This window comes from Nesoenas mayeri (assembly GCF_963082525.1).
Source record: "Nesoenas mayeri genome assembly, chromosome: 1".
Taxonomy (NCBI): domain Eukaryota; kingdom Metazoa; phylum Chordata; class Aves; order Columbiformes; family Columbidae; genus Nesoenas; species Nesoenas mayeri.
In genome coordinates, this window is record NC_137541.1 from 145,601,589 (window position 1) to 146,178,304 (window position 576,716).

The 576,716-nt window shown below is 41.1% G+C and overlaps 5 protein-coding genes across 12 annotated transcripts; 1 reads left to right on the top strand and 4 right to left on the bottom strand.

The window, feature by feature from the left end:
* Positions 1–2,107: 2,107 nt before the first annotated feature.
* On the bottom strand, positions 2,108–12,776 carry TXNDC9 (thioredoxin domain containing 9). Of its 3 annotated transcripts, XM_080341648.1 has the most exons (6): positions 11,928–12,134; positions 11,265–11,368; positions 10,016–10,232; positions 7,870–7,988; positions 5,770–6,024; positions 2,108–3,622 (listed from the first exon to the last, which is right to left on the bottom strand). In XM_080341648.1, the coding sequence occupies exons 3-6, from the start codon at positions 10,202–10,204 to the stop codon at positions 3,505–3,507; spliced, it is 681 nt and encodes a 226-aa protein (XP_080197774.1). In that variant the 5' UTR covers positions 10,205–10,232; positions 11,265–11,368; positions 11,928–12,134; the 3' UTR covers positions 2,108–3,504. The 3 variants fall into 3 exon arrangements, with proteins under 3 accessions (XP_080197774.1, XP_080197775.1, XP_080197773.1); XM_080341649.1 differs by lacking the exons at positions 11,265–11,368; positions 11,928–12,134 and adding an exon at positions 12,470–12,776; XM_080341647.1 differs by lacking the exon at positions 11,265–11,368 and having other exon boundaries at positions 11,928–12,132.
* Positions 12,777–14,108: 1,332 nt separating this feature from the next.
* On the top strand, positions 14,109–51,881 carry EIF5B (eukaryotic translation initiation factor 5B). Of its 3 annotated transcripts, XR_013921962.1 has the most exons (25): positions 14,109–14,218; positions 28,400–28,525; positions 28,629–28,713; positions 29,102–29,747; positions 30,215–30,441; positions 30,624–30,774; positions 32,342–32,437; positions 33,613–33,699; positions 35,076–35,165; positions 36,903–37,198; positions 37,847–37,954; positions 38,099–38,209; positions 39,075–39,142; positions 40,317–40,458; positions 42,034–42,165; positions 42,826–43,008; positions 43,146–43,307; positions 45,670–45,801; positions 46,702–46,833; positions 46,942–47,018; positions 47,137–47,301; positions 48,263–48,401; positions 49,057–49,218; positions 50,058–50,594; positions 50,899–51,878. XR_013921962.1 is itself a non-coding variant. In XM_080341622.1 (24 exons), exons 1-24 carry the CDS (start codon positions 14,184–14,186, stop codon positions 50,163–50,165), a joined length of 3,660 nt encoding a protein of 1,219 aa, XP_080197748.1. In that variant the 5' UTR covers positions 14,109–14,183; the 3' UTR covers positions 50,166–51,881. The 3 variants fall into 3 exon arrangements, 2 of the variants coding, with proteins under 2 accessions (XP_080197748.1, XP_080197749.1); XM_080341622.1 differs by having other exon boundaries at positions 50,058–51,881; XM_080341623.1 differs by lacking the exon at positions 50,058–50,594 and having other exon boundaries at positions 50,899–51,873.
* Positions 51,882–53,826: 1,945 nt separating this feature from the next.
* Positions 53,827–113,797, bottom strand: REV1 (REV1 DNA directed polymerase). Of its 4 annotated transcripts, none has more exons than XM_080340182.1 (23): positions 113,611–113,797; positions 99,904–99,970; positions 98,971–99,103; positions 97,110–97,278; positions 91,884–92,033; positions 89,047–89,759; positions 87,102–87,209; positions 85,500–85,616; positions 80,671–80,800; positions 79,737–79,865; positions 78,914–79,068; positions 76,468–76,587; positions 74,538–74,758; positions 73,353–73,525; positions 69,126–69,228; positions 67,518–67,674; positions 66,947–67,149; positions 64,174–64,407; positions 59,431–59,539; positions 58,169–58,380; positions 57,842–57,998; positions 55,684–55,786; positions 53,827–54,235 (listed from the first exon to the last, which is right to left on the bottom strand). In XM_080340182.1, the coding sequence occupies exons 2-23, from the start codon at positions 99,958–99,960 to the stop codon at positions 54,124–54,126; spliced, it is 3,765 nt and encodes a 1,254-aa protein (XP_080196308.1). In that variant the 5' UTR covers positions 99,961–99,970; positions 113,611–113,797; the 3' UTR covers positions 53,827–54,123. The 4 variants fall into 4 exon arrangements, with proteins under 4 accessions (XP_080196308.1, XP_080196307.1, XP_080196310.1 ...); XM_080340181.1 differs by having other exon boundaries at positions 80,671–80,803; XM_080340184.1 differs by lacking the exons at positions 99,904–99,970; positions 113,611–113,797 and having other exon boundaries at positions 80,671–80,803; positions 97,110–97,208; positions 98,971–99,097.
* Positions 113,798–144,498: 30,701 nt separating this feature from the next.
* Positions 144,499–471,078, bottom strand: AFF3 (ALF transcription elongation factor 3; the record flags this gene model as incomplete). The annotated part of the gene is made up of 21 exons (XM_080347050.1): positions 144,499–144,620; positions 145,977–146,191; positions 146,324–146,373; positions 150,432–150,525; positions 153,172–153,243; positions 155,238–155,374; positions 158,508–158,571; positions 173,145–173,269; positions 175,723–175,924; positions 179,409–179,533; positions 182,598–183,647; positions 191,987–192,152; positions 224,137–224,177; positions 238,658–238,709; positions 270,964–271,015; positions 276,213–276,249; positions 281,640–281,726; positions 321,078–321,122; positions 416,016–416,819; positions 422,133–422,253; positions 471,026–471,078. 21 exons carry the CDS (start codon positions 471,076–471,078, stop codon positions 144,499–144,501), a joined length of 3,714 nt encoding a protein of 1,237 aa, XP_080203176.1.
* Positions 471,079–537,528: 66,450 nt separating this feature from the next.
* On the bottom strand, positions 537,529–570,265 carry LONRF2 (LON peptidase N-terminal domain and ring finger 2; the record flags this gene model as incomplete). The annotated part of the gene is made up of 12 exons (XM_080363610.1): positions 537,529–537,687; positions 538,658–538,807; positions 540,797–540,959; positions 543,926–544,084; positions 544,910–545,031; positions 545,710–545,824; positions 546,197–546,293; positions 548,300–548,525; positions 549,323–549,484; positions 550,483–550,605; positions 553,794–553,912; positions 569,491–570,265. The coding sequence occupies 12 exons, from the start codon at positions 570,263–570,265 to the stop codon at positions 537,529–537,531; spliced, it is 2,370 nt and encodes a 789-aa protein (XP_080219736.1).
* Positions 570,266–576,716: the final 6,451 nt, after the last annotated feature.

Below are 576,716 nucleotides of genomic sequence, written 5' to 3' on the forward strand. Positions count from 1 at the left end.
ATCTATTCGGCCTCTAAAGCGGGTCAGGGGCAATGTTCCCCTCCAAACAGTCCTACAGTATTCTACTGTAACATCAAGTACCCTCCAATCCTGATTCCTAGAAAGGCTTTCCTTACACTATGGAGTGTAACCCTTGCTCTTAAACTGTTGTATACAGCTGTTCTAAAGAGACAGATCAACCCACTACTGACAGAACTTCCCTTTAAAAAGGTGGAATACACAGCTATTGAATACTGAATAAGTACAAAAGCCATATTATTTCTCTACATCAACTTGTGTGTGTTTGTGTGTGAGAAACAAAATGACAGCATCCCTCATACTAGCTTGAGGACACTAGCTATACTCTTACATGGAAGACTGTGCTGGTCAAAGCCCAAATTTTCTATAGAAGCTTCTGTAGGGAAGTATTTCCTTTAGAATTTCTGGATGGGAAATAGCACGTGTATTACTTGGAACAGAGGACTGGAAAGAATAAATTCATCTTTTGAGTCTGTCTTACTCAATGACTTCCCAAATCTCAGCTCAGCACTTCTAGGTAGATTTCTCAAGCAGAGCATCGCAAGCATAACATGAGATCAATCAGCTATAGAAGAGGCATCAGGTCCAAATAATCTACCATTAACAGCTGAGCAACTCGGATCTTGTTTAGCTGTTATTTTCATTTCTTGAATGATTACTACATGCCAGGATCAAGCACAGACTTAAGCACTAATCATTACTAAAGCTACACGCTGAGTTCATACAATAAACCCCGTAATGTCAAAAGCTATATGCGATCGTTTCTCATCTCTTTATTGTATAATACCCTTTTTCATGGCTAACACGTGCCAGACCAGGTACCATTTTGTGACTAGTCTTGGGAACCTTATTTAGTCATGTCCTTACATATACAGTCTACCTGCTGTAAGCAATTAATCACAGGCAACCTGCATCCTTTCCAGATATCGTGTATCATCTTCTCATCTATTAGCCATATTATCACTAAACTGCATTGACACAGTTAAGCTTTGTGCTTTTCAAGCCTGTACAGCTGACATTTATTTGAGTTAGCATTCTCTGTATTGTTTACACTTCTAGCTTGCTGACACCCAGGTCTTATTGTCATGGATACTTCATCATTTAATCCGCACTGCAAAAATACTGAGCTCTAATGTGGAAGAATAATTTGTTTCTCACTCCTCGGATTTTTCCAGTTCTTAAAGAACTTTTGACTTTCAGTCAAAATAAAATTCTTGGATTTGGTCTGTCCATCTTAAAGTAATACACAGATCAAGAACAGAGATCTTACCAAGGGGACCATTCAATGACAGTTTTAATCTTCATTCAGGACAGAAGATGCAGAAGGCAGACACTAAAGACCTGAAGCAGACAGATCCATGAGGCTGCTACTTCAAAATAAATGTAAACTTACTAGAACAGTCTCAACTTCCACTTTACCCAAACCACACATTCCTGCAAACCCCTATCAGCACTGGAGTGCAGGTGGCCATATTACAAACCAGAAGAACTGAAGATTAACCTCAAAGAAAGCCAGAAGTTTAAAGTGACATGAAACCAGACTCTGGTGAGGATTTGCATTGAGCTTGTAATGGGACTATTTGCACATGGAACTGAATAACCTCTAACAATGCATCATGCTGGAATCCTGACAAGCCCACGAGTGCTGCCACACAGGTTGCAACTACATTAGACATGATTTTGTCTAACATAGCCTATTCAATATAATTAAGACTCAGTGATGAGTCCTGCTCAGGCAGTCTTAAAAAATGCTGTAGGAACACTGGTTTCCTAAATTTTTTTCATCCGGTTGCATGAAATTTAAGAAATAAAAAGAGCACTTTCTAGTGCATTCAGAGAGTTTCTGTATTAAAAAGGAGATCCACTCAAAGCAAGTCTACTTCATGCTTCTAGGATACTAACAGGCAGCTGTGTACATCTTAGTAAACTGATTGTCTTCTCAGAGTGATGCCTTAATGTTAGACAGAAATGTATGTAGTTTGCTAGAAATCTAGAAAGAGCACAGTCAACTTTCTAATGGACCTTATTCAAAGAAAAAATAACCCACAGCACCTAGACCATCTTATTTGAAAGAATGCAAAAGTCAACATTAGAATTAAAATAATTTTATTTCAGTGTACACAAACAGAAATAAAATATAATTTTTTAAACTTACAGAGATGTATTGCTGGGCTGGCCCAATCACAAGTGTTCTCCACTACAAGGCCACAAGACTGCCTAGACCCATTTCACTGCTTTTTGGGCCAATTGGATTCAAAGTACCACCTCAAAAGGGTCCTTCAGCACACAGCAATTTTTTTTTAAAAAAAACAAAAACTCACCAACTCTTCACCTAGCCAGAAACTTTACATTGTATTCCAAGGAACATCTCCCTTGAAAATTCTGTCCATTACTGAAGAACAGTACACAGTATGCGGCTCTATATCTAAACTTAATAGATCAAGGTTTCTCTCAAATACTTCTCTCTATTCTACTCTCTTGTACAAAGCATCTGCTATAAAATCCACACATTCAAAACCACATAATTATACACACCTGTGAACAAGGCTGTTTTCCATATGCTTGTTCCTATGTGCTATTACCCACTGTATCAGCTTTAACATGCAGCATACATAGATGGTAAAAGGGCATTTCTCCTGACCATCTATTCCATATTTGACAGAAGTTAGACTTTTTACAACTTATAGTGCAATGTAGTTAAGTTATTCAATGTCATGATATGGCACCATAAGATAAGCAATCATTTGTTAAAATGCACAATTCCTTTACTAATCATTTTGTGGTGTTTTACTGATAGTATAAGTAATAATAAATTTTAAAAGACAACTGGCAGAGGAACTGATAAGCAAAACTTTTTTTTAAAAGTGTCTGTCATAAAGAAATAAATAAAGAATGAAAATTAGAAAAAACCTGCAACTGTCAGATTCAAGGAAAACAATTCGTAGTTCTTCACACAACACAGTTAAACTGTGGACTCCTTGCCATGTGATGTGGATGCTATGAGGATTTAAAGACATTTTTCTTCCATAATTTTAACCAGTGACTGCTCTTAGACACAGAGCTCCCCAAGCCACAGGCTGCTTATTGTGGGGAAGCATTGCTATCTAATCACCCTGTTTTTACTCTTCCTTGTGCATCTGCTTTTGGCCACTGAGACTGGATGCTGGGCCAGAGGGACCTTTGGTCTGACTCGGTACAGTTTGTTTTAACAATTACTTCAAAGCACTTCATAAACTTATACAAGACAGAGTTCATTATTTGCCATGTTGTTTTGTTAGGACTTAGATTTTTGAATTACAAATGGCTTCCAAAAGAGGAAAAAAAAAATATTTAAGCTTTTTTTTGCTATGACTCAGTTGTATAAAACTGTATAGAAAAATTAGCGTTATGTGCAGATGTAATGAAAAGCAGTAAGCTTCATAAAAAACATTCTTAGAAATGTACCAAGCGTAAACAAAAGATGATTTACAAATACATTTAGCTGTTCTAGTCATCATCAGAATCTGAATCATATTTCTTTCCTCTGATGGTCTTCTTATCCAACTTTGTAAAGGTTGTTCCAAACTTCTTTTGATTTTGAAAAGGTGGGTCCATCAAGTTTCCACTACAGAAAAAGAGAAAAGACATGTTGATTAAAGCTGTATTCCTGCAGACAGTAAGTAGCATCTCTAATTACCTGTTTCTCCAGAAAAACACTGTAAGAAAACACAACTCCTACTCCCTAAAGCCACCCTAAGTAGCACTGTGGTGTTGCTAGCATAGCATGTCCTGGGCAAAATGACCTGGATAAGAGTGGAATGTGAGCATAAACAGCACTTGTGAGTGGAGCTCTAGAGAAAAACTGTCTGAAAGGGCTTTGCTGCAAACTGATCATGCTAAAGACAACCATCTGTCATATTAAACCAGGGAATTACAGAGAGACTTTTCAAAACAAATACAGAGCCAGAAGTACAAAAGAAGCTAAAATTTCCAACAGGGACTTCGGAGCAGAAACAGACGAATCAAAACTGGGTTTTGTACTGCCATAAGTCATCTTGTTCTATCTCTGCCTAGGCCAGACAGAGCAGCTTCCCCATCAGACAGTGCACTCCAGTTAAGGGAGTGTGAAGAGACTTGCACCTCAGCATGTGGAGCCTTTCTCACCAGTGCAGGCACTCATGGGCTGTTGGGAACAGCAGGTGCCCACATAAAGCTGGACCATCCATATGGAGAACCCACATCTCCTGCAGTGGGGGTATGCAGAGAGGTGAATGCCCTCTCCTTGCACAGAAGAGGGTGTGCATGCTTCCACTCACATGACCTGCTAGGGGTTTGCATTTATGTGTGAGTGAGTGAGCAATGAAAACCTTCTGGAATTAGCTATAGAAGGCTGTTTAGAAATTTGTAGGCATTAAGATTTTTGTAAATACCATTTCTCTGATATTGATCCTAGATGCATAGTTCACTGACTGCTAGTTAATTACAGGTCAGTAATAACATATTACTTAAATCCTGATTTTGGCCAAACGATGTGACCTGAACAGTTTTTCCCTAAATACAGTATGCCCTTTCACTATCTGCTATCCCATAGGCTGAGGGAAAAAAACCCTGTTTCTAGGCTCTGAGTAAGACTATTTCCTTTTCAAGACCTCCATAGAGTGGGACATTAAATTCAGAGCATTGTGGGAGTATAACGCTTGTACATAAATGGATGTCTTCTGGAGCGGATCTCCCAGGCTGTGTGGATATTGTGGCTCAATTTGCAAAGCCAGGGTACCAAACTCAGGATCTGGCAAAATGAACAAAGAGCCAAAAAACTCCATCGCTCCACAAAGAGCTAAACGCAGAACACACAGTACCAGCAGAGGCAAGTATGATGCTGTAGTATTATGCTGTAACCCAATGTACTACACATTAAGCAAATTCAGTGCAGCTTCGTACAACTCCACTGAAAGATTTCTCCCATAAAAGGTTGTTGCTGTCTAAAATATTAAATAAGATAAGATATTAAATAAGTTCATATAGGAAGTTTAAAATAATATTTTAAAAAAGCCAAACATATTCCAAGCAAAATTAACTTCAAAAGATAAAGATGATGTTTTAGCCACACTGGAAAGCAAAGCAGAAAGTTCTGGTAAATAATTCTCTTGTAGTTAGGCTACTGTGGTGACAGTTATATTTTCTACTGCCTTCTACCCTGCAGTCTTAAATGTGGAATTTATTATGATTATATTGTACTGCTATACAAAGAATTTATTTACACTTCTGCAACTTATTTTCACTTTCTGTACAGTTCATTGGAAAAAACAAAACAAATAACAAGCAAGCATATTCAGCTATGTAATATGGACTAAGATGCAGCTTAAGGATGAGTTGGTGAGGTTTCTCTGAAGTGAATTAAAAATGCTTCAACTTTACCACATTGCAACTGTGATATCTAAGCATCCATAGCTGATTAAGAAAGGATTACATTAGATGCATGACTCTGAGAGACCATATCAAAGCAGTGTAGCTACTCTATACACCTCATGGCAAGAATTCTCATTTGTACTGTACAAAAGGACAATGTAATGCTTATGATAATGTCTCAATACTTTACCAAATAGATACTCTCTTCTCTCCCTTGCCCAAGTGCATAATGGGATTAAACTCCAAGGTGTCTTAAGCATACAACATACCAGCCAAAGTTAAAAATTTCTACAGATTCTCCTGTCGGCAAGCATGTTCTCCTTGCATTGTATTTGAAAGAACAATCACAAAACAATTAATTACCTGTAATTAATTATGTCTGCACAGCCTAGTCTCCATTCTAAGGTCTCTGTAGTGAAGTCGTCAGTGTTACCGAGATCAGTAAATCCCACAATATAGTCTTGTGTTTTTCCATCTTTTACTAGTGCTAGAGTGGGAAGTACTTTGATGCGCAGTCTCTCACACAAGAAAGGAGATTTTTCAGCATTCAGTTTCAAGAATTTTGTCTCAATATGCTTTTTTGCCAATACAGTCAAATGTTTGTCCATTATTTGGCACCTTTGGAAAAAAAAAATATATATAAAGTGTTAGAATTAACAAGCTGAAGAACCTGTATTTTAGAGAAAGTTTAAAAAGAACAATGAAGATCTAGTTCTATCATGCTAATTACTCAGACGAGACATTGTAATTAAGAATTTAGTTTCAAGAGAAACTGTGTTTCAAAGGTAGCTGGATTTAATAGCTAGCAGAATAACAATCTGGAGCACCTTTCCTGCACAATTACACCATCCATTTCTCTTATTTCTTCCTAATTACTCCCACATACACCTGAAAGCCTCTCTCATTTCTTGAGGACTGCATTTATTGATGAAATTTCCCTCTGAGTTCTATTCTTCCTGCTCTAGCTTCACTGCTTGTCAGCTGGAAAAATTTCTCTACAATGAGGGTTTTTTCTTTCAGTCACCATCTCCACAACTGAGATGCAGTAACTCACTGTACATAGAAAAACAAAAATTGATTTGTACAGACTGCTTCAATAGTGCTATAGGCGAGAATATTTCACTTTTCTGTTGTAATGGAATAGGGCTGAGCATACAATTATTGTTTCTCAGCTAAGAGACAGTAACATGAGCTGCTCAAAATACTTGTCTGATGGCAAAGATTCATGGACTTGTCACCTACAATCTCAACTTTTTGGCTTAGCTGTGCAAACTCTGTGATTTGACTGTCCTTTAACTCAGGAGAGCCTAGTAGACCAATAAGTAGGCATGGGCAAGGATGAAAGCAACTTGATATTGTTGGTAAACCTGACACACTAGCTTCGAGCTGGTTGTCAGCATAACACATTTTACAAAGAACATTCTCTAAAGTTCCTTCTCCCGTCTGACTCTATAAACTCTATTGCTTCAAGAAACAAGAACCAAATAACCCACACCTGTTCTAAGCTACTTTATTTGTAGAGACAGTCCTTCAAGTTCTTCAAGTAAAAACTAATCAAAATACAACTGCTTCAGATATTTCTGAAACTCCAACATTTAAATAAGAAAAGATAGGATGCAGACACCTCACTGCATAACCCAGTTTTGACCTCTTTCAATTTCTTCTATTGAGGCTGTTTTAGTTTACATTTTATAAATTAGAGAGAACATAACACCTCAGGGGAGGGGGGAGAAAACCAGCAAACCAAAACCAGGACAACTGGCTTCTCCTTCAATAAACTACTCTACTTTGCAACGGCATTTTAACAGAAGATACTGAGGCAGACCCAGTGAGGAACAGCCTACAACCCAGAACTCCTGAAATTCTTCCATGCAAGTGGGAGATCTTATTTTAGGTTCCTATTCTGAGTCAGGACATATTCTCAGATCTAGGTCTCTCACACCCTAAAAAAGTGACATAATCACAAAGGCGCAAAGGGAAAGCAGCTGCAATTGGTATGCATGGATCCTTTCAAAGTAAAAGGTTAAATTCTGAAGATATCTAGACAAGTTTTTGTTTATACTTTTATTTCCATTTGCCAGAACTGTCCAGAATACCTCTGTCTGGAATAAAGGTGAAACTTTCGAAATGCTGTGCCTGTATGGTCACTACGTTTACAGAGCTGGCTCCCTCAAACTAAATCAGTAACAAAACACAGTACTCTCTCAAATACTGTCAAAGGTGTTATATGTTTATATTCTAATCAGCTATGTAACAGCGTATTAATGGTTGTCAAATCATGTCCAGATCAACTGGAACGGAAAAAAAAAGTCTTGAGAAGGGAGCAAGATTTGGAAGTGAAGGAATTGGAATACTTCTTAAAATGCCTATTCATGTGTGAGATTTGAAAGAACAAAAGAACATGTCTGGTTTTGTAGACATCTATAAATAAAAGGTTTATTAAGCATAGCTTATTTACTATACCTGAACGTTGTATCTCTATAGAAATGGCAAACCACATTTTTACTTTCTTTGACTTCCTGGAAAAAGTCTCTCTCACTTGGAATTTCTCTGTATTCTCCATGTCCTTTTGAAAGCCATTCCTTCAGGAAAGCATAAAAGGAAATAATTAGTATGGAGTTTGTTAGTCCTGCACCTGTCATGCAAACTCTACAGATTTTAAGAAAAATAAAAGAGGGACCCTGCAGTAGAAACCCATTTCATACAGTAATAGAAGATGAAAACTGTTAATCAACAGCTTGGGCTACTCTCTCTAAAATGTTTTTGTACAGGTTTTTGTATAAAACCAATTTAAGTCATTACATGTAACAAAATGGATTACTTCAAGCTTTTCCCTCTAGGAAAAATCAGGGAGAAAAAAGTCTACTAACTCACCTGCAACAGATGATGTTTATCTTTCAAATATACACTGAAGGTATCTTAATATGAGTCAGGCTTCCAGAAAACACATACGTACCATTAGTAATAAAATGTATGGAGAAACAGAATTTCACAAGCTAAAATTTACAGGCAACTTCAAAATCCACCTGATTAAGTATGCAAATACAGTTTAGGAAAAGCTTATCTAGATTTTCAACAAACAGATTTAAGAAAAAGCCCAGCTTCTACAACACTGTAAGTTAACTGTAGGTATTAAAACAAGTAGTGGCTAAGCTAAATGATTAGAAGTTATGCAGTATGACAGAACTTGATAAAAAACTTCAGTTTCCAGTGGGGAAAAAAAATATCACTATTCTTGATCTTGCAATTTTGACTTAGCTGCGTTAAAAAAAAAAGTTTCCAAGCAAACCAAAAATACCCTGTATGCTAAATTAGGATAGAACAAAGAATTTCCTGAACATCGTATGCATTTAAAATGCATAGATATACGAGCACATGAAGAAGTCATCATGATGCAAATGAAGAACTGACTTAACCTTCAACAGTGGGTACGCACTAATTCCCTCTGTGCAATCCTATTCTAGAATACTGTGGCAGCTTACTTCTTTTGCTGAGTAGTACCCTACTTCAAATTTGCATTTGAAAATGCATGAGAACAGTGACTTAAGATCAACTGACATGAACAAGTTTTCACATGTGAACTACCACATGTTCGCATCCAAGAACACACAAGTGTTATGACTTGTGATAAAGGGAAACGCTAGAATCAAATATAAATGGAACTTGTGAAGACACACGAATAGCATGCCACTTTCTCTTATTCTGTGTTTAGAATGCAGCTGCTTTCACTGCCTGTCCTCCAGGACCCCAACCGTGCCATAATATTTTACTGCATTCCCGTTTCAAAGCAGGGCATTAGCTTCTATGGGTTCCACCTGCTTTTAACCCAGTCACCTACCCCAAACCCTGTATATTTCTTTGTTTAGGTTTGCTTAGATGGCGTAATATAAGAAATCTATGGCTTCTCTACTCACAATTAAGGTCTCACACCATATGCTACCAAAATTTTGCTGAGAACTATGTTTAAAGATATATTTTGGGGAACATAAAGACCACAATTACACATGAAGTATCAGGGACTAAAGCAGGATTTCTTTTTTGCAAGAAGAAATGAGCAGTCATACCATAGAAAGACAACACTTCATTAGGTTAGAAGGAGTGGGACAAATCATTCCACCCCAGGAGCAAGGAAAGACCCTGTATCATTATTCTACAAAATACCTCAACAGAAGAGCATGCATCACTTACATTCCATAACTAACAATCTCCAGAATTCAGAAGCTTAAAGACCCTAAAGACTTATGATTAGGTTGCCCACAAGGCTTATGCTTCCAGATAGCAATGTTCAGTGACTATGGACACACTCAGATCTTTATACAAGACTCTTTATCCTATCCTTATTGTAAAAAAATCAGAGGTTCTTCTCTCCTCCTGTTAAAAACCACAAAGCAGGCACACATGGACAGACACTTGCTTTCCTAGAAAATGTAAAGTTAGTAAGTACAGGGAGGTGTGGAAGAAGAAAAACAAAACCAAACCAAAACAAACAAAACAAACCCCAAACACACACAACCCTAAAACACTTAGTTCACATATACAATTTCCCTAGGATTTCCAAAACATCTGTTACACTCTACAAATCAAGAGTCTATATTACTATAAGAATTACTTGTTTCTGCTGCTGGGACTTTTTTAGTGCCTCAAGTCTCCTCTGTTTAAGGCATTCCAGTTCATCTTCATCCATTTGGTCAAGCTTCTGCATTTCAGCATCCAGATGTTCCTCCACAACCTTAGCAGTCTGAAGTATTTCATTTTCCAAAACTTTTTGAAGTATTTCAACAGAGGTATCCGCAGCCATCTTTAACTAGAAAGTGATCTCTTCAGAGCTGTGGAAATAGTGATACATTGAATTAACATTTATACAAAAACTTAATTAAAGGCCTGACCTCTCTTACTTGCAGTTCACACTGTAGAGAAACAAAATGCCACACTATTCGAACATAACAAGACATAGTTACTTTTGCAATGAACACAGACGGCAACAAAGACACCACTAAATCCTGTTCTCTCAAGCACAAAGCCCGCTGTTGAAAGTGCACAGGAACCTGAAATTACTTGTCAATATAAAGAAGTAAAATTCATCAGTTCCAAAGGAACACTCATGTTGAGCCAGATCCATGTACCTTTAATAAATAATCTAAAACTAGAAGAAGCAATTGGAAAGCTTCAGGCTGCTGGGAAGAGGTGTAAGGTAAGTCTAAGCAACAAGCAGTATATAAGTTTCCAGCACTAATTTAAATGCCTGATGAATATTCACATATTTAAAACTGAATTAACACTCCTCTCTCCTCAGCTAAAACAAAGACAAGGTGCTCAACATCAAACACATTAGGCCAATGCAGTGCTTCAATTAGTGCAAGAAAACTACTATTGCAAACATCACCCTATGACAGTCAGTCAAAGGATTTAAAAACCCACAACAACCATCTGCCTTACTGCTGTGCGAAGAAATACAGCTAAAAAAACTTCTGTAAAGTTCCCCCATCTAAACACTACAAAAGGCACAAAGGACTATGACTGGGGTGCATGAAGAGCTCAGGCAACATAATTGATTGTTCTCCCCAATAAACTTACACTACAAAAACCTGCCACTGTAACAAATGATAGCTGAAAAGCAGAGACATTGCACAGTCACCCTAACCTGATTTTTAACCTGCAGGCCATAAATCTGATATGCTGAGTTTGAGTTCCAGCATATTCTTGGCTGTACTTTGAAATAGTCAAACTACCGGAGCTGCTGTCTTTATAAACACCTTACACATATAGAGGCAAGAAAGCATTTTAAATAGCGATGGGCAAAGTACCAACACCACGGCAGCACTCCAAGTTCAATGCAACATCAGCAGTGCTATACTTACTGCAACAGTCACAGCTCCTCTGATCTGCAGCACCTTGTCTTGAGCCACTCTCCCCGAAGCAGCTAACTATAAAGTCTCGCCATTAGAACTTTCTATTTCCCTTTCTTGTATTTCCAGAAGAAATAAGAGCCTTGTTAGTGCAGACTGGAGAACACTAGGTCTTCAGGAGAAGCAGGAAGCCCTGCTAAGCTGGGACTAAAAGGAGGCTTGTCCTCCAACTAAACACTAAGGAAAACCAACTCCAGCCAGTCTACACGACAGCCTGAGGTCCCCAGAGGGCCCTCGGCCCCCCACGATGCGGAAGCTTGGGTGCCAACAAGCGTTCCCTACGCAACAGTGGGCCCGAGGCCGCCCCTGAGGACTCTCAGCACCGCTGGCTGGGCCAGAGCCTGTCCGCTCTCCCAGGGAGGGGCGCTGGGGACCCGGCCGACACCACCCGCTAGAGCCAGCCCACAGGGGGCCCGAGGGGCGCCGCCGGCTGACGAGAGGGGGCGAAGCGGGCCGGCCCCCGCGGGACACCGCGCAGGCGCCGCGCGCGGCTGTTACAGACAACGGCCGCCCTCTCACCCACCCAGCTCCGACGAGCTCTCCAGGGAAAGCCTGACTCTCCCCCGGCCGCACCGCCGCAAGCGGCCGAAGCCCGGACACGCAGCCCCCGCTCACCTCTCCGTCACGCCACACCGGGCCGCCCGCACCGCCCCCCGCGCCGCGCCCCGCCAGCGTCTCGCGAGAGCTTGGGCGGAGCCGGTATCGCGCGCACGCAGAGCCTTCCCCCCGCGACGCGTTTATTGGCCGGGACGGCGGGCGCGTCCCTGAGAGGCGGTCAGGGCCCCGCGCGCACGCGCCGCGCCCGTGCGGGTGTCGTTGCACCTGCGGGCAGTGGCGAAGAGGGCGGGGAGGGAGGGGCTTGGCCGGGGCCGCGCCCCTTCCGCGTCGCGGCTCCGCCCCGCGGGTACAGCCGCTGCCGAGACGCGCTGTCCACCCGCCTCCCGCCCGCCTTAGCAACCGCGCTCTTCCCGGCATGCGCAGCGGCTTCCTCCACCTTTCCTTCCCCGCTTCGCCGAACCGCCACGTCCGGGGTGCGGTGCGGCGCGGCTCGCCCGGCGCGCGGCAGCGGGGCCGCTGGAAGCTGCTGGCTTCCCGCCGCCGCGCTGCTGTGGGCGAGGCTTGGCCGCAAGGGGGCGTATCCCGGGCCCTTCCCTCACCTCAGTGTGCGGTTGTGAAGGCAAGTGGCGGGGTCCGCGGCTGCCGCCGCTTCTCTGGGGAGCCCCTTCTCGGCTGAGGCCGGCAGGGAGTCGGGGGGCTGGGCTGGGCCCCTCGAGCGATGCCGTGAGGTAAGGGCGGCCCGCGCGGGCTCGTTAAGAAGACGGATGCTCGGGGCTCGTCGTCTCTTTGCTCTTCTTGCAAGTGTCAGTAGAAGATCCACAGCTTTAAATAATGGGATATTAAAGTGTGTGGTTTTTCTTAAAAAAAAGCAAACGAAAGTTCTGCGTTCTTGTCGTTTCCTGGAAACCTGACTCCCCGGTACTGAAGTGTGCTGATGAGGAAGATGGGGCGGGAAGATAAACCCTGGGACTTGCTGCAGCCCTCTGGGAGCCTGGGTGGGAGCGGCTGATAAGGAGTTGCAGCTGTGTAAAGGCAGAGAGGAGTGAGAAGTGAGGGTTTTAGGGACTGAAGCGAGGTGGAGGTGATGATCCTGAGATCAGTGCTTGTTCTGCCTGCAAAAGGAATTGCTGTAATACAATCACAACAACAGAAAATGTGCAGCTCTCAAAGCATATTAAATACTGTTATGTCTGTGATCCCTGAGACCACTGTTTTTCCTGCTCCCTCTTGCTTTACTCTTCAGAAACCTGTCTGGGAGGAGACAGGGTTGCAACTGAGAGACCCTCTGCCATAGCATATGCAGTGTTTGCTGTCTAACTTCTGTGCAGCGTTTCTGTGAACTTAGGCTGTCATCTCCTGCTCCCCAGCAGCAGTATTCAGGCTCTCCTATGAGCAAGGGCAGCACCATTCCAGCTCTCGTGCTGCAGGGCTTGTTAGAGGGGAAAAGAAAAGCTGTGTATACTGAGAAACTCTGATGAGGAGGGAGGGAAATACTGTCCTTTTAATGTTGCTGCACGGCAATCAAACTCGACGCTGGGGAGTCTCGATCCAAAGAGCCAAGTGTGTTCTGCCCTGAGCTATAAGCCCACCCTGCTGCCTCTGACCCGCCATTCTGGTGGGAGGCCAGTCACCACAGGGTCAGACAGTGGGGGATAAAGGACAGTGGGGCAGCACAGCTTGTGTGTGCAGAGGTAGAACGGTGAGGTGTGCTGGGCAGTGCTTGCTGACGTGCCCCGCACCCCAGTTACAACCTGTTTGCTGTGCTGCTGCCATGCACTCTAAAAGCTTTCCCCTTAATTTCCCTGTCCCTCACTTTGTGCTGTTAGCCTACAGCTAAAGGCTTTTCCAAGCTTGTCCTTTGTTTTGGCCATTCGGCCGGTTTTCCTGGCCAAAGGGGCTACGGTTCTGCCAGGAGGCAGGGCTGCTGGGGGGAAACTACAGATTTGGGGCATCACTTAGACATTTTCCAGGGCTGCCCGAGGACCAAACTGATGGGAGCAGAGCCGATTCCAATAAGCTGGTGGCTGGAACTCCCCGAGACCAGCGGTGCTCCCGTCGAGAGGGCCTCCGCCGCTGGCCCGGCCCGTCCCGCGCCGCGCCGGGCGGCGCTGCCCGTTCCCCCTCCGGCCGCTGGGGGGAGCCAGCGTGCGGAAGGCGCTTGCCCGGCCGGCGCCGCGGCCGCCGGCTCCTCGCGGGGCAGGCCGGGACGGCGGGGGCGGGGCGGGCGGTGGGGGCGGCTTTACCATATGCACGGGGCCGTGCGCGGGCGGCCGGGCATCGCTGAGGTGCGGGACGAGCGCTGGGGCCGCCGCCATGGGCAAGAAGCAGAAGAACAAGAGCGAGGACAGGTAGGGCGGCAGCAATCCTCCCTCTCTCTTCACCCCTCTACCCGGGCTGCTGCTGGCGGCGGCGGCGGCGAGCGCCGGTGCTGCGGCGCTGAGTCAGGCCCTGCCCGGGACTCGCGGCCTCGTCGGAGGCGCTGGGCAGGCGGGGCTCGCCAGGCCCTGCCGGGTGGCCGTTGGCCGGGCGGCGTCGCGGCGGGAGGCCCGGCCGTGCCCCTCTCCCGGGGGAACGGCGCCGGCTCTGCGTGCGGGCCCGGTCGGCGCCGGAGGCTCGAGGGGACGGCGACCGTGGGTGTCCCGCGGGCGGCGGTGCGGAGAGGGAGGCTGGTGGCCCTGGGGGTTGGCGCTGGCTGGAGGAACCTGGTGCGGGAGCGGCTGCGTTGCTGCCGCCGTCTTTGCGCTCGCTTTTAGGTGCTTCATTGAGCCTCCCCGGGGTTCTCTGGGGATTTGTCTGGGAGCAGGGGGTGGCAGACGGCCGATGGCTGTGAGTGCAGGTCTCGATTGTCAGCCAAAACCAGCTATTTGGTTCAATTGCTGTGCCTGCAGTGGGTTTTAGGGTGGGTTTTTTTTTTCTTTTTCTTTTTTTTTCTTTTTATTTTTAATATGTGTGACAGTACTATAGATCATGCTATAACTTTATCACTTGTGCATCCTTAGTAAATGCAGATATTAGGTATTTTAGTGATTGGAGAATAAGAGGATCACTTCTATGGATATGTGCATATCATCTCGGATACTGCCCCATCTGTGAACTTTTTTGTGTAAGAGATTCATATAACAGCACTTACATTAACCACGTGGAATACTGACTGAATGATGTTGGGTGTATGTATGCTAGCAGGAGAGGCCATATTGTTACTTGTCACTGTAAAATAATAAATACAAAGATACAGTCAATTTGGGGAGTGTTTTTTAGTAGTTAATACTGACAAGGAGTTAAGTGAAAACTGACATCTTAAGATACGTATGAACTAGAAACTACAACTTTTTTCCTTACCTAGACTGCTCATTTTGTATATCCTTTTTGAGTCATTATGTGTTTCTCTTATGAAAGCACTCCCTATGATAGCTACTTCACAAAATACTATTTTCTCTCTAAGCGTTTCTTTACTGCCTATATGTGTATTGCATCAACGTGTTGGTGTGTTAGTGACTTAAGGTTCTTGCCCTTTACCAGCTTAGGGTGTAAACTATTTTAGTTTCTCTGGCCTTTTCTGTGTTATGAGTATTTTGCTACTGAGGGATTTTGCTCATCTGACTATTTTTCCTTACACTTATGACATATGCTGCTTTGTGGCACCTGTTGTTATCAGCTTGTTTCACAGGTATATCTTGGGAGCAGCTCTGGTGAGGCGATGAGTCAAGTGTGACTTGAGAAAGAAGAGGAAAGGGCTAGATCTTTGTACTCTGAAGAAAAGAAGGCCTCGTGTTTGTCTTTGTAGCTGGTGTGGTAGGTGCCAGAATTGTGCAGAAGCCTTCAGGTACTGAAGCACTGCTACTCAGGGCCCTTTTAGTGACAGTGGCTGGTGTGCAGGGGATGTTTTGGGAGTTTGTGTGTCTACTGGATATCTTGTTCTCTTTGTGTATCTCCATGTGAATTTCTGTGTGTTTGTAAGTTACAGAACATGGGCCTCTCTTGGGTGCTATGCACGAAATCTCATTTATGTCTCAGAAATGGAAGCATGTCTTAAAAGAGGCCAAAAATTTATTGTTAGAATAATTGAAGTCTTAAGAGCCTAGCTATTGTTAATTTGGATCTAATTGTTACCAAAAAAAAGCAATAATTCAGTTAAAGGAGTTACGCTTACCACCTCACTGCTTCTGAATCCTAAGGTCAGTGGTTTCATCCTGATGCTGGTGAGCTGTTAGCATAAGGTGTCCTTCATGAGGAGCGATATGATTACTTGTGTTGATAATTTCATCTAGGATCCACTTGAGATCATTTTTATGTGCTTGCTAAGGTGCTTATGTGCCTTTGCTTTTTATTGGTTTGCAGCTCTGTTACATCCAAATATGTAAAAGGCACTATATATTAGATACAATTTCTTTCTTGTGTGCTATCCCTAAAACCAGTTTTTTCCAGGCCTGCATTTCTCTTAGCCAACTGCTGGTGAGTTGTGGGGTGTCCGGTGCAGAATCCTGCACAAACCATCTCTCTTTATCCTGTGCCTGCACTCTTCTCCACTGCATGCTGTTGTCTCCACTTCTCAAGGCCTCTGCTACCATACCAGGCCTGTATTTCTCTACACTACATCCTTGTTGGAGAGTTGTGAATATCTCATTCTATATGGAGGGAGTGCTTGTTGCTGCTATCTGTATGAAACTATAGTTGCAGCATACCCTGTTAAACAAAAGCAGAACCAATTAGTCATGGGCACCTGGTCAATTAGAGAAATTGCTGTCACAGCGAAATCAAGTAACAGTTGCAAGCAGGTCAAGAAAAGTTTGGCCAAAATAGGCCTGACAGGCTTTAGTCCTAAGGCCGTGTAAATGCAGTACAGAGCTTATGGTCTGGTACTAATATTGGCAGCACTGTGTTACAGGGCTATGTGGTTGTATAGCAATAGGAGGGATGATGTGAAAGAAGAATTCAACCAATGTGCGTTTGAGAAGGACAGGATGGCGAGACTGGGTGTATTTTGTAGCGGGGAATTTGAGGGGATGGGAGTGAGGATGGACCTGGAAGGCCAGTAACATTTTGGAATAGTCTCTGTGTGCAGAACTACCCTCATAATCTGTTAGTGTTGGTTCTAGCTGACACCCATGTGAATGTCAGGCTTCCTCAAGGCATAGGCTGCATCACGTATTTGTACCCGTAGCTTGAAGGTGGGATTCAACATCCCCCATCAGTCTCCTTTCCATTCCCCATAGAGTGAGAGAGGAATAGCGCTGTGTAATCAAAGGCTTTCAGCAGGTTTTGTCTCCTGCACCTTCAGTTCTGTGCTATGCAGTGTTATTTGCTTCCTCCTCTTTTTCCTCTCTCCCTCCCTAACAATTATGTTACAGATCCAATCCATTACATCTCTTTTGGCTGCAACTCCCAAAGCATGTGGCAGCTCATGGGCATAACTTGCAGTGTGGAGGAAGCATGTGGGAAGATGCAGGTGGTATGTCTGTGTTGTGAATATTGGTTTGAGAATTGATGTGACAGGAAGGAGATTTTCTGTTTGTCTTCCGACATACTGAGACAACTTACGTAAGGTACAAGTCATCTTTACTATTTTCTCCCCTCACCCCCATAGCTTTGACTTCTGTTGTGTAGTCTTCTCCCTTGTTTGTGCTGCGTACGGTAGAGGTCACACTGATGAGCATTGATATATGACTGGGAAGCATGAGGGTGAGGATGAATCTCGTCGTGGGAACATTGCATAAGTACATAGGGACAGGACCCTGAGTGACATGATAGCTGTGGTGAGCAGGGAAAGAACAGGAGTACAGGACTGTTGCCTGTTATGAGTACAGATTGCTGCCTGAACAGATACACCTACAAGTCTGTTTCTACTATATCAGCACCCTTGAAACTCTGGCTCCTTCTGCTTGATTGCTGTGTGTCTGTCAATGAAGAACGTGTTTATCTAGAATGGTCAGGATATGGTCATTGTGGGAAAAACACAGCATGCTGTGTTAGAGACACTTTGTAAAGGTGGAGAATGTCTTGGGTCATAAATAGCTTCTAAGTCATATGGAAGCTGCTTTAGTGATTTCCTTTTTGGAATTTTTATGCTTGTTTTGATCACTCATTTTCAGATGATACTTCATAGCAAATATTTCAATAAAAATGAGGTATCTGAATTTCCAGACTTCCGTAATGGAAGAGTAGGTGTTCAGATGTGTAGACTAGCTCCTTCTGGGAGTGATGTGTTGTGCTTTGGTTCTTGGGTAGAACTGTAATGGCAGAAGGTATGTCAAGGTTCTACCCTGCTGTCTTTGTGAATTTAGTATGGGATTTTTTTTTTTAAATGTGTTGGAAGAAAGGCCGTTGTAAACTACAGAACTGTAATTTGAATTCAAGCCTCAAACTGTTGTTGCTGTAGATTTGCAAGTAAGTGTGCTATATGCTGTGTGTTACAAATTATTTCCTGCCTGGAATACAGATCTTTCCCCTTGATGGTGTTAGTTTATCATGTATTTCACCTCTTCTCCCAGCTTTAAGTCACCTTATTCTCTTAGTAGTTTCCCTTAGCTTCCAGTAGATAGTCTTTAGGTGTGTTTATTCTTGTGCCCTTTAATATTCTGATCTATTGCCTAGGCATACCACTCTGATCATTCATGCACATTGCTTTAGAAGGTGCCAGCTGTGATTCTACAGCCAAGAGTGAACACTGCTGCTAAAATAAGACTTACAGTGCTGTTACTGAAGCTATATATTGCTTTCTCTTCTGCAAATTAAATTGCTGGCATTGCCTACTAGCCATTCTATTTGGCTCTTTTTATTAGTGTGTTAAGTGAAATCTTATTAATGTTGTGTAGGAAAATTTTGTGAAGGCTAGAAAGCCTACAAACACCTTCAGTTAAGAAACATTCTATACACCATAAAATTTACGATAACTACTTCTATCTGCTTCTCAAAAATATTTCCACAAGCAAAGCTTTCCGCAGTTATGTCAAGGAGAACAGCTGATGATAAACTCTTGAAATCCATGTTTTGGAAATCTCATCTGGAAGATGCCAGGATTTTGTACTGAAAAATGGAGTAAAATAATGCAAAATAATTCCTTCATTACAGAAATTTATTGGCTTGTTCTTTGCAAATGTATATTTCTGTTTCCCACAAACCTATAGTTTTTAACACAGGCATTTCGTATTTATAAGGAATCTGGTTTTATACATTTGTTGAATTTTTTAAGCAAAACTTCATTGTAAAAAGACTGTAAGGATCTTCATATATTTGCAGTAATGACAACATAAACCAAAAAGTACTGCAGTTCTAAGTAGATTGTTAGAAGCAGCTTTTCTTGTCAAAAATCTTGATTCTTGTCATCTGTTACCTTCATGAAGGCTTCTAAACCTTATGTATAACTACAGTTTATGAAAGCTATGAAATAGTATATGGCAAGCCAGCAAGATTTGCAGAAACTGTTCTTTCAGTTCTCTGAAGATCACTGGAAAGCCTCTCTCAGAACAGAGTGGTTTATGGTAAGTTAAACTTTGCTATTGTTGTCAACACTCATAATATCAAGGCAGACAAGCTGGCAGCTCTACATACCTTTGCTGGTTTTAATTACATTAGTACTGTCATGTTTTTCTGACTGAACTCATGTGTATTGGCTGTACATTTTTTCTGTGCTGTTCATCACTTAAAAGCTGCCCAGGAGTGAAGGTTACAGTTCTGGGCAAAATCTCTAGTTTAGTAACTTCAAATGCTTGCATAATATTCCTTTTCCTCCTCCTTCTGACTCCCTCCACAAAAATAGCCCTCTAGACTGGTAGAGGAAATAATTTTTCTGCACACAAATTGTATGTGCAGATAATTAATTCAGTCATTAAATTTGGCTTGCTAAAACAGTACAGTGCAGTCTGGTGGGTGTTCTGGTCTGAAACCAGTTGGTATCTTATAGAAGATGTGTGTTTTGATGATCCTAGTGTTTGCAGCACTAATGACTTATTTCCATTTTTTTTTTTTTTTTTTACTGTAGTCTAGTGGAGATTTTAAACATGAATCTACTATTTTAGCACTGAAATATATTTCTTTATATGCATGCTATAAGATGAATTATAGTTTTTAATCAGTTAATGTAGGTGGGCATCCTTTGCTCTTCAGGATTATAGACAATCTAAAGTGTATTTCATGCAGTGTTTTAAATGGTATTTTTGTGATGTATTTTGATTTTATACAATGAGTTAAATAGGATATGGAATTATAGACACTGGACTTGGAGGTGATTTTTTTTGGTCATCTTTGTACTTTTTCTAAACAAACAAAACCCAGAAGAACTAGTTCAGGGAAGACTGAATGCTAATTCTTAGTGTTTCGTATTCTATGCTTTTAGTCATCTTGCTTTCTTGGGACATAAACACTTAAAGTGAACCTTGAAGAACTGCTTTCTTCTAGGGCTCTGTTTTGCCAGCTACTAGCCACAACAGAAGCTTTTTATCTTGAAGGTTTGCTATATCTTTGTTTGCTTGGGAATTTTAGGTTGTGGTGAGGTTTTTGGTGTGTGTGGTGGTGGTGTGTGTGTGTGTGGTGTGTGTTTTGTTGTTCTTCTTGTTGTTGTTGTTTTTAAACTGGGTTGTATAAAGGAGACTTTCTGTTTTTTTTCTAGAATCTGTTGGGGTTAAAAGTTATGTTTTCTGTGTCTTTTTCAGAAGGTTTTGCTTAGCTGATAGTTATTACATACTTCTTTTTCCCCAGCCCAAGTTGAAGGACAAGGCTTGACTCTTTATTATTAAAAACAGAATCATTGTCTTGAGAGTCCAAAGAAAAAGCAATTACCCTTTTATCCAAACTGTACTTCCTTGTTGTCTCGTGTAATTAGGTAGCTTCACCAGCTTCCTTCATCTTACTAGGGAAAAATAATGAAGGTGTAGTTTCACATCACACTTAATTTGGTTGAGCTGTCAGATGTTTCAAACTGTGTGATCTTACTCTTGCTGTCCCCAATTCCACACTGTAACTGCTTCCAATGTGTTGGATTCAATACTTATAAGCTCACAGCACAACTCAGGTGTGCGCCTTGATCTGCCAAAAAAGTGTCTTCTTCAAGGACTTGTGGCTGCAGGACTGTCTGAGCTGATGAGAGGGAAAAGTGTGTCTGGGAATGGGGAAGGAACTTGCTTCTTCCCTCGCCTGCTCCATAGTTTGAAGAGAAGGCAAGGAGGGGGGTGGCCTTTTTTGGGGGGCTGTGGTTATATGTGGGTGTGGGGTTGTTTGTTTAGCACTCTCAGCTGCAGTGATGTGTTGGGTAGCTGGTGCTCACATGGACACACCTTCACTTCTTCGGCTGAGGGAGGAGTGCCATTCATTCTTACCTGAATTTCAAACTGTTTCAAGCATATGTGATTTAAACGTTTTCAGTAGGAAAAACAAGGTGGCTGCTTCTACTCTAAAAAGAAGTTTGTCATGTTCATGTTCTTTGATAGGTAAGAATGAGAAAAAGGCCACAGCTTTGTTTTCATGTTTTGAATAGCCTTGCTGAGCCAGCAGATGCTTGCATGTTCAATTTCTTAACCCATTTAAAGAACCAGTTGGTGGTGTGTGGTTTGGAACAACTAAATAATTACTTCGAAAATCATTTATGTTCTGTAGCATTTTAAATCAGTTGTTCTAAAAGAACTTTTTCTTTGGAAGAGAGAATGCCAATTTATCTTAATACCTACGGGTAAAACCAACTACAAATATGTCATTTGGCACCGGTAATTTAACTAATCTTGGATAACCTTGTATTTAGAAATGCATCCTTGTTGCTGGGTATATGACCCACATATACAGGCGATGGGTAAGGTGCTCTACGGGAGTAATGGTAAAGACCTGTCTAAAAGTATTAGTTTTACTTGATCTAAAACTATTGCAAAACCAAACACATGGAAACAGATGGTTCAGCTTCTTTTCAGTCTTTTTGAAGTTCAAGGGCTTTTTTTAACCAAAAGAAAATGACTTAATGACAGTGATGTTCTTTTGAAGGTGGTTAGAAGAGTTGGTGTCATGTAAATGATGAAATCTCTCCGAAGTTGCCTCAGCAAAAATGAGTCTTCTGATTATGCAGGAATGTGGGCAGCACGTTCACAGGAGTGATGCAACTTTCCTGCTGTGTCCACTTAATGACTCTTCTGCCCCATGCACGAGAAAGGTTTTCTTTTTTAGTCTTTTTTTTTTTTTAATTTTACAGCATTTTCTGACACTTCAACTTCATCTTTATAGAGACAGCTTAAAACCAATCCTAACTGTTTCCACTGTAATTTCATAGAATCATTTCAGTTGGAAAAGACCCTCAGGATCATCGGGCCCAACCATAACCTAACTCTAGCACTAAACCATGTCCCTAAGAACCTCATCTAAATGCCTTTTAAACACCTCTAGGGATGGTGAGTCCACCAGTTCCCTGGGTGACCTGTTCCAATGCCTGACAACCCTTTCTGGGACGAAATTTTTCCTAATATCCAATCTAAACCTCCCTTCATGCAACTTGAGGCGATTTTTTCTTGTCCTATCACTTCTTACTTGGGAGAAGAGACCAATGGCATGCTACAACCTCCTTTCAGGTAGCTGCAGAGAGCGATAAGGTCTCCTGTCAGCCTCCTTTTGACTTAGCTTGTTATCTCAGTTACTGTAAGATGAAGGCAAGCTTTAGTGAGCATATTTGTGTCAGTCAGTGTAGTGGATTGAAAGGTGCTTGTAATCATTGAGTCTGTGTGTACCCTTTAATGTTAGTTTCAGCAGGAGAGTGTTATCCTCTTTACTTAGTTTGCAAAGCTGGATTTCCAGTAGTTAAAAGCTTGTTGTAATTTTAAGATGAATTCTTTCATTTATTTCTGCTGTTTCATTTAACCACTTTTAATAGAGTCAAATTGATATAAATGAGGGCAACCAAGCTCCCTTGCATATTGCTAATTAATCCCATTGCTCCACTCTTTCAGTTCATGTATGGATGAAGTTTTCTTTGCTCTATCTTACCTACTGTCTGGTCAGGATGCCATCTTTGTCACAGACAGATGCACAGTGTCTGTTAATAATGAAGTTTTTCCCTGTGGTTGGGGATAAGTATTGTAGGTACTATAATAAGCGTCCTTAAAGTCATAATTGTATGTGGTCTTAGGAAAGAGGGTGAGCAAAACATGCATGTTTGCTGGTGAACTTGCTAATATAATATGCATGTCTGTTATCAGAGACAGTCTGTGAAATGCTGTTGGCGTCAGTTGGCTTGCAAGGCTGTCCTTCACTAGAACCTGCACGGAAGGCTGGAGGAGCTCGTTTGGCAAGGAAAGGCAGTTAGCATTTCAGCTGCAGAAGTTCACAGAGCAAGGAAAAATGTTCAAAATCTATTGATTCTTATTTCCATAGCTGTAGTACTGTCTTCCCCGCATTTGGCCTTGTTTTCTGGGGCAATGCCCAGCGAGTCTTTCAGATTTCCATGCCTAGATTTATCTGTAACAGAGATTGTATTAAATGCACACTGGAAATCCGTAATGATTAATGTATAACTGTGCCATACTTGAATTAATTTTTTGAACCTTACATATAAGAGAGAAGTGATAGATAATGAAAAAGTACTTGTAACTGTTCTGAAATACTTTGTTAGGAAGCTCTGATTTTTTTTATCTTATTTTAGAATTGTAAGTTTAAATCTTGATTTGGAGCATGACAGCTTCTGTTTTGGTGAGATGTATACTAATTAACACCCGTAATATGCTAGACTACAGAAGAAAAGATAAAACTTCAAACTTAAAAAATACATCTCACTATTGTGCACAAGTGTTGGAAACGATGCAACTTTACAATTTAAGCTTTTGTAAGCAAAATGGCAAAGCATGCCTTTAAAAGACTAAAGCAAACTCTAGTATGTGAAAACTAGGATTAATGTAAGTTTGCACATGTGTAAATCAAAGCTTATGTTAGGGTGAACTCTGGCCTCCTGCTGACTTGCACAGGGAATTTCTGGGTTCTGGTTGTTGCAAGCCATTGCATCAGAAAAAGAATGCTCCAACACCGTACTTCTTTCTCATGTTTAAGGAACACTCCCCACCCTCTCCTGCCCTCCCCCTGCCTCCAAAAAAAAAAAAGGGCAAAAAACTCCAACTCCCTAAAGTATGTTCTATTTTAGTGTTTTTTTCCAGCAGATGCTATGTAATAATGGAGTGGTGGGTTTTTTTGTTGGTCTGTGTGTGTGTTTAGTTTTTTAACTGCAGTTCTAGTCCTAAATATTGTTTTCTTGCTGTACTAGCAAGAGAAACACTGTGGTGTGTTTTTTTTTTTTCCTACAGACCATGTGTCTATCAGTCACGAGGTTTTTCGACTTTTCTGACTCAATAGCTTGCAACTGTGTGGGGTCTTATAAGTAGGAGAGCTACTGGCTATCTTTTTACATTTGACTGAGCAGTGGTAGGTGACAGCTCTTCATGTATTTCCTAATTCTTCTTTAATCTTCACACTGAAAACTTTTCATACTTTCTTTTATAGGCAGGATTTGGGATTGTAGCTTTATTTGTCACTGGGTTTGCTTAACATGTAACACCAGTAGCTTAGGCTGTGTTTTGGAATGCTGCTTTCTGTTACTGGTCTGATTTGATGCTTTTATTGTGTGAGAGATGTTTTTGAATTTCCTTTGTTGCCTGTGCCTGTCTTAAAAATCTCAAAACGCTTACTTGGGATGATGTGGTTATATTTGATCCTGGTTTGGTTCAGAATGGTGTGCTAGCACAGCATTTAACTAGTGACCCAGTGAATATTCAGGAATCTATTAATAAGTGGCTTTTCCTATGTAATGCAGGTTTTCAGTGGACTATGCAGACAACTTGTACTGGAAACCTTTTTTGGCAAGAGATTTCTTAATGTCATTTCTAGGACAGTAAGGTCCATGTTTTTCAGTATAAAGTATGTGGATGTTTCTATATGCTTCTTTCAAAAAGCTTTGGTATATTTTGAAGCCCTGTGTTGCTGCAGTCCTGTTTAAATGGCAGAAGGCAGTGAAATTGTGTAGGGGAAATATGGAACACTTTTTTTTGATCTGTGATGCAATTCTAAAGGAAAATAATTTTGCTTGGTATCTGAAATGTGATCTCTGCATACTTGTTATTGATTACTGCCATCTCATTTAATTAGCTTGGCTGCTGTGTTTTGTCCTACTGTACAGCTTTGCTCTGGATTAGGCACAGACCTCCATGGAGAAATGTCTGCAGCCATTTATAATGTTTTGAAAATTGCTTGTTTAGGTTTATGGGTGAAGTACACACACCTAAGTCTTGCTGTAATTTACTGCATTGAAATGCTGTTCTAGCAATATCAGAACTCTTCAAATCTGGCAGCAAAAATAAGAAGCTGGATTCAGAAGTATGTGAACAAGAAAGGTGGCTCAGGCTTTACTTCTGAAGCAGAGACTAAAGAAAAATCAGGGAAATGACCCCTTCCAATGCTAATAGGAAAGCAGCTCTTCTGTTTACGTATCTAAGTGCAGTGAGTTCCTTATGATATATCTCCCATTAAGAGAGTGGAGGACACCTCAGTCTTCTTTTCATCTTTCTCTTATTATGAAATACTAGTAGAATATTATTAGAGTTTTAAAAGTTAAGGTAGTTCAAGGTCAGTACGGAAATAAACTTAGCAATGGAAGCCAGTATTTCAATTCTCTGGCTTCTTGATGATATTATTGCCTTACAGTTGTTAAGAAGAATTATAACTCTGTATTGCTGTATATACAAGTCCATGCCGCCTTAATTTTACTTTTTACTTCATTGAGGCTCCAGTGTTTGAAGCCTGCTGTGCCACTTCTTAGTACATGGAAGTGTAGTGGAAAGTATAGATTTCTCTGAAACAATTGACATTGGCACTTGAAACCAAGTTTGGAAAGACTCTGATACTATATTTATGCCACTGTTGTGACAGCTGAACAGTCTTCATTATTATTCCTAAACTAATCTTGCTGGTAGGTGTTAAAGCTTAATGTCTGTGAATTATTTTTTTCAGTGTTTGATTTGAGAGAGTTTTCCCTTCCCCCACACCCCTGAATTTGATGTCTTCAAGGTTCAGTTCAAATTAATTGTTTTAAAAACAAACTCCTACCACCTTAAAGCCTGTATCTTGGAAAACATAAGGTACCATAACCTCCTTCTTTGCTAGTAGCGTAAAAACATGTGTGTTATGTTTGGATAACTTTCTGCAAAGTTGCAATGTGAAAAGTCAGCCTTGAGAATCTCCATATAAAATGTAAGCTGTTTAAAGGCTTGGCTCTTTAATATCTGTACAGCAATCTTATTAAGATCCTTTAGAAGTGAAGGCAGTACAGCCTTGGAAGAAGTAGTAGCAGAGCTTATATTTTGGTCTCTTCAAACTATTTCAAGCTTGGATTTGACTCAGGCTTCTCCATTAATTCCTAGAGTAGGAGGAAGCAAGCAAGTGTGCTTAATAAACCAATAACTGTGCTTAATGCAAAAAGAAAGGTAAGGGCCTATATGTGGGCCTAGATGTAATATAGTGAGCCTGATGCTAGGGCTTTAACTCCAGGTGTAAAGATGATTGTTGACACTTTTATTGCAGCTGTCTATGCTACTCCCGGTGCACAGCCAGTTAAACTGCTTTATAAAACCAGCTCTTAAAATTGCTGAAACATCGAGTCAGCTGTTCTTAAGGTGGGAATGGCCAAAAAGTGTATTCTTTCCTCTTGTGGGAGGTGGAGATTTGTTTAGAATTCTTGCATTAACTATTTGAGAGTTACATTTCTCTGAGAAATGTATTACTTATGTCAGCACATAAGAAGTACTACTGGGTGTATTCAAGGTGTGTTCTTCTCTTGACTAAAAGTATCTATCTCTGGTAATAAAGATGCTAATGCAGTGAAGTGCTTCATTGTGCCGCTTTTCATTTTATTTGTACAGTCTATATAGAAGAAAGTTTAAGATCCTAAAATACAGATCATCAGTCTTTTAAAAAAACACAAGGAGTGCTTTGTTGCTTATTTGTGCTGTTGTCACATATAGACAGCGTTTGACTTGCTTATGCCAAATATACTTGGATAAAATGAGTTTGTGAATGTCAGCATTCACTTACACTTGTAAAATGATTCTCTTGGTCCTCTCCTTTTGCAAAGAGAAATACAAGTTAGGCTTATTGGATTTGGGAACCTTTAAAGGAATAATTATTTGATTTTCTTTATTAATATTCAAGTTTTGAGTTTGTATATTGTCAAGGCTCTGGTAGTTTAGAATTGACTGGTATCTTTGGAAGAAATTTATTTCCCTTATTTTCTGGATGTGGATTCAGGTAGTTGGTGGGTCAGCCTTTGACTGATTGTCCTGTGTGGGTGGTGATAATTGAGACAGTGAGACTGAAACAAAGAACAGTTTTTTGCCCATGTATCTAAGAGGGAGTTAGATGAGATATTAATAGCATCTTGATTAATTGGGTTTTGTAGCTGCAAGCTGTGATAGAACTAGCATCCTAATATTTACTACTTTAATAGACCAGTTTTGGTCTGAGTACTGAATTTCTAAGTGTGAAGCAGGCAATAAGTAAGTCCCCTTTCTTAGATCTGCATTGTGAGCGTGATCAGGTGGAAAAACCTCTGGGCAGTAGACTTGGTCTTTGCTCAATTGTTGAGGTATGAGTCAAGAAGCATGTGTATCTGGGTTACACCTATTGATGAAGGGCAGGAAAAAAGCCACTTGTGCTTAGTTGCAGATGAGAGGTTATTTGTAGCAAGAAAAGAAAATCCTTTTGAAAGACAAACTTGATATAATGAGATCTAATGATCTTATTTCAGATGTCTAGTGAAACTTCTTTTGCCTTTCTTTAAGCCTGGGAGAGTTAACACTAAGACAAGTGGTGGAAATGATTGTTTGCCAACTGCACTGGTATTTTTTTGTTATCTGCTCTAGGGTCTGTCCCTGGGATGAATTGTGTTCCTCCATGTGAATTCTAGCCTTGAAAGATAGTGGTAAAACTTTTCAGTCTGATGGCAAAGCATAGGAAATCATTGTCATACACTGGAAGCTGTGAAGAACTTCCACTTATTTGCTAAGTAAAAATACAGTAGATTTTTTGTTTGCTAAGGGGTGTGTAAAGGAGCAGGTAAGTGCTTCTGACTATAATTTCCTGGTTACTAAATGGCAAGATGCTTGTTTTTACACTTTCATTGTGGGGGCTGCTTTTCATCAGTGGCACTTACTGTGATTTGAAGGGCTAAACACTATCTTTCGGAGGAACAAAGTGAAACAGTTTGGTTATGTTCTTCCAAGAAGTTTTATCAAATCTGACGTCTAAACTTTTAAAGTTAGTGTTGCAAGAACTGAACATGTTTTACTATTGCACCTCCTTTCAAGCAAACAACATGTGTGAAGGTTTTTCCTTTTTCTCCTACTGTGTGGAATAAGGTAATAGTGCTTAATGGTTTGTTAAATGTGTTTTTTGCCCTGGCATCACTTATGTTTTGTGATTGATTTTACATTTTGAGGCTTTTGTTTGTTTTATGCAGATGGCTTCTACTTATGTAAACTGAATGTTTGAACTCTTGATAACCCCGCTTTCCTTTTGCATTTTAGTGCAAAAGATGATATTGATATTGATGCCCTTGCTGCTGAAATAGAAGGTGCAGGAGCTGCAAAGGAGCAAGAGCCTCAGAAATCCAAAGGCAAAAAGAAAAAAGATAAGAAGAAACAGGATTTTGAGTAAGTTTGTGTGGTTGGTGGTGTTTTTTTCCTATTTGTATTATTTTATTCCATTATACAAAATCTCATTTACTTAAGTACCATAACTTCTTTCCTGTTTTAGTGAAGATGATATCCTGAAGGAGCTGGAAGAACTCTCAATAGAGGCGCAAGGAGGGAAAGTTGACAGGGAACCTTCTACAGGAAAGGTGAACACTGAGAGGGAAGTGGGCTATTTAATAGGAAATAGTTGAAATACTAGACACTCCTGTCACAGAAAAGTTCTAGTGTTGCAGTGAAGTTGGAGATCCTGTGTGAAATGTGCAGTTAGCATGTATTTTTAATTGTACTCTATCATATTTGTATAGTAAAGTCAATTGTGAAAGATTTTACTAGAAGCCATGTTATCATACTGATAATTATTCAAAGCCAATCAGAATACATTTGTGGGATGAGGTGTAGTACACTCAGCAGGAACAGTTACTGCTTTCAGACTTTGTCTTCAATAAGTTTTTCTTGACATCTCTTAATGCTGCTACTTAGCTCACACTGGCAACTAATTTTTCATGGCTGATTATTGAATTGGTTACTTAACAGGTTGAAAATGACAATGAAGAAAGCTTATCAAAACAAGATAAAAAAAGAAAAGGAAAGAGTAAAAAAGCCAATCTCGAAAATGACTATGACAGTGAGGAAGTGGAAGATAAAGATAAAAAATCCAAAAAAACTCAGAAGGCAAAACAAGACATGCTTTCTGGCAGCGATGATGATGATCATGAGACACAGCTTAAGAAAAGCAAAGGGAAAACTCAGAAGTCAAATAAAAAGCAAGATCTATTGGAAGAAGATGAAACTAACATTAAGAAAAGCAAAGAGCGTGCAGTGTCTTCTGGTGAAAGTGGCGATGAATCAGATGAGGTCTCCCAGTCTAGAAAAGGACAAAAGAAAACCCAAAAACCAAAGTCTGCTTCTGCTGCCGAAAGTGGGGATGATGAAGTAGAACCTTCATTCAAAGTAAAAACAGTGGCTCAAAAGAAGGCAGAAAAAAAAGAACGTGAAAGGAAAAAACGTGAGGAGGAAAAAGCCAAACTGAGGAAGCAGAAAGAGAAGGAAGAATTAGAAGGTGGTAAAGAACCAGCAAAACCGAAGGAAGCTCCAAAAAAAGCCGAAGAGAAGGCTTCTTCTGAAGTCATGGCAACCCCTGGCCCTGGGGAAAAAGGAGAGACTCCTGCAGGAACAGAAGGTTTGTTACATGGTTTCTAAAACTAATTTAAACACTGTAGCTTTTATAAGAAGGCCAAAGAGGTGGAAGGCAGTGAGGGTGACTTGCTGCTTTATTCTGCATCAAGAATACCAGACATTTGGTAGGCTTGTCTGCCTCTTTCTGCTGGCTGTTTTTCTGGCCTGTAGTTTATTCAGGTACATGGGAAAACAAAAGCCAGATGGTGAATTCTCATTACAGTATGTGCTTACAATTCTGTATTGCAAACATACTTTTTCACTTCGCAGTTACTCTGTTACTTTAAGACTTCAGGCCTTGACTATGTAACTTAAGAGACAGCTTTGCTTTTTTTCCATTATGAAGTGCTTATGTAGTAGACAGCCGGTGTTCCTTGTTTGGTGTTATTTGTTATATTTGAAACTTTAATTGTATTTAGACTATCTTTAAAACTTCTGGGATCTCTGAGTGTATGCCTTCTCTTTCTGTAGCTGATGACAATGAGGGGGACAAAAAGAAAAAAGACAAGAAAAAAAAGAAAGGTGAGAAAGAAGAAAAAGAGAAAGAAAAAGAGAAGAAAAAGGGTCCCAGTAAAGCCACGGTTAAAGCTATGCAAGAGGCCTTGGCTAGAATGAAAGAGGAGGAGGAAAGGGCAAGAAGAGAGGAGGAAGAACGCATAAGACGACTGGAGGAACTAGAAGCAAAACGCAAAGAGGAGGTACCGTGTATCTTAATCTCTGATAGAATAAGGGAGAGGATAATCTTTAACCTTTACCCTTGCTGGTGGAGTTGGTGGATTAGTCCTTGATGTTTCTGGTCAATAGAGTATACACTTGGCCAGCTTTTGTGTAAAGCATGCTTTAAAATTTCTGTGTGTTTTTTAACCTTTTTTTTTTCTAGGAACGATTAGAGCAAGAGAGAAAAGAAAGAAAGAAACAGAAGGAAAAAGAGAGGAAGGAGCGTTTGAAGAAGGAGGGAAAACTTTTAACAAAAGCTCAACGAGAAGCCCGAGCCAGAGCAGAGGCTACTCTTAAACTACTCCAAGCTCAGGGTAAGTAGTAAAGTGTAATGTAATAATAATAAAATTAATATTCCTTAGTGCTCTGTGGTGTGGTGGGGTTTTTTTCTATCTGGAGCTAGGAGGGCAAATAGTGAGTAATTCCATGTAAAGCTGGTATGTTGTTCAAGAAGGCAGTGTGTGTGGCATCTTCAGTTTTTTAAGTAGTTTTGAATGTCTTCATATTTTCATGGTATGCTTTAAATATCCAATCTTTTCCACTTGCAGTTTAAAGATGTTAGTTATGGAACTTGTGAAAAATCACTTTTTTCCATTGCTTAGTCCAAAGGCCAGGAGAAGCAGGTAGACTGTGCTGCGAGTCTTGTAAGACTGGTGATCTGGATCCTCTTGGATTAATTACTGTGGTAGCTTAAGCAAGCACGTTGTTTTGTCTCAAGGTAGCTAATGCACAGGAACATATCCTCTTGCATTGGCTGCAGGAGAAGGGTATAGAGGAGCTTTCCTGCTTTTCCGTCAAATATAATCTGTTTCCATTGCAGTGTATTTTAAACCCATGTCCAAATTTGTTCCTGGTAACTTGTTTGTAGCTAAGGAAAGAAATGAATTCCTGAGTGTTGAGTATCCTCCTTTTTGTATTTGTTGAGAATGCTATCTGACACTTTGCTAGGTAAGGGTAGGACTGTGTAGCTTGTATAATGTTTGGACCTCTTAAACACATACAAAGGCCATTTCTCTTCAGTTGTTGCTGTAGTTATTAGAATTCTTCTATTTGTTTGCTGCCACAACCAGTTTTTTGTCATATCGACACTGTTAATCATACAGTACCTGAAGGAATTTTGAGTGTTTCGGAAGTTGCGTCAGTAATTAAATTATTAACTCGTCTTTGCACCAAACTTCTGCTTTTAATTGAATCCCATCCAGCATTACAGGACTGTCTATCTGATGAGTTGAAGATGAAGCTGATTAAATGAACCTGGCATTATTTTAGTATGTAAAAACATCTATGTTGCTAAAAAAGCCACCAACCAACCAAAAGAACCCCAAACCAACCACCCAAAAAAACCTAACCAAACAAAAAACCCCCAAACAAATCCATAACAAAACCAAAACACGAAAACCCTAACACTGAGCAAAAGGGAAAGCAACCTTAAGTCTTTAAGAAGAGCTGTGTCTCTTGACTGCTCTAGCTTGTCTGAAACTGGGATGACTGGCAGACTGTTTTTAAGTGAGTTTTAGCATAGCAGACTTTAAATTGATATACACTTGTTAAATTTGAGGTATATTTGTTCATGAAATCCCATGTAAGTATGTGATAGCTTCAAACCTGGAGTCTTAGTCAGATTGTATGTTTATTTTTTTTTCCCCTTACCTTTTATTAATAGTAATATAACTTCTTTTTGAGAGCGTTCAGAGTATCTGAAGAATTATACTTTGCTCAAGTTTTGCAGCTTTTGAAAATTAGACTTTCTAAAAAGATAAAATATGCATTGAACCTGTTTTTCACTCCACCTCGCAACTATGGCAAATTTGTTCTCATTTAAACCAAGGCTTATGTTTAGTAATTATTCACCTAGATTTTCTTTCTAACAATTTTTTGCAGGTGTTGAAGTGCCATCCAAAGACTCCGTGCCAAAGAAGAGGCCAATATATGAAGACAAAAAGAAAAAGAAGCAGCAACAGACGGAAAATAAAGAAGGTGTGGTTTGCATATAGGGATACTTAATAGATTAGTCACGTTTCCCGAAGTGTTTGTGGAATCAATCAGATAATTCTAAACTAATTGCACTTCAGGATGACTCTCAGGTTCTTTTGACACCCCTGCCCCCACATTCAAGTGCTGATGCATTAAGATCATAAAGCTGTTTTGAAGGCTATGCAGTTCTTCATTTTACAGTCTACTTGACTGTTATATTTTTTCCTAACCTGGGTATTGTCTTTAGAATTTCTAAATGTTTGAGACATACAGAATGGCTGCCTAGGAACGTGAGGTTGAATGCTTTGTCTGCATATGTAGGTTAAATGTGATGTAGCGCAAGTAATAATGACTTGTAATTAAGTCTAAGTTGATGTCCCAGGATGAAAGGGGATTGATCCTAGTTTTAGTACATTTAAGTTGGAGACAGGTTTTTTCTTGTATCTAAAAACCAGTTTTCAGTTTCCCAAATGTGAATAGTTCAGAGAGCTGGCATTTTTGAAAACACAGAATTTATTGCACTAGTTAGACACTGAATGTGTCAGAATTCTTTACTTTTGTGCTTCGTGGCTTTCTTGTAGAAGGGTTACTGTAGCTCTTCTCAAGACTATGTCTTAGTTTAAAAATGCCAAAACCTCCTTTCATTAGTTTTTCGTTATTTAGATCTTTGGTGTTTTATGTGGTTTGTTTTTGGTTTTTGTATGTTTTTTGTTTGCTTATTTTTTACATTTGACATGAGTTAATTTGGCTACTTGCCACTTAAAGAATGTGTGTAAAGAATTGAGAATGGTGCTCATCTGAATTGTGTCAGTGTGGGTTTTTTAATATGAGGAACAGTAGAGCAAGAATGGGTAATTTATTAGTATTACTTAATTTTTCTCTTTTCTTTTAAAGAAAGGGAGGTTTTTTAATGTTGAAAAGCAATGGTAATCCTCTTGGCCAATAACTGACCTATCACATAAATCTATTTAACTACTTAGAAGGCCAAATGTTTTTCAAATAAGCTACATGCTCTTTGTTTTAGCTCAGTAAGTGGGAGTTTAGTTCGTTTGGCGTTATGTAAATTCAGATTTTGTTTACTTGTAACAGCACAGCTTAAAAATAGAACTTCAATGTGAAGGTGTTTGTCTAAGTTGCTTTGCACTTTGGAAGAGCAATTTGCTTTCTTGCAATTTCAGAAAGCGTGGAGGTAACTTCCCCAGCTGAAGATGCTGTGGAACTGGAAGCACAAGTAAAAGAAGAGATTCCTCTTCCAGTAGAGCCTGGTTAGTAGTAATGCTAATAAACTTAAACATGTAAGACTGTGTGACAGTACTGCATGGTACCTTGTTGGATGGGGTCTGAATGGCCATCCTTTCTTGAGGTACTTGTTTTATTTTCTTTTCCTAAGGGAGGAACTGATGAAATTTTATGGAATAAAAAGACATGAAGCTTCAAAATGAGAATGTAAAGATCCCTTATACTGGGTGAACTCAATTGTCTTAAGCAGCTGTCTTAAATAAGCATATTCAGTGGCACCCTTGACTTTTCATTTGCTTTCTAAAAGGCTTTTTGTCACTGGTTAGGTGGGGGTAGGAAGGGAATATGCTGCTTCTAGTATTGATACTGCAATATTCACAGTGATCGTGTTCTTGATTCCAAATGTTTTGCTTTCACAAGTGTGGAATGCAGTGGGTATGGGTTAGTTTGTGAAACTGCCTAGCAGGTGATTGTTGCCCTCATTTTTGCCTACATATAGTACTTGTTTTGGCAAAATTACATGGTACTGGACTTCCTCCTCAGCAAGGGGGCTGTTTCAGTTTTGACTCTTATTCTTAAGTCAGACAAATACAAAATTTCCAGCAGTTTGAAAACAAAGCTGAACGTGTACTCTAATTCTAGCTTGACTTATCTCTTGAAGGAGCAGTTCCATTGCCATGAAAAAGAAGGGCTCACTGGCAGAACATTAGTTCTGAGTTGATATTCTAGCAGTCTGAAAGTGAAATAAAGAGCTGAAATTTCAAAGTACTCCATGTGTTGTAACATAGATATTGTTTAATGCCTCTTCCATTTGTCTGTTACTAAGAGCTGCAGTCCCTTCGTATATCTGACTGAATTCCTGCTGGAATTAATATATTTAATGCTTCTGGAATCCATGGTGTAATTACGTTATGTCACCTGGAGTCTTAAAATAGCACTTCTAATAGACAATTTATTATTTTCCTGCTAATTAAAATGAATACTGTAACCCAAGTTGTTCTCTTGTTTTTTGGTTACTTTGTTACACATGGCTAGCTGTTAATTCAGCATCTCCTCTCATGGTTGTGGTAAAGGTTCGTGTGGTGGGCATTATGCAGGCACTTGCATGAGATGCAGACAGGAACTAGATGTGTAGCTCAGCTATGTCTTCCAAAAGTATGTTTTTCTAGGCAAAGATGCTAGCACTAGAAGATTTATTTATTGATTTGATTGAGGAGAGAACCCTGAAGGTTATTTCTGAAATATGCAGCATTTTCTGTTTAGGGAGTATGGAGATAATTTGGTAGAATTTTGGTAGCAGCAAAATTGTAAGTTGCAATTGTCAGTATGTCAAAGGCAGGGTTCTCTAAAAATGTTTTTTGCTGGGCTGTTTCTTTCTTTTCCTTTAATGTTGATTTCTTAGTTTCAGAAGAAAAGGAGGAAGAAGAAGAAACAGAAGATGCAGGTTTGGATGACTGGGAAGCTATGGTTAGTGATGAAGATGTGGAGAAAGGTGGGCATATAAATACCAAACAGATGTTTTTTTCTGATTAAGAGGTTTCTTTGGGCTGAGCTTTTTGTTTTGTTTGAAAACAATATTGTATTTAGATTCTCCCCCTACCCCATTAGATAAATTGTGAGGAAAGTGTGATGATAAATAGAAGATCCTCTTCTCAAAGGCGGAGCTTTTAAAAACTGTGCAAATACTGCCTAAGATGACCCTATGGGAAATACTCATGCGCAGTTATCACCTAAAATCATTTGGAATCTTTTGTTTTTTATGGGAGTAAAAATCCTCTCCACTTACTGTGTTTAAACCAATTCTGGGAATTTAGGGAAACTTTTTGCTTGGCACTGTGTTTCTCTAGTAACCATTCCAAAACTGTAACAGTTTTACTACACAAATCTGACAAGATCTAGGAGAGTACCTTCGAGACAAATTCCCAAAGAAGCTGGTGACTAAGATGGTGTGAAAGTTAGTGTGCATGTGGTACAGTAAGTTCTAGATACCTTCTCTCATCTGCTTCTTTGAGAGGCAGGTGTAAAGAATTGGCAGAACATTCATATTCCTGTGCATATCTGCTAAAGCCCATATTTTGTGTGCTGCCAACAGCAACATTTATGGAGAAGTTAGAGCTGTACAAGAATGTAGGGGTAACTGCTCAGGGGTTTTCTTGCAGTGGTGGAGAAACTGTTGGTGCAAGTCTTTGTTTCTTAACATCAAAGACTATTCATCAAGTATTGTTTGACTTGCTCATCCCTATGCATCCAGTGCTCTCAAGTGTAATGCTTTTATATACATGTATGTACAGCAGTATGGATTTTATTTGAGCACGAGTGTGTGTTTCTGTGGCGCTGGCCTGTTCTGCTTTGAGTACTGAGGGCAGCTCACAGTCTGGAAAGTCTGTTTTAGTCTGTCACCACTGTGCTAGAGATACTGTCACATCCCACTTGTTGCTGCTTGGATTTGAAGGATCTGCCAGTGTGATCCAGAAAAAGAGCCTTCCTGGAAATTAGATTTAGTGTATTACTAAGCTGATGGACTTTCAGCATAGCAAGGAAACATAACTAATCTCTAAGGACAGTGAGCCTCCTGGCAGCTCTGTAAGGAAGAGAATGCATGGCTTCAGATTCTTCATTAGCTTGTCTCTTAGGATTTTGCAAGTATGATAAATAGGAAGCTTTCAAAGAAAGAAAATTACTGTTTTTTTTGTAGTTACTTTTGCTTGTTTACTGAAGAATTCCTCTGAAAAAATATGAATCTTCTTTGAACAGTTGAGGAAAACCTTAATATGAGATTTTTTTCAGATATGTGCAAGAAACCATGTGTTCTGATTGTTGCTTCTACTTAGATGTGAATTTCTGATCAGTAATACACAGAATCCATATTGTGTTGAATTTGGAGTATTTGGGCTTTCTGCTTAAAGTCATTAGTGCATTCATTCCTTTATGAAGTGCACACAGCTTTAAAGAACGTCACTTCATCTGAGTATTGGTAAGTGATGTCAAGCATAAGTGCACTGATAATATTATTCCTCTCCCAACCCAAGCTCCCTCTGCTTGAATGGATTCTAAATACAAGCCAGCAGCTCTGAACGCATTTTTTTATATTGAAAGTTAAAAATGATCTTGACTAGCACTTCTTGAATGGAACCTACTCTCAGTCCTCACCCTTCTATAGTAGTCTTTTTTTTTGTACTCTTCCCCACAAGTGTGAATTTAGATAATTATTTTCCTTTTTTTTTGACAGAGAGCAAACCGGTTCACATTGAAGTCAAAGAACAAAATGAAGTGGAGGAGGAAGAGGAGGAGGAGGAAGATGAGGAGGAAGAGGAAGAAGAGAGTGAAGAATCTGAAGATAGTGAAGGGAGTGAAGATGAGGATGAGAAGACTTCAGATGAGAGAGAGGCAGACTCCCAAGCTATTGGAAAACAATCTGTGGAGAAGAAGCCCAGCAAGGAAATTAGCTCTGATTCAGAGTATGACTCTGATGATGACCGCACTAAGGAGGAGAGAGCTTATGACAAAGCTAAACGGAGAATTGAGGTATTAAGACAAAGCTTTATTTGAACAGCTGGACCCTATCTTGTCTAAGAAACAACTTGATATTCAGTTCATTGAAAAGCCTTTAAAACCATATTTGTCAAAATGACCACTGTGTCCTGACTGATTTTAAGGCAGGTCCAGAAAATTGGATTAATTAAGAGAAAATACCTGGTTTTGCCTGAAGATGAATTATTTGGTTTTAGATAACTTGATTGCAAAGAATGTGCACTTCAGTGTTGTTCCCATCCACCTTTCCCCCTCCTGGAGAAAGAGGCCTTTATCCTTTACAGATACGTATTTTGGAGTTTTAGAAGATGTATTTCTAACCTGTTCAGCATTTTTGACTGCTAACATGTTTGGTTTCCTTACTCAAGATGCTTCTTTAGAATGCACGACCAACAAAGCTACATGTTAGTGGATATAACAACTTAGCATACTACACTGTAACCAAAATAAAAAACCCCAACCAAACAAAAACTTAACTATTAGTTTTAAATTTTTTGTTTACCAAAAGAGGGATGACAGACCCTGAGTTACATTGAAAATTTAAGTCCCACAGTTAACTCTGTTTTATGTATGTAATCAAGTCAAGAGGTGAGCTGTGAGTTTTGATTTATATTTACCATTTTTTCTGTGTCTTTTACATAGAAGCGGCGAGCTGAAAACAGCAAAAATATGAACACTGAAAAGCTCAGAGCACCAGTTATCTGTGTCCTGGGGCACGTAGACACAGGCAAGACCAAAATTTTAGATAAGGTAAGATACGAGTGTGAAGGCAGTGCCTGTGCATCTTGTTTATGCATGTGATTTTTGTGGCTGAAAACAGAAAGAATTCAAAGGTACTCAGAGAGGTTACTTTAGTCTCTTACATGTAAGTATTTCTGGTCTTTTTGTCTTTAGCTCCGGCATACTCATGTACAGGACAGTGAAGCTGGTGGTATCACTCAGCAGATCGGTGCAACTAATGTTCCACTTGAAGCTATTAATGAGCAAACTAAAATGGTGAAAAATGTAAGTTATAGCACTTCAAAGGCTTTTTTTTTTGATTATAAAATGTAAAATAGTTAAGACCTTGTGAGATTTCCTGACATGGACAGATGTACCTTTCTCCTGCATCTCTAATATTAGAGTTGATTGTTTTTTAATTCCTATCCTCCTCCCCCAAAGGGGAGGCTCTCATTTTTCATTTGATACATTTGGTTTTAGTTAATGCATTGCCAACTCTTCAGAAAAATACACTAATACTGCTTACTCTGTTCTGGATAGTACACATATGTACATAGACTGCTTATTTGTTGATGTTTTGACTGGAAATTGAGACTTCTGAAACTTGTGTGTATTTTCTGTTAAAAACTTAGCTTGTTGCTTTATGTGCCAAAATTGGACCAGTTCCTGAGTGATGGATTTTATTGTTTTGCAGAAATAGTAACTGTTCTGTATTGCTTGTTTTGGATACTATATGCTGTATTGCTTGTTTTGGATACTCTATGCTGTATTGCTTGCAGCAGCTGGCTGAAAAACCTTGGAAGTGATAGCTTTTTCCAAGACTTTACTCGATTTATTAAAAATGTAAAGTCAGTGGAGAGGAGGAAATAATCAAGACAAGGATGGTAAATCTTACTCGCCTGAACCTTTTTATCCTCTGAATTTTAGCTGAGCTTAAGGCCACTTAAAAAGATGCAGCACATTCCCCTAGATATTTTTTTCTTTAATATTGAAATGAGCTTGACTGATTTGGTTTATGGAGGGTGCTGGCCTTTCTTAAAATATGTATCTGGATTTTTAAGTGAAGACTGTCAGTAATGTTGCCAGCTCTTATGTGTTTTTCTTCTTCTTGTGTGGTCTTTACAAGATGGCTAATATTTTGAAATGTTAGTTTGACAGAGAGAACATAAAAATCCCAGGCATGCTGATAATCGACACTCCAGGACATGAGTCTTTCAGGTAATGTTTTCTCACAATATAGTACTTCCCAGATTTGATGGCTAAAGTGTGTGGATATGTTTTTACCAGAGTGCTGGGTCTTTGCCTAATGCATTGAGTTTCTTCTTATTTAAAAACAAACAAAACCCAACCAAACAAAAAAAACACCCAAACAACCTGAAGTAGAGGAATAAGTGGATTTTCTTAGGTGGCAGATGCTTTGTTAATCTGGTTAATTGCTGGCCTTTTGTATCTGATTAATTTTCTGTCTTCATGCCACTTGAGCCATGAATATCTGAAGAAGCATATAAATAACTTTTTTCTTAATAGCTAGCATAAGAGGAAAGACATAAGCAGAGCATTAGCTGGAGAAGAAAAAGGGAGGATTTTAGGTGACCCAGGTACTCTGCTGTGAAAAATTAAAACTTCTGTCCCAGTGTCTGGTTCATAGTGGCCTGGTTAAGGTAACAGAGTTTGTAAGACTGGAAGTTTGCAATTGCACAAGTCAGCTGAGTCTTTGCAGACATCACATGCTGTATAGGAACACCAGTGGCGTGCAGGCAAGCTACTAAATCAGCTTTTAAGTTTAAAACATGATGTGCACAACTGTACTCACTGAGGTAGAGCTCAGGCAAAATCTCCAAATGGAGAGATTAAGACTTTGATGTGACATTCTTAAACATAAACCCCTGCAAGTGTTGGAATGCTGTGTCTTATGGCACTTGGTAGTGTTGTAATCAGTTCCTTGGCATCACACTATTTAGAGCTCATCATCTCCTAGCCAGGTTTTGTTTGGCCCCAAAGATGCCTGATAATCGTAGTGTTTATGTAGTACTGTATAACAAATGGTCTTGTTCAGATTTTGCACTCCTATATTTCACTGTGACATCTCAGTTCTCACTCAGGAAAAAATCAGAAAGTATCTTAACTTGCAAAAATATATATAATAGGAAAACTCCTGGGAGAATAATAGTTTCTTATTTTTGCATACACATACTTGAATATATTCTGTTAAATGAAATTTGCAGAGTGTAATTTGAATATTTTTTGATGTAGTTTACATTTTCGAGGGAAAAACTACTTGATCAGCTTTAGCTTTTTATTGGTCAATGTAAGTTTGACGTTGTTTGTATTTTTATTAAAGTTCTGTTGCTATACACTGATTTTTATTTATTTTTTTTTTTCAATGCCACAGCAATCTAAGAAATAGAGGAAGCTCACTTTGTGATATTGCTATACTTGTAGTTGACATCATGCATGGTTTGGAGCCGCAGACAATTGAATCAATAAATCTGTTGAAATCGAAGAAATGCCCCTTTATAGTAGCTCTCAACAAGGTAGAAGAGCTTTTTACTCTTAACAGTTTGTTTTTTCTACTCTAATAGTGTATTTAGCATCTGACAATTTTCTGTGTTTTTCCATGAACTTGAATTGTGTGTGTGAAGTCTGAAGCGGTGGTTCTTAGATCCTCTGTTGCGTTTTGTATGTCATTGATGGCTTTACAGGAGCTTTACAGAAAAGTCTATTAGTTCTTCTCAGAGTCCTTGCTGCTAAATTTCTTTACCGTATAGAACTTCTGTATGTTGTTCACGCTTCTGGAAGCTGTATGTCAGTTGTGGGTTGGCTTTTGTTGCATGCACTTACATGGATTTGTGTGCATTTTTCTGATAAAATTGAAAGAAAAGCTTTATGCTGGCAAGTCTTACTTCATTTTAGCTACTGATACTTGTTAGTTTGACTGAACTACAACACTGGCTTTTAAGCTCATGGAAAAGTAAAAAATAACCAGGATCACTGGTGGGAAGTTATTTCACTCTTTGCAATATTAGATGGTAAAGCCAGTTATTTTCAGCCTTGTTTTTAGAAATCCTCTGCCTGAGAAATTATACTGGCTATTTGTGATGACTTACATGAATTGTAATAAGGAAATTGCATGTGTCCAATGGCTTTGGATGCTACCTGGCATGCTGACAGAACTTACAGAAGTGTATTGCCATGCAGTGTAAAAACTGCAGTATACTTAAAGAAATGAAATGAGCATCAACGCTGAAGACTAGAACTGAGGAAGCCATTATCTCATTGCTGGAAACAGCTGCTTTAAAAAAAAGACAAAACAAACACTCCCCCCCAAAAAACCCCACAAACCCTACACCACACCAAACAAAACAACAAAAAAACCCAAACAAACAAAAACATAAAAAAACCAAACCCCAAAACTATTGCATGGAGAAGTGCTCAGGCCAATGGCGAGCCTGAGATTAAACAGCCAAAAGTTCTTACATTTCAGGTTATAGTTCTATTACTTGACCAGGTTATAATCCATTTTCTAAAGATGTCTTTTCAGTTTGTACAACAACTATAGGAGTTCTTGGACTAAGTCTGTCCTGCTTCGAAAACTTACTTAGAGAAGCATATCTGAAGTACACAGTTGTCTTTTGAACAACCCCCCTGTGATCCCTTCTCTGTAGCAAAATAGCAAAGGGTCCAAATTCACCAGCAAGTTTTAAAAGTTCTTTGTAAAACTAGTACAGTTTATTTAAAAATAACCAAACCCTTCATGATGTTTTTTGTGGATGTGAAGCAATATGTGGGTCTCTTTCTTCTGAATGTTTTACCTTAACCTTGATGCAATTAATGTATATGACCTTATCCTGTATGAACCTAGATTATTATAGCTTGATTTTTATTTTTAAACCTGAAGTAGTATTGCTATAATGAAATACTGTCTAACATTGGGTAAATACATAAACAGAGATAAATATAGCAGCTAAAGCAAACTAAAGGATTTAATTTGATTACTGGAGCAAATAGATGATGTTAGCTGGTAAAGTATTTCTCATGCATGATGTGGCATTAGCATAAAGATGCCCCATAGTAAGTTGTGTAAGATGACATGTTACTGTGTTTTCAAGATTGATAGGTTATATGACTGGAAAAAAAGCCCAGATACAGATGTAGCTGTCACCCTAAAGAAGCAGAAAAAGAATACGAAAGATGAATTTGAGGAACGTGCAAAAGCTATCATAGTGGAATTTGCGAAACAGGTAGGCTGGAGTAGTCAAGGTTCTTTGGTTAACAAAAGTGATAGTCAACGTGGTGGGTGGGTGGCTTGTGTCTGTGTTTTTGTTCTGGGTTTGTGAGTGGTTTGTTTCTTTTCTTTCCACAAAACAACTTGGAATATCAAGAAAATGGTTGCATCTCTTCTGAGATGTTGGTGTTTACCTCTCATAAACCAAACTTTGTTGTTGTTAAATCCCTTTTAACTGCTCCATCCTTAAGAGTGGAGAAGAGTAGCGGCTAATTGCTGTGTGTGGTCAATGAAGTCATGAATAGCAGATGAAGTTTTCCGTCCCTGTTCTTTCCCTCCCGGGGAATCACCTGAGAGAGTCCTGTCTGTCTCTTGTTCCCTTGGATGCTGGTGGGGCATGAATCCCATCAGTTCTGGGAACTTCTGTGGGTGACATACAATGCTGTCTAGAAGCTCGATGTGGTAATGAGCTTCATAGATTTATCTCATACTGCTTCCAAATGTGGGCTGGGGCTTTGTGTTGCATAGCATACTGTCAGCAATGTTGTTGTTGTTGTTTTTAAATTGGGATTTAAAAAAATGCAATAGGAATAGACTGTGGTTGAATGTTACTGTTAATACTGATGTGTGTGTATATATGTTTTTTTCCCTATATAACTATTAATCCTGATTCCAGGGCTTGAATGCTGCCTTGTTCTATGAGAATAAGGATCCCCGCACTTTTGTTTCTCTTGTACCTACCTCTGCTCACACAGGGGATGGCATGGGAAGTCTGATAGCTCTTCTCGTTGAGCTAACGCAAACTATGCTGACCAAGAGACTGGCTGAGTGTCAGGAGCTGAGAGCTCAAGTCATGGAGGTAATTCAGCAGCTATTCTTGGAAATGCATTTAGAAATTCCTCCCTTCCCTGCCCCCTTCTTCCTGGTTTGAAAAAAAAAAAAAAGTATTTGAAGAGCTTAAAAATGGAGTAACTTTTTTCCCCCCCTTTCATTCAGGTTAAAGCACTGCCAGGTATGGGCACTACCATAGATGTTATTTTGATTAACGGACGCTTGAAAGAAGGAGACACCATTATTGTTCCTGGGGTAGAAGGTCCTATAGTAACACAGATTAGAGGCCTTCTGCTGCCTCCCCCTATGAAGGAGCTACGAGTTAAGGTATGGAAACCAGTTAGTGTATTGACATTTAGAGAAAATACAGAACCAGGGAAAAATAAAAAATCAAGTTTATAAAAAATGAAAATGTAGTAGGGTGTCATTATATGAGCAATGTCTTGGGATGACTTAGAGGGGAAGACAGTGCACAGCTGGTGTTTTTGCGAATGTACTTGCATATACCTGTTGGTGTGTCTGTTACAACAATGGCAAGGGAGAGGATCGAGGAGTTGTGTTGCAATGAGGATTAAGATGTGTACGCTTTAATGAGGAATTCGAGCATGTGGCTACATCTGAGAGGGAGATACCCATACAAAATAGAAACTGGAGTGTATTAGTGCAGTGACTTCTGAGCTAAGGTGTGTATTATTAGTAAAAGTGAGTTTTAAATAACAAAAATAATATTCACTTAGATTTGAGAAAATGAACATGTGAGTTTCTGCAGCATCTGCAGCCTTTTGTCATTTTCAAGAGTTGTTGGAGGTTTTGCTGCCCTGGTCTTAACCTGGGGAGAGACACTGAATTTGAGATCCTGCCTGTATTGCTTTCCATGAAAGGAGGAGGAGAGGCACAGAAATGAAAGGCTATAAATACAATTCAAAGATGATGAAAAGAATTGCTCTGTGTGTTTGTTTTTTCTTGCTTAAAAGGGAAGGCATAAGTGTCTGAACAGATTTTGCTTAAGGCAAAAAAACCCATGCAGATAACCTAGGTGAATGTAATAGGACAGGCCTTAAAGGTTTGGTTTAGAGGTGGAAAAACTAGTACTGGGGTCCTAATCTAAGGCTGTAACAATTGTGGTGTGCTTCATTTCATTGGAGAACCGAGTCCCTGCAGGCCACTGTAGTACTCGGTGTTTGAGTTCTTTCCTGCAAACTTAGATACTCTCGTGAAGTCATACTAATTATTGCTGCAGCCTGGGTTGAGGTTGGCGTTCTCTCTCTGCTGTGGTGAGCCCCTGTTGTGAGTCTGTCGTGGCCTCAGGGGTGCTGAAGGAGGCGGTATTGATGTTGAGGTAGAATCTGAGCAAGAGTTTCTTGGCCTTCTTCAAACAGGAAGATGAGACACACTTGCCACTTGTGTGTGTGGGACTCTAATGGAGCTGTGGGGTAGGACAGTGGCCTTGGAGAATCTAAGTCAGGCTTCCTGCTCTGGAGCACAGCTTTGCAGTAATAACTCAATAATAGCTGGAGAGGGTGAGAGAAAAATTGAGTTTACGCTTAGGTTATGTTCTCTGCTTTATTGGATGCTGTTGAGCATAGTATGGTACCACAAGAAATGAATTCAAAGCATTTCCATCTATTTGCGTGCCTTTATTTAAAGCAGAAGATAAACTGGTACGTGATACTCATCTGAGACTGTGACATTTTTTTGTGGGACTGAATAGCAATGTAACATCACAGGTTCCCGTCAACAAGATTTTCAGACGAATTTCTGCACTTTGGTGGAAGATGGAATATAGGATGGCAGCACCAAGGAGGATGCTGGATTTGGGAACCTTTAGCTGGGGAAGTGGGTCTAGAGGAGCTGGATGTTTTGAAGCAGACAGTGAGGATACATTTCAGTTCAGCTGGTCCCTGGGGAATTGTCATTCTTGCAATAAGACCGAAGTTTTGGGATGGGGGGGCTAAAGAATAGAGGCTTGCAGGAACAAAGTGCTTACTGAGGCAGGAAGCTGCCTTGCAGTTTCAAGAGAAGGATGAAACATCTCCTAAACAAAACAAATGAAGAAACAAACCAGAAAAATTCCTCTAACATTGATTTAAAGCTCTTCAGAAATGACTGCTTCTGTGATCTCTTAGAGCCATGCCCTGTGTGGGGAGAGATCTTTGAGGTTCCCCTGGGTGGGGAGGAGCACTTGGGAATTGGAGCATGGAACTCCATACATGAGGAGGCTGAACAGGATGCCCCGGTGCGGGGATGAGACAGCTCTTCCTGCTTGGAGCCTTGGGCTGTGTCAGCTCAGCTGTAGTTGAGCTGTCAGCATCTTCTCCTGCTTCTCTATGGGGCTGATTTTTCTTTTTCTTTTTTTATTTTTTCAATGAGCAGGTTCCTATCATTGCTTGCTCTTTTCTATTATGTGTATTCCTTTTTGGCCTTCTCCTCTGTTTTTAGTCGATTCTGCTTGCCCTGCCTGCCTCATGAGGTGCGGTAGAGGCCAGGTATCTGATGAGAGAGGAACTTGCAGACTGAAACACGCACACCAGGAATGCAAAGTAGAGAAGATCACCAAAGAAAGATGGGAGCTGCTAGATTTCACTGTTGTGTTCTCTTCTGTGCTTGCGGGTGTCAGGTTCTTCAGGTGCTGTGTGTTGCTGCGTAGCATCTGCATGAACTCTTTGCTAGTGTGTATTTTCCTTTTCAGAACCAGTACGAAAAGCACAAAGAAGTTGTTGCTGCTCAAGGTGTGAAGATTCTTGGGAAAGACTTGGAAAAGACACTGGCTGGTTTGCCGTTGCTTGTAGCTTATAAAGAGGATGAAATACCAGTCCTCAAGGTGAGATGGCCAATGTGGAAGTGAGACACTTGAACTTGGAGTTAACTGAGCTCTCTGGTGATGAAGCTCATTCAAATTCAAATGTTGAGAGCTCAGTATGCAAGTAACCTGCTTGTTTTGGTTGTCTTTTAAAAACTGTTACAATAACATGCTGTGTGTCCATGTGAAACAGATGTTTTCACTATCCTGACCTTTAGCTTTTCCCCCAATATTTTGCTGAGGTGTCTCTGGTGCTAGAATAAGGTTTGAAAACAGGCATCGTAGCATAGTTTGACTATATGTTAATTACTGATTTGGTATTTGCAGTAATTTTTGCATATATTTCAATTACATTATATTAGGCAAACATCTGCTAGTGGAGTTCTTCAAACTATCATAATTGCAAAGCTTCTCTGAAAGCAGCAAAATGGCCTTGCTGCTCCTGCATCTTCTGTTCTGTACCTGGGCACAAAGAGTGTTCAGAATCCCGGCCAGCTCAGGTTTTAGGAGCGGCAGCTTTTATTGCTGATCCTCAGGCAATCAAAGTTACTGCCACACACCATGGGAGGTGTGCTCGCTCAGTCTCACCAGCAGAAACGTACAGGGCTGGGGAGAGCAATGCGTAATCTGCGGGGAAATGCTGCTGAGTCCCAAGATGGGCATCTCCTTTGTGTTACGTGATCACCTTCTTGCAAAATCCTCAAGTCTAGTTCAGTTGAGACTTTTCTAATGCCAGAAACAAGCAGCAGTGTGTCACAGGGCTGTGTGTGACCTGTACTGCAAGTCTGTCAGTCAGTACCTGTCTGTATGACTGTCACATACTTTCAGCAGCTCATGAACAGAAAGGCTTTCTACCCTGAGGCATAAATGGCAATAGGACTAACTAAAACTTGTTTTTTTTCTCCTTTTTGTTTCCTAAAGGATGAACTAATACATGAACTGAAGCAAACATTGAATGCAATCAAATTAGAAGAGAAAGGTGTTTATGTCCAGGCTTCTACTTTAGGCTCTTTAGAAGCATTACTTGAATTTCTTAAAACATCGGAAGTGCCAGTAAGTACTTCTGTGCTGCATCTGATGTTGTTTCTAAATTTTAGCTAGTAACTGTTTTGTTTTGACTCAGAAAGATTAGTGACTGATCTGTGTGGCTTTCTTCAACAGTATTCAGGAATTAATATAGGTCCTGTCCATAAAAAAGATGTTATGAAGGCATCAGTTATGTTGGAGCACGACCCACAGTAAGTCACTTCTTTGCTTACCATGTCAATAAATGCACGGTGGCGTTTCAGCAAGGCCGCCTCCTCAGCCCTGGTTCAGTGATCTGCCTAGTAAACTCTGACTTATTTTTACTTACAGATACGCAGTCATTCTAGCATTTGATGTGAGGATCGAACGTGACGCACAGGAAATGGCTGATAGTTTAGGAGTTCGAATTTTTAGTGCTGAAATAATTTATCACTTATTTGATGCCTTCACAAAATATAGACAAGACTACAAAAAACAGAAACAAGAGGAATTCAAGTAAGTAAAGACAATCCTGTTCTGGGTGCTTCCCAAATAACAGTGTCTCAATTATTTTGTTATAAATGGAATTGCATTTAACTTCTTGTTTCTATATTATTATTGAGCATGTAGTTCTGGTGGGAAGGAACAAGGAAGAGGACAGGACAATATATTGATGGTTTTCAACAATTCAGTTCTCCAGTCTAATTGTTTACTTCTGGGATTAGGCTTAGTAGGATGAGAGCTGTGAAGCAGTTACAAGGGTTAGCTAAAACTATCATGTAATGGTGGAGTGTTCTTCAGGTTTGCTTTGTGTACTTGGGTTCTGTTTGTAGTTTGTGATAGATGGGTTAGTTTTGCAGAGTTAAGAAAACAAAACTAAAGGGATTTGTATTCTGTTTCATTTTGTGCAGTTCCAGTGTACAGGGCTTAATTCTGACTGCAGTAACATGAATATGCAATCACGTAAGAATTTGTAGGGGCCCAATATTAATTTTTGGAATCTGTGACACAGCAAAGTAAGCGTGGTCAAAATAAATGAAAATGTATTTAATTCCATATATTGATCCTGATTTGTGTAGCTCAGCATTTAAACATATTTGTTCACTTTACAAACAAATCTTGTTCTTGGAGCCCTGGTGATAGGTTGAGGCATAACATCTCTATTCTTATGCTCTTCTGAGATGCTAATTACACTGTAAAATTACTATTCCTTTGGTTTTGGTCTTAGTTGACTGCCTACATCAGTCAAAATAAAATCCATGCCAGCCATTCTTGATTATTGTTCCCTATAGGTCTTGAAGATCAAGTATTGATTAGAATTAGCAAGATTGGAAAAAATTCTTTTTGTACTTGATTTTTCCCCAAGTGATGCTCCTAGAATAAAAGCCCAAGAAATGTGGGAAAAGGCAGAACTGTTGATGTTGTGTACACTGTTGTAGCATCTATTTCAAAATGCCTTTTCTTTGTCATCTTCCAGGCATATAGCAGTGTTTCCTTGCAAGATGAAAATACTCCCTCAGTTCATTTTCAACTCCCGTGACCCAATAGTGATGGGTGTAGTGGTGGAGGCTGGCCAGGTGAAGCAGGGGACGCCCATGTGTGTACCAAGCAAAAATGTAAGTAACCGCCTCTTCCAGTGGATGTTGGATCTGCCTGGTGGCTCCTGGGATGATGCACCAGGAATGCTGCTGTGCCTTTCCCCAGGGTACAGGGTTCTGGTAGGAGATGAGATCCAGGGTTTCAGATCAAGTCTCTTTCTTGCTGTTCTCTGCTGGAAGAGCTGGGTCCTGTAGTGGGGTACAGCCTCTGGGCTGCTTCAGGGCTCTGCCAGGAAGTGAGGCTGGGGGGTGTTTGCCAGTCACCCTCCCTCCTTCTCTCCCCTGCTGCGATTTCTGTATTGCAATATAAAGTAACGAGCAAATTGTCATTACTGGTAGTTAATAAGGGGGGAAGTCAACTCCTGACATTTTAAAAGACCAAACTGATATCCCAGGTAGAACTATAGGTGGTTTGATGTTGCTGCTCTTTTCAGTACACATTCAGTGTGTCTGGCTTTGTCAGCTCTGAGATGGCTGCTCTGGTAGTGCCATACATCGTATCACAGAATGGTTGGGGTTGGAAGGGACCTCTGGAGATCATCTAGTCCAACCCGCCTGCTAAACCAGGGTCACCTAGAGTATGAGTGAGTCTGTATATATAAACAAGAATTTAGAGAAGAGTGCGTGCAGAGGTTTTGTGGACCTGTCTTACAGCTTCTTCATTGTATTGCAGTTTGTTGATATTGGAATAGTTACAAGTATTGAAATAAACCATAAACCAGTGGAGGTTGCAAAAAAAGGCCAAGAAGTATGTGTTAAAATAGAACCTATTCCTGGTGAATCACCTAAAATGTATGGACGACACTTTGAAGCAACAGATATCCTCGTCAGTAAGGTAAAAGCAATCTGCATTTTTGGAGAGGGCTTGTGACATGATGGTAGCTTGCTTGAAGTGGACATGTTGCATGAAGCCTGTAAAACATATACTAGGAACCTTCTATCAGGGACGAACAGACACTTGAAAAGGCTCATAGGTGGCATCACTCAGCTGAGGTTTGCTGTAGCCTTGTTCTGAGGTTTGTAGTAGTGCCCCTCCAGAGGGGCAAGGGAATGATACGCTGCTACAGCTACAACTACCTTGCAGGTTACTACACCTGAGAGGGTAAAAGGGTAAATGAGCTATTTGCATACTGGTGTATGTAGCTGGTGCTCAGAGCAGCACAGCAACCCTGGCAGCATTGTGCAATGAATAGCAGTACTGTAGTTGCTCCAGTTCTGGAACATTGCACTTGGATGAGGAGATGATCACTTGCTCAGTTTTTTGCTGTCAGAGGCAAAGCCACTGATCTCCACATCCCTACCTGCTTTAGTTCTCATGTTGGAGAACACCCCCTGCCACACACATGCTGTGGGCTTGTACCCACCAGGGGCTGTGACAGGGACTGGGAGGTGGTGCTGGTGTGGTGGGCACTGGGGGAAGCGGGGGATCTTCCCAGCTGCAGGTTCTTGCCTTTACTGCACAGGCTGTGAGATGGTCAGTGCTGTGGTGGTCTCTGAAGATCAAGTGAGGGATGTGAGAAGGAGGGAAATGAATGGGATGGGTCATGCAGCAGATTGGTAGCAGAACTGGGATTGGAAGGAGCTTTTCATCAGTTGAATCACTTTCAACACACTAAAAGCTGCCATTATTAACACACATTCATGTTTCTGACGGCTTTGTCTTGTGTATTACAGATCAGCCGTCAGTCCATCGATGCTCTGAAGGACTGGTTCAGGGATGAAATGCAGAAGTCTGACTGGCAGCTTATAGTAGAGCTGAAGAAAGTGTTTGAAATCATCTAGATAACTTTTTACAGCAATGGGGAGGCAGGAATAAACATGCTATTCCTGTTCTAAAAGTTACCAACAAAGTCATATATTGAAGACAGTGTTGGATATGTGTTTGGGAGGAAAATATGTGGATAAAATGTTTTCCATGAGAAACCAAGAAATTTACACTGGTTTGACAGTGGTCAATTTACATGTTCCCATGGTTCCAATGTGCCTGTTCACCTCTCCTACTGCCCTTCCTAATACTGGCTGCTGTTTTAAAGTTTGCCCTTCCTTCTCTTACACCTTCCACCCTCTTTCCCTCCCTTTCTCCAAAATAAAATAAATTGAATTTTTATTACAGAACTAAAGCTCTTTCACTTTTATACTGATGAGATCAGTACTGCAGTATTTGATTAACCAAGCTTCTGCAGACTTTGTGATTCTTGGGACATTTTTGATGTAAGAAGTACTTCTTTATTTATGCATACCTCTTCCCTCGACTCTTTTCCAACATTCTCCTGCTTTGTGCCTATAGAAAATTTTTTTAAATAGGAAATTAGGCAATTGGACATTTCTGTATTTGCTTTGTGTGAAACAATGATGTAAAGCATAGTTGGCCGCCTTTTACTGCTTGTACAGTTCATGAAAGTCAACCTGTAATCATTATAACGCAGAGCCACAAATAAAGGAGATGGACAGAGTAGCCCATTTGTTTTACAGTTTGCTTCAATAAATGTCATTTTCACTTTTTGGGCTGTGACAGACATGGAGATGCCAGAGGGAGCTTTGTCTCTGTGTGGCCGAGTAACAGAGGCATGTTCCAGCAACGGCCTTTCTTCCTCCGGTTTCGCCTGGCTGAGCATGCACCACACATGGTGATGGTGATACTGGTGGTTCATGTCTCTCACCATGTTCCTGAAGTGCCAGATTTGCAGGCCAGGGGTTTAGCAAATCACGGTTCCCGGAAGGGCTCTGCTGAGAGGAGCTTAGATGTGGCATCTCTTCTCCAGCTGCTGCTCGGAGTCCTGGTAAGCACCTGCAAAACGGTTGTCTGCGAGTGGTGACTTTGGAAGCTGCATCAGAGCTGCTGAGCCATCTGATGGGATGGGAATGAACCAGTTTAAGAGGTGCTGGGTTAATGGTGTGTTTGGCCAGAAGTCAGTCTGTAATCACAGCATTTTCCTACCCTTCCTTCCCCTGTGGCTCCCTGCTTAGGGTGACAGCTTGACACCTCTTCCACCAGGTAGTTTCCTGGTAACCTATAGCTCCTGTTGAGAAGAGCTAAACACACACTTGTCAAAAGCACAAGCTGAAACAAAATTGATAATGGTCTTTCACATAGCTGAGATTTTTAGCATTTAAAATATTTACAAGAATATAACTTGCAATAAGGAGTTTTATCAGATTTGTCACTTAGATTCTTTTTTTCTTGTTGGAAAAATCTGAATTTTATAATTGGGATTGTACAGACTCCATTACAAAGGCCAATTTAATAACTTAACTCCTTTGGCAATGGAATTTAACTTACTGGATTTTCTTTTTTTTTTTTTTTTTTTTGGTGTGCTAGACTTCAAACTTACAGAAAAGGTCCTTTTCGATGGTATGGTTGGCATGTGGTGCAAATTCACAGCGCTGGGTGTGTTGGTGGTTTAGAATAGAATGATCACAGTGAAGAGACTGCATTTAATTGTTACAATTTTCTTTTGCAAACTATGCAATCATGGAAAGTACACTAATAAAAGAAGTTCTTAAGAACACAGATGGCATTGTGGTCTTGATGTATTATTTATTTATGTATTTCCTTGAAGTGTGGAAGTGTGTGCTTCCCATAGGCAAAAATCTCTGGGGGGGGAAAAAGGATTGTGTTATTTGTTGCAAGTCACTGTTGTGGAACTTAAAGGCTTTTAGTGAAGGTATATTTTTAAGGAAGCAGATGACTGAATGTAATATTGAAGGGCTCAAAGCAGAGATCACTAAGGGAAAATGAAAATATAATTACACATTACATCAGTTAAGGAATGTGAGTCCTTTTTTCTTTTTTAAGATGCTACTTTCAAGTGTGGCTTGAGCAACACCTGGAAAACCAGTGCTGTGTACCTGAACTGTAACTGGTAAAATACTTGCTTGAATTTCAGCATCTCCATTCCTCTCTGTGAGTAGTTAGCATGCCAGTCTGCTTCAGTAAGAGAAAAAAGAAAAAGCAGCTTTAAAAACAGCAACTCAAGAGGCTCTGAAAGCCCCAAACTAGAAACTAGTGGAAACCTGGACAACTTAAATCAGACAAGCTCTCTCTTTCTGTAGACACACATCTATGAATGGATGCAGCTCTACCAACACATAATCACTCTTGGAAAAAGCACTCTTGACTGGCTGAGGCTGGAAGGGACCTTTTGCAGTTGTTAAGGTCATTAATTAAGATGTTAAACAGGACTGGACCTGTTACTGGCTCTGGGGTTACACTCCAGACTGGGACTGGCCTCTGACAGGCACTTTTCAAGCCACAGCCCTGTCTCTAGCCCTTATATCATCAGCTTGTCTGAGGATGTTACAGAAGGTATTACAAAAAGCCTTATTAAAGAGTCCATCTACTGCCCTCCTCTCATCCATCACCTTGTTGTAGAAGGCTGCCAAGCTGGTATCTCTCCTAGTGTCTGTTACAAGAAAAGCCCAAAACTAGAAATAGCTGTGCCTGCTGGGACCTGTGCTACAGAGCCATCCCTGCTCGAGCTGTTCTGCTGCTAAGCTGTTATGCTTCTGGCTAAACCAGCACTGCAAATCATGTTCCAGGGCTAGCTCCAGGTGGTAGTTCAGCTTCCTACAGTCAGGATTTTGTGGGGTCCTTCTGATTTCCCTTCCCCCCCAGGCATTTTTTTCAGCAATCAAAAAGATTTTTCTTATCACCTGGGCTTCCTACAAGTGATCTTCATTCTTTCAAGGCACCTGAACAGCCTTGCTTTGATGTATTGTATCAAATATTACTATATAGGGCTGGTGTAAATCTGGAAAAGTCAAACTTGCCTAGAACACAAACTGTAGAACTATAAGCATACCCCTCCATACCACAACACAAACTGGGCTTTTTCTTTCAGGTATATACCCACATTTGACAGAATTCTGCTACTCACTACAACCTGTTTTGTTACCATGCATAAAGGAAATGCGCATCACAGGCTGAGGGGAACTACGGTATTTCAGGATAGAGCCACTTTCCACTCTTAAGTAGTAGTAAGACAGAGGACTGACACAGGCTTAAGCAGTGCTTCACATTAGCTACTCCCTAGCTTCTCTACAGTGCTGCCTTTGGGTAGCTGTTTGAATCGCTCCATTTGTTTTCCTCCACCAGCACATATCTCTAGAGGTGACAGTACTGGGAGCTCAGAGAGCAATGACCCTTCAGCTAACACTGTGTGTGCTTTGGGAGTGGCTGGGCCACACCAGTTCCTATCTTCAAAGAATGAAACAGAAAATGAGCTAACAGTCATCCCTTGGCTTACAATCTGTAGTAAGTCAGTCGAGAAGAAACAAAAAGCAGCCAGGTGTGTGTACAGCAGTCTCCTATGCAAGTTGAGGCAGTGTCATGATGTAAAACTTTGTGAAATGAATCAGAGCTGTGGCTGTAATAAGAGGGGCTAGCTACATTGAAACTGAAGCATCACAAAATAGAATCAGTACAAAAATATACATACAGTTCTTTATTAAACAACTGTAAACACTTCACTGTAAAAATCCATAAAACTTTATAAACAAACATTTTGTAAATAGATTCTATACTACAATAAAAGAATTTTAACACAATTATTTACATGCAATACTGACAAATTTGGCACTTTCTGAAAAGAAATGTACAAAACACTTTGTTGTTTAAAAAGAAATTTGAAATTATAAAAACTCAGGGCATTACTATCATGCACTTTGCAAATACCTCACAAGCACTTATGGCACAGCTAGCAGAGAGCTCCAGGCTCTCATCAAGCTCTTTACTACAAGTTCAGATAACTTTTAATGTGCTTCCATAAGTTTGTTGTAAAACTACCTGAACATTGTCAAGAATGAAGTCAAATGCCATATTCCAGACTGATTCCACAGATGACTGCATTAACCTGAAGGGCAAAAAGGAAGAAGAGGAAGAAAATTACTGTTACAGAACCAGTTCTTTTTACAATAACTTTTGGTCTTTATACTGGAAAACAAGATGACAACAGTTCATGATGAATGGCATTTTGATTTTATCTTGGTTAAGCCCTCTCTCCTCAGATATACCAAATCTTATTAATGCCACAGATTCCTTTGCCATTTGGTGGTGAAATTTCTAATGTGAATGGTGTCACACTAATTTGTAAGCATCAGCATTTTGCCAGAGGTGTGACCACTTTGGTGACCTTCTACCAACTCCATACTGAAGAACCAGAAATGGCCAACTTCTGGTTCCTGATATTTCCTTCTTCACCCCAAGACATACCTGCTACTTTTTTTCTTTCAACGAATGCCAAGGTGATTAAGACAATTAAGAGGTTTTGGGGGTGCTCTATTGTGTTTATTGCTAAAAATTGAACTAAATCATGGAGGCCCACAAAGAGGTATGAGCTACCTCTACCATTCAGCAGCTACCAGAAGCAAACTGAGGACATGCCCAAGGAAAACAGAAGCAGCTCTGTACTTTCACAACCCCCTTCCAGATCACTATTACAGGAGAGCAGAGGCTTCCTCCACCTACACCTCTGGAAGACCTAACATCAGTGCCATATAGACAACTGCCTATCATCCAGCTCCTGATTCCTCGTCCCACATTTGTTGCCAGGCTCTGGGGAGACATGCTGCCACCAGTGCAGATCTCACATACAGGGACCAGGAATGGGACAGGATGCTGCTTTCCAAACAAGTTTTTAAAGAATTCACAGCATACTCCAAAACAGTTCACTGCACTGCATGTTTTGCATTTTCTGAGGCGTAAAGACATCCCATAATGCAAAAGCATAGCAAAGTTTTTACACTGCCATAGTCTTTTGGGTGTTAATTAATTCTGTGAAATAAATACTTTACAGATCTAAGATGCAGAAAGCTGAGCTCCATAGTTAACTATCAGTTAGTAAGCAATTTATGAATGGAACTTGGGCCTCCTGGCTCCTGGGAAGAGTAAGTGCAGCATAATAACTACGTAATAAAAATTGATTTAATTGGTTGGAGAGGTGAGAGAGGGCCTGGATACAGGAGAACTGAAATCAGATGAAACAAACAAAAGATCTAAGGTGACATGAAAAATTAATGAAAACAGGATGAAGAAAAGTGACAATGATGACAAAAACTATATCCTTCATCTGGTAACGAAAGACTTTGTAGCAAATACTATTAAACGCTACTATTAATTTTTCACAAATTACCTATCTTATCTGCCCAACTTCTTTTTTTTTAATCCTGTTTTTGTTTTTGAAAAAATATCTATACTCATCAATGGAATATCTAATAAGCTTGTGGCCTCACATTGAACTGTTTAGTGCATAAGTACTAACAAAACCAGTCTAAATGTCACAAGTACAAGCAAATAAGCTACCTTTTCATGTACTTAACAACCAGATCTAACTTTTCCAAATCCTTTTCTTCTATTAGATCAGTACAATACTTCACAACCTGTAGAATGTCTTCTTCCATAGGATCTGTAATAATAAAAAAAAGAGAGAGAAGCTTTCTCTAAGTATACTTAGAATATAATAATAGAATAATTGGAATGTAATAGGAAAGGAATTCTGCAGTGTTAGTGTACCAGGGGCTGACGTGACAATTGCTGTATTCCCATACCTCCCATCACACAGTATCACAGTATGTTTGGGATTGGAAAGGACCTCAAAAGATCATCTAGTCCAATCCCCCTGCTGGAGCAGGAACGCCCAGGTGAGGTCGCACAGGAACACGTCCAGGCGGGTTTTGAATGTCTCCAGAGAAGGAGATTCCACAACCTCCCTGGGCAGCCTGTTCCAGTGTCTGTCACCCTTACTGAGAAGAAGTTTCTTCTCAAATTTAAGTGGAACCTCTTGTGTTCCAGCTTGATCCCATTACCCCTTGTCCTATCATTGTTTGCCACCGAGAAGAGCCTGGCTCCATCCTCATGACACTCACGCTTTATATATTTATAAACATTAATAAGGTCACCCCTCAGTCTCCTCTTCTCCAAACTAAAGAGACTCAGCTCCCTCAGCCTTTCCTCATAAGGAAGATGCTCCACTCCGTTAATCATCTTCATTGCCCTGCGCTGGACTCTCTCCAGCAGTTCCCTGTCCTTCTGGAACTGAGGGGCCCAGAACTGGACACAATATTCCAGATGTGGTCTCACCAGGGCAGAGTAGAGGGGAAGGAGAACATCTCTGGACATACTAACCACCCCCCTTGTAATACACCCCAGGATGCCATTGGCCTTCCTGGCCACAAGGGCACAGTGCTGGCTCATGGTCATCCTGCTGTCCACCAGGACCCCCAGGTCCCTTTCCCCTATGCTGCTCTCTAGTATGTAATTTCCCAACCTATACTGGAACCTGGGGTTGTTCCTGCCCAGATGCAGGACTCTACACCTTCCCTTGTTAAATTTCATTAGGTTATTCCCCACCCAACTCTCCAGCCTGTCCAGGTCTCACTGGATGGCAGCACAGCCTTCTGGCGTGTCAGCCACTCCTCCCAGCTTGGTGCCATCAGCAAACTTGCTGATAGTGCACTCTGTTCCCTCGTCTAAATCGTTAATGAATATATTGAATAATACTGGCCCCAGTACTGACTCCTGAGGCACTCCACTAGATACTGGCCTCCAACTAGACTCCGCACCATTGACTACCACTCTCTGGCTTCTCTCCTTAAGCCATTTTGCAACCCACCTATTGTCTAGACCACACCTCCTCAACTTAGCTGTGAGGATGCTGTGTCAAAGGCTTTACTGAAGTCAAGGCAGACCACATCCACCGCTCTGCCATCATCCATCCACCTTGTTACATCAATATCAGAAGTCGTGTACATAAAAGGACTGCAAGGTCCCAAAATATCTGTCTCATGGACCCCCCCCCTTTTTTTTTTTCTTTGGTAAGAACAAATGACAGCCAAGCTAATATTAACCAAAGGGAAAAGGAACCAGGATTTAGAATGGAATGGCTGTTTTGAAACTCTTAGGAGAACAGCAATGTCCAGGACATAAAGGATCTTACAAGCCAGATTTCCCAAGATATTAAGAAGCTGCTAATTGTTTGACATAAAATTAAAATCCAAATGACAATTTGGCAAGGGTGTTACACTTTTCCACTTAAATCTAGAATTCTTTCCAACAGTGAATTTGAAAAAAACCTGCATTCCTTCACCTCTAAAATGGCATCTTCAAAAAAGTGGAATTCCCTTTTAAGAGCTTTCAACCTAGTGGTTGTAATGTGTTGAACAAAATAAGGAAAACCTCCCACACAAGTAACGTCAAGGCCTAAGACAAGGGCCTGACAAATGGGCTGAAGACAGAGCAGGCAGATTTTAATGACGTTAAGCAAGAAATAGCAGCTGGCACAAATAGAGAATAACAACTGAGCAGGAAGAATCAAGTTACTCCAAGATTGCAAGGCAGTCAGACTTCAAGATTACCATGAAAAATAACCCGTGTAAAGAAGGAATAAAGTACAAAAAGCCTACTAAAACAATAGTTTTCCTTGTGATGTATGCAAGATCGCAACGAGCATGACATCCCATACCTGAAATAGTTGTAATCCATTCTTTCAACAAGGTCTTTACATCATTGAATTCGACAGCTCCAGCGAGGTTGGGTGCTTGTGGCCTAAATGAACCAGGCTGTTCCAGCTGCAGAGCTGATGGGCCTGAAGAATCTGAAGTTGATGGAACTGCTTCTGGCTGTTCCAAATGTAAAAATTGATAATGCTCAGTCTAACAAACATGGTAACGCTGTACACATACATAGATAAGTGTCTAGTAAAGAATCCAGTAAAGAAAATAAGCTGCACGTGGACCAAGTCTAAAGAAATGTACATAGCTTTACTGAAAGGTGTTAGTGTTAAAATTACCTGAGCAGCTGTTCCTTCTTGTTTCAAGAAACCATCTATGAGCTTCTGTGGGCTTCCAGATGTAGCTGGCATGTTTTTTGCAGGGCTACCAACAAGTTTGTTTTTCAAAGGACTCTGAATCTTTTTTACAGGACTGACTGGATTTTTTTTCCTGATTTTTTTCTTATTTTTCACTGTAGCATTCTTCAGGTGTAGTAAAGGATTTTTTGACACTGAAAAACATGGGAATAGCCAGTGGTTGATACATTTAAAATTCAATACTTTTCCATTGAAAGGGGGACTCTATCCTCCATAAAAATCTATGGATCAATTGGAAGAACACAACCTAGATCAAGCAACTTTAACGCTCACATGCCATTTCAGATTTAGGCAATGTTTTAAGTATTTGAAAAGCACTGCTAGACATGAGCATACTCAGAGGATACTAAGCTACTCATAAGCCTTTCCATATCAAGCATTTTAGTGCTTGAATGTGAGCAGCTGGTGAAATCTCAAGTTTACTGGACAAATTGCTTCACCTCAGTCAGAACACTGTCCCACCTAGGCCTCCACCAGCTAAGACATCCCACCAGTGGTTATGAGCAAAACCAGCAGCAAAAAGCCCCCCAAACTGCTTTAATTATGGTTTACCATGGAAATGGCTCTAATTCCATCATGCTAATGTATCTGTATTAGTCTACTGACTATGAAATCAAGGTTTGACTGTAACAATACAGTATTTAACTGGCAATGAACCCAAAGAAATTTCCCACCTATGTGAAAGCGCATTCACAGGGAACTAATCTTTCTTCTTTCTACTGATTTTTATAAAAAGGAGACCTGGGTGATCAGCTCAGAGTAAAACCATCTGACTGTCAGACATATGGTAAGCTATATTGTATCTCTAGTTGACTGAAACCCATACCAGTGCTATGGGTTTCATGGAACCAGGAGAATGAAGATGCGATACTTTAAATCACAAGACATATCAAGTTCAGATTCTACTCTGCAAACATATGGACATGGGTAAGTTTAGTGCCCCAGTCCTAGCGAATTGAAATAATTACCCATCTAAGTAAAGCTAAGCTACTGTTCGCAAAATGAAGCCACAGCTGGTTGTAACTGACAGTCTGTGGAAAATAAATGCAAAAAAATCCTCTTCAACACAGCACCTCCATAGAAGCTTTAGTTATATTTTCCAGTTAGTTATTTAGGGTTGCATAAATCCCTTTAACTAGTCAACAACTTTTATACAAAACTATTGTACAACTATATATACTCACCAAAAGCGTTAGCAGGTTGCTGCTCTGATTGCTTTTGCCTTTGATCATATGCATCTTTCAGCTCTGCTTGCAACTCAGCAGGTAGTGCAGCAAAAACCTCAGGGTCCACCTGAACAGTAACGAAAGATTCATTTGATTAGTTAACCAGTGAGCGACACTGCTTGCTCTCCTATAGGCCACTCACATGAGAAAGGTATTTACAATTTATGTCAAGCAAAAATGACACATAACTGAAACACTGCAAAATACATTGTATATATTCGTCATGTACTTTAGCTTGTAAAAACCATAAAAATTTCCTTTTAACATTACTCTACATTTATTATCTTATAAAAAACTATTTATAGGCCTATAATACACTATCTTTATTCACCACTATCTTTGTTCACCTACTGATACACAGTGCAGCTATATTAACAGCACAATTAAGCCTAACTCAGAGAATACTCCCTTCAAATTTCCAAACTCAAACATTGTGACAATCACACTTTTGTTCCTCTTTTTCTTTTGATATTTCTATCTCCTGGAAGCTGCTACACTCCTCTAACAAAATATCCTTGGAAATAGTCTCGCTTCTTTAAGCATAGGAAACACAAATCCAGCTACCTCATATCTAGAACTCGCACAGTCGCCCAGCCCTTGTTCGACTGATAAAAACAGTCCCTCCCACTGTCCTAGGGGTTTGAATTCCATACAGGAAATAATTTGTTGCCAATTGCCATACACACTCATGGACAAAATAAAATTTCATGTATTACTGGTTATCTTCCCTCACTGTGTCTCTCAAGCAGCAAATTAGTGACACTGTGTTCTGAGTTTCTCAAGATTATTGTACAGAGTTTGCAACTCAGAATCCGAAAAATCTAATTCAAAAAAGCAAAACTATCATTTAGAGGATTAAATCTGCCTAGCAGGAGAGTGCCCTTCATTTCAGCAGTAAAATTTGGAGATGTGCACAAAACCAAGAAAAAATTCATTCAAAACTACTTGTCCTGGTTTTGGCGAGGATAGAGTTAATTTTCTCCTAGTAGCTGGTATAGTGTCATGTTTTTGATTCAGAATAATGTTGATAATACAGGGATATTTTAGTTGTTGCTGAGCAGTCAAAGACTTTTCAGCTTTTCATACTGGCCTGCCAGCAAGGAGGCTGGGAGAGGACACAGGCCGGACAGCTGACCCCAACTGACCAAAGGGATATTCCACACTATATGACATCATGCTCGGTATATAAAGTTGGAGGAAGCTGGCTGGGGGCGACTGCTGCTCGGGAATGGGCTGGGCATCAGTCAGTGGGTGGTGGGCATTGCATATCGCTTGTTTTGTATATTATTCTCATTCTTCTCTGTTCCTTTGCTGTCCCATCTTCATCTCAACCCACAAGTTTTATTTTATTCTTTCTCCTCTCCCACTGGGATGACAGGGTTGAGTGAGCAGCTGTGTGGTGCGTGGTTGCCAGCTGCAGTTAAACCACTACTATTATTATTCTAAGGGCTCAATACAATTTCTACCAAAATCTGAGATACTGTATTTATTATACGTCAGTATGCACACATATTAAAAGCTATCTTTTGTTTTCAATAGAGATTCTTTTTTTAAAACCAAAATACGTCTGTCAGGAAGGTAAGGCTGTGCCATTCACACATATGATGCCTAAATTATGTAAGTAATAAACACGAACATGCTCCCACAGATAAAACTCATCAATTTAGCAGAACACTTTTTCCATTTTTAGAACTCCACGTACCAACACAAATTTTTCACCACACAAAATATGCACTAATTAAAGGAGGAAATGAGAACAGCTCTGACCTCAATTATTGCATATGTTGCGCAGAACAAAGCATTGTAGCGGAATGCAGCCAATTAAGTCCAGAGACTTAAGTTATTTTTTAAATATAAATTTTATTTAATAAAATAATTTTTAAAAGGTCAGTGTTCTCTGGTTAAGCATTCAAGGATCAGGAATTTGTGAGGCCTTGAATTTACACTGTTTTTTGAGTACACCACTTAATAATTCATGCAGAAATAATGCGGTACACGGAACTGGATGTGTTTTTTATTATTCCCCCTATCACTGCCCTCTGAAAGTGTAACATGTAAAAATTCAGTTGGAAGAGCTATCAGTCAAGTTAATTTGAATTCTACACTAATTAATTGGAGTTTCAGGTAATTTGCTGTACAGCCAGAGTGTCCTAACATAGCTTTCACACAGCTGTATCACATTCACATTATGAAGAACCTTGGTTTCATAAATTCATGTATTATCTCTGCATACAGCCATTAGTATTTATGATGTGCTGTATAAATTTCCTTAGAAATAAATGTCTAGACAACGCAAGGACAAAGTGCAAATTTGCCACCCGTAACTGACCCCACTACTACAAACGTCATTAATTTCTAAACATCTGTAATCTTTACCTCTTGCATCCTATGCTTTTACAGGAATCAGCTACTACAGAGACATACAGTTCTTCTAAACATTAAGATTACTTCAGCAGCTGATGGAAATGAGTGCAACCTATCTAGACTGTTTTTATGGGAGAACTTTTCCCTGCAAAGGGTATTTTCCACATGTTTTCTAATGCATAAATCACTATCAGCCAATTAACTTGACACTGGGTCATAAAAATACCATTCAGACAAAAAAGAATGAAGGGGTGAAAACCAAACCTAATTAAGCTATAAAAAGATGGCAGAGCATCATTTACATTTGCTGACTTGATGTAGCTAAAGTACTCCATTTGGAGTGGCTTGCAATATTTCTATACCTGAAACCTATCACTACTTAGTTCACTGCATCATTTGAAAGAAAGTAATCTTAAGTGTTTGTGTGCACTCATACAACATACACTCCCACACAGGCTTTGATGATTAAAAAAAGTGTCAAACTATATTTAGAAAAAGATATTTTTTAATTAAGTTCACATTTGGTTTTAACACAGAAAAAATCTTCCCATATTAGTTAACCAGTTTTAGCATTTTTTTTTTCCTCGAAGCCTAAGGAAGCTATTCACAACCATATTATTCTACATGTCAAACATGGACCTAACTCAGAAGGTTTAAATCTTAGTTCTCTATTCACCAACAAAGAAAGCTGAATGGTTTTTCAGGAGAAAATTTGGAACACAAGCATACTAAGATAGTATGGATACCTCCAAAAAAGAAATAGGAAGTACCCAATTTTTCTTGAATTACATCTTCGAACAAAACAGCTGCTCTACTAAGCTGACATTTTTGGATGGAGTAAGAGAATCACAAAATGCATTAGGAGATAGAAACAGGCAAAACAGTGCATGTGAGGGTGTAAACCACATTTTTCTAAGAATCACAGAATGTTAGGGATTGGAAGGGACTTCGAAAGATCATCTAGTCCAATCCCCTTGCCAGAGCAGGGGGACAATTTCAAGAAGTAATGCTGTTAAACAAAAACAACAATCAATTCTCAACTACCTAATTAAAAGACAGGTAAAGCATAAATGCACACTAAATGTAATTTTTATAGAAAGTCACATGCAGTTAAGATTTACTCTGAAAAAGAGTACTGAATGGCAGAACAAGAGTGGATGGGTGTACTTTAAAGCACAGCATAATTTAACCCACACATCCAAGATAAACTCTTGCCTATGAATGAATGTAACTACTTAATTTACAACAGCTGGGGTATGGAGAGTTCATATACTATTTGTACAGTATCTCCATAGGGGAAACTCAACTTTGCAGTTCAGGAATAAACACTGACAGGACTGTTTTTGAACCAAGGAACTTGAATCAAGGTGAAGAAACTAATAGTAGTAGAATAGACTACACATCTTCTAAATAACAATTATGCATTTAACTACTGTTTACTGAAAACAGGACAGGAATTTCTATCTAATTTTCTCTGGATTTTGTCAGCTAGGCAGCATTATGCCTTAGAAACAGCAACAAACATCCCTCTATAAATCCAATCAGGTGGTATCACTTTGAGAATAGCAATGGAGTACTGGCACAGCAAACAGAAAAATAAAATTAGTGCTCTATTTTACATGATGCATATGCAAAATATGATATCTCTGGGTAACCCAATCTTTAATTTTTTTTTTTTATTTTTACCCTATGTTTGTTCAGCACCATCTTGGATTGAAGGGTGGAATATCATTAGAAGCATAATTATTGCTACCTGCTTCCCCTTCAGGCCCCCGTTTTAAGAAACAATGCTGCCCTTTCCTTGTCTTGGACATGTTGTATATGAGATAATTTTAGAATTATGGAGAAATAAACAATCTTCAGCCATGCTTGACTTTCTCCAAAGAATGTGATATAAACAATCACACCTACAGAAGCTAGTAGGGGCTGGCTTTACACCATCAAAACATCCACTTAAACAGAGTGAGTCTCCTGTGACTAGCTAAGCAGATTTTAGGACTGCTTCAGACTTACGGTGCAGTATAACTCAGCTGCAATGCAGAAAAAAAGGGCTATTTACACACTGGATTGCAAAGCAAAGTGTAAATGAGGATGTCTTATGCTAAACAACAGCAAAAAAAAATAGGCATACCGATGACTATAAATGTTTAATAAATACTATAATACTATGTTCATGATAGATTAAGTTACATTTAGAAGCAGAGATTTTTAACTTATTAAAGGACATAAATAATTTTGCTAAGTCACAGATTCTAGTAATACCATCTCAAGAAAAGGCTGTTAGCTCTTCCTACAGGTGGCAAGTTGATGTTTATTGATACCCTGTAATCATCCTACCTGTGAGAAAGCTGGCAAGGCTATCACATTAATTCCTGTATTGGTATTTGGTTCTTGGAGCTCTGGTATTTGTAAAAGCACTGTTCCAACCGGTTGTGACAGAAGCGCAGTGTTACATCCATTTATTGGCTCTTTTTTGCTCTCTCCATAGTTCTCTCCTTGCTGAATGGTGTATATTTGCTCTACTTGTTCTCGGAGATCAGGCGGCAGAGCTTCTAGCACAGACTTATCTAGCTACAAATATATAAAAAATTTTACATTATTTTGAGGAATAGATAAGAGAGTTAATTTTCCTCAAAAATTAGTTTTACAGCCCTTGAATTTTAGAAAAAAAACTCAAACAAACAAATGTGAATGCAAACATACTTAGGAACCTGACAATTACATTCTGCAGCAGTGAAATGTAAAAATATCATTTAAGACTAAGTAGTTCTGTAAATATGAATTCTCAGTTTTATCTTTTCACAATGTTCAGTGCTCTCACAAATCATATATGAGATTTCCTCTACAACTACCTAGTGATAAGAAAACTCAAATTCTGAGTTGAAATTATATGGGCAACATGTTGATACGAATGCTAAATTGGTGTCTGGTAGAAAGCAGTAAGCAATTAATTTCTTTATATAGGTCTAGGATACATGTTACTAATTTACCTTAATAACATTACATATGCTTGCATACTGTCAGATTCTTGTCGTAGATTTTCATAATGAAGTAAGCTTTAGATACAAATTTTTGCTTGCCATAATTGGTACTTGCCATCAATTATCAACTTGAAACAAATGAAATGACCCCTCAAAATCCAGAAGCTGCAGCATACAATGACAGCTGCACAAGTGACAGAATGAATACAACTGACAAGCAGCTTTACAGCATCATTTTTCTCAGAAGTAAAACTGGAGTAAAACTATGTAGATAAATGCCAATGCTTGCCTGTAAGTTCTGCTACATGAGACTCCATTGCAGTGTTAAAAAACTTTATTTTTTACCTTTAACAAGAAAATTTGGAGTTTATGACTAGATTCTGTATTTACAGAGAAAAACTACAAATATCTATAAAAAGATACTTGGCTTATAGTAACTGAGAGGTTTTGATGAAAGCTGTCTGTACTATTAATCTCTTCAGTTATTCACTGTACATTCTGTTTGTGTTCCCTCATACTAAATTTGCTACATATATAAGTCCACGAACATTTTCTGGAAATCCTGGGTGTAAAATATATTGCTGTTGCTTTTCTAGCACACAGTACACAAAAAGCAGTATGGGACTAACTCTCATCACTCCTTCCCTGTACCAAATTCCATATTATGTACCATATTATAATATGGTTATACAGCAGAAGGAAAGATGAGTGTATTGTACTATGAGGCTACCAAAGCTTCAGGAACACTACTGCACAACTAGTCCACTTTTTGCTTGTTCATACACGATTCTTCTATTGGAGATTCTGCATATATGGAGCTTCACATTGTTCAGTCAAGTTGCTTTTAAACTAGCTTGGGTGTTGCATTATGGAAAAAACAGTTTTCTGCCAAAAGCGTAACTGGGTTTTAAAAATGTCTAAATATTTGGAAAAACAGCTAACAGAACATCAGCAAATGGTTTTAAAGATTTAAAATAGAGAAATTGAAGTACACATTTCTACAGAAAAGTATGTAAATCTGCTTTTAGCTAAGAAACCTACAGAATTCAGTTCAGCTTATTCATAGCAGATCCCTGTAACAGACGTCTGCTTGAATAACACGTGGAGTAGAAATAAGGAGGCTCTTGTTAAAACACACAAAAAGACCCCCAAAGCCTTGCAGAAATATTTTATTTAAATAAAGATTGTCCTCCTCTCATCTAAAAGGTGATATTCTGTTTAAATGCTAAGTGTGCACCTTATCTTCAATTCTATTTGAAGAAAATTTGAAAAAACACAGGAAGATGAATAATTAAATCTAAATACAAGTTCGACATTCTCGTAGGCAGAAACTTAGACAACAGCCATTGTAAAAGTATGTGAGGTAGCGTCAGACTAGTTGCTGTTCAGTTGCTTCTCACTGACTAGAATTTGCAGACAGATTTATAGTGTAATTTAAAGACTGATACAGAATACATGGCTTTAAGAAACTATGCGGAGAAGACTACCTTATTATTATTTATTGCCATCTGTGGCAAACAATATTGCTGCCATAAAGAGGGATGGGAAAACATTTAAAAGTTCCATCTTCATGAAAATGACACAAAAGTACTTGTCAAAATTCTTCCTGAGCCACTCAGTGATTAAGCTAATCAGAAATAATTTTTATGAGCTAACATAAGAAATTTACAAATCTGTGTCATATCATAATCAGATAAATACTGAACATGAACGATAGGATATATTTAATGTTTCTGATGGAAGTTTTCCTAAAGTATATTTCATGGTTTTTTATAATTAGGCTCTGGGCTTTGGTTGTGAAAGGTGGAAGGTAATGTTGCTCTAATATTGCATCCTCAGCATCTTTTCTATTCCTGCTCCATTCCAATCCTTTGGCAAGTGATAGGAAGGGAAACAGATACCAGAAAATTAAATTGCTTTCCTTTGAATAAACAGAATATTTTTTGAGTTAGTCTATAAATGACTGCTTTTTAAAAATCCTTTTATTAAGGCAAAATAGTTCTGCATCAATAACACTTTCTTACCGTGCACTGTAAAAAAGTGTAATGGAATTTTCTTTGCTCTATCCAATAAGACAATCCCAAGTTTTTACAAGATATTGGAGACAGTTTTATATTCTCAGGTTTTACCTGGGAAGCAGATGGCACCTCAATACTCAAATTAAGCCTGGATTTTACGCTGATAGGAGAATGCACACCATTCCATTTGACAGCAGCCTCAGTGTTGTTAACGTTACAATTGAGACCAGATGTGAGATGGGCACCACGAGATGGAAGAAAAGTGCAAGTTCTTGAATCGGAAGATATTTCAAGGTCCATAGCAGCCACAAATACTGTACATATGAAAACAAAATAAAGAATAATGATCTAATAGTTGAAAATACTCTGACATTTCAAAATACAGTGAAGCTAATTTCCAGTTTTCTTTGCCAAATAGTTTATATAACGTACTGCACAATTATACTACTTTCTTTTTTAAAATATCCTTTGTTACTATTAACTTTTTAAAAAGATTGGAATAATCCTATACAAAGTTTCATTTGTAGCATTTTCCTTTGCAGGAGCAAAACATGCTCTCAAATAGTTTATGTTAAATAATTTAAATAATTTGAATTTTGAATAAGTATTCCAAAAGGTAATCTATATTGGAGCACTTCAGAACTGACCATCATCACACATGACAATTACAAAGCTTACTGACCTTCCTTATGTTCTTCTTCTGAGCACTTTTTTGTTTTCTGAACGTGAAAAAGATCAATAACTGAATGCGATCCACCAGGTAAATGTCCAGAGTGTACTGCTGAGTGAGCTGAAGTGGTTTTACTGATGGGAACTAACTGCTGTACCTGAATTCCAACCTAAATCAAAACATTAATACATTAATTTTATGAAGTTTAAATTAAATTATTTTTTAGATCTCTAATGCTTTCATAATAGCATTGCCTTTTCTCAAACTGGCTGCCTATTGTGAGTGGAGGAAAGAATGAATAGAAGTATGTTGAAATACACATAAATAGCCTATAAAAACATTCCAACCAAATGCCAGGATTATTCACCACAATCCAACAACTAAGAAATTACAAAGATAATACCATCTTAACTCTCTGATATAGAAAAACCGCTGTCAACAGGTTCATGAAACAACATGTTTATTATGAAATTTCTTAGACACCAAAAAATCTAGAAGTACTGTCAAACAAGTGATTAGTACTAAATCTGGCTACCCGTACAAGAAAGGAACGTTCTTCCTGAGGACAATCTATACTAAATCCATCACCTCAGTCTACAAATGAGAAAAACAATATTGTTTCACTTCTAGACATGGTTCTCACAAAGTCTGAACGGATGGAAGTACTTCGGTGAAAGTAATCTTTATCAGATGAGGTGTTCCTCATTTTGAAAGACAACCTCACTTTTCATTTACTTTTAAATACCAATCAACAGGGGTTCAGAAACTCTATCCAACTAAGAATGCACTTGTACATTGTGCAAGTTTACTGCTAATGCTACATGACTATTAAGAAAAAAGACAGCAAAGGAGACAGATGGACAAGAAACCAGAAAAAGACAGGGAGAGGATGGTAAATACTTCCTCAACTCCAAAAAGAAACCCAAGCCATGGAGCGGACATTGCAAGGCAACTTTGTGAATCCCTGCTTCTACATCCAGATGATCGATAAATGCAGGTTTGTTTTAGAAAGCCTCTGTGTAAAAAATGGCTGATGCCCAAAGAGTATCCTTGTAGGTTCACAATGCTATGACAAAACCACTGAGAGGAGTAAGAGTGTTCTAAAATAAACCATGATTCAAAAGAGCCATCAATTGACCTTCAAACAAAGGCCGAACTGTGAGTTGGTAAGCTTCCTGGCTCTCAGACTTGCAGTCGAGAGCAAACACTCCTCTCATCTGTATCTTTAGTTAGCATTAAAGCAGTATTTGTATTGGTTAATTAATAACTGCAAATTTTAAAGAAAATTATAAGACAAAATAAAATTTACACATGCTAATAGAACTGTAGAAGATACAGTCTAACTTTATTACCTCAGGCTGTTTTAAGTTGTGGATTAATCCATATCACAATATATATATATATATATATATATATTTACATTTATGGCTTTGTAACCATGTTTTTCAAAGGCAGACATACAAAACATAATATAATTGCATAGCCTAATTTACATAAGCTTTGTATTATTTATACTTTTGCTTAAGTCTGGTTATTGTCTACTCTGGAGAACTGAAAATTTATGAAAAACAACAAAGGAGGTTGATAAAGAAAAAAAATTCAGTTTTCCCATTAACTTACCCCTCGCATATCTGATATGTTCAGTTTCATCGTATGAAACATGTTGAGAGTTTCTTTCCCAATCACTTTTGCACTGTCTGTTGCATGGTCTAGAGTCACAGTCCTAACAAAGAATAAAAAAGTATGGTTAAAAAGGAAGCTGTTTCACAAATCCTAAAGACAACAACAATATTCTGTATATATTTCAGAGAGGACCTCAAAGAAAGATCATAATTTCTTGGCATACAGAAACGGAACACCGTTTTTTTGTTCTGTGGTTTCTTTTCAAAGGTAATTAGAAATAAGCATGTTCTACAGAAAAAAAAAGAACAACACAACAGATTACTTACGAATGGAATATTCTCATTGTGCAATACACACATTAATTTGTCAAATATGATATACATTTATATACATGCTATTTACTGAAGACAGACAAAAATGTTTCACTTTATACTACTCATAGAAAGGCACTCATACACTATCCTTCACTCAGGCTTGGTTCATGAAGATTTGCTCAGTATTATTTCACTTGTCAAATGTTCATAGCAAGAGTTTCAGAAGGAACTCTGAGGGAGAAGCAGATAAACGCATGTGCATATGGATTACAAAGAAACTGGATTAACGATAAGTAACTTTAAACATTCCAAAAACACATCTTACACTGTGGGCAATTTTCTGCAACAACTCTCACAACATTACCTGGTTGTGAGGTTTACAAATGGCCATCTGAGATCTTGGTGGGGCACTAGTAGTTGTTGGTAGTTCTGGATTCTCTAAGGGCACATTTGAGACAGGTAAGGACAGAATTCCAGGTGGCTAACCAAATGTATGTGTGTAATGTGAAGTCTTTTCACTGAGGTAATCAATACAGTTTTAACTCTGATAGAGTGGGCTATATGGACAAAATGAAGTTCTACCTTGGTGTTTTGATGAGATTGCCATCCTGGCAACTTAATAAACACTTTGATGGTGTCTCTTCAAATTTTCCTCCGCTTTTGAAACTGTCAGAAATCCACATGAACAACTAAGTGATCTCCAGAAGGGTCTGGTTCTGACAATATTAAAAGGAAAAACCTTCCTGCTGTGAATGATATGAAGATATCCCTGAGCCTTACAGGTTAACATTTTTAAGAAAAACAGGATCAATATGACCGTTAAGATGCAACTATGCAGAACACGAGGGAGAAATGTAGGACAGATCTAAAGGTACACACCATTTCAGAGGAATATTTTACAAAGGCCTCTGCTGTACTATCAAGAGTTGATATGAATGATGCAGTAAAAATACCATAAACATCTCAGAAGTTCATTTGATTTTAAGCGTGTTTGTGAGTCTGAATCCTTTGTAGGACTACGATTGTCTTTCTAGGGAATCTTGCTTGACCTGTAGGATGAGAAACCACAGCATCTCATTCACCTGAGAGGTGAGGGGGCAAGAAATGGGTCATGAGCTATAGCTACAGAGAAAATTTTAAATTGAAGAGAGAAACTGGTCACCTTTAGCTCCAGTAAATAATCTCAAACTGTTGGAATTAGGCTATACACAGGGAAAGCACCCCTGAGGGAACACCAGCCTGAGATTCTAATTCATTTGCAACTTCCAGAGTTTACCGTGCTGCTGCTAAAAAGCCTTTCACTGGACTGAACAGAAATACTCTAACGAAGACAGTAATCCAGCACCTATATCATCAAATAGCATAATTTGGATTGACTGGAGGCATCGCCAAATGAGATCCTGGCCTCGGAACTGCTTCAGCAGTGTGTGAACAATAGCATCCTTGGGTGCCCCCTTATCTTACATTAATGAAGACTTTATGAACTGGGAGAATTTCATGGCACATGTGCATTAGCATGCCTGACCACAGAAATTAGGTCCAAGGCATTGACCTGTTCATGAGAAAGCAGTCTGGCAATAGCTGCGAATAAAGGAGGAATAAAGCTCTACTAAACACACCCTCAATACTAAAAATACATTCTCAGACTGTTAAGAGCTCAAACAATTCAGGGTAGCCAGATGACAAAAGTACAGGCTGATGGATTTTCTTCTTGACATACCAATCTCAAAAGGTTATGAGTTTCTGATACTGAAAGGTGAATTGTGTAGTTTCAGTTCCTAAATACAGCTGAATTGTCTGTCACAAACTCACAAACATGAGACAGACCCTATGCATACATGTCATGCTGTTGAGCAATAATTCACTGAAAGAACACCCCCACCTCTTCAGTTATCAGCAACCCTGAGCAAATGATCCTTCCGTTTGGGCAGGATTCTTCTGTTACAACAACCTGGGATGGAAGGAAAAGTAGGAAAGACCTATCTTTGAAGATGCCAAATGCATACTCACACAAAAGCCCTTTACCTAAGGAACAATTGCTTTGATACAAGTGTCTGCCAGAAGAACAAACATGCATTTAGAAGGTTCTGACACAACCTTGTATGAAAAAATATATAACTACCTGATGCCTGGATTTTGTTCTTGTGTTTTCAGTATGCAAGCATATAAACAAATTTGAGATTAAAAAATATTTAGTCATCATCATCCAGTAGAACAGAAAACAAAGAAGAATCATAAATAAATAATGGGTTGAACTAATTCAGGATTGCTTGTAAAAACTGAAAGTCCCACTCCTTCGACAATGACCTATCAAGTGACTACCCCGGCAGAGTAACTGGGTTATCCCATTTCAGTAGGGATTGGCAGCCACCACAGGTAGCAATCTCAGTAAGTGCTGCAGTGAGACCAAGTAGAAAGAGACTTTAATATGTTGACAATGATCTACAAGAAAACAAAGGCACTTCTGATGAGAACTTACAACTATATGAAAAAATGTAACTGTGAAGGTCACGAGACATGAACAAGTTGCCTTCTTGAATAGCTGAATTATGGGGCACAGTCTCCAACTTTAAGATTCTGAGATTCAACTTTCTTAGCTCCACTTTGGATCTTCATTGCCTTTTCTCTTCTAGGACTAAAAATTTCTGTGCAGACTTATTGGTGAAACAACAGGAAAGACAGACTCGATACAAAGAAACTTGTCTGAACTAAGACAGACAACTGCAGTTCAAGGTGTCAGACGCCAGCCCCAGTCTTCAGAATCCCAAGTGGCCCCTCAGTCTTCTGCAGCAAGTAATTCTGCAACTATTGCCATAGTCCCCATGTGTTCTATAGACTTGAAGGAGAACAGTAATGATCAGGCAGCTTTCTTGACAAGTACAAAGGCGATTTTCTTTGAAGACTCCAGCTGTCACAATCAGCATGTGACCAGCAACCTATCAAGGAATAGCAGAAAGTCCCTCAAGAAAAAAGAAAGTACACAGCACTACACAGCTCAGGGACATGAAATAGTTTGCAGCAGCAGAACATTTCAACTCAGCTAGTCACTGAAAGAAAGAAAAAACACTGCTGCATGTGTGTCATAGTGCAGAATGTAAATACATCTTCTATATGGACTGCAAAAGGAAAAACAGCTCCAATATTAAGCAAGCTGAATAAATGTACACAAACAACATATATGCACACACGTATTACTGTTTGAAGACCAACCCTTTAAAAGATCAAATACCTTTATTAGCTAGTACTTCATTAGACTATTATCAAAGTAAGAGCCACCTTAAACTACATACTATTAAAGTCAAAAAGAAGAGAAAAAAAAAGTACAACTCTACCAAGGGTAAAGGATAAGTCACAATAATATTTCACTGAATCACTTAAATTTTTAAGTAGCATCCATAGACATGCAAGAGTACATTCTTTCAAGAAAGCAATTTCGAAGAATGCACTTGTGGAGTCAGATTCCTTCTTTCCCATTCCTGCTTTCTCTGAAAACCACAAATTGTTTCTTCTATGCCCCCAAACTTTTCAATGTTTGATATATTTTTTGTTTTCCCCATTTTTCTCTTTGAAGAAACTCCAAGGCAAAATAAGACTGTTAACATTGTTCTCTTTCCGATTTGGACACCTTAGTCTCTTCCTTCCTTCTCCTCCCAATATGCCATGCATGTTGTCTCTGGGGGGTTTACATTCCATGTTGATGGCCAACAGACCACATATATACACCCCAAACACAGAGGACTTCAGACAATAACATTCCACTTCTGATGTTGGTGCAGGTTTGGTATGTAGACAAAATAGTACCAAGCACTTCAAAATTTCTGTCCTGTCTTCCTGTAAGTTTTGGTGCTCAATATCCTGCAGAAGTGTGCTCATGCCTACTACTAACCGTTCTTTTTCCATGCATAGTTACCTGGCAATATTATCACAGATTCCATGACCTCCGTATTTTGCAGGCTCCACTGGTGCCCCAGCCTTTCTGACCATAATTTTAAGGGTCAATCGTTTACCCTTCATACCAGCAGCTTCAAGTCTACGTTGGATTTCTTCTGAAAGGCTCAGAAGAAAAGCTTCTGCTTCCTTAGGCTGAAGGGGGAAAAAATTCAATGTTTAGATAATTACTAGTTTTCAAATATTGAGGGTAAATCATTAAGGGTTAATGCAATCCAGATTTTGTAAACTGAAAAGAGCAAGCTGACTCACAGGCAATTGTCTTTTTTAACTTCAAGTGTTTTGTCTACACTGTAGGTGTCTCAAGTTAGGTGAGATGGTAGATTCCTATCCTAATGCTGAAATAAGTAGGAAATATTAAGTCCTTTTGGAAATAAGTACTTTTAAAAATGTATTTAGAAACCCCAACACAGAACTGCAAGTTTAACTTTAAGCACACACTTAGAATATGAAGAGCGTAGGGCTTATTAGAAAAATCTTCGTCAGCATGAGGAAAGTCAAGCAGTAGAACAAGTTGCTCAGAGAAGTTGTGCAGTCTTGATTCTTGGAAGTTTCTAACACCAGACTGGATAAAGTCCTGAGCAACTGGTCTGATCTCATAGCTTCCCCTGCTTTGAGTAAAAGGCTGGACTACACAACATCCTGAGTCTCTCTCAATCTGATTTTTCTATACTTTCTGCAAACACTTAAGTTCTCAGAGAGCTGAGTTATTTTTAATACAATTTTGTCAACAACACTTCCCTCCACCCCCCCCCCCCATATTTGTAAAAAATCTAATAAAAATATTGTACTGGAGCAGCTGGTGATGATTTCAGGCACTGGCATCTATAAATAATCAGCATTTATACGAAAGAGAATGCTAGGTGCTGACAAACCTACTGCAGTTCTCTTTTTCTGTACCAGACTTGTATAACGAATGCAGAATAGTCAGCTAATTTTGTGCAAGCTTCTTTTCAGTCCAATACTTTTGCAGTCTCTCCTCCCATTTTATCGTTTGGTCTCCTACTTCTTCATTTTCCTCATTCTATTTGGTGGCTAAGATGGTGCTCTAACAGATCAAAGTGTAAGTGAAAATAATCAGAATATGAGAAGATTCTTCTACAGTTGAAAGAAGTCACTGCAGAAAAGAAAATAAGTTTGAATTTACCTGTGTAAACCTTATTCCATAGTTGATTTCTGCTGAAACAGATTTCCTTTCTTTTTCTGTACGAACAGGTCGATCATCCAAACCACGACAAAACCTGTAGAGCATTTGTCCTGTTTTTGGACCAAATTCTTTTTGCAGTTTTGACATTGAAGCACATTGTAGATCTCCACAGGTTTTAATTCCCAAAGAAGCCAGTTTAGATTCCATTGTCCTGCCAACTCCTAACAACAAAGCAATTAGTTCCATTAAATCTACACAATTCAGAGTCAGTCAGGTTTTGAACAAATAAAACTTCTTTTTAAACCTATAGTGGGTCATATCAAATTAATAGATATACACCATAAAAAAGAAATTCCACTTAGAGAAACATGTTTCAAATGGAAAGTTTTGATGTCTTCATCTGTATTTCTTTCATCTATATTACATATTTAGTTTAAGATGTCATACTGCAGCATGTTTCTTTATTTCTGTGCTTGCAAATCATCTTGTAAGGTACTGCCTGTTACAGAGAACATAGCTCTGAACACCGCAACACTTAGTCCAAAAAGAGTGTACAACATGTAATATATTTTACCATCATATACAAATGATTTAATCAAAAAGAAACAAACAAATATTTTGACTACTGTTCTACTGCTTCCTAGGTAGAAGAATAGTATTTCAAACAGAAGTGATAGCACACCAGTATCACTTGTGCTTTGAATTATCAAGCACTGGCAATTGTAGGTATCCATGGCAACAGCACATATGTAAGCGTGATAAACTTAAGTATATTTCTGGGTTTTGGAAAGCTGGCCTGTTACTTCCGAAAAATATTAGTCTTACGAATTTACCAAAGTCAGTGAAAGGTAATCTAGTCACTCTATGTCCACAGGCATGCCACTCATTTGATCAAGTTCTTCCTTACTGAAATATCCTCCTTTCTCCTGTCTGACCAAGGAATGCAAGACAGAAAACAGGTACTCTGGCTGCACGTATCACTGCAAACTACTGACAAAACGTACAATAGTTGAATTTTGCCTGCTTGTCCATTAAAGGATCATTTGGATCACTCTCCTCTGTCTAGCTGTCATTTTTCACAGAACTTGTGGAAACATCATGTTATTACAACTTCTATCTCTCAGTAAGATTTGGCTGAAATGGCCAAATAGTTTGTAAAATTATTAGTACTCTCATACTTGCAAATTATAAATCATAATCAATGCCACAATCACTTCCTCAGACAACTAGGCAAAAAACAGTTGGAATTTGACAAACCCATTGTTCTTTAGGAATCAACACATTCTGTCACCGTTTGCAGCTCATGGTGCAAGCAGAAACACTTCAGTTCAGTAACATTGTCCTCTGTGAAATTTTATTCCTTAATTTTCCTTCTGTCCTTATTTTCTTTAAAACCTCTCAGAGTTTCTTAGATACAGAAGAGATTAAACAAACTCCTCTCTCTCCCTTTTTCCTCTTCATGTACTGTTTTATTATGGCATCTGTGCTATTTTTTCAACTCCTGACTTGACACACCGCTTTTTAGAAAAAATGCCCTCTTGGACTAGTTCTCAGTTCTAGGAAACCCTGCCTCAGTAATAAGTACCTGGTGTTACTCCTTTTATTACACTCATTATGATACAGCAAGCTAGCGCTCACTTGAAATGACTCATCTAACTAATTTTATCAAAGAATAGAAGGTTGCATAACATACTAAACTCTGAGCTGTAGGTCATGTGTGGATCTGCAAACTCTTTACTAAAAAAAGATGCTGCTCAAAGATATGAAAAGGTCACAGAAATTGTTCACAGAAATTTGCAGAAATCAGTACATCTTTTTTCAGGTCATAACCATGGAATAGCATATAATCTGGCTTGATCCAGAACACAGATTTATAGCTGAAAGTGTTTTAATATCAGAAGGCAAAACGTGCTGTAAAACAAAAGAGTACCTGGAAGACTGGTAACAAGTTGCCCTCTGATAAAATCATCCACTTCTTCAGGTTTTAAGTGATACTGCCCATCTGGTTTTGCTTTACGAGTTGCCATTCTGGCCAGCAGAATATTGGAACCTGTAAAACAATTTATAATATGTGTGTGGCAACTTTTTTCTTCTCAAGTAGAATGCCACAGTTCCAACAGTCATGGAAAAACGAAAGCACAAATTCTTTACCTTTTTCAAATAATTTAATGAAATATATTAATATATACTTGCAGTATCTACTTCTAAATTAGCAAGTAGCAGTATTCGTGATTACAGCAGTGTAACTGTCATGGTAACTACAACTGCAAAGTTAAAACCAACCAAACAAAAAAACCGAAGTGCAGGACACTTAACTAAGAACGCTGTCTGGTTATGTTCTACACATGTAGAGGAGCAGATAAACAGTTAAGCTCAAATGGCTAAAAAATTTAGAAGTGTAGGAGTTTAACACTGCAGAACTTCAACAAATCCATGGGGGTCAATGTAAGTAATACTTAGGGTTACAATTCTATCAACTGCATTATATGTGAAATACTGGAATTAAGCTAATACTCGGGCCTGAGTATTCACTAAAAAAATCCAATTACTTTATTAAGTTATTACAGGCACTCAAAGTGTGCTGGGAACAAGACCTATTTCAGCATTTTTTCTTTCTTGTTTATAGGTTTATTCATGCCCATCCACTAAGACCTCTGAAAAGATACCCAAACAGATTCATTATTGCCACTCAAACACCCTGTTCTAAGATAAAGCAAATTAATAAAAAGTTGGGGAATTCACAACTCACAGCACTATGTGTTCTCCTCCTACCTCCACTCCTTTTGTCTATTTTAAAATTTTAAGTCAATAAGAACAGTAACAGAATTTTATGTACACTGTTTCTCCTGAGAGGTTAAACTGATGAAACAATTAATGAAAGATTCCTCATTCAATTTCTTATTTAACTTCAGGGATCCATGTTTTTGTCTACAGAGTACTGAAGAGTTTTGATCTTCTTATCTATCAAACATACTAACATAGCCTCTAATACCATGAAATCTCAGTGATTTACCTTCTGCAACATATTATTCCCACAACACTGAAGTAAAGTAGAAAAAAATTAATGCCTCACTTAACAAATGAGAAACCACGACACGGGATGTTTACAGATGGGTGTTTAATATTTCACTAGCATTGTTTAAATCATTTTAGTTTAGTCACTAAAATCTCTAAGGTAAAAATTAGATTTGTTCAACTGGCATAAGCATGTCCCTATTTATCTGTAATCAGACAGCAGTGTTTAGAGGAGATCTCAATAGCTTTTACAGTATCTATTCAAATTTACATTTTATTATTAATATATTGCTACAACTTTCCCATTGGGTAACACATAAATCACACAAGATGTATGTTTCTGGCAGACCACATTTTTGAAATAAGGTCTCTACATTCATGTAATAGTACAAGTACAGTTGTTTCCTCTGATCTATTTACTTAACAATGAATTACGAGTGAAGAGACAAAGTCCCTGTCATGTACCTACCATATGAATTTCTAGAAAGGATGACAAAATTATTTTCCAGTATCTCACACAAATTATTAGGAAAAAAAAAATTGCTCACAGATACTAGTCTCTTTCAATCAATAAGAGAATTATGATACCAGATTAGAAAATAATGCCTTAAAAACTAATTCTGCTCTTTAGAAAAAACAAACATACTAAATAGGCATATAAAAGAGATTACAAATGTGTTTCAAGTCAAAACAAGACAGAAACAGGAATCTAGGGAATTATAGTCTCTGTACTAAGACATCATAAAAAATAAAGGAAGAATTCTGCCTAGAGTAATGAACTTCAGCTTGTCTCACAAGTGGATTTCATACACTTATATAAACTCAGTACATTTATTTACGGACCCTTGACTCCAGTATTAATTAGGGACAAAAAAAGAAAGGAAGGGGCCAAGTGAAAATAAATCAAGGAAGTATTTTCAGATATGTGATTTCATATACAATATCCACTGTAAATCACACAAATCTTTGGTTTCAATACCTTCTAATAATTACACTGAATCATGCCACCCCATAAACTCTTACAGCTATCTCTGATAAGGAACAGAATCTGTGCTTATTTTTCTATTTACTGGAAAAATACAGTAGCATTTAATAAAAATGAATGTAAGAATATCATACAGATGGAATTTTAGCATACTGTTCTGATAAAAAAGGAGAAGTGATAGCAATTTTATTAATTTTTGCTTCAAACTTTCTACCGATGAAGACTTTCTTGTATTTTTATTTATACTAATTTAATGTAAATGGCAATATATTTCCTATGACAAAAACACTTAGTGTTTTAGCAATCTTACCATAGCTTTGGTACAACTAACAATAGTAGGCACTGCTTGTAAACAGAAATGAAATAAGGTACTTACCCATCCCAACAGAAGCAGTGCATTTAGTTTGGGCTTTGATTTCAGTGCGGATAGCATTTGCAAGTTCATCGGGAGTCAATCTGGTCTCTGTAAGGATTTCAGTGATATCTACTAGTGCTTCATCACAACTGACTGCTTCGATGTTATGAGTATAGCTATCAACACAAAGTAAAGGAGGTGAAACACCAGCAACAGCTCACCATCTGTTAAAACAAATATGTAGCAAATAAAGTCTTCCTTTTGTGGTGGCATTTCCCCGCTTATTTTTTATCACACATCACTTACATATTAAAAATGCTAAATCAGCAAATTATAGTAACATTACTAATGTAGGACTAATTTCAACATGCATTATGGTTTTAAAAGAACAGCTGGAGGAAGAGTTGAATTTTTATTTTTCATTAACAATAACAAATTTCCAGGTTTGTTCATGCATTTTAAACCAGAACGTAGTTTCTAATAGATGTTACTCTAACAATCCACTCTTAAGTTACTAAAAAAAACCTCTTGGAAGAATCTCACTATTAAGCAGGGATCTGCTTCTCATAGTGTAATCAGTAAAAAGTTTAACAATTACTCCTTTGGAAGTCAGATGCTGTTTACAGGATTTGGCTTCATGACAAAAGAAAACTCAGAAGCAGCACAGTGCTCAAAATAACAAAAATACTACAAAAGGAAGATCTCAAATAGGAATGGCTTTATTGAAGCTGAAGAGTAACAGAGAGATGAAAATACTAGAGTGAATAATGGCATTCATCAGTGGCACATAAAATACGCTTGATAACCTTACCATGAAAGATCAGGTAAGCAAACAGCATATTACCTTGCTAATATTTCATATACTGTCCGTGCAACTTCTTTGTACGCATCAAAATCATAAGAAACTGCTTGAAGATTTGGACACAACTTTTTTGCTTGGCCAAAAAACATTCCATTTTTTATGCCGACTTGTCTAAAATTAAATAATAAAAAAAAAAAAGCCTAAATAAACACAGTACCAACTTTTTCACAAAGTCTCCAGAAAGCACTACTTGCTATCTTCTGGTTTTAAATTAAAACCATGCATATACTATGTTGACTAAGGTAACTATCTTATATTCCACTGTCCAAGATTACAAAATTATGCTCCAGTAATAAGTAAACTCTAACTTTTTGAGATACAAATACAAGACTGTCTACACTAGCATGCTGGAGAAAGGTTCCAATAAAGGAATAATTTCTGTAGTATTATTTCCATTATCAAGAAAAATCATATTTCCAACACTATGCTTATATTGATATAAACGTTGACAATATGAAACAACTTGTTCAGCTACGTTATTAGGGATATTCAACATAATCTGTGGGAGAAACGCTTTTAAGTTTAGTAATCACACTTACTGATTGTAAGTAAAACTTTCAGTAACAAAGTGTTCTTAATTCCATGAAAGAATTCAATTTTGATACAAAGAAGTGAAGATTACATTATGAAATCAACAATATCACAGTGAATTGTATGTTTTCCTTGATAGGCTTTGTTTCAAGTAACATGTAGGTTATGTTGGGAGCTGTTAAGTAGTGTTCAAAAAGCAACAGCATCCATAAGAAGGCCGTTGTGCTAAATTCTAACAACTCTTATAACTACAACTTCTGAAAACAAAACAAAAAATCCTCTCTAGATAAATGTAAATAAACTGATGTAAAAATTGCTATTTCTAGGCGTTTTATACCTATCTGCATAAGATTTTCAAGCAACCTGCTAGGTAACTTTTACCTACCTGGCTTCGTAACTACAAGAAGCTATTTCAGCCATGGACAGAACAGTGAGATTGAAGTCAGCTCCATTCACATGTGTGGAATCAGGATGTTCCCATACTGATGAGTCCAGCTTATCAGGTACTCTACTTTCTGCTTGGAAAATAATATTTGTATTTGTTTTTATGTTATTTTTCTTAAGAGATCAACAGAATGAATGCGAATAAAATTATTAATTTTATTTATACAACTTCTATAATGCTACCTGTTGATAAAGAGGTTCTTAACCCTATAGGGGTTCATACCATGGTCCAGAAAAACAAAACAAAACAGAACACACTCACATATTAATCTCTCTCTGCAGTCAGGTCTGCATATATTACTAAGAATATTAAGCTATAGAAAATTCTGTTTCTGTTTCCCTTCAAATTACTACACAGCAATTTGTTGGTCACTACATACACTATGCTATAAAATAAGACTCATCTCAGCCTTAATGACAATAAAAATGATTGAATACTTGACGATAACTGCTACAACCATATCCTGTAAACACATACTAGACACTCAAAAATTTACCAACTGCTTGGCTGAATGAGAAGACACGTAGCTACGTTCCTTTTTACAAAAGGCACAAGTACCACCAGAACACAGAAATTAAATTCAGAAAACAAACCCACTTTTTATCATACTTACAGCCTCTTACTTAAAATTATTTTTCTAATAATCTAGATTCCACACAAAGTGATTTTTAAGAAGTGAAATAACCAGAATGCTAATTAGCTCAAATTAAAAAACACTAACTAGAAACTTGTATTTCCTTTAACACTCTTGCAGGGATATTAATTGACAAAACTTCTGTTGTTACTTCCTAATAATTCTCTTATTAGGGTATGTCAACTTCTTTCAAATATCACCATAGATTTATCTTGGATCAAAATGATACAATTATCAATAGTACAACTCCAGACTTAAAATTAGACAGACCTTCCCCAATTCCATAAACTTTACTGCATCCTCTTAGATTAGTTTTAAAGAGTCCTCCAGGCCTACTGCATTCTAGGTGCTAGAACAGAATTCGATGACACTGAATAATGGAATCAAGTAAAGAATTTTCTCTTCCTTTCTATCTGGGTTTTCACAGTATGTAAACCTTGAAATACACATGCCTGTACTCTAAATATAGACTAGCCTGAAAAAAAGGCCAGATGCAAAAACTACTATGCCCTCCAAAACTCCCTATCAGAATCAAACCAACAAGGTATCATACAGACAAAAAGCTGTTTACTGAAAATGAAATCCAATATGTATGTTACAGTTCTTTTTCATTACTGTAGTCAATTTAATACCAAACACCTTTGTAATATAATAAACAAGAGCTTTCTTCAGAGTGCCACAATGCCTGATTATATTTCATGGTACTAACAACTTCCACACTGACAATTTGACTGAAAGGAAACACGGTGCTACGTGCACATATGAGTAGTTATAGACCAGAGAAAGTGTTGTAATGAGTGAATGGAGACAGCAGGGGTAGAGCCTGACTCATATGAAAAACTGCTTTTATTCAGAATTTCTGCTAAATTTTTGCACCTTTTAATATTTTAAATATTTTATGTATGATGAGCTCAGTATGTTACCTAACATGTCTGCAACTGAAAATCAGAGCAAAATTATGCCCCAAATAAAGATAAGAATGACAGGAACAATTTATTTAGTCCATGCCTTCCTGTGCCCTGGCCTGAGATGATGCTGTCATCTTGTCTATCTTCATTTGACTCGTCGACTTTTTCCACATCGCAGCAGAGCAGATCCCCCCATGAGCTGATGGAGTCACTTCATGTGAAATTCAGGGCAATGCAGAACACATTGTCCTCAATGGAAGGCAAGGTAGAGAACCTCTCATCAAAAGCTGGGAAACTAGACAGGCACATGGTGAATGTGGAGCAACGGATGGAGAAATCAGAGGCCAGGACCCAAGTCTGTGAAAAAGAAATCGCTGAGAATAAATCTGTGACTAATATGATGGTTAAAATCTGCTGCTCTTTAGAATGAAAAAAAAAGAAAAAAAAAAAAAAAAGGGAGATACTAGGGTTGAGGGAAAGGAAGCCTAGAAAACATTCACATCTTGGGCATCCTGGCCGTGGAAAAGAGACCCCAAACTATGAATCCTGATTAACATATGTTAATCCTCTATTAGAACATGAATGTTAAAGATGACAAAAAAGTAGAGAAATAACTTCTACTACCCAGAAAGGCTATCTCCAACTTGGAGATTTAGGGTGAGAATGATAGCAAGTTTTTACATTTAAAAGTTAAACATTTTTGGATGAGTTCAAACAAGAAAAAGTATTTCATAAAAGATTCAAGATTCTATTGACACTAGATATTTGTCTAGCAATGCAGATCAAAAGCAGGAACTAGAATCGCTAAAGAAGTAATTTGAGAAAAAAAAAAAAAAGAAGTAGCTGAAGCAGCAGAATTCAGTATTTGGTCAAAAGTGATTCACAAAGGCTTGGGGTTTTTTGTTTGTTTGCTGTAATTTGGAAATTTTTTTCTAATAAGCAAGACCTAGAGAAGGCAAAATCAGAGAACAGCCTGGAAAGCATGAAGCATCAAAAAATGAAGTGGGTTCCACGTTGAAGCATGAATGTTCTGTTCAAAGTTGGTCCCAACTACCTTTTAATTTCATTTATATAACATGTCCCCAAACAAAATTGTGTGTGTTTAACAGCATAATTTAGCATTCTGTTTATGTGATAATGTATATTTGATATTTTAGAAAAAGTACTTTTCCATGTGATACATGTGCCTACTGGACCACATTTAACTCTGGCACAGCACAGTTAAACAAATGCTGTGAAATGTTTCATATACACTTTCTAAAATACTGTGATGTTAGAAAAGCCTAGCCTGCAATTCCATCTTTTCATCTAAGACCACGGCTAACTGTAATTCCTTTTTCCCAAAAGGAAGACAAGCCATGTACTTATGAGAATGCAAGCAGAAACAATAGGTTGTATTTTTTGTTGATAAAAACGTTGTACATGGAGATAAAAAATAATAAGGAGACAAAAAAATATTAAGAACTGCAGCTAATGAGATAGAGAGTGTAAAAAGAGTGTTAGGAAAAAATCCTTTCACTAAAACAATAGGTTGCACAATCAGACTAAGTATCAAGAAAGAAAGAGCTAGCTGCTGGCCTGTGTGCAAACCAGTGAGACTGGATGCTGAAGTTTATTACAGCAATGAATGTGTGGGTATCCAGAAAAAGCTGCTGCAGTAAGAAGTTTATTATACAATGAGGCTGAAATCTGCTGTACCCTTAAGCAATAAATATAGTAAAGAGACACTACTGAATTTGTGAGTCACAAAGAACACACTAGATCTCAGATAAACTTCTGTAATTTAACTGCCTCACTCTCTAAACATCACTTGATTGTATGAAGTCACACCCTTATCCAGTCTAAGGTCCTAACAGAAGTTACAAAGTCACTGTATAAAACTGAACTCCCAATAAATAGCTCATACACAAGCTATACTACAGAAAATCCAACTCCATAAAACCACAGCTATCTTTGTAATGCACTTATGTATGGCATTGCAAACAACAAAGCAGAAGCTAAGTCTGGAGCATCCTGAAGAGTCCTTAAAAAGTTAAAGGCCAGTGGGTTCCACAAACATATGTTCTACCTCAGTTTTGAAGTGTTCTTAATCTGCAGCAAAAAGACAAAATTGCATAACTTCCTGTAATACCTTGTTTCCAAATATCTTTGAAAATTGGCAGATTTTTTTTAAGTACTAACATTTCAGTAACAAGCATGGAAGAACAACCTGTCTTTTTCCAACTCTTGTATCAACAAAATAACTCACTGAGGTGCAAACTTTTTAACAACAGTGTTGGCTACAACAAGGTTGGTAAAAAGTGCACATCCAAGGGACAAAGGAGAAACTTGGCTTCCAAATCTAAACTGAAATTAAATAGCAGCTGCCCCTTGTATATGTACATTTTACCAACCTTATGGTAAAAACTAAGTTTCAAGCTGATTAAGCAGACTGTTGGAGAGAAAAAAAAAAACAAACCAACAACAAACAAGTTAACCAATGTTCAGCAATATACCATCTCATACTAAATGCAGTTCAGGCAGTATAACAATAATGAAACTTGTCAATAAAAGTATGTTTTGTTTACATTAGTATATTACTACTTGAGGACACAGAAAGTAAAAAACTTCTAAATTAGGCAGGTGAGTAAGGAATTCTCAAACTATGATAGAAGTCCTGGTTTTGAGGAAACAAACTACTGGAGAGACAGAACACAGGAACTTGTACAGACTTGCAGAAACCTAAAATCCTCTAAGGACCACTCAACTTAACTCGTTGTACACATGCAATTCAAAAGCCAGCTTCAAACAATCAGTTTCTCATTGGCCATGTGCTGTCATTTCTACTTTTATACTAAAAAATTTTAGTAGTCTTTTAAAATTTATTTTGTACCTTCTTCTCTGCAATAGACTTACTCAGAACAAAGTGATCCTGGACAATTAGTATTTACTTCTTATTTTAAATAATTACATTATATCTTATATACAACCTCAATGAAAGTGAGTAAAACCTAAAATTACTTTAAAATAATTAATCCATACTGGGCAAAGCTAACTAACAAGAGGTCACAGTGTCATGTTGTTACTGAGGCCATAGAGCACCATGTTGTCCAAAAATATTTCTTTTCTGAAATCCCGTGCATGAAAAAAACCCCAAATTATCAACTGTGCACTTTATTAGTAACTTTAAGGAAAAAGTCTTCAGCAACAAAAGTTAAAAAGATACAGACAAACAGACTTATCTGTACCTGCTTTGCCATTCAGTAGCTTATTCTGGTAATATTGCTGTTCAAGCTGGGGGTTTGCACCAGGGCGCAGTGGTGCCTTTCCTGCACCTCTGTTGCTAGTAACAGCTACTGGTTTTCCTGTGGAGAAGAAATGCATACATCAACATCTATAATAGCTTACATTTTAACAATAGTACAGCTATGGTACGATCATAAAGATGTCTGCTTTATTTTTTTATAATTTCTTTCAAGCTTATACTCTTAGTGAATAAAGGAAAAAACAGCTATGAAAATGACTTTGCATTGTTACCATGAATTTGCTGTCTTAATTGCAGTCACAAGCAAAGAAGAGAAAAGCTCTTAAAGAGTGAAAATACAGCCATACTAGTTTGTCTTTAATAACAAGTATAAATGGATGCGGTGAACCTTCACCAATGCCCTAATGATTCATTAGTTTAAGACACAGCAAACACTGTACTGATTTTAAATACTTCATCATGTTTAATATCTTAAGCAAATTAGAAGAGTATACACATACCAACACACTCAGTTCCACTTGTTTAATTAACTGTACAAAATCAAATCTTTAGTAAACTTCTGACTTTTTAGTAATATCAACACCTCCATAATTTTTCTATAGGAAGCTAATTTATGCACTGAAAGTTCTGGCAGACTTCCATGGACAGAAAAAAATATTTGCAGAGAAGTCCTATATTCCACTAATGGCATTTGAACTTGGAAGGAAATTAAGTTTTAAAGACCCAAACATACTAGGACTATCTTTAATACAGTTGCTTCTGCCTTTTCGTTAAAGAGAGCAAATTAACTGTATGCACACCTTACTCTTTTTTTCCAAGGTCAACAATAAATGTGTGTCAGATGGTCAACTCTGCACCAAGTCTTCAGACTTGTGCATCACCAAAGTTCAGTGTTTGCACAAAACAACCATTTCTGAATGGTACACTTGAAAAAAAACCCACCAAAACTTGCTAAGGAGCTCCACTAACTCTTCCTATGCCCTAAGGATGATGACACAACTCAGACTTCTAAATGCCAAATGAATTGTTCATCCTCCAGGTCTTATAATACTTCATGTGTTAAGACCTTAGATAGAAAAGGGAAGGAGAAGCAAATTTCCCCTGAAAAAGACGAATCAGGCAAAGAGACAATTAATTCTCAGCCTTGGCCTTTCAATTTTCCTAGCTAAACAAAGCTCCTTACATTACCCTATGAAAATTATTAGTATAATTTTTTTTTCCTTAATAGACAGTGACCAAACCCCACCTTTGGTACAACTAGAACTGGATGCCCAATTTCTAATATGGTAGATTTAAGTTTCAATAAGATATGTGCAAAGTTATAGAGAATAGTTACTTCAGATTTTACTTATTTTTTCTTACTTTAGATACTGAAAGGAGATAACAAGGAGAATTTCAGTTCTCTCTTCCACTTGCTTTTGGATTATGAGAAATTAAGCAGGAATATGAAAGTTGCATTGTCTGACTATCAAAGATGCCAGAAAATAAGATGAACATGCAAAATTAATTTTGTAAGCGTGCAAGTTTGGTTTCGTTTTTAAAGGCTTATCCAAGTAAACTGTAACACGTAGAATTAAATACTAACCTTTGAGATCTGGTCTATTTCGGATAGCCACAGACACAAAGAAGCAATCCATATCCACGTGCATTATACAGCTCTGTGGCTTGGCTGAACTCGCAACAGACACATTACCTAGTATGAAGATACACCAATAGAAAACTTGAACCCTAATTTATACACTTTGGTACTACTCACACTAGTCCATCAAGGACTATCATCAAGTTTTTACCACCTTAAATTATAAAGATTCTTGTTCCTACTCACCAAGAAGGTATTTCCATTTACAAAAGTATCAGAGAAATGTAAACACAAACGGTAGACATACAGCCTAAACAATGCATCAACTTAAAGTTTCTATTTTATTTTCTCATAATTAACACCTTCCATCTAACAAGCTCCCCCAACTCAAGAAGATTAATGTATGTTGTGGGAACTGGATCTTATTTTCACTATGTTAACACTGAATTTGGAACAGTGATCTTCACTGCTGTTTGTTCCATCAGAAGACTGCTCCAAAAGAAAAAAAAAAAAAAGTTCAGCTGCACTAAAAACTACCATTAACTCTTCATGAAACACACCAAAATTAGTTTTAAACCTCTCATGGAATTGGATTTTGTCATTGCTGTATCTAAACTCATGCAAACATTCAGCAAAGATGAGCAATATCATTACAGACTGAAAAACTTACACTGCTAAAGAACTAGAAATACTTGTTTTAAGTATTCCAGAAGTCTGCACATCTATATTCCTGACCTACCAGAGGAGGTTATTATCTAGCAAAAAAAAAAAATCTTAATACGAACAATGCAGAACGTGTAACAGTGAAAAAATACTTCAATACATCAAGTGAATTGTTCTGCTTAACAACTGAGCCAATTACTGCATAATCAGAACGCTGTTTTCCTGTTTTTAATAATTTATCATTTGAACTTATTATTTGAAAAACAAGGTCTCATAAAGGGCCTATTTACAAACCAAGTAACAAAGTTAATGCTTAAGAAGCTACTACTTGTCAACTAATACAGAGTTATTAACTATTATCATACTCCAGGCCAAATCAAAGATAAACTAAAAATATATTAGCTCATATCTTATTTTGATTAAAAAAACACATTAAGGTAGTTCGTAAGCTAACACATTTTAAAACTTGCATGTCCTAGCACAAACACAGAATCAGTTAATTTATTTAGCTAACAATTTTTTTAGGATGTGGTAATATATCATCAAGCATATTTTCATATGATTGGAAGTATTTTTACCGCACTCTTTAGTGCTACAGAGCTAGCCTTTTAATTGATTAAGACTGTTAATGAGAGATTCTGAAGATGCAAAATATCTATACTTGTGACACTTTGCTTCTCATGAATTACACATATCTTTTCATTTTGGTCCTTGATATAAAGACATAAAACATTTCTCTTCTGTCACAAGCCAGGATCAGAAGTCTCATGCGACACTGTCACCCATTTAAACAGACGCAGAAGCATACAAAACTCTTACTATTAAAAAAAAAAAAAAAAGTTAACTTCCAAATGTTACTAATCTTTTAGATTTTCACACTGAACTATAAGCAGCAAGGTTTTTTTTTCTTGCATTTATCGTTTTTTTTTTTCCCTTTAGATTTTCATATGGCAACTACAAACTTGTGTATTTAGATAGATATAGTATTTTCTTCCCCCTTGATCAATCCACATATCTTAGTAAAGTCAGGAATATTATTTCTACAAGGAAGAACTGAATATAAACCAGAGTCTCACATTGTCACAATTTAACTTAAAAAAAACCCAAACAAAATCAAAAGCAGTTGGATGCTTCAGTCTTCAGTGCAAAGTCACCAAGCTTTTCCAGACACTCTAGACTGTAATGTGAATATTGAATACTAACTAACCTACTTAGTCTCAGCCACACATTTAATGTACAAAGATATGAGGCACCTTCTCAACATAAACCTTCTTAAACAAGTATCTACCTGTGTCAGTTTTAAGTGCAGACCTGCCTGCTTTCCATTTTTTTAATTTTTCCCTTCCTGGAAAGACACCGCTGTTTTTTCTCTGCAGGCTGTTGACAAACTCTGTCAGTTCACACTTCCACGTTGATATATGATGCAGTCTTGAACGTGAATAGAAGTCTGAAATAAAACTACAATCTGAAGGTTTGGACACAGGTAAGGAAGTTGCCTTGCTAGGAGTAGGTACAGAAGTGCTTTTTGTGCTTGAAGGCCCCTGAACAGTGGAGTGGTGAGCACCATTTATTTTAGCAGTACTGTGCAAAGATGAAGATGAGGAGGAATTACTCATAGTCCTATGTGTATTCCACAAGAAGTCTGTATTTTTGTTGCTTTGCTTCAACTGCTGCGTTGTGCAGTCTCTAAAGTCAACCATGCCTTTTTCAGTCTTCCCCTCCTCCTGCACAGGGCCTGGCGAGAACCTACTTGCAACACCGTTGCCGGAGGGCACCAAGCAATCCTGTGTCTTTAAGGCACTGGTAGAAGTGTGTGTGTGTCCATTAAAAATGGCAGTGCTGTCTTTGTGAGACTGAATTCCATTTTGTTTCTGGCCAGGAAGGATCTGCTCCAGCTCTGTAAATCCAAAATCATCACTTTCTTCTTCCTCTTCTTCATTCCAGCTACTTATTCCATTGGGTGTGATCTCGTTTTCCATCTCAGACTTTTTAATATGATTTCTGAAACATATATGATTATTTAATACCGTATCTTTTCTAAAAGAATGAACATTTACACATTATTTCAAGTGCTAAGTATTTATCTTCCTAACTGGTAACAGTATATACTTGAGTAGTTTTTACATTCTCATGACAATTATCTCCAACTCTGAGCCATGTCCTCTCAAAGTCACAAAATATCGTATTGCTGTACAAAACATTTCACAGATTTGGTGTATTATTAATGCAGCACCACCAGGAGTTTACACAGGAGTGACCAAAATCCTGCTCACATTAGAAAAGCTATTTCTAAGGCTTTTAACTTGACCAGCAGTCTCCAATCGAATTACAATAAAATATGTATTTGTTAACACAAATGTACTACCAGGGACATCATGAATGGTGCAGGAATATGCAAACCATCTTTGTATCAAGAGATGCAATTTTCCTTATCTAGTTACAAAGAAAGAAAGAAAGAATACACAGAAACCTCCTGGTTTTTTTTTTTTTAATAAAATTATTCTAGATTAATGTGCTAGATTTGTTTTATCTTCTCTCAAGGTAAAATCTGTTCAAGCTCTATAAAACATATTCTTAAGTTTTGACAAAAACCCGAACAAACTACTTTTCGTCTTTTATGCATATAAAACAAAGTATTCTGCCACAAGGGCACAGGCAATTTACAGTTACTCTGACAGTGCAGAGGTAAAGTTTTCATTTGAAAAATTATCCCTGTAACAAACCCAAAGTGGAATTAAAACCAAAGCCTTCAAGAGTTGTGTATACTCTTGATCTGTTGAAAAACACCAGCCACCACTCCTAACTCCCAAAGCTAGCAATTTAAGTACATACAAAAAAGGTGGGAAATAATTACCTATCCAGTATACCAGTGAAAGCAGAAAGCCAATTAACTGTGACTACAATTTCGTTAAGATTATCACAATCATAAATTATATTAAACATATTTTTGAGGAGTTGCATGGTTGAAAGTGGTATATCCAAAGGTACAGATATAGCACTAGAGGACAGGGCAGACTTTTAAAGAAACTCATGCTTTTCAGATTAAACTGGTATTTTTGGAAGTGTGAATACTCCTCTCATTCAGAAACCAATAACCATGCAATAGTAAGTAGTGATGGTGATTGTATCACTCATTGTTTAAAATACAGGTAAGATATACTGCTTAGGACATCCATTTTGTGGCACAGGCTTTATTTTTCCTAAACACAGACAAATCCCACTCATGTGGTAGTCTCCTCAGCACTATGCAGAACTGTATTTTAAATAAATCAAGGGACTGTGGAAGAACACAGATCACCATCGTAAATCAGAAAGCCTAGTATCTTGTACAATATCCTTGGTCCTGTTTGCGCAGTAGCATTGGACCAGATGATTTCCAGAGGTCTCTTCCAACCTCAATCATTGTATAATTTTATGATTCTTGCCTCTAAACAATGAACATGTGCTACTGAAAAAGATACAGAAATCCTCTTTAAAAAAACCTACAGAACAGTCTGTTGAAGTGGAAGGTTTCTTTCCAAATTCCAGTTCCTCTGCCAGTTAAGTTTCATTGGTGCATTCTCTTCTATTCCCTTCTAAAGGTCTTTCAAGAGAGTCTTTTATACTGTAATTGGATTTTTAAGCCGTCTTCCCTCTCGAAGGTGACTTAAACCTTAGTGTTACCATACATAAAGTAAACTGTGATTTATTTTTTTTTAAGAAGCTAAAGAACAACTACTATGCATGTACATTTGTTCCTACGCACCTTTAGGAACACCTTTATCAAAAGTAATTAAATCATATCAGCTTTTTGTTTTGAAATAAAAACCTACTTTTCAGTGCCTCCAGTCAGAATCTTTCAATGTATGCCTGTTGCCTCCATACAGATATACTACATCCTAGGACTCCCAGGTCACATTATCAAGCAAAGTGTGGTCCGAAGATTAGAGACAAGGCTTGGAGTCAAGCTAACTGTAATTCTGTCCTCAACTATTTATACAGCTATACCTTGTTTTTAGATTTCACTTCCTCAGGGCTTCCCTTTTATAAAGCTGAAATGAATTTTTAAAATGATATATAGTTATAAATGCAAACCCATTATGGGTAAATAATTCGTATCTGCATTACAAGATAAGAAACACTTACACCCTGTTGAGATCTTTAGCTATATTGCTTGGACCTGGCATGGCATCTTCAGGTTTGCATATGCTATTAAAGTTGAGACCTTTTTGAACACTTGACTGCTTGGTGTAAAGCTGATACGGAATGTGCGAGAGGAGGCGTCCAGCTTTAATGCTGAAACAAAAGCAAAAAAAAAAAAAAAAGGAACAGAAAAGGAACAGGTTACTACTTCAGACATTTTATAAAAATCTCAACCTCTTATGCTAAAAAATGTGTCTTGTACAACAAACTATTACCTTGGACGTTATCTTCTGCTGTTCTGCTATATGTACTGGCAGTCCCTTCCACAACTCCCTTGCAATTTGTGATGTGGGGACTGGTAGTACTAAAGATGTTCGCATAGTTGTGTTGGTCAGTTGTCTACATCCATTTGTCCAACTGATATACACAAACTCCACATATTTAATTTCAAAAGCAAAATAAACAATGCCCCATTAAAAAAACCTGGTGAGTATTCCAGGCTATTCTAACTAAGCAATGCTGAATGAACTCTTAAACATGGAATAACAAAATGCACACGCTCCAAGAAAATTTGGGTAGAATTCAAAGGAGGTGAGCTAGGATGTGGTTTACTACTAGAGGAACTACTTTTTCAATCCCAACAGGGTAATTACTCCTTCTTGTGAGGAAAATTCACTGAAGAAATCTAGACAGAAGAATAATTTCCAAACAGACCTTCCATAATTATCTGAAACTGCAATTACACTTCAATAACTGCTAAATTCCTTAGGGAAGTCATGGATTTTGAAGTGATATCCTCCCAAAAATACACCACAGCAGGATTTCATCTTTCCACCCTGATGCCTGCTGCCAGCAGAGGACATAATAGCCTTTCCAGCCTGTGTTTCACCTATTCTTCATATGCAACTCTTTATACACTGGGTCAGAGATGCTGAAACAGAGGAACTTCTCTCCTATCAAACAAGTTTCTATTAGCATTCAGTTTTGAAGATACAGTTGGATTCAAATTTTTAAAGACAATTTAGCCCAGTGAAATACTGTTTTTCTGTTCTTCAACACCTGAATGTTTTATCTTGGAGATGTGCTTTTTAGCTAGCTCAAATCTGTACTACTGTCAAGGGAGCTGGACAGTGGAACAAAAGTCCTCAGGAGCTTTCTTGCTGCAATTAGAGAAGAATATAGTGGGAGATCATGTCTCCCAATTAGATAAATTAAAACTAGTTAGGCATATATATAGAGACCTAGTAAAGTTTCTATGGCAATGTGATAGTAAAAACAGACCTAAAATTATGTCAATTAAATATTGTTTGATACGTGAATATATAGCATCATTTATATAGCACAGGAACATAATTTACATTAAACACTGCTAAACAGAGCTAAAAATACACAGGGTAGAGTTCGAAAGCTTTATTATGCAGAAAGTGGTGATGCAGCAACTAAGCTTTTACAATGCCTGGTTAGACTGTTTCTCCTATCACCATGTGAACCTGGGTGCATAACCACCCAGGTAATATTTCAAAATCATTATTGCAATTTCAAGATGATAAAAAAACCCACATTAAGAACTTGTTCATGCTAAGATTTTAGCTACTGGAGTATCTGTGTTACTAGATCAATACATAGGTGGTTTGGGTTTTTTTCAAAATATTTGAAGATGCAGCAACAGGAATCCTATTTTAGATGCCTCATTCAACATCTTTCCCCATTCCACACTCCCTACATCACAGAATCCATAATCGCTAAAAAAAACAGGTTGGAAAGGACTTCTCCAGCTTCCCCAGGACTGCAATGGGGGACTGTGTCAAAAGCCTTACTGCAGTCAAAGCAAACAGTATCTACTGCTCTGCAGTTGTCCAGCCATCTCACCACAGAAGACAACCAGGCTGGTCCAGGTTCCCTGGACTCTTATTCCTTGCCTTTTTGAAGGCAGCCACAACATTTGCCTTTTATGCAGTCTTCTGGAAAATTTCTTCTGATTGCCACAAATTTTCAAAGATGACAGAGAGTGGTGTAGCACTGATATGAGCCAGCTTCTTCACCCCGCTTGGATTCTCATTCTATCTGGTACTCTAGTTGTATATATCATGTTTTGCTAAGTGAACCATAATTTATGTTTTCTATACTTTGGTAGCAGTTCTTTTCTCCAGACTCTACAGTAGGCCTTCAAGGCACGAAAGTAACCTTGCCACTACACACTGAAGAAAAGGCAGTATTGAGTACCTCAACTTTTTCCATATCCTTTGTCATGAAGTTACCTCACCACTTCATTTGCTTCTGATATAGCTATAAAAGCCATCTCTTTGCCTTTCAATGCCTTGCTAGCTTCCAAAGAAAGTGTTAAGGTAACACATCATCTCTTTTGAAAGTTGTAAATGTTTTAAGACTCGTAGCTTTCATTTATTCAAATATTTTGCATTCTCAATATTTGATCAGAAAAATAAAACGAAATGCAATCTAACAGACTTTCTTTCCCCGTGGAAATAATTTTAATCTATTTTTTTCACATTTGTGTTAGATTAACACAGATATTTAAGGAAAAGCATTCACTCAATCTGCCACAAATTCTACTGGTAGCTCCTTCTAGTGGTTAGTTACTCTCACTCTCTGAAACGTAATTTTATTATAAATGTTGAAGAATGTTTGTTAAAAGAATATTCAAATTTGAAAGTCAAGCTCTAACATCAGGTTTTGTCAAAATTTAAACCACCTAAGTAACCTCCATTTGACTTCCACTAGAAATTGCACAACAGCTTTTTCAAGCTACGTAATTGTGTCAAGTATTTTCCAAATAAAGGAAGAAATATTTAGAAAGTAGGACTGCCTGGATGTCTCTTCCTTCATTTGTTGGACAAATGGAGAGGTAGCAAAACCATGCAAGTAGGAGAATATAGTAAGAATTATTTCATTGCTAAACCAACCACATATTACTCTGTAATACTGGATTTTGCAACTACTGCTACCACAGGATCTCTATGATAATTAAACGAAAATTCCAGAGCTACTAGCATTTAGCAACAAGTTTACGAGAATCTCATTTTAGACCATAATTCAGAATATTCATAGTTCAGATTATGCAAAGCTTTTAATGCAGGAAGAAACTTCAACACATACCTTACCATCCTTATATATAGGTAACTCTAAAAAATCTTATTTTACATAGTTCACATGGCATATTCCAAATTACTGACGTTTTTGGTATTTTGCCTTAATGTCTTTTTCGTGGCTCTCAAACAAAAAATGAAAATAATAGCCATTGTAATAAGTGCTGTGGTAAATTCATCTGGAAAGCAGAGATGCTATAGTGATAAGCACCAAAAAATACATGAATTCATTATTCATTCCATTATCATCAAAGAATTCAAGTCATTTGCAGAAACTACAAAGTTACAGAGACAAGAAGCAAAGCCAAGACACTGAATGATCAACTTGCAACCTGAATTCAGTCTTTTCTGTGAAGAGAATGTGGAAGGTACCATAGTGAAAAAAGATAGCATGCGATCCTGTAATTAAAGACTGGATTATAATGTGTGCACACAAAGAAATAAATCAAAGCTCCACAGACAATCGACCTTTTTATTTTGCAACCTTGGATGACAAGACTGTAGATCTAACAACACTGCTTTACCAGCTATTTGTGACAGTAACATTTTAGTGTTGACTCTTAACCAAACTAAAATAATAATAATAAAAAAAAACAAACAAAGCAACAACACATCAAAAAACCCACCCCTCCAAAAAAAAAAAACCAAACCCCAGCATATTGCACTAACATGATGTGCATGTGAATATTTCAACAAATTTTGAACCTGTACATCCACTGCACCAGCTTTCACCAACTTATCTACTGAGAAGAACTTCAATATTCCGTGTACAGAGACAGAATATTTAACCAGTGAGTGTTCTTCAGTACTGTTGAGTGGAAGGGGAAAAATGAGGAGGGTTTGTGAAATCAGCTTTTATTCCAGATTCTAACACAAATCTTGTTCTACAGAGACAGTGAGTTCCCTGTCTCCTCGTATCTAGCCCTGTATATCTGTCTGTACTCAGTTCTTCTGACTTATTCAGCAATACAACATTTCAGAACAAGGAGAAGTAGAACCTGAACACAAGATATCATACGGAAACTTTTAGGAGACTTCATACATTAGGTTCTAGCAAGTCTCTACTGAATGTATACAAATTGATTTTTCCAACTTGGTTAAAATTGTAACAAGCTTTTATGGCATCAATGAAAACAACTACATTCTTCAAATAAAAACACACCTACCACCAGTTTTCCAAGTCCTTAAACTTGTGGGTGATGCCCTACACGTGTTTAAAAAACGTACCTAAAGTCTTTTGCAAAATGAAGAACCTATCATTTCTGATTAAAGATAAAAAATTTACCTTAAAGATACATTACATGAAACAGTTGAATCCAAAGGACTGAAAATCAGCAAACTGAAAATAGGAACTGCAAATAGGACTTTACAAGTATATATGGAGCACAGTTCCTTGTCTGTTTCTGCTGGTCATCTAGGAAAGAGGCTAGTTAAGTATAGCATGACACTGGCAGAATGACTTCCAGAACATATTCCTGCCTGTTCTATTTCCCATGGGTTCCTCAGATGGAATGCAAGCCAGATTAATTGCTCTGAGCCTGGCTATCATCTTTTTCAAGGACCTGAGGACAACTTCAGTTGATCCTATATATTCCAGTGGCTAGGGGAACCAAAGAACATAAAGTATTTGTATATAAAACTTGCAAGTTTGTTTTGTTTTGTTTTTTCTACAAAGTCACATCATGATAAATGTTTAGATAGATGAATTTCAGTTTTATGAAAACGCTTTTCCATTTACATGCTTCATTTACAGATGAAATCAAACTTATGCAACGCACATTGACAAGAGGTTAAGAAACAATCACCTGGTACTTATTTAAACATACTGAGATGAAGGCTGGTCAATTGATTGGATATTGAACAGAATCAACAGGATAGTGTTGTTTTCTGATATGTCTGAGACTTTCTGAATATTCTTAGTGAAGTTTCTTAAGGAACAATCACTAAGAAGCATACCTTTAATGTAACAGTGTTTTTTAAACTCAGCTGTTGCAAGGACAGATTTATTTTAAACTATACCATAATCCCCAAATGCAATCTTCTACAATGCTGTTCCTAGACTTTTCTTATTTTTTTTTTTTTTTCCAAAAAGAGAAATCTCCAAAAGCAGTAGAGCTAAACTTACCTTTCCATGATCCACTCTGGCCGAACGACTTTTTCTCCTTTTAGTTCTTTTATTTTGGCATTTGGAAGATTTGTGGCAATGATATGAGTTGTTTTTGATCTGGAATAATACACATGGTATTGGCCTCCATGCAACATCATTAGCCGTCTTAATTCATCAGCTGAGGGATCTATAAAATTAAAACCAGAAATATTCCTGTTTTGTGTTGGCAAATACAGTAAGAAAAACAACTTTAATTGAGAAACATGATGCCACAATCAGAAAGAGTGCAAACCACTGTTTTTCTCCTGAAAAACCTCACAAGTTCTTCAAAGAACAAATCAGAAAAGCACTTCTGAAGAAGTGTAGAAAACTGTTTCTGAAGAGACTGATTGAGAATGTAAACATACTACTTGTTATAGAGGATCTTTCCACAACATGTGGTAGGGGGAGGAATACTCAAGTAGATTTAATACCAAAACTACATTAAAAACTATATCAACATAACACAAAATCAAGTATTACATTAACTCACACTTACCTTTTCACCAGAGTTCAGGAGAGTAGTTTATACCCAAAAGTAACAGACAAGAATTAATATCAAAAGGGTTTAGCAACAGCATAGAATTCCTACTATACAATTTCTGATTTCTGGTTTCCTGAAGCAGTTAACTCACGCTTTCCTTACCAGGTTATCCTAGAATTGTTACAGGGAACAGAGAATACCTTAAAAACTACCAACTCTTCTTATCCCCTCAATCATGTTAAAAAGAGCACTTGTTTTGCAAACAGAGGTGGGAGGAAAAAAAAAAAAAAGTTTTAGCTTTCAGAGAACCTTTGCAGTGGTCTCACATTGGCACCAAAAAGTTGAGGTCAGCACAAACAATGTTTTAAATAGACATTCTGGCACACGATACTGGGGTGAGGGGGCAGGTAGGGATTGTTTATCTAACTTTTAACTAAAAACAGCATACATTTTCTCCAGGTGTTCTCTTTCCTAGTCCAGCCTTTTGGACAACCACCTTGTAGAGTTCTATTTAGGACCTAGTACCTTGAAGAATATGCAAATGCTAGATTTTCACTAAAGAAACTGCCTGTATTAAAGAACTGATTCAGATGTATTAATAGTTTAACATGTCGACCTTAACCTTCTTCAGCCTGTTTGGGCCCTGTGCTCAAACCAGCCCTGCTCCATACCATAGAAGCTGTACTCATTGGTTATGTAATAGTCACACCATTCCTAGCATAGGTCCCTGAAAAAGGCTTCAGGGAAGTTTCAAAAAGGTTATTATGCTGCTTTATAGAACCCAGGAGAAATATGAACATAAGTATGGTAGATTAAAAACCTTACTCCAGTTAACATGCACTATCAGTCCATCACAGACAATGCATATGTAAGTCTTGTTCTTCCTTCCACTATTAATGGGTTCACTGTCTCAAGCATTACACCACTCCGAGCAAGAAAACCCCAACATATCTACCCAAACATAAATTTAATGCATATGCTCCAAATCCAATGCAACCATCAATAGTTTGGAAAAATAAAGAATTAGTATATGTAGGAGTATGGAGGAAGTTAAAAAGTTTCATTTCAAATAAAATCACTGAAATTTGGAAAAATTTACTGCTATTTCTATCAGTGATCATTCATGTAAATGATTTAGCAAAGTAATACTTATATTCAGAACCTAAATCTGAATTTATATTGAAAATCTTAATGATGAAATACAAAGTAATATAACAATTACTGTGTATGTTTTGTATATTGTATATTTAACTTAGCTTCAACTAAAGTGTTTTACAGTTCTTTACTCCACTTACGATGGTAAACAGAAAATAGAAACAAAACAGAACAGATCCTTAAAAAAAACAGAAGCTTTACCTGTAAAGCCGTTGACATAGATGGCAACTCCACTAAAGATACTTGATGAATTTCCATCCTTCTGGTGCTGTATGGCTGAATCTGACCGGAACTGATCCTCTAACTTCTTAACCTTTGCCGACATATACCCGCCCTAGTTTTGAAGTTAAAACAAAGCAAAACCGAACTGTTGATGGCAGTCTTATTTTCTAACATTTACAGACAGAAACTCATCAATTGTAAGACTGGAAAGGTAAGCAGCATTCCCTCAAATTTATTATGGTCAACCTATCATATACATATTCTTTTTCTAAATGAAAACCAGCAAATCCTCCACCCTAAATTCTTATCTTCAACATAACTGCACCTTGTTACCAACATAGTGGGATCTATTTCATACTTCTTTAATCTTATTTCATAAGAAAAATACTCTATCTATATAAAAATTATTATAGAATAAAAAGAAAGAAGAAAAAAAGAAATAAGGGAATGACGCAAGTTAGGATGCTAAATTGGAGGGTCATTACCTAAAGAAATAATGTAGAGAATATTCATTAAGCTCCATGTACTTTCAGTTCTTAAATATACATGAGGCAGTAGTATCATAAATATTTATGTAAATTAGGCATCTCAGTTACTGTTTGTCCATTTATATAGGATAACCATAAATACTTTAAAAATTATTTAGTTTAGTTTTTAAATGGTGATTTAAAACTATTCAAGGGTCTGCACTTATTAATAACGCAATTCAGTGGATAATTGTGAAGGAAGACTTCACAACCTGGTAATTTAAAAAATTTCTTTTGAACTTAATTACATGTTTTCAAATGAGGCAAAAAGTTTTAAGTTATAGCATGCCTTTAGCATATATAGCATAATTGTAAACCCTTTAAAACCACAGTGCCACTTACTACTTACTCTTCTGAAAAAAAAGCCATTTGGTTTTGAACATACCCATATTCCCCAGCCATCGCCATCGGCAGCCCGTTTCCGCCATCCACCTCGCCTCATACTGAAGCTTCTGCGTAGGAAGAAAAATGCTCAATCAGTTAGAGGTTTAGTAATATCATCAGTGGCATTTCCATGATGCATTACAGGTCATCTACAGATTATCACAAATATTACATTTTTCAGTGGGCTTCACTGAAGTATATGAGTTAACCTAAACATTAAAAATTGCATAAAAACCTAGTTACTTGGTTTTGTAGTAATGCATAGTGTAGCAACTATGTATCAAAAGACACACACATTTTGCACTATTCACCCAAAGCTCAAAAAACTCATGACAATGTTGAGCTTCCATTATGATTTATTAAATTCCTCCTGTTCATCATACATCTCCTATAATAAAAGGTTCTTAAATACAGTTGCTACTGTTCATGCAAAATATTGCCCAAGTCAGGAACAACTTTTTATTTCCTATTTGATACTATCTGCATGGTGGGATGCAGGCAAACACCTCCTGGTACTAGATCCATTTCACCAATGGATTTATGGCTAATCATAAAAGATCCAAACACTGTTGCTCCAATGCAACACATCACACAAAAGTGAAAGAAAAAACTAAAGGCCATCTTACGGTTAATAAAAGCCAGTTGTTTAGATGATCTAGCATGATCTATAGCAAGGTTTGTGATTTGTTCCTCAGAGTTCTTTGTTTGTTCATGATGATAAATAAATAAATAAATAACTACACCCAACCAGACAATTTGCATTTTTTTTAATGCAAAACACTTATCCTTGGACCATGATCTGTTGTACACAGCAGTGTCCCCAGATGAGCTATTAGTAGGCTAGAACAGAACTGGTGGAGAGAAAAAAACCAAACATTTTGGACTGTGGCCAACTGTGCACTGCACCCAAGTGATTCGCATTAAATATAGCTGTTGTAACACTGATTTTAAAATATTGATTAATGATGTAGTAAGATCACGAGGTCACTGCCTGCCATTAAATCTCTCACTTTCTGCTCTAAGCAGTTTCCTAAATAAAAACACTGTTTTGTCTTTTAGGGCTATCAGCCCTTGAAAGCGTGAGGACAGGACTCTGAAACTAAAACGAAGAAGATTTAAGGCAGTCACCTTTACTTTATTAAATATTTAATTTCTATCCCTTTATCCTCCATAAAAATGCATAAAACTACGGTTAATACACAGAAGGAAGTAAACCTTTTTTTTTTTTTTTTTTTAAAAAATCCTTGTCTGCTTTTGAGAAGATACCTATTCTCTGGCCTATCCATACAGCATTCTCCAGTAATGGAGCACAGAAGCTTCACTCAGTCTCCAGCCTACCAGAAATCATACACAGCTGTGCATGAAGATAATGCATTTTGGTCATTTTCCTGTCCAGGCCTCCTACTGCATTGTTCTGGAGACTGCCTCCTTTATCACGTTAAAATTTTGTTTCCCCTAAACCTGGCTGAAAGTTGACTTCTAGCTTTCAGCTCTTAAATCCACTTTGGTCTAGAGCCACCAAGCAGGTATATTCTGAAATCCAGATAAACCACCCTGGATTGCAGGCAAATTTGATTGCAGAACAAGACACAACTGCAAGAAAGTTTTCATAAATACGATCGTTTTCATGGAATACTGCAAATACGCCAAATTAGGCAATCATAGAATTATAGTCAAAACAGGTATAACTACCTTGAAAAGACAAGTTTCAGGACCTCTACAAAAACAGGAAGATCATGAGGCACCTGGTTCTATTATTCTTAGAGCTGCTGTAATTTGATATATAACCTACACATATGTATATAATTATAAAGATTAATCACATGTCAAGGAGATGGGCTCTACACCAGCAACCAAAAGCAAGCAACCCCTCCTCAGTATATTTTTTCTTTAGGTACCTGCATTTCTTACTCAGAGACCAACTTTTAAGATGCTGTGCTTTCTGAAATTAATTTTTAGTGGTTTGGATTACATCTAATAGATAACACAGAACTCTTATGGAGCAGCAAGCCAAATGATGAGCTAGATGACCACACGAAATACAAAACTGCCTTTTTTCCTGTAGAGGACATACTGGAAATGGCTACATGATTTATTTCATATGGAAAACTCGTATTTTTCCATCAGCTGAAGTCAACTATAATTCAAACCTATCACTTCTGGGTAAGAAGTTATTGGGGAAAACAGAAAAGTGTAAGTTCAAAAAAACCCCCACATTCATTAATGAAAATGTTATGTAGTGCTTTTAGATATCATAGGTATCAGTGTGAGTTCATAAGAAACACCAAAATCTTAACTATCTTTAACTACTGATTACCCCTTCTCCTTCATAATAAAGGAAGACAAAGTCTTAAAGAGTGAGTACAAAAAGGATGGAGGGTCTTTCTTCACAAGGAGCCACATGGAGATGACAAGTGGCAACAGATACAAGTTGCACCAGAAGAGGTTCCATCTTGATATAAGAAAGAAATTTTTTACAGTGAGAAAAATCAATCACTGCAACAACCTACACAGGCACATGGTAGAGTTCTCATCACTGGAGGTTTTTAAGATGCAATTGGGCAGTGTGCTTGATAATCTCATCTAGGCTTCCCTGTCCATGTAAGGCTGGACTAGAGAGTCTTTTGAGGTCCCTTCCAATCTCAGCTGTTTTTAAGTCTATGAAAAAAAATCTCATATGAAAATAAACACTCTGGAAAAACAAAACAATGGAAGAACCTTCAACCTTCAAAACCATTCAAAATGCATACTATAAGCCACCATAACATCAGTTTAACAAAAAAATGTCCTTTATTCCAACCACTGAGTTCTTGAGAAGATAGGATTTGATAGGTAGTTACTCTGACCCACATATAGACAACCTCTTGCTTAAACTAAAATACCTGATGCCTGATGAACTGAAGAACTGCCTTCATGAGGGCAAGTTTTTTCTGAAACCTTGAAACGCATTTAATTTTTATTCAGGATACTTGAAGCTAAGGAAGATTGCTAGTCTAAAAGCCATTAAAACTAGAAATCAGAAAACAAGACCATTTTAGGTTAGTGTGTTAAAAGCATGATATATCAAGTGCACAAAAGCTGTCTTCCGAGAACCTCCAAAACTAGAGAAGCTAGGCTGTAATGCCTGCTTACAACATCTGATAATAATTTATCATTTCCTTGGCAGATGTGATTTTTGACTCAGCCAGTCCACTTCAATTCTAAACACACAAGTTAGGAACATGGTATTTCAGCGACTACTAGATGCCTCTGGCTCATGTCTTGAGTTTGGGGATTATTATGCTGATATGAAAGCCTGGGAGACTAATTTCTCCCTCTGTAGTTCCAGGAACTGAATGATGAAACAAGGTTTCTGGACTAAGGAGAACCTCCACTACTAAAGACTTGTGCTTACAGCACAAATTTTCCCTTGACAATGAAGATAACCTCTACAGCTGCCCAGCTGAAACCTAAGGAGTAAATGAGCATGACAGGTATCTTGCACAGGACATATTAAATCAGAGGAAAAGTTAAGCAAGATTTGAAACATTCTCATTGGTTCATTAAATAAGAACTATAAGGATGATGTGATGCTCCTTCTATAGAAATCACAGTGAAGGGATGAATAACATATATACTTCGTAAAGAACCCTTGAAGTGAGGGCAGAAGATGGGGGAGGAAAACAAAACAGGGAACTTAAACACCCATCGCAAGCAGGCCAATTTCATTCAAGAGTTCATCCTTCTTGTGATTGTAGTATCTAACTTGTTTCAGAACTGTTTTTCTCTGTTTTCACAAAGGCACAGTGACTCAGTGAAAGTGAACCACCACAGTTACTAGTTCTCAGAGTATCTCTAGAACCTAAAGGACAAGCTATAACATGACCCTTCGCCTACAGAAAAGCTTTCTAAATAAAATTGAAATGCTCATGTTCTAGACCCGTGAACACAAATATAAAAAGAAACTCCAAACAACTCTGAAACTACACAAAAGCCTGTAAAAGTAGAAACAGCATTCCCAGGAATAGAATCCAATTTTTCAGTGCAAGACAAACAACGTTTCAAGAAAAGGAAAAAAAAAATCAAGTTAATAATTTCTGTGATAAAAATTAACATAATTTGGCCATGCATCTCTTTCTGGACCACATAAAAATGGTAAAATCTTACCATTTTACAAAATAGGGTTCTTTAACTAAAATTCAAATTTCTACTGTGTAATCCTTTTCAAAACTGAAGCTAGAAGAGAAACTAAGGGTTTTGATGCTTTGTACACGACTGGCTCAGAAATACTCAATACAGCCCACTAGGAAAAGGTATGTAACATCCCTTTGCACTGTGCTTCATAGGCCTAGCATTTTACTTCCCGACCTACAACCACTTAGTCCTATTACTAAAGACTGTTAATCAAAGCCTACAGATCAGCTAGTGGAACGAAATGTTAAGTCTACATCTATAAACATGTCTGTGTATACAGAGGAGTTGCACAGCAACTATATGAGTTCAGATTGCAAAACAAGGAATTTAGATGTGAATATTGATGTTAATACTTGGTTTAATCTCTCCTGTAGCACATACAGTCTGATGCAGGAAAGTTATTTATTTAAAATACTTTAAATTCAGGCTGGTATGGCTCTAAGACAAGTAAGTGTCTTTCCACTATCTCAGACATTTGGGATAAAACAGATAACAAAGAAACCCAGACCAAAATCACAGGTATTATGGGGGAAAATGCTTGGGAGCACAACATACAGATCTCGATGACTCTATAAGAACTGAAGATGAATCTTCATGAGCTTTTTAATTCTAGGTCAGTATCAGCCCTGTCCAAGCTGGAGTTGTGTCTGCCGTACTCTTCAGCATTCCCTTTTCCATGTACACAGTGCAGAGATATTTCTGCTGCCTCTTCAAGAAGCCAACTTGAATCTGGGGGAATACACACTTCCTGGCTCTGCACTGCACAGAAGCAAATGAGCTATTTCCAAAAACAAAATGAAGCTGCATCGCTAAACTTGTGTTTAAATACATGGCACAAGTAGCTTTTAATCCAGAGAATCCAATTTCAGGTAACTGAAAGATGAGTGAAAGTATAACACATTCAAACAGCTATTTTGCATTCCTGACCAGTGTGAACATCCTGTCAATATCCTCTAATGTAGAAGAACTTGATTTAATTACCATACTCAAACACCACAAGCCTTATTCTTGAAGGTGCAACTCTACTGCTAACAAAGTATGGATAACTCGTGCCACTGCTAATGGGTATCATAATTTTTTGCTTGAACTGTAGATTGAATCCACCCCAACTCAGCACAGCTTAAAAGTTGTTTCCAACAAGTGGGTATTTTGTGGCCTGTTTGAGTTTCATACATCTACATTCCAGCTTCCACATCAAACTCACCACTCTACTTGGCACTAGTCTGCAAGCTCTTTGAGGAAAGAACTGTCTTATGTGTTTACGCATTTCTCAGCACAAGAGAGTCCTACTCTTGGCTAAGTCTTCTGAAAAAGAGCTACTGCTTCAGGATCTAATACTGTTTTCTACCACATATTGAAAAGTTCAGAATTCAGTCAGAGAACCTAAAAATAAAAAAAGATAATTCAAAATGTTTTAGATACTGTGTAAATCCTGTGATTTTAGACACTTCAGAGTTAAGACTACTGTTTCATATTAAAATAAACTAATTAGTATGCTGCGAAGCAACTAATTTTATTCTAGGCAGGAAATAAACCTCTCAGGGTGAGGGTTCATAAGATGGCAGAGCCAACCTGATGGCAAACTGCCACCAAAAGGGATGGTTCTGCTCCTCAACCTCTGCTGGCCTAACAGGCTCTATCCCTTCTTCCCAACCTCTCCACTACCTCTAGACTCAAATGACCCCTATGTTCATACTGGTGCTATATGCAATTCAGTTCACTAAATCAATAGAAAACTGACATCATTTTATGGGTTAGTTTCCTGCTAGTTCAGCAAGCTGAACTGACTCACAAAAGCATCAGATAAAGTCAAAGCAGACAGGCCAGAAACGAGGAATGGATGGGACTCTTCCTTTTATTGCCAGTGGGATCTTAGTATTATCTTGGAAACCAACTTCTAGGGTCATGGCTATAACAGTCCAACTGTGGCATAAATGTGGATACAATGAGCTAGCTACTCTACATTAACTGCCCTGCTTATGTTGCCCCCCCTCAATAAAGAGGGGTAGGCTACCTCACCTTTTCTACAGGGCAAAAGTTTTCAAAGCAAGTTACAATCGAACAGATCCCCATCTTAAGCCACACGTGCCCCTATGATAATCAGTTCTAATAACAAGCACCTAATGTTATGAAGTGAACCAGCAAGTTCTGGTTTGCAGTTCAATTTTTGATATTTTAAAGCAATAGAAATGAAATCAGCTGAAAGATACTTGAAAAATATCTGTCCCAAAACACACCCAGCACCACCCCTGTTCTCCTGTGAGTAAACCTAGGAGGATAAACTAAGAAAGAACAATCACTAAAACCTTGGCCAAATTAAATATAAGACATAAAACTGTTAGTGAGCATGAGAAAGTTAGAAATGGTATTTTTCTAAAATAGGAACATCCGTGACATTTGCTAGAAAGGTGAAATACCATACAATCCACATAAAGCATAGAAAAATCAAGTCCTTCAGAATCAACTCCTTATGTGTAGATGACTATTCTAAAATTGTGTTCCATGCATACTTTCATTTGAGCTTGACAGCAAAGAAATGATACTCTGACCTTCAGTTCAGTCGTTCCACCAGAAAGACACAGGAACTCCGCTAAACTAATCCCATTTCCAAACTGACTATTTTTGCAACTCAAAATGACATTCATTTCAGATCAGTTTACCTTAACATCAAGGACTCAATACTCAATAACAATGAAGAAATATACATGTATTTTGACTGAAAGCAGTTGTACAACAGGTAACCATTTATATGAGAGCCACACAGGCCAAAAGTGTTTAGACCTTTTCACCTTGTCCCAGACTTGGAGTCTGGGACAGATGACTGTGTTAACTGTCACAAATTAAGAAACCATGAATACAAGGTACAGAAAACAGCATCACTGCACAGTCTGCAACAGCTTTGAGCAATCTTTTTTTGAGAATATACTCTTTTTGCTTTTATACATGGTATTTGAGACAGTTAGTTCTTTGAAAAATAGTAAGCCAGATTCGAGACCAACTGTCAATGTTCCATTCCCCTCTACGAGTAACACTCAGGAGCACCTACAGTCCATTTAGAGCTTGTCAGGAGTAGTGGTTTAACTCAGTTGAATTTTTCTTCTGCTCACAGAAGACTATGGCTTCAGTTTCTACATTTCTGTACTGTTCAGTAAAATTTCCCACCCTCCTTCAGAATTCCTTAGTGATGAGTGGCTCTTCTTCATAAATTTTCATTGCTACATTTAACCATGTAGCTCAATACACTTTTTAGTTCAAATATCACCTCTTTAATACAATTCTCCTAATTGTCACAATACACTGGCAGCAGACTTCAGCAACTGGCTTAATTTTTTCTCTTGAGCACTTACATCCTTTTGGTGCTTCAAGCCAAAGAGGACACAGCACACTCACAATCTTTATGACAACTTCTAAATGTCTAGATTCCAGAATAAAATCCATTAAGTAAAATCAGAATAAGCAGCACAGATTGTGGAATTAGGACTCTCAATAGCAACATAGTGAATGGACTGTAAATCACCGAAAGGAAATTCTCTTTCTCTCTTGGACCTGAGTACCTGAAACAAGAAGGAGGATGAGTATACGACTTGTGTATTCTTCCTTCAAGACCCTATGTTGAGCTGTCTATAGTATTTCAAAACAAAGAACAGCGTTACTCTTTTCTTTGAAAAGGAAGAGCGGAATGGTCATTTTTCTACCTAATAAATCAATAGAATTTGTTTAGGTAGCTTTCAGTTTGTGCACTCCTCAGTCAGACAATCCAGTCTTACAATTCACATCTTACACAAGAAGCCTATGCTGAAGCATAGGTCAAGCAACCAGTGCGTAGCATAAGTAAACCATGATCCCTCCTCCCAAATACGAGAACAGTTGCTGCTGCTGCATGATTTAGGGCTTTCTTAGAATTCCTCAGAGCAACTGAGGGAAGCATCCTTGTAAAACTAAAAAAGAAAAGAAAAACAACCCAAAACTAACAAGGCAGGAAAAGTGGATAAGCGGAGGTATTACGGTCCCAAATAAACTACTGGAAAATTTTCACAAGGTGACCAAAAGAATCTGTGAATGCTCTGAATTTGTTAACATCAAATTAAGAGGGGAACTGCTCTGGCAAAAACCCCTGACATACATTATCTTCAGCTTCCCCAGACTTCAGACCAGCAGACTGGTGATATCTTGTCAAAAAAGACTATATATTTTTGATTGATTTTATGTATTTGTTTGGTTATATATGTGTGTATATAAATGTATGTGCGTGTGTACACAACAAACTTATCTTTGTTGCTGATCAATTTGATTGTTCACTGCCCAGACTAACCACTTCAGCAACAGAGAATGCCATGGAAACAAATTCGCTCTCTGGGTGAATCCTCTAAGTAGTGTAATGAGAAGGCATCACTTCTAAAAAAAAAATAACTGGTAGAGAAGAAGTGTCCACTCTGCAAGTCTCATGTGGTAGCTGATGTCAGATAGTAAGGAGGACCGTTTCTCCACTCACATATGGGCAGCCCTCAACATGTACAGCAGCACAAATCTAAGAACTCAAGTAACTTTACTGGCAAAAGTATTGATAACCACAGATTCAGTATTTAAATAGGCAGATCTTCTGTTCATGGCAGCTTTTGAATGACGTTACTTAATTCCAACCGACACTGCATACTCAGGTTACCAAATGTTTTTCTGGATTTGCCTTTGAAACTTCCAAAGCTGCAAAATCTTGTTTGAAGTAAAATCTTCACAAGATATGGCTTCTATGCTTAGCCTTGAAGTTCTAAATTTCTACTCAAGTTTTTGACATCTTTTGTTAGTCCATGGATAATACTTTTATCATCAACTCAGACCAACAAGGCTTAGAAGAATCAGATGAAATTAGTAAGTGGAGAGATCAAAACAAATGGAAATAGTTTTTCATCTGTTGCCTGGTTTATTTGCAGATTCTCTGACACAGGGCACCAAGGATGTTAAAAGTCCATATGGGTTGAACAGATGAATGGAATAAAAAGCTATTAAATGTTTTTTTTAAATGGCAACAAACTACAGGAAATCAGAATGTCAAGGCAAAGTATCCCTAATAGTTTCCTTACTACTATCTAGGCAAACTTTTGATCTGATACAATGTATTCTCAAATTTTCCCCTGGATTTTGAGGGAAAAGAAAAGATAGAGTACAGTGCCTCTGTGTTCTGAAAAAACACATTTCCAAGTTCTTGTTCTTGGGACAAAACAAAAATGCTCTATTACTTAGGCACCCCTAAATGAAACTCAAATCTGAGTTGCATTCTTGGCATGAAGTGGTTTTAAGTACATCTGACATCAGTGTTACACTGCTGCTTCCTCGAGACAGATCGATACAAAAAGACCACAGACAAAAAGTGGCCTACCCCAGGCAAACATGGTGTTTGTAGAACTAAGGTTAAAAATCAATGCAGAAATTATAGGAATCATTATGGAGGGGCAACACTTACAACTGCTAATTCCTGATCAGCTAGAAATCAAAGTGAAAAGTCATTAGTCCTCTCCCTTTGCCCTGCATTGTTTCGTAACAGTGTTCTCAGAACTGCTTACCAAATAACGCAATTTCAGCATGGAAGTCTAGGAAATAGTGACTGAAAAGCCACTCTTTCCAGTTTCCCAATGCTCTAATGTTTCCTGAAAACAAAAGGCAGATGCAGAAACCAGGAGCAGTATCCTTTCAATACAGAACATTACATTAGTTCTTTAGTTCAAATGGGAGTTGAATTCAAAAGCACAAAATGGTAAAATACATTTACTGTACTTGATAACTGCACTCATAATTTACCTTACATGCCATGGTGTCATGGGCTTTCCTACTTTTAAGAATTATCAGTGATTTCATGGTTTTCTCTAAACAGCAACAGCTTCTAGGTTTCCAAAATGATCTAAGTAGAGTATAACCAAGATGCTGATTCATTGTGCCCTGAACTAACAGCTGATCTGAGTCACCTCAAAAAGATGAAGTCATGAACATGGTGGACAAAACTTTATCTTACTTTGGATATTCACTGACAACTAGAATCTCACAAAAAATTTTGGCAACAGTCCTCAGGATGCTGCCAAAATACACCTCATATCTCACCCTGGCAGAATACTGCCAATCTTTAAGTCAACATTGAAAAAAACCAGAGCAGTTGTCGATCCTGCTCTGCACAGCTTCAGCCCTGCTTTCACATTTTGGCATTCAAACCAATGCACCTGCCTTTGCAAAAACGACTCTGCAAGGTACCTGAGCAGTGTCTTACTCTGAGCAAAATTAGCTTTCTCTTTTTCAGAATTATTTACCTTCATAAATCAAGAAGCTGAAAAGGTCTGCACAAATTCAAGCAGACCAAATAAGGACGATACAGCTGATAATTTCCATATGTTGGGAATTGGTTGAAGTTTTTACAGATAGCTGGGAACAGAAAGCAAAACAAACGCAGAAGAGTCAACCACAATATGGCTAAGCTTTACTTATGCAAGCAACTAAACTTCAAATCACCAGCTTCAGCACTCTGAAAGAGGTAGAATACCAACTGGGACACCCTGAAGCTTTGAGATAGGAAATTAATTTTTAAAAATTAATAAAACAAAAATTTAATATAATAGTACTTTCCCAAAAACTAACACTGAAATTCAGGGACCGTGGTCTGCTTTGGCATTTACAGCAAAGAATACAGAAGATATAACAATCCTTTCTATGGGTATACCAAACTAAAAGCATCCTCTAGATGAATGCAATGGTCACAGATGCCTTAGCTACAGGAGCAGCAGTCTTTACGTTAGTTTTGAAAATACAAGCTGCAGTAATGGAAGTTATCATCACAGCCCAGAATTTAAAGCACATTCACCTCTCTTCCACTGAAGAGCAAGAAAGAAAAACAGTTTCCTAATTCTGACTTCTATCTTATGAGCACCAGTTACTCCACACAAAATACAGAAGTAGGGAGGACCACAGACATGGGAGGCCCTCCTCCCTAAAAACATTTCTGTCTCCAATTAAAATGCTGTCTGGTATCCACAACAGAGCAGAAAGCCTCTCTCAGGGAGCATCACTTCCACAAGTATACCATATTACTCAGGCTTCCGAATTCCTCACGCTCTTTTGCATCCATTTAGATTTGCTTTCTTACTTTCAACTTACTTTATAACTCCATGGCCACTCTCATTTCTATTTGCTTCTAGGCTTTCTCATTTTGCTATGCTTTGCTAAACACATGGCACTATCACCAAACTAATCTAGACTGTATTTTTGAGAGAAGGTTTCAACATTTGGATAGTAAGTTCCCTCGTTTTATCTATACCAGGGAAACACGCAGCTAAGAGCTGACAGAGATCTCAGTGATAATAACATACACCTTTAATTAAAATATAAAAAAAGTTCAATATAAAAAAATTCATTCTTCATGAAATAAACAACAGATGACAAATTAAATTGGGAAAGCACAAGGGAGGGTCAAGCAAGTTATTATTTTCCTGCTTGGCCTGAACAACTGATATATTAAAAAAGGTCTCTATAATCATACTTATTTTTTCTACCTACTCAAAACCTGGTTTTGTGTTTGAATCATTCTTACTTTAAAAAAAATCTCTCTAGTACCTGAAAGGTTTAAAATTTCCCATGAAGTTTCTTTAAAAAAGACATCCAGGTCAAGGGATCAGAAAATACTAATAAAAATCAGCACTCAGTTACAATACACTATCACTGCATCAGAACAAGCTCTGACTAAGTAGGAATACGTACATACTATCCAGAAAGATGGACTGTTGCTATGTTTGAAAGACCAATTACTGAATAATATACTAAAGACTTGTATACTGTAAACAGAAAAATGTACAATCAGTTCACTATCAAGGCTTGAAATATGCTATTTTTTTTTTTCACTATTAGAGCTTTACTGTCAAAACAATCTATCTTCACATAGCTAAACATCAGTGAGTCGCAAGGCAGGTAGACACTGTGCCTCTACTAATATTGTCCTACCAATGACCTCCAGTCTGACAGCTTGGGATTATTTACTAACAGGAATTTGGCACCTTGTCCAGTGGGAGAAACGGACTGAATGAAAGAACAATATGGCGGGAATGAGTAATAATATATGCTTGAGACAAGATGGCAAAGAATTTGTCAGAGATTTGCATTTCTGTGTTAAATACCATAAACCTTAGTAAAATAGAACTATTTCAGAAATAAATTTTAACTATAACTTCTTCCAATTAATCATAATTAGGCAACTGTTTAAAACAATTTTATCTGAGTAACATTTGCATCTAAATAAATCGAGAATTTGGATTGTAAAATTACAATCCCCTGGTTTTGCTTCTTTGGACTACAATATCAAATTTGAGATTGGACCTGGATTTCAAATCAAGATGTGGAAGAAACACCAACTCATCTTTTAATTAAGAAAATCTCTAACACGAGCAGAGTATTCACAGCCCTGTCATTTTGAAGACTTTGACATTAATTTTCAAGCATCAGAAATAACTGAATATTACAGCATACAACACAGATTCTCCACCAGAAAAAAAATCACATGCTTGTGATATTATCTTTCTCTCCCTTCTTAAGGTTACCGTGCCATTACTGCGCATCTCTCATCAGGGGCTTTTTGTTAAGTGTCACAGGTCAAATCAATAGTAACTCTATAGCAAAATGCACCAACATTAGATGGGGCAGGGGTGAAGAAGCATCAGTGAACACATTTGTCCCTCGGTGTTCGTAAGTACAGGCTTACTCATCAAACACGGGTCTCTTCCCTTCGGCACACTGGTTATACCCAGCACTATTGCTCAGCAAATAGAACTTGAAACGAACACGATGAAAAACCGCAGACAGACACATGCTGCTACAGCTGAGCGCCACAGTGCGTGGTGTATTCGAGACGGGCAAGGCTGCACCAGCGCCTGGGCTTTCCTTCTCCTCCAACCTATTTCCCTGCAATGACCCCTTAGCTGGCAAAACACTCGCAGCCCCAGTCGGGGTCTGCCTTGGGAACCGTGTTGTGTCTGAAGCGCAGGCCTCATGTGACAGGCGCACACACACAGGTGCCGTGGCTGGCGGGGGAGGGGCAGGCGCCGAGCGGGGGTGGCTGACCCAGACAGGCACACACCTGGCACACCCTCGGCAACTTGCAGCGGCGCGCCCGCGCGCGCGCCCAGGGGCCCGTCACCCCCCGCCGCCTCGCTCCCCCGCCGCGCGCGGGCAATCGGGGCTCAGCGAGGCCCCCGCGCCGGTTACATAACCCCGCGCGCCACCCTTCCCCCTCCCACCCCTGCCCCCACCCCTCCACTCCCCACGACGAGCCCCGCGCTGGGGAAGAGCTGCGGCGGGGGAGCAGGACCAGGCCGCGGGCCCAGGGAGGGGCTGAGGCAGGGCAAGGGCTGCGGGCTCCGCGTCTGCCTCAGGGTCCCCCTTCCTTCCCGCCCCGAGCCGCCTCCCGCACGCGCGCGCCAGGGCGCGCTCGCGAGAGCCGGGCGGCCATGGGGGCCAGGGCCGCCGCGCCGCGAGGGGGAAGGCGCCCGCTCCGGCAGCCCCCGCTCACCTTTCGCCGAGTCCCAGACGCACATTCCCGGGGCGCTGCCGCCGCCTGCCCTGCCGGGCCGTGTGGGGGCTTCACATCGCGGCTTCCCCCCACCCCGGCACGGACGCACGCAGTCACCGCCTCCGGCTCGCCTTCCTCCTCCTCTGCTCTCCGCTCCGGCCGCGCTCTCCCTCCTCTCTCTCTTCCTTCCTTCCTCTCTCCCCCCTCCTTCTCCTCCCCCCCTCGGTGTCCCCAGCAGCAGCCCCTCCTCCCCCCGCCCTTCCTGCGAGCGCGTCACGAGAGAGTCTCGCGCCACCAACCGCCGCTCGGTCAACAAGCCGGCGCGCGCCAGGCAGGCCAGCCGGCCGGCCCGCCCGTGTCCCCCCCCGCCAGGGCGCCCCCTAGCGGCTCGCGCCCCGCGGAACGTCGCGTGCGGCGGCGACGCCGCCGAGAGGGCTGGGGAGCTCTCACACCGGGCACGTGACGGTGGGGAGGGGAGGGGAGGGACGGGGCGGGGCGGGCGCGAGCTGCTCGCGCGCCTCTCCGGCTCGCCGCCCCGCCACTGGGTGGGCTGCGGAGGGCGCGGGGCGGCGGCGCCCCCTGGCGGCACAACGGGCGCGCCGCAAAGCGCGGGGGCTGCTGCTGCTGCGGCGGCGGCGGCGGCGGCGGCGGCGGCGGCGCCGCCGCGGGCGGAGGTGTCACAGCGGGACGGGACGGGTCATCGTGCCGAGAGTAGCTCGGCTCTCTCGCTCCCGGTGGCGGCCGGGAGCCAGCCGGCTGGCCGGCGGAGGCGAAGGGTGTGCGTTTCTGCCTGCAGTGCAGCCGCGTCCCCCCGTCAGCGCGGCGGGCAGGACCCGGTGCTGGCGGTCTGCAGGGAGGGAGGTGGCAGGTCTCCTGCCCCCGGCACACGCACGGCTCCCCTGCCTGGGGCCGAGCCGCGCCGCAGCGGGGCAGGGGGTCTCTGCTCCGGCGGCGGCAGCGCCCCACACCGCCCTTCACGGAAGAAGCAGGCGGGAAGGCCCGGGTGGGGTTGTGGCGGCGGCACTTTTTTGGGGGGAAGGAGGGGGGGTGTCTCCCGTGCCGCGGAGACTCTGCTGTGCCCGCAGGAGGGGCCTGCGCTAGGCCGCCTCTGCAGCGTCCCTGGCGGGGTTGGCCGGTGGGGGATCCCGGCCCCGCGCTGTCCCTGCAGCGGGTGGGCCCGAGGGGCTGGCGCAGGCTCAGCCTCACACTAGAAGGGATTCCTCCCGGAGGAACAGGGCATGCTTGTTCCCCTCACTTGTTGGGTACGGGAATAACACCCACTGCCTCCTCACATGTGATTCTGTAATTTTTTGTTTTTATTTGCTAGGTTTCCAAAAAGTGGAACGGTGCTACCTGACCTTCTCTGGTAACTTTCGAATCCTGTGGCCTTTTGAGCCCAGTTTGAAGAAGGGAAATCAGCCTTGACAATACAAAGCTTTACAAGTTTTGTTAGAGCAGCAGTGGGGCAGCATGAGAGCCCAAGGTATAACATAATAATATAATAGTATAATAATATAATAATTGAGTTGCTGAGCTTTCTAGCGTCAGCCAGCACACTCCTGTGCCAAACCAGTTGCAGCATGTGTGGGCCCTTCCGCGGTTCCTCCCCAGTTACAGCTCACAAGACAGCACTGGGGAGACTGTGAAGTGTGTCTGTGGGGTGGCTGGAAAGAAGACCAGTCGTAAGAAAAGACAGGGTATGTGAGGATCCTTGTATGGGAGAGTGGGCATTACAGTGATATGGGCACGTAGGGGAAATACGGCACAAATCCTTAGGAAACCAGGCCTTATTATAATAGTTGTGCTACTTACAGAAAACTTGTTTGTAACTGAGTTACCTGTTATAATTATGTTATATGTGATTTGGTTTAGAGATAGAAAATAGCCCCAGTCCTACAACTGCATCCACTGAGACAGGTTTGCCAGGAGTCCCCATTGGTGCTGGGCAAAGCTCCAGTTTGGCTGGAAGCACATCAGTCTACCCACATGGGCGCAGTTTCAGGGATGAAGCTGTAGGTGTCTTTCTCTGTAAGAAAAGTACTTATGTGGAACCTTCTTTTCTCTATCTGTGTTGCTAGAACAAAGGAACAGTTGTCCTATTCTGTGAAAAATGTTACAATTTCAATTATTTTTGTGTTCTGCACTCTGTGAAAAAAAACAAGACCTTTATGAATGTCCAGACTTTTCCTCATAGCTAGTTAGATACTGCTCAAAGTATCCAGGTAGCATAACGAAAAGTCAAATTCAGTTCAAATTCTGCCTAGGTCAGTTGACCATCAGCTATTTTAGCCAGGATGTGTTTTCTTCATTTCATTTAGAAAAAAATATTTATAAGAAACCCTCTAGCACCTTCATGAGAAAACCTCAAATATTTGGCTTTCTCTCAGTATTTTAACAAAACTCCTCTTTAAAATGTGGCTGTTACCTGCCAGAGGGAAGCATTAACGAGAGTTTTGACCATCTTTAACCTGTCAAATTTTAGAGACATTGTGCCTGCTTTCTGTCTAGTTTTCATCAGCAATTATATTACCTGAAAAAAAAAAAGGTCTGAAAAATACTTTGTTCAGAAAAGTTACATTATATAAAATATATCCATTTCACTGGGGCAGCATTTTCCATTTGTACTGGGAAACATGTCTACCCATCTCAGTCGTTGCCAGTCTGGAGCAAACAAACTGTTAAAAGTACTGCATGACTGGATGTGTGTATTATTTTTTTCCTTACAGAGCTATTTCTCTAGGGGGCAGTTGTGGAGCAGAAAGGCAGAAAGACAAGTGGAATAGGGATTAATTTAGTTTAGCAAGAACAGCTTTAAAATGGTTAGTCAATGATTATATTTTATTTTTAAATAGAAGCTGACACATAAGCAAATTGTAAGAGGAACCAACAATTATTTAGAGAGGCATGTGGGGACAAATATTTTGCTTTGTGAAGTAAAGCTGTGCTAAGAGTTAACAGTAAAAAAGCCTGAAGTAGCCATACTACACCTCTAGCAAAGATTACATACAATTAGTTAAAATAGGCCAATATTACTTCAAGAAGAAACAGAAAGAAGAAAGGAATTAATGTTAAAAAGAGCATAAAACCAGGAAACTTTAGGGAAAGGGCCAGCTATTAACAGGAGTAAACAACCTTCTTCTATGTCTTGCAATATGCATCTGCAGCAGCAGCCTCCTGCGCTGACAGAGAAACAACTCAGGTTATAGTAGCCAGATTGGGAACCGGGCCACATGCTATTCATCGGTAAATATTTACAGGGTGAAGCCTGGTTCAAAGTGTGCTGACTTCAGTAAAAGCATTCTTGCTGCCTTCACTGAGTTTGGTATCAAATCTGGGGCTGGGGAGAGAGGCACTGTATGTACAAGCAGGGACAGTTTAGTGGGACTGTGGTCTTAGCTGTGGCATCTCAATGAGGTAAATGTTATTGTTGAGCAACCCGTACATATAAATATCACTTTCTGAGTCAAAAAGAAATTTTTTACAATGAGGGTAGTGAAACACTGGCCCGGGTTGCCCAGAGAGGTGGGAGATGCCCCATCCCTGGAGACATTCCAGGCCAGGCTGGATGGGGCTCTGAGCAACCTGATCTAGTTGCAGATGCCGCTGCTCATTGGGTTGGACTAGATGAGCTTTGAAGGTCCCTTCCAACCCAAACTATTCTATGATTCTAAATCTGCTCCAGCTTAGAAGAAGTACATCTGATGTAATTCCAGTAACTTCAGCACAAAAGAATTTCCAGGTGAAATATGAGCAGCTCAGCATTGTGCTACTTTGCAGCCTAATATGGGAGACGTGACCGAGCAGTGATTGTGGCTGCTATGGCCTCTGAAGGCTGCTGTCATAAATATAGAACAACTTTGGCTCTCTTGTTGTTAGAAAAGGCATGTAAAGCCCCCGATGGGAGATCTCTCCCTGTGCTGATACTTCTTTGTGTTCCTTCTAGTCTCTCACATTTCCCAGGGTGATCTTGGGCTGCTGCAGTACATATGAACACAAGAGCCAATGGAGTCAATCCTTTGCTATTCCACAGAGAAAGGACAAAAAAAAATAGCATTGGCTACTGCATTGCTTGCTAGTTTGCTGGTGTGTACGTTGTTATGTTTAAGGGGAAAAGCACTGCTTGACTCTACTGGAGCCAGGCTGATCATCTAGTAAAAGGTTCACCACCCCCATACTATCTCCAAGCAGAGGCCAAATAATATGACACTGACAACCAGTTGCTGCTCTCTGAATTTACACAGCAGCCTCTGGCCTGCAGCTTCTGTAGCTCATGTTCTATGGCACTGGTCCCCCGACAAGCAAAGAACCAATTGAGGGTGGCTGCAGCGTGAGAGCTGATGAACTTTTTCCTTGTCCTACAGTGCTCCCCGCTCAAGGAGCTCTTGGAAGACACACTTGTGTTGAATTAATGGCAGGTGGGGGACTCCCCAACTTAAGTTCTGTTTTCGGTGATAAATGCAGAGGTGATTTTTATTCAGACAGCACAGAGATGAGATTAGGGGACACTGAATTCACCCCGAAGTGTCGGCAGGGCTCTCTGGACCCTTTCATGCCAACAGGTTCAGCCCTGTAATTCAGCAGTTTGATACAGCATATCCACCCTCATCCCCCAGGTATTTTTCTACGCACAAACCATGGAATGGTGTTTCGTACAGATATGCACGATTAGACCCAAACACACCCGATGCAACAACCTGCGAGTCGTTCACGCTGCGTTTTTACCCACAACCAGGTGTTCACACACACACACCCCCCTTTCCTGCAACAGCCAGCTGACTACAGCTGGAGGGATCGATCCGGGCAAGGCTGCGCCGGCCCTGCCCCCCAGCCAAATCCCAGCGGCGCGGGGGGCATAGGGCGGGCTCTGCCCCAGGGCACCGCGGCACCGCACGGATGGATGCTTCCGGCAGCAGCGCCCAAGGGGGAGGCGGCGGCTCTGCAGGGGAGCCCGTGCGGCGCAGCCCCTGCGCTCCGCTCTGCCGGCCTCTCCCGGCGAGGCGGTGCTGCATTGCGGGCACAGCCCGCCCCTCCTCTTCCCGGGGCCGCCTTGCTGCCCCGGCGCGGCGGCGACCCCCTTGCTTGTCGCCCTTTCTGCGCGGCGGGGCGGGCCCGCAGCCCCGAGGAAGGTGGGTCTGAGCGGCCGCTGCCTCGGAGGGGAAAGCGGGGCAGGGGTGGCGGCTGGAGGGAAGCGGCTCCGGCCGGGGGCAAGGCGCTGCGGTTCTGCGGGTGTCTTGAAGCGGTGCTGCAGGGTTCAGGTTGAACAGCCCCGATGGAAACGTGAGTCGGGGCGAAAGGAGAGTACGTGCTCATCTGCGGCTTCGCATGTCTCTCGCAGGGTGGAGAGGTAGTTGGGAATGACAGAGAGACATTTCGCAACTCCTGCAATGCTGTAGTAACACAGACGACTGTAGCGGTGCCCTAAATATTGACATGTAAAAGCTGCAGGATTATTGCGGTGGTTTCCTGACCAAGCACTATTGTTTCACGGTAACCAGTCAAACTGCTATTGGAAAATCTCATCTGCAGCATTTGGTTCTAACATTAATATGTCACATAAGGCCTATGTGCACACGCTTTTAAACTATGCCAATTTTCATTAGCTCCAAAATACAATGCAGTCAGATATTTTTAGGTGGAATATATGTTTTATTACAATCATAAGTAATTAATTCTGCTAAGCAGAGCTGCTCTTGCTCTTTCATTAGTGAAAGAAGCAAAAGAAGATTTCTAGCCAGGGATAGAAATCTCTTTCTTGCGTGATTTTTAAACACCACAGGAAACAAACAAACAAACAAACAAAACCAAAAAACAACACCTCTGCAGGATAATCTACACTTCCAAACAGCCTCTTTTTTTCTTTCTTTTTTTTTTTTTTTTTTCATTTTTCTGAGAATGTTACTAAGAGCAGTTCAGAAAGGAGGATAAAATAACATAAGATCAAAACTCACAGAGAGCAGCAGTCTACCTGTAGGGTCTACCATTAGGGGAAATGGATCTGCACAGAATCATGGAATGACAGAATAGTTTAGGTTGGAAGGGATCTTCAAAGGTAATCTAGTCCAACTCTCCTGCGATGAGCAGGGACATCTTCAACTAGATCAGGTTGCTCAGAGCCCCGTCCAGCCTGGCCTGGAATGTCTCGAGGGATGGGGCATCTCCCACCTCTCTGGGCAACCTGGGCCGGTGTTTGACCACCCTCATTGTAAAAAATTTCTTCCTCATATCTAGCCTGAATCTTGCCTCTTTTAGTTTAAAACCATCACCCCTTGTCCTGTCATAACATGCCCTGCTAAAAAGTCTGTACCCAGGCACTCTCAAGATGAAAACAGACATCTAGGCAAAAAAATAGTAGGAGGCAAAACAATTGTGAAAAACAGACTTGGAAAGGCTATTGGAAAGCATCAGAGCCAAGAGTTGGCTCCTGGCATTTTGCTGATGGTGGTGCTCTATGGCTGTTACGTTACTGCTGTAGTCCACCAGAGCAGTGCTTGAAAGGAAAGGTGTCACCAATGAATACTTCTCCTATGTCTTTAACCTGCCCAACCAAGAAAAGCAAAAATGCTGGCACGTGAGCCTGTTCTGATAGCTCTGTTTTACCAACCTACTTTACTCCTCAGTAGTCATTTTCAAGTGGTGTAAAAGTGGCCAGAATGGACCAATGCATCAGGCCCATTTTGCACAAAGTGTGGATCTGCAGAAGAACCTAAAGATCCCTCAGTCCTCTCCCCATGGTCATTACCATTGATGGGTGCAACACTCTTAACTGGTGCAGATTCTGTGGTCGCAGCTGAATGGTGAAAAGTCCTCACCCAGTCATACGTCAGGGCTGCATCTGCCCTTGGAATTGGGAATACTACACAAAAATAAGTTTTATTTTGGCTAATTTTGTGCTGAAGCAGTCGAGGACACTGCAGTGGAACTTATTTTAGATGAAAATTGCACATCTGCAAAGATTTCTACATCATCCGGATAGTGCTCTGTCATCTCCATTTCAGCAGCTCCCTCAATGCAAAATTGTTCTTGTGAAGAGCGAATATACATGAGTGGCTTGCCACCTGCAGCCTGGTTTTCAATGAATCTGAAACCATGACTCAATACTCAAAGATACTGTTAGGCAATAATATATTGTCTATACATAGATATAACATAATGGGTACCTTTATGTCATTGACCTTCTTTTCATAGTCTTCCTAAGGCTAATATTCACTTATTGATTATAAGTTTTGTGTTTCCACTTCAAAGAAAATTTGAGATGGAGTCTTTGATTTCGATTGCTGTGTTTCTTATAGTTTCTTCATAATTTCCAACTGAGCTTGGAGTGTTGGTGGACACAGACATTCTTATGGAGTTTTGCCAAAAGCAGGTGCTTGCTGCAACACAGGATGGTCTGTCCAAAACAACAAAGTCACTGTTTGACAACTGGAAAAATAAAAGAAAAAACAACCAACAACAAAAGCCTAGGTAGATGTATTGGATCACAATAATATAAAGAAGCCTAAAACTGTCTGTCTTACCTAACTCCCCAGTTAATATTCAGAAATACGGATCTCTCTTCACGATGACTAAGATGATGGACTCCCTGCTCACTGCAGGACTTTGCAGGACCTTGTTGACCTATTTGCAAGTTGCATAGGAGGAGAGAATCATAGAATGACAGGATTGTTTGGGTTGGAAGGGACCTTCAAAGGCCATCTAGTCCAAGCCCCTGCAATGATCAGGGACATCTGCAAGTAGATCAGGTTGCTCAGAGCCCTGTCCAGCCTGGCCTGGAATGTCTCCAGGGATGGGGCATCTACCACCTCTCTGGGCAACCTGTTTCAGTATATGTTCTTACTCTCTGAAATGTTAATTTTCTGCTGTAAACTCCAGGTAGTCTGTATGGGCATTAAGGATGGTGAAGAATTTTTCTATTGCAAGGTCAGTCACCCCCAGTTATTTTTTTCCCCTGTTCTACTGGGAATCAATCTCCTTCTTATCTTCAGAATTGTCTGAGATCTCAGTTACATAGAAATCCATACATTTTGCTACATTTTGCTTCCTCCTCATGCTGCCAAGGGTTGGTTTTTGTTTGTTTGCCTTTTTTTTTTTTTTTTTTTTTGATCAGGTATTTAATGGATGCCATTGGCAGTATTCAAACAGGCTTACACGTTCTCACTGCACAGATAGCAAGGTGTTACTGAGATTCTTTCTTTATAAAGCCACAGAAGCTTTATAAATAAAGCTTTTTCGATGGTGGAAATTAGTCAATAAATTTGTTCTCTCAGGGTTTGAGGTACCTGAATAATGGTGAGTTCCATATCTGGAAAAACAAGTTTGATATTAACTGGGATGAGTCTTATAAAAGTCAGTCTCTTAGATTCATCTCACCTTTCTGCCATGCATCACAGTCTTCTTACATGAGGTCATCTTAGGGGTTACAGGCTCAGAGCTTGTCTCTGTTTTATTTGCAGAAGATGCAGGAAAATAAAGGGGTAGGGAGAAAAGAAACAGTTGGATAAGACAAAACAAATGTGTTTGCTACCAATCCAAGTATCACGTATAATGGCTACCTGGGAAATGTGCTGTGAGAGAAATTAATGAGTCTGAAATGAGAAAAACTTGGTAAGTAAGACAATGTCTTCAAACTCAAGTCCGAACACTCCTGTGAGTCCTGCAAGTCTCAGTGCATCAAAGATGCATTAAGGTCAATAGGGACCACTTTATCCTTTTGCTGTTCTGGGCTACTGGGAAACCCAGTGGCAGGGTGGGTATTTTGTTGTGCCAGGCTGTGTTTACATGTTATGGTAGGGGAGATTTTTAAAAGTTCCAGTGAATCAAATAATGTGACAGATGCACACTCAAACCACACTCCGCAATTCCAGGCAGTTCTATGAGGCTGTATGCCACACAAATCATACTGCTGCGATATACGAGAACAAGTCCAAAACAGATTGTTAAAAAAGGCTGAATTTTGGCTGTCACAGTTCTCCGGGGGTGCAAACCCTTCAGGTGTGAAACTTAGGGAAATTTGACTTGGAGCTTCATTCTCAGGGACCTGAGACTAAGAGGAGGACTATGCAAAATCTTTCCACTTATACCTGTGTTGAATTCCTCTGACTTACATATTAATAAAGAGTAACAGAATGCTGCCATGAATTCACAAAACTCTTTTTTCCCGCTACTCTGTCTTAATAGAACAGAGGATATTAGTACAGAGGGAATGCTGATTTTTCCATGCTGAAATAGAGGTAAAAACTGTTTTTCAGAAATGCTGAGCACCTAGAACTCCAACTGATTTTAAGCATATGGAAAGTCTGGGATATAATGTAGTATCTCCAATCACAGTTATAGCTGAGGGCAAGTTAGTCAGGTTAGGCATGCTGGTTTCCTGCTTGGAAAAAAGCATAGGACAAGTTATTTCTTCTGACACTTGTAGCTTATTAAAGATTTATCCATGTTTTGTGCTCCTAACTCAAATCACCATGTAAAAACACTGCAAATGGGAGCAGCAAATGTTGTTTGAAATCAAGTCTGGTCTACCTGAACTTGGCATTCAGAAAAGTCAATGCACTTTAAAGAAAAAATAACTCTTTTTACATGTGGATGATAAAACAGATGTGGAATTATAACTTTCTGGACTGACCACTCTGTGGTGATTTTCCACATAAATAAATAATTAGAAAATTTGCAAGAAAATGCACAGGTTGTCTAGTTCATCTCTTACCTGAATTTATCTTGGATGGGAACTGATAATGCCCCAAGTGCGTGCAGTGCCTTCAAGGGAAGACCAGAAAACATCATCCAAAGGATTGCTCACTTTGGGTGATCTGAGACAATTTTTTCCTTAAATGACAAACAAAATAAGGCGAAGGCAATAGACCAGCAAGTCAGGCTTGCTGTTGCTAAGGCAGAAAAGAGTTTCCAAGAGAATGCCATGTGGCACATGCATCAGCACAGCATAAGGCTTGCCTATAAACCCTGCTTTAAAAGCATTAGCGCTCAGCCCGCGCTATTCTGCTGCTCAGAGCTGGGAAAAGAATGCGTGTCCCTGGTTGACCTCTCCTTCTTCAGCAAACATCTGGCCTTCCATGCATGGGACGTTTCCTGAGAGGATTCAGAACAAGTTCTATGTGCTGTATTTTCAGAAATTGCTCTGCTGGGCTGAGAGGAAATTTATATTTTTGCTTATGGAGCCATAGCAGTGATGGTTTTTATATGAGTGAAGTCTTGTTTTGTTTCCATGTTGCTTTTTCCTTTTTCCCTTTCCCCATGTGTAGACACATCCAGACACAAGCAGGACATGACGCGGAGAGGAGATGTGACATGTACCTCTCCTTCCAGGACTAGTAGTGAGAGCTGTGAGATGGGGAGTGGAGTAAGTGCTAGTGTGGACACAATGGTGGCATGTGTCACTGGTACTGATGTGACCCCAGTTATGTGTCGTTCTTGTGTCAAGTTGCCCTACACAGTCTGAAGGAGCAGTGAGGGAGTCTCCTAATGTTGCGGTGGCTTGTTCTGGTGCCTTTTATAGTTGGTGCTGACGGGTGGGTGCGGCTGCTGCTGCACTGCTGGGACCCTTCTGTTTCCTTTCTAGTTGCACCTGTTTCATCCCAGATTTCTGAGGAACCTGATTTAGCTGAAGATGACCCTGCTCATTGCAGGGGGTAGGACTAAATGACTTTTTAAGGGCCATTCCAACCCAAACTGTTCTATGATTCTATCTTGTGCCAGGGAAGGTTCAGATTGGATATTAGGAAAAATTTCTTCCTGGAAAGCGTTGTCGGGCATTGGAACAGGCTGCCCAGGGAAGTGGTAGAGTCACCATCCCTGCAGATGTTTAAAAGACGTGTAGATGAGGTTCTTAGGAACATGTTTTAGTGCTAGAGTTAGGTTGTAGTTGGACTCGATGATCCAGGGGGTCTCTTCCAACCAAAATGATTATATGATTCTATGGATTCCTGGGTCTCTGCTCCTGTGCCTCAGCTGAGCTTCACATGTGTGAAATTTCTACTGGTTGGATAGTAAAACTGGAATCAGAGAGAAGTGATAAGGAACAATACAAGCGGATTCAAAAGGGATTTGGATCATTTAGTTGATGAGCCAGCAGATGGCAAATGCTGCTTGGTGTAGAAAATGAAAAGTAATTAGTCTGGGAACAAAGAGCAAATGCAGGGAATGGGTGTTACATTCAGCACGCTGATCAGAGAGAGAAAGGGGTTACTGTGGAAAAAAAAAAATCATAGAAACCGTCACTTCAGTGCACAGCTGCAATAAAAAAGGCAAACAAGACACTAGACTGATGGAACAGTGAGCTATAATGCACCACGAAAGAGGCAATACAGTCCTATGAAGATGGTTATTAGCCCCCTCCTGAATACTGCACAGAGTATGGGTCACTGTCTCAGGAAGGTTATGTTTGGAGAAAGGTACATTATAAAGCAACTAAACTCTAATGGTTTCAATGATTTAAGTTCTGAAGCAAAGTTATGAGACTCATTCTGAGGGGTCAAAGAGACCTTAAAGAGATTTTAAAATTATAGTAATGATCAGTACAGTCACCAGACAACACTCATAATGCTATGAGATTATAAAAATTAAGGCAGTGGTACTGAGCAGAGAGCAGAAACTTCACAAACTGCTGCATACAAAAAAAAAGATGGTTATCTTCTGACTTCATTGAGTTAGCTAAGGGTAAATACAGCTTCAGGAGCACATAACTTAGCCAAGTGAGTGATGCACAAATTAAGGAACTGTCCTGTGGAACAAGCAGAAGGACAATAAAGGCTCAGATAAAAATAGTGACATGGTTTAGGGGAAGCACCCCTCCCCAGTATTTCAGTGTTTCTTCTAATTTGAATTCAGTTTGTACAGGTTCCTAGACTGTATCTATCTGCTACCAGAAAGATCAGCCTTTTCACCCCAAGCTGCATTAAAAGAGGAGAAAAGGGGAGAGGGAAGGTAAGTGTTGCCCTGCTCAGGATCATGCCATGTGAAAATGAGCTATCTTTGGATTTAGATAAGGCAGAGAAAAGCTGTTGGGCTGCTGCTTATGAGAAGATGGGAAGGCAACAGGCTGAATTTGAGACCATGGAGTAGTTTACAAGGCTACGGAAAGAGAGGAAGCCTGGAAGCATGTGTACCTGCAAAATGGGATGTAAGCATTTGAACTGCAATTAAATGAGTTTCAGGCACCTAAGCCTACCAGAGCTATGTAGAAAGCCTGTGCTTGGTTGTGTAGGCATCAGGTAGGAGTGTGAAGTAAGTTTACTGACATGTGCTGTGGTGCAGATACAGAACTGCTGCCTTTGCGTCAGGGCTGAGCTGCATGGAGCCTCTACTTCCTGCTTAGCTCTGAGGTCCTGAAGCTGGTACATATGGTTTTGAGCATATGGATTAACTATATGGACCTTGACAGAAAGTCTGGGCTCCTTTCATTTAGTGCCATGGCCTGAGAAGGCAGTATGCCACTTCCCTTGGAAAAGGTTAGTTCTTAGGGGAATATAATCAGGGAAGAGGAGGTTTGTATGCACAGGTCTCCCAACAGACAGATGCTTGTTGTGGATTAAGTTTAGGATGTGACCAAGCTTTGCTCTTTCTATAAAAGGGAATGCAAGACAGTGAAAAGGGGCAGGCAGGACGGAGCTAGACTCTGGGATGAGGTGAGGAAGGCAGCGAACTCTTGTCACTCCATGTCTACATGGCTGCAGGTCCACAGTTGTAGCCACCCTATGTTAAAAGAGATGGTGCTGTGATAAAAATGCCTTCTGCTGATTTACTACAGGTGGTGCCACAGCTGTATCACTAGTGGAAAAATGGAGGGTTGAATTTGCTGACATTGTTGCAGCTCGACAAAGCTTTTCAGTGCCTCTGAAGCTGATGTGGAAGTGGTAAAGTAGAAATTATTTAGTTCATGCGGACTGATGATCCGGCCTTGAAGGGACCAGAAACAACTGCTTGCAGAGAAGATAGAAGGACATGAGAGAAAAATGTGGGACAATCTACCCCTGTAGAAACCTAATTTTAATTCTCTCATAGTCAGGTACCGGCTTAAACTCTGAAAGCCTGTCTTTTTACTTCTTCCAAAGTTTAGTGTAATAGTTCTGACTGGATATTCTTGTGATATAGCCATCCAATCCTTCTTTGAATCCTACACAGTTCTTGACCTCAGTGCTTCCTGTGGTGATATATTCCACTGTCCAATTACACATTATGTGAAAGAGAATTTCCTTTGATCAGCTTTGAATTCATGAGCTCTTCATTTCATTGACTGTTCTTTTATTCTTGTGTTATGTAGCAAGGTAAAGAGAAGAGTCAGACACTTCTTCTCTAGAGTATCTGGTATATTATCTTGCTGTTACCCTTCTTATCTGTCTTCTTTCTGAGATAAACAAATCTCATTCCTTTCAGTCTCTTTCTATGATAGCCTCTGCCCCCACCCCCACTTGCTTATTCTCATTCTTACTCTCTGACCCTCCAGTTGTTTCTGCAGCTTGCGGAGGGGCATGGACAGTATGGACAATTCAGCACTAATTGGTACAAAGAGATAATATTTTCTGCATTATTCACCATCTCATTCACTGAGTAGCCAAACATTTTGTTGGTTGTTTGGACTGCAGCTGTACCCTGAGCAGATGTCTTTGTTGAGCTGTCTGTAATGTTCTGTAGGTGGTTGGTGCTGAGCTCATCACCTTGGACCTTAATAACTGTAACCAGCTCGTCTCTGGCATCTCTAACATTCCTACTGTCTCACTTCATTTGGCAGCTATCTTGCTACCCGGGAAGTCTGTGTCATCCAGTAACCTGACCTTATCTCACCTTCCTAAATCCTTTTTAAAACCACGTCAAGAAGAAAGGTCTTACCCTTATTTTAAAAAGGCCTTTCAAATGCTTCTTTTTGCTATCTGTCTGCTTTTATGCCATCCTCAAGCTATTCATGGCTTCCTTTTCATGTATTAGTCGTTTTAACATGCCTTACCCACACTGCCCATGCGGTCTCCATGGTGAGAGCTTTTCTGTGCTGATCTACAAGATTTCTTATTATTACCACTTTGTAGTCATTCAGATCAGCCTTAAAGTCTATTTTTCTGGTAATATACATCCAAGACACAGTGAAGTGTGGTAATGCAGGGTCATATGGAATTCCATGGTATGTCTGTAAGATGTGCCTAGATGTGAAAACATGTGCAGCACAATGAAGGTGGAGCTCCCCTTGATATTTAGCAGGAGATATATCCCAACCCACTCAGCCCAGGTTGATACAGGGAGTTGTAACATCAACAAAGCCAATTTGTGCCTTTTGTATCAAAAGAGCCACAGCTACATCACTACATATGTGTTTGTCTGTATGTACTCAATGGTCTGATGGTGACACACTCCATTTTCTGCTTATGCTTCCTTTTTCCTATGGATTGCTCCTTGGAAAACTGCAAATAATTCACGTAGGATCAGACAGCAAACTCCGGGGCTGTCAGAGAAGCCAGGCACTCAAATGCATCTCAGTTACATAGATTATCCTACTCCCCCATCCCGTTAGGACTCAGTGCAGAAAGCTTTCTTGGAGGTTTGAAGCTGAGGGTGTCTCTCCCATGAAGCTCTTGTGGGCTGTGCTTTTTTTTGTATAGGAGCCCTGTTTGCCAAGTCCTGTCTTCTAGAAATGAATCACAGACATTCTTGAAGCAGAAAGAGGATTTGACTTTCAAGTGTTTCTTGCTTTGAGAGCCCACTTCATACTATACTGCTGTTATGCTGTGTTGGCTAGATAAACCGAGGTGTCTTTCATATTAATATGTAACACTGGAAATGAGTATATTCTCAGAGGTACGAAGTTGGGAGTGTATTGGGAGTTGATTGAGTGAAGTTCAGGGGGTATCTGAAGAATATTACCTGGGAAAGTCCCACTGAGGGGATTTAGTGCTGAGGTCGTGGTACCTTGTGCTGAAATCCACAAAGCATTTGTTTCTGCACTCTTATGTGAAAAGCAGCAGTAGAGGTATTAGGACCCTTCCAGTTAATTTTAGAGAGGGCAACTAGGATAGTGAACAATTTGCAACACTGCTTAAAATTAGGAATACACTGGTTACAGGAGTCTTTTTATTACTTTAATGATTGCAATGTAATCTGAATGTCATCTCTTCTTTACGAGCCAGTTGTGCCTGGCACACGTTTTAAATTGGTACTTGTAAGGCATGTGGAAAGGTGAATAGAACAGCTGAGCTGAAGAAGAAAACCCAGTTGGGTCACTTCTGTTTCTGTAGTGTAAAATTTTCAGAACACACACACAATAAAGGTATAATCAAAAGCGAATTTTGGATTGCTTTCAGGATTCCAACTGCCTTCCATCTTCTCAAAGCACCTATTCATGCTTTCACAGGAGCTTCATGAAAGCATGTGAAGTGGATATCAATTTACCCCTATCATCTTATGCTTGTAGACAGAAAATATAGCTTTATCCTCTTCTTGTGGCTTTGTCTGGATGGCAATGAGAAGTTTTGTGAGACTGACCTAAAGCAGCAAGATAAGACAAAATAAATTTTATGTGTACGCCTCATTCACTGTGTTTAAGCTTAAATCCTCCACTCTTGCAGTGTTTTAACTCAAAGAACTTCATACACAGCAGATGATACCTTATATGTTTTGATTACAAACTATTAGCTCTAGCTAGATAACAGGGCCTAAGCCTAGATCCTTAAATCCTTCCCTAGTTAAAATTTATGTTCTGATGAAGCAAGAACGAATTACATCTGTTCCATCTAAACCTTTTTGAAGCTTTTACTCCATGCAGCACCATGAAGAGCGCTATGAAAACAATCCACTGAGTCTGGATTGCCCAGGTGGCAGCCACTTGCCAAAACAGATGATGCCTTGCTTAATGCTTTGTGCCCTTGAAGTTTAAAAAACTTTCATCACTCTTAACTTCTTCTCTTTTCAGTTTATCAGTGAGTTCAGGATGCCACTACAAACTACTGTATTGATCACATCTAAGGACCATTTAGCCTAATCGATTATTTTCTGGCTGCTGCCAGTGTGGGATGTGCAAGAACACCCGTGCTGTGGCACTACGTGTCCCAGGCCCTTGGCAGAGGGTGCCCTGTGTCTGGGGCTGGGACTCTGGAGCCTCTCCTGGGAGCAAGCCAGAAACCAGACTCTCCCTGGCTGTTAAGGCTCCAAGTCAAACTCACACTGTTTTTCCCTCATTCTGTCCTTTTGAGTCTTGCTTGGTACCCTGAAGAAGGCCCGTAGAACATACTTTGCCTAGATCTGCCTGGGTTGAAGGGCTTGTCTGTGGCCCGTCAGATGTTGATGCTTTAGAAGGGACTGGAGTTTATTGCCCTGCTCAGGCACTGCTCCTTGCCGGGATCCAGGAGCGATTCCCTCAAGTGAAGGTTTTTAGTTGTTCATCAAAGTCATTCAGATCCCTCCACATAGTGCATAGGGCGACATTGGGCCTGACACAGGATTTTGTTCTCAGTTTAAGGCCAGGCACCTAAAATGGTGTGTCTTGTTACAATGACTAAACCCTTAACTAGCCATTGCTGCCAAAGCTTGGTTTTGTTACTTTTTGAGAAGCATGCTAGCAGTGAGGTATCTCTCATGGCAGCCTTTCAAAGATGGGTGCCCTTTCCCCAGCTGCTTTTCAAAATGGATGTACTCCTCGAGCTTGGTGTCCACTCTCTCCGCTTTACCTGGAGGGATTTGTAAATCATAAGCTGCCCATTGTACTGTGGGACTGAGAAATTCCTTTCTGGGGGGAAAAAAAATACCCATATGTGTCCATAGGATTGACTTCTCCGTTATTTTATACCACATGTAGGCATATGTGCTATCAAGTCATAGTTCGTGACATATATAACCTTAGCTTCTTATAGCTGATTTATAATACTGGTGTTTGAAAAATTGCTACAGAAAATCAAATCAGTAGAAGCTCACACTGTCAGGAGTTGCATAAATGGTCCTAGGAGATGCTATAATAGTACATCTCTACTGATTTGTAATTCCTTATATTACGGGAGATTTCAAGCTAATAATCTCTATCCAGACAGTTGGGCAGCCTGGGTTTTATTTTAAGAAACAGCCACACATGCTGCTGGTTCGTATTCTTAAATTAAAGAAAACATAAGAGTCATATTATTATGAATGTGAGCTTGGTGCAAATGTGAAAGGACCACAACAGGGTCTGCATTTCAGCAGTACTTGTTGCAGTGTTTCCTTTTGTGTTTTGTCTGTGGGCTTTCATGTCTAGTGAAGAAGATCACAGCCTATTCTATTTCAGAATAGCAAATACTACTGTCTACACATACTTTCCTCAAATTAAGAGCAGAGACTGACCTAGAATGCAAAGCTCCCCCATAATTTTTTTCTCTTTTCTTTCAGCACATATATTCCATCTTCAGGTTTTGAGTTTTCTTTTTTTTCCTGTTTGGCTTTGCAGTTAGCTTTAACACCATTCAAAGCGAAGCCCTGGGGCAGAATTTTTAGCAAACAGCAGTCCAAGAGCTGTGGCAAATTCTTCATTACTCGGTGTCTTTAAATCAAGATTGGGTGCCTTAATAAAAGATCAGGCTTCTCTTCATCAAGTTATTAGCCTTTGATAAAGGAATCCCTTGGTGAAATGTTATGGCCTGTGTTTTCCTGGGAAGTAAGACTAGATCATCGTAATGGGCCCTCCAGGTCTTTAGCTCGGTGGTGCCTGATTTCTTTCCTGACCTTGAATTATGCTGAGAAGAGGTTTTTGAGGAACAAATGAGAAGACAAAAATCTGCATGAGTATTTTGCAGGATTACCAGCAAACCATTGAGGTGTTGGCGGGAAGAGGCGGTGCTGAAGCAATCTGGTCAGCCTAGCAGAAGTCAATGGAGCTGTGTGGGGTGTGTGGAACCAAACTGGGACTGGTGCAGGAGATGGCAGGGGGCTCATTCTGAGCCTCGGTGGTCTTGGAAGTGCAGCTACACACAACTGTCCATCTAGTGCATGGTTCGTCAGCTCTTCAGCCACTGTAGGCAATGCCTGGGGGAGCTGTCTCCATCCTTTGATGACGGCAGTGCCTGAAGAGACCATTCATTGCCTGTTCTCCTGTCCCAACAGGAGACTCCTGGCACTGACAGGCAGCAGTGATGTCTTGTGTCAGCACATCATGGCACAGCATAAACCAGAGCTTGTTCCTGACATAAATTCCCTCCCCTCCATAGCAAAAGCTCTCTGTTTGTGTGCTTCAATATGTCACGGTTACAGTGCATTAAAAGCATGTGTTTGTATATGGTGGTGAGTGACAAAAGTGCGGAACATTTTTTAGAAAGCTCATTCGTTCTGGCCTGCCCCTGACATGTTCAGCTGGTACCTGCCATGGCTGTCAGATGCTGCTTGGGAAAATGTGATTTCCCCAGCAAGAGGTAGGAAAACATCCAGCCGCCCACTCCCCACATATCAGTCGAGCAGAAAAGAACCACAAGAAGCTACCACTTGCCAAGTGGTCATGTTAAAACAGCAGCATTTTGGATTTGGCCTCAAAAAAGCTTGCTGGAATAAATACCTCTGAGAGATGGCAGTCCTACATGGGAAGAAGCCGTAGGAATTGGGAAATAATCAGTGAAGAAGATGTGTTTGTGGACAGGGGAAGGGAGGATGGAGAGTTACTTGTACTTGTATTTCTTGTTGTTTTATTGTAATACTGGCTTACAAATTGTGAAGTGCTGCTCTGCAACTGCTGAGGTTGTGGCTCTCTTTGCACTACTTACGGATGTTAGTGTTCCTAAGGTGTAGGGGCTTGTTTTCTAAAACTAAATAAATAAAAGTTAGGATTGGTTATGTGCTCATCCAGTGAAAGTAGCAGTGACTCTGTTCCCCTTTGCCCAGAGAGCTGCTTCTTTTCCCGTCTTTGATTCTGTCAGATACCCCAGTTAAACCTGGTGCCTTGTTAATGAGATCTGCTTTGATGAATGAGCCTTTCTTCCTTCCTTGTATGAAGGTTTCAAACAAGCTCACCCATGAAGTGTGGAGAAGGGAAGGTGGCTGCGTGGGACCTAAAAGCCATAACACAAAACCAGGCAATTTTTTCCCCCAGGAAAATGTTTAAGAAAGAGACAGGTGAGGCATAATTGAGACAGAAGGATGTTGATTTCATGGTTTATTGTCACATTAAAAAAGTAATCTTACTGATGAATTACTATTTGCGTTTTAATATAAAAGTGCTTATTCTTACAAATCCTTAAGGCTCATTCTGTTACATTACAGTAGGATTTTTCACCATCCCAGAAACTGTGCTACATGAGTTTTATATGAACTGTGGACATAGCAAAATCTCCAAACAGTAAAACAAATCATTAATAATTCCTTTACCTTTGTACGCATGAACCTGCTTAATTGTGTAACATATTTTAACATGAAAACAAACAAAAGCAAAATATTATTGTATTTTCTAGTTTGACTCAGAACTGATCTCCAAAAGTTTTCTATCTTGCTTGAGCACATGGAACAAATACAATTGGTTTTGAATCTCTATTTTTCTCACTTGAACAGCAAAAAGGAAGGAGTGAGACAGAGGAGCATTACAGGTGTAGCATTTACCCTATGTTTCTTACTAAAGAGAAAAAGAATGACTACCAAGCACAAGTACTGTTCATACACGACATATTTATTTTTGTGATGTCCTTATGTTGTACTTTTACTTAGGTAAAGCTCGCACTAAAGCCAATGTGAGTTTTGCCTGAGGGAGGATTAAGACCAGGGCTCTCACAGGGAACACTTGCGATTAAAGAGTTGGTTATTATTTTTGTCCCACAATGGAAGAAGGAAATAGGTGAAAGTTACTAAAGCGCTTGTTGTTTGTATTGATCACAAGTGGAATATGATTTCTGGCATATACTATGATACACAGTTAAGAGTATACCATGTTTATTTTTAATAATAATCAGAGCAGCTATATTAGTTGGATGGGCAGTGAATTTGCTATTTCTACTTAAATTTTAGATATCTATTTACTGTAAAGACCTTTTTTTTGGGTCAAGAATTGGGTCAAAATGTAGTAACTAAAAAAATACCTAATGCAAAAGATAAAAATAATTTAAAGTATTCTGGAGCAAGGGGGGAAATGCTAACCAATCTAATAAATAAGGCAGTTTAAAGCATTTGTGACTGCTACTGTGATGTATGTACATACTTTACAGCATAAATTACTGTACAGAATACTCCGTTTATTAACCTGTGTAAACAATATTGCCTGCTGTATGGGGACATATTGTGGGATTATGCTCCTTGGGAAGATAAACTGCTATAACTTTGGCTGGGTGGGGGAGGCCTCGTGCAGCACACCCTCAGAGAGAAACACGAGCGATATTTTATGTGCTGCAAATAAAGCCGTCCCGACTCGAATAATTTTGCAAAGAATTCTGCTGACGTTTGTTGCTATAAACGAAGTGTGGAAATGAACCTCTGCAGTTTGTTACAAAAATAATTCTGGTCATAAGGTGATCTTTGCATTACCTCGTCTGCCCAGGGACCCTCGCTTAGGAGTTCGCTGTGCGAAGAGGGGAGGTGGGGAAGACTCCCCTGGCACCCGTATCCCGCTGGCCCCCATCTGTGCTGCCAGCACGACCATCGGGAGGGCGGCCCATGACTGGAGCCCTTGCTGGGACCAGTGCCTTGCCTCTGTAGCCACTGGTGCTACAGGGGAGGGAATCAGGACCACTGAGATTATTGCAACTGGCTGGAGAAGTCATGACAAATTTAAGCATCTGGTTATTTTGGTTGCCCTCTACTGTCTGATGAGGAGCAGCTGAGGGAACTGGGGCTGTTTAGCCTGGAGAAAAGGAGGCTGAGGGGAGACCTTATTGCTCTTTGCAATTACCTGGAAGGAGGCTGTAGCATGGAGGAGGTTCATCTCTTCTCCTAAGTAACAAGTGATAGGACAAGAGAAAATGGCCTCAAGTTGCACCAGGGCAGGTTTAGATTGGGTATTACGAAAAAATTCTTCACAGAAAGGGCTGTCAGGCATTGGAACAGGCTGCCCAGGGAAGTGGTCAAGTCACCATCCCTGGAGATATTTAAAAGGCATTTAGACGAGGTTCTTAGGGGCATGGTTTAGTGCTAGGGTCAGGTTATGATTGGACTCGATGATCCTGAGGGTCTCTTCCAACTGAAGTGATTCTGTGATTCTGTGATTCTCCACCTGTTTGTTTCCCTCACCCACCTGCAGCACGGTTTGGTTTGGGCTTCTGCACAGTGGCAACTCCAGAGAACAGAGCCTCTGTAGGATGCCTGCCACAACATGGCCCTGGTCAGCAGACAGCACCACAGACCAGGTTTCCATCAATAATATGCCCAAGAAGGCAACGAGTTGCCATGAGCAACCCCTCCTGCTACTATCTGCAGAAAGCAAGAGCCTGTGGATGGCACTCCGAGCACATATTGATCTGGCCACTCTGAAGTGGAGCGGGTCCAGAGAAGAGCAACACGACTGGTGAAGGGACTTGAGCACAAGACCTATGGGGAGAGGCTGAGGGAGCTGGGGTTGTTTAGTCTGGAGAAGAGGAGGCTTAGAGGTGACCTCATCACTCTCTATAACTACCTGAAGGGAAGTTATAGCCAGGTGGGGATTGGTCTCTTCTCCCAGGCAGTCAGCAATAGGACAAGGGGGCATGGGCTTCAACTCTGCCAGGGGAAATTTAGGCTGGATATTAGAAAGAAATTCTTTACAGAGAGAGTGGTCAGGCATTGGAACGGCCTGCCCAGGGAGGTGGTGGACTCGCCGTCCCTGGAGGTTTTTAAACTCAGATTGGAGATGGCACTTAGTGCCATGATCTAGTAAACAGACTAGAGTTGGACCAAGGGTTGGACTCGATGATCTCTGAGGTCTTTTCCAATCCAGTCGATTCTGTGATTCTGTGATTCTGTGATTCTGTGATTCTGTGAAGTTCTCAACACAACACCACTCTTCTTGCCTCCATCGACAGCGAGGGACGCGGCCTGGCCAGCCCCCAGAGCTGCCATGGGACTACTGGTCTGCAGGCAGGCCACCAGCTTTGGGTGGCCCTGGGTGGCCTTCAGGCTGTTCATCATGGATAAAACTGCCATTTTCATACCACGAATTGAAAAATGCTCTTGAACTTCTGTAAAAAAAGAGTAATATTGACCTCATGTGGGCTCACAGCCAATCTCATCTCTTTCTCCATCCACAGAAAAACTGTTTCTTCTGTTTAAAGGAAGCCAGCTCTGCTTCCAGGAACATACGGAAAAAGTGCCTGCAAGTGTTTAGTAAACTGTAAAATGTATTTTCTTGATATTTCAGTAATCTTAACAGAAGAAAGGTGCACAATCAGTCCTTGAGGAACTACTTACTTATTTGGATTTGGGCCCAGTGAATTAGAGAGTGGGCAACAAAGGGTCCAAGTCTAAAATGTATGCTTTAAACATCTCAGAAATAAATGTATTTACCATATACCTATTTTTCTGCATAACTACCCCCTCCCAACATGATCTGAGCCCCATCCTTCATCAGCACATGCTAAGATATTTATCAATTTGAGCAGGTACTCTTGTTACTAACAGGTACGATTGTAAACCTGAGGTGGGATTTATAGCACCTCCACATCTGAGCTCATCATCTAAACTTCCTTTGTAGCCAGTGGACGGAAGCAAGCGCTTCCAGGGTGTGATTAATTGTGCTTAGTTTAGATCTTCAGTACAAGATTATGTGAATCACAACTTCTGTGTTTAAATTAGGACCTTTTTCCTCTCCCATTCCACCTTCTCTTGCTATTTAACCCCAGTGAATTGTTGCAAGGTTGATTGTGTGTCCTCAATGGCCTAAAAAAGGTCCCTGCACAGGTGTGAGACCACCAGTTCCAGCTGGTTCTACTGCAGGGCCATAAAGCGGCAATGCTCATTGAAGCGGATCAGTAACGTCAGGCAACGGTGCTGGGCTAGGAGATGTTTCTGTAACCCCTCCAGCTACAGCCTTGTTTCACACAGGGTATCTGAGTCACCAGCACTAAGGGCTTTTGATCCCTGGGCTACCGGTCTCTCCTGTTCACCTGCCAACGCAGAGAGGAAAAGCTGGTCAGAAATTTTGTGTGGAAACATCTAGTAATGGACTGGAGTTGGACCAAGGGTTGGACTTGATGATTTCTGAGGTCTTTTCCAACCCAGCTGACTCTGTGATGCGGTGTGATCAGCACTCACTGTTTCTTCCTCAGGAGGGAACTGAACTCTCTTGTCAGGAATAATGGGAGAAGGCGGGTGTCAGTCCCACAGGTGGGGGTGGGAATGAGAAGAAAGCAGAAGGGTCCTGAGCTGCTCGAAGCAGCTCTGCACTCCCCTCTGTCTTTTTCTCTGTGAGTAATTTCAGCCCTACCTTGTCCTGTATGTCACAAGCCCAGGCTGCGAGATGGGGTTGAGGAAGAAAACATCTAGAACTGTAGCAAGAACTGACTGTGGGACCAGAAAGGCAAAATGAAAGGCTGAGGAAATTAAAAAATTAGTTACTCTATTGATCTTAACTAGTTAGCTATGTGTGATTTGCTGCAGAAAGCCAGAAGTCCCCATCTACCCATATGGCATCTTATTCAAATGGAAGATGGAGTTGTTTGTCATGGGTGAAGGCAGACCCCCAAAGAGACCTTGACATCCAGAGGGACCTTGATAGACTTGAGAAGAGGACCCTTGTGAACTTCATGAGGTTCAACAAGGCCAAGTGCAAGGTCCTGCACCTGGCTTGGGCCAAACCCCAATACCAGTACTGACGAGGATGTGCTGATTGAGAGCAGCCCTGCGGACAAGGAATTGGAGGTACTGGTGGATGAAAAGCTGGACATGAGCTGGCAACCTGTGCTTGGAGCCCAGAAAGCCAACCATATCCTGGACTACACCAAAAGAAGTGTGACCAGCAGGATGAGGGAGGTGATTCTGCCTCTCTGCTCTGCTCTGGTGAGACCCCACCTGGAGTCCTGTGTCCATCTCTGGAGCCCTCAGTACAGGAAAGACATGGACCTGTTGGAGAGGGGCCAGAGGAGGTCACAAAATTATCAGAGGGCTGGAACAGCTCTGCTGTGAGGACAGGATGAGAGAGCTGGGGTTGTTCAGCATGGAGAAGAGAAGGCTGCAGGGAGACCTTATTGTGGCCTTTCAGTATTTAAAAAGGGCCTGTAAGAAAGATGGGGACAGGCTTTTTACCAAGGCCTGCAGTCACAGGACAAGGGGCAACAGTTTCCAACTGAGAGTGGATTTAAATTGGACATAAGGAAGACATGTTTTACAGTGAGGGTGGTGAAACACTGGAATAGGTTGTGCAGATGTGGATGCCGCATGCCTGGAAGAGTTTGAGGCCAGGGGATGGGACTGAGCAACCAGGTCTAGTGAAAGATGTCCCTGCCCATGGTAGGGGAGTTGGGCTAGATGATCTTTAAGGTCCTTTCCAACCCAAACCATTCTCTGATTCTATGACAAATTTAAACTACAGATGAAAATAATATTTCTCGATGCAAATATTTTCCAAAAAGGAAGTGAGAAAAAGACTAAGAAGGGCCTGTCCTTTGGTAAACGTTACCTAAGTCTAGCTTGCTTCTGCAGGAGATGTTTCCTTTCATGTGTCTTGACAAGGTGAGAATTCCATATCTAAGAATGCCAAGTGGAGGAGAAAAGTTAAAAAGGTTAAAAGGAAAAAAAGTTAAAAAAGTTAAAAGGAAAAAAGATAACTAGTGCTAAAGAAGGAAGGATTTGTTAGTATGGCCTGAATAACATGAACAGCAATAGAAACATTTTGTTGATTTGACTGGTGTTCAATACTTGGTGAAGTGCTTTACTGATGAATTCTAGAGGTAATATGTCAGAAGAGAGCTGGGAGTTTGACCTTGGGATGCTGGCTAATGATGGTGTGGTTTGGGAAGGTAATTTCCTGACATTGTGCTCCCAGCTTCCTAGCTCAGTTACTGGTGATGTGCATCACAGACGCCTATTTTGTTATCAGAGAGACTTTTTTTTTAATGTTTTGTTAAGCAACTAGTCCTCTCTGCAATGCACCATTCTAAAAGAAAATATCCATTGATTTGAAGTTATTTGAAGCTGGATTTGGAATAACAAATGATTTGAATACTTCTGAGGCTGTTATGAGAAACACACTTGGTACAACTGGGGAGCCAAATTTTTTTCACAGAAATACAAAGTGGCTCAAAGACATAAAAAGGTTTGAAATTCTGAGGATGGCTACACAGCACTCGGTTAACCTGTGCTGTTGGTCCTGTTATGTACTGTTATGATTCTTGCTCTCTGTCGGGATCAATATTATAGATACTCTGGGAATGGCAATTTCACCTAGACTGTGACTCCCCTCAGCGCTAAGCACAAGTTTTATATACTCGGGTGCTTACACTGAGAGCTTACATGGTATTTAAGGATTTCGAGGGTCTTGTAGCTCTGGACTCAGGGGTGAAATTCATCCAGTGTACTTAGCAGTTTTTTCCACAGCTCTTCTACAGCACTTTCCTTCTGAGGATACAAAGTGATTTGCAAACATTAATTAATTCTCATAAAGCCCTATGAGGCAGATAAGTGTTAAGGATCCCTGTGTTAGCACATATGAGGAACACGAGACCTGAGTGCCTTATGATCCATGCTGTTCTCTATATTCACTCCCAAATAGGAATATGTGCCTTGGGACAGAGGAAATCCCCATTTTTTGGTCATTCTCTTGTTTTCCTTGGACCCTCTGGAGTTCTTTGAGAGTGGCAGGGATGAGGCTGAGATTCGAGCTACAGCGTATGAGATTCGGGCTACACAGACTGGAAGAGAAGGAGCCTTGCTGTATTTGCTGCTGGTTTCCTGGCTCCAGCACCCCATTTGATACATAGCTTGGGTTGCCAAAGTAGAAAACACTCTGAAAGCAGAGGCATACCTGTGGACTACCAAGAGCAATAGAGCAAGGCAGCAAGTGGAGGCAGAGGAATTACTTGAAGAAAGAGCCCAAGCTGAATCCCACCCGTCTCACTGAGGAAAAACAGAGTCTTTTGAAAGAAAGACAGAGCCTTGGATGCTCCAAATCTGAGTGGTTTTCCTCCATGTAGCTTTAGTGATGTGAGGGCAAACAGAGCCTAAAGTGACTTTCTCAGTTTGTTAATTAACGTTAAGAATAATTTACAGCATGGCAACCAGTAATGCTGGAAATTGGGTCTTGGCAAATGGCAGCTTTATGAGAGACCTTGAAGCAGCCAAATTTGCATTCTAACAATAATAGGTAAGAGACACTGTTCTGCAGTTTTTGAGGCAGACTAGACATAAGATCATCTAATGCTTTTCTGAATCCATTCTGACAAATTTATCTGCAGTTACATGCCTTCCCAGCTCTTGGTGCACAGCACATAAGCTAATGTAACAACTATAATTATGATAGTAATCAGACCTACCAGGCCTTTTTAAGACACAAAAATCAGACTAATTCTCTAGTTTCAAACACAATGAGTTAAAATATGTGATGTAAATGCTAACAAAAAGATACCAAAATGAGAGGCATGTTAGGTCTGCGCCAGCCCAACTTCTATTGTTATCTTAACAAGTCCATATTCCTCAGGCATTGTTTGTATTTCTATTGTGCCAGGAGATTTTATTCTTTAGTTTGAGGATTCTTCCTGAATGAGGGAGGGAAACGTTGCTGTCGCTGTGAAAAGAAACATTTCTTTCTGACATATTAGGCATTAAGAGGATTATGTAAAGGCAAGGCATATTGCAGAAGGAGATGTTCTTAATATAGCTTTGACCATGAACCCATGACCCTCCAGAAAATTAGGAGAGTTAAAAAACCTATTGCTTCGACAATCTTTTCATTTTAAAAAAATCTTGTAAAAAGATCAAGGAATTCATCCACTTTTATTTACATAAAGTTCAACCTTTCCTGCTTAAAATCATGAATCATTTAATGTCACATCTGCGGGGTATCTGAAGCAGATGCCATTAATCCAAGTCATTTTGCAAATTCCAATTTCATCTGGATTAAAACCTACAACTAAGTCAGCGAACAGTATATACTGTACATGCGTTAAGGCTGGCGACTACTAAAGTCTCTTGGGTAGATAAACTAAGCACAGATTAGCCAGGTCTAAGTATATGTCCTCATCTAGGGAAAAAAAAAGACATTCTGACATTTTGGTGATGTAGATTTGAATCAGTAGCCATGAAAAATGGTTGAACATTTGTATTACAAAAGAGATACTATGGCACAGTCCCAAAGGTGCATTTCTTATAAATTAATTAGCTGCACAAATTATTTTGATAACAGTTACTGCACTTCTGAGGTGAAATGGCTGCTCAGTGATGATTATTTAATGACCAATGGTAGGCACTAGTAATATCCTTCATGCTGAGTGACTTTCATTACTATTTAGATTTACAGTATATACATATGTGTTTGTATCTACACTTAGGGCTTGATCTTCTAACCTCCTTTACCACAGGTCCTCTGTTGACTATAATATCTTGCTTTGGAGCCCTGCGATATTTAGATAAAAGAAACAGGCAAACAAGGCATTGGGGTATCCTGCCACGCGACAGGGAGGACTATACTCGGCTTCTGGCCACACTTGAACCTCTGCATATGCTTTGTTCTCATCTGTCCTTCATGCCACCAGAGAATACTACAAATGATTAAGGCCAAGTGCTCTATATGATCTTGCTGTCTGTGAGGATCCTATGGTTCCTTTGAATGCCTTCCCATTGCTTTACCAACCCTGACTGATTCTGAAGCTTCCTGTAAGCAAACCTCTCCCTCCAGGCATAATTCTACAAGAGCTTAAAACAAGTAAGTGTCTGTCATGGAACCCCAAAGAAGGACAGTCTCCACTGGTCCCATCCAGAACAGGCAGAGCACCTTCAACTCGTGGTGAAGTGCCTAACACTATTCAGGGTCTTAATGTGGAGCATATGCTTAATTGGACCAGACCTAAAAGCCACGTGCACTTTTCCAGATAAGGCCCTAAAAAGATGAAGTGAAATATTTGTTGTCACCATGCCACATTCAGTTATCTAAGCAGCAGCAACCATATACAGCAAAGAGTCTGCACAGAAGAGTATTCTATTCTAAATAACCTCACCAAAATAGTAGAGCTGCAAAAACCCCTGTGGAGAGAAGGCCAAAACCTCTAATCCACTTATATGTCTAGTTGGTTTAAATGGCTGCTACTTCATCCTGTTACACCACCAGAAGTTAAGGCTCAGTGTGCTCATCAGACAACACAGAAGATGCAAGCACAAAACCCCCAAACAAGCGTGTTTTTCCATGGAAACAACGGGTATTTTAGCCGGAATAATTCAATATAAGAACAATGTACAAGAAAGGACAATCATCTACAGGAGATCCTTAGTATTTGGAAATGTTACAACAGGACAGCATTAATTCTTGCATTTCTTTGAAGTTTCTTGACGTATTACATCCATACAAAGAGTTCATTGTGATTAAGAAAAATATCCCAATCTTAGTAAAATAAACATACTTCGAAGTTCCATACTTGAAACAAATGCCACACAGGCAATAAAACTAAACTCCATTTAAGGCAAGTAATATATGTCGCTTCTAAAATTCCTCAACATTAAATAGTAGTAAGGGCTCCCAAACCCCCAAACTTATCTGAAGATAAACATCATAGGCACCATCAAAGAAAACAGAAGCTAATCTAAATGGAATTTCACTTTCCTGATCTGAGGAGAAGTCCCACAGTACCTTCATATGGTATTGAAGCAGCTGACAGAATTAGTTGCTTCTAGCCTGGTGAACCACGGCAGGCTTCCACAGCCAAAGATCAGGCAAGTGATAAACAGAAAGGCACCGATCAAGTTCTCCACGATACTTGTGACTGAACAAATTGTGTTCCTTCTGGGGCGGGCAACAGACAGATTTAAGAGTGACAGAAGGACCTGGAGGATGTGTATTTTGTCATTTAAAGGCAGGTTCACCCTTCAAGCCAACCACAACTGTAGCACTCAAGTCTGTGCTAAGAGGTGACCACAGCCTGAGCTCCGGACTTCTTTTGAGGGGGAAGTATCTGAGCGCCAATGGACATGTAAATATTGGCCTAGGATGGCTTGGGGCTGAGCAGTCCCTTGGTAGCTACTCCCCTGAGCTGCTTCAAAGAACGGGGTGAATGCTCTGAGTCTGAGCAATAGATGGAGTCTTGGTAAGCAGCCCCGACAAAAAGAGATGAAAAAAAAAATTAGGCCTCAGTGTGCTCTCCAGCCCATTCTTTGTTACAGGGTACATACAACCTGTGTTACCAAAGATATTCTACTGACAAGATGTGCTGCATTATTATTATTATTATTGTTTTTTGTTTTTTCTTCCCCAAATGAGGCTCTTCAAAACCAGAGGATTTTCCTTCAGCAGCAAGGACCAGTCAATCAACCATTGATATCAGTGGCTACTTCTGCTTGTGTATTCTATTGAAAGAGTCTTTTGTACTCACATTTCCTTAATATGTAAGTAAATTAAATTAGAAAACAACAATCAAAGAGTCCAACCAGTGACTAAGACAAGAACAGTCCATTGAAAGTCACTGGAGCTGTTGATTTGAGTAAAGTCTGCAAATCTGATTGCAGAACATTATATTTTTTTCAATACAGAAAAAGAAAACTAAGTCTGTGAAAACTACTGAAAATGAACAAAAATGCACTGAATGCAAGCACAGTTGATATGAACTGGCCTTGACCTCAGCTGACCCAAATGAAACTCCAATTATTGTGGGATTAATTCTTCTGGCATGAAAAACACAGCCTGTCAACAGGACCTGAAAACATCCCAGAAATCAAGAAACGTTAAAGCCTAGTTGAGGATTATGCATGAAGAGTGAGAGGATTATGATAGGAAACAGTTCTTAGCCTGATGAGCAGCAAATTCAGCTTCCCAGATAAAGGAAATTGCATGTAATGCTCCCATACAGCCTAGAAGAAAATGCTGCAAGCTTCTGCTAGATGAAAAATATATGGAAGTCAAAAGCTGTGGGATGAAGCTTTCCCATGCAAAGCCAACAACTGTTATAGATATCTCTCTGTCTCTCTGTGTGTATGCAGCTTTAATTAACACATTTTCTTACTAAGTGGATTGCAGTTTGCCATATTTTTTCATTTGCATATTTACCGTCAGTAACAGAATGCAATTTTTCACCATCTCTTTTAAGTTTTTGCTATCAGCATATCTGTTTTCAGGCTTTTTGCTTGATACTGTAGGTTATACTGTTGGTGAGGAGCTGAACAAGAGGTAAAGTTATTTAAAAAGACAGGAGATAAAGAAAGGCATGCAATTTGTTGAAACTTATTGCACATGAAGAAATGCCATCTTATTTCAACTTAATGCGGATTACACAACTCCTCTGTGTGCCCCAGCGGGGAAGTAACACGGAGATGGCACATTGATATTGAAACTTCTGTGATGTGTCCATGCTCGCAGTAAAAGTTCTCCGTGACTATGGTCTGCTCTCGTTCATTCCAGTTCAGGAAAGCCCTTGTGTATGTGCTCAAGCTCTGCTGAAGTCAACGGGATCTCAGTACAAGCTTAACATTAAGAATCTATTGAGAGCTTTCCTGAATAGGGATCTGTGCTTATTGCACTTGGTTCAATCAACCCATGAGATTTTGGTTTCTGAGTTTTTCAGCACAAGAATAGAAAAGGTATGTTTTGTGCATTAGGATCAGTTCTTTCTAGTATTTCTAGTGTATGAAAATGTTTGGAGAGTGGTACAGAACAATTCATTCTGAAGAGACATCATTGTATATTGTACATATGCACATATACATGTCTACGGTCAGAAAAATTTTGCTCAATATTGAAGAAATATTCACCTTTGTTTGGATCAATGCTGTGGCTGACTATTTCTGTAGCACAGTGTCCAGAATAACTGAATTATCCATGAAAGGTATACTGTCCGTCTGAGTGGCACACAGTCATTATGACAAGTGAGCGCTACTCCGCACCCAGTGAAGTCCTTGTTGAGTGTACTGAACTAAATGCTCCATACTGCTGTGCAAGGTGATAGGTCCCATCAATGCATCCAGGTCATTAAAAAAATCTACAGGGAAAAGAATAGATTCAGCATCAGAACAGTGAAGCTGTATTTGCTACTTGTCACCCTTTAATAGATTTTATTCTCTTGCAAATTGAGTCAGGCTGAACATTTCATGGGAATGAAAGTTTAGTGCTGCTGAGATTAATTTTAAAGCCTTGTGGTTCATGATGTTACAGGCTGATGCACAACAATTTTCTTTTTAAAGAACAAAACAGTGAGTTCTTTGGCTTTGCTTTTCATTAATTTCCATTGAGTCTTCATAAAGCAAACACATGCTGGGCAAGATTTATTTTGAGATTAAGGACAACTAAATCAAAGTCTATACAAGTGTCTACCTATATATATGCTAGATATTTAAGCTACCATGACAGAAAAATAGAGGCCTGTACAACATGGCCAAGACAGCCTGAAGAGTAATTTGGCTAACTAGCCACTAGGGACTTAATTCTGTTGCCTACTTAGAGGCATATAGTGCCCATTTGAGATGCTCTCAGTCAGTTGATACATATAGCCTGGCATGATACGTGGCAGATCTAACACAGGATGTACAGGAGATTTCCGGAATGGCAGTGTAGGTAAAGATACCTCAAATAGCATTTGGCAGCTATGGTAAGGCAACTGAATTGTACCCCTGTCTCTCCTTCAGGGTGAGCTGAACAGCTCTCTGAATGCTGCTGTTTGTATAGAACAAAGCTCCATCAACTGCAATTGGAGATTAGTCCCCCAACTCGTATATATACACACCTACACTTAGATACCCTTATTTTGATTTGAATCCTGCCCATGCCCTTGCCTTAAATATGTAAATTAGCCTGAAAACCAAGGAACACTATATCATCAAGTTAGATGCTGTGGCACTTGCTCATGGAAACCATTTCAGCTGAAAGAAGTTTGCCCTCAACAGGGAGCGAGGCACCTCATTCCCATGTGTGTCAGCTTGGATGTGGGGAGGGCCCGGGGTTTTTAATTCCTTCTGCAGAAGGGAAGAGTGCTTCTGCTGTTTGCTGTGGTCTGGATGAACACAGCCCATCCAGCTCCATGACTTTGGGGGGCCGGGAAGCTGCCTTGCCTCCCACAAACCTTTCTCTCTAGAATGACATAGACGGCAGTGAATGCTACTCACAGCTATGTCTGTGACCTGTCTATCACCAGTCCTGACCAGCCAAATAAAGAAAAAAATTAGATACTTCTGAGCATGACAGCCATCAAAATTTCCTTTAAGGGCTGTTTTGGAACTGACCAGAAGCAGACTGAAGAAAAAGTTACCTCTGCAGACAGGTTTCCTATCAAAATAGCTGTTTTCCTGATTGAAACCATGTGTTAGTCTTCTAGAACAGTCAACTACCTTGCATCACTCACCTCTGTTTTCCTTGGCCAGGTTGTCAGCCATCTCCCAGTAGTCATAGCTGTGTAGGATGCTGTTGGTGATGCTGACATGGTTGGCAGCCATCTGATGAATGCGCTGCGGGATGCTGATGATAGGAGATGGGGAAGGGGCCCCTGTGCTCCCTTGGGATCCTACAGAACTTACTGGAGAAGGGCTAGGGGACATGGGTGATGGAGTTCCTGTGCTCCTGGAAACAGATGTTAATACAGTTACTTGAAAGGGTGTTGGGATTAAAAATCATGAGAATATCAGATCATACTTCAGGTAGGAAGACATAATTTCTGACTCCCAAGATGATGTAAGTTTCTGCATGACTTACTTTCCACTGGCACCCCAAGGAGATGGGTTCTGAGCAGCTTTTGATGAATTCTGTAAAGAAAAAAATAATTCACAATGTATATAATTTGTCTAAGAGTATGAAATTAAGAAATGTAAACAGTATGAAAGTAAAAAAAAAGTAAAGAAAAAAGTTGTGCAGATAGAAGTATTCCAAGTCTCGTGATGCAATAAACCCACTCAGCCTAGCTTGGTGTTGTGATGAAGCAGTTCTGCAGCACAAAATCAAATCACAGTCTATTAAACACCCTAGGATGGGGGGTGGTTAGGAAAACATGTCAGCTGAAACTGAACCTTTGCACAGAAACCCTGGAAGTTCAGAAGAAAGTGCTGCCAAGACTCTTTTTGAGGTTTAACACAGAATTTCTTGTGATAGAGAGAAGACAAATGTCATTGTCCCAGGATCTATGAGACTGTGCAAGTCTACTCAGCCTGGCTGATCACAGGGGTGTGAATCTGAGGCTCCCTCAGCTCAGGTGGGTGTTTTAGCCACCAGGCTCAAGAATCTCTTTCATGATTGCTCCTCTTGTGGCTCTTACCCTTGGTCTGAATATGGCAGCATTCACTGGGCTGGAAAGGCTGCCCTTGTAGACTAGTGGTTCTTCTAGCTGAAGGGTGACCCAGACCCCCCAGAAGGGGACATTAGCTTATATAGCATGATCTCTTGTACCTCTGCAGTCATTAAGACTCTCATTGGTGTACCGTGCTTAGGCTAAATAACTTAATTGCTTGAAGAGAGGTACCTTGTACAAGGGCTATGTTTACAGAGCAGGAAAAATTCCACAATAATGGGAACTGAATAGCTAAAATTATTCTAGTAGTTAATCTAGAAGAGCTGGTGGGAATTTACTGGGAGGCTCCTGCCCATTTAACCTGTGGAAAAACTCCTCCCCTCTCCCAAATGCTGTGACTGACTTAATCTTGAGCCAGTGAGAAAGAAGGATGTAAAAAACAGACGTCTAAAACCAGTTTCTAATTTCTAATTTTTCAGAGGAAAGTGACCTCCTCGCACCCTCCCCTGGAACCATACATCCAGTTAATTGTGTGCTGGGGTACGACCCTCCCTTCTTGACAACCATGGGAAACCAAAAGAAGTCCTGCAGCCTACAGTCTGTTTACAGATATTATTTAAATGGAAGGTTGCAGGTGTTGCAAGCTGCAGGAGTTACAAGTATTAACAGCAGTACAAAAATTCACGATCTCCCATGGCTTCAGAAGGAAAAATGACCAACTAGGGGCTTCAGAGCTTCACGGATTTCAAGGCCAGAGGTAATCCGCCAGGACACTCAGTCGGCAATTTCTGTTTTCCACCAATCACGGAGCTTCTACCAGAAGCTAAATTACTTTTTAAATTTATTATATTTGATTTTGCAAAAAGGATAGCTAGTCACAGAGAAATACTAAAACACTATTTATCCTCCTTGTTGTCCTGCATCCTGTGTTAGGAAAACATTCTGTTTCAGGGTTTCAAGAATTAATTTTCTTAACTTCAGTGCTAGCTTGGAGGTTTTGTTGGTCCAGCTCCAGCAGTACTGCATGCCATGGAGTATTATCGGCTGTTTCCGTATACGTAATGATCCTATCCTCTCTTAAACTGTTCTTCAGTAAACTGGACACATCTCCTGAGCCTGTCTTCAAAAAGTTTGTTTTCAAGTTTTGCTGTGTCCTCTGAACTGCCTCTTGTGTTCCCACATCTCTCACGTGCACACCAACACTGGCTGTATTTTAGCAGCGATCACATCAGTGCTGTGTGTGCCCTGTAATTCTTCCTGCATTGTGACACTGGGCCTTCTATGTCCCTGGTAAGTGGTGTGAAAAATAAGGTTTGGATGGGTGCGCTTCCTTCAATCAATGGTGTTGGTGGTAGTGGTGTGGGGCTTTTTTGTGTTTGTTTGTTTGTTTGTTTTTTCCCCAGGAAGGGTTAAGGTGTGAAAGGATAAAAAAGAAAGTTTCACATTTACCATCCTAAATAGAAACAACCTGAGAATCCTTGTCATTTGCTCCTCTTACAGAATAGTTGCTTTTTTTTTTTTTTTTAAATTTTATTTTCTGATCTCTTTTATTTTCTGGTCTCAGAACTACTGACCTTCGTCTTTCTAGTGTAATGGAAACTGAGCACATGTTATTTACTTACAGAGCTGGAGGCAGGAAAATACAAAAATTGGAGTTAAGGATACTTGTGCTGTAAATTTAACTAGCCTCTGTCCTACTTTATAACTTCCTGCACGTTTTTTGTCGTGTTTTAGGTATATTACTCCTTTCAGTTCTGCACCAGAAAGGTGGGGATAAGGATTCTAAAAAGATTGTAATGTTGTGAGGGCCCAACTCTTATCCCACTGTGCTTACTGCTACCCATTCTCCTGGTTTCTTTCTGCTCTCAAATGTGTCCGGCCCCTGAATATCTGTGGCTTCTTTTTGTCTCTGTGCTGCATTCATTTTTTTTTTTTTAATACTTAAAGGGATATTTAAATAATATCTTTACTTTCTAAAAGAAAAGTGTGTTTAATATTCCCTGCAAATGTGTATGACAAGGTTTAAAAATCTTTCTTTGATTGATAATGTATGTGGAAGTTCTTAATGCAGTCAGCATTTTATGTCACTTGGTTTTGAAAGCTTTCAGATACCAAATATTAAATGAGTGGAGAATTGGCTTGTTTTCCACTGAAAATTATAGCAAATGGATTTTTTTCCATTTTTACTCTCAAAGGTGAGAATACTGTCTAATGTGAAACTACGCTATCATTATATCACCAGGAGCTCTGCAAAAAAACAAGCTCATCTTTGCGATAGCAGAATGTAAGTCCATTTTATGTTTGCTGTGAAACAGTTTCTGTCTGCTAGTAGGAGACATTTTACATGGTTGAGAGCCTGACCGTCCTGTTCTTAATGCGGGTATTCTCTGAACTGGTAAAGAAAAATAAAGTGCTGTAATAAGCACATATTTCTTTCCCTTCAAATTAGGTCATTGTTAGAGAAACATAATATGTTGAATTATATATTGCTAAATTTTTAGAAGCAATTACAGTGACTTCAATTTCAGTTTGACAATAACGGATCTGTCAATTTCCTTCACTGTCTTCGTGTGTTCAGAATCTGGTCATGAGCATTCCTGCTTGTATTTGGATTTTTTCTTATTAACAAAATGTCAAAGGATGGATATTTTTCATTTCAAGATACCTGCTTCTGCAAAAAAACACCAACAGATGAACCCTGTGTTCAAAGACAAATGGCTGTTCAGGTCCCCCAAAAGAGTTTGTTTTAAAGCTTGTACATATGTGCCTGAATGTACATACTATTTCTTTTTTTAATTAGAAAGATAAAGGGTAGTTTTGTGTTTGGAAATGAAATACTGGATGGATTGACTGCTAGATGAGCTCCACCTGAAAGGTTTCGCTCCTGAGATACTTCCCATAGAAATGTTGCCAGTCAGATAAAATACATTAAAATACTTTTAATGACTTCCTGTCTTATTCAAAACAATCAAGGTTTGAACCTGACAGGCAGTGGAAAACAGAAGCAGTAGCAGGAAGGGGAAGCCAGCAATGCTGTGGCAAGTACATGGCAGGTGGTTTGATTGCCCTCCGATGCTTTGGTACAACTCCCACTGAAGTCAGCATGGGCTATTTATCTGTTCCTGGGGTAAGAACATGTCCCAGTGCCCTGTCCTACCTACTGGTGCTGCTACGTGGAAGCCCTGCAGCTGAGGACTGATCTAGATCAGTCTTCAACTCACAGGTAGTCCAGTGGGAGGTGTAATCCTGGAGGGGATTCTTAGAACAAAATCTGCAAAACCTATTCACAACAGAGCTGGATAGCACTAGAAAACTGACCAAGAATAAGCTGAAAATACTTATTTGTTAGTGCAATAAATTTCTCATCCTTCATCAGGGGACATGGTGTGTATTTTGCAAAAAGGGCCATTGTGAAGACAACAGAACTGACTAGACATCAGGTGTTGCTATGGGACTCTACGGTAAAACTCTACTGGCTTCACTGGGGAAGAACTAAGCCAAGCACAGCTACTGTTTTAGTAAGATGCTGTATTTCCTATAACGACACACTGATCTAAAAACATGTCATAAAGAATGCACCTTGAAATACTCAATAAGCGCTTTTGAATACTTGACTGCGTGGTCTCTCTTGAGTCGGAACATCCTCCAGTAGAGAAGGGCCAGGCAGCGGTAACTAGAACAAAACAGAGAGCAGAAGGTAAAGCATGTCCCCTGAACAGAAATCCCAATTAATTATCTTAAAATTCTCAAACTAACACAGAGTGGAAGGCTGACAGCACCTTGCTTAAGGTTTTTATCACCTTTTGTTTACAGTACTTCACACTTTGCCATGGATTCATGAGCAAGACCAGGTCACACTGACAAACGCTACCAGTGAGGTACCAAACAAACCATACTCAGAAGGGTGTGCAGGGTTGGGTCCCCAGGTCTTGACTCTGATTTAAAGTCTGCAGATTTAGCCAAAGACCTATCCCAAGAAAAGGTCATTACAGGAGTGGAACCCAATGTATGTATTTGTATTTCTTGTCATAAATGCAAAGGCAGCCTTTTGGGATATCTAACAGCCTGGAGCCTCTATAATGAACAAAAGATATAATGGGTGTATTTTGTGTACACCCGGTGGCCTCTTCCAGCAGCTGGAGATAGCTGGGAAACAGGGAAACCTTGGGCCTGCCCAGATGTCACTGGCTGAGGTCCTTTGTGGGAAGCCAGAACAGAGACTGTGTTGGAGCCTGGAGGTTATTCCTAGGCCACCTGCCTGATTTGTTCTCCAGAGGAAACCAGTAGTGGGCTGAAAACCTTAACATGCTGTACTGGAGCTGTCTGCCCCCATGCTCCTCGTTAGTCTGCAGAGTGCCACACACCTTTAATGCTATGTAATTAAATAAGAGTAATAGCCATTAACTATAATTATACATCACAATAACTGATAATCAGCATTCAGGACACACAAACTCTTTTATTTTCTACTGGCTTTAGGTGTACTGGTCTATTTTGTGAATCAAGAATCACCACCACCTCTTCCCAGCAACATTTTTGATCAGCAAGTGTGGGATTGTCCCATGGTAATACAGTTTCAGAAGCAAAAAAAATGGTGTTATGCTTGTCCTTTGGCAGCAGTGGCCTTATTTTTAAAAGCAGTCTTTAGTCTTTGAGCCAGCCTAAAGCACCAGAAGGAACAGAAGCACAGAGTACTCCCTATCCCTTCAAAGGACAAGGGGTGATGGTTTTAAACTAAAGGAGAGGAGATTCGGATCAGACATGAGGAAGAAATTTTTTACACTGAGGGTGGTGCAACACTGGCCCAGGTTGCCCAGAGAGGTGGAAGATGCCCCATCCCTGGAGACATTCCAGGCCAGGCTAGATGGTGCTTTGAGCAACCTGATCTGGTTGCAGATGTCCCTGCTCATTGGAGGGGTTGGACTAGATGGTGTTTGAAGGTCCCTTCCAACCCAAACTATTCTATGATTCTGTGATCTCCCCGCTCCCAGGAGGTGCTCAAACCTCAGCAACCCCCCTCGGATAAACCAATCGCTCTTGAAAAAAAATATCCCAGGCAGGGTTTCTCAGCTGCTTTGCCTCCTGCCCTGAAAGCAGAGGTGGAACTTCTCACTTGGTGCCGCTGGAGGGCAGTGTCTCCTCAGGAGAAAGGGAGGCGGGCGCTGCCTGGCAGTCGGCCGGGCGGGCGCTGGGAGCAGCCGGGGGACGCGGTGGCCTCGAAGCCACCATAACTCTCCCTCTGTCACCTTCACAGGTACAGCGCATATGCAAATGGTGTCAGCGCATCTGCTGGCTGGCAGACGGTGAGTTAGGATCGCTATTCATCGCCCAGAGAAGGCACCGGCTGTTTTCCCTCGCTCTGACCTTTCTGCTGAAACAGATGCAGCGGCTCCGTGAATTGGGATGTGGCTCCGCACACACTGAAGCGCTCCGGCAGTTCTGAGCAACCCTTCATGTAATATGGCTTGCTTTTTTTTTAACCATTCTTCAGTCGTTTTCCCACCTAAGCATTTTTAAAGCAATTGCCACGAATGCATTCTGTGCTCCTCCTGATGGCACAGCAAGCCGGTGACAAAGAAAGGGCATTTTAAAAATAAATCACATCTCCGAATATATATATATATATATATATAAAATACAAATGATCCATTTGGACTCCTTATTTGTGGAGGCTAAAGATGCATTTAATTTGGATTTTTAACAGATGGTTAATAGATGTTAAAAACACACTTGCTGATTGTAAATGTCCACTTACTGAGAATCAGTGACCATGTAATAGGTATTTTATGTATCAACTACATAGATATTAAATTAAAATCTGATTTTAATAACATTTTGGTATTTTACTAGCATCAGCATCCACCCTATAGAATGTAAGATGCGTGCATATATATCTAGAAACCTCAATTTAGAAGGTAATCCAAGAGGCTTAATTATCACCATCAGCGTATCTCCCTTCATATAATGTAAATATAATTTATGATTATTGAGCCTAAAATGTCAGCCACAAAAGAAATTACCAAGCTATCGGTACAAAAGTACATCACTCATAAAAACAACAAACCATCAGGCACTTAAAAATTAATTACGCTGACGCACCGTAGCTGACCTGTCACAGTCAATAAGTATGAATTGCTTATTCACAGAGACAGAATGCAGACCTGGTACAGTGATACAAGGGCTGGACCTTCCCGGAGCAAAAAGTATTCTCTTAATTTCAATAGACAACAAAATCCTATCTGACTGCACCAGCATCTGACTTCCAAGAACTGGCTCACTGCAGAAAAGAAGCCTTTTGAGGAAATCTTGATCTACTAACCATAATGCTGCCAGCTGTTTGTCTTCTGGCGTGGCGTTGGGGCCTGAGTGGGTTTTTAGTCTCACTGCATACCTTCAGCAAAAGGAAAAAAGCCAGTGTGAGTTACCTGAAACAGCTTTATATTACTGATCAGAGAGATAAGCCGGCCAACGTAATTTGATCTGCCCCCTTATATATACTTGCTCAAATCACCAGACATAGAGGTGCTTTCTCTGGTTGTGTTTTGGAGCTATTTTGCCATTAGCAGTGCCTCCCTGCACTCTTGAAACAGCAGTAACTCCCTTGTCAGTCCAGAGGGCAGCCTAGCTGGTGAGGTGATGCTGTCCTACTGAAATAACATCTGCTGCTGCTGTGGAGACCCAGTTACACAGAGTTCATGCAGAAAGGTTTTCCCAGCGTTTGAAGGCAGACAGCCTGCCTCGAAGCTGCTGCTGCCCTCGCTCTGCCAGTTTCTGAGTGTGTCTACCCAGATTTGCTCCTCTGAGCAGAGCACAGCGGAGGGGGAACATGTGGCTCAGAGCTATTTTTGCTCGTGTGACATTACATTCAAATTCTATAAATATTAAACATCCACAGAGGTAGCACTGCTGTTTCAGGAGTGTATGTGCTATGCAATCACGAATTAGCTTCTGGAAATATCGGCTTCCAGCTTAATACCTGAACAATGGACAAGGTTAGGACAACACACAGCACTTCTGGGCTTGCTTCCAGAAAAATACCAGTTCCCCATAATTAGCTTCTTGTATTTTTTCCTTATCTTTGCTTTCAAACTTTAATCTCAATACCTGGACAAAGATTTGGTATGAACATTTTGTTTCAACAGGAATACCTAGCAAAGCACTTATTTTTCTGAGCTGCAGCAAGTGAGATCAACAGCAATTCACACTACAATACAACCAGAGCTACACACATTATTGAAAGCTATGGATCTGCAAGCAAAATTCATTTCCAGAGCTAGGACCACATATTTACTCTCATGAGAAAAGACAGAGCAGACAAAGAAAGAGCTTTCTGCCTTTTGAAAAAAAAAGAAGGGGAGAATTTCAGAGATGGGATGTACTATTTTCTTACGGAAAAAAAAAAATATTTGATTTTGTTTAATAACCTTCCAGTTCAAAAGCTGTCCTCAGTCCACTGAAATGCATGAGAAGACAGCCCTAAGTGGAATAAAATGCCAACGGAATTGTTAACACGCAAGAAAATCATTGCATCAACACGACGCTCAAAAGAATGCAATTGTTTTAGAAGCTTTGCTCCATTATGAATATGATTAAAGATTAAAATGTTTCATTTCCTACAAACTTAGTCCTGAGCTGTGCGGTTGGCTTGCCCTGAGAAATGATGCCATGGTCACTGAGAACACAGCTTTCCCTGCTAGCGTGGCTGGTCTTGCTCTCTTGTAAGGAGACTCACTCAGCTGCTGGGATGATTTGGACCTTTGTGTTCTCTGTCAACACTGTTGATAATGTTAACTATTGGTACCAACTATAAAGGAGCAAACGACTTAAGAGAGAAACTTCCTTCATGGGGATTGAATTTTAGGTTATCCTGTTCAGAGAGCCATAAAGGTGACTAAATGTAAGGGTCTGCTGCAGTGTGAGCTGGACTCCAGTGGCTACAGCAGGACCATGCACAGCAAAGGGACCTTGAGTCTCCATTTGCCTGTCACTGTTCACATCTTCTTTCAGGTAACCATTAAACTGCAGTCTTAAACACATTGCAACATTTTGCAAACTACCACTCCATGAGAATGTTTTGGCATTATGTATTATTATTTTTCCCTTTTGAGTGGCACAGAACCTATACCATGAAACTCTTGAAGTAACTTGCAACTTGAGTAATATGAAAAATATTACAAGCTTTTTTGTTTTTTTCATTCTATGCAGTTCCCAAATTTAATTTTGATAGAAATCACCGATAATACATACATATTACATATGACTGACTACGCACTTGGGAGGACCTCACTTCTCCCCTTCTACTGTATCTAGGGAATTATGTGATAATGTAGATGAGCATGTTTGCATAAACAGAGTAACCCCTGAGGTCATCTCCTCCCTTCCTACCTGATGAGTTCAACTGTTTCTGAATACATTGTATAAGGGGATTTAGATTCCATTGGGCCTTGTTCCATTGCATTTCCACACTCAATAAACGATAGCGCTGCTTCTGCATAATTCAGTGCCTTTCCAAACTTTTCCACCTAGAGGGAAAAAATAAGGACAGAGAGAAATAGTGTAATCATCAAGTTATGCTTACATTTTATGGGATTTTCTCAACATAAATTGCAAACTTGACACAAGTTGGTATATCTTCAGATTCACAAATTTTCCTAAGAGAAAGCTAAAACACATCAAACCCTGTGCCTCAGTGAAAATTTTAAGATACAGAATGTAGAGCTGAAAAAGGCTACAAAACATTATTTGGTCCACACTCTTGTATCCAAAGAAGAATCAACTCTGTCCATGACATTCCTGACAGATCTTTTTCAAAGCTCATCCACATTGCTGGAAATTTCACAAACTCATCAGGCCTTTTGTTTCAGCTTTCATTAAAAAGGGTTTCACATGTATTTGCAAACATAGTTTTTCATCACTCAGCAAAGAACGACAATGATTATTGTGAACTAAGAGAATGAGAAATAATAATAACTTTCTTATCCAAAGGCTCATCTCTGTTCTCATATCTTCTTTAGCCCTGTTATTTTCAGCCCTGCTTGACCATCCTCTCCTCTTGTCAGGAATTTGCTTTCTGTATCCTCCTCCTCTTTCAGACAGTGCTGTTCTCTCTCATCCTTCTTCCTTGACCCATTTCTTCTCCTATTTCAATACTTTTTTGACTCTGTGTGTGTGTATTTGTAAACTTAGACAGACACACGTACATGTATGTCCTCAACAATGGTGTATATGCAAATGTGCACATAATTTTCGTATGTGTACACTTACATACCACTTATCTGCTCTCAGAATTTCATTTTTGATGTGGATGGAGGTGAATCATACTAACACCTCTGATTTCTCTTTCCTTCAGTCAGAACTCCTGCGGTACATAAAGCCCATTAATGGACAAGATGCATTTGGTTGAAATCTGATGCACACAGTGAAAGGTTAATGGACCTTATTCTTTTCCAAGGGCTAAAGATTTTAAATAGTAACTTTGGAATGGCACACTGGCTTCAATCTATTTTAGGTTCTTATATGACTCCCATTGTGATCATACTGGAGAACTTCACAAACTTTTTACTGTATTTCTCTCCCTGACGCTCTTGTGTGAGTGAAAGTGCTATTATCCCAATTTCACAGATGGGGGACTAAGGAGCAGAGAGACTTAGAGTAATTTTCAGGCTGCTCAGTCGGTAAGTGCCTATGTTAGGTATTGCAGTGCCAAAGTAGCAGGTATCGAGCCCAGCAAGGTGATTCAAAGTGCATGGGGGCACTTTGGCAATATGGCAATTCCTCCAGGATCCCTACAGAGTCAATGAGGGAGAGGACGTACCTGCAAAGAGTGATTCACAAGGTGTAAGGTGCCAGTTCACTGTGTATAGAAGCTAAATGTGAAGGATATTTCAATCACATAACACTGATGAGAGGCTGTTTAAACTCTGCCTAAGTGACTCTCATGTAGGAAACTTGCGGCAGAGCAGAGAATAATGCTTGCACCTCCTGTTTCTGGGAGTCTACCATAAAAACATTTCTCTTTGGGCTAAGAATTTCCTTTGCATATTAAGTGATTTTTTCCACTCTGTTTAAAGCAACACACTAAAATGCACGTTTTGTACTTCTCCACAATATTTTCTGATTTAAGACTCACTTTAGAGTAATATGGAACTGAATAAACCATGGAAATTTGTGTTAATAAACTCAGGTAGAGTGTAAAACTTGGTGTTTGTGTCCTAAATTAAGGGCCTGCTTCTGCTTCCTTGGCCTTTTTGCATTCTGTACAGCTGAGAAGAAGAGGTGAAGAAACAGAAGCTCTAAGCTATCTTTCTTCTTCCTGCTGAGGGAACAACAAAATGTCTGTGTGACAGAGCAAGGCAGGGCTGCAGCTACTCCCACCTGCAAGACAGCCCTATTAATGCAGGGTCCCACCCCATACATTGCATCTGTCATTCCAGAAGCCCACTGTTTTCAAGGGTGTGCTAGCTTATTCATAGTGCTGAACAAATAGCCTTGGAGAAAGCTGAGAGACGGCTAAGCAGAGCTCTCTTGGAGCACTGTGTACATCGTCGCACCCATTTAGCACTCAGTACAGGAAAGACATGGACCTGTTGCAGAGGGTCCAGAGGAGGCCACAAAAATGAACAGAAGGCTGAAACAGCTCTGCTATGAGGTCAGGCTGAGAGAGTTGGGGTTGTTTAGCCTGGAGAAGGCTCCAGGGAGACCTCATTGCGGCCTTTCAGTACTTAAAAGGGGCCTATAAGAAAGATGGGGACAGACTTTTTAGCAGGGCCTATTGTGATAGGACAAGGGGTGATGGTTTTAAACTAAAGGAGGGGAGATTCAGGCCAGACGTGAGGAAGAAATTTTTCACAATGAGGGTGGTGAAACACTGGCCCAGGTTGCCCAGAGAGGTGGGAGATGCCCCATCCCTGGAGACATTCCAGGCCAGGCTGGACAGGGCTCTGAGCAACCTGATCTAGTTGGTGATGTCCCTGCTCATTGCAGGGGGGTTGGACTAGGGGACCTTTGAAGGTCCCTTCCAACCCAAGCTATTATATGATTCCATGATTCTATGATTTGTTTGAAAAGACAAGCATCTCTTTAGTGCTCTATACAACTTCAGATTCCCCTTCCTTACTGGTTACATTTTTAGACAGGTCAAAGCAAGGTCTATAATTTGTTGCAACAGCCTTTGTGTGTGAGGTGTTCCTCTAGTGTTATGCAGATTCCCTGTGTGCTTCTGATGACGTTAGAAGAGGTCTGCTATGAAACTGGAATTCTTTTGGCACTGAAGAGCCAAAGCTCTTTAAAAAAGTACAAATAACTCAGCCACTAGACCAAATTTGGGGATACAATTATAGGACCTAGCCAGCTAGTTAAAATGAAAAGATAGGTATGTTTATCCCTTACACAGCTTCCATTACTATAGTTACTAATTAAAGCAAAGGAATAAATGGAAATTTTTATTTATCCAGGCCTTTATCTCAGTAAGTCATTATTTGTTAAGTCATAGTTTATTGGGCTATGAACATTTGATTATATAAACATTTCTTAATTTAACAAGCCTAGCCATCCTTATAATAGATTTTATAATTACCCCAGCAATACTGCACTGATGAAGAAACTGCATTACAAAAATAATTTGGAGCAACATAACTGGAAAGAAAATGTTCTCACCATTGCATCTGCTTTATGCTTCTTCCGTTTAGCTTCCTGCATAAAGTAATCTGCATTGCGTGGCCTACCAGGGGAAAATAAGAAGACATTTTATTATTTTCCGAGGTGCAGAATATTTTCAAGTTATTTTTCCCTTCTTTTAAACCTGATTTGCAAACATTTTTTATGAAGAAAATACACTTATCATGTAACCGTGCATCTTCTCTTTCCAAATTGCTGCCTGTGGAGACAATAGCATTTATGGCTGTTCTCATTCTTTAGAAGTCAGTGATTCAAAGCAGGAAAAAAATCTAATAAAATGTATTTTTATGGATTATATAAACTGCTTCCCAAATTAGTGCAGTTTTGATCTGCAAAACGGATGCAAGTGTTAAGCAGAACAGGTTATTCCGTCTTCTCCTCTCCCTGGTGCTTGCTTACCTCTTTTTCTACTCCTTTCTGCACGTTGTTGTTATTTGCCTTGGCTTCTCCCCCCTCTCAAAACAAGTGTGTGTTTAATCTCTCCACTTTGAAAACACACATTGAACCTGCTTGTCTCTACAACTACCATCTCACCCCCCCTTCTCTCTCTTATCTGCAAGCATGCTGAGAGTGCTGTTTACTTTTCCTGCCTGGAGTTCATCTCTGACTCAGTGCTGGGCCGTGTGCTGCAATTCCGCTGGCATTCCTCGTGACAACTTCTCCATTGATTTCTCCTCAAACAGACCTCAGAGACTCCATCCCTTCCTTAACCTGTCTGACCTACTGACTGCAGGGCAGAAATTCAACTGCTATCTTAATTCACAAGTCCATTTCTGATCCAGACAGCCACTTCCATTCAAACTGAAAACGCAAACTGATGTCTTCTTGGCAATGTCTGGTCACCACCTCAGTGAGCTCCTCATGGCTGAAGCAAATTTCTTCCTCTCCTCCCACAAGCTCTACCTATTGCACCTTTTTTGGTCACTGTGAAGAATAGTCATTTGCCGTGTCATTTCAGGCCATAACCTTGCATCTGCCATTGTTACCTCTCATAAGAGTCTTCACATTTCCTGAGCCTGCAGATTCTTACAGTCTCATATATGTGGGAGATGGCCACCTTTTTCCTCCACTCAGCTAAAATACGTTTGTCCTTCTTCTTCTCAGCTCATACTGTGGTTACTGCCATGTCCTTAGCTCTCTCAGAAAAGGACATTTGACTTGCAAAATAATTTCCTAAGTATTGGCTGGAGTGTCATCTCTGTCCTTGTTGAACAAATCTGAGATATTCCTGAGTAGTCAGTGTAAATTCTGATGTTTTTACCATTCATGCTTTTAAATGCTTGGTTTGTAAATGACATGGTATTATTGCTACTTAGCAATCTGTTATAGGTTAACCCCCGTGGGCAGATAAGCTAAAGGGGAGAGAACTGGAAGGATAAAAGTGAGAAAACTCATGGCTTGAGATAAAAACACACTAATAGGTAAAGCAAAGCAAAATAAGGAAGCATTGCTTCCCACGGGCAGGCAGGTGATCGGCCATCTCCAGGAAAGCCAGGCCCCATCACACTTGGGAAGACAAATGCCATCACTCCAAACACCTCCTCCTTTATCCTTCTTCCCTCAGCTTTAATTGCTGAGCATGACATCATATGATCTGGAACATCCTTCTGGTCAGTTGGAGTCCAGAGGGGCCAGCTGTCCCAGCTGTGTCACCTCCCAGCTTCTTGTGCACCCCCAGCGTCCCCGCTGGTGGGGTGGTGTGAGGAACAGAAAAGACCTTGATGCTGTGCAAGCCCTGCTCAGCAGTAGCTGAAGCATCCCTGTGTTACAAACACTGTTTTGGTCACAAATCCAAACCACAGCACCATACTAGCTACTATGAAGAAAATTATCTCAGTCCGAACCAGTACACAATCCTAACTAGATTTTTGTAATTGAGATTTCTCAGCACACTTATTTAAAAGAAACAACCAATGTTTTATGCGAGTTAGAGAAGATGCAGGTCTAAAACCTGAAGTCAATGGGATGGATGAGTAAAACATGTTTGCTGAAAGCAGTAAGAACATGCTCAGATCCATAATTGAGATCAGTGGGAGCAAGAGGGAGCTTCTTGACAAAAGACAACAACCAAATATACTCCCTTGAGATCATAAGGCTTTTTGGCAGTGCGTTTACTTAGTCCGTTTCCTTCTACCTATGTGCACACAGATTCAAGGACATTTAGTTGCATCGTGGAAGGCTAGTGAACCTCATTTTGAAGAAAAGTAAGGCTGAATATTGCTAGATGGAGATAAAATTTGAAGTCCACATAATTTTGAATTACTTCTGCCCTAAAAAGATTGTTGATATGAAGAAAACCAGTTCCTTTGCCCAATTTTCTTTAAAATATTATTCTCTCTCACAGTGGAATTTTCCCCAGCTTACTCTAGCCAGCAAGTCAGAACAGGGACTAAAGACCAGTTTGTGTCCCTGTATCTCATAACCTACCACATTTGCAAATACTTCCTATGCCCAGCAAGATGCTAACATTATCTTAATAATACAAAGCATGTGGCTGTGGCCTTGGTCAATTATGAAATATTAGACATGGAAAGAGTGATAGCTTGATGAAAAAAAATAACTATGTTTTCAGAAACATTGGAAGAATTCTTAAAAAAAAATTGAATCAGTCTTGTCTCTTGTGCAATGACCTAGGTAAGATGCTTAACCATGAAGTGACAAAAAGCAAAGCAAAGCAGAGCAAATTAACAAAACAGTGGTCTCATTTCTCTGAAACAATCAAAGTGATGAACCTTTACGTGAACCTTTCAAACTCAGGTCACTAAAATATGTCCTTTGCAACAGACGCAAACATGTATCACCCAGCGCTATGTGTATAATTTGCTTCTTTGAAGCATGGTAAGAGGCTGTAAAAACAAAGTGAGATAACACAATGTAATTATGGTCTGCTTATAAATAAGTTAATTGTAAAATGGTTTTCCACTTGTAACAGGATTTATTCTCCCGAGTTATGATTAGCAATGAGGGTATTAGCAAGAGGCAGGAACGTTACTGAACCAAGAAGCTTGGTTTGAGGGCCCTGCTGTGGGGCGGTTAACCACAATGCAAAAAATATATAAAAGAAATTATTAAGAGACCATTTTAAAGCAAAGCATATATATTGTCCTTGTGAATGTTTAGGCATTTCCATAGGAAAAAGACTAGGCTGATTCATAAATTAGGGGATACCAACAGAAATTAAGATTTATTGGGAAAAAATGGATAGGGTATGTTTTCTTCTAGTTTCTTAAACACAGCTTCTTCAACAGTGTTAATAAACATGCCAAGCCAAATTCTGATCTCTTTATGCTATCTATGAAATACTACTTTTCAGTTTATCACTATGTGTTGACAAACTTTCTATTCGGATTACTAATGTGTATGTTGGGTGAAAATGGAAAGCTGAAATGTCCGATAGATTTAGTGTATGTTTATGTACATCGTGTGCATTTCTTATATCATTTTAATAACAAAATAAGGATGTGCCTGCTTTTATATTTTCTTTTTTTCCTTAATGAGAAAGATGTCATATTCAGCTTTGTCTAGGTTCTTACTGGACATGACACCACTTGTCTTTTCAAATCCAGTATGCTAGTTGAAATTATTATGAAGTAAAAACCAACGAACCAAACAAAGCCCCCTCCCTCGCCCCAACAACAGAAATAAACCCCTCTTCTATAGACTCCTTGAAGATAACAGGTCACCTCAGCTCACGGACATATGAAGATGCATGAGAAAGATGATGAATAAATTAATTACTCAGGATCACTCTTTTGCATACTGCACATTTTGTACCTCTGAAGTTTACAAAAGATTGTTAATCATCATATTCTGATTTTACAGTGACTGAGAACCCTTATCTGCTACAAACTTTAAGGTTAGCCCAGATTTCCTCTCTAACTTGACCTTTTTAGACTGGATAATCTGCAGGTAATCTCATTGCATGCTAACTTCAGATACTACATGCTACTGTTGAGTGGTATTTTGAGGAGAAGCAAATCTTTTTTCCCACTGATAAGATTCGGAAAGATCTGTGGCTGAACTCCTTTTCAGGTCTTTGATTTAAGGTTTGCAGTCCCTTTGCAGATCACAGCCTTGCTACAGCCTGAGGAGCCAGGAAACAGGGACAATTTCTACAGGGTTAAATTGGTACCTGGCTACTGGTTGAACTGGAGTGGATGTGAATAGCAGAAGCAGCACTGGGGTCTCTTTCTTAGGCTAAAACGGTTACTTGTCATGAATGTAAACTGAAGTCCCATGGAAAGTTATTCAGAGACTTCTGGTTTGCAGACAATTGAGTCAGATTTTCCTCTTAAGTTATTTACAACAGTGTGTATCTTTTGGTGTCAGCACTGTCACTTCAGATTTACAAACAAAATTCAGGCCTCTTAAAAAAAAAAGAAGTCTGACTTCAAATTAACAGGTACAAATAAGTGTTTTATCTGTATTAATAATCTTGACTGCACAAGAAAGTATTTTATTTCTGAATATCTGATTGTTGGTACTTTTAGAAATATAGTCCTCTTCAACAAAGCCAAAAAGGAGTCCTAATACACTGCTCTAATACATCTCGTATATCTCTCTGAAAGGCAAGAGAAAGACCGTAAAGTGCCAGTGCCAACTAAGTCAGGCTGCTGGTGAATTCTCCCTGGGATCAAGTGTCATTATGTGAAACTGGCTGCTCTCGAGGAGAATTTACCCTGCTATGTCGATTGGGGAAAGCAATCAAGTACCGCTGGAACCAGTTCAACGCATTCTCAGTCAACACTAGCCAGTCACCTAGGCACTGCAACAGAATCCCGCCTTTGACAGAATAACCCCCCCATGGCTAGATCTGATAGTACAAACAAGGCCAGGCTTCCTTTTCAGCCACGGCATTCAAGCTGTTTATGACTTTGACAAGGGCAGCCTCAGTGGCACGGCTGTGGCCGAGTCCAGGAGAAAATCTATCAAACAATCCGCTACTGTCCAGGATTTCTCTCGCTAGCCCCGCCACCGCTTTCTCCAGGAGCTTGTCGAAAACCAGCAGGAAAGACAGTATTTCCATTGCTTGTCATGTTGGCGCGGGAACCCAGCGTGAGGCGAGATGGCTGCGGGCATGGTAATTACTCCCCTTCCCAAGCAGCCTTCAGAATTTCCAGGCTGTTGAGCTCCTTAGAGTGGTGTTACCATTACCCAGGTGAAATGCTTGCGTGTGTGTATGTGTTTCTCACCCTCTCATCCTATTTAGCTCCACGCCATTACAAGCGCATCTCTGCCACCTTTGTCTTTTGCTGCCTTCTCGGAATTTAATTTACTTCAGTTTAGCAGATAATTGCAAAAATGTAAACTCGCACCATAAAAAAAGGAAATAGAATCAAGCAAAGTGAATCAATAAAAGCCTTACTTCACACAGTAATTTATCAGCATCTACTGCAACATAATCTCCTTGGAACTAAGCACAACCGCTGGTATTTACAGAGCATGGTGTAGCTTAGGCTCCAATATACAATTTTAATTATAACTGCATTCAAAATCACATTTTTCATCTAATTTTTATATTTTATACGAACTAAATACTAAACTATAGCATTTTCTGCTTCATTTACATAATCTATCACTTGTACATTATTTCTTACTGTGGTATGGTGCTTTATGAGGATACATTAAAAAAACTAATAAAAGTTCAATTAAACATCATAAATGTAGCCGAGTGCATATTTTAATACCCTTCAGAGATAATTCTGCTGAAGTGTTATAAAAGAACAAACTAGTGCTTCCTCAGTGTACAACAACTGCTCATAATAAAAGCAGCTTAAATCGTAATTCTAAATATAGGACCAGCTTCACAACTTCAGTAATTTAGACCCTAAAAAAATGAGTGTGCTGGAAGGAAGAAGAACAGGGAAATAAGTGACTTTATAGTCAGACATAGGGGAAAATCAGAACAAACTGGCATAGTCAGGGTTAGCCTATGCCCAGGTTTTAAAGCTGTACCAGCAGGCCCTTAACTTTCAGTCCCAAAAGAGAAGAAAATTCTGTAAGAGCAAGAAAACCTCATAAAGTGAAAAGCAGGTGTATACAGCTCTGCCTGTTTTCTGTTTCATACTGGCATGTATGTCAGGAGCACATCTGACACGTTATAGATAAGGGTGGTCATCCTGGGGGCAAAGGACAGAGGTGAAGCTGGGGAGCAGGTATTATTATACAAATAGTGTTCTTAGTATCATGGCCTCCTGTCCATTCCATAACTTAAAATAAATGCCATTTTATGGGACGTGGTACTGCTGTGTCTGGGGCATGGCACACATGGTGGCATACAAGGTGGGGGAGAGCCCATGGCATTGTACAAGGTGGATACCTAGGTTTGGGAGTCATGCTCACTATGGCAGAGCCAGCAGGTCAGTAGAGTTCAGCAGAGGAGCATATAATATATGTGGAGAGGGCAGAGAGGGTATTTGTGACCAAAAGATAACGCTACAGGCATTTCAGAAAGACAAGGACAAAGGATCTGATTGAAGTCAGGCCAAGTGTAAGAAAAATTTACTCAATCACACAACAACTACTATCTTGTTGGGCTTAGTAAAGCAAAGTCAATAGCTTAGGTTAGATGAATAGTACAGATACCTAGAGATGGAGCTACTGTTGCAAAAACCAGAAGATCAAATCAAAGCATGGCACCTAATTTAAATTAAATGAAGAAAGATCAAATAAGTGGGGATTCCTATTTTGGCTAAATGCAAAATCCCCCAGACTAACCATGTCACAGAATCACAGAATGTTAGCAATTGGAAGGGACCTTGAAAGATCATCTAGTCCAACCCCCCTGCTGGAGCAGGAAGACCTAGATGAGGTTACACAGGAGTGTGTCCAGGTGGGTTTTGAATGTCTCCAGAGAAGGAGACTCCACAACCCCCCTGGGCAGCCTGTTCCAGTGTTCTGTCACCCTCACTGGGAAGACATTTCTTCTCATACTTAAGTGGAACCTCCTGCGTTCCAGTTTGTACCCATTGCCCCTTGTTCTACCATTGATTGTCATCAAGAAGAGCCTGGCTCCATCCTCGTGACACTCACCCTTTATATATCTGTAAACATTAATGAGGTCACCCCTCAGTCTCCTCCAAGCTAAAGAGACCCAGCTCCCTCAGCCTTTCCTCATAAGGGAGATGCTCCACTTCCTTCATCATCTTTGTTGGCCTGCACTGGACTCACTCCAGCAGTTCCCTGTTCTTCTTGAACTGAGGGCCCAGAACTGGACACTGTTCCAGATGTGGTCTCACCAGGGCAAAGTAGAGGGGAAGGAGAACCTCTCTTGACCTACTAACGACCCCCTTTCTAATACACCCCAGGATGCCATTGGCCTTCCTGGCCACAAGGGCACAGTGCTGGCTCATGGTCACCCTGCTGTCCATCAGGACCCCCAGGTCCCTTTCCCCCACACTGCTCTCTAACAGGTCACTCCCCAACTTATACTGGAACCTGGGGTTGTTCCTGCCCAGATGCAGGACTCTACACTTGCCCTTGTTATATTTCATTAAATTTTTCCCCACCCAACTCTCCAGCCTGTCCACGTCTCGCTGGATGGCAGCACAGCCTTCTGGCGTGTCAGCCACTCCTCCCAGCTTCGTGTCATCAGCAAACTTGCTGACAGTGCACTCTGTTCCCTCATCCAAGTCATTGATGAATATATTGAACAGTACTGGTCCCAATACTGACCCTTGAGGGACTCCACTAGATACAGGCCTCCAACTAGACTCTGTCCCATTGACCATGACTCTCTGGCTTCTTCCCTTCAGCCAGTTCCCAGTCCACATCACTACCCAGTCCTCCAGACCACACTTCCTCAGTTTAGCTGTAAGGATGATGTGGGAGACTGTGTCGAACGCTTTACTGAAATCAAGATAGACCACATCCACTGCTTTGCCATCACCTATCCACCTGGTTATGTCCTCATAAAAGGCAATGAGGTTGGTTAAGCACGACTTCCCCTTGGTGAAGCCATGTTGACTGCCCCTAATGACCCTCTTATCTTTAATATACCTTGACATGGCACCAAGGATAAGTTGTTCCACCACCTTTCCAGGGATGGAGGTGAGGCTGACTGATCAATAGCTACCCGGTCTATAGTTACATCAATGTAGTTAAGTATAGGAGACCAAGAGAAAGAGTCAAAACCCACTACAAATTCCTGGGCATGAACCAGACTCATGACTTCCATGGTATCTATGTGAAATCAATACCTAGAACAAAACACGCAAGGGCAAAGTGTACCTGTGAAGAGAGAGGAATGACAGAACTATTAACAATAGACACTTGAGCTTCTGTATTAAAAGCAGAAGGGGAAAAACATTACATCCTTGCAGATACATTATGATTGCCTCTTTTCTTGTATGTTCAATAGATACTCTGCAATCAACTAATTTTTGTTGAAGGTAAGGTGAAAGCCTTTACAGTCAGAAGTAGAGAAGGCATGACCATAGCAGTGCAGATTTTTATTGGTTTAAAATGCCACAGAATCACAACCTGAATTCCCAAGAGGCAGGTGAAAAACAAAGGCAGAAAGACCTTTCTGGGAGAGCGGCTACCTGGTAGCCAGCTCTGATGTTCCCAGCTGTGAGGAGTGAGAAGCCAAGGTGTGGGTGAAAGTGTTGAGTGACAGCACATGTGAAACCTGAGTCAATGCATGGGGAATCTACACTGAAAGGAGCAGGTGATCCTGAAACAAAGACTCTGTCCATGGCTCTGTCCTGCAATGCCTTTCTAAGAAACTTCAGTAATCGTAGGATTTGAAAGAAAACATAAGAAAGCACTAGAAGACCAGGAAAGCATCTGATAAGGATTTTGAGAATGTATATTCCTCATGTGCATTAAGTCATCAGAGCCTCTCTCTCCAGCTTCATGACTCGTTGTTGGTTGTCAAGATGAACAGGGTACTCCCAGACTAAACATGAGTTTGAACAGTTGACCTGTGATTCTTGAGGCTAAAGTGGTTATGATCATTTGCTAGTTATCACTGGAATATAAAAATATCCTTTATGTATTGAAAGATCTATTTCCTTGTGGGATCACAGCCTTTGTGCCCTAGAGTCATTACAGTGAGTCTTCTAGTCCAAAGCGAAGCTTCTGGGTAATTATATGGTGGAAAATGGACTTCAAGCACATTTTTCAAGTGTATGTGAAGATATTTTCCACTGCCACAGGGACAGCAAAGCTGACCTAGGAATTAAGCTGCAAATAGAGGCATTAGAGTATCTTTTACACACACCACCTATGAATTCTGGCATTAAGGATGATGAAAACCCACACTGCTCTGTGATCCAGCACAAGACAAACTCTGAGTTACACTGGGATGGATGTTTAGTTCTTTGAGGAGAAACCAATGTTTTCTACCGAAGGAAAACAAGCTCTGTCAAGAACCAGAGGTATGGGAGAATGATAAACACCATGGGAGGTTAGCTGAGACTTCCTTATATTCAGTACGAGAACTAGGTTAGCCAAAGAGCTACAGGGTTTGGAGGTTGCTTATCACCTGCTGTAGGCTCATTGCTCACCAGTTACAGAGGTGAGGAAAGACTGGGAGAGACTGATGGGAGAGACTGTTCTCTCCTATCTGAAAGATTCAGCTCTGCTGCTGGGACCTGGAGGAGAGTTTTCTGAGCCCGATTAGAAGACTTTTGTCCTGCTCATTGTTATGATTCACTGTGGACTAAAGATGTTTTCTAGTCAAGACATAGAGTAAGAAAAAGGTGAACCAAAATAAATTGATGCAAACAAATCCTCTTTCCTAAGTGGCAAAATTATTAGAGGCTGTTTTGTATTGGAGTCTGTCAGTAAAACCATTCCTCGGCTATGTCTGTGCAAGTGAAATAAGCAGGGCAGGGTACCAGCTCTGTAGATCACCTGTGGTTTTTAATTGCTAATACTCTCCCTGGCATAGTTTTAAACTTGGTCGCAGACTGCTTGGGCACAGCTGGAGACAGTACAGGCCAGGGACTGCTCTCAGGAAGCGGTGAGTGTTCTTCGTTTTGGGGAGTGAAGACAGTTATACTTCTATAAACTATATAATTATATAAACATAAGCAGTGCTGGACCACTTACCCATAGGAACAGAGGAGGGGCATGGATGTAGCCTGTAAGCTCAAATGAGGTCCACAGCTCCATCTTTTATTTGATGACAGGGAATGGTGGCTATAAATTCTTTACCCTGTGAGAACCTCTTGCTAGAGCTGACAAAACATTTATTTCCCACCAGATCAAGCTCTCAGAAAGTGTCCCTAAAAAGAAAGGGGGTAGGAGGTCTTGCAGAGAACAGGTGGCTTAATTATCTAATAATGGAAGCAGTGTCTGCTAATAGTTTAATGTTATTTTCTCATGGGCAGTGTACATATGAGAAAATTCAGTGCCACAGGTAAGAAGGAGAGGAAGAATGGGATGGTCAGATAAAGTCTTGACATCCCCCAAAAGCCAAGAAACTGGGAGCAGTCCAAAACAAGCATATGAATTTGTGAAGGACTTAGTGTAGTAGGTGTTGGTCTATCTGACCAGTGATTTTTTAGATTGCGGATGAGAAGAAAGAGGAACCAAGCTCTTTTCCTTAACTGTGCAACTAAGGATGTGCTCAGCACTACAAAAGTTTTTCTACATACTCCAGAAGACAAGGAGTCCTTGAGGTATTTGGAGCAATGCAAAGTGAAATGACTCTATAGAATCATAAAATCATTCTGGTTGGAAAAGACTTTTAAGAACATGGAGTCCAATCATTAACCTGGGACTGTCAAGTCCACCTCTAATCCATGTCCCTAAGAACCTCATCTATGCTTCCAGATAATGGTATGGGAGTCACAACCCAAGAGCACCTTTTCTTTTCCACTCTGAAGTAGAGAAACAAAGATGAGGAGACTGAAAATGAGAGACTTGGGATTCAAGCCAAAACAAAAGAGATGCACCAAGAAATTATCTTTAGAGCTTTTTATGAGTTCCATCCATAACACCTTGACGGGTTGAATACTTTCTGGGTACATGGTTTACTGGCTGACAAAAAAACCACAGGAATGAGATCTCACAGCAGGATATGCCTGTCCTTAGGACAAGGTAAAGCTGGTGGGTATGTGTAGCACCTAAATTCATAAAGGTGGAAAGAAACATTCAAAAAATAAGAGTTAAAAAAAAAGCTGAAGATGTATTGTCTTGCTCCTACAAGGCCAGAAAAAAGAAGAATAATAAATGTAAATGAAAATACCCACACCCCAAGTTTGAAAGGGTAACCCACAACACAAGTGAGAAATAATCCTGAGGAGCAAGTTCTGGTTTAGCCATAAGGAGAACCGAGTAGCTGGGTACGCTCTGCTCTTTTTATACCACACATGCAGGATTGGGAGGAGCGTGTAGGACTGTGCCCTCAGGCACACACAGCATGTCTGTGCTCCTCACTTCAAGGAAAACAGACTTTGTTCCTAAATGCAGTTATTGGGAATTCTGTCATTCAGTGAAATTACAGCAGGACTCAATTTGGCTTGAAGCATTATTATGTAGCCTTGAAACTTTTCTCTTCATAGTCAGAATTGGCCAAAAAATCTAGGAAATCTTGTTAAGAATTAATACTGGAAACAGCATTGATGTCACTTATACATGTGGCATGCTGGGTGCCTCGAAGCATATTTAAAGCAGTCAGTAAACAATGGCAAACCAGGGGAAGTAGGATTTTGCCTGCCTTTTGAAGGCTATATTTACTTTTATATTGCGATGTATGTGTACACAACACTCTGCCAAGCAAGATATACTTTTTATTGACCTACTTGTGTTCCAATTTCTTGCTAGTGACAGCTGTTGTCAATGATATGGAGAGAATAAATTGAAAATAAAGCAATAAGGGACTGATTGGTCAGAAAAATTAGTTGTTGTTTTAAATCAAATATAAGGGATTTAGTCTCTTAAAAACTATAGATTCTGATTAAAAAGAAGACTTTAAAGCCATGGCTGGATTACAGTAATTCAGAACTTCATGGATTATGAGATCAAATACTTCATAGGCATGATTTTAGACAAATGTGGCCATTAGGATTACTACATAATTTTAGACTGCTGTATTACATTCTTTCAAATCCTCTGCTATGGTGCTATATGAATCTGAAAGATACTGACTGCCATGTTTAATTTGATCCTTCTAACGTGTGAGTCAAATTCCTTGACATTTAACATTTGCAGCCAGTCTAATCTGCTACATTTCAGTAACTTCTCTGCACAGTAATTTCAGAATCAAGATCTAGTGTAGCTGGTATTCTTCTGGTGTTTCCTAGATACAGGTTGTGGACGACAGTTGTAGTACATGAAAATCTCCCTCTTCTAGTTGGCACAACAGCCATTTAGCTGTTTCTAGTTTTTAAGGGCAAATTAAGACATATTTGATTCTGTGTTTTATCATATTTGGTTTCTTAGCTTGCCTTTTTTTAATGGGCTACAGGTTGCTTGGGGACATTCTACAGGGAAAGCACTAAAAACAAACAGTTTTATTGTATCTCCCTCTGAAAAGGTGAAACAGTTTTATTGAAGATGTCTGCCACAGAAATCACATGTATCACCAATGGAGAAAGCAAGTGATAAAAGCCTCTTAGATTATAGAGACAGTGAAAAAAGCAGTTTTTCTATGACAGTATTCTAGGGGAAAAACAAAACAAACCAGTCTCTCTAGTTTTTTTGTCAGCATCTTGAGGGAAATATCACAATAGTTCTGTTGTAGCAGTTTCTGACTGTGTTTTTTTCTAATCCAAACAGATGAGCATGTTCTACAATTTTGACTTCTACCAGGCACACTGATACCTTTCTGCCTCATATGTACATGTATAAACTGCAGAAAAAATGAACAATTGCAAGTAAATTATAGATGATAAAGTATTCTAAGAGGTATGAAGAGTTAGCTAGTACTTCTAAACAATTTCAAATTTCCTCAGTGCAGACTGTTGAATAAAAGCACTTGAAGATTAAAAAAAATTACATGGAGGGTAGAGGAGAAAGAGGGAAAATAGGAATATATACACAGGGAGGAGTTTTCTCCAAAAGGGGCAGAAAAAATAGTTACATTTATTCATCTTACATCTCCTTATGACTGCTATGAATACACATAGACGTTAATCTCAACAGTCTTTTCTTGACAAACAAAACAGTTATGTCCTTTTGAAGTCTATGGGAGTTATTTTTGCATTATAGTAGGAAACCTGGATTCTCTGTACGACAAGCTGCCATCTCTCTAGTTGTCCCTCACACCAGGTGGTTGAACAAACATTAAGATTATTACAATTATTAAATTATTGTTATTATTGTTATTATTGAACCCCAGTTATAGTAAAAAGCAGTTCCTTAGAAAACAGGGCTGTTTCCCCAGGGTTTCTCTTGGTATAAAAGAGATAGTGATGTTGTAGGTGACAGTCTGGGAGCACAAAAGGCGCATCAAGGTCACACAGCTTACGGAGCTGTGTTTGCTCCAGGCAGTAAGAGGCATAGCTTCAACAGAACCTCTCCTACTTGACAAAAATCAGTATTTTCAGGCCAGAAAACTGCAAGTAAAAAAGCATCTGGATTTTCTAGATACAAGGATTTCAAGCTGCATTTTCATCTTTATACCTTATCTAAATAATACACCATCCTAAATGATCTGAGTAAACAAACTAGTGATTTTATTTCACCAAAAAGAAAAGCAAGACAATTGCAAGCTGAAATTATTCTCATAGGAAGAGATGAGGGGCTGTTTGAAGGATGTAGTGGAGGTGGGGAGGGCCAGGTATCCCTCCAGGTACCCACGCCTACCACTGTTGCTTCCTACTCATCCTGCCTTTGTGATGGCTTTTTCTGAGCAGCAGTAGCAACGGCAGTAGCAGCTGTCAAGGCTCAGGGATAAAAGGCTCCCATGTGTCTACTCCCCTTGCTCCAAAGGGTGCACAAGAAGGGTACCCGTGTCAGCCTGCCTTGCTATGGTTCTGTATGTATTAATAGTCTGATGTGTGCATAATTAATCACAGAGCCTCAAGGGTAACAACAAACCCTCATGTGGCCTCCCCACCCAGGCTAAAGAAATCAATTTAAACTCAGGTCTGGGCCTTCACTCCCCGTTCAACTCATGAGTGTGCCAGTCTTCAGGCCTTTCACAGCCTTGCTTGTGCCTGGTCATGGCCCTCATTGATCTAGACCCTAACCACATGGGTCTTCTTGGCTGGACCTCAGACCTGCCTCATCACTCTGCACACTTGTCAGTCACTGGGCTCTGTCTCTGACCCTCACCGGACCTGATCCTGGCCTGACCTTGGACTTGCCTGAGGATCGAGACTCTCGGTTGAACCTGACTCTAACCTTGGGCCTGCCCTGCTCACCTTGTTTGGCTGTTGTGGGACTGGAGCCCTGGCTGGCACAGCCGCTGCCCTACCAGCCACCCTCTGCCCCTTGGCTGCTGGCTCCCCATGCTTTAGGAAACAGCCAGTCCTCACTGCTCCCTGATGATTAGAGGCTTAATTTATTATGAAAAATTAAAGACTCATTTATTTGTCAATTTAAAGTATTCCTGCAATACTTCTGGCCATGTCTCAGTTCTTGTTGGACAAATTGCATTTTCCTCTCTTTAAACACAGAAAATGACATTGCTTTCTTTATTTTGAAGTAATCTGTACTTACATATCATCGAAGATGAGCTTTGTCCTTCTGCAGTCCCTGGGTGTGCTGGACAGAGGTGACCAAGGTTCTGTTTGAGACTGGGGCTTATTGCAAAGAACATTTTCTGAATCAATGTGAATTGCTTTCTAGACAACAAAGAGCAGAGAAGACAATGAGGAATTGGCTACTAACTTCAAAAAAGCAACTAATAAACAACAGAGTGTCTTTGCACTGGGTTGTAAATTGACAGTTAGTTTTCTTACTATTTCAGCAGGGAGTATGTTTAACTGTCCTGTCACTGATAGCCACAAATTCACAGATATTGCTCAGAGCACTTTCTAAGGGGCTCGAGTTCCAGTGTGATACACTAAAGAAATGGAGCTGAACTATTAGTAACTATCAAAACACTCTGAAACACAGTAAGTGAAATTATTAAAGAATAGATCTGTTGTGGTCATTTAGAATATCAAGTTATATCTCTAGTCTTCAGCTTCCAAACTAGCATTATACCTTGCCTTGGGGGGGCAAGGCTTGCTTGTTTGACTCGTTTCACGCTGCACTGCTGATGTACCCATGCACTATGAATTTGTAGCCCAAGGTCCATGTTTCTTTCTGCTCTGGGCCACTGATCAGCTCGAAAGATCCCTGCTCTGTGCCACAGCAGAAGCACGTGTCTTTTGGCAAAGTCTCACTCATCCCCTCATTCCTCCCACCAAGTGACCTGCTGTGCGGGCCACAGTGCAAAGCAGAGGGACCCAGGTTGGTTTTGGTTGATAACCACTGCCAGAAAACACTGGTCTTTCTCTGTCAGGTGACAGACAGAAATACAATAGGGAAATGCATAAAAAGCTCAAACGGATAAAAGCCACTCCTTGTCTTCTGGTCTCTGACAGAAATTGAAACTTCCACTTGGGCATGCCAGCTAGGTGCCAGGTAGGAAGCTGGGATAAAACAAAGCTAACTTTAACATTCATAATTCATGAGCTCTCATCTGCTATATGGCACATCCAGATCAGTTCAGCAGGCTAAAGTTTTCAGATGAATAACCAGATACATAAGAATTTTATTGCTAAGGTTGTTAAAATGTTGACCAAATGGTGCATTGCTAGGCTATGCAGAAAATCTCAGTGAAATGCATTTGCTAAGGGTGTGGATCATAAAGCAATCACCTTTTACTTTTGATTTCCAGCACATTCGCCTGTGAAGGAATTTAAATTGTTTTCAAGATATCCAGTGAAGATTCATATAATTATAATTCTGTATGGGTTATAAACCTCTAAACTTCTATTTTGGAAGTTAAAATATTTAAAAAGTTACATTTAATTAATGAAAAAAATAAAGACTATGATATGTTAAAATATCTTTTTTATTGGAATATTTTTATGTAATTAATTTTTTTTTTTCAGTTTACCATCTGTGGGATACTCTTGAAACATGCAATTTATGATAACTTGTTTTTCCAAATGTGTCCAAAATTAAGATTATAGTTATTACTTCTCCCTCCACCTTCAAAAAATAAATATACTTAGATATATACATATGTACTTAAAATATATTACAGGGACAGTTATCCCCCCAGCAAAAGTGGCTGGAAGAGACCACTGCTACTAATACTTAGGTTTTTGAAGCCTCTTTTCTATCAAGTAACAAATACAACAAATAGATATAGGATAGAATATATAAATGGCTTTTGTAGCAAGCAAAGGGGCATGGGCCCTTCTAGCAGTGGAAGAGTGCCCTAACAGTTCCACTAGATGTTCCTGCAGTGGACATCAATATGATAGTACCTAAATTGCTTCTCTGAGGTGTTTCACACAAGACAGAACCGCTTCAAGGGGGGGATGTGACAATAATCTACCCTTGATCTTCTACTTGGAGTGTCCTGTAGGCTGGATAGTAGGGTATGATTTTGAGAAGTGAGAGAGATCTGAATTCCCTCAGCTAGAGCTAACAGGCTCTCTATTCCAGCATCCTAATCACAGAGCTCAGGGAAGGCAGCACCTACTCCTCTTTCTCCGTGCTCTGAGGGCAGTGGCTACCAGCTGGTGCAGAAATATGGCCTTATCTGGAAGGGTGCTCTGGACATGCTTAGTGTGCTTGAGATTCTTGTAGGTATCTGAATACCTGGGCTCTGATGGAGCTGAGTTAGCTGATGCTACATTGTTTACCTGTGTCAGGAGTAAACTGAGGTGTCTGAGAAAGTTCGTTGTAAGACACGTAAGAGAACTTGTCTGCAGGCACACTCAAGGTCAGGCAGTGGCTAAGCAGAGGACTTATACAGCAGAGGTGTCATGCACCACACTCTTGGATGTAGGGGGCTTGCACTGTGCCCAAGCCATACTCTGGAGGCCTAAAGCCATTTGTTTTGGGCCATCAGTTTTTATCTTTCGCGTATGTAGCCTTTGGTGTTTTCTCATTTTACAGCATGCTCTCTTTCTTTTCTTTTGTGCCTTGCTAAACTCCAAACCAGAAAAACTGAACTTACAATTCATTATTACAATTTTTTTTGCATAACATTCTGCAAACCTAGCATGGATTCCAATACAAAGTAAGAAATACACAGCTAGGCTTTATATTGTGAACAACAGCATAAACTTACATTGAAGTCTCCAGGATGTGGCTGCGACTGGATTTCACCCTTATGTTTTTTGCTGGAGGAGATGGAAGGTAATAGACTGCTGCCATTAGGTCTGCTGGAAGAAGTTAAATCATCGTTGGAGTATTTGTGTTTTGATGCATCAGAGAGGGGAGAGACGGGTGACCGAAGCATTTTCTCATTTTTATTTATTGGTATTGCCAAGCTGGAAATGGAAATTACAGTAATGGAGTGTCACAAAGCTGGCTTTGAGAAAGGTAAATGTTTTATATATTACCAAAACTTTGAATTTAAAACCTGCTGGCAGGATAAACTCTATTGGTATCTGGAAACAAGCTTACAGGATTGGGACCAAGAGTTCATTTACAAATTTGTATCATGTTTTTCCTCTTTCCCTTCAAGGCAAGTTGTAATTCTGGAGTTAATATAGTCTGTATCAGAGCACTTGAAAAAAATACAGAGATAAATGGCCACTTGCTCACCATTTCTTAAGGGACAGCTGGAGACGAAGATTAGGGTCTGAAGTGTAAGTTCAGGTTATGGAGCCCTATTTCACCATTGCAGGTGACAATTTATAAGCCATGGCAATAAAACCATATGTAAACTAAACCAGGAAATGTGTTTAAAGATGACTGGCTTGTCTTTGTGCACAATGCCCAGCCTTTGGTAGCACTGTTTATACTAATCTAATACAGATTTTGAAGACAAAGAAAGATAGGCTGGTATTGCAGACAAAAGGAAACATATGCAAACAGTAGACGCAGAGAAATGTGAGCTGCTCTGTCTTGTAAAGAAGAAAGCTGTAACAGACAGTATTTTCAGCTTTCATTTATTTCGGAGAGCCTTTGGATGAGAAGTCGGATGGACTGTAAAAATATGCCCAGAAATAAACTTCAGATGCACTAATTTGAAGAAAATATTTAGCTGAAAATCTTAAAAGAAACGCACACAAAATAAAAGTTTATTTTAAGGATACGGTTTGCATTAAGACTAAAACTGTGATTAAGGTCAGACAGACTATTTTAACACAATACCTTTCCTTGTCACATTTGCCTTTATTCAGCCTATTACTTTTTATGGACAATTCTCACTTCTTTATAGTTACTGTATCAGACAGTATACACTTAATGAAATTGCCAAAAAAGAATATGGTATAAACTATACTTTATTTCTGCACATCATTTCAGGGAACAGAGCTAATTAAATGTGCTCTTATCATACATTTGTCCATTTATCTGGCAAGTCTTTAAAAATGAGGTGTGAAAGAAGCCATGAATCGTAATTCAGAACCTTTCCTGTTTCCCACAGTGCAGCACCTTTAAAACACAGTGTTTTCCTTTAATGACCAATGCTGTACACAAAGGCAAGAATTGGGGTGTAAGAGATGGACAACTGTGCCCTTCTTCTCCTCCTAAGAAAAATAAGATCTTTGGCACTATTTTGAATGTGCAGGTTGATGCTGACATTTCTTTTCCTCTTTTCAAACATCAACCCATGCCTTGACCGGCCATGTTTATATATCACTGTTAAAGTGCAGGCCTACGGCATCCAAGAGGAGCCATAGCTCTTTGGAAATGTACCTAAGCCTCAAAAGCTTGGCCCAGAGCTTGTGAGGAGTAGCTGCCATTTCTAGTTGTGCTGCAGACCTTCTACATGGCCCTTGGCACATTGTGTAGGGCCCACCTAAGTGTATGGTGAGCAGTCAAACATCTTATCCTGGGAAGCTGTGAAGAACAACCTGTAGTGAACTCTGGTCTGCTGGGAGTGGGCAGACCATGGCGCTCGATGTCAGTTTTGACGTTTTTTGATGCTGCAGCCTTTCTTGTCAAACAGGGCCTTGCTTAGTCTGCACCTCAGACTGTAATTCCACAGTAGGAAATGCTTGTGTCTGAAGGTGGTTTTGCTCCTCTCTTTGCTACCAGTCCTAAGCTGCACTGACCAAACCATCTGTGTGGCTTTGCTGTGAAATGAATAATAATAACCTAGCCTGGCCAAAAAACCAAAACCCCAAAAAAGCAAAAAACAAACCAACCAAAAAACCAACCAACCAACTAAAAACCAAAACAAGCAAAACCAACCAACCAAAACAAAACAAACAAAACCAACAAAACAAAAAACCAACAAACCAAGAAAGAAAGAGTTCTGGTTTCAGACAAGTTTCTTGAGTGAATTTACAGGAGAGCCTCATATGCAGCTGTGGTGGCATAACTGGAGGGGAGATGTGTCAGCACGAGTAGCCGCAGGTTGCAAGAGGGCCAGGAGGTCCTGATGTGTGCTCTCCTGGTTTAGTTACAGCCTCAGCAGCCCATCCTCAGCTACGGGAATCTCAGCATTTGATATCATGTCCTACAGTGGCATAAACCACAGAAACATCCTGGAAGCAGGGCAGACCAGGAAAGAATTAGGAGGCAAAAATACACTTAAGACCTTCCTCTTTGTTTCTTTAATGTATAGTTGCAACCAGGACTACTGACTATAATGTCAGGCAAAATACAAATTATTGCCCTGCTTCCAGGAAGCACAGGATTAACCCTGGGACACAGCAAACTATGACAGCCATGCTATTCGCTGAAAATGAATGCAACGTAAAACATACGACACTGTGGTAACAGGAATGGCATGCCTGCATGCAGTCACCCACAATAAAACAAACTGTTCTGTGTATTGTTTTCACTTTATGAAACATATGTGATATGTCAGGACAAAGAAATTGAATGCATATTTTTGAATAAGCACTATATATATCAGTTTTCTCCATGATTTTTTCTGGTATTAATGACAAGAATTGCTCAAACTCACCAGTGATGTGTACAACAGAAATGCCTACTATAATAAATACAACTATTCTCTAATCTTAGCAGTTCCACCCCAAGAGATACCCTCATACTATGAGAAAATTATTATTTTTTCTTTTTTTTTTTTTTTAAATACTGATGACCAGCATGTACCAAGCAGTGTGCAGCTGAACTCTGAAAAGATGCATGTCTAAGCTTGACTGCTGGAAGCCTCCAGAGAAACTCAGTATGATTGACCTGACGTTGATAGGAGTCTGTATGCATAAACCATGCCAGCAAATGCTAAATATTCATCATTTGTTTCATGCTCTGTATCCTTTGAAAATCCCACTGTTTATAAAGTTTGAGTGCCTTATTCTCAAATACCTACTAATTACATAGAAAAAACTGCTTGCAATCTCAAAAACATTTGACCTCAAATATATTCTGGAACTGAGTATTGCAGGCATTGTTATGAGTATGTTTCTCAATCTTTTCCACAGAGTTTATAGATCATTGTATTTATACAGTCAAACTTTCCGTTTGAAACTCCTAACACTGTAAGGAAAGAAAAGGCTGTAAGATAGTTGCCTATGTGAATTGGTACCTGCAACACAGTGTTTGGGAATATGTCTCAGATGGTCGTACTGCTCTAGCTATAATTACTCATTCCATGAGCCTCACACTTGAACTCACAACTTCTTTGTGCAATATGGTGAAAATGCAAGTACGTAAATATGTCAGGAGCTGCCAACTTGTTCATTAAACCAGGAGAAAGGAGAATGCAGTGGGCATTTTTTCCACATAAAATGTGATAATTAAAAAATAAATCCTATTAAAGAAAAAGATAACACACGGCATGAAACTGTAACTAGTTGTATTGACTCAGTGATAAATAGCAAGGAAAATGCTTACCTATTTTCATTCATATTGCAGTGATTTGCTGTTGTGATGCTGTGGGCAGAGGCAGCTAATCGTGAAGAACTCTCTCGTTCTAAGTGAGTCTTCTTGATGTCTCTGCACTCTTCTTCATTCTCACACTGAATGAAGAGAAAAATAATCTTGTAGGTTTTGGATTTATTACTGATCCAAAAGTATTTCAACAAGTCAGTATTTTCTGGAATTTTGGTATTAATGATGACACTTTCTTTGAGTGCATACCTGACACAGACGAGAGATGATTGGTCCATCTCTTAAAAAACTAAAATCTGAAGAGGCAGTGTGTAAACGAAGGAGTAGAATATAACACTTGAATTACTTCAACCACTTCCCCATTGGCACCTCGGGATATTTCTTTTCTTTATATTGCCCTCTTTGCCTATTTCGTGTGTGCTTTTCTCTTTACTAGTCCTCGACCTCATACCTCTTTTGTCTCTCTGTGCTGTTTTGGACTGGGACAGAGTGAATTTTCTTCATAGTAGCTTGTGTGGGGCTGTGTTTTGGATCTGTGCCCAAACCAGTGTTGATAACTCAGGGATGCTTTAGCTGCTGCTGAGCGGGGCTTGCACAGCATCAAGGCCTTTTTTGCTTCTCACAGCACCCCACCAGTGAGGACGCTGGGGATGCACAAGAAGCTGGGTGGGGACACAGCTGCGACAGCCAACCCCAGCTGACCAAAGGGATATTCCACACCATAAGATGTCATGCTAAGTATAGGAAGCTGGGGGAAGGAGAGGGGGATGTTTGAAGTGATGGTGTTTGTATTCCCATGTAACTGTTATGTGTGACAGAGTCCAGCTTTCCTGGAGATGGCTGAACACCCGCCTGCCCATGGAAGTGGTGAAAAAATCCCTTGTTTTGCTTTGCTTGTATGCATGGCTTTTACTGTCTTTATCTTAACACACAAGTTTTCTCACTCTTACTCTTCCAATTTTCTCCTCCATCCCACCGTGGCGGGGAGTGAATGAGCAGCTGCGTGGGGCTTAGTTGCCAGCTGGGGTTAAACTCCGACACTTTCCCTCTTTTTTCCTGGCATCAGTGACTATGCCTATTCTAGTAAATATAACAGATCAGCAACTGGTCCTGAGGCCAACTGGTATTGCATAGCTCACACTCATGCACTCATCTTGCTCCTCCTTCAAACCAAGGCATGCCACATTCAGATGTCCTTTTGGGAAGGGACCTTAGTCTGGTCCCAAGGAAGGGCCACACACTGTCTGGAAGAACAGTAGTTGATTCAGGCCAAACCCATGTTAGCATGCATGTTATCAGTTAAACAAAGCAGGTAACTGTGTGCCACTGCTGTGTGCATCCTGGCCCTATCTGAGCTACTGGTATAAACGTAGCCAATGTTTTGCTCCTTAGGTTCTATCATTGGCTCTGCTTTCTCAACCTTCTGCAAAGTCCACATCCTTTTCCATTTTTAACACTTCTCCAATTTCCAGTGCTGGCTGAGTTTTACTTGTGATCTGTTGATTCTGCTATATCTATTGTTTTGCTGCATGGCAACATTTTTCGTGTTATACACTGCCACTGTGGCTGCTGCTATGGGGTTAACACCATAGCAGAAGTGAAGATCTCACACCTCAGTGCTTAACAGTCCTCCTCTGCCTCTACGTTGTTCATCTTGAGATCATGACAGAGGTGGAAATAATAAGGAACTCTTTCTAATTTTGCAGTTATGCCTGATATCCCATTCTCTTGAAGTCTTTTGAGAAGGGGGATCACATACTGTGAGTCTGCATGGCAACTGTCCTATTGAGGGTCTTATTCCAGGCTGAGGGTACTCCATGAATGCCTTGCGTTTATTATATCACTAAAACCACCACCAACAAGGCTTTAAGAAAAAAGAGTAAAAGATAATATGTGCCAGAGAAAGTTGGATTGAGCATTTCTAGCATAAATGCATTTACTTTGCTCTGTTATCGTGTCTTCTTGTTTCCTTTTGTGTGTACAGGCTGGCACTATCACACTTGCATCTCCTATGACACAAAACATAAATCTTTTACTTCTGCCACTCTTTCTTGGCCTGTTTCACATCATTTTGTATTGTGACATTACTTCCATGTCACTTCCTAAAGAAAATGCAGATGAATGCATCTCAGAGCTTATCAGGCCTCTCTCTTATGACTCTACCAGTGGCCCAAACAGGGCTGCCACCTTTCAGATACTAGAAAAAGAATGTAAAAATGAAAAAAAAAAGGTAAAAAAAAGTAAAGACTGCTTTAGATAAATGGTCCTCAAAAATGTACAGCTCAATCTGCACACGTATGGTAGCTTAGAGGGTGACAGATGACTGCACAGTAAAACTGTCCAGAAATTGGGCAGATGGCGATTCCAGTTCAGAGTGACTTTTGGGATCAGATTGATACAAATGGACCAGAAAGCCTCCTCAGTGGACAGCTGTGGCCATGAGGCAGAGAGGGCTTTTTCTTTGGCACCATCAGCGGCTCAGAGAGTGTGCAGGAGAGGCGGGGCGGAGGGGTGGATGTGACTAGAGGACTGTGCCTGTCTGCTGCTCTGACGGTGCTGCTGAGGTCGGGATAGCTAATGGACTACACTCCTACTTCTTACACCTGAGTGAGAGCCCTGAGCTAAAAGGGGGCTGCAGCAGTGTGAGGGAAGCAGGCTGCAGAGCCAGGCAAGTCTTGGGTGTCTGCAAGTGCATCCCTCATAAAGCCGGGGCTTCCCACCAGGTCTGAAGAGCTTGCCTCTTGTTGGCAATATGAGGGGAAAAAAGACACTGCTGCTCCTTTTTCCACACACACCCTGATATCATGCAGACCGTGACAAGACAGCTGCTCATATTCCCTTTGTCAACCTAGGCGTCACCTCCAAATACTCAGGTTTTGAGAGAAGCCTCAGGAGAGAAAACTATCCTACTAAAAAGGCAGTGCCTTCACTAAGGTGTGGAAAGCCATGTCCCAGTAGCAAACGCTGTCTCCAAGGGGCTGTAATCCCTCTTGGCCAGGAGTTTCATCACCTCCTAGGATGGTATCTCCCCTGGGGCTTGGCTGGTTCCTATGAGGTGAGCAGGGACAAATCCCAGGTCTGAAGTGCAGGGCCAGAGAAGACACGTCATCGAGCATTGGGTGCAGCACAAGCAATGCCTTCCACTTGCCGGAGGCCCTCCCACCCATCTCGACCTGTCCCCCAGAAGCTCACCTTGCGTTTCCTTCTAGATTTCGGTAAACCCTTCTCTGCGGGGGGGTCAGCACTACTACCCTGCGGGAGGCTGGCCGCCTGGTTTGCTCCGGCGCTCATGGCCAGCGGCTCTTCAGGCAAACGCTCTGGAATCCTGGACAAAAGAGCCAAGTCAATGTTGACCCACAGCGACTTTACCTCATCACTGTCTTTCAGAGGAGACAGGAGCTCATTCCTACCGAAAGGAACCAGGGTGTAAAACTGTTCCTCCAGCTCCTTTGCTATCTCAGTACTAGTCCTGGCATTAATGGAGCCAAAGGCACTGCAGCCGCTGTGGGGTTTGCCGGCACTGCTGCTCCCCACGTCCTTGGCACGCGGCTCGGTGCCAGCCACCGCCGGCACCTTGGGCAGCGGCCGCTCCTCCCGCTCCGACTCGGAACCTGAGTCGGAAGAGGACGACGAGGACGATGATTCAGTCTCAATGAACTCCTTGGATTTGGGCGCCGTTTTGCTCGGCCCCCGGGCCCGGCGCTTCTCACCAGCTGCGGCTGAGCGGGGCTCCCGGCGGTGCCCCGCTCTGCAGCCACCGCCGACACCGCTACTGCTGGGCCGGGCCCTTGGTGCCTCGTCAGCAGTGCTTTCCGGAAAGCTGTGGCTCCCAGGGGGTTCCTCTGTCCCAGGGCAAGAGGGGCCGTCCCCGGCAGAGGTCCTCTCAGCCCGCCGCAGTGCCTTCTTTCCCGCTGCCCGCCTCGGGGGCGCACCGTCAGCGGCGGGGGGTGACTTTTGCCGGCCGCCCTTGCTGCCCGGTGCTTTGTTGGCAGTCCTGGGCCGCGGTCCGTCCCCGACGGTAGCAGTGGCGGCGGTGGTGGCACGGCCCTCCCCGCTGCGGTGCTCAACTGGGGCGGTGGTTGGGGTCTTCTCACTTTCCTGCCGCTCCGCCTTCACACGTCCATAGTAGGGATGGGCCTCCAGTGCCGGGCCGTCATGGTGGGTCAGGATGGGTGCTTTGTGCGGGGTGACTTTATTCAACCACTTGTCCAGCTGCCACTTGTTGGATGAGGGTGGCTCAGGCTGAAAGGGAAACAGATGGCAATGAGCTTAGTGCTGAGACCTCACTGCCCTCACCCACCATACCTTCAGGCATCTCCTGGTACTGCTGAGACTTACCTCTGGTCAAGGAGCCACCCCAAGCCATGGCAACTCCCATGTCCCTATCTCTGTCCTTGTCTCTGTCTCTGTCCCTATCTCTGTCCTCGTCTCTGTCTCTGTCCCTGTGTGGGGCATGCTGTGCCAGTGGGGATCTTGTTGGTTTCTGAATGAGATTGAGAAGGAGAATGGCTTTTGTGATTCATCATTTCTAAGGATGATTCACGCAGTGCCACTGGCATCCGCTTTCCTGGAAAACACTCCCAAGTTTCCAAATAGAAGAAAACAAAAAGATTATAGGAAAGGGAGGAAAACAAGGCAAGGGTACAGCTGAGGTTAAAGGAGGAGAGATCATAGGAAAGCCAGGGATATGCATTTTGTGTTCTGCGTCATTGCAATAAATATGAAAAGCATTTTAAAAGTACACAAAGAGGCATGTAGTGTGGAGTTGGAGGGTGAACCAAGCGGTTCATGTAATCTGTCTGGTATTGATGTTATAATCCTGTGAGATCCCACAAACATATGTTGTGTGGTGGTATTGTCAAGTGCTCATTTTGCAAGTATTGTGTGCCTGTTAGTTTTTCTCTTCGTTCCTGTCAAAACATGATCAAATTATAAGTAAGCATCTAAAATATAATTGTGTTTGGACAGTGAAGAAGTGGGATAATTAGGATTTCGAATGTAACCACAGCTCAGACAATGTTATTTCAGAACAATGTGCAAGTGTTTTTCTAGTGCTTCTTGCAATCAGTAATTTGAATGTAATAAAATGAAGAGGAAAGGCAAAAAAAAACCCAAAGTAAAACATGATGGAGTAGATGGCCACCCACAGCCTACCTCCATGGAAGCCAGTGTGAAAAGTCTCCTAATTTCCTTAACTGGAACCAAAATGTGATCCAGTGGGCTGTTGCAAATGAATAATCAAAAAGCATGTCATGAGTCTAACATGGAAACCATCAAAAGCTCTGGAAGAAAGTTTGCTCAAGAGAGAATATCCATAGCCTTTAACTTAAGACAGTCTCTTCTTATTTAAAAGAGGTGCCTAAGGGCAACACAGGTTTCCTGCATAGCCAAGGGCATCTCCAGAATCAACCACTAAAGGTTGTATTCACTCTACAGGGAGCAAAGGCATCTAAAAGAAGCAAAAAAGTTGGACATTGGCATACATATGATACAAATATTCCTTCTCTCAGGAGTGTCTAATTTACTCATTATCAAGTTACCCAATACCTATGGGAAATTTGCTGGATTGCTTTAAGTCTATTTTTTTCTTAAGCATACTCCCTAATATCTTACATGAGGAATTTCTTTCCTGAGCTGTAAATCTTGAAAATGGGTGGGCAGCATTTCTGTTGGATGATTGGTGCTGAAAAGGCAGATTTGTTTCATAGCATTCTTTATGCACATATTGAATTTACAATAGTAAGGTTCACTATACATGTAAGTCTTTCCACTGTTCAGGTGTATTTAAGAAAATGAGGTTCATCAGAAGCACATGGGGAAAAATATATCTCTGCCCATAAGTACAGAGCAGAGTGAGGGCAGCTTGAAAGTTCACAAAAAACTTCCAGTTTTTCTGTTACATCCCACTCTGTCTCTTTATGTATCTTGAAATTATTGAAAAAAGTGGTTCACAAAATACAGATTTCAAGGGATCACAGTAAATTAGCAGAAAACAGTGATTAACTGCTACAGTGTCATAACTTGGCGATGTGGTACTTTCCTAAGGTGATATGTCTGCTATTTAGGCAAAATAACTACAGTCTAATCAACTTACAAGCCAACTATGAAGTCTAATAAAAAGGATCAACAATGCTGCTAGCTTTACTAATTTTGCCAGGAGGTTTCAGGACAGTTGTTATTTTTTATTAAAGCCTCAGCACTCAGAATCATGGGCTTAGATGCACATCCACATTTCTTCAAAACAAAAATTAAAATCCTTGTGGCTGCTGAAGAAAAAGCTTAAGATGTGTCTGCTAAAAAAACTTAAGATGCATCTGCTAAAAGTAAAAAGCCTGCAGACCATTGGGTAAATCAAAAGAATCAAAATTTTAAAAATCAGTGTTTTAAAACTTTTCTCACAAATTTTGGGCCCTGATACAGTTTTGGATTATTTGAGATTGTCAGTGTACATAAGTGATGCCAATTCACTTTTAGAAGTAATTTATTCAATTGATTGCTCTAACTGAAAAGTACTGTACTTTGAAATCACTTAAAAAAACAAGGTGCCTTGCGTGAGAACAAAATCACAACAGCCAAGAATGAAGAGTAGGCCTGGTAAAAAAAGAGATTGGTAAAATTCATTTGAAAGTTTTTGCCAGTCCACTTTACACACCTAACTGCACTTATTTGCAGGAGAAAAGGAAAATCCTTAATTCTCCAGTCCACACCACCTCCCTGAGCATGTCACATACCATTTTATGGAAGAAGAGTTGGTTTGCTCAAAGTGGAAAGTTTTCAGCAGTATGTAAGGATGGAAATATATATGAATATATATCCAGAGAGATCAGACAGCAGAATGGTCTCCATCCCTTAGTTTTTGTGTCATGGAAATATGCTGCCCTCAAGGCCTCGTAGAGAACTGGGCAGTTTTTAATTTGGATAAAGCTGGTGGTGCCCAGACGGGCAGCAGTAATAGGAATAACAGTCTGTGGTGAAGCTGACTTGCAATGAAATACGGGTTTGGCATGAAAACCCAAACCAGGAAACTTTATGAGACAAAGATAGTTTCAGGGACCAATGCACCACAGACATACACATGTGCCAGGCTTCATCGAGAAACAGAAGGATGTGATACGCTTCCTGGAAAATTGTGGGTGGATTCATCTGTACAACATAGACACTTATATATGAGCTAGTCAACAAGTTCCTTCTTCAGTTAGTGGACTACTCTTCTGGGGTGTGAAAATTTCCTCTTGAAATAGACATCTAAAATAGGCCAGATGAGCTGGGCCCTAAAAATGCCTACTTCTCTTCACTGACTGTAAAGGGGAGGCTGAGGTGATGAGCAGATGTAGGTATCTACAGTGTAAGTGCCCAAATTTAGGCGGGATGACTCCCACACAGCATGTCTATATATCTTAGATCTCTTCAAGGCTACAAGTGCAACCAGAGGCACGGGTGGCATGCATCCAAAGGAAACCTTTGTCAAAACATGACTCTTTCTGGGGTAAATGACTGTTAAACGGTATATCAAGCACAGCACTGCCAGTCGGGCATGGGAGGTGATTGTCCTGCTCTGCTCTGCACTGGTGCGGCCTCACCTGGAGCCCTGTGTGCAGTTCTGGGTGCCACAAGATAAAAAGGATATAAAGCTACTGGAGAGTGTCCAGAAGAGGGACACAAAGTTGGCGAAGAGTTTGGAGGAGAAGCTGTATGAGGAGCAGCTAAAGTCACTGGATTGTTCAGTCTGGGGTAGAGGAGACTGAGGGGACACCTCATGGCAGCTGCAGCTTCCTCACAAGGGGAGGAGGGGCAGGCACTGATCTCTCTGGCAACCAGTGACAGAACCCAAGGGAATGTCAGGAAGATGTGCCACGGGAGATTTAGGTTGGACATTAGGAAAAAGTTCTTCCCCCAGAGGGTGGTGGAGCACTGGAACAGGCTCCCCAGGGAGGTGTTACAGCCCCAAGCCTGACAGTGTTCAAGCAGAGACTGGACAAGGCCCTCAGACACATGGTGAGAACTGTGGGGTTGTCCTGTGCAGGGACAGGAGCTGGACTCGATGATCCTTGTGGGCCCCTTCCAACTCAGGACATTCTATGATTTTATGATTCTATGAAACAATGTAAGGGTAATGGGGCCACTCTGTGCTTGTTATTACAAAGAGGGACCTCAGGTGTAGCTAATACCATGGTAAACTTGAAGCATGACGCCACTTTCGTTGAGAAATTAGATAGTCTATCATACGTGCACGTACTTAGCCCACTGTGGGGTAGGACTGAGCTACCAGTCATCCCTGCAGTACACTCATCCTATTGTAAAACCACATACTAATCTAGCCTTATGAAAACTTGCTTGTGCTGCCCTGCTATCAAAGACTTAATTCAGGGCAATCCCAATACAAATGTGGTGCCTTTTCATTGTATTTAAGGCATAGATAATGTTGATGATGATAATGAAAAAAATTATTATTATTATTACTACTACTACTTTATTGCTACTATTAGCACTGCTGCTTGAGCTTTATGAAATTAGAAGTGGGGGATTCCCATGTGTTAGGCATAGTGCACAATTATGTCAGAGGTGGCTGCAGCCACAAAGAGTTTTCTGGAGCAAAGGGAGAGTTTGGTTTATAGTCTTTGTCAGACATAGTCCACAAGACAACTAAAGCCCACAAATCCTATTTGTAAAGGTAAAGATTATTGTCTACAGTTGGTCTAGTGGTAAAATCTCCTTCTCTTTTGAGTGTACCAGTCAGGAAATCAAAACGTGGCTCTACTTAAGATGGGAAGCAAAAATGTTTTGGAAAACAAGACAGATACAGAAAACTTACATCCCTGCCTCCAGCCCTCAGACTACAGTTCTTCTCCCCTTGTGTCCGTAATGAAATCTATCCGTGAAGAAAGGTTGGTGAGGTGACAGAAGCATGCTCACTGATTAGCTAGCCAGTTAGATACACACATTCTTCCTGTTTTCCAAGCTAAAGTATATTGCCACACAGCACCTGAGTGAACAGCAGGGATTCCCAGGCAGTGACCTTTCAGCTACTGGTGCTGATGTCCAGGCACTGGAAGGACTTGATGCACAGTGGTCAGGACGTGGCTCTTGCTCTTGAGAGAGCCTTGACCTGGCCAGTCGCAACATGGGGACTTGAGATGAAAGAGTATATCCTGAGATGATGGAATAAGCATGGATAAAAAGTATATGTGAATCCTTCAAAAATCAGAAAGAACTTTAAAGGTTGTGCACTAATCACAACAGCAGAAGCTGTAAAGGAGATTGCATCTGATGCACGGGGCTGGCAAGGCCCAGGACAGGACATCTCTCTCTCCTGGCTTGGTTACTGTTGACTAGCCACTGATGCTTTGGCCCATGCAATGGCTTCTCTGCTTCCTTTGTGCCCATTTTCCCATCTAGTCCTCTTTGCATAGTGGTAATTCCCAGTTGTCTAAGCAGATTCAGCCTTATTAAAGGTCTGCAGTATAATACAGTGGAACAAAGAACAAACAAATGGAAATTCTTAGCTTTGGAAATGTAACTCTTTCTGTGAACTTGACATCCAACTTTTTTTTTTTTTTTTCCTACTATCTGAAATAATTGCAAGGACAAGATCTCATTTTTTCCAGAGTCCTCATTTCTGACGTTAATTAAGGTCACGCAAAGAATTCATGACTTCAGCAAAGAAACAGGACATAGAAGCCTCCATCTCTTGTTCATAATTTTGTGTTTGGCAGCCCACAAAACTGCAACTACTCACATTAATGTGTGAGGCACTTTAATTTGTCCACATCACTGAAGCCAGTCTGAATGTTGTCTCCTGTTCTACCTCAGCCATTATTCTTAGTTTACTGCAGACATAAAGTGTAGACAGCTGAGCTAGTCACTACAGGCTCTAAATAGTCAATGGAAAGAAACAGACACTTTTAGGGTGCAATTCATCTAATCTATTTTATATGTATGCTTTACAATGAGCTGCTTTTGCACTCTAGGCAATTGCATTTAGACACCTGAGAACAACTCAAAGATCTCAAAATGAGATGAGGAAAAAAATGCAGAAGAAATGAAACAGCAATTGAATTTCTATATGACCTCAAATGCAGAAGACACACTGTCCTAGAAATGAAAATCTTTGAGTATATGTATATAATATTTCAGATTATGGGGGAAAAAAAAAAAAAAGAATGAAGGCTTCGTAATGATCTGCAGATTTCCAGATTAACTTCTTCACAACCTGGAAATATGGATCTTCTGCCCAGCGTTACGCTGCAGTACTCAAGTTCACTGTACCTGAATTTACCAGTTTATGCTAAAGCAAATCACAGATGTATTTGCTTCTTCTGTCTTACCCAATAGATTAAATTTATTTTAAGATTAGAATTGGAACTGAGTCCACTACTTAAATATAGGTGGACAGGGTCTCCCTTTAAAGATCTTCCAAGGAACTATCTCCCTTTACCAGGTAACAACATGGCATATACTTTAGAAAGGTGGCTTCACTGGGTACATAAATGTAAGTTATGCCAAGCAGATGGGCTTTCCAGTCAGAGATATCACATTAGCTCGTTCTGAACTGGTGCCATCAGTCATATGATGGGCCTGGGAAAGCACTGGCCCCTGGGGAAAGCACAGGTGTCCTACCTCCTTGGGACACCCTGACCCTGTCCTTGTGTGGCCTCTCCCACTCTCCATCAAGGCATCACCTATGAAAACCATTGCAGCCATCACATTTTGAGTCATTTACATTTTTGTATAAGCATGTTTTGTACAGCATGTCCTAGAAGGCAAGCCACACAAATATAATGCAAAGAGACAAGCAATCTGTTGGAGCAGTGCAGCTGTTTCGTGACAATGATCACTGGTAACTCAGGCTCTGTACAAAAGTAGTTCCACAGATCTCAAGAGGATACGTATAAAACGTTGAAGAGGAGGCACTTCCTCCATGTTTCCATGACTCTCAGTCTCCTGCTTGACTTTATGAAATCCATGACCTGCCTCAGTTAATTAAGTTCTCATATTCCCTGAGGAATTGCTGCTCTCAGGTCCATGCAACCTGGGTATCTGCCTAGATAGTAAACATTCCTCCCTTCCTGGGTACTTTGCTTCTCCTGCTTTAATCTCATATTTCCTTCCCCCACAATGGTTCCTTCTCTTTCTTCTCTTTGTCCCTTTTCTTCTACCTTCTGAGATCCTGCAGGGAGCAGAGAGACTGAGCGTGAGATCTCTGCACTAATTCCAGTGGGGAATTAGGCAGAAAGAGAACAAGGTCTTAACGGGTCAGATGAGAGAGCTCAGAATGGAAAATAATTCATGGGGTAGCGCAAGGAGCGCAACAGGGAAGAGAGACTGGAAGGAAGAGAATAGAGACAAAATGAAAGAGAAGCAGAGAGAGAGATTTAGGAAAGGGACAAGGTGAGAGGAAAATTAACTGGAAATGGATCTGAAAGTACTGTAAAGGAAAGACAGAAAGGAAGATAAGTGTTAAATAAGGGAAAAAAAGTGACAGAACCTGAGAAAAAGATATTAAGGATTTTTCTGTGAGTGCTGCATGTTGCCTGATAGGAAACATGGCCCCAAATAACCAAGAAAAAGATGAAGAAAGGCTTGCTGGCTATTCAGTATAATTTTTCAGGGTGGGAGAATAGGTGAGGCATAGTTTTGGGGCAGAGAGTCTGGTGATTTAATGCTTTATGTGGAATAGGAAAATACACTGACTGTATTTCATGTGTATTTACAATCTTGCTGCTAGATTTTTGAATATTTTTACACACATTTATGTGTGTGATGTGGCTGTGGAGTTCACAGTTTTATACTAAAGGTGTGTATTGACCAAAACCTGTAAAAATGTCACTCTTAGTAGAAAAGCAGAGCTGAGAAAACAGCCTTGTCGTGTCTGGTGAGCACTCTGCAGAGGTGAAAGCAGAAGGCGGTACAGCACTGGCAGCTTAATTGTGATTTGGCAATGGCTTGTCTACATGTTGAAATTTTCAGTACTGGCTTTGCAGATGACAAGTTTGGGCTTAATGTTTTGTACCATGAGTAATTCAGTTTAGTCCATTTTGGAGGTGGATTAAAATAAATCACACAAAGGCAGCAGTAGAAGAGAATAATTCACTTAGAGAGTGAGGTGAGCTAAGTGCGTGAGCGAAAAACAACTGTTTTGCTTTAAAAATCCACCCTCAAACTGATTTTATAATAGCTTCCCTGTGTAGAGAAGCCTTTAGTTCCCTTGCAGTACTGGGAGCCCACATCAGGACTTAGGCACTGAGCAAGCCATTGCTATGGAGCTGGAGTTGCATAAAACTTCAAGCAAGCTGTGAGCCTTGAAAGGAGCTCCACACATCTCCAATTCGAAGAAAATATCACAGGGTTATTTCTTTCTTTCTTTCTCTCTCTTCATTTTTATTTCAAATGCTTTAATCTGCCCAGGATCCCCAGGCACTTGCATTTCACAGCATGCCAGGAGGAGTATCCCCGGGGCCTTGCTCTTCCATATTTTTGTGCATCACCCCACAGCTTCCTTGTGTTGGCTTGGCTGGAAAAAAGGTCTGAGTGGGTGTAATAACAGATTGTCACCCTAAATCATAAAGAGCAGAAGCCCTTACCTCTGGGCTGGAGTAATGCGAGCGCTTGCTGCCGTCACTCTCGCTGGAGCTGCTTTCGCTCTCGGAGTCAGACTCGGAGCTGGTCTCGGATTCACTGGAGCTGCTGCTGCTCGACCCCTTGCTGGAGAGTCCTGAGGCTCGGGTGTTGGATGGTGGCACCACCAGGCTGCCAGCCCCACACGCAGCCCACCGGAGAGGGGAGAGGGAACAGAAGGAAACAAGAACATAAAAAACCCCCATGTAAACACGATGGCGTTTTAGGGAGCATACCTGTCTGAAAGCCTGTGAGCTTGTCTCTGCCGCTAACAAACGGCCTTTGCCATCTCTTCGTCATCTGAGAGAAGATCAGGTTTTTACTTCAGCTTGTCCCTTTTCTTATTCAACAGACATTTTAGGATATATTTTAAATACCAAATGTTAAAAAAAAATAGAGTCCAGAAAGCAGTCTTACAGTGCCTAATGAACACTTTGCATAGAGGTGAAAGCTGGAGATGGAAAAAGTGAACAGTTAAGAAACTGAGTTGAACTCTGCAGTATTGGTCATTTATAAGTAGTAAGAGCAATAACAATAAAAATAATAATATATCCTCACTGGAGCTTCCAACCCCCATCTTTTGTTCTGCACACTTTTTCACCTACCCATAAATGATGTGGTTACCTGTATATACCATCCTGATATCGACAACTGCAAGATCTAAGACTCTGATCCTGCAAAAACTTGAAAAGCTCAGGCTTATGTTTTTGCATGTCAGCAGTGCCGTGCTGTCAGCGGAGCTACTTGCCATCTCAAAAGTTATGTTTGCATGCAAGTGTTTGCATTATCAGGCCTGACAGCAGAAGAAATGTATACTTTCCTGAAATAGTTGACCATGCATATTAAAAATATCACAGTCATAAAGACTTGAGTGCGAAATGTCCTATTAAGTCATCCAGCTTATTCCCCAGGCAATGGAAGATTGTTCCCTATAGCAGGGTGCATTTTCTAGTGAGTTGTCCAATTTGATTTTAAATGACTTGAATGCAGCTTTTACTTTTACCCCTGGGAAACTTCTCTGCAAACTAACCCAAATTCCACTGTCAGAAATTTCTCCCTACATTCAACCTGAAGTTGCCCTTTTAAAATTTATTGTTGTTACTTATTATTTCATCCTATTACTAATAGTTACTATGATAAATTATCCTCCTCCCTTTTTGCTTTCACGTATTTGCAGACTGTTTTCCTGCCCTACTTCAGTCATCTTTCAGACAAGACCTTACACATCTACTTCTTCTGATCTTTCTTCATAAGTCATTATCTCCAGGGATATGGGATCATTTTTATGGCTCTTTTCTGAACTCATTCCAATTTGTCTATATCTCTCTGATAACAGGATGCCCGAAACAGAGTGCAGTATTATAGATGGGTTCTCACTAGAGCCCTACAATGAAGGGCTATTACGTTCCTGCTCCTCAATGCATTTCTTCTGTAAACATATACCCAAGTTGTGATGGAATATATAGCCCATTAACACTCCTACATCTCTTTCAACACTGCTTTCTCTAGAATTTGTCCACTGATAGCTACTTTTTAGATTATTTTCTTCCAGAGAGATTAGCTTGCTCTTTTTTTTTCCTTCATACCAGATCTCATTTTCTTCTTTACTATGCATGCTTCTAGCTCCTTTTGATTTATTTCTCTGCCCTCAGAGCTGTCTGCAGCAACTTCTAATTTAGTATCAAATGCAAACTTAATTAAATGGTTATTCACTTCCTTTTCCAGATCATTAATGAGACTGTTAAATAAACCCCATATGAAACAGACCGGCACCCTAATAACTATCTCTTCCCAACTCCATTCACCAGTGTTTATTATTATCCGTGTTTATGCTCCATCAGTCCAATACTGTGGCTAATGCAACATGATCTCGGAGATGCATTTTGTGAGAAATAATATCTAATAATTAATTACAGTTCTGCTATGTTGCACCCAGTGAATTGTCTTTACCTGCTAATGGTGCATTTCATTCCTGAAAACTGGTACCTGACACCTGACAGAAGCCACATAGGACAGGCAATTTCTGGGGCTTTGAAAAGAGGCCAGGACATCAGAGATGCAGTTTCAAATCCATGATTCCCCATGGCTGCATCCCCTAACATATGCCAACCTTTCCCCAGTGGACCACCTGTCTTGCACAAGCCAATACTCCCACCACATTGCTTTTATTTATAGCATCCTCCTTGCCTTTTCCTAGGAAGCAGCACAGCTGCCCATGGCTTTCTTCTTGCTCCAGAGAGCCTCTGGTTGCTTGAGGAACTGTGCCACTGGTGGAGAGCCTTCTGCACCTTGCAAGGCACAGCAGGGCCAGATGGTGCAGGAAACCTCACCTGTGATCTCACCTCACTAATTAAATAAAACAAACAGGAAAGGGAGGAGCTGACATCCATGTATATTTGACCTGTATTTCCATCCTTGTAACCATCAAGCAGTAGAGAGAGGCAACAGTAAAATCTCATGCTATGTTACAATAGGACAAGAGGTAATGGTTTTAAACTAAATGAGGGAAGATTCAGGTGAGACATGAGGAAGTAATTTATTACACTGAGGGTGGTGAAACACTGGCCCAGGTTGCCCAGAGAGGTGGTAGATGCCCCATCCCTGGAGACATTCCAGGCCGGGCTGGATGGGGCTCTGAGCAACCTGATCTAGTTGCAGATGTCCCTGCTCATCGCAGGGGGGTTGGAGCAGGTGACCTTTGAAGGTCCCTTCCAATGCAGACTATTCTATGATTCTATAATTCTGTACTCCAGCAGGATAGCGCAGTGCTACAAGCGTGTTTGTAGAAGTGCCTGTCAGGTCTTGGGAGGCTTAGCGGTCTGTCATCATGCCTGGACATTAAATATACCAATTACAGCCAGTGCTGTAAAAAATCCACCCTCTGCTATTTTTGCTGTTATTCATGATGTCTCTTTGTCTATTCAGGTAGGTGTGGTAAACACAAGATTTTTGGGCACTCACTTCTATAACAGCATTAAGGCACAGAGGTGCCTGAAACAGAAACAGCTTGAAGTTTGTAAAAATTTCCCTTCCCAGAGAAGGAAAATTGATGCTTTGTTAACTGCTTTGGGACAATACAGTTTTTCCACTTATTGCACAGTAAATTCTAGAAATAAGTTGCTCACTTATATTAACAGATTACAGTCAATCCCTTGCTAATAAAATAGTGAGAGCTATAGGAAGGCTATTGTCTGTAGGTTTTCTGGTTTTGATTTTTTTCCTTTTTTTTTTTCCTTAAGGGAATATGAAAAGGTAACTGCCTTTTCTGACAGTGTAGCTTGGGGAATGCTTTTGACAGTGTCCGACTCTGATGGATTTCCAATCCTCTCCACATCATTGTGACTGTTGCCTGAAAAGTTCTTCAACATCACAAAACATCTGCACATTTATGTCCTGCCCCTAGTGACTGTGGTCTTAATTTTTAAACCATCATTTTTGTTTGGCATTGACTGAAGTATTCAGAATTGCTAAACAGGGGATGAGGGAGAAAAAAACCCCACAGTAATATTTCTTTCCTATTGTGACATGAAATATTTTTCTAGGCTGCTGAATAGAAATTGTTACTACAGCTATAGATATAAAATACAACTGTTGAACTCTTCACAAACATCTGGAAATCTATGTTTGCTGCTCTAATGGTAGCCAATATACTACAAAAAATTAACAACATTACAATATTTTCCATTTTATGCTGATACTGTTGAAGTCTCCTGTGCCACTTCTACTTTTTCCATTTTAAATATAGCATATTCTTATAAGGATCCTCATGCTATTATAGTGGCCAGAGTGAAAACAGCTACATGTTTCTTCATGCATTCTTATTAAAAAATGACCATTATTTTAAATTGGTGACTTCCATTTTGGACTGATCTTTCTAAAGTATGCAAGCAAGATCACACAGTCAAAATAAAAGACGAATTACATTTTAATGACTGTGGCACATAACATTTGTGCATATTTTGCTACTGGCTTATGCCCTAGAATTAATTAGTACATAATAGAAATGATATTTTTATTTTAAGCAATTAAACAACAATTTTGATAAGAACCACTTTTCTTTAAAGCCCTTGATCAGAACATGCACTCTCTGACTTAAGAGAGAGTAAATGCCTTGTAAAGTTGCCAGAAGTTCAGTAATGAGACCACTTAAAAAACAACACACCATCCAAAGTTTCTGATCAGATATCTCCCATCATCCTGGTTTCATGGGACTTGGGCACCTGAATACCATTCAAGTCTCCAACAGCCTATTTTCCTGCACAACTGCAGGAAGCAACCTTGCAGCCTCAATTTTTCTCAGATGTGCTGGTTCAGAAACACAGCGATTTGGGGAGATGAATATTTCTTCTTTGCTCAAACTAAGTTGTGATGCAAGTTGAGAGGTGGAGTTACCTGACTCCCTGGAGGAGCCTGAGATGTTAGTTGTGGTGGGACTTTTATTAGCTCCATCAGACTGCATGGCCATGGCCAGCCTTTGAACAACACCAAGGTGGTTTAAACATTTGTGGGGCAAAGTGCAGACATTTTCTATTCAGTCAGTGGAGACAGATTCCCAAATCAGATTGCCTCAGTGGCCCTCAGGAGACCTCTTGAGGTTAATCACACTGGATCTGGGTCCTACTTCTGCGCTTCATATTAAGCTGCTGCTTAGAGCTGCGTGACTTTCCATGATAATAAATCATGGTGTTCAGCACTGGCCATGAGAAGGTCCTGGGCAGGTAAGCATTCGCTGCATTGCAGGAGTTCAGTCTCAGCATTTCACAGGCAGACAGCATGGATGCCTGAACAAGGTACAAGACAGATGCAGTTTGTTACCAAACTGTAAGTATTCGGTGACAATAATAAATGGATTCAAAAGAGAAAAATCCCTCCAATCCTGAAGAATTTGTGATCCAATTGTTCAGTGCGTTACAAGATGAAGGCGCTTTATACCCAGTTTACACAGGTAGGAATGATTACCAAGAATGCAAGGCAAGGGAGGATGAGGCCTTGAAGAAAAGGCTGTGCCAAGAAAACATATCAGAGTGAGCCTCTGAAATACTTTTCCAGCCACAACAAAGGCTAGGCAAATGCTCATGCTTCATATTTTGGAGACCAGTCAGTCTGTGTAATTTCACTTTGCAAGAATTGTATCCAGAGCCTTCTTATCAAAAAGCTCAGTAACACTATCAGACACTATCTGCTATATTTGTTTTTGTGTCTGAAGATGGGACAATATTTAGCCAGTATCATGTTCATAGCTGTGATCATCTATTTTTCTTCTAATTCTCAGCCTACGGTACCATCAACCAAGCACTGTGCAACTACCAAGTGGTTCAGGCTCCCCATATGAAAGAAGAATGCAACAATTAGTGTGAAGAGCTGGCCTGAATAAAAAAATGACACAATTAGGAATCACATTGTCAACAATGAGAGGTAAACATGGAGAAGGTGATCTGAATTCGTAGATGCCACAAACGTCAGAGAAAATCCTAGGAAAGGCTGCATGAATGCTTGCAGTACTTGAAATACCCAGAAAATCTATCACTGTCTGGAAGATCAAGGCCAATTGTGGGAAAACAATACTCTGAAACAGACACCACTCCCATGGCTGGTATAAACTGTCATAGCTCCACTGACTTCAATGAGGACACATTGATTTAAATCCAACAGTAAATCTGACCAAGACTCTGAAATGACATTTCAAACTCAGGGATGAAAACATATTCCATGGTTTAAAGAAGCTCTGTTGGCAGAGTCCATATTTTTCCTCCAGATTAAAGTATCTGAAACACCACTTCCTTCTTCCCTTGAAGCCAAGCTAAAACCCAGCAAAGGTCTTCTATGGAAAACCCTTTATCCTTTTTTTGTGAGAAGCAATTCCACACAGTGCTTCCTCAAAGCACAAACTGAGAACATCGTGCCAAGATCTGTATAATTATCTTTGCTACTTGGCACTGAAGATGTTGCATATCTCCCATGCACACAGTAGGGAATTCCTGTGTCGATAATTGTGAATGAATCACAGAAGCAACAGAAATGCCCACTTCTTGCTGCTGTCCCTGTGTATTTTTCAAATTCTGTTTCAGCAGAGACATCTGAAGCATGCTTACCACTAGGGTCTATCCTGGACTTGCAGATCAGGCTGTCCCAGTGTTGTAACAGAACATATGGGGATATTTTCTGAGGCAACTCTAGAATGCCAAGAAACAGCACCATAAGGATAGCCTACAGAATGAATGCGGATGCCGTCCATTTGTTTCAGGCCAAAATCATGCTGAGAAAAGGGAGATGATACCACAAACCCTAGAATATGTACCCGTCCGAGGACAGCCAGATAACCTCCATGGTTTAAAATATGAAGGCTGCTTCTGTACTTAAAGTACAAATGTGAGTGTAAGGAGCCTCTGCTCTAGTCTCACTCTGCCATGTCAAGTCTGAATCACCAGATCAGCCAGTCCTTCCAGGGGTTCAGTCACCATCACAAACGGGGATGACTGAACTTGCCTACCATCAGTGTGTTAGGAGACGTCCTTCATTGTTCTTTAAAAAGCACTTGGATATCCTTGTTCCAAACACAGGATGGAAGTGACACAAATTTATGTTTTTGTACCTTTGCTAACTGAGAGCATGAAACCAATTAACTGCCTGAGTTCTTTACAGTTACCCATTGTGAAAAACTATTGTTCACTAACAAAAAAAAAGCAGCTAGCCCTGCCATGATCCGCTCTTCGAGCTGGAACGCAGAAAAAAAAATGAGGCTGGGCACTTCCCTTTCTCCAGGTAAACGATTTCCCAGGAGTCTATTAATATCTTTAGGAAACAGAGAAATGTTTTCATATCTATAATAGATGAGGTATGAAATGTGAGTCATGATGAGTGAGAGTCCTGGAGGTTATTTGGCTTGTCACAATATATAATGCTTCTGTGAAAGCACTGCATTACCTTAGCCGCACCACCTTTGCACAGCGCAACTAATAAAGCACAGCTGCCAACAACAGAGTTCATAGACTCCACCTGTATTTTAACACTGTCCTTGGGAGTTGCTTAAGTAGTTTGTGCTGACAAGACTACAAGTATCATCTTATAATGCAAACCTAAGGTAAATCGGGTCTCTTCAGAGAGTCAGGTGTGCCCTGTGTGATTGCAGCTTAATTGCCAGAATAGTCACCAAAGAAAAGCAATTTGATAGGAAAGGCTGTTTAGAAAAACAAGCTATGAAGCTCAGACACACACGCATACAAAAAGCCCTCAAGAAAATTCAGTCTGACAACAGGGTATCTCTTAAGGACTGGATGATACTGGAAGCAGCAGAATCACGGCTCCCACCTTGAAGGAATATGGTAGGAAAGGGAAAACCACTGAAAAAAAAAAAATTGGCTGAAAAAACCCTCCCAACATACAATGCTACATAACAATTAATAGTGACATCTCTGTATAAATAGCTCTGTCGGAAGGAGCATGTACCGGGATATCTGAGATGAAAGGGTCCAATAGACCTGGAGCAGCATTAACGGGGGTATGAAGTGATCCGTCAGTGGGCTGACAGCTGTGTGAGAAGCCTGGTGCCAGATCCCAGTGTATGCTTTCCACCGCTGCCAAGTGTTTGCTTGTCGCTCCAGATAAATGGAGCATCAGCAGTGTTTTATTTGACCTGCTCGCAAGAAAAAGAAAGCAACTCTGACTTCCTCGGTGTGTTTGTCGTTGACCTTGCATCAGCTGAATACAAGAAGGGACACTCCCCGGTCCAGAAAAGTTAACCCTTAGTAGAAGAGGAGGGCTAGAGTCCTTTTACCTTGGTAGTATAATTAGTCTCTTAATGGCTCAAAGTACAGTGACTTGAAAAGGAAAAGTGACAGGCACAGCCTATGTGTCCTACACTATCCTTGGAACATGCCCTTGGCCAATGGCCTGGAGAATGATGAACAGCTTTGAGAATAGCCTGTGAACAGCCACCCTCCTGTCTCCAGTGAGAAATCAGGAAACCATTTCTACAGAGACTTTTTGGGGGAAAAGGGAGGGCAGAAATGAATGCTAAATGGATTAAGTTGTTGAGAAGATTCAGTCAGACAACATCACTTCTGATTTCCCCCTGAGACCAAAGGCAATGGCTTTTGTGTGTTTGCCTTCATATGTACCTCAGAAGTTTTATTTTTCTCTCTTTTCTTCATCAGTTTGGTCATGTTAGGAACTTTCTATTTGAGATTCCCTCTGTTTTCTGGTCGAGACCAGCTTCTGCCTCTGGGTTTAAATCAGACAGTCTTTGAATTACATGTCTGGAAGTGAATGTAGAACACATGCTTTTTTTTGACCTTTAATGACCTCACTATGTGAAGGTTCTCCTTCATGGTGGCTAAAAGTGACAACCATACTCCAGAAGCAACATTACTCAAAGGACTCTCTCGGGAGGTATACCCTTTCCTCTTCTCCTCTAGGAATCTAGCCCTCACATCAGATCTTTTTTTCATTACAAAAGGCCCAGGGAAGGGGTAAGAAACCTAGACAGACTTCACAAGAAGGAAAAAGGACTCCTTTGAGCACTTGTACATATATGGTACTAGTGGCTGAAACTGTGGTCAGGCATAGTTTTTCCATATCAAATAATACTGAAGCTTTGGATGTCTTTCTGGCACTCATTGACTCCTTGTAATAACCAAGTGTGTTCTTCTGGACACTGCTGCTTTCCAGTCTTTCCCTTTTCTACCTGTCTCCCCTCACTGCTTTGAGGAAGTTCCTTACCTGGCAGCATCAGGAGTTGCTGCATACAATTGCCAGTGGTCTCCAGAGAACATGAGTTCATTTGCCCAAGGGAGATCAGATTAATCAGCTTCACTGAAGAAGGTAAATACCACTAGAGATGAGCTCTGTTCCACTTCCCATTAAAACGTGTTAAAAACATGCCTGCATTTTGTTGGATTGCCTGGTAAAGTCAGATACAGAATAGGAGCTCAGGGCTCAGCTGTCAGAAGGTCTCTTTGGAGTGGGTTAATGTGAAAGTAAAGATGCCATGAAGCTCTGCACAAGTTCTTTTGGTCACAGGGAAGCACCCAAGATGCTGAATCCTACTCTCTGAAGAATGACTTCTGGACCTTCAAGAGAGAGGAAGACTTTCATAGGGGTCTATTTTTCACAAAATCTTTATGTCACATATGACAGCTAATCCCCGTGTTTTGGCAAAATAAAAAATAGGAAGTTACACCTGAAATCAATGAAAATAGGAAGAAAGGCTCTAATTTAATGAGGGGTGAATGGAAATACAGAGTGTAAACAGTGACAAGGAATAAGGACTTTTTAAAGGTCAACTGGATGGTCACCTGAACATTTCAATCAAGCCAGTTTTCTGACTTTGTGAACAAATAAGTTATGTGACTCAATATTCAGGAGTCCACCTATTGTGCAGGGCTTAAAAAAACTAAAAAAGAATGCAGCTGAGTTAAATCATGGGAGAACAGGGCCCTCTTGGGCAGATCTTGATATAGCTGGCGAGTAGGGTTGAGAATAGCAGGTTGGTAGACACACAGTATTTCTGTCCCTAATTTACAAGAGGGCCTCACTTTAGCACTCAAAAATGCTGTCTGGAGATTCCTACCTCCCTTGGGAATCTAGGATAGTAAGGATTGCTTAAACAGTATGCCTGGTATACCCAACACTATGTGCCTTGTAATCTGTATGGGAAGCATGGAAGGTTTAGTTCAGACTCTTCTTCATAATTTCCCTTTCATGGTTCAGTCAGCTCTCTCCATGTGTCCTAAAGACTGGAGGTGGATGCAATATGAAGATCTATATCCACTCTCAGCTCAGTACTCCAGTGTTTCAATAGAGAACTACTAAAAGCTGATCCCCTGTCAGATTCAATGATAGCAGTACTACTCATCTCAGGAATAGATCCTCCACTAACATTGTGAAGGTGATTCCAGTGGCTTGGTCTTTGGTGGGAAAGGTGACAACCCACTGGTAGAGATGTTGTGAAGATAAAGGCAAAAAAACCCCAAAGCATTGGAACAGATCATCATTGATGATATGGAACATCAGTCATGTTAGTTTCAGAAACCAGGTTAGGCAAAGGAGCAATGCAAAGAGTTCTGTAGAGTGGCATCAATCCACCATCCTCAGAATGTCTCCTCAGTATAATTTGATACCACTTGTCTGGAAATTAGCCTGGGTCTTGCTTTTCTTCTCTTATTTCCTAAATCATGAAGTATAGATGTATTTCTAGCCAAGAAAATGGAGATTTTGACTTGCGAGTGACAGCTTCATCAAGCCGCAGAAGACAACCATTGCAGTACAGACCAAGAAAATCCTTGTCTGCACTGGCCTACCATCACCTTATTTCAGAGTTACTGTCAACATAACTCATGTTGTGGACAGCCTTTTGTGATTTTCAGACACGGCTGTACCTCGCTTCAGCCCGGCAGTCTTTTGCCTCCGTCAGCAGGGCCCTGGCTGTGGTTCTGCCTTGCAAGACCTCTCGCTAAGCTCCCAGAGTCCAAATACAGATGAACTTGTGCAGATAAAATTGCTAACTACCGTAATGGCTGTCCAAATGGGTGCAATAAATTTCAGCGTGAGACAAACTCTCTCAGGTTTTACTGACTCTTAATGTTGCTGCTGCCAGCTTTAGTGTTACTCTTTGACTCAAGCCATATTCTGTTGTCTCCCAAAGGTCTTTTCGGCCCGTCAGCTCTAATCAATATGCTGCTTTGAGAAGGAGCTTGCTTTAAGTAGGTTGGCTCACCATAAAGAAGCATATAAAGAAAATTTGACTTCTACTCCTTGTCAGCATATATCACTCCCCATGCAGAGCAGCATTTAGATGGTCTGTTAGTTGAATCCAAGTGCTCTCTTTTATATGTTTCAAGAAATGACAAATGCCTGGAAAAAATGCATAGTTGTTCTACAGAAGACATCAGGCAGACTCAGGAATGGCAAGCAGAACAGATAATAAAGACCAGAATTGTAGCAGAGAGGATGTTAAAAGCTAATTAGTTTGAGATTATTTGAAGTCTTGTAAAAGGTTCTTCTATTCTCCATTCTGATGTAAGTGTAGCCTGTTTTCCAGCAACCTGCAAAACTATTTTAGTACGTTTTTAGCAAGAGTTGCCCAGGATGTTCTGTTTACCTATTATTGACATACCAGCTCAAAATAAAGGATGCTTGTCAAATATTCAGTTGTCAAATATTTACCTGTGGTGCAGCCTCAGGTTTTCAGTGGTCTAAGCCACTGGGAAAAAAACTTCTCCCATTCTGATGAGGCTCAGATTCTTGACCCCTTGTTCTGGCTTAGTAGCATCACATTTTACAGCTTGGATTAGAGTACCCAGAAGCACTCATGAAGAGCAGGAATGGTTTGTCTAGTGACAGTATCAGGATCTGACCCGCTGTAACATGGCAATATGGTGTGCAGATACTTATGAAGGATTTTAAAATAAGAGAGTGGCCCCTACTAGTAACCTTTACTGTGTATTCCTCAATTATAATGTATTAAGATGGCCTGTGGAAAACAATGAATATATAAGATAAGCACAAATATATAAATCTATGTCAAGATAGAATTATATAAATTGCACTTTACAATTCAAAGGAAAAAACAAATGTGAATTGAATCCTTTTGTTAGATGTCATCCACAGAGAGCAAACTTGAGGTTTGTTCATACACACACAGATGATGAGAGGAGGCAGAAATAAATTACAAAGCAAATATAATTTTATTTGCTTTATTAATCTAGAATGCGGTACCAACATGTCTGGGCTCAGCGGCTCCCCAGCTGCAGCCTCCTGCAGGATGTTATCAATCCTGTATTTCTGTGAAATGTGTTACCAACTAGTAGGAAAAGCACTAGAATTGTATGACATTTTAATAAAAAAAATTGGTCTTACACCATGCTGTGTCCTTATGTAGTTAAACTTATATCTTCCAATATACCTTTCAATCCATATCTCATATGTTTTGTTGTTCATTAACTGCCATGCATCTTTTTAGGTTTCTTATGATATTACAATATCACTAAGGCATGCCTAGATGCCTTTGCGTATTCTTCAATGTATCTTTTGTTCTCCCTGCCTCTCCCAGGAAGGCAGAATGGAAATACACACATGATAGTGGGGAGAGGCTTTGAACACAAGACCTATGGGGAGAGGCTGAGGGAGATGGGGGTGTTTAGTCAGAAGAGGAGGCTCAGAGGTGACCTCATCACTCCCTCTAACTACCCGAAGGGAAATTATAGCCAGGTGGGGATTGGTCTCTTCTCCCAGGCAGTCAGCAATAGGACAAGGGGGCATGGGCTTAAACTCTGCCAGGGGAAATTTAGGCTGGATATTAGAAAGAAATTCTTTACAGAGAGAGTGGTCAGGCATTGGAATGGCCTGCCCAGGGAGGTGGTGGACTCGCCGTCCCTGGAGGTTTTTAAACTGAGATTGGACATGGCACTTAGTGCCAGGATCTAGTAAATGGACTGGAGTTGGACCAAGGGTTGGACTTGATCTCTGAGGTCTTTTCCAACCTAGTTGATTCTGTGTGATTCTGTGATTCTGCGTGAGAGGGCACAGGAACAGGGGGAAATATTGCTCATCAGTACTGCTTCTCCCTCCCAGTGCCACAAACTGTTGCTGCCTTCTTTTCTCTGGCTCTAGGCTATTAATAACAGTGCCCTTCTGGCACTCTGGTCTTCCTGCAGGATCTCAAACACCTCTCTGCCTGCCTGAGGTCCTGAATGGTCTAGGATGTGCTGCATGAAGTGGTGGGCCTCTTAGGAGCATGAACTTACATCTAGCACCACAGAGACTGTTAAAGGTGTAGGGGTCAACATGTGTTGCTGCTAGCAGCTCAGTGCCCAGCTGTGAGGATATGTATTCAATATTTCTTTAAGAGTGTATCAGGTCATTTGCCTGCAGCTGGGAAACAGCTGGGGGGAAAGCGGAAGATCTGCACAAGAGCTCTGTGGAGAGGAAGGGATGGACAGACAGGTTTCCAGGAGAGTATGTGTTTCCATAGTTAGTGCAGCAAGAAAGTACCTCTTTGGGATTTTTTACGACCTTGACGTGACTCTAAACCCTGCTAGACAAGCCTCAGCTTGGGGAGAAAGATCAAGTGTTGGGTCTTTGCCATTAGCTTAGACACTGGGGAAAAGGCTAGATGACCTTGTTGATAACTAGTTTGAAGACCCAAGCAGGTCTTCAGACAGTTTTATTAATCATAAAAGTCATTAAAAATAGCCAATTCCTCAGGGGCAAAGAAAAAATAAAAGCTCAGAAGAATTAATCAGGGCAGGCATCTCCCATTCCTAAGAGCACTCTGTCTGCATTCTGTGCACAGAACTGAAAAGGAATACTCAGGAGTGAAACTCCCAAGCAATATAACCAAATGCTTTCTCAGGGAAGGGGCAAGCCCTTTCTTATAGACTTAAGACTGCAATATAGAAAGATATTTATGAGCTTTGTGCACAGCTCAGAGACACTGAACTTTAAGACAGTTGACTCCAAGGCTTGCAGGTCACACCCAGAATCATCAAGAGAGTTTTCCCCTTTGCCTTTGTGCTTGGCCTTTCCCCTTTCACTTTTGTTCTTTGCCCATGCCTCTCCATTTTCACTTAGTTGCTTCTAAGCCACTGTCCAGTGGCTGTGCTGTGTCACAGCAGTCTTTAGCTGCCTTTCCCATATGAATCTGTCAGGCCTTTAAAGATGTCTTACATATCTTAGGGCTTCTCAAGTGACTTCAGGTGCCTGTGCTAAGGTACCTGAATCCCTTCTTAACTTTGTCGCCTCACAGTTGTGAAGAAATCCTTCCAAAGCAGCCCAAAAGTAAAACAAAGCATAAAATGCATAAACTTTCCCACCCAAATCAGCTTTATATGAATGTTGACTGCAAAACACAATGGTTTAAATGTAAGCATGCATTTCTATTATTTTAACTGGAAGAGTTTCAATGGTGAAAAAAAATGTGGGTGAACAATATAAGGCAGGCAAAAAAGAGGATGGAGAAAAATTGTAGGTGATGGGAAGAAGTTGCAGAGTTTCTGTGGTCTGTGGGGCAGGTGAATGATACAGAACTTCCACCCAGCAAGGTGCCCCCCTGCAACACTAGACCATTTTTTGACTTCCATGGCCCTGGCTTGGGAAGACTTGGGTGAGACTCCACTCACCAGTACAAGCAAAGAGCATCAATTGTCTGGAAAGCCACTTGGCAGACAAGGCCCTGAGGGTCCTGACAGACACCAAGTTTCCCATCCGCTACCAACGTTCCCTCACAGCAAAGGGAGCCAACAGCATCCCAGGCTGCAGTAGGAAGAGTGCTGCCAGCAGGTGGAGGAAGATGATCCTTCCTCTCTGAAGTACTGGATCTAGGTCAGGGCACCCCAATACAAGTGAGACATGAAGCATCCCCAGCAAAGTGCCATGAAGATGATTTAGGGATTTGTGCATCTTTCACACAAGGAGAGGCTGAGATGACTGGGAGGGAAAAATATCTGACAGAAGGGAGTAAAGACGACAGAGCCAGGCTCTTCTGAGTGGTTCACAGAGGCAGGAGGCTTCTTATGTGCAAAGGGCACAAATTGATATACAGGAAGTTTCATTTGAATATAATAAAAAACTTACTTTGCTGTGAGGATGGTCAAACACTGGAACATGTTGCCCAGAGAGGCTGTGAAGCCTCCATCCTGGGAGATATTGAAGACCCAACTGGACAGAGCCTGGAGCAACAGCTTTAGCTGGCCCTGCTCTGAGCTGGGCTTGGACTGGATGATCCCCAGAGGTGCCTCCCAGCCTTAGCCATCCTGTCACCTTGTGGGACTAGCTCAGATACCACAAACTATGGTGGTCTCTGGGAACACAAAACTCAGTGAGGTATGAATCCCACACAAGAAGCTTGTTAACTAAATGGGCACTGAATCGTTCGTGAGCTCCATTTGGCCATGAGTGTCGTGCTACTGTGTGTTTAAAGCTCACTCAGATGGCTACATTAGTCATTGTCCCAACTTGACAGAAGTGTAGGCTTGGCCTTGGGCACCAACGCTACTGCTGAAACCATGTGCCATCTGCACAAGACAGGTTGGCAGCTTTACCCATTGCTCCATCCTTTTACAGGCTACTCCATGCTTGTCAGAGTAAAAAGGACTCTGGGGGTGTTATTAAGTTCATTTGCTGCATGCAGACTGGAAAACTTCCTTCTCCTTCAGACATTCCTTGATCTGTTTCAGAATGTGGTCAGCAGTGTCCGAGGCAGCCCATCAGGTCATGCTTTATTTATTTAACTGTACTGTACAGCACCTCCCTCCTTCTGTAAAATCTTGTTGTTAGGAGACTGCTTTACATTTTTTTGGAGTATCTCTCAAGTGCAGTTGTCTAGCATCACTGCCCAGAGCAGCTGCTGATAATGCCAATGCACTGAGAGCCAGGAAATCCTTCCTTTATGAAATCAAGAGTAGAAAAGATCATCATGAAATAATGGACTAATGTGGCTATTGTATCTATGCTGCTCATAAATTAGATTTTGAACTTGGCAATTGCAGGGTAATTAGGAGGAGAGTAGCTTTCCTGCAGGAACATATATTTCCTATTCTGCCTGCCTGACACACTCCAGTTCAATTTTTCCTTTGTTCACTCAGCTCAGGGAACGGCAATTACCAAAGGTGATGGCCTAGTGGCAGTTTTCGAATCATGAAGAGCCTTAGCACAGAAATGAAAAAATAAAAAAGGAAAAGGACAGGTATCACTAATAATTAAAATAATTTTGAATCAAAGGGACAATTTCAATAATTGCTTTTGTTCTATAATTGTCACCACATAGCCTAACCTTATGAATTACTAACACAGTGAAATAACACTACCATGGAGAGTGAGCTTAAAAAGACAGCTTTCCTAAACACGTAAACTCATCAGTGAGAGATAAGTTACATTTGGGCAGATGTTTCAGAATGGTGGGTGATGCCATGGCTCTGATCACTAACAGCCATGCAATTTTTAAGCCCTCCTTCCCCTTTCAGCCTTGACAGGGAGGCACAGGAAACAGAGCAGGAATTCCCATCTCGAGTGGCCAGAAGAAGGTTTCACATTGTTAAAATAGATGATTTCCTTCATCTAAGAGTCTCTGAGGAGCATAAATTACAAACAACATCAAAGCAAGTGAAAAGTTTTAGAGCAGACTGTCAAAGAGACTGCTGGGGTTTCCTTGGTAGATTTCCATTTTTCAGGAGTCTCAGCAAATAACTTTCTTTCTCAAAACAATTCCATATGTCTGTGGATTATTTACGGTTGTTTTGATTTTTGTTGTCAAGGGTTTTAAAGAAACAATATTGCGATTATTTAACATGAGGAAATAAAGTTGGACAGACAGCGTCTGCAGTAACAAATTATTGGATGATCTCATGGACTAAAACTTTGCAGACTTGCTTTGTGCTCTCCAGGATTAGACAGCATGAGTCTGGATACAAAGAAAAGCAGTATAGCTAACTGGAAATAAGTATAGGTCCGATACACTACAGATATAGCAATTAATTATACAGGTTACCACAACTGATTTTACAGGATGAAACACCACAGCAAGCGCGTGGCACAAGAGTAAGGGCTGTGAGATATATTGGCCCAGATTTGAGGTAGACCTGAGAAAATTTTGTTTAATGGTCATTGGAATTCATTTGATAAAAAGTGCAAAGGCCAGCTGTGGTCTCCGATTAAAAGTCATCAGGGCAAGCTGTGAACGGATTCACATTAGTTTCCTAACTTAGGGTAAAGAAGTGACTATTATTAGAAAAGGCATGGAGAGACTATGTGCTGATGAGGTTATTAGCTCGTCCTGTGGAGGTGGCTCCAGCTGAGTGTGGGTTTTAAGTGCTTTCCCTGCAGTGGAAGACCGCCATTAGTCACTGGGACATGGACCATGCAGGGGACTGGTGTGTCACACCTCAGCCTGTAGTTCCTGCCTGCAAGGCCGTGGGTCTATTCAGCAGCCACCTACAAACTAGATACCAGGCTGCACTGACCACATCCAGGCAACCAGGCTCCATCTGTGCAGTGAAGTAAGCAGGAAAACGGACGGGGCTGTGAGAAGCATTGCCATGTCTCTGGATCACCAAGCATGAGATGCCAGTTTTAAGCTCTGTCACTACACTGGCCTAAGCTTCTGCTGTGTTGTGCTGGTGGCCAGCAACCACATGAAATAAAGATCCCTAGGAGGAAAGCACAAGTCTGAACACTGTATTTTCCTTTAAGGGAAGGATCCCTCTTTATTTCACATGACACATAGGTGTTTGGCCAAAAAAAGAAAAAGGGAAAAAGGTCTACATTAACTGTTTCCAAGCCTAGCAGCAAATGCCAGAGTCTTAAATCTGTCATTTACTGCTGGTGAATTATTCCAAAAGTTATTAATAGTTCCTACCTAGTAATTCTTCAATAACTATTTTCATAAATGTTGCATCAATAACTTCAAAGCTGCAACAGCATATGATTTTCAGAGTGCACTGTGATTCGAGTTTGATGGCCAGGAGAGGATAAGAGCAGAAAACTAACCATACATGATTATCATGTGACATGAGAAGGAAATGCTACACCGTTCATTGTTAAAGAGTTCACTTTGATGGGTGCACTTCCCTGGGCTGAACTGTAACAGCACCAGTCCTCTGTGCACCACTAGCAAGGAGTGAAGAATGCGGCCTTTGCCTCACTCAATGCCTTGTGTTGACCTGAATGTTTGTGAGGAGCTTGGTTGAAACATAAGCTGGCTTCTCTTCAGTTCTTCCTGATGCAAAACTAACTGGACATGGTTCCATCACATGTCAAGATTATAATTTAAAGCTGATTGCCTTCTGCATTGAATGTGTGTTTGATAACTCAGGGTTCTGATTCATTGGTTCAGGTCTTGATTGTGACTTTGATTTGATGACCGTGTTGTCCACCATTAATTAGCTTGTTGTGGTTCTGCTAATACGGTGATGTGTTTTACATTTGTTTGCTTATTTTTAGTATACAGGGCTGGCTTATTCAGTCCAATTGTAACATGAGTCACATCAACCAAAGATGTATATAACTCAAGATACCTTCCAGCCATGTGGCCCTGCAACTGCATAAATAACTCTACCCCCCACAAGGTGGTATCAAGATTAAAATAGAGCTATCAAAATGCTGTTTTAGCTAGCAATTAAACTCAAAAATCCCCTCAAGATTGCAATACTACCTTTAACAAGCTCTTTACCAGGTGCAAGACAAACCTGAGGCAATCACTTCCTAACTAAGCAAATCCTGTTTACACCTCAGCTTTAGAAACATATGTTGTTAATATTAGAATCGCAGTTGCTGTGTGAGCTGGGTGTTGCTTCTAAGAGAAAAGAAAAGGGTGACTTTTGGGGATAATTATTTTTTTCAGCACAGGTGCAGAAAGTACATTTGAACACCTTAAACATTCACATAAGCTAAGCTTTGACTCAATCAAACCACGGCCTTTCACAACCTAAAAATGGTATAATAAAATCTATGCTTTCAGGCATGATATGGCCTTAATAAAAAGTAGCACAGAGCTTCTTAAGAGGCTCATCTTTTCTCCTTCCAGATTTCATCTTCCCCTCATCATCTTCCTTTTTGTATTGGCCAGACTAACAAAATGTTTCACCATTTCTTCATCCTTACAGCTCTTGGACTAACTCAAGAATTTACTGATGGGTCCATGCAGTTATGGAGTTTGCGGTTACCAGTCCTTTCAAGCCACCCTCCCAGTTCGCTGAACACTGGTGCATGATACCCCTGCAGAGCTCAACTCCAAATCAGCCAAGGAGCACATTGTGATACTGCAGTATGTTTTCTACATGTGAGGCAGTGGGAATTCATTTGCCATACGTTCCCTCATTTAACCAGAGAGGGTATTCATAGCGTTTTCTATAATGGATTTAAAAAACTGATGTGGTAAATTACTGACATATGAATGATTCAAACCAGATCCCCCATTTACTGCTGCTGCACTGTGATACCAGACTTTTGGCCATAAAAACAATAATTTGAGTAAGGCAACTTTGCTGTAATTGCCTGGCCTAATCAACCCAGGAGACCTTACACAGGCAGAGGAGGACAGCAATGTGCAGTCATCACTGACAGAAATTTCTCGTGGCTCTTGTAATACTAATAAATGGTTAATGCTACATTTTGACCAAATGAAAACACAGAATAAAATATATTCCTTCGAAAATAATGCGGTGTTTGCTCAGATTAGTTAACTACATCGAATGCTAAGGCACTCATCTGCTTTAACACTGCCTTTTGTCTGCACGGATAAAGAATATGCATGAGAATAATGCGGGACTCCAGGAGGGGGGTAGACATCCTTGCAACACAAGGAAGAAATTTTTGGATAATCAGGTGTCAACCCGCTGCTTTTCACCAGCATTAAATCCCTTATAATTATTTACTAAAATGTACACATTTTTACACAATACTCAGAAAATATCAGCAGTCTAAGGTTAAAATTTGGTGGCAGCTGACAAGCAGATAACATGCTAATACAGAAAATGGTATAAAAAGAGAAGTTGAAGCTGAGGTCACAGTACAGCTCTGTATCATTTAGGGAGTGATAATCTCAGAGGAGTGTTTAGGTTTTGCTGTCTTTTCAAACTGTTCTCTGGGTTTGCACAACTGACTTTGCAGCTATTGCTTTCCTCTTCAGCTTTAACACAGAGAGGTGCTGTGCTGTGAATCCCTCCAGCAGGAGGAGGAAGAGGAGGAAAACTAAGGGTGATCCAATAGCTGATGGAGCCCCAAATTAGGTTATTTTGAGAGCTTCACCTTTCAACATCCCCACTTCAAAAACGCAGGCTACAGCTTTCATGTTGGAAGCCCAGCACTATTCTGTACACTGCACTTCTTTCCGCAAATCCTGGGAGGTGTTTGCATGAGGGGGTTTTGCACCAAAACCTTTCAATCTGGAAAAATGAATGTGCTTGTTATATGAAGTTCAGCAGACTGGGAAACTGCCAGGCTTTTACAAAACTGCTCATTTTCTGAGTCTCGGCTCTTTTAGCTATTTTCTTTTTTTATTGAGTGGAGGACAAACTCTATCTTATTAAGTGAAAACAATAGAATGAGAAGTTGGAAATTGCCAGGAAGCCTGGGAAAGACCGACGCTCAGCTGAGATTTCATTCCATGTTTTCCTGTTGACCTCACAGGCTCTTGACACTAGAGCTCTGAGTACATTAAAGAAAGGCCACAGTCTCATTTGGTCCTGTGAACATTGGCAATATGTTATGGGGACAATATACAAGCTTGAAAGGGAAAAACCACAGCAATGTCCCCATGCCCTGGAGGTTTTGTCTGGTGCGATGCTGTTTAACCAGAGCACTGTGAGGTTTTAAATGGCCATATGAGATTTATAGTAGGTCATGACCAGATCTCTTTTCAGGGCAAAGTTTGAAAAGTCCATTTGTCTCAAAATTTAAAAAAAAAGAGTCTGGTAATTCTCCAAGGTTTTTCCTTTTCCTTCAGGCAACTATTTTTGCCCAGCCAGAGTTCCTAAACCCTCCCCAAGAGCCCTTTTAATGTGGGAAATATTGTCCTAGTGTCTGCTATCAAAGGAGCAATACTGAAGATACAAATATTTACAAACCCACTCTAACTCCACATGGTCAGTATCAAGCTTATTAAGTTTTAGAAAAAGGGACATCATGACCTTAAAAGAAGTGGCTTCAGGAAATCAGTATTTGAGGGCATTATTAGCAGGGAAGAGTGATGGTTATTGCGGGCAGCTGAATGGAAAAGACTCAAGGTGCAGGCAGATATCCCCCGTGTACAGCTGATGGCGTGGCCACCCCACTCTGGTGGTGATAGCCAGGGGGCAACCCTGACTGGGTGGGTGGCAGTGCTGGTCCCCTGCTGGTGCCCGGCTGGGCTTCGTCCCACTACATGCCAGCAAAACACGCTGGTGTCTGTGGGGCTGCAAATGGGCTAGCCCCACACCACGGCTTCTTCTCCTGTGGTGCAGGAAGAGAGGTTGTCCCCTTCCAATGATGGGGGGCCACATCAACCTTTCAGCAGCAGGTGGTGCTTGAGTAGCCTCTGCCAGACTTCAATTGTGACACTGTAAGCCAGTGGGCATATTTCTGTGAAATCTGCTCTGATGAACCTGCTTTAGCAGGTAGGTTGAACTAGATGATCTCCAGAAGTCCCTTCCAACACCAACCATTCTGTGATTCTGTGATTTTGTGTGGGCCTGAGACTGGGGGAGACAGGGGTCCCAGGGAGGGCTCCAGGTACCCTCAAGTGGGGTCAGGGTGGTTTTAAAGAATGGGAAAATGGCAGATTGGGCAAGCAAGATGGCAAGTGGTAACAGAAGCTCTGGGACAAGGTCCCCTGGGAAACACGGAGAGCCAAAACTGTGGATATCTGGATTCAAGTGGGGGAAGATGCCTGTGATAGTGGGTCTGTGTTTGGTTTTCCTCTTTTCTTTCCAAAGGGGCTGTAGGAAGTAAGAAAAGGAAGATGGAGATGGCAAATGAAGTCCCACTGGGCTTCTGGGAGCCAGGCACGAGTTGTTCCCTCACCAGCACCATCACCCTCAGCAGCCACCACCTGCCAGGGCATGAAACAACACAGACCTCCCCGGGTATGCAATGCCAGGGCCTGTGCAGATCCTCACAAAAGCATGTTAAAGTGTCTTAAAGCACCATTGCAAAGCAAGAAATTTACTTGGCAGGTCTCTCTGACTTTTCTGGGGTGATTTTTATCTGCTGTGTAAATCAGAATCATGGGATTCTTTAACCCCACTCCCTTGTTTTTTTATTCGACAAACTGTTTGTTCATTTAGAGCAGTTATGCTTGATTGTTCCAGTAAATAATAAGTGAGAGCTATGTGTGAATTATTTGGCTCCTAGATTTCCACAGAGAAGGGTCTGTTCTCTCCTGCGTGAATGTGTGTGTGAGAGGCAGTCCCTCAGCATGAAGAAAAGCTATGCGCTTGAGTCAAGAATGTAAAAGACCTTTAAAATCTTTATAGCAATCTAATACAGAAGATACACTGGTATGCAAAGCAAATTTCATTAGATATAAAATACCTACCTTTAAAATAAATAATTTTATTTTTTGCTAAAATGCCAGAAGATTGCAGACTATATAACGATAGCACGTGTCTCATTTAAATCATACTGCATGGAAAAATATCTAATTTAATTTATTTCTATTTTTTTTTCTGCCTTTCAAAATTGTATCATTTTCAGGTTATAAAAATGTAATGTCTGAACTTTCTTTACACCTAGTTTCAAGCCAGACCTAATTTTACATCTAAGTTAAAAACACATGAGAGTACAATGTCATAATATGATCCGGCCCCTCTCTGACTGCAAAAAGGGCAGCCTACTATAAATAGAGTCTTTGGGAGAAGGAAAGTCCTCCATTTTGAGGAGGATTTTGGAATTTTATGCCATTCCAGTTCGGAACAAAGCTCCCAAATTCTGAATTGTGTCATGAAACAGAACCCCAAAAGAAAGCAATAATAATGAAAAATAAAGCAGAGAGTGTTTGTTCTGATCATTTGTAAAGAAAAACTCACCAGACAGACCTCCTGTAAATGCTGACTTTGCAAAAAAACCCTTCCAAATTTGGAAACTGAGCCATTTGAAATTTCAGGGTCTTGGTTTGCATCAACAAAGCTCCAACGGTTTGGGAGCCCAAATACCTTCCCTGCAGCCCTCCTCATCAGGTTGCCAGTGAGGGTGTCAGGGGAGCTGGTAGATAGTCAGGCTGAGCTGAAGTGGAACTGTAACCATATCCTGATGTCTGTACCACACTCCAGATGCATTCCTTGAAAACAATTCACTTGTGAGACATTTCGAAGCTCAAATAGGCAGCGTTGTGGTTTTGAAGAGCTGAAAATATTTCCAAAGTGCTAAGGTCAAATCCTCAGTGGGTGAAAACTGGGATAATGCTACTGAAATCAGTGAAGCTATTTAATTTTGTACTGGTGAAAATCTGGTCTGGTTTAAAACAGAGTTAAAAGTCTAGAGTGAGTGTAAAGTAAGAATCAGTCCTGGTGTGCACTGATCAAAGCCATCGATGAACCACAAAGAGAGTTATTCTGGGACTCAAAATGTTAAAAACAATTATATGATTTAGGCTTTAATTTCATGCAGGAAATAAATCTCTCAATCAAACTAAACCAGAAACTTGTCATTTTTAAAATTTACTTCTCACATTTACCATGAAAAATGCTCCCTGCTGCCACAAACTACTTAGGCAAACCAAAAGGTTTGCACTCAAAGCCAGTTTGTCAGCATTGGCTGAAAAGTGTATAAACATCTCTCCTTCTGCTGATGTCTGTATGAAAGACTTTTCACATGCATGGAAAAATTATTCCTCTCTAACCAGCTCAAGCCCTATGGATAGGTATAACATGCCTTGCTCTCCAAAAACTCCCAACAGTTTTAATTTGCCTTCTGGTATATCAGGTATGTGGGGTCAAGTCCCTAATCTGGAAGCTCTGCAAAGTACAGCACTTCTCCGAATGTGGCTTTGCTTCAGTACCTAGATTTCAATGCACTGCACAGAAGGATTGGTGGTTTGTTTGTTTGTTTCTGTGTTTGTTTGTTTGTTTGTTTTTTGTTGTTGTTTTAGGAGGAAGAAAAGAAACAATTCCTTGTGTGGGAAGACACTTTTGCAACTACTAGTATCTCCAGGATTCTGGGAGTAAGACTGATGGAATTCTATAATGAGGTTGTGGAAGAATATCCTCTTCACAGTCTTTTCAATAGGAGTTTGGTTACAAGTATGGATGGTAGTCCTTGAGAGCCTTAGATGGCATTTTTTGGCCCAAAATCTTGGGTAGTCATGAGATGGCCTGCATATATCACCCAGCATGCACTGATTCTTTCCGATAAAGGAGGAAGATTAAAGCATTACCAAAGGAATATGTTTGTGAGGAAACAAAAATAGTTTTGTGAATCTAAACCTTTTCTCAGAAAGTCTGGATGTGAGTCTTTCCCAAGGCTTTCTTAGCCAAGGACTTCCTCTTTGGAGGTACTACCAAACCTGAAACCTTTCAGCTGCGATATTTTTCAAGGCAAAATATTTGTATGAGATTTTGTGGACTGCACTGAGCTATAGGACCCTACTAAACTGCTGCTGTACCTTCACACCAGCACATGTGAAATAGCTAAGTGGGAAACTGCTCATCCATCCCAAGAGCTCTACCAGATTTCAGAAACGTTCCAGTTTTTCTCTGGGAGGAAACCCAGGCTGTTCAAAGATCACACATTTTCTTTCACTGAAATGCAAGAAACCCAGAACAGTGTGAACCCTTCCTCAATGGCAGAATAAGTCCAACTTTTCTCCAAGGCAAAGAAAGAGGAAAGGGTACAAGTTTTCCTGCAACCTACATCAAATCTGAGGCAGTCATGGAAAAAACAAGAGGAGACTGCACGGGAGACCAAAGTGAACTCCTTGCAGGAACATCTCAGGCCTGATTCAGCCACACACCAATCCCCATGAGGAAATCCCGGGGTATCCATGGAGTTGCCACCGTGCAGAAGCCCAAACCAAACTGTGCTGCAGGTGGGTGAGGGAAACAAACAGGTGGAGAATCACAGAATCACAGAATCACTTCAGTTGGAAGAGACCCTCAGGATCATTGGGTCCAACCATAACCTAACTCTAGCACTAAACCATGTCCCTAAGAATCTCATCTATGTGTCTTTTAAACACCTCCAGGGATGGTGACTCAACCACTTCCCTGGGCAGCCTGTTCCAATGCCTGACAGCCCTTTCCATGAAGAATTTTTTTCCTAATATCCAATCTGAATGTCCCCTGGTTCAACTTGAGGCCATTTCCTCTTGTTCTATCACTTGCTATTTGGGAAAAGAGATGAACACCCTCCATGCTACAGCCTCCTTTCAGGTACTCGTAGACAGTGATTTTCATATTTTCTTAAAATAAGGTGGTAATGAACGTGTGGTAATTTGTGGGAACAGTGTGGTCCCCTGTTTCCTGATCTTGGTGCTGTGTAAACCTGAGCTCTCTTTCTTGAGACTGCCAGGAAATAGGTACAAATGTATTTATAAGATTTCACTTTTGCAGCATAGCACTAAAAATAATACAACAGATCATTCATTGCACAGGTCTCTCTATTCTCTTATCCCACTGCTGAAAAAAGAAAGGCATAATGCTATCAACTAACTGGCCTCCTACCTCTTCCAATAAAGCAAGTTTCAGCTACCGAGTTACTATCAAGGTTAAAATCTGCTTTTTTTTCTTTACATCATGTTCATTGCCTGGGGCGACTGTCATTGCCCAAAGGGAGCATAATGTTCAAGTCTCATTGAAGTATCGTAATATCAATAATAAGGAAAACACAGAATTCATTAACAAATTCACTGCCCATAGCTATGTACTTATGATATATGGGAGTGGTGCTCAGAGCACCAATTCAACAATACTTTAAGTCAGTGCTCCTTTGACCCACGATAATGGAGACGGACGGGCAGGTTAGACAAGATTATGCCTCCAAGGGTTATAAAAATGTAGAAGTTTCTGAACTGCAAACTGATTTTTCAAAGACAATTACCAGCACGATTTAAACGGGCTGCCATTTATGCCTTCTAGGTTTTACATTGTTAATGTTTGTTTCCTCTTGGATTTTTGCTGGTTTTCCTACTCTCACTCTTTTTTTTTTTTTTCCTCAGATACACACATTAAAAAAACACTCTCACACTTCTTGTCATACGTGATTTACTCCCAAGAAATTAAATTACATTTTTATAAGCCTGTGTTACCGCAAATGATAGCTGAAGATTTGCTGAAAAAATTAATTCCTGATCTGTTGCCGTGAAGCGTCCTCGCTAGCACTGTACTGACTCCGTCTTTCAAGACCAGATGGAAGCAGTCCAACGGTATGATTAACTTCTTAGTCCCTGCAATTTCCTATTGCTCTACTTGCCCTAGATTTCAGGATTGACCTCCTGCTTCACTGCAAAATGCACAGTTGCTCAGTTTGATAAATCACATGAATACTTTTTTGATCACAGTTATCTACTATTTACTACATACCCAGTGAGGTTAATCATATGCTGAGGCACTTCATATGCTGCACACACATACACTCTTCTTCCCAATAGCACTTTGCATATTTTTCATGCTGCCAGCCAGCAATGGGACCTATTTTCTCTTTACTAACATATGAACGACCACAGACCTACATCTTGTCTCTTTTCCCCTCCACTTCAATTAATTAATTATCTACACACTAATTCTTAAAAGACCTAGCAAGCCAGAGAAAATACATGACAAATTACTATTCAGACCATTCTTTTAGTGGGTAGTTATTTTTCAAAATGAAAATATTTCTGGGAACTAGAACCAATCGTTTCCCCTCAGGTATCTTTGGAGAGCCATGAGAATGCATGGGGTTGCCCATAGGGAGGTGGGAAATGTTTGGCTGTCATGACAGCACAAGGCTACTACTTCCCTGAAGAAAAAAATACATATTTTCTTTCTCTTTCTCTAAACATCAAAGTAATTTCAGTATTTAGTATCACTATCTAGGGCTCAAAATTATTACAACTCGCTGGGACAGCTTGGCTCCACCTTCTCACACAGTGTTGCAATACATCCAAATCACGTCTCCAGTGCTATGGTAGAACAATTCTAAACAAACACCAGCAGCAGTCAAGGTATGGGAAAACATCCAATAGTAAACAAATGAGGGCTTCAGATCTTGTTCACAAGCTAAATAAAGGGAAATGGCGTTCCAGCTTTACAGAGACATCTATTCCTTTTCACTCCAATCCTTCCATAGAGGCTCTCCTTTTAAACCCCCTTTTCACTAATTCACAACAGTCTCCAATATTGGAAGTAGTGTCCTCTATACAATAGGTGTAATTACTCATCCTCCTTCAAGTTCTCTAACTAGGAAGGCTGAGAAGAGTTTCTAGCAGCAGTCACCCTTTGCTGCCCTGTACTGTGTGGGAGGGCTGCAACTGTGGGACACCAGCATTTCCAAACAGCCAGGCTTTCGTGTAAGGCATAAGTGATAAGTCATAGAATGTCCTGAGCTGGAGGGGACCCACAAGGATCATCAAGTCCAACTCCTGTCCCTGCACAGGACAACCCCACAGTTCTCATCACGTGTCTGAGGGCATTGTCCAGTCTCTGCTTGAACACTGGTCAGGCTTGGAGCTGTGACACCTCCCTGGGGAGCCTGTTCCAGTGCTCCACCACCCTCTGGGTGAAGAACCTTTCCCTAATGTCCAACCTAAACCTCCTCTGGCACATCTTCCTGATATTCCCTTGGGCTTTGTCATTGGTCACCAGAGAGAAGAGATCAGTGCCTGCCCCTCCTCCTCCCCCTGTGAGGAAGCTGTAGCCCCATGAGGTCTCCCCTCAGTCTCCTCTTCTCCAGACTGAACAACCCAGTGACTTGAGCTGCTTCTCATACGACTTCCCCTCCAAACCCTTGGGATAAATCCATATCCTCTGCCAGAGATGTTCTCGTTTTCCTCTCAGAGAGAATCTAGAAAGCTTAAGCAATGTGCTAATGCTGTGAGAACCATGTGTTTGTTTCTGTGGCAGCGAACACGGTTTGTGTACACTCTTCTCCTGCCTGCCTTTGCATCCTGTGGAGCCCGTGATCTCAGTTCCATCATTCTCTGCTGGGACCCAGATCAGCTGTCCTGAGCCAAGGCTTCCCTTTGCCTGTCACTGGTTACACAGACCTGTCACATAAAGCCTTTCTGGTCAGCCAGCAAGCTCAGTCACTCCGCTGATAAGCTGATCATGTAACTTCTCACGTGAAGGGCTCCCACAGTGTGAAAGGCAATGTTATCAAAAAACTCAGTCCAACACAAACATAAGTATGTGAGTGACACAAAGCACATGAATATTTTTGCTAGCTGCCGCTGGACTATTTACTTACTTTAGGGTATCACAAGTTTAACTGCTTTGCTTAATCACAGCTCAAGCAGATACTTGAGAACAAGAAATCTTTGGCTCAGTCCACTGAAAGTTTTAAGGCTGCTTGGACAGCTGCCTTCTCTGCTTTATGCGATCTCTTAAAAGTCTAAACTGCCTCTTATTGTTGCCTTAATACGTTACAGGCAGTCCCTCCCCAGGCCTCCTAAACCAAATGGTGTATCTCAATGTGGCTTTGTCTGAAGAAGAAGAGCCATGCTACAGATCCCACTGGACTGATCCTCGATCCTGTGGCTGCTTACAGTATCAGGAGAAAGGACTGGCTGGCCTCAGGTCATCCTTTTCCATCCCATTTTCCGTGCAGGTGAGTGCTAAATGGGTGCATGCACCCGCAAGAGGTGCTGCAGCAACACCTCTGCTCACAAACATCTCTGTCCCCCAAGATGTGGGGCTCTGCTGCTTCTCTCAACCCTCTGCTCAGCTCCCTGAACCCTTCACCACTCCAGCGGACAACAGGGAGTATTTTTTTGCCCTTCAAGATCTTACGTGCAAATGGCCAGGTCCATTAGGGTAAACCAGCTCATGCATGGCACAGCCTGCATTTCAACGTCCTAACCATGATCAAACATGGACAGACAAGGCACGGTTACAGGGAAATGCAAAGTATGATCCCTTCTGCCCGACAGGAAGGCAGATCAAAGCTCAAACAGTTTGTGTTACTCACCAACCATCATGAACGGGGCTTGTCTACACTGCCAAATGGATGTTAGTGTTGAGACACCTTGTCTAGCAACAGCCCAAGGTGGTAAATCAAAAAGATTTATCATAGCCTGCATTTAGCAATTCAGGTCTGGATGACATGTATATATTAATCAGGTGCTGAGTGTAAGCTGGTGAGCAGAGCTCTTTACAGGACTTACCAGCTGGGTTGGGCAGGGTTGCCAGAACGGCCACACAGTTGGGTGGGCTCAGCTCCCCCCCCACCCACATGCCTGCACCCAGGTTCACATGGGCTGAGCAGGCAGGGTCTGCCCGCATCCTCTGGCATAAGTACACAGAAAGGGTAACAGACCCCAACAGTGAAACAAGCACGTCTCATAACTACCAGCCAAGCACTGCGGTGAATGAACTCTCTTTCCCCTGTTATGATGAGAGAGGAAATTCAGCAGTGGTACAAGGCTTTCCTCTAAGCGTCCAAAGCTCTTCAGCAGACCCACTTGGCCTATGCTACAGCACAGAGAAATAAAAGCAGGTAGGGGAATAAAAGTGCCCTAGGACCACTGTAAATCTTTACTTCATGGAAAAGCCTATCTTGCACATGAATATGAACTGCAAGTAAATGTAATGTGTGGATCAAGTACTGTGCAGTCTCCCTCATGGTGGGCTTTTCAGTCTAAAAAGAACAAAAGAAAAATAATGAGTGTTGTGTTTGGGTATGATTACAAACAGCTGTAATTTACAGCTGGACATTCTTTCCTTGCAAATGCATCCAGCAAGCAAGTGCTTCTGGGTTAGTGGAACAGACTGCAAAAAATTAGCTTTTAACTTCAGCCTTAAGTTCAGAGTTCTGGGACCATGGGAGTCAATAATAAAATCTATTTAGCTCAGCGGGATTAAGCAGGTTTAAGACCTGGCTTAACCACACTGCTTACTGTTAAATAACAACAGAACACACTGAATATTTTAGTTACAGACATTTTTCTTCATTTGAAAGCTATTCCAGCAGTAGATACGAGAATCAGACAATTGACGATACACTAGCACTATACCATTAAGGTATATGACTTAAGTTCTTGCTCTCTCTGCCCCAGAAACTGAGCAATCTGTATAGTTAGACCTCTTTACTGAAGAGCACAATAAAATTAAAACCAAGTTGTGCTGTATAAACACCGAGGTTTTTTCATGAGAGAATGAAAAGCTAATGGGGCCAGTGCATCTTTCCTGACAAAATAGTTGGTGCATGTGCAGAGCAACCTGTCTTCTGGAAACAGAAAAGCTGTTTCAGTCAAGCTTCTGGGTCACTAATCTTTGTGTTTGCACATAAATCTGCTGGGGGTTACTGTGTCATTCTGAAAACAAGACTGAGCGCAATACGTTAAGGAAATCAATAGCTACAGGTTTTAAAACTCTCTTCTCCACCACACTACCGCCCTCCCCTTCTTTCAGTTTAGCTGTTACCTTTTTAACATAACCTGAAAGCAAAAACTTCAGTGAGAACTGCTGGAGAACGTTTTTCAAAATAAGATAATGAGCAAAATTACTGAGAGCTTTATTTAAGCTGCCATCTCCCTTGGTGCTGGGAAGTGCTGGTGTGTGACCAGGAGCTCTTAGTTGCTGCTGGGACACAAGTAATGAGCAGCAACATAACAGGCATCCCTGCTTTAGCCAAGACTAGACAGAAACTGCTATCACAGTGTGGGTTTTTGGCCTCCTGCCCTCCTGTTTGCTCACTCCATTGAGGTTACGGGTGTGGGGGAGACACCTCAGCAGGGTGCACCCCTGGCCTTCCCAGCACCCCCTCCAGAGGGAGGGGAGGAGTGTGCCCCGATGGCTGAATGTTTGCCGAGTAGGTGGGAAATCTGCCATCTCTGGGTATGTTTTTAGGGGCTGAGAGGGGAATATCTGATCATAAATACCAAATTTGAGGTGTGATGGGCAACACTTCAGCCCTTTTGCCCTGAGGATGAGGGCAGCCTGCACCCAGCTCCCTCACCATCCACGATGAGGTAGGGACCATCTATCCATCAGCGTCGCTTTTTTTTCTAGGGGAGACAGAAAGCGCAGTGTGGGGTTTGGGGCTTGTTAACTACCTCCAGGGGCACTTCTGCAGGAATGTTCCTCATTCAGCTCAGGGGAAGGATACTGAGAAAAAATCTCCACATTTCCTTTGGTCATGGTATTGTCCCCACCAAGTGCAAAAGCTGCTTTGCTTCGGGGGTGAGTTTGTGCACCTCCAGGGACAGCAGCATAACGCTGACTCTGACTCCTCTTTCTTTTTGCATTCATCCCAGTTACAGCAAATACTTGTGTGCCCTGCAGCCGTGCCAGCGATTTCACCCACATCCCATACGTTTCACTCAGGATTTTTTTCCTTTTTCTTTAAGGCGGGGTGGGGGGGGAAGATTCTAAACAAAACCATGTTTGTAAACTTGGGGGGGGAAGGTCAATAATTTTGGCGGTCTTAGCCTCCAAGCAGAGAGAAATGTTATTCATCCATGCACAACATATAATTCAGCCTAAGTGACAGGCTCTGCTCTGGAGAAATCCCGGCCTGAGCTGGCTTCCAGAGTCAATTACCGCTTATTCCCAGGGAGGCGGGGGGCGGGGGGCCAGACTGAGCAGAGGGGGCTGCCAACAAGGCATGGGGAAATTTACTCTGTGTCAGCCTGCATGACACAGTACCTCATTTGTGGATAAATGTAAATCTGCTAGTTCTTTTTCACAGGCACTAAAATGTACGGTCTCTCCTCCCCCTTCTCTCTCTGCGTTCCCAAAACTGGAAAAGAAATCAAGACTGTCTTAGAAAGCTACCTTCTATTTCAATCAATCCTCTTTCATAAAAGTCATTTAAGGTAAATACCTGTGCAGACCCATGGCCCAACTATAACATTTACTATGGCCCAAATCCTGAATTTCTCACTCGGGCAAGTCTCCCACTGAAGTTAATGGATTTTTGCTTGAAAAAGAGCAGAGTAAAACCTGAGCACTGTCTAAGGATTTGGTCCCCTGCTTATCTGCCTGGAGCACTGCTGCAGTTCCAGAAGAAGTGAAAAAGTTAATTAAATTCTTCCAAAATACCAATCCCTCAAAACTTAAGCGGTAAAAAAGGGCATTGTTTTTGTGCATAAAAAATACACAGAATCTCATCAAAAGAAGAGTAATTCCCAGGGAAAGGATTCGGAAAAAAGTAAAAAGAGAACATCTTAGAATAAACGAAGTACTTATTGCTGAAAAATGAGCTCAGATACATCTCAGCAAACTCTAAAGCTCAGAATTTACTGCATCATTCATGCTTTCTCCAGTAAGTTTCTTATCTCTCGTTTGGTATCACAACAAGGGATTCTGCATACTCTGTATGAAATACAAGACGACTGTGATTTTTGCAGTAATAAACTCTACACATGCATGACAAATCCAAGCATGCAAAATGTTTAACATCCCAGTTCACAGATACTTTGGGGACAAAATCCGATTATGAGTTATATGCCACAATAAATAGGGCTCAACGTTTCATAAAGCAATTTATAGTTCATAAAAATGACAAAATGTACCTGTCAGATAGAACGCGGAGAGCAGATCTCTGTGCTGCCTGCTGGAAGAAAGGGCAGAGATGTTTATTTTATATTCTGACTTGAAAATTACGAGCACAATCAACACTTTAAAAAATGCGTTACACACATTTTTGTCACGTGTCCAAAATGTTAAAGTACGAGCGAAGTAGCAGAGAGTCTATAGTCAAATGGACTTTCCAGCTTAGTAAATGTAAGAACACTTTGTTAAGTACGCCATAAACCAGAAGACTGTCAAAGCACCGCACGGTATTTGAGGTCTGAACTACTCTGTTTAGATGATTTTTTCTGTGGATCCCTGAAAACTCAGCAAGGCTCTCGGTTCTCTGCCTTCCCCTCTCCCCGCTTCCGCACTCCCACTCCCTCTCCTTTACCATTAGTCTCCTCCCATTCTTCCACAGAAACAAACATCACATATTTGGTTCCTTTTGCGATGAAGCCCGAAGCTATAATTACACATTTTGCAAAGCGTGCCAGAGCTGCTGCAGACTTTTCATGAGCGCTGCCATGTTAATCTGCTGGCAACTTTTGACTACACAGCACAGGATTGACCTGTTGCTGGTTTGCTCCTCAGTTTTTGCCTAGTAGAACTCTTTGGATGGGGTAGGGAAGCATGGTGCTTGTTCTTGTGTTAACCAGCAGCTCTGGGAATAGAAATCATAGTCTCTCAAGTTTAACAGAACGTCCAAGCCTATCCCTGAGCTAGTTTGCCACTTTATTATTATTATTCTTTCCCCTCCTTCAGTCACTTCAAGCGGTGTGATTCATGGCTTTGGCACAGTAACCAGCTGCTAGGCGAAGATTAAATCCATAATGTTTTGAAAATCTGCTTTAAAGCTCCTATTCTATCTGGAGCTGCGTCCCGTTCCCAGCTGTACCTGTCCAGGCTGTGCCTCACCTGGCACAGAAGGGACACAAATCTAAGCAATACGGAGAGTCAAGGGTCAGAGAACTAAACATTGATTCTTTCTTTGCAGTAACCAGTAAATACATTTTGAAACTGTTCTCCCTGTCTTCTCAGGCAGCAGGTGGCTGCATCCCTATCCTTGACATGGCTTGCAGGTGTCCTGCTCAGCGCCCGAGAGCACAGAGGTAACCTTTCTGGCTAGTTGAAACGCTGCTGACAGCCCGCGAAGAAAAACTTGACAAAACCTGACTTGCCATTGCAGCTGTGGAGCATTTCACAGAAAGGTGTGAAAAGATCCCCTGAGTAGATCCCTGCAGAACTGACAAGAGTGCAGAAATGATTTGGAAAATGTTTCTGCTTGATTTTGGAAGCAGCATTTCTGCTCAGGGAACTTTCTGGAATAACTTGGACCTCCTGGTTTCCCTGGAGACAAGTACTTTGCTGTGTATCATATAACAGATTGTCAGGAGAAGAGGGCCATGCCACATCCCCTGTGGCTGGCATGGCTCGCAGGAGGGGTTTTTCCTGAACATTGACTTTCTGCAGTGCGAGTGGGAATGTGTCCGTGGCGTGAACATGCTGGTTTTAGTGTTAGGAAAAGAATATGGAGAGTCTGGTATTTCTCACTATCTACTATTTGCACCCAGTTTGGACACAACCCTGTCCACACCATCCAGGCTACCGAGTACAGGGAGCAGCCACTCTCTAGTTCAACTGGCTGGTGCCACTTTTGGTCCTTCCTCTGCAAGGGGCTCGTTAAAACAATTTCATCCCACTTCTTGCACAGAAATGTAGGAGAGTCTCAAAATGGAGGTCTTAAGGCTTTATCTAGTCTTTAATGCCCTGGGCCAACAGCAATTTGTCTCCTCCCATTTCTAATCACTGTCATTAGCATGAAGCTAAGTTCGAGTTTCAAGCTGCCCAGCTTCGATGCTGACCCCTGCGCTGTGTTATGCCTTTGCCTGCAAAACTCATGACCTTTCTCTCACTATAAGAGCACTTTTCCATGGCCAAGTTGTGTAGACACCATTCAGGTCACCTCTCCTCCTCTCCCGCGAGCACCCAGGTCTCGTCTTTCCCTCACAAGCAGCCACTACGTGGCAGTGCTGTTTAAGCCACTTTTAATGCTTCGTGCTCTTGGCTCAGGCCACCACAGGTGCTCATGTGGTTTGTGCAATGCAACAGGTTGGAAAACCAATCCAGCTGAAAAATAACCTTTCCCTCCTTTTTTTTTTTTTTTTGTTTGTTTGTTTGGGGTATTTTTTTTTTGTTTTTCTCCAGGTTTTTTGCAAACTGGATGACTTCTCTGAGCTGCTTCCCCAGGGAGACGGTGTCACATCGCAGGGTGCAGTGTGAGAATAGGAGAGGGACTGTGGGGGCAGTGGGCAGCAGACACCCTCACTGCTGAGATAATGGCATGTCTCCCAGGGGGGTTGCTTTCACCTGAGATGGCTCCACTCCCTTCTGGGGAGCTGCAGAGCACCACTGAAGCAAGGTACACAGTGGCTGCAACAGACTGAGGGGACCAAAGAAGACAGGTTGCTTTGTAGCCACAGGCCTCGTGGACCTTACAGAGAACTCAAGAGAGCAGATGTGGTTTTTGATGACACTAAAATCATTTAACATAGGAATGTGGGGTGTGTATCACTCTTGCATTTCCCTATGATACTTAATTTTGAGAGAGGTAGAATAGCTGGATACTTTCTCTTCCAGTCTTTCCAATGAAAGGTGCCCTCAGGAGGGAAGAGGAGAGGACTCTTGTTAACCGAGACAGGCCATGTGGTGTTGGACTGCAGCCTCAAGTGCCAATCTTCAGTTTCCATCTTGGTACATCCAGTTGTTGACAGCTTTGGCAAGGTGATCCCTTCTGGGCAAGAAAGTGGGTTCAGATGACAGGCAGGGCAGCAGACAGAAATGTACACGTACTTCTCAGTGAGATCATTCTACTTTTTCAATTAGGCTCTCATTTTAAGTCCTTTAATAAACATCCTTCTTCACCAGGATGCAACGAAAATTACATGGGGCACCTCACTCTTTGCTTGGTGGTCGCACATTCTGTAAATGAGACTATTGATTTCTTTCTATACACCATTTGATTGCATATTTGTGTGACCCCCTGAGTTGGTAATGGCCCCATTTCTAAATGATGGCAGAATAAGATCCAGTCACAAGTTTATTCTTCCTCCCTGGAGAAACAGATCTATTGCCTGCAATGAAAAGCAGTTAGCAACTATCCAGCAATTTTAATTCTAGCCTATATTGCTCCCCTCTCCTGGAGAAAGTGAGCTGTTGTAATTAAAGGTAGTTAGCAGTTCCCTAGCAAGTATAAATACTTGCAGCCACTAATTACAGTCTGCTCTCTTGTTCCCTTGCTAGAGGACTGGGCTGCTTAACTTAGGGGGGAATATCTGCCCTTGCTAACAGTTTTTTTGTGACCCTGTTCAAACTCATTCATGAATCCTCATGGAGGGTCATGACCTGTAGTTTGAGAAACTCCCAGATAGAGAAACAGCTTTCTGTGATTTATTATGTTTCCAATATGCTGGTATTATCTATGTAACAATGTAAGCAAAAGGGTGGTACTTAGTATCATATACTGCCTGTATGACTATTTTTTTTAATAGCTCATTTTGATTGTGCTATTTAATTTGCATTTTATTTTACATCGTTAACAACTTTACTGAGGCCAACTCATCATCCATCAAGAAAGATGAGAATATGTTCTACAGTCTTTATTATTCCTGGAAGTAAGCGACTATGCTGGTTATAGAAATTAGGGCTAAGAAATAATTTTGAAGTTTGATATTGCTGATGGAATTTAAAGGTCTCCAAGACTTACCACTAAGAAGTGCTTTGTGGGAAGCTTAATATTCTCTCAATAAGTGACTGTGTTCACCAGTATTGAGCATAATCCTGAATTTTCAGTTCTTGGAATCAGTAGGGTTACTGATGGAGAAACGTTCTCCTCAATGCGAACATGGGTATTGGAGCCCAACCCACCATGTAATAACTTTAATGCCGAGTAGAAAGCAGGGAAGGGGGAAAAAAATTGCTTAGATGACTGAGGTACTTGGACTAGAGAAACCAGCCACAGTAAATGAGATTAATTACTCTGTTTCACTACATCAGATGTTGTAAATTACAGGATACTGTCTGGTTAGTCTTCTTTGACCCCCATCTGAGTTGGTTACAGATACATTTAGGGTAGAGTTTCATTGATCTGCCTTTCGTTCATTAATCATTTATGAAAGATTCTAGTTGTACCCCAAGACTACTGGGACAAAACAAGTTTTCAGCCAGCAGTAATCATGCTCAGGTTCTCAATCTCCAGAGATTGCATCTCCTTTCTCCATCCTTTATTGCAGTGAGCCAGAGCTTGGGAACATAATCAGCAGATATTCAGGTTTCAGTATGTGTTAAATGACCTACCAGAATTACTTGAAGTGTCACAAGTTGCAATTTGTTGTTGAAGGGAAATCAAAGAGGAAATTAAATACTTTCATTGTAATTGGGACTGAGCAGTGAGCAGAACGGGTTGAATACAACTATTGAGCTGGAGATGCAGGAGTATTAAGAATGGTCCCCAGAAATCCCTCTTTTTTTTTTTTTTTTTCCTTTTCTTTTAAAAATATGGTTGGAAAAGAATTGCTTCACAAACTACTGAGCTTTCAGGTATTTCTGGATAAGAAGCAAGTGAGAACTATTGCATAATGTTCTACGGGGCTTAGAAGAGTGTCTTAGAGGCAGGAACTGCAGGTTGACGGTGTGTGTATTTTCCTATACCTCACCTGTGGCATGTTTTGGCAAATAAAAGCCAATAAATTGACCATTGGCAGATTCAGACATTTTGCCTTCTGTTTTTCTTGTCCTGTGGATTAATCACTTGTTATCACAAGAGAGCTCAGTTACAGCAGTTGTGCGGAGTTACACCAGAGACTCCACTGAGATGGCATAGGTATATGCAAGGTGAGAATTTGAACCACTTCTTTGGTGACAATGTAACAATATGTACATATTGTTCATAGTAAATTTCACTGCTTCCAGAGCATCTTTTTTTTGTCTTCCTTGGGTAGTATGGGCTGCCCTGGAACTGTGCAGTGAATCATTCATGCTCCAACTCAACATCTCTCATATCAGCAGCCACCCAGACTGCTGGATGTCACCCTGTATTGGACTGCAGTTAATGAGCTGTAGGTGCACTTTTTCCAAGCCAGGGTTAAGGAAAGATGTCATTACTATATACTGCCATTTGGCATCCAGACCAGAACAAATACTTTTATATCTGTCTTCTTTCATGTTTCACTCTTCATATGTCTTTCATGTTAATTCTGTTTTAATTTCATAAGGTTTTGTTCATTTTTAGCTTAAATGCACTTTATCCCTAAACTGCGGAAACCAGAAGAAATTTTGTGAATGGCACAACCTAAGTGCATGCTGTAACTTAGGTGACAGGACTCTCTAGAACTTTGTTCCCTGTTTCACATCTGGGAACTGTTGTGGACCTAGAGTAAAACTTCAGTATAATCCTTTTACAGTGAATCCACCTCCATCCAACCACACACACACGGGTTTTCACACATGGGTTTATATGTGAGCTTAGTCCCAATCTGCTTATAGTCACCTTCTTGTGCTGGAAATTCTACCTTTGCCTGAGGGATGGAGCTGCCTTGCAGCCTCACAGCTCTGCTCCCTGCATGGGTATTTATAGACTGAGATCAAACCAGCAGCCACCAGCCCTGCTTTAGACAAGCTCAGTTCATCACAGGGTTATCTTTCACTGCAAGGCACGTTTTCTGAAGGTGGTAGGCATTCCCGCCGCAGTTTTCAGTGTTCTCCTTGAAGAGAGTGCAGAGCTGCACAGCATTGCAATCATGCTCTCATGAGGGCTCAAGATAGAGGTAATGAAACTCTCTTGCACCTACAGGCTTGCCCTGTTTAAATGCCTGTCAGTGCCTTGTGGTCACAAGAGCTGTCCGAGGAGCTCAGGTCAGGCAATTCATCGTAAGTGATTCCTAACATGCCTTCTCTCACTGCATTATTCTGTACTCCTCACCATTCCTAGAGGCTTTGTTTAAGGATTGCTTTCCAGTGTGGATTTCTGAGGGATTTAAAATCACTAGTAAACTACAGCTCAAGTGTTTCTCTGTAAATTTGCAATATAAATGTGTGAATATGTTTTTCACTGTCCAGTTGATATTTATTTACGATTTAAAGGCTGTAAGACTTAAAAGGGTCTCCCTTCCTTTTCCTTTTGGAATTGGTTATCATCAGAGCCACATCTTTTAAGAAACTATAAAACTATTTCTGGATTTCATGATTTTTCCAGGCCTTTCAACACTTTGCTATTCATATTTCACCCTGGAGTTTTATTATTACATTTCTGGCATACATTGTTCTTTCTCCTCTGCTTTGCCCATTAATCCTTATTAATCTTCAGGGGCAGCACAGTCTAGTGACTTGAACATGGCACCTGGGATTGAAAGACCCAAGTGCTAATCCTGGCTTTGCAGCTGACTTGCCATGTGGCTTCAAACAAGCCACATCTCAGTCTCAGTCTCACTGTCAGTTCTACAGAGATAATAATTCTTGCTTAACTCTACCTAAATACCTCTCAGGGGCATTGTATTAAGTCATTAATACTTGTTAAGTGATTTGGATCTCCAAATTACTGTATAATCAGCATGGGTATTAACCATACAGATAATTTTATATATCTGTAAATGTTGAGTCTTCTGTCCTGCATCTGTTCAGATTTCTCCTGCAGTCTGGCTCCAACAGCCACACAGCACTTCAATGCAGATGCGTTGACTTTAATCCTTGTCAGTGGGGATGAGGAGAAGGAAAGATCTGGGTACTTTACATTAATAAAATGGCTAATTTTCAAATGACACTGGAGGAAGTTACCAGTCATTGCAAGCAAAGCAGTGGTCACCTTGTGAAACCCCCTCTGTCTCCACAGAAGTAGTCTCCTCATCCAAGAAAAGGTAACTGGGTTGAAGTGCTGCTTACACTTAGGATTCAGCAAGCAAAAAAATGTTAGTGTTGTGCCACAGGCTTTGTAAGATTTATTGAGAAGCCTGAAAGCTCAGAAATTAAAGTAAAAATTTTCTAAAAGCCCATATATGTGAAAATAGGAGAAATACCAGCCTGAATTCCCCAAATGGTGGTAACTCTGCCCAGGGAGGTGCTATGTCAATAGACTATGATGCATTTGCTACTACCCAAGTATCCACTCAGATTGTGCTAGGAAATAAAAAAGAAGATGGGGAATAATATCCTAAGTTGATTGAAATTAGTGGCTGAACTCCTGCTCGCTTCAGAGAAGAGAGATTTCATCCTAGGTGCAGAAGATATTGCAGCAATGGTTCCCTAGTCCCTTTTTCTTAAATCCTAGTTTCGACTGATTGGCTGCTGGCTCTTTTTGCTTATTTCTCATCATGTTCTAATATAGCTGCTTCTCCCTTTATAATATCCTTTTTTCCCCCCCAGTTTATTTTATTCATTCATTTCTTCTTTATTCCCTTAATCCCTTTCCCTTTTCATGTTCCTTTTGTTTTCTGACATGCTCCCAGCTGCCACCTTCTCTGTTTCTGCTGTCATCCATCTCTGTGCACCACATCTCCTTCACACAGCTCCTCGTGCTGACACCACCCCAGCCGGAGCTGAAAGGCCGAGGAGAGTGAAGTGAGCTTGACCTTCCCGCCTTGCTGAGAGCAGCGGTCCTCATTGCCTTCTGCTTCCCTTGCACAGGGAAGAACTGGGATGATACTAAAAACACAGAAGTCAAGAGAGATAGACAAGTACAGCAACATAAAAATTATGGAGCAGGGTAAGCTAGCATGTGCCCTGCAAGCTCCTGAATGTGTCAGGGGTATGTTCTCCTCTTACAGCTTGTAAGAGCTGCAGTATTACAAACGACACTAATTTGTGCTCTAAATTATTTGTGACTGCTGGTTATTTAACTGTTCGCTTACAGGCATGCTGGAATGAATTTGCCTGAAGGCAAACAGACGCTTTCTGGCCACGCTTGAGCAGGGCGAAGGCTCAGGCGCGGTGGCTGGCTCCAGCGAGGGCTGACGGGCTCACGAGAAGCAGAGACAAGGGAAAGCCAGCCTGGAGATTGGGGACCTCATCCATCTTTACGCCCCAAACCAGCTGGCACTGCTGAATTGATTGCATCGGGATGTGTTCTTATGCCAGTCAAAGCAGATGTTCATGCAGTAATTCCAATTCACGAGGGGGAAAGAAAAAAAAAGAACAAAAACCAAAACAACTGACCAAAGATTTCAGGAAGATGGGGTAGTTACAGCAGATACAAACTATTGGATGTGGAGAAAGGTGCTACCACTGGAAAAAGGTGATACCACTGGAAAAGGACAGGCTTTGGAGATTTACTAGAGCTAAAACTTAGCTCAGCCATGGCACCCATGTGAAGAAACAGGGAAGATGCCCTTGTATTTTATTTTCCAGTTTATTTCCTACTGAGGAGTGTGGAGGCCAGAGTGCTGTATTTGAATTTCCCCAGATTTTGCGCAGGTCCAAGAGCCAAGCTGATCTCTAACCTTTTTCACTGTCATTCACAGTGGTGGCATTCAAATTTAGAGCTTGATCCTGCCTGCCGGCATATGACAGACATTGAATCTGATTTTGTAAGATAGGCAGTGATATGAGCCAAGTTTGGCAGGACAAGACTGAGCTCTTATTTTGTTTCATCTGACAGTTTCAGTCAGGCAGTCTTGGTCTTCTTGTCGTGCCTTGTGGAAGTGCAAATGTAGATGTCACAGAGATTTTAAAATCAGAGCTGGCAAACCACAAAAAAGCTTGGTTTAGCTGGCTTCAATCTTTCTCTGGATTTTAGTTAGGCTGGATACCAAAAGGATTGCTTCTCTAATACACAGGAAATAATGGACTTACTTGAGTTAAGTAATGCTGTTTCACTGGCTATTCCTCCAGTCTGAAAATGCACTCATGTTATAGTGACAGAGGACTGAGCTGAGCATTTGGATTAAGTACAAAACCACCTGATGTTCCAGCCACTCCTTAACCCAAAACTTAATTTTTCCACTTTTGCTTATCTCTACGTTGTGCAGTTTTGGTTGCAGTCAGACTTGCATCTGGCCAGACTTCATTAAATAAGTTTCCTGTGCTCAGTGGAGTGAGGAACTTCTCATCAGAAAGATTTTGAGAGAGAAATCCATTCGTGGTGATGATGCAGGCTCTGTGCTTGCTTTTTTTTTTTCCAGGGCTGAGTGTTCTCAACTCCCTTTTCACTCATTTTCCCTTCTGATCAAGCATCAAGTGTCGTAGTGATGAAGAGGTGAATAAAAGCGAGCACAATACTAAAATTATTTAATGTGCTTAAAATATTCGGACATGGCATACGTGAATGCAATTAGCAAGGACTAAAAATAGTTCTAGTGATGAACAGGGCTGTGTAGTGGTGTGTTATAATTTGCCCAATATAACTCTTCTCCCCAGACGTACCTGACTCTGTGCTCAGCTTGGCTGGTCTTTGACTTCAGAAAGTGCTGTCCTAGCAGAGGAAGTCTTATGGAAAAAAGCTTGTAGCAACTTTGCCCCTGTTCGAATTTGTTCCAAAATTCATTACAGAATGCTTCAAATTATCTGGAATAACATATTTTGTCAGCAGAAGTAGTGCTTATATAGACTCTACAAAAAATTATTCCTTCTGAAAAGAGGTGTATACATGACCATTCATTTCAGAATAATCTTTGTCTTTTTGTTGATTGTCAGTCCATATCCAGAAGTGAGAAAAGCCCTGTATATTATTAGAAAGATTGTCTTTAAATACATTCTTTATTGTTTCTGGCTACCATTAAAGAAATTAAGCATGATTTTATGACTTAAAAACCCAAATAATTTCTGAATGCGATTTATGTAGCCTTCAAATTGGCCACGTAGATGGACTTGTTGCAATGTTACAATGACAGGATGGATTTGGCTGGTCCTAAATTCCTGTGCTGCAGATAATCCTGCCAGAAAGATGTATTTCCAGTGCTGAGCCCTGGCACCCCTCAGTACATATGTGATGAGGAGCAAACATAAGCACATATGTCCCCATTGGAGCTGTGGGTGCAACTCGAATTAGCCTCAAGCTTTCTGGCTTGGCCATGGCCGGGGTGACACTGAAACAAAGACGGGTCCCCTGGGGCCACCAGCCCAGGCTGCTGTGGATGGGGAGCAGCCCCAGGACCCCTGGGAGGGTGTCAGGCCAGGTGGGCTTGCATCACCCTGTGAGGCTTTGGGTGATGAGCCAGACCAGGCTGCTGAGATTTTTATTTCACTGTGCTGAGGTTGCTCCTGGTGCACTCTCTTGAGGCTGCTGTTCCACTGAGGTCTCCTGTGAAGGGATGAGGCTCTCTGTTTGCCTTGGCTTGTCTGTGGTGGGGCCAGTTTTGCTCAGACTGCTCAGACCTTGCAGGGCCAGCCTGCCCCTGTCCCCATCCCTTCTTAGGGAGGGCAGATTGCAGGCAAATGCTGCCTTCCCTCTTCCTTTGGTGTAGGATGCACAAGTAAAATTAATGAGCCCAGTAGGATTGTTTGCTGCCTCCCTGTGCACTATGTGCAGAGAGTGTCTTGAACCCCCACATTTACCTGCTGCTGCAGGGGGATAGTTATACAATTATTAAAAAATAATTTAAAAAAAGTACTAAAGTTGCTTCTTTCAAAATACAGCAGAGGCTGGAGTGTGGAGCCATGTCCCTGGGAGTGTGTTCCTATTGCTTCTTCAACTTCTGTTTATACAATTTTACAAAATTTTGGCAGGAATCAAGAGCACATACCAGGGTGTTGGCTTTTGTGAATCCCATGGGATGTGAAAGTCAAGCTGACTGGATGAACTTTGGTTACATATTCCAGACAAGCACAATGACTCTATTTATTCAGACTTGGCAGCCAGAATGCAGATTGACTCCGTGGGTAATAAATTTTCACAGCCACAAAACTTCAGTGGCAACCAACCTGATCCCGCACAGAAAAAATGCATACAAGGAAGGAGACTTGGGTTGCAAAAATATGTTAGATTATTATTCTATGTATGCGTACCAGTCAGTTAATTTATTTGTGCAATTCGTGTCAATCAATAGCCAAATGATGCCAGTGATCTTTTTCCCCTTAAAGGAACTACTTTCTATTACAAAATTTTCATATTGTAAAAGGACAAGTAGGGGCGAAAAAAAGAGAATTGTTCATATTACAATTGACAATCTCCTTTTAATATTTCACCCAAGACTGATTTAAGTTATCCAGTGACCTCTACAGAGAAGAGCAGGGTATTATAATGGGGACTGTTTCATGTGCTATGCCACACTTCAAGGAACCAAAAGGCAATAACCACTACAATTCAGTACTCTGAACAATCTTAAGTACAGTTTTGACATCTTCATGCTACGGAGCTTCAGATGCTTTCTGGGAGAGATGATGATGAAACTATTACTCTATGTGTTATAAATCAAAATGAATTGGCTCTTTAACTTGCAGATTTATGTTAACTACGTTGGTATCTGTTAATTGCATGCTCTTCAGATATTGATTGGGGATTAAAAAGTATATTTTCTTCAATCTGTGTGATGTAAAATATGCCAACAGGTAATTTTCCCTCTGCATATTAGATCCTATGATCACTGCCTGTAAAATTGAAACGATCAGTTTAAATGGATAAACTATGCTCATTAAAGAGGAAAAATACATTTAAGTAATTAAAATTAAGAGACTAATATGTGTGGATAATGTAATTACTGTGAGCACACACACACTCAGCTCAAGCCCAGCCTCTTTTGCTTCTCCTGAGTCTGTGAATCTCACTGCCTTAATTGCTGGCGCGGAGGGAAGGGTTGGGAAAGCCTTGCCCACTGTGGTCCCGAAGCTCTTAATCATGCCTCTGTCTTGCATTTGGCCTCCCTCATCTGTGGCTCATATTCCCTGGGTCAGTCACAGCCCTCCAAATGCCAGCCCTGGGAGCACAGAAGCACCTGTCACCCCTTGCACCGCTTCAGAAACTTGCCCTTCCCTGCTTGGTGGTTTTAGATGTAAATGCAAAATCTCCTCGAAAGTTTTCAAAGTCTTTCCCCTAAAATTCCCCATTTAGAAAGTAGAAAAATGAAAAGCTTCCCGGTTCTTGTACAGCTCACCTTCAGCTCTTTGAGAAATTGGACTACTTAAATGAGTCTGATTGTTCAAAGGTTAATTAATTACTTAAAGAATATCTGGGAATCACTCATGTACTGTTCCTATTCCTTTGTCTTTGATTTCTTTCTTTCCTGTTCCTGAGCTCAGGAGGAGATCTGAGATTAAAGAAGCTCAGAACTAGGAAGTAAAAGGAAATAGGTTCTCCCACTGACATTGAGACACAGATCCACGTTGTAATCTGCACATTCATTGGCAGGGAGGGGGTCTGTGTTATTCTTTTTGGGGCCTATTTCCTGCTAGGTAGATGGAAACATAGTGGTTGAGTGGGTTTTTTTCTTCTTCTTCTTCTTCTTCTTCTTTTTTTTTTTTTAAGTCCAGCAGGCATGTTGATTTAGGATTGTTCATTAAGCAAACCTGCAGGTCTCAGCTGAGGTTCTGCAGAGTATTTCATACAGCAGGAACCAGCCTGTGCCTCCGGAAGATTTTTATCTGTACAGTCAAGTTAGATAAAAATGTGACTAGGGAAGGGGACCAAGTCACAAAGTAATTTCTGAAGGTTGCTCATGCCAGGACCTGTGATGACTAGAAGTGAGTAATGGGATCTCAGCTCCGCTCTTTGTCATGTGGGTGGCAAACTCTGTCCTGGCTCTACAGAGCTTGTTCGAGCATCAAGGTGAGAGATCCAGGCTATATCAGCTGTACCGTAAAGCTCTGGTTACTGATCAAAGACCTCGCATAGCACACATAATACTGAGCAATCCAAGTGCATGAACGATATTAATAGTTGTAAGGAGTGGTGCTAAACCAAAGGTACCACGTGTGCGTGCCTGAGGAGCAGTACTTTCCTACTAGCCCTTCTCTGCCTAAATCTACTAATGTTCTTTTATGTCTTGTACAATATACACTTTCACACATCTTTTTCTGCTTGTTAAGAGGCAAACCAGCTGACACCATTACGCAGGATGCCATCTCCCCACCTGAAGGACAAGCCACCTCTCCTGACCACCCGCTCCCCTTCCCCTGCCACCCAACCCCTCCCTGCAAGCACCCCAGCATCTGGGTGTGCTATTGTAATTCTTCAGACATCCCGTCTGTCCTTCACTTTACTTTGCTCGATGGCGTCTACGGGCTGTATTTTAAACAACCTAGACAAGCAGGAAGAGTAATTAAATGTGAAGTGTTTCAGGATGAAATGCATTAAACAAAAAGAAATTGTATAAATATGTAAATAATTGAATCTATGTGTTGAATCTTCTTAACACCAAGAAGCTTTGCTCAAAATAGATGACATAATGGTTTGGTATAAATATTAAAAGGTTTTGATTTACTTGTTGTTTGGAATATATTGTAAAAAAAAGACTTCTAATAACAAGGGTTAAAGAAATCCATGGAAGAGCTTCATGCTTACATACCTCAAATTATTTGGCTAATATTCTGAATTTCAGAAGTCTAAATAGCTACAATTACCCTTGACTGAAATAATCACAGTTGAAACCCACGTTATACCCAAGTCTGGATCCATCTGTGAGATGCAACCAGGGGCAGTAATGCCCTCATATGCTCCAGTGAAGGCAGGAGAAATGCATTTTAGTGCAAGAAGGAAGAGAAGTGGCTCTTACCCTCTCATCCCCAACCACATCACCCATGCCAGTATACTGAGGAGACAGCGTGGCACAGCGCCGCTTGGCAATGAGGCACTCGGCCAGCCATGGGAAAGGCAAGATCCAGCCTGGTTCTAGTGAGTACTTAATTGTTTAGACAAAACACAGCAATGTTTCAAGGAAAAATTGGGAGACACCTCCTCCTGCCACCAAAACCCAGCTCTCCTGACACACAAAACCTTGTCTGACTTATCTGCTCCCAGTCAGGTAGTTCGGGGTCATTGAAAGCCAGGCAAGTGCCCTAATTGCAGTGTTATAGAGTGAACCAAACGCACAGCCAAGGCTCTCTCTCATTTGTCCTTGGCTTCCTCGGCACTCACGGGCCATGCCAAGACAGGACTGAAAATGCTCAGAGGAGAGGGATGGGGGGATGCTGGCGAGGCTCTGGGCAGGTAAGAGATAAGCAGCCCAGCGGCTAATCCCCGGGGCCAGCTCATCCTTGTGAAGTTTGGCCTGAAACCTTAATCCAGAATTCCCATTTCTCCCTCCTTTTTGGCCACTCTCTAAACCAAAACAAAACTCGAATCAGAAGGAGACTGATACAAAAACCTTCTGGGTCACATCAGGGTAATAAATCAAGAGCGCTGCAGACTGTTCCCCACCAACACAGCAGTCAGCACACACGGGCTGGCTCTGAGCAGCAACATCTGTTACTTCAGTTACAGTGCTGCCGTGTATTTTGATAACCTATATGTATGTTTTGAAAAAGCATTAGCAAAATATTTGCAGTAGCTCAGTCTCGACAAGAAACACGCTACAAGTGACATGTTAGTCGTCTGGTTCTTACCTGGTCATTCTCCTCTTCATCGCTGCTTAACTTGAGGTCATCTTCTAGCATTCTGGAAAGCAAGCAGTAGAATAAATTATAATTTACCAAAATGCTTTAAATCTGATGTTTTCTCTGAGCTACTGTAAACATCTAATAATTTAAATAGAAAGAAAATATATTTTATCCCAGTAACTCTGTACATGTGACGCTTTATAATTTTTTCTCATCCAGTTCCTATCAACTAACTTCTTAGTTTATTTCCTACTATTACTGCCTAAGGGAAAATGTTTACTAGACTAAGAATGGATTTTGAAAAGATTGTTGTTATTAGAGTCACTGAAAAGCAATTTTTATATGCTAAAAATAATATTTTTGATGCTGACAGGTCAGTAGTCTCTCTGAAAGGAAAATTTTGCTCCATTTGGCTTTGAGCTTACAAAACACAAGTAGATATTTACACTGGCAGTACTGCAGCACAAATAAGATTCAGTGATGTTTCCCAAAGGCCATTTTTACTTTATTGCTTGTTTGATGTAAAATTGACATTGACTGAAACAATTAAAACTAAAATATACCATCTCAGTGCACAAGAGTATCTATGAGGATTTCACTGTCATATAAACATAGAAAATAATGCATCTTTTCTAATGAGGATTTCATCCTCCCTTCCCATATCCTTTCCTCAACTTGCTTAAACTGGCTCACAAAGAAGAGGAGTTTGTTTTTACCTCCTTGCATTTTTGTTTTTACAAGCTAGGTTTAAGTAACCAGAAGTTAAAGGAGTGGAAGAGCTGCAGTGCCTGGAAGGTCTTCAAGAACGGGATATACTTTTAAAAAACACTTATGTAATAATAATAATGATGATAATGTCGGAAAGTTGCTAATTTTTCTTGCGTTGTGGGAAACGAGAATCTGTAATTTTGCCTCGAAAGAAAGCTTGGTGAGCAATTCAAACACTTCCTGTGACGTGGGTGGTCTCCGGAGTGTAAATATCTCAAGAAGACATATGTAGTAATTTCAAACCACCTCCTTGTACTTGTGCCTAGATCTTCCAAGAGCGTGCCTGAAAAGTGTGACTCTTACATGGTGTGCCGTGTCTTAAAAGAGCACTGAGCCCAACCACGCTCTTCTCAGCTCCTCACTATACGTACAGTCCCTGCCTGTTGCTGCTATCACAGCTGCTTCCCTCTTTCCCTGTGGCACCTTTTGTGAAATGTAGGTGTATAAGAACAGGATTGGGGGTCAGAGCAAAAACTCCCACTAGTTCGCCTCTTAAAGACTCCTGTCTTGCTGTTTTTCCCCACATTTCCTTCTGCTTGTGCCAAGATTTTTCCTCTGTAAAACCAACATATCAAATTCAGCAAAATCTCATTGCAATGCAGACACCTCAAATACAGGACACCCATTTAGAGGAACTTGATAATCTCACAGCAAGACTTGCCTGTGTTTTATCCAGAAATACGTCGGACAGGCAGGAAAAATCTTGCTTTGCCATCTCCTGAGTCAGCAAAAACTCCAATGGCCATATTGATGCAGCCACTGGCCAACCTAACAAGCCCTTCTTGTGGGCAAGTGGACAGGTATGAATGACATGGGATACAGCTCCCAGGACCTAAAATACGTCAGAGAGTCAAAGCTTCCTGTAGACACTGCAAGATTCACATTGGCTTTGGATCCCACCACTTACAGGGATCAAAACAATCTTAAAATTGCTCATTTTTTTTTTAGTTAGATCTGTTTAGAGCACCCCTGAGAACACAGGGCTTGAAAACAGAAAGCTAAGATCTGGGATTGGGCACTAGGTAATTAAATATGATGAAATCAGCACTGGTAGTGATTTAACCAGAGAGAGATGTTCTTTACTGTGTGAAAAACAGAGCACCCAGAGTGTCGCTGCCTGCTCTCCCTTGAATTTGAGTGTGCAAATTTCTGCCAGTGAGGTGGTTGTTAAGCACATTATGTAAGATTTTAGTTCCTAAATGGAAGTTGCAAAATCAAAAACATATACTGAAATGTTCTAGGTAGCTCTACATATTTATTAGTGTCAAGGCTTTTTGTATCAACATAAAAAAATGTGTTTTGGGAGTCTGTGATTAGAAGCAATTTTGATGCTTCAAAGCCTTGAGATTGTGTGGAGGTACGAGTGGAGCTAAGGTGAGGTACCAGAAGTGCAAATGGGAACCATTCACACAAAAGGAACATGAAACCACAACCTTGGCCCATCAGTCTCTCCTTGCTTGTATGTTTTAGCCCATCTTTATTTTCCCTGTCTGTTTCTCATTTCAGAGGTGCTGGTCTCCAAGAAAAGCACTGCCTGCCCGGGGCTCATGGCCCCTTTTGGAACTACGGTCAGCATACAATCTCCTAATAATGGGGATAGGAAAAAACAGGGCATCGTAAAATCCTTGCTTGTTTTTTTTCCCTAGAGCAGAACCTGACCTGGCTAATCTATGTATTTGTCACAAGAATGCATCAGCTTAAGACAGCTTGCCAATGCAGAGGTCTACCTTGTAAAGGCAGGAGCTGTGCAGGTGTAACCTCCATGCCTGAAAGTCTTCACTCTTCACTGGTTCCCAGAGTGCTTTCACTGTCAGATGAGGCCCTCAGCCCTCATCTACAAAGCTACAGTCAGAGCAGGACACGCCGTCACCAATGTCTTTAGGGCCTGTTGCGATAGGACAAGGGGTGATGGTTTTAAAATAAGGGAGGGGAGATTCAGGCCAGACATAGGGGCGAAATCTTTTACACTGAGGGTGGTGAAACACTATCCCAGGTTGCCCAGAGAGGTGGGAGATGCCCCATCCCTGGAGACATTCCAGGCCAGGCTGGATGGGGCTCTGAGCATCCTCATGTAGTTGCAGATGTCCCTGCTCATTGCAGGGGGTTGGACGAGATGACTTTTGAAGATTCCTTCCAATTCAAACTATTCTAAGGTTCTACAATTCTATGACTTCAGCTTCACCCCTCAGCAGTCCTGGAGAGGGAGGGTCTTTGGACACCAAGCAGGTCTCACAGCCCAGGCTGAAGCACTCGCCAGGTGAGAAGGATGTATTTGTGTTAGAGTGACTCCAGTTTGCAGTAAGCATCTTAAAGAAGCTTGATCAATTTTGACTCTGTATACTTTTGAGGAACGCTTCTCCTCAACAACTCATCTCCATCATGGCAATCATGATGGTCGAAAGAAAGAGTCCATAATTGGACCATCAGACCCCACTAGAAGAAAGGGAGAACAGAAGAGAAAAAGAATACTTTAAGCTCACAAGAGGCATCACATTAATTTGTAATTTATCTGAAAAGTGCTTTGGCACAGATTCAGCACAAGATGAGCTTTGGTACACCATAAGGTAGCAGAGCACTTCATGCTTAAATCAACCCCTGCTCAGGATGGAATTTCCTTACGTATTCTGGCAAATTAGTACAAGGATCCACAGACAAACACATACAAGCTCATGTGCAAACACAGCCTTTTCAACACAGCCTATCTATAGTTATTTTCTATAATACCGTTTTTAGAATATGCAAAATCCAGGCCAATAAGTGACATCATCTGCAGGTTTTTAGATTTTTTGAAATGGACTTGGCTTTGGTGTGCGTGGGCACTGGTAAAAAGATAAATAAATGTAAGTTTGTAAACAAAAGCTAGAAAAATGAAGCAGTACTCAAAGCAGCCCTGAAAACCACACACTACCACTTAGGGCTTCCGCACTTGAGCGCATACGGTCAGGAAGTCAGTTTGCAGAACCTAATTACACATTTTTAGTGAAATCTCTGTGAGGTCGTGGAGGCAGCGAGGGGTGGGAGGCTCAGGCAGGAGCACTTTAATTAATGCATTTGTTCCTTTCTCTGCAAAGACCGTGACAGGTAGAGACATAATGGAAGGAAATGAGGATGAGTTTGGGATATTGAGAAATGCCTCAGCAAGCCAGCTGGTTTCTTTCTCCCCAATTAAGGGGTTGCAGCGTGGGGTGCTGGGCCACTCGGTTACGGTGGGGAAGGAGGGGGTGAGGGGTTACTTATATGCAATGGAAAATAGACTGAACATCTTGTAGAGGGCATTGATGTTCAACATCTGCCAATTATAATGTGACTGCGTGTCCAAATCTCCTGCACAGCTTGTCAGAAAACCGGACCTGTTTTATCTGGGGGCTGCTGACTGCATTGGTTCAACAGGCTGCCAGGGTCGGGTGACCATGTGGGGCACTGCAGAGGGACCCTGCACAACTCCTGCTCATCCCAGCATGTCGAAGAGCCTGGAGATGCTCCTGATTAGAAGTACCTGAGGTTTGGGATGGGAGGCCATCGCAGGCCACCTGGGAACTACCTTGCTGAAAGGCAATGGTCAAGTGGAGACTTGCAGCTTTGCTGTTTTGTCTGTCTCTCTTCTTTCCGGATTTGTTGTTGTTGGAAAGTCAAGTCTTAAGCAAGGATTATCTTCAGTCCCAGACAGAGTCCAGGTGATAGCAGGAAGACATCTAGGTTTCCCTCCAGGAAGTAACAACAAAATCACATCAAGTTTCAAGTGTGAGAGCCCAGATCAAGGATTTTTGGGTTTGAAAGAGCTGGAGGAGAAGGAGCTAATGGAGGAGAAGATGTCAGTGGTGCAGTGTCTGGGGGAGGTGGTCTTGAACTGGCGCTTGGGAATCAGTCGTAACTTTTAAGGTCTGAAGCCAGTCTGAGACACTTCCAGCATAGCCTTACTTAGAAGGATATCCATTTTCCTCCAGGGTGAAGACATGGCCCCACTCAGGAATTATCCTTCACATCTGCTGGTGCACACGGAGGAAGCAGCTGGCATCACACCTTGCATTTTGCTTTAACCTCTTGATACATTTCACATTGCTTGGCCTAATGAATTCTTTCCTTCCCCCCTGCAAATTATTTATTGAGGCATAAAACTCAAGAAATGCCTCTGTGGTTTGGTTTTGTGATTAGAGAGATTCCCTTTTGGCACATAAATCAAAGGACAAGAGAAGAAGCCTTGAAGATTTTCAAGGTAGGTTATGAAAATGAGAGGAAAACCTCTCCTTGTGTCCCTCTAAGCTACTATACCAGATATGGTCTTCCTGATAATTTGGTAATTAGAACCAAACAAAGATCAAGATTGGACTGGAAAAATATTGACAGTAATTAAATCATTAACACTAATGGTTTAAGAGGGAACATGCCAATGGTTTGCAAGGCTGGGGTCCAAATTTATGTATGTTGCAATTGTCATTTAAATAAATTCAGAAGTCACCATCTTTGCAATTTGTGAAAGATCTCATGAATGTGTTAATCTGATCAAGTATATTGTTCCATTTTAATGCTAGGCAGTATCTCAGTCAGAATACCATGTTTATTACAGTCTTCTGTGATTTCTGCTCATTATGTAGGAAAGGAACTTCAGTAGTGGAAAAATACTTTGATTTTGGCTGAAGAGGAACCCCACAAAGCGAAGAGTTGTGATGAAATATGAAAATCAGATAACTAAGTGCTCATTCCAGCTTATGCAACCACAATGTTTCATCTGAATGAGACTGGTTTTGGAAAATTATCTTATTTTTTAATGTACAATATTGACATTTTATTTTCTTTCCCATAAATGCATAGTGACCTTTCAAGAACTGGACATTAGTTTCAATATTAGCAGAAACCCAGAAACAAACCAGATATTATTCTAAGTAGCAGTATGCTAGAAAGCTCTCAGACTGGCTCCAGATGTTTAAAGTCACAACTAATGTGCTGGTATAGGAGAAGAAAAGTATTGCTTCACGTTGTAGAAAAACAAAACAAAACCTTCCTGGAGGCACAAAATTGTGCAAGACCTTTAACTTTTGTTCCCAGCAAAATCAGAGAGAACACCAGGTGGGAATCTGCTGTTCCTATCCGCACCTTATGTTACTGAGATTATTTCAGCCACGAGTGCTCACATACGTAATATGATTTAAGCTGCAATAATACAAATGTATGTTCAGTTTCTGGCTGTCTTTGGTTGCTTTCTAAAAGATAAATGCAAGGAAAAATATGCCTGGTAAGAAATACACAGAATTCATAAGAAACAGATGAACACATTTCCTTCCTTCCAAAAAAAAAACAAAAAAGAAAAAAAAAGGAAACTAATGTTGTTGCAATTACCTTGGTTACTTGCACATAACAGATGGCCAGTTACATTTGCTGCTTACCTACAGCCAAAAAAGGTTTTTCAAATAGCTTTGTTTACTAATCCTAAATACAGGAGTAGCTGTTTTTATACAGTAGTAATTTTTAATTAATTAGATTCTGATTGCTGAAATTATTTTTCACTTTAGTGCTATAACTGATGCAAATGTTTCACTTTAAAAAGCTCATGCATTTATATGATCTGAAAAGTGTATCATTTATTCGTGTTTTATATAAAATAGTCAAAAGCTTACAGATTGAGGTAAGCAACTAGATCGAGGGGATGTTTTATAAATGCTGCAATAGAGTTTTCAGCAAGCTTGTAAGACCTCTGCAAGCACTGCTTGCAGCATCTAAAATTCAGTCTGAATATATGATGTTTAAGTTGTAAAAGCCCCTCAACAAACAGTTTGTGCAAGTTCTGCTACACAGAAACATGTAGGAAAACATGATTATATAGGATGCTGTCAAATCTAATTAAAAACAGAGGGAGAAGTCCAGTAAAATCAGGCTGGTGAAATATTAATGTACTTAATGCTGGAATGAAGCATATATATCAATGTGAGATTTAATTCCAGAGTGTAGAATTTAAATGCCTGAAAAACAGACTCAGTCTATAGAAATGGAATTAGCAATTCCAATAAAAAATAGATGCTCTGAAGGAAAAGTTTTCTGTCCTTGGCTTGAATCCATCTAGGCTGGTCTATACCGCTCTCCAAAACCATTTAAACCGGCTAAATGCTCTGCTAAATTCCCATTACATTGACAGCCTCATTAGAAATGCAAGGCAGTCCTCTCTGAGTGATACAGCCATCACTCTCTCCTATGAGGAGAACTTGAAATAAGGTTTCCTCTGCAGCAGCTGTCCCAGTGAGTAACTGTGCTTGCCCCAGTGATGTTTTCCCCCTTTAAAGAAAGGGAGAACAAATGTGATCGAATCATACCCAGATTTTTCTAACTCCTTGGCAGAGTGGCAAGAAAGCACCCCACAGTCCATAGCGCTTCCTGAGAATGATGTTTAGGCAGAAGGACTCAAGAGTCCCTGCTCAAAAATGGGAGAAATTATTCAAAAAATGGGGGAAAAAACTCCATGTGGGCCCCCTCCCTGAGCAAAGTAGCCACCTAAAAATGCGTGAACACTCAGAAAGAGGGTAGAGTGATGAGCGACGCACTGGCAGCTCACGCCTAAGCACATAAGTAGTCCAATCACTCTGAGGACTTACCAGAGCTTCATGGCTAATCATGCTCTGTGTGACAGGAGGGAACACATTTGGGGAATAAAAGTTTTGAATGCGCCACTCGCAATTTTCCAATCCATTTCTTACCTCCCTGCCCCTGCTCCCCCCAGGCTCTCTGAGTGTGATTAGCAGTTATTTACTAACTCTCTCCCTCTGATTTCCTAGCAATTGCTGATACTGCCATCTACAAAATATTCATTTCAAATGTGAAATGAAATAAGAGTGCATGCACTGCACTACCACCTTGTGTGTCAGCCATTGTGGCAGGAATCTTGGGGAATTTAATGTGTCTGAGACAGAACTGCCACTGCCAAGTCTCCTCGCTAAAGGTGCAGCATCTGATTTTGTATTTAGTGATTATTTCCTTATAAATAGCCTCTTTCTGCCTAATCTCCAGCATTACAAGCATCTGTCCTCTTGCTGGAGTCATCATCCCACATATTTTTATTCTCGTGCTCCCTTGCAGATGACTGCAGTCATCTCTCTAATACTGACCATTCATTTAGCAAGGTTCATACCTGGGGCTGCGATGGTGTTTAGCCCTATCTCACTGTCTGGGTAAGGTAAATGAGATCATTTAGGCTAGAGGTTCTCAAACTTTGCTGTGCCAAAATGAGAAGTGTCTTGTATGATCAAAGCGATGGGGAAAGCGGGAGCTTGTGTCCCTGTGGGATTCGCTGGGCCCTGCATGCCAGAGGCTGGTGCGATGTCCCTGTGCCAGGGCACCCCACTGGCGCTGGCTCCCAGCTCCTGCTCACCCTCATCTCTCAAGTGTTTTCAGACTTGGAGCTTCTCAAAGTAATCTTTCTTATGAGGAGAGACTGAGAAAGCTGGGTCTGTTCATCCTGGAGAAGGCTGAGAGGGGATCTCATCAATATTTATAAATATCTCAAGGGTCAGTGTCAAGAGAATTGGACCAGACTCCTTTCAGTGGTGCCCAATGATAGGATGAGGGGCAACAGGCACAGACTGAAGCACAGGAGGTTGCATCTGAACATGAGGAAAAACTTTGATACTTTGAGCGTGCCAGAGCACTGGAACAGGCTGCCCAGATAGGTTGTGGAGTCTCCTCTGGAGACATTAAAAACCTGCCTGGACACATTCCTGTGCAATCTGCTCTGGTGAACCTGATTTAGCAGGTGGGCTGGACAAGATGATCTCCAGAGGTCCCTTACAACCCCAACCATTCTGTGAGTCCCCACTTAAAAACGGAGTCAGGAGGACATTCCTTGTTCTGGGATATACAAGTTTGCGTTGGTTTCTTTCAAGCTTTCCTTTGTTTAAGTGGAGCTGAATTAATAAATGATTTGAACTATTCAATAACCTGCTCCATCCTCACTGTTTCTTTCTCTGTCATCCTCCACAAAGTTTAAATATAGTTTCCTACCACATCCTAGGTAGCAACACTGGATCTCCTACTCATCCCTGTACAGCTGCTCACAAACACGTCCCTTTGGCCCCAATCTTTCATTGGCATGATTTTCAGAACTGGTTAAAGCTAAGATATTTTTAATTTGCACTTAATTGATATTGTACGTAACACATTTTTAAAACCTTACAAAGGTCTATTAGAGCTGCATTAGTAACTTTACCAACCAAAGTTGCCAGCTCCTCACAGAATGAAGTCAGCTTTGGTTGATGAGAACTTAAATTTATTTCCTTGAAAGTAAAACACTGAACACCAATAATTATGCTGTTATCCTTCAGTTCCTTAGTGGTATTTAAGAAACCTTGTTTGGTGTCCCATCAAACCTTGTGTGCAGCAGTAGGTGCCAGGCAATCTGTCCTAAACTTCCTTCCTTGGCCTTTTGGCATATGGCACAGCATTGGCTGTCTCCTGGGTGTTACCCCTTATTTCAAGGTACATCATAGTTGACCCTTAGATTTTGCCAGCCAGTGACCTTCAGGGCTCTAAGGTAGCATGGAAGATTTGAGACTTACTGATACTTGTGCCGAGGGTAAATGATTTTAAATAATTTATTCTCTCTAGACACTGTTTAGCTTCCTGTATTTCTGCATATAAAAATATTTTTGACTCCAGTATTGTTAACAGCTTTAATATTTCCAGCTAATAAGGGGCTATTACTAGATTTTTTAATTGTTGTTGTTCTTTATATACTTTAAGAAAACTCATATTCTCATTGTTCCTGAACTTTCCTCTGGTCTTCTCCAGTCCTTTTATCCCTCTTCAGTATTTTATAATTTCTCTTTTAGACAGAGTGTTATCTTTCCCTTTCATGTTACATGTATTTTATATTTCATCTCTATTGCACAGATTGCTTTTTCATTTCTAATTGCTATTTTTACTTCACCAGTGAAGCTGAGCTAGCTGAGCAAAGTTGGGTTTTTCCTCGACTGTAGAAATGCAGACTTTTGCTAACCTAATGAAGCTCTGCTTAAAAAAATCCAGAGTTCCTTGTTTCTAGGTTTTTCTACCCCACCACCTTCTGGTCAACAATTTCTCCCACTTTGGGACACCACCATTTCCATGTTGGGACTATCCTTTATTTGTCCAGGTTGGATATATTAAAATCACGATCTAGTTCTCAGGCAACCATGTGCTTCCCATCCAATGACTGATTTATCTTTATTTAAAGCAGGGGTGAGTATGTCTGGTGAAATATCCTCAGTGCTAGAGAAGTGCCACAAAAACCATCCGCAACCTGTATTTTAATTTAATGGCCAGCCATGCTGGACCTCTGGTGATATCTTCAAAACTAAGATCTCTGGTATCCATGTGGTGAATCTGCCTTTGCCTTACAGTTCAGAGCTGATGGGGCAGGTCCGTCCCCTCCTGTAACTGGAGTTGATATTCAATGATATTCTGTCTCTTGGATAAAAAAAGGGTTATTCAACATCCCCAACTTGAGCTTTTCATGTGAAGAAAGGCTAGAGGAGGGGAGTAACATGCTAATTCAGTCCTTCTCAATGGCACATGGCTGATGGGCAGATACAGAGAAGCTATTACAGAATATATATATGGCACTGAGCAGCGAGACAGGAACATATGGGAACTAAGCCTCCTCCATAACCTCCTGAGCTCCAGGTAGTAGAAGCATGGCTGTGAAAGATACACCAGGACCCCCAAAGTTTTCAGCATTTCCTTTTAAATACTTTTCCTAGTCATTTCCTGGAAAGCCACTATAGGTATTTTACTCAGTCCCGTCTGCAATACTTACAGCTTCATTTAGTTTTAATATCGTTATAAATGGGCTGTAGCGGCCTGCTTCTTTTAATAACTAAGTAAATGAAACCCTGTCTGTAATAATAAATGAACCATCCATCTGGGAGGCCTCCAGTAAAAATTTCAACAGGTATTTATTGCTCCTTTATGTAAACAGTACTCTGGACAATACAAGTGATTATACTCTCTGTCAGCCCTGTCAGGAAGGAGACAGTATAGTTTTGGATGAGGTTTCATAGTGTACACACTGAATTTACAGGTTTATTTGACTAGATGGAGACAAAATGATTAAAACAAGCAAATAAACAGGCAAGAACCCAGTTGGCTACTGTGAAAGTCAGGATACCATTTTCTTTAAAGATATGGGCTGTGAGGATAAAATACAGAAAATTGACAGGTCCGTGGTGAAACAGACTCCTCTCAAGCCCAGATGTTTCACAGACACCCCCCTAAACAAAACCAACCCCACCTCTGCAGAAGTGGAAAGTGTTTCACTGTAAAATCAACACTTTTATAGAGACTTTAAAATATATACTGCCCTTGTAGGTTCTCACAGTACAGAAGAGCAAAACCTCAGGAGAATCCCTGACTGCAGAGCATGGGGTGGCAAACCACCCTATCCATCCCTGGGAGTCATCCCTTTCACCCATGGACACTGCTGCTCACACACTGTGATGAGCAACAGCATGACACTTTTGTAGTAATGAAGTTTTAATTAAAAAAATCTCATTGCCAAAATCATTTTCATTCCACTATCATAGTCTGCTTCCTAAATACATACCATTACGTTCCACTATTGTTGAAATAATAAAATGTCAGAATCTATTGTCAAATTATTAATCCAGTGTGTGGCAAGAGGAAAAAAAAGAAAAGAAACAAGAAGGAAAACCTAAAAGCTCATGTATGGTCAGATTGATGTGCCATCGCTTGATGCTGAGAAGTGGGCTGTAGAATCCTGTACATTAAATTTGTAGGGGCTGCTGTGGTTTTTGTCAAGATTGGCAGGCCTCAAATTTCTGCAGGAATGGGCTTAAACCTCTCCCATGAGCAGGTTTCTCGGTGTCTTTCATTTGCAGCCAAGCTAGGCACACATTTTTTTCTTTTCCTTATGAGACAGAGTACAAAAGGAAACCAAAGCTCTCGGCCAAAACGCCAGGCAGTGTTTTGCGCCATGGGGTGAATGAATTGCTGTTCATTATGGAGGCCTGCACTCTGTGTGCTTGGCTCAGAGAAAAGGGCAGCGCTGCTCCCAAAGGGGCTGCCTCCAGCGCCAGGGTGCTTCCAACATTTTTACTAAGCTTGGCACACTAACAAACTTATTAGGAGATGCTGCATCAGTGATAGTATTCTCTTTTCTCCTCTCTGCTTTTGTTCTCATCACAAGATGCTGAAAAGGGAGAAGATAATAAAATAAGAAAGTAATAAAACAGTGGCCCAGGTTGCCCAGAAAGGTGGGAGATGCCCCATCCCTGAAGACATTTGAGGCCAGGCTGGACGGGGCTCTGAGCAACCTGATCTAGTTGAAGATGTCCCTGCTCATTGCAGAGGCTTGGCCTAGATGGCCTTTGAAGGTCCCTTCCAACTCAAACCATTCTATGATTCTGTGATTCTAAGATAACCCCAAGAAGGAGAAAGGGGAGAAGATAATCTCAAGGGGGCAGACATCTCAGAACTGATGGCACTCTGAACTGGTAGCACACCAAAACATGGGAGGAGGTGCCTGTTTTTCCTGTGGGTGGGCTGAGGGAGGGAAGGGGCTACTCAGGCGGCACCAGGGGCTGCAGGGACAGGGGAGCTGGAGGCAGGTGCTGGCACCTGGGGCCAGCATGTGGCCGTGGACTTTACTGCTGGGGGGAGAAAAGCATGTGCAAACTATGGGAGCCGTGGTTAGATAATTCCTTTGCATCACATGGAGCTGCACTGTTGTTTATGTGGGATTTTGTTTAATTCCAATTGTATCTTGCCACTCCGGTTGAGGTGTGCAGGTTGTCCAGACCCACAGCTGCCCTGGGGTCTGATGGCACTGAGCATCTCTGGCCTGATTGTTTCACTTTGAGATAACCCTTTCTAGAAGCCAAAATGGGAAATTCCTCTTCCTTAGGAATAATCTAATTTCTAAGTTGCAACAGCAGAAACAATCAACCAAGAGCAGCTCCTCCAGAGAGGGGAAGGGCTTTACTCCCAGCATTTAGGTCCTGCCTGTGCTGTGCAGGAATACACCAGTTGGACTGCAGTATATATATATTAAAACAAAACAAAACCAACCCCCCTAAACAAACAAAAACACCCCAACAAACCAAACAAACAAACAAAACAACGACAACAAATCCCAAACCAAAACCAAAACCAAAACAAAAAACCCCAAACATGTATTTTTTCTTCAGAAACACTTTTTGGACAAAATACTCAAGTTAGCTCTCAAACAGTAAAACATGCTATATCTCCTTTCTAATGTCTCTTTTTAAATATACACTAGGGAATAACTCTCATAACTCACTCGACACACACTATCTTATGAGTTATAGGTCAGACTTCTATGCACAGAATGTGTGTTGCACTTCCCCACGTCATTATGAATTTTCCATCCCTCATCATTCATATCATGTCAGAATATCTATTACAAACCCCAGTTTGCAAGAAGGGCTCCTATTTTCCTCTTTCATTTTATCACTGCTCTTAAATTTTCTTCTGGACACCAGCTTGGCATGCTCGCAGTACCATGCGGGCAGCTTCTGAGAAGAAGTAATATTCAAAAATCATATGTCAGGGCCCTAATGTCACTTCCAAAGAAATATCCTTTTTAACTAATAGGAATAGTGTATAAAAATGAATTAGACACAATTGTATTCTGATTGCCCAATTTTACCACCCAACTGCTGACTACCACAAGCATCATGTAAAAAATAATAATCTGGAAATCTAAATGATGTCTGATAATGCTTTCTGCTGTCCTAAATCTTTGGAAGTGTTGAGTCATCTTGAGAAAAGTGTTGACAATCATTTTTTCACAAAGGCTCAAGAATTGACAAGGCTCTAACTAGAGTCTAGTGTGAGGGACTTAGAACTGAAGGGAATTTTCTGACAAATAGTTCAGCCATGAGGAACAATGTGAGGACTGGCCAAAAGGCTTGGCAATTGCTAGATTTGAGAAATGTTTTTCCCTAAATAACTAAAAAAGTTCAATTTCTGTGCAAAATTATTGATTTCAATATTTCTGAAATGCTATGGTTTCTTTTTTTTTCTTTCAAAAACATGATTTCAAAATATGCTTGTATCTAATGCTGTACTAAGGCCACCCAAGTGCTTTCTGGAGTGATGTAAGCTAAAAGAAATGATTAGTCCTGAATGCATTTTTTTTTCATTTTGCTGAGAAAATGACCTCAGCTTTTTTTTTCTTTTTTATTTTAAGTTAACCCATATGATTTTTTATGGCATCAAACAAAATATCAACTACCCACAGTGAGTAGTTAATTTAATTTCGTTTGCAAAGGACTGAAACTAGCCTTGGTATGAGTTTCATCTGCATCCACAAAACATACTGGCCTCTTTCATTTTTTCCCAGTCACTGGCTGTTAACTGAAGCTTTCTGTGAAATATTTTTTCTGTTATTAGCTGTCAGACTGCCATCCATAGGAGCAAACTTCTATACCATAGCAGTGTTGTAAGCAAGTATTGGTATAAACCAACCACGCAGGAAAGGGATTCTCAGATTATTATATGACTGAAATTCAATTATTTTTTTTTGCTTTTTGTTTTTTGTGGGTTTTTTTTTTGTTTTTTTTTTTTTTTACAAAATCAAATTGGAATTAAGGCCATTTGCTCAAATCCGTTTCATTATACAAATGGTTGGTCGGTTTGTATGTTCGAAATTTATTATTATTTCATACTCGGTTCCCCAGAACTGAATTCTACATAGTCTCCTACAGGATCTACCTATGGCCTCCACCTTTGAAAAAGTGGTGTTGAGTATCATTTAACTTTTTATTATTTGCTGTCAGATTGATTCAAATCAAAACAATCATTATTCTTTCAGAAGTGCCGTTTGGTATGGAAATAAAATATGCCAGACTTAATATTGACAGAGCTGTGGGAAATTATCTGTTTGATATTTAAGTAAGAATAAACCCTACAGATAGTAAGGTGTTAAGTTAGTACAACTGGAAATAATTTGTAAGCAAACATTTTGTCTATCATATGCAACATATATTTAAAAAGTCATCCAACGGATGACACAACTTCTAAAGAATTCAATTTAGTAGTGGCAATGTTAATGGTCAAAAGTGGATCTCCGAAACTAAATATATTGGGTTAGTTTCATCATCAGTGTCAGTCTACTAAAACCGGTTTCATCAGCAATTAATTTAGCCCACTATATTACCTTCAAGGCAAATTATTTTTTACTGATAAAATACTTCAGATGTACATGGTTTATCAGGCACTTAAATATTTTCAGTGCATTGAAGACAGCAGAGATGGCTGATGAAAATACTGAATAAAATAGGCAAAATGTAGGAGACTGACAATAAAGACCTTTGAAATATGTAAATAACTTTCCAGAAGTTCTACGAACCTTTAAACTATCTCCAGCAGAGTCTTTATTAGTCTTAAAAAAAAAATAAATCATTCTGTATTTTCCAGTGTACTACTATCCTCATACTAACATCAGAACAGTTTTTACCATTCCAAAGATGTAGCAAACAGCCCCTACTACATATTTTTTATAAATGTCTCACACTTCAAGTGTGTATGCAATTTATAGCAGTGCCAGAGAAGAACAGGGAGTGAATGAAAGGTCTGTCAGAATTTTCTTATCAATACTTTTTCCAACTTTTCCGTGTAGCTGAACACCGAAGCACAAGGACTTAGTTTCCCTATTACCAGGAACATTAACTAGTATGAAACAGGACTGATCCTATCAAGACAGGCGCCAATTTATTAACAGGCTGTATTCTATCACACTGTTTTCTGATGAGAGATCTCTGCATGGGTACATTTCCCAACACCCTGTGAGGTCAAAAGTGAACAAACCCTTGATTATTCTCATTCAATGGGAAAGAGAAAACTGAGGCAAAGAGATTTCATCGTTTTTTCCAAAACCCCACTGTCCAATCAGATCCAGAACTGGGGAAGGAAACTCCACATCCCAACTGGGAACCCATCGGCATTGCCTCAGACGTACCCGTGACCCAACATCTGAGGCTGCTTAGTCTCTGCTTCACCTTTGTAGCCTTTGCTAGGAGGAAATTTTAAGTGAAAGAAGGCCAAAGATAAGGCAGGAAGGTGAAGAGATGCTGAAACTGTATGTGCAACAGTATCTCTTCTATCAGAGCACAGCAAAGCTACTGGAGCCGCCTATGTCAACTTCGAAGAGTCTGTAATTCTCTTGCAAACACACATTCCTGCCTGAAATGGGGCAAGTAGGTTTTATGTAAAGAACACATTTTTTCACCTGTAAAATGTTACAAATAAAAAATAAAATTGGACCGGACGATTTGAATTTCTTCCAGAAGAAGCCGTAACATTTGACCTATTTTGGCATTTAAAATAAAAACTTGATTATTTTAAGCTACATGTGAGAGATCATTCATTCCTAACAAGGATTTGTTATATTGCTTGTTTAGAGTAGGATTAAATAAACTTTTGTCAAGCTGAGCCTGTTAACTCTTGATGTTCTTTACTGCTATGCTCATGTAGTTATTCTAACAGTCTTTGGTTTGGGCTGTAATTGTTCCTTCCATTTGTTCTTGTGTGAAAATACACTCAGAAGTGCCCTCTAAATATGTAGGTTTTTTGTGAAGTTTCTCCCTCATCCTTGTAAATGTCATGACAATTTGCTGCTAATTACTGTCAGGAAATATTAAAAAATACACATTTCAGCAGATGTATGAAGCAGCAGCAGGTAGAGATGCCTTCTGTACCCCTGCTTGGGACCACTGGGGCTGGGAGTGGGATGCCAACCACATCTGGGGTAATGGTGCCCGACTGCCTGCCAGCCTTGACAGGGGTGACTAGGCAGGCAGGCACACCCAAAATCAGGCAAAGCCAAGAGTCATGCTAAGGGATGTCCTTCATCACACCGAGATGGGGTGGTGGAAAATTGGCTTGCCTGTGCCCTCTGGGTTGCTCTGGTGGCCTGGTGGCTTGGGGATGAAGGGGAGCGTTGCCCATGGCTTGCAGCAGCCACCCTGAGTGGGTCTTGGGGGTAATTTGGTTCCCGACACAGCTGAAATACCAAGTACAGAAACTTTTCCCCACAGCCCCAGCTCTGAGGCTGATGAAAGGTTAAATGGGCATGAGTGGCAGGTGCCCTTCTCCAGCCGCTTGCGGCTTGGGGTCCAACCCTGAAGAGTGCTAGGGAGGTTCTCTGGGCTTGGGCAAGGGGCGCAGTCACACATAGCCTGAAAAGCAAACGGCAATCACATGGGGAGCTTGGAATCATAGAATCACAGAATGTTAGGGATTGGAAGGGACCTCAAAAGATCATCTAGTCCAATCCTCCTGCCAGAGCAGGAAGACCTAGATGAGGTTACACAGGAAGGCGTCCAGGCGGGTTTTCAATGTCTCCAGAGAAGGAGACTCCATAACCCACCTGGGCAGCCTGTTCCAGTGTTCTGCTGCTCTCACTGAGAACAAGTTTCTTCTCATATTTACGTGGAACCTCCTGTGTTCCAGTTTGTACCATTGCCCCTTGTCCTATCGTTGGTCGTCGCCAAGAAGACTCTGGCTTCAACCTCCTGACACTCACCCTTTACATATTTATAAACATTAATGAGGTCACCCCTCAGTCTCCTCCAAGCTAAAGAGACCCAGCTCCCTCAGCCTTTCCTCATAAGGGAGATGCTCCACTCCCTTAATCATCTTTGTTGCCCTGCACTGGACTCTCTCCAGCAGTTCCCTGTCCTTCTTGAACTGAGGGGCCCAGAACTGGACACAATACTCCAGATGCGGTCTCGTCAGGGCAGAGTAGAGGGGAAGGAAAATGTCTCTTGACCTACTAACCACCCCCCTTCTAATACACCCCAGGATGCCATTGGCCTTCTTGGCCACAAGGCCAAAGGTTGAAGGCCTGGGTGAAAGCACACGGAAATGAGTGCCTGGCTATTTAATAACAAACATGGATATTTAGCACTGAAACCCAGGCCACAGCCCCATTTTGAGGATTCAGGCACAACACACATCTCTTAGGAGTGAGTCTATCCCGCAGCTTTGCTCTGACACGGCTCCTGAGGTGTGAACACCCTCCAAAATGCAAGGGCAAGAAGAGGTAGGTGAGCAGGGGCTGGCGCACCCCGCAGGCTATCAGCCCTGCAGGCTGGCAGGGTGACAGCAGCCACACTGGCACCAGGCTGCTCTCTGTCCTCCCAGGACTGTGCCTCATCTGCTGTGCGAAGATCGAAACCCAGCAAAGAATAAGGAGGAAAGTACTGGGGAGAGCACACTTTGTGTTTTAAATTATTAGCATCTTCGGTGCTCTTCAAAGACAGTGATGCTGCCATATCGCATTAGCTCCTTGTATAGGTAATGAATGGGAGCCACATACTGTGATCATTAGAGTCACAACCTCAAAGAGATTTAGGAAGAAAAAAAAAAAAAGAATTATATGCACTGAAAAATAAATGTATGCAGCCTGGGACATTCAAACGTGTCTTCTTCAGATTGCTGATTAATGTTGCATCAAATCACAGTAAAAATAGCCCCTAAGACTAATCTTCCTATTTGTAAAAGGGTAATAATGATTAGTTTTACCAATGTTTGTAGCAGACTTTAAGGGTGGGCAGAGGGAGGGTGTTCACAAGCAATACTAATGAGCAGAGGAGGTCTGTAGTTTGGGGATATTCTGCTGGACGGGCACCAAATCTCCTGTGACACTTTCTGCCTAACAAATCATACAGCAAAGAGTGGGTTTTCATCTGCGTGAGCTTGAGGCATATTTGAAATTGCTTAAATGAATGTAATTGCAAAGTAATTTTATTCCACTGTTTTATAGCAGTTTCCGTGCTATGCCAAAGGCAAGACCAGGGAGCCCTTGAAGGACAGGAGGCTGCTGAGAGGGTTGTGTTTTGCCAGTTATTCTCCACTTCTCTGCATCAGAGGACCCACATCACCTCAGCAAAGCCCCCATCACACAGGACCACCACCATGAGCCCCACCATCAGGCACTGAACCCCTAATTTATACCACTGGCACTTGGTCTCAGCACCTGATGAGGTGCTAAGTATAGCAGGTCTGTGTGACATGGCTATAGTCCTAGAGGTAATTTCCTACATCTTATTACCACATAATAATGGCCCCTTAACAACCAGGCTAATCAAGAATTAATGAGGCACTAAAACATTTTAAGGAACAATGAAGGATTTAAAACTTTCTCTTATGTGTTTTATTTAAAAAGCAATTCATTTAACAGTTACTGCCCTTACTTTGGAGTCATGTAAAAAGTGTTGGTACTTATCAAATGTATTAGCTGAAAGGTTTTATTCATTTATCAGTTATTTACTTTTGCACGGCTGCACATAACTGCAGAATCAAAGGAAACCTAAATGGAGCAGAAATAGACTTGGGTCCCGTCTGCCTCCCTCATGTCTGTCTGTCCATCTGCTCAGGCACTCCCCTGCTATCAGAAGGGAAGCCAATTCATCCGACGGTGAAGTGCAACACCAAAAGTAGATTTTGTGTTACCTCAGGAAAGATAGGACTGCCTTTTCCTTTTTGGGAAGTGAGTACACACTTTAATGGAGGGACAACCTTCTTGATGGAAGTGTTTGAGAAATTCAGAGTGAAAAAAACCTAGCGATAACTTACACTACTAAAGGATTTTATATCAGTGAGTCAACACTGAATTTAAGCCTGAAAATATGTGAAAAAGATAATCAAAACAAAAACACATTCAAATTTGACTTTTTTTAAAGCTTCCTCGTCTGATTTGCTGAGAAAATACCCAAATAGATCATTCTGTGACAGATAACTGTTATGATTATTAATTCCACTGCTGACATTGAAATTAAACTGATTCCCAACATAATGGATGAGTAAATAGCACATCGGAAATTTTCAAATGCTTCCACATTTCCTATGCAATCAAAAAAAGAACTCCCTCATTAAATAATACACTGACAGAAAAGGCAATTTGATTAAATAAAGCTGTCTGCCAATCATGCCGAAAGTTATAAAAGGAAAGCATTTTGTAGCTAAGTAAAACTTTTCTCCATGTTCTCTCTCTCTCTTTCGTGATCCTTAAAAAGAGAAGCAATGGGAAACTATGTGCCCCAAAGGAAGATCAGGGCAATATGTGGACACCTGACAAAGGAGTTAAAAGTTACTCTTCATCCCAGTGATTCACCATGAAGCAAAGATGACATGATGGAGGAATCAAGGGACAAAGGAAAAACAGCAGGCAATGAGGCATACACACTAATCCAGGAACCCAAGCTGCAGTGGGTATATTCATGTATCCCTTGCTCCATGTATTTCTTTATTTATTTTCTGTTTTTCAGGAGGCATGTTTTATGGGGTAAAAGTGGAGAAGGGAAGGGCCAGCAGAGGTAAAACACAAGATAAAATGAGGCTGCAGGTAAAGAACCTGACAAAACCAGGGATGGGATGGTAGGAGAGCACTAGAAGGGCTGCAGCAAGAAAGAGAGAGAAAAGCAGAAGAGCTGGTGGACGGCATGGGCTGGAGAGCAAAGGACAAGACAGGGAAAGAGAAATCAGAAATCATCTTGTGCATAGGGCTTGAGGTGCCCAAGGATCCCTGGAGAGCGGGCAGGGATGTAGGACTGCAGATGTGCTCAGCAGGGTTTGTGCTACGGGGCTCCCTCCACACCATCCACAGGGCCCCCACTACCAAAGCAGCAGACACATATTCTCCTGCAGCAGCAAATGAGGCCACGCATTACCCAGCGGCACTTCAACAACGGTGGGGTTAATTTTTTGTGCTATTTAATTTCACTGACTCTGTGGGCTGGGAAGAGGGCAAGAGTTGTGTAACACAGTGTGATTCCATCTCTGAACATCATCGTGTCTGGTGGCCAAAGACAGGAACGGGGCCTGGCAGCTCACTCTCCTTGGCTTTGGGAGGCAGCAGCTTCTCAGGACATCACATACTTAATTAACTGAGCTAAGGAATTGTGGGATCAGATTCATGCAGTTGCTTCTCTGCTGGAAACCAAGAGTGTCAGCCTGGATCGCTCTGTTCTGGGTGAGTCTTTAAAGATAATGTAACTGATATGGAAGATGTTCTTTGAAAAGAACCAAAGATTTATTTGGATAAAACTCTGAGTGGATGACAAGTGCATGTAAAAAACCAAGATTTTAATTTTTCTTAAGTAGAAAAACATAAGCGGCTTGAGCAATAGGAATTTGCTTTCCAGCTAGGCACCAAGGCTTTTATGTTCTTCAGGTTGCAGAAAGTGAATTCATAGCTCTGCAATATCATTGAGCCAAATGGGATCATGCTAAAGATGTACTTGGCCACTTCTGCTTGATAAAAATAAATCAATTTTAAAAGAAGGGCTGTTGCTATTTATAATCTTTCCATAATGCCTGGGGATGATGGTTAAGTTATCCACCTACTGCGGTCATAAAGAAATACAGGCAAGTTGGGAATAACATCAATATTTTAGGTCCCTCTACCAATCTAACTTTCACAACCCACCTCTTATTGTTTATGTACAACGCATGCCTTTGTATTTATTCAGTCTTCTGTTACTGTACCTCCAATCTTCACCTTTCTCTCCTTATTCCACTGTCTCCCAGGCTTCAGAGCTGGAAGTTTGGTTCCTGACTCCTGGCTACGCAGCATCAATCACATGAGGCTGCTGTGGGTGCTGCTGGGCTCCTCACATTAGGACACTTGCTGAGGAGCAGTATCAGCCAACCACTCTTAGACAGCAATGAAACCTATGGGAAGGGCTCAGGGAGAGGTTTCTTCCTCTCAAAAACAAAGCCTGAAAAATTGAAGCACTTCAGAGGAAGAAAGGCATTCCCTCTTGAGCGACCGTGTGTCTCCTGCCATCGGTGTTGAACCACTGGCTGACTGGAGCGGTGCTGGGATTCCTGAGCTTTGGGATGCGATGTTCAACATGCCAGCGGCAGTTTGATGGATGGGGAGAAGAAGCAGACCTCCATCCTAACAAACTCAGGTTCCTCATTTATTTTTCCCTTGGTCTCCACGTGCAGTCACTCTGCAGCAGGTCACTTTTTTGACATATATAACTCATCCTGCTTTACTGAGACTGCACACAGTAAAGCACACAACTCATGGGGAAAGGGTTTTTAACCAAACTGGAGATGGGCAGCATAGCATAAGCACGAGTCCAGGTACCCAGAGGGATTTCTGGTCTTTCAAACAGTAATGCTGAAAGAAGTCCTGCTGGAAAGCATCATGCTTGTCTATAATCATTTGCAAGATCAAAACCTTATTTTGTGGCAGAGGAAAAGCCCAGGGTTTTTTAGAAGTTTGTGGCAAAAGGTTTCATCCTTTCTTCCACAGAAGTCTACAGAAACTGCTGTTGCTTACAGTGATTTCAAGTATTAAAGAGTTTGTGTCTCATATTACATTTATTGTAGAAGTTATAGGGGAAATGTGGATTTCACATGAGAAGCCACATGAATTTTTGTCGTAAGTCCAGCAGTTAAAAACTGTACAGACAAGAGTGATTAAATTTATTTCTAAGGCTGCATTCTCCAATGTTCTGGGGTTACCAATCAGACCTTTTTCTCACTCTTTGCTGTACTAGGCCTCCTCCTGAACTATGTCAAGTCAGGTGGCACGTTTGGGCTGTCTGCCTCATCTCCCTAGGGAGCCTCAGGACAGAAAGTCCCCTCCATCCCCCTCAAACTTCAGCCACTAGAAATGGCACAAAAATTGATAATCGAACAAGTACAAAAGGGTAACTTGCTCATCCTTTATCTGCATCATGCTATGAAATACTTTTACGAGATTATTTGTGCTGATTTGTCTGCTTTGCTTTGATAGTAGGAAAGCTGATGGTGAACGCACAGGATTTTCACCCACAATCGCACTAAATTATAATACAATTAAATACATAGTAAGTCCTCATGCTTATCAGGAAACAGATCAGTTCTGTTTTAATTTAGTGTACCTGATCTATTGCACCTCCTGGACTGTATCTCTGAAGAAATATGTCAAGACATTCCTTCTCTGTACCTACAATTGCTTACAGTTTATACCATGAAAGGGGAATCAGCACAAATGAATCCTGACAAAATATCTTACAAAACTAATAAAAATCAGCATGTAGAAATGCCAGCTGTAATTGGACTATTTTGCCATAAAAAGTCTGTGGGCCAATCAAATCTCTTTTTTTATGTTTTTTGGTTTTTTTTCTTGGAAAAACTTAGCTTTTATCTTTGTAAGTCAGTGGTACAGTTGCCTTGATTTTGGAATAAGTATAACCCTTTTGAATTTCAGGAACAATATACCTCATCCAAATCTTTGTCCTGATTCATCTCCAGCTTTGATAGCTTCAGTATGTCACCCTCCTTGCTTGTCAAATCTATCATCAATTCTAAATTGCCAATAAATATATTCTGCATCTCTTTTGGGAGATGAAGCTTGTCTGCATGCTAAAAGGAGAACAGACTGCACAGAGCCGAGATAGACGCTGAGACATAATATTCTCACTCTTAAAATACCGCAGGTGAAATGAATATGTGGAAAAATTCTTACCCTGAGGAAGGCAGAGTCCAGTTGTAGCTTAGCAAATCAAAGACTAGAAAACTTGCTTGCAATAACATCCTAGCAAATCCAAAGAGTTATTTTTTTCCTCCAGTTAAAAAATATCCACACTCTGACATTCAATCCAGATCCAGAGAATAAGGCAGAAGAACTTCAATAATCTGTTTAGTTAGGTATGAAAAGTAATTTCTCATGAAACTGTCAGCTTGCTACTATAAAGGCTTAAAAAATCATAGCTATTCATGGCTGAACAGTAGAACTTTTCTACACCAGAAAACTTATCAGTGTTTCATCATCTTTCTGTATTTTGCATGGCAAATAAAAAGTTGTCCACCAAGCTTGAAAAGTATCTTTTTTTTTCGAGTTGGTCACTCTCTGAGAGAAAAAAGTATTTCTTTAGATTCCCTTAACCTGGTCTTCATAGTTGCAAAATAAGCTAAAAGCAAAATGAGGGAACTTCTTGTTCAAAATCTCACTTTCTTGTAATTAAAAAAAAATAACTATGTACCAACAAAGTAGAAAAATAAGGAACTTCAAATTCCAAAATCTTTCCATTCCTGGACGAGCTTTAGTGTTCAAATGTTAATAGGATGCCTGCATTTAAAAAAAATAAAAAAAATCTACATGAAAAAAACTTGGCCTGTATTCAGGCTCAAGAGTCTGTGAAACAGACTTTTTCCATAGTATGACCTCAGTCTTAGGATTTCTCTTTTGCAAAATGTTAGCTATTTTTCTTGGCTGGTGACCAGAACCCTGTATCTCTATTTCTCCACCTCTCACCCTCCTCCTCTCCCCACTCTCCAGGCACACACACATCTCTCGCCTTTCCATCACCCAGTGATTCAGCCCCGGGACGAGGTAACCCCCTTTGGCTGATGGGACATAGTGATGGTGTGGGAAAAAAAATCAGGTTATGAGAACCTGGAAGTATCAAACACTCCCGATCATTTTTCTCTTCTTTAGGACCCATTTTATTTTGTTTCCCTGCCCAAAATCCCTCAGCGAAGCCAGCAGCCCCCTGCACGCAGCAGTGGTGGTGCCCCTACTGAGCATCAGCCCTGGCAGGTTTCAAGTTGCAGCAGCTTTTGCCCAGGGTAGAGGATTTCCAAAATGTGTTACCCTGGCAACCAGGAATTTTAGCCCAGCAAAAACACCACCGCGCACATCGCGACTCCAACATGCGAGATGCTGAGCTTCCATTTATCATTTTCTTCAGAGAAAAAAATACGGAGCAGGGTTGCTGGTGCCTGTCTTCCTGGCAGCATTTCCAATGAAATAGACTTCTTCCCAGGTATTCGCATCTCCTGATTTTCCTGGCAACTCCTCTTTAACCACTGTATTCGGAGCTAATATATAATACATTCAAAATTCCCAGTTAGTCCCTTACAAATGACAAAGTCCAAGGAAAACAGTGCCTAAGAGAAAAATAATATGCTTTCGGTGTAATAAAGGAAAACATTTCCTCAAGTATGATAATATTTAAGCCGGTTAAATTGGTCAGCTTTATTCTAAGTGCTGTTAAACGTTACAGAAACATTTTTTGCTTCTTATAAAATTACAAATAACGCCCAGCACTATAGTAGGTTTTCCAAGGGGACAAAAGCTGCTGTTTCGAAGCAAGGGCATCTCTTGCACTAAACCACTTCTGTATTCAGCTTTGAGACAAGGGTGGCATCAAAATGAGAGCAGCTTCCTGTGGCTAATTATTTCTCTCTCCAGCATACAGAGTACAGGTAGAGGGTAAAGGTGAAGGTGCTAAACAAGAGGGCCTGGATCAAGAGGACTTTATAAATAAAACTCTGCACTGAGCCCTGCAGTAATATGGGTATTTATCTCAAGCTATTTGCTATACCTGGTAAAAGAGAGGGCTAGCATTTAAAAATAGGACAGCAAAGGCCCTATCTCACCCCATGTAAGTCAATCACAAAACTTCCCCAGGACCCAGTGTTGCTTTTTTTTTTCAGCATTCATCTATCCCCATTCCTGTTAACATCTCAGATAAAGCTTTTTTGGTTTTTTTGTCTGACTCGGACTCAACAGAAGCTGAATTTTGTCCTAGGAGAACCACCACTGCAATTAAGATCAGATTTGGCATCCAGGTATTTTCTTTCTAAACCAAACAAATATGCCCCATCTCATCTGCTTTTGTGGACATCATGTTTTTAAGATCTTTTTATATGACTTTGTATGTTATTTAAAATTTTTGACCTGTTTCATCTTCAACTGCTATACATCTATAATTTTTACATGGCACACTAAAAAATCACCAATAATGCCAATCCATTCTTCCTCCTTAACTTTGCTAAACGTCAAAGACAGATTCAGTCAAGACCTGTGTGAGAAAATGGAAAATGTCTTCCAAGGAAATGTCTTTATAGCATATGAAGAAAATAGATTTGTTGGTATCAACTTACAATAGTTTGTTGTGAAGTATCAGCAGCATTGTACACTGCAAACAAAAAAAATCTGTGCTCAGAAAAGGTTAGGAATTGGTAGGCAAAGTTCACAACAGTGTTGTGAAAACACAGCAGTGGGTCTGACACATCCCACAGGTGAAACCAGTATGTTTCTTGGAGTGAGAAGTTACAGTGGAATTGTATTTTTTTAACGGTCTATACATTTCATACACAGAGAAATACTCTGTACATGTACTGAGGGTAAATCTTCAGGGGAGAGGGCAGAAAAAAGAACTGTTTCATGGGAATTTTAGAGCTGAGGAGTATGTTTTTAGCTGTTCTTGCTGGACTGGCTGAGCAGAGTGACAGTCTGGCAGTGTTAGGGGATAGCTCTCTGAGCCGAGGCTCAAGTAAACAGGTGGAATAGTGCAATGAAGCCAGCCTTCTTCTTCTGCCAGCAACTTGGTTCATGGATAAACATTAGCCTTTCACTTTTACAGTTTTCAAGACCTCCATCACTCTGAAAAACACTGCCTTCATTCATCATTTTTTCCTTCTTTTTTTTTAGCACGGTCTGCAAGACTTCTCTCAGAAACATCACAGATGTCCATTGATGATACAATGCATTGATGTTTTCAGAAACAATACATATTAAAAATTATTGTAAAAGATGTCATTTCATATTGTTTACCACCCCTTGGAAGTTGTATTTTTGGGCAGAGGAGGCCCATCTGTGGCTCACAAGCAAGTTGAAATACTCATGGTGGCCCTCAATAGAGCCCACAGAGTCACTAAATGAGGCATTACTAAATCACTGGCCAACACGTGTCTGCTGCAGGCTCCTTGCCATCTAAAATGCCCCAAACTTGAGCTGTGGAAGACTATTTGGGAAGCTGCCCTGGTATCTTAATCTGAAAGCTGGAAGCGGAATATACCCCAGAAAAATCTGGGCAACCCTATTCTTAGAACAGAATTCCACAGTTGCATGGACTTTACCCTTTCCATTGTCCTCCAGACTCATCTGTGAGCTCTTTTCTAATTCAATTGACTTAAGCCATCACGATCCTTTTGACAAACAAATAGAACGATACCTAAGATGTACCTTTTAATTGAAGTTGGGTGACTGCTGTCACAAGAAGCTAAGATTGAAACTGAGGGGGGAGGATGGGAGTGTGGTGATGGTACAGGGGCTGCTCGTGCTCACCAGGTCTGTGATTGCCCAGGAGAGGCAGCAGCTCCTGCCCTCCCGTTCTCCTCACCCCTGGCACTCCTCAGGACATTTAACACTTACTACCTAAGTCTGTCTTTAAAAGCTTAAACTACCACTCATTTCCTTTACTGTTCTGGGTGAGTAATCCTTAGCCATTTTTACAGAACATTAGAATTTTCAACACTTTGTACAAATATTAAAGAGATGATGGTCTTCATGGCGGTCTAATTATTGTTTTAGGTGGGGGAAAGCCAAGGTTAAATTTAACTTGCATCAGGCCTTTCGGTGAAGTGAGGTGGGATTAAGGCTCTTCTTCCAACTCCAGTGCTCAGTCAGGTTGCAGTTGTTGCCTGAGAGACTTATGGTCCTGGTTCAAGACCACACATGAGCCAGATGTGAGAAGCCGAGCTCTCCTGGGGCTAAGAGCAGGACAGTGTGTTGGCTGCACTCGCTCAAGCTGACCTCCTGCATCTGAAAATGGTTCTCTTTGTTCTCTGGAGGCACCTTGTAATCCCTCTGCCTCAGTCTTCCCATCTGTGGAAGGGGAAACCAGCAGCAGCTTTTGGCTGTTGAGTAACTATCATCTGTGAATCACTCTGAAGATACAGAGAGCAAGACAGAAGAGAGGAAGAAAAAGCAAGAAACCAACAGGACATGCTTGTGCCAATACAGACACAGGTGGCATCAAACAAGAACAACAGTCATGTTGCTCTGAGCACCCGTTTCCTATTTCCTTCCTCAAGGAGAATCAGGGTGATGAGACTGATTAGCAGCTGCTGGATGGCCAAGAGACTCTAGCACTAATCTTTGCCAAATGGGCAGCTTGGAAACTGCTGAATTTAGTCCTCTTAATGAAGATGTCCCTGAGAAAACTATTCTCCAAGTGATGCTGGGGACCAGTGCAAGGAAGGAACAGAGCCAACATCTATTTCTGCCTGGCAAAAGCAAAGAAGTAAACACACACCCTGAGATCACTGAGATTCTCAGAGAGTATTAGCAAAGGACAAAACTTGCATAACTGCCATAAATTATAAAAGCCTCCCTCAATCTTGGTTAATTCTCTTGTAAAAAGGGAGGGAAAAATCTGGAGCAGCTCAGCATGAAAACAGTTGTGGGAGGGATAATAAAGAGACAGCACCGAGGTATCTAGTTGCTGGCCCTGATATTATTAAGTAAGTGCACTAGAAATGTCGAGGTAAATGCACAGCAGTGAATCACAGTCAGGCATTATTAACCTTGGGTAGTCTGAACTGGAAATCATTTACAAACACAAAGGTACTGAAGAACATCACAACAGACAGTACATCGAAAGTCATCCCAAGAGCAGGAGCCTTGCCGAGTGCTTTGTGTATTTGTGCCACTTTTGAATTATTGTCATATTTTGCATGCGAGAGGATGGAAGATCTCAGACCCGTGGGTCAGAGAGGAGTTGCTGTGGCACCACAAGGTCCTCCAAAACACATGCACTGGTTGGAATCACTTTTCCTTGCACAGAAGTTTTATAAAATTAAAAGTTTTAATTGCAACGTTCCAAGGTTTACTGACAGGATCGAATTATGCCAAGGAAAGACTAAAATCCTGCACCTGAAAATATTAAAGAACAAAAGAGCACTCATTCTTAATGCCTTCCCAGCTCCTTAATGCAGCCGTTCAGATTACGACTGGTAAAACCAACGGGAGAAAGGATTTTAATAAAAATCAGGTGTGCTTAACAAAATGTGTGAAAGTTTTCTGACCACTGAAAATTGAACTGTTTATCAAAAAACCAAAAGAACAAAACAATTCCGGATATTTGTGAACATTCCTAAAAGTTTACAAATGCTCAACAAAGCTGTAAGCAGATGACCCATAAAGAGCTGTACATATTAAGAGTACAGCAAAAACAAAACCCTTCAAATCCAGAATTCTCATGGCTTTAAAAGTATTCAGTTACAAGGAACATGAATCAACTGAGGAAGACTCCAGACAGTTTAACACTTTTGTATTGTTTGCACCTTTTACTGCAATTTTTCAGTGCCAGCTCAAGCAATTATTATGTGGTACAGGCCATAGGAATATTGTGCAAAAGGATACAGCTCTGCTCAGACTTCCTCTCTGCTTTTGCATCATTCTCCTACATCTGAGCTATCTCTAGCATTGTAATAACTGCCCTTATTTATCTGCCTCATTAGGATGTTGCATCAATTAATGCCTATCACCTAATGCTTTGTGTATTTGTGCTTTCTTAATGTTTAATATTATTATCAGTAAAGAGCTATGTCACACCATGTCTATGTAGGGAGTTAATGCATACAGGAAAAAAACCCTATACATAATGCTATTCAGAATGATACATTTACCGTACCCAAACCCTTCCGAACAGATGACCATGAGTCCTGCACTCTAAATTTCTATACTCTTGGGGGTTACAGGTAGCATGTTTGGCCCTGGGGCTCCAGGTCACAGGGTCATATCTGTTATTTGCGGACCTGGAGCCCATTGGACAAGACAGGAGAAACGCCTCGAGGGAAGACTTCATGTAAATGCTCAGTTCACAAGCACCTCACTGCCTGATTCAGGAGGGTAATCAACCTGTCCGTTGAAGCTGCATAAATAATGTTTGGATGGAGGCAGTAAATCTGCACCAAGGATAAATTAACTGCCATTGAGTCATATAAGCTTGGCTTGAGTGTGTGGCTTGTAACATGCCTGAGGAAAATAAAAAAGACATTTGTAAGAAAGAAACATTAATTTGCTCCTCCCTGTCTTTTCTGTTATTTTTATCTAAGCCAACATGACTTGGTTTGTGGGATTTTTTGTTGTTGTTTGTTCCATTTTCACAGGCAAACACTGATTCATGGTGATACGAATCCACAGTTCCTCCTGGTCAGGCATGAATGTGCCAACTCTCCTAGATCAATGTCCTCTTTTGAGCACCCCTGCCGGGAAATGCCAACCGAACCCCTTCAGCTCTCTCAGGGGAATGACACCTCGCAAGAGGGTGCAGGCTTTTTTGCCCACAGGGATCCCTGGTGGCTTTTGTGCCCCCTCGCACACCTCTCCACTTGCACTCCCCCACCATCTCCTGGCTGCAGGCCTGGGCGCTGCCAGGTCTCTCGTCCAGCTGCACAAGGGCATGGGCTTCTCCATGTCCGCAGGGGAAGAGCACATCCATTGACAGACCCCAGCACTGTGTGTATGTGTATGTGTGTGTGGCAAGTCCTTCTGGTTGTGCACCTTGTGTGTGCACAAGCTGAACATCCCCAAAGGAACAGATAAAGTCTGTATTCACGACTGCCTGAGAAACAGGGATAAAAGTCTGTCCTAGAAGAAGGTGAAAAAGAGAAGGAACCTGGGGAAGGCCGACAGAAGGCAGTAGAAAGAGAACTGGGACGTCAGTGTGCACCCACACATCAACATGAGTTAATTTAGTTCACTGTATCACTCAGGTATCCAGCCCTCTATTCAGTAACACAAACATTTTAGTTAATAGCTGTTGCTTGTATTGCTCTCCCTTCTTTCTCAATTCTACTGTTTGACCTCTGTTTTTCTCTTCCACTGCTCTCAGTTTTGTATCTTTTTCTGAAAATTTAGTGTTTGTGGTTCATTTTCCTCCTTTTTAGCTGCATCCCTCTCATTTTCTTCCTTCTCTTTTGGCACAGCATTTACTGGTTCCCTTCCTCTCATCATCTTCTGCCTCCTTTGCCACACAAACGATTTCTCTAGCTAGAGGGGCCTCTGCTTCTTGAACACATTCATTCATCAGTGGTAAACAGTTGTTTCTACTAAAAATTGCTCTGGGAACCAATATCTGCTGTGGGGTAGCCTTAGCATATAGTAACAATTTAAAGATAAGCACTATAAGTCTACTATATCTAGCAGACAGCACAGTTTCAGATGGTTGTACTAAGATCTCTTATTAGGAAAGGAACTTTTCAAGCCTAAACAGATTCTAAAGTCTGCTGTATCTAATACAGCACACTATATAACACAGCAGGCAGTCTCAAACCAAAACCATAAACATATCGGGGAGTATGTCTGAATCCAAATTCTGGATTCAGAGACACCCCTATTGTGGGTTTAGAGATCTTACATGGTTTTAATCTGATGAAGGAGAAGAAAGGAAAATAAAGAACACTACTCATGAATAAAACACTGATTAACTAGAAAAAAAAACAACCCACCACTTTGGAGGACAGCTTATGTTTTACATATTGCTAAATATCAGCAAAAATAAATGTGTTCATTTCTCCAAAATACCTCCAGATGGCATTAAAACTCTTCTTCTTTTGGTCGTTATTGTGATATTATTTTAAAAAATGATAATTATTGCAATCAGTCTATTAACCATTCCCAGTAATCATACTATCAGAAGGTATAAGGCTGCTAATGCTTAATTAATTTAATAAGTTTGGCTAAATATCCTCACATATTGTAATTACATTCCACAACACAATCTGTAGGACTAGTCATTTCTTACACCATGTCAAATCTCCTTCTATATTCATTTCCAGAGGATTTTTAATGCGTATTTGCAGCAGAAATCAAAACATCCCACAATAAATCACCATTATTGTACCTCCTTCTGTGACTACTTTTGGACATGTAACAAATGGTGACACCTTGTGAGATTTACATGATATAATGCTCTGAATTTAAATAACATGAAACAGAAAACATAAATTATGGGTAAGATGCACTCTAAAATTCACATGACTGACTGTTACAAGAACTTCCCTCCCTCAAATGAGATTAAAAAGGTGAACGGTTTAGCAGAAATTCATAATGCTCCTGCCTGGTAGATATTAAAGGAATTTACTTATCTAGCTCAGTTTGGGAGATGGATGCTGTTTATTTTTTTTAACTTGCAGCCCATCTGTTTCATAGACTGGTTTATGTTGGCAAAACAATTCAGTGCTTTGTATACTAGAGTTAAAAATGGTAAAAGCTTCTATTGTTGCAGTAGAGTGAAGGTGAACACTGATATATTACAAGTGCCTGTTCCTATCTATTTCTCAAATTCTTTTGTTAATTCAAAATCACCACCAAAATAGTGAGAAACCAGAGACAGCTGTAATTGGATTTCAAGTAATTCAGAGGTGAAGCTGCGGACTGCAGTCTTTTAAAATTACATCAGTACATCAAAGGCATGTGTGACATGATGTTTTTTAGCTAGAGTGACAAACTCTGGCAGCATTAAGGTAATGTTGAAGTCAAGTTGTAAAGGCCAGACTTGCACACCCACAAAAATCATATCTATTTAGCATGATCTGGAGCCATTTCACTTGCAAGGATCTTTGACTTACCGGCATGCAAAAGTTCTAGGAATAATTAATGTTTAGTCATTATATAAAAAGCCATTTCAAGAAAAGCATCAGTGAAAGAGCTTTATTTTAATGAAAATGAACAAAGTCTATTTTGCTCAACAAATCTGATAAAAACACAGCTGCCTTCTCCAACCTTAAACACAAAAGTGACTTACGATGTATGGGTTGCGCTTTTCTCTGGACTCTTTGGCTCTACATCGCTTTTCCCTTTAAAAGAGAAGAAGAAAATGACATCAGAAATGGGTCAGTATGGAAACTGCTTAGATGTGACATGTCCAGCCCTTCACTCATCGCTAACACTGGCCGCTCTTGCCACACGTGCAGACTGCTGCCGAGGCAATGATGGGGCTGCGGGAGCATTTGCAAGCAGGGGTCAGCCCTGGCTTGACTTTTCTTGTCACTGCCACACAGACTCTGGAATTGTCAGGCAGGAAAACTCCACAAGAAAGGCTGTTTAGAGGATAAAAGCTTTACCAGGGATAGCAGGCTTTGGGGCAATGGAAAGGATTTCTCCAGGCCTGTACAACTCTGCTACTAAGAGTGTACCCCATCCAACATGCACATGCTCCAAAATCTCGCTCCAGGAACAGTCATTATTTCATACGCAGCAAAACAGCACCAGGAGAGCCTGTAAGGCAGTGATTAGGACAAAATTCTGCCAATGGATGTTTTGATCCACATTCATTTTGACAGACTGAGGATCTGATCTTCAGCTCCTGTAAGTGGGGTCTGGGGAAGTCCTCTTCACTACGTTGTATATTTTGGCTTAGGCACTCAACCCTAGAAGCCAGGTACCCCAATGTTTGACTAGTATCAGAGGCCCAAGGGATGCGTCTTCACATTTCCTTACAACTCACATGGGTCCTGGTACGGCATGTGCACTTGTGATGATCCCATTCTTGGGTCCAAAATAATATGCCTGCCCAACACAACTTAGTTACACAGCACAGACACCAGGGAAGCAGGCTGCTAGCTGATGGTGCGGCTTCTTCTAAGTCAGGTCAAGTCCTTCTCCCTCTTTTCTTCCCCGCACAGAAAGGCAAGGCTGATGTTTGCTATAATTATTGCTCTCTGAGTTACCTGAGAGAGCTGCACCTTCGTGTAAGATTTTTGTTTAGCTCTACGATGGATATACAGGGTATCAGACTCCACCTGAATCACCTTGAACTTGAATTCTGGACCTAGCAACTGTGCAGCTGCTTCTCCTCTTGTGTGTCGCTGGATGCTAATAGCTGTCTACACAGGAGTTTATGTTGCCTAGCAGACAAGGAGGCACAGAGGTTGAGTGTGACTGGTTTACTGATGGATGTGTTTTTCTCCATTACCTTTTAATGAGCTTCGTTAAACCAAAATGCACCTGTGCCTTCTGAAAAAAAAATGTGAGAAGCGCTTACTTTAGTCAGGCTGTTTCGCTGCTGTCTGATTTTCTGCCCAGTGGCTTGGGTTGAGTGGGTTTTGGACCAGCCCCCAACCTATTCCATGCACATGAGCACTTATGCATCATCCATTTGCTGCTGACCAAGTCCTCACCCTCTGTTTCCGTACAGCGCTGGGGTGTCAGCAACAGCTGTAAGAGGCACCTCTGGAAAACTTGCCTTCAGAAGAGGTAGGGTTTTGCCTTCAATGCCATTCCACTGATGTACAGAAGCAAAATGGAGAGGACTTACTCTAGACAGCAACCTTCTGGAAGCACATGTCTTATAAAAGAGGTTCTGGGTATTGCAAACACTTTGCTGTTGTGCTTTTAGATCTCATCCTCCTCTCTGGAAGGGTTTGTGTCTACCTAGTGTAGATGCCTAAACTTTAGTGAGCAGGATGGGGAAAGCTCTGGATGACTTCAAAAACATCAATGCCTCTCTGTGGACCTTTAGGGAAGTTAAGCACTTACTGCATGAGAACAGCTAAAAGCACCTAAAATTTAGGCATGAGTTGGGCATCCACACAGGATGGAATACATCCACTCCATAATCTCTAGGTCACTTTTCACTTTTTGCAGAGACCTCAGAAAGTATATCCAGATGATCAGCTCACTTGGTTAGAAAGTTGTTGCCACAAGATATGTTTGTCAGCCTTAGGGTGCCTGGAGTCCTGGAGCTCATCTGCATTATGGTAATTTGGAACAAGAAACCAACAGTAACAGTTGGCGTATATTCAAAGATTTTCTATTTGTAACTTAGACTTTTTATAAGTGACGAATTATTACCATGAACACTGGTTTGTTTGAGTGTGAGAGGGAATATGGATTCCTGAGTGCTTTGCCAGCAGAGTTCACATCAGTTCTACTTTCAGCAATGTATGTTAATGCAGCTACAAGCGAAAGAGCGTAAGTACTGTGAGGAGAGAGAAAAGGGAATCTCTGTGATTTAGCCGAACTGGATATTAATGAATTACCCTACAGTAAGCATTTGCAGCTGCTTTTATGCTAATCGTCACTGAACATGCTTCTGTGCAGAGGGGGAGGATGTAGCCTGTACAGATGGTAGAAACACATCAGTCCGGCCTATCAGAGTAGAAAATCTGGCCATTAATGCTTTATCAGTTCTTACCAACTTTGTCCTCACTTGACTGAATTATAGACATTTTTAAAATGTGTATAGACTAAGTATAGTACAAATATAGTACAGATAAGGTTTTTGGATAAACATATGTAAAAGGGAATTACCTCTCAGAACAACTTGGTTGTTTCACACTCACTCTTGGCCAGACTAAGATTTGTTTTCTATTTGCCATATAACCTGCCAAATGCATGCAGGTACCATTGTGGGAGGCTGGCATTTGCCATATTGCTAAATCCTCTCTAGCTCTGGCTTCTTCTTATGTGTAAATATGTGTCATCCTTTGTTTTTCTTAGTCTCTTTGGAATTGACAACAAATATGCTACCCACTTTTCTATGGGACTGCTGTTGGCACACTTATTTCAGGTGCTAAGCACTGTGTATGTCTCCTGAAACAGGTATGGACGTGTGTGTGTGTCTGTGTGTTGGTATGTGTATGCATACACACGCCTCCAGAAACACACAGTGGAAACAACCATCAGTCCTTTGACCCTCAGCTACAGAGCTGGGAGTTCTTTGCTAGCTTCTACCTCACCTCATACAACTCCCTTCCTAACCTTTTTATGTACAACTGGAGGAGATGTGTCCAGGTTTCTTTCATTTCAAAATGAATTTCAAATGAACTTTTGTAGGATTTTGTCATTGAATTGTGGGTGGGGAGGAAAGGATTTTTCTTCTCAGAGCTGGAATTTGGGTGAGTCACTCAAACTAACCAGGCCATGTTTCCCTTTCTGAGTAACAGGGATAAATAATATTCATTGGGACAGAGCAGTATAACTTCAGCCATTATGGGTTTTTAAATGCTTTAATTTCCTTGAGAGGGAAAGATGAGAGAAATGCAGATGTCATCCATGAGAAAGACATTTGCATCTGGAGTAAAACCACTGCAAATGACAGGCTCAAGAGCCATTCCAAAGAAGACATGGTGCAATGGGAAATAACAGCTAATTGAGATTCTGAAGATGTGCATTTGGATAACACAGTACATAGACCATTAGGTTTCTTTCCCACATAGAGTCATCTGCTGGCATTTCCTCACATCCAATTCCTTTATCTCCCAAATTTCCTTTGACTTCCATGTAAAGAACTGGTAAGGTCTATGTCTCATTCTAACTGTCTCTTACTTGATGTCTTATTCCACCACTTCAACAGAAATCCTCATGGACACAGGTTTCAGAGGTAGTAAAATTCCCTCTGCAACATCAGGAAAGGTGTCCAGGTGTCTGACAGCCACCCTAACTTTTGCCCCCAATGAAGAAAATGTTTCTTCATGCGTTCAGCTGTTCTTTGGTTTGGCTACCTTCAGCCAGGCAGTAACAAGTGCAGCTCCAGTCCAGCTGCAAATATATGCTGATTTTGCTGAGCAGGCTGAATGAGGAGGTAGGAAGAACCTGGAGGTACTGTGGTGTGGGAGGGCAGATAGGGAAACTGAAAATAAAGTGAGGTCAGAGACCACTGGAATAAGGAGCAGAGAGAAGTTGTGAGGAGGTAGGACCGATTTCCTAATTCACAGGAAAGCATGTTTCATTGGATCTGCAGAACCAATCTGTTTTATTCAAGTTTTGAACAAATGAAATACTCAAAATGAAACTATGACCAAAGCTGGCCAAACACTGTGGCCTCTGATGTCATTGCAAAGCCTTCAGCTCAGCTGGTGTGTTTGTCATGCTTCTGACTCTGCGTGTGTTCACAGAGCCCTCTCTATTATGGCCCTTTTGTGCTTCTTTCTCTCATTACTGTATTCATTATTTTCTGACAGAACCTCATCCCCTTTGCCTTTTATTATTTCCTTAGTGCTGGTACTCGCAGCAATATCAAACCGATGCCAGCAATTAAGTGACACCGCTGCATGTTTCTTCGCCACATTGTCTTCCACATGCTGACCTTTCCCCAGCACAGAGCCACACCGTTTTAATAGCCTACATCTCCCGGCCTTGTCTCTCTGGATGTCTTCTCCCTCACGCAGTGGGTGACCAGCCACTTCCAAAGCCCTGCCTACCAGCTCAGGGCATTTTTCATCACAGCCTCATAATTTACAAACAGGGCTCTGTGCTAGCTGACAGGTCAGGAAGCTAGCAAAATAGTTCTTTCAGTTGAGATGATTTTATGTTGAGAGCAGGATAGGAGCATGTATTTTTAATATGCAAGACAACATTAACAACAGTCAGAGGTGTCAGGGGAGAGGATTAATATTTTGTTTCGCAGAACAATTCAACCTTTCCTTTCAATACAGCTGCAAAGTTTTTTACCATAACCAAGTGTAATTAAAGTGCTGCTGATCTGCATCATGAATTGTAGATTGGAGTCCACTGAAAAGCCCCAACCAGGAGCCACACAAGCACACATCACTCCCCTGCCCACATGGCTAGCCAAAAAGACCCACGGCCATATGGTCTTTGAGACATTATCTGGTGTTAGTTTGGCAGGATTCGTGTAGCTTATTTCTGTGCAATAGTCACAAAATATACCATTGCCTATGAAAGATAAATGATAACAAACCCTCCTGCAGAATTTTCTGGCAGTCTGGATCTGGCTGCACAACTAGGTCAGCTCTTTCCTGGCTTTCTAAAAAAGCCACTCTTGTGCCCTTTCAGTCTTTCTAATCTACATAATGAAATGGCCATAACGAAATGAAACCTTTTTGTTCTTCCCAGTCCACCAAAAGAGCTGACATTTTGATGGTGACTCTTCAGTCCAGTTCTCCACATTTGGCCACAGCCAAGTGCTGCCTGCTGAGGCTCTGCGCCATCCCAGTCTGCTGCTGCTTCATTACTCTATCAGTCGCTTGTTTTCCATGGTCATTGTCAGCCCCTCCACCCAACGCAGACAGAAAATGAGTTGGTACTTACTTGTATTGCTGTGCCCTGTAGATCCCTGTTGCGATTCCTACAGTAAAAATAGAAGAAAGATATGGTGTGTTATTTTTACAGGAATTTTTAGCTGCAATATTTGCTTGAACATTACCTTAATAATACAGACAATATTGTTAATTGTTCAATCAGTTTCCAAGCAATTTTCAATTACAAGAATAAATCCAATATTTCTCTGAAAATCTATTTATTCTAAGGCTTGTAAACGTATTTCACAACAACCCTATAATGGTGCGATTCCTTGTATAGCTATTACAACTCTCCTGCTCACTATTCATTTATTGATCAGCCAAAACTCGTCTATTATCTTCTATAAGTTTCGATGAGAGGACCAATATTGTTTCATGGACCATTGGATTCCTGAGGTAGTAGCATAGCTGGTCTTTCTTTTTCGCAGGTTGATATTGACAGCACCAGAGAATGGAAATACAGACTTTAGTTCTGGGTCCCCAAGATTACAAGGTCAACCTTGTATCACAACCGCAATATCTACAAATAGAGTGAAATAAATCAGACCATTTTTCCTCACATGCAAATGTTCACATATTTTACTAATAGAATTTGTTTGCATTCATAAAAATATAAAAGAAGCTTACAAATAGAAGGGAAATACAAATACAAACTGCAACAAAAAGATACTGAGATCATTATTAATCTAAAATGATTAAATCATTTTCAGTGAGGAACTGGGTGCTGGACCAGATCCCTGGTCCACAGAGGCTGAGCAATGGGTCAAATGCACGACTCATCAAGAAAGGAACTGTAAGTCTCCAGAGAGCTCAAGGATGCTCTGACTCGGCTGAGCTGAGATGTTGCTGCTGAGTCACTCAGCAGTCTCAGGGGTTGGGGCCCCCAAAAGTTTCTTGGCATCTCTAAACAGGGCTTGGCTGGACCACAGGCACTGGGGTCCTGAGGGCTCAGTCAAATCCCCTCAATCTGCACCATTTGCTCAGAAGCCATGGCTCTCCGGACTGCCTGGCTTAAATCTGTAATTTTTATGCTATAATACACATCTGCAATTCACTGCCATCCTACACAACTGAAATGTGAGACATCAAACTCTTGGGCAGGCCCTAAGAGTTTCTACCTTCAGCTGCAGTGTGAAAAGATCTGTACTGTGTTTCACACGCTGACAATAATTTCTCAATAATTTGAAATTGTCTACTTTTGACAAATTGCCTCAGCTTTTTGGGAATGCTTCTGATGAAAGCATATTTAAGCCTGTCTTTTTTTTTTTTTTTTTCCTAGTGACTGAATATGATCTTAAGAAGTCAGGATTAGCTTGCAGTGGTGATGTAGTGACATGTACGCTTGAATTTAAATGCTATTCCAGTAGCCAACCAGGCTGTCGATAAAAGTAGACCATTAGAGCATGTTCAGTTTCCTGAATAGTGAATTTATATACTTAGAGAAGTTTGGGAAAATACAATAATTCTGAAATACCTTTGGGTTTGTAAAAGTGTTTGAAACCACTAAATAAGGATCTCATTTGCTCTTTTACATTTTCATCAATCTCAGGAAAAAAGCACCCTCTGCTCTAATCTTACCTCTGCCATTGGCTCTGCATAGTCTCAAATTGGACATCAGCAAAACATACGAGCTATAGTGTTTTCACTTTTCCTTTTAACGGATTCTTTAAAATATGTGTCCTGATTAGCAACTAATTATTCTTAGTAATAAAGGCTAATACAAAAATCTCATAGCAAAATAGACAATGCTCCCACTGAGGTAGGAAAAAAGTATGACTTTATGTAACTTAAAAACCAAAGATGAAGTCTCCAAGTCTGGAGATTATTTTCTAGTGCATTTGCTCCAGCTTGCTAAAATCAGGAAGAAAGGAAAAACCAAATGAATTGAGCACATAAAGAATAACATCACTATGATAACTTAGCTTCTACTGAGAATGACCACCCAATAGCTTTGTGACAAGACACTAGTTCTCCTGGAGCGGATAAATTAATTCTCAAATAACAAAATGATGGTTGATCCCGTATCACATACACATAACTAGAAATCAAACAGCTGATCAAACTTTCAAGACATGAAATCATAGTAAAAATGAAGAAAGAGAGCAAAGCATGCAGCAGAATTAACAGCATTTTTTTCCCGCACAAGACTACAGAATTAATGCCTGAACATGAAAGCTCATTCGCACAAACATCAAGTGAGCTCTTATTTACCACATTTAATTATTCATTTAAAGTTTATTTATTAAAATGTTTTAAATAAAATTACAATCAAATAGTGCCTGATCATTTGTATGTTATAAAGTGTGACAGAGATAGGAGAAAGTAAAGCACACACAGCTTGTCACATCACACAGATTCAATTATCCTTAAGCTTTGAAAAACAAGAAATAAAGAGACTGTCATTGCCCCTTCCTAGTAAATTCAAGAGTACAAATTAATTCCTCAGAGAAAGAAAATTCAAAGTTAAGGATGAAATGTAACTTTTTGCCCTCTATTACATGAAGGACAGTTCTCCAAATGTCCTCTCCCAGCAGCGCTGTGCTGGGAAACCTACCGAGCACTGCCACACGTGTCAAACCTGACCTGACTTTCATTCTTTTGCATTAATGCAGACCTCCCATGTTAATGAGGTCCGATTTCATATACAGCTACAGCACAGGCACATGCATCCCTGCATCCTCAGAAGAGCATGTAGTTATATAGAGGGACAAATGCACATGCACAGTTTCAAATATGCGGCTCTGTTACATTTGTGATATATAAACTTCAGTTATTTAGCTTCTATTACTAGACTGATTTCAAAACCATTGTAGTCATAGTTGCTGTGGCCTTTGCAACTTGAATAGCCTAATTAATAAATTTAAAGTTTCAACCTGTCAGATCACTAATTACTTGAGTTGCAGGTTAAAAGCAGTGAAGCATGTATGGGAACTAATGATGCTGAACTCAGTTTTTATAGACAGAAAAGTAAGGGTGATTTGCATCCTTGCAACAGGGCAGGAGTCCTACAAGCTTCTCTTTTTCTCACTCCCAAAATGATGAGTCTCTTTACACTTCAGAACTGTCTTCTGTTAAAAAGGATTGCAGCCTACTTGCTTCTCTGGCTGGAAGACTCACTGCAAATGAACTGATCTCTCAACACTGCCATAAAGATGGAAAATGAATTCATGGCACGGTGCATTGCTTGAAACTAAGAGATAAAGCCAATGCCTTGAATTTAGCCTGTTAGCTTCTTTGCTGGCCTTGGCCACTACTTAGCTGACAGGCCTATTTATCTGAATAATGTGTGATCTACAACAGTTTGGTGTAGTCTTTAGGTTTTAACAAGTTAGGACAGCTGTGTAGCTTACCTGTGGAAAAGCTTCCTAAGAGTTTTGGAGACATTCTCTCTGAGATCCAAAAAAGATTTTACACACTTTGTGAAAAGCAATAGCTAGTTTATGGATGTTTAAAAAATATGTTTGAAAAATTAAGAATCCATTCTTTGCGTTTTGAAGCCTGACAAGCAGACTCCTTCTAAAGTCTGCAACTGCACAGATTCAGAGTAAGCCACAGAAGCAGCTTTTAATTATTTTAAAATATTTTAAAATATAGGTGGTGTCTAAAATTAACATGATCTATGGCCAGTAATGCAGGATTTTTCTAGGACTCTGGTGAGTTTTATTAGGTACTTCTTTCCCATCTCACTGTATGAAAAAAAAAGGCACTATGATTTCTGACCATGCAGACCATCCAGGCCACAATACAGTTGTGATGTTATTATATGTACAAAAGTGTGCTCGTATATTATTACATGAAATCTCGTCCAACCTAAGCTTAAGTAAAACTGAAATTCTACTTTGGTAAGAGAAAAGGAAACCACCTAGAAAAGGCTCTTTAAAAATGTATGGTAGATCTCTGAAGCAGCTCTGTAGTTCAAGCTATTAGAATATTTCCCAGAGATGGATGAACAGTCAGAGAGAAGATGAGAAAGTCAATAGAAACCATTATTCACATATCTTTGCCCTATGGTCTGTGGTTCTCCTATTCCTATATTTATCACAATACATTTAGTTGTGAGGAAGTGCATTTGTGACGGCCACACAGACACACTGGTGGGTGCACACCTTGCCCATGCACATCTGCATGTGTGCCATGCAAGCAAATAATGCAGTGACCATTATGCAGAAATTTCAGAGTTGCAAGCACCACTTTGTTTTTCTCATCCATATCTGGGCAATTCACCTGCTTGTAAGCTGCTGATCCATCTGTCTTCTACTGGACTTATTCTAACTTAACAAGCCTCTAGCACGCCTACCATCTCAATCAGCTGTCTGCCTTCGATGAGTAAATAGGGAGTGAGTGATTTCCTTCTTTTTCTTTCATAACATGCCAGAGATGTTTTGGTTTACACCCCTGGTACTTCAAAATCATGACACTCTCATCCACGGAAAAGCTGTTTTACTGTAAGCAAATGTTGAAGGCTTCTTGGCTGTGCGGTTATAATTATTCCCTGCACTAAATTTTGCGGAATGGACTTTAAAGTTATCAAAGGAGCTTGCTTTGACAGGAGAAAGGCTATAAACAGCATCAATACCATCTTTCAAGCTTGAACACTTCATGAGATGTTTGTGACATATAAGCAGTATATGGTGATACAATGTGAAAATTTTATTTGGTCTTGCATAGGATATCTGATTTCATTCCCTCCTGATTTACCAATGAAGTTTTTCCAAGCTTGTGCTGATGAGCTTTACCAAGCTGCTCTGCAGACTCCCTGGGATACACAGGCAATAGTAGATCTGGTTTCAAAGGACCATCATCAGGACCAGTGGTCTTAGTGCCTTGACGGACAAAATACTTCCCTGGCAAATACTTCTGTGGCCCCTCTGGGCATCATGGCACTAGGCTGCCTGTCTCTCCAGCAAAGCTGCCTCCGAAACTAGGCTGATGGCCGGGGATATACCCTTACTCCTCAGCCCCCAACTGCAGAGGCCAGTGTATTATAAAACCCACCTCAGACCGCAATGGTTTCAACAACAACCTTGGCTAGCAAAGCCAAATGAAGCAGGAGCAATGGGTGTCAGCAGGAGCTTCTTGACTCATAGCAGCTGTATGTGCCCAGAGGTGACAGTCAGAGGACTCAGCAGGTGCCCACAGAAGGCACCACATCTGGACACCCTACCAGGGACACCTGCTGTTTTGCCTTGCAGCTGTGGTGAGGAACCCATGACCCACATGCCAGCATCAGTGTCGCAGCCAGAAGGTAGGTAAGTAAGAGCTGGGTAGCCCTGCAGAGGCTATAAGCGGAAAAAAGGCAGGGGATATTGGGGCGCACATGGATAAGGTCATCAGCACAGCATCAACCTCAGCCGAGAGACCTCACACACTTATGGCTCGTGTAGGACATATATTGAGGTGCAGGAGGCACGATTATACATGATGTTGTGTGTCTTACCTTGTTTGGGAAGGGAAACTTGCTTTGTTCTGCCTTTCCTGGTGTGTGAATAGCTGACAGTGGCGGAGGCCATGAATGGGTCATCTCCTGAAAAACAATATTGCACAGCAAACTGTGTTTAGAAAGTCAATGCAACAGGAGACAATGATAATATATCAGTAGCAAGAGTGCCTGGGTAGTGGAATATTTAAGTTACTGCAGTTTCTAGGAAATGCCAAGTTTACATATAATCTAGACATTGATTTTTATCACAGACTCTTGAGAGCAGTTCTTAAGCACCGTTTCATTTCCCTGAATAGTTAATGCATCTTAAGTGCGAGAGGTTTGATTTTTCTGACAATCTGCAACCACATTTTAATCATGTAGTGTATTCTAGCTGGTGAGACTAACAGAAGAACTTTTATTTTTGTAGTATGGGAAGAGAAATTTCAGTTCATGACCAAGTAATAGGGTACACACTATAGACTAATGATGAAGTAGATTTCATAGATAAGGTCAGAATCATAAATGCTTAACACTTGTTCAACAGTTAATTCCAAAAATTGCCTTAATCATTGTAAAGGAGTTGAATAAGCTCCTAACTGCAATGTGTTTGTGCCTTGCAGGACACGGAAATGTGGTGAGCCCTAAACAAGGTGTGCTGCACCCCACTTCTGTCTCCTCCCTGTGTTGTTTTGAAGGACATTTTTAAATAGTGAAGAGATATATGTGGCTTGACCTGACTTGCATGAAGTCATTCTTGATACAGCTTCAGGTAGAAAGCAGACACACATTAAATACTGTTATAATTCAAGCCTGAATCAAGTGGTCTCCAAAACAAGGCTGCTTTTGGGGAGGTGTAAATTAAATACTTCAAACAAGAATTTTGTTAAGAGAGAGGCTTCATATACTTCTCTAGTGCAGGCTGCTAAAGGATGGATGTGTTTTCTGACATGTTCAGCACCAACAGCTTGTGTACTTGGTACACAGTAACTTAACAGACTTAACATGAGAAGTAGTGTGGAGCACGACAACCCTGAAGAGTCGGCCTGTAAGTTTCAAGAGCTGAAGAGCAAATAACATTCTGCCTAAGCAGGGAGCTTGTTGACACTATCAGCTGTTTGCCCGGCAGATGCTTTGCTGGGTTTTGATACCATCAGCTGACTGTGGAATTGTTTCTCCATGATATTCCAAGGAGTTATGTTGAAATCCACGATCAGTCCCAGAATAATACTGGAGTTATATTTCCACAACTCATTCGTTTTTAAAGAGAAAGGAAAATGTTCTTGTTTGAAAAAAAGTGTGGGTGAGTCTCTTGCCCATCCTTCATTAGTGCTGATGGAAGTGTTTCCTGACCTGGCAAGAACTGAGCTGGGGCATTTTTTACATAGAGGAAAGTCCTCATCTGTTCTGCCAATAAAAGGATCAGCCCTTTCAACATAGTTTATTAGTAATAAATGTCACCTTTAAAGCATTCTTGATAAACAGTTTATTTCCTAATAAAAACTGCATTCTTTTATTTTATTTGAGGCTAAAAAGTTACATGATTTATTGTACTTCTGTAATCTATGTGCGTGCCTGGTTTGCAGTTTCAGTATCAGAATTGCTTTGCTTTTCAGTTCTTTGAGGCAGATTGTTCATCTCATGACTTCCTTATCTGATAAGTGCCAGCAATAGTGGTACATAGTAATTTTTAATATACAGCAAGTTCTTTAAACTCAGGCAACAAAAACCACAGGCAAACAGATTGCTGTTTGCTACAAATACCTGGCACATGTGCAATTGTTTTCAAAAGATTAAGGAATTACACATCGATAAATATTCCAACAGTAAAGTTTGGTGACAATAAATTGATGAAAAGGAGATTTGCAATGTGGACATTTAATCCGAAGGCTGTGATCTAAAAAAGTATTCCTTTCTCACCTGCTTTTCTCTGTTTTTCCCTTACAAGACTATCTGTTTTCTTTCTAGAAAACGGGATGTTGTGCATACAGACTAAAGGTGTTTCCACTGGTAAAACCCCATTCCCAAATAAAAAAAGTTGCCCTTCACTACAAGTTGAGGTTCTGAGCCTAAAAGTAGGCACAGGAATGTCTCTTTCTCCTGAAGGTCAATGCTTTACGTTACCTCTGTCAATTGAAGAATGCAGGCAGGCAGACTGGGAACATCTGGTGGTTTTGACCTAAAGTCATCTTACTTGTGAAATATGCTACTCAGTACTTATGATTTCCATTTGCCCAAGAAGCAGTTCCTCCAGGTTACACGGTGGCTGACCCCCACTGTCACCTTCAGGGAAACATCTTCTGAGAAGTCTGCTGTATGCCATGCAGAAACCAATCTGTTACAGCAGCGGAGCTCTTCCCTCCCAGCTTGCCTGCCCCAGTCTGACAATGATGCCTTCATCCAGGGAAAGGACCAGAGGGCTGATTAAAAATAAGGGTGACCTTTTTTTTTGACATGTCAAAATCTTTCATTTTTTCTTTTCCCCAAGATTATTTCTCATCCACACTTCAATGAAAAATAGCCTTAATGGTCTTTTTTTTTTTTTTCCAGCTAGCTTCGCTTCTCCCTTTTTACTTTGAGATGTGGTGTATAATAAAGCTTTCTACATAATTTAAATTTGATGTAACCCTTTCTGACACAAAGATTTAGTAAGATCACTGATATTTGCCAGGGTTAATAATTTCCATTATTATGAATATCTGAATGAGAATTTACTAGAATAATATTTTGGGTTGTGATCTTACGGTGTATTTATCACTACCCTTTGGAATTCAGACAACTATGAAATGAAATCAAATTAGAAAACAAAATCAGAAAGCTAACATGAAAAATACCCCAAACTGTAGGTTTTCACCACTGAGGATTGGTAAGATTTAAGTGTAGTAAAATATTTTTTGAAAAGGGAAACATGTGCACAGTCTCCTTCTGGCTGCCAAGAACAGAATAGCAAAAATCAGGAGAAAGGATTTAGGTGTCCAGCAAGTGTCAACACTTTGCAAGGTCAAGCAGAAACAAATCCAGAGCACGTTCCTGAGTGCCAAATCTAATGACTTTAGAGATTATTGAAGATATTTGAGACAGATTAAAAGCATTTGTGGTGACATATGATTATATCAGAACCGTTCTTAGTACATGATGTGAAATGTTTGAAAATGTAAACCAAAATGGCAACTAACTAACTAAATAGAAAAGACTGAATCTTTATTGTTAAAGTAAACTTTCATGCACAGCTTCTCTTTTCTGCTCAGCTGACTTGCCTGTTTCTGGAGTTTGGTACTTAAGATCCTTGGCACCTTCAAATTGGTGGTAGAACACTGATTGATACGAAAGATTTTTTAAATTAGAGAGAAAAAAGCAGGGAATTTTTTTACCTTTAATCAAACGAAAAACAAGTCTGAAATGCCTGGCACCAGAAAATGTTCCAGCCTCTACAAGATAATGGTCTAATATAAAACTGATTTAGATCTTTCTCTAAACTTGATTAAGTTAACTTTAAAATCCTGAAAAATGTTAATTAAAGGAAGCACCAAGAAGTCATTTGGGGTCCAAAAATAGGGAAAACAAAGATTTCTGGTTCAAAGAAGGAAGCCCTGACTAAACTGATATGTATGTATGTATGTATGTATATGTTTATATATGTATATGTGTATCTATATATATATTTTTTTTTAAACATGCATTTGTCCTTGTGAGGGTTGCAGCAATGTTTCACGCTGACATCTTTGCGGTGGTGGTGATGGCATGTCTCATTCACACGCACAGTTTAACTCTACAACTGTACTTGTCTCCACCTGTAGTAAATCAGTTTGCAGCAGTTATACATGAATGTCCAGTTTTACAAGCTATAAAGGTCCAAGCCTAGTTAATCTTAGTCAATGTGCCAACTCGGCTTTTCTTCTTACTGAAGAGAAAACCTTCAAATAAAAAAATCTATGGTATTGCGTATCCTTGCTCCAAATTCAGTTTCCGCAGCAACAATTAACTAACGAGACATTTCTTGTGGATTAATGACTGCTTGGCAGTGTTTTGTCTGGGGCTTTTAACCCTAGCTTGTAGGTAATTTTTCAGGAAAAGTACCATGCAGAGGTAAATAATAGTATTCACTCTAGACTTAAGAAAATGCTATTTATCTAGTGCCATCAATCTTGCTGTGTGGCACATGATACCAGAAATGGCTGAACTGATTCAGAAAAATTGTAATTAATAAAAAGCAGGGAGACCAGTGTCTTCTAGATTTAAAGTCTAGTCACATGTATTATCTTGCTGTTCATCCACTGCCAAAACCAGAACTTATCATTGGGCCATTAAGAAAATTGACTGTTTAATCCTCCTCTTGGCTTGTGCTCACCTAGCCAATTTTTGATTCATAATATTTTGTCTCTCCACAGATGATGATTTAAGAAATGTTTGTAGCATCTCATAAAGGACCCTGTCAAACATCTTTTGAAAATTATTTTAGCTGGCTCAACTTCATCCACTGCTCTACTGACATGTTGCAGGAATTATAGAAGATTGGTGAGACACAATTTTCCTCTGCAAATACTCTGCTGGTTAGCTCACAGGCACCACAGAGCCCCTCTCTTTGTAGTGTAGTTACCTACACTAAAATGCAGATTTTAGGGAAGCATTAAATACGTTTATTCAGCTGGAAGTCAAGGCAACACAAAGCTAATGCAGAGCTTTCCAAGACACTTTAGCAAGCTATCACAGGACACAGTTTGAGAACTTCTAATCCAGTTACTCTCCTGTCTTCATAAAATAGATTTTTTATTATTATTATTACTATTTTTTTAAACACAGAAGACTCTTTAACCGCTATCAGTTGGCAAAAATCCCTTTCAGTTCAGTGAAGCTACACTGTCACTAGCTGACAACATGGCAATTATTTTTGTGTCGAACATCCAAAGCAAAGAGTCCGACACCGAAACTTTTGGAGACTATGTTGAAGATGATAGGATTTCACTATGATAAGGTTCCCACAATGTGAAAAGCAAATTTTCTTGCCTTTTTTTTTAAATTAAATTGATTCCTCTAGTATCTGTTATTGCTGCAACTTTTCTAACTCAAACTTCAAATATACACCTGTAAAATAGAAAGATAAAGCTGTTTCTTCTTGTTTCTTTACGACGTCACTTATCCAAACTACATCTACTTAACTCTTTTTCTTCTTCCTCATAAGCCCTGTAGTTTCCTTTGAGCACTTGATAATTTTTCTCTTTTCATTTGAGCATCTTTTATTTTGTCATTATTTTTTTATTCAGAACCACCACCACACAATAAAATATCTTGCCATTTTCCATCTTCTATTGCAGGAGTGTCAAACTCATTTTCACCGGGGGCCACCTCAGTCTCATGTTTGCCTTCAAAGGGCCGAATGTAGTTTTAGGACAGTATAAATGCAACTACTCCTACATTTATAGAGTCTTAAAATTATATTTGTCCGTTTGAAGGCAACTGCCAGGCTGAATTGGTCCCTGGTGAAAATGAATTTGACACGCCTGTTCTATTGTTTCCTGTTTTACTTCCTTTCCATCTATTGATACTTATTTGGGGAGGTTTTAATTTATAATTAATATTTACATCACATATGATGCAAAATGCCTTCTAAACTTAAGATAAGTGACAAATGTGGTTTCACCCACCCACTAACTGAAGGATGAAATATGGGAACTACTACAAGTTCCCTGTCATGGGGCTGAAATAGCTGTAAGGACATCATTTATGCCAAGCTGGGTGACAGCTCAGCACTGAACCTCAGTTAGCAGCTCTTCTGTCTCCCCTACTCCTGCTAAAATAGTTTCAACAAGAGACTTTTTTCCATTGCAATCTGCTGCAAAACACATTCTACCACATTTCCCCTTTGGCTCCAGTCCCAAGACCCTTCAAATGCCCTGTTGCTTTCCGTAATATGAATTCTTTTCAATATGCTTCAATGGTATAACATCCCAAGATATGTCACAATCCAGGGGGGAGTGATTGTCAAGGATTTTTTTTGTTCTAAGTAAAGAAACAAAGGAAATTGTGTAGCTTGTGACTGTGTCATTTGTGCTGTGGTTGGTTCTTCAGACCTGCATGGATGGGCATCGTCTGAAACTGTTTGATAGGAATGGGACTCTGTGTGTATGTGCCTGTGGGCTACGGAGAAGGAAAGAAAAGAGAAATTAGGACCTTGGAAAGGGACAAGGTCAGAGGTTTTTCAGGCTGTAGCATTAAAGAATGTGTTCAGCATTAAATTTCAGCATGTTTGGTATCTACAGAACTAAACCATTCCAAATCATGAACATTTGCAACGTGATCTGTGGACCAATTCGCTCTAGAGAAAATCACAAATGCCCGTGCAATAAGGTTCTGTTTGGAATATATTATCTCTGCTTTAGTGGAACCATCCTGCAAATAACGTGCAACATTCAGTCAAGGTTCACCAATCTAGGACAGATAAATGCAAAAGAAGGCTACAGCTGCTTACATATCAAACTGACTTATTCAGGTCCTTTATTGTATGATTATAATTATTTAACAATGAGTCTTGCAAAAGTCCAGAAGAAGATATGGACACCCAAGAGAAATGTGGTTTGATTCTAAGAGTAAGTGTTAATTAGGGTATGATCCATGCCATGCTCTCTCATCTCAGAGTTAAAGACAATAAGATTTATCTCTATCTATCAGGAAAGAAAGAATGTGTCCCTTTATAGGTAAATCACTGAACAGAATGTGTAGGGTTTCCTTAAAAACTTTTGAATATTTTTCAATGAAATGAAAAAAAAGGACAAAATTTCTCCTGTAGCCACAATGATGAATATCTGTTCTTAGCTAAGAAGCTATGTTTTTAGATGAATGCATTGGGCCGTATGATATGACAAACTGTCTGAAAAGCAGCCTTGCCTGGGCAAGCTGAGATGATGTGGTTAATCAAGGTACAATCTTTATTAGGGCATTAACCTCCTGCACCCAAGGACTGTGGATTCTAATTCCTGAATTGCCATGCAAGACTGATGCAGCTAGTTTTCTAGCCTCAGTTGACAGCAAGCTAACAGAAGTGGCTAATGAAGATGAATAGCTGCCTCTTGGGAGCTGGGGGAGGAGAAAGAGGAAAGGAAAAGACCTAGGATACTTCAAGGTCCAGATCGCTGCATGATTTCAGATAATAATGAAAAAGTGCACATAGTCGACATTTTCAGAGATCGTAACAAGCATGTTAATTCTGCAGTCTGCTAACAAAGCAATGGTAGTGTCATCAGGACTGCTCTGGAAACATTTCAAAAAGTTAAAACAAAGGTTATTGAAAGTAAAGACCAGGACACTGGTCAGGGTCTTATCCTGTTTTTGAAGAATGATTGTATCAATATGGATAAAGGAGTAGACAAAAAAAAAATTACCCATAGCTAAAAATCAGGCACATTTACTAAGGAAAACATCTGCAGTTTGGAGAAGACAAAAATACTGTCACGGTAAATATTTAGCAATACTGAAACATCTTTGCCAAAAATGCATGTAATGTTCTACTATAAACACCTCTTTATTCCAGGCTAAACTACACTGCTAAATGTAAGGAGATCGTTGAAGGAAGATTTGGGGGGGGTGGGGGAAAAACCCTATTTTTTTTGCAAGTAGACAAATTTTTCAAGTTTCTTATTTTGTAGGAAACTGGAAGCTTTCCGATCAGTACATTAGTGGTCCTGGTCCACCCCCTCTAGACAGAAGGTGAAATAGCGAGTCATTGGTTTGGCCTAATTTGTCCTTAGTTCCAGTCTTTCATACTCCTGATACCAGTTTAAAAGGACTGGGGGTACCATAAAGACTTACTGGGTTCCTGGGCTTGTACAGAAACATGAGGGCTTGTACGAAAAGCTCTTTTGTGCATCTACAGTGGAGATTCACCAGTGGGTATGAATTGATCATTTTAGCTCAGCTTGTTCAGCCAACTGATTGAGTATTTCAAGCTTCATGAATTTACGGGTAACATAGTAGTGCCTGTGTGCTCTGTGCACGAGTTGCGGGCAGACATTACATGAAGTAAATACCTTGTGCTCTGGGTAAAGGTTCAAGGTGCTACCAGAATGCCTTTTGGCTAACGTACCTGCGAAGGCTGCCAACCATAACAAGAAGAAAGTAAGCTTCTGTTCTGTCTTACTTCAACAAACTTCTTGGTCAGTGTGAAAAGATGATAGAGAGGGTCAGAAAAGACCATGGAAAGAAAAAAGGAAGAATTAAAGTATTAGAAATTGAATTGCTGTCAAATGTGGCTCTATAAAGTGTAGCTCCAAGAGGTTTTCACTTGTGGTTTCTTAATGATACTAGACGAAATGTGTTCAATTTACAGGTGAAAATTACACTAGGCTGGGACCATCATCTGTGGAGCTGAGCATCAAAGCAGAGACTCTCCTTCCCTTTTCCCTACCATAGTGCAGAGAGGTTCTGCAAGGCAAAGCAGACTGTAAATCCTTCCTGGACAACCTTGCATGGATGTGGCTGACTGCAATTAGCAAACAATTTTGTTTATGATGCTCTTACAACCTGGAGAATCTGTTCATATACAAGTCATTTATTCTGAATGAGATTAAGAAATCACTGTAGCAGTGCATGCTTCAGTGTATGTGAATTCAACCATCTGTTCTCAAGGTTGCATCGTGTGCCTCCTAGATCTGAATTGACAGAAAGGTGCTAAATCTTATGGTTCATATTCTAGAAGTAGCACAGCGGCACAATGTGATGGCTGAAGCCAACAGAGACCAGTTCAGCTAAGAGTACAGAAGCGTACAGAGTTGAACACAGACAAACTCGTGTCCACAAATGAAGAATACCATATATACCCGGCAGGCTGGGACACTGGGCCCAGAAAGGAGTTAGAGATCACCAGAGGACAAGAAATTGAAAATAATCTCCCAACAACTGATGCTCTTTCCCAAAGAGCTTCTTCCATCATTGTGCATTTGAAAATGGAGAAGTAAGGGGCATGGGGCACATCAGTGGACCTAAGACCTGGAGCATGGGAGTGACTTTCTATATTGTCTAGAGATGGAGTCCAGGTTGCTATACTCAGTCCTAAAGTGCCTCCAACAGCTGGTCATGGGGACATTGAGTCTGGCCTTGTGCCCCTTGGAGCAAAGCTTTATTTCTTACATGTTTGTATGGCACTTAGCACAGAGATGTCCATCAGTGCTGGACCTCTCTAGTTGCTACAATCACACATACAAGTTGAAGAACTCCCAGATGACTTCTTGGCAGTACAATTATTTCAGCTAGGCTGCCCTGATACTTTTTCTTAGACTTTTCCTTAGACTCTTAAGTTATGTCTGTCTCCAAATCTGAGAACAATAGCACATTTCTGTGTCTTAGCCATCTGCATATCAGGATGAGAGTCAAGCACTCACAAGGCCCTCTTCCCTGCCCTCTCTGTTTTTTGGAAACATCTACTCCATGAGATCTTTTAATATAATATCTTCAAATTAAGAAGACATTGCTGTTCCTGAGACGTCATCTGAGATCATCTAAAATATTTTCCTTAAATATACAGACAACCCAGTATTAGGTTTTCCAGTTTTAATGTGGGTAGTGAGAAGGTTAGCAGGCTGGCTATCATGATTTTAATCTGAAAAGTCACATTTGGATTGTGTCTCAGCCTGGGAGAGCAGTTGGATGGCAGAGGAGAGTAGAGGTGCTCTCCATCAGGCACCCAGATGCGATCCCTAGAGGGACCAGGGTGTGCACAACAGTATTCCAGCAGGTCCATGTAAGCACAGCCACTACACTGGGTTGCTCTTTGCCTCCTGTTGCCTTCAGTAATGTACATGCCCTCCTTCCCCGGGTAGGCATAGAAGAAAAAAATAGTAAAAAAGTCTTCCTCATGCCTACTTTGAAATGTTAGGTTTGCCAGCAGCACAGAAGTGTCTGGGAGTCTGTGCGAGGGCATTATCTGCCTGGGCTGCCCCTACTCACCATCATGTTCTTGGAAGCCAGTGCCAGAAGCACGAAACAGCTACTTCTTCCTGTTACACATGGGGGTGGCCTTTAAGAACATGCTGGAGGCATGGAGAGCCCCTTTGTTTGTCCCAGTTGTCTCTAGGCAATCCGGCATTTCTTATTAAAACTGATTTTAAATTGTGCTTCTCTCCAGCTGCAAATGTGCCTATGGAGCAGTGAGGGAGATAGTTTTTTACTTGTGCAATTCACACTTATCTAGTGTTTATATTAAGTGGGTTCTTCAAAGCTATCATTGTCTCAAGCTCTGTCTGCTTTAAGCCCTGAAACAATATTTGGCGCTTACTGTACACGCTGGCTTTCATTTGCAAGGTATTCTGCAAACCTGAATTAAGCATCCCAGTGCCTTTGTAATCTCTGTAAGTACCACACTATTATTACGAGGTAGAACACATAGAACTGGAATTAAGGTTGAAAGAATCTTGAGTCAGAAAATCTCTTAAGAAAATCCCTGTCCCAGCACAAACAATACCAAGTGTGACAATGTCATTCTGCGACTCCACTTGGAAAAAAATAGAAGGTATGAAAATATACACTGAAACCTTAACTCTGCTCCTAAAGCAGGTGATCTGGCTTCATCCATCATACCGTTTTTTTCACTAAGAAGCAGCATAATGCAACTATCTTAGTCCCACTCTGCTCTGCACTGGTGCGGCCTCACCTGGAGCACTGTGTGCAGTTCTGGGTACCACAGGATAAAAAGTATATAAAGCTACTGGAGAGTGTCCAGAAGAGGGACACAAAGTTGGTGAAAGGTTTGGAAGGGGAACTGTATGAGGAGCAGCTAAAGTCACTTGGTTTGTTCAGCCTGGAGGAGACTGAGGGGAGACCTCATGGCAGCTGCAGCTTCCTCACAACGGGAGGAAGAAGGACAGGCACTGATCTCTTCTCTGTGGTGACCAGTGACAGAACCCAAAGGAATGTCAGGAAAATGTGCCAGAGGAGGTTTAGGTTGGACATTAGGAAAAGGTTCTTCCCCCAGAGGGTGGTGGAGCACTGGAACAGGCTCCCCAGGGAGGTGTCACGGCCCCAAGCCTGACAGTGTTCAAGCAGAGACTGGACAAGGCCCTCAGACACATGGTGTGAACTGTGGGGTTGTCACATGCAGGGACAGGAGTTGGACTCGATGATCCTTGTGGGTCCCTTCCAACTCAGGACATTCTATGATTCTATGATTATTGTAGGCATTGTCTGAAAAAGAAATTTGCTTCTACTTAATGCAATGGTTTTAAACCATTTTGACTAAACCTAAATACATTAAATGAATGGAAAGAAAAATAAAGTAGATCTTCAAAACAGTTCATAAGTAGACTGGCTATGAAACAAACCTGAACTGATGAAAAACTCATATGCACAGAAAACCTATGGGGACTAGCATATCATGCTGCCTCCCCATTTCTAGGTATTCTCTGCTGATGTTGTACCAGACTCTCAGTAGAAAGACAGCTTGGTTTTACAGCAAGAATGTTATAAAAAATGATGCTAACAAAAGTTTTTACAGTTCTCTAAAACATTCCTCAAGATGTTTGCCAGCAAACAGTAGGTGATTATGAAATTACAGGCTGCACTGTGACAGAGGCACACAAGGAAGTAAGATGGTTTCAAATGCTTGTTTATTTTCGAGCTCTTAACTACCTGTGATTTACTTATCCACTTTACAGCAGAATTAATATTCTTTTGCTGTCATTTAAAAAAATGAGGATATAAATATATATATATATATTTACCTCAGAGAAATCATATGGAAAAATTAAAGTAATACATAAAGAAAAAGGAAACAGGACATACCATTACCACTTTTTATTTTATGTTACCTGGCTTTTAGAGAGAGTGGGAATCAGGAACAGCTGCCTTAAAAGTCATGAAAGGTTGTTTTGTGGCAGCAAATGTTAATTTATTTTGATTTCTCTTCATAAGAACCATCAAACTGCAATTCACTGCATTAAGAAGGTCCACATAATATCTACATAGCAGTTAATTCCCACTTAAATCTTCAATGACTTTCCTACCCAGGGAAGGATTTCACCCCTGCTGATTAAAGGTAGTCCTTTAGGTTAGTTCTTTTTTTACTTTGAAAAAGTTTCCTATTAAAACAAAGCAGTGGATATATCTTTCAAAGCTTTAGTATATGTCGAATCCCTTCAGAAGATCACAACATTGAGGTTTTTTCCGCACCAGTAATGAGCGCATAAGTAAGGAAAACCCTCAAAATGAAACAGTTGGAGGTTACTATAGTGGTAAAAGAGTACTGTAATCATGAACATTTTCATGCTTTTTGTGTGGGAAGAGTAGGATCCTGGAATGATGCCAGGTGGCTTAAAATAATCTGCATGGGCAAGGCAATTGCATCCAACTGGTGTATGTTGAGAGGAGAAACGATGATCTAGAGGTGACTCAACTGATACAACTCTGTGTTCAGAATACAAGCCATAAAAAACCCCAGTGATACAAACCCAGTCCACACCCAGTGCTGAGTTACGTCAACCAAAGGGAACTCCAGTCACAGCAAGGCAAAGCAGAGTGGCCTGACAGAGGTTTTGCTGATTGTTCAGCAAATAGAAATACTCATAACACCTGTGCGCAAGACAGACTATGGTTTTAATACAGAGCATGTTATAAATCGAGAAAAGATAAAAACTGTACTTTCAAATTAATCCTTTAATGCCAACTGGCAGTAAAGCTTTTAGTAGGGTCTGCTTGGTTTTATTGATAGGTTCAATGTGTTGAATCCCTATCCATATTTTAGCCCCAGTGCCTGGATGCACATCACCATTGGTTTCTGATGCTTAATCTCATTAGTACAGCTATTTGTACTGATATACCCAATAAGGTTGCTAACACTACCTTAGCTAAGTGTTATTTATTGTATCTGTATATACAACAATATTAACACAGTCAAGCATCAGCATCGGCACTTGAGGGCACCATTAAATTCATCCAGTGTTCAGCAAGAGATTTAATGATGGATTTAATAGTATTAAGCAGGAAAAAATGCCCTTGGCCTTTACATTCTCATTTAAAAACATATAAAAGAGTAGTAATTCAGGCAGTTATACTTCTTTCAAAGATTTTCCTTTAAATCACGCTCAGCAATATGAGATCAGCTGTACATTAGTTGTTATTGTATCTTGACCAAAGACAGCAGCCCCTGGCCTCTCAGAATTATCAAACTGTTGGCAAATTCAGCTCAAGATCCTACATCAAATATGGGTGAGTTTACTGCTAAAACAATGAAGACAAAGATGGGTAGAAAATTAGCACAATGGTATTGCCTGTGAGCAACATTACAGAGACTTCTGTTAGCAATAAACATAAGTAGAGCCATGAAACAACTGGATGTTTGGGTTTTATGCTGATTTTTTAATGGAATATATACATATAAATATTTGTTCAGTAGTTGAATTTTCCCACAGTTTTTAGCTGCATTTACTTTCCTTTCTTTGAGTCTCCAGATGTCTGTTAATGAATGGACCTACCGATGTTCTCTAGCCCATCAGCGAGATAATTTCACCCAATAAAAAGTTTTTACTGTCTCTGAAGCAATTGCACCCTTTAGGTTGAAGGAACTAAGGTTGTCTGACATCGGAAACTTTCCTCACATGCTGCCCAGCTGAGTCTGTCCTTTAACATTCAGTGTGAAACCCCCAAGTGGGTGGAAAAAAGATGCTGGAAGACAAAGATGCTCTCCACATGACCCTTACTAGTGATTAGAGGATCATCTAAGCACCTGTGAATTCTTCTTAAGCTTGGAAAATGTGGGCCATATGTGCAGCCTCTCAGTGACTTCCATATGCAGAACTGAATTTATATCACCATGAACAAGCAACTGTTCAGTCATAGGCGCTTTTTTACATATTTTCATTGTGTATCATGAAAAGATTATACAGACACTTATACTAGCAATATGAATACTGACAATTAAAAGATAACAGTAAAAACATCATATTTTAATTTGAAACCAAATTAAAAAGTTTTTTTCAGCGATTTTGGCATTAAAGAGAATATGGATCAAATCAAAATTATACTTCCACACACATGGGTAATAACACTTAAAACCCGATCCTTAGCAGCAAAAAAACAACAAAAAAAAAGCCCAAGTGACTACTTATCAAGGAACATTCACATTTTCCTCTGAAATTTCTCTGTTTGTGAATAGTTCTACTGACACAGCTACTGGGGCAATTTGAACAAACTTGTTACATAACATCTCTTAAGATAATGCACCTAGTTTAAAGCATGAGTTATGCAACAGAGACAAAGGAAGGGACAGGCCATTCTTGTTTCCTCATGCATCCAGACACACTGGATTAACTATAGAGCTTTAGATAAATATGGATGTGTTTGATTCCACAGTGATTTACAAAACAAGGGTAAAATATCACGGATGTTCAGCCACATCACTGGTGGGAAAAAGCCATATAGGGTACACAGTTCACTGCACAACAGTAAGGGAATGGGGAGTAGGCTAAAGGAAATATTATCCACGGATGAGAAGAAATCCCATTTCTTAGCAGACAAGGCCCTGGGTCTCTGATGTCATTTCCGAACATGGATCTTTGGTTGTGACAGGTGCAGCTAACATCCTCATATGACGAAACATAACATACCTTCTCAATTTATCTATTTCAGAAAAATAAGCCAATGCAGAAAACTAGATTCCCATTTGTGCCATTAGAGCTAGGAGTCCTGCATCTACCTCCACATTCTCATGATTTTGGTGCATAAAACCTGGTGTGGATCCACACTGAAGGCTTAGTTTATACATCTGTGTGGTGCATATGTAATATGAACATTTTGCACAGATATTTTGGATAATGGGGAAGTAATTGTTAATTTTCATATTTTTAAAAGAATCTTAAGTAGTAAGGATTGCTGAAAAAATACCAGTACAGGTACCACAGAGCTGTCTTCTCTTGCAATCGACAATTTTTTTTTCCTCATCTCTAACAGCAGGCAATCCAGTATTGCTGAAATGGCTTTGTACCACTTTGCCATCTTTGGATGAGATACTCATGGTGAGTCTTTCAGAGGCTCTAAGCTTTACTTCTGTCTATGGGTACTCAGAGGCAGCTCCCGCTGAAGTCAAGGGAAGCTGAATGCCCATAAAAAAAGAGAAAAAAAGTAATTTTATTAGTGGCAGTAAGGATTTAAAAATGCTTGAGAAGGCAAAATCCCTTCCTCAAGCTGGCTGCTAAAGTGATATACTTTTAAGAGACTGAAAAGGTTCATCTAGAATTTGCTCTGTTGGTTAAATAATACTTACACAGGTTTTTGCATGCCGATTATGTATCAATTATTGTATAATTGCATCATTACTTTAATTAGATTAAACTACATAATTGGGTTGCCTAATTACAGAAGGGGGTGGGGGGAGAAAGGTAACCTACCTGACATAAACTGTGGATCTTGAAGAGGGGCTGTCCACACAGATTTTGCTCCAGGGGCAAGTTTCTTATGCAGGAGACACTGTTTTCCTCTACAGCGGCAACACCTGAGATGGCCTCAGGTGCACCAGCCCCATCCAGATCCTTTCAGGAGCACCAGAAGTAAGGTCATGGGGAGGCCATTTACCCCTTGGTACCTCACCAGTGAGGTAAACCAGAGCAATGGGCTTCAAGTCAGAAGGGAGGGGAGGTGGGTCATGGCATCTATGTGGGAAAACTCTTTGCAAAAAACCACAATTAGTGTCGAGAAAGCTGCTCCTCCCCTCCAAGTGCTGGTGTACAGACACCCCATCCTTGGTAATGGACAAACAGCATTTTAAAACCAGATTTGGGAGGAGAAATCTTACCCAAAGAACAAGGAGGAACAACTTTATCAGCACTGGCATCTGATTTGCCAGCTGGAATTGAGGACTTGGAGAAGTAAATGTACTCAAAGCATTAGGAAGCAGATCTGAGCACCTTGGCAAACAGAGGAGAATGGGCTCTGTCTGGAGGATACTCTTTAGTAGCCCATGGGAAACAGGAATACAGTACAAAATTTACCTGGGCAAGTCTGCATAGGAATAAATTGGCATCTAACAATTCAGACTGGACACCTGAGAAATTTTGGGGGATCATCTAAATGTGCCAATCTTACATGCATTAAATGACACTGTCTTTGTTGTGAGTGAATTCAGATTTTGGGGAAGAAAACAAGCAGAAAGCTAAACTGATGGAATTGGAGATCGATCTGAGACCTGCAGAAGTTTCTAAAACTATCTGCAGGCAGGGACATAATCTAAATGCAGCATTTCCAGTGTTGAACTTAGATTATGTCTGATCTTTACCAAAAGCTCTCAGAAGAGTGAATGCTATGGGGTACTGGATCTCCAGATATACACGCCTATATATACATATATCCCCAGATATACAGAAGATTCACTTCTGTACCTGCAGATGACACAGTAAAAGCTTGCAATGAACTCCATCCTGAATCTGGAATGGTCTGGTAAGGTAGGGTATTCCTATGAGAAGAAATGACTCATGAGAAGTGAAGCTACAGCTGTATATTTTTGGTAAGAGGACCTGAGATCTGGAACCTCTCAGAATCTTTTGAACTTAGGAAACCATTTCAGATGAGGCTGAACTTTGTCCTTCAAAGGATGAGGCAGGGGGTGGGCAAGTCAACAGGTCTTAGATCTCTCTACCATTCTCTAGGAAAGGCTCTTTTCAGGCTGTTGCAAGCCATGTTGACATGCCAAGATGAAGGGTCACTCCCAGCGTGGAACACAAGGTCTCTGCAAATAATCTCACTTTAGGGTGTGAAACTACATGATAATCGTGAATGGGAGGTGTAAATGCCTAGTTATGGTCTAGACTCCTGATCTGGACCCAGTTGGCAAAGTGCCCCATGCAGACACTGAAAGAGCAGTTCCTGCCTCAAAGTGCTAGCAGTCCATGCATGAGAAATTCAAGATAGATGCAGAGGAAGCAGTACAAGGAAACAATGACTTAATCTTGACAAGCAAAATAGTCTTAATCTCACTAAGAGTATTTGGACAGCCCAGCTACAAAGCTGCTACAAAGCATATTTGCTATTTTCATTTTGTTTCCTTAGAAGTTTCATAGCACATTTAACAAGCGGGCTGATCAAAGGCATCATTCACCTCTGTGTCCCAACCAAGAGACATAATAAGTAAGTTGGGGGCAGGATCAGCAAGGGCCAAGAAATGCCATGTTTGACAAAATATGAAAACGGATGCCAGCAGCAGAAGTGTCCCATGGTTGAAGCTGCAGATTGGCTTAGAGTTTCTTATTTTTTCTTTTCTTTTCTTTTTTTTTTTTTTCTTCCCCTGGCAACTTGGACTGAAATGAAAGTGGCAAGACTGAAAACATTGTGACATGAGCTGGTGAGGCCCTGCTGTTGGGCTCCAACAACAAAGCTGATAGATGTAGTCTGACTGAGCTGATCAGAGAGACGCTGGGAAGCAATCCAGTCCATACATCTCTTGTATTCAGCTTTGTAGAGGGTTCTGCACTTGGCACTAAGATGTTTTGAAGAGTGTTGGCCAAAAGAACTCAGATTATCAGGTGCTGGCCAGCACCAGGTGTCAAATTTGGCTTTGGTTCTGGGAGACTAAGATTCACAGAAAGGCAACAGACAGGGCTGGCAGATTCATCACGTTGGAGAAACAAAATTATCCTGATCCTGCCTACTTGAGCTTTCTAAGAATTATGGGCATCCAGAGAGTCAGTGGAGAAGCAGAGAATTTATTGGAGTAAAACATCCTTTTTTTTTTTTTTTTTTTTAAATGAAGTGCATAGCGAATAGAAGTTGGTAACGTGGCTCTTCCTGGTCGTGGAGATTTTTTCATCCACAAATCCTTGTAGAGCCCTGAAAAGCTGAGTTGACGGGGTAGGGCATTTTACGGACCATGCTAGTGGGTGGCAGCCAAAAATACGCATCATCTCCTTGACAATATGGAAAAAACCCCTCTTGTTCCCCAGGACCTATGTAAAGTGTTTTGTGGCTGTAACAGCCCAGGGCTAAGGTTGCCTGTCAGCATCTGAACTGTCCTGGAGCGGGGACTGGGTGGTTTGCACCTTCATGCCTGTGGGTGACTTTCAGAAGGTGGCTGTCACTTCACCTCCTGAGCTGACCACCCTCAGATGAGCATTAGGAGAGATACTGTGGTAGCTGGGAGAAGAGACCGATGGGGAAACCTGCCGCACATCTGGCCTGCTGACCAGCAAGGACAGCCATTCTGAAACGATGAGATGCAATGGATCCATTTGGAAACCAGCTGAATTTTTTATAAAGCAGTGAAATAATGCATGTTATAGGTATAGGACACAATGTGCAATTTGAGTTGGAGGCTCATCTTCTGTTTTGTTCGGTGTGCTCTTGCTGTCCCATAGTACTGTCTTGATTCATTCTTTAGTCTGAATGTGAAGTAAGAGAGAATTCTCTGTCTTTTACAGGGAGAAACAATAGGTGCTTAACTGAGCCAACTCAGCTACCTACAGCAGAAATTTCTTATGAATGAAACAATCACCCCGTTAAGCTGATTCTGACTATCAGCTCATCTGATAACTGAGTTCTTGGCCATGAAGGGATGCAATCACCTTTGCAGGTGTTTGTATATAGACCATAGGAGTTAATGAGATCAACTGGCAAACCTGTTAAAACAAAATATGACTTCACGGATAAACAGATACTAAAAGAGAGACTGATTCCTCAAACTCTTCTGGATACTAGCAACACTTCTTGGACTACAATGAGTTGCATCCAGTTTAACAGTGTCTCCTCAAACAGATCATAAATGGGCTAGGGAAAGGAATTAGACCAAGCTGGTCAGTTTGGATATTCATCACCCACTATTATCAGGGTCAGCCAGAAAATATCTTCTCCTGAGGAAGAAAAAGATAGTTCCAAAGGCAGCAATCAAAGGAAAAGGATTTAGAGACAGTCTGATCAGATTTCTCAGATGTACCAAAACTGTTTCCACGTCATAGCCCGGTGGTGCAGAGCAGAGGAGCTGTTAGCAGGAAAACAACACTAATGTTTTCACTAACTATTGCCTCACTAATGATGTTGGAGGAACAGAGCTAAAGCTGTTGTACAATCCAGAGGCCCAAATGTTAAAGGCAAATTGTTTGGTTAGAAGCAATGGGAGAGTAGTGGGAGGCCACCTTATCCCTTCCCTTGCAAGATACAGGGAAGCAGGTATGGCGCAACTGGAGCCACACGGTTCTTCAGGAACAGTCCAGTGTGTTCCAGGGGTGAAATCTGTGTAGGCTGTTGTTCAAGGGGGAATAGGTTACTATCAGTTTTAAAATGTTGTCAAAATTTTTTGCAAATATTTTAAAGTAAAGTACATTGATTGATTGTGAAGTTAAACATTTTGGCCTTCATAATTTCTTTTTCTTTAATTTACAACTTCATCTATTAAAATTTCACAGAACTAATTAGTCCCATTATAAATCAATTAGTTGCACATTCCTTAAAAAATAGGCTTTAGAGCATAACAAAGTCCTATATCTATTTTTAACTCTTCTACAGTTTAAAAAATAAGAAAATGAACTTCTTTCATGTTTCTTTCTCTCCTCCCCTCCTCTGGAGCACATGCCTTTAGAAATAACTGCTCTGACAGCACATGCCAAATTACATCTTCCAAGGGGGAAGTTAGACGAAATCCCATTGATTTACCGATTGTTGCTGTGTGGGTGTGTATCAAGGAACAGCATTTTTTAAAGGGTTTTAACATGCCAGCTTTTATCCAAAATAGCTTAATTAAAACCTGATATTATAATAGTACAATTTGCCCCAAAAATGAACAGTAGCTATACCAACCACCACTGCATTAAGTCTGGTTAATGAAAGTAATCACAACGCGCTAGTAACAAAGGCATGAGGGATGAGGATAATAAAGAGCCATTTGCTGCACGCGGAGGTCTGTGGAAGCCCCTGGTTCCCCCCTCGCCTGGCGCTGGCAGCCCCTCCACGTGCCCTGGCTCCACGTGAGCCTGCGGAGGCATCTGGGGGTACACGTGCCAGAGACACCCCGCCTCTGGAGAGCACATATGGCCCCAGCAGACAGCTCTCCAACTCAGGGAAGCTCGAGAGGAGTGGTAATGAAGGGAATAAATGCTGGCACTCGAGGACAAAAAAAAAGTTATTTTCTTGTGCGGAAGATACTTGTGAGAGATGCTGCCTGTTATTACCAACTGCGTTTTTCTGAAATAGATTTGCCTTCTCCGGGCGAGAATGAAGTGAGGCAATGAAGTCAGCTTGGTCCCATAAAGACCCAAATCTTGCACAGCCTGACCCAAGCGGAGGCAAAACGGCCCCCGGATTTGGAAATACTAATATAGCAGGAGTTTGCAACAGAACTATGCTGAAGCAGGAACTGCAGGTTATTTTGAAAAGAGGAAGAAATGAGCTTTACAGGGAATTTTTAGATCTTTCCCAGAACACCCTAGGTAGTCCCTGCTTTTTGTTGTTGCTGTTTTTTTAAGCCCAGCTGTCATAGGCTGTATCTTAAATACACCACCACTCAAATTACTTCTCTGATTTTGAATCCCAAGTGAATGGAAACGTATGGCTCCCTGCATGAAAACAAATCGTGATGAAGGGGGAAACTAAAGATCAGCACTAATGCATATGCTTCAGGTTTCAACCCCAGATTCAGTTAACAAAAAACTGTTATATTTCTCCAAAACCTAACGAATGAAACCTCAATCAATAGATATCTGAGGAAGCAGGGTAAGATCAATAACAGAGCTAATTTTGCAGAATTAAGGAGCAACATGAAGATTTTTAACGAGGAAGCAGACACCTTTGCAATAACTGCACTATGATATGTTGCCTAGCAACAAGATATAAAAATGATGTATAATGCCAGTAACTTCTTTCACATATGAAAACAGCACCCTACCAAGACAGTTTCATAATGTACTCTTACAAACTAAAAATCCATAGAGACCATTAAAGCCTCCATCTTCTGTAATATACTCTGTTAAACAATCATGTGTTTTTGTTAATGCAGTAAAACACTGAATTTATTTAATGATTACCCAATGATACATCATCACCAGCAAGCAGGAATGTTTCTATTTTAAGCCTGCAGAATTCATCCCAAGATATTGCACTTTGACGGAGACAAACGCAATGAGCCAGACCCGTGCAATGTCTGGGATGGCTAGAGAAGGAGATGCACTGCGGAAGCTAACGGGGGGCAAATTAAAATCACCCACTGTCTGATAAAAAATAGCATTATTGGAATGCATGGGAATGCATTTCCTGCCTTTTTTAAATGCTTATTTTCTGTCACTTGTAGCTTAACAAAATATTGCTTGTGGAGCACCTCCTGCTGCCCAGCTCCCTAACAGGCAAGGTGAGGGGGCTGGCAGTGTGTGCCAAGGAGTGGGTTGTTCCTTAATAACATCTGCTAAAAGTAGTACTGTAGAGAGGGTTCAGCAAGACAGGGAGAAGGAGAGGACCGTCGGATGGTCAGGCCATCTGCAACCCAGGCAGCGGGGGGAGCAGCTGGCACCAGCAGCCCTGGCCCCGAGCAGGAGCAGAGGCGGCGTTCGCCAGCCCAATTACGGAAGATGGTTCATAGCCAAAATGCAAGCCCTGCAGCCAAACAGCTGTGCCAAGACACCAGGTCCTTGTCTCTAGGAGAGCTTGAGGGGGCACAGAGCAAGTGCGGAAGAGTGGCCATCACCCTGGGGAGGCTCCTGCACTCTCCCTCTAAGGCATCGCACCCAGCAAAGCAGTGACATGAATGGCCTTAGCAGAAGAGCATGGCAAGTAAAACCAGGCCAGGATAACCCAAAGTTTAGGATTGGTCATGTGTTACAAGGATCACTGGGAAGTCATCTCAGACATGTCTGGAAGTAACCTGGATCTGGCTTATGGGGCGGTTTTGCCCACGTCAGCATTACTTTGCTTATCTGCTGGGAGCGAGCACTTGGCTCAGGTTATCACCTTGCATTGTTCCTGAGTACTCACGGTGGCAGATTAGTGGTGATTAGTGGCAACCCAGTAGCAGCACGGCTTCTGTGAGAGAAGTCCCCCTCTGTCCTGCTGGTCCACCCCTCCCTGAGGTCCCTGGAAGTCCCTTCCCTGTCCCTGGAGAGTCTCCCGGCCTCTCCTTATTGAGAGATTTGTGCTGAATATTTCTAAACTGTGATACTTACAGATTATCTGAGGTACATGTTATACATGTCTGGAAATGAAGGAGATCAACCCGGCACTTAATCCTTCGATGATCTCATGCCTTGAATTTTAATCTTTGCTCTGCCACTGACTTGCTTTTTTTACCTTGAGCAAACCACAACAGCTCTCTGTACCTCAGCCCACCCATCTGTTCAAGTGTATCTGGCGATGTGACCCTCTCTGCCTGACCCATATTTTGCAGGAAGGCTGAGAGTCTGCATTAACACGTGATTAGATACTAGGACACTTCCTGATAACAACAATAACCATGTTTTTGCACAAAAGCATAAAGCATTCTTGCATTGGACTGTTGAAAGTACTACATATATTTAAAGGATCGCATATTCCACAAACATAGCAATGCCAAACAGAATGAAAATCCAGATCATTGGGATTTCAGTGCTGGGAGTGTGGTGAATTACAGGCTCACAGGTTCTGTTAGGAACAGACTATAGAGATGAAGCAATTGAGCCTGGGTCCTGGGTAAGCCGGGAGCAGGTAACATAGACAGAGAGGGGCAGAAATGGGCAAAATCCCATCCAAATGCCACAATAATTTCTGCTGCAAGCCTTTGAAGGTGAAGTGCTGAGAGAAATTAAAAAGTCCCATTCTTCATGTAGTACTGAGGACCTGCAAAAGTCCAATGTCAGGAGACAAATATGATCAAAGAGAAGCTTGTGCGGTTTTCTTTAATCTAAGGCCAACTTTTGAACCCCAACAGAGAATTTCACTGAAAAAGGTATTATTCTAGGCAGTTATGTGGATTAAAGGTAACTGGAAAGATGGAGACATTGGTGAGATATGGAAAAATATATAAATATGTAAATGCATAAAGGGAAGTCAAGTGTGACTCCCTTTCCTAATTGCCTAACATGATTCCCACTAGATGCATAAATTACAGCTCCTATTAACAGAACTATGAATAATAATCAGTTTACTTTCTGGCTTGTATCTAAATATACTTTCTATATGATTTCATCTTTTATTCAGCTGTTTAAAAGCAGAACATCTAATTACAGTTCCTATTAGTCTACATTATTTTTTTTTTTTGCCACAGAGCATGTGTGATGACTGATTTTCTAAAAACAGACAGAATTTTTTAGCATATGGAAAAATCATGTTATTATTAATACATTCCCACATGACTCTACATTTCAATTCCCTTAATTATTTAGTCAATGCTGATTATGTCTTTTCACAATTCATTATCCCATTTCCTGCAACGTGGGCATTTTATTCATTAAGTGTCAAAATGAAGGGCCTGACCTCCAGGAAGATAATCAGGAAATAAGTGGCAGATATAAAAGGTCTGGGTTTCCCTTAAGTGCTCACTTATTTCAGTAGCTATGCCATGTTTTTAGCAAGCGGTGACAGAAACGAACTGTTGTGGGTAATTGCAGGAAGGCACGAGGCTGCCAGGCTGCAGAAGCTCTGTTTATCCCAATGCGTGCCTCCCGGATCAGCTGATGGGTTCTGCTGCGTGGCGACAAGAACAGGACAGAGTGACGGCAAAGCGGCATCGCTTATTGTATAACGGCACAGAGTAACACTGCCTTTCAAATATTTAGTGACAGAGAGGCTGGTCGGCGCTCTGCTGCTTGGGTTGACCTCAGGAATGGGGATTTTGCAGACCCTTGTCAGGCTCGTGTGGCTCCTGCTCCCCAGGAGACCTTCAGACCATGCTAAATTTTGGGAAGGAGCACTGCTCACTCCCTCCTCTTGAAGCTGGACCTCTGGCAAGGCCAAAAAGCCTAAGGCAGCAGCCCAGGAGGCATGATGAAGGGTCACGTTTCCAGCCTAAGGGTTAGACCATGGGGCTGAAGAGGGGACAGCCCCTGGATTTCAGGTCAGGCGTTGTGCTTCAGGCTTTCACCAGATTAAAACGGGTCCATGCTGCATGCAGACACAGAAGCACTTGCTTCTAGACTTCGGCACAAGCCCAACCTCAGCCACTGAGGTCTTAAAACCCAAATGTTGATGGAAAAGCACCTTCCTGTGTGAGCATCGCCCCCCGGCTTCCCATGGCTGCTGCTCAGCCCACCCATTCCAAGCTGGAGCCGCTCAGCAGACAGATGTGTCCCTTCTAGATTTTAAAAGCCAAGGAGGAGCAGGGATGTGACATCAGCGCACCTCTCTTCCCTCTACCACAGATTTTTGCCAAATTCGGTCACGGCATAAATAGTATCATAACACCACCGAGTTAGGAATTTTTCAGCACATACTCAAAACTGTAACACAATTGTAAGGCAATTGTTACACAAAAGTAACAATTAAATTAAGAATGCAGAGATGATTTAATTAGCCTGAATAGCTTCTAATAACGCTTGGTAATTCTGAAAAGTCGCGACTAAATGTGTGCAGCATTTATATAACACATACATAAGGATATCCCCATATGTGTGTGCGCGTATATATAAAATGCATATACTATGTTTTATTTATGGGGTTTCTATGAGCAAAAATTAATTCGAAAAGCTTTAATAGACATTACATTAATAGACAGCAGTATCCTAAATAGCCTCATAGCTAGACAAATACTTTGCCTAATGCCATTTCATTTTCTGCCAGCTGCATGTGATCTGCTTTTGATCTGGCACACGCTTCGTTATACATTATTAAAGAGCCAATCAGCGTGCCCCTGGAGTTAGCATCCTGCCCCCTGCTTATTTTTTAACAAATTTCCTCTTTTCTTTTGTACCAGAGTGATTAATCATTTCAGCTAACGGTGGCACTGTTTATGATCTGAGTCAGTGACTTCAGACCATCTTAATCTCCTGTTAGGCAGGTTTTAATGTGCTGGGAATTTACTTACAAGCTTTTATTTATAGCACAGTGTGCTCTCAATTTCATACAACAACAAAAACAAAACCTGCAAATAGCACTTGATTTCTGACTATGATGTTTCTGATTAACTTTTACAGGAGAGAAAAGCCCAACAAAATTACGAATCAGAAACTAAAAAGGCAGCATGACAAATGCTTATTTTTCAACACTGTCTCAGCTTTTATCCAGTTGTTTAGAGAGAACCTGTTGCCTTCCAGTGTCTCTCTGCAGTCAGATCGTTTCTGGCCGGGTTATTTTGTACCCTCTGGTTGTCTGCAACAGTGCTTTCAGATGACTTGCTTATTAAAGCAGTCCTCTGGGGCTTCTAAAGTCCTTACTTGCAAGCATCCTTATTTGCAGCATGGTTGGCAGAGAAGCAGCTTTGATTCTTCTGTTAATCTTACAAATATTTCCAGCTAACTTTAAGATCTATGCTGAAATGGCTGACCTCTTTTCTATGTTATAATAGCAGTTCAAAAGACTCTTTTATTAAGCCAAGTGCCTGACCGTTATTGTTTTTTATTGTGCTGTAGTTTTGTCTAATATTAAGGGAAATGATCTGAGGGAAGAGATAAAACACCAAATGGATTTAGTTATCAAAAACTTTATGGTATCTTAGCTTGCTGCAGGAGTAGTCTGAATAGATTTTTTGGGAGGATTTTTACTCTTTTCTAAGCAAACATTATATACCCATGACAATGCTGTCCATCCCATGGGCAGTGCCAAGGACTATGCGCTGGAGCTAAATCTGCTTAAACAAATACTGAGCAAGGCAGAGACAAGGTGTCTATAGAACCCAGCTAGGATGACACAGAAATGAAGTTACAGGGTCAGCTTCTGCCATGCTGTTTCCCCAGTGCATTCCCTTTAGGGACACCCTATGGAATTCTGAATTTCTAACACCTCCAGATTTTCTCTTTTGCATGATAATGAATCAAAATCCAGACTTTTCTATATGGAAGATATATTAGGCAACATCTAAGCTTTGGCATAGGGGAGGGCACACCAGCAAAGGCCACACAGGCAGTTCAGGGGATTTGTGTTAATGATGAAGGGAGACAACTCTGCACTGCTTTGGGGAGTGAGGAGACTGAGGTCTTCTGGTTCTCTGGGATGCAGAGGTGATAGGTAGGAGCCAGGAGACACATCCTTTCTCCCACTGGTCACAATATTGTGTTTGCTTTTGTCTTTCTTGCGTGTATATTAACCTAATAATTTTTCATCCTCGCTCATCTCTGTCCATATTTGTTCCTTTTCCTAAAGCCACACTGGGGGTCCCATCATGGCTTCTGAGCTTGCCTATCTCGTTGCTGTATCTTGGATTTCAATGTGCATGGGAATATAGTGCAAGATTGGCGAGGAGATTAGTTAAATGTAAATACGCTCAAGTGACTTGCACCTGTCTATAGAAAAAGCACGTACATCACACTAATTGTTTCACTGACCTTGTGTGCTTGACGAGCAGAACCTCTGTGTTAGATAACATAGGCCTGTGAGAAACTCTAGGCACCTTATCACTGTGTCTGAGATTCCTGCTTTGTTGTGAGAAAGAGCGGGAGGCTGCGCCTGCCTGAAGCCTTGAAATACAGGTGAGCTCAGCAGGCCCAGCGATCTTCCAGCAGGGCTGAATTGACCAGCGTCTGCGTCCCTGCTGGTGTCACCTCTGCCTGGGAGCTCAGGTGTGGCTTCGGAGATCCCCCAGTAGAGAGGTAACTAAAACAAAACTTGCTCTTTGCAAATGCATTCGTGGCCTCTGGCTCTTCTTGTGATGTGCCTGCGTATATGTACATAAATGGCTCAGCTTGATAGACCCTTTTTCATGTTCTTGAGCTGTTCCCAAAGGCAGATGACCAGTATGGACTCTACTTGTGTTCTCTAACTCTCTTCTTCAAAGCATTTCCAACCAAACGGCTGGTGAGTCAATCATAACCTCGCAGCACCATTAATTGTTTCTGGCTTTTTTCTTGTTGAAAAGTTTCCTATTTACTATTTCCCAACAACAATCTTTAATTCCTCTTAGCTTTAGACATAAAAGAATTCATTGTCCATTTCAGCAAAGCAACTGGGATCCCTCTGTAGTCAGTGAGGAGAGAGACATCTTCAGAGGACAAATTGTCCCATTCTCTCTCCCATGACTACCCAGGGAGATCAAATTCATAACTTAGATTAGATACCTATCTTCAAATAACTGCAACATGGTGAGATAAATTCCATCTCATCTCATCACATAACATTCATGCAGAAGAAAACGTCTTATTTTAAATGCTCTCATTTACTTTAGACTTTGGTAAACCTGTATAATTTAACATGTTATGCTTAGAACAAGGAACACATTACTGACTTCACTTTTACAAATTTAATGGAAAACTATCAACTTGTGTAGAACCAGTGACATGAGTAATAAATGTTACAAGAACAGCTTTAGGCATTGCATATTAATAGCTGTGGTTAGGATTGACTTGCAGTGCCTTGGTTCTATGATCAGCAACAAGATAATTAGTAAAATTATCCTGCAAATTCATTATCTTGATTCCTTCCACTTGTGCATTTTATTCATTACATATCAAAATGAGAAGCTTTGCCTCCAGACAGATAATCAGAACATAAGTGTCAGACACAAAAGGTCTGAACTTTCTTCAAATATGCTTTGGTAAATGTGACCTTAAATAGTCTCCATGATACCAGGGAATTTACAGTCATTATTCTAAAAAGAAGAAACTCTGCAATTTTGCAGATAAATGTAGTTGTGCATTTTATAGGCTTTCTCACACCTTAATTCTATTTTGAGATAAATGACTTAAACATTTGACAATTCTGGAACACAACAATTTCTTTCTGGCTTAGTTTAAATTCACCTGTAGTGCTGTGCATTGCTCTCCATGCTCCTTGTCCTCTCACTACCCAGATCCAAGAACCAGCTGAGCTATAAGGGGACCCCCTTCAACACATGCATCCAGGGGGTTTTGGGCTGGAACTAGGGAATAGGAAAGTTGCATGGACTGATCTATGCACGTCTGTTGCCCAGCTGTACAATTAGGACACAGCCAGACACGTGAGATCAGAAATACATCTTGGCAACCACCAGTTTAGATGGAGTCAGGCAGGCCAACCGCGTTCCCTTAAACAAAGTATTTCATTTCGCACTTTTAGATCTGGCAGGATGTGCAGGCATCCCTCCTGCTCGGAACTAAGGCAAAGAGTTGAGCTGTCAAAGCCGTGTCTGTTTGGCACAGAGTGCTCAAACTGGCTGCCTCCGACACTGACCTCGGAGCTCGGTGCCTGCTCCTTCTGGGCTCTGAGAGGCAGCAACAAGCGAGGGCAGGAGGCAGCATGAAGGTGATTCACAGCAGGAGCCTGACTTGTTGCACACCAGAAAAATAGTGCAGTGCTTGGCTGGGCTGCTCCTGCAGCCATCTGGATTCAGAAACAGCGACAGAGCAGTGGAGAGACAAGCGGACATGAGCTGGACAGGAATGGCTAGGGAGGGTGGGTGTATGATCAGCTACATTTTCCCTTTCACCTCTGCTGGCTTCAGCATTTCATTCCCCTTCATCCCACAAAACACTCCATTTTCATATACTTTAACACACTTCAAGCTGTAGGATTCTTAAAGTGCTTTTATTTTGGGATATGAGCTTCATAAAAATGCATCTGCCAAGCCAACAATGCTTTAAAGTCCTTGCTTTGTATTTTAAAGACATCGGAGTTTTTACTAGTAAGACTTGATTCTGCCATTGCTTCAGGAAAACTTGTGTGTAGGGTGAGACATAGCCTCAAATATTTAGTAAGAGCAGTACCTTTTGTGGAAAAGTTGAGGACATGTGGCAATGGACCATATAATTATGATTCCACCATAATTAGATACTTCTTGCTGGCCCTAAATCCTGCACAGTTCCTGGGATGTACTCTGCAGTGATCACCAATCCAACGGCTCTGGGCCAAAACACAGGCACTTGAACAGACAGAACGAGATGCACCATGATCAGCCCATTTCTGCACATGTTGAGCTTGCTAGTACTCGCATACACTATTTATCTGGCATGGCTTTTTCAGTGCCACATGAATTTTGAATTAGCTTCTGCTAAGTGAAGCATGTGAGAAGTGACATTCTCAAGCTGGATTTGCAGCCTTGCACATCTGCAAAACTGCTGCAGCCAGAAACGCTGCCAGGGGCTAAAGGAGAGTATCCAAAACACAGGCAGCCCTGGACAGGCTGGCTCCTTCCCTGGCATCACGGATTCAAGAGATTGGACAGCAAAACCAAAGACCCCAGGTCTGTCTCTGTCTCAGCTGAGAACTCCTTCCACCTGTCTGTCCAGCCTCTGTGGTTTCTGCTGGCCAAGAGGGACAGGGAGAGGAGTAAAAATGCAGACTCCTGTTTGTTTGTTTTAAATCAGAACTCATTGAAATTACAGGAAAACAAACAAACAAAAAAAACCACCACAAAAACAACCACCAAAAAAACCCAAAACCAAAAACAAACCACAAACTCTCCATGAAAGCTTAGATGACAAGATATGGAAAGGTACATACACCACGGAAATGATAACTGATAAGGAACATCCTTTACAGAAGGGAATGTTTGATGATTTGGGGAATCTGCCTATGTATAATTTATGAATTCCTTATGGCTGCTTTTTACTATGTAATGCTTTATACTCCGTGTGCTAAGAAGACAAGGAAAAGAAGTTAACATCTTTCCCCAAAAAGGTCGATAGCTAAAGATTATCAACACCTGAATAGATCTTACCCAAGGAAAACAAAAGGTTAAGGGCCATTTTTTTTGCCCCTGCCTCTGCACAGGGGTCTAGATTTGGATAGCGGAAAATTCCAGACAAGAGGAAAAAAGATATCAGATACTAATCCTGGGTCTTAAAAAAAAAACACAGAGCCTAAGTGACTCCTGTGAGACTCCAGGAGCTCAGAGACAAAGGCAGCTTGTTTAGGAGAAGAGAGCCCGGGGGCAGCTCTCTGAGCAGGGAGACACCAGGGAGGATGAAAGATGCTGCTGCCCAGGAGGGGAGGGAGCAGGAAAGCCAGGCTGAGCCTGGAAGACAGGGCAGAAATGTCATCTTCGGATGCAAGGCAGTTGAGGGGTGACAGCAAGAAACGATGAGGAAATTCAGACGAGGCAAAGCGTGCAGATCTTTTCTTGCTTTGTCTATAGATGTACGTTGCTTCTCCAGCTAATGAGGAAAAGCCCCAATCGTTTGTTTTTAGGTTTTTGGTTTTCTGTTTGTTTTTTTTTTTTTTTTTTTGGAACAACTGCAGAACTGCAGTGGTCACATAGCCTGGAAAATGTGATGCATATGGAGAATTTGGGTATCCTGCTCAGGAATGAAGACTGCCCATCTGCTTGGGAAAAGTCTGAAGGGCCTGGAAGTGCAAAATCAAGCTCATACCCCTGTTCCCAGGAAAAATAATTCTACAAGCATCGTCTTTCTTACACCGTGAGGCTGCTGCAGTTTCCAGCTTCCCCATCTGATGAACAGGAGAGGGAACCAGCTGCTGTGGCAGCAACTATATTTAGCAGTCTATTCTGCTATTGATGCATATATACCTGGTTCCTACTGACTATAATGAGAATTATTCTGACAAACCACAAGGAGAATAGGCCTTCTAGGATTCAGTTTGTACTAACGAAATGCCTAAGGAAAATTACCCTCTTTTTGTCCATGCTAAATTATTCCAGCTTTTCATTAATACTCATTAAGTTTCTAAGGGTTGGCATTTTTAGCAAAAAAAATAGTTTTCACTGACAGAAAAAAGCCACGCAGATAAATGAAGAAAATGTTTACTCAATTTAATAGGCATAATTTTCTCTTTTGGTGCTCAATTCAACATCAGGATCTTAAGTCAACAAAGGTTGGATCGGGGTCTACAATTTTTTTAATTGGGCTCTTCTCATTTGCACTGGTATATGTTGAAAACTCAGGGCTATAATGAACCATTACATATGCGTACATGCAATGCTATGAAAATCAATAATGTCTTGAATTTGCTCGGTATTTATTCAGCATTCATGAGTAAATAACAAATAACTTGATAATACTAATGAAAAAAAGCCTGTGGAAAACCCACACAGCTGGAGAGAAACTTTTTTACTGCGTGAAGCCCACTTTCTCTCCCACCAAGCTATTGTCATTGCTCTGAATAACTTTTTTTTCCCTCAGGGGTAAAGTGACAGGCTTGCAATTTCTATATAAAATTGCATGCTTTTTAACTGAAGTTTGTATGTAAGCCCTTTTATGTCTGGGTGACTTTAAGTTTAGTCAATATTATTGCAAAGAATATATATATTTTAATTAAAGTAGTTCTGTTGGAAAAAATGAAGTTTTCAGGAACTGTCAGAAATCTGACGGTTTATCACCATCTTCATTATAACCTGTACAGTGGTATTGTTTGGACCAATGAGTCAGAATCCCATCACTTGAGGTAACATCAATAATTTGTACATGAAATAATTGGATCTTTTCCAGGTACCTCAGTTCTGAAGCCTATTTGATAGCAGTTTATTTCCTAAGCTACTAAATCCAAAATAGCTCTTAAGAATGACGCAATGCACCATACACAGTAAATGGCATTTAGCTCCAATCATAAAGGACAGAAACTATGGCATTTTGGTTGGTGAAAACTTGATCAGTATTCAGTCAGTCTCTCTCAAAATTTTCTATTAACAGCACTTAGCATCCTGCAGACCAATGACTGTGTATGCTCTTGTCTTTCCTTCAAAAAAGTTTTTACATCTCAGATTTTCAAAGAAAAAACCCCCAATTTTATATGTCCCAAGGGCCATAAACTACAATGGCAAAAAAGATGCCAAAATATATAGCATTAAAAATGTTAGAGGTTTTCAATCACAATTTTTTGCAGTGTGGCCATTACTGTGCATTTTTGCACAAAGCAGGAGGAAGCTCAGAAAGGTTAGACCATAGCTCTCCGAACACACTGACAGGATCACGTACCTGAGTGCTGGCCCACAACTGTGTGTATCATTAAATCACTGCCACCAGCATGGTTCTGACCGGGGCCAACTCTTGCAGAGAAAATCCCTGCATGGCCGGGGGCCTCTCCCAAGAGTCAGCGTGGGTGAAGCCGCTCCACTGCATGGCTGTAAGAGAGTTTCACTCTTTGGCAACGAGCCATGCCATGCTGATCGGCCTCAGGGTGAGAGAACAGTCACTAGTCCGTTTTACTTATTAGTATAGACATTGCAATGGAATATTTTTGAAAGCGATTTAATTTCCTTTTAGCAGACTCCTTTTTTTTTCTCCTGTAATTTCCTTAAAGTCTTTCTGCCAAGTGAAGCTAACTGCTAACTCATGCGTTGCTCCTAAATATGATTAAATAAGATTAACAAAAGAATATTTGTCTCAGCTCCTAGATGAGAAAAGCTGCCTCTGTCAGACATAACCAGAGAGCTCACGCTTCTTGGGTCAGAACAAAATGTAACAGTGGTGAGAGAGTTCCCGCTAATCATCTCCAGTTGTGGAAAACCAGGCACCGCAGAGGAATTTCCCAGATATAAGAGCATGTCTGCTGAAAATATTAGTGTAGGAGACAGGAAAAGGTGCAGGGCCGAAGTATATGTGTAACATCAGCCACTGAAACCCACGACTCGATCCAATGCAGGCTTTCAGAGACACATCTTAAGGTGGGGACGGCAGTATGTCTGTCACCCTGTGGGCTCACAAGGCAAACCAGGGCTGTGTCCCCAGGCACCAGGGCCCATGGAGCAATGGCTGGCTGGCTTTGTACCCACAGCAGCTGTCTACAGCCTGGAACACATGCATGCTACGGGAAGGCCTCCATCTCTCCCTCCCCTACTCTACAGCCATCCCTGGAAACACAGTGAAGAAAATGGAAGCGTTAACCTGGGTGAAAAATAGACCATATATCAGCATTTAGTTGCATTGCTTTGATCAGTCTGCTTCCTTAATGCCCATTTAATCAAGGGAGAAACCAAACAGCAGCGACAGCAGCAAAAATCCAAGTGTGACACTTTGGGAGACTGTTGATGCACAACTAATTAATGGTTGGTTGACATTATCACTGTTAGTATAGCATTTTAGTGCCATTTTACATGGTGCTCTGTACCTCAGACTCTATATGTTAAGGGCCAGGGAAGCAATGTTTACATGTCTGGGTGTGAAGGTTTATTGACAGTTGAAAACCACAATGTGGGCAATAAAAAGGATGTGCCATGTGTGGTGCTCAAACCAGAAGCAGTTCCTGTTCAGATGAGCTGACAACAAGTAACAGATTATCTGGAGAGAGACTCCAATGATCTGAGAAAGCCCAAAATGGGACAAAAGCTGTGAAAAGCAAGGATTCTTTCCCCCAGCCTTTTGGACAAAGAAAGTGGTAATAAAGAGACCCTGGATCCAGTGGACACAAAGAGAAAGCCCAAGACATCACATGTGGATGGTGTATCCTGGAAGGTGCCAAGGTGTGAGGAGTCAGGGGGATGATGGTGTACACAGGTATGCCTACTCTGTAGTCATGACAGCTTATGTGGACAACACCAAAATATCTTTAGCTAGCTCTGGTACTGCTGCTAATTTTGCTCCGGCAGCCCAAGGTACCATATGAACTGCTAATTTTCACCGAGGAGCTGGAGAGGCTCCAGGCAGAACTTGCTCAAGGTCCATGGTACTGTCACCCACACCGCTAGTGGTACAGCTAGTGGCTGGAGGTAAATCACTGCAGACCGTGACTGCTGTAGAAATGAGCTGGATGTCACAGTGTGGTAAGAAGGGCCATGTTAAGCAGTGAGTATTGGAGGTTGGATTAGATGGCTTAAACTGTCGTTTAATATTTCTGGGTTTTAGTGCCTTGGGTGGAATGACACATTTTCCAAACACTCTTGGGTATGCTTTTTCATTTATTTGAGTAAGAAAGACAAAAAGAATAATATTGAAGAAATGCAATGAACTGCATATGTCAGCCAAAACAATACTTTTAATTGCTCTGAAATTTGGGATACAGAAAAAAAAACAGTGCTGTGAAAGTTCTTCTGAAAGGCTGCAATGAAAACAAATTATATTTTATGCCTCTGATACATTTTTAATACAATTCTGACACTTTGGAGTACTTCTGTGTTCAATGAGACTGAGCAAGAAAGGTAGTGTCAGCAAGCTGGGGGCTGCTTCTAAGTCTCCATGCCTTCTCTCTTCCCCATAGCCTCTCTTTTGCCTGAAGTTGCTGTGCCTCCCCTTTCCCACAGGGCTCAGTCCCCAAAACAAATCTAAATTTCCGGCCGTGCTGAGGGCAGTCTTCTCACCCCCCTCCCAAAGTTGCCCAGCAATTTCTTTCCAGCAGCAAGGCTGCAATAAACGCTCCACTAGTGCAGAGGTAGCTATTGCAGTAGCTATTGCATCAAAGTGGGTCTCATTCCACCTGTAGGCTTTTCCCTCTGCTTTGGAAAGCAGGAGGAGTGTTTAGAAATATACTGCTGATTACCATATTTGTGTTCTGTAATTCTTCAAATGTCCGACTCCACCAGGAGCTTAACTGCAGCCAGTGGGATCTTACAGTCATTAACATTTACAAGGTAGCAGTTCACAGTTGTTGAACTAACAACCTACCTCTAAGAAACTGATTTTTCTACCCTTAAGTATTGACACGTGCTCCACTGACTGTGATGCTTATTCACAGTGACAGTGTGTTTGGTAGGATTTCATGTTTTCACAGGATTTGTCTTGTGCAGACAGTTTCTAATTTACCTCTGCTCTTGTTTTAATTCAATCAGCTGATGGAGTGCAGCTGATCTCACAGCACATATGGCTGTTCAGGTTTGAAAAAAACCCTGAATATTTGATGGGTTGATCCTTAATGCTTTCTGCTAAAGAATTAGCAAGCCTGCTAATGAGCCAGGGGATTCCAAGTAGGGAAGGGGAAAAATGCAGAATTAGATTCTGTTTTCATTCAGTTTTCTACGTTGCTCAAATAAGAAGTACTGTGCTTTGCATACTCTGATTAGTTTCACAGGGTAGAGAGAATCAAGTAAATTACTCATCAAAGCCATCACACTTAAAATGTCATGGTTTCCTAAGTGGATGTCCTGTGGCAATGGGGGGTCACAACCTATTTGCAAGGGCACCTGCAAGTGCTCACCCTGGGGGTAGGAGGTTCGTGGCACCAAGCAGAGTTGTCCTTCACAGGGAGGGATGTTCACAGCTAGAGTGTCAGTCCTTTCACTGCCTCCCCAACCACTTCTACTGTCTTCCCTGAAGGATATTAATCTGTCCTCCACCCCACACCCCATCCTGCCTCCCCACTTCTCCACACCAGGAGGTGGTTTCTTTGTGACGGGAGGTTGTAGTGAGGTGGGTGTCTGTCTCTTCTCCCAAATCACAGTATCACAGTATCACAGTATGTTTCGGATTGGAAGGGACCTCAAAAGATCATCTAGTCCAATCCCCCTGCTGGAGCAGGAACGCCTAGGTGAGGTCACACAGGAACACGTCCAGGCGGGTTTTGAATGTCTCCAGAGAAGGAGACTCCAAATACTAATGGCAAGTGACAGGGCGAGAGCAAATGGCCTCAAGTTGTGCCAGGGGAGGTTCAGATTGGATATTAGGAAAAGCTTCTTCCCAGAAAGGGTTGTCAGGCATTGGAAAAGGCTGCCTAGGGAAGTGGTTGAGTCACCCTGGAGGTGTTTAAAAGACGTGTACATCAGGCTCTTAGGGACATGGTTTAGCAGTGAACTTGACAGTGGTAGATTAATGGCTGGACCTGCTATCTTAAACGTCCTTTCCAACCAAAATGATTCTATGATTCCATGTTAACTGGCTGTGCTTTGTTTCCATTAAGCCCCTTTTCTGCATTCCTGTTGCTACAACAGCTTCCCGCTGCCTCTCCATCCTGCAGCCAAACACTGTTTGCAGGACAAACATTCCAACTATGTCCATCTCTGCCCAGTTCAATGAGACCTCTCATGTCAACACAAAAAACACAGGGAATTCAAAAAGAACATTTTCAATTATTAAAAGCTCAGCTTGCCTGTGGGTTTCCTTTCAGCAAAGCTATTGCAACTCTAGGAAATCACAGCTAAGACCGTAAGAGTACCCAGATCAATCTCCAACCACTTATCTTTCAAACCAAGAACTGCCTGCACTCGACACACTCCCTTTCTCCTTAAATCCATGGCAAATATACTCAGAGCGCATCTGATACTTGTTGCAACAGTTAACCTAGTGGAGAGGCAGGACTCTTGCTGCTCCCATTTTTCACAGGTATTACAGCAAAATAAATGTTTACTGCAAATCCCACCACTCTTAACAAAATACGCAGGTCCACACACTACTAAAATAAAATAGAAATCAGCCAAAATTACTCATCTTGCTTAGCAAGCCTGTGTTTTAGCAAGGAAGTGAATATGTTGGCTTTGGCAAGCGTCTCCGCAACTCAGGTAGGAACTGCTCCAGGCACAGTGGAATAAAGGATACTTGTGTAGTCTTAACGCTTATTTTCCTCTTCAGAGTTTTCTATCATGTCCTCCACCAATAATGCAAAAGCTTACAAGGAATTGCCTTTTACAGCTACCATCAAGTAATGAGGCTTTTCTCTCTTGATTTGACATTACGTCTGTAACTCGTTCTTACTGGAGTCATTTCCATTGAAGGCTCTCTTAGAAGTTTCCCTACCCTCAATGTGCGTGCCTGCAGCTGGACCGAGAAGTCACTACACTTTGAAGAAGTTGTATAAATTAGTGCATGGGGTTAGATGAGGTTCAGGATTCCTGCAGTGATTATAAACTCAGCAGGCATCCTTACAACAGCTCCGATCTCGACAGGGTTACTGTCTTCTTAATCAACCTCCTTCAGGACTGGAAGCGGTTTTGCGTCTCAGCTCTCGAGGGCTTTCTTTGGAAGCCGCAGCTTCATGCAGAATGATCTGTCAATTTATAATGTCTACAGAGCTCTAATACATTTGGTAAAACATCAAAAAAGGATAGACTTAAGCTGTGCCTCCCTGCGTTGCACCAGACAGCACAAAGACTGTAAATTCTTGTCACAGTTAGTGCAAAATAAGATTTGGCAATTTTAAAGCTATACCTAAATTGATTTTGCAGCCCAGGTCCAGATGTTATCTCTGGCCATGTCCTGAAATCAGTGGGTGACAAGACCTGTGCACAAACCAGCACTTGCCTCCTCTCACCTGCTGGGAGAAGGAAACACAGGGAAGCAGATGGAGCAGCCTTCGAGCACACTTTCTACTGCCATTGGTCTTGACTGGGGAAACATGGACATGCCGTGGAACTATCTATCCCTTGGAAAAGCCACAGCCTGACTTCTGCAGGGAACACACTACCTATAAAGAGAGAATGTTTTCTGCTTTGTGGTGTACAAGAGTCAGCTAAAATAGGGTGCAATATTCCTTAAAAAGATAAATTTTAAGCATCTTCTTCCTTTTGCTGGTGCTTCACACAGTAGAGTGGCCCTTCCTATAATAAATGCATTTCAGGGTACCAGCCATCTTTCCTGACAGGAACACAAGGACTGAAGCTCCTCATGCTTTTCATTGTCTGCCTTTGGGCGCCTATGTGGGAACTGCATATATTCTGTCTGAAAAGAAGCTTTACTGTGTGAATAGCACCTCCAACAAAAACAGCAGCAATCAAGGTGTGTAATGAGAATTTGGACCTGAGACTTACACCTTTGTGAATAAAGAACTTCAGCTAGAAATGAGGAAGTCTACAAGATTTACGTGTAGTCTTAGACATGGAGATAAAAGTGAAGTTCAGAATAGAAAGTGAAATGCAGTTTGCAGACCTGGATGATGGGCAGATTGGAGGGGTTACCCGTGATGACTGAGTATTTATGTGAAGACAAGACCTAGGGGATGAAAACAGTTTGCTCTCTATTTTAGCCATGCTAAACTTCAGCAGACAGTGAGACATTGAGGTGAAGCATGGCTTTTGAGCTGTGGGTAGTTTTATCCAGTTTTGAAGCAAAGTGAAAGAATTTGTGAATAAATCCTCATGAACAAAAGGGTCCTATCCATCCAAGGATGTCCTGAATGCTTCATCACAAAGCTTTGCAGAAATGTTTCTTAAGGAATGTTCCCAAGAGAAAAAAAAAAAAAAAGGAGGAGAGAGAGAGGAGCAACTGTGTTCACTGGTTTGGAGTTGCACCTTATAATCCCTAATCATACATTGCATTTTTATTCTCAGCTGGTGTCTTTTACATATCCATGTTCCTCTGCATGGAAGGAGCCATGTCTCTTCTACGTTTTTTTGCCTAATTGCATAAGCCAAATTGCACAGCCTAAGGAGAAGGACCAGCTTATTTGACTGTTCATTTTAAAAGTCTTGCATAAAAAAGGGGTGAATGAGCCTAACATCACATAGTATACTTAATATGTCATGAAGATTGTAAAAGGCTGTCACGAATTATACTATCTGCTATTAATTTGTAACAGAACAGTGAGGACTAAGGCTAAGGCTTGTTGAATATGTGGTTCAGTCCTACAAAAGCCTACCTGGTAAATGTTAGCTATGTAAAAGCTTTGTCAGTAAAGTTACATGCAATACATCTTCATCACCCTTCGATAAACTCCTTGTCTAGGTTAAGAATTATAACCTGTATTTAACATATTCAGAGAGAATGGAGAAAAGTCTTCAGAAACAACAGGTTTAATGCACTACTAATCTCTAAACTAAATATTTATACCCCTGTAGTATATAAACAATCTGAAACATTTGGGCAGGGGATATCCAAGAGGTAGAAGAGCACACAGTAATAGGGAGGTTTTACCATTCTATCTATCTTATTTGGTGTTTCAATCACTATTATCAGATTTATAAGTGCTGAGAAAATATTCCATTATCATTTTAGAAAAAGAACTGGAAAAAACACAAGTTAAAATATATGGAAATGTTTCATGGTTTATAAATTTGTCTGCCTCAGAAAATAATCAATATCAAAGTTGATTCAAGCTAAGGTCTGTCTGAATGTATATTAATTTGCTACATAAAAATAAACTAGAAATTACTAAGATAAAAGAAATAATAATGAAACAAGGAAATAACTACAGATTTTGCACATTGTCATTATATAATGGACATAATGGACATAATGACATTACATAATGGATTCTAATTAAATCCAGGTGGAAAATGACCTTCCTAGACCTCCCTTCAAAATTAAGATTTTTGACAGTCATGATTAATGGAAACATGCACTTTGCATGGTTTGTAAACCTGAAACATCATTGTACATTTCAGTTTATAATTTATCCCATTATCTGCTTCTGCATGCATGAAGGTCAGCCGTACTGGCACAAAGTAGCAATGAAATCCAGAGGCTCTGGAAGGTTGTTTTCACAGATTTTTAAATTACTTTTCATGAGGAAATAACTTCGCCTACTTTTTCCTTAGAAAGATGACAATTTAAGAGACTAACACTTTTAACAGCACTAATTGCAATATTCTTGTTATTCTCTTGTCTTTTTAGAGTAAACAAAATAGCACTGGAAATAAAAGATTTTTTAAAGGATTCCTACCCGCAATATTTCTTCAATGCAGCTGTTATCTCCTGTTCCACCATCCTGTAAATAAAGGGAGAAAATAGTTTGTTTGTGTTTTGAAAAGAAATAACAAATAGCACATTTGAGGATATGGTTGTCACATGAAATATATTCCAACCCCTATTACAGTTTCAAAATGAGGCCAAGTCTTTCCAGCATCTTAAAAGTTGCACTGCTTAAAATTCTCAAATAATTCCCCATCAGCACCACAGGAAGATGTAATATTTGCATTGTTACAACTGATTGCAACATATTTGTATAAATACATAGGATTTTGTTTACACCACCTTTGGGTGCAGTTACTGCTGCTTTGGGTATACTGCCTAAGAGTAAGCATAAGCAAAACAGTTATTGCATGTACAGACATCATAGAATCATAGAATCATTTTTGCTGGAAGAGACGGGCAGGATCACCGAGTCCAACCATAACCTAACCTAACTCTACCACTAAGCCATGTCCCTAAGAACCTTGTCTAAATGCCTTTTAAACACCTCCGGGGATGGCGACGCAGCCACTTCCCTAGGCAGCCTGTTCCAATGCTTCACAACCCTTTCTGGAAAGAAATTTTTCCTAATATTCAATCTGAACCTTCCCTGGCACAATTTGAGCCCATTTCCTCTCATCCTGTCACTTGTTACTTGGGAGAAGAGACCAACACCCTCCATGCTACAACCTCCTGTCAGGTGTTTGCAGAGAGTGATAAGGTCTCCCTTCAGCCTCCTTTTCTCCAGGCTAAACAGCCCCAGTTCCCTCAGCTGCTCCTCATCAGACTTGTGCTCCAGACTCCTCACCAGCTTTGTTGTTCTCCTCTGAACTCTCTCCAGCACCTCCATGTCCTTCTTGTAGTGAGAGGCCCAAAACTGAACACAGGATTCAAAGTGGGGCCTCACCATCACCAAGATCACTCCTCTAGTCCTGCTGGCCACACTATTCCTGATGCAAGTCAGGATGCTGTTGGCCTTTTTGGCCACCTGGGCACACTGCTGGCTCATGTTCAGTCAGCTGTCAATCAACACCCCCAGATCCTTTTCCACCAGGCAGCTTTCCAGCCACTCTTCCCCAAGCCTCCAATATGTGTATTTATTTATACTAAATAAATAACATCTTTCTGCATCCTTTGTGCAGGAAGGGCTCTGCAGTGACATTGCCTGTGTGAAGCCTGGCGATGTATAGGATAGAGGCACCTGTGATGCTGAGGGGAGAGCTGCAGAGACCACAATACAGGTGGCAACGTGGAGCACAGGCAAGGCAGCACAGCAGCCCTGAGAAGGCTGCAGTTTCCTAAAATGCTGACTCTACATCCACCTGTACATTGTGGGACGCATGGCACAGAGGATTTCAGCTCTCTGGAATGGTATGGTTTCCTCCAGAGCCATACTGGAGAGGAGAAATCAGAGATTACCAGCTGGTGCTTCACCTATATGCTCAGCTTGCCTGCTGTTTCTGGACCCAAACTTCTGCCAGCAAAGACAAGGCAGCAGGAGACACCAGTCTGCCACACTTATGCCTTCCCATTCCCGCCTGTCTCCTGCCCACAGTTGCCTTGTGCTGCCCAGCACAACTGGGAAGAGAGGGCACACCACGGATGGAGGTACTGATGCTGAGGGGGTGCCCAGCTCCTGTAACTCTCCACAAGATACAGGTGGATGCTACATGAAGCAAGTTTTCTGGGGATTTACTTCACCACACCTGATAATTCCCTCAAAGAAAGGTTTTCTTCCTTCTGCAGAAAGGAACTCAGGAAGCACGAGGGGATGAGGTCTTCTCACGTGGGAAGTGGAGACGGAAACAAAAACAATTAATTACTGTCCCCAAAGAGCTAGCAGTGAGATGAGCTTGGTCTTTGCCTCTTGTTTTCCAAAACTATCTGGAGGTTCTGAGTTTTCAGGTGCCTACCTGGAGAAACATCAAAGCAATTTGATTTTCTCTACCATATCTGCATCTGGACATCCAAAAAATCATGAAGCACTTTCAAAAATGGGTACCTCTGTGCGTACCAGACCCAACCGGTACCACTAACCAGCTTGTGCAAGTCCTGGACAATGTCACCACTGCTCCCCAGCCTGAGCTGAGTGGCTGAGGAGGCCTGCATCCACAGCTGCTTGTAGCCTAACAGCTGTAACCAAGGTCAGAAGTACATATGCATATGCAAGGTAACAATTTATGTTTCATAATTTTTTGTGGCTGTTATTTCATGCTTATTCATAAAAAGTCATAAGTGCTTTATTGTCAGCACTCCTGCTAAACCTTTGCTGAATGTGGCCTTTCATCGTTAAACAGACAAACTGCATTAACCCTTTTTGGAGCGGCACAGCCTTTACTGTCGCCAGGAGTTACGCCACTGATTTCAGAGGGAAAGTAAGTGTGCTATAAATTCAGCTTTTAGATGTTTATTCATCTTTGATGTAGTGATGCTGAAGAGAAGCTGCAGCTCCGTGCAGATAGTCCTGTTCTGGTTCAGTCCTGTCTCCGAGGAGTTACACAATGCCGCATGTGACCTTTCCTGATGCTGAAGCAGGAGAGCAAGAACAATAGTTCATGTTGCCAATGAAGCTAAGAAGATGGACAGAAAGACCTGCATATTTAAGAATTTCCAAATTCGTACTGGCTAATCTTTATTTCTCTCTGTGAGTTTCCACCCATTTTTTTTCCTTTTCCTCTCCAAACCCTGGCCTGTGACTTGTTATGCCACTAATGACAGCAGTGGCTGTAAAGCCCTCATAGTGAGCGCCTTGTGTACAGAGCAATGAATTTATTGCCCGACCTCAAGTTCGCTGTTCTAGCCTATTGCCATCTTACAGAAGGAGGGATGAGATGACCTATCATCTTATGCCATATACAATGCATTGATCATACAGTAAAATCATGCTATTTATTTTTGTACGATGACAAAAGTACTGAAGGTAAAATTGGCAATAGGCTGTTTCAGAGCAGGTTTAGAAACAAGCTCCTGTTGCAAATTTAAGTATCCTTCCTACAAGTGTCATGAAATAAGCCTGCAAATACTTATCAGCAAGAAGTTATGCTTTCCATTACCACAGAACTAAAACTATAGCTATTGTCCCCAGCACATCATATGTCTGGGCAGGGAGTAAAAAAACTTCTCACATTCTCTCTCAGTATCATGATACCATCTTTTAAAAGGGGGAAAAAAAAAAGCAGGAAACACAAAACCAAAGATAAGTCACGCAAAACTGAACACAATATTTCGAAAAAAGCCCTCCATTTCTATATTATCCTCTTTGTTCTTCATCTTCTGAGTGCTAAGTATAAATTAATTTATTTTTGCTTTGAATACTTGTAAGGATCTTACATTGCTGTTGATATCAAACTTTCTAGAACAAGGCTGAAGAATTTAAAAGACCATGTTCTGCACACAGCAAACAACCTCAGTTTCATATGGCCTAGGACCTTATTATTTTTTTCTTCAAGATACCATACCACTGCAGAGAGTTATTGTGGCATCTAAGGTATGTCTCAAAGGTGTTTGTATGTGCTAGTGTGGAAAAGACTCCCCATTTTTACTCCGAAAGCTTCTCTGCTACATCTCTACTCACATCACAGAGGAACCCTCACTGCCCGGGAATCTCGCAACCTGAATTTAACTTCATGGTCATATTTTAATTTAAAAAAAAAACCAAACTGGTAAATGTTTCTTGAAATCTGAATTAAAAGACAAGATTGCATTCCCTGCAGGAAACTAATAGCGTGGAGCACTCCACATGCTATTTGCATCAGTGGACTTGCCTGATCCAAACAATATTGTGTCAGTCCTGGCTGTGTGATGCAGCACCTGCATAAGGAGGATGCTGGACAGATGGCAATCTGTGCAAAGCAGTGTCTCCACCCTCTCCATAACCTGCATGCCACAGTACCCTTGTGTAATAAATGTTTGAAATACTAAAAAAAAAAAAATTAAAAAAAATTAAAAAAAATTAAATGAAATAAAATAAAGGTTTTCAGGCTGCTGTTCCCAACTAAGCTGAGGAGCTGCCATCCTGTATTTATCCTGACATTGATGAACCCAGCTCATTTGCTTCCCTTTGCATTTTGCGATCTGTCATAACAAACTCGCCTCACTGAACCTCCAATGAACCATCAGTGAAATCCTGGCAAGGGGAGCTGTCGGGGGAAGTGGGCTCCAGCCTCTTCCCTCTCTGATGCTGTGCCCATTACCTTCATTCCTCAGTCAGGGCAGCCTGAAGAACGCCAAACATCTGCACACATGTGCAAGTCTGGCAGGAGGCTGCGAGGAGCTGCCGCTGAGGATAACGGCAGCGGCTGCTGAAGAAATAGCCGGGAGCATCGTGCCACTGATAACACGAGCAGCTAATTACCATGCAAAGCACAGAGAACTGTAAGAAACAAGGCTGTCTAAAGGCTACATCGAATTCTTGAGAAACGGGATGTCATTTCAAAAACAGCTACATCTGTACAAATTTTATTTCAGAGCATTACTTTATTTTTTCTTCCCTTACCAAGAGCTTTCACACAGAGATACATAAAGAAACATCTCTGAAAGGAACTGCCTATGTGTGATACTTCTCCCTCCTTTCAAATCTTTGTGTTAAAGAAAGAAAAATCTTCAGCAAATATCTATTTCCATTTTAGCCTAAGAGATTTTTATGGTGTGAGCTTTTGGTTCTATTATTATTTGGACTGTGCTAAGTGTTTTTATGAAGTCCCCAAAAGTTATTGGATTTTTGTCTCCAGCATAAATTAGGCACAATTAAGGTCTCCAGAAGACTGAGGGATGTACTCAATCTCTTGAATGCTGGTCATCTGTAACCAGCGGCACAGCAGCGGCCACCACACATCCACCCTTTGAGTGCCACCTCTGCCTCCATGGCAGCTCTCAGCCCCACACTGCACAGCACCGCCTCAAACAACGCTGTGGGATTTCCCCTCGGGCCTAAAGTGAAGCTTCAGGCAGTAATAGTTGGCAGACAATAATCTAAATCCATGATTTACAAAAAACTGGGAAAAAAAGTGAAAAAAGCCCACAGTGATGGACCTTGATCTGAAAGTGTGTTAGAAATGCTTCTTTGCCAGGCAGGACCATGAAAGTACGGGGATACAAACAGACACACATACACATATATATCTCTCTATATAACGTTTTCTATATAATCTATTTGCTAGAAAGGAACTTCCAGCATGAAGAAGATAAGTAAAGTCCTCAACTTTTTACTTATTCAGACATGCGGCCTCTGCCTGTTTGGTTGTGGAGAACCACTGACCTCAACAGAGTTTCCCTCAACCATTTATCTAAAGTGATCTTAACGCCTTCTACATGTGGAATAAAATGTTGAAATTTAACCAGGAGATGCGCCTGAGACCAGAGAGCCGACTACTGGGGTTTCTGTGGAAATAGAGCCAGGCTGTATACAGGTATTTTTTGAGAGAGGTTGTTTGCAGATGCTCAGGAAGAGTTTTTAGACATTCAGGGCTTAACTTGCTGTTGATTTCCTTACACGTACTACATCGTCCAAAAGGCTCTTTATGGGATGGCTGTGCTGAACCCACACTGCTCTGGAGACAAAAGGCAAGGTTTTGGACCTCAGGAAAGGTGGGCTGGTTAAAAGATTAGACCTCAACCTGGTTAAAAACTCACCTTTTAGTCTCTTAGGAAATGCCTGCTTTTTCGAACATATTGTCATTCTGAACTGGGGGGAGTAGGGGTTAGCAGGCACCTACATGTAGATTTTGTCCCATTAGCTAGGGTTCCATTAAAAATGCAATTGCGTGACATCATTACCTTCAAAATGAAATTTTAAGAGGTCTTCAGTTGAGAAATGAATGTTTGATCAGATCAAAACACTTTAATGACAAATTTTGAGAAATATAAATAAAACTTGTGGTTACAGAATGGGATATGGCCAAAATCAAGAAGTCATTAAAACAAAATGCTGAAATGTTTCACTCTGAGTCCAAATCTGTTGCTTTTTTACTTTAAGAAAATATTTTCTTCAAACAAAAATGAAAACAGATTGACTCAAAATCAAGATAAATGCAGACATTTTCAGTTCTGATAAAGTGCAACATCCCATAGGAAAAGGACTGAATAGGAAAAACCTCTGACCAGAACAGAACTAAAACCAGGGGTTTTTTGTTTGTTTGGTGTTTTTTGTTTGGTTGTTTTGTTGGGGTTTTTTTGTTTGTTTGTTTTATTTTGTGGGGTTTTTTTGGTTGGTTTGTTTTTGGGTTTTTTTCTCTAACAAGAATGTCATTTCCATCTTGAAGGATAATGTGAAACCTACCAGCAATGTTTTCATCTACTTTAACAGGGCTGGACTTGAGGGAGCCATGGCACACTGTAGTCCCCCTCATTTCACAGATGGGTGTTGGTAATGCTGGGCACTTCACAGCCCTTAAAGAGAGAAGCCTCCTTATCTCTCTTTGAGGATGGAGGCAAGCATGGCTGAACTGGGCATGGTCACACCAAGGAACAAGAAATGAAGACACGATTGAGGAAGCTCATTTTGCTCTTGCTCCTGATATCTGAAAGCTTCATTTTGCACTTGTGCTGTTTCTTACTACTAATTTGGAGTGCCAGCAGCCACAGTCTGTTGATGAAGTAGTTTTCTCCTGCACTCTGCACAGCTTCTCTTTTGCTATGAGGAATTGCTGCTGCTTCCTGAGACATGGAGACATACAGGAGGGAGATGGGGATGAACAGCTGAATTCTCCTCAAGCTCAGTGTCAGAAAGTGTTGCACTAATTAAAGTCATTAAATTCATCTAAATTGCAGTGACTGTTAATAAACTGTTACTCTTAATAAGCTCATTCTCGTTTGAAATGGAGCCTTCATATTTATTATGGGGATTATTTTTCCCACCATGGGATCTTGCAACATTGTTCTTGGTTCAAAAGGGAAGAGGAGAAAGGTTAACAAAGATTATATTTCAAGAAAAAAAAAGAGTAAAGAAAAAATGATGAAAGTCATTTAGCTTTGCTTTAATGAAAGTATCTGGCTATACTAATTAGGGGTCTCATTGCAACTGGAATATCATGATGCCCCAGTCTTGTACCAGGAACAGGACAACATTCTGGCTAATCAAAGAAAATGAATCAAAAATATCTGTAGACAGAGAGAAACACCAAACTATCTGATAGACTTGCCATGCACACTAGAAAGGAGATGGTAATGAGACAAGAGTACGTTTTGCTCTTGATGAGTGATGCTCACTCAGAACACCCTGCTCAGGAGCTCGCCCATAGCTGAGCTAGGACGGCAGCTTTTGGAGAGCTGGGTCTCCATGAAGGAAGACTGCAGAGGAGTTTATATCCAGTGCACCACCAGTGCATGTGTTGGCCCTACATGCAGACCTGAGGAGCCAGAGTGCAAGAAAGGATGCTGCCTGCAAGGGTCAGGCTGATGTCGAGTTGAAGATGGATTTACTCTAGTTGTGTAAGTAAAGGCATTTGCTGTATTATTAGGGGTTTTTTTAAATAGCAGGGAGATGAGGTTAGAGCACAAGTCCTCCAATGCATGCCACCTCCTGGACATGTAGCACTTGACCTGAACTAGGTACGGAAAGCTTGGGTCAGAAAATGAGGTGATGCTGAAGGGCCATGGTCTGGACTGCGGATGGGAGCTTCGCTATTGCTTAGCCAAGTTCAGAGGGGATTTAGAAGTGCTGGGTCCAGCCACCTGTTGAGAGGTCACCTTCAAACTGATAACATGGCCTGAGTCAAAGTTTCAGTGTACATACCACAAAAAAATCAAGAGAATTAAAGGCCGAGAACCCTTCTGAAACCTCCCTACCCTCTCCCTCCCTAAGGGTCATCGAACAATCAATGATTTGTGCTGCACCAGTAACATTTCATCTAATAAAAGATGGTTGGAATCCTCAAATGAAACCTTCTGATAGATTGGCAGAGCATTTTTACAGGCTTTTACATTATATTCATAAAAATAAAACTCCAAACACACCAGAATTACATTGTGACCCAGAACAATAAAAGAGAGCTGTAATAGAGAAGAACAGCATTGTTCTATTAATAAAATATAAAGGTTTTATTGTTATTGGGAAAAATTGATTGTATCAAATCAATACCATGTCACAGTATATTAATGTTTTTCTTCACTAATGAAAAAATAGGGTCTGATGTGATTACTATCTCTCACTACCCATTTAAAAAATATAATGGGATGGTAATAATGAAGATTCCAACCTGCAATTTTACTCCTTGCTACGTGCTTGATCCTGGCGGGTGCTAAGTAAGTGACCTCAGTTTTCAGTGAAGGCAACAGGAGCTGAAGGTAACTGGAATTCACCAAGATGATGTCAACAACCCCCTGAATGGTCTCCATAGCCCCTCTTTCCACTCCAGAATTGGAAAAAGCCAGTGGGGAGCTCTGGAAATGCCTTTAGCATACTACATGATTCTATGATTTCCCACAGCACTGTATGCATACTCTGAATGTATTAAATGACTGCTTGCTTGACACAGTGGTCTGTTTGTTGGAAAGTTTCCACTATGGAAACCAGAGTCTTATTGTATTGCAGCAGAAAGGCTTTTTTAGCAAAGATCCTGGCTTCTCCCTTCGGCCCACGCAGTCCTTCCACGGCCGCCCCAAGGACCCTGCCCTGGGAGTGACAGAGATCAGCTTTTCTCTCTGTTAGACGCCTGTCCTCCCTGCTACGCAGATGGCCAATTAGTGTCAACTGGAATGTGGTATTTTTAGTGATGTGGGCACTTGTCTGCGAGGGCCTGGACTGAGAGCAATCGATTGCATTTAATATATTGTCTGTGTTTGTTTGGGGAGAATATATAACATCTGTAAGGCAGCAACAGTTGGAAAAACAAGTATTATGGAACTGTTAATCTTTATGTGACATTTTAATATGAATATACCATCAGCTAGTGTAATATTCAATAAATTAAATGGATTATTTTGCCAAGAGATCCTTTAAAAATGTTAATTAACAATAAATCAATAAAAACTATTCAACATGAAAATCAATTACATCCCTGTTTACATTATTTAACTCCAAACATTTCTGTTTTGTGCGCTTGTAATTAGCAAGCTATAAAAGATGCCATAAATAGGCGCATAATGAGAGGAACTGTTTATAAATGATAATTGGTATCCATTCCCACTGAGCTAAAGGTTATGTGATTACTAACTATTGCGCATAAAGAGTTAAACCTCTTACAGATAGAAGATTTTACAGTACACAACTCCACAGAAACCTCTCCCACAAAGGGCCCCTGGTGGAAGAAAATCCCTGTACATGAGTATTTGATGGAAAGAGTAAGCTCTATCCGGCATTCCTCAAAGCCTATTTACATCCACTTAGAAATGGCTTATGGGGGAAAAGTCTACCCTTTGGGCAGTGGTGGAAGGAATAAGAAATTGAGTCTGGCACAAGGAATTTAATATCGATAATATGTCATCATCTGAACAATATCTCTATACTAAGTCGAAAGTAAAGATATTAGCATTGAAATGGTATTCAAATTCCGGGTGCCCGTCCTGTTAATAAAGCTGAGAACAGGACAAAGGAAACCAGGGTGGTTTCTGTCATGATGGGTAACAAAGATGTTGCTCTACCCAATACCTCACTCAGAGATCAGGGCCTAAGAAGGTCTGGCTTTCACAGAGGGCTAAAAGAGGATAGAAGATCTTCATGTGGCAACTAAGACCCCAAAACACTGAGCAGCAGCCTGTATCTCCAGAAGGTAACATCACACTATTTCTCATAATAGACTGCTACACAGAGCTGAAAAAAACTGTTTCCCAGAGAGAAACAACCTCTCATTAATCCCTATTGCTGAAAGCTGCCCTCTCAATTTCAGGGACTGAGACCTGATCTAGACTTAACAGGTAAGAAACCACCCCAAGATCTGGAGACCAAAGTAACATTTTGCTTTCTACTAAAGCCTTTTGCTAGTCCAAGGATGTCATCAACATCTGACAGTTTTGGCTTTGACAGTGTCTCCTCCCCAGAAAAATAAATCTCATCCTTTCACTGTAACCGCTTTCATAAGGGCAACAATCATCAAGAACTCTTGATGGAGCAGGTCTGAAGTATAGGCAGAGCAGTGAGCACGCAGTGATAAAGCCAGCAGAGTTAAAAAACCTATTTGCAAATCCAGAGAGAAACCACTTTTCCTACCTTGTCTGGGCAGAGTTGATACATATTTCCTTTATTTTCTGGATAGTGACTTAAAAGTGAATTAATTTTGGCTGAGATAGTTACATTGCCCTGCTTTATTGATTTGCACAAAATATAATTGTTTCATGGAAAATATGGATCTCGACTGCGAGTTTTAAAAAAATGTCTATTATATGTAAGGAACAGAGCATCATATGCATTGGTTTGAGAATGACTGCTCAGTCTCACTGCTAACACTGCAAAAACATATTCTGGTCATGGCAATTACAACTTGGACACCTATTTGCCCAAGAGGGATATAATTTGCTCCTGGCTACCCAAAGCTTTATCAATGAAGATGAACAGCGGTATGCATCTGCACCTTTAAATCAATCCCTTGATGCCTCTGGTCAGCTCAGGTGGATTCTCTTAAAATCCACACAGAAAGTGATAAATAGCACAATTCTCCAAGCTGCAGTGAAACTCTCGCCAGAGCTTTATTGTGCTCTCAGCATTCCTTAAAGTCAAAAGAAAAATCCATCCGTACTGTGGTCACTGACAGACTGATGGAAACACACTCACTGAAAAGCCACTCAAAATAGTACTCTCCAAAGGTATTGCAGAGTTAATAGGACATGTAAAATTTCAAATAAAATATCAGTGCTGCAGTGTCTCAGGGCTCAGACATGTAAGCTCCTTCCAGTTAAGAATGTACATGATAGCATGTATACATGACAGTATACATATATATATAAGTACGTATACACCATACAAAATCTTCTACAAACGTTTCCTGAAAATGCCCAAACCAACCAAGTGTCAAACTGTGTGAACTGCAGCCTTAATATGAGAATCAATAATTTCAGCAAATCTATAAAGTTGCAGAGCAGACAAATACTTCCCTTAGTTTTCCTGTCCTCTCCTAAATCCCACAAAGAGATTTATTTTCCCACCAACGCACCACAGGCCCATATGAACACTCTTTCGTGGGGGACAGAAAGCCCTTTGGCCAGCTAGGCAGGAACCAGGTTCTGCTGTGCTGCCTGGCAACGGGACTCACCTCCAGAAGGCAGGATGGTACCTCCACATCTGTAAAACCATCTGCCCCAAGGAATGGGAGCTGCCCAGCACTTGTGCTTGCTTTCCTGTGCTCTGTGCTACAACCCACTGTTTAAGCAATCATAAGACCAGAAGGAGGAGAACAAATAATGTCCCAGGTTTGGGGAAGGTTGTAGGTTGCTCCCAAGTAGTTGTACGCTACTAGTTAAACATTTTTTGATGGAAGTCGCAGTAGTCCCTCAGGCTTGGAAGACAAAAGGTTAGCTTAAAATTATCTTAGTCCTTTCACTTTTGGCTTTCAATTTTCTCTTTTTTTTTCCCATGTATTCTCAGGTTATCCCCTTTTGAAGGTGCTATTGCATCTGAAAGTCACAATCCTTTCTGATTTTCTTTTTGCCCATTACTGTTACAAGTAACAGTGAAATACAGGGAGAAAGTAGAAAGCAAAATTGGCCTCAGCTTTTCCAGATTTTGTGTCTTTGAAGGAGTTTGCTTGTCCTTCCAGCAGAGTAGACATTTGCCAGTTCCCAGCTGTTTGCACTGAGCTCTTCCACAAAGCTGAAGGCTACCTGAGCACTACTGCTAGGACTCAGAAATACTAAACTGTACAGACAATGACTATTGGCCATGTTACTTGGGGTCAGTAACCACTTTCTACTGTCACATTAACAGTTCTATTTTTAATACAGAAAATGGGCAACAAGTCACTACTATAACAGTGCAGTACCATAGGGGCATGACTGGTGTACGGACTGTAAGGCTCTGGCTGGTGGTGCCTACAGACAACTGCTCTCCCAGCAGCCTCACTGCCAAAATCAAAATTTAAATCCTGTATGCACCAACATTCATTCACGTGCAACACATAATACAGCGCGGGGAAATAAAAGGAAGAAATGGACAGTGATAGTACAGTTTAATTTGTACAGGGTTGCAGACCAAAACCTGTACTACGTTGCATGAGAGCGGTTTGCGAATTTTCTCAGAAAGGTTAGGCTGCCCTTAGGTTTGGTTTGGGTTTGATTTCCAAAACTTTCATTGGAAAGCTTCAAAAAGGTGAGCTGTCTCTTGGATTTCTATTTTGTTTTTTTGAACAGATGAAGCAATCCTCCACTTAACAACAGGTTATTTTGTCTCTAGAGGAAGAAATGTTCAATGTAGTCCTGTTTCATTTTAAATGGAAACTAAATGGAGAGAAAATCTTGAATACTCGTGGACAATTCCATCTAGGTCAAGCACAACAAATCTGCATTTCTTAAGTGGCAGAGCTAGGTCTCTGTAAAAACTGGAAGGTCTTGTGGCACCCCAAATTATAACAACAGATATAGAAAACAGGAGTAAAGTTGGAAAGCCTCTGAGCTGAGACACCACATGCTTCCCTTTTATATGTGATCTTGATGAATTTATTTCTGTGGCTTTTATTCATGCTTCAGGACATTGAATCTTTTAAACTTGTTAGTATTTTCCTTTTTTATTGTTCTCTGCTGCCTTTCACTGATTTATTTTATTCTTTTGTTCCCTGGTGTAACTGAAGGTAATGCAGTCCTGGGCCTATTACCCTCCATCTCTTTGATCTGGCAGTGGATATCAACAAAGAAGTTATTTGTTCTCAACACATTAAACCCATCTGTGTAGCTTTTTACAAATTCTGTAATGCAACTTTGATATGGCCTGGAACGAGTTGTCAGGTACCGAAAGGCAGGGGAGCACAAAGACCTCTCCAAAAGTCAAGCTATGAATGGTGTCATCTTGCTGTTTCACTTTCAAAGGTGGCTCATACGGGTTTGCTGAATAGGAATCGTTTGACAGCAGACATCTGAATTTGTATCGCAGACTCTAAGACACCTTTATAAGAACTTTGAATATCTTAGTCGAGTCCTGAGGATCAAAGCTGCCTATGTAATAAACCTATCACAGGTTACTCAGGGAGATTTTCAGCATCAGTAACAATGGCAGCTGATTTGCCTTGCATAACAAGCTACCGATAGAATATAAGGGTTGTGATCAATACCTTACCTTGCAGGATAAAAATCTATCGGAAACTTGGGAATTACATTAAGGTCTCATAATTTACTTCATAAACCAAGTCCTATAATTTTAAGATGTGTGCACCAAGCATTGCTAGAAATACACTAAATCTAGATTTTTCAAATCAGAATACTAGAATTGGCAGCATAAATGAATATAATGCATAAAGCACAAAAGGTTCTTGGCTGGCTTTTGTATACAGCATTAGAAACTGAGAAACACACATTGTTTCATAGTGATCTGCATTAAATATATTTGTTATGGGTTTGAAATACTCCAAAGTATTTGTTTTGGATGAGAGAGTATGCTCTGTATTTATGATATATGATACCACATTGCCATCAATTGTCATGCTTTGTTTATAGGACTAAATAATTTGTAATCATCAGATTACTATGTTTAGTCTGCACTCCGGTTTTCAGAGAATGTGTATTAAACACATCAAATCCTTGTATCTTTTATTTATTTGTTTGTTTATGAAAGGAATGATGAGTGCCTCATTCCCTTGAGAATTAACTATTTGGTGAAAGGTTTGGATTTCGGGGTGCTGGTTGTTCTTGAAGAGAAGGGCAAGGCTGCTCTGGGGTTCTGATTATTAATTGTGTTCCCATATTGGCATGTAGGGACATCAGGTAATAACACCAGACAAAATCGAAGAAGATGCAGAAGGCTATGCATATTCTAAGTGCTTTCTGGCTCCCTTTCCCCAGCCATACTTCCAGAAGCGCTTCCTCCATGTTTTATCTGCAGATGTTGCTGTACGTCACCTGCAGCCCAGCTAAATATTGGGGCAGGTAGAGGATGAGGAAGCCCCCACCAAAACATGGATTCTCCTGTACCATTTTCAACAACAGATACTTTCTGAGGAACAGAATAAAACATTCTTGGCAAAAACCTCTCTTTGTCATGATCCTTTTTTTTTTCTGCAGGAGAAATACAGCTATGAAATAAGATAGTCTAGCAAGGGTTGCAGGCAAAGACCTTTAACTGTTTCTGTGCAGGGGAAGGCACAGCCCTGGGGAATCAAGAACAGGCACAGCCCTGGCAGTCAGGAGCTGGTTCGTCACTGTTGACTCTGCCATAGGGCTGGTGGAAAAAAAAATCACACTAAAGAGCAGTCCTCTCCTAATTTAATTTTTATATATGTTAATACTACAAACACAACGGGATTTTAAATACCTGCAAAAGAGAAATCAGTCCACAGCTATGGGCTGAATGCCTGTAATACTTAACCCATGGGGACTGTATAGGCACAGCATCTGCACAAAACACTAGCACAGGTCTCAGGCACACCAGAGGAACAGCTACCGCTCACTCACTGCCCAAGCTACCTTGTTGATGGCACTATATATAAACTGAAGATACAAGGAAACAACAAGATTACTCATTCCTAGGCAATAATTACAAAACTGAATCATTGCCTTTGCAAAAGGATGATATTGGTTCATTTGCTGCCTAGAATATCTGTACCTCTAAGCTAAAGAAGAAAAAAAAGCAAGAATGAGACAGAAGCCAAGCTTACATTTCCATCCTTATCTCTCTGTGCCGATACTCTCTCGGAGGTCCCTGCTTGCGTTGCAGCTGCTGAATTGCTACAGTTTACAGTCTGGCATATTAAAATAAACTAGCACTGATTTTGGCAATTTGCAGTCATGTAGTTGCTGCTGCTGCATAAACAATTGATGGATCCCTACAGCAGAGGCAGGAGGGCTTCATCTCTGCGCACGTGTGACCCAGACCTCTCAGTCTGTGCAAGCACTGACCACAGCAGAGATGGCAGCATGAACGTACCCCAAGTCACCCATTATTTCTGTCTCATTACAGTCCAGAGCTCGATCAACTTTACTAACACAAAATATGTGACTTCTGAAAGTGGCATATCCTGCCATTTGATCAGATGGAAAGGATTAAATGGAGAAGTCTTGACTGAAAATAGCCTGCAATAATCTGCATTTTGCGTGCATGCACATTACCATGAAGGCTTGTATAGCACTTCAAAAGCATACAATCAGGAACACATATGTATATAGATGCATATTTAATATAGTACATCTAGGTACGTAGTGGCATTTATAACTTTATATATGGAATATGGTTACAATTTTATATGGGCAACACCATACATACTTTAGGAAAGATAACAAAGAGTGTATTTTGTAGTCTAAATGGTTGGAAGCTATTTTAGGTAGGCAGAATGTCATTCCCCTAGAAAATCAGGGTATCAACTGAAATTGAAAAGTCTTAACCAATACTAAAAAAACCCCTTAAAAACCTAAAACAGGTATTCTGAAAACAATCAGGAATGTGCACAAGGCCCTTGCTTTTCCAAATCACACCTGCAGATTTTAAGCTGACTTTTCAGGTTCAATCCTTCAGAAGATGGGAGACAGGGCACGGTGTGTGCTGGAGCAGTAAGCCCAGGGTATTCACTCAGAGCAGCTGAGTCTGGCCACAAGATGCCACCAAGAGGAGGTCTATGAGGACTCAACAGCAGCTCTCCAAACAGCAGTCTGTCATTGTTGCCCAGGAATGCCTCTGGCACACTTTGGGAGGAAAAATAGCCAGACATTTCTGTCAGCCCACTGATTACCTGGACGGAGTCAGGTCACAGTGCTAAAAAATGTTCCCATAATTTGTTTGCCCACAAATTATGAAATGGCAAAACTCTACAGAATATATTGCTGGATGACTAGCAATTTCTTCAGAAATCAAAAAGATAACTAAAATTAGGATCTCATGTTCCAGATGATCAGCACCACCTTGTGCAAGGAAAAATCAATAAGAGAGTCTGTAGAATTAGATGCAAATAAATAGCTTTTCCTGCACACTGCTGCCTGCTTTACTGTCAGCTGCCCTTCTTGCAAGGTGTGGAGGATGGCTTTGGAAAGGAGAAGGAAAACAAGATCAAACATATCACAGTGAACAAAGCAAAGCTGTACGTCGTCTTGTTTTACGTGCTCTAACTGAGCAACTGGTGTGCCCACCAAGCAAGGCAAATGAAATCTTTAACTTGTTTCATCCTTAAAGTTGGATGTCACAGATGCTGAGCAGATCTGCTGCAAGAGGAGTGGAAGTGGAAATGCAGGTGAAATTACAGTTTGGGTTCAATAAGGGTCTAAACTCTAATGTTTGATATAAAAGCCATGTGTCTTCTTAGACAAACCATAAAAATACAATTACTGTAATAGTGTATAATTTATGAAAATATTTTGACATTTTTTCAGAGATAGTCTGTTTTCCGGTATTTGCATACCTTTGACTCTAGAGTATAGGCATGTATAAGCACCGAAGAAGGCAAGACAGCAAGTAATTATTTACTGATTAAGGACTGGATGGGCTTGAAGTTTGAAACATTAGCATTCCTATTTCACCTTCATCCTTTCAGAGGAGGAAACAGGAGACATGAAATAGAAAGTTTTCGACTCACAGAGCTTCCTAATTCATGGCATTAAAGCCATAAATTCTTCCTCTTTGCTCTTTTGACTTACTGCTGTCCCCTGGTATGCCCAGGTCAGACACACTCAACACACATTTACTTTGCTGAAGTGGTAAAGGTTACACAACTCTTTTTTTTTGTTGTTTTTCATTTCTAAGAGAAATGAATCCAAACTCAGCTAATTTGTATACAGCTGCAGGCAATATAAACACGGCTGGTTAGAATTCTTTATATAGTATAAGCCTTTGTACTCCATACTTCATGGAAGTTAATAAGTAGGTGTCAAACTCTGAATTAAAATTCCCAGAAGAGGACACAGCACAAAGGACAATAAAAATGATTTTTAAATAATCATAGGGATAAATAGCATCCACTTCTGACAAATGTAAGTGCTGGCATAAAATGTTATTAGGCTACAGAGATTTTCTTTTGTTCAGGAAGTATGTTTTATTCTCCAGCAGTGTCATTCATCATCCTAATGAGCCCTCAAAATGTAAATTAAATAGCAAAGACTGATTCATTCAAAAACATCTTTGTGCTGTGTGTTAAACCATTTTTCTACTTTTATCCTTATATATTGGTTCATTCTTTCATTGCAAAATAACCCCTCAGCCCTTGTATACTTTAATGGCCAAGTTCAAGCAAAGCATATTTTCAGTAAACACTGTTTATTCATCGGTGCTTTTGGTACAATAATTTAAAAAAAAAAAAAAAAGAAAAACAAAAAACTCATTTAAAAATGTTGTGCCCCTTAAATTATATTTGATCCAGAAAATCTCAGAAACCTGTGCATGCATGTGGTTTTTGTTTTATTCAGCGTCACTTAGTCCAGGGAAACCCTCAATGGAAAAGGATTAGTAGAAATTTCAAGCAGCTCTAATTTACTGAATTGAATACATTAGCAACTAAGCAAACACCATATTTTGGTAATGGGAGGGAAAAAAAAAAAAAGAAAAAAAGAAGAACCCTGGGTTATGAGCTAAATTAGTTCAGATTTCTTGTTATCTGTTGATAAGGACATTACACATTCTTACCAGTAATGCAAAAAAGAGGTTTCATACTTGACCTGAATTTATGCATGAGCACACACAAAACAACAAGAGCGACAAGGAACAGGGCTTCTCTGGAGCCAATCCAAACAAAAATATAACAGGAATGGAAAAAAACCTGTGAAAGCATGTCTGGTTAGTTTTCAGTTATCTTGTTCTCTGTCACTTCCCTTCTCCTTCCCTTTCTCTAAGGCTTCTGTAAATCATCTTCAGCTTATTTTGTATGTATATTTGTTTGTGTGTGTGCAAAATGAAGATGAAAATATTAATAGAGAGAGCAAAGTTTGTCTGATGACAAGAATGCTGTTATTAAACTGCACATGGAAGATTTAAAAGCCACAATCTTCAGAATAAATTACATAAAATCTCAGGATTCAGTGACATTATGCTTTTATGAGGTCAAAATGTTGGAGAGAGACACCGGGGGTTACAATGAAACCACCCAGCTGTGAAAGAGGTAAGTACGTGTACGGTGTCTTGCTGCCAGGGATCCAAAAAATGGCCCTAGATCAATACTTCTTTTATTGCAGACCCAGAGAGAGATGAGTGATGCATTGGTGTAATTGAGTTAAGAGAACCTAAAGACAGGGTTAAGTGTTACAACTTTTAGCTAGAATATCTTTGATGACAGGTGACCTTTTGAAGGGTTTCTCCTAAAAAAGTTAAACCGGTGATTTATGGAAGTTCAGTGATGGTTCCACATTGCAACTGTTAAAAGAGACCATACATGTAATTAGGTTAAACTCCACTAAGCAGAACAAAGAAAAAAATGATCAGGATTATGGTATGAAATATTATCACTTAAGAAAATTAAGCATCATGAACCCTAGCTGAGAGAACTTAATAAATCATCTATCATTCATCTTTGAGTGCTGATTCAGAAATCAGACCAGCATTCACAACTGCAGTGATTGATTAAAATAAATGCATACAGTATAGTAATTTATAAATGAAGACAGTAATTTACAAATTAAGGACAGACTTCATGCCCGCAGATTCAGTTGCTGAAGACAAAAATATATTTGAAGATACTTCAAATACACTCAACTTGTAGGAAAGTCGCATGATGCAAAAGCTATCTGAGTTTATGCTTTGCTTGACTAGTCTTCAAACACAGAGGAACTACTAGATGAAAAGCCTGCCTTTCACATGCTTATGCATATACCACACACCTAGATATACTACCTGTGTTTTGTCTAACTGCCCTATTCATGAACACCAATGTATTTCTGTACCTATCATTACCTCATTTTTTTTACACTACTGTTGAAACACAGAACCATGGATCCTATATACTGCTGCAAGGGAGGGTTTCTCTAGTCAGTTGTCCAAAAACAAAGCACAAAGAAGGCACAGAGGCTCCAGAAAATCTTCCTGTTAGACAGTAGGCCACGAGAGAATCACAGAATCACAGAATGGCTGGGGTTGGAAGGGACCTCTGGAGATCATCTTGTCCAACCCACCTGCTAAAGCAGGGTCACCAGAGCAGTTCGCACAGGAATGTGTCCAGGTGGGTCTTGAAAGTCTCCAGAGAAGGAGACTCCACAACCTCTCTGGGTCTCCTTTTCCAGTGCCATTCAGCAAGACCTGGACAGGTTGGAAGATTGCGCAGAGAAGAACCTAATGAAGTTTAACAAGGGCAAGTGTTGAATCCTGCACCTGGGGAGAAATAACCCCAGGCAGCAGTACAAGTTAGGGATGGACCTCCTGGAAAGCAGCACTGCAGAGGAGGACTTGGGAGTTCTGGTCAACAACAGGTTGACCATGAGTCAATAATGTGCCCTTGTAGCCAAGGCCAATGGTATCCTGGGGTGCATTAGGAAGAGTGTGACCAGCAGGTCGAGGGAGGTAGTCCTCCGCCTCCTAATTTGCCCTGGTGAGGCCACATCTGAAGTACTGCGTCCAGTTCTGGGCTCCCCAGTTTAAGAAGGACAAGGAACTACTGGAAGGAGACCAGCAGCAGGCCATGAAGATAATCAGAAAAGAAAAAGTAAGCAATTGCAACTCTTTATTCTGATTCCCTTTTTTTTCTCTAACAACCAGAAAACAGCGAGATTATGCATTCCATCATGGTGTTAAAAGAATAGTGTAAATTCACTACTTGAAAGCTCATCCACAATACCACAATTTTAATTGGATACTTAGAAATGAACAGGGCAAGGCTTTGCAAGTTGGTTTCTTTCTTGTTCATTTTGGTTGGTTGGGGTTTTTTGTTTGGGTTTTGTTTGTTTGTTTTATCCATTTGCATTTTATTTTTAAAATATAACACAAATAGCAAGAGAGGAAAAGTTAATGGAGCTGATCTGCCCTTTAGTCTTTCTGGCTTTTCTCAGCATCACTGAAGCCGTTTCCTGCAGTGGATGGAGAGGCTATCTGAAGGTTACCCCTCGGTGCCGCACAGAATTTGCAGCCTCTGCTCTTCCTTGGCACTTGCAGCCATTTAAAGTATACTCAAAATAAATGCTGTCATCTGGGACCCAGGCATGGTCCTGACAAACAGTGGACTGTTTTGCTTCCTACCTTGCACTTCCAGAAATAAGGTACAACTCAAGAAGCCAATCACTAAATCTGAAATGATGTTTACTGCTGCTAATTCAGGCACTGAGAAAATCAGTCCACAACAACGAAAGAGCCTCAAGTTCCTGGCCACATGCCACATGTGCTAGCTATGATGAGGAGGGGCTGGTGATGGCTTGTATTACCCTTGGGTGGCACTTGCCACCACCACGTCTTGGATGGCTCAGTGGCAAGGTGAAACCTGGACGTGTCACGTTTTCCATGATAAGCCAGAGACCATCAGCAGCAATGAAGTGCCAGGGATGAGGAGCCGCTCTCTGGCCAGCGGGGGGATGGTGTGCTGCAGTTTGGTACTTTCACCGATTGTTCCAAATTAAGGAGGAGGACACAATCAGAAATTATTTTTGTCAGATTAACCAATGTTTATTAATGACCCCCTGCCAACCTCTGTCAACCCTGGTTCAGCTGCAGTTACTTTCCTGGCTTTTGAGGGGGTGGACATCCAATATCTAACAAAGGACTTTTCTACACAGGGACACTGTGGAAGGGTTGGCAATCATCAAATCACTCCAGGCTTCAGCAGTGCTCCAAGATCAGCAGTGACAGGCACTTACAGACCTTTTCAAAGAACAGACGGGACGGGAGGCTTATGGCACTGGGTCAGCAAGGGGGCCATATCCTTGCAGGATACATCTCACTGACAGTAATGACAACATTGACAATGATGATGGAAGTGAAAAAGATCAAAACATGAAGGAACTAGCAGAATTAAGCTCATCTGTGTAAAACGTTCTCAGCTCCCCTGAGCACATGCATCTTGTTCCTTGGCTGGTTTCATTTGCTGCTGCTTGCTGCTTGGGAGCTATTTGTGAGTCTGACTCTGACAGCATTAGCTGTGGATTCTCTATTCACTTGAGGGTTTTCTAGATTGTACAGGCTCAAAAAATGACTAGTACAGAAAGAACTGGGAATAAAAGAGAGGGAGTAAGAAGAAAAAAAATCTTTATATAGTGCAGCTTAGCAATTTTTGCTATAGTCGCATTTACAAACCTTCACCAAACATCATTGTAGAGCACAAAGGAGTTAGAAACAAAATCCAGCAAGAATGGGCAAAATGCGAATGCTGAAGAAGAAAAAGATTTTGTAAGTGCTGCAGGATTCAAATGGACATTGGATATATCAGACTCCTTTCTCCTCACTGCTTTTCATTCTGTAATTAAATTTTAGAAACAAAATGAGCACTTGCAGGATTAAAACCAGAGGTTCTGCTTCAAATAATGTGCATTTAGTTAATTCGGTGATAAATGATGTCTGATAATATATTCCTTGAAATACTTTTAACATATTTTCTGTTTCTACATGCCATTTTTACTATATCTACTCTGTACCTATTGAAGATTTTTAGATAAGTCGGGTAATTGTACGATCACATATATGCATGGCCAATCTTGTACAGATACTGTAAATATGTATCCAACGGTTCTTAGTTCAGCCAAAAATATATGCTGCATTATTTGAGAAATAGCTCATGACCATATAATGAAATATCAAAATACAACGCATAAATCTTATGAGACACAAATTAACATTGTCATTAAGATGGACATTGCCAAAATTGAGCTAGTACTCCTAAGAGTTTCATTTTCAGCTAATTTTGTTCTAACTGGAGAAGTAAGCAGAAGGCAAGAAGCAGGTTCTGTCCCTAAACCACTTTGCCATTAAAAATGACACAGTGCCTCCATGCGTGGAGAGGCACAAAATGTACCAGTAAACTAAGTGGACTAGTGACTGGCTCAGATTTGTCAGTCTTTCTAGAGTTTAATTTTAATGAATTAATATCTCCGGTGGATGCTGTAGGCTAGATGAATTCCTTGGAGATCCTGAATAAGGAAAGAGGGGTGACCTTGTGGGTCATTTCAGCAAAGATGACCCATTGTCCACAGTGGCAGGGAGGAGGGCAAGAGACATGGTGACCCTACTGGAGCAGGGCATTCAGCCCATCCAGACCAGGCTGGAGAAGAAGGTGGGAACAGACTTCTCAGTGGCTTTGAAGGGGAAAAGAAGGAAAGGAAATTTGACCTGGCAAACAACGAACAGGATGATATAGCCAGGCGGAAGGTGGTCTTTGAGAGGGAAGTTTGTAAGAGCAGAATGAGAAGACCTTGTCATGAGTCTGGAGATGACACACATCAAGCCAAGAAACAGGCAGGGTTAGATGTTCTCTGTGAAGGCAGGACCACTATAAAGCACGGATGAAAGAGGAGCAGTACCTGGGCTCGCTCTCAGGTGCACAGGATGAGAGAATGGCATGAGTCAGGTTGGTGCTGCAATACCTCCAGCTGAAGCACATCAGAAACCTCATTGTTTTTCCTGGCTGACTTCCACTTACTGCCTGACAGATTGCCCAGGGTTTTGTGAACTAGTTACAGGATTTAATAAAAACCACAGCTTTGCCACAGAGTCATTAGCAGACCAAGTCACTAATGTCTCCACCCTTGTTGAGCTACAGGTCATCCATTGAGCAAATCCATTTTCTCCCAGACATGACAGTGCATGTGGCAGAATCTGGCCCTTTTTAACATCACACTGACAAAAGCAGAGGCATTTCTAATGTTGGCTGTGACCCAGTCCTACAGTCATGCTCATATGTTCATGCATTTCATTAAAAGTGATGCATGAAATCACTTAGTGTACTTGACTCCTTTAAATATCTTGACAGAGAGTTAGGTAAATTATGGCTTGTTTTCTGTATAAGCAGGAGCCACAGGGTTATTTTAATATACACATTCAGGTGTATTAAATTCTTATGTATGCAATTAAAATTGTTTTTACAAATTTAATTATATGGCTCTCATACGAAAGAAAATAAAAGAGAATAAACAAAAAGGTATCAAATAGCCTACTGTCAGAAGACTGTGAAAAAACATCTGTACAGGCGCTTGTAAAAATACAGGCAGTATTTTTGATAAAATTATGTATTAGTTCAAGGGCCACTTTCTTCTTCAGCACACACAGTCAAGTCTTCTGGAATTCATGACCACGTAAAGCCTTTAATCAAAGCTGAGCACATTAGTCAGAATAACCTAATCGCTCTGTCTTTGAAGATGAACTCAGATTTTTTTTGCTCATTTCCACATACACTGAAATGCAGAGACACTGGGAGTGTCATCATCATGTAAGACACTTGCTATTAAATGTATTCTCTATACAAGGCTGACCTGAGGTATGTTTCAGAAATCTTTCTCTTTGTCTGTTCTAATCCATCAGAATCCTTTCAGCTAAAGCTACCACATTTATACATCAAAACTGTATTTTTTAAGTAAAGCTGTCACTTTTAAGGCATGCATCCTTTCAGGAAAATGTCAGGGATGTTATACTTGGGTGTCCTTCTACCCAAGAGGCCAACGGAGCCTGAACAATGAAGCAAACAAGACAGCTAATCAATAGCAGTCACAGCACTATTTTTTATCCTCCAACATCTTCATTTTCAACTCGGTACACATCATTACAATAGGAAAACAGGACAGTCAATCTCCATTAGGTACAAGCACTGCATGAAAGAATTAATTTGGCTGCCATAAAAATGATGATACAACTGCATGACCTTAAACCTTGAAAATTTATTCTAAATTTACAGAAAATATTTGGATAGGCAGATTGCCTAGATATGAAGGCAGGGGCATATTGACTTGTTTTTTTTTTTTTTTTTCCTGTTGGCACAATGTATTTCTTACTGTGATGATTTCTCTGAGCATTGGAATACATCCTGTAATTTTTTTAAGGCTTTGTATAAAGCAATTTCACAAGTACCTGTGTAACTAATCAGATTGAAGGTTCACGATGCCAGTTTCTCAGAAGTATGTCAGTGGCACTGAGTCTCATTGCTAGCTCGGAAAAATATCCTTTAAATTTGGGATTTTCAAAGAGGCCAAGGGATTTAGGTGTCCATAAGCCATTTGAAACGAGCAATGAGGACCAAACTCCCTTTGGCTAGTTTGACAAATCCATTTCCAGTAACTACTCATTTTCACATTTAATTTGAGTTCAAAGGAGTCAAAGTTACGATTCTCCCCCTCCTCCACACTGACTGCTTTCAGCATCTGGCACAGAATGCTCACCTTATGTCACTCACACGTGCATGCATATATGCATATGAATACACACACGAACACATACGGACAAAATCACCGAAATGGGCCAGCATATGGCAAGAAGCCTTGCTGGCATTTCAGACACATGCGCTGGCACTTGCCACAGAGGGAACAGGGTAGAAATGAAAAGCATGAAGAGACTTCCAGGTCTCCTTTCCTGTATGTCTGTTAACACCCCTATATTTCTGATATTTTTACTGGAGGATGCACATGCAACTTGGTCCAGTACAAGGATTTCAACACTTGACACACTAAACTGCAGAGCGAACACTGTTTATGCAGTCAGCACCAAAATGATTTTGTTTCCAGGGCTATTTCAAAGTGGAGAAATCCATTCATCTACAAAAAGCCTCATGTTTCAAAACTTCATCCAATTTTGAACCTATTGGTAAACAGATTTTTTTTTTGTCTTGAGGTAATAAGCAATCAATACTCAGTGTACAGGCATGAACTCTGAGAAACATGACTAAAGTGAAAATGAGAGGAATATTCCTGTCAGAACGTTTATTCAGATCAGCAATGTATACTATAGTTTCCAGTGGGATTTTATTTAAAAATTTCAAAACAGACTTGATTTTCAGCACATTTATATAAATAACTATAACATTAGACATATAGGACAGGCAAATAAGACCGAACATTTCAGTGCATTTCATTTCATGTGCATTTCAACATATGAGGAAAAGTCTCTAGGAAAAAGAATACTGTAACATTTGGAGAATAAAGCTCCATCATCCAGCAGACATTCTGAATGTTTTTTAGTCTATTTTCTCCCTTTTGTCATCTGGTAAAATTTTTCTCAGGGTTAGATTCAGCATGAAAATACTTGTAGGTTATCTTCATATACACTGACCTGTTTATAGGGCCAGGACATTACACAGACTGTCCCATTGTTTTTTAAACTTCTGGAAAGTTACCTGTCCCCAGACCATCCCGTTCTAAGACAGTTCTCTTCTAGATATTCAGCTTGAAACAGCTTTGTGGTTTTGTGTTGGTTTTGGTATTATATATCCCCGATTATGCAAAGTAGTAAAGGTCGTGATTAATCTGTGGTCTACATGAAGTTCATGCAATGACTAACTTTAAAACCCTGAAGGCATTTTAGTTTCCATCTGGTTCAGAACTTTTACTTAAAACTTCTCAGTTTTTCATACAAATTCTGAAAATGTATTTTAAACATACTATCTTTTGAAGAAAAGTGATTTTCTGGTTTACACAGATGTAATGAAGCTATGGAATTCCTTTTCTCTGGAGAAAATCAGTCTTCTGGCAGGTCTTAAAAGGAGGAAATGTACAGTGAGATAATTCTCTCTGGATGATTTAATGATTACCAAGGGATGCAGCGAGAAAAAACACAGAAAATCTATTTTTTTACGTTAGATGGGCTTGTTGAACAGTTCAACATGAGGAAAAAGGAAAGAGTGAAAAACCCTTGCAGGGAATTTTACTCACAGAAGACGTATGCTTTACTGAAGACTCGCTGCAGTACCTACCAGCTGGTGGCTAGAGCTTGTGCTGCCTTTTCACACTTTTTGGTCTACATCCTAAGTATGTACATGCCCATGGAGCCTTTTGGTTTTGCTCTTAATAGGAGTGTTGGAGAAAAGTACATTTCCATCAAGGAACCATAAACATATATCATTAGTTCTTGCTGATGGCAGATTGTGTATCTCTATGAGCAATGCCAATGGCAGCCAGAACAAACCTGTTTGAGATAAGGGTTGAACAAAGCGACAGCTGAAAGCATGACAACCAAGACAGAGCACTCACTATCTATATTTTCGGTGAAGTTTGATGAAGAGTGTTACAGATTTAAATCTAGTTATGGCTTGAATAACATTAAGGTAGTTCAGACATGACCACATTGATCCTAGGTAGAAAAGGAACCGGGAGAAATAGTAACTTTTCAAACTTCAAACTACAGATTGTTTTTCAACAGGTGTTTTTGTGTCTCGGTTGTTCTGCTACAAGCAAGGTCATTCTTCCCTAAAGAGCTTCAGTGTTGTACATAAATATACAGAAGCAGGCAGCCTCTGTATATGCATTAAACATTTACATTGTTTTTTAATGTACAGGTGAGTAGGAGGGGTGGTGCTCAGTAAGTGGCCAGGATACAAAACAGCAAGAAAACCACTTTATACCTGGAGTTTTCCAGTTATCCCTTTCACTCCACCCATCCTCTTTATCCTTGCCCATCTGTTCAGAGGAAACAGCAGAGTCACAAGAAACTTTCCAAATTATGTAGTGTCTGTTAGTCCACCTTTGCCAAATGCTGGGACAACAAACCTACAACTCAGAGTACATGAGCAGGGCATGGCCAGGCTGGAATAGACGTCCCCTCCTGTCGCCCCATCTCCAGACAGGGTGAACTCGTGCTTCTTGGTGCCTGTTGAACTTAGGTCATCTCTGTGACAAACATTGGACTGGTTTAACACTACCTGTGTTCCAAATTTTGATACAGTAGGCCCCTCTCAGTTTAGCACAACTGAGAAAATAAGTTGTTCTTTGCTACAGTCTGTCTAAACACTCTTCCGGTGAGATTCCCCATCTGGAAGCTCCACGTTACCCTCAGGAACTCCCTTGAATGTTGCCTATTTCATCCAGTTTTTATGTGTTCACAGCTTCCAGGGAGAGAGAAAATTTTCTTCCATATGAGTACATAACTCCTGTTAATGCTTGCAGAAGTTAAATCTGTTAAATCTGTTTATTGGATGATATATGTAACCTTTTGTGTACTTTTCCATTTTCTTGCAGGTCACTCATCTCTTCCATCCTTGTATGAAAATAATTGGTAGCAATACAAGACTCAGAAATATCTTAGCTGTCACACAAAGTGGATGTCAACAATATCAGTATATAAAAAATTACATGTTATGCTGTTTCAAATGCAGAGATAGTATGAAAAACAACACACAGTGGTGTGCAATGCATCATTTAAAACCAGACATACTCTTCTGCCCAGATCCTTGTCACTGACAGTGTTAGATGTGTGGTTTTCCCCTTTTACTTTTTATAGGGTTTAAACGTAAGGTTTTTTGGTTCTGCTTTTGGGGTTGGTTTCTTTTTGTCGTTGTTGTTGTTTTTTTTTTCTTGAAACAAAGGTCACTTACTTAGCTACAGATAAATAAAAATTCAAGCATCCCCAGAAAAATCAATAAAGGTGCTAAAAATCTAAGTTGATAATAAATTTTTGTTCCCCCTTCACATAGCTCAGGAATGTCAGTATTTACTGGAACCACTGTAATACCAGATATTTCAGAAGAGTATTGATTTTGCCACTGAAGTGTGACTAAAGGGATAAATAAACTGCTCTTGGGGTCAATCGATCCATTTATCTTTGCTGTTATTTTATAAAAAGTCAAAGCAGCATAAACTTTGATAAATAAATGTTATCATGAAAGAAATACTATTGATATGAAGATTTTGAGAACAATGTGAACATATCTAGTCTGCCAGCACTGTGTAGCAAAATCAGGATTATATTTATGCTGCTTTGAGTACTAACAATGAGGATAAAATATGTCCTTTCACCAATGATGCACAATTCAGAGTTTATAATTCTGAATGTGGCTCAGTGAATTAGGATGGGTGTTATTATATGTAAAGTAGAATATTCCACATGATAGGAAATACATGATGGGAAAAGGCAGAAGAGCCTTTATTTTTGTATTTGCAATGAATCTGAATCACAGTTGTACTGATGCATTCTGCTATTTAAAAAATAAAAGATTTGGTAACAGCTGATGTATTCAAGTTGATGAGATAAGTAATGAGAATGCTCTGAAGTGACTTTATGTAGCTTTAATTGTGAGCAGGATAATAGCTACTTCAAGAAGTCACAATGATATTATAAAGATTACAGCGCATAAGTCATGCAGAGCCTGCCACAATGTGATTATGATGTGAATTTAAGGTGGTAAGAGAATATTAAGACAAATATGAGGTTTGTGTAAGACATAAGAAAGTACTGTCATTGTCAGAAAGTATGAGTCTACTTTGTAAAGCTGTATATGTAAATCAACAGAAAAAATGCAATGACATCAGATGACAGATAAGGTGTATAACCTTTTTTAAAATATGATATCTAGGCAATACGTGTGTGTTATCCTTCTGAATTAAAGTATTTAGAAACTATACAGCCCATGGCTAGTCACTCTCTGCTCTGCCCACAATCAATGCAAAGAAGCAGATTCTATGAGAGCAGTTCTTCTTCCAAGGTCTGTGCCTAAGAATGACCAGATGAGCCACCCTTTGGATGTATGTGTTTTGGTCTTTTGACCATGAAAGTAATCTAGGCTAGACTTGGACATGCAAATTTGAAACATTACAAATAAATGGAAATTAATCCCATGCAACATATTGGTGAAAAGAAAAAGATCCTAAATTCACCAAAGTGAGAGATGAGTAGGTAGTTGTTCAAAAAGCAAAGTTGCCTTTCCTGTAGATATCAGATTAAACCAAACCAAAACAAAACACAACACAAAACAACAAAACAACACAAACTAAATGGGGACATACAAATGGTTTTAAACTTTAAGCAGTTCAAAATGGTTGCATGAGTTTGAAGACATCATTGACAAGACTGGAATAAATCTCTTCTTTTCTTCTTAAAATCTGGGTTAATGACTCCTCATCAGGCTCCTGAGAAACCCAGGCAAGAGCTGCTGAAGAAGCTACCAGTCTTTTGCCAGTGGAAAAGCACAGGCTTGCTCAGAACAATCAAGGTCTTGATTCCACCTCAAGCAGCATACTCAAACTTGCAAGGCAGTGCCCTGCTCTCCCTGGAGAGCCAGCATTCAGAGAAGAGCTACTTATCTAAGGTACTGCAGCTACAGGGGAGAGACTAGGAGACGGGGAGGGAGAAATGAGAGGCAACTGTATGAAAACGTCACCACAAACAGCCACAGAAGTCTACGGTGAGAGGTAGAGGTGCTTTCCTACAAAAGAAAGAGCTGGGATGCAGAGGCTTTTGAGTGTCTGCAGGACTACAAAAGCACAACTAGCTAAATAAAAGCTGCTGATGGGAAAAAAAAAGGACTGTATTAGCTGGTTAATGTAAAGAAACTGAAGGGCATGAAGAAAAGGAGAGCTAACAAAAATTGACAGAACTTAATAAACAAGCAGGTTGCCTTTTGGTTTAGCATGTAAACTTCTTCGATTGAAATAAACACATTGATGCAGTTCAGGACTGTGCTTTTTAATCTCCAGAAAACAAACTCTGATTAGACATCTCATTCGATATTTGTGAAGTACCACTGTAACCTGCTCTTGGGAGGTAACCCCTATGGACTCCCTGGGTCCCTTCAGCCCTCTTGTCTAAGGTCAAAATAAGGTAGCCCTTATGTATCCTCCAGTCTTACACAGCCATGCCACCAGCAGGTCAGGGCAATGCAAGCTGTCATCCAAGTTTCTTCTGATGACATTAGGGCTCCATGCACCCATCCAGCTCTTCAGATCACCATCTAGAGCCATGGGGCACATACCATTTGCCTCAGAAACCTAAAAGGAGAAGATCCTGGAAGTGGTTCACAAAGGAATTCTGTATTTTACTTCTGGCTTTGAAAAGTGAGGCTAACTTGCTGTGTAGGCTTTAATGAAAGCCAATTAAAGCTTCTAGTGCTTTCGGCTACTGAGTGCCAAGCTTCACCTGAGCACAGATGACTTCCCCTTGCAGAGGGGATGTGGCCACCAGACAATTGTCATGTGCAGTTCTCCTGCACTGACACATCTACAGACCAGCTCCTGCACATGAACTCAGTTAGAGGGGAAGATGATATTCTGCTTTTCAATAACAAGTATCAGGCAGCTTTAGGGTCTATCTCAGGCACTCATCGTGACCCTTCTTGGTGAAACATCCTTCACAAAAACTGCTCACGTGCTTGAATCAACCAGAGCTGCTAAAGAAAACCAACTATGGCCAATCCCTACATATTCACCTTGTTTAGAGACTAACAAAGAGCAACTTAACACCAGTTGGAAACACCTACTAGTACTTTATTTCATTTACCGTCAGAAGAAAGAAAAGGAGATAGAAATATTATGCAGAGCATATGTGTGTTTTAGTGTCTGTCCTGCCAGTACCAGCTGCCAAGTGGTGATCTATTTGCTTCAGCAAACCATTTATTTTTCAACAGTAACTGGAAGCAAACAGTAGAGCTATAACATTTCCAACGTTCCAGCAACAATATTCATATATGATACACAAACATTTTTCAGGTATCAGGGTATATATTCAGCATAAATACATTTTTGGTATAAATTTATTTCTTTCCCCCAAGTTTTTCTTGCCCAGTGGTTCATATGTGACACAGTACATGCTTCCTATGGCCTGGGGTGCTGTTTTTCATGAACTGGGAAACAATATAATTCTTCCCTTTCTGTAGTGCTGTTCTGTGAAGAACATACTTATGTTTGGGAAAGACAGCAAATCAGCCACACCTCTGAAAGGAAAAATCAGTCCCACAGCCGCTATATGAGATACGACTTCACTGCTGTGCTTTGATATAAACCTGGCTTAACACCAATAGATTGTCAAATGCTTGTTGTTGCAAAGCTTTGAAGAAGCAGTATGTTTCTGAGCAAAAAAACCATAAAGGACAGGGAAGGCAACTGACTCGAAAGAGGATAAAAATTCTGTTACTGGCGGAGAAAAGAGCCAGCACTGGGCAGAGGTCTGCAGATGTGCCCTGGGATGGTGGCAGAAGGATGGCGGGGTGGGCTGAGGGCACAGGCAGGTTCCCAGAGAGGAGAGGTAAACCCCCCTCCCTGGCAAGGCAGATAGCACATCTCTGCTGACTCCCACGGAAGAAGGACCAGGGGCAGTGAAGCTGCCTCGTCTGGGTTGTTTTCTCATATGCTACACTCCTCAGTTATTTTTAAATCATGTCATTTGACAATTCTGCTGAATTCATTCACAATATCTGATCTGCAAGCTGAGTTCCTCTGTTACTTCTAGGAATCTATGCAAATAGTAACATGATGCTTTCTGTTTTGCTCTGTATTTTAAAATCTCTGCAGGTAGTGACTCTTCTTATCTCTTCTATTTGCTGGCAACTGTGTTAAAGACTGCAATAAACAAAATAAATAATTAACTCATCCACTTTCTTACACTTTAAGTGATATATTATTTAGAAGTCCAGGCATTAACGTCTCAGTCCTGAAAACATGCCCTTGGGATCAGTTGCTTTGAAGTCATCTGCAAAATTAGGCAGGTGTACAAATGTTTGAAGGATCAGATCCTGAAAAAGGTTATCTTTATTGTAATGGTGAGCAATAATCATAATGAATCTGTTTGGTATTCTATCATACATTAAAATATAGCACCTATTCAACTGCCATCAGAAAAGTAATCGTATTTCAGTGTTTGCATTCTTTTCCTTTGACAAATGAGTTTGCTTTATACATTTGCTTCATGCAGTGAAAGAACATTAAAGCAGATCTGGTTAATATCATGTTTGGAAGCATAAGGGAGTTGTTCTTTGGGAGGTTTCACTCCTACCAGTGTTAAAGTATTACAAAAAGCAAAATTAACATATGGTTAAGCCAATTTAAATGTACTTTTAATGAACAAATTAGCCCACTTAACTGCATCAGTTAAAACCCAAAAATCCCCAGATCTTCCCTTTTAGCATTGTCTGGCTGTCTTACCATCATGAGCACCATCTATGTTATTGGCTTGATTTCTTATATCCCAAATAGTAGACAATCCATTAATTGGGAAGCCTGCTCAATAATATATAGTGTTTGATCAAATGATAAAAAGCAGGTCATCAAGGATCTGGCCCTGGTTACCATCAGAACAGCACAAGGCAGATTTTTGCTCTTGCACACATGGACCACAAAACCCATGGCAAGTGTCCAAGCTATTTAGCAAGGATGAAATCTGTCGTTAGATCCACTCAACTGGCCACCCAGAGGTAGGGTTTATTTCAGCTCCTTTTCTCTTTGATATCACTTGCTCTGCTTTGCTTTCAGTTAGTACCAATGTAAAGGCTGCTTAACTTCTTCAGAACACCTCCAGAAACTGAAGAGCTCTTCATTGCTCCTGGCCATTCAGATAAACTCGCCCCTTCCCCTCTAAAGAATCACGATATCAGCACAAATTCCAGATAAAACTTAACTGTTACTGATTCAGTTTCCTGGGAAAAAAAACCCAGCACATTAAGGAAGTAGCAGATGTTACTCACTGAATGACAACTAGTGTTAAAACGTAAATATTCAGAGCACTATTTCCTCTTGGTCTCCAGCTGATTCTACGAATCTGCTAAAGAGTCTTTAATGAGTAATGAAATTCAATGCCATGACTTCAAGGATTACATGTACGTGAACATTTGGGCAACAGACGCATAACGAACTCTGGTTGACCAAATCACAGTTAAATATTTCAAGGGAAGAATAAGCAAAACAGCTCCATCCTCAAGCCTAAAAGAGTCCAACAGAAGTCCAGCATGTAAAAATGATTCTGAAACACATGCTTCCTCTGGAGTCAAAGAATATATAGCAAATATAGCAGGAAATTAATCGTCAAAAGCTCGTTTTGTGCAGTAAGGGCTGCAGTATGTTATACCTATGATTCATCCCTCCCTTCTTGCTAAAGGGGAATTGGCTTCCTCCTGCAGGATGTCACTCGCAGGTGGTGAAGACTTACTTATGTTGAAGCATCCACTCTCACATCACTTGATTCCTGTGAGAGTCACCAGAGAGAAAGGTGCACTGAGAACGTGTCACTCACCTGGCCTGTTTTAGCTGTCTGCCTTAAGTGAACTGGGACCGACGACTCCCTGTTTCTCTCCTATGACAGCGAGGGAGTCTAGACAATTAGCTCAGATGTCGACATTGAAAACAGACATCTGATCAGATTAATCCCATCTATATAAAGCACAGTGGAAAAGGGGGAATGACTTGGTCCTTCGTGAAGAAAAAAAATGGGCAATACCTTCAAAAAGTTAAGAAAATCACACCCCAGGACCATGCAAAACAAGCTGTTCTGGCCACTGCTATTCCAAAAATGACCAAATCTGTATGACATTGCAAAGCACTCTCAGATCAAATAAATGTTGTGAATATCTGTTGTTAAAAAAAAAAATGGCTATAAGTACACAAAACAGTATTAAAACACTTGTTTTAAGTGTTTTTGTTAAGACTTAGATGGAAAAGGGAAGTTTACTGAGATCATTAATGACTTAGCTTTGCACACAGAGGGAAGAGTCTAGAGAAGCCTAAGCAGAAGTTTGCTTTGGCCAACGAATGAAAACCATCTCTATGAAAAACAAGTCCAAAAAGGTCTCTTGAGTAGTACAGTCTATTTATCTGTCTTTTCTGGAGCATGTGTGCCAAAACTGTTTCCAAGCTGCCAGTTGTCCCCCTCGTCAGCAATGCAGGTTCCTGACCTGGTGTTGGGTCTTGTAAACCAGCAGTCTTCTAGCTGCATCAATGTGCAATCTGGTAGCCTGTATTGCTCTGGACCTAGAGAAAGTCTGCCTCTCCTCTAGCTGAGGTTCCTCCCTGTGTTCTGGCCTGTTTCAAAGATGGGCACAGAAAACAAACTTCCCTGATGAACCAAAGGATCCCAAATAATTTACATCAGCCTAGCAGATGCCATTGCAATGACAGTATTTTGCTCAGGCATTTAAGTTGTTTGAAGCACACCCAGTTCTCCTCTCCACGAAGAGGAAGAGTGACAGTTCATGAACTACTCATTAACCGGGTCAGCTGAACACCCCTTCCAACTGTGTGCAAGTCAATTTGAGTTAACTGGATAATAATCATACCTTAACTGTGTTTGCTGGCCTCAGATTTTACTCGGTCTGGTGTTCACCTACACACAGCACAAATAACAAATGACAGAGCTTGGAAATACTGAGGTCTTAAGTAATACTTACTATCCTAACATAACACTGCAAGTCTGAGGTGTTTTGGCTTAATCTATTTTGTAAATAATATTTAGGAACTTTCAAAATGAATGACGACTGAGCAGCACCACTGAAATAGCAATCTTACTAGTACAAGTCATACACAAACACAGTGTATAAGAAGAGGCCAAATTATTTAATTCCACCATCATAAATCTTTTTAACAATTTGATAGATTGACCTAATTAACCTGGATTGATTTGTACATTTGAAAATCGTGTTTCCTTCTTACTCTGTCTGACATGTTCTTTCCCTTTCGTTTCCCTAAGGTCTCTGGTCTCTTTCTCTGTCTCTTCCTCTTCTTTTCTCTTTCCTGCTCTCTTTTGGCTTTTTTACCTCATCTTTCAAATTCCCCTAAACCAGGCTTTCAGGTAGGTCTAACCTTCAGTTATTGTAAGAATTGCTGAATCAGAAGTTGTCAGGAATTTTTGATTTAGTTATCCGCATTCTATGGAACAAGCAGAACTACTTACTGACAATGCAGCTGAAATGCCAAAATGATGGTATTTATGCCTCTAGAAGCCATGATTCCATAATTCAGATAATATTATACTGTATTTTTACAATACAGCTTGTCTTTAGCAATGACAGTTATACAGTTTTGAATAATAATAGATATTTTTTAAAAACTACACTAATCTCTTCCCATTTGTTACTTCTTTGTCCTGCCCGTTACTATACTATAATAGGCATGCATTATGGACATAAAATGCTCTATTCCATCATGAGATGAGCACTTTAGATAGATTGTCTCCATCAACTATGGCCAAACAAATTAAAGAGCACAAACATGTCCACAGCCATAAATTTCCTATGTGTCCCCTTCAAGTACTTCTAAAAATATGACTTTCCTTCTAAACCACATGGGACCAGTGGGACCAGGTGGTATATTGCCCACTGGTGTTTGCAGAAGCAGACCTCACCCAGACCAAGGAGGGCTGAGAGCCTGGGGACAATGCTCTGGGACTTCAATGTGGGCTAGATTTGTGGCAGATGCCGTTTGCCATCTTTATTTATCACCCATGCCTGAGTAAACATAGTTTGGCACCCTGAGGCACATTCTTTTTCCTAGGGGCCTTGAATGGGACACTTGTGCAGGGAACACTTGGGCTCAGGCAGTCAGCAGTGATCCAGGCAGATGGGACAGATGTAGATTTTAATGGGATTTGTGATTTGGTAACTGGAATTCAGGGCCTTGGTGTAGGTCTCCTATATCGCAGGCATTTGATCGTTCCCTGTCAACACAGTTTTCAATTTGGACATGTGAGTCTTCGTGGATTCTGCCATATAATGGACAATGAGACTCAGATATGAATCAGCAGCTGGTGAGAAAGACAGCTAGCTCTTCACCCAGAGCAGCAGGTCCTCACCTGCCAGCTGCACGGCCATGCTGCCATCAGCCCCCGGCAGGCCAGGACATCTCTGGTGCAAGCATCTTCTCCCCTGCCTACCTCGCACTGAACATGTTCCTTCCTACCTGACTGAAATGCCTGAATAATTACACTGTGGGCTTCATGGCACAACCCTAACTCTTTGTAGCTGTTTTCAGTCCTTCTTGTTTCTCCCTCGTATCACAGATAATTAATTTTATATTACAAACCACTCACTTCTGAAAGATATGCTGAGGTTCAGGTTAAATGTAAAATTTCAGCCTCCTTCAGGTGCCCTTGATAAGGATGGTTTTATAGCCCTTATGTCAAATGTTTTGAGCACTAATTGTGCCTTTATTTTACTCAAGTAAATGAATTTGCAACAGTTTGGGCCGGGTGTTTTTTCCCCTGTAAAGTAACAAGTACCAAGTGCCTGGATTTTATATTCTTTATTACCTTTATTGGACTATATTAGATATAAACAGACTCATTACTGTGAAGTGCACAAACCAGGAAAAATATTTCTAAGTTTAAATCCAATTACATGATGATTTTCTGAGCATACTATTAAGCCTATTAGCAGCAGGACAAAAAAACATATAAATGTATAAGTTAACAAAGTGCAACAGACCAAAACAAAGTGCAATAACTGGACAAATTAGAATATACAAATACAGCTGATACAACTAAAGGATCTAAAAAGGGCCCCATATTAAAAACAGAGAGAACCCAGACCATCAACAACCCACTAAGAGCAGTCTGTCATCTAGGCCCAGTTCATGCAGTCACAGATACCTTGATCTCTCCTCCACCTGGGAGCCTGGAGTCTTTAGAGGGATCTTTTCGTACCCTGAACCATCTAGCCCCTGCACACACCGCATCCATTTCACCCCTGGATGCTCCAAGATGATAAAAATTGTGCTGCTGTGCTCCCTGCTTCCTACCACCACTATCATAAGCATTTCCATGCCCCTTGCCTTGAGGAAAAGGGATGTCCCCCAGTTGAGAAAATGCTGGCTTGGTCTATAGCAGGATCATGGTCAACAGCTTCCTCGCAAGGGGAAGTGCAGGGGCAGGTGCTGATCTCTCCTCCGTGGAGACCAATGACAGAACCTGAGGGAATGTCAGGAAGATGTGCCAGAGGAGGTTTAGGTTGGACATTAGGAAAAGGTTCTTCCCCCAGAGGGTGGTGGAACACTGGAACAGGCTCCCTAGGGAGGCAGTCACAGCCCCAAACCTGTCAATATTCAAGAAAAGACCGGACAACACACTTGGACATATGGTGTGAACTGTGGGGTTGTCCTGTGCAGGGACATGAGTTGGACTTGACCCTTATGGGTCCCTTCCAACTCAGGACATTCTATGATTCTAGGTTTCACCCAGTGTGGGCACCACAACTACACTGAAGTAGCTCAGGAACTTTCCTATTCAGGCTCTGGAGACATAGCATACCTATAGCCTGAAGCAAAGCCCTGCCACAGGTCCCTGGCTTGTTATGCCCCACCTGCTGCTCTCACCGTGAGGAGCCCTCATGTAACAAACCTGCAGGGCTGTCACCAAAAAACACAGGACCTTCAGGAGCATAGGTGCTCCCTTTTAGCCATTGCCTCCACTGCGAGGATGCTAAGTTAGGGAGCAGGGTGCCAGCAGGCTGAAGAGCCATGCTTAAAGAGAAAACAACCCAGAGGGGAGTGATTCAGAGCCGTCTGCCCTCAGGGAAGGAGTGGTAGCTGGTAGACACTGTGAGCATCTAGCAGACAGATAACAAGGACCTGAAAACCTGCCAGGCCAAGGAGAGACTGGAAAATGGGCTTTCCCTTTTCCAGGTGAGTGCTCTCACCATCGAGCTGATGCTGGAGAGGGAGTCAGTGAAGGGAAAAGATGGACCAGAGGAAATGGCTTCAAGTTGCACCAGGAGAGGTTCAGACTGGATATTAGGAAACATTTCTTTCCAGAAAGGGTTGGCAAGCATTGGAACAGGCTGCCCTGGGAAGTGGTTGATTCAGCATCCCTAGAGGTGTTTAAAAGATAGATAGATGAGGTTATTAGGGACACAGTTTAGTGCTAGAGTTAGGTTATGGTTGGATGTGATCACCTTGAAGGTCTCTTCCAACCCAAATCATTCTATGATTCTATTATTCTATGGTAAGAGGGAGCACCTCAGGCAGCTTTGCCTTAGAGAAGGAGCTTGACAGAGTCTGTAGTGGCTCAAGCCAGTGAATTCTGAGTAGCCAAACGCATCTTTTTGCAGCCCAGAGTGTGGTGCAAAAGCCCTGGGGAAGAATGCAAAAATACAGCCTTGCTTGTAGGATTTCCAGCTGCCTAGCTTTGCTAGGCCTTTTGGACTCCTCTCCTAATCTCTCCATGCATTGTGTTATCTAGATGTAATATATTGCTACTGACTTGAAAAGCCACACTATAAAGTAATGGTTATTAGAAATGTAAAGCACAATGTATAAAAAATGCTGTGTTCTCCTTATTACAGAGGAGTAAACTTTGATTAGCGGAAGTGATTAGTCTATAAAATTTAACTTGCCATTTATTAACTTAACAACCTAACAACCTGGCGTTATTAAACATTCAGAATGGGAACCACTGTGACCTGTGGAAAAGTATTTGCCTGTAAAAGTGCAGATCAATAGTTCTACATTTAGCTAAAGTTTTATGTATTATGCCAAACAGAGTTCATAAATGTCACTTCATAATTTGCATTAGTACAAATTATTAGCAAGGAGTCACACCCTTGGCTTGCCACAGCAAAATACATTCTTAGTTATTTCAGCAGGCCTTCTGATTTATAGTTACACTTAATGATCCTGTTAAAAATACAATAAATAACATTTTGGTCTAACAATTTAGAGTCTCTATTTTTTTCAAGTACCACCCAACAAGGCAAAAGTTTATAATAGGATGATGTTTTAAACTCTTATCATGTCAGTTGAATACAGGCATATACAACAGTCAAAATCCATCAAGAAAACAACTTTCTAGATGTATATGATTGGAGAATGAATCTAAAAATGTGATAGACTGAAAACATGTATTTGATTGATCTCTAAAAAAAAATGAAAGGTCATTTTCTACAAATGCTTCTTAAAAACTACTGCTTGAAACAGTACTTTCTGAAAAAATGCTTACAGTGATATTTTACTATGCATTCATAGTAACTACTAACTCCTAACTACTTTCCTTAATTATACTGAGATTACAGACATTTTCAGTCTCTTATCCATATATAGTATTCAGGGCAGTAGCATTTGCAAGTTATATACTGGAGATAGATCTTACCTTCAGACCCCACGTAGCACAGTGAGCATACCTTAACAATTTTAATTGGTCACAATATCACCAAGAGGTCAGTAATGAAATCCGTATCCCAAAGTTTATGGTTGTCATTTTATAGATTTTGATTTAGGGTTAGTGTTCTCACATCAATTAATGATCAAACTGTGATATTTAAACTACTGCTCTCAAATGCAAACACTCTTCCTGAGCAATCAGAGATCGTGACAAAACCAAGCAGAAGGTCACAGCCTGTTCCTCCACGCAGACCCTGTCCTCTCCCTGTTGTCGGAGGCTGTAATCCTCCCGGTGTTTGCACTGGATGTCTGCAAACACAGATCTCTCGTGTCCTCCATCCGCCTGCTGTGCTAAGGACCAGATGCATCGTGGCCCAAGCCAGGTGTCAGAAAGGGGGAGAGAGAGGAGCTAACTAGGGAAACCTTAAAAAGGTTATGTTCATGATGACAAATGTTGTGCAAAGGGTCATAAATGCACTTTCACGGAAACCCGCAGACAGAAGGGACGTTAGCCAGAGCTTCTTGGGATGGCGCATTCCCCATCATTTAACACCTGTAATGGAACAGCGTCCTCGTATTTCTCATGACACTGTTATTCTTCTTAATGGGGATTAACAGCCTTTTGTGTTATTTCCTGCCTAGATTTCTCATGAAGTAACATTCCCACATCAGATACTATATTAGCCAATAATAAGAATAAATGACAGACTGCATAGTTTCTTTCCTGACAAGGGTGCTGCATTATCCCACCACACAAAGAGCACAAAGAAATTTCTGTGTTTTATTTATTGTTTTGGCTATTACACAAAAATATTACAGAAATAAAAACTCTGAAGGACTAGTGTGGTATGGTGTTGCTAGTACACAATCAATTTTTATAAAAGCCTTTCTCTTTCAGAGTAGTTTAGTTGTCCAAAGGGAATAAATAATTTACTGTTTGTTCAATCCAGTACTTCTCTCCTATTATTTTTAAAAATTTATTCTACTTTGCATTTACCACAGAAAGTGTTCTTGGTTTACATTTTGACCATTTTAAATCTGTTTCCTCTTTAAGCACATAGAGAATACCCTTGGTCAAGTGACCTCACCAACATGATGCTAATGGCTTAAGAAGAGTTTAGGTATACATTTTGTCTTTTTTATTTTTGAAGCCATTATGGGCTACGTGGATTAATTTAATGTAAATTTTCATGATTTCCGCATTTTCAAATGAAAAACTTACATAGCTTATAGACACAGACATCTATTCTTAATATTCCTAAACATGAATCGATGTCAAACTGGTTCAGAGCTGCCTTGAAACTACCCCACAGCTGACATGGTTGTCAAGAAACTCTGTGGAGAAAGGTTGCGTCACCTTGCTGACAGTAGAGGTGACCATGTCTAAAAGAGGACCACACAGTACCGGGTGGTGGAGCCCCCTCTGTGGTGCTGCACCCACACTGCCCACAGTCCACTCGCTTGTGGATGCATGGAGAAGCTTCTCCATTCCCCAGACAGAGCATCCCCAGCACTTTCCACAACCTAAGAAGTCTTGTACTCAAGTACCTCCATTTTTAAAGGGTGAGATTATGCTCTAAGTGTTTTTACTTAATGCTTCTATCTAACAGATTTTTTTTCTACATTTTCACAAATAAAAGTACTCTCAGTAGTTTTCCTAAGAAAAAAAGAAAGGTGTTTCAGTTGGAGACAGATCTTAGTTTATCATTAAGAACAAAATGCCAAAAACCATTTTGTACATGTTTTCTACACTGTGTTCCCAATTGTTTGCATCTTTAAAGTATTTGAGGAATAATCTTAAAAAGGTGAGAATGAAAATAAATGCACAAAATAACACAACACATGCCACCTAAGTGGTACATTAAACTGAGAAACCCAGAATTTAACTTCTACTTTTAAATTGTCATTCAAAGTGGTTTACTGGTAGGGAAGAACTCAGTATTTACTAGAAAAATGAACAGCATTTAGAAGATCAGATTTCCAAAGCAACTTTTCAGTTTCACTCCTTCCCCAAACAGACCTGTAACAGTGAATCTAAAAACTCCTGAAAAGTATTGCATGACCTGTATAGCCTTGCCCTGAAATCTTTTTAATGACAATGTCAAAGTCACTCATTTACTGTCTCGGGTATCACAGAGAGATTCTGAACTGCATTCAAATCTCAGATGTCACAGTGTTTTAAAATAGCATGGTTATTTGATTATAAAAAGGGTCTACACTTGTGCAGCACTTTGAAACGGGCAAAAGACATTTCAAACTCTCTTCTAAATATGTTTGCCTTGCTGTTGGTGTGATTCCTTCCTAATTTCCAGTCCAGTGCTCACTGGTGACTCTCACAGTCATGGTAAGTGGTCTCTAGGTACATTTGCAGTATTTTCACTGATGTATTTTTCAACTAAAAGTGTGATGAATACACAGTGACCTGTGAATGATTTTGAGGGCTGATGCTCATCTATTGACCCTTAAAATTTTGAAGTAACCACAGTAAAATGTTTAAAGACATGAACGAAAAATAATATTTCTCTAAAATACAATTTAATGACTAACAGGTATTAAAAAGCAACATGTGTGGCTACCCTAAAATACAGTATCATCAGTTCAACTTCAGATCGAATGTAGGAAAACCCTACTGCTAGTACTGGAATGAACACAGTACGAGATTTAGTTCATGATTTCTCCATTACACTGCAAAATCCTTGCATCACTGGCTGAAATTCCTGATCAATTTTATGGCCTGCCTATGAGACAACAGGTCAAGCCCCCACTGCTGACTGAAGCTTTGAACTTTCTTTTGCTTGGTTTGGATCTGGAGGCTAGTGAAGAGCAATAGAAATGGAGGCCTAATATATTTCATTGCCTTAAGAAGGACACTTTTTCCTCTCTAGGAATAAACACCCAGCCTTGGCTTCTGCAGCTTATTGACAGGAACATCACGCGTGGATCATGCTGCACAAGGGCTTATGGCACTTCATGCTGCTTCTGCATGGAAATTCAGCAATTGATCCGTGAAGTCCTAGGCAGCCTGGGCCACATTCTGGAGACAAAAGATTGAACATTTTATGGTAGAAATATTTGACTGCACTGAAAAATTCAATGTTGATCTTCACAGAATTGTTTATGAAGTCACTAAATTGTTTGAGGTGAAAGAAAAATCAGGTCTACATTTCCAAGACCATGGAAAGCAATCTATTTACCATTAGCCCCACTTTTAGCACACAGTATATGTGAGAATCATGTTCAAATCCATCCACTAACTTGATGGATTGCAAGCAGGGATTTAAGCCTGGGTCATCACTATTTTTCTTCCTGGTTCACTGCATGTTTAAGTAGGGTGCAAAAACTGAATATCTCCCACAGAATGAACTGGGGGAGCCTGGCCCCACTGTGCATGTCATGTGCTGAGTAGATGCTCATTGGGAAGGAAGGAGAGTTACATTTAGATCCATCCTGGTCCAAGTAACAGCAAGGCTGAACTCCCACTCAGCAACATGGAGATGGGACATATGCAATTTCTCCTGTTAAAGCTGTTCCACTGTTTTCCTCTGAATACTTAAATTCATCAAGAGAGGGAGCAAGTAAATAACTCGTTTGTTTGATAGGAAATTCATTCAGGACATGGGATGCCTGGGCTCTGTTCTGTGTGCCAGGAAGCAGTGTGCAGTTAGAAAGTAGAGCGGCATCAAAAAAAAGAGTGGAAGCCCCTTCTCTGTCCCCTCTGGAATATCCTACAGATTTGCAGCCAGCACAGTCTTTCAAAGGCTTTTAGGTAAAAGTACCTGTGCCATATCTTCTTCATCCTCCTCTATCAGTCTAATTTGACACTGCCTTTCCTTTCAGCACCAGCATGTTCTACAGCAGCATTTTACCTTAGGGTTGGAGCAGGATGCTTTGTTCCATTAGAATCAATTCCACGCATTTTTCATTCTGATGAAAAAAAACTTTTCAATTGCAGCTAATTCTTAAACAGTTTTTAATATATTTTTATTGGGATAGAGAACTGAAGCAAAGCACATATAACTTACTCAAAGCCCTGCTCTTTCTTGAAATTTTCCTACAGCTGTTGACTGTGATGACAGTTGAACTGAACCTTCTGAGTTTTAAGCAACACAGATCAGTTAATGGTTATTTCCTGAATAGATTTCCTTTAGGTCACTACAACAATTGGCTAAAAATAGCCTAGGAGCATTACAACTTGTATAGAGGTGGGAGGAGGGAAGGGATTGAAACAATCCCGTAAGGTCTGCTCATCACCAGCAGAAGTTAACATTGGCTCCTCTGACAATCAAAAAATAATTTTAAGTTGTTATGCATATTCAAAAATGGTTGAGATCACGCTTGCAGGCACCCACATGCACAGGATCCTCTTGTCTCCAGGAAAAGCGTGCCTTCCTGGAGGTTGATACCATCCCACTATAAACCTCCCTGGATTTGATATTTATGTGCCCTCCTCTGAGTAGATCACAATACTGTCAGTGATGCTTGACCTCCCCCAGAGAAAGTGACAGGCACTGAGGTACTTCCAATACAGCTCTCTGGATGCTGGACTTGCATTGCTTCTGCTTTTTTTTTACTCTGTGTTTTGGGAACTTTATCTACCTGACTCCTGTCAAACCCCAAATTCAGCTCAGTGAATTGATGCTATGGGTATGGTAGAAGGAGGACATTTGTGTTTGGCACTGAACAGAATTTAAAAAGATAGACTGAGTTGACTGACACAGAGATGTTAGTATTAACTATATCCTCATACATATTAAATGCCTTTTCTTGGGTGATGGAAATTTCTTATTGTTATCACACAATGCCCAAGTGGTAGGTACTTACTCAGCAAATTTCTTGTGACAAGACATCCAATAGGACAAATACAGTATTTAATGACAAGAAGATAATTGTGTGGCTTGGTAGTAATGGCATTCATCCAGGTGTGAAGACTTCTGGTTTCTGATGTCCCCTCCAATGAACAGTTAATGAATGAAGTGTGGAAAAGGATCAAAAGAAGAGACTACAATCCCTTTTCATGCTTTGCCCAGGGTATCCTATGTATATGGATACAGAGACATATGGATTGAGAATGGACTGAGAGCAGCCTTGCAGAGAAGGACTTGGGGATACTGGCAAAGGAAAAATTGGACATGAGCCAGCCATGTGTGCTCACAGCCCAGAAAGACAATTGTACCTTGTGCTGCATTAAAAGCAGTGTGGCCAGCAGGCTGAGAGAGGTGATTCTGTCCTTTGCTCTGCTCTGGTGAGACCCCACCTGGAGTCCTGTGGCCAGCTCTGGACCCTCAGCACAGGAAAGACATGGACCTGTTGGAGAGGGGCCAGAGAAGGCCATAAAAACGATCAGAGGGCTGGAACAGCTCTGCTGTGAGGACAGGCTGAGAGAGTTGGGGTTGTTCAGCCTGGAGAAGAGGAGGTTCCAGGGAGACCTTGTTGCAACCTTCCAGTACCTAGATGGGTCTTGTCAAAAAGACAGAGATTTCTTATTGGCACCTGTAGTGACAGGACAAGGGATATTGGGCTTTAAAATGAAAGGGGGTAGGTTTAGATTGACTATAAGTAAGAAATTCTTCACTGTGAGGGTCGTGGGACTCTGGAACAGGCTGCCCAGAGAGGCTGTGGATGCTCCATCCCTGAAGACACTCAAGGCTAGGTTGGATGGGACTTTGACCAACCTGATCCAGTGAAAGATGTCTCTGATCATGGCAGGGAGATCGGATTAGATGACATTCAAAGGTCCCTTTCAACCGAAACCATTCTGTATTCTGTATACTTATTTATACCCATACATACACATATGCAGACATATATTTACATACATATCTATATACACATATTTATACACTCACATACATGATTCTTTGCAGTGACATACCAGGCATCTATATTTAATGAGACCTGGACATAGAAACCTCTGACAACATTTGCTATCTTGCAGTAGAAATCAAATAGCTTCAATCAACTCTGCTCTTTCTGAACCATCTAAGGAATATCCCAGCACTTCACCCACAGATTTCTGTCCCACTCGTGGTCATTGATATAGTTCCCAAGGATCACATATAGGCACATGACATTTTCAAATAAAGTGCCTGATTTCTTTTGACAGTACCCATATGGAAAGATTTAACTGGACCATTCCAAGAGGCTGAAGGCTCACTAGGGCTTCTCATGTAACACTGCATGGATGCTATGTCAGGACCCTAATGCTACACTCTTCAGAGAGGTTGTGGCCACCTTTTTTGTCATCAGATGCAGGCTGTAGCCTTACCGGATGTCCTCTCTGGTACCCAATGAGCATTTCTATGCTTCCACTACTGGCTTACTGTTGCAGGTCTTTAATTCATCCTGTCACTTTCTCCACTATTATGGCTTTGAGAGTTTATTTGCTGCAGGCAACAGAGAGCTTGCACACCAGCGTGACATGAAATGTAGTGCTAGGTTGCTAGTACCTACTATCAGTGCACAATCCCAGCTCAGCAACATGGTCTGCATGTGTTTATCTCTTCAGGTTGCCTTTTCAATATATTTTCTTGGCAATCTTGACAGCTGCTTCTGCTTCGTCATTAGAGGGGCTGATGCTGAGAAAGCACGATATGGTCAAAGCCTGCTGACGCTGTACACTTCTGACATGCAAACTAAGGTGCATTATCCATAATAACTATTTCTGTAGCTCTCTCTCAGGCAAACTCAGCCTTATGGCCATCAGTGATAGAAAGTGCTCCTTTTTTTATGTAAGTGATCCATTCTCCTAGTCGTCAACAAAAGCACTCTACATTCATTAAGGCAGGAGGGGAAAAATGAAGACGAAACGAGCTGTGGGGTTTTGTTTAACCTTGTTCCTCAGGGACACCAGCCTCCTTACAGCCGCCATCCAGTAGACCAAGTGCTAAGTAGCTCAAAGCAAGATGGCTCCCTCAGGGAACTAATGGAGTATTTACACAATGAGGCTGTTGACAGCCTGTCTGTATTAATACTGGTTAAAACTCGAGACACTCATAGAGCACAGGTTGGCAATTTAGAGGAGTGAGCTGACAGTATTGGAAAATAAACAGAAAACAGACAAAAAGAAGAGATGCAGTCTCAAAAACATTGTTTTTGCTGAAATGCTGCTAAATATCGATAGATTTCAAGGCCCACAACTGAGTGACAAAATGAACCTCTGAAAAATTGCACTTATTCAAAAACCAGCTCGGGACCATTTCTTGTGCAAGGAGACCTACGTCCATAATGGAGACCTAACAATCCAGCCATTGCCACTGCCAAAGGAAGAGTCCTTTGTAGCTGTCTGCTGACGTGAGCCATAACCCTCCTAAATATCTTTGCCAGAGATGGTTTTGCTGTGGGTGCAGATGTGCAGACCCTCCCCTCCCCTCCAGTCTGCTGGAGGCTGGGGAACTGCTGGGGAGGCTGTGGGGCACCTGCTTGCCCACGCACCTCCATGGGGCCTGCCCCTGACTCACCAAAGCCCTTCTGCAGTCGGGGAGGAAACCTCCTGCCCTCCCAGCCACAGGGTCAACTAAATTGAGACACTCACCCCAACTGACACTCAAGAATACTATTCTTTTCGATACTGCAGTCAGTGTTAGCTCCAAGAGAAGAGGGCTATGTTTTAGAGAGGGCGGGGGACACTCAGACAAGTTGCGTAAGCGAATAATAATTTTAAACAGCTCTTCTGGAAACACAGGAAAATCTCTGCCATGCAGCCACTCTGCCCTCTGCAAAAGAGGGAAGTTTTTTCCAGCAAGATGCCATTAGTTTGAGCAAACAGATTTTTTCTGGGCTTCAGTTCAGTTACCAAGACTAGAAGAGGGATCAGCTTCAACTGGGTATATTTATCTGTTAATCTCCAAAAATGTTAAGCTTACATTGAATGTAGAAAAGACAGAGGTTTAAGAAGCTTTTATTTCAAATAAATGAACAATGCTATCAGAAATATGAAGTATGGCATTCTGAAGCATGATATTGCATTTCAATTCCCCTGTCAGTTAGGGATACTTCATAATGAAAAGTTGTTTATAAATTTAAGGCAATAGTAAGACATTATTTTCCTTATTTATAAAAAGAAAGGAAATATTTACATTGATTCTCTTTCACATGTTTACAAGTGAAAACAAATACATAAACACCGTGTGACCTAAAAGGCTATAATTCTGCCATACACTTATCTTCTGTTTTGCATGGCAATTTTGTTTGCTTTTTTTTTCTCCCAACTGTTGCAAGTCCTTTCATGGATTTTATGTTTCCTAGGTAATCTTAAAGGTTTTAAACTTTCCATTTTCTGTTCTGCTTTAACATTGATCTCATTGTAATGGCAACTTTTTTTGTTTTACATGTGGGTCATGTGTCATGTGGAATGTGTCATATCATTAGCTTATTCACTCCAATCTTTGTACGCTTGCTAAATATGCCTAAGAGAGTGTCACCATGCTGTGAGGATGACAGGATGACAGCACAAATCTACATTCAGTTTTGCTCAGTTTCAGGTGCGAGGACACATCTCACAAGGTACAGTTAAAAGGTCACATCCAGTAACATCCTTCATCTCACGTCTCTTCCATCCTCCCAACCAGAGGAGATCAGGCTTGTTCACTTGAAACTAATGGCTCTGTCCTAGTCCTGCTCCTCTCCCTGACAAATGCTCATATGAAGAATAAACCAACAAGAATTTATTTGAGATTCAAAGTGTATTTCGTTACAGCCTTGCTCATAATTCAGAACAAAACACTACTTCAGGAAAAAAAAAAAAAATCCTCCCTAAAAATCTCAATGTCAGTGTGTCTAGGAAAAGTATAATTAAGGACTTTGGCTTTGTAATGTCATACTGACAGGCAAGCAAATTGTGTCCTGTGAAGTGTCAGCAGAACTACTTTGACATATGTCAGTGACATGCCCTTCCTTGAAATACAGTGTTTAGTTCTTGCTGTTTAACACTGGGTTGTGTGAGAACCTGTCAACTCTGAGGTCCCAAGTTGTGTCTTGACTGGAGAAGACCTGTTAATGCCCAGTTGTGCAACATCCTTTGGTTAGATTTTTAAAGCACCATCCACTGCTTAGAGCTCTAGTGGAAAACTAGGTGTGTAGGCAGAAAGGAAGCCAAAATATCCTCCAGAAATCCCTCTGATAACAGGGAGATCAGGACTGTGAAGTGCCCTGAGGAACACAACTGCCCTACAGTTAGGACAGAGACCAAATGAGGGTACAGTGGAAAGAGGAGTTGAAATAGCTGATACAAATGATAAGAGGCAAGGCTGAACTTCCAGATGAAGACAGATGGAAAAGATTTGAATGGCTTAGCTGAGGGAAGAATGGGTCACAGATTATTGCAGCAAAAGTCAATTGGATGCTGCCATTTGCCTTTTCTTGCAATACCAACATAAGGGAACAGCTGATGACACTGAAGACAGATTTAATTTTTTTTTACGTGAAACATAATTAAACTGTGGCATTCACTGTCACAAAGTAATGAGAAAAGCCCGGAGCTTAGCAGGATTAAAGAAGGACCAGACCTTTACACAGGTAACAAGAACGTGTTCTGTTGGCACACAGCTTTCTTAATGAGAAGTGTAAAGCCTCACATTTCAGCGTATAAAGCAACTAGAAACTTTGAGACTGGGGTGGCAGTTCTGCCCCCAGGCAGGTTATTTTGTAGCTCAGCACCTTGCCTTGAGGCCAAGAGGCAGGATACTCAAGCAGACAGACAGCTGGTCTTGCTCAGCATGGTAATTCCTACATTTCAGTTTTTATATGTAAAAAATAACAGCTCAGTTACAACCAAAACAAATTTGAGTAAGATCAGTTGATAAAGCAAATCCAGTCATAAAGAAGAGAGAAAGTATTATGTAGACGCAGTAAATTCTTGCACGGAAACAAAATAAATAAAACCAGTTAAAGTAAATACAGCCCAGTAAAACTGAATAATGTCCAAAGTGCTCAGATATAATTCTCACAAATGAAGGTGTCTTTCTGTTCCGGCAGCCTGTGCTGAGGCACACAGAGTATAATATTTTCTCCAACAGTAACAAGCAATTGTCACAAGACCATGAGGCATTTTTCTGTTCTTCCTGAAATTCTTAAAGCAGCAGGTCTAGACTGGGGAAAAACACTCTTAGCCACAGAAGACTGCTTCCCCAGCTGGTGCAGATTGCTGCAGAGCCTTTGACGTCACTGGAGCCGTACCGATTTATACCAGCTGAGGTTATTTCTGTTCAATAAAAAACTTCAGTAAGATGGTGTGTCCCACCTCAGCTAATTTTACTAATTCTTATGATTATGTTTATTTTCAAGCCTGATCCTAGTCCTTCAACGTGAGAAGGAATCACTGAAATTTAATTGCACAGCTCTGAAAAACCATTTGCTCACATTCTCTGAGTTGCGAGATAGGTTTTACCCTGTTCTCCCATCAGTTCAAACAAACCTGGAAAAGGGCAGAACCATGTGTTGTTACATGCATTTGCTGGTTTATCTTGTTTATTCTTATTAGTTTATAACTAAAAAAATGTCTGTATTCTCCCCCTCACTTTAAAAGCAAATTTGCAAGTCACTCATATAGAATATAAGCTCAGTCCTTTGGGGATTCTACTTATTTTTTCTTTATCATTATGAATATTTATTATTTGCTCTTTTTTACTAATGAATAGATTTAAATTAACATAAATTGTGGCTCATTTTTACTGTTCAGTTTTTCATCTTGAGACTACAGAGGTCATGGCCACAGGAATCTTCAACATAGTGCTGTATAAAAAGATGTGCATGTCTGAATAAAATGACATAATCTAAACAATATATTGGAAACGAACCTGGAACAAGTTGGTGAAACGATGTAACCCTGCCTCTCCTTAATTAGTGAAAGGCAACCATTCCAAGTTGAATTTCCACCACATTCCCTCATAGTTCCATTCTGATCACTCATATAGCACAGTATGAGCAAAGCAAAATGCCTTTGTACGAAGAATATTGAAAATACTGGTCTGTGTCTTCTGACAGCTATCTGTGTCTCCTGTTTCTCAGCTCTTTGAATAAGTGTAGCTTTAGCGGTGAACAAATTACACTGAAGATTTGTAAATCCTGGGATAAGTGGCTGTATACAGATGGAGGCTAGCAGCACCAAAATTAAAAAGAAATGCATTACAGTGGTTTGAATGCACAATGCAACACCAGCAACAATTTAGTCCCATAAACCAGATTTAAGTAGAGCAATTGATGACAAAACCAAAACCAGGCAGTGAAAGACCCAAGCCAAGCTCAACAGCTCCCACACTCAGAAGTCTGGGGTTTGCAAGAAGTGGACCACCACTATCTATCCAAACAGATTGGGGTAGGAGGGCAACTCTTTGGCTTCTTGCTTGTCTTTCAAAACTGATAAAGGTCAAATTGACCGACATCCCTCCTGGAGCCTGAAAAGTGAACAGAATACACTTTTTCCTCCTTCCCCAAAGAAGAGATTGTGCAAAGCAAATGCTTGAGCAATTACTTTCCCAAGGAGTGTATTGTGGCTTTCAGTCAGCAGCCAACCAGTCTGGGGTCTGTGACTTCATGTCACTAGAGCTATTTCTTTTCATAGTGATGCAACTCAAGTTCTCCTCATTACCGTAGTTTTAATGCACAAGGGCGTTGCAGCTGCTCATGACACACAAGGCGACAATACTCCCTGTGAAGAAGCTCTAGAAGTGAGGAATTGCCTCATCCCTAAACATTCCTGCGAATTGTGATTGCAGTGCAGTTATGTCATGCAAAAAAAGTATGGAAATGTGTATAAAATGTGGGAAACTCCCCTATACCAGGCTCTGCGTGCTGGTCCCCTGAATGCTGTGTAGTACATTTGGCAGCTGGTTGGAAGACCAAAACATTTGGTCCCTCAAGCCCAGATCTGAGCCAGAGCACTGATGGATGCTCTTGGCTCTTAATGAGCCTGTCAAGAGGCAGTACGCTACCACTGGCACTGTGTACTTCATATGGACCACCAGGGGGGAAGGAAAAGCTCCTCCATTGTCCCTCTGTCCACTGGTCTCAGCAAAAAAGAGAAGTCAGGAGAGGATTTTGTCTCCTCTCCATGCCTGGGGCTGCTGGAGAGAGTCAATACTGTGGCAGAGCCCCCAGAGCCCTGTGCCCCATTGTCAGGGGAGGAACAAGGAGGAGAAGGATATCCTTGTGCTCTAGGTCCTTCAACTACTCTTCTCTAGCCTCAGTGGTGTTCTCCCTGTCACAAGGAGCCTTGGATGAAGACTGCATAGGAAGGGTGGGAGGAAGGCAAGGGAATGAGAGAAGGAAGAAAGTCTGAAAGAAAGGCCCAGTCCTGAGGCTCTTTGCTCACTGCAAATATGGGGCAAGAGATGCTAAGAGCAGGAGAGGGAGAAGGCACTCCTGTGAGGCTTCCTAGAATGACCTCAATGGAACAGATGAGCATGGACATCTGTGTTTACAAAACCAGGGCCTCAATGTCCAGTACCTAAAACACTGCTGCTTGTCCTGTTGAGCATATCTCTTTTATTCCGGTAGTTAAGCAGAGAATAAAGATGTTTTAGAAAAGATACCACACATTTTCAGGCAGGAGCAATTATCCAAACCATGTCAAAAGTTGGTCTAGACTCAGTTACAGATGATCAAGGACAATGCGCTACTTCACAAGTTCAAAAGCTTTAATATTTGCAGCTACTATTCAGCTACAATGCAATACAAGTCTAGCCTCAGGGCTTTTGTGTTTCTTTAAAGCATTAGCCATTAATAGACTAAGTTTACCACTGGGATACAGAGCACTGGCCCAGCAATGCAGCTCAAATGTATTTATTTTCCAATCTATGGTTTTCAAGTACACTGTATCATTTCTACAAGATTTTAATGAGAGCCAAGAGGTGTACATTAAAAGCAACAAATTTTTGTTTCTAATAGAGCTCGGTTCAGATCAGAGAGTGATATATTAGCTTTCCTTAGCTTTTACTTGTATTTTGCTACAGAGATGAGAAATTTAGATTTAGATCTAAAACTCACCAGATAGCATCAAGAGTCTTGTTTTCAAAGTCAAGATTTTTTTAATCTTAAATTTACAAATGTTCCATCCTGCTTAAGGTCAATCATTCTGAAGAACAGTGAGTATCCGCCAGCCATGCTGGACTGTCTCATTAAAATGCTTCTAAAAGAAAAGGAAAAATAATTTTTTTTAAAAAAAAAGGGGGTATTTTTGAGAGCATACATATTTAATGAAAAAACAAACGGAAAGACATTTGTCTAAATAAGTAACTCTTGGCAACATATTTATTACTATAGTTATTGTCAGTAATAACAGAAATAACAAGAACAACACTATTTGTCGCCAGCCAGTGGAACAGAGACTGGACTTCTCCAGCAGAAGACAGTGTCCACCTATCTGTAACCCTTAAGCTGGACGTAAGGTATGACCTATTCTAAGAGCCATGAAGTTTCACCATTAAGTCCTGCATGTTGGATCCCAACACAGTCAGCTGGCAAACTCCCAGAAAAGGATGTCTATTAGGGTTATGGTAAATGGCCTAAAATGATCACTGGATCATTAGCTCTTGTGCTGAATGGTACAGGACTGAAAGGCAGGAGGAAAATCAGAATAAAGATGACAGAATCTAGAAAGCACTGCTTTCTATTTGAACAATTTACAAAGCAGATGTTTCCTGGAGGTGGAATCGAAGAAATCTTGCCACAGATAACAAAAACTGTTATTACTGACATATTGAAGCACTATAAAAGATGTTCCCACTGGTATCAATTTACTAATAAAATACTTAGAATAACATCAAAATGTGAATATTAGAAATACAATGTTGAAATGTATTGCAAATATTAATTAAAGCTGTGTTAAAATCCCCACACAACCTCCTTTCTTACCATCTAACTGAACTGAGTAAGAAAGAAAATATTAAAACAAATAGAATACTAACAAATAGCATATGTTGGTTGTGACAGAAATATTAATGTGCTATTTATCAGTGTCATTTATTTTATCTTTGCCTAATCCATTTATTTGTAGTTGTTATGCTAGTACGGCTAGACTTCAATATGGGAAAAATAATTAAAAATAGGAGAGGGACATTTTGAGCTCATGCCTCTTTTTACAATATTTCCTTGAGACAAGAATTAATTTCTGCTTATTCATGGCTCTCTTCTGTCATCTAGACCTGTTTGTTCTCACTGGAAAATCTGATGACTGTAACAGGGGAGTGACTCAAGTTTACATGATCAGATTTTTTCTACCTCTAATGGAAAAGACAGACATTAACTCATCCCTCTCTTTACATAGATTTATTATGTTCAATAATTGTCTGTTATTATTACTGTACATTGTAATCTATTTCTAATGAATCCCTCTTGGTTATGGTGAATCAAGTCTTGCATAATAAATTCTAATCTGTTAGTCATTATCTTTGTTAATATTTCACAGTCTACATTTATTACTAAGATTAAGAAATAGTTTGTACAGTGCTTGGTATTTTCACTATTTTTAAGTGCTATCTCTTCTAATTAGTGATCTCTTTGCATTTGCCTCTTCCTTCCTAGATTAGTACCAATCACACCAGAAACATCAGTGTTTTCAGGGTTTTTTTTAAAGTCTTCTGCTGGGACATATGAGTTACAAAACTCCCACGTATTTTGTAGAATGGATGTTTCTTCATGTGCCATATCAACTCGTCTGACTGATGCTGTTTGGGTTCAAGCCTGCAAGCAGATGCATGGGACTGGAACTGACAGGAGCAAAAGGGGCTACACACAATCACATCTGGGCACTCTCCAGCGATTTCTCTTTCTCCGTTCTGGAAGACAGAGATTTCTTTGGAGGAAGTAGTAAATCTGCTCAAGCTGTAAAGCTGCTTCCCATCTACTAGTTAGAAGGTTTTGGAGTGCACTCTCCAGTCTCCTATTTGTAATACCTTTAACAGTTACAAATGTCTTGGCATAGAGATAGTAACTGGGGAGCTATTATCAGGTCTTGTAATCTCATTCCAAAACAGCCGTCGCTGGCTCGATGTCAGTTAGCCACGGAATAACCCACACTCTGCATTAAAACACCGAGGGATACAGTGCTCAGCGCCCACCTAATTAAATGCATGATAAGAGTTTGTTTAATGTCACGGCCATGAGCATTACTGCAGTGAAGTGAGGGAAGGGGCCATTGCAGTCAGCTGAATAATTCCTGCATGGTGTTATGTGCCTGAAAAACCCCCTGGAGTACCTCCTTGCACATCCTCACGTGGTGGTGGTGAACATCTCTGAGCAGACTGCCATCAGGATTGCATTTGCTAGAAGGGACCAGCAGTGCCTTTGCCAAAGCTGTTTGTGCCTTCTGCAGTCTTTGTTAGGGCAAAGGGCTAAGAGTGGATGAGTGATGCTCGCTTTTAGTCCCCCTGCAAACGCTTAGTGGCATTTGGCAATTAGATTTGGCAGTTAGAGCCGGTTGGTAAACTTTTGATGATAAGCAATGGCAAATGCTGATTTGTTCAAGCTTTTAATGGCAACATATTGGGTGCAATTAAGTGTTTTTGGAAGGGTTCCTTAGGGCACAACAGACTTGCGGTAAAAAATTTTAAGTCTTTGCAGTAGATGAATAATTATGGACTCACCCAAGGCTCTACTCTGCTTTACTGAGGCAGAATCTGAACTTTTATATATTGGGCAAATATCTAGCCTGATCTGATAATGTGTGCTAGCAAAAGCATTCTGCCTGGAGGGAGGCAAGTATCCCTCAATTGCAGAAAACTTCAAGAAGGCTCAAAGTGAACCTGTGCCATTATCCTGCCACAGTATCTGTTGGACAGCAGAACCACTCTCTGTCCACCTCTAGGAGCACTTCAATGAGTCCTGTAGTCCAGCCATAATTTCTCCTGGATGTCTTTCTGAGATGTGATCTGTTTTACAGAGCCCTACCTTTTTGTGGCATTTGTCAATGCTTTTTATACTGCTGGAAATAATTCTTGATTTATCTTTTCCTAATCTCTCAGAGGAGACCATTTTCTCCATCTAACACACTGTGTAGAGCAGCTTTCCTTTCAGCAGCTCTAAAGTGTTCTTTAATATGTGGTCAGTATATAGCAATTTCTCTTTTTCCCAGTGTGTTCTTCATAACTGAAGCCCAACGAGCATTATTAAACCAGTGTGAGAAGGATTATACTGAATAGCTGACTCCTCAGCAGCATCTTCCCTGAGGGAATGCGGAGTCTCTGTCTAAGTTTACACTCTGTGTTGCAAATGTTTGTAGTCAAGTGGAAGGAAGCAGGAACAGGCAGCAGGCAGAGACATTGAGGAAACACCAGCTGTCCTTCAACATGCAAAATATCCATCTCCCCAAATCTGACATGTCAACACTGGTTTACCATGGTTACATCAATGAAGAGGAATTAATGAGTGAGACGACCCAGGCTCCTTGCCCCACTTCACTGGTGACTCTGATCCCTGATTCACGTGCAAAATGCACTGTGGTGAACTTAATCATCACCAAAGGGAACAGAAAACACCCGGCAGTGGAATGGCAGCCTCCAGAAATCAGGTGCAGCTGCCTTTTGCTGCACTGTGGTATGGGCAAGTATGCTAGAAAGGTTAATTTTGAAAGCAGTACACAGCAAAACTTGCTTTGCAGCCATTTAATGAGCAGTTTCTCCAGCTGAAAGAGTTTTATTTTCTATGAATGTACAATTCCCAGGTTACGAAGCCACAACACTGGTGAAGGCTTTCGGATACTTCCATAACATAAATGTTTACTCTGAACAAAACTAATCACAGCTGCTGCACTGATGGAAAAAGATCAACCATAGAAACCAGGAAAAGAAACAAACAAGAAAGAGAGCAGATAGGAATGCACACATAGCAAACAGATTTTCCATAACTGTGGAGCCTTCTCTGGGACTTGGGAATCATCTGCAAGTTCACAAGTCTCCTGAACTTGCTGGGAAATCATGCTTGGTCACCACAATTCAAATGGTAGTATCTTCTTTTAAGAACAAAAAATTCCACTGAATGATTGCACAGTTATTATCAGTTCTGTGGTGCTATCCTCATTTCACAGGAAAATTGACAAACATATGAATGGCATGAAGATTCCATGAAAATTCAGAAATTAAAAAGTGTGCATTTTTGAAAGAACTAATGAAACACAATTTTCATGTTCAGGAAGAAGCAGAGAGATGACAGAGACACAAAACTCTACAGAGTAAGAGGAGGACAGAAGCACCAGCCCAGACAGGTAAAGTGAAACAAAATATAAAATGCTAGAGCTGTACAGCTTCGGAGACAGGGTTGACACCTGGTGGAGTGCGAGAGGTAGGAGAGAGACTTCAGAGGAAGCCAGAGGTTTCCTACTCCCTTTGAAGTGGGGAAGAAAGACAAGGAAAGTGAGAGACCACTGAAAGATTAGAGAAAAATAAAAATGAAGGAAGAGGGATCAGAAATAAAGACTAGCAAAACTCATTCCTAGGGAAAAGAGAAATAAAAGGAGAAGGAAGCAGAAAGCCAATAAAGAGGAGAAAGTGAAAATAATGGAGTAAGAGGGGAAAAGTCACTCATACATATACCTACTGAAAGCCATTGAAAATACAGTTCTGAAGTCATCAGAAACATCTACTGGGTGACATCAGATATGTGTCTGTGTAGGAGAAAACTGGGAGATCTGCTTCCATTTGTGAGATGAGCATGAGTGATATCATCGACAGCCATGGGAAAGAGGACAGCACATATGTTTCTGTAGTCTTCTGAGACGAGTCTCATATTTCCCGCTCTGTGAGAATAATATACTCACTGGCTGCATATATGGACCCATGAAGAGCATGCAGATGTGTGCACACATGCACACACAAAGTATAGCATTTAGAAATGCTTGGTTTGGGTCCAAGGTAGTTGAACAAAATGAGGCTAATAAAATATAATTAAACATTAATTACTGTAACTATCAAAAATAATTGACTTGTACAAAGCACAGCACTCCTATTAAAAAGGGACCTAAGGGTAATAAAAAACATATACTATTCTGTAATGCAGACATAATAATTGCTATGAAGCAATTAAATTTATAGGCAACTGTTAAAATTCTTTTGTGACTATTTAGAAGTTTGAGCACTGGACGAATTTGGTCCAAAACTGTCTACTATAAGGCAGTCTTGGTATTAATAAGGAGTAAACATTACCATTTAAAAATCAAACCAAAGGTGCACTGCTGCTCGAAGTAACTCTGAAGTAAAACTGCCTGGAGCTGTCATAAAAATGCTGCTGCATGTGTCCCAACAAGTCATCCTTCTTCCATCAGTTTTTTTTATCCCTAAAAATCTTTTGAGCATGAGAGAGCCAGAGCTGGCAGATTAAAGCAAGAGAATTGAGATCTTCAGCTGGTGTGAAGCCTCACTGACTTCCCCATGCTTTGCTGATTTTTAACAGTGAAGGAAAGAACCTGCCTCCGTGCAGGCAGAACTGGGGGAGAGAGACACAGACTGGTTGAACCAAGGTCACAGTAAGTGAAAGACAGACCAAGAACAGAAGAGTATTTCATCGGCAAGTGGGGCCAAAGTGGAGCTGTAGACCAAAAAAGTTTGTGCTGAAGAACCCCTTACTTGCATTTCAGGATATTTAACTTCAGACTAGCGCTCAGTCTGCTCCTTAGAGTGCCCATTGCTGTCTGGAGTGCACTAAGTGTGTTTTTGGAATTAATTTTTTGTTTACTTTCAACTGAAAGGAATCTAGTTTGCACATTCTAACACTGCTCTGTGAGGTGAACCAAAGTCTGGTAAGTGGAGATGACCAAGAGATTGACTTCGGGTGCAACTCCTGATCCAAAAGAGGGCACAAATGTAGATGCATCTGAAAAACAGCTTTAGTCTTTTTTATTTTAACTTTTAAGGTGCAGGATAGGTATTTCATTCCTTTGTGAAGAGTTTATTCTCTTAGCTTGCCTTCAAGAAAAATAAAAGTTCCATGTTTACATGGAATGCAGTCTTCTTGAGTCAGGGGCAGTGCTTATGGCAGGACACAATCAGAAGAGGCAGCCACAACGATGCAGTTTGCATGAGTCCTTTTTGCAAAGACAAGTGACAACAATACACTGCAGGCAGCACTTCTGTGTGTTTTCACTCTGAGAGTCCTTATTCACTCCCTCTGCATCCTTCTTTGCTTTGGCTGCAGTCAACATTTACTAATTATTTGACTGTTCATCATCTTTCTCATTTAACCTCATATATTCTATGTACTTGGAAAAGTTTTTGTTCTAGTCCATGTAGAATAAAAAGAGTTGGAATGGAAACCGACAAAATGCAGAGCACTACAGTTCATTTTCTTGATCCCATCCTTAATCAAGAAAATGAAAAGCACTGAGAATTTTAGAAAGAGGAATATATTTCACATATTTCTTAGGCTCTACTCCTCTACTGCTAGTGTGTTGGCAACAGCTTGGTAAGCTAGTGACTTCACTCATTTTAAGAAAACTTTGGCATTTTTACACAAAACAACTACTAAAAATGAGTCAAATTTTAAAGGCAGATGTAATATATCGTGAGTTGGTGGAGATGCCATGACATGAAACATATTTGGCATATGGCACTTTCACTTGTTCTGCAAGAAAAAATATTAAAGGTAGCAAGTCAGTCGAAATGGTGAAGGAATGACACTGCCATCTGAGAAACTGTCATTACTATGAGACATTATCACTGCTATCTTCAATTTACTACAACTCACAAATCAAACTTACATCTACCAAGCAGCTCTGCTTTCAGGACATGCATTCATGCATTCATTCAAAGAAAAATGTGCCATCTCAAGAAAGGACTGAAAGGGCTAAAAGGACCCTGGTTTTAGTTGTGTTGCTTGGACTCAGTGCCAAATCATATCATATCATATCATATCATATCATATCATATCATATCATATCATATCATATCATATCATATCAGTCATCATACCACATAGCATAGCATAGCATAGCATAGCATAGCATAGCATAGCATAGCATTTTTTCAGCCATTCTCCCTCAGTTTTCCACGTCATGCTATGCTTTCTGGGCATGCAGCAGGCTGGGCTGCTCCTAAGCTATAAATATTTCTCTTACATAACCAATTAATCAGCTAAAAAGACAAAGAAAGCAACTATTTTTAGTATAATATTGCTAGTCATGCTTCTAGAGTGTTATTTTTTCGCTTTTAAATAAAAGGACTTCTTCATTCTGCAGTTCTTTCCCATCAATGTGTGAGACTCTGCCAACTCAAGCAACATTTCTGTATAAAAAACCCTGATTGATGATCCAAAATTCAAGACAAGCTTCATTGTCTCAGTGTTGCTACTTGAACTGCTTGCAAAATTTATGCAAAAAGATTTAGGTGACTGATATATAACACCCAAATTATCTTTCAGGCTTGGGGTCTTTCAGCCCAAAGTAAATGAACCAATCAATGAATTTTGAAGCAAAATTATATTGTTAAGCAAAAACTTGATTTTACATTAAAAATGTTTTCAATACAAATTTTTACTATCTGTCATTCCTACTGGATACGAACCTGGCTCTTTAAATCATAGAATCATAGCATAGTTTGGGTTGGAAGGGACCTTTAAAGCTCATCCAGCCCAGCCTCCCTGCAATGAGCAGGGACATCTTCATCTATATCAGGTTGCTCAGAGCCCTGTCCAGCCTGGCCTGGAATGTCTCCAGGGATGGGGCATCTCCCAACTCTCTGGGCAACTTGGCCCATTATTTTGCCGCCCTCACTATAAAAAAATTCTTCCTCATGTCTTGCCTGAATCTCCTCTCCTTTAGTTTAAAACTGAGTTTTAGTGTAGCTTAAAATTTAGTTTAAATGTCTTCTGCCAACTAACTAGAGACAATTACAAACTGGCCTATGGAGGCGGTCCTCAATTACTTCAACATGGAATGATACAGTTTTAATTCATATTGAGGCCTTAATTCTTCATTTTAAAAATATGTTTAAACATTACAAATACAAACTGTTTCCCCAAGTCCTGTACTAAAGCAAACCAAGGCAGTGAATTATGAACTCAAAAGCTGCAGGAATGCGACTTCTTTGTTGATGGAGGGAAGACAGAATGGTAAAGCAAAAAATGTCTATAGAATCTGAAACCCAGAATTAAAATGTAATGTCAGATAGTTTGAGTTCATCTAATTCACCTAACTTTGAAGCAGAACACTTCTCTTGAATTTATTATACTTCTACCTTAACAAAAGATCTGGTGGCAGTTGCAATTCCTAGTCCTGTTAATGCTGGCTCTTGTTGACTATCACATAGGGTTTGGTGCCATCTGAGGACCTTGTGGTTCCTTCAGCTTGGTATCACAGATCTTGTGCACACCTGCCCACCCTTTGAGGACAACTCAGTAACTTACATCTCAAATTACTTCAGGGATACCTACATGGGAGCACATTTCATCCCCACATGCTGTGAACTGGTAGATGTTCATAGTGTGGAGGTCCGCACAGAGAGAAGAGCTAAGCTCTGGATAAAATGATAGGCCCACTCTGGTCCCCAGAGTATGGGGTTCTGACTTCAGGATCTTTTGGTTTCACACCAAGAATATAACGGTGTTTGGTGCCTCTAAGGAGTGCACATTAACATGAGGGATGAAAGCACTCTTCTCTGCCCTACAAAGGTATACCAGGGTTAGAGGAGAGAATGGACAAAACCACTCCTACCTATGGGCAACATCTCCTCATTAGTAATATCCACATGTATTAAAACACAAAAAGAAGCTGCTTTTTTTTTTTTCCTTACAAAAAATGTTTGGTTTATCCTCTAAGATACAGATCATTTTTGAGCCAAGTTCTGTTTCTACAGAACATTGTGGTCAGGAAGGTATTGCAGGCTTTCTTCACTCAATAAACGAGTCTCAGATTAAATGCACGCCTGTATCATTCTCAAATGTTTATGTACCACGACTTTCTTTTTTTTTGGTTAAACATTATCATACATAACCAAATGAAGATAATTTTCCTGTATTGAGGTACATGTAAGACTGGCTTTAGATATCGGAGATTAAATACATTGGGAAAAAAAGAAGAGTGGATGATGATGGTGACAACAAGGAGAAAATAATTGTTTGCAGCCACAGCACAGCATTTGAAAAGCAGGACCTCACCAAAGATAGCTTGCAGTTTTAAAAGGATCAAATAGCTCCTGTTAAGTTAAGGGTAACTTTCATACAAAGCAAGATGTGAGTGGCAACGGATTGTGCTGTCTGGCTGCCAAGTTTTATTGAAGATAAAGGCCTTAAGCTAAATCATTTTCAGGGGAAATCCACCTCAGGATCTGGGAAGTTCTTGCTGCGTCTGATGTGTTTTCTACATCAGAAGCACAAGAGATGAGCCAGTCTTTGAAGAAGAGAGCAGTCTGTACAATATCGAGGAAGGCATGCACCGGGACACTATGATAGCCTTGTCAAAACCAGAATTTTCCTGATAATACAAATCCTATCTGGCAGGCTGGGCATGTATGCCCTCTCATCCTGCCACAACCGAGGCTACAGCTCAAAGACTATCATGCCAGGCAATCCTCAATTTTGTAATTAGTTTTATGGAAAAACCCAAACTAACTAACTAAAAAACCCCCAAAAACAACAATCAGAAATTCTCTGTCTTCTCAGTTGTTATTCTTTTCCCAGAGAAACTGGAGACAAATATCACTTTCAGCTATGTTTAATTCTTAAAAAAAAGAAGTGATGGAACTCCACAGAGTGCAATGAAAATGTTTTAAAAATGCAAATGAGGAATGACATACAACAGAGAAAAAGGAGAAAGCTTTTTCCTAGGGAACATCAACTCCATTATAGAATGTAATCCCAATACATTTATAACAAACTCATTTCTTGAAACAATTCCTCTTCTTTGTGAATGATCCTTTAAAATAGCTATAGATCACAGTAGTACTGTATTAACAGTTGACTTCCCTATGTAATTAACCTAATTGTATTACTGAAATAAGTTTAAAATGTATATACTTCCCACAAACGGGGCAATAATAAAAATTCGATAATGTGAGAAAAGTCTTGCATATCTGTCTTAATCTCACTAAATTTAAACTTGCTGTACCCAAGTCTGTCTCTTCAAAACACACACTATGAACAAGGGAGTTTTTTTAACTCCATGATTAACAAGAAAATTATTTCTTCAAAGCTTATTTATATGACTTTGTGGCTTCAGTAAAACTGAGCTGAACCAAGATGACTGCATGATAAATTTTGCTAGTGTGGTAAAAGTTATGTCAAGAAATAAGGAAAAATGCCGTCATCATGTTCATTTAATGGATAAAACATGAAGTGAGCAGCAGCGGAGATAAGTGCCCTCGAGGCTGTTTGGTTTGTCACAACGTGCACATGCAGTAATCCCTGACAGTCCTTCTTGGTAAAGATGTTTGTTTTGTTTGTGCCGTGTTTTTTGTTGGTTTTTTTTCCCTTGCTTTTTGCTAATGCAGAGCAAAGCTGTGGTGATTGCTGCTCACTAATGCATTAGACTTTTAATAGTGTAAACATGAAGGCAGTAATTCAGAGAACACTAAACTTGAAAGACATAGCAGACATATAAAGTTAATTTGATTTACAGCACAATCAGGAGCAGAGTTCTCTTGCTTTTCTTTCCAATCTAAATCTGAGCCCGGCAAAATCAAATTTATGTCTCCCCACAAACTCAAGCAGCTTCCACTCCCTTGTCATGTGGATGCAAAAATCTGACCCAGACCTCAATGTTCTTTAGGGAAATCAGTAATGTTTCTTCACAACTTGTCTACATTACACTGCCATTATCATTGTCTTCATTTGTTTACTTTAAGAGCATTTCCAATACACCAGGTCCTTTCCAAACAAAAAGCAGATTCTACTTCGATTTGAGACTCTTACAGACTGAAGGCAGGAAGACAAATAAGAGATAGCAAGTAACACAATATAAGGATGCACTGGAAAAAAAAAATCACTTATGCTATGGCCACAATCAGTCAGCTCCCTTCCTCATGCCAGATGATGCCGTTGCAATAAACAGCTCTGATTTTGTTTCTCTTATGACTGTTGGCCAGTTTCAAGCTTGATAGCTCAGGTCTCCTTCTCCTTCGCTACAAGAGGTAGTGTCCCTTCTTACACCAAGCATCCTTGGTGAGCTTGGGGGGCACAGTCACTACAGGTAATTTTTATACTTCAGAGGGTTGTGTTTGGCCTCCATAGAGGTGGAGGGTCTGATGGGGTGGGATGGCATGTGGAAGTTGTTTAGAGAGACAAATGTTTGAGGTGGGGAATGGAGACAACCTCTTGCAGCAATATTCAACCTGTGTAGCTCAGGCTCCCTCCTCCAGGTTTAATCTAGCTGGTTGCCACGAGGCCCAGCACACCCAGAGCCGCAAGTTACACCTGAGTCTGAAGCATTTCCAAGAAGAAATTTTCAAAGTCACTCAGCCCTTTCCCAGGGGCCTAAACTCTTCCCAGTAGCCTGGAGGGCATCCATCATATGGTACCTCAAGCCCACTGCCCAGGAGGGGCCTTGCTATGTTGGATACACAATGATCAAAAGAATCAGAGAACAGTTTGGGTTGGAAGAGAGCTTCAAAGGTCATTTAGTCGAACTCCCCTGCAATGAGCAGGGACATCTGCAACTAAATCAGAGCTGGTGCCACTGATCCTGGACAAGTTGAAGGCAATGTGCAGGGACAACTGATGCTCCTGAAATACAAAAATAACTGCCTTTCTTATCTTCTGTAGAGCATGTACTCTATAGAAAGCAATTGTATAGCATTTCTACTTTCCTCCTTTCCTCAACATGCCTTTTGCCCTATTCATTCTTGCGTGAATGAATTTGAGCTTCTGTGAGGAAGATAGCACGGGCATACTGAGTATACTCAAGTATGTCCTCTCAGACATTGCTGAGATAGTTTACAGGGTCAGCTCCCAAAACTTCCATAAGCAACACTTCATGATCATTCCCAGGACAAAAGCCCACCCACCTCCTACTGCACCCGATGCAAGACGTACACATAAATAGAAATAAAGAAAAGAAAAATGCACATCTGCACGTGTGCTGGCTAATGATTAGAGAGGTATCAAAAGAAAACAGGGCTAAGCCTAGAGGATTTTACCATAGTCAGACGCATACAATACAGCATAAACCTCTGCAAGAGAATAACACTAGACAGTGAAGGCACTAAAATAGAAGGCTGCAAAATGGAAAACGCAGATAGCTTTGTCTAATTCACAGACATCATCATTGAGGACAATGACTGCTCCAAGGGGACTGTGAGGAAGACAGTGCAGGCACCAGCACCCCAGAGAAACACGAAGCCTATGTGGAGAGACAAGGGACTCTCCTGAGATGCAAAAATGAAACTGTTCTGCATGCACACTCTCCATCCTGCTTTATGCAACAGAGATGTGGACCTTTGAGAAAGCTGCCAGGCAAGGACTCCCAGACTCTGAAACAAAATGTTTATGGGCAGTCAAGGAGATGGCATGAGAAACGAGATAATCACAGAGAGGATCTGTGTAAAGGAGAGTCCCTGCCATGTTAATCAGGAGGAATTGTGAGCTGCTGGGTATGCTTGCCAGACAAAGGACAACCACTTGCAAAAGAGACATAATCTTTTGGCCAGAAAGGTATTGGTCTGTGAAGCAGTAAGATGACATCGCAGAACATTTAGGCAGTGCTTTTACCATGCCATGTACCAAAGCTGGAGCCAGAGCCTTGCTAAATGAAATGCAGGAGCTCAGTGCAACGCTCATTAAGCTGTGATGGTGCCATCAACCTCCCTGCCTCTCCCGGCCACCTACAAAACACATCACTGGCCCACCAGGTATGTACCACCAGGCGTGTACTTCAGGAAAGCTGGCCTGCCAGCAGATAGAACTGCTGTGACTGAGCCTTCTGCCCTCTGCCTGGCTCTGATGGGGTAATTCCTTTTGGGTTACCCCACCATCCCCCTTGCCTGCACTGACCTGGGGTGGCCACAGGACATACCCCAGCCTGAGACTCACATGCAAACTGCTCTGGAGCTGATTCAGCTCAGGGGCCATGATTAACCAGCTGTGGGGTGACAGAAAGAAGGAATGGGAGTCCAGACCCCTAAAGCAGGTATATGCCTTCACCAACGTCTAGTCAGCTACAGAGAAACTGTATGTGGGTGCCTTTAAACTGGTCAGCCCAGGGCTTGCTCTGGAAGGCAATGGTGCCACTGGGGCTGGGCAGTGGTGAAGCGAGACCACCCCTCATTACATGATTTCAGCACAATAAGCGTTTTCCAGCCTGAAGAGAAATGAGATCTCAGGCACTGCCGTACATGTGGCATTTCATTCATCAGTTTTTCCAAACGGAAGACTTGTCATATAAACAAAATGAGTGTCTGTGTGTCATTTTACCGCTTCTGGATGCCCTGCAAGAGAAACACAGCAGCACATAATGCTATTTATCAAAGTCCTGATGGGGAGGAAGGCATTTTTGTTACATCCCCTAAATATCCTCCATTTCTGCTACTTTCTCTGCTCTTAGTGACAGCAAACATCGCTTGACAGAGACCAGAACATGCTCGCTGTTTTCCCACCTCCAATCTAGCCTTTTTATAAAAAAAAGAAACAACTCATGGGTGAGATTTTCAAGAGCACTCTTGCTGAATTCTACCTCCCTCCTCTCACATCTGAGTCAGTAGGAATTGAGGCCAGTACCAAACCTTTTAAAATTCTTATCATGTATTTACATTATTCTTTTACAGGTTTACTTTAAATAATAACCATGTATAACATATGCCTGTATATATGCAAAGCACACTTTTGCCTTTCCTGGCAATGCACTTTGCAGATAATGATCCTCCAAAACCCTTGCCTTTGTAAGATGAGCAAAAGTCTGGTATGTGGGGTTTATCTCCTTTCACGAAGAAAGGAAGTGAAGGAAAGGAATTGGACAGAAACCACACTGTACTGTGGAAAAGGTGATCAGGAAAGGAAACAGACCGTCTGAAGGGTATTGATGAATCTTTGGCTCATCTATAAAATGCAACCTTTTTGGAAAACACTACTCAAAATAATATGCATTAGCACTTTCAGTGAAATTACCTCTTTCGACCACGGGTATCTGACACAGACATAAGTATGTTTCGGATGACATTAGTTCACTTAAGAGGAAGCTGTTAGAAGTACATCCATATTTGATAATAACTATGGAGCCAGTTTTATAGAGAGCAGCTGGAACAAGGCAGCTTGAATTAATAATGTACATTTTGAGCTTCAGCTGCAGCTCAGAGGCTATCTGAAGAGGGACCAAGGTTTTGGAGTGCTGCACTCTGTCTCACAATAGTACATTACTTCTGAAAAACACTGTGAACTTTAGACACATGTCTCCCAAGCAGTAGTCCCCAAGTTTGCTTGAAGCTGGACTGGTGTCTCACTAGACTACGTGGTGCCCTGAAAGCTCAGTAGGGTGGGAACGATGCTGCTGAGCAGATGAGCTGGGAGAAATTGTGACTGGGCCTTCAGAGGAGACAGGGACTTTGGGAGCTGCCCATTTCCTGATCAGAGGAGCCAGGATACCTCAAGAGAATGTCTGTGTTAAGGGGTTTTAAAAACCCTGCTCTGAATAGGAGCACAAAAAATTTTTGAAACGTCCAAACCTACTGCAAACTGGAAACTCATGGTTCCACCTAGTTCTATGTTCAACCAGGTACACAGAGTCTGACCTGAGAGAGGGATTTCTGTTGTGCTCTTGAGGAATGACTTCAGATTTCCAGACCTTCTTCTGCCAGTGGAATTAAGATATCACTTCTTAAAAGGCCAAGCTAATCACATCAACTGCAATGAAGAGAACAAGTGCTGCCACATAAGAAGTCAATAAGCTACCTGCAATTGCTTTGTAGCAACATATCCATACACTTGCACCATTATTCAGAAGTGTCATACCTGGCCTTAGTATCGTTACCAAAATACACTCTTATACACACTGTGAAAAAATAACATCAACTCTATGTCTGCCCAGAAAATGACCCAAAGAAAGATGTACCATTTGCAACCCCCTCAAGTTTCTTGACATACCTTATATATTTTTTCGAACACTTTGAAGTTCCTTTGACCTTCAGATGCCTTATATTGATTGCTCAGTGAAGTTAAACTTGCTCCTCTCAGCATCCTCTACCCGCGCTCATGCCAGGCAGAACTTCTATCATCTCTTGTCATCAGCTACACAAGCAACTCTTGAAAGTAAGCCCTCTCCTCTGTTTTGCGGCTTATCTCTACATTAGTGTTAACTGAATGCAAACATAGATAAAGGAGGGATTTTTATAGTCACCCTATTAACAGAAGCTACTTATTCACTGAGTGCAAGCTTTCTTAAAACAAGCTCTGAAAGGATCATTTCCCCCATCTCACTCTGCTGAAGTGCTGTTCATACTGCTAATTGAGACAAGATGATTTTACCCTTGCTTAAATCCAGCACAAGTTTCATATGCTTTTGCAGAGGGAATAAGCAGGTTTGAAATGATGTTTAAAAGGCATTCTCACAACTCTGCTCAGGGAAGGGTGAATTTTATCCACCACGGTTTTTTTTTTGATCTTGGTTTGTGTGTATATTCATGGGTTTGGAGCTTGTCAAGGTTGCTATTATAGATAGCTTTTGCCAATTTTGTAGCATTCAACATTTTTCAAAAACATTAACTGAGGTAACATATATTGCAAAAAGAGACATTCTCTCAATCTTCTTCTCCCTGTCTTAATTTAAATGCAGTTTTGATTGAAGCTGGTCTTATGTATTTTTAATTAAAAATAAACATTTTGTTCCCTCCTTTGTATTTTTTTTGCTTTTCTTTGAAACCAGATGCTTCTTTTGTTTTTTATTTATGAAACCTTTTACAGAAAATGATTACTTCATGTATGGGTCTTCAGTGGCACATAGAGCTTCTGCAGATATTATTTTAATTAGGTTGCTTGGTTCCATTTCATTTTTAAATGGCTATGGCAGGGACCTTGTGCTGTGATACACTGAATGGGAGGGAATGTCTGCTGAGGATTCTTCCCTTCTAGAAGTAGTGTATTAATGAGACATTTTCTTAATAAGAGCCTTGCATCAAGTCCTATAATCAGAGCACAAGAGACCTCCAAACCAGCAGAAACATTCATTAATTCCAGAAGCCACCATTTCTGCATTGCATTTAAATATTATTCCAAAAGGGATTTAACCTTAGCAGTGATTTGGGGTGAAAGGATGTTTATGTATTACAGTGGGAGACACACTTAGTCAAATTTATTGTATCATATACCAATTGTGTTTCCTATCTAAAAGGCTAGTCTTACTTTAGAAACAAAACCCCAAAACCTGTTAGGTATAGGGGCTGCAGTGCCTTGGAGAAAAGAAACAATTTAGTACAGGACTTTAAAATTGTTAGCTGATCATTCTTCAGTTTGCCCTAACCAACACTGAGAAATTAACTGCTGCCTGACTTTATACAGTAGATTGTATAATATTTTATAATAGATTCTAACTGAACACCTGTGAACTCATTATTAAGTCTTTCCAAGCAAAGAAATAAGTGTGTTATTCAACACTTCTGACACAGGGATGCAATATGATCATACCATCTCCATCCAAGCTCTCTGGGACGAGAAGCCTAAAACATTAATTAAAACAAAACCCAGTCATATCTCATCATGATACTGTAGCTAGAAGATAAAATCCTCCAGGGAGATTGAGAGACTGATGTACACACTATTAACGCAAGTTCTCATTTGTATGTTCACCAACCAATTGTATTAAAACCCTTTACGGAATCAAAAGCAAGCAAAGAACAGACAACTCAAAAAGGTATACCTGCTTTTTTGGATATACATGCCATTATTTGCAGAGCAAGAAGAGCATGATAACAGAAATACATTATATTAGTGTTATAATCAGCACTGGATTAAGTTACTGTATGCAAATATTGTATTTTTTAATAAGTGCTAGCATGCATACAATAGGTAAAGTAAAAATTCCATTAATTTTCCCCAATGTGTCATGAATGGGAGAAGAAAATTAAACTTTTATCACCAGATTTTATAAGGGTCACCTACTTGCATCTAATCCAAAACAGTCACTATAATAATTTATTGCTTTTGTGAGCTCACAGCTTTTCAAAACATTTACCATTTGGGCTAGTACAATCCACATTTGGCCTTATCTGATAAGGTGGCTTCAGTTAAATCCCTTAAGCCATTTTTAAGCCATGAACAAAAGTGAGGAAATATAGTTTACTACTGTCTTCTGAACAGGGAGAAAGCCCTTGAAACACTGGTAAACAAGGTGATCATTTTTATCGGTGACAGTAAGTGCTCCTGACTCGAGGAAACTACAGTTGAAGCAGTTTAGAAGAGCACGCTGAGGAACAAAGTATAGTATTTCCCAAAGTGTATGGATACCCACATGCCAACATTGTCTGTCAAATGCACCCAGTAAACAAAGCAGCTTACTGAAGCAGTGGGATAGGCATGTGCAAACCCACTGGCAAAAGACATTTCTCAGATCTACAGGAGAGATGAGCAAGTCAATCAGCTGCAGAGCAAAGACTTATTTTCTGCAAACCAAGTACTCCCTGTCAGTCCCTCTTACTCTTCTCTGCAGCCATCAAGGTTCATTTGAACAATCTGATTTGTGCATGAGGTATTATAGATCAAATTTGCCAGTGGTGGAGAGTCTCCTTTATTTATTCTTTACAGAACAAAATAACTACTGAAATGACCTAGAAGTTCCCCTTCTCTCACTCAAACAAAATGAATTTCTTGGGAATAATGGGCCTGATTCTCATTATCATTAAACCATGCCTCCCCTCCTTCATCCTGACAGTGAATCTCTTTACAGTTAATGTAATGGAATTTAAATTGCAATTTCTACCCTAATTTTAGGGATTCTTTATAATGCCAAAGCAAGATAAAGGGGCCTTACCATAAATAAGAATAAGGCCATATATAGTCCATATCGATCCACCTACTACCCACCTTTTGTTTTTTCAGGGCATCATGCTTAGGAAAATTATTTAACGGATTTTCTTTTTTTTTAAGTCTGAGTCAGGACTTTCAAAATTAGACCCTCAAAGTATGCAGGGTCTCGTGATTTTTTGTTTAAAGCTGTGCACCCATCAGTCCCCTGAGCTCCTCCCCACTCCAGCTGTGGCATTCCATGGGCCACACTTCTTCAGCACAGAAAAGAAAGTCTCAGGCTATCTCAGAAACTCTCTCAGCTTACAAGTAACTAAAGCAGCAGCAAGAGCTTCCAAATTAACACAATAAGCAGGAATCCCCCAAACACAAGACCTCTCAGCATCTGCTGCTCTTTGCAAAAGCCTCTGAAAGTTTCATTTCACATCTGCGGTGGTCACTGGATGCGATGAGGAGTCGAGAGAAGAACATCAGGTCAGTGCCTGATGAGTATTTAGTTTCTCAGTTTTGGGAAAAAATTAGCCTGGACTTCAAATGGGGAAACTGTACAGCAGCAAGTGCTACCAGTATCACTGTTGGTCCACCACTCTGCACACACTTTCCTACAACCTCATGGAAAACTAAGTACAAACCCCATGAGCAAAGCCACCTTTCTCCAGCTTTTCCAGTGCAGCTACAAGACCTGATACTGAACCAGCACCAGGGCACCAACACGGTCAGTAACACTTTCCCTTTGTCTGCAGCCCAGCCACCAGTGAGGGTGGAAATAACTATCTGAGTAGGAATATGGATGGTCAGCAATGTAGTAGTTAGCCTTTTTTTTTTTTTTTCCAGTTTCATTCGCCCCTGCTGCTTTGTCCCGTTTTCCTTCTTCCCTTCCATCACCCCCTTAACAATATATAAAGTGCACCGATGGGTGCAATTTGTGTAGCCAGAATGCTAGGACTTGATTTACTAACTTTATTACAGAGGACACTGCCAACTGAAATAGAAGTAGTTTTTTTGAAAACGATGATTAAACATTGCTTTTTCCCCTAGAGCTTAACATAGGACTTAATGTGACCAAAGGCATACCTCTCTCATACAGCTTGCATCCCTCTTGTCTTCAACAGCTATAGTTTTAGGTGTCCCCTGCCTGACGCAGTGTTTAGGACTACTGGCCCCAAGAAGAAGCACTCCACCTTGGTAGGAGAAGGCAGCCACTTGAATTCAGATGGAGGACTACAAACGTGACCACTTCTGCAGCCCTTATCTCCGTATTAAAGAAAACAGTAATTACTGTCCGCACCATGGAATGCAAATACTGCTCTGATGCTCCTGGAGAGGTGCCAGTGGGTTCCCTGAAGGCAAAGTTGAGGCTTTTTGTATTACCTTGTTCAGTATACAAAACAGCTATATTCTGGGTTTACTGCAATGCTTTCTCTGCAAATGCTCAAGACATTACTCACTTCCCAGCTTCTCTGTTAATTATTTATTTTCATTGTCACTTTTTCTTTAGGAAAAAGTAGATGCATTAAAGAAGGGAAGGCCTCATCAAATACACACAATGCAAAATTCAAACACAGAGATTTATGACTATGGGAGAACATGGATGGGAAATAGTCAAGTAAGAGTAACAATGATACAGAGTTTAATTCTGCAAGATATCCTAGATTTCTGATGGGGATACTCCTCAAATGAAAAACACTTTTCAATTTAAATTAAATTAAATTTCCAATTAAGTCATGGAGAGCTGTACTCCAGCAGGAAAACCTACTAAAAATCACATATTTCTTGGCCATGAATTAAACATTTAGTATAGTTCAGTCTACAGTGACCCAAGATAAGAAGGACAAAAAATACCTTCTGGGTCCTCATCCATGTTTTAAAATGAAATGTTTCTGACATCAGTTTAAGTAAGACTTTCTTCATTATACAGAGTTATATCTGTAAAGTTTACTTCAGAAAACAAATCTGATAGTCAAGCTGCTTGTGTCACAGAATTTGATACGTTCATAAATATTTAAGATATTTTATGCAATATGCCCATCAAGTGACAGGCCAAAATAGCTCCTAAGACTTTACCATGAATTAAAAATGTGAAAATAATGGATTTTCTGGGTTGGTAGCTGAAGTGAAAATTGTAAAGAAAACTGTTCTTGTTTGAGCGAATATTTTTGGTTTGATGTTTCTTCAGAAAGGAAAAAAGGAAAAGCAAATTAATTATACTACATTGATCAAAACTATTTTATTTGAAACCAAAAGTTCTGATTTTATGTTAATTTTATCTCTTGAAAAGGTAAGAAACGAAGGAAAATTTTGAAATGAGGGAATTCTTTCACATTAAAAATTTGAAATATTTGACTTTTGAAATTATGGAATCAACTGTTTCAACACTTCTCTTTTTTATTTTTTCCAGTTAAAGCAGTTACTTCTGTTCATCTCTACACTAACTGCTTTAGAGAATCTACTATTCATAAAAAGAAAATGAAGCTAGCTTTATCAAAAACACGCCAAGCTTTTTAAAAAACCCTTGAAGCTCATGAGAAATTTACCTTTGCCTTCAATGGAGCCACGACTTCACTTTATCTACACAATAAAGATAATGTGCTTTTTCTAGAAATGACTGAGAGAAAATTCTGAATTTTTAAGATATATTTATATAGATCTTATGCATTATGCACTTTTCTATGATCTTTTATATTTTGAACTGTAGCTCCGGGAGTTACGTAGTTGTGCAAATCATCTGGGGGGAAAAAACTCATGTTATTCAAGGAAAAAAAATAAATCCCTACAAATATTTTGCAGTGGCAATGGAGCTTACAAGATAACCTATGTTTTAAGAACATAGAACATTCCATCCTGCATGGAATGGGATCCTGGGGTGAGTCCCAGTGTATTTCTGTGTGCACCTCCATCAGGGACACAGGGATGTCTTCTCTATCGTCAAATGTGTCATATTTGCAGGAATGTGAGGTGGTGGGGTGGAGAAGCAGGAGTGCAGCAAGTGTCCCATTTTTTCATCCCTAGCCCCAGGGCACTGTTTCCAAGCTGCTACTTGGATCAGCAGGGACTGGGCACAGTTTCCTCTTCACATTCTTGACAGAACACGGTTTTTAACCATTCAGGGTTTGGGGTTTGAATGTAGGGCATCTTGTTCCCTTATCTTGGCCAGTAAGTTGCTGGACAGCAAGAGGTGACATCTATAATACATCTTCAAATCTTTTCTCTGCCTAAATGGGAAGACCACATCTCCCCAATTTTCCCACTAAGTCATCTAGAGGGATCAAAGACTTCATTGCCTCAAGTGCTTTATAACCCCATGCGTTAATCCAAATGCAGTTATCAGACCTTTGTTTTTATACGGAATATATGAAAGCATTTGCCAACACAACAGTAAATGCTTTTTTATGTAATAAGGAAAAGGCGTAACAAGTTGGAAGAGACAACATACCTGTGAAGATGCCTTTTAAGAAAATGTTGTCACTTTGAAGTGTGATTGCTTGAAGTATTACCTTAGTGTGATTTCACAGTGTAATTAGTATCACATGCACTTCTTCTATTAAAGTACCCTCTGTAACATATGCTGAAGTCATAAGTCATAATTCACTGTATCTCATTTTCAATTTACTGTGTCAGCAAATTTCAGCGACATAATGCTACGGAGCAACGTTTTGCTGTATTTATTACTTTAATCATGATACTAAAGTGTGAAGACACCTTGCTAAAACCTATAACCTCTTGTAAATAGTGCTTTTTTCAAGGAAAAAAACCTCCCACTAAGTCAATAATATGCAATTCACAGCTACAGGCTTAGTGACTACTGTTCAAACCTACAGTAATTATTTAGGTATGCAACATGCTTGGCACAGCACCAATAGAAAACAGATGCAGAAAGCAAGGGATTTATGTAGACACATACATGTAAGGTAGGTTCCCTTGCTGGTCGATGGAGAGGGTTACATGCTTTTAAGGTTTTATCTTATTCTAAACGGACAGATTAATTGCACCTGAAAATAGCCTATTTCTTTCAAGTGACTGCAATGAGAACCTTGAGTCACTAGACCACGTGACCATGTCTGTATTAGAAACATCTAATGCTAAGTCAACCCAGAAGATGGGAGATGGTAAAAAGTCAAGGAAGACACATCAGAAATATCACTTCAGTGGAAAATCCAGACCTTCCTCACTTCGCCAGTAACTTCACTATGACTCTTGCTGCCCTCCCAACTCTCCTTCTCAGAAAAACAAGCATGTGACATGGAAACATGCATGTGGCATGACAAGAAGTCCAAAAAGCAGCAGACAGGCAGTGGTACTCCAAGGTGAGCCCTGCTGCGCTACACTTGACCCATCACTGGATAAAGTACTGAATTCTTGCCTATCTACTACATGTTTATAATATTCCAATTCCTCAACAGAAACCATTGTATGATACTCTTTCTTGCAAGCAACTACTTGTGCACAGGATTTCCTGACAATTCTGTCCTACCTATGCCCATACATCAATTCCAAGTGTGCCCATCCCCATGATATTTAAGCATATTCTTCTGCTGAGAAACAATCCATCAGTCAACTCATTCTGTATTTACAGATTGATGACTTCAGACAGCCTAACTTTGAGATAGCCTCTGTTTATAAATAAGGTTTACCTGTGCCCTCTCGTTTTCTCAGGATCTTGCATTTCTTTTAGTTAAATGCAAAATTTAAGGGTCAAAAAAGTAAAAGGAAAAGCTGAATTGCAGAAGCAAAGGGAGAATCCCTCTCTTAAGTGAAAAGTTACACACTCCACTGAACTTTCTCTGTTTGTGGAAGCAAAAGCAAATTGCTTCTCTTGATAAAGAATGCCAAATTTTTCATATTCTTTCAAAGCCTATACATTATTTCATTGTATTCTGGGGTCAAGCTTGCATTGGTTTCAGTGATGCAGGATAAAGCATCAGAAAGTTAACCAAAAAAAGAGTGGGCTGAAATCTGTTCAAATTTAGTGTCGCCTAGATCAAAAAAAACCAAGGCATAAAATATTGGTGTGGAAATAATCCAGAGTAAAACAGACTATTAGTCTGTGATTGTAGAGAGACTATAAATGTTTCATTCAGTAGGCTCTTAGCACAGAAGTTTTAGTATCAATAACTTATGTCTTCTTTTTATTCTGTTTTCATTTGCACTGCAATTTTTGGCCAATCTTTCATTCTGCTGTGAAGCATTCTTGGTTGTTTTCTGTGTTGATTTGCAACAGCATTGCCTCATTAACAAATTACTGTAAGATATCATGTATTCAGAGAGGAATTTTTTTTATCATCCTTTTATAATCTTCACATTCTTTCTCTTCCCGTTATCAAAATATTGAGGAAACAGATTATTAAACTCTCTGGCATTTGCAAACTTCAATAATCTATTGGGCTTATGTATGGAAATGAAATAACTGAGGAAGGAAAAATAAGCTTCCAAAGTGTTTGTCAATACATTATATTAAAGCCGTTTGTCCCACAGCTATGATGTCAGATGCTTTTTTCCCCTCTTCATTAAGGCATAGTTCGTTTACATGAACTGCTGCTTAAGATACTTGCTGGAACACTTAACAGCTCCCTCATTTGTTTGGTAGTTTTATAGGCCTCTTGTGCTGGAGCAGAGGTACAACAGCTTGCAATGCAGGAAAAGAAAAGATAAAACTACCCCGCTGTGCAGATTTAGTCAATTTTCACTGGCTCTCGCACAGAAAACAAATTGCAACCCCTCACAAAGAGTTCTCTCTCTGCACTGGCAGCCCTGACAAATGCAGACAAAAATGAGTAAATCAGGCAACTTCACATCAGGAGGAAAAAAATGGCTACTGCTCCAACAGCTGCTATCATAATTAAGAACAGATTTCATCACTAAACTCTTGCTGGTTGTGTCTGCAGCAAAACAAATACACAGATGTGGCACATTTGCATACTGAAAAACGTGTGCCATGTAGCTGAAACAAATTTGCATTTTCAGCTCTTAAATATTCACTTTTTAATATGAAACAATGAGGGTAGTTTGCATGTTAATCCTCTGGTTTTGCTCATCAAACTCATTCAGTCAGTATATGAAGTATAATGCAACACAAATTACCTAATAAGTTCACATTTCAGTTACGCAATCCAATACCAAAATTTGTTAACCTGTCCAATAAAATACAATTTTGAATCACTTTCTGAACTACCTTCTAGCACCTCTATTCGTAAATTGCATGTTTAAAAAAGAAGATAAAAAAGGGGAAAATGTGAGAGCGACTTCTTTCAGTCATGACATGCACTAAATTTATTGCCCCTTCATTTACGCACACATTTTAAAAGGTCACGTAGCATCATCTAGTAGAGAAGAAATGCAACCCTTTTAAAGTAAAAAGGGCATAGCATCACACCCCATGGAAGCAGGATGGGATTATTAACACAACAGGGACTGAGCACTCACAACCGCAACATGGCCAGCAGAAGTTGCACGTAATATCTTGAGAGCCTCTCTTACAACACAAAAAGACCCCCTAGCTTCTCTTCTCATCAGTCCAAAGAGGTATCTTTCTGAGCTATGGTTATTTCATAGCTTAATAACCTAGCTGGTTTTATGCAAACTCTCATAACAGTATTCTGGAATTGTTTCTTGTCTGTAAATCTGTGATAATTAAAGAAAGTGAATGTGATTATCAAGGCCCATAGACTTTTTAAAGAGCAAATCTGCAGATCTACTGATAATTTCAAGAACAGTTTCACCTTAGATGTATTTTAAGCTGTTCAGTCATGCCACTATGTGAATACATTTGTTCAATTTAAATCCCTCTGCAGAATTAGTTTATTTTAAGTACTGTGAGGAACTAGATGATTAAGTTTGAACACAGTTATTTTTCAGACAGATGCACATCTGATCAAAGAAGCCTGTAGGTACTCAAACCTCCATGTCCTCAGTCCTTGTCTTCTGGTACCCATGTCAGAAGCTGATGGCAGGATTTAAAATCTGCACATTTCAGTGATATGCACCTTTACCTGGAGGGGCTGTGACTTGTCAGGTATTTCTGTAGATACTTGTATGCACATCCTTGCATGCTTACAAAAGAAGGTTATTGTTTGAGAACCAGTTTCTAGACAGCGGCTACCTTTATAAGGCAAAAAATTAATGCCACTGCATCATCAGTACTATTTCACAGAAGTGTATAACTATCTGCAAATGGTAAATGTCAAGATTTTAATGGCAAACCAGAGTGCAAAGAATTCAAATGAAATCTCCATTAATAAGGAGGAGGCTACACAGCCAGGAAAGCAGAGTGGTGCTAATGGTATGTATGCTTTTTTTCCATGTACCATTAGGTCATGGTGTGCAGTAAAGGTCGCCAGGTAACACAAGGTACTGCCTTTAACCTTCTGGCTGCCTCTACTGCTCCCAACCAGTGTGACAATACTGATGACATGATTTGTGCATCCTCAAGGATGGTGGCTGACCACTTTCTATTGCCATTCTCTGGAAATATGGAGAGCTGGCCATGCCCTTCCCAGGCAGTGGAACATACCGACCAAAAGGCAGCAGTACCAGAAAAGGAGCCCAGGTCTCCCGAACCTAACCAGGGCTGCAACTCAATGTCCCCTTGTGCTGGACAACACTGGTCCTGCACCAGCAAGTTATTTTCTTTCTTGTTTTACCTGTCTGTTCAGCAAGGGACATACAATCTGGGTAATGTTATGTTTGAAGACATTTGAAGATGGGGCTCTGAGTAACCCAATCTAGTTGAAGATGTCCCGCCCATTGCAGGGGGGTTGGACTAGTTGACCTTTGAAGGTCCCTTCCAACCCAAACTATTCTATGATTTTATGATTCTATGACACCAGTCCTGGTGTTCAGGGTACTAGAAAGTATGCACTGATAATCTGTCACTGAAATAAGTGGGCATCAGATGATGCACAGGTGCACAAGGAGGTGATTCTATATCTGTAACTTCACATGCATAGAAAAAGGAGGCCAAATTAGGACTTCTGCATTCAAGGCTGAATCTGTTCCACAAGCAAAATCTTTTGGCATTTTATAATAAGTCCTTTGTTTGAACCATGAAAGACCTTTGCAGTGAAACTTGTTGGTCCAGCATCTTGAAAAACACACTTTTCCCGATCTGTGCATAACTTTACTATTTGTTCTTTCATAACAATGTCTTCATCGTGAAGAATTGCTCTTAAAAGCTGGTTCTTAAGACGAAAAGAGTACAGAAAAAATTAGATACGGGCCTTTCTTATCTTAATGGTAAATCAACATGTATAATAACAAAAACCCAATAACTCCAGGATTTTGGGGAGTAAACAATATCAAAAGGACCTGCTATATGAATCAGCTATGCTTTTGCATATTTTGTAGCTGTAGATCTGCAGTGCAAGTGACATAGGATAAACAGCAAGAAGCCCATTTTTGTGCGCACCTGGATCCTGTTTTGGTTATCAAGTCTTCATTCCTGTTTGACTGACGTTGTGTGTATACTTGTAAGATGAGTTTGCAGAGGTTTCCAAGGGAACTCAGGGTCATGGTTTCTTTTTTTTTTTTTATTTCACCTAGGCTGTGGTCCACTTTGTCATAAAGGTAATATCAGTCAACTGTTCAAGCCTTTCACAGTTCCTTTTCTTTATTGTTTTATTTTTTTAGGCAGTAAAAAAGGATAAACAAGTAGCAAAGAATTGGAAAATGTAGTAAAGGCTGTATAACCAGTGAAATTGCTTTCCTTTATGCATTTAGAATTATTAATTTCTTAGCAACCAGTAAAATAATCTCTACAAAGCTATCTCCCCACAGCACCTAAGTACAGTATTTTCTGTTATATTAGAGCAAAGAGGACTCAGGAAGAATTGGTGGGTTGGTTTTAATATCAGAAATCATTTAACTTAGCTCAGCTCCAGAACACTTGTATGAGTATTCCCTGGTGCATGCTGCATCAACAGCAGTCAGGGAATATTTTGCTTTTGAAGGACACAAGCTTTGGGAGTTGGGATATGTACAGTCTCGAGATATAATTCCAATGCTGTTTGCATGTAAGTTAATGACAGCTTAGTTCAAATGCAATTTTACTCAACTTACTTATAAACTAAAATCCTCATGTTCTTAAAAATCTTAATATCTCTGAAGTGTTCATCAGTGCCAAGTTTGTTTTGTCTGTGTGCAAGGAATTAAGGACCGGGGTGGAGATATGAGCTAGTCAAATCTGGACATTTTTGTCAAGCCTCATAATTTATACGCATTTTGAAATCTGAAACAAATATTTGATTGCGAGTTATTGGGTTGGAGGTAGCCTTCAGTCACCAGGTATTGTTGTTATAATGGAAAAATGGTCACATTAGTTTAATGTATTGTAATAGCACAGGGTAATGATCCTTAACTCAGTAGCACTGAAACACCTTGACAACAGCAGTTGAAGTCAATGGGAGCATTGCAAGTGCATATAAAAGTGCAGTCTGCAGACCATTAGGCATAATTTCATCAGATCTTTATTGGAATAAAAATTGTACTTAAGCTTCTGTTGTTGTGTTGGCAATTTAGAAACCCTGCATCTGTGTACATGAATTTTACAAAGACTCTCTGTTAAACCAGAGATGAAACTCCTGTTAGGGTGCACGGATGCTGGGAACTTACTTGCATGACTTCTTTGCATCTAAGACGAGACGAGCAAGGAAAGAGGTAAATCTCCAGTGCTGGTGGCATGAGGCCAGTTTATACCTATAGAGGCCTTGGTCCATGGTATGCACCAATGCAACACACATACACATTGTCTTGGAGGGCAGGCGGTGGCTGCCGACAGACTGCCCTGCTCAGCCTTCCCCACCGCAGAAATCGGTGTACATGGTTGCACTGTAGCCCCTGCCACAGCTCTCAGACTCCAAAACCAACACAAGCCCTGAGGCTTGTCATCCCTTTCCCAGTGTTTTATTGGAAATGCTTGTTTTACTGGAAATAAAACAAGTCAGAGAAAAAAGCTATAAGTAATTTACCATTTTTCTGAAGCCTAGGGGGAAATAATGGCTGACAATTTACTAGCCAACTTCTGTGAGAGGCAGCAAAGAGAACACCGTCCTGAAAAGTCTGAACAAAAGAACACAGCTTCAAAGAAAAAATTCTTAACAAAATGCTTACATTACCAAAAGCCAAAAAGGCAAAGGAAATTCCTCTAGAAAATAGCCTCATGCCAATGTCAAAAGTCATGACAAGCCAGGAATAAAAGAAAATGAGGAGAAAGTAAAAGGAAAAGGCTTAGCTTTGTGTGGTCTCTGGAGGACGGAGAAGATAATTGTCAACATCTTTATCATCTGGACACAGCTATTTCAACTATGCAAAAAAGAGAGGGCCCAGTGACCCCAGACTGAAATTAGCACAAGGCCATTATGCATGTCCCCATTACTCAGTGGAACTGCTTTCCATTTTTATCTTTCAGTGACACACTTGGGATTTTTAACACCTTGTGCCTTGAATCTCAGCCAGACGATGCTGGCAGCCGGGAGTCACAGCAGCCAGCGAGGCAATGGCACCTGTAGCACCGCCAGCCTCTGCCGACTCGCTGTAGGAAGCCAGCTGCCTTCAGTGAGAAATCACGATTTCCAAGCCTGACATTACCTCTGGAACAATTACATCCTTTGTGTAATGGGTAGATTTTATTTAGGGAAAAAAAATGAAACAAAACAAAACACCTACACCATGACTCTTCCCAGTTGATCTTGCCAAAGTCAAAATAAATCCACCTGGAAAGGGTTGTCCAAACTCCTGAGCAGGCTGCAGAGTGCTACTGTAACTCTCTTGTCCCATATGTGAGGAGGAAACCAACAAAACTCTATCAAAGGACTGCCAGTTCCATGTCCAGAAAGTGAAAAGTAGGCCTGATTACATAGGGAGGCATCAGTTTGTTCTCACATTCACAATATGTCATACCAGGGGAAAAAATGGCAATTAGTGTAAGCTCCACATCATGCGGTTTAGTGCAGCTTGCTTAACAGAAATGTCTTCATTTATTTCCTCCCCCTGTAAGGCCTCTAGCTCATACTGGTGGTTTCTCTCCTGTCTTATTCTGCACAGCTGCTATATTTCTTTCCACTGATCTCACACATGCTCCTGAGCCATCCAGCCAGAGTCCTTCAATGTCCTGACCTTCTCTGGGACAGAAGTGTCCTTTCAGCTCTAAAGAGTGTCCTTCATGATCATTAAAGGAAATGCAGTGAATCCTAGCTATCTTCTGCCCCTTTGGAGCCCTTTTCTTGGTCTGCCTTCCCCAGCAAGTGGAGTACCAGACGAACGTCTCCTGTACCAGTCAGGCTGTGCTCTCACCTTCACCTTCTCCATCGTCTCCTTCTTGTCTTACTCATCCTCCCAAACGTGGTCTTTGCTCACCCTATTAAGACTTCCTCCTACCAAACACTATTGATGTTTTTCCATTTGGGTACTTCTCTCAGCGTTGTCCCTATCTCCTTTCTTCAGGTGCGACAGGTTAATTTAGTTTCCAGGTTCCTGTTAACCTTTCTTGTGCTTTTTCAGGGCTGATGGCCTCTATCATAGGATACCTCTCGCTGCGTGCTTGTACAGCACCTTGCGTAATGAATCCTGACCTCAAGCTTTTCAAAAACTTTATCGGGAATTTAAGCTTCTTGTCAAACCCAACAGAAAACCATCCTGCTGTACGTTTGCTGAAGAATACGTGGGAAAGGAAGAACATGCAGAGCTGACCTGTCCTCATGGCTCTTGGCACCATCCTGTGGTTCCCCTCCATCCTGTGCATTTTAACCCTCAGCTGCAGTCGTGTACCTCAAAAGCCTACCTGAATCAACACAGTCTGATTTTTTAATCTGAGCATATCACGGTTTAACCAATATTTTTTTGTGTTTGCCTACTACTTGTTACTTAATCTGTGAAATACAGTTGGAGGCGGGGGGGCCGGGAAATCCAGCCCATAAAACCTGTTGGTGTAAAGATAAGCACTTTATTTAATATCCAATTAAATGTGGTCACCGGAGAAATCACAGCTTATGCAACTTTATCAGAAGAAAGATTAATCTATTTCAGGCTTAACCCAAAATGTCATAAAAGAACTCATGAATTTAGATAGGAATCCACTTATTATCCAAAGACATTTTCCTATTGAGTAAGAACAGCCTGAATTGCTGCCTATATTTATACTTGGTTCAATCAAATTTCTGTACTCAGTAGCTGTCATTGATTTTTAGGACAATTATCAAACAAAAATGATGAACAAACTGAAGGAACATTATAGAGTCTTTTTCAGCTCCATGGTAATCATTAGAAAATGCACAGCCTGCTCATTGATAATGGTTTAACAGCTCACAGGGTGACATCATCACATTTAAAAGACAGTCACACCCAGAAGGCAGATGATTTTTTATTTTAAATAGCATTGCAATTTGCCATTTTAAAGTTAATTGTATTTTGCTTAGTGTTTCAAACCATACAGGCTGCACTGAAGTTTCTTTGTTCATATTATGTGATCATGCCCAAAACCATTATTTTCAAATAAGGAAGCAAATAGTTGAACTTATTCATTTAAATTAAGCAGACTTTCTTGCCAGTCTAGAAACTGATACTTTTCAGTTCATTAGCTGAATTTCCCACAGGGCCTGCAAAGGTGCTTCTCATTTCTATACTGTTTGATTTGTCTAGCTGATTTATTATTTTTTTTAAAGTATTCTATATTGAAATTATTGAATAATAACTATTTCATTTCATCTTTCCACATTCGTTAGTATATTTAGCAGGATGCACATTTCGTGGATAGTACAGAGAACTTGTTTTTTAAAAGAGGTGAACAGGTGTATCTGTAGAAGCAGAAGAGCAGCTGCTGGCTGCTGGGGCACAGCACTCTTGATTTCTCACTGCTGGGTCAACTTAAGGCAAAGGGTTCAAGTGCAATGGCTAAAAAATCAATGTTAAGCAGTGATGTTCAATGGCCTACTTAGAATGAGTTCCGTAATTCAGCCCCATTCCACTGAGTGCAAAAGTACCTATCTATAGTCAGTGCATAAAAAGTACCATTTTAAAAAGCTACAAGAGTATAACTCACACCGGATTACAGAATGTTTGCTGAACTGTATTTCCCCCTCTACACTGTAAATTACAGTGTATTTCAGAAAGACGGACCCAATTTCTTGCTGAAGTGCAATTCAAATTTGGTCCGTCTTTTCGAAACGTCCTGTATTTTGCAGTGCTCTACAAATATAGAGCTCGTTTGCAAAGTTTGGCCTGGATGTCAATTTGGTACAAATGTTGCAAACAATTTGGAGGATCATTTATGTGAAAAGCACCTTCCTGTCACTGAGTGAGAAACGTAAACTTCAAGGAAGAGGTAGTGGATGTCTCTTAGCAAACCAGCCTATGCTCTGAATACACAAAAATTGAGTCTAAGGAAAAGAGCAGCTTTACTTTGAGATCCAAGCTCATAGACAAGAAGATGGGAGCGGAAAATGCAATCCACTGAGTTCCAAGAGAAATAAATTAAGCCTGCGTTTGGGTCTATTTGAAGACAGACAAGAACCCAGCCTGGGCACCACACTCAGGTGATGAAGAGCTGAGAAGGTGGGAATTGCTCCTGGGCTGGTCCACGGCTACCCCCGCTGTCCCCTGATGCCAGCAGCAGCTCTGGGAGGTGACAGACCCCCACCTCAGCCCTGCCTGGTCTGCAGGGAGCTGACAGCCCCCCATGCGCAAGCTCGCTGAGCTACAAAGGCTTCGCTCAGTCAAGCTCTGCTGTGAAGTGGCAGCAGCAGGATTTGCTCCTCTGTTGAACCTTCAAAGATTTGTGGCAGGTACTTTTTAGTTGAACTTCCTCTGTGTCAGCTCTTCATCCCGCGATCTTTATATAGCAGCAATTAGCATATCTGAGAAATCCCCGTTCGGTATGTTTTATGGTCTCTTCTCTGTGCATTGAGATAGTTCTGTAAGTTATGTGCAGGGATATGCCATAATTCCTAATGTACAACTGTCAGGAAATCGCTCACGTAGATTTATTCACTGAAGAGTTGGTGAGGAAACAGATTCTGAACAGGGAGCTAGAAACTTTAATTACAAGAGAGAAAAAATGACTCAGGCGCCTCAGACTGGTCAAGAATCTCCTTTGATGCTCTAAAAATGTGTCCTGAAGTTAACAGATTAATGCAGCATAGCATTTCTGAATTCAAATGCCACCTTCTGACTCTGATTGTTATTCTGTATTACTATTGCTGATTTTCTTCAAAGTAATAACGATGTCAAAAAACAACCACAAGTATTACATCTCTATTTCTGGAACAAAACAAAGAAAGATTGAAGAAAAAAGACCATCTTCCCTCAAGCAATATCTTCCTGACCAAAGGAAGTTCATACAATGTAGAAAAGAAATATTCTCCCTGTCAAACCCTGATCTTGCTACCACTGAATGCAATGGTAAAACTCTTATTAATTTTTAGTGCAGCATGTGGAGTGAATAACTCAGATGGAAGTGGTAAACCGTAAGTGACATAATCACTCAGAAACTGTCTCTGCCTCAAGTGACCTAAGTGATAGGAAGAAATATAGTAAGAAACTTCAATTCAGAGTTGAGCAAGAGGCCTTTACTTATGCTTCTATGTTAACTTCCATTTCCAGGACAAAGTTATGGAAGAGTTTCATGAGCTGCTCTACTACACAGCAAGCTGAAGCACAAGCATCAGAACACAGAACTGGGGGTTCAGTTTCTTCAGTTTTCCTCTCTGCTTTGACATCACCATCCTGTCCTCTATCCCAGCCTCATTTTGTCCTCTATCCCGCATCACTTTGCAGCTGGTCCCTCTGCCCAGACCACCAGAAAACGGGTCCAAGGCGAGAACGCCTGGTCTGCAGCATAGCTGCTGGTGGCACCACTGAGAACTGTGTCCCCATCCACCTGCACCTCAGCTAACGCCTCTCTAACCAGATTTAATATATTCTTTTCAGAGCTGTCATTAATGCTTACAAAGAGCTTTGAAATCCCGGAGTGGAAGATATTACAGTAGTAAAAGACATCATGTTTTTCATTTACTGATGAGAATGCAACCAGGTATTATCAGAAGCTATAAACCCTCTGAGTCAGGGGAAAGAAACAAACAAAAAGACCTGCTGTGTTTCAGAAGAGGTCAGCTCTGTGTAGTGGCTGTTCACAGACATGCAGCACACCCTATGTGAGCATGAGGTTTTGCCCCTTCCACCTCCCACAGAAGCTATGTTTACACCCAAGCCCAGCTTTGTGCATATTGCTGGACTGCTTATGCGGAGAGATGGATAATACATTTTCCTCCCAAGACAGCAGTATCACATCTGTGAAGAAGATGATGGCCGCTGTCTAAATTTTTGTCCTCATAGGAGAGGACAAGCTTCTTTAGAAATAACTATGATCATGCAGTTTGATTCCTTGTCAGGGGTGTCCTCTGGACATAGGCCCAGTTCCTAGGTGGGAGCAGGAACTTCAGGGGAAGGAAGGTGCTCCCAAAGGCTTCCTCATGGCAACATGCTACAGCAAAAAACCTAAAGTTTTGGTGCCCGCCCAGTCATCTAGAAGCTACTGAAATATCTTGCATGCAGACTTTATCATAAATTACGACTGCTGCTTATGGGATTTTTCAAAGTGTCCATCTCACATTGCACTTGGTTCTCCCATGAGGACAAAAATTTAGACCGTGACTAACCCCTCCTTTTCGGTGGGTTTCTCAAAGCATAATTTCATTCTTTTCTCTTTAGGCTCCCATGTAATTATTTTCTCAGACTTCTCCACTCTTGGGGGGCCCAGCTCATTCTTATGTCCTTTCTCCTCAGTATGTTTAACTTTTCCTGCATGTTAAACATTCATGTTTTCGTGCAAGAAAGACTTTTGTTATCTGCTTACAGTATTTTTCAAACTGTCCTTCTCGCATTGCCCTTGGTCCTCTATCCCATGCCTTTTTCTAGGCAACATCCTTCCTCTCTGGACTGCTACTCCCATGAAATCAGAAATTACCCAGCTAATATGTTTTCTTGTATCAGGTGTCCTGGAGATTGTAATTAAAAATGGAGAAGGCCTCTAAGAAAATAATGCACAACTGCCAAATCATGGTCATTCCATATACTTTGTATTAATATTGGTTTTGACCACATTTGCAATCAATAATCTCATAGCTGTCTTCCCCTTTTCTACTTCAGGTCTAGAAGTTGCAGCAGTCACATAAAGCTGTACCTGCCACTGCATCTGAATGCAGTTGTACAACTAGCTCTAAATAAATGCAAAATTTGATTAACAATACATTATGCTGCTGGTATTTGAATACTAATAATATCTTGCATGTGCAAAAAAAAATCATCTTCAACATCTCATTTCAAAATAGTTACAAAGCAGAGAGAGTTTTAAATCCCATCCCTCCTTAAACATGTGTTAGTGATAAGAGTTAACATGAAATACTCTTGGTTTTTCTCTCCTTCTAGCTACACAAGTTTCCCTTATGGCTATTTGCAGTAAATGCAGAAGAATAAGAGTTGCAATTTTTGGTTCTGAAAGAAAATGTTAGATCTCAATATTCCTGACCCTGCGGCTCACTGGCCTGAATGCTTTTTGTGTATTTATCTTTTGAATAAAACGTGGTGTAAAGCCACCTCACACTGAGCCTCCAGCCCTGAGAGAAATGTGCTGGTGGGGAGGGAAGAGAGTGAGGAATCTCTGAGGGAATTTGGGAAAGGAAATGCTTATCCTAAACCATGAAAGAAGCAACCTCAGCCTTTCTGGCAATGTGGGTATCAACTCGTGAAGTAAAAGTGCACCATATTTCACAACATGCAATCGTTATATATAAAATACAATTAAGAGATTTGGAACTACATGAATATGTAATGTACACATATCTTTACAGATGCGTTTTTCTCCAGACAGGCCGGTGCCTGCTTTAATTTGGAAGCTATCCATTTTCATACAAAGTTAACGAAGAGTGACAGGAAATCAGACGCCTACGTTATTTATCTTTTCTGAACTTAAAAAAAAAAAAAAAAGCCTTCTGCTAATTACTCTTCTAGGAAGCTATTTTGTGATACCACAAGGACAGATCTTCCATATTCAGAAGTGCTACGGAAATGACAACTTCACGATGGGCAGGGTGAATAAAGCGTGTTACACGCAGATATTTAAGGGTATATTTGTCTTCATTTACTGTAAGTGAATATGTGACCAACAATAATGAATTTAACTGCTTCTAGCCTGGCTGGATGCATCTACAACAATTACTGGAGGTCTGACCTCTTTAACCTTACACATCAAGTGGCACATACACATTATTTATTTAGCTGGAATTAACAGTGATCTGTGAAGCTCGCTGTATTTTCCTTTGGTTCTCTTGCTCATCAGTCATAACTGACCCCCGTGAGTATGTTCAGTGGTGACAGTTTCACGTCACTCTGATTTATGAAAGACTGGGGAAACTACAGAACAAAGCAGTAAAATATTTTTAATGGCTATTAAAAAAAAAAAAGTCCGAAACCACCTTTACATCCCACATGATCCTTCGCAGATTGCTGTGAAGACAAAGAGCAGACAGAAGAGCTCTACCCTGCCATGATTATTGGAAAGGAGAATGTGAACTGGCATTAATAACTGTGCTGCAGGAGCAACGAGGGCTTGGACTCCACACCTGACCGCACACTGATACAGCACTCCAGTGTTGTGCCACGTAAGGTCTGAGAAGCAGAGCGCGTCTAAGCATTTCACTGATAATCTGAAATCCACAGCGAGCCCACCCTGGCTCTGTCCGTCCTCTAACCCTTTCTAAGCACTCCTTTGTTTAAGGAGCCACGAAGCAGATGGGGAGGAGGTGCTCGGGACAGCTTCTTGTGCTTGCAGATCTGTGCTACGGCGCAGGGCTCCTGCAGCCACATCCAGAAAAGAACTGCTTTCTCCTGCTGCTGCATGCCTTTACGGGCTGGGGAGCAACCCACGTTAATGGGTCCGAAGGTGGAAAAGTGATTAGCAATGCCATGTATCTTCTGAGGCGCATTGCACAAAGCACGTCTATTAGACTACTTTGTTTGTGGTAGGGAGGATTTTTATTACATCCAGTTTCCATCATCATAAGCACTACAATGGATTCAAAATAATCAGACAAAATGTGCAATTAAAAACTGTTTTTTGTAGTTCTAGAAATCTTATTTCCTTCATCAATAATTTTAGTGCTTACCAAAAGGAACTAAAGAAGCAATTATACAGGGTTGTGGACATTTTTATGGATTCACTTTTGTTTCAACTCCAGAGCTGGTTCATAAACCAAACCATCCACTGTGAGGGAAAAAAAAAGGCAAGACAAATACATTTTTCTCACAATGAACCATATTCTTATATTCATTGAGCTCTCATCCCAAAAGCAGTTACTTTTCCAAGTTTAGCAAAGATAGAAAGACCAGTTTTATAAAAGACAGAATCTGACGAGAAGCCCCAATGAGCTGCTCAAAATAATTTTTCAACAATTAGAAAAAAATAACCTCAGGGAAAATATGCAGAAAGGCAGGTGCATACAATCATAAGTTTACAACCAGTTTCAAGAGGTTTTTCTCTGATGATAGTCACCCTACCAGTGAAAAACAATGAGGAACAACAAGTGATTCACCATAGCAATGAATGCATAGCACATACCATATGGTAATCAGTCCATATAGAAAACTTCAGGCTCTATGCAAATACTTTGTTTTCAAAAACCTATAGATAAGTTTAGCTAGTGCTTTCCCAGAAAAAGATTTTGGTATTTAAATCAAAAGGGGAAATAAAGTTGTTTCACTGAGAGTAGAAACAGTAAAACTAGGGAGCTCTAAAAGTCAACTAAAGGTGTTTAGACAGCATTTTCCTTCTACAAGAGTTGCCATGCAAGAATAACCAGACAGATTAGGCCCAGTAAGTTCAACGAAACTGCCCGGACACACAGTGTCTGTGTGTCTCAGCCACTGCAGAGAGGCAGAGGCTGGTGTCACTATTTGAAAACTATACTGAAAATCCATCTTTGCGCATTGTGGTCTCTGCTGTGCTTGTTAAGAGTGTTTCAAACACCACTCTGTCCAGTTAATACACTTTTTCTTGGCAGTCCTAGTCTGTCGAACCCTCCTACATAAAACCAGGCAGCTATACACAGCCCTCCCACAGGCACACTCGAAGGTCCTGAATAACCTATGATTAGCAGGGATCTTTGCAACACACTGCTCCTGTTGTCCAGTTCTTCCTGTTTAACGTGGGAAAACATGCTTTGTTTGTGGGGAAGGTCAGCAGTACCATTACAGCGATGAATTGAGCTGTGTCTTCTTGTAAACGCAGCTTGCTAACTCGTTCCCATGAACATCTGGGAAAGAAAACATCTACTACTGGCTCATACTCACAGTACTTACAGTACTCGAGTGCTGTGATTGCTAACTGGCTTTACAAGCACTGCAATTCTTCAATAAAGTTAATAAGTATTAAAGGAGTATCAACACACTTAATTCTGCACTTCCTTCTCCAGCCTCTTTGCGCACATCCTAGAACGGTGCTGGAAGAAGTCTGGACCTTGTTGGTAATGCATTTCAGCTCTTCCCTCCCTTTTTATTTAAAAGCATCTCCAACTGCTCTTCTGTTTTCATTTCTGCCTTTCTGGGACAGAACTGAACACTCTGGGATGCAGAGAAGAAAATCCTGGATTCTGCTCTTAGTCCTGCAGCAGTTCAGCAGGCTCCATCGGAACAAGGGGAAGGTGGCATTGTGCCTTTGGGGACGAGCACTTACTCAGATCCCCTCTAAAACCTTTTTCTTTCTCATGAGACACGGTCTCCCCTCTGCTTTCCTGTAGATCCAGATATGTGGTGTTTCCAGCATGCACTGATCACAACACTCTTCTCAATTTGGTCTACACTGGAGCTTTTGTTGGTGAATGAGATTTAGCTGCACTTATTCTTTCACACGTGAACTTCCACCATCGGTTTTAAACTTGAATAGAACTACTTATTATATGTGCTATGCATCAAAGTTGTCCTGGTTTTGAATAAATTACTGACATTGAGTATATATTTGGGAGGGTTTTTTTTCAGACGGAGAGAAGAAGGGGAAGAAAGAGCCATGGTGGGGTTTTTTTTCTTTCCATTAATATATGTGGATAGAACTGATAGGCGAGAAAAAGAGTGCAGATTTAAAGAATACTTGCTAGCGCATGTGCCAGATGCTGATAGCTATATATAGCCACTCCAGTGAGGACGACTGCAGAGAGTATCTTAGCCAGGCAAATAGGAATTTGCCCAAGTAAGGCCAGGGCAGGAAAAAAAAAGATTCAGCATTTAATCTATTGTGCATTACTTCCGCTGCAGAAGAAGTTGTGTAAGTACTCCGTGAAGTGGAATAAGAACATGCCCTCATGATGACCTTATCTACATTTCCCATAAATGTGTTCCCAAATTTAACAGAACCAAATCTATCCTTTTTACCATTAGACTGTTAGTCATTCTTGAATAGAACCTCGATTTCCTTGCTTCATAACCCTTAGAGAAGTAAGCAAAGGACAACAGATAAGGCTTCTTCAATGTAATAAAAAAGCAGCATGCAGCCTATAAGATGAAATTTAAAAAAAGAACTCAGATATAAAGAATACAATTTGCCAACTTAGGCTTTTCTTATTGTCTCACTCATAACAACATTTTGCAAAAGAGAGGCACTTGATATTCCTGCCTCTTTTCCTCTATACCCTGATATCACATTTCTTTTCCCTTCTATCCAGTACAGTAGCTTTTTACCTACAGCAATATAATTTCTAAGTAGTTCAAAATGTGAAATAGCAGTACTTGAGATGATGAGCTATCATTCTACAGAGCAGTATGATAATTTTGGAAAGACCAGGAGGTTGGGTATGGGCTCTAATTAACACTGATGAACCTGGCTTCTAAAGATTGAATTCCCGAAAGACTAACTGCTGCCTTTCCACACACAGGTCTATCCAAGTTATTCTCATTAAAACAATTAAAAAAAATTATAAGCCTCAGTCTGTGTCAAGATATTGAAGGCTTTCCAAAACTGATTAAAAATATTAAATGAGGTATTGAACTACATTAAAAATCAACCTTTTTCATGTATTGAAAAGTAATGGTCTATAATTTGTATTCAAGTGATTTTATTTCCAGTGAATAATAATTGTACTGCAGCCAACTTTGTGCCCTGTTTCTCTGAAAACCTCAAGGGATGTACAGAAGAGGATTTTGTATCCTACTGAAGACACACACACTTTGCGTGACATTGCTTCTTATTGTTCAGTTCTTACAAGAAGGCTTAACTTTGTTTTATTTTGTGTTTATTTTTCTACTGATGGTTCCTTCAAACAGATGAACATAAATGAAAGTGCATAGGTATTAGATACACTGATAGACTCTGGAAAGTATTATAAGCTAAATATGAGTGCATGGAAGCAGAGGATTCAACTTGAATGAGTTAGAAAGTAGACTTGGAAATCAGGCGATTTATAATATTAATATATCCTTATTTTCTGTTTTTCTCTGTGGAACTTGAAGCTGCCTATAGCCACGTGATGTTTAAAATGAAACTGAAATGTCACACAGAAGTACTTATCACTTCATGTCCCCCTTAAAAGAAAATCTCTTCTCCAGGGGTTGGGGAAATGGTCATTTCTTACCATTCACTTCTCTACGTTGTCAGGCTGGGTAGCTTCTCCTCTTCTGCCTGCCCCAAATCTTAACTCATTTGAGTCTCATCTTTTACCTCACATCTACACCCTGCACTCAGATCCTGCTTCTCTTACTTGCATCTTTTTCCCCTCACAGCCTCCTGCAGTTCAGTTTCAAGTTCAGTTCAGCAGCTGCAGAACTTGCCCAGGCCAAGCTGAAAAACACAGATTTTGGGCCACGATATCACTATGAAGACATTTTAAGAGCTGAAAGTTGAAAGAAAAAAGTGTCATTGCAAAATTAGGTCTGCAGATAGAAAGCAAAGACTATAAGAGTAGTCCAGAGGGTGGTGATGAATGGCACAAGGTCCTGTTGGAGGTCAGTCACTAGTGGTGCAGTCCCACAGTTAATACTGGGGCAAATACGGTTCAACATCTTCATTAATGACCTGGATGATGGGGCAGAGTGCACCCTCAGCAAGTTTGGAGATGAGACAAAACTGGGAGGAGGGGATGATACACCAGAGGATCATGCTGCCATCCAGAGAGACCTCAAAAGCCTGGAAAAATCAGCTGACAGGAAACTCAAGATGTTCAACAAAGGAAAATGTAAAATCCTGAATATGGGGAGGAATAATCCCAGCAGCAGCACAGGCTGGGGACTGACTGGCTAGAAATCATCTCTGCAGAGAAGGACCTGAGGGTCCTGGTGTGTATCAAACTGATCATGAGCTTCACGGTGTTGCCTGCATGAAGCCCGCAGAGCACACTAACTGCTTTACCTAGCCCATCTCAGTCACACACCTTTTATTTTATCACACATCAAACTTCATTCCACCACCTGCACTCCAGATACCCTACCCCAATTTCTCTGGCCCTCTCCTGCTTCCCATATTTTCATGGCTGCTTTTAAGCAGTTTTCTGCCACTCTCATTTCCATTTCCATATAACTTTCCATACGCTGTTCTAGCCTACCTGCCAGCCTGCTTTCCCTCGTGATCATCCTACATGGCATCTTTACTCTTCTGGCCATCCCATGGTCAGTAGGGATACAAGATCTTTCCTGGCCATCACCTTTAGCCCACCCTGAACAAGAGAACTTTGCCTGCGAAAGGACCATGACAGCTTTTGTGCTGAGAGCAACTCAAAACTTCTTAATAGGGGATGGCGCACATTTGATGCAAAGGAGAACTTTTATGAGTCTGAAAGCAGAAATGTAAAAAATGCGTGGAAATTCTTACAAAACTGTACTAAGAGATGTATGATACAAATAACAAGAATGGAAAAACATTTTGAAATAAAAAGAAGTATGACTAAAAAGTAAAGGGAGGGTGGGCTGAGCAACACTGATCGAAAAAGCTTTCAGTTTTGGTCAATACTTTTCCATGTAGTGATACCAGGAGGTTACCAATTTAATCTTGTGCAACTTGGGATGAAAAATGTTAGAACAAAGGATGCCAGGATAAAGGAAAAAGAAAGCTCGGCACTCTTATCACCAGGACTCTCAGCCCTCCAACATGACATCTAAACACTGTCTTGCACTACCTCAAGTTTCAAACTCCAACAACACCTATAGTACCTACTATTCTATTCTGTATAATATGTCCATCATACTTTATAATCACTTATCCCTTTTTTTTTTTTTTTTAGCCTATCAGGCAATGTTTTTTGTCCACCTCCTTCAACTTCAGCTAAATGTTTATATTACACGATTAAATATTTTTTTTTCAGAAATACTGCATCCCACAAAATCTGTGAGAAGTTGGTGAACACTTTAGCAGCTACTCCTGCAGCCCACTCTCTCCTACTGTCATCAGCATCTAAGCAAGTTAAAGAAATCTCAAATACATCTATATGTCTAGAGACTGCAGTATAAATTTACCCTTATGCATCAGCATGGATTGCATACAACAAATGAAAGCTTTCTTTCCAGAGGTTGGCGAATTTGGAATGCAAATGGTAAACCCTGAATTTCAGAGCAACAAATGATTGCCTATCACAACTCCTTTCCAAACGAGTCCTTAGAGTATTGCATACATGTATAGGGGGGAAATTTGAAAGATCCAGACAATTGCCACAGGCATCTTTAATTCTAACACCACTTCCCACTCACAGATAGAAGCATAAGTCTGAAAGAGGTAATAATAGCTAAATGGATATTAGTATCTGCCATTACCTGATCTATTTGCACAATTAAAGCAGTTCGTGAATGCTAAATTTGCTTATCAAATCCAGCTTAAGAGCCTAAAACAACTTGCTTTCAGGAACAACATATCACCTCCGTGTTGTTTGGAACCGATGGAACTTGAACTTAGAGAAAAAACACATGGGTATAATGCCTAAAGTGCTGAGACAAGTAATTGCTTCCAGAGAGATTTCTTTCCCAAATGGAACCAAAGGGGGAATACAACAGTCGACTCCATTTCTGAAAAACAGGCATTAAGAGGCCAGAGAATTCCACCAAAAATTAGATTTTTCCTCTCCTTTAACAATGCCAGAAACAAAAATGTTAAAACTAAAAACATCTCAGGACACACCACAGCTGTCAAATAAGAGTAAACAATCACTATCTCTGCTCTGAGAAAGACACAGTGATTCAGCCAAATAGAGTTGTTTAGTCTTATAAATACTATAAATTGTTTAGGTCATGGGAGCTCTACCAATTTGCACAAGAGGATGATGTGATCATCTTTGTATTGACATATAGGCCCCTGAGTACACTCAAGGAAAAAAAAAAGACCCTTCATTCTGCCAAAACCAACAATTTCCTTCCCATCCAAAAAGCCCTAAAAGAAAATCACAGACTATGCAAGTGATAAAGCAAGGTGTCCTACTGGCACAAATGGAATGTGAAATTAGTATAAAATAAGTCTAAGCAGAAATATTTCTTATCTACTGCTGATAACAGAAATGGTATCTAGAAGCTTTTTCAGATGTTCTCATACTTGTAGCATGGCTGATTTTCTACAGATGGTGATTCTTTAGAAAGGAAACCTCAATCTTAGAAATTGTTTTGAAATGGATAGAGATACCATGAAGTAAAAGAAGAGTCTCATTGCTATATTCTTATCTATTTCACAGATTTCATATTGTTTAAGTAATTTATTTAGATTGTGAAACTACTTTGACATCATTGAGGATGGCAGAACTACTACTGATCACAAGCACTTCATTTAATCATTGCCAAAGAGAAAGAAGTCAAAAATATATGAACAGTTAGAAGTAATACACCCACCTAGCAAAAAAAAAACCAAACTCCAGACATTATATGTGGACACTCAGGAAAAAAAGTCACTGAAATAATGTACACTACTAGAAGACATGCCAGTGTAGGAAGTTATGGTCCTGAAGATAGTGAGCATTTTACTGTTGAAATATCTTTGCATTACTCTGAGGCTTTTATTTGCAATACACTATGTCAATGTTAAAAAAAATTGACATGCAAAATAATATGTTAAAAATGTCTAAACAGACAGATGCGATTTGCAGTTCTAGGGCACCATACATCCAAGGGGGTATGTCATGAAAAGCATAAAACCACTTACCTCTTCTTGCTTAGGAATGCTGAACTTGGCTATCTTTGACTTGGTTCTGGCTGAATCAGGCTTGTTAGAAGGCACTCCCCTATATGACTTGGTTGTCTCTGCTGGTAACTTCAGCTTTGGAGACTCATCAGGAGCCTGGTCTTGACCGTCCATTGGCCTGACATAAGCTGTTGGTTTCTGCTGAACCAGACAGGGCTTCGAAGCAAGAGAGGGCGGGAAGTTTTGGACGCAGTGCCCGCCACTGTGCTTTGCTGGCCTCTCTTGAGATTGACCTCCTCCTTCCGAGCTACAATTGAGCTTTGCTGGCTGCTGCACTCTGTTGACGTTGTCTCCTAGCGTGTTCCTCAGTGAGCTTTGCTGGGCAGCATTGGAGGAGGAAGAGGAGGAGGTGGGACTTGATGCATAGCGTTTTAGTTTCTCCAGACTGGATTTTTGGTTCGCCAGCTTGAAGTCACCCTTGTGTGACTCCAGCGACCGGTGCCCATGCTTGCTCGCTCTCTGCTGGCCATCTGAAGCAGCATTGTGCCCGGCCTTCTGCCAACCCATCGTGGTGCTTTTGCTCTGCTGGGCAGGTAGGGCTGCTGGTGTGGAAGATGTAGTGCTGGAAATGGGAGGAGGAGGCACTGGTCTCGAGTCTGCAATATGATGTTCATCAGGCTTGGGGAGAGATGTCTGAGGAACCCCGGGTTTTGGAACCCCAACAAGGTGGCTCTGGTTTGATCGGTCAGTTAACAAGTCTTTCATTTCATCATAGTTGCCCAGTGTATTCTGGATGCGATTCGAGAGTTCATCCCCTTTGTTAGTCTGCAAAACAAAAATCAAGTGTGCTGCAACAGGCAACATAAGAAAAACAAAATTCTCTGCATGCTTCTGCTGAAATCCTTGCTGAAGTAGCACTGCCCTATTCAGCAGCAGCGTTGAGGGATGAAATAGAAAATCCTTATTGTCTCTGAAGACACTTGTCAACATCTTAAATCTACCCTGAACTGGAAAAGCTATAAAGGGCCTTAGAGTATATAAAAAAAGAAATCTATCACTGGTATCATGCTGTAGTTAAAGTATATTACCTGGAAACTAGAAAATTTATTATTGCAACTACACAGAATGGTTTGGATTAAATCTGACCATGATAAAACTTTTCCTATAGCGCAGTGCAAGCTCTGCTTCAGCCAGGAATGAAAACACTGCATTCCCAATTTCCTTTGCTGCCTGCCTAAGTTTTCACATGGCATCTGGGAAGCTACACAACATCCAGTGTAAGCACTGAACGAACTCACCAGTCTAAGCCAACCAAACGCTCTGAGGTGCCTTGAAAACAGCTCGTGGGACAATGGGAAAACTACAGATTATTATGTCCCTTCTTTGAAAATACTCTGACAGGATGCTCACTCCAGGGCACCCTCCTCTTCAAGAAAAAAAGAAAAAAGAGGTGAACAGAATTCTTCACATTGCTCAGTGCTTGCTGTGTGCAACAAGGGGGAACACAGCCATCCTCCTTTCCTCCCCTTTAAGATTAATCATTGTCTTTAAAACCATCCTTTTACTTCCTGACTGAAAAGGCAGAAGCTCCACAAAGAAATAAACCAAGCAAATAAAACATATTGGAAAACATTGAAAACTCTTGCTTCAAAAAGCCACTGTAAGCAAAAGAGTGTATCATTAGCATTTACATAGCAGAGATTTTTCTGAACCCTGCCAAGATTCAGGCATCTGATGTTCTTTGCTTTACGTTTTCAGAGGAAGACAGTAATGAGTCAGTTGTGTTCTCCTTTCTCCCTTTCAGACATGGGGTCTGGATGGAAAAACTCCTATTGACTTCAGAAGGCCACGCTTTTATCTCAAGACTCTCTGATTTAGTGGAAAACAGAAAGGAGAAAGAAGGGAGTAAAGGGAATGGAGAAGACTCCCTTAAAGTTATATAAAAAATACAAAAGATGTAGTAGCAATATCAGTTACTCTGGAAAACTGGAGGTATTTTTCTTTTAAGCCTTTAAATAAAATCCAGTCACTCAAACAAATATGTAAAGCAAACTGCTCTAGTTCAGAATTTTTTTAAGGTTTCCTATTAAAAAAACTGAATCCAAGCAAAAATGCCTTGTAAATGAGTGCAGTGATTGCCACATGGTACCTTTCAGAGGATTACCCTGGAAGCATTCCCAAGTCAGAAAGTAGAGGCAGTCCTGTCCTGCTTGAAAATTTTCCTCTCAAATTTCAAGAACACTACCTTATAACTACGCAAAATACTTTACAGTTAGTTTTCTGAGAATTCATTGCTAACACAGTTTAATATATATCAATAATATATATTGAAGGGCACTGGGAATGGAAAAACTCAAAAGTGTTGCATCTGAAACATTGCTTTGCAAACTTGAAATAAGATGGCTTAACCACTACAGCCTCATCTTCTCGGTGTGTATGCAGCTGTTGCTATCACAAGGACAATAACCTGCTATGAAAAGAAACATGAAGCATTAATTCAGAGACAGCAAGTGGCTTTAAAAAGGGTGTTCCTTCACTTCACAGGAATCACATTGATGTCCTAAAGAATAAACTATTAACGAGGCTTCAAAAGTGGGATGCATCACATACATCTGAAAACAAAGAAGGTTGGAAATACACTTAAAGTGTCTCCTGGGATGAATGAAATGGCTCTACATTTGGGCATCTCCTTGACCAGCAGAATTACTTTCCAGAAGGCAGAGAAAATTTTCCTTTCATCCAGTGGATCTTTTCTGTGCTTCTGGTGGATCCTCAACCCTTTGTAGATACCTTATAGAGATATTTTTGCAGCTTCCCTCTGTGGAGAGAGACCTGCCCTTGGGCCTGCACCCAGCCTGATTCAGCCAGCATGTGTATGAGGTTTCCTTCCCTGAGAGGAACATGGCAACAAAGACCACCAAACGGAACAGAGCCCCTGACATCCACAAGTCTCCTACAGCACAGACAACTTGTTGGACAACTCTCCACCCAGCTGCCTCTTGGTCCACTAATGTAAGAGAACTTATGTCCAAGTTTTGCCTCTTAGAAAGTCCAACTTCCCTAACAGGAGGTCCGTTCTTCCTGATGGCTGCTATTTGGATGAGGAGGAAATAAAAGCCTAATTGTAGATTATCTGTACATTATCACTAGCCCAGAAAAGTCAGCACAATGTCTTCTACACAAATGTGATGTGAAGGTCACACAGGCACTTCGTATTGAGAGACCCCAGAAAACCACAAGAATAATTGCAGCAAACTGATCTAATGCTGGTACCATGGTACATGCTGAGAGCTGGTTGGTGTTGTTTATTCCTTCTGGATACACACTGGAGACAACCTGAGGTGAGACCATTTTGTGTTGCGCTGATCTCATCCAGACGAGTTCACCTGCATCCTCTTGGGAACAAGATGAGATCTGAGGTAACTTGTTATGAGCTTCAGATGGAACAGTTTTTCCTATTATTTGCTCTGAAATATTGCTGGCTTTATTTAATCATTCACATAGGGAAAACATGATCCCAAAATGAGTAGGTAGGAAAAGCACTCTGTGCAAACATTTCTAACTTACAGTGCTCTGATATTTATTCTTCTGCAATGCAAGATGAATCCATGTATTTGAAGACTGCAAGATCCAACACTTCTAAAAATAAACCTGATGGTTGCATGGAAGGCCATCAGATATTTTTCTTCATTAAAAATCCTGATATGGTTAATGAGGCAATGTATTCTGTCCAAGAAATATCCAAAATTAATTTACTACTTTTTCACCCCCTGTAAAAGATATTTTAAGTAAAAGATACTAGATTCCCTGTAATCTTTCATAAAGGGTTGCTATGGATACTTTGAACAGGATAAGGGGCAACCCAAAGAGTCAGGATTTTTCAGAAAAACTGATGTTACAGGAGTAGTGATACATGTCAAGGTGAGAGAGGACACAAGATTTAAGAGATTTCCAGTTTGCCTTTGATTTTTAGATATGGCTTTATGAATGGCAAATCCTTTGGCTTTAACTCATGTTTCTCAAGCTGTGCAGAGGAATACTGAATTTAATCAGACTTTGCAGTGAATGTCTGCTGTAACTTCATTCCCCCCTGGAAACACCTAAAACTTGGAAATTATCTTTAAAGACAGTAAGAGTGGGTTTCAGTTTTGCTTTCGCAGAAGGGTTCCCACTTTTGCAGCCAGCCTCTCTCTGCAATAAGATCAAAAAGCCCAAACCACAACACTGCACCCTCATGCTGAAAGTTCACAAATCCTCAGATGACTTCAGACAATGCAATAGTCCATTGCCAGTGTAGACATGATGTGCCACTGATGAAGTTTTGATGTCAAATATGGCCAGAATGACTGGTCATCCCATGCAGCTGTCACACCAACAGAGCTGAGTGAGCTACACTGCTGTCCTGGCTTTGCTTTTCTCCATGTTTTCTTGACAAAGCCAGCTTCTTTACATGCTTGTCCAAAATAGGGACATGGTGTTTAAAGATAAGAAGCATGGATAAGATAAGAAGCATTATTCTGATCTCCCTAGAGGATAAATACTCAGTAGCCTCTCTGCTTCTGGAGACATCAATGATCTTTCAACCAGTCCTGTTAAAGTTGAGGGAATTATAATATGTTTGCATAGAGATACCTTCAGATATCGTAACTCAGGAACTACTGGTGTGTCCATGGTACATGAAGTCTGTGCCATGACAGTCAGTACATCGGCACACAGGTAATAATCAAAGTGCACAAAATATTACAATGATACCACTTTTGTAAGTGATTTGAGCTTCAGTATTACCAACTTCAGGTGCCACAGGGAAAATGGTATCAGGGACCTAGCAAAAGGACAGGTCCTTTTTGTGAGGGGTCTATTTGATTTGACCTACCAAATGGAAAATTATTCAGTCCCCATTGCAGCAGAGTCATCATAAAATGCCAAGACACAGCTGACTGAAGCTTTTCAGGCTTTTTTCCCATGGATTAGCCTTTGATTGGTCTTACAGTAGACTTTTTCAGGTAGAGCCTTGAGGAGTTCAAGACATTTCCTGTGGTTTCTAAATGCCTTTGTAATGAATCTGAAATTCGGGCAGCTGGAGGTCAGCTTCAAGGCAGGCAGAGCTGTCTTCTATCAAGGGACGTGCTTTGAAAGTGGTAGATCTTTCTTTTTTATTAGGGATTAAAATCAAACAACAATCTGGAAAAATAGAGAGCTAAAAGCTGACTCTGGAGCATGAGCAGAAACACGGAACCATGGAGGTCAGAAGCCAAGTGCCAGGTCCAAAACAAGGCTCCTTGAAAAGAGGCACTAAAGCACCCAAAGCATCAAGGACAAGTGATGCGGCATGGAGGGAAAGGATTCACAATGTGGTGCTTTTAACAGTAACTTGGGCGTTACTGGAAGGGCACAGTAGATGATACACGATTATGCTTTGATGCAGGCAGGCAGTTACTGGGCTAGCTGGGGGAGAGGAGCAGAACCCCTGGGATGCCTGTCTCTGGTCATGTTCACAAGCTGCACAGAGGAATACTGGTTTACAGGCTTCTACAAAATGCAGAAGGTCCTGCTTGACCCTTCTAACAAGGAGTGGGGAGAGATGGTTGTGCATCATCACACTACTTTTACCATGGGGAATAAAACAGGGAGTTGAGACCTTTGGTGAGGGCGAAATATGTATAGCAGACAGGTTTTGTTGGTAATGCTTACAGAAAAAAAAAAAAAAAAAAAAGGCAAACACCAAGATATTTCATTGCATTAACCTTGGACAGAGTACAATGTTTACTGTATTACTTGACCTTCACACAGAATTCTAACACAATTGTTTTCTTTCATGTTGCAAAAACAGGGCACTGTCACCTTCACCTCCTAGTTTTAATTCCAACTCAAATATTGTTAGGGTATTTCTAGTTTATTTCATTCTTGGGTGCTGCTGAACATTATAAGAAGCCTATATATATATATATATATACACACACACATATATATATATATAAAAATCCAATTCTCAACTAACCATAAATGTTCCTTGGGAATTTTGTGAGGCTAGCACTTCTGGGAGGGTGCTGAAACCTGGACAATGCCTTCTGCAGGCTGTGTTTTTGTACTGTGGAATAAATAAATAAATAAGGAGCCACCCAGCTGGGAAGCATCTACCTTGTACGGTTCACTGAAGAGGGAGTAACTCGTGTTAAATGCGCCATCCTCCTGCTGGGCCTCCTGATTTCTCCTTTCCCATTCTTTCCTTCGCAGCACGTTTCTATCCGGCTCGTAGACACTGCAGCAAGAAAGAGGAATAGCTTCTTAAGAGTTAAAAATTAGCAGGCAACATATAAATTAGAGCAAATTTAAAAGTGAAGAACTCTAGTTTGCAGACAGATGGCAAAAGTAAGCAAGAACATGAATCAGATGAATGCCAGTCCAAGCAGGCTGGGGAGGCGCAGGTCTCCGGGAATGCTGGTGCTTTCTTCACACAGAGAATAGATAATTAAATTCTTACAGAAGAATAAAAAAGAAATCACAGGGCAGGATCTAGTCTGTGCAGAAGTTCTCTGCTTGAAATGTGACAAAGGAAATATCGAAGCAACTTTGACAAAGACTGAAAGTACTCTTAAGGCAGATGGTAATTACAGCTATGAGTAAATAGAAATTATGAACATATTTCCACTTATGACATATCCTCTGAGTGTTGTATGAGAATGCTCCTTTTTTCACATGGATGTGTTTCGGTAGTGATTCTTTCATTAACTAGCTCCCTAAAGAGCTGTTAAAACTACATGCTGTAGTGGTTTCCACAGTTAGGCTGCTTCTTCTGATCTCTGTTAATCAGCCAAGTCGTGAAACTACTACTGAAACAATTCCTCTTTCTGATGGATTTGACACTATTGCAACTTCGGAGCTTGAATAAATGAATACTGGCATGACAGTGTATGTATGGCTGGTAGAGTGCAGCTGAAGAGAGAATAAAATCACTGCATTACACAACAGTACTAATTTTTAGAAATGAACTAGCCTGGCTCCAATCTAGATGTCCAGAATATTTATTTTTTTTTTTTTCTAGAATTCTAGTTTCATGCATGACAACATAAACCAGAGAACCCTTTCCTCGAATTTCCCCGACAACAACACAGGTTTGCACATTTCAGTCTGCTCTGTTTTCTTCACAAAGGAAAACGATGTGTTTACGTGTTATTTCAGGACAATGTGACGAGGATGCTGATTGCCTATTTTGCTTAGCTCAGCTAATGCCTTTCTTCTGGCACTGTAAATCTGTAAAGTAGAAATATATATTAATGTCATGTAAGTGTACCATGTGTTAATAAGTAAAAGGTTGTCTTCCTAACTAGCTTCCCAGTTAGCAAAACATATGTTGCATCAGCTACCCACGTGACACTACCTAGTATGCCCCAGGCAAGGCAGTAAAAAGGCCAACAGCTATCTAATTCTAATTCAAGACTTGAGAGGATACGTTAGATGGAATTAGTATTTAAAAACAGTGCCTCAGCAGTCACCAAACAGACACAAACTCTCATGTTTACTCGTTGAAGCTGCTGACTTGAGCTGGGCTGCAGAACACCCTTCTGATGGGTCTGAGGGCAGATGCCAAATGCCGGGCAGGGCGCTCGAACACGGAGATTTATTGTGAAACACAGGGTTTCAGTGCAGCAGGTTAGAGACAGCTTCCAGCCACCAGTTTGTTTATTCCTCTTACAGGTGGTTGAATTTTTTCGAGTTTTATTGCACATTTTTCATGAGCAGTGCATGTTACTCACACCGACACCCCCTTTTTGAAAAGAAGTGTCACAAGGAGGCAATCATCAGGGTGGAGTTTTGAGCATGGAAAATGCCTTCCTTCAGGAAGAAGGAGATAGTGAAGGCCACCCCATGGGGTCCCTGTGAGCACAGATTATCTGCTGCACATGCTGCCAAGGCCAGAGGCAGAGAAGTTGTCATTTACTGCTACACGAGCCACGGTCCTCGGTTACTACATCACACTATGTGAGCGTACCTCCATCAGTAACAAGAACCTGTGTCTAAAGTAGACTTTCTGCCACCTTGAATAATCGTTCTCAGGTTGAGTTTTCCTGCAGTTGCAGGGATCCACAACTTCATCCTCAGCCGCGTTTCCTCATTCAGAACCTCTTGACTCTTTGAGATGCTTTGCATTTGGACTCTAGCCTGCAGTCAAATAGAGATGGGCAGCTCCTCTGAGATTAATTACAATACTGATCCCTACCTGATTTCTAGGAAGTAAACAAGTGCAACATTCTTCACGCAGCCTTGTACAAATTTAAAATTGCAACAGTGTGATGTTCCTAAAGTGGAGGGACTTTTTTATTCCTTTATTTAATGGAGGTATGTAGGTCTTTTGTATCCCTTTTCTTGTCGAAGTCATGTTTGATGAAGACACACAGATCTCTGAACCCCCTTCCCAAATGAGAAGTTCGCTGTTGGCAATGCAATGCATAACCTGTAATAATTCAGAATGATTATGCAAATGACAAAACCGTATGACAATGCCTATATGCTGTCTGTAAGTCAGGAAGAGCTACAAGTTGAGAGTTGTATTCCTTCGGTTATACCAGATGGCACAATCTTTAGCACTTGTGGGGCTGCTCCTTATTTGCATGAACATCGTAGCAAACACATTTCCTTGCATGGATGTCACCAAATGTATTTATTTATTTTGGTTTAATGATGATACTGCCAGCTGCTATAATTGTCTTTATTGCAAACACTTCAGTTAATGGAAAATTATTCTTTTTAATATTTTTCTTCCTTCTTTTTTTTAAATTTGTAATTTAAAACAATACCAAAAATACATGTACCTCTTTAATAGTTTACAGTGTTTGTCTATTCCATAGCTAAGCCACGAAAAACAAATTCATGAAAATCTCAAGTTTTTTTCCTCATTGGGGCACGTGTGTGTATGTGGCTGATGTATGTATATATAAGTATATATGTTATATGCAAACTCACACATTAGTTTATTGATGAAGAGTTTTGCTAGTATGGGCCAAAATGTTGAAGCAGTTTTGCAAGACCTGGAAACCAAAGAACAGGCAACTGTTCATCTCTCAAAAGTCAGTGTTATTTATATTTGTTTCATACAGGTCAAACTCCAAAAGGATGACTGTAAATAGTTTTAAAGTGGTATATTATTGTTTTTAAAATGCTGCATCTGTTTCAAATTCATGCTTTAAGGACATGAACTAAAGCATGCGTAACAAGTCAAACAGTTACAAAATTTATAGATGAATAAATGTTGCATTATAAAAATTACACTATCATCTCGAATTTAGCCCACTGCTTTAAAACCACACTTTGATTTATCTCAGCCTGAAGATCTGCCAAGAGACATATTGGACATGCCAATTAATTATGTCTAAATATCAGTGTCTCAGGCTCAAAGCACCTTCCGCACACCATCACCACCATGCGGTCACGGCAGCTCTACCCTCTCTGCTTCTTCTAGAGCACTTCAAATAATTAACTCTCAGGTTATTTTACAGATCAGAATACCAGTGGATCACCAAACCTCTCACAGGAGGTATGTTTATTAAATTTTGATCTGCTGTGATGACTTTTGGATGAATACCATGATGGCTGCCCACCTTTTGGCCGTGCGTGAGGTGGGCATGACTCCCTGTGAGACCAGCCTGAGGTTCAGAGCCCAGGCCCAGGCGTGCTGGTGCCTCCTGGGAGGGCAGCTGCGGCACCAGCCTCCCCATAGCACTGACAAAAATGCTCGTAGCTTTTCTTCACGCTACTCCTGACATCAGAAGAACCATTTCCTTTAGCCCTTAATTAGAAATAGACGGAGTCGGCTCAGGGGACAGCCTAGGAGCAGAGCAATAACCTTACTTGAAAAACTTGGGACTGGATTTAATCTCCTACAAAGTCCAAAGAGTTATGGAGTCTCAGGCTAGGCTGAAGGCAATCATATAGAAAGCGTAAAGTTTTAAGTGTTGAAGAGCTTCCTTTTCTTTCCTTTTTTTTTTTTTTTTTTTGTCTCAATTTACGTCCCTCAGACAACACTACTTGGAAGTACTCAAACAAAAAGGTCTAATCTCCATGATGAACTGGGTGGAGACAATTGTACGAACACGTCCTCCTGTCCTTCAGTTTTAGGGAACATACAATTTTGCATTCAGAGGAAGATGTCCTTTTCCACAAACTAAAGCACTGCACCTTCTCTGAGGAATTACACGCCTTTGCAGATGTATGGTGTGCATTAATGATGCTGCTCGACCTTTTCAGAAGCCACAAAAATTGCCACATCACTAGCGGGAGATTCACTAAGGAGACTGTTATTTTGCTACAGGATCACCATCCTTGCAACAGCTGGCATCTTTGAGGCTGTAAAAGACATGGGTAGGTAAACTGAGGGCGAGACCATGGGTTGTCCCCTTGCCTCGCATCAGTTTATTTTCTGGCAAAGGAAGGGGGCAGTGACTCAGGCTGTCCTACCAGCACGACAGAGGATAGTGTTACCACACATATACAGATACCTGGCAACAATTACTGAACTCGTTACCATTTGCAGTAACCTGCCACCTCACTTTTGCCTTTCCAGACCTTCCAATATAATTTTCCAGTCCAAAGATTCAGTTCATTATTCTCTGAATTGTGAGGGCTTTGCAACACCCAACTGCCCACACATACACACACACCTTCCTTCTCCCTCCCCACGCACATAAATATTGTGATATAGATTTAGAAGGAGTAGCTTGTTTATTTGCTGGTAATGTTTTTGACCCAGGAGGCGGATCTCCTTCACCCCAGCAACTATGTGTGCATTTCACACAAAATTTTAAGAAACTGAAGTCTAGACATATTCATAACAAAAGCAGAGCTGATGCTTCATGCTAACATGCAATGATTTCTTAAACTGGCAAAACCCACAGTTCCCACAGGCTCCTGGTGGGCCTTTGGTAGGGAAAACCTAGATCCCATTTGCAAGGGCTGAGCTTCTTTGCCAGATTTTGTTGACTTCCCCATTTCTGCCCAACCTGACCCTTCTAAATACACAATCGGATTAAGAGGCTCCATACAAAGCGCCGTCAGATCACGACACCCACTCCCAGCATCATGGAAATGATGCCATCCCCAAGCTGCCAGGTGCAGTCCCTGAATATCCCCTGGGAGTGTTCAGAGCTGATCATGTGCCTAACAAACAAACAAATAAACCCACAACAAAAAAGACAACCCACACCATAAGTGACTAAAAGATACGTGTGTTTCAAGAATAAAACCGGACCCGTGAACAAGTTTTCTGTGAGGACACATATATCTTTGAAATTAAATTTTACCACACAGTCATTTCTGAATTATGAACAAAGTTGGAACTGCTTCAAAACCATGAAAAACAGGCAATATGTCAAGAAAATAAATTTTAAAATGGTTTACTGATTATTCTCAACATTCCCCCACAAATTGTGATCTGGCACACAAGTCAATACACTAAATTTCAGGCTGAAGTGAAGACAATTTCTTAAATATTTAATAGTCTAATTCTCCCCTGAATTACCACATTTATGCCAAAGTAGCTAAAGAGACTAACTCCAGGGAAAAACTTATATAACACAATAAAAAAACAGTCCAATCCTGATGCAGGACAGTGATTATGAAACTGAATTCAGAATGGAAACTGGATTCTGAATTTAAACGTGCCACCATTCCCACATCTCTGCAATATTTTACATCACAAAAGAACTAACCAGCCTGAGACCTTGTAAAGGCAATAGCCCCAAACATTTTTAGAAAACAGTTCTAATTCTGACAATTTAATTACAACAATTCAGGTTCTTTTGCTTGCTGAATTGCTGTGCTTAACATGGAAGTGCTATCATTTAATGCCTGTTTTCTATTTTACTGTTCATGTCCATGGTTTTCACTGGCCAATTTCTTGGTACTAGTTCCATTTTCAGCTAAGTATAAATGATGCCTATTTGGGAACTAATTGCTAATGGGTTATGGGGAGCTCTTAGAGATGGCAACCTTACATTTCTGAGCATTAAATGTTTTCCCTAATGACATTTGAACTATCGATTCGATTATAACAAAGGGGCTGCCTTTGATGAACAAGTGGCGTAATCAATAAAATACCTTCCCAGGTTGAAAACGACTCTTTTAGACTTTTTATCTAGCTTAAACAGCAGAAGTTAATTTGAGGATTTTTACAGTATTTTTTCCCATTTACAAACAGAAATGCCGTGGGGTAAAGCAATTACTCTGATTTACTGTTCTCACTTTGATTGAACATAAAGATGTAGCCGGGTCTCAAAAAAGCAGTAACTTAACAAACTGTGCTCCTATCCACAGACAGATAAAGTACCTACTTTGCTATTTCAAAGAGTTTACCTCCAGGCAGCAGCACAGAGCAAACATCAATCAATGACATGTGTCTAAGATGAGATTGATGTTTACTCTCACAGCTTTTCATCTTACATCCAATAAATTATTTTTCCTTCACCAAAATGCCTGGTTAAATTTCATTTTTCACTTTGCGGTATCAGTTTTAAAACTTTAGCTTCCAGCAATTTTAAAGCTAGGATTCATTGATGCTTCAGCTTTTACAGCCTGTTTATGATTTGTATTAACCATGAAACACTGCCGTCCAAACACGAATATGATCAGAGGGAGCTGAGCTGGGCTGGCCGCTCACACGGTGGCAGGTGCAGGCTGGAAGGTGCGAGATTGCTTTAATTATCTGCCTGGAAATTCCAAGTCTGAAACGGGGAGCTATATTTTCAGGGGCAGATATATAGCATCTACCAAACAAATGCATATATACATATCATATCTGCAAAATCAGTATCTCAAGGCAGGTCTTCTGAGGGCTCATGCTGGGCAACTGGAAGGAACCAAGGAAAGACTAATTGTGGGCGCAGTTATTATCTTATAGGTGCTTACATCCAACATTCACAAAATGTGTGTGGTTTGCATGCAACCTGACTGAATTTTAAATATGTATTGAAATATTGAAAAAGCCTAGGGTTGCAACTGAGGCTGGGATCTAGGCTGTGGAGTCAGAGCAGTAAACATCACAACAGAGGAACATTAAAAAAAAAAATAAAAATCCAATTTAGTTCAACATCTGCTTGTACAAGAGCACCTCTTCCAGCTCTGCTACAGACAAATCATGCACATTTTCTTCCCTCAGTGATGTTTTGCCCAATGAGAGAAACTGAGACATAATTCCTATTTTTAATTTATTTTTTTTTAGTTTCAGGAAAAATAACTTAATCAGATGATAAAAATCTACCAGTTCATACCTACAATATATATAGATATACAAAATTTCACCATTCAGTATCAATGGGCAATTCTATAGTCAATGCCTTACTATTTTCTTTTTGCTATTAAGTGCTGGTGTTCTCTTTTTAGAACCCTGAAACTGCTAGCAAAAATAACTATGAAGATCTAATAACGATATTGAGCCAAGCTAGAAACAGAACATTACTATCACTTTTAATTTTGCACTGCTCTAACAATATATTGTTTGAAAGTAAATTCACAAGTTAAAAATTCACCACTATTAGTAATCTCACACCTGGAATGGGTAGGGTTCTTTCTCCACAATCCAAAATGATACTTAAAACCTCTAGAAATTAAATGGAGATCTTAGAAAAAAATGCCACGACTGAAGAGCACAAACCAGACACAGCACAGCTAAGCCCTTTAATTTGATCTTGTTAATGTTACTTTTATGTTGTGACTCAAAAATACAACAGCTGAGGGGATCAATATGGAATCTTTATTTCTGCCTGACACTGCTGGATTCCCTGGGCTGCTACACAAGGCTTTACCTCACTTGGTGATGCCGATATCTGATCCAGTTTCTTCTTACATCGCTTCCCTGCCAGAGATGTCAGACACAACGCCCCACTTGTCTGTTTTTCTCCACAATGATTTCTGCTCTCCATGGCATCCTTATGCATGGGAAACTGTTCCAGTTATCATCTGACAAGCCTGTGTGTGTGTTGGTGTGGTTTTTTTTTCCCTTGAATCTTCTTCTTTAGGCTCCTTACAGTCATAATTAGTCAAAAACAATAGCGGGGGGTTTTTTTGTGAGCCATCCGGCTTATCTGTGTAGAGGATGTACTTGCATAGGCAAATTATTCATATAGTTTTGGTGCATATCCTGGAGAGTGCACACTGAATGTTGCAATAAATTGAATTTATTTATATCATTTTGTGATTTCTGGGGATGTTCTGAACATTTTAAATGTAAAGAAAAAAAATCTGGCCTTCTAAAAATCTATTAAACATTTTGCAGCAAGTGCTTAATACTTAATTCAAATTTTTTGTTGAGCTTCTTATTGATGTATTTGCTGAAAACTGGATTTCATTCAATAAAGATCTAAGTGCTAGTTTCAGTGTAAAAAAATGAAAATAAGTATCCTGAATATTGTGAAAAATCATGTTTTGAGTCTATTATACTTTTCTTGAAAAAAGGTCTTTTTCAGGGAAAAAAAGAAATCTCCTTGCTCCCATTTTTCTGTAGCAATTTAAATGGCCTGCTCTTTCCATGGGGCTCTGAACAGTGATCCATCTTCTCACAGCTAATTGCAGGATTGAGAAGTACACCTAGCACACAAAAATTGAAAGCTCTGTAACTGGCAGAAAAATGTTATCACACAATTCATCCCGGTGCAATTTGACTTAGAGAAGCAAAAGCAAAGACTATAATGAATCATTAAGGCCGGATGTAAGAGCACTTTGCCACTACAGAGATAACAGTGGTGTCTATTAGAAAACATTCCTGGCACAGTAGCAAAAGAAGTAAAACTTTACAGACTTCCACGGATGACAAAGGCCAGTAGTTTTAATTTAAGCTGTTAAATGCTTTTGGCACCACTAAGAACCTCTATTAAACGTGAGTGAAAGACACACAGAGATCCGGTACCTAAACTCCTGCCTATATTTATGTTCTCTGCACTTCATTTTAGATCAATTTTCAAAATGATCTGATGTCCAAAAGGCAACGAAATTCAGGACTGAAGAATGGGACACAGGATTGCAGCTTTATGTAGTATTGTACTTTCACGAAAGCCAAAGTACAGTATTTCATTATGAAGGTGTCATCTATTACTAACCATCAAATCTATGACTCATGAAAACGTCTATACATGTTTTATTAACAAAGCAACATTTCCAATTTACTCTTACTATAATGGATAATGACTGAAGGTTCATCAGGGTTAATCAAGAAAATGATGTAAATTTTATATTGTATTATGTTTCACTTGGCTTAAAATGGATCTTAGACGACAATCTCTTTTATGTGTTTAATCATGATTTACAGTATTATAGAAACCATACAACAGCCCCAGTGTAAAAAAAAAAATATATGAACAAGTCGATGCATAAGTCATCAGATTTTCATGTATTTGCCGAAAATCACTGCTTGGGATCTTGAGCAGACAGCCACTGAGTTTGGGTTCCACAGAAATGGAATCAGTATGTTTTGAGATGTCTTGCTTTAATTTATCTTTCTTTCATCTTTTAGAGATAGATGGAGTCCTTATTACAGCATTTTATATATTACAGAGGAGCCATCACTACATACAGGTAAGGCTGAACTGAGTTTTAAACACATCTATGTTAGCATGTCTCATGATAAAAATAAATTTGACTATGTTAATAACTGCCCATGTAGATAAAGCAACAACCAAAGCAGTTAAACCCTATGCCAGCTGTACAGATACAAAAAGAATCAGCCATGGTAAATGTCCAAATAATAAATCCACTAAAACCTGTGCTTTTGCTTATAGGAATACCTGAAATGTAGCTCACTATACAAAGAAATTGTGATTGTTTTTAGCAATAGTTTGTATCAGAGTCTGGAAGCATAAAATCTCATTTACAGGGAACTATGAGGTTCCATCTTCCTTCTGCTCAACTGAAGTAGAACAACTAGAAAATGGAACAAGAGATATATATGCATATAAAAACCTAAACCTAAATCACAATCTAATCTAACTATCTATCAAGTGCCTACATAGATGGCTTGCTTTCATGGAACAAAAAAGACCACTGTAAGAAATCTGGGCTCAAGAACCCAAGAAAGTTGTGGTTCGTACATAACATAACATAAGTTACAAACAGTGAGAAAATGCTTATATAGAGGAGGTTTCACTCTCCTTGCACAAGGAGTTAGTACTAGCCAAACATACTGCATTACACCACACAGCTAGCTAGCTTCTCTAAAATACATTGTATACATTTAAACTCAAGCAAAACGCAATTTTTTCCCAGTTTTTTCTTCTGAAAATGGAGAATGTAAAGTGGATCCGAGGTTTATGCTTGACCAAATAACAATACCACCACATATCCTTGGAACCTGCAGAAGAAAAGTGCACAGCACACAAACCCTATGACTTCCAGTTTCTTAATCATTATATCCTGCTTGCCCTGTGCGGCTCTGTCATATTTTGACATGTTGCCTCAAGGGATACGCAAAATTAGGAAGATAAGTTAGCCAAAACCAGCATACCCAAGCATAAAATAATAATTTATGTTCATATATGAATACAAATTCATACACGTTAAAATGATCAAAAAGTTAAAACTTCTATGCCCTATGACTGGTATAATTCATGTAAACGTCTTTACATCTGCTAGTCTCAATTCATTCTGCCTATGAAGATGGCTAGAACAGAACTCATGCTGCCCATCTTCTGAACTACACAGGGAGCACCTGTGTGCTCCCTTCCTTAAGCACATGCAATGGGAAGCAAAGGATTTTATCTCTCATTATAGAAAAAAAAAATGAAACAAACATCTTTTTGTAGTTGTTTTTGGTTTGTGCCTCTCTTGGTACTCTGCTTCTGCTTCAGAAGAGGGGTGGTGACATGGCCCTGTCACAAACCCAAAACAAAATGTAACATGTTTGGAATACAAAACTCCAAACATAATAAAGCGCAAAATAAGCTGCTGTATTTTAACTCACAAAAACAGCACGACTGTTCAAGTGCCTCATTTTTAAGTAGGTTACTTTTTAAAAAAATATTTCTGAATCTGAAGGTAATGTGATAAAAACGACAAAAGATTACCCAGAAGCATTAATGGTGGCAATGGATGCAGAAGCCATTCCAGAGATGCTCGTGCAGAGACGGTGCCAGACGGGCAGATGCCGTCTGTTGGAGGGACCAGCCTGGTTCCAGTCCAAAGTGGTGAAGCGAGTGACCTGATGAAGATAGATCCACCGTCCCCTCACTATCTAACAGCTGCCTCGCCCTGACTGCTTTCTCTCAGTATATTTTTGCTGCAGCAACAACAACAAAAGCTTATAAGAGAAAAACATTTTATTTTTACTGTATACTTTATTTGAAGTCCAAGTTCACAAATGCATATTCATGTTACAGTAAACGATAAGGATATAATTTGCCTGTATGGTCTAAGGTGCAAAATTATTCAGTGTTTCAGCTTGAAAGTGGTAAGAGGTATCTAAATTCTATATCTTTTTGTAAAAGCGTTTAGAATAATACATACAGCTGTATGCACTATTCTAAAAGCACAGGTTGAGGAGATGTCTACAACATTTCTATTTGAATCTTCTGTAGCAAAGGTCCTATTCTATTATGCTAGAAACTTAGAAATCTCTAGGTCATTTATTTCTGTAATTTTTAAAAATGTTTCAAAACGTTGGACTTCAGTTTGACCGTCTCTCACTCCAGTGTTCAGGAACATCCAATGTGTGTGCTCTCCCAGAAGGCGTACTGAAGCTGGTTTCACGAGAACAACTTAAGAGGACTAAAATCCTTCTCTAACAGGTTATACATTAAAAAAAGCCAGAATTTCATTTTCTCCTGTTTCACCAGGATCATAGAATATAACCAAAAGGAGTTGAAAAACATATTTTTAAAAAAGAGGGGTGGAACAAGGCTAGATGGCAATTCCCTGATTTTCCAGTTCAGAAAAGCAAACAGACTGGTGATGCTTAAGATACAAGAACTTCTGCAATGAAAAAAAACATATATAATAATAATCCATACAGGAGGAACCCATCCTGGATCTTTGTATTGGCAGATTATCAACCCTTGATACCAAAGTCCTCTGAGGATGGGACAGGATTGGAATGGACAGGATTTTGAAGACAAGGCAAACTCTGCCCTGGTCACTATCCATGAAGTTCACTGAAACTCATATTCATATTTCTAAAAGTCCAGAACCTCTAAGGATGCTAATCCTGCAGTATGGATTTAGCTGTTCACATGCTCTCACACTCTCTAGTCTTAGAAGTGATGACAATCAAAACCCCCGCAGTAGATACCCAAATTCTTGTTAAGAAGTATCATTTGAACCTCTTGGAAGGTGTTTAACATTTTAAAGACACAGAATGACACTGGCAAATCTAATATCACATTTTTATTTTCCCACCGCAAGCCAGCACATCTCTGCATGTTGCAGAGGTGGTGTTCCTGGAGTGGGCTGTGACACAAGTCATCGATGGTGTCAGTCCATCAGTGTGACTTGTTGGCAGGAACCTGAAATAGCTCTGAACAGGAAAGTGAAGGAGCTGCTTGCTGTCCTCTCCCCACCCTGCTGGATGGTCCCTACTGTGGGGAAAAAATTACATGGATGAGGGTGGGAGAGAGCGCAGAACCAGACCACTGCGGGTGAACTTGATTTTTATTTGAATCCAAACAAAGCACAGTATAATTCACACTTGGTAACTGTAATATCCCAGTGCAAAAAAGTAAACAGAAACTGTTATTAATAAGAGAATATTTTGTTGCTAGCATGCCGTGTTAAGCAGAAAACTGCTACTACATTTAGCCTTCCCTAAAATCCTCCCAAGTAGCAATGCTGAAATAGCTTCTCAGTGACAGAGGAAATGGCAGAGAATTATTTCCTTCTAAGTAAAGAAAAGCGAAAGTCTTAGGTAAAGATACTCCATTTGTGTTCTTTACTACAAATAAAAGAAAATAAGCTCTGTGACTTTGCTCAGTTTTAAATTTGGGGTTGTCTCTTGTGAAACTGTGAAACTATTGTAACACCGGTGTTCAATTTTGCTGAGAACCAAGATAATATCTTAGTAACTCAACGACAAAGGGCAAAGATAGAGTTTTTACATAATCCGAAAGAACATTTTGCTGTTCCTGACATGGGAATACCTAGCCTACCTAATTGGATACTAATGACAAAGATAAAGAAAACTTTATTAGAATCTCAGGAAAGAAAACATGAAAATTATAATGCACTAAATTAAAAGGAATTGACCAGTTGGGTAGACATAAGTATCAAGCTGAAGATAATATTATTTGAATTTATTAATTTCAAACTAATCTGTCCTCTAACCATTTAAAAGCCTAGGTTTACCATCTTATGACATATCTCATTAAAATACACAAAACAGAAAAAACATACTGCTCTGTGTATCTCCCCGGGGCCAAATGAAACAAAACAGATATTCCAGAACTTCACTTCCCTTAATGAATCTACTTGCTCAAATGCTTGTGAAAATGTATAACCATAAAATGTTAGCTGACTCTTTGAAACCAAAGAGAAAAGCACATCATACCGTTAGCAGTCTCCCACTTCCAACGTGGGAACCATTGGATTGTGCAGAATATTTGATATCCATTGTCAGGAAAGCTTGCAAGGAAGAGCAAACTCTCTGGTATATAGCTTCAAAGCCACACAGAACTTCCAGCTAAAATACAACAGCCATGTAAAACTACTATCGGTCTTAGGCAGGAGATACAAGGCAGCAGGTTCTCTGAATCTGCTGTGACTCAGAAAGTGTCCTGCAGCAGAAGGACCAGCTGAATGATTCATGGTTGCACTTGGTTCCCATTTTAGCAACCATAGCACACGAAATGTCATCTGTCCTCCGGGTCTTCCTCTCATTCTATTCCTGTTGTCCCTGTCCTTTTGATAACAAACTTCATCCGAAACTGACCTGCAGCTGGGCACTGAGAATATGCGCACAGGGAGTGGAGTGTCTGGCCTGGGGACCTCTGCTGTATGAAAGAGCTGGTGTAGCCCAGAAGAAACAGATGTATAAAGGAGTGAGATATGGGGGGGGGGAAAAAAAAAAAAGGTTTGTCTGGTTTAGAAAAGAGAAGACTGGGAGACACATGATAATGATCTTCCCACCTATAAAAAAAACTTGTTGCAGAGCAGACAATGATGAATTGAATTCTGTGTCTGCTAGGTCACACAACTTAATTTGCAGCAGAGGAGATTTAGATATGATTTTATAAATGCTATCTAACTTTAAAGGGAAAGGCTAGAAGAGGCTGGCTGTCTACTCCACAGCCTCCTTCATGGCTTCTTTATTTCAGAACAGGTCGGTCAGTCCTCATCTCGACCCTGTCCCCACCAGCAGACAGTTATTAAGTTGTTCCTTCTCAGACAGGTTCAATATACAAAATAAACAAGAACAGGAAATCTTCATGCATTGTACAACACAGCTCCCCCCCCTGCCGGCTCTGTCCAGGTGAGCAACACTGCCTTACAATATTGTATGGGACATCTTTCCTCCATAAGTACCTGCCTGTTAGCACTTACCCAAGTTAAGACTAGTTCTCTCCAACTATGAAGACACTTTCCTGTGAGGAATATGCACCAAACACAGATTATTTCTGGACCGGGGACCTATGGAAGTCCCTGTGCAGCTGCACCACAATCTTGAGGGACTCACATGTGCTGTAAAGGTTGGACTCTTATCTGTCAGGCTGGCCTAGGTGCGCTTGTCCTGCCTAAGAGCCAATGGATGGAATAAAGATTCTATACAGCCCAGCTTTTGAAATAATTTGGTGGTGGTGGTGGTTTTGTGGTTTTTTTTAATACATGGGCTAAAGGACAGAGAAATTTTCCTTTTTTCAGTCCCTGAATTCAGAAACTGATCCATAAGATGTGAGAGGAAGAATACCTTTTCCATCATCTCCAAATGCACCATGTTTTGGTGCTACAGAGACACACAGGGCATGCAAAGGAAGACATTAAAAAAAAAAAAAAAAGGTTTTTTCTAAAATATCTTGCATTGGTAATCAAGAACTCTAAGCATTCTTTGACATCAAAAATTCCAGAAGGGCTGCTATTCGTGGCGGCTTATATTTGCTATTAGAAATTTACTTTTGACCCTTCAAACTCGGTGGTGCAAAAAAGATTTGAACCCTCTTTTACAACAACAGAACCGGCAAGGGGAGAGCAAGATGATTTTGTGACCAAACATCACAACTGCTCCCTCTGTCACCAAACTCAAACTCCTAACATCTTCAGGTGATGCAAATGGCATAACTCTCCTCATGTAAAGAGTGCTATTTATTCTGTGTAAGAATGGGAGAAGATCTTAATCAAGCCCAACTGTGTGTGTGTATATATATATATGTCTAAAGCCAAACACTGAGGACCAGCCACTCAGAACCAACTCAAGAAGATTCTCATCAGTGTGGCCTTTGAGGACACTCAGGGTATGTGGTTGAAAAACATGACTAGCAAGAAGCCAACCAACTTTAACATCAAAAGCTGAATCCTAGAGCTTAAGATCACTGCAGACCGTTCACTACAAGGACTACTTTTTCACTTTCTCTCAGGATTTGCAACTATGGAGTGAATACAGTCCAACAAATTCACTTTGGAATAGGAAGTAATGATATTTCAATTCTCCTACCATGTGTCGCAATTTATGACACATCAGAAGACACTGCACAAAAAAATTGAACTATACCAATTTCCTTTTGATAAGCAAGCTGAAAAAAATTTAAAACTCCTCCTGCCCCCTACCAGAATTTTTTTTTTTACTTTTACAGGTTTAGAAAAAAAATAAGAAAGGAAAATAAGTTTTCTGTATGGTGCAGATATACTATTCTCCATTTTGGGATCTGATGAGACACTTTTTATAATGTGAAAATTATGGCACCTTTTGTCACAAATTACGATAATTTTTTTTTTTTTTTGTACTGGTTTCAGTATTTTGCTCATCTGTTCATGGCATTCTATTAGGTGCCATCATAAAAAGAAAATACTGTTGGCAATATTTATTTGTAGAGACAAACATCAATGCTAAGCACTTAGCAGTACATTATGCTTTTTTGAGGATGCACTTGGGGGAATCAAAGTATTTTATTGCGCAATAGATATTCTTCTGTTTGTACTTGCATTCCTCCAAACCTAAACCATCCACAATGTTTTATTTCTGAGCATACATAACCAAGAACACTGACTGGGGTGATATTGTTAAGTATTCAAACAATTTCTGCACATCACTTAGAAAAAACATGCCTTTAGGTAAATATCTTTGCTTTCTCTTTTCGTTGCCTTTCCTTTGCTGGTGCCCTTATATGACATGTTCTTGGAAAAATGAACCACATTTACTATTTAACAAAAATAAAACATGAAAAATGTTATAAGCTACAAATAAAATCATCTAGTATTTGTATTGCGCTAATTTGTCAGGGGTTGAATAAATGTTAATTATACAGCTTTTTAAAAATCAGACTTGTTAATGTCATTTTTAATTTAGAATGTTACACTGTAAATGTTTTCCATTGTGTTAATTTACACCTGTTATTACAGCCTCCATTATTAGGTTTACACTGGAACAGCTACTTTGTGCCACTGAAATTTGCTTAAAACAGCAGAAACAATTACTAATTAGAAGGGCATGTTTACTTTAATTATATTTATTTCCTAGTCTAGTTTTATATGTAGCACACTATGAAAGTGTATGATTCAATTAGCCAAAGCCATTTATCTTAGGCAATTCCTCAAATGAGCATTGCTTACAAAGACAGCAAATTCTTTCAGCACTACTTTGCCTCATAAATTTCATAGGTGACACTAATAAATACATATGTTGACTGGGTATCACTTTCTATGTGACCTCACTGCTTTCTCCCATTTTTGCTAATGCTTATTCAGTAATTGCAAATTACCAGAATGGCATTTTATTTAAACAAGGAGCCCAACTGCTTTAATCAAAGATTTTAAACTAGTGACATGGAGAACTGTCTCTAGCATTCATAAACTCAGAATCAATACAAGATAAGCATTCAGCTAATTCAGTTATCTGCACAATGCGAAACTACAGATACTCATCCACTGACAGCTAGAGCTGGTTTTATGTATTACACAGTGCTTTATAAATTTGCAAACCCAGTGCAATTTAAACTTCTTGGGAAAAAAAAGTTAATGTCTTTATCCTTTACAAATATGACTCTTTGAGTAGTTTTTCCAATGGAAGTTGTATTATCTATCCATCCTCACAGATTAAAAAGAAGAGGGAGAGCCATAAAAATTCTTTACAAATTACTTCCCTGAAGCTCATTCCTAGATTATGTTTTAAACCTGAAGTGAAGATTAAAAAAAAAATACAAAAAAACAAACAACACAAAAGAGTTGTGTTTCTAATTGATAGTTGCTGCTCCTAATCTATGTAAATTATATTGGCAGGTAATAATGCATACTGTTGCTTTCGAATAGCATTATTTCAGTACTTATAACAAAATTCAGTACTCTGAAAAGTAAAACTGAAGATAAATTTGCAAAAGCCAGAGGGAAACCTCAATGAGTTCTACATGAAAAGGCACTCTGCCTCATTCAGCCATCAAGGTTCATACATTTACACCATCTCACTGTCATTGCACAGGCTCAGCAGCTGCATGGCATTCAGAGAGTGAAGCTGATGCTGTCCAAGTGGCTACAACAGGGCTAAGGCTTCCCAAACAGGGGCAGCTGCTGCCCGTGGAATGATGCACAACAGTTCTGCTTTTCAGCGGTGCTACAAATAATGATGAAATACATTAATTTAGATCATCACACTTTGGACTGCCTGGGCCACATTTCACACCTTCCACCAAAAAGGGAATTCATTCCAAGTTTAATTTCTCTTTAACATATAGAGTGTAACAAGAATGATGAAAATCTAAACTTCTAAAAAGAACTAAGCCAGTATCTTGTGTGGCCAAAGATCACAGACGTACCTTCTCCCAATCCACTGCAAGGCAGAAAAGAAAACAGTGTACAAATAGAAAGCCTGATGTAATTCAGAAAAAAGCTGCTATTAAAAAGTCAGCATTTTTAAAAAAGCTAACAGAGACATATCTGAGCTGAGGCAATTATTTTGTAGGTTAAGAGGAGAGAAATACTGCTGCAATTGAAGATTTGTCTTCACAGGGATTCTCAAGAAAGTCAAGGCAAATCAACTGAGGGAATGAAGTCAGTTCCCAGTCCCAGAACATATATTATGGCAGCTTTTCCTTCCTTCAAGACAAAAAGGGATCAACTGCACTGATGTAAGATCACTGACAATGGGCCAAGCATGTTCACATAGGGGTTTAACAGGCTTTAAGGTATGGAGACTGACTTCACAAATTTAGTGCCTCCACTGGTGTTGCCTTTATCACGCTGTGTGGTCACTGATAACAAAGGCTGACTTAATGGACACCATCTCTGACCTCTTACTAATAGCACCTTTTCTTTTATTTACATGTGGGGCACAGGGAAGGAGAGGTTATACGAAGTGCACTGGCAATTTCTAATAGCTAACTATCTTCAATAATGAAGTGTAAGATAACAAATCAAGTCTGAGTCATAACTAATTAAAAGAAACGGGAATTGAAAATGAATGTAATTAGTCAAAATTTCTGAACAGTGCCTTTATTATGAAGTCAATAATTAAAATGGAGAAATCAGTGTTTTGTAACATAATCAAGCCCATACACAAGCAACTTCTGGCCTTTCTTCAAGTGTCTTGGTTTTGAGTAACTCTACTTTCAGAAAATTTGTGTTACTACAAATCCTGTTCGGTTTTTGGTTTTGTTTTTTTTCAGAGAAGAAATAGATGAGATGGACTTGGTAATCTTTGCTTGGTAATCTTTTCTTTGTTAGGAAAAGCTGACCACAGTATGTTGTTACTGCCTCCGTTATTTGGTTACTCTCTTTGCAAAACAGCAGGGAAGAGGCACCATCAATTAAAACCGAAATAATGCTGGTTGCATTACTTTGCCAAAGTCAGAAACACATGTACTTGTATGGTACATACAGTTATCAAGAATCTGAGTTCTTAAGTGCTAGGATACACAAACTCAAAGCAGGTACGTGCCTTTTAAAAAGAGGCCTGTAGGTGTTTAATTAAGCAGACTTCAGAAGAATCTTAGCTTATAAGAGAAATATATTGATTCACTCTAATATTTTCCTTCTGACATAGACCTTCTTATAACCATGGGCTGGTTCTTTCTAGGCTTGTTCAATATGTATCACCCAAAAGGGGTTTTCTCACATGCAACAATTGACTGAGAGCAACGATCTCGCTTTCATAACCAAACATTCATGCTGTTCTAATTCGTTTTGTTCCACCACAACATATCTTCACACACATACACAAAAAAAAAAAAAAAAAAGAAGAAAAGCCTGGTATTTTCCTCAATGTGTGCAATGCTGGCCCAGATCAGAGCTTTTTTATTACTTTTAGCCAACACCCACCAGGTAATTTTACTCAGGCTCACATAGTGGGAAGCAGCACATCAGCCCCAGCTCTGCCCAGCCAGCCAGGCACTGTGCCTTGCTGGTACAGCTGGGAACCAGCTGGGTATCCAGCACTGTATTTACACTCTTCTCCTCTTCGTGCCCCTAAAAATTATTGAGATGTGACCACCTCTTCCAAAAGAAGAAGGGGATGATCCAAAGGTATTGCACTCAGTGGAAACCCACCACCACAAACAGCCAGATAATATGTGACACCATCATATGTTCTTTATTACTCCTAGTAGAAAGTAAATAATATTTTACCCCAGACAGAGCTCAAAGGGGAAACGCACTTCTCCTCAATTTGAGGCTGATGGATAAGTGACAACTCCATCAAGCGGTGCCTGTGATCTGACACTATCTGAAAGGCACGGCTGCTGCCCAGGGAGCCTGCCTGGTCTCCCTCCTGCTGATGCTGTGCTAAAGGCTTCAATTAGCACCGACCTCAGCATGGGAATATTCTCCCTGGGCGGGAAGGGAAATATCACAGACTTAAAGCCCATGTCTCTCCAAGACTGAGGTGAAACAGTGCCCTGCCAGATTCGCCTCCCACAGACTCATTTTGGCAGAGGGTGCACATCAAGGAGCAGCACAGTAGCACAAACTGAAACAAAGACACTGTTCTCAGATATTTGCAATGCATGAGGACTACAGCAACTTGGTGCTCTGAGTAGTAGCCCACAATGCGTGTGTGTGTGTGCACAAACATGCTCCCCTCTATGGGCTCGCGAGCTGCCTTGAGGCAATGCTGCTCCATACACACACACACAGATGGACATAAACTCACACATATGCAGCTGAGTGTTATGCACAACGGGGAAAAAATGCAGAAAACTGGGAATTATAAGAGACCAGAAGACTTACGGAGGGTCCACAAGGATCCTGAAAGTCAAAAGAAATGGCAAAGAAAAAAAGGAGGGGGGAAATATCTGGCTGTACTCAAATATTCCCTACACAAATGACTTTTTACTAAAACTATTACATTATCTTCCATAGAGCAAACACTTTAAAAAAAAACAAAGCCAAGTGCTACTGTAATGATAAAAAAGCTACTGAAACAAACCACTCAGACTACCCTAGTCCAGGGGAGTTAAGATTACATTTACTCCTGATTCACTCAGGAAAAAAAAACAAAAACAACAAAAAAGAAAGATTCTTCCACATAGTTGGAGGCCACTTTAAAATAGACGTATTTGCCCATCTTAAAATTATTAACAAACTTCTTTTTACCATAGGATTCTGGCTAGCATGGAAAACTGGGCAAGCACCATATATTCAAATGATTAATAACGCATGAATTCCTCCAAATCAAAGGTAAAGCAAGCAAAAATGACAAGCAGAAGGAGAAAGCATCTTAAAAAAATTACCAAAGAGCTAGTTTTGGATCTAAAGGCAACACCAAGCCTGCCAACTTCTCAAAGAGGCTGCCAAGCAGCCAGATGCCATAACTGAAAGGAAATTATCCAGAGTTTTACATCTGAGTCTCATGAGAGCCTTTGAAAAAGGACAAAAAAATGGATGCTGGAAAGAGCTCAACTGTTTAATTTCTATCCCCACCCTAAATATTTATTTAAAAGTTAAATTGAAACCATTGCAAAAATTAAAGACAGGATGTGTAAATACAATGTTAGGTATTTACAATGCCCCACAAGGGCGAGCTAGCCCTACCAAAGTACCAGAAAACTCTCCGGGAACATGAATTAAAGACCTGAGGTCATTCCAAACTCCTCATTTGAGCCAGGCTTCAGAGAGCACACAGAGTCCCCAAGGAAAGACTTGTGATGACTGAGTTTACAGAAGCGGTGCCTGGCCCTGCAGCCAGGGTGGGCATAGGAGTACTCTACACAGCTCCTCTCCCACCAAGGACATCAGGCACATGGCCCATCCCCATCACACCATGGCTTCCACCTGTCACATCATGGGCCCCACGTGTCCTCCAGCTGCAAGAAAGTTCAGCCCATGATAGGAGCTGGCACATGGCTGTCATGCCAGAGTAATGCCTTTGTTTTGGCTGTGCTGGAGGCATGTTTGATCCTGTCACAGAGGGGATGCTGAACAACCTTGAGGCAGAAGCCAGCTGTAGGCCATCAGAACACTTCAGTTAGTCCATAGCTTTCTCCATTCTTATACCTGAAGAAGTCAATGCAATGAGGTAGGTAAACAGACTGCAAGTAGCAAGCTGCGAAAAAAAAGGAGCTGAAAAGTCTCTAATCAGTGGACTACCTCCACTCTGCAGCAACATCCCGCAAAGCGTAAGGTAGCACTGGCAAACGGGATCCAGCCCCTACTTAAAAAGTAAGTGACCACAATATTTGGATTTTTAACGTGAGTGAAAGAACATCTACAGAGGTCTCTATTGAACCCGCAAGCCCAAACTCAGATTTTACTTCATGTAGCCCTCATTTCATGAACACATAAGCACACATATTTAAAATACTTGAATAATTCAGTTTAAGTCACTGGAACTCCTCCTGTGCATCAAGTTAAACACTTGCACAAGGTTCTCTTAGGTCACAGTCTTGCACTGTTTATGCAGAAAAAATTTTGTAACCAGATTGATTTGTATATTCTGCCATCACTTGGCACTGAGCATTTGTATCCCTTGACGTTAACTGGCATCTGTCAAGCACTCTCCTATAAAAAAGTTATTCAGTTGCACATGTTTGTAATATGCAACTGCATATATTACTTGGGTAAAGAAAAGGCAGTTATTTTGATTTCTGCCATAAAATACAGTATAAGTGTAAACTATGAACTGCAGAACACAAAAAAATGTAATTACTGTTTCAAATACTGGCCAAGTAAGCAGTATTTTACAAGACAAGAAACAAATGTTCAGGTCAAAACTGCAAATGGAAGTGACCAAGCCTGCACTGGACTCAAGGGAACACAAGATCCAGCCCCAAGACTGTGACAGGTTAACATCTCGTCTTATTAAACACACCTGCTCTTTCTCTCCTTCTGGACTTTCTACAGGCTTATTAGGATTTGTTAGGTCTTTGGGGGTTTATTTTTTAAGAAAACACCAGGTAGCATGCAAAAAAATAAACTAAACAGTGAATTAACCTAAATCCCTCTTTTAGCTAGTTCAAGTCTTGTTTATAATGTGCATACACCACTTTGCATTTACCATGAGGCTCCTCAATTAGTTCAGAGACAAGTTAACCTTCTATCTCCCAGCAATAATAACTCATGCTCATTTTATACAACACAGCGTTCTGCTGGCTATTATCCATCATTTACAAGTGTTATTTGTCTATAAAAATGACACTAAAAAGTTGAAAAATGATTCTGCTCTGCCTGCTGCTGGATGTGTTTTAACAAATGGTACCAATGCAAAAGGCTCTAAGTCATGTAAGAAGCAATTAGTCAAAGAAGCCATAAATATTTTTTAAAAAGGATATAAATGATTGCTTGCCAGATAGTAAAAGCTCTAAAGGTTGCTACATAATAAAAGACTGAACCTACACATACATATCTGAGTAACTTTACCCCTGTGTGCAATCCCATTAGGATGAAGAAGGTTATTCAAGCAAGAAACGTTAGCCAGGTGAGTAAGCGTTTGTCCTAAAATAGTTAAAATAGTATTCTTCATTATTTATCATTAATGAAGTTAATCAGATTCAGTGCTACTTACTCATGCATGCATTAAACAGAAACCTGAACATGACATGCATATTTATGGAACAGAGATTGAAAGATCATTATCTGGAGGGAAGAAAATCCAGCAAAGAAAAGGATGCGTTAAAATGTGTCTGTTATCTTATTAGAACATAAACTGATTTGCTTAAAACATAAATATTTATTTTAATTAAATAATAACTTCAAAACATAACAGCTATAGCTAATGTACGAATTTTGTGATTCCTGATGAAGATGCAGGCCACAGCCACAGCTACCATCAACCAACTGGTTTGATTCCATTGAAGTCAATGGAGCTCTACCAATTTACACTGGTGTGTGTCTAGCCTGTGGCGCCCCACTGCATCTCTTTCATTCAGCTGAAATGTAATATACTGTACACCACCAGAAACCAAAAAGAACGCAAAATAAATTATTCTATTTACTTTCCAGCTAACAAATAAGGTAAGCACTCCCCAGTTTCATCTTAGAATTCTGAAACTGCACCCATTTTTTAAAATTATTTTTAAATTTAGATACCCATATACATGTTTAGAGGCCAGAGAGATGGGAGTGGAAATCCCAGAAAAAAGGACGAAAAAACTTTAAACGTGCAGCTATTAAATATTCATGCCATTGGCATTCTGCACCTTCAGTGAAGTTCTTGCTCTATATATGGAATGAAACTTATAGTTAAGCACATGACTCCACTAGCTATCAGTTTTGAAAGAGTTCATTATGATGTGAGGGGGAAAAGACTCTCTAGGTTGCTAAACATATGGTAAAATATATTGAGAAAATAGAGAAAGAAGAAACATTTCTGTATATTCCTTCACCTTTAAAAATGACAGATCAATTCTGGCTTAAAAACAATCTTGTTGTTCAAGCACCTGAAGAAAAAAACAGCGCATTACCTTCAATCATATTTTAAAGTTCTAACATGATTTTATTAACTCCTTTTTATTGCTCAGTTTAAATATTCTAATTGGCACACAGCACACTTGCACTCACTAGATATCCATTAGACTTTAATGCGTTTGAAATGGTCTACAGTATTATGGGGCTGGCAGTCCTACTGCAGTCCCATTTACAATGACGCAAGGTAAGGGGCCATAAAAACACAATGGTTAATGCCACTGCAAGAATTCAAAAAAAAAAAGCTGCCTCCAGTTCCTCCAGTGTGGCTCCTTATGGATGGCTTTGCACAGACAAGGGCCAGTCACCACAACCATGGATGACCAAAATCATAGAGCCATGAAGATGATTAAGGGAGTGGAGCATCTCCCTTATGAGGAAAGGCTGAGGGAGCTGGGTCTCTTTAGCTTGGAGGAGACTGAGGGGTGACCTTATTAATGTTTATAAATATGTAAAGGTTGAGTGTCACGAGGATGGAGCCAGGCTCTTCTCAGTGACAACCAATGGTAGGACAAGGGGCAATGGGTACAAACTGGAACACAGGAGGTTCCACTTAAATATGAGAAAAAAACTTCTTCACAGTGAGGGTGACAGAGCACTGGAACAGGCTGCCCAGGGACATCCATCCCCATCTTTCTTATAGGATCCTTATAAGTACTGAAAGGCCGCGATAAGGTCTCCCCTGAACCTCCTCCATGCTGAACAACCCCAACTCTCTCATCCTGTCCTCACAGCAGAGCTGTTCCAGCCCTCTGATCATTTTTGTGGCCTCCTCTGGCCCCTCTCCAACAGGTCCGTGTCTTTCCTGTGCTGAGGGCTCCAGAGCTGGCCACAGGACTTCAGGTGGGGTCTCACCAGAGCAGAGCAGCGGGGCAGAATCACCTCCCTTGACCTGCTGGCCACACTCCTTTTGATGCAGCCCAAGATATGTTTGACCTTATGGGCTGCAAGTGCACATTGTCAGCTCACACCCAGTATTTCATCCTCCAGTACCCCCAAGTCCTTTTTACGCAGGGCTACTCTCAATCCCTTCATCCCCCAGTCTGTATGAGGTCTGCAAATGAGGTCTACAAGAGTGTGTGGGAAGTGGGTAGGAAAGGAGGTCTGTAGAGCAACACAGCTGGTGCTGAGGCTCTCAGGAATACCCAGGGCGTGTGCTGGGCTTGTTTCCACACCATCACTGCTTCCTATCTGGAGAACCTACCCAACACACACTGTGACTGTGTGAGCATGAGCCTTTGCACGCACCCAGCACTGAGGTCATCTGATGTCTCTGTATCCGGAGTCACGGCACGGCACACCATGCAGGGAAAAAAAAAGCAACTCACTCTCCACAAAAAAGTCTTGTCTCATCTCTCCACATTCTCCCTAAATCACAGATATAGAGCATTTATGTGTCTGATACAAGAAACAATTATATATTCGTGCCAAATATGTTGCCAACCTTGTTCAGGAGGGTGGGGTTTTTTTCCATTAAAACTGTCCCTGTAATGCCACCAAGGCCAGATTCTCAGGGATCCAATTTCTGGCCATTTCAGGAGAACAAGAAGTTCACAACTGTGGGAAGCAAGAAAGGAAGACTGAGATAGCCTGATGTACCTAATCAAGGAAAATGTGAGGGCTGGGCAGCCGTGTTTCCGTGAATGAGAAAGCCCTTCCTACTGACACAGTGGAGCTGTGTAAATGCCAGCCTGAAAATAAAAACAAAATATACCCATCCGAGTTCCACATGATCGTTTTTAATTTGATTCATTTCCATGCAAGAGGTTTAAAAGATGCCATGTTTTATGATACTTAAGAAATATTAATAAAAGCCTAGAGAAATCTTAAGATCTTTCTGCTACTACACAAATAATTCCCCTGCCTCTACTCCCAGGGAAGTGCAAAGGCCACGTGAAGATTCATCCCCTCTTTCCCTCTCCCCCTTCCCAGCTTTTCAGGGCACTTCAGAGAATTCAGTGTACAAGAATAACCATGTTCTTCAGCAGACTCCTTTATTGAGTCAAAATAACTGATTCCACACATTTCATCGCAGAATCTTCCTTTTATCCTCTAATTATGAAGCAGTGCCCAATGAAATTAAAGCAGCGTGCTCGTAAATATTTTCAGGCACAAATGAAGAAGAAAGCCAGCTGAGTAATTTGGTTAGAAGGGAGGGAAAATTATCCCAGACCTTCTGTATTCTTTAGTTACAAGTGATGAGACCGTTTTTATTTGGGTAGTTTTACACAATAAATTTTTAAGAGTAGTTGTTTAAGTACATCTAAAGGTTAAACCTTCAAGCAGCTAATCTGTATGTAAGAAGAAGTAACTGTCAAATACTTAACCTTTTACAGATTAAAACTGTCTGCCTAACAGATGTGAAATCATCATTGTTGTAATTGTTATAAGTAGATATCTGAGCATTTTCTGGAGATAGATCTTTTTTTTTTGAGCAGTAATTTTATGCCCCAGGTCACTTGCGTGTTCATGGCTGTGATAAAACCACTGCCTTCCAAGAGAAGTTATATGCCAGGACTTTATAACTGCTACACTGGTTTCCAGCACCAAAGTTATTGGTTGTAACAGGCCGTTTTAAATTATTATAAAATGAACTTGTATGGTGAATGGAAATGTTTTTATTTTTCAGTTGCTGTAAGTGGTTGTATAAGTGAATTTTCACAATGTTACGGTTGGGGTACAGGAAGAGAAAAGGTTCCAACGTCTGATTAACTGTAAATGTTACTATAAAATATTGATTTTTGACAACATTTGATAGACATATTCTAATTCATTAGAATATGTCTAAAATGCCATTACCTCATGATTATCAGTTTTAAGTATTAAGGATATAAGAGAAAAATGTTTCTACTATGGTAAGTGAGCATGGAAACAGTATTTTTCCCATATGCTACTTACATATATCAGGGCAAAGTAGCTTGAAACCCTTCAGATACCACTAAGCAGACACAGGTTCCTACACAGGTTTACATTTAGGCCAGCGTCCTGCACCTAGACCAGGCATTTTCCTCTTCAGTCACAGTGAAATGTAATCATTAGACTATCCAGTAGAAAAGTTAGTTTATAAATCCAGTATATAACACTCAGACATACGGGGTTTGCGAGTATAGATTTTGGCTTGACCCTCATCACGCTTCTGAATATGCACTGGGAAAGCAAAGCTGTCTCGGACTGCGGTGCAGGTTTCACCCTCCTCTCCTCTTCAACTTTTTGTGGTTTTATATCATTTCAGTTGTAAATGCCAGAGGTCAGGACTCCTCTGGCATGAGATGCTGCAGTGGGTTCAGTGCAGACACAGCGAATGCCCTTCACAGGCTGCAGCTGCCTCCCCCATCGCCCTGCCTAAAAGATCTCATTTACTCCCGCAGGAAATTTTCTGCAAGTACATACGTGTTTTGGGCTCCACACCAGATAATCAACCTGCACTTTTCTTTCCATCTAACAAGTAATTATGGTTTTGAAACAAGAAATATTTTTTTTTTTCTTAAATTTCTTTTTAGCCCGGATCTGTTGCACAGTTTGATATGTCCTGCATGATCAGCAGGGCTTCTTGAGGAAGCAAAGCATCAGACAGTGGTGTCTCCCCATCATCTGCTCCCTCTTCCCTGGCTATTACTTTGAACCTGCTAATCGATTTCAACCAAATCTGACAGAGGTTTCAAAAAAAGGTCCCCCTGAAAATCAGCAGCTGTTTACGCAGTGCTAATAACTTGGTCTTTTATCCGTGCCAGCCAATGGCAGCCAGCTGTCCATCAGCATGCAAGCATCCTTCAGCTCAGGCACAGTTCTGAAACCACCCCAGCTGCTGGTGTTTTGTCCCCAGGTCAACGGAGCCCAAGGGAGACGCAATCACTGGCAAAGGCTTTATGCAGTGGGCCTGATGGGTTACAAGACACAAAACTACAGTCTAGTTTTGGTAATTCCACTGCTAAGGGAAGCTTTTTTCCCCTACCTAGATGAGTGATATAGTAGTAGTAGTAGTAGTAGTAGTAGTAGTAGTAATAATAATAATAATAATAATAATAATAATAATAATAATGATAATCTGAGTTCTAACAATTGCCAGACCCTATAAGTATTCAGCGCCTATTCACTGAAGACAGAAAAAATGAGGTTTTGAAGCACAACAAAAATGCCAATGAGAACATACTCTCTTGTAATGTACTCTGCAAATGACCCCTCGCACCTCTACTCGTCTGAAAGGGAGATGCAAAAGTTGGTGCATCACCACCATCCATACGAGAGGTCACTTCCAGGACACAATGAAGCAATATGAACTGACCTGCACTTTGCTTCGCTGCAGTTTCCGTACAAGTTTATTTGTGAGCTGAACTTGAGCAGAGAATGCCAGCTGTGCCATATTGTAAAGTGGATTTGTCATGTGGATTTATCCATACTTTGTCCATTAAGTCACCCTTGGGAACGAGCACTAGTTAGAATTCTCTGATAGATGTGAAGGGTTTCTATACAGACAAGGCGGGGGGCGGGGAAAGGAATGCAGTGATTCCAAGAGACTGGAGGGAAAAAAAGAGACGTATTATTAGCACATCGAAAGGCATCTGAAATATAAATTATTTGAAAGCACATAACTTTATATATCCTGTTAATTACATGGTTAATATTATGGAATCTGACAACTCCCCATAGACACCAGGACTATTGATGAGTTCCATTTAATGTTAGAAATTTCTCTCTTCTTGTGCAGAATTACCTCTTTAACCTCTTTCAGTCCAATAAATTCACATTAAAATGTGACCAGGAGTGACAACCTTGGGAGAGGACTAACCTCTCCCTCTATCATGTCATTTTAGCCTCAGTCTCAAATTGGTACAGCACTCCCATAGCTATTAGCTCAGCTCTTCTCCTGCCTCCTGAGTAGATGAAGCAGTATGTCTAATTAATTTACAATCCTTAAGTACAAAGGTAGCTATCAGCAAAACTACATTAAAATCGAACTACCAATAAGGTAATTGTAAAATCATAATTTTCCGGGATGTTTTCACTAAATACCATCTTAGCTTTGTAGCTGAATGTTTTCCAAAGTCTAGCCTTACAGCTATGTGAAAGTCAAATATTTCATACATTATAGTATATGTCGCTCCACAGGAAAAAAAATACAGATACTCTTTAATACAATGAAATGCAATTTAAAGCCAAGTCAATAAGATACTAACCTCTTATCCTCAAATGAGGGCTACGTTATACATCATGGGTTAGAAGTTAAAAATGAAGAGAATGGTTCTTGCCACTCATAATTCAAAGACTGTTGTCAAAAGCTTTCTGTTCATAGAAATGCTATTGGTTTTACTCAGCTGGCAAAAACTGTGCAGTATTTTAAGCAGCTCAGACAGATAGCTTTTTTAGCTATACAGTCCAGAGCCAATTTTTCCTGAACAGCATAAGGACCTGATTTTGCTAATGTATACATGTTGCACTGTACCCGGTTCCAGAGACAACCGGCATCCATGAGTGCAGACAGGGGTCTAGGGAGGATACACACTAACAGCCATGTTCCCTATTTTGCTTTGTACTCAGAGACACTAGACACAACCAGCAAAAAAAAAGATTGCTGCACTGAGAAGCCCTCTGACAGCACAAAAGCTCTGCTGCTGCCCAGCTCCCTACCTGCTTCTCACTGATGAGAAAATACTGAATATTATGGGTGGGAGATGAGTGGCACACTGCAGCACAGCAGCAATGGGCAAGATTCTCCACTGGGCTCCAGTCACCCCCATGAAACTCTCGTTTTTGCCAGGGTCAAACAGCTGATGGACATGTAGGGCAACGAACCTGCAGGCAGCCATCCTCTCCTCCCTGGCTTGAGCCCAAGGAGAACAGAGATGAGGTGTAAAATTTGAAACCCCTTCACTCTTCTATTTTCTCTGCTTGCCAGACAAGTGGTGCTTGCCAGCCTCAGGAAGGGTATGAGGAGCCTTTTTTTTTTTTTCTCCTTCCCCTGAATAAAACACTTTCTGTAACCATGCAGAGTCAGGGCAGCAGGAGAGGAGCTCAGCTCATTTGCTCTGAGGAGCTGTCAGCATCTTCCTTAAAGAGCACAGGCTGACAGCCTCTCTAAGGCAGTTACATGGTGGCCTGGCCTTAAGTAACCCTCCTTCCTACATTCGGGCCAGATATGAGGAAGAAATTTTTTACAATGGGGATGGTGAAACGCTGGCCCAGGTTGCCCAGAGAGGTGGGAGATGCCCCATCCCTGGACACATTCCAGGCCAGGCTGGACGGGGCTCTGAGCAACCTCATCTAGTTGCAGATGTCCCTGCTCACTGCAGGAGGGTTTGGACTAGATGACCTTTGAAAGTCCCTTCCAACCCAAATTAGTCCACGATTCTATGATTTACCACATTCCTACTTTCCATCACACACAAGGACTTCTGTACACTGCATCCTCCTTTTCCCTTGTGGCCACATTTGATAGCCACAACATAGTCCTAGACTTGGCCCTAGCCCTTTGTGGTTGATGGAGCTTATGTAAAAGACTGATAGAGGGAGCATAAAGCTGGATGAGCTAGAGACTTTGCTGTGACAGCCCAGAGGTGGTTGCAGAGGAACAGAGGAAGCCTTAGGTGTGAAATGTCATACTGTTTGCTCAGTATTGTTTGGTGTGAGTGGCCCTGTAGAATGAGCAACTGCAACAGGAACGGATAAAGATGTTTTAGCTGACAGGAACAGAACAGGATGCTTATTTGTCCCCATCTTCTTTCTGGAAGGAAATTATCTGCTACTGCTAATGCTGAAATCTGTGCATCATGCTCATGTCTGCACCAGGTTGTAGAGTATGACGGAAGTTACCAATTACAGATAAAGGCTATCTTCAAAATTTGGATGGAAACTGCTGATTATGACTGCTCTACCATATAGTGGCACTTCTCATTCTTATAAGAAATTTGGTGCGGGGCTTTACATTAGCTATATTTTAAATCTATACAAGCGGGTACAGTTAAATAACTGCACATATGTGTGTAATTTTCCACATACCAATGCCAGCACCCTGCAGACTGTACAGCAGGCTACTCATTTTACATCCTCATGTATTTTGCTCACTCACATATAGGCAAGCCCGTAGTCACTGATATTCTTTAGAAATCTGACCTGCTCTCTACTGGGAATTATTATAGGTCTCACCAGAAAATGCTGAATAGAGGATAGTTCTTGCATGAGAGCATGAGGACACGCATGCCTTTACCCTTATGCGCTGCACATGCCATTTCCCCAGGCACATACCTGGCAGGTGCAATCCAGACCTTCATTTGTCACTCAGACACCAGTAATGGGCTCACCAGAAATACTCTAAATAGATTAGATTAGATGAGAATTATCTTCTGTCTTTTTAGACCCCCTTGGCATTAACAACAAAACTGGGTATATTTTCCAGGCAAACATGCTTTCTCTGAAAAACTAAAAGATAGGACAAATGTTCCTGTCTCCTCTGAAGTAATGTTTACCGGTCCTCACTAGCGAGAAGCTGCTGGCTTCAGTTAATCTGGTGGGGTAACATTAAACTTAATAAATGTAATGACATTAAGATCTAAACCTCCTTCTTAAAGACCTGGGTACAGAGATGAGCTGCACAGCTGGGTGCAGAGTTAGACACACAGCTCCCAAAATGGATCTTACACTGCTGCGTTGTGTGCCAAAGCTCCCCTTACCGAGAATGGGGAGAAACGGATACCCAACAACCAGCTTCTCAACACTCAGAGGCTATGCTGGGAGACAAACCCTGTGTCTGTCCAAGGAAAATGTCAGAGAGAACTTGTGGGTTTTGCTGTGATTAGATTCCACCATGAAATCAGCATGAGTCCCACCCCTGTGCCCTCTTGGGCATTTAGGTCAAACAAAAGGGGCACACCTTTTCAAAGAAAACCAAAGGACACAGCCATGCACACTAGTTTGCAAACATCCTCACGATCAAAACGCTAGCATAAAATGGGAAGCCCAGATCCAAGTCTCTCTCCAGCATGGGGTTCACATCCATAGATTCAGTCTCAAGGAACATGCCCTGTTTATCTGGCCAAAGGCTTTTCTGAGTGACAAGCCCTTCACCACCCTTCCTGGAGCTTGACCCCAGTAGGGATGTAGGAATGGAAGGACCATGGGACCAGGAAGAAACATGCAGTTGGGAAGGGGAAGACCTGACTTCCCTGGGTGCCATTGTCCCAAAGCTGTGTAATGTGTGGCATGCAAGCAGCACAGTGTTTGGCCACAGGGTATCTCGAAATTCTCCAGGCCCTTGTGTATGGGGCTAACAAGACTGCCAGTCCTAACATTGTCTCTAGGCATGTGCACTAGCAAAGCTGGAGACATGTCTAAGTGTGTTTCTGCCAGAAAACGAGGGCATCTTGTGTGTCTAGTTTGGGTTGTGTGGGGTTTCTGAGTTTTCATTTGCTGAATTAATTCTGCCTAACCTGTGCACGTTTCTGGGGTTTCTAATCTGCTAAATTAGTTCTGCCTAATCTGCACACGTAAACCACTATGTTGCACCTCACTTAAGAGCTGTGAAGGCTCAAGTAAGAATCTGCTTTTGTGGCACACAACCAGCTAAATTAATCTCCTGGCATAAACTTGCACCGTTTGGTTCAACGTACAAAATCAAAATCTAGTCTCCAAATAACTCAGAGGAATTTCTGGCTGATATGGCAATCTTTAGGCATATTAAATGACAGACATAATGAAAGTGATTTTTGGTAGTTTAGAAAAATAGGCAGCTAGTAAGCTAGTACTGCATTCAGCTTGCAAACTATGTATGTCTCTAGTTTGCTAAGAAGCATCCTTTGTGGATTACTTGCTGTACTTTGACCTTCCAGAGCTGCTTGCATTTTCTTTATACTGGAGACCTAAGATACTTCTGCCTCGTTAGTCTGTACTCCCCATAAGCAATAACACTATGTCTCTTGCCTCAACTGACTGACTTTCTCAGTAATCACACACCTTAGATTACAGACTCCAGGTTTAGATACATCACTGTATGAAGTGCTGTACAATGAGCAACCCACTGACTTTCTGTCATGCTTAGAAAACACAGTCTCACAGATAAGTCTGTTTCCACCCCTCTCTTTTTAAGCCTCCCAGGTGCCTGTGCCCACAAAAAATGGTTCATCTGGCCCTCATCCTCCAGGAAGCATGTGTACATAGCACAGCGAGGCAGAGATCTCCAGGATAACAAAGACTGAAGCGGAGCTTCACGTATAGCACCATGCAGCCCTATAGGCTTTGGATAAGGAGAAGCATAACTTTACTCACATGATGCTGAGCCCAAAATAGTTAGTCTTTCCTTCGGAAAAAAAAATGGGGCAAAACTGAGGAACACAGATGTTGTTGCCTATGAACACAGCTGAACTGCTTATAGACCTACTGATGTGGCATTCAGTGTGACTGGTGCCAAATATCACAGAGCATCACTTGAGGTAAATACAGTCCCAGTGTTAATAATAATAACAATAATATCATTTGATTTTATCATCATCCCATGTATTTTTGTAATGTCTTTCAATGCATCTGGCCCATATCAACTGTATGGTAATTGAGTGTTGTCAGTAAAATTATGTAAAATTAATTTTGACACCCTCTCTCTGAAGTGTCTGTTCTGTTCTTCTGTGTCCTTGGAATGAAATGTTTTGATACTAGCAATTTTCTTCAGAGAAAATAGCTCCCCAAGCTCCTGTTGCTACCCCTCTAGCTGCAATACTGCTGAATGTGTCTTATCCAGGCTCTACCTCATTCTCTGATTTCTGCTTAACAAGTCCACAGTTATTTTCAAAGATCTTCTTCTATGTGTTGCCATTATTAAGAGAAGGTCAGTTTCTGTTCACTTGAGTAAAAACAAGACCGATGCTAATTTTCTGGGGTTAAAACCACGTATCATACACAAAGAAAAGCATCAAGTATACCCTTTACCTATCCGGAAAAAGACCAATATCACAAGTACTAAAGACCTGATGCAAACATGTCCCATACTTAGTTGCATTATTTTTGCTTGATTGCTGAGAGCTGAATCTTTGCAAGTCGATCATATTCATGAATGTGTCATGCCTCACTCTGTCATTGTACCAGAGACTCATTAAAGATCTACTCAAAGCTTCCTTCCTAATTTATATTACTTCTGTGAGTTGCTTTGATTTGAGAAATCTCTTTTGCAAAAAGAAAGCTGTCCATTGTTTGGACTCTAAAAGGAAATGTAGGTGTTTAATTGGTGGATGTGGTTTTCATTATACTTTCCATCTCCACCGCAAGCGTTCTTCATGAATTGTGACAAGTCTGTTGGCAGCCTGCTGCATCAGACTGGAGGTAGCTGACTTGATAAGCATGTTGCCCAGATGAAGGAAAACATGAATTCCCTCCAAGTTTGCTCAGAATTGCTAATTAGCTTAAAGGCAGTGTCCTGAATTGGCATAGAAAACCACTGTGTGAAAGTCCTAGGGAGATGTGGGATTATTAACTCGATAAGGTCTAGTAATACCTCAAACACTTTCTGTTTTATTGAAAACACGCTAGCATCTTTGCTCGGAATAGACTACTTATTTAAACACAAGTGCAGTGATTTACAATCCAGTGAAGTCCCCAGCTACATTTCTATGCAGCCCATATCATGATGGTAAAGAAAGCTCATTTGCCAGTGAAAGTAAATGTTTTCATTTCTACAAAATCAGTCACACAGTCTTACAGGGCTGAGGTACTTTCCCTCTCAAATAAATGCAGAGGTGGGAGTAAAGGAAGCGCTGATCTGGTCAGACCTGTGATCCTCTTCTGCTGTTTCTCACTGGGGCTTGTTCCTGATCCCACTCAGACCAAAAAATTTCCAAAACTTTGTGCTTACACTTGGCATTTCCAATGGCCAAGTGGTGAGGAAGCATTTCCAATAGGCAACTTGCATGTGGTGACCCTGTTTTCCACCATATGGAAATACTTTGTGCCAAGCCAGTTGGCCTACAAGGCAGAGAGCAACCCTTGGCCCATTTTAGTATCTTCACCATGGCCTGAAGTTCACCACTCTAAGTTCACATCCTCGAAGGTGGGAGGAGAATACACAGTCACAGCATGGGACTATCAGGATCCGATTTCTCCCTGCCTGAGGCACTCTGATCTCCATCACCCTCAGGAAGGTTCTCACACATTCACACTTCTTAAGCTAAAGCCCTACAAAAATAAGCGTTTAGTGCAAATTTAGAGGGTACTCAGGATGCTGATGCCCTAAAGTGGTAACCAAGAGCATTCACCTGACATACACAAAACCTTCTTGCAAAGAACCTGGAGAACAGACTTGAACTAGTAAGAACTTGAGGTATAATTCACAAAAAAATCGCCTAAATTTACAGAAAGAACACTTTTATGAGTGGGGGTTGTTTTTATTTTCAGGGTGATTTTGTGGCTTGAGTGAGCACAGGCACAATGAAAAATGATGCTCAAGCATCTCCCATATGTCCCACTCCCCCTAGACATGCCCTGGGAATGCTGACATGAAAATAGAAAGTCAGCAGTTTTTACCAGGACTCCCAGGCAAGTCAGTCACGGTGGAAGCCTGACATTCAGAAGACCTGGAAAACGGCCAGTATGCACACAGCATGTCCATCCTGTATATGCTTGCATTCAGGTGCATCAGATTTATTATGCATGTGTAGATCATCTGATTTATTGCCGTGGTTTATCACCAGGTGCAGCAGGCCAGCAACATATTCAGAATATGTTGGATTTACTGCACGTACATGGGACATCTGCAAGCACAAACAATCGCCTTTCCTACTGAGCCTTCCTAGGAGGAAATACAGGAACCATACTCAAACTTCTGGATTCACTTTGGTTCTGTACTTGTCTGCAGGCAGAGACACAATTCTGGGATAACATAAATGCAACTACTTTAGCATACTTGTAGAGAGTATTTGTGAGAAAACGCGTTTGTACTTTTTGCTTCTCAAGAGGGAACAGCAAGTGGATTAGGGTGAACTAACAGCATTTCAATAGAGCTAGCCTGTTTCTCTACCACAAAGCAGATACATTAGCACCTAATGAGTTATGATGACTTCAGCTTTAACAGATGAGTTTTCTTCCACCAACCAAATTATAGTATAAGCACCACTGAAATTTTATTAGCTGGTTTTGCATGTGAATATGAGCTGAGGAAAGGAAAACTCTTGAGTTACATGTTTGTTCAAAAAATCAGAATTCCGTTTTCTTTAAGGCTTCCAGTGAGAGGTATGTTTCCAAGTCATTTCTGAAAATGGGAATTAGGATATATTTGACTGGTGGTGTGGGTGCCAAGACTCACCCTGATCTGAAGCAGCAGCACTGGAGTAGTACTCCATACTAGTACTCTAATAGGTATATTTAATTAATTCCCATTGGTGCCTCACGTATTCTGATGAGGTGCTGGAGTGCCTTGAAGAATACCTAATAGTTATCAGCGTTTCAGTACGCGGAGCCCTGAGGAGTCTCACACCTCACTGATTGTGGAAGGGTTCCCAAGTAAGACAGAGGTTACCTACATCTCCGAGTATAGCCCCAGAGAGCTCTCCCACACTCCTGCAACTCTTCATCATGTACCATCCCTCCTGGTCCTACCCTTCATTCACCCAGCCCATGGCTTTCTGCCCCCAGAACAATGTCTTGTGCTGCCACCACACAAGCACCTGGCTTCCCTGTTGTTCCAGCACCTGAATGTATTATCTTCAAACTGACTTTGCAGCAGCTGTATTGGAAATTCTGCAAGTTCTAGTATCACGTGCATGGAAGCGGTATTTCTCTGTGTCAGTTCATACTGACTGCTGAAGTGCACTCATTGTCTTTGATCTTGTATGACCTCAGGCTCCAACATTCCCACGAGTAACTTCCTGGCACTGAGATACACCATCCCACATCAGGAAACCTGCAGATCTTTAACATATTGGGATTTTGGTGGCTTTGAACTACAATGCATTACTGACCGAGACTTAGCTTACTCATCTACTGAGATCTTTGGGCAAGGGCATTTTTTCTGCTGCTACACATACATCAGTTTGCACAACTGGACTTCATAGATGAGTGCCAGCTCCAGCTGGGATGCTGCAGTAAAGAGTATTTCCTAGGCAGGACTATGAGCCCCTTTTCTTAATAGCTCTTCACTAGTTCCCACTTTCCTCACTGTGATATCCCTTTGGGGCCTATCCCCATCATTATGAAAAGTCATTACCAAAAGCTATTACAAAAAGGCTGACTCTAGTCTTCTTTTGGCCCATTAGAGCAATTCACTTTCCAAGTTCCAAACTAACACCTTCAGGGTATCCCTGTGCTGTCACTCATGTTTGGGAGGAGTCCTCATAAACATGCACCAAATTGCTCCATTGTTCTTTTTGAGGTTCTTGCAAAGAAAGTTCTGTTTTTTCCCAATCATGCTCACACTCAAACATCTGGCACCAGTTTTCTGTGATCACTGTTTGGATGATTAAAATACTGTCTTTTCTTTCTGACCAGTTTTGCTTTTATCCATCATATTCTTTTGTCTTTCAATTTGTCTGCAAAGTTTTTGGTCCTATGACTGCTTCTTTGTCCCATTTCTGAACAGCACCTAGTGCAGCAAACCTAGGTCCCTACTTACCAATGGTGATGCACATGAATAACAACAGCAACTGGCAGAAGGGTAAAATATCATTGCTGCCACCCTCTCCAGGAGTCAATGCAGAGCACTCGCCATTCCAGTCCATCAGTGAAATCTGGTTATGATGTGAACAGGAGGATTTTCACTATTGTTTCTATTGGGGTAAAGAGGTAAGTAGTTTCCTTTTCTGGGAAACCTTCACTGCAGTTTAATTTCAAATCACCCATATTCCAGAACTAACTGCAATTTTCATTATTTGACTATTTTCCTTCCTCTTTTTAAGCCATATGATAATTCATTCCTTTCTTTCTTTTCTTTTTTTTTTTTTTTTTAATCTATAGGTTACTTTGCTGTGTGCAAGTGTGTCACAGAAGTCATTTTTCTAGTTACTCTGACAAACCTGACATCTTGCAGCTGTTACACATCTTGTTTCAATTACCTCTCTAGATAAAAAGAATTCTTAAAGCCCAAAGGCTGCAGATGGCTTCCTGGTGAGGGGTTAACCCCAGCTTCATCTTAAAGCTTTTTTGGGGGTCCCTTTTCTCAGGCTGCTCTCTTCAGTCTCCTTCGCTTATGCCCTTCTAATTTTGCTATATCTCCCTCACTCTAAGATCCATTCCTCTTTGGACATCGGCAGGAGAGGACCTAGAGCATGACCATGCATCCCTGCCTCTTTCCCACTCAAACGTGCCTGAAGGGAAGCGAAGTATCTGTCTCTTGAACCTTATCTCCACATTTCTTGCAGGCTGCTTACAGCAGGGCACAGCTGAACGAGCACAAATCAGTGGATTGACAACTCAGACCACCACTAATCCCTAATAAATCCTGGCTTGTCCCACAGACTTGGGAAGCTCTTGATAACTGCTGACGCTCTCGACAACTGGTGATGCTCTCAGTATCTGGCAAACCACTTGTGTCTAATTGGGTACCCTGAGATATTTACACTGTGCTTAATGGTTACAGAAGAGATTGATCACCCCATTCTTGGTATCTATCCAAAAAGGGTATATAAAATCCTTTGATCTTGCTAAGGCAGCAAAACATGTCTAACCATCAGTTATGTAAAGGTGGTTGTTATTAATTTGAATACTGCACAGAGAGGAAAGAACAGAAGTACCATATAATGAGATATATTAAGACTACAAAAGAATTAAGTGAAGCTGTTATGTTATGAATCATGATTTTATTGTTCAGCAGTCAGCTCTTGATGTAATTCAGATAATAATGAATGGGCTAATTCCTTCCACCTTTATTCAGGCAAAACTTCCATTGACTTCAAAGAGAAAGTTGTCCAAGTCAGAACTAGAGACTGCTGCATCTATCCCATTATTTGCAAATGCTTTTCTGAATATAAAGTGTTCCTTTATAATGGGCTATCACCAATAACAATAACATTTACATAATATAGACTTCTTACATAAATGTCTTTCATGTTCAAAAAAAGACTTTTTATTTTTATTGCAAACTGCCACATTAAAAGTTCTTTCACAAACCCTAATATTTATTAAAGTATAGGGACATGCAGACTTTCTTAGTGTACCATTTGGATCATTTTTCCTTCTGTTAAATATTTCTCGTTTCATTTTACCATATTTTTTTTTTCCTCAGGAGAATGTGTTACTTGTTGATTATCAGCAAAGAGATGATTTATCACTGCAAATATTTCTCTTTATCATAGAAAACAGAGTGCCAGAAATGGGAAAATGTGCTAAGCTTTCTTATATTTTAACAGATGCTAGGAGTATTTGAGGAAACAAAGGAATAGATAGTCTTACATCACTATTTCTCTCACTATGTAGTTCTACCTATAAGTTAACACCCTCTATAACGTTTCAAATTGCTACTTTTAAGTAATTCTTACAAGTGATGGCTCAAAACTTGAAAAATGTGCCTAGGTGTAATACTATCTGTTTTGATCAAGGGAGGACTCCTCAGGTTTTTGACAAAAACACATTTTTTTTTCTCTGATTATAAAGTATGCACTTCCATCTGGAACTTGTGTTGATATTGTGAATCTTAATGCCTCAGAAAAGCACACAGAACAATGGACAGGCGCTACTCGATTGTTTTAAATTGAAATTAATTAATTATGAAACAGCTGCAATAGTCTAAATTACTTATTTCCCGTTTCAGTGAAAATGAATTTACAGGCATTTGCAAAGCATACAAAAACAGAGACAAGAAAGTCTGTAAGAAGGGAAGTCATGTAGAATTGTCTATGATCTGTATTTCAAGAAAGTAAATAATTAATAGCTCCAAGGAAGCATATTAGAGATTCCTCTTTCCATTATACAGTCACATTGAGCAGTGAAATAATGCCTTAAATCTCAACAACAAATGCAGTACAGAACTCAGTAGAGTTTACCTTTTCAGATAATCATGTTTTCAGCTGAAAACAGTGATTTTTTTCACATTACAACCAGACTGTGGCTTGAAAGAAGCTTTTCAGTCATTTAGTCAAGACAGATGAGCAATGAGTGCTAGAAAAGCTACCAAGGCATCAAAAGATCTACAGTCAAGGCCATTAAAGAATAGCTAATCTGCTCTAGTTCTAATTCTCCGCTAATGGGTTTCCTTAAATGTGCTTTACATCAGCTGTAATTAGTTCAAGATATTGCTACTTATATACTTCTAAGAACAACAACAGAAAAGGTTGCATTTCTACCACATCGTACGTAATCATGTTCACGCAGCCATGCATGCAAGCTAGTAAGTTCTTGTGCGGTGTGAAGCCTTGAAGAGTGTTGTAAAGAGATACTTTGCCTTGATCTACAAAGGCCAGCACGAATCCAGCAGCAACAGCATTTATCTATGCTTTCCTTTGTTGGGGTTATCTCAATGCCATTTCACCTCAGATGTTGCAGAATCAACTGTACTAAATGTCCAGGGATACATGAAGCCACATGTATTGGAAATACACACATTTTTGCTACCAATTTTATGGGTTTGGAACAGATTTTCATAGCTGGTGGCAATGACAAAAAAGAACCCAAGCCCAAAACCCTTGTCACTTTTATGATAGAGCACGGCTGGGCTTTGAAGGGATTCACTCCTTCTTGGAAAAAGGTTCTTTTATCAGGGAGTGCAGACAAATGACTTGGGAGAAACGTATGAACCTGTGGCCCTTTTGGACCCACCTACCCAGTGGGAGGGGCTGGCCACAAGCACACTGGGGTACCCAAACACACAAGGTAACGTGGTTATACTCGTTCAGATTGGTTGGGATCATGGTGGTTTCCTTGCAGGGAGCCTGAGTAAATTACTAGCACACCATCACCCTTTGTAGCAAGAAATTCTCGACAGTCTTCAGGCCTCACCACAAACAACTTGTAACATTAATTTACTCTTTAAACTGGTGGCATTTAGTTAACTCAAGGTCATTGTCCTGCAGAAAATGTTACACTCTCCTTGCCAAACGCAAATGAAGAAATGCATGCTTAGCTTTTATTGTTACTTTGTCCTTTAAAAAGAGTCAATGACATGACAGGTTACCTCCCTGACTACTTCAGAAACAAAAAAAAATTTAAAAAGTGTCTTGTATTGGATGCACATCAATATAATTATCTTCACCAGAGTATTTCTGTCAAGAAACTTTGTTTTTTTCTGGACTGAGGTTCAACTATCTACCACACTTGCTATTCTATGACAAAGAAGAATAAAAACATTAAAATCGCATCATTCTCTCCCAAAATTGACAGACCTGAGAGATGAGCCCTCCTGGTCAATCAGAAGCAGTCAGTAACAGAAAGAATCAACTTTCTCTTGGTGCATCACTAGGAGGCAGACACTACTTAGCAACATCGGAACAAAAGCTAAACCCCCACAGAGGAGGTTTAGGATATCTGCCAACACCTGTCCATCAGAGCAGGCTCCCTAAAACCTTCACAGTGACCAAAGCAAAGGTGGCAAGCATAGAAACAAGGAGATGAATGGTAGGAGAAACCACTGCTGGGATAGCTTCTGAACCTGAACCCTACAATTGTATACTTCACCAATGCTTCTTCCTCCTGATACATCTGTCTGTCCTATTTACATTTTTCGTACCATCGTAGGTCATCGTAATACCGTGGCACCTAGCCTGCACCGTCATGGAAATGCATGCACTAGGAAGGCCACCAGTTTTTCCCTAATGGATTTTAAAACTGATACATGCAATAAGAAGTGATCACAGCTCAAAGCAATCAAAACATACCCAGTGTAAGAAGACACCACCTTCATCTTCTATTTGTCCATTCCTGCCATTCAGTCAAATGAGGCTGAGTCACAAAGGACTCTTTCTTTGGTCCAAAACATATGAAAATAACCACATGGAAAGACTGGGTTACATTAAGAAGTTGTGCACCTTTGTCAGATAAAACCCTCTTGTTTCTAGTTTTAAGTACTTACAGTTGTGGATCATGTTTATTGAGAAACACAACACAGCAGCAAAAAGCTTCTCAGCAAAGATTTCTGGTCCCTTCTGCATAATTTTAAGTGTTTCCTGACTGCTGAGACCACCACTGCTGCATTGGAACTAATTTATTTTTTAAAAAATACATAAAGGATCTCTGAGGATAAGTTTAAATTGCATTCCTATTGTCATATTTCCCAAGATACATTGTAACCAGGTCCTTGGTACATGTATGCAGGTTAAAATCTTCCTAAGAGGATAAAATGCAGTCATCTTAAGTCACTAACACTACTTTTTGTTTCCTTAAAGTATTAGGAAAGCTGAGATACCAAACTGTAAGAGAGGAACACAAGTTATGCATTTTTACCTTTGAAAAAACATAGAAAATGTTTAGCACAGAATATTAATAATTGTCATCATGCTAATTTAACTGTTGCTAAAGTTCGTTCACTCTTTCTCCTAAATATAAATTTGTACTTGCCCACAAATTCTTCAGAAATTATATAGATTATTACCTGAATATTAAACTATCAGCGTCCATTTTTGCTCTCCTGGGGCCTTAAGTTGCACCAGCAAGCACAACCAGTGCCTTAACATTGATTTTAAGAGACAGAAGGCCAGTGAGTAGCCCCACTAGTAATGATGTGAACACGGTGGGTTTGGCTGGAGCAGGGACCGGGCAGCTCCCCCAGCCGCAAATCCAGCCCCCCGCAGTGGCACCAAAATGGTAATTCCCTTCCCCAGCAGGACAAGGTTTACGAAGAAGCAGTCTTATTCAAAACCAAGAAAGCTTGGTTACAGCCTTCCCTTTTCCTCCTTTCAGCTGTTCACAAATAACTCGTGGTTCTCCACTGGGATTAGCCTTACAGCTAAGCAGCCCGTAGACATGGGAACTTCACACAAGTTTCCTAGAAAAGGCCATCTTTGTGAAATCTCGTTTTGTGAGGATGTCACTTCAAAGCTACAACTTGATCAATTTGTTAGATGAGACACCACCTCACACAGAATTTAACCTCCCTGTTTTCTAGTTGTATCAGTTTTTTTTCATTTCTATTTATTTTACTCTATTACTCTTATTGTTAATAAAGTTATAACCAGACTTAAAGGTATTTCTGAACATACACTGCAGATAATTGCTGGAACATGTTTTATCAATGCTTTGTTGTTTCCAAGTCATGAATTTGATGCAAATGGATTAATTTGTTATATGAGGTTAAAAATCTTGCAATTAAACAGTTGTTTTTTCTAATGAGAGAGTTGTGGAGTTCAGCATGATGTTATTGCTAATACATGGATGACAAGATGTTCTCACAGCCAGTATTTTTTCTATGTCTTTTTTTTTCCTTTCTTAATGGCCCATATTTCTCTTCCACTAGTTTTAAGAAACCTGGTGTTTTCCTCAAAATACTCACATAGAATGGGAAATACTAAATGCACCTCATGTCCTCTTCTGAATCCTTCTCCAGTAACTTAGCAAGGTTTCTGACTCTACTTCTGATAGCAAACATCCCGAGAGCAGCACAAATCTATAAGTCTGAGTGTTAGGAGGAAAGCCCAAAGGGCTGTTCTCCTCCTGCATCACCCTATTGAGCATGGGTGCTCAAACAGTCCTCAGGGAGGAGATCAAAGCACATTCACTGTCCTACTGGTATATTAAAATGTCATTTATCAGACAAAAACAAAGCAGAAGTTTTAAAAAATAATTGTTCTTTAAAAAGGCAACTGTGTACTGCACATCAGAGGTGATGGTCCAGATCCTCATCTGGTATAAACTGGCAAAGCCTCTGGACTCGGTGGAGACTTAAACCAAATGAGGAGGATGTGGCACATTACACTCAGCAAATGAGCACTCACATAGCACGACAGATGTATTTTTGAAATATTACTGTTCAGTTGATGTTTATAAAGTGTTATAATCATGAAAAGCTTGATTTTCTTATTATTTATAATGTTTAGTACATACAATTTGTTCAGCACTATAAGAAAAAAAGCCTCAAACAATAAAAGTAATTCCTGACCCAAAGGGCTTCCAGACTGAAAAACAGGCATCAGGAAGAGAGAACATGCTGTGAAAGCAAGAGAAGGGAACAGTCTATAGTTATTACTCATGTTATTGTTCGCTCACAACTTATAATCATCACAGAAAGAGCAAATTTTTAGATGGGAACTCAAAGAGGGGTAGGTGGTAATTGTGAGTTGACACTGGGAGGAAAGATAAAGTGGGAAACACCACAAAGGAAGAAATGAGACCAATAGGACTTCAAGAAACACTTGTAGAAAGAGGCCAAGAGCTGAAACGAGAGGAGTAAGGGACAAAGTCCAAGACACGGGATGGAATAGAGTTGTAAAAGAAACAGGAGATAAAAGAAGACACTACTTATTTATTTTGTGAGAAGGAGGTATTTTTGCTGAGTATTGTCTTAAAAGGGGTAAGTTGGTCCAGTCTCTAACCCTACTGAATGGTGTGAGTGACACCTCTCCTCTGAGAATAACTGCTTACTGTTATCTGAAAATAAGCATCTTGCTTTTCTGCTTTGACTGAAGAAGCATTTGTAGAATTAGCTTTCTAAAACTGTCCCAGTAAACCCTGTGCAACATGAGAAAAAAATCTTGACTTACACAAATAAAAAATGTAGTGACTAAAAGCTAGACAACCTGGGATCAAGAAGTTACAAAAGGTTCATTTATAAGACTGCTGGATGTCTGGCCACTTTTTGTTAATAGCAACTTCCAAACAAAACTCTCATTGACTTCAAATGGAGCAGGAACAGACCCAAAGATAGCAAATGAACTAGTAATTCAATACATGGTCTGTAAAACACACTGGGCCACCTTACACTGTGGCATTTGATATTGATCTCAACTTGGAAGCTGTACAGCTATACATTTTTTACATGACTATCCAACCCCTACAAAACTGATGCTAACTGAAAATATCCAGAAGTATCAGATAAGTAGCAAATAAACCTATTAGATACTTGGCTTCTTCTACCTAAACAAACACTGTTATGTTTGTGGCTAACAAACATACTACACTCAAAATTATTTTCTTGTTTGGAACAACACAGTAAGTGGTCTAATAAATTTGCTAATTGTTTTTAATGAACAGGAAACAAACGCAGCCTACGCATGTTTCTTACAAAAGCATGTGAGGAGAGCCTTTCCTAAGTGGTCTTCACCAGAGCTATCACTGTGCCTAAAGCCAAACATAGCATTAAGAACCTGGCTGAATTTTGATCTAGATTTGTTAAATACGACAAACACCACCACAAATGCCTGTAATGCAGAACTAGTCCTGGAACTCCAATTACATCCTTTGGTCTGATCATTTACTGCTTTCCATCATGTGTAGCATGTTTCCTGCTGTACAAGAGGCATATAGATCACTTCTGAGATATACCATCTCTTTTTGTCTGGTGTAAACAAAGACAAAGCTATAAGGCACTGGAGAATCCACATCCTTGAGTCTGGACAAGTAAAACTACACATACAGCATACAAATAAATGCTTGGAGAAAGAAAAACAGGAGATGGGGCTGTGGTTCAAAGTCATGAGTGCCGTGTGTTCAGGATAACTGTTAGTGGTAACAACACAAGTTAAGCTGATCATCCCAGATGTTCAAAAAAAAAGCTTACCGAATAGGCATGAGTTTTGTTTATGCCACAGATTGGTATGTTTTCTTAAATTTTCTGTTTTGAGTTTGTACTCAGCTTTCACTATTTGAATTATAGTAGTTTTCTGGGAAGCAGAAGTATTATTGGCATCAATACAACCTGGAAAAACTGCTGTTTAGTAGAAAACAGCTCACAATACTCTCCCATTGCAGTTTACTAATTAAATACTATCTTATAGCCATGACACAATATATTATTACATTTTCTATGCTACAGCACAGTAAAAGACATAGCGTGTATTGGAGAACAAATTCATTAATAGTATAAAAGTAACAATCAATGAGAATTGATTAGAATGCTGCTGTTCATCTGGAAATCTCTCTTCGTACCCTTCTGATTTTCCAAGAACATACTAAATAAAAAAGGCACTTTAGAACAGCACATTAATATTTAATTACTGCACTTTTAAGCAAAACGTTCACCAAATACTGCAAAAAGTGGGTTTTCAGTCATAAATTAAGTGCACAAATTGCCATTATGACTACATTCAAAAGAATAAAGAACAACATTCATTCTCGCTGCAGAGAAAATTAAGTTGCTTTAAGCGCTGCTCTTTGCCATAAAGTACTTCCTATCTGCGTGGTCTATTTTATATCCCTTTTTGGCAACAACTGCACTAATTTGAAGGCATCCTGACAAGCCTTTGGAGCTTAAAATCAACACACCAGCTTTGTTTCGGTCAGTTTAGCACAGTATCCAGCTCAGGCTTCTTGAGAACGTGCATAACCTGCCCATCACCATCGCCCTACCTGCGATGGGACTGACCGATGGCCCTTTGCCACAGCCGCTGCAGCACCGAGGTACCGCTGGCCTTCACGTCGGATTTTAGGAGCTTTCACAAAGCAAAAGTAAGTTTTTATTTAATACTGCTCATACGACTTCTCAAAATGACTATTTCATGACTATTTCAAACCATTTGCCAAAACGGCTGTTTCATTATAAACTTCCAGCTCGAGATCTCAGATACTTCAAGCAGAACCTAGTGCCCCAAAAGGGCACAAACACACAAGAGCAGACACCTGCAAACGCTCTGCTGCCCCGATGAGCTCCGCTGACAGCAGGTGGGGTCCCCTCACTAGGGACTGCTCTGGACATTTGGGGGTGCGACCCCTACAGAGGGGTGAGAGTTTAGCGGTGAGTGCAGGCTGGTCACTGCAGAGCAGCTTTTAATGTGCTATTTGAAGCCTTTCTGTTGAACCTTCTAAACTGCAACGACTACAGAGGAAAACAAACAACAAGTTCTGTGAAAACACAAGCTCACTTGTAACACAAATACAGACGTTTTTAAGCAAGTAATTTAGCTGCAAAATGGTTGATGTCTTTTTGGACCCGTACAGGAGCTTTATGGCAACCACAGTCATTTAAAAGTGGGTCCACAACATTCGAAAAGCATGCTAAAAAGGTTACAAAATTGAGCAATTGCCAGACACAGCCTAAAGCCCCAGCTTTCCAGAGTTACATTGTTAGGTTTTCAAACTCAGTATTAACTCGAATACCAAGCTTGCAGAACAGAGTAATGAACAGCACACTTTTGTTGGGAAAAGAGAATTCCTTGAAGTTTGTCTTCATTCAAGGAGAAAGGGAAAAGTATTTGAATGTGTGAAAGTATTATTTCTCTCATGCTTGCTTAATATATATAAAAAAAAAATACACCAACCAACCAAACAAACAAACAAAACCCACCCAATGTGTAATTTAATTGTAAAATTGTGCATATGGACTGAAAACTTAAAATCAGGCCAGAGATAAATGTTATGGTTTGCACATAAACTGAATATTGGTATTTATAATTGAAACGAGGACATAACCTTAACTTGTGTCACAGGCAAAAACACTGTAATTAAAAACTTTTATGGAGTAATAACTAATTTTGTATTATATGCGCTCTTTAAAGTTCCCATCGCAATATAAAAGTTTTATTAGGCTGGATGTTATCAATGTATGCATTTCTAAGCATTATGCAGTGCAAGCTGTTCTCATCATCCTGAGGTCTTTTGTAAGAAGAGGCTCAACTAATGGGACTCGCTGGTCCAGCTTATTTTGTTACACCTGCCACCGATGAGATAAGCCAGCACTTTCAAACATGCACCGTACTATCAGAAGATATAGATTATCTTACACGTTAAAAAAAAATAATAATAATGCACACCGTTAACTAATGTCAGACAAAAGTAATCTCAGCACCCCAAACTACCGATCTAGCCACCTGGACGCAAACTGCCACGGCTGTCCCGGCTGCCCGCAGGCCCGCACCACGGCTGAGCGCACCCAGTCCGACGGGGGAAGGCACACACCGACCGCCTGCCCACGGGTGGGAGCGGCGAGGCCCCGCGGCATCCCACCGTGAGGGGATCCGCCGGGATCGCGTCCCACCGCGGCGTCGCCCCGGGGGTCCCGGAGCTGCCCGGGGGCACCTCCCCGCACACCGGGTGGCCTCGGCGGCGACCGCCACGGAGCGCGTCCCCACCGCTAACCCCGGCCGTACCCCCCGAGCCAAGCCTGGCCGGGCCGGCGGCGGGGAGCGGCGGCCGCTCGAGGGCGGCGTGACTCCCGCAGCAAACTCCGGGACTTGGCAGCGGCAGAGGCTTGAGGAGGGTGGTGCGTGGCGGGGGAGGGAGGGCAGCGCTTCCCACCTCCAGCCGCTAATGACATTTCTAGAAATTGTTTCCCCTCCTCCCTGGCAGCTCCGCATCCGCCGCCGGAGAGGGCATGGACGGGGGTGCGCCGGGGAGGTCAAGGGCATGCAAGGCGCGGGGGGGGGGGAACGGCAGAAGAGTGCAGCGGAGAGGGGCGTCAGGAGTGCGGGGGCAATAAAGGCGGCCGGAGGGCAGTTGCGGGGCAATGGGGGTTGTGTGAATGGGGCGTGCAGGAGGGACGGGGGATGAGCTCCGGGAGCGCAGCCCGGCGTGCCAGTGGCGTGTAAACATAGAGAATTACTGGGGGGGGTTAAGCCAGTGCAAGAGACCCCCTCAGCCAAATACTACATTCACCTCTCGGACCCACTCTGGCAGCCAGGGGAGGGGGTCATCCTTCCCTCTGCCCCTCCTGGGCCAGCAATGCTGGGAGAGCAAGTGCCAGGGAAGACACCTCCCGGGGTACTGCACCCTCTCTTGCTAATGCACCCGCCGCCCCATCTATTGCACCCCCGAGCCACTGCACCCCTCTTCTTGCACACCCAAAATTATTACACTTCAAATTATCGCACCCCTCCAGGTAAGTGCACACCCAACGCGAATTATTGCACACCCCTAATCATTGCACATCCCTCAGTTATTGCACCCCCTTCACTTATTGCACACCCCCCGTTATAGCACTCCTGCAGGTCCTGCCACTCCGCCCCCGCGGCTGCTGCCCCCTGCGCCCGGGGGGAGGCAGAGGCACCACTCACCACAGAGAGTCCAGGTCCCACTCCTGAAGGAGAGCGAAGTCGAAGCTGTCCATGGTGAGCGATGTCAGCGCCGCCGCGCTGCAACCACACAGCGTCCGGGGCGCATCTTAACTGCACCGCGGGCAGGGCGAGGGCGCGGAGCACCCCCGGCGCCGCCGCCGGCCCCTCTCCGCAAACGCGCGGGCGGGGACGGACCCTCCACCACCACCTTCCCGCCCTAGAAAAAAGAAAAGCAACCCCCGCAAAAAAAGACCCCGTGCCACCGCTCGTTTGCAAGCGGCTCGGCTGGGCTCGGCTCGGCTGGGCTCGGCTCGGCCGCCGCCGCCGCGCTCCGCTCCCGCCCCGCTCCCCCGCGCCTCCTCCCTCCCCTCTGCGCGCCGAGAGCGCGGTCGAGGCGGCGCCCGCCCCGCGCACGCTGCGCCCGCGCCCGCGCAGCGCCCGCGCAGCGCCCGCCCGGCGCGGAGGGGGCGGGCCCAGCCCGCCGCACGGGGGGAGTTGGTGGGAACTTGCACCCTGAGAGGTTCGCCCGGCCCAAGTTGGGGTTAGGGTTTTATTTTTCGTTTCCCCTCTTCCTCTCCTCCTTCTCCTCCTTCTCCTCCTCGCCCCTCGGCCCCCTGGGACGCGGGCCGGCCGGGTGCCCTCGGGCGGGCCTCGACACATCGGCCGGACAGCACCTCTCGTGGCGTGCACATCAGGATGCTCGACGGAGAAACAGTGGGGAGAAACTGGGGCAGGTTTATTGTGGGACAGGCCGTGGCCCCAGTCCCACAGCGCTGGAAGCTGGCAGCCTCGGGGAGGCACCACGGGCACCCTCTGCCCGCGGGGTCAGCAGCCTTTCGGCGGGTCAGGGTCTGAGCTTGGGTCAATGCGGTTTTGCACCGATTTCTCCTTAGATGTGTAATAAGCTGCACCTGGGCAAATCACAGCTCCCATAGGCTCCATCTACATACAGGTCTACCTAGATCTGCACAGTAGATTTAAAATCCCTGGTACACGTGAAGCCTTTCAAAATGAGTAATCTCTGTTTAAAAATAAAAGTACTAACTGTCAGTGCTTGCCACCCAAAGAGAGTAAGACCCCCCTCACACTGTCCAGCTTGAGTGAAGCACTGGCTGTGATATCTGGCTGGCCAGGGGAGGCAGGTTCTCTCGTGATTTGTAGTTACTGAATCACATTAGGAAAGGTTAACACACATTAAATACTTTCCAGAATATTGGGCTTTTCGGCTAAACAGTGAGTAGCTGCCAGAGAAGTGTCATGTCATGGCAGACACGGAGAAGAAATGTGCAAAATCCGTGATGAAAAGAGGGAGCTATTCATGTGACAGTGCCAATGCGAATATCCACAGAGCAATCCCACACTGGGAGGTCCCTGCCCTTGGAGACCAACCCAACTCAGCTTGCAGCTCACTAGGGGCACCTTGACGTGCATGTAGCCCTGGCATCCCAGAGCAGTGCACAGGCTCAAGTATTTATACAGGATTCCAAGCTGTTTTTGTGACGGTATGTTATTTGTTCCTGAGTTAGCTTGATTTAATTTAGGGTTGGTAACCTTGCACAAGCTGCAGCCGCACCTTTGGCTGCAGCAGAGACACGCTCCAAGGGAAAGGTTTGAAAACCCATACATTTGTGCGCAGCTTTCAGCAAGCCATCTGAAAATCCCGAGCCACTTCAGAGCTGCTTCTGTTCCCTCACACAGCCAAGATGGTGCTGCCTCCTACTGCCAGAAGTCCCCTGACCCTGCAAATGTGGAGCATCTTCAGCCTGGAGGGACCCAGGGGAGCAGGGCTCCTGCCAGGTCTGTCTCCTCACCTTCCCCAGCAGGATGGAGAAGGACATGTCCCAGGTCACAAAGGCATGCAGCACCCCCTGTCTTACCACAGCAAATGAAAATGAAAACGAAAAAAATCAGATCATTTCAAATGCCAGGCTTGGTCCAGTATTAATGAACACATAAAACCACATGAAAAACAGCCTTTTCTGTCAGCTGGGGTAAAGCTCGGCATGGCTGAACATCGAGCCTGCAAAGCAGGTAACATTCTCAACAAATGTTTTACTTATGTGCGAAGAAGTGAAGGGCAGCATATTTACACTGACCTTTTTAAGGCACGGCCTGTGCTGCCTCGCTCTTCTTATTTTAAGGTAGATTTTGCAACCCACATTGCAGTATGGCCCTGATTCTTTCTCTGAGTCCCAGCTTACACAGTGATTTGCGGAAGTGCTTAAATCACCCTCAAAATGGTATGTGCAGTAGAGGAGGCTTCGGCTGTTGTTAAGGACTAAATCACTAGAGGTAGGACCCCTTTACATCAGTGCTGGAGCTGACCATAGGTCATTCTGTAAAGCATGAGGTGGACTGCGATCCTCACAAGTGCATGGAAACCTCAAAGTGAAATTCTGTGGGCTAAATTCATAATCCAAACTGAGATCAATAGAAAAAGTAAACAAACAGCATGAGCCTCACTGAGTGAATTAAATTTCAAATGGTAATACCTAATGATAGTAACATAGGCAGTGTGTTTTATGTTTGTAATATGTTTTAACATACAAGATTTTTATTTTTTTTTTTTTACATTTCTTGCATGTATATTATTATTGTGGTGTTCCTCTCTTTCCCACCATGACCATGATTCTCTTCTCATGTGGAGCAGAGAACATCAAGACTAATTGCACTGAAATTAATATCAGTTGAAAATCTCAACTGCTTTGGTTAGCTGCCAAGTGCTGGAAGTTTCCCCTTTTTTTTTCTCTGGCCTTGATGGCATTTTTGAAACTCCTTGTTTGTGAGACCTCACCTACAGGTTAACCTTCCTCCTCTGATTTTGTTTCCTCTGTGATGTGCCCAGCCGGGCAGGCTTGTGGTTTTGCTGTGCTCCTCTGCCAACTCCTCAGCATAACACTGTGGTCATTCCCTGTGGCCGGAGCATCCTCTGTGCTCCGCAGTCTCACTCAAATCCTTCCTGTTTGCCACCTCTCAAACAGTAACCTCACCTGCTGCCTTCTTACTTAAAAATGCCCAATCTATCACCAAGTGTGGTATGATTGCAACCGTAATGTACAGTAAATTAAAGCAGATCGTTTAAAAGGAGTTCAGGCCCATGCCTGAAGGAACTCCTTCCATGCTGCCTGTTGCAACCCGTGGCTTCCCTGCAGCCACCAGTCCCCCCCTGTCATCCCTTGCTGTGTGACTTGTCAACATATTTGCAGCTCCTGTAGGGAGTGAAGCCTGCCTCTTTAGGAAAGCATGGCATTATATACATAAAAATATGCTGTGTGCTATCTAATTCTGCTTGTTGTACATATATTTTTAATGATTCATGTAGACATTACTTGCCCCCTCATTGTGCTCTTTCCTCTGTTAACAACTCTTCATTAAAAATAAGCAAGCAACTGTGCCCAGTCAAGCAGACTTTTTAAGAAGAGCTGAAGGCCTAGGAACAATATGTAATTCAAATCCATTACATAAAGAATGCATGTAACAAGAAAGCTGAACATCATCTTGAAAGCTGACATTTCCCACTTCTCAGACTCTCTGTATTGAGTGTGACATAGCAACTGCCTGAGGAAAAGATAATTTTAATGCGACATAAAATAAGGGGGAGGTGAGAAATACTACATTCTTAGTCAACATCCTCTATGCAAAATATCACTATAGTATCTTTTTGGCATAACCTTCCTTTAAAACATGTACCAGTGAGAAAGGAATTCCCAGCGAACTCGTAAGACTTCAGCTGAATGCTTTCAAAGAACAGGAGAGGAGTTCTGGGGGTGACCAGTGTAGGAAATTCCTTAGCATCAGTACAGTGTGTCTGGTACGTCTCAAGAATGTGATTTTCTATGTCTTACCCCACTTTTGACACACCAGTGCAGACGTGGTGAGACATGGTCAGACCCTGTTTTTTTGTGCCTGTGGATTTCAGTAGTTGCTCAGGGCAACTGAGGATACGGTGCAGCTGAGGATACACATAGCGGTCCAGGATTACACTGCGTGTGTTGGACCTTGCAGTCTAGGAGACAAAATGGAGGCTGTCACACCTTACCATTTTTCTCAAGCAAATCCACACCTGCAATAACCGAACAACCTAATCCATCAGCAATTCCTTTGGAGGGCAGGTTGCTACGTTGCTCAACAGGAGGGCTACCAAGCACAGTCACATGTTTTGGGATCTGTGATGCACTTCTAGCACGTCTTGCAAGGCAGTGTCCTCCCAGGGCAGCTCCAGCAGCTGCTCTGAGCTCTTGTATAGGTTGAGACAGGACATACATGGTTCCTCAGTATGTGTTTACATAAAGCCCAGACACAAATCTCTTCCAAAGGATGAAAAAGCCAAGAAGCATTATTTAGTCTTGCTTCAGCAACTCATCACCGTACAGAGTAGTACCTACTCCAGCTGGGCACTGGGTCCACAGGGGCAAGGGATCCTAAATTAGAGTTGCTGTTGCAGAATTAGTCCCTCAGTGCTTTAGAATGTGTTTTGTTTGTCCAGGAGTCTCTAAAGTAGTCTATTGAATATACTTTATAATAGGTTTGCTATTTAAATTTAACTACAGTGTTGCACTATAATTAGATACTTATAGGCTTAAGTGTAAAGAGTTTTAAATGTAGGGGTTTTTTTCATAACCTCATAGTTTACAGCAAGACAAACCCACTGGATAATCTAGTCTAGCCACCTGTATATCACTGTCTATCCAGTTTCCCCATTTTTCCCATGTTGAGCTCAGTTACTTGCAGTTTGAGCAGTTGCACAGCTCATAGTTCAGTCCTCTTAACATAATAAAATGTACATTTGTAAATAATTTTACTCTCTAAGTAGCTTTGCTTTCTCCCTCTATGTCTTTATCCTGATAATGCTTCATTAAGTCAGTGCTAAGTTCCAGCACAATGGTCAGTGTTGCTTCAACAGAGAGCGAAATGAGCCCTGAATTGGGTTTCCCTATCCATTTAAACTTGCAGTCTGCTTTGAAATTCCATAAGATGGAAGTTGTGTTTATGTCTGATCACTAGTGTATGCCTAACCTGAGCTCTTACCCAGCATGTGTAAGTGCTCCTTGATTCTGTGCTCTTATATACCCCTTTATTGCATTATTATATGCTATATTTGTTGGGTGGTTCTTCTCTAGTCACTACAGAAGATGCCAAAAATATTGTGAATGATATCTCTTCTGCAAATATCATCACAGTCTATTTATACACTGTAGCTTCTGAGATTTGATAAGACCAGAGCGTAATATGGCATGGATACAGATGCTGTCAAAGTTAAGTTAACACAACATATGTCATCGCCCTCCCACTTAACATGCATAATACACAAATGGTTGCAAACTATCAGTCTTTTAAAGAAGCAAAATATATGGATTTAATTTTTAGTGTTTAACTTGGTAATTAATCCAAATTATTAGTTAACAATAGCTAAAACGGAGAACTATAATGGATTCTCTGGATAATGAAAATATTTATTATTTTAATAAGTTGCATGGCTGGAAGTCTAAGTCAAGTCTTAGTCTACTGGCCACATATTGCTCTTGATTCACTCATAGGACCCCCACGGAAGCAGGTGGATGGCTGTGTCCCTGAACGAAGAAATATAAATCGCTGCTTCCGAGTATTGACGACAACATCTATCATGTCAGCTGCAGAATTGATCCATCTTAAATTATGAGCCAGGGCTGAAGGAATTATGCCAATTAGAGAGATGCTGATTTTTTTTCTCTTGTTTTTCTTCTTTCATATATTTTTTTTCCCCACACAAAAAGCTTTTAGACCTATCTATATTATGAAAGCCCTTTTGTTGCCTAAGACCCAAAGAAAGATTTAAAAAGAAAATGTAATTGCTGAACAGAAGTGCTACGAGGGCCGTTTTGGGCTCAGGGGAGGGGAAGGTCAAGTTTTTAACCTGGAAACAAAAGGACTGAGCCCAATTCTATGAGTGGGCTTTCCCTGGGGTCTGGATCAAACAAAGCCCTTTTGCTGGACCGTGGCTTTCTCAGCGATGGGGAGGGCATGACCCACCGGTGATGAGTGCAGCAGGTACATGCCATCCTCCAAAGCACAGCCCAGTGAGGGGTCTGCAGGTTGGGGTCAGACATGGGAGGGCATGGGGGAGCAGTGAAGAGGGTGTCCCCAGTGAGAGGTCCCTATTACCAATACTTGCCAGTCATCCCTGAACAGATGTCAGGGGCCGTCTCACAAAGTGGCCAAGGGAGCAGCAGAGACCCGAGCTGGCCAGCACTGCCAGCAGCACACAATGTCCCTTGGATCTGAAAGAGAAAGGTTTGTAACCTCTCCTTCATTTTTCCTCCAAAGATTTCTGGATTTGTGAGCAGTGTCAGATTCGGTTAAGCGATTACTACACATTTCCTTTTATCTTATGTTCCTGCCTTGTTAAACGGCTTTATTAAATGCCGTAATTATAATTCTCAGTGACTGTGCCGGTTTTAAGGTTGCATCCTTTTGGAGCATCTCTTGGAGCCCTGAAGAAAACCTCTGTGTGATCGAGGTTGCTGCCTGGCTGCCTTCACCGAGCAGGCAGAGGCAAAACAGAAACAAAGGCAGCAACGCACAGTGCAAGCAGCAACGCACAGCACAACCCCTGCCTGCCTGCACACCACACTGAAAGTACAGGCAGGGGTTGTGCTGCACATGTTCCCCATCTCGAGCCACTGCCTGCACCACACAGACAAGCCCTGAGCAAAGCCAGTGCTGAGACGTCTGGTAAAGATTATATATGTGCATATAGATATATATATATACAGGCTGCCGAGGGAAGTGGTGGAGTCACCATCCCTGGAGGTGTTTAAAAGGCATTTAGATGAGGTTCTTAGGGACATGGTTTAGTGCTAGAGTTAGCTTAGTTTTATGGACTCGATGATTCTGAGAGTCTCTTCCAACTGAAATGATTCTATGATTCTGTGATTTTATATATATATATATATATATATATATATATATATATATGTTTGGGGATAATTATGTTTCGAAACCAAAACAAGGAGGAGAGGCAGGTAGTCTTTGCTGAAGAACCACAGTGGCTCGTGGCGGCTTTCCAGGAGTCTCCAATGCTGCTGTGAGCTGGGTACCAGCAACCAGGACCTGTTATTGGGCATGGGGTGGATGGTCAATGTTGTATTTCTGTGCCAGCCTGTTATTGCCTGTTGTGGTCCCCAGGTCATCTCCTTTGGCTTTTGAAACAGGCTGGCTCCTGCTTGCTCTCCCAGGGAAATCACCCAAACTGGGTGTGGAGGTTGCAACCATCACCTGGCTTGAATACAAGTCCCCAGCAGCTACTTTTCTCCAAATCCGGGCAAAGGTTCAGAGACATCATTTGGTAGGAAAGTGGATGTGGATCTAGACTTGGCAGGGGGTTTACTCCTAGAAAGGGGAATCTAATGGCAAGGGAGAAGAAATGATGGTGGTAATGATCTACCTGGGTGACAAATTGACTCTTCAGAAATAAAAGAAACTTAAAAAAAAATCAACAAAACAAACAAACAAAACCACAACAACTACAGTTTAGTGTAGGATCCTTTCATCAACTGGTAATGCCTCAGGAGATGACAAAGGACCTGTCGTGTCAAAATGTTTCCTCCAATTTCCTCTAGTAACTGTGGGTGCTGGCGGTTTCATGGGCTTGTGGGAACGCTGTTTGGGTCCAGAGCAGCCCATCTGATCTTCCCTTGCTGTTTTGTTACTCGATGAGCTCAGCAAAGCCCCAGTGAGTATCTCTCAGACGAAGCCCTCATTTCTGGGCTAGCAGAAGTGCAATCCAGGGGAATGTTTTGTTTCATGAGGGAAAAAGAGGGTCTTTTGGAAGGTCAGTAAGGTGTTTAAAGCAGTATTTCTGCATGTCTTAGTGGGTTTTTTATGTACAAAAGATAGTATATTCAACTTAAAGGGCACAGACCTTAGAGAAATTCAAAGAATCTTTTCAAAAGAGGTTAAATGTATTTAAAATGTATGAGTGTGCACCCATGCAAATTGGAAAAGGAAAATAAACTATATCTGCAGAAATGGAAAAATAAATCTGCTTACATATGATGTAATTTAGAAAGTCAACTGCACCTTTGAGTGATGTCTGGACGAAAGGATAAGGTAATACTAAGGAAGGCTTAATATCTGGGCTTAAAAAGCCACATGGGACCATAGTGGAAAAGGGTTTGCAATATACTTGTATATTCATTATGAAGAGTTTCCAGTAGAATGAAAACTTTATCTATCTGGCTTTTGGCTAAGAGAGAAAGATACATCGAGAGAGCAAGTACTGTTTTTTCAACCTCATCAGTGTTTTCTATACAACTAGATCTGTGTTCCACATAACTAGTTTGAAAACCTACACACCAATGTTTTTTTCTAAGTCTGGTTAGTCTTTGTGGATCTCTGTTTCCTCTGCTATGCCAAATACACTTCTAGTCAAAATAACTGGGCTGAGAACAAGGCGGGGAATGATGGGAGAGAGATGTAAAGCAGAGGGAAACTAATTGTGTGGGTTATTTCAGGGAGATGTAAAGCACCAGCCAACTTAAAGAAAGAAACAAGAGCAATTCAAAATATTTTCCTTTCAGCTAAAGGTGGAAGTTGTCAGTGTTTCAAGCTGTGTGTGGCACAAAGTGTTACAATCCGTGTGCCCCGTTAAAAAAGCTGGTGATCTCAGCTCAGTTCCTCGTGAGGAGGCACTCGCCAAGCAGCGCCGAACAATTGGGTCCCTGGGTAATAATTTTATTGGAGAGGCCAAGAAGGGAACAGCCGTGGAATTAATATTGCTGTGCTGTGCTGTTCTGATTCCGAGGGTGAGAGAGGACTTTGCTTTATAATGCTGACACCACAAATCCCTTAATGAGCACTAAATTCACTTAACAAAATTCTAACTCCCTCAGATTTCTGATGTAGCTTAGTGTGTCAGCTTTACTTTAGAGTTTTCAGTGTTTTGCTGATCTATACCATCAACCTGAGCACCCATAAAGCCAGTGTTCTTTTTTATTCACTCTGCCTGTTTATTCCTTAGAATATTTACCCTTTTATTAAGAGCTTCCACTTGGCTAAGACTTGTTCAAGTATAAGCTCAACAGGAAGCATTTTCCTTTATGCTGTAATAACTCTATATTGTTGCCTAGAGGGTGACAGAAAGTAACGTAAGATTCATAAAAATATAACTGTCTGAGCCAAGTAGATAGAATTATGGTAAGCATTAACCAAAGCGTATTTCTCTGTCCTATAGGGTGAAATCAGAACATCTTAATGTTTTCTTTCTTGGGTCACATAATTCTGCAAAAGAACACCAAGAGAAATGCCAGACTCCTTCTGCTTGATTGTTACGTTCTGTACCAGCCTTTCGAACAGGTTTGCAAATAAAATTACTTTATTTCATTATGTGTCATTTTACATTTTGCCCATGCATCACCCCACTGAGACGATTTGTTTTAAGACACTTTTTTTTTAAGCTATGAGCAACTAGAATTTTAAACTCATTTAAACTGTAATTTGTGAGACTTCTAGTAGTCCCTTTTAAAATTTAACCATTAAATGAGTACATCCTTAGAAAAACAGAAAAATGCGTGTCTTATCCTCATTCATTTTTTATTCAAGTAACATTAAAAAATTCCAAACCTCTAAAAGGCATACTGCTGGGGGAATTTTGACCCTATTGGAACTGGCATGGTCATTTCTGAACACAACTTTTTAATGTATGTTTTCTTTAAGTTGGATGAGGGAAGTGTAGACTTGCTAACTTTCCTTTCTGAGCCAATGGGGGGTGAAACAGCCTGTATATCTCTTGCCGTCCTACAGCAAGGAGGTGGCTGAGTTCTGTCCTCCAGAACAACGCACTCCTTGCTCCCAAAAGAGAGGGTCAGCATTTTGGACCTGAAATCCCATGAAGCCAGATGTTCTGTGTCAGCAGCTAGACCAGCTCCATTAGCATTAGCAACAAACTTTTCAATAATGTCCTGCCATGCTGCAGAAGAGCTGCCTGTGTACAGCAGCTGTCTCCAGCAAAGAAGCAGCAAAATTATAGTAGTAGCAGGATAAATGCCACAGTCAAAGTTGTGAAAGTGATATTTGTTAGCAGTTGTGGGTTGAGAAAGAAACCTTGCACTTGGGAGACTGGAAGAATAAAGGATGAGATAGTCTATGATAGTATTTTCATTATTTCATTTCAATATTTAGTTAAATCAGTAGGCCTTAAATAAGATGGAACCAGCTGTAGTTGTGTTGAGTAGATAGGATGGAGTTGAAAATTCTGGGCTATTTTTTACAGCTCTAGACTTCAGGATTCTGATGTTTTTTTTCTCTGGTTGCCTGGTAATAATTTAATATTTTTATTTCTATATTTACTTTAATTCTTAAAAAGCCAAGAGGTGGAAATATGTTGACAGACTAGAAAAGGAAGCTATTATTAATTAAAATTATTTTAAGTCTAAGATTAAAATAGTGCTCCTGCATATAAATTTGCTTCAATGAGCTGGACCTGCTGTAATGTTAAATCACTGCATAAATTAGGCAAAGTAGCAGACATACTGGCTGAGGACTAGGTGGAGCCGTCATTTTAGATGGTGCAGATTCTGTTTTTCCTATATCCTTCCTATGTGCACACGTAGCTTAGATGCCACTACGTAATTGTCCATCTCTGGTATACATAAATTTTTTTTTTGCTTAAAAGACACTAGTCCAAAGTCCATGAAAATTGGTGGAAATTTCCCAATCAGCTTGAGTACAAGTTGGACCAGGCCCAGAAAGAAACAGAGTATGGAAATCTGGGAGGCAGCAGTTTCTCTGTTGTTTGCTGGTAGAGCTGGAAGGGAAATCTTGCAAAATACCGTGCAGCCTGCTGTTTATTGTGTCTAACTAATACATGCATTCAGTACCAGTGAGCCTATGAACAAATCTAGCTTCACGTGAAAAATCAAGCAAGGAAGGGAAAAATACCTGCTTTGTAAGACAGCAATACATTCCTGAAGTTCTGGTGTTTTAACGTCACTTCTCTGTAATCACAGTGAATGGTGGCAATCTTGTATTCCCAGTCATTCAAATTAAATGGTGATACTGACCACTGTCAGTCTGGCATATTAAAACCCACATGTTTTTATCCACTCAGTGACCTGGAGTAGGGAGGACCATGGCAAGCTCTTTAACCACAAGCAGAGCCCCCGTGTGGGGTACGACAGGCAAGAAGGCAGGTTTCCATTGGGGTTTTTTTCATATTCCACTGTAGGAGAGGCCCTAAACACACATTCTCCTCCAGAGCCAGAGTGAGGGGATACATTGGGCCTATGCTGTGCTGAGATGGGCATCAGCAGAGGGACCGTTATGGCTAATCCTGGAGCCAGGATGTGCTGATTTATAGCAAAGTCTGCCATGACTTAGGGAAGCTGCACATGATCCCCAGGAGACCACCCAGCACTTCAGAAGTAGTGGTCTATAACTTCTCCATCCCGTCTTTTTCTTGTCTATAATAAAACAGTGTGCACTGAAACGAGGTGACTGTTCCTCTCCCCTCTCCACTTTAAATGAACATCATACTCCGATGCTGAGCTTGTGTGTGAGAGGGGAAATTGGGAGCAAGGGAGAATATTAGTAGGTCCTATATCCTGAATCTTAGTCCTGCACACCCAGGCATTCAGACAGAAATCCAGAGGCAATGTGCAGTCTGCCAGACGGGTAGAGTGAGGCTGCAGAGACCTGAGGCTCCCAGGGCTACTGCACTGTCAGCTTCTTACAGAGCAACTAGAGAAGAGAAAGCTATCCTTGTTCCTGGTGGGACATCCCCTCTGACTAACTTCAGAAGAAGAAGTGTTCTGCATTTCCACATGGTCTGCAAGGGAACCTATAAAATAAGCTGGAATAAAAATCCTAACAAGAAGGCAGAGCAGCAGAAGGCACTGATAAATGTATTGTAGCAGAGCAGTCGGCAAGGGCTTTGCCTGATGTTGAAGGATTGCCTTTTTCTCCAGCAGCACATGCAGATGTCGAGGCAAGATTAAAAAAAAAAAACCAGGCAAACCCACTACATTCTGTCAATGCTAATGCATGAAGGACCTTATCGAGTAGTGCTAGGACTGACACTTCATAAAGGAGCACACGTGAAATGGTTCGACTACGTTCAGTTGAGTTACGCCAGAATGTTCCTGCACAGACAAGAGATGATGAAGACCTCACAGAAATGCATGTAGACATTACAAATGCACAGATCTAGTTTTATACTTAACCATTATATTAATTTCCTGGCTGGAGGGGCAGCTTGTTCTTCCCTGGATCTTTTCATCCCAGACACCCATACAGGAGACACAGCGTGCTGGCCCATGATGGACAGGTGTAAAATGGCAGTACGATTCCTCACATTCATGATCATGAAGTGATGATGCAGATTGGGCACCAAAGACTTTGCTGTTCCTCTCCTTCCTTTCTGTGAAGGAAAGCTGGGGCAAGAGACTTGATAGGATCCCTAACAGCCTCTCTGGGACTGGCTATCATGTTGTAAACAGGGTCCTATATCCCCCAAACTGTTTATTTGCGTGACTGCAGAGGAAGAGGAGGATTTGCCCCAAATGCCTTCTTATTTATGTTCCCTCCTAACTGTTTTATTATGCCTAATTTGTCATCCTTAGAGGATGCCTCTTATCATGTGCAAATTCTTTTTAAATTATTATACTGACACAGAAATAATAGATGCCTGATTTACATTGTAATCTTCAGTAAGAGGGGATATTGGTGTTTTTGAAAGTGTTATGATTTTAGTTACTTCTCAGTGGGGTGGTTTTTTGGCTTATGATGTTGTATTGCAATGTACAGAAAGGAAGGGGAGTTCAAACATTCATTAGAGACACCTCACGACGAGATCCCAAATCCTAGTCCCTCACTGGGACACCGCAGTCATCAGTACGGATAGAAAAACATTAAAAAGCTCTTAAGTAAATAATGACTGCGGTGATGATATAGTGGGGAAAGAAGTAAATTTTCAATTCACTAGGGTTAATAGTGCTAGGCTCTATTTTCTAAACAAAGATTACTACCCATTCTCTGGAGCACACATACACTTAATACACAACCACAACATTAAAGCTGAGATAAGGAGACAGATAAAACTCCCAGCAGGAAGCTCCATACAATGCAGCATTTACAGACAAGCTCCCACCGTACTGTTCAAACCACACCGTGCTTTGGCATCACCACCTTGAAGCTGAGGAGGTGAATCAGCCCAACTCCACTGCCTGAGCCCACCTCAGCCCACTTCACACCACAGACATTCGGCTCTGAGGAAGTTCTCACTTCTCCTGGAACAAACCCAGCTGATGGCTGCTCAGAAAAGCTTATTTTTTTTAGCTTTCATAGTCCTTGACGTACAGCAGTTTTTATCTCATGGCAGCATTTAAAATGTGTCTTTTCCGGGTGAATTTGGAAAGGAAGGCATCATGCCCTGCCCCATGCTGTGTGCTGCTGAGGTTAGTATTTAGAGTGAGGACCCATATTTGTCTTTGTGATGTTCATTGCCACTCTCTGCACTGGGCCCTTCTGTCACTTTAGTGAGGAAGAAAATTACTTGGAAGAAAATTACTTTAGAAACACCCTCTGTCTTCCAGGGATCAGCTCTTTTGCCTGGCAGTAAATATGCCCTCTCTCTACAAATTAAACAATAATACTGAAGACCAAGGGCCAAAATTGAGCCAAAGAGTAAATTAAGATCCAATGAAAGGGCAAAGTATTAAGCTTCATTGTCTTCTCACTAACCACTGACCCTGCTGTGCTGCTACTCCTGCATGTGAGAACAGTATGGGAAATCAAGGACAGGAATCCCATTTCTATTTCTCCAACAGGAGATGCATTAAATGCAGAACTGTCAGTAGTTTCATTTTCACTACAAAACAAACCCTTCTTTTTATCTTTCGTATAGTTATTTAATGTCCTTCCTTTATTGGCCAATCTTCAGAATCACGGCACAAATGATCTTACTGGCTATCTGACTGTCACTCTCTTTAACACAGTCTGTGGTTTGCTAGTTGATGATAGCTTAAGCGGAATTTAATTGGTAACATATTGTCAGTTGAATTAGAGGCCATATGATACAGATTTAAACCTTGGTAATTTTTGCGTAAAGAACAATCTGTCAACAAATCACAGCAAGAAAAACAGCCATAAATCAGTTTGTCAGGTTTATTAGTAATTGCCCAAGTTTTGTTGTGTTGTTTGAGTAGAACCTCTCTTTCCCAGCTGCCAGAAAATGTTTCTCTAGATGCAGGTCACTTTGTAGGTGTGCAGATTTTATGCTTGCTATGTATAAGGATGTACATAAACGTATACGGGGACGTATGCAATTGCAGAGCACTGGAGATGATGACCTAGACAGCTTATCCAGCCTTGTCTTCCTAAATAGACCAAGCCTCAGCACCATATGTAGATGCTCTATTGAGTCACGTCTATTATACATACATTTAACCATATAAGCGAAGGAGGATATTACCTATATATTTCTCTATGCTTCTGTGTTTCTGCTGGCTGATTTTCATCATTATGCTTCTCCTGATAGATATACTTTTTTTTTTTCTCTAAAGGTTCATAATAAAACTTTCCTGGCTCAAAGATGGGACATTGACAAAGTCCTTGTCTATTTTTTTTTTTTCTGAAATCATGCACTTCTGAAGGCTTTTTTTCCAGCTCTGGCAGTATTCATCCCTGTAGATTGTTCCCCTAGTATGGATTGTATCGCAAGTGATTGAGCTGGTTTCATGACACAAAGCAGAGTTAGCTTTATCTTGTGAGCTGGATGAAGCACACAGAAGGATGTGTTCTCTCATAGGACTCTCTCTCCCATCCTGGAGGCTGCAGAAACATGGTGAAGGGCCACATCTCCTGGGAAACCCTTCTCAGGGGTGTCAGAAAAGGGGCCCTTTAAATCACATTGCAAAGTCCCCTTATATAGACACCTCCTACATATTGACTATACGTATACACCTCATTCCTCTCCCCCACTACACTCCCTCTGGCAGTAGCCTATGTCTACTAAGCAGAAGCTGTGCTCTGCCTTACAGGTGCACGGGGGTCTCCCCTTCGGTTTGTGTCTAACAGGATTAATTTTTCTTAATGGTCAAGAATATGCAAAGTAAGGGAAGGTGAAGTGCCGACTGAACAGATATCCAGTGAGCATCATTATGAAAAAGATGGGAAACCACAAAAAAAAAGTGCCCCATGAATATTTTATTTAAAAGAACACCTTATGTATTGCAATTACCCTTGGGTGACAGTGACTGACAGAGCATGTCTATCACTCATGATAAAAATTGCAGGATGATCTGCACCACTGTTCATAAGCATGATATAAGGTACAGTAGTTGTTACAGCAACATAATGTTCCTATGCAGTAACAAATATACTACACAGAGACATGCACATAATTAAAACGACACTCGCTGGCTTGCTAGCACCGTTTGCCAAAGAATAAGTTGCATGCAAGTGGATTTGCATACAAATGAGATACTGTCAGAACAATAATGGGACTTTGATAAGACCACATACACATGTCATTAAGTCACTTCAGTAGCTAAGGAATATTTAGTTAGAATTAAATGAGGAGAAAAGTTGATCATTTCCCCTTCCCCTCAAATTAAAACAAAAGCCAACAAGGTACATCGAGTTAAAAATACTAGGACATTTTGAAATGAAAAGATACCAATGTTAATGCCATCTTTTTAAAGTTTTATGATGTACTGTGGAATTAAAATCATACTTTTTAACACAGAAACAAAACCTACTTATTGTTAAGACCTATTGTCACTGACACTCCATGTCACCTGCTTGCTTGGTAAGTGCAACTATAATATGATGTGTGATTTAAAAAAAAAAAAATCGAACTTTTAAATGAAGACATTTAAATTCATTCAGGTTTATGCTTAGGTGTAATTAAATCAGCGTAGATTAAATACCTACTGAAATCTTCTAGTGAATTGAGAGCCTTCAAATCCTCCTGTGGTTTTTTTTGCTGTATTCAGAGACCTCTTGGAAATATCTGAACTTTGGACTTGCTCCAGCCATGCTGAAATCAATGGAAATTTTTCCATTGACTTCAGTGAAAACAGGTCCTTTGGGAACAGTCTGAACTGAGATGTATTGGTCTACTTAGCTGGTAAAAAGCAAACCAACCAACCAACCAACCAAATGAAAACAAATCAAACCAACCAACCAACTAAACAAAAAAAAAAAACCCACAAAAACAACTAACCAACCACAACAAATACCGCGACCACTCCCCTCTCCCCCCCACCCCACAACAAAGCAAAAATCTTTTGTAAGACCATCTTATGTTAATCTCAATGTCTGTACCTCCTGTATGTTTTAGAAGTAAACAGGCTTACAGTTCTTTTGGTGGTTTTGCCTGTAAATAATCAGAGGAAAAGTTAAACACTGAAGTAAGGAGCTTTCAAAGGAAAAGTCAAGACTTAAGATAGTCTTTTGCTGCTGGTGGGAGACCTGCTAACCCTGTGTGGTAGGAAGTGGTCTTGCAGATTTGTTAGCTTCTAACTTGAAAAATGGTGCAGGAGTCACTCAGAGGAGGTTAAAAATTAATATTAATGATTTCATTTTGACAGGAATGAACTCATTACCATGCACATTTCCAACGTTTTTCAACAGTTAATTTTAGCTGCTGAAAAAGACCTCTCTTGCTAACTGAAAATATGGTAATTTCACATTAAAAACTGTGTATTAAGAAGTCTTTCTTTGCCAAAGTTACAAGCTCTTGACAGGGTTTTATAAACCACACTGAACACCTCACAAACTTTCAATCACACATTATGAGAGGACTGAAAAATCCAAATTTAAAATCAGTTGCCTGATGCAGTTTTTGTAATGTGTAATTTTTTTTAGTTACTGCTATTATGACAAAACAACTAAGACATATGGATGAAATACTTTGGCCCATAAGACTCTCCAGATTTTTTTTAAGCAAGAAAATACATTATGTTATAATAACTGCCACTTCCAGCGATAGATGATATACTGTTTTATTTACTGAGAGAAGAATTAGCAGTTATAAAAAATAAAAAGTAGCTGATGTAAGAAGAATTCAAATTAAGATGAGAGTGTTCATTTGATCTCTGGCATGTTGAGTCCTGGGCACTACTTCTATGGTTTGCCAGCAAAACCTGTATTTGGGTGCTGGTGGGCTCAGGGGGTCCTGAGAAGCAACAGGTGATGTATGAGATGTAGTTCTCCCCTTTTTGTTCAAGATAGACAAACTCACCTGACGATTTTGAAGGATTTGAAACAGTGCCACTAACAAATTGGCTATTTTAATCTGAAAAATCTTCCAAAGGAGTCTTCAATGCTTTTGAAATACACAGCATGAAACCTTCCCCAGTTCGCTCTGCTTTTGCCAGGACAGTTGGAAGGGATGGAGCAACACACCAAATGGTGAGATTGGCTCCTCCATCCCTGTTCACTCCCCATTCCCAGCTACGTTGCCTTCCCAAAAACTGTGATGGGTAAGTATCCACTTGCAGAGCCTGGGACAAGCAGTGCAGGAGCCCCCTTGGTGCCATGTGTGAGTTCTGTGATGATAAAACATGGCAAATAACTCCCTCCCAATGCTGTCAAACCCACAAAATACTGAGCCCGCAAAACAAAGTAGATTGCCTGTATTTCCTTTCCATTCTAATAATCTTCAGGGCTATTTGTAACAATAGTAGGCATAACACTGCCAGGCACAAATGTGATTTCCAAGTTGGAGTTCCTTTCAGAAAATGGATTAGTTCAATTTTCCAGATGTCAGACAGGTGTGCAGTTAAGTATACACCGGAATTCAGTTTTAGTGATTAACACTCATAATGACTATTTGGCTATGACAATAAGATCCTTATTTTCAAAACCTACCATTTATTTTTCTAGTACATTTACTTCACTTATAGCCACCAGCCAAATCCAAGATCAGCTAGAAGGAAATTAAGAACCGATTTATTATACTTGTGCTGTTTGTACAACATTCATCATCACTAGAAGAAAGTGATGGCAAAAAGGAAGGGTAAAGAGGTTTTATGCCAATATAGAAAGAAATGAAGATGTGTCATTCAATTCAATGTGGTGGTGCAGAGCAAATGATGAAAGAAAATGCATTTGAAATTTCCCTGTATCACTTGCATCCCTTGGCCCTTTGCTCTGCAGAAGTCATTCACTTCCAGAACAATCTTACCCCCATCTTCAAAAAAATTCCCAATGCCCCAAAAAATCCATTCTCTAAAAGTGGCTTGGACTTAGATTTATACAGGTCAGTATCTCTGAAAGTTTGCTCTTGCAAGAAAAAGTAAAAACCAGAAAAAATGTTTCTGTATCAGCTTCTCTGACAGGGCAACCCTTGCTTATGCTGGCTTCTCACATTGCATTTTCAATGGGCTGAAACTAGGCAGAGGAATTACAGGTCGGGATAAATAATTTGGATAAACAGTTCTGCGTGGCCTTGATGTAACAACGGATTTGGTTTCAAGGAAGCTGTTGGAGTGCTTGAAGTCATGTTAATGTTCTGTCATATGTGGGAGAGCCTAGTGCTGTGGCTTATCTTTTGTATTGCTGGTATGGATCCTGAAAGTATTGGTCACTGATCGCTGCTTAATTAGGCGCTGTTAATAAATCAATACACTGCTTTGATCCTGATTTGTTTTTTCCTGCAGCAGACATAATCTATCTTTAGCCATTGTGGACAGGCAACAAGGTTGTGACTACTCCGTGCAGCCAGGGAACAGAAGTGTGCTCTGTTCACCGATGAGAATTTTCACTATAAAAAAGCATGTCTCCATCCCAACAGTGAAGGCTGTAAGCTTAGATCTTATAAACGGACACAAGAAGGAACCAGGAGATAACAGAGGTCAATTTGGCTTGATAAGCATAGCAAGTATTTTTCCAGGCTTATTAAGACTACTGAGATCCTGCTGAGTCTGTCAGCTCCACACAGTTTTAAATCTGCTTCTAGTTCCAGGCGAGCGAGACTTCCTTGGGCACTTTCTTGCATGCTTCTCCCTTCCACAAACACACCCACACAACATCTTGCTGGTTGTCAAGCTTCAACAGCCTTTTCTGAGCTTTCATAGCACTGCTCTATTTCACGGATGCCAAAATACTTTAACTTGACCCAATCCCTCGGGAGGTTCTTTTGAAAATGCCTTACTGACATTTTAACAAGGACCTTTGCATAAAGACCGAGTAAAGACTGCTGGATGTGTTTGTTCCACATTGCAATTTTTGTGTCCAGATATTACAGTATTATACTTTTTTTTTTTAAGTTAACAGAATCAAGACTTATACCTGGCAAAATACCAGATGGAGTTAATAATAAAAAAAAAAAAAGAAAAAGAAAAAGTGAAATTTCCTTTTCCAGTTGAAGGTAGACATTAGAAAATAACCTCTTCAGCTATTTTTCACTCATTTTTATTAATTTTGAGGATAGTGTCAGATGAAACATGGACTAGTTCTTTTCTGGGTCAGGTTCCGTGAGCGTGAATTAGTGTAGGTGGAACCAATAATAACTCCAAGGAACACTGTGAAAGCAAAATAATATAAAGGTCTCTCAGCATCCTTTGAAGATCTGTTATGGGTCAGATTTCCTTCATTACTGTTGCTTTTTTGAGCAATACGAGCAGCACTGGACCTAGAGAGGCCTCTCCCGTCACAGCACAGGCCCATCTTAACCTCAGCTCAAAGTGTTGCCGTGCCACAGCAGCACACTGCTTGAGATCTCAGTGGCTGGCCCAAATGGGCAGAATCGACTCAGAGGTACCAGAAAAACCCCAAACCTAATAACACAAGCCTCGCAGGGAAATGGGATTCCCTCTACTGGACATCAGCTATCACTGGAAAAAATAGGCAAAGGTCTCAGGAATTTAAGAGAGCCTGAAAACTTGCCCACTCTTCCCAGCCACATTGAGTGGTGCAATAGAAGGTGGGAGCTCTCCCTAGGACCTTTTCTTGCATGGTACCCCATGAGCACCACACCTACAGCACCACTGGTAAGATTACCCTACAAATTCAGCTGTTTTCCAAACAAAATGCTTTACTGGATTGAGCTGGCTCTCCAGTAAAGCAGAGGAAGGCCTAGTATGGGCAAGGGGAAGGAGAAGAAGTTGAGCAGGAAAGACAGAAAGTGAAAGAAAACTTATTAAATAAATTTGCTTAGCATTTAAATATCACAGCGATGAGTATCACCTGGATGGGAGAAGCCCATGGGGCTTTTCACACATTTTAAGGTGTGAACCCATTTAAATGATTCACTGGAATGTGTCCCCAAAATTTACTTATCTCTTTCGCAAAGAAAAATGATGCTAAATACTGAGTTTTTAATGAAGTCAAACAATTAAGAGAAGAGTATATTCTTAAACTCACTGTGCAAGTAAAGCCAATTATAATCCTAAAGCAGAACGTTGAAGGCAGTGTTAATTAGCCAGAGAAGAGAGTCATCAGGTCAAATTTACATCTCAAAGAGTTACGGTAAAATACCATGAACAAAAATGAAAAACAATATAGTAAGTTTTTCTACGTTCTGAAATAATCAGGATTTGACAGTTGGTGTTTGTTTGTTTTTTTGTTTCTAAAGACAAACATTAGGCTAACTTTCTCCCCTTTGAATCAACTTTTTCACTGACTTTCATGGAAATTTAATCTTGGCAGTTACAAATTCTTATGAAAGTGAAGTGTTGGCAAATAATTATTCTATGGGGTAGCAGTACACAGAGAAAAACTATGAAAACATAGCTGTTCTGTGCTACACTTTTCTACTCTTTGGTAAGTAACATCCAAAGCTTTGGGAAATGTTTTAGAGCTTCTGTCTGAAAAGCCAAAAACTAAGCCATTAACTGAGGAAGTAAATACATATTTTTATTTAAAACTGGTACATATATATATATATATAAAAATATATATACTATATACACACACAAATATATTATATATGTATTGCCATATATAAAAATATGTATGGTATTGGACAGACTGAAGGATGCATATACATATGATTCCACTTCTAAAGTAAGTGAACAATAGCATGATTCTATTTTGTAGGGTGATAATTTGAAATCAGGCACTTTTGTCTCCCCAGTGCTACCTATGATTTGGAATAGTCTTCTTTAGGTACAAATCTGATTTTTAAAAAAATTATTTATACTCTTTTCCATCAACTATTTTTGAAAAAATAAAAGAAATCATTGAACTATGATCACATGAATATGCCAATATTGTTGTTGTCATTCAAAGTTGTTTTGCATTAGAAAGTGCAACAGCTTTTCCCCCCCATTTTTCCACCAGGGAAGCTGTTTTTATAAGATCACACATTCATTCAAAAGCATAGTTCAGACACACTGGCTGGCTGACCCAACACCCCATTCACTTTTTTAAAAAAGTGTTTTCATGTTTGCTTCTGTAGCTTGGATCTAGGTCTTTATCACTTTGCTCCCTTCATCTTAGTGGTTTATTCAACCTGACAAAGCTTCAGGGTTCTTTGGTTGGTTTGTTGTTTTGTTTTTTTTTTTTCCTTTTATTCAGTGCAACTGAGAAAACCCTCTTACAATGTGTCAATTTTAATATTTGCTTACTCTACCAGTGCACAAATGAGTACATCAAGGTCTGCCCTTTGGGGAAGCAGCAAATGCAGTTGTTAATGCTGTACAACACAGGGCTTGTAACAGCATCTGGGTAGCTGGATTTGGGGCTGGTAAAACCCTGCCTGCTCCCTCAGAACACTTGTTCCTCTCTCTCCTTCACCCTCCTCATAGGCATCATCTTTCTGGCAAGACTTGATGCTGCTACCTCAAAGCTGGGACTCATTCTGGTCTCATAGGAAGGTTTATGGACCAGTAAATGATTGCAATGAAAAGGCTCAGTGTATTGGTTTTCACTCCTTGTTTCTACTAATTTGACTAGAGTTGAAACTGGCCTTAGTTTTCTCTCAGTTCATGAAGACTGATTTTTAGAAGTGCTGAACATGCCATTTCCCATGTGTGGAATAGGGGATGTCTCAGGACATTCGCACCTCAGAACATGCAAGCTAGTCCAGCTTAAGCCAATTTCCCCAAAACCAAAGGAGTTTAAACCTTCCAAGGAGGCCTCAAAAATTTCCACAACCATAGACAGGGACAAGAAGACTGAGCACCCAAGGGGAAAAAACATTAAGCAGTGCTTTTTATTTTTTCCCTTGAAATTGTGATGTGAAAAGCAAGTGCTACTGTTTCAGCTGTTCTCAGAGACAGTGGGGTCACCTGCCCTTTTTCTTCGAGGCAAAACACATAGCTATGATTTTTTTTTTTCTCTGTGGCTCCTATGAAGGCTGTTGTCATATTTTATTTAATATACAGAGCAGACATGAAGATTTTATTCTTCAAAATTGTGTATTGACCATGCAAACAGATGACAATTTAGTACATAGTCATAACTTTACCTGGTCCGTATTACGGATTATTGCCATAAAGGTGAATATTAAGGAAATTACTAAAGGCTTTATTTTTAAGGAATATTTTTTATATTCCACTCATGACTTTTCCACCCTATTAATAGGTGAGCTTTCATCAGTCATTTGATTTATCTGGTAGTTTGTGCAATACTTCTGAAAGTGCTTCTGTAATAGAAAATTACATGAGCTATAGTTTTAAGAGATTCTTCTTTTTTTTGCTGTTTTATTGTTTACCCCTTTATCTTATTATATCAGAATTATAAAGTTGACCAGAATTGCCTCGGAGGACATGATCTGATGATTTTTAAGAACACAGATTTTTAGCAAAAACTGCTTCTGTTGTATCAACCAAAATATTTACAAAAATAAAGGCACATACAAGTCAAGTATTAGCTCTTTTAATCAACTATTAACTAGTGTAATGCTATCGCTATCTGCAGAGAGGCTCACTGTTTTCAGAAAACATTTGAACTGACATTCTCTAGCAAATGGGTTACAGGGGACACTGCAGTCAATGGGAAAGCAGCCGCACACACGCACATAGTTGTGTGTTGTACATGTGCATCTATATACACCCATGTATTTGGTGTATATGGAAATAAATTTATATAAATACTTGTACATTATCCTTGCTTGTAAGTCTGTCTTGTTTTAAGTATTCAGTGTGAAACTATCATAAGATGAAGGTTTAATTTTGTCACCAGAAATTCTATGATGTGCATAAAATTAGCATTTACAAGATTTTAGGTTGGTTGTAAAATTTTCTGTTGTCGAAACCTGGCTTATGTAAAAGTAAATAATTTTGCTCAACTGGATTTTATAAAAATACTTTTTTTGATTGCTACAGTATGAGGCATTTGATGCAATTTAACTGTGGATTTCTGAGGGAGGATTTACTATCTGAGAGTTGCCTATTCTTGAGCAAGCAAACTATTATACAACTTGTGCTACTCTGTAATGAAATGCTATAATTGATGTGGGTCTCTACCACACTGACTACCATACAGTACAATATAAAATAAATTACCAGAAAAAAACAGCATTTTTCTGATCCTATATGCTTATATAAAGCATTTTGGATTGTTGCATTTTAGGGAAGTGACAATTATTCTCTCCATATTCACTTGATTCGTGAATGGTACAATTTTCAAGCATTTGTATTTGGTTAACGGTGCTCAGAGAAAAAGCCTCATAACAAACAGTCAAGTGACTATAAACCAGATCCTTCCATGCTGACAGACTAATTAATCTGATCAGTCTTGAACACCAGGGTTTGTCAAGTGAGCAGTCAGCATTCAGCACCAGCCAGCTACAGCGGTCACCTAGAAATGCTCCCCAGTTGCCTTGGGGCCATTTTCACCAAAGCCAAAGGCAAAATCTTCACTGATCCCTTTCAGAAAATCAAGTAACATTGGCTCTGTACCTGCTACTTTCCCACCAAAAAGAACAAAAACAAAGATAAGCTGGAAATTTGCTCCTCAAAAGCTAAATCACCAAGTTCCTAAGGACAACTGGATGTGATTTTGCCTGGCAGGAACCTGCCCACCCAAGAGTGGTTCAGGAGCTGGAGGAGGAATCTGACCTCTGATTTCCTTGGCACGCACAAAACGAGCTGTACAGGGCCTGGCAGCCTCCTGTGGCCATACCCGGCTCTGTGACGAGTGCTAATAGGTAGCTGCAAACCGGATTATTATGTGCATAGATGTTAAGTGATCGCAATTAAACAGTCATGCTGTAATGTGTTAACAGCTCAGATTTTTAAGAAAATCTATAAGAAAAGCACATTCAAACCAATAAATGAATGACAAACAAAAAACAATAACAAAAAAACTCTACATCCCAAAATGCTGCTCATAAAACAACTAATACTATAAATACAGATGAACTGGGATTTTAAAATTATTTTTTAATTTGTCCAGTTCACAAGCAATCTTTCTCAAAACTCATGCCACATGTCACAGCAGTAGACTGGTAATTTTTTGCCATTTGAACAAACCATCATGTACTAAGGCAAAGGAAGCTTGTATTAAATTTCTATCATTCTGAGGACACAGTACATTTCTAGCAATATGCTACCAGGAATAATATGAAAAACATAAAATCAATCTATAATTTTGGCATTTATTTATTAATTTTTACAAAATTCTCATTAAATTTCATATCACATTATGAACAGCAATTGCTGCTATAGAAAGGCAACAATCTAGAGCATCTGATATTCTCTGGTGGATCTTTCAGACCCAAACCTGCTTAGCTTTTAAGATTAGACAAGATCAAGCCTACTTAGGCAAGGAAGGCCATCTGTTTTCAAGGATCCAGCTGCTATCCCTTCAAACACAACTCACTGTGGAGTCCTGTAATTTATTAATCCCAGGATAAACGTGTAAGTCTGCAATATCATTATTTGACTTCTTTATACCATTAGTTTGAACATTTTATCAACCGCTGTGCAGGTAACAGTCAAAAAGTTAAGGAGATTTGTCAACCCTCGTAATTAATATCTCTCTACTTTTAAGTTATCAAGAGTCCAGTTTAGCACATTCTCAAACACTTTCTGTGCATGGGTAGTTCAGGGGAGAATATTAAAGACTGGCAATTGTTTATGATCCCTTCAATACTTGGGACCCGTGTTTAAGATGCTGCCTGTGCAAATTTGAACTTGGTCCATACACACACACAGGTGCATGAGCATGGACACACAAGATGCTATATTTTTAATTCTAAGTATGTCATTTCTTCTTCAGGAGGGTTAAAGCTGAAAACTCCACTCAACCCAGGTAAAACTGGAACTTTTACCTTTTTTTAAAACCAAACAAGTCTGGAGTTACCTCAACCCCCTGAATTTATGTGCTGGATTTATAAGTGCAAGTGGCTTTTTCTCAGTCAGACAACTCCAAATTGGCTAAGTGACTGGATGGATGTTAATAAAACTTCCCTTTCGTCTGCAAAATGATCATGTCTGGTCCCAGGTGGAGCATGATAAATCAATGCAAAAGCTTCTTTTCTCAGAAAGTTATGTGACTGAAAATAAGGGCTTAGAACGTAAGTGCCATGCTAGTTGTGGTTTCAGAGCATTACTAGCATGATGGTGTAATTCACCTGCTAAAAGCATATTTAACAAGATAAAAGAAACACACTTTTTTATATATGCATGAGTATATAGTTGGCAAACCCAGAACTCTGAAGTCCTTACATCCTGGGAAGCTCTGAAGAAATCTCTCATTCAGGTTTCTCACATAATTATGTGTCTCCTAAGACCACCACGAAGAAGATGCACAATTATCAAACCTTCTTGCCTGAGCAGAGCCAGTGGTCGTGCTCTGCCATGCCCTCTGCTAGCAAAACAGTGGAAGGAAAGAGTTGGCCAAGGGTTTCCCTTTTCAATTTCCAGTTCTTCTCAGGTGTCTTTTTGAAGAAATGGAAAGTGAGAATTCAATAGTGCTTTGTCTTAGATAACTTCTGTCTAATTCCTGCAGCCTCACTGGCCTGTATGTAGGTGAAAAACTCCATCTCATGTAGCTGTTCTTGGCTGTCCCCTCTCTGCTCATCCATCATCCTCTCCCACCTTGTTTTAATGTGGTCAGGATCTCATGACATAATGAGCATCCTCAAGCCAGGGCACACTTTGTGTCCAGCCATGTCTTTGATTAGCAACAGGAGACAGCTACACCTTTGCAGGGGCTGAACAAAGTGCTTTTAGAACATCTAAGCTTTTGCCAGCATGTGCTCAGTTCTCTGAAGTAATACTCTGTCACGCAACATTGCAAACTGTAAGGGTTAAAGATCTTATATTCTTATTAGAATCCATTAAGAGCTCTATCAACTTGTTTGGGAACTTTTTAAAACTATATATTCAAGTAAGTGCTAGAATTCCCTCTCCCTTTATCTCTCCCATTCCTTGTTTCTCTCTGTCTCTCTCTCTTTCTTTGACTAGCATGTGAGGTTTTTGCAAGAGGACATGATTCTGGGAGCTAATGTTTTGGATGAAACGAAAATAATGAAGAAAAAAAAAAAAATCATATTGGTAGTTAAGCATCCATCCCAGTCAATATAAAAATAATTTGATTTATCGTTAGGTCACAATACTTGATATCCTGTGCAATACTAGTATTAATTGCCATTAGTGATGTTGTAAATCCCTGTTAGCAGCAAGGAATCGGCCTCCATGCTGTCACATGTCATTTCCTGACATTAAGTGTTCTTTTTTTACACAAACACAGTGAGGCTCAATAGATGTACTTGTGTTGTGACAGAGCAGGTTACAAACCATACTTGTTCTAATAATTGTGGATGCTTACGTTTGTCTGTTTAGTTGGTTATAAAAATGTAGTAAAAATGAAACCAAACCCCGAAGACATTTAAACTAAAACCTGATTCACTTTGATACTAAAGATTAATTTTAAAGGCTCCAGAAACTGGCCATGATCAAAGTGACATGATCACTGCTCTTGCCAAAGTGCCTGGACATGTGGGAATGCCTGACCTGGAGATGTCTGATGTCTGAGATGTCTGGAGATGTTTGAACCACCCTTGAACACTAACTAGATAGTCATATACTACTAGCTATGGATGTAGTCATGTGAGCGTATGGGCAAACACAGACACAGAGCATCTGTTGGTGAGCTGCCAGCTCTTGGGAGGGTTTGGTAATACTCAGACAGGACTAAAGAATGTATCCAACATAGAGAGAAAATAGCTGAAGGACACTTGAAGAAGACGACTGTACCACTATAAGCTAACTGACTTGGTGGACCAAACATGATGCTTGATGATGATGCAGTAAGGGCATAACATACACCAGGAGGAGCACCAACAATGGACATGCTTTTCATTTGGGTGATCAGAAGGAAATCTTGTGTCCAGCTGGCAGCTCTGTGTGGAGAGCAGAGATTCTGCGAGCTCTATCTTGTTTCAGCAGTGCTGTCCTGAGCAGAGTGCGGATAGACATGGTTCAGGATTTTCCTGCAGCACTGGGACTGAAGTCCAGCAGGAAGTATCACCTTCATGTGTCTTCTAAGCTATCACTCTGATCTTCCCTTGCAGTTAATGGAATAAAAAAAATAGACCCAAAGAAAGTCAGTGATTCATCTCATCCAACAGAGGCATTTAAGCCAGGGGAATGTGGCCTCTTCTTCACCAGCTCTTTCTCCCCACAGCGAAGGGAGCCTGGGATAGATCCGAAGAACCATTTTTGGTCAAGATGACCTGAGACTACTCACCCTATAGACAGCTGGTGTCACACACTGGGACAGCATCACAGTAATGTGATATCTCAGACTGTGTACATTGCCTCTGACTCTTTAAATAGAAAACCCATAGCTTGAAAAATACGTAATAAAGCCACAGATTTTAATAGAGTAGATCAGGGTTTCAATGCCTTGCTCACAGGCCATGAGAAGTTACTGCCATGGTTCCTGGTGGTTAGTCAGTGACTGCTCACATAGCCCCAGTGCCAACATGTCCTGGCTTTGCACTGCTTGATTTCACCACCATTTAGTACCGCAACTTGCCTTTAAAACCATCTGAAAAGGAAAATATGCCAGAGCAGGGAGGGAAGCTGGTGTCTATAAGAGACATCTTATAGAGGCTATCAACATCCTCAGCACAAAGGATAAGTTTTGAGGGTTACAAGAGAGCCTTGTGGCTGTGTGGGGACTAATGACACTTTTCCAGGTCTTTTTCCAAAAAAACTGCTGGATGATGCCACTGTGAGAAGACAGATTGCAATTTATCAATAACTGCAGCTAAACTTTCTCCCCAAAATGGTTCCAATGGATGCAATCTTATAGAGGTGATCTCCAAAGGGGTGCAGATGCAAAAATTTTTCCAGTGCCCAGGGCACTTTAACAGTACTGTTATACTTGCTAATCTAGTGTCCTATATGTATGGCTTAGAAGGTGTAGGTCAATGTAGCTCCACTGGCTTGTCAAAGCAGTGTTGATTTACTCCAAATAAGTATCTAACTGAAAGAGCAGATGTAAAAATCAAGCAATCATGTTCCCAGGTAGGTGATTTCTGCTGCCACTTAATAAAAGTGCTAAAAAAGCACTAGGAAAGCTTATTTGTTTTATCTTTCAGTGATTATTTTGCCTGGTAATTGCAAACATCCTGTGTTAAGTCTAACAAGAATTAACTTATTCTTTGGCAAATACTGGTGCTTTCCTTCATGTTCCCCCCTGACAAAGGTAGTCTGACTTTGATATTGCTTAAATCAGTCATAGTCTTTGTTCTTCAGAAATGATAAAGCATCTCTAATTCTGAGTTTTATAATACTACAATATGGAGAGAGAGATTTTATCTTAATAACATCTATATTATGATAAAGAACCAGCTACATGACAGGAAAGCGAACATTTCAGTTCATCTACAATTCTCCATCACATCAAAAGACACTACATGTGAGAATGATATGCTAAAACTTTCCATTATGCATTTTGGAAACACATATATTTATTCCAAAGGAATTGGTATTGTTAAGAGTAACCTCAATAGCTGATCTAGATAACGTTTCACAGCCCAAACTGATACTTTAATTATAGTGTAATAAGATACTGATCTTATTTCTGTACATCTTCAAAGATATTTCTGTGAGCAAGATGCTGAATGTAAAGAGCTGTTCCTGATAGAATAATTGCAAATAATAACACAAATGCTATCCCTCCCAGCTATGTTGTGACACCTAAACTGTTGTTAGTATTTGATGCAACTAGCGATGACATAGGATAAACTCAACAAGAATTCTGTTTCCAGGAAAAGGTAATAATTTCTCTGAAGGAACAGAGAATTGGGATGAACCATTCCTCATCCCAAAGCGAGAATTAGTCATTTATTCTGCATAGAACAACGTAATAACCAAAGTCATCTGCACCTTCCAGCAAAAGAAGATATGAAAATACACAGAACATGCATGTGGGCTTTCACTTAATATGCACATTGGTAATTACATACTAATATTTTCAAAAGTCCTCTCTCTTACATGCTCACTTTCATTCATATAGATTAAATATATACCCACACATATTTATTATGGGCCCGATTCTGCCTACCTTGCTCGTATTGGGACGCATCTTACCCTGCAGTAGTCCCACTGAAATCACGCAGAGATAATGCTCTTCTATACGAGTATGGGTGGCAGATTCCACTTATATATAGCGTGTCTATATTTATCTCCATTTTAAGTGGTTAATTTAGCTCTGTATCACTGAATTAAATATAAATTATCTGCTAGCACAAAAACAGCTTGGGAGCAATTACGGTACCGTATCTCCCCCCCCACCCCAAATACACTAAATATCAATATGTAATATGCAAATCCTAGGGGTTTTTTTACACTAACCAAGTTGAATTCTTAATACTAGACAAGAAGAAAATCATAGCTTAACATACACCAGTAGATGTAATAAATAATGAACAGCACTAACAGCTTAACATCATAAGGAAACAGATGGAAAACTTCCCTCCAGAGATCATTGCATCTAGTATTAGAGAATGAGTTTCTGGACGTGCACAGGGTGAACAGTTCAAGTCTGAATTACAATGAGGTTGGTAACACTTTTTTATTATAAATGTAAGAATTTCCTGTCTTCCTTTTAGAAAGTACTGCTATTATAGCATTCATCTGTTTCACTGAAGACATGAAAAGCAAAAGGCAAAATCCTAAGCTGCTAAAGCGTGCATAGGACAATCAAATCAAGATCTCGCTCTGGGAGTACCTTGGCTGGGTGTGCAGAATACAGCAGGGCTACAATGCCATCATCTGTCCAGGAAATGGAACAGAACCCACAGTGGAAGCCAACTCTTGACTAGGAGTGTTTATCTACATGACTGGAAAACACTAGTAAGGCAACAGCTATTGTATTTGTAGGTCAATGACTATTATATGTTTGGAGAATTATAATGAAGCAATGTCCAACCTGTTTCTATGATAACATTTCCTTTCCCACATCAAGTGGCCAGGCTGTATGTTCAAAGTGCCTTGCAAACTGCAAATACTAGAAACCGAGATTTGTCTGGGAAGTGAAGCACATCCATTTAGTTTGAATTAAACAAGCTGGAAAAGTGAATCAATTATCACACTTTGCACACATTTGTTTGTGTTGGTTTTTTTTTTTCATATGTGGTGTCCTAATAACATATATGTACTGTATCATTGGAAAAATAAAGCAAGAATGCTTGAATCCTTCAGTTACACTCCCTTCGATGGGCATTTGAGTCCATGACATGGCTTCTCTGGCTATCTAATGAGAATTTGTGCACATGTCTGTACTGACTGACTGACAACAGATCCTGCCTCTCTCATCTGCCACCAGAAGGTCACAAAACGTGGTGCAAAACTCTACCACCAGAGAGATGGTCTTTCAAGTGTCTATTATAGCAGCATCTATTTGCCACGTATGCAACTACGCTTCCTATACAGCTCTGTGCAAATAATAATAATAAACGAAGCATCTCAAGAAGAAGGAATTTTTCTCTCTGCTTCCTTCCTCCTCCATTCTTTTCACACCCACCTCACTCATTTTATGGACCACAAAAGGATCACACAAACTAAATGCCCTCTTCAGGGTCTCAAAAATCCGTTTCAGCAGAGGATACCCAAGCCAGCCGAGCTCCTGTCTGCTCTGTCAGCTGCTAGGTAACATTGCCTCCAACATCAGATGGATGCAGAGAACACCGCTTTCTATTACGGCTGAAGATATATAAACATAACTTAAACTTGTATTGATTTTGAAGCCAAAACTTCTACATGACTAAAACTCTGGGGCAACCACAGGGTCAGCCAGAACACCTTTAGTAATAGGGTGAGGAGCGGAAGCTGATATTTTCCTGGCAAACCTGCTAAGCTTATAAATGTCTAGCATTCATTACATTATACACAATGCTGGCCAATAATTTCAGGTTTCTGTTCCAAGACACAAATTACTTCCAAATGCAGAACTATAAAGAAATAAATGGAAGAGATCCAACATCAGAATGTAAGAGACACCAAAGAGTTATTTCAATAATAAGACTACTCAATAATTTTATATTGCACAGTTTGAAACTGAATCAAATAACTCTACAGCACCTTAATGTAAAGGCACACAGTTAAAATCCATTTCAAACCGAGAGCTAGTGATGCACTCACAGACACCAACTATAAAATAAAGAAGTGAAATAAGAAGTGGAACAACAACTTTCCAAAAGAAAGAAAGGAAAAACAAAACTAGACATTTTCGGGGGATGCTGAGGCAGCTAAAAATCTCTCCCCTGTACACACACCTGCAGAGCATCTGGAGACATGCAGGGTTGCGGGGCTCTGGGAGAAGTAAGTCACTTGCAGACAGAGTTCAGCATTCGCCTCCTGCCCCATCACGGGAGGCAGTGTTGGCAGCGATGAGCTGCAGGCAGGGGCACAGGGCAGGAGGTGGCAAGGACAGCAAGCCTGCTGTCACCCCCCACAGCCCACCGCCCTTCCTGCTCTGAGTGCTGGAGCAGTGGCCACATGGCGGCTAGGAGGGAGAAGGGGCTAAAACTGGAATTTTGCAACCAGAGTTGAAAACAGGTGCCCAACGAAAGAAGTTGCCCAGTTTCTCCATCTCCTCTCACTGGCAAGAGCGGGACTAGTGAGCCCCCTTCATTCAGACTTTCATCCTTACCATCTGTCTTGTGTTCCCCCATCTCTTCATGCTAAAGGAGTGGCCTGGCCAAGTGTACCTCCACCAACACTCAGACCATCTCACTGACTGAGAAGCTTGGAACCACATCTGCTGTTTGTGTCTGAAGGAATGAGAGGTTTATACCATGGCTTTCACCTAAAATGAAATAGAGTCAGTGAACCTTGTATTAAACCCTGGTGTGAACTTCAAGACCAGGTTCAAGATCTTGCATAATAAGGTCATTGATTGGGATCTTCTTAAAGTCCTGTCTTGCCTTTGACCTTTACCAGATTAAACTAGCAGCTTCTGTGCTCATCACCTAAGGTCCTAGTATGAGTCCAGGTCACCATCTTCACAGCATGTCTGGATTTCTGGTGCATCAGCTAACTTTGGATCACACAAAACTTCTTTCCAGTTTTCCCTGGTATAACCAGCTTTGTCTGCCGAGCAAATCCCATGTGGCATTACTGCTGACAACCAGGATGATAACCAAATGAGCTAACATGAGGTAAAAAATTGTGGAATATGGTGAGAAGTAGCATGTCAGTTTGATGCTGGAAGCACAGATTCCCTTCTTCCTCACTCTCCCCGTGCATTTGCCTCCATTTGGCACTCTCTCTGCCCCCTCTCGTTGCTTTTATGCAGCACTTCTTCACACCCTTTGTAGCTTTGAATAAGAGTAAAAAAAGAAAGACCTTTTCTCAGAGGCTTTTTCTTTCCCCTTTTCCTTACAGTTACTTTACTTTTGTTTCTCCTGTGAAATTGGAGTCCAGTTAAATTTTTTAAGTGCAGATCTGGGGACTTTGCAAGAGATCCACAAGAAAGTGATGCTTGGGAACTTGTCCAAGAAACCTTGCTTGGCACAAGAAGAAAAATTTCTCCTGGAGCAGTTGAGGTTTTTCAAGGAAACCACATATTTTACATGTGAGGTTTGCTTATGACCTTTCTCTTTTCCTTAGGCTATGACACATTGCCTGACAGTGGCTGGATTTATCATTTATTAACTTAAAACCCTTTAAAAGTGAGGTAATTTCTACACAACTTCAGAAAACCCTGAAGATGAGGAACAGGAATGACCAGAGAGAATGTTAAGGAAAGCTTTGAAGGCTGAAACAAAAACCTGCATCCATTAGGGAAGGAATCTTGATCTTAAGCAGAGCCTTATATCACCTGACCTACTAAGAAAGTGAGGTTTAAAACACTAACCAGGTGGATTTACACCTCCGGCATACATTACCGCAGTCAAACACGTGCATGCTGTTAAGCTGTGGCTACAGGGACTGAGAAACGAGCGTGAGGGCAGAAGTTAGAGGCTGAGCTCATGTGAGCAGTTTCTCTGTGTGCAAGCACCGGGACTCATTCCCCCATTATTTTGCAAAAAGATGCTAAGAAATGTGAAAGGGTGAAAAAAAAACAAAAGAGAAGCCAGAAGCAGTAACACACATTTTTCTTTAAACAAGACAAAATTCAAAGAAATTAAGTGATACACTAGACTGCTGGACTCTAGTGATAAGGCGGGGAGTGGAAGAGTTGAGGTTGTGCATCATCACCAACTCATTGCTCTTTCAGAGACAGTTTTGGGCATAGCTGGCTATCTGCAGGAGCTTTATATTAGCAGAAGTAACTCTCATCCTTCCTGCCTTTTCCCATTGCAACTGATAAGGCTGTGTTCCCTTTGCCTTTTGTACTTCATGTATTTGAATACTGACAAATGAAACACGGCTGAAAGCATTTTTGCACTACTTCAGATCCAAGACACAGGGAATGTTTGGACAAGGGTGACCTCCTTCATTGGAAGTGATGGATGTTTATTCAGGAGCAGGATTCTGACCCATTTTCCTGCTGGAGCAACACAGACAAAATTTCTTTTTTATGTGCTCACGTTGACTTTGTAGAGTCAGATGAATTGAAAGTATCTAGCAACCATTAAGTCACAAATATTCCATACTATTAATAAAAATAACGCCCACAGAGTTCTCAATTTTCAAAGCTATTTACTATTATTATAATTATTATTAAATATTTATATTACCATACAGCCCAGAGGAAGTAGTCAGGATTAACTCCCTATAGCGCTAGGCTCTGCACAAGTGCACAAGATGTAAATATTAGTTCATATACACATTTACCAGTCACATCACTTCCCAGCTCACCTTCCCAACCAGCCTTCCTCCTACTGCTCAGCTCATGAACACTGTAAGAAATGCCCAGCCATAGAGGGTTAAGCACTGCAGCCCTCCAGCTGTGCCATTGGCCACTGTCGTGTCACCCATCTCCTCTCCTTGTCCCTGGCACCCCCCCGGCGGCACCCCGAATGTCACAGGTTTCCAGTCACGCCTCTGTCATTACCGTCTGCCGCTCTCCCACAACACCCCACCCTCCGCGTCTTGCTGGAGGCTCTGCAACCATATGCCGCGATTGATTTACTAGTCCAAATTTCCCAAGGGAGCACGGCGTACCCATCTGATGCCCCTGCATTTGAGCCTCTGAGTCACAGGTAGTAGAGCAACGTGTGAAAAAAAAAAAAATAAAGAAAATCATCATGTATTCTGTTGGCAAAGCGCTTCCCGTGGTGTGTGCAGTGCAAGTTGCTCGTGTGCACCACTTATTCCACTAAATCTATAGAATAAATTATGCTTCAGAAATTTGCTGTCAATGGGCTCTTTCAGATAGTAGCAATGAGTGAGATAAAACCTGCCACTTTATGTCAAGTCACACTCGTCGAGTACAGATTTAGTAATAGTCATACTTAACTTTTATGTAGCACTTTACATTTTCCAGTTGCTGCACAGAGATTAATTAATCAGTTAGATGTATATAAGCCAGGCCTGAAGCACATATTGGAGGACTGGCAGATGTCTGCGCTGCTGCAAAAGCACGAAGGCGCCCGCCTGACCCTCACAGGGGCAGGTATGCTTGGCTGGAGTGAGACAGCGGCATGAGCCCTGCGATCTGCTTGGACTTAAACAGGACCATGGGGGCTCTGAGGCTTTGCTCATCTCCTCTCCACCCACTGGAAAAAAATAAATGTAAACAAATACCCACCATTCTGCCACACATCTTGCAAACCCTCCCTTGGATTAGAGCAGTTGCTGTTTCCAAGGCTGGGAAACGTGAGACAAAGACGGATGGGTTTGCATCCTGTTTTTCATTAATGCTCACTGCCTATGGCACTCTGTTGAAAGCTCCCTTTTCCATGGCTTAAGTGCTATCCTGCCTGTGCTGTCCCAGCCCTTGCTGGGCTTGTTTGAAATCTCTCCCTGTGGTGGGGAGCAAGGTGATGTTTCTGACGGCAATGTGGGAGAAGGCTCCGGCCACACAGCTGGGCTATTGACTGACAGCACTCATCCAGCCCGGCTGCCCGGCTGCTGTTACTGCTGTTGCTGGACCGCTTCAGACATCCTTTCTGAATTAAGCCAAGCCTGGATAATTGGGAGTTGGAACCAACTCAAACATGAGCCAGCAGACGAGGGATCATGTTATTTGCTGAATTGCTGGTTGACAGTGAAGAAAAGCGTTTGCGGCGGAGTGCTGCTGCCCTCCAGATGGGAGCGTTGGCCAACAGAGCAGCTCGCAGTTCTGTGAGAGCAGTAATTTTCATCTCAAAGTGTTTTTGTGCAGGTCTTCATGCCCCAGATCGTGCCCAAGACAGCGCAAAGGCAGCACTGAGGACGTGCTCATCACTACATCTTACCTTGTCATAAACTAGGAAAAAAAAGCCAGAACAACCAACCCATACAAGAAAATGCTGACATTTTTATACTGACTTTCTTTTTTGTCATCCACCTTCCTGATATCTTCAGAAAATGTAGGAAGGCATTAATATGCACATGCAGGATTACTCCTACTCTTATGCCTGTCATATACTTGCTATGTGAAGAAAAATCTTACACTGAGCATGGTGTAAGGTGCTCAGATGTGCTGAAACTGAGGCATTCATGAAATTACAACACAGGCCTTGAAAGCATCAGTTGAATTAAGAGTCAAAAGAGTTTTAAAATTAATAAATTCAGAGCTCCTTTCATTTGTCTTTTAGTTTCTTAGTCCTGAAGTCATAATTTCAGGATATTTATACTCAACCAAAAGGACTAGTGGTTCAACTGTTATTTGAAGTGGAAGATGAGATTCTCTCATAATCAAAAGACTCCAGAAACTGAGATTTTTTTTTTAAGTCTCAATTAGCCAACGATTCCTAAAAAGAGCTGGCAACACTGCTATGAGATATTAAATTTTCAATGTTTTGACACTGTACGTGTATACTTTTGTAATCATGTAAACTTTCTTCCATGTAATTACAGAGACTCTTCTGTCATCCACAGGTGCTTTCTCATCTTCCACTTACTCTGCTGGAAGTGACAGAGGCTAAGGAGCTGCCCAGGTTTTCAGTGGTATTCAGTAATACTGCTTCTGTAAACTGGTGATTTTGCACTGAAACTGATGTTTAGGCACTTTAAACTGTGCTGTAAGGAGAATTTCTGGTGCTCCAGATGCCTTGAGGTGCCTTCTCATCTCCACCTCCTTGGGCTGCCACTGCAGAGACGTATCGCCTCCTCTTTGCTGGGGCTCAGATAAACCTGCCATGCAAGTGAGAGATCTGAGTCAGGGAGCTAGCAAATGGCTTTTCGTAGAATCATAGAGTAGTCTGAGTTGGAAGGGACCTTCAAAGGTCATCTAGTCCAGCCCCCTGCAAGGAGCAGGAACATCTTCAACTAGATCAGGTTGCTCAGAGCCCTGTCCGGCCTGGCCTGGAATGTCTCCAGGGATGTGGCATCTACCACCTCTCTGGGCAACCTGTTCCAGTGGTGCTTCTGAATTCTTCCTTGTCTTTGGAACATGCTGCTATGACATTAAAAATAAAAAGTTAAGTGCCCAGAAACCTCCAAAAGAAAAATACTATCTTGTAAACATAACGACTTGCTGTGTCTTGGGTCTTCCCTTGTGTTTGCTCAACCCTTTCGAGGTGAGATTCAATGCTGAGACACGATGCCTGTGAGTGACTTGACCCATGAGCAGCTGCCGGCACTTTCAGGGGAGAGGAACACCAGGGACCATGTCCCACTCAGCCCCTGCGGTTCTCAGGAGGGCACCTGGGCTGTTGCTTTGCTCTGTGAAAGCGAGCAGCTCTTGAAACCCCAGGAATTAATGCACCAATGCAAGACCCCAGTGCTCAACCTGCATACGCTGGCTAGTGCTTAGCTCCTGATGTCTTGGCAGAGGCACAAAGGGCTGGATCTAGGACACACTGCATTTGTAGGAGCTGACCTATACTGTTGTCAAAACTATCAGATAGATGGTTTTAGTTTTTCACCATGTAACTGATTCCTTGTTGTATCTGGGCATTCAGAGGAAAAGCCATCTTTTTTCTGAGCTTGCTTTAATCACAACTATTGTTGTGCATGGAGGATTAAAACCTGCATGCAGGCCTGAGACGAGACATTTTTCCAGAGTCAGAGCTCCAAATCAAAACCCCTGATGTCATAATCAGAAAGGACTGTTTACTAATTATTGTTTCACGTACCAAAAAAAAACCCTTACCAAACACCAGAGGGTCACTTTTAAAAATATCACTGTGTTTCAATATCTCTAGCAGAAATAAATGTTTCTTCCCTCTTTTTCCCCCTTGACGAATGCCCACCCCCAAGACTGCCAGTTAGATTTTGTAAAGTCCTTATTATCACACTTCACTACATATCAGGATGAATGAAGAGAGCTGTGCAAACACTGCAGATATCTTTTCTTTATTACAGCTGCAGCCACTCCCTAGAGACATTATTAATGTCCATGGCTCTTGTGGAGAGGCGGCGTACGCTGGCATCTGATTGCTATTCAGATCAGCAGCCTCCCTCCGTCTGTCTGTGAACCAACACATTAGCAGGTACATAAGGGGCTCTCGCTGTGGGCTGAACAAGTTCCTGGGGCCCCCGTCATGAAAAGATAATGGCACAGTGATTGCCAAAATTTTGCGGAAATTGTGCTAAGCCAAAGCAAAACAAAACCCAAGGTAGGGGATGCATTTTTCCTGGGCAATTTATTATTTATCACTGCTCCGCAAACCCCTTTGTTCTTGCATATGGCTGTTACTCTCCATTTATAGCTCACTTGGGTGTGTAATTCAAAAAGAAGATATATGATGTTTTTTAAGAATGTAGGGGTAAGTCTCATTCTCTGGACCAGGCCCAGGTTTGACAAGGGGTAGCTACATGAGAAATGAGAGTTTAAAAAAAAGAAACAAAACCAAAAACCAACCAACAAAGTCTATGGCCACTGCTGTCTTGGTGTTTCTGCAGGGAGAATCCTGATGTGTAGAGTCAACAACCAGAAGTATTTCATGGATCAGAGAAGGCTCCTGTCCTGCCAAAAGCAGGGCTTCCCACCAGCAGTTTTGAATTACACATTGGATTGTGGCAGGAGCAATTAAGCAGCCACAAAAGGCAGCATCCCATGAATAGGACCTGGGTGAGAGCTGTGGACCTCCCTTGCCCACGGCCAAGAGCCCTGTGCACTGGAGGACAGGAACCCGCCGCTCCAGCCTCATGCCATCTGCTGAAATCCATAATAAATGAACCTGTGATAAATCAGACCCCATAATATCCTACTCCCAAGCCTACACTTTTTCACTGTGAAGCAAGCAGCATGCCCATTTAGCCTGGAAAACTAGTAAATACCTATCCTCTTATGATACAGATGTAACCTTTGCACAGATACATATAAGAGAAGAAAATAAAAAATGTTTAGCAATGAAAACCTGAGCGGGATTTGATTGAGGCAGGAAAACCAGTGTTCACAAAAAGAGGATCAGGAAAAGACAACTGCCTGAGGAAACACAAGAAGAATGTAAATGCCCTGCTCTCTGTTCCCAACTGCATCACAGGTAGCCATGGGTCCCTCACAAGAGCAAACCTCTAAAATAAGCTGCTTCATGTAGATGTTGCAAGACAAAAGTGGTGCATGGCTACGTACATGCAATCCATGGGCACTCAGGAGGTGCTCTTGGAAACATGAGAGGTGACCAATATCATTAGCTAGTGACAGAGCCCACAGGGAGCAACACAGAAAACCAGTGTCACAGGGAAATCTGTTCACATACATGAGACATGTAGGGCTGTGGTGCATGTGAGTGTGCAACTGCGGTCTTCACAGGATGCAGGAGGAGTCCATATCCATACATCTGCAAGAATGCATTTCAAAATTAAACCAAGCACTGAAACTGAAGCAGGGAGGAAGAAACATTCCATCCTCTCTATTGACTGATGCCATGCATTAATGGTTGAATATTTCCTTTGATAGACTCTCAGTCTGTACATAGATCAAGAACAGTAAAAAATGAAATATTTTATTTTTCCTAGAGCCCCTGTGATAAGTAAAAACCATGAATCTCATCCTGGACCTGTTTTGTCTCATTAACGTACTTAGGAGGAAGGCAATCTCTGGAATTTGTTGGCACAACAGTATCTTTGCCTGGCTTTGTGCATCCTTTGGGCTTCGTGTAGCGTAAAACCTCCATAGCATAACACAAGCAGTGCCTTTCCCCTCACTGCCTATTTCCACATCCCAGTAAGCACCTCCAGCTGCAGCGCTGGTGGGGGTTACCTGATAAGCTGTCAAGGCACCTGCTTTATGAACCTGCCACTGCCTGGGGTTGCCATCTCCTGCCTATGGCCTCTGAGCCCCATGCAGCTATGGATTTTCCTCCTGAAGGAGAATGGTGAGCCACATTGCAGCACAGATTTCCTTCGAGACATTCTAGATATTACATGGCAAGAAACACCATTTGATCCCATTAAAATGAAGCTGAAGGTTGCAATGAGCTGTGGCAATGACCTCGTTCTCTGGCTCGTCACGGGATGTGAGGGCAGAGATGTAGACAGCAGCTGCTTCAGATGAGGGACTCTGGGCTTCCACAGAAGATCCAAGTTAGATATCTGCTTTTCACCAAAGGCAGATTTTTTTCCGTTAATCAAAGTTCTGCCCTGTTCTGCACCAGTATTAAACTGTCTCTTCTCCCCCTCGGTGTATGGAAATACACTCCCCATGGGAATCCTAGCAAGACTTCCAGGAAACCTGAAAAGCCTGCTTTGTCTGCCTCGTGACAAAGATACACTACCTCTGGACACTACCAAAAAGTGGCTAGAAGTATTGGACAACGAATATTTTCATCTGCAGATCCACATAATGAAATCACATTACATTTGCTTCTAAAGGTCTTGCAAATCTACCTTCCTCCTGGTAAGAAGCACAGATGTACAAAAGGGACCTCATATCTGAGGATGGCAGGTTTTGACAGAATTCCGCTTGTTGTAAGTAAAGAGCTACCCACGTTTCCAAACAGCAATAAGCAACGCACAAATCGAGGTGTTATTTTTTCATAATATAAACTGCAAAAAATTGCTGATCCCTCTTGGAAAATGATTTTGCTCAGAGAACGATGTATTTTCATGGAAAAGTTTTATTTGTTAGGCACTTTGGTACAATTACTTGACCATGTACAGTGTGGCTGAGTTGCACTGAAAATTGATACTTTCCATAATGGTGTCTCATTACTGGTGATTCATTGGAGAGGTGCTGCTGTGATAATTAGTGTTTTATGGGCAAATGGGCCACACATTCTGTAAGTAGTCCACTTCCCTAACAATGATTTATTTAAGTGGTTGTTTTCTGATAGTCATGTAAATAAATACATGCTAATGGAACATAGCAACAGTGCTTCTGTTGACAGGTTTCTGTGTCTTACCATAAAGCAGCTGAAGAACTAAATATGCATATACAAATCCATAATGGTTAGGGGCTTTTATGTGTTTTTGCAGGAGCAGTTTTGACTGAATGCACAAAAAGATGCAAATTTATCATCTCCTTCAATTTTTACCTCCCAGGCTGGCTTCAAAGCTTACTTTTTAACTTAGATATTTGAGGAGGCTGATGTTGGATGAATGAGCACTACGATGCATCTGTTGACAGCCCACTGCTGTTTTGGAGGCTGGATTCCCCCTCCCGCTCTATTAACACACTTTGTCTGCAAAGTGTGCTGAACGCATTGAGCAATGCCCTGCCAAACCAATTCTGTGTGGTCAATAAAAGCAGGAATTTTGCTACTGCCTGTAGTGCGTGATGGGGAACAGGACGAGACACATCTGCTGCTTCTGGTCCAGTGGCTAAGGTCACCAGTCCCAAGTACTTGTCATGTCTGCTTTGCTAGAATTTACTGGCCCCTTGAATTTACCAGCTTAGCTACCTATGTGAAAACGAGCCAGAAATGGCAGGTCTCTGCTAAGGCAGTTTTTGATTCCTGACAGGGTTAGGGAGCACACACAGGAGCAGAGAGCTGGCAGGTTCAAGAGGGTCAGAAGCCGTGCGTCTTCTTCGGGTAGAACTGCTGCAGGCAGCAAAATAATAGAAAAAAAATATATCAGCAGAACCAGCAGCTTGGCAGGTTTTACTCACCAGCCCTGGGAGCCCTCCCTTGGATGCATCCAAGCCCTGCCTGAGGGCTCGTGGGACAGGGTGCTGTGAGTGATGCTGGCACAGCCCTTCCACTCTGTCATCCTCTGATCACCGTGAGACAGCCAAAATAAGAGCTCACAAGCAGTCCTCATTCAATCAGCTCCAGAAAAAATGCAAATAAGCTCAACAAGAACAAAAACCCCGGAATTTTTCTAGTGCAATTATGGTGCCATATAAACACAACTTCAGCTTCAGTCTCACAGTTTATATTGCTTCTGGAAACCCCTGAGACACGCATAATCTTATTGAGCAAAACCCTAGCCCCACTTAAGTAATTAGCAAAACTCTTACCCATTTCTATGCACAGAGTTTTGCGTACCATGAGCAGTTTTTGTTTAAATCCAGAATTCAAGCTTGAATACATAAAATTAAGATAGATTATTATAGCTGTAATAAAAATATATGCAAGTACATTCACATACTTAGAAAAAGGAAATAAAGGAAGGATATTTGCTAATAGGATACATAACAGTTTACATCTGCTAGTATAGTTGCAGGGAATTAGACCAGATGTTAAAAGTCTGTCATCTTTTATTTTGAAAGATATTCTTTAAGTGTCTATAATCTGGCGTGCCAATTAAAATATGTTCAAGAGTGAATGTCTTCCTCAGCATTATAAACGTACTGTGACAGGGTGGCTGAGTCATGCTTGTCTGAATCGCTTCAGATTTTCTACGTTCCTTCAGCCAGACTTAATTCCCTGCAGACATGAAGAGGATCAGTTCCTTGGTCGTGCCAGCCGAGAGGGCACGATACAGCTTTCAAAAGCTGGTAGGCAGAGGGGGATGTCCTTCCCCTTAGTTTGTCACAAACCTGTGTTCTCCCCAGAGACACAAAGCTATTTCTTCTCAAGGTGAGGACAGTAGCAGGCTCTTTTCACTGCTGTCTTCAAAAGTCTATGATGTGTGGCGAATGTGTCCTCTGACTACACAGAGGAACAGGGGGCAAGGCAAGAGACTGCCTATTTTAAGACAGGTTAGGTGTTAAGGCCCCATACCTCAGCTCACTGCAAGATACCTACATATCTTTAAGGGTTTTAAACTGCAGGACTCCACACAGCCCGTGACTCATTGGCTTCTCCCACCCAGAGTGAATTCTTTGAATACTCAGTACTTTAACTGGCTCTTTCTTGTTAAAAACCCACTTTGTGTAGTTGTGATGTTTGAGTAACAGACTGATAAGTCATGTAGGAATTTGGAGAGAAGTACTGACACAAACACAGATGGTTGTTGCACATACCTTGAAGTAGAAGCACTCATGGTAGACATGCATGCAAGGCAGACAGCACAGCAAAGTTTCTACTTGCAGCCAGTCCTTTGGCCCAGCCACCTCCCAGGTGTACATAAAGTACAACTTTATGTATTTCAGTAGATTTTTCCATTATTTTTCTCATCACTTAATAGGGGGGAGCAAGCTGTATGTAAGAGCTCCGACTGAAAGGTGGGTGCCTGCCCTGACCATCAGTTTCAGCAAAACTGCAGATGTCACTCCAGCAAAGCTGGCTGCCCTCCTTGCAAGGGCACCTACCACCTCCCTGACCTACTTTAGGCTCTACTTCATCCAGGCTGCTCCTCAGAGATGCCTATCTCAGCCCTTCTTCAGCCACTGGTGGCAAGGCCTGACAACCTCTCCCAACAGCCCCTGCCATAGCAAGGGAGGGCTTCCGTTGTGTCTAATCTACACCATCTTTGCAGAAACAATGGTCCAGTCCTAGTCGTCTCTTTCACAAGAGGCATGAAGGGCAGACTAGCTGTCTCTCCTAAGGCTAAACTGCACCCAGTTCTTTCAGACTTGGCTATTGGGTCGTGTTTTCTTGACTCTGCCTTTTCCAGTGGTCTCTTCTCAGTTGTCTCCAGTTGGATCTCACCTTTTTTAGAATGCAGTACCCCAAACCTGACACAGCCTTCCGGCTGAGACCATGCCAGTGCTGACCAGAGGTAAAACATTACTTTACATGTTCTTATGTACATGTAGGAATATGAGGGTTATCTTTTTCACTATAGCATGACATAGTAGACTGCTATTCAGTCTCTGATCCACTACAGTTTCTAGATTTTTTGATTTACACATTTCTTTCTTTGCAGACCTGGTCCCTCTCTGGCATTTATCATTTGTACTTTGGACATTTCTCTGTATAATGGCATATTTTTTCTTTTTCTTTTTTTTGGGGAGCTGCGTCTCAAATATATCAAGCCACCTGAAGCCTGCCCCCAGCATCACAGAGGGTGGCCACCCCTTGCTGCTGTCTGTAGATGTGACAGGCTCATTCTCAAGTCCATCATCGGCACTATTGCCTTTGCTGCCAAAGACACTGAGCAATCACAGGGCCACAGCAGCCTCCCACCGAGCCCTTCTTGATCAAAACTTCCATTTTGATAATGAGATAATCTGCAGTACTCTCCGAGTAATGTTTTCCAGCCTGTTTTGTGATCCCCACGCAGGAGATCTGTCTAGACCACACACTTGCTGCGCTTGCCTGTGAGCGCTTTGCGGGAGACACCGTGACCAGACATGCATTTGCTTCTGTCAGCGAGATCTGTCACCCTGTCACATAAGGAAATAAGACCAGTTTGACAAATCCGTGTTGGCAGCTACTCCTTCCCTGCTCCCTTCCAGGTGTCTGATTTTCGCTTCAGTGTTTTTGCAGGAATTGGTGTTGCACTGGTGGGCCTACGCTTCCCCAGAGGCTCCTGCCCCCTGCCCTCAGTGACAGGCACCCTACCTCTCCTTTTCCAGTCCTTCACAAGATATGACAAGAGTTCATCATTTGTGAATTCTTACAGAAAATCCTCAATGGCTCTGAAATTTCAGCCTCCCCTCCGATTTCTTTCAGCATCTGAAGATTTAGATCAGGAGGTCTAGACAAATTTGAAAGGACCATATTTATTTAGGAAGTATGTGTTAACCTGGTGCTTTGAACTTGGTTAGAGGGCTTGTTTGTTTTCAGTGTTATATTAGTTACATAAATCTCTTTTTTATGTTCCTCCATGAAAACCTCGCTGTCGACTAAAACTGTATACAAAGACTGAGTCACTTCCTTTGAGACACAGTATGTTAAAACATGGGATGAGTGTCTGAGATCTCCATTTTGTTGTGAAGAGCTAAAATAAAGAAATCCTCCAAGAGCAGCTGGCAGAAAATATTTGTAATGAGAGCTGCCAACTACTAGAGGAAAGTGGCTTATTTATACAGGGGCACCACTGAGACAGACTGAAGAGACAGACTGCGTTGGCTTTAGAAAATGAAAATCACCCGAGTGGACAAGGCTGTAAAAACTGTATCATATAAAAAATGGATCTTGTAACCCAGCAGCATCTGCATCTGGCAGTCTCATTCAGGCCTTCTGCAGGAGATAAACCTTCTTGCTCTATCAAATAAACCCCATAATTACATTGCTTAAGTAGGATATTAAGTGGCATCATATTAAGCCATTACATGACCCATGTCATCATCAGCCCTGCCAGGCAGTGAGGAGAGCCGTTGCTCCCTGCTGATTTCTCTGGGTATCTATTTAAATGTACTGTGGTAATTAGAATCATCTAAATAAAGCCCTGCCCAGGATTACAAGGGCTGAACAGAAGAAACCTTTCTTTCTGGTGACCACAATACCCTTACCTGCTGTTGTTGTGTGCACACACATTCTCATCAATGCCCCTCATTTTACATGATCCGAAGCTCTATGGGGTAAGAAAGCAAAGGGATTCAAAGACATCATCCTTTTCCTCCTCTGACTGATAAAGCCTCTGCCACCAGTGAAGAGGAGCTTTCCACAGGGTTTAAAAGACAAATCTGCTATTTCGCCCCGCTTCACTCCTTTATGCCTTTCTCTGAAGGGAAACCTTGAAGTTTCAGATGCCAGCTTCATTCTAGGCGTCCTTCCTAATTACTTGAACCACCACCATTAGCTGCAGCACATATATTGATCACTATCATGAATGCTGTCTTTCTAATATTCAGTGACTGTGAATCAAACTGTGTCACAGATGTGGATTTCAATGACAAGGTATGTCTGAGTGCACCCCACAGATTTCCCTTCCTTATAGTTGAATCAAAAAACCAAAAAAGTCAGTCAGTTTCTGCCCTTTAGCTCAGTCTAAGGTTGTATGATTAGCTCAGGAGCACTACTGGGCACTTAGTCCTGGGAAAGATTTCAGCTTCAGGTGGGAGAAACCCCTTGCTGACCATGAAAGGTACTTGGGAAAGCGCTTCCAGACTGGATTGCCTCCCAGATTCAGGAAACAGATGGCCTAGAAAGGTTTATGTTCATTTTTCAAAGCACCAGTTTTAGCATTTGCCTTTCACTTAATTGTGTTTCAACAGAATATGTTTTCGATTTCCAGAGGAAAACCACCACAAAAGGGTTTCCACCTTTGTGCTGTGCTGCTATCCCTGCTCCTCTCTCACTTGCGATATTTACCCCTGTGATGCCTGGGCTCAGATGCTGCTGTGCTTTCCAGTGACTGTAAAAATTATTCACAAGCAAGCTCACAAACAAGCAGTACTTCATGTCACTGTCAAGTAACTATACTGGTGGGCACAGTTCGTAATAACACCTTTTTTTCACAGGAAAAAGTCACAGGTATCAAGGATCTTTGTCAAAAGGGAGGTTTCAAGATTTTAAGATACACAAGGCAAAATATAAGTTGTCCACTTCACTAACAAAAGCAGCCTTATATTTTATAGACAAGAGCCAAAGCACTATGGTTTGAGACATGCCAGTAATACAAATTATTTTGCCCAAACTATTTCATACAATCATGTGAAACGTTCTCGTCTGAGAGGTATTTTGGTATTAATGCATTGCCTGTTAACAGCCTATTCCCTTGTTCCCCTCCTTCATGACTGGGTTGTGTTGGGAGGACTCAGTTCTACCCATGAGGTGGTCCAGGCTACATATGAGGCACTACAAAATTTGGTCAATATTTTATCCTGGATACAGGATACATCTTTTGCTAGCAAGAAAAATCACACACATAACCACTAAAACCTCTCAGTGCCTGGCTAGGTCATTTATCCACATAATTGTGTAAGTAGGTGCACAATTGCACATGCCAACCTGCCTGAGGGGGGATGTGAATGTTAGGTTAACTGGTAATACTCTGGTCTTTTTAGATCAGAATAGCTATTCCATAACAAACATGCTCCAATAGCTGCCCTGGAATAACTCACCAGGTGGCTTTGCTTTCCTGAAAAAGATTATTTCTCCTGAATAATCACAGCCCTCTGGAAATAAAGTGGCTTTATTTCAAATAGTGTGTCCTAGCAGGAACTACTCCCAAGCAGCTGTTGGGAGCTGATGTATTCTGCAGCAGTTATTATAGCCAATTTGCTCAAGTAGACAAGGTCAGTAGAGGTGTTGACTAGAAATACTCCTGGACCAACTTACCTGGAGGTCAAGGAGCAATTTTCTTTGGTATGAAGTGGTAGATTTTACCTAAGCACTTTCATACATACACAATTGATGCTGGGGAAAAAAAAAAAAGACCAAAGTCTATTTTTGTCTCTTGTCGTCTGTGCCTCAATCATGGTATAGAATTACTCTGGCCCAGCGATTGCCTGCCCAGAGAAGGGCCCATATTCATTCCACCTCCAGGGTTTCCATTAACACAGCAGTTACACTGTCATTTGGGCAGAAAGCCCGAGTCAAAGCACTGCTTCATTTGATCTGCATCTGTCCTAAAGTAATATCCCTCTGCTCTCTCCATCCCGTTTCCCTCTGAGGAAGCAGACTGCTGTTTTTGTGAGGAATGGCTGCCTTCGTTTGACAGCAGAATACTTTGAAGGCATTGCGCTAAGCAGGCAGCACTGTTGCTACGAATTACCATCTACAGTACATTATGGGCACCTCTCTACCTTCCTTTTCTATTTCATATGAGGACCTAGAAAGGAAAGTCACCCTCGTGCGCATGGTAATCATTCAAACATGCTGCTTCTGAGAGATCCTTTTAAGGTAACAGAAAGCAATTTTGCTGAAAGAAGAGAATGCTCAAATAACACAGATCCCACTCTCCCTTTACGTTTGTCACGATGGAATTTGCAGTCAGTCCCTGTATTTCTGCGTGATTGAAAATTTGGCATTCCTGAGGTCTCAGTTCAGAACCAGCCCCTTTTTACCACCAGATTTTACTGTCAGGATATCAGGTTACTATTTCATATCACCTCTACCTAATGGAATTTATGGATCTGATATTCTAATGGATACTTTTACTTCTAGTATAAATTTCACACATTTTCGCCTGTCTATGTGTCTTTTAAATTAAGAAAAGGCCCCAGCTATGACAAAGAACCTGTAACACAGCGAGGTTGCCGTCCTCTGCCAGCCTAAGCAAGACAAAATGTCTATGCTTATTTATTTATATTTTTTGCTACAGTACCCTGAGAAACCATGAACAGAACTGTGAGCATGTTCTTGTAAATCCTTCTTGTTAAAATGTCTTGATTTGTGAAGGTCATTCTTTGACAAATAAAATGCAGGATAGTTTCAGTGTCTTTAAAATCTAGAATCCCTATGAAAAAGATAGGAATGAAAAAAATGTTATCTCACTGGATTTATTTTGTAAGACAGATGATGGAGATATTATGTGGGGAATATTTATTCTGAATGACTTTAAGTTTTCTCAGAGGGAGAAAAGATACCCGTCTCGCAAGTCTTAAAATGAGGTCTATTTATCTATTGCTAATGATAATAGTGACCTCTTGTGGAAATTTCTAAAATCTTTTCTAACACAAGATATTTTAACCTGGTTGTAGTTTTGAATCTGCTTTTTGGCATTTCTAATACATTTGCTTCTGTTCACAAAAGAATAACCAGTTTAAGATAGTTCCTTCTTCCTTGGCCAAGTTTATTACTAGGCCCCTAATTTCAGTGTACCAGATCTTTAAATTAGGAAGAATATACGTTGTTATTTTGGAAGAAGGAAGTTATTGTTTTAAAAAAAAAAACGGATGGGCATTAGTTTTACTAATTAAGCATCCTACTGTATCCAGAAGTCACAAACAGATTTTGGTATTTCCAATCAAAGCCATTACATCTGTTTGATCCAAAGCAGTTTGTTTGTGCTTCCTTAATTAAAAATGCCACGAACAAAGAAGCTCGTCTCTAATGAGCCAGTAATAACCACACCTGGGCTAACAAATTTGCCTTTTGACTTCAAAGCCTTTTCAGACCAGTCATTACTTCAGATACAAAAGGTCTCTTTGGATCAGTGTCATGAGATGTGTTGTACCATACCTTTCTTTCTGGTTTCCAGTTGGATGTCATGCCATTTTAGACTTGGGTTTAGCCCTCATGCAATGACTTGTCAAAGCTACACACAGACATCTGGTCTGAAGTCAGCTAAGAGCCTGAGGTTTGTGGAGAGCAGCTGAGTCTCATCTACACTTTGCTAAAGGAGCTGGTAGCTTTAGCAGAAAGACAGGATGAATAAACACAGGGCACCAACATCTAATTGCCACTGGTAGATTTGCCAGACATCTGTTGTCAAAACCTGTGCACCTTGCAAAAGGTATGCCAACAGCTAGGAGAGGATTTTTTTTTTAACCTCATATATAAAATTAATAAAAGAAAAAAGGAACCAGAGGCTATGGGTAGGGAAGAGAGTGTCTAGGTAAGGTCATAATTTTCAATAAGGACATTGATGTTCACCGGAGGTTAAATGTGATATGGATAAGGAGACTTAAAACACTGAAAAAAAAAAGCTCATGGATCTTTATTCACTTACCTGGAGAGATATCAAATTACCTTACTCCTGAAGTGGTGAATGCACACTTTTTTTTCTACGGTGAATGTGGTTTTTTGAAGTATCTATCCAGTTAGGAATGCTACCTTCTGAAAACATTGTAATGTCAATAATTAAGAAGAGAGAGAATGATTTAGGTACCTGCAAGCATATCGAGCTGACCTTAACAGCATGTAAGACTCTAGAGAAGTCCTGAAATGAAAGGATAAATAAAGACCTGGAGTCAAATGAAAAATGGGATAAAATCAACAGAGGCTAACCAGACCGCTGCATCTCCTTGGTCTAAGAAATTAGTTAGTCTCATTTGGTTTTGACACCGTTCAACATGGGATCCTACCAATAAAGCTCAAGGGGATGGTGATGAATGGACAAATCATAAGGCTTATGGGATGCACAAATGGCAAGTTGAAAAGGAATTATGTGGCTGGAGAAGTAAAAAAATACCTGGTGTTTTTTCTCAAGGATCAGTCTTGGGAGAAGTTGTTCCTCCTTAATAACTCCTGAGGTGTACATAAGCATGGGAGTGTTCTATAAAGCTGAAAGGCATTGGTATGGAGGAGGACAAGGATATTGTGCCTGACGACCCACAGGACTGAACTGAAGGGAAATGAAATTCAGTCATGCAAAATGTATTTGGGAGCTAGCAATGAAAATTTATCTGGAAGATGGGAACTGAAACCTGGAAATGATGGAAGTAGAGAAAGGAAGAGTGAGCTTATCATGACAATGGCATTGGGATCCATTAAGGAGAAGATTCAGTCTTGAGGGAGATACATTCCATATGGGTAGAGAAATACTGGAATATAACACAGTGTGCATTTCTAAGCACATATACTAGCTACACAGGAACTCAAATGCATATCTGACCTACTTTGACCATCAGGAAAGAGGAAGAAGCTGTCCTGCTCCTGCCAGCAAAGGGAGGACTGCAGAAAGTTATGGTTACTCTACAAAATTACAGTTGGACGGGAGGACATGGAAGGGAAAATCTGCAAAGCGTACACTGACCACTGAGCCTAGAGGCTTTCTGCAATCTTTGCTTTGGCCAGTCAGTGTCTGCAGGAGGTGAAGGGTCAAAGACCCATCATAACATGAGTAGCCTGAAGGGGCTGCAAACAGAATTCCACGACATGAAAGAAAAAATGAATACAACTTCTATATACATCATGGGATGGATATAAGCAACAATTTACATTTATGTAAGAAAGCAATCTGTTTCATGAACAGCAAATAAAAAGGAGCACATGCTTGGCTGAAATGCACAGTCATTTGAAATGTGAACCAGTGTTTGTTAATGAAGTTTTGGCACGTGCCGTAATATTTCAGTTATTAGCACTGGCTGAATGATGCCAATGCTATACAATAATCCTATAATTGGAGCACTTATAGCAGAGGATAGGAGACACAGCAAGCTTTGCAAAGTTACACTGCAGTTCCTTTTTTATGCAGGGGCTACTTATAAACACAAATAACATCACCTCCCCTCTCTCTCTCTTTCTCTCTCTCAATAAAAAATAAAAGTAATCCTTTATAAAGAAGAGGGGAAAAAACACAACAGTTGCTGACTCTCCTCTGTAGCTTTTTTCAGAACTCTGTGAAATGTAATTGACTGGTAACCGATTTTTCCTTTCCTTTATTTATACAGTTATTTCACAGGGAATATAGCACACACATAAAAACACATATTCAGTAAAGCAGATAGCTGATAAACAACCTAACCACAACACACTCATATTTGGTTTTGTACACATTGTACTGAGTATTGTGAAACTGGGACACACAGTACTTAAAACATTATACTATATCAGGAGACCATATTCCATTACCACCTCACATGGGGGAGTAAGGAAAAAAAACCTGCTCATTTTGCTTGTTTTTCTTTTTCTGTAATTACTTCTTCACATTCATCACTTTATATAATTTCAGAATTTCCCCAGGACTCAAAACCTCTTTCTCAAGTTTCAGAAACAGCAGCATGACAGCAGCACAGCCAGGGTATCAGCATTTCACCTTGGCAGTGTCACTGTCCCCACAGCCCTCTTGACATTAATCCAACTCTCTGGCCTTCAGATGTTTAATTACCTTTCTTTTATAGTGATGCACGGTTGTTTAAGGTAATATAATTGTCCTTCTGGACAATGCTTGAGATATGAAGTTCTCCTTGAGAAAAGACGCTGAGACACGGTGTCCCCGTGACTCCTGGGCTAAATTGCTCCACCAGCGTGTGGTCAGCATCAGGGTGCTGCATCCCCAGGTGACACTCATTTGTCAGAGTGGAATCGCCATGTCCCACTGCTTGCCAAAAAGGTAAAGGAAAAATTGTCATAGCCTGGGTGAGGGCGAAGGAGGGATGCAATGGCAGGATTTCCAGGTTCCTGCCTACCTGGGAGCCAAAAAAGATAGAAGCCATGCTGAGTCACCTGCAAGTCCAGAGGACAAATTCTGCTCTGCTCACGTTGACCCACTCCTTCCCCAAAGACAATGTGTTTGCCAAGAGAAAACAGCAGTACAATGTGTCATTGCCGCTCTCATGTCTGAAAGCCTGCTGGTACTCTGGGAGTCAGTCCAGGCTTATAAGAGGTTACTGTGGGAGCAAAAGAAGAAAAGAGGGAAGGAGAGGAGAGGAGAGGAGAGGAGAGGAGAGGAGAGGAGAGGAGAGGAGAGGAGAGGAGAGGAGAGGAGAGGAGAGGAGAGGAGAGGAGAGGAGAGGAGAGGAGACAGCAGAATTAAGGTACAGGAAGTTAAGTCTGTCCAGCTGCTAAGAGACAAGAAGGGAAGGCTTATTCATAGGTACTGATGCAAAAGAAGCGTGATGCTGCCAGTAGTGACAAGGTCCATGGTGCTCTTTGTTGCTTTCCTATTTAGCTTTAAAAGTGCAGTGCTATCTTTGCTAACAAGAGAGAGAGCAGGCACAGGTGACACAGCATTGGACAAGAGCTCTGAGCTCCTTGCTGAGTGGCCTGAGCACAAGACAAAAATGCCAAAAGCCCAGACTTGCTGCAGGACTGCCTGCTACAGCCAGCACTGGGTTGGAGCAACAGCCAGGCCCTTGTTGTGTACCAGAGGGATTAGTCATGCCCTGAGGGAACAATATGACAAGGCAGATTTACTACTAAGACAAGTAGTTCCCAGGGCTCCCAGAACAATCCGAGCCTAGTTGTGTCAATATTTGTTTCTTCTGGTTGATCAACAGTATCTAAAAAGGCAGATTTTTTTCCTTAGTGGGAATTGTGATTGGTATTAAGTGCATCTCTCTCCTCTGCTTGGCAACTAATTTTCATCAAATTTACAAGAACCAAGGCTACTGAATTACTGGGACATCTTGCTGAAATCACCAAGCAGCTTAAAATTTTGTGGTGGGAAGGATTGTTCCTCCAGCTGCAAGACCTTACAGAGTCCCACTGTTGCTGTCTTTGCCGGTAGTGACACTCAGAGCCCTCTAGAAAGACAGGAGGGATTATTTAATAGAATTATAGAATGCCCTGAGTTGGAAGGGACCCACAAGGATCATTGAGTCCAACTCCTGTCCCTGCATATGACACCACCACAGTTCACACCATGTGTCTGAGGGTGTTGTCCAGTCACTTCTTGAATACTGACAGGCTTGGGGCCATGACACTTCATGTTTTACATGCAGGCTCTGGGTATGTTTTAACCACAATAATAAGTAGCAATTGTGACATAACACAGTGTTTGTCAGTGGCTGGTCATAGTTCAGCCCCGTCAGTCTGCAGTACAGGGCAGGGTAATGTATTTACCTCCCAGTAGCTGTTGGGAGAGGAAGCTGGTTGCAGTCATCTGGCACTGGGTAGTTTCTGGTGTGGCTGAAAGCTGAGGCACAGCCTTGCACCCAGGCGTGGTTTCCTATCTAATATCTACCAAGAGAAGTGAAGCATTAAAAGGAACCTCAGTGTCTCTTTCCAGAAGCAATCAGGGATCAAGTTTCTCCATTGGCTGCTGAGCGGGATGCAGGCAGGTTTGCAGGGCTGTTCCCAAGCTGCTCCAGGGAACTCTTGGCTCCGAGGAGAAAAGGACCAAATTTTCCCAAAGTACAAATATTACACTAAAACTCCCAGAGCGACATAAATGATATGAGCAACAACTGTCTGTACGAATGTGCCTAGGAAAAATACTTGCATCTGTACAGCCCTTGAAGGCATAAAGTTACTGATAGAAACAGAGTTGGTGGGATGCAGCACAGTATGAAGGATTGTTGTAGGGCTCTGTCCCCCGGTGTCTGGGAGCAGGTAAGGGGTAGGGTCAAGGTGAAGCCCTTGGGCTGTCTCGGTGGAGCACAGGCATCAGGCCTTTTGCCCGCACAAGAGCCGAGAGGTAAGGTGAGGTGAGAGAAGACGGGGTGACAAGGCAGCCTGGTGCTCCTGTTAGATGATACGCAATGAGAGGAGCTGGGTAACCAGCGGTAACCAAAATAAAGGCTTACTGTGCTGGCCGTAATGGCAACTACACACAGCTCTGCACCTCCTGTGCTCTGCAGGAGGGGCTGGGGAGAACAGAGGAGTGTGGTCAGTCATGTTGCAATGGCAATGAAGTGGCTCAGCAAAACTCACCCAAATTCTGGCTTCTTTTCGTGCTCCCCTGGCTCCTCCTTCCAACTCATTTGCCTGCCACTGCAGGAAAGAGAGGGACAGAAAAGGTGTAGGGGAAAAAGAGCAGGGAAACTTGGCAGAGAACTGCTAGATTTAGAAGCTGTCAGAAGGCAAGCGCTTTTCTGAATCATAGAATCATAGAATTATTTAGGTTGGAAGAGACCTCTAATATCTTTGAGTCAAACCAAATACTGACAAGTCCACCACTAAAGCATGTCCCTAAGTGCCACATCTATACATCTTTTAAACACCTCCAGGGGTGGTGACTTAAGCACTTCCCTGGGCAGCCTGTTCCAATGCCTGACAAACCTTTCCAGGAAGAAGTTTTTCCCAATACCCAACCTAAACCTCCCCTGGTGCAACTTGAGGCCATTTCCTCTCATACTGTCACTTGTTACTTGGGAGAAGAGACCAACCTCCTCCATGCTACAACCTCCATTCAGGTGGCTGCAGAGAGAGATAAGGTCTCCCCTCTGCCTCCTTTTCTCCAGGCTAAATAGCCCCAGTTCCCTCAGCTGCTCCTCATCAGACTTGTGCTCCAGACCCCTCACCAGCTTCGTTGCCCTCCTCTGAACTCTCTCCAGCAGCTCAGTGTCTTTCTTGTAGTGAGGGGCCCAAAACTGAACACAGGATTCAAGGTGCAGCCTCACCAGTGCCAAGTACAGTGGCACTATCACTCTTTAGTCCTGCTGGCCACACTATTCCTGACACAAGCCAGGATACTGTTGGCCTTCTTGGCCACCCAGGCACACTTTTAGCTCATGTTCAGCTGGCTGTCAATCAACATCCCCAGATCCTTTTCCACCAGACATCTTTCCAGCCACTCTTCCCGAGCCTGCAGCACCGCATGGGGTTGTTGTGACCAAAGTGCAGGACCCAGCACTTGGCCTTGTTGAACCTCATACAATTGGCCTCAGCCCAATGATCCAGCAGGTCCTGATCCCTCTGTATGACCATCCTACCCTCCAGCAGATCAACACTCCCACCCAATTTGGTGTCATCTGCAAACTGATTGAAGGTGCACTCAATCCTCTAGTCCAGATCATTGATAAAGACATTAAACATAACAGACCCCAATACTGAGCCCTGGGGAATATCACTCGTGATCAGCCACCAACTGGATTTGACTTCATTTACCACAATTCTTTGGGCCCAGCCATCCAGCCAGTTCTTTATTCAGTGAAACATACACCTGTCTAAGCCATGAGCTGCCAGCTTCTCCAGGAGAATGCTGTGGGAAATGGTGTCAAAGTCCTTACTGAAGTCAACAACATCCACAGTCTTTCCCTCATCCACTAAGCAGGTCACCTTGTCACAGAAGGAGATGAGGTTAGTCCAGCTAAGGAAGAATAATTTGACTAGACATTGTTTTGCTGAGCTTTCCCTCTCTTTGCCAAAGGCAAGGCTGTACCCAAGGAAGAACCACAGGACCAGCCCCAGCTGCAAGGCACATGCTTCCTCTAGCATGGTGTGGTCACCCAGGTGTCTCCTGCCAGCCCTTCCACCGAGCTGGGATCACATACAGCTTGCAGCAGAATCAGCACTACTTATAGCAATCAAACCATGCTGGGAAGTCTCCAGCATCAATTGTCTTTTCCTTGTCTTGTGAATAGCTCTGTCTCACTATCGTGCTTTGGGTAAGCAGGGAGGGAGGGGAAGAAAGGTGTCAGTCTGCAAGTGGTGCTAGAAACATGGGATCCAGAGGAAGGGCAGAAGCAGCAGCCAGCAGGCAAGATGGGCCCAGCTCTTGGCCAGAACAAAGCCAGGCTGAACAGGGTGAGACGTGGGAGCATCTCTGACTCTCCCATATGCTAGATAACAGTGATAAATTTCTATAGTGCCTAACTTGATAACACTGGAATGGTCTACTGTCGGCTGATGCTCCTAAAGCTCAGAGGTGACCTCTCTGCCGTCACCTTCTACCAGCAAACCGAAGGGGATTGAGATGCATGATTTTAGTCTGATTAACATCTGTATTTTGTGGCCACTTCCCTCACAGATAGAAACATCATCTACTTTGTTCAGGTGCTGCAGGCAGATTTCTCTCTGCCATCTGTCCTGCATTGCTAGCTATGGGCACAGGAAATGGCAAAATCGCCTGTTGAATAGAAAAAAAAAAAGAAGGCTAAGAATTTGCTTCTATCACATCATGCAAACTCTGCTGCCAACAGAAACATCTCTGACTTATTCTGGCAAAGACCACAAATCCAGCCACCTTTGGGTTTGCCTGGCTGTTTGGCTCACTTGGGCCTCCATGAACCCACCACAGACCTTGTGCATGGAGGTGCCTCTTTTCTCTTGATAATGCTGAGTCATTCAGAGTTATACAGGTGAAGTCTGATTATAAGGAATTACAGGAGGGGTCTAAGAGAGAGAATGACTGAACCTGGACTCTCTGGTTTGCTAAAGCTCTATCCAGCACTAGCAGTGCAACAGAAGGGGAAAAAAATAGATTATAGGCTTGGAGGAAGAATCCCTTCCCTAGTTCAGCTCCTGGTGCCTCCTGTTGTTGCCTCTTAGTTCTTGTATCAGAAGAGAGAAATGGTGAGCTGCTAAGACCATCTCCCCATGACTTCTTCCAAAAAATCTACCCTCACTAGTCTATCCTCCCCTATCTGAGTCCTAAACAGGCCAAGCCCCTATGTTTTGTCTTTAATCTTCCAATACAAGGGCTAGGGAGCACAAAGAAAAGTTAGTAAGGTCCCAGTCCAAAATGAAAAGTAGTCCTTCACATACCCTCTAGCCAGCCTGTGGGCATCCTCACTAGACCAGGCAGTGGATGCTGAAAGTTCCCACAGGTTCAAAAAGGTGCCATAAAAAATATGGAAGTGAGAGGTACTGGGGGCTCTGAAACACACAGACATCACATCTGGTTCAGGAACTCTGTCCAGAGCTGGAGGCTGAGAGATGAAGTGTTAGTATTGCCCTGTTCTTCCCTGGGTTTCTAGGTTTAGGTTGGACATTAGGGAAAGGTTCTTCCCCCAGAGGGTGGTGGAGCACTGGAACAGGCTCCCCAGGGAGGTGTCACGGCCCCAAGTCTGACAGTGTTCAAGAAGAGACTGGACAACGCCCTCAGACACATGGTGCGAACTGTGGGGTTGTCACATGCAGGGACAGGAGTTGGACTCAATGACCCTTGTGGGTTCCTTCCAACTCAGGACATTCTATGATTCTTGCTGCTGCCGGAAAAAGAGCACAGGGCCAGACAGGCTTGTATTCCAGTCCAGCCTGGTGGCCTTATGCTCTGTTTTGGTGCAGCATACTCTGGGCTCTTTGGTCATCACCAGCCCTGGGATGCATGAGCCTGGGCTCATATCCCGTCCTACTTCAAGAGGAAACGTGACAAACAGGCAAACCCCTTAGGACACTTCCCTGTGACTGTCCAAACTTTAACTCCACTTCTCCAATCCTCCACTTCTTCACGTTCTCACACACTTAGCGGACCAAGACCTTATACACCATCTGGGGGGATCAAGCCAGAGCACTGTAAAGCCTTGTGGATGTGCTTGTCCAGGAGATGCCTGCTAGGATCTCCTGTGCCAGTCATGAGTATTGTATCAGAGGCCAGCCAGAGCTAAACTGCTGCCCTCACAGCCCACTCCTGCCTGTGCTCACTCCACACACACCCCGGGCCCCTTGTTGTGAAACTTCTTGATACTTAAAAAAAAGCATCAAGGCTATGTCTACACAAGCAAATTAAGAAGAGCTGAGAAAAGCTTTAGGCTCCTGCCAGACATGTTACCACCACCCCCACCCACCCCCTCAAATTTGCAGTCACAGCTGAGGAGTCAGCACAACGTAGGGACGATTCCCAAGAAGTAGCTTGTGCGAAGGTGAACATTTTGGGTGGGAAAGAGGATTTAACACTGTGGACACGCACAGCTGTTCTGTGCCAGGCAGTGCTTGTGCCAGAAAACAGTATCACGTCCAGTTTATGAATAGAGGCACAGCCAAAACCATCCCTGCATTCCCTGTATTCCTTCTTTCACCTGAAATGAACAGAAGCAAAGTAACGAAGCGTCCTTAGTTAATCCTCCCAAAGTCCTGTGTGTCCTTTCCCCTATTGGTGTGTTTTTATGTGCAGTGGCTGTTCCTTGGTTTCTGCCCAAGCGGGTGCATGTCAGACATGAGCCGCACGCTCCTGTTCCAGAACTGGCTCCAACCCCATACGTGCTTGCAAGCAAACCTACTCCAACGCGGGGACAGATGACTCAAGCCAGAACTCAGAAATATTTAACTCCTCCGTGCCAACAGCTTTTCCAGCACTCAGTGCGGAAGGAACAGAGTGCTGAGAGACAGGCAAACTGCAATCGGCAGCTGGCTCTCTAAAGGGGATGAGATATCTCCCCCCTGCCTAAAGAAAAACAAACAACCCCCCACACACCCCAAAATAAAGAAAAAATAAAAAGGAGGTATGCTCAGGCTGTCTTACAACTGGAAGGACATCAACTCTTACCCATTTCTCAGTATGCATCCTCTGAGAGGAATTACCTCTTACTACCCATAAAGATAAAATCAAGAAGCCTCTGCACTGTAGATTTAGCACGTACTGACAATATTTGAAAAAGTCCAGCCAAATCTGACACTTACGCAGAGTTGATTGCTGCAAAGTAAACAAGAAAATTACTTGCTTGAAAGCACCATATGGTAAGGAGGCACCTCTGCAAAATGCGGAGCCTGTGGTTCAGACACACAGCTTCTGAGTGCAATCCCATAACTATGAACACAGCAAACAACACATTCAAATGTGTGAAGAGTGGGAGGCACATTTTTTTACAATTCCTTCATTTAGGAAAGTGTGATTGATTTGGGCTTCTCTAGCAAAACTAAACATACCAGAAATAACAGAATTTCTGAGACTGGACAAAACAAAACAAAACAAAAGCGGAGACATAAAAGTATCTCTGTGAGCAATTAATTTGAGGAATTGGTTGATACACTGTGGCACCGAGGTCACAATATTGCAGAAAAAGGAATGGACAGCTTTATGAATGCCATGACTATACAGCATTACTTGCCAAAGGTTATAGTCTCCCTCTAATTCTATATACCACAAGTTTGGAAGAGGAAGAGCAAAGTTTTCCAGGACATACAGAAGCCTCAAACTGAGGGATTTGGGAGAAGTATCTTGCCAGATTCTTTTCATTTTTCCCATTTAAGCATTTCTTCTATTTGTCAAATGTCTGGTACTAGTCAGTGTTAAGAAAGGACAATAGGCCACTTGGAACATCATCCAGTTCTTATGGAGGATTTATTCTGCCACAGGGACTGAATGTACTTTATCCTGAGCTTCATAGTCACACCTGGTGTGGGAACAGAGAGCTGATTCTTAACAACAGTGAGTGAGAATAAAAACTTATTCTAAAGTAACGTATTCCAAATAGTTTTCCCTCACATACACTTAAGCTTTGGGAATGGTGCACCTTAAGCAAACCAGTCAGGATACTAGCCATTACACACACACACATATATATATATATATATTAGCCATTCCTCTGGAATTACTCTGGTCCCACCACGGAGCACAGCGCTTGGGGTCTGGGTGCTCCCTCATGTGTCCTTCTCCACCCCATTTCCAGCAGAGACCAAAGGAACAAAGAACCAAGAGGAGGGAGGAGGTGGCTGAAATAGAAACACACATGCCACACATATTAATGAAATCTAGCTCTGGGTATGTAATTTCTGCTTTCTTTGAATAACTCCATTTGAGCATCAGTCTCCACTGGCAATTAAGCTTTGGGTCTACATCATTTGGGTCCTACTACACATGACCTCACAGATTTACTTAAATAGAAGCTGATCTCAGAGTGCTCCACGTGAAGAAGCAGGTGTTGATAAGCCTGTAGAGATCAGCATCATTTCCAGATGCTCCAGTACAGTGTTTACTGGAAGTACAGGCAGGGCTCTAAACAGCTGCCTAAAGGTGTCACGATGGAGTCAGCCTTCAGCAAAGCCCTGATGCAGCTTGGACGCTGGTGGCATGTACTTGGGTTGCAAAATCCAACTTTATCTTGACAGCCTTGTTACGGATCTTGATATATGACCCATTATCTGTAACACTGAACGTCATTAGTGGTTTAACTGGAACAGCTAGAAGACATGTTGGTGGCAGGTTCAGATCTCCATGCAGCCTCATGGGGCGAGGTCTTACCTGAACACCACAAAACATTCACAGGGAGGGAACAGGGAAATCATGTTGGCGCTGTACAAGGGTCCTTGCTGGGTGGACTTCCATTCTGGCAGTGGATGATCCCACCTACTTTTGTCCAAGACAAACAATTTCAGATAAAAGTAAGTGAAACCAGCACGGAGCACTTAGACATTTTCTGATACTGTGACTACTTAGCTACAGCAAGTCCATCTGCTGGAAACCATCTTCTGCTAGCCAACAAGGGCAGCCAGCCAGTACTGCCAGGTGCCTCAGCCACTAGCAGAAAACATGAGGTGTTTCCTCCAGGGCAGGGCTGAGCATAGGCTCAAAGTTGCATATCTCCTCTCATGATGAAGGACACCGCATTACATGTTGCTCCCTCTTTCTGCTTTAGAAGTGCCACTTCCTGGTCAGATCTGCTCTGACATGACATGGTGGTCCTGCTGCCTGAACCTGCTCTCCAGCTGCGGCTTTGGCCGAAAACCTGGCAACTAGAGCCACTGGCCAGTGAAACCTTCCTGGATATTTAGTTTATTTTCTTAGCTTTTATCTGTTTTTCCCTTGAAAACAGCAGATGAGCAAGGGAAGAACAAGGTCTCGTGAGGAGAAGGGTCTGGGTATCACAGGAAAGACCCCAGTCACGATGAACAGTGGGTCTCCTATGGGCTTCATGAGCTGAACTGCCATGAATGGTTTGGTGGGCTGAAGAGGCTACATGGAGGTGTTTCCCTGTGGCTTTTGTTACAGTTAAAGAAAATAATGCTCTCAAGCACTTGTAGTATGCCATCCTCCAGATACCATCCTCAGGTCTGCGTGAACACTGGGAGTATAACTTGGTAAGTTTCAGTTCTGTGTCTGCAATATACTAGGTAGGGAAAAGAGCTCCTTTCTCAAACTTGCTCTATGCTGAAGTCAACTGGATTGGTCCCCAGGCCCAGCTTCTGTGTTCATAATCCAGGTCCTCCCAGGAACAGGGCTCCAATGTAGCTGTTGCACAAAAAGAGCAGCAGATGTTTATGAGAATAAAACATAAGTGACATTTAAAAGTGAAGACATTTCTTCCATGGATGCACAAAGTCCCAAATTTAGCAGACAAGGCCGAACCCCACATATGGCAGCACAGAGCTATAAAAGTTGTCAGCAAGTGATATTCATCTGGACTTAGAAACAACTTGTTCCCACTATGTAACATAAACGCGATTGAAAACACGCCTGTCTTTTAGCTGTAAGTGTAGCACACACATTCTTTAGAGGAATGAAGGAAAGTGCTGGCATGGATTCACTTTTTTTTTTCCACTCTGTCGATATAGTCTCAGATTTTTCGTCCAGATCATTAATTTTTCTTATTCTATGGCTCAATAGCCAACAGCTTCCAGCAAGCGCTCAGCCCTTCCAAATGTAAGCACTGCTGGACAGAATTAAGCAGCATTATTTCAGGTCCCTGGTTTGACGAGGCAGAGGGCAATGCAAGGAAGACAACAGACCACTACAGTTTCCACACTTCGGGAATGGCATCAGTCTGTGGCTCAGGGAAATTGGCACAATCTGACCTGCTGCTTTTCCAAGGCTCGACATCTCCCAGCAAAGGATATGCAGGGTAAGAAAAAAATCCTATTAATGTTTACTAACTTCATGCAGTTATTCTGCTTCTATTGTTTTCAAAGTCTTGAGGTGCACAAGGATCTGGATAATAAAAATGAAAGCTAGATCAGTTGCCTTTCCATTCCTCCTTCCTTTCCTGAAATGACTGACATTTCAAGAACGTTGTTGTCTGGCACATCAAAACAGCTCACGCAATTTACACACGTACTCCAATACACACTTGCACTTCTTTTAAAAGAGCAGTCCTGTAACTGACGTTTGCTCAAACATCCAGTGAATACAGGCACAAAGGCCAAAGTCAATCCAACACCAGAAGAAAAAAAATAATAAATATTTAAAAAAAGCTAATATTTACAAAAAAGACCTCAGAGTGGTTTTGCTCAGCTGGCAGCAAGACACAGCTGAGGGATGGGATATGCTCTCTGCCATCTGGCTCAGCTTTGCCCTCCCACAACTGCATTTTGCTGCTGCTGCAGCCTGGCTGGTGTCCCACCACCTCCCACACCAGTGCCAGCCCTGCCCAGTGCCTCTGCATGGAACATCGTCTTTGCCTTGCGGCATTCTGAAGGTACTTTATTTCACCAGGCTTATTAAAGCATTTTGTGTTCTCAACTGTAACCATATTTTTTCAGAGTTCATTCTGTGAGCAAAGTCAGGTCACACTTACAGCGAGAAAATACTCAATACCCAAGAAGCTACGGAAGGAAGAGCACACTGTGTGACCCTCTCCCATCTTTGTCGCATCCCACTCCTGAGGGAGTTAAGGGTTTATCTTCCCATTCCACTCGTGCCCCACTGCTCCTTACCTCCCACCCCTACAAATCACTTCTCAACTTCACAACCAGCTGCCCTGGGGTCCCAGCAAGTCCCACCATGCTGTGTCCTCTGAAGCCTCCCACATTTCTCTCACATCGGGGGCAAAACCTTTGCCGTGTAACCTATGAACCCCAACATCTGACCTCTGCTCCTGGGATATGTGCTGCTTAAAAACGTGTGAGGTCAATTCTCATCCCCTGGGCTCCTGTCGGGGAAATCCATCATCCCCCTTCCAACAGCAGCCCATGGGCAGCTTGTTTCTGTTCAGGTTATTTACCACAGCTCCAGCTCTCAGCCCTCACCGAGCCATAAAGCTTTCCCAAAAACTCACGCTCTTATAAATTCAATCTGTTTTATTCCAAATATCACATAAATTAAATACATTTTCCATGAATATTGCAAATATACATGAAATGAACATTGCAATTTTTTAAAAAAAGTTTTGGCTTTGCTTATGCAACAAGAAGTGCCAAATGTGGTTAGAACATGAACTTCTCCTGTATTTACTAGATACAAAAAGATGCAGATTAATAATTTATATTTATACATATGTACACACTCCATTTTGTAACTAACTTTAAAACAGTAAAAAATGGTTTCAAGTTTATCTACATTAAACATACTTGTTTAAATCTGGTCAGAAGCCCCAGATAAGAGTTGATACAATCATTTCACAACTGCAAAATTAAGGCGCTACCAAAATACCAGTTCCACTAGTGTAAAACGTAATAGGAGTAGAGAATGTACAGCTTTCTATTTATCAATTTAAAAGTGGACTGGAGAATGAGGAAAAAGGAGCAGTAAGAAACATGACAAGATCTACAGATTAGAAGTACAAAGAGATCTCGATGACTATCAAATGAACATATTAAAATACAGTAGATAAAAGGCCTCAGTGGCAAACAATTAGTATGCTTCTGAAAGACAAAAAAAGGTTAAAATATATATATCATTTTGTAGCTTGAAGCTTTACAGGTGAACAACAGGTGTAGAGGTAGAGGGATTTTTTTTTTATTTTTATTTTTTAAATTTTGGCCTCTTTACGATGTATAAAGAAGGGCCACATTCACCACAGTGAAAAGACTCATCATATATCCCAGCATCCTTGCTTGGACGGCAAGCAAGAGAAGTGTAATGAGCTAGAAAGGCAACGAATCCTGTCTGTCTCTTCCAGGAGCTCAGCTCCAATGCTTCCACATGTACCTTGACAACAAGTTACACCTAAGCGTAGATCAGCTGTAACACAGACATTTCCTCTAGAGAGAAATGAGATAGCTAGCTTTTCCCATGAGGTACTACTGGATGCCGTAGAGATTATATGGCAGAGATAATTTGGTAAGAATGAAATTGGTACTTTCCCTTAGAAAGCAAGTACCACAGGGCAGTGGTGATATTTTTATTTGTTTATTAAAGCTTTGCTATTCGATCAGCATTCAACGTTTTGGAAGAAATGTCCGCTTTGGGCTGCTCGTATGGTTATTTGCATCCATACACAGACAATTCCTGTGTTGTTATCATTAATCCAAAACATCAGTCACTGAAATATTCACGAACTGCTTTAAACCTTGACTAAAAAAAAATCCCTCTACAGTTCAGCTTTCTCTTAGATAACTATCACTCTATTAATTATGAACACTTTCATGTAAAATGTGTCTTTACACATTACAGAACAGCAGTAAACAACCTCTCTTGCTCCGTAGGGTTTCCTCTCAGAAGTACCTCAAAAGTAGGTATCTTGAAAAATCACTTTTGGAAAGAATAATATTCACATTGGTTACTGAGGCAAAGCCAAGAAGACACTAACTAGCACCTTGATTTTTTTTATTTTATTTTTTTTTTAAACACACTCCTCTACGTAAAATTAAGCACACAGAAGATCAGGGACCAGCAATATACAAGTAGCGTCAACGTCCCCTTGCAGCTAAACTAGTAATACTCAGAACTACACCAGACACACGAAGGAGCGAGATGAGTATAGAAGAAATACACGGCGTGGAAAGGGGCGGGAAGAACAGGAAGCTGAACAGATAGGATTGCGAGACCAAACACAGTCCATCTTCTGGTCTGAGAATTAGTTTGCGAACCACTCTTGGGTGGCTTCGCTGACAGCGGGCTGAACACCTACTGACTTCTGACATTTCCTCCCCCGTGTATAGCACAATTCCTTTTTATCCTTCAGTGACCTCATCTTCAAATCCTGGAGGAAATGCATTCAACTTGAATTTTGAGTATTTTGGTGATGGTAGCAGAACTTGCAGAAGGCTACTATAGAGGTTATGACATCATTGGTTGTAAGTTATGCACTTCACAATTCAGAGAATATACTTACAAACTATTTAAATAGAAAAGGCGTGTTCAAGGTAGAGGCAGTTACAGTACATTCAGGGTATGTTACAGAAACCATTTGTGGTAGCCATTTGCTGAAAGGAAAAACCTCTGTATTTTTGTTTCCCAGACCACACAGGTTATGACTACAATACCCAAAGAGAGCAGGTAATATATCTTAATCACTGCATTTTAATGCAGTCTTCTTCCAGAACTCATGTGCAAATTGGAAAAAAAAAGTTTAAATACATCTTCATTGACAAATAAGGACGAAAGAACTGAAAAAAGAAACCAGGCACTTTGACCATTTAGGTAAACAGCCATTTCTTCTTACCAGACTTCTGCACAGGAACAAGTCTTTACATTGGTCTTGCTATGCTTGCAGCATGTGGAGATTCAAGTCAACTTTTTTTTCCTGTTGGTAGTATCAGTTCTACTTAAAGGAAACTATGCCAATTGAATTGGTAACACTGTTAGTTATTTCATTGGCAGATGAGCAAATATTGATCATTTGACTGACAAGCAATCAATTCAATAGCTATCAAAGTTAGATATTAACAAAAACATTACATAAAAAAATAATCAAAAAGACAAATGAAGGTTAACACCTGAATTAAGCTTGCATTGAGACTTGCCTTTGAAGATTCAGTTTGTGCCTCCTTTCATGGTGTTATTGTGGACTCCATTCCATCCCATACAGCAACTGGTACTAAACTACAATACTTTTGGTTTGAAAGACGTTCAGTAGAGATCCCTCCAATGTAATGGCAGGTTGGTGAGACGCTGCAGGCAGGAGGAAGATGGAAACCTCCCCACATTTCATCCTTGCTGGTTCCAAGTGCAGAACAGGCGTTGGGAGCAAACCGCAGCACACCGCCCTCGAACGCAGGGTAAAATCGGTATTTCACAGCAGAGTTTATCATACTTTAGGGAGCTGGTCTGATTTGACTTCAGTGATAAGATCAGCTAGGATTACTTTTTCTTTCCAAATAAACCAAAGTACACCTTTCCAAACATTTCGTACATATTCAATCTGCTACAACACATACATCACAACACGAGGGATTACCTAAGGCTACTAAATAGTGTACTTATTCAGTAGCTATTATTCTTTCAGACAAACATCCTCAGATGCCTTGACCACAAATGGCTTATTTTTTCTTTTCCTCACAGACTGCTATTTCCTGAAAAGAGAGAGATGTGGGTGTATGACAGACTGCCTACCCATTCATTAACAGAGCTTACTGTTGGTTTTAGACTTCATGCATACTTCTGCCAGGCAGCATGACACCTCTTCTGTTCACTACCTTCAAGAAAGTCTAGGAAACACCTTTTCAATCCACTGTCCAGTTTCCTTTTCCTACTAAGTGGAAATCCAAATCACATGCAGGCCAATGGTGCTACTCTAGTACTTAACTCTCTTGCAGGCTAAAACATCAACTCTATTGTAGTACTTCGAAGCAACTATCCACATCCATCAGCTATGCTCCAACTGTAGCACAGCTTTGTAGAGGCTCAGATTTCATCAGGAAAACAGGAGAGAGTGCAAGGTTTGGTGAACACCCAGGATAACAAACTGATGCAATCGACGGATGCTGGACGCAGTCAGAAAGGGCTGTTCCTTTTTGAAGAAATCTTTAAAAAACAAAAAACAACCCCTCCGCCCTCCCCCAGAACAACCTGTTGTGAGATGTTTTTGGTGCCCACTCACAACTGAAGTCCATGTTATCTGGGTCTTTTGCGAGTCACAAATATCAATACGCGTCTGATGGCGATAAGACGATCTTTAAGGGAGGTCATAGCCAATATCGCCAGCTGAGCTTTGTTTTCCAGAGGCAACACTGCCAAGAGCCACCAGTACCAGGCAGGACCACTGGGGTTGCTCTGAAAAAGGATGAAAAAGACATACAATCATGTATTCACCAGCACTGCCCCATGAAGAACACCGCCTTCCTTCCCAACTTCCATTTGCCAAGAAAAATCACCATAAAACCAACAGTTCACACAGCAACTAAACACTATTTCAGGTGCTCTCCTTGTTTATATGCACCATGAAGACTGATGTCTTCAGGTATCAGCTTACACGGATATATTGTTATCCATTGTTTTCCATACTTCATGCTAATAGATCAAAATTGGGTGTCAGGGAGTAGACTGCCGTAGCTTATTGAATTATTTGGCACACCGCTTCTCATAGAACTTGTTTAGAAATTGCTCATGTAGAATTTGCTCAGCATAAGTTTGCTTAGCATAACTTATGCAAGCTGTGAACTTTTGAACTTTCTGCTTTGTTAAGCAAAAAAGGTCTCACAAAGGTTCAAGCTAGAAGATAAAGGGAACTGTGTCCCTGGAGATAAGTAAATGAACAGAATGGTCTCTAAAAGATGACCAGAAAGAGAAGAATGTTTTGGTTATTGCCAGAACTCCAGCTGCAAAATAGCAACTGAAGGTCAGGACTTTGACTGACAGCCCACCTGATGAAAAGATTCAATGAAGAACATAGAGACCCAAGACTCTAACTTTGCAATTGGCCCTGAGTGACATGAGGGGGGTGGCAGGCTTGGATTGTGGGTTTATAATTGCCTGAGGTTATCTTTATCTGAGATCCCTCTTCAGGAGGCACTCAGCTTGAGCTGCTCTATGCTGTACCTTGTGAAACAATTATTTAAGAAGAATTCCTGGAACCTATGCCTGAGTTTCTGCTGCAGGAAACCTACGGAAGAGAAACTTCCTTAACACTGGGTCAATAGAAGAGCTTAGAACGCACAAATACATAGCAAAAACCTGTCAGAAAAGAGCCTTGTGTAAAAATAGCATACAGAAAAAGTATTAATAAGTAGGAAAGTTTTATTACCTGTGGCTCTGGCTCTTTTCCTGGCATGGACCCAAAATGATTCAGAATCTGTACTTTCATATTGTCTTTAAGAGAAGTAAACCAGGCAACAGCTTGATCATAAACTGAGTCATGAAGGCGGACGAGTTCTTCATATTCCGGTCCTTCAACCTTATTGTTAAAAGAAGGGAGAAGGAACAAAACAGGTTTGATACCGTGGAGCCCATATGCTTCCTCAGAAGCAAGCGAAGCAAAATAATGCAGTGACTACCGCTGTTCAAATGTCCTTATCTAAGCAAACTGTACCCAACTCTCAGATTGCAAACTTGTGATGCTGGAGTCTTTTTACCCTCCCCTAGGTGTTCTTAAGTGATATTTCTTGGAACAGCTACTGCCTTGTTAAATATCCATCCCTAAATGCTGGCACAACAGAAGAATCTGCTCTCTAATCCCAGGACATTAATCATCTCAAACCTACAACCTCGAGCCCCTGTCGCAGAAGAATCTCTGAACATTGGGATATCGTCTGACAAAAGAAACACCACTGCCACCAAGCACAGAGACAGGGCATCTACAGCATTTAGAGCTCAGCAGAATTTTGTTCAACTGTTAAGGCCATGGTAGGACAGCCAAGGAGGAAGAGGAGGAGGGCAGACACCTGAGCAGGGAGGAAGTAGGGAAAGCAGATGCTTTCCCAGTACCAGGAACGGCCATGAAAAAAAAAGAACCCTCACTGAGGCAAAGCATGCTTTAGTTGCACAGGGCAGACTACCAGCCATTAGGGAAAGGAAAAAGCAGAAGCAAAACTCACTACAAATTCGTGACTTGAGTTTGTTTGGTGAGTTGTGTGTGTTTGTTTTCTTAATTTTTTATTTCGTTGTTTGGTTGGGGGTTTTGGTTTTGTTGTTTTTTGTTTGTTTGTTTGTTTGGGGTTGGGTTTTTCCCCCTGTAGTCTATACACACCAATGGTCTGATTCATCTGTGCTATTCAGATGCACTTTTGATGTAGCTGCTCTGGAGCTGTTCAGAGCTGAGAAGAAACAGCTCTAGAGGGCAATTAATCTCATCTTAAGGTATGTATCTAAGAGCAGATAAAATAGACAGCTTTAGATTAAGATTTCTCACCATCAGATATAACATGAACAAAGTAAATCTCGTCCTAATTATGAAGGGGTGGGTCTCTGGCACCATGTACAAACAACGCCTGGATACCTGCAACCCACTACCTCGCACTGGGGATTTAAACGTGGCAGAGCCCTCACTCTGAGCAGACTGTCCACTCTGACCCTTTGCAGGGGGAGGAACCTCCACACAATTTGCCTTTCCTGCCCTGGCAAACAACTGCATCATCCTGCACAGGTCAGAGAAGACTTTAGAGACTTGTGCTTCAACTATGAGAGCACGCTGAAGAGCTATATGACCGGACTGGACTTCATCAATTAGCGTGAGATTACTGCTAAACTCAATGTTAAGAGAGAGCAGGGTTTTATAGACATGCTCTAAAGATGATCCAGGAAGCCATCATTAAGCATGACCAAAAATCCACCCTTTGGCCAATACCCATCACAAGCACCTCACTTTTTTGAAAGGACTTGTTTTTAAAAACTACTCCTCTCTCTGCATTTCTCAGCTCTCAGCCAGCTCTGATGGATGCTTGTGCAGGCATGGTTGACTACATCTCACTAAGATCTCATTTTAAGAGCAGACTCCCATATTTGTTGGAGGACCTGTTCTGTAAACCAGAGCCTGGAGCTCATATGAAGTCTGGCAATTGCCTGTTCAGTGTCAGAAGGAGAATAGTCAGTTCTCTAACAACAGGGGCATGTGTTACTAGAAGGGTTTCAAGTCCATACCAGTTTTAAAACATTACCCTGACCTCACCTACACATCACAACAGACCTCCAGCACCTGAGTCTCAGAAGCCACTTTGAGATCCATGAAGGGAGTACAACACTTCAAGCAGAGATAATTAGAAGGGCAGAAAGGAAGAGAGGAAAGGAAGAGACAAGGTTTGTTCCATGGTTTTCAAAATAGAGCTTTAGTATTTATAATGATACTGGTTTAAAAATAAGGCACATCTAGCTTGAAATGCAACAAGGAAAGGCTATTTAAGTGAATCCAGCAATACATGGGTATGAATAACTTTGCACCATAGATCACCTTTTTATCTTCAAGATACTCGATGTTTGCTGTGTTATATCCATCTCGCTGGCCATGGCTTAAGACCCTAAAACGACGGACACCAACTGTATCAACAACTGAGCGCCCATCAGGAAAAAACTTTACGTCCCTGATCTCTAATATACAGCCATGATCTGCAAATCTGAAATGACAGAAGGGCATAAAAGTGGAAGTCATCAACAAGTGTTTATACACATCAGGAAAAATACTGGGCCTAATTCACCACTTTTTATTTGAAAGAAGATCCTGCTTTGGTGACAATACATTTCTGCGTATTCACATAAGCCACACAACCCCCACCCTTTCTGCCTTCCCTCAGAGGTCCAGGGCAGCAGCATTTTTCAGATTGTAAATATTAAGGGGGGCAGGGGAGGGAGGGTTGGGAAGAGACAAGAGACTAAACTGGAGCACATTTCATGCTGGGAATTGCCAGCTGTTGGAGACAAATTCACCTGGTTTGAGAAGAACACAAGATGAGTAAAGATACCATAAGGAAATCTAGAAACTGAGGAACAAATACAGGGCCAGGAAGACTATCCCCATGCTCCAAGGTGTAAACAGAGGATTACAGGCTTTAGAAGGAAAAGGCTTCTATATAGCAAGATTCTTCTTGCACTTGTACCCTTTAAGTTTAAAAAAAAAAAAAATCCCACAAAATCCAAAAAAGCAAAAAACTTTTATAAAAGCACATCTGTATCTGTTACGTTTAAAGTACGTACGGGGTTTAATCACATCCTGCAAACAAGCATGCAATAAAATTTGACTCAACGTTATCAGGCTCACCTGCTCAACATTTGTGCAGCAGTGAGTCAAAATGACTCTTTACCAGGATGTGTTCACCTGCCAGCATTTGCAGCTCTGCACCTCAGCCTACCGCTAACCAGGACAATGCACTGTATAGCCAGTCTCAAGACATCAAATCCCTGCAGGGTCTGATAAATGTTTCATCAAGGAAATCCTTGTTTAACTAGGGCTTGGCCATCTCCTTACATCAGAGTGATGAAGAAACAGGGATGCTGTGGGGAAATTAGTTCTGTTTCTACTCTACTAGAAATCATGGGTTTGGGAGAGGGTAAAAAAAAGTGCCAACCACTGTGAACAGCCATTCTCTCACATTCATCATACAAAATGACCTGAGGAAGAACAAGAAGAGAACAGCTGCACACAGCTACACCCTGGTGCTCTACAATGGGATTATAAGCAAGTTTATTATAGCAATATTAGACTAAACACTACTTAAACTGCTACCCAACAATTATTTATATTAAGGATTTTAGGGACATTCATACCAAGTTTAGAGATTAATGTATAAGTGATGGAGGTTTTTTGTCATTCTTTGAAAAGTCTCTTGGATAGAAAGTGACTTTAATCAAACAAGGACAAGAGATGGGTATAAAATGTACTGACACATTAGAAGTTTATAAACAATTCTATTGCCAGTTTTAATTTACAGTGGAGAAATAAAACAGAGCAAGGTAATAAACTGAACATGTCTTGTCACTGTGTTTTTCAAAGGAGGTATGAATCTCAGCCTTCCACATTCATGTCTTAGTAGAGGAGGCAAAACAAGTTTCCCCACTTTTTCTATTCCCACTTGATTTTGCAATTTTGAATAAACAAAAGACGTTCTTTACTTGTGGAAGAAGCTACAACAGCCTGCCAGGTGTCTACAGATGCGGGCCTCCTGCACATCAGTCTTTAAGTTATAATACCATGCTTTAAAAGTTTAATTATTTCAGTAACTCAAAACAGACAAGACAAAAAATCTAACTGTACTGACTGCATTTTAAAATATCGTTTATGACACTACTTCATAAATCAATTCTTATGGTTTTGGAATTGTAGGCCCTTGGCCCTCTGTATTAGACCTGAGTACAAATATGTTTGGCGCCTCCATAAGCTTTGACAGATGCAAGGGGAGTTATCACTCATGTCCTAGGGCCATTTTTCCCCTCACTCTTACAAGTACGTGCTTCCAGAAAAATTGGTAAGAGGCCTGGAAGGGACTGTGGACCCATCAGCTGCTGTTGGGAGCCTGAACTCCACCAAGTGCAGCACTAACAGCGGGTCAAATGATGCTGTAGTATCTCTTTTATTCTTACTGCCACCTCAACATCCAGTCTGGGAGGAAAAAATAAAATAAAATAAAACAAACACTGAACTGGACAAGGAAAGGCTGCCAAGTCCCTGTATGAGTGCCCTCCTCTCAGCTCCAGTGATGATCACCTACAAAAATGCTGTTCCTGAGGATACCTGTCTAATGCATCCTTAAAAATTCCTACACTTGTCACCCATGCTACAGTCTGCACCCACTCCAACACATCTTCTGAAGTCAGTAACTACCTATTACACCTTGTAAAGCAGACCTTTCTTAAGATCACCTCATTTTTTCCCCACAAGCATCGTCTTATCCCCTTCACCTAAGAAACTGTTATCTATACAGGAGTACAAACCCTGAAGGTTTTCACCTAATGATTAGTATTCAGTCACCACACAGGCAGGCAGAAACACACCAGTGTCAGAACTCACAAAAATGAATTAAAGGTAACATCAAGTACACAGACAATGTAACACACTCACTGCAGATAGTTTAGACATTGCAACACAGCAGTAAAGACGAACATCAAAATTAAACGTTCAGCAGCAGAACAGGCTTCTCAGACAAGGGTATACTGTGTCTCTTTCAAATGATCTCACCTATGCAGGAAAACTACGCAAGGTTTGGATTTTTTTTAATATTATTTTTGTCTTTTATAACTGAGCAGACAGAGGAGCAGCCTCATACAGACAGTCAGCTTTCACAAGAACAAACAGGCCAGAAAGCTTTTCAACCACACAGACAATTAAATGCTATTTTTGGAGCCTGGAGTAGCAGGATGAGTTGTATTCTTGCTATCCATCCAACAGGGGAGCAACAAACATTACATCTTTGTGTCAAAAGGAATGTTTAATATACGGAACAAAAAAGCCAGACACTTCTTTACTGGTTTGTACAGGACTTGGAAGGAACCACAGTGGTTTGGGGAGACAAGTATACTGTGCTGTACTACTCCACTAGCATCACAACAGCTTCTGCAACAACAAAACATCCTCAGCTCATCTCCTTACCCTTTTAATTCATCAGCTAAGCACATGCCAAACTGCTTGGTACCAGTTTCCATGCATCTTCTTATCATTAGACGATAACGAGGCTCAAAGACATGGAGTGGGCAAGGGATGGTAGGGAAGGCCATGGTACATACGAAGATGGGAACATCTTTATTCAAACTGCAAAATAATTGTTAAAAAAAAAAAAAATCAGCTTTTTTTCTGGGTACTGCTTTTTTCAGCATAAGCCCTTAATATGACACCGAGTCCAATGGTTTCTTTAGACTCATTCTTTGCAAACACACATCTGGTCAAAGTTTCTCATTTTTATAAGAAACATATTTCGGGACTCTTTCTGTTAGTAAATTAAAGAAACAACCCCTCTAATCTACTTTCATAGAGGAAAAGTCAGGAAAAAATAGCCAATTTTTCAAATGTGTGTATATCAATAGTTAAATACAAGTAGTAAGATTTCGGCAATAACTTTTTATAGTAATATAGTGCCTAAGAACCAACCATGTTCAAAGCAAGGTGGCAGAGAATTCCAAAGCACAGTAAAGCTCTTAAATTTTGAAGAAGGTCACTAAACCTCACAGTATTTTTTAAGGCTTAACTGTATGTTTTATTTTTCTTTTTAGCTGAGTTGTAATGCAAGACCCAAAAGTCACTGACAACAGTGAGCCCTTGAACTTTTCCTGACCTGAAGTATAACCCACTTATAATTAGACTTCAGCTCCCAGAAAACCCCCATTATAACTTTTAAAGCTATTATATTGTTTCACAGGAAAAAGCAATTAACTTTAAGAATATTGTTGTGCCTCTCCACCATCTGAGCATATTGTTTGTTTATCTGCAACAAACATGTCAAAAATACAAAACATCTGGCACATTCATTTAGAAATTCATTCCTTTTGTGCATTTTCATAAGCAAATAAAGCTTCTTCAAGTAATTTAGATTAAAAATACACTTTTGTAACAGCTGTCAGTAGTAAAATGAGAGCCTACTTTGATAATTCCTTCATTTCTTCCTCATAAACTTTCTTCCTTTCAGATAACTCCTCTGGCAAGTAACGGACTATCAGCTCTTCAGTAAGGACGGTCTTCTTGTAAGTTCTGCTTGCCAGAAACTGCAAGGAAGAGTCAACTACTAAGTCTGATGATGAGAAGTCATTAAGCACCTCTTCCTCCCAATCCATTTCCTTTGCTAAGGCTAAACAGCACATGAGCTCAGGACCGTACTGACCCCTCCTCCTTTCCAGTCTTCAGGTATCAAAACTTGCACTTTAGGATACAAGGTTTGCTCCAGTGCCCTTTCAACTATGTCCCTTTTTTTGGCAGAAGTTGTACTACCACCAAGAAAAGGCAGTCTCCTCCTAGCTTTTGCAGAAGATTCATCCATTATTTTCACCTACAGCTGCGAGGTTACTGCTCCCCAAAAAGTACTCTAAGACATGTTATGTCTGCTGGAGCAGAAGTTTTCACCAAGGAGCAACCACTCCTCATTCACCGCAGGTAGAAACAGACTGAAGAGATGGTAGGAACAGGAGTATGGATGGGAGTCCCCAGGCAGGAGCCTGATTGTGATACTGGAAGCCTCTGTTCCTTTAAGCACCAACAAACCCCACTTGTCTTCCAAGGAATGACACAAATATATCCCAGAGAAAATGAGGTCTGTGCACAGCCTGATGCTGTGAGTACTACTGTGTTGTTCTGGTCTGTGAGTAGAGCACAGAAACCCCCCACATACGTGCTTTCAGAAGAGCACAACTTTGTATTTTTGTTAATTAGGGCAAGGACATACTTACTTCTGACAGCTTTTCTTTGCAGAGTGGGCAATGTGGATTATGGTCAAGGCAACGCTCAAGGCATTTGAGGCAAAAGGTGTGTCCACAGGGAGTGGTAACAGGTTCGTAGAACAACCTGAACATGAGAACACAGAGCAGAAAAGCTAAGCTGCCAACATAAACAATGCAGATTCCCAAACTATGGAAAGGAGTAACTAGATCTAGCCACTTCTTCCCTTCCTGCTTCTGGGTAAATAAATCACAGGTGAGAGTTTTATCTAAGCATATAAAAAAGGTTTCCATTTCTAGAAGTGGTAAACAATGGACAGAACCATATATAACGGAGAAAACAACATCTGTAAAGATTCACGAGATGCAAGGTTCATGAAAAAGGAACAGAGTAAGATTTAGACATTCTTTGGCAGGTTTGCCTTCTGACATCATGAAAATTCTTTTTCAGAAGCTAGAAAGGCTTTCCAATCTTAATCCCAGGTCAATGCAGTCGTACCTCATGCAGAGGGAACACTCAAAGTCCGATGCATCCACCAGAGTTGTTGGTACCTCTCCTGAAGTGAGGATGGCATTTTCAGGTAAAACCTCTGCATCTAAGTATAGTTAAGAAGATGATTACAGTAAATATTTAAGCATTACTGCAGTTTAAGATGCTCTTCAAGTTGTTTTTCCATAAAGAATCTAATTTCTCTCTTTTCTTTTTTGAAGTTTTGTTCCAAATAAACATACTTTCCTTTTAAGTTTTACAGTTTCTGGCAGGACATCTTTTGGAGAGCAGAGGATGACATCTATGGCCAGAGAAAGCACTTTAGAGCTGAATACCCATTATTTGCTTTTCCAAAAATGGTTGGGTTTTTTTTAAGTCTAGTTTTTACAATACTCTGTTATTGCTTTCCCACCACCATCACCACTCCCACAGCAGCCAGGCCAGATGTTTAAAGTACATTAAGTCCAGAATTGAATTTGTTTACAGTCAAACTATTTCATCAGTGTTTATTATAGATTTCTCAGCGGGGGTAAATTTTCTTACAAGTATTAAAAAAAGCTTATACTCTTCTGGAATACACTGCTGTGGAAATCCCACATTTCAGATAGCTTGAAGTTTAAGGAGTATGGGAGTTGCATTAGCTAATACTGATTTCACTAGCTCAGCACCCTGGAAACACAGAGACAAAAAATCTCACTTAAAATTCTGCCCACCCTCATTGTCGGGGCTGGTACGTATCCCTGTAGTTAACACACTTAGAGGGTACAGGTTTCAACAGCAGCAAACTTCACAGAGCAGCATCTAAGCTCAAGAGCTATCAGCTCAAGCTTCTTGTGACATTTCTACAAGCTGATTCAGCAACTTTTTTTACAATCTGCATCTTTGTTACTCAGTGAGAGTTGCAAAAGAGCTACAAATGCTGCCTCCATGTCCTTTTCATTAACCAAATTCTTGACTGTTAAAAAACAAATGCTCAGCTTTTTATGTCAAGTTAAAACACGAGGATGTTTTGTTAAAGGATAACTTAAGCTCAGCATCTGGTTTATCTCAAGCACAGATGGGACAGGGGAGAGGGCATGGGTGTTGTGGGGCCTACAAAGAAAAACAGTGTTATCTTCAACCTACATCTCACACAATAGCATTTACCAATAGCCAGAACCTAACTGTGATAATTCTGCAAACAGTAACACAGCACTGGGATCTAGCACAGACCAGAAATTAATGGTTCGGGGTAAAATGCGATCTCTGGCCTCCGCTGTGAAGATACAGGCGGGTCAGATTTCACAATCTATTTACTGAGTCTGCAGTTCACAGACCAGTACAGGGTTTTTTCCCTTCACAGCAACGTGACCAGGAACGGGCCATACACCGAACATTTGCAGAGACGCAGACAGACAGCAGCACTTGACTTTTAATATTTCAAGGCGTAAGTCAGATCTGTCAAGGTGGCATGGGTTGTTTTTTTCTCTTAAGCGAAAAAATGGACACTAATACAGTAGCATTTTCAAACTCCCTTTTAACTGATTATTTCACTACTCAGTGCAATATATTGCCTTCAACGTTCTTAACCCAGGATACTAAAACCACTTCGGAGGTCTTTGTTAGAAGCTTGAGAAGCATACCAATTGCAAGCACAGCTATCAAGTAACAGAGGACTGGGGGGCTTATTACCCTTCAAAAGGTTTCTTTGTTTGCTTGGAAAATTTCATGTAAAGTTGCATGTGACTGCTTCTGATGCCAGTTAAAGATTAGTTTCCAGGCTTACCACCATCTTTCCTTCGTATAGAAAGACAATTAAGTTCGGCTATACAGCTGAAACCTAGAAAATGGAAATGGCACCAGCAACACAAAGACTAAACTGCTAGTGGATTACACTTTAGAAATAGCCCATTTGAGAAAATAAAATACAGAATTCACCAAACAAATCAAAACTGCTCTGGCATAAGGTAAATAGGCTGTTACAGCAGAAACAGACACACCAGAAAACAAAATATTATTACAGTCCTGTACGGAATGTATCACTGGAACCTATAAAAAGGGAGGAGGAAAAAAGTGGTTTATCATTTTTAAGTACGTGCAAGAGAAAACCCCTTTTTAAGCCACAATACAAACCTTTTTTAGGAATCTTACTGGGGACATCCAAGCTTTGTAAATCCCTCATATCACTGGACAGCTTTCTTTTTAAGCCAGCCCCAGGTAAACTGGAGAGAATAGCTCCCAAAGACTTCTTGTTATCTTCAAAATACAGATCCAGAACATGATGGGAAACAGGAGAATCAGTGCTTCTAAATACATCAGATTCTTGGGACGGGGTTTTTGTTAACCTGAACACAGTATCCTAAAAAATTCAAGAACAGTTATATGCAGCATGAGACAATTTTGCTTTGTTTCTTTCCTATAAGTTGTACACATCAACAATAGATCAATATGCTTAATAAGGGAGAAAGGTCCACATCAAACAAGGCCACTCTTCAGTTGCATGAAATAGGGCTACTTCCCTCCTTACTGCTCCTGTCTCTAGAAATTATGTTCCTGTCACACTAAAATCCTGAGTGGAAAAAAATGCCCACAAATACAATTGATCCCCACATTAAGGCACCACGTTGTTTTCTGAAGAAAGAGTTTCAATCTCTGGGGCCTTTTGGTACTTAGAAGGGGCCTATAAGGAAGATGGGGACAGACTTGTTTTTAGCAGGGCCTGTTGTGACAGGACATGGGGTGATGGTTTTAAACTAAAGGAGGAGAGATTCAGGCCAGATATGAGGAAGAAATTTTTTACAATGAGGATGGTGAAACACTGGCCCAGGTTGCCCAGAGAGGTGGGAGATGCCCCATCCCTGGAGACATTCCAGGCCAGACTGGACAGGGCTCTGAGCAACCTGATCTAGTTGCAGATGTCCCTGCTCATTGCAGGGGCTTGGACCAGATGACCTTTGAAGGTCCCTTCCAACTCAAACTATTCTGTAATTTTTCTGAGGGAATACATATCAACAAGAGATCCAACAGCAACAGAGAAAACAGGCTTACCATGAAAGTAAGTGTGCACATGACTGCAGACAAAGACAATGTCACACAGATCAGACAGATCCTCCTGTTACTTTTTGGTATTTTTATGTTGAAAGCTTTTGACTTTACCTTAGAGGGCCCAGCAACAGAGCTATCTTCCACAGCTGACTGTGTGTTTATGCTACTCAGAAATGCAGGTTTCAATCTTGTATGGGACGTTCGACTAGAGAAAGGTGCAGTTAGACTATCATGCACATTTTCAAAGGCTGGGAAAAACATCTCACACATTATCTAGTCAATTAGAAAGAGAAAAAAAAAAAGAAAAATAGTAATTACAAGAGATAATTATCTTTGTACGAACACAGATACACCAACTTCATAGCTTCTGGATGCCAAGAAGCTTGCAACGATCAGTACACCCTGCATTCCCCAGTGCCCACAGAAACGGGGCTGGCAGTCCTATCACAACCACAGACACATCCCAGGGTGCTCTTCTGATGTCCACCTCCCTTTCCAAAGGTCTCTGCTCCCCAAGACCACCAGGGCTGGCAATCTGTTGCATCCCTCTCCTGTCTCCACTCTGACCCTCAGACCCCTACCTCCAGAAGTCTTCAGACCATGCTCTCCAACCAAAATCAGTTAATGGAGATGTGTTTTAGCTCTCCTCGTGCTCTGCATCCATCTGCTCTACCCTTAAGCATAATCCACCCCCAGCCAAAAGCAGTGTAGAACCTGTTCCCCCTTTCATCAGTCTCCATCAAGCACCTTGCCAAATGCCCATTTATTTTCTGTAAAAGCTGTCTGTATGGACTGTCATGGAGAACCTGACAATGGCTGGTTAGCAGTGTGTCTCCTTATGGGAAGTTACACAAACCACTACAAAGACAGGACTTTTCCAGGACAGGACAGTATACATCTCCCTGTCCCAGCCCTCCACCACTTCCTACGTAAAAGTTTTCCGATGAGTGCTGAAATTAGGGGCCTCAAGCCTACGAAATCCAGGTGTATTCAAATCCAGCTGACATAGTGCAAGTATAATCTACAAACAGCAGTGACCAGACCTATAGATTTGCAGTGGAATCCAAAAATATATAATTACTCTGGCTGAGGCATCAACAAAACCCCAGAGGTGCCTCACAGCATAATACTAATAAGGTTTATTGGAGAATCTACTGAATCAAATGATCCTTTGGATTTTTACTGTCACCTGAAATAACAAGAATTTTACTTAGCTGGAGAGGCAAGAGCAGCATGACGGCCAAGAAGCAGCCAGGAAACACATTTTATACCTTTTGGGCTTCTTTCTTCATTGAGCTCCATTCAGGATTTAAGGCAACACAATAGAGAAACTCCTTCAATGCTTCCTCAGTCCTTTCCAATCCAGAAAGAGCTTTTGCTTTCACATAGTGGCCCTGTTCACACAAAGGAAACATACAAACCTAGGATCATTTCTGAAGCAGCAGCAAGACACCAGCATACGAACTTCTGCAGGTGAAGAATAACACGCTTTTTGGATATCAAACTTTTTTATCCACAAGACTACAGGAAAGTCAGTCCCTTGCACTGAAAGATAATCCCCCAGGAACCCACTGCTACATCAGCCCTGGCCAAAGCCACTGCTCCTTTCCTCAGGGGGCACAATGCAGAATGAGGAGGGGTATTTGTCTCCCCAGGGAGTGAGACTACTACATATTCCACAGGGCTCAATACCCCAGAGAACAGTTTCGCACACCAGTAATGAAGCTGCATGGGAAAGGCAGTGGCATGGAGCAGGCTGGAGGTGGCAGCTGAGGGAACAAAATTTAGTTTCAGGGTACACTCACTTCTGCTGAGTGTCTTACAAGGCCAGAGATGATTTTTCACCTAATTCGGCTAGATAAGACCAACAACATTATGAATTTAGAGCAACTTGCCAATACTTAACCTGAAACCTTTTAGCCTATCTTGTATCTCCCACATTCTAGAGTAACACATCCATGGCCAACAGGTATGGCAGTCAGCTTGGGGATAAGTCCTACCTAACTTGTTACTAGTAGCAAGGGAGAAATGCCTCATCTCTGAATTTCCCCGTGGATTTCATTGTGCAGTTCAAATCTGACTACAGAAATTACTTCCTAAACAATGAAAAGAAACTAAGTGTACATTTAAACATTTGTCTCTTGCTTATTAGACAGAAGTGTGTTCTGCAAGTCCACCTCTGAGCCACATGAATGCCGCTAGGCTGTGCTCAAAGTACAATTTCACTAGTACAAGAGACTAGTGTAGGTTATATAAGTAGATATACTTTTCTATTCTTCATACTAATGCAAAAAAAAATCCATTATCACATTATCTTCCTGAGCAAGTACTTCCCTCACACTTTTAATATAGCCCTTCAAGCTGAGATGCATTATGATCTTCACCTTTCTACTATTGAGAAGAAGGAGGCTTGTACCAAAAGAAAGTAATGGGCACTGTGTAGGACATGTTAATTAACATATGTCATTTGGTGACATGAACAATAAGTCTCAGTACACACCAATTTGTCAAGGTGAAATACATTTTTCTTTTCCTGATTACAGTAAGAAGAGAGAAACTGTGAGGCCTGACCCTGACCTTCTTATCTTGACACTTGCATAGCCTCTGTAAAACCTTTTTAGAAAGGTCCTGACCAACCTGACATTGCTGTCAAGATTACTCCACTGTACTGGGGAGGCTACAAGGTTGTATGGCCTCATCCTCTGGGGCCACAAAAGCAATTTCCTCATCGAAGCTGCAGGGGAGGACTGAGCTGTTCCTATGGACAAAATACTACAGGTGCAAAACAGAACTTCAGCCCAGAGACCAGACACCCCTACATGTCAGAGACCACTGCTGCCACCTTCCTTTTCCTATTTTCAAACAGCCGTGACAGGCATCAGACTGAAGGGGGAGGTCCAGGCAGGACCTTGTGCAGCAGGCAGGATCCAGGCAAGAAGGCATCTACTCCTATCTACCACACAAAAGTACAACTGGAAACTTGCCCCTGCCCCAGAGAGTCCAAGCACCTGGATTTCATAGCAACTAAAAAGAATCAAACTTTTCTATTGCTCTAATGACTATGATGAACTCAAGAGTTTCACCCAGTTAACTCAGCAAGCCACTACATTTCATTTATCAATAAGACAAAAGGTACTGGTAGGCAAACACTTGCCTCTCAGGAGTTACTCCCAGAATGAGCTTAACTTTATGGTCTATTTTTAAACTTCTTTTTTAACTACACAGCACATGTTAGAGCTAATCTCTGCCACTGGATGAGATGCTGCAAGATACAAAAAGCAGATGCCCAGAATTCTTGGAGAACATGGATTCTGGATCAGTACAGCGTACATGGAAGCTCTCAAACACACACAAGTACAAGTGAAATGTGTCTTCTGTGACACTGCTGGTTACGCCGCAATGACAAATTTCATTTTCAATTAGCATTCTTCAGAGATATGATTAACGAAATCTTTATCCGCCTACGACTGACACGCATCACATTTCCATGGAATCAAGGCAAACAGAGAAGACACTTCAAGAAAACATGTGAATGTGCGTAATTCATCTTTCTCCTTCTGCACAGAAATCCAGCCAACGCCACCCGAGATGGATTCCTTACTTGAAGAGAAATTATTCTAGACAGAAAGGCAAACTGGAGGCGGGGGAAGGTTATGAACTGCCTTCAAACACGAGCAGTTTTAATGGGTGACAAGATAGCCTTCAGAGACAAGCACCTAACTTGCCAAAAATGAGGTGCTTCAGGTGGCACCTCTCTGTTCACCCTTCTCCAGCTGGAAACAGAGAACTAGTTGCAGCCCCTGTGCAGAGGCAGGCAGATAAAGGGTTCATGCAACCCCTTCCTTAATCTGCCTTCTCCAGGTAGCACCCAGGGGCTTTATCTGGCCAAAAATGTCCTGCAGTTTCGCCCCTTAAGGGTGAGGGACTGACTGAAGGTGTAATCCAAGGTGAGCTGAACCTTCACACACCCAGTCTACCCTCAAGCAGCCGGCAGCAACAACAGGCACCACATGCTTTTTTCCCTTTCTCTCTCATAACACCATTTCTGGTGCTTGCTTCAGACTACCCATGATCAGTGCTCCTTTGTAGCATCTCCTTTCGTTAAAAGGATAAAACCCAACCCCCCCTATGAATCACCATGACGCAGGTAGGCATTAGAGACATGAACTCTTAGTATTAAAGGGGAGGGAAACACTGAAATACAATCTTAGCTACTCATGAGAAGACATGGTGGACAGCAGGCCAGCAAAGCTACCCACTGCCTGGGACACCCCATCCCACAAAGGGAACCACAGAGCCATCCCAGGCTGCTGGAGCCTTAGGGACCTGATTCGGCCACCAAGCTGCAGCACTAGCCCTGACACAAGCACAAACAAAACCACATCACCGGCTGCCCACCACTGTTTGGAAACATGCTAAGGACTTTCCAAGACTTGTCCTATGAAGAACTTAGCTTTCAGTAGATATTTCCAGCCGTGACATTCTTTCAAGAATGCCCTCAGCAGCCCTATCCTCACCACGGAGAGAAGCCCTGAGAACAAGCAATTTCCATTTTGGTCTTTATAACGTGCAAGCACCGTACCGCAGGCCAGTGGGGTTTGCTTCGGCAGAGGACCTCTGCATCGTGGAGAGCTTGCTGGTAGTTTTTCATCGACGTACAGAGTTCTGCTCGCTGTGCTATGAGTGAACATTTGCAGGAGGCTGGAAAACAAAAAATGTTACAACGATCTCCATTACAAAAAGCATTAGCTGTTAAATACAGTAACCTAATTTCCAGCCAGAGTAACCTAAAAAGCATTGCTACACAAAGGTTACGTTTATATTCTTCTGTAACTGAAAAAAGGCAACTCCCTTCTTCTTTCCTTCCCAAAATATACTCCTCTCAGCCTGGAAGCAATCTCTGCATTTTATCTAGCAGGACAGATTTCACATTCACATACAGGATGCCACCTGCTCCTTCCCCCATCTTGCTTACAGGACACTTAAGAAAGCAAAAATTAAAAAGAAAGCCCCATGTGTTTCTCCCTGCTACGTGGCTTTGCTTGAAAAAAAATAAAATCACCAATGCAGGACTTCAGCTAAAACATTCCTGTAAGCCACTCATTAAGAAAAATGTGTGCAGCCTTCACATTTCGCACCCCTTTTCCACCCTCAGGGCAGGCAAACCTCTCATGATCACACACACTGCCTCAGTACCAACACATTCATGAACCGTTCAGTTTGCATGGACTATGAACACCTCAAGCATCATTACTCTGTCCTTTCCTAAGGTCTCTATAACACATTTTAAGACTGAAATCTAGCTCCAACAGAAAATTTCACAGAACCATAGACCCATGCTCAGCTTGTCCACCAGGAACTCCCAGGTCTTTTCTGCAGGGCTGCTGTCCAGCCCAGCCCGTCCTGTTGCACAGGGTTATTCTGTCCCAGGCACACTTGCCTTTGAAATTAGGCGAGTCTGGCTTGTCCACAGCCCAGGCTGTTGGTCTATACAGCAGCCCGGCCCTCCAGCACATCAACCGCTTCTTCCTCCCCCAGTTTGGTGTCACAGAAACCAGGTGACAGTGAGCTCTGCCCACTCATGGAGGCTGTTAGTAAGGTGTTGAAGTGTGTCAGCCCCATCACCAACACCCAAGCAAGGCCACTGGCAGCCATCCATCAAGCAGTCCTTCACCATTCACCACCACACTACTCTCTCCCCATACCCACGACGGTCCAGCCAGTTCTCTACTCACCCCATCTCTACCTCACCGGCCTGGCAGGAGGATGTTATGGCAGGCTGCACCAGCAGCCTTGAAAAGAAACAAAATGCCCCAGTCAACACTATTCTCTTTGTCCACCAAAGCAGTTCTCATCTTTGGAGATGAGATGAAATTTAGGCACAATTTGCTCTTGGTCACTCATTGTCCTTTGCATGCCCGGACAGGGCTCCAGAAGGCTGGAAGCTGGCTGCTGAATGGTGGCAGCTAAGTGTGGTAACCCTTACCCAAACATGAGCTGGTTAAAACTGTCATAGCTGGGATTAAACTCTAAAAAGGTTCCAAGATGTGCCAAGAGACAATACTGTGTTATTCCTACAAATTTTAAACTTCATTTCCAAGCTAGCTCTCTCAAGACTTCTCCTGTAAGTGTCACCTCCTGTACATTCTTACACAGGGCTCTTGTCTCCCTCGTACCACTCCTGCTCTCTCCAGCCTGCTTTGGTTTCACTGTTTGCACCTCAATTCAGCACAAGCATCCTAAATACACCCTCAGTAAGAGCACATAGCCAACAGAAAGCCTGGGCACACACCCAAGTTTACGTGGACACACGAAATAAGCTTATGTCTGCTTCAGGTGCCACTGTTCATTAAGCTCAAGCACCTACCAGGAGGGTGGGCCTAAGACTACATCCCTCTCTCACCTCCTGCCCTCCCTCGAGCTGACACTAGCACTCATGCAGTAAACCAAGTTGGCCTGGTGGCACACAGAACCAGACCAAGGAATCAATTGACTGGAAGCTAAACAAATAAAAACAAATAAATAGTTTTAAGAGGATCAGCTTCCTCTCAACTGGTCCCTCTCCACAGCCATGCAAAGACAAGTGCCAGGACAAGGGACAAGAAAGCAAGCAGCAGGGAGGACTGCTGTCATCTTGGCTGTGGTGTGGACAGATGCCAGATATACCAATTGCAGAATGACATACCAGGGCTGATGCTGCCCCAATAGTCCCAGTGATGGCTAGAGACTACACCTAAAATAAGGAGCTCTGCGAAAGCTAGTTCACACTATAGGTTTTTCTGGTTTAGTTTTAGGGGGTTTTTTAAGTATTAAACATGCAGCCTGCTGCAGTGATCCACACTTTTAGCTGATAATTCTTAAAGTCTACAAGTTGAATGAAATTGAAAACAATTAATATAAGAACTTCAGAAGCAAGTTTTTTCTTTTCATAGATGCTCAAATATACAAGTATAATTTAATTTAGCTGCCGTTTAAACAACCAATGACTTCTGTTCACACTAAATATAAATGCATAGTCCATATTTCTGATGTGGTATCTGCTGTAGGGTATTTGTGTGGAGTGTGCTGACGGGGGTAGGTGCAGTAAGCAGAGGGAGGTGCCCCAGCAGGAAGGCAGAGCGCTGGCTGGGGGTATTTTTTTGCAGGGGAAAGGAAGGAGCATGAGATTAGGGGACAGGCAAACCAGCTCGCTGCTGCTTTTGCTCACTACTGCACATTTCAGCCATGCTGATGCTTCCAGGCGCTTTTTAGCACACAGTTCAGCATGGTTCATACATTCAGCAGGCTCAGAGAGAGAACAGCTTCATCAGCTCTTTTTTGGGATCTTGTCTTCACTGAAAAAAAAAAAGCCACAGTGGTGTGGCAAAGACTGTGAGTCCTCCCAAAACAGAGTCCAAAGGCTCTCACAACATGAAAGGGAAAATAACAAACTGCTGAAAAAAAACCACAACCTCAAGGTAAACAAGAAAAAGCTACATGTATTCAGGGTTGTACCTCTTGTTCACTGAGTCTCAATCGGAGCTAAGGTGTGACCCATCTTAATGAGTAACTGGCCAGGAATATTTAGTTAACTGAGAAGGATGGGTTAAAATAAAATAAAATTCACACAGAGCTTTGCTAAGGAGAGCACTGTTTAAGAGACTCCAGTGTAACAGGTTTTCTATAGGGAGATGAAGCAGCCAGACAAGACGCCGTAGCTGGAGCGGTGCCCAGCCGCCTCCATTCAAGCTCATCCCTCTCCAAGACACAGCGGCGCAGCCCAAAAACCCACTGGCTCCGTGCCCAACCCACACGTCCCCTTGTCCCCAGTCTCCTGCTGCTGGTGGTGGGAACATCCCAGGAGGGTCCACGGCCATGGAGAGGACATAAGAGTTTGTGAATGTTGCTAGATGCCAGTATACTATAATAACTGTGAAGTTTATTGAGAAAGAAACAAAAAGTCGCACAATAGCCGCTAGTTTGTTTTGAAATAATGCATTATTGCTTCTGGACATTAGAGAAAAGATTTCTTTTATGAAATGACTTATTATTTCAGGCCAAATTAAAGAAGAAAAGCATAGAAAATTTTACTGTTTCCACAATACCAGCAGATGGCATTTCCTGAATCAAACCCTTCTGGGAGCCTGCAGCTGCACAACAAAATTTATGTCCTTGTCAGCATCAGGGATCCACCGCTGAGGCTCCCAGGATCTGCGGCTCCAGGCAGCTGGGACGCAGAGACTTCCTCGGAGCTGCAGGTCCTGAGAGCCTTCCCACACAGCTCCCTGCCTCCCCCACAGCCCTGATCCCACAGCACCACAAGAACCTCGGCCGCAGCAGCACCACGATTTGCGGGGCTCAGTGCCTCTCCGCAACCAGGATCCTCCATGGGACTGTGCCAAGGATTGCCGACCCCGAGTGTGGCTGCCAGCTCAGATTTTCCAAAAAATGTTGTTAACTTTCTGCTCACACCAGCTTTGCAGATGTCCATTAGATTGTGCTTTTACTTAGGCAGAAGCTAACACCCCAAATTAGTTTTCCAGCTATGCCCAAGCACTCAAGTTAAAAAATAGTAATAATAATAATAATACTAATAGGAAAAAAAAAATCTCAACACTGCTTAATATAGGGAGGTTGACAGGAGAAAAGGACTCCCCAAAATCTCTTTGTGCCAGGAAGGCATTTAGAGCCTTAGGGGCTCTAAATTACTAGAATTAGAATTCTAATTAATGAATGAATTAGCACAAATGAATTAGAGAACTAATTAATTAATTAGAATAGATGAATTAGAGGATTCACCAAACTGACTGTTGATGACAATAGAAGTTTTACTGTAATAAATTACCACTGAGTTTTCTTCCAGGAACTCAGCACAGAAAGAACAAGTTTAAAGTGGCTAAAACTCCCTAATCCTCCTTATCTGACATTTCTTCCTAGGAAAGCACATTTTATTCAAATCTATTTCAATCCTCTGCATACTTCCTAAATGCGTGAGCAGAACTGAAACACTGTCACTACAAAAGCACCTTTCAGTCTTGCTAGCAAGAGTCAGCCTGCACAGGACTTCAGGGGAAATTTTTCTCACATTTTAAAGAAACTTCTACCCCTGGAGAGAGGAAGAAATTTGCCTTGCTTTGTAATGTTATGCATTCAATTCTGAACAATTCTGTATTGAAAGCCTTTTCATAAGCTTGGAAAAAATATGAAACATTTATTTTCATTTCAGTGAGAAATCAGCAAGATTTAGTAACTGAACAGCAAGCTGGTTTTTCTCCTCCAGACTTCATGCAAGCATCAGAAGTCCACTTATTAAAAAAATGGATACACGAGGGTTGTTTGGTTGGGGGGCAGAGGAAGGAACATGCTTGACAAAATAATTTTAAAAAGCAGTAAAGACATTCAGGACATTCAAGTAAAACTTCATTCTACAGTAAAGATGAAAAACAAGGTCAGCTTCCCAAAACTAATTAAGAAGGACAATGTACATGATGCATACTTGTAATCAGTAAGCCCATGTTTTCTCAGTTATCAGCCCACCTTAACCAGATTTATAAATGCATTTTTAAAAAAATATGTTTTCTGAATATCAGAGCTTTTCCTCCCTGCATTAACATCACTGGCAGCCTTCAGGAGGTGAAGTAACTGAAGACCCAGAGGAAGCTTGCAAGACGTTTTAGTGCAGAGGATGCAAAGAAAAACCTCTTCTGTAAGCCCACTCTTGCAACCAGGAACACTTCTACCATGATTAGGATGCTCTGCATGCTTGTCAACAGCACTCTGCAGGCAAACCTATTTCCACAGAAAAACCAATCCAGTTGCCACCAGAAAGCTCCAGTATGGCTCATTTGCACTACATAGCTACGGAGCTGGTCCATACCTGACTGGCATTTTGTCTCTACACACAACCTAAGTGTACTGAGATGAAAAAGCAGAAGATACCTATTTAAACCAGGGTGGACAAACTACAGCCACCACTTCACTTGGAGAGTTGAAGTTGCAACCCTTTCCCCCTTGTTGTCACACCCAAAAATACAGGACACGGACCTACTCACTTCTTTGCCCTTCAGCATGCTTACCTAGGGGCTCTCTGCTCTGGGGGACAAGGAGACATAAAGAAACTCCCTGGTATTATCACTTCGACTGAATGAAATGACACTGGCAACAGATAAGCTGGATTACTCTTAAGAACATACAATTTAAGACAATTCTCTTCTTTCTAGGCCTCTGTATTTCCCTGTTCAGAAGTCCAGACTTAAGAACACAGGTTCTTCTGTGTGCTGGACAAAATGCTTTGGATGCCCAATGGTTTTATTTCAGGCTCAGTGAGTAAGTCCTCAGTTAGGATGCTCCATATATTATGTAAAGCCGAACTGTCATCACTGCTAAGCACAGATAATCACTCCTCCCATCATTACTCAGGAGAAACACTGTAAGGAAAGTTATACAAGACCAGGAAAAAACGCTGCTACAAAGAAGGCGCAGCTAAGTTTACAACCTTGCTTTCGTGTTGTACCTCTAGCCTCATGAGGCAGAAGCATGCCAGGCCAATTACATTAATCTATGGTTTAGTCTGTATTTCCACAGTTGCAAAGCCAGTGACAGCCTTCTTTATAAACCTATTAACTGATAAAATGCATGGTACAGCAACAGTCCTCAATTCAAGAATGTCCCAGTGTGGAGCTAGGTGTAATATATTAGATTATTGCTCCCTCCTATTCAAATCCTAATCTTTGAACACTGCTAGATGAATGTTACCCCTTCCAGATAAAACAGCATGAATCAACACCTTCCTACATTTTCAGTTCCCACTCAACCCTTCGGACATTTGGGCACTGCTTCAGGTGACATACCCAAAGTCCACCCACGGCTGCTTGGCACTAGTACAATAAAACCATTAAGTACACAAATGTGACTCATTTTCAGTGTTTACTACCTTCTTCCAGCACTTAGTCTGGGATTCAGGTAAGGTTTCTTACCAAAGTCTCAGTCAGAACTGAGATATCCTCTCAAACAGCAGGTACAGAGACTGTCACAAAGCAAGATGCCTATGGATTCAACTATGAAGACACAATAAGGAACCTTCAAAAGCAAAACACCCCAAAATCCACTACCTGATCTCCAAAGCACTCAAGGGAAAGTCCTGACACCCCACTCCCCCTTGAAATGTGGAGCTGTGCTAGACACACATGAACCTTTAATTGCAAGCAGACTCCAGAGACACGCGCTTCACAGGCAGGCAGGACCAGCCACATAGGTCTGCCACAATCATAGTTAAGAAGATCAATTTACAGCCACATATTCTATCCTAATATGACTTAATTGGTGATAACCTAGTTGCCCTCTTTATCATGATCAGTACCTAAGCTACATTTCTACCAGTTCCTCTCCAGGTCTCTATAACCTTTTATTTTTTCCAGTTAAAGCTTATTTCAGCCCAGAATTTCTGACTCTCCACAAGTTACAAAAAGGACCTTCTTGTTTCTCAGTTATGACCTCACTGCATCTGCCCTGAAATACAACTGATCACTTAATACATTTTTAAAAGAGAAAAGAAGTGGTGCAGTATCCTACTAATTTTAAGATTAGGAAGCACAAGTCAGTTCTATAAATGTCTTCTCCCAAAAGCAAAAGACATCTTGTTACACTTTTTCACAGCAAAAGAAAGAGAATATGCTGTTTGAAGAGACTTCAAAAATTCTTCAGACTTTCTGATACATAGGTACATTTTGTTCTCTAGGATTGCTGAAGTAGTTCAATTATTTATAGGAAATTACATCTAGGTTACATACATGGGGAGAAATACTCATCCTATTTAAGTGGTACATAAATGTAAGCTACACAAGCAATTTTAACCACCTAAAAAATAACATCTAAAGACTGTACAGCAAGATGCTTCCTCCCCTTCCTGCCTGTAATTGATAATCCTCCTCTTCACCACAGCCCTAGTCTTAGAATCATAGAATCATTCTGGTTGGAAAAGACCTTTAAAATCATCAAGTCCTACTGTTAACCTAACACTGATGTCCACCTCAAAAACACATCCCTAAGAACCTCATCTACGCATCTTTTAAACACCTTCAGGGATGGTGACTCCACCACTTCCCTGGGCAGCCTGTTCTAATGCCTGACAAACCTTTCCAGGAAGAAGTTTTTCGTAATACCCAACCTAAACCTCCCCTGTCACAACTTGAGGCCATTTCCTCTCATACTATCACCTGTAACTTGGGAGAAGAGACCAAAACCCTCCATGCTACAACCTCCTTTCAAGTAGTTGCAGACAGCAATAAGGTCTCCCCTCAGCCTCCTTTTCTCCAGGCTAAACAGCCCCAGTTCCCTCAGCTGCTCCTCATCAGACTTGTGCTCCAGACCCCTCACCAGCTTTGTTGCCCTTCTCTGCACTCTCTCCAGCAGCTCAGAGTCTTTCTTGTAGTGAGGGGCCCAAAACTGAACACAGGATTCAAGGTGTAGCCTCACCAGTGCCAAGTACAGTGGTGCAATCACTCTCCAGCCCTGCTGGCCACGCTATTCCTGATACAAGCCAGGATGCTGTTGGCCTTCTTGGCCACCTGGGCACACTGCTGGCTCATGTTCAGCCAGTTGTCAATCAACACCCCCCATGTGCCAGGCAGCTTTCCAGCCACTCTTCCCTGAGCCTGTAGCACTGCCTGGGGTTGTTGTGACCCAAGTGCAGGACCTGGCACTTGGCCTTGTTGAACCTCATACAATTGGCCTCAGCCCAACGATCCAGCCAGTCCAGATCCCTCTGTATGGCCATCCTACCCTCCAGTAGATCAACACTCCCATCCAACTGTGTGTCATCTGCAGAATTACTCAGGATACACTCAATCCCCTCGTCCAGATCATTGATAAAGAGATTAAACAGAACAGGCTCTAATACTGAGGCCTGGGGAACAACACTTGTGACCAGCCACCAACTGGGTTTGGCTCCATTCAGTCCATTCTTGCAGCCCTGCAGAGCCCCTGCTTGCAGCAGACCCTCTGCAAGCAGGCAAAACTTCCAGAGATCCAGCTACAGGATCTGAGCTTTCCACTGCCAGCTCTTTACAAATCAGGAATAACACAAGCTCCTGCTCCAAAATACTTGACACATTTCCAATTGTGTCATATATGAAGTATTTACTACTATTTTTCAAGCACTACCCTCAGTAAAAAAAGGGGAGCTGAGGGACAGAAGTCTGCAAAATATTTTAAGTTTAAAAATAACACAGACTACTGCAACAGTCTCTAGGTAACCTTGACTCCTACTTATATACATTTTTCTGCTCCTGTAACACAGAACAAACAGGTTTTAGGGACATGTTTTAAGCAGATTCCAAGAGGCGCTTGCACAGAGGGATGGGAAAGTTCCTTTTTTAGCACAAATCCTCTAAGCAGTAAGGATCTACTATTTTCTGCAGCATGCAATTTCAGAAAGACTACCTCTCATTCTTCATTTAGAAGTCACACTTTCTTTTAGAAGCTACAAAAATATTCTTCTGATCAATTATTAAAACAACTGAACCATTTGCTGTTCCAGGAGCCATGACAGCTGTCTACCATTGTGTGGGGGTTTTTTTGCCTTTTTTTTTTTTTTTTTGGCTGGTACAACATCAAAGACTTTCTTCTTTACTACTGGAAACCAGAAAGCATTCCCTGTGAGGAAGAAAGATTTGTTTAACCTCTTTTTTACCACATCAGAAGGAGAAAAGCAACCTTATCTTCAAATAGCAACCTTCTAGAAATAATGTACAAAAGAACAGACCATTAAAGTGTACTTAATAAACATAATTCATACATAGGTACACGTGGACACTCTATAGCAGTTTTCTTTCAACAATGTGACTTCAGTGCAAATGCATCACTAAGGAGCACAAGTCCTTACAAAAATAACAACAGAATTAATAAAACACATACTATGGCACCAGAGACCTTTACAAAAATCTAAGCATGGCTTTCTAAAGAGAGTCTAGCAGCTTCCCTTTGCAGATAGGGACTCTTCTTTACTGCTTCTAACCTTAACCCACGACTAACACAGAAATCCTTCAACCATCAGGTCTGCGGTAGGACAGCACCAAGACGATGTCCCACATCTCCATCAACAAATTCTGATAATCTTTCTCCCCCTTATCTGAAACAACTCAGAAGAAAGCTTGGAAGGAAAATGCTCCAGCAAATAATTTTTGTGGCACGGCAAATCACTTGCTATCTTACTCGTGGCTGCAAGCACTCAGCTCAATCCCCAGGAACACCTGGTTGGAAGTTAACCTATGCTGTGCTCTCCTGGAAACAACCCCACAAACTGGCATTTACCTAGCAGGAAAATCCATGGCAGTTGCTCTTGAATCGACTTGCACTGAAGGTCTGCAGCTTTAACATCTTGAGAGCCAGTATGGAAAGTCCAGAGACATAGCAAGACACTAATTTTCTGTGTGCAACACTGATAGGGTTTTTTTTTTTACTTATTTGAGAGTTATCAGTGTAAAGGGGAAGGGAAAGAAAAGCCAAAGATACACATCAACTACCCACCAACCTAGTCAGTACACCAAGAGAGGCGTAATTGAATTTGTTGCCAAAGACACTGATGTGAACAACTGACCAAAGGAGACGGAAGAGGACAAGAAGGCCATAACAGTTTGTAGATACTCTAGACTGAGGTCAAACCACCCCACCTGTTACTCAAGCAAAGCAGTGGCCCCAAGCTCAGGACCACAGAGGCAGTACCAAGCACGTCACCACGCAAACTCAATGCTTGGCAGGGGATGGCAATGGAGGTACAGTGACTCCAAGCAGGCAAACCCCCAGCACACTACCTAAAATAACCCAGTGAGCAAGGCTGGGGAGCAGGAACCACCACTGAATTACTATCTCAAGAGGCTCCATCTGCTTGTGAACAAGTGTATTTTGGCTTGATACCTTTTCCTCACATGCCTGATGATGCTCTCTTTATGGCTGCCTTCTACTGCCTCCTGGCCTACCCTGCCCCCTTAATTCAATTCTTAGGAAGGAAGAATTTAGAATGTGTCAGATAAATCTCCATTAATTGCTTGACCACAAAATAAATGAGTGCTGAGTGACCACATTCAGCTTTCTTTTGGATCAGGCCAATTTATGGCAAATGTTAACTGGGATAAGAATGGAGAAACCTCTCTCCTCTAATGTCTTGCCAAGAGAGGCAGATCCTCCTCTTTCCACCAAAGCTCAGGAAAGCTCCCACATTTTGTTCCTAGCAATGCACCAAACACCACCCTGTGGGCTGGGAGTCAGCACATGGCTGTCCACCCCAGGAGATATGAGACTGAGCAATCTCCCTCACCCTGCAGCATGTTACCTCTGACACTACATCAGGCCTGACACAAACTCGCCCCCTCTCTTTGGCCTTTTCTGCACTGTTCTTTATTCATTGGAAATCAAGATCCATGTAGAGCGCTTGGGAAGAAAAGCCTACATATTTTGCACATCCTTAACTCCATCATGTTTTTAAAACTCTGATACAGCTGAGCTTTCTCCCCTACAAACTTTTTCTGAACCTCTTTGAGAGGGAAGAAATTAAAATGCTAGGCAATTTGAGCAGCTACATGCATCAGCTTTCCTCCCCCCCAGAGAAACTTATTTCTGCTTAGAAAGAGTCCATCACACCAGAAGTAAACACAACCACTCAGAGGAATCACTGCGGTTTTTACTGCTCTCCGGAGACAGTGATGCTTCTCAAGCTTGGCAGACTCCAAAGGGACACTTTGCAATGGCAGGTAACTACACACCAGAGCCAACATGTCTCACGCAGAAATAAGGTGTCCTGGCATGCCGGTGTCTAGACACGATGTGTGCCACTGCATTAGGAGCCAGACAGGACTGCACAGCAGGCAAGTGAGCACCTGGCCATGGCATGGCCATCCATCACAGAATCACAGAATGTTAGAGATTGGAAGGGACCTTGAAAGATCATCTAGTCCAATTCCCCTGCTGGAGGAGGAACACCTAGATGAGGTTACACAGGAAGGTGTCCAGGCGGGTTTTGAATGTCTCCAGAGTAGGAGACTCCACAACCTCCCTGGGCAGCCTATTCCAGTGCTCTTTTACTCTGAGAAGAGGTTTCTTCTCAATTTCAAGTGGAACCTCTTGTGTTCCAGTTTGAATTCATTACCCCTTGTCCTATCATTGTTTGTCACCGAGAAGAGCCTGGCTCCATCCTCATGACACTCATCCTTTACATATTTATAAACATTAATGAGGTCACCCCTCAGTCTCCTCCTCTCCATGTCCACCCGAAGAAGCTCATTCAGGATTAGGGTCAGTCACCCACAGCAGAGGAACAACCCTTCCCAGCAGAGCCACAGCCCTGTGCGCAGGCTTGAGGGACCACCGAAAATCTGCAACTGCTGGCACACCTCAGGAGCCACTGCTGTTGCAAAAACAACTGCAGCAGCAGGTGCAGCTGAGCTTTTTATTTGCAAGTAGGAATCTTCAGGCTTATTTACAGGAAAGGTGCAGGATTCTGACAGGCTGTCTCAGTGTGAAGACAGGCATGGAAAAATGGCAGCTGAAGACATGAACCACTGTCACCCAAACGCCCTTACACACTTCAGGTGTTTGCTTATGAGTGCACTCTCACCCCACGCAGAGCTTGGTCTCCTTCAGAGCCGAAAAGCATCAAATTTTAATTAGCACAAAGTATACAACAGGCTCCTACTTGCCCTGCACAAGACAGAACTTTTTGGTAACTATTGTTCCCTAAAAGTGAAATTTGCTGTAGTGCTCCTACTCTTGCCATGATACAGCCTGAAATCTCGCTTCCTTTAGTTTCAGGCACACACCTTAAAGAGTCTGTAAGTTTGGACACACACAAACAACTCTGCTTCTCCGAGGCACAGTCTCTCCAGAGAGCATCTCCATCAGAAAGCAGCAGGTGAGAGGAAAAACAGTGCAGAAAGCACCTACTGCACAAAAAAAACCAAACCAAACCAACCAACCAACCAAACAAAAAAAACAACAAACTAACTCTGCACATCTATATGAGAACATATTCTAGTTTAGCTGAGCTAAGAGTTCATATAATCAGATGACCAGTTTAAAGAGAAGGCATGGAAGAGAGGAAGCCCACCTCCAATACCCCTGCCCTCTGACTTTCATCTGCCTGGGGAACAGCCCCAAGAGCAAGATTTGGAGAATAGCTGATATTATGATGGCTGAACAGCAGAAAGCTTGGCAGAAAGAGCAATCCAGCTGGAAACAAATGCTTCCTTTTAAGCAGCCTGACATGTGCTTGCTTTGAAGCTGTGGTAATTAGATACCTTGCAATAATGAGGGATCTATTCCAATGTCTATGGCAGTGAAAAAGCTGGTGACTTTGTTTAAAACAAGAGAGATTACCAAGCTGTGGGGATCTCAAGAGGACGAGAAAAATAAAATACTAAAACCGATTTTCTCAAAAATACAACAAAAAAAACTCACAAAACCACACTCAAATCCACAGCAGACTACCAGAGCAAACACAGGAGCAGTGGTGGCACTGTAGATCTGATAGTTAAGGATAAAATATGAACATACTTGCTAAGCGTAAGCTTTTGCAAGACTAACTTGTCCAGCTGGAAAATGCTGACAACTTAAGGCACACAGACCTCTTCTGAGACCTGAAATTAGGAGCAGATATTCCAGATTATGCTGGAAATAACTGTACTGGCTACATGGCAGAAGCCTTTTATAGTTTAGACTTGAAGCTCCTAGAGAAGTAAAATGCAAATCAGGAGACAGAATGTCACAACCAGAATAAGAGAAGTGATTGGTACTTGCAAAACTTGCTTTAATATTATATTACACACAGCCAGTTGTAGATGGAGCAGGAAAGTACCCCATAAGAAACACCAGTAAAAAAATCCCACAGAACAATGCGTCCTGCCAAGAAGCCTGGAGTTTTACCTAACTTTATTCAGTAACTTGTATAATCGATGTGTTCATGTGTCTTTAGTCTCTAAAAATAAATTAAAAGGATACTCATGCCCTTGACTCTCAATAGCAATACATAAGCATCTGGAGGTTAAAAAAAGTAGTTACTTTCACATACTGAAAATCTTGAGTACCTGACAGTGTCTCATAAGCATTTCAAGTTGCCCATATGCTAACACTTAATAGGTCTTGAACAGTTAAAAACCAGCTGTTTTCCTTCCCCCCCCTCCCCGGCTCTGCTACTCTTATTTACTGCAATAATTGGCTGGAAAGCAAGCAGGCAACTCCAGCCAGCCAAAAACAGTACCTGATGAGCACATGGCAAGAACTTCAGAACACAAGGCTCAGACAGGAGTTCGACCTATGAGAAATGGCATCGGTACACACTAAACACGAAAGAAAGTGAAGGGCTGGGGAGTGGGCTGCCCTTCAGCAACAGAAATTTGCATCCGCTATCGAGAAGTTACAACATGTCAGCCTATGGTTTGAGGATTTCAAAATCCAGCAAAATACCTGCTATTATTTTTAATTGGATTTTTTTTTTAATCTTATTGAGTAATCTCTGTGTCACTGACAGAGTGAGGAATTTCTGAACAGATTTCCAGCGCTCCTGGGAAATCACAGACAGAAATAAGGACACTGCAACGGAGTTATCTCAAGACCCTGACACACAGCAGCCACAGCTGGAGATGTGTGCTGCAGGGACAGCACGGGGAAGGACAGGCTGTGCGAAAGCACTACCAGCACACTACACACTGCCCTCTCCTTTCACCCCCATCCAGACACAGCAAGAGGCACATGTGACAGTGTGAAACAGTTCTTTAAAAACCACCACATCAAATACTTCATTGATGAGATACTATCTTGCACAGCAGCGGAACCCTGAACCCAAAACTTCAAAAGGCTCCAATGCCAAAAGCTCACTGCCTCCACCAGTGACCTACATCAAACCTCTCCCCTCCCTCTGCTCTGCTTTACCTTCCCTTCTTGGGCACTCTATCCTGCCCTACTTTAATACAGATTACTTCAGCTAAACCACATAATAGTTTTATAGGGAGACTAGGAAAGGGCTGAAAACTTGTCACATCTAGCTGGAAAAGTAGAATAAAAGCATAACTAATGGTTTCCACAGCCAGTATCAGTCAATGGCATGGTATGCTATCCCAAACTCTTTATTTCGGATGTCTATCATGCAACCACAGCAAAAAAAAAGTGAAGAGTCAGGGATGAGCACAGTGGTGTGTTTCTCTCCACAGCAGCCACCAAAACAATAAAAAGGTAAAAATCCACAGTAATGCGTCCCTAGATGTAAGCCTAGGAACAAGGAACGCAATTTTACTCCCAAGTAGGGAATGAGCTCTTTCACAGAGGCACAGTTTTCTCTGCATTTGTCTTCCGAAGAGATCTGCCCACTGGATTTCGCCTTTGTTAACACAACTAAGGCTTTCCCCCCGCTTCCTCCCCAATTGAGACATCCATCACACTCAGACTGGAGGAGCCGGCACATCCTGAGGGATTTGCTGAGATCCCGGCTCTTCCCAGCTCCGTGCCGCTTCCCAGGCGTTGTAGATACTCACTGTGCTGTACCACCCCCACCACTTGCAGAGCAAACAAGCCGGGAGCACGCACGCACACAAGCATTACTACAAGGCTACAACCGAGCGAGCAGGATCCACCTATTACTCGGCGCAGAGCCTGAAAACAACCTAGTTTTAATAAACTAAGGCTGCCATCGGTTTTGGGAGGAGAGGAAGGCAGACCGTGCCATTTTTATTTAAAACCCAGGCTCTTCAGAGAACATCGCCACACGTCTATAAAGAGGTTACGCTCAAAACATGGGTGGATGATCTCCACAAGTCAAAATGAAGGTTTCTCTTGAATATTTTGCACAGTGTAAGATAAAGAAAATTTTCTGAGCCTTTATGCCTACTGGTATTTCAATTAGTGTTTTCAAAGGCTCTGCTTTGCTGAAGATGCAACTGCACGTAGCTGAATGAATCCCATCCACACACTAATTTCTTCCACAAAGCCGCAGCAGGGCTTAACGCGACCACTACTGCCCACCCTTTACTGAAAGATGGTTTCCCCACAAATAGGAAAGCGGGTTTTCTAGAAATACTGCATAATGAGTCATCGACTGCAGGCAGTTAAAACGCCCGGCACCTTCTGAGCAAGGACAAAAATAACAGCGGAACAAAAATAGCCATTCACTCGGGTGGCGGGGGGAGGACACCCTCTGAGGAGAATTCATTCTCAAAACTTCCCCCAGGTGCCCTCTCCCCCCATTCACCACAAATCCCCCCTCCCAGCCAGCCGCTGCGGGGCAGCGCTGCCCCCACCTCGCCCCCTCCGCCGCTCACCCATCTCCAGGGCCTGGTTGTACTTCTCCAGGGCGGCCGGCAGCTCCTGGCGCTCCCGCAGCGCGTCGCCCTCGGCGCGGAGCCGCCGCGCCCGGCTCTCGGCGCCGAACCACTTGTGCAGCAGGTTGCCCAGCACCACGTTGACCCGCAGGCGAGCGGCGGCCGACGGCGACGAGGCGGCGGCGGGGGTCGAGTCGGCGGGGCGGCGCGGGCGGTGGCAGCGGCCGCAGTCGCCGGGCTCGGCGCAGCGGCGGCAGTGGGTGTGCCCGCAGTGCAGGGTCACCGGCTCGCACAGCAGCCGCCGGCACAGCGGGCAGGCGAAGAGCTCGGGCGGGCGGCAGCACGCCGGGTCGCCCAGCCCCTCGCCCTCCGCCCCGCCGCCGCCGCCGCCGGATCCGCCGCTGCCCCAGGGCGGGAGGTGCAGCTCCTTGTCGCGGATGCTGAGGGCGAAGCTCTCGGCCAGCTCCCGCAGCTCCTCGGGCCGCAGCCGACCCAGCCGCGCCGCCGCGCCGTAGGCGTCCAGCGCCTCGGCCATGCGGCCGGCCCGCGCCAGCGCGTCGGCGCGGCGGAGGCACAGGCCCCGCTCGGGCTGCGGCAGCTCCGCCAGCTCCGAGCCGTAGATCTCGGCCGCCAGCTCGAAGTTGCCGCCGCGGAAGGCCTCCTCCGCCACCTGCAGCATCTCGGCGCACGGTGCCCCCGCCGCCGCCGGAACAGCGGACCCGGCCGCGGCCCCGGCGGCGGGGGGCAGCGCGCAGGGCCCCGGGCCCAGCTCCATGCCCGCGCAGCGCCGCCGGCCCTGGGCCGTCCCTACTCCATGCCGGGTCCGCGGCGCTGCCGACTCCCGGTTCCTTCCTGGGAGGGGTCGGCGACGGAAGGGAGGACGGAAGGCAGGGAGGAGAGAGGGGGCGGGTCACATCGCTGCAGCAGGGGGGCGGCTCCCGGGCGAGGCGGGGGGGTTGGGTAAGGCGTTGGGACGGGGGGGGAAGATGGGGGGCAACTGGCACCGCCCCCGCGGGCCCGGCTCCCGGCTTATGTAAGGGGCGGCCGGTTGTGTAAGCCGCCTCTAGCCGCCTTCCCCCGGGGCGGCGCGGCGCGGGGAGTGTTCGCTCCGTCCCTCCCTCCGGGCCCGCCCGGCGGCCGCCGCCAGGTGCCGGTGCCGCACGTGCTCGCGCGCCGCCGCGCCCGCACGTGCGCCTTCCCTCTGGCGGCAGCGGCGGCTCCTTGGTAGAGCGGGGCCGGGGGATGGGGATGGGGATGGGGGGGGTCCGCTGTGCGGCTCCTGCTGAGCTCAGCCTCTTCCTTCCCGTTTCCTGGTGCCCGGCATTAACCGCTTCCTCGCCGGGGCTGCCCGTCCCGTCCCGCCCCGTCCCGTCCCGTCTCGCCGGTGCCGCCGCCGGGACCCCCTGAGCGCCGGGGCTCTTCTTGGTGCCGCCCCGCTCCCGGGTGCGCCCTTGCCCTTGGGGCGAGCAGCACCGCGCGGAGTGGGTCGGGTTGTGTTACCCGGCATTGTTTGGTTGTATTTCCTCGGCCCCAGAGAAAGCGAACACGTGTTCTCCCTTAAATAAAAAATAAAATAAAATTTCTGAAATCCCACAACTCTCAGGAAAAGAAAAAAATAGAAAAATATCTTTTTCTGTCAGCGGCAGCCTCGCCAGCTCAGCTTGGGATCTGCGAGTCGTGCTGAGCGTTGGCTTGTGCATCGGCAGCAACAATAAAACTAATGCAGCTGGAAGTTAGTTAATCATGCGTGAGTCAGAAAGGAATCCAACTTGCTCCGCAGGAATAACAGGAGTAAAAAAAAAAAAAATAGGGAACGTTTATTTTAGACACAGCTGTAAACAAACTGTTCGGAGGAGCGGGGAGCCTGTCAGTCAGATGAGGAGGTGCCCATTGCCAGCTGCTTCTTGGATTGCAGCTGGACAGTGGAGTGTGTTTTGGTATTTGCCTCTCTCCTGCTAGGCCTTAAGCCTCTTAGCCAGAGTTAGGAAAATCTTGTTCCTCAGCTATTGTACCAATTAATGCTTATAGTATGAAATTGTACCAACTTTCTTAATAGTATGAAATTTTACTACCTTTCTTAAGACTATATATATCGTTTACACCATATACTGCATGGTCATGCTTAAGTGTGAATAACCATGACCAAAGGACCGCAGCTCATGGCAAGGAGAAGGACAGCCCCCCCTGGAAGGTAAGGACCTTTGTTTCTCAGAATCAGAAACCTGTCCACAAAATATAAAGGTTTCCCCTGGGCTCCCAAGGTAACGCCCCTCCCCTTTACCCCTCTGACACCTCCATGAAACCGTCCTCTAATCTGGCATCACAAATAACATTCAAGGAGACATTCCAGGCCAGGCTGGACAGGGCTCTGAGCAACCTGATCTAGTTGCAGATGTCCCTGATCATTGCAGGGGGTTGGACTAGATGGGCTTTGAAGGTCCCTTCCAACCCAAACTATTCTGTGATTCTCTTATATGATTCTATAAGCATCTGTAGCATGACTGACTCCAGAGATGTTTAGGTCAATAAAGAAGCTGGAGGATGATGATGCCATGGAACTATAGTTGCTTTGCAAAACAGTAGCATGTGTGTGCATTAAGTTGTTCCACAACTTACCCGTTTTGCACTGTTAATGTTTCTAATAGTGGTTCTTTGAGTGATGCTCACTGGTTTGCCACCTGCACCACGCTCCTAGGCCCAAGGTTTCTATCCAGAAGCTGGCCTAAGCATCCTGGCCCTATTTAATTATTCTTGACATTTTAACTTGCGACGAGGATGCGATTGAATCCCATTGCCATCTTTATTGGAGTCATCACACAGACAGAAGTGGTGCAGCTAGTTCTGCTCTGCTGTATCAAGGACAAGCCAAGGGATCTTAGAGAAGGGACAAAAATGTGGACTCGCCACCTGAGCAATCCCACATTACTGTCTGGCTCCTGGGACCCTGACAAGAAGTAGTAGCATTTTTGCTGGTTGCTCCTGTCCCACTCCCCTCCGCCCCACCTGCTTTCCTGTGTAAGGAGGTAGCAGGTGAGCCTGTCCTGCCACACCACTTTTCCCCACGTGTCTTGGGATTGCTGCGTGACAGCCCTTCATCTCCACTCATCCCTTCTGACGGGCACCTTGTGGGGGCACCAGCTCAGGTGGTGGTATTGAACATGGTCAGTCAGCCTCTCCATTTTCTGCTGTGCTTGTGCCGTGCTCTGCCAGCGTGTTGGGATGGCTGTGGTCTGTTCCTCATCAATGCTCAGCAGGTGCTTCTAGAAGAACCTTCCACTAAGTGAGGCTGCCACTTTATTTAGCAACGCGATCAATAGCCTCTTGGCATGCAGCCTCTATTATTTTTGAGACATCTGTTTCTGAGGGAATAAAACTGCCTCACTGCTTTTCAAACTGACTCAATGTGGCATCTTTTCTATTCTTGCTGTGTACAAAATTACTTGACGCCAGCGTCTGAGCACACCTGCATTGCTCTTCTCTGTGATGCCTGTTTTGGGGTCCACATTCTTTCACAAGTCTTCTTGCTCCAGAACACAGTTAATTTGTATGTCTGGCCATGACGTTACCTCACACTTGTATCCTCTGTTTCCTTATCTGAGCAACAAAGCCACTTCGATATAGCTCCCTTTTGCAGCATTGATAAGAATTCACCAAACCATGGATCTTGGATGGACAATGAAAATGTGGAATCCCCACTTGATCCACCACAAAATATTAATACTTTGCAGGAAAGAATACTAGCCTAAGAAACAGCAAGAAACAGAGGAAAGGAAACTAAAGTAAAATTATTAATGATCTGTACTTAAGAAGCTCATGTTTCTCAGTGAAATTATTGTTAGTATGCCTACCTCAGCAAACATGACATAGGACATTTCTGCCAAGAAGTTCCAGTGGAACAAGTGCCCCATGATGTGGTCATGTGGTTTATGGCTTCTTGTTGGACAAACGGTTGCCAGATAGGCCAAAAGACCTGACCATGAAGTCTACTGGAAAGTTAATTTTAGATGAATAATAGATGAGATGTCTCGTATAGGTTAAATTTAATATGAATAATAAATGAGATGTCTAGTGGTAATTAACTTTCATTGTAGAATAGAGCCTATCCTGGAACTGAGAAGTCAACCATGAACAGTTGATTTAGTACTTGGTGATTATTGCTAAATTTTGTGGAGTGCTTAACCTAAAGCAGGGGTGTAACTACTCCTACATTTATACAGTCCTAAAATTACACTCAGCCCTTTGAAGGCAACCGTGAGGCTGATGTGGCCCCCAGTGAAAATGAGTTGGACACCCCTGACCTAAAGTAAACTTTGCTCACTATGATGTCATTATAACGCTAAAAAACACAGCCCCTGAGGGAAAGACACCTAGCCCATTCAGGATCCTTCCTCAGGGAGCATGGGTAGTAAGAATAGTGTATACAAATACTGTAACCAATGAGCCCTACAGGACTCCCCTGAGGGTCTGCATATAGTGATAAGACTTCGTATAAATGATTGAGACTTCATATTACTGGTATGCTAGTTTGATCTAGCATCCAGACTTGTACATGTCTGTAATAAAATCAGTATCTCGTCTCTGAGTGTGAGATTGGCTTTGCACTCTGGGAGCAAACTCACAATTAGCGACAACAAAACTACAAGCAGCTGATTGCAACAGCCACAAAGCAAAATGCATTTTTTGTAAAGCATCTGAAATCCAACTGAAACATCAAAGTTGATTTATAATTTTTTTATTAGAAGACTAGGACTGAATAGGACTGAAATATTGCCTACTGTAGGAGCTGAAGGACCTCCTCTTGTACTCACCAAAACCATGGCAAAACTTCGGCTGAGTTCATCAACTTAAAACCCCTCCCCCATCACCCAAAATTAGCCACTGTGTGGCAGGTTGTTAGAGATGCTGCCTGTTAGCAGTCATTATTTTTCCTGTTAATAGTATGCTTCCACTTAGGAGTGGCCTCATCCCACTCTCTCGAGCAACATCCAGTTGCAGAGGTCCATCCGCTTTGCAAAGGGAGAATTACAGGCGCTTACTGCACTGAGTCAACTGTTACACACTTCAAAGTTGCCATGAGGTTTCCTGTAAGATTGTAGCCTAATTTTCAGCTTCTGCCCCAGGCCCAGCTTTCCCAGCATTTGCCCCAGGCAAGAATTTTACTTGAAGTTTGAAGGGGAAAGAAGGAGATGAAGTGACTTTAAAATGACAGCATTTACATGTTTGGAGGGCATTTTAATTCCTCTAACACACTTCTATTCCAAGGTAGTTTGAAGTGTTAAACTCCGGTTTGTTTCAAGGACCTTATGGAAGAAATCTGTCTTTTATTGTTTCAAAATGAGTTAATTAGAAAAGAATGATAAGATATAATCAGTGCACAGACACACACACACACATCCAACACCAAAATGTTGCTGAAGTTGTAAAGTCAAAGACACAAAAATTAGGATACAGCATAATTTAAGGCTGTGCATACTTATTTAATTTGTCTCCTTCATGCCTTAACCTGATGCAATTTGCATTAATCACACACAATTTTCTCTATAGGATGCATGCCTTTTTCAGTGCACAAGAGAGCAGCTACTCAGTTAATTCACACAATTGTGTGGGCATCCACACAATAACTTTCTCATTGGTCACTGTGCCGTGCCCCGTACCTTTTAATTTGTAGTAGTTGTACTTTGCTGCAGTAGCAGAATTATACATTTCCTCATGTGCTTTTCTATAAAATTCAGGGCTACAGCATTGGAATATTTCACAAATATGCACACATTTTCTCAACTGCTTTTCTACTTCCCTAATCACTGCCTCATTTCTTACAGGCTTTACAGCTTTCAAAAGAAAAGGTCACTGTATAATTATTACTACTGAAGTCTGTGTCAGTTTAATGAATTTGCCCCAGCTGAAATAGCAGAAATACAATTTTTTAGTTGTTTGTTTGTTTGTTTTCAATAAAGCCTTTTTTTCAGAAGTATCATTTTTATAAGAAATTTGCACGGTACTGCCAGTGATGAAAAAGGTGATGACTAAAATATATTGATGTAAACATAATGAAGATTATTTCCTCCCCCCCTCAAGAAGACATCTAATATGTCAATTCAGCTGCTGTGAATCATTTCCTTGCAACATCCCAGACAGGGAGATGGATCTTGTCCTTTCAGCGTGACACACATGTATCGTGTATAAAGGATATTATTCTTAACTATATCCTGCATGGGGTGACTGGAAGATTAAAGAGCTTAATAATTGTCCAACAAATCATTAACGTGTCCTATGATGCAAAAGGAGCCAATTAAAGTGTACTACTGGATTCCCTTCCAATAGCTGTCATGCAGAGCAAGCATCTCCTCATTCCAAGATAAGCACTGATAAGAAAATCTTCTGTAATTGTTATATCAATCATTCTTTATAGTGTGAAAGTGTATTCACTTTGTTAATATGTATTAGTTCACATTATACCCTGTAATGAAGCAGTGGCATTTTATTGGAGACTTCGGTATTGTTCATGCTTAAGTAAAACAAACTAAAGGACAGCCCAGCCCTGGAAGTAAGGACTTTGCATCTTAGAAGTTTAGAAGTGACTTTGAAGGATGAAGGATACCCTGGGACAACCAAGATACCACCAACAGCCTATCCCCTCTGACAACATCTTTGAAACCCTCCCAGTGCTGGCTGGCCTCACAGATAAGTAACTATAGCCAGACTGACTCCAGTGACATCTGGATCAATAGACAAGCAGTGAGAATGCTGCAAACATATAGTTACTTTACAAATTTTGACTATGATTAGTAATCAGTAGCGTGGGTGTTAGTGGTTGATCAAGTAGTGTTGTATCTGAATATTTGAAGGGTGTAAGAACCCTGTATAAAACCACATTCGGGTGCTCCAATTTGGCTGAGATACCTCCTGCACGTAAGTAAGTATTTACTCTTGTACTTCTCCACTTTGCGCCCAAGTCCCTCTCCTCGGCAAGCACAAGCCAGTTGTGAATTTTCACAACAGCACCTATTTCCCATTTGGAAGGTTACAGGGAGAGCGACGCCACCAGTAGCTCTCGGTGAGCTGGGAAGATGCTGCTGTCCTGGCACACGCAGATGTGGATGTGGTTAGTTCATCTGAAGGATGTCTTTTTCCACATGAGTTGCTTTGCTATTTCCTAGCACAGAGTCAGGGAATTTTTCAGTCTTGTTTGGTAAGCATCAGCTTGGATTTTCAGAATATCACGAATA

What these genes read in the sequence shown, in the direction of transcription:
- REV1 (XM_080340181.1), bottom strand. Translation starts at nt 99,960, where the DNA reads ATGAGGCGAGGTGGATGGCGGAAACGGGCTGCCGATGGCGATGGCTGG. An exon ending in TGCACTTAAAACTGACACAG is followed by an intron (nt 87,210 to 89,046) that starts GTAGATACTTGT and finishes TCTTCATACTAG; the next exon opens with GTAATGTGTCTGTTGCGAGT. An exon ending in GCTACTGAATGGCAAAGCAG is followed by an intron (nt 80,804 to 85,499) that starts GTACAGATAAGT and finishes TTATTTTCCAAG; the next exon opens with CAGAAAGTAGAGTACCTGAT.
- TXNDC9 (XM_080341649.1), bottom strand. Translation starts at nt 10,204, where the DNA reads ATGGCTGCGGATACCTCTGTTGAAATACTTCAAAAAGTTTTGGAAAAT. An exon ending in TATAGAGATACAACGTTCAG is followed by an intron (nt 6,025 to 7,869) that starts GTATAGTAAATA and finishes TTTTTTCCAAAG; the next exon opens with GTGCCAAATAATGGACAAAC. An exon ending in GCAGACATAATTAATTACAG is followed by an intron (nt 3,623 to 5,769) that starts GTAATTAATTGT and finishes CTTTTTCTGTAG; the next exon opens with TGGAAACTTGATGGACCCAC.
- EIF5B (XM_080341622.1), top strand. Translation starts at nt 14,184, where the DNA reads ATGGGCAAGAAGCAGAAGAACAAGAGCGAGGACAG. An exon ending in TTATAGTAGCTCTCAACAAG is followed by an intron (nt 40,459 to 42,033) that starts GTAGAAGAGCTT and finishes TGTGTTTTCAAG; the next exon opens with ATTGATAGGTTATATGACTG. An exon ending in TGTGTGTACCAAGCAAAAAT is followed by an intron (nt 48,402 to 49,056) that starts GTAAGTAACCGC and finishes ATTGTATTGCAG; the next exon opens with TTTGTTGATATTGGAATAGT.